Below are 576716 nucleotides of genomic sequence, written 5' to 3' on the forward strand. Positions count from 1 at the left end.
TTAGTAGGTGCATGACTGAATGTATGAGTGAGTGATTAAATGTGTCTCACTGAGTGCATGGGTTAGTGACTAAACTGTCTTAATTTGTGCATCATTATGTCTGTTGTTCTGTAAACTGCTGCATGTGTTGATCAGTAGCTATATGATTAACTATATGGGTTATTGATTGATTGTCCAAGTATTTGTATGGGAGACTGAGTGTGTGTGTGGCTGGCTGGGAGGTGTGTGACTGTGCAGATCAATGTGTACTTGTATCAATGATTGTATAAGAAAGTAAGTATGTGTTAGTATATGTTTGAAAATGTAAGGTGCTCTATGTTTAACTGTATAGACAAGAAAATGGAAGTGTGATTGATTCTTTACAGGACTGACCAGGTGTGTGAGTAACTCCATGGATGAGTGGCAGAGTGTGAGTGTCTGTATAGGTGTATGAGTGCATATGATAGTGTTGTAAAGATGAGTGATTGTATGTATGAATGATTGTATGGGTGAATGAGTGAATGTGTGTGTAGACGTAGGAATCAGTGAGTACATATGTAGTAACTAGTATTGGTGTGTCAATGGTTTCAAAAATTATACTCTGTATTTAACACTGGGTGAAACAGAGGTTATATTAAAATGTGAGGAGATGCATTGTATTGTCACATGAATGATATCATCAGTGATGTGGTCATTGATGTCAAATGAGATGTCATCAGAGATGTCATCAGTGATGTCATTTGAGATGTCATCAGTGATGTCATCAGTGATGTCACTGACCATGTCATGAATGATGTAATATGTGACATCATCAGCAGTGGATTGCAGGTGCGCGATATATAGTTAGTGCAACTAACTATATATGGAATTTCAATGGTTTTGTGTGAGTAAAATAAGGTTTTTTAAATGCTAATTCCTAATTATATATGGTCGATAACCTATGGTTTTTTCAGTGAATTTTCAAGGTTTTGTAAATGCTAATTCCTAACTATATATGATCTATAACCTATGGTTTTTTCAGTGAATTTCAATGGTTTTTTAATAGCAAATATCATAAGCTGTCGAATGTCAAGTACGTGGTAAGTGAAAACATTTTCGTGTTTATGCACACTGATCTGCTTTGAATGGTGCCCCCCCCCCTCATTTCTATTAGGAGTACTCTCTCTTTGCACATAGTGAAGGGTAGTTAACGCAGGCCTTTGCCCCCGTTGTAATACGTCGTGCCTGCTTCTCTCTCCATTTGATTGATTGTTATCCAAGTATTTACTGTTTTAGAATTGGTTCTCTTTGGTTCATTCTTTATTTACAAACAAACACAGAGCCGCAATACTCTGTTTAGTCTTTGCAGATAACGAAAAATCGTGTAAAAAAAAAAAGAAAAGGAATCGAGCAAAATCAGTAGGCCACTAACGGGATCTCTTTTTGACTTTGCTAAAATAGAAACATTAGGAACAACCCCTCATGACAAATACAAAACTAGTGAAATGAACTGAACTCCACACAATGATGGCTGCAAAACAGCTCGGCTCCGCCACCCACCCCGCCCAAAATAACGATAAAGAGCGGCTGCCATGATTGGTTGCGGAATGGCCACGACGGAGCTACGAAATGGTACTGCTCTCATGCTAACCCCAGCTTCAGTCTGAAACATCCAGAAACACTGTAGACTACCAATTCGATCAGTTCCGGTAGCGCCCCAATGTAACCCGGTAGAGAAGAACTAGCCCTCCCCTCTTTGACTGATGTTTCTTGTTGCCTGTCCCTTCTGTTGTCATTTAACAGAACTATTTAGCCTGCTGAAAGGGGTTGTGTTCCGACCGCTGGTTGGTGGAGACATTTTGACTATATTCTGGACCTGCGTTGTCGCGTAATGCGTCATATGACGCGCCGCGTTAGCGCATCCGGAAGTCATCCGGGGCGCGCAGCGCGTAACGTAAGCATAACAAGTCATGTGACTTGTTAATAAAACTTTTCATTGGTTCATTTTACTTTTCTTATTCTAATGATGAAAGGCTTGGTCATATGACCTAAAAATTACGCTTTTTATTACTTCCGAACATTATTTTTTCTTAAATATATATTATAATGTTCCAGGCTAATGTACTTTCCCGGAAAATTTACAACTGTCCTGCAAGTAAAATATATTCTTTTTTCGAGAAAAAGAGCGTTTCTTCGTCCCATGACGGAGCCGTTGAGCAAAAGAGGGTCGACCTGCTGTCTTAGTCGCCGATACGCCTGAATATGAGATTCTTATCGATCACTTTATGTTGCAGGAATAGAAAACACAACAGCCCTTGACCATTTATCTTTACTGCGTTCCTTCGTATTATACCTTTTACCCTTCATGTAATTGGTCTGCTTTATTTCACTTGCCTTTTAATGATTCTAAAACAGTGACTATTATTAAAAACTTTACCAATGTATATACTACTACCATGTTTTCTTTTAAAAACCTTTATTGTGAAAATTTCATTATACAAATACGAGCCTATAACCACGTGGGCCGGCCACGGAGCAAACTGTAATCGTATATGATGAGTAGACATTTACACTGTAGAGGAACGTAACGGGCGGGCCATTAGGTTGCAAGAACTAAGGTGTCTAACAGTTACGGAATCGGTGGACGTACATTTTATAATTAAAATACGACAGGGCCAGTTACAATAAAATTATCTAGATATACATTTGCGGGCAAGTACCATGGGTGACGTTAATTCGAACTTTCAATAGTACAGTAATCAATAACACATCAGAACTTAATATCAATAGGGATGTCGAAATACTCAATCAATTCTCGTCCCCGCCCGCCATGTGCTTCAAAACTGCATATGTATCTCGTGATTTCAAGGTTCTGCAACCAGTACACAACAAGGAGTTACGAGTCCCATTTATTCCGGCGCCATTTTGGGCGAGGACGGGCAGGTCCAGGATATAGTCAAAATGTCTCTACCAACCATCGACTATGATGATGTTCATATGCTGTATTTATTAGAGTAACACTCATCTGTCCACATGAAATTAATTTGCCACAATCTAAACATGTCATTTTAATCTTTCCAAAGTTCTTCTAAATATTTGGGACCGTTTCCCTTGCCTCTGATGCTGCCAGTGCCACTTCTTTGATGAATGTACTAGCAGGTCAGGGGTTCTCCTCAAATCTCTCTTTTATGCAGCACTATAATTAATTGGTGCCACCTCTCCATATGACGATGCATGGTATAGTTACCATAACTATATTTTTTTTCGGTTCCTCTGGAGAGTTCATCGTGGCAGATGAAGCGTGTAACGTACCGGGCATTTACCTTTTTTTGCATGTACAGGAAAGGAAAAAAAAATCGAGCGTCCGAGTTCTAAGGTGTCCCAGGGCCATTTTAGTGGACCAGGCCCAAATCCAAAGAACAGGCTGCCATTTTGAGAGTCCTGTTGCAGCCGCCTGTCGCTGTAGCATCAAGAGCAGCCGAAACTCAGCTGAATGGCAACTGAAACGGTAAAGGGGCGCCCCACTACAGCAGACGAGCCTCCACCTAGGAAGGCCCGTTCATGCCGCCTCCCCCCCCCCCCCCCCTTCGGGCACCCCACGCCGTTATTCGGAGCAGTATTGTAGGATGGCCACACCAGTGCGGCAACTTGCTAGACATCACCTCGGTGGTAACCGAATCTCAACGCCTTGTGGTGTCTTCTATTCAGAAAACATTGTTATGCTGCCTTCGACCTATTCGCCGCAAGTGCGCACACAACTCAACTGCATAGCTTGCTAGACACCACCTCGGTGCCATCCGGATCTTGGAATCTCAGCGCCTTTTGGTGTCTTCTCTTCAGAAAATATTGTTGCACTGCCTTTGGCCCCATTCGCACATCGGTCCGCTACTGACGCCATCTCACAGGCTAATGGGGCGCCCCACGCCGAGTTTCAGCATTGTAGGATGACCACACCAGTACAGCAACTTGCTAGACATCACCTCGGTGCCATCCGGATCTCGGCGCCCCACTGCAGATGAAGTGCCTCTCAACTATGAAACCACCACGGTGACATCCGGATCTTGGCGCGTTGTGCTGCCTTCGGCCTATTCGCACATCGGTCCGCTACTGACGCCATCTCACAGGCTAATGGGGCGCCCCACGCCGAGTTTCAGCATTGTAGGATGACCACACCAGTACAGCAACTTGCTAGACATCACCTCGGTGCCATCCGGATCTCGGCGCCCCACTGCAGATGAAGTGCCTCTCAACTATGAAACCACCACGGTGACATCCGGATCTTGGCGCGTTGTGCTGCCTTCGACCTATTCGCACATCGGTCCGCTACTGACGCCATCTCACAGGCTAATGGGGCGCCCCACGCCGAGTTTCAGCATTGTAGGATGACCACACCAGTACAGCAACTTGCTAGACATCACCTCGGTGCCATCCGGATCTCGGCGCCCCACTGCAGATGAAGTGCCTCTCAACTATGAAACCACCACGGTGACATCCGGATCTTGGCGCGTTGTGCTGCCTTCGGCCTATTCGCACATCGGTCCGCTACTGACGCCATCTCACAGACTAATGGGGCGCCCCACGCCGAGTTTCAGCATTGTAGGATGACCACACCAGTGCACCTTACTAGACACCACCTCGGTGCCATCCGGATCTTGGCATCTCAGCGCCTTGTGGTGTCTTCTATTCAGAAAATATTCTTGCGCTACCTTTGCCCCATTCACACATCGGTCCGCTACTGACGCCATCTCACAGGCTAATAGGGCGCCCCACGCCGAGTTTCAGCATTGTAGGATGACCACACCAGTACAGCAACTTGCTAGACATCACCTCGGTGCCATCCGGATCTTGGCATCTCAACGCCTAGTGGTATCTTCCATACAGAAAATATTGTTGCGCTGCTTTTGGCCCCATTCGCACATCGGTCTGCAACTGACACCATCTCACAAGCCAACAGGGCGCCCCACGCCGACTTTTACCATTGTAGGATGGCCACACCAGTACAGCAACTTGCTAGACATCACCTCGGTGCCATCCGGATCTTGGCATCTCAATGCCTAGTGGTATCTTCCATACAGAAAATATTGTTGCGCTGCTTTTGACCCCATTCGCACATCGGTCCGCAACTTAGACATCACCTCGGTGCCATCCGGATCTTGGCATCTCAGCGCCTTGTGGTGTCAGTCAGAAAATATTGTTGCGCTGCCTTTGGCCCCATTCGCACATCAGTCCGCTACTGACACCATCTCACAGGCCAACAGGGCGCCCCACGCCGACTTTTACCATTGTAGGATGGCCACACCAGTGCCACAACTTGCTAGACACCACCTCGGTGCCATCCGGATCTTGGCATCTCAGCGCCTTGTGGTGTCTTCTATTCCGAAAATATTGTTGCACTGCCTTTGGCCCCATTCGCACATCGGTCCGCTACTGCCGCCATCTCACAGGCCAACGGGGCGCCCCACGCCGACTTTCAACATTGTAGGATGGCCACACCAGTGCGGCAACTTACTAGACACCACCTCGGTGCCATCTGGATCTTGGCGCGTTGTGCTGCCTTCGGCCTATTCGCACATCGGTCCGCTACTGACGCAAACTCACAGGCCAACGGGGCGCCCCACGCCGACTTTCAGCATTGTAGGATGGCCACACCAGTGCTGCAACTTGCTGGACACCACCTCGGTGCCATCCGGATCTTGGCGCGTTGTATTGCCTTCGGCCTATTCGCACATCGGTCCGCTACTGACGCCGCCTCACGTGCCAACGTATTTTCTCCGCATTTTATACCCTATGCCGCATAACAGGTCATGTGACTTGTTTATAAAACTTTTCATTGGTTCATTTTACTTTTGGTTTCCTAATGATGGAAGGCTTGATCATATGACCTAAAAACAACACTTTTCATTGGATGAAAACTTTTTTTTTTCCCAAACGATGAAAGCCCCACCTTGTTTCTGGATGTTTCAGACTGAAGCTGGCGTCAGCATGAGAGCACCACCATCTCGTAGCTCCGTCGTGGTCATTCCGCAAGCAATCATGGCAACCGCTCCCCACCAGAAGCCTACAGGAGTCGGGGGCCCCCAAAACTTTTGATAAATCCTCAAGGCGGAGGGGACGCTTTCGAGAATGGGGTCCAAGACCTAGCAGACAAGCGTCCGATTTCCAAGGTGTCCCAGGGCCATTTCAGTGGACCAGGCCCCAAAAGGAAAGAGCCTGCCGCCATTTTGAGAGTCCTGTGACAGCCGCCTATCGCTGCACCGCAAGAGTGGGCACAACTCAGCTGAATTGCGGCTTTTGACACAGTGGACCAAAAACGGACGGAATGGCAAATGAAACGGTAAAGGGGCGCCCCACTACAACAGATGACACTCAACCTGGAGAAGCCCGTTCACGCCGCCTCCCCCGGGGCGCCCCACGCCGTTATTCGGAGCAGCATTGTAGGATACCAAAACCAGTGCGGCAACTTACTGCACATCATCTTGGTGCCATCGTTCTGCTGCCTTGGAACTATTCGCACAACAGTTTGCTACTGATGACCCACCCCCCGCGACGCCCCACGCCGTTATTTGCTGGGTGGCAACTTACTAGACATCACTTTCGTGTCATCTAGATTTCAGCGCGTTCTGCTGCCTTGGAACTATTCGCACAACAGTTTGCTACTGATGACCCACCCCCCGCGACGCCCCACGCCGGAAATCTGGACGTTGTGCTGCGTTGGGACTATTCGCACAGCCGACCGCTACTTCGTTGTTTTTCCCTAAAAATGTTTATATGTTATTACTATTTTTGTTTTCTTGTATATATTTATAAATTATTAAAGTTTTATAATCTTACTACTTTGTCGGAGTGCTATATATTTTTAATGTGACACATAATTGTAAAAACTTTGATGTACAAAGAGTCATCCCTGGAATCTTCCGCTTCAGGCTCGGTCCCCTCCCCAATCACAATACAGGATGGTTTTCAGATAATAGGAACGCTTCTGCTGTGACGAATCTCATCGAGTGTGGGCCTTGATCTTCTATAACTCCTTTGAAGAGGGGTGATTCTTTACAGCTGGGGCCATAAACTACATCTGCAGGGCTAGCTGATAGCCTAGGACCGGCCTGGACAATCGGACACAGAGGAAGAGGAGTGTCAGAGGGTGCGGTAGTGAATAGGGCGAAAGGGAGGTGTCGGGCGGGCACAGGGTGTGATTCTCAGGGAAGAGCAGCGCAGATGGGGGGAGGTTTATTACCCATGCATAAGACAGAAAGCGGGGGTGACCACTGCCTGGGGGAGATGCTTGCGAGGGTGGGGAGCCATGCTAAGGATTGACAGCGTGCAGAGAGTGGGTCTGGTCAAGGCATCTAAAATGGCTGCCGTGCACGACAAAAGTGTGGCATTTGAAAAAAGACAAGATGGCGCAGACAATGTTTTTCAACACTTCCTGATTTCCTTCGAATCGAACGTTAACAGACGTTGGGGCATATTACCAAAGTTAAGCGATATTTATCCCTAACGATGCTTAGCAACGATTTTTTTACCGCTAAGCATCGTCAGAAATTATCGCAGATAAACCTTGCTATTATCAAGGTTTATCGCAAATACGATAATAAACGACCGCAATGCATTAATATCGCTGAAAACTCAGCGATACTCATGCATTACCGAGCTAATGCTCTTAGCCATGTTATCCACCTCCCATTGGATAACATGGCTAAGAACTGCTCAGGGCAGGTGCTACTTTTTGGAGATATTCGCGCTTATCTCGAATATTTCCAAAAGTTGATAATAGGAGATAGCGATGTTAGCGACTGTTTCCAGTCGCTAACATCTTGGCACGCCCACTTTGCATGTCATTAGTGATAAATATCACTCACATGCAAAGTGGGGCCCAAGATGGTCGCTATCTCCTACTAGCCGTCGCTAACTGGTGTTAGCAACAGCTAGGTAATACAGATATAATTTTATCTCCGCGAAGCGGAGCGCTGTTACAGATATATATCTTGTTTTTGAACGTTAATTTCTCAAAATCCACTGAAGCACATATATTGAGACCTAGCAAAGGCACATCGAGCTACCAGTCCCTACAATTTTGCCAAGTTTCGTGCAAATCCATTCAGCCGTTCGATTATTATTATTATTTTTTTTTTGCCCCGCGGGGCCCTTTTAAAACCTCCACATCAAACCTAAGAGGTCAAGGAGGATCTACTATGCCCCCTTATGGTCATTTGCCCCTTCGCTTTGGCCTCCTCTTGTCTCTCGATCCTACCGAGAGACAAGATGGCGGCCGCTACGGACTGTTTGCAATGTTTACAGACGCCGGAGAACCAATCAGCTTCGCAAACCTCCGTTACGCGAAGCGGAGCGCTGTTACAGATATATATCTTTTTTTCAACGTTAATTTCTCAAAATCCACTGGAGCACATATATTGAGACCTAACAAAGGCACATCGGGCTACCAGTCCCTAATATTTTACCAAGTTTCGTGCAAATCCATTCAGCCGTTCGATTATTATTATTATTATTTTTTTTTGCCCCGCGGGACCCTTTTAAAACCTCCACATCAAACCTAGAGGGTCAGCGAGGATCTACTATGCCCCCTCATGGTCATTTGACCCTTCGCTTTGGCCTCCTCTTGTCTCTCGATCCTACCGAGAGACAAGATGGCGGCCGCTACGGGCTGTTTGGAATGTTGACAGACGCCGGAGAACCAATCAGCTTCGCTTCACAAAGCTCCGTTGCGCGAAAAGTACGCGTAGCGGAGCGCTGCCCGGTCCGCTGTTACAGATATATATCTTTTTTTGAACGTTAATTTCTCAAAATCCACTGAAGCACATATATTGAGACCTACAAAAGGCACATCGGGCTACCAGTCCCTACAATTTTGCCAAGTTTCGTGCAAATCCATTCAGCCGTTCGAGCTAAAAGTGAGGCCAACCGCCCTATGGGAAACTCAATGTTAAAAACACGTTTTGGGACCCCCTTTTTTCTCGGCCCCCCCTTGACGAACCCCCCCCAAATTTTCAGGGGCTGCTCAGAAACAAAATGTTCCATTTTCCTGAAAATTTCAGCCAATTCCGTCCACAAACGCCAAAGTTATTAGACATAGAATTTTCAAAAATCCCATAGAGAAAAAATCCTAACTATATATACCTACTGGCGACCGCCAGTAGGTAATATATATATATATATATATATATATATATATATATATATATATATATATATATATATATATATATATATATATATATATATATATATATATATATATATATATATATATATATATATATATATATATATTTTTTTTTAATTTTAATGTTTATCTTCTTTTTGTTAAATGTGTATTTTGGGCTTTTAATGTTTTATATTTCATTTATTGGCTAATTTAATTAGCATATTTTGAAATTCATTTGTTTCTATTTTTATATTTTATTATTAATTAAAAATAAAATGAATATACTGTGAAATATATATCTTCAATAATTGTGTATATATATTTATTTATATAAACACACACATGTGTGCGTTCATATAAGCATATATTTTTTTATATAGAATTAAGTATTTAGTGGGATTTATTTAATATACGTTATAATAATGTTGGTTATTAAAATATTTAAGATTTACTACTTTAAATTGTATATATATAGAAAAAAGATATTTTTGTATGTTTTTGGATGATTTTATTGATAACAATATTTTTTTCCAATATTTTTGTACTGACCGTTATAGGTATGGGAACACAATATTGTAGTAAAATACATCTTTGTCACAATAATTTTGTTAACACTACTTTTTATAAGGGTGTTGAGTCAGTGATCATGTAGAGACATTCTGCTCCAAAATTCCAATATTTGTTCTCATATTTCTTCCTTTTTCTTGTAGAACATTCTACCCACAGAGGGTGCAATAATATATATGAAAGAAAGTACCCTCTGCGGTACATTATATGGATCCTGCAGGTCCCCGAGTAGTTCAAAGGCCATGTTCCTTTATAAGGTTAGGTCACATCATCACCTTTTACACAAACAAAATCCTTGGTGTGTAGCTCTTTCATATAGTAGAAAGAGCCTGTGTGCAAACATGAAGAATAAAAATAGAATCGCATAATCTATAGTGCTAAATTAAACATATAAAACGTTGTTACATAATTGTTGCAAAAAAATATTAGAATCAGTTTAATACAAGTCATTAAAAACAGAATGCAGAAACATACTGATAGTTTCTAACCTTTCTAGAACTACCTTAGGAGTGTAACAAAACAAACAAGTTGCTATAAATCTCCCCTTTCAGATTGTCATTGTTCAACTAGAAAAAGGGAGCAGAAGAAAGAAAAAGCAATGTTTCATTTTCGTTGTTTAAAGGTTGTTTTTATTATGTTCCGTGACCTGACCTGCCTTTTACCTGGCTGTTGGCTGTGGCAGCAGGCATTGTGATGTCAGAACGGGACTGGAATAAGTTATTGCAGTTGAGCTTTGAAATGATTTCTTTTCAATTGGTGACTGAGTGTGTCACAAGTCATGGATTATGAAGAAATTAGAGACAGGCTTGTAATACAGAACTGTAGAATCCCATGTATTATAATAGAATTATCACCAGTCTGCTTGGGACTATGCCGATTATTAAGTGATTTCCCTTTGCTACAGGTACTTGTCTGTGGCTCAGGTCTATAATACAGACTGAGGGTCTTTAAAAAATGTTATAGTCCTCACCAGTGGTATATAATGTTCTAATATTGACAGTACAACATGCCATGTTGGATAGAAGAAGATAGTCCCTAGAAGTGTGTGGTACTCTGTCCCACAATTCTAGGTAGAAGAAGTGTGAATGTTGTTTTGAAAATGTGGGGTGTTCTTTTTGATAGTGGTGTCAAAATTCGTAAGTGGCTTTTTTGAATTATTCATAATGAAAAATAAGTTAAATGAGCCTCGAGAAATAAAAACTGGCAGTACAAAAAGATCTTTCTTTATAACATTGTACTAGCTGTTGGATAGTAAACTGTTAGCTTGTCAGCCTTCGGGTGGTCTCCTACCCTACATTTTGCCTTCCTCTTCCACTTTTTCCAACCTCCTTTTTCTGGTATTAGGACTTTGCACACTTTACCACTGCTAACCAGAGCTAAAGATCTTGTGCTCTCTCCTCTCAACATCATAATATTGGCTTATCCCCAATTGGCATATTTAATTTACTTAAACACCCCTAGTAAAGCGCATTACATGTGCCCAGGGCCTGTAAATTAAAGGCTACTATTAGATCTGCTATTGTGAGGAAACAAGGGAACCAGGGACCCTGGGAATTGAGCTATTATTGAGAACAGTGGTCCCTAGAGAAACACAAATAGGAACAAGGGAATGCATATAGACCCAATCAGTACTATACTTGTTAGACTTGTCCAGCTGGACAGAGGTCTAATATTTAATATTTTAAATCCAATGAAAACAATATAAACAAAAAATTCCAAGTGGGACACAAGCCTGCATCCTACTAAAACTAAACAGGGCAAACAATGGGACACACACAAAGAGGTTCAGACAAAGCTGCTGGTTTGTTACACATAAAATTCCCAATGTGGCAAACAAATCACAAAAGGACACCTTTACACAATAAATGGCAATTCAGAGCAGTGTATGAGGCATTTTAGAGTGTCGACGGTGTTTTGTTCCATATAAACAATACATGGATCATCATCAGGACATTTAAGATAAGCATGCCTGTGTACATTTGCCTTGTCATATAGTTATGCTTTGCCTATATGCTGTGTTAAGTTAGCATGAGCTTATTAAGAGTTTAAACGCCATTTCTCCTTTCTACTGCCTCTGCACACTACAAATAACAGTTATTGTAGCTTTGAGATTAGTAGAGTGTTTTGATTCACACACGAATAATATGTTATTACTCTGATATCAGCTTTGCTTAGTGAACCGTGTCTGTACAGTGAGTGCTGAAGCCTTCAAGGATATCTCGACACAGTTGTTGTGAGGTCTGATCTTCGCACCTTCCTAGACATAACATACATGCAGCTGCGGCCAAATTCAGGCTCTAGGCGCGTTTTATATTGTTTTGCACAGAGCATAAACACACACTTGATGGTGCTTCGCATGCAGAGAGCTGGTGGAAGATGATGTGATCCCTTACCACTGAGATCTGAGGTATGGGCCCGCCCTGCAAAAACCCAAAGAGACCTTCTTAGATATAATAAAATATGCTAGCTAGGGAGGGTGAGAATTAGGTGTTGTTTAAACCTATTCATTTTAGCATTTTAATATGCTTTCACCTTTTGTTTTCTATGGACTAGTGACTCTGCTGATTACTTTGTTTCTTATAATATGTTTGCTTGTATTAGCTAAGATACTGCATTTGAGAACACTGCATTAGTAAATAAACATTTCAAATGTGCACGTGTCCTCTTTTACTCCTTGTTCTGGATTGAACTGATTGTATAACGAAAGAGTGTTCATGTGTTCCACTTTACCTGAGTTATTCTAAGTTCATGTTCTGGTTTGTCTAAGGATTGGGAGTTTGTAATGACCAATGGGACACTGTAGCTAGTCTGGTAGGGGATTTTAGGTACTAAGGTGAGTTTTGGTACACCCTAACTCACTGAGGTTCCAAGTCTCTATGCACAGTTCTGTAGGAGAACGTAATCCCTGCGACAGCCTGTTATGAATGTGATACAATTGGAGTTATGAGTGCACTACACTATTGTAAGGAGTCAACTTGTTTGTGTTTTACACTCTATTTCTTTGTCATAGCTGGTATTTATTGGCTTCAGAAGAGATGGACTAGCAAAACTGACCCTAACTTCAACATTAAAAGCATTTTAACTATGAAATCTGGATAAGTGAAGCCATTCACCTTCCACTCGCTGCATCGGCAAATGCAAGGTAAGTGGTTTATATATATATATATATATATATATATATATATATATATATATATATATATATATATATATATATATATATAGCTCCAAGGTCCCACAGACGAGGATGCACGCAGGCTTCAGCAAAATGTCCCAACACCACACACAAGCCGGGATGTGGCCTGACGCGTTTCGGATAACTCCTTCTTCATAGGCTGGTTCCCAGGAGTACACAGCGTTTCAAACCACACTATATTTAAAAAATGAGCTGCCTCGTGATAGGCCAGCTCTGCTCCAATGAACAGCCCCAATGTGTTCTGGGAAATGTAGTGCGATTAATTCTACCTTGTTAGGTGCAGCGAACTTAGGGTCCCCAATCATAGCCCTCTGATGGGCCCCGATTAGTGCGTGATTCTTGGTGCTGTAGCCCCGTGATGCGAGCCTGACAAGATTTCAAGCTCCACAGCCCGCTCCTTACTGCGATGGTGCATCCTCCATGGCCCTTTCCCAGAACACCTCGGGACTGTTCATTGGAGCAGAGCTGGCCTATCACGAGGCAGCTCATTATTTAAATATAGTGTGGTTTGAAACGCTGTGTACTCCTGGGAACCGGCCTATGAAGAAGGAGTTATCCGAAACGCGTCAGGCCACATTCCGGCTTGTGTGTGGTGTTGGGACATTTTGCTGAAGCCTGCGTGCATCCTCGTCTGTGGGACCTTGGAGCTTTATATATATATATATATATATATATATATATATATATATATATATATATATATATATATATATATATATATATATTAATTTTACCAACCCTGTTGTCTGTCAACTTCCCCCCAACCCCCCAACCCCCCCTGCCCCAGCCCACCACCCCACTGCCCACCACTCCTACCTGTGCTGGCCGCCAATGCTTTTTGAAACAATTTGTTTTTTACTTTTAGACAATTTTGTAGAGTGGTTGGGGCTTCATCAACAAATGTTTGCAAAAACAAAAGAAAACAAGCAGTGACAAATCCAAAAGACAAACAGTCAATGTCAGACCAACGAGATTTGGGGAAGCTGCTTCACGCCATGGACGGCAGTACACGACATGAGTACTTTGTTTGACAGATCCCACAGTGGAGAGACTGCTTGTGCACTTGCACATAGATACTGATTAGATTTGAACTGCTGCATACCTTTATATTCATTGCCACAAGGGAGTGACTGGTGGGTTTCCCAGTCACAGCAGATGGCCTAACTTGGATCATTACATGCACTTTTGTGAACCCTGATGAAGTCCTTGACAGGACATTATGCGTTGGCTGGGCTGTTTGAAGTCTACAGTATTGAAGGAAATTAATAAAGATGTTCTTTTTTCGAAAAATCGAATCTTGCTCCCTCCTCATATTTGGAACAGAAGCTTGAAATGTTGCATTGGATTTTCTTGGAATTGTAGAGATATTGTGTGATATTGAGTATTCCATCTTCTATAAGGCTTTGTACGAATTCTGACATTTTCCAAGCAGTGGGACTGTAGGAGGTTGAGCACCATTGTCTAATACTACTGAAATTGACACCAGTGCGTTTGTTCTAAAGCCAACACTGCTCTCTTCTTGGTAACGCTAGTTTCCATTAAGGGGCCGATACCGATTGGAAATCGGACCGACCAACTCGGACCGGGAACGGAGTCTGACCGACACATACAGGCACCCTATGACAAATTCAGTATGATGCAACGCCCGTGACCTACAACCGACCCGTACGGAATGCAAGCCGTATGGCCGAGCCGTACGGAAATCAGTAATTCAGCCGGAAACGGGACACAAGCTGCACTGACCGACATGACCAGGAATGAACCCGACCCACACGTACCCTGCGACATCCGATACGCCCAGTATGATGCAATACATATAAAACCAGACCTATTCGCACGGAGCCCAAGCCGCATAACTGACACGCACAGAAAAGGGTACCTGGTACGAGAGAGACCTCCGCGACCGGCTCGTATGCAACACAGAAAAAAGTCAGCGTGAAAGACGCGGAGAAGCCCGCACGAGCCAACATGAGCATCCGACTCGGTCAGAAGAACGTCTCCTACATGTCCACAAAATACAAAGGAAAAAAACCACAAAAAAAGGACCAATCAAGCAATGACAAAGTCAATAAATACCAACAAAAAAGTGTAACAAAGACACACCCACAACTCCACCTATATAAGGCCAAAAATCACTACCATGATCCTTTGCAAATACAACAGACAAGCCAGCACAGAACAACTGCAGACAGCAACCACAGACACACTCACAACTCACCCATCACACAACCTTCACACCATCAGCACCCCTCCAAAAGCACTCCCACATACACCTAGCTAAACTGACACCCACCCACCCTCACTTGCACCCACACACATATCACTCCCCACCACCACCCATCACCATGCCCCCTAAGAAGAATCCACAGTTCACAGATAGTGAGTTAGAAGTATTGGTAGATGAAATCCTCAGAGTGGAGCCACATTGGTTTGGTACATTGGTACAAAGGACCCCCATGTAACAGAAAACCAAGATTTTGGCGAGGATTGTGGACAAGGTGAACGCACAAGCACCAATGTTTCTCACAAAGACCGACATCCAGAACAGGTGGTATGATGTGCGCAGGAGGGTCAAGAAGCTCCTTGAGAAGGAACACGCCTTGAGTCAGCACACTGGTGGTGGCCCTCCTGCCAAACCAGTATACTTCAGGTCCTGGAAGGAGAAGGTGCAGGACATCCTACCACCAGAGAGCAACATGGCCTAGCAGACATACCAGAGCCTGGTGAGTACACAACCAATATACTCAATATTGTGTCGCAATACACACACATCACTATTAAGGGGACAGTGAAACCATGCACCGATAGCAAAGGCATAGTAAACAAACGCTAATCAGCCCAAGAAGTGTATGCGAGTCAGACAAACACAATACCGGCCACATCATAGTGATTTGTAATTGTGTCATGACATGTGCAAACCTACCAATAAATAGAGCAAGGAAGTGGCACTAATCTAAATAAACACGATCAGACCTTTTTGCCACCACAACCAGTATCTCACAGTGAAGCTGACTGACAGGAAGGAATAGTGTGTATGCTGGTGAAGTGAGTGTATCCAAAAGCATGATGGGGTTGTTGTCACAGATAATGCCCCCCTCCCAAATGGACCATCAACACCTCTCTGAATCATGCTCACCTCACAGGGAGTGGATATGGACTGGCAATATAGCAGTGACTGGGGTCTATTGTGGGGAGCACAAGGCCCTGCTGGGAACTGGCCACCAATAAACAACAGGACTGCACTGTCAGCCATCTTGTTAGCACAGGCACATCCCCTCACAGGGAAGCAGAGTCCAAAGGAGGGAAGTGAGGGCATGCTGGGAAGGGGGTGTAGCCAAGAGCTTGGTGGGAGTTTCAGTCACTGACAATCCTCACCCACCTACATGGACCAGCAAGTTCACACTGAACCATGCTCACCTCACAGGGGGTTTAAATGGACTGACTAGAACTCTGGGACTGGGCTCTGTTGTGGGGAGCACAATGCCCTGCAGGGAACTGACCACCAACAAACAACAGGACTGTACTGCCGGCCATCTTGTCAGCACAGGCACACCCCCTCACAGGGAAGCAGAGTCCAAAGGAGGGAAGTGAGGCCATACTGGGAAGGGGGTTGTAGCCAAGAGCATGGTGGAAGTTGCAGTCACTGACAATCCTTACCCACCTACATGGCCCAGCAAGCTCACACTGAATCATGCTCACCTCACAGTGGGTAGACATGGACTGACAAGAACTCTGGCACTGGACTCTGTTGTGGGGAGCACAAGGCCCTGCTGGGAACTGGCCATCAACAAACAACAGGACTGTGCTGTCAGCCATCTTGTCAGCACAGGTACACCCCCTCACAGGGAAGCAGAGTTAAATGTGAACAGGGATGACACTCCTGTGTCAGCCACCTGATGGCCCTTGAGTACCTATGGCCATGTACAGTGAAATCCATACATGAGGTCGGCATACACACACTTCAACATGCACATTGAAATGCTTAATGTTGGTTGGACAATGTACAACAACAATATCAATCTCTGTCTGTGCCAACTTAAGACAATGCAGTGTACAGGCACGCATTCCTGACGTACCGTTGCAAATGTCATGTATATGAACCATTGATACAAAAATCAAGGAGGGGGAATGGTTCACTCGTCCTGTGCAACCATGGTCTTTACGTATTGTGTTGCCTTCATTGAAAACCTCATATACTTACACAGGCGTAGTGCGTCATATCTTGGTTTTCCACATCAGTGTACTGTAGCAGCATTATCATTGGGTCTTCAATGTTGTAAATATGCTGTGCCTCCACCTGGAGGTAGACTGGCTGCTTTACCAGTAGTGTCCAGAGAAGAAAAAGCCTCTAGGATCACATGGGGCTGAAACATGTTGACCAACAATGAACAACTCGAAGTGCGGTGGATCAGTAGCTGGATCCACACACGCAACACCTTTGTTTGTAACTTCGTACATCACAATGTTCACCATTTAACACTAGCCTTTGAGTGATGTAAGGGATTTTGACTCACAGCACTTGAGCACAGAAACACACTCTTAATTTTCATCTCTGGACACTACTGGGAAACCAGCCATTTTACCTCCAGGTGGAGGCACAGCATATTTGCAACAATGGAGACCCAATGATAATGCTGCTACAGTACACTGAGGCAGAGAACCAAGATATACCGCCCCATGCCTGTGTACGTATATGAGGGTTTTTAGAAAGGAATCAAAATACGTACATACCCTGGTTGCACAGGACGAGTGATCCATTCCTCCCTCCTTGATTTTTAGTACTAACCATTGCAAGCTGAATGGATCAGTACCTCTTCCTCCCTCCCCGTTGCTAAATACATATGTGATCCATTGATGCCTGTAGTAACATAACTGACAATGTGTGTCTCTTCCAAACACAGGTCGTGCTGGGGACACAGCAGCAAATGAAGAGGAGTCCCTGTCCCAGACTCTGGTGGAGGCTGAGCTCTTTGGTGTGGATCGGTCTCTGTCCACTTCGGATGACGAAGAACAACCTGGCACCTCAGGTGTGATTCATCATGCAACCCCAGCAGCACAGCATCTGCACCCCCTGCACCCATGCCTACAACATCTGGCAACAGACAGAGCATCCCCCGCCAACACGGACAGACCTAGGACACAGAATTCCAACAGCACAGGGCCACCGGCCACCAGGAAGCTATGGACAACACCACCAGTAGCAACACCCAAGGGGGCCCAGGGTCACCTGTGCGTGCCATCGCAGGTCCCGCCCGTGTGGCTAGGGGTGGTGGGAGGGGTGGTAGGCAGAGGTCATGACCTGCAGAGGGTCCTGGACTGCATGATGACCCCCAACTGCTATGCATCATAGATGCATACGAGGATAGCCCCAGAGGATTCGGCCAGGTAGTGGGGATCCTCAAGGACATGCAACAGGAGCAGGCTGGCCATCATGCACACATGGAAGCCAAGTGGGATGAACATACTGCGGTGCATAGGGACATATTGACATGTTTCTGCCAGATCAGCACCAATATGCCCACACCTCCCTGTGTGCCCACACCATCTGTTGCTGCAAGATCTGCAAATGCTACAGGGAGGGAGGATGATTCTGATGGAGAGTCCGATGCACTGCAGACGCCTGCACTTGAGGATCCCTACCAGAAGAAGAAGAGGGGTCGTCCGAAGAAGGACAAGTGAGACACAGATGTCAATGCACATCTCCCAGAAACCGAGAACCTGTTTTGGATATTGGCCATTGTATGCAAAGCGTTCACCTTGTTGCACATGACACAACTCCCCAACATGACATGGAGGGTCCATGTTGTTCTGATGTAGCAGATGAAGGTGGACTTTACTCTGGATATTTCAGCTACCAAGACTTCAAACTCATCTGTGAACTTTGGATTCCAAACCTTATGTACATCACCCACAATCCTGTGCACTATCTCCACACATGTTTGTAAATAAACTCACTATTACACTATACTTGCCTATGTTGTGATTCAAACTTGGTATGTGTCATGGAGATGATGATCTGCTGAAGAACACAGTGCATGCCAGCTACTACAGCAATGTGATTACCGTTATGTGACTCATGTTAATATGACACATATGAGGGAGACATACCACTAGGGCACCACAGCACATACTAACCATGGCCATGTGACACATTGCCTACAAAGATGTTTCCCAGAAATACAGTGGAATGCACAGACACCACACCTATCCACAGTCAGTGGTAACAAGCCCACAGGTGAGTTAAGCAAATGTCAGTCAGATGTGTGAACACAGACAACACACATAACTAAGTGAAGCACAGGTTCATTACACATCAGCAACAAGTTTATTACACAACAGTTGCAAGGTAATTCCACGTGACAGTGGGCACAATTGAGCTTCGAGGTGTGTGGTACATCACATGATGGGATACTAGAAATTCCAACCTGGGATTGGATTCTGGTTGTTGGGAATCAGAGTTAACCAAGCAACAGGCAAAGTACCCTGGAAAGGACAGACATAAAACACAGTCAGAAGCACACCAGAACAGGATAGAAATGCAATTCACATGCACAAAACATGTCACAAGAAACCTACACAGAAACAAGTTAGCATGTCGACACTATTGTGGACTACTGACCATCTGACAGGACACATCACTGCACGCATCCAGTCAAGTACCACACAGACAAACTCAAACACAAACTGAGCAGCACCAACACATCTCAGGCTAACTCAATACATTGAAATACCAACCTTGTAAACTCACATTCAGCTGAAGAAGTTGTTGATGAGCTGTGTGCGGACGTCGCCCTCATCATCATCATAACTGTCATCGTGGCCCAGGCCAGGATCCTCCACAGGTGGCGGATGTAGGTCATCGTCATCCTGTATGAGAGGCAGCTTCTTCCGCACTGCCATGTTGTGTAGCATGCAGCATACTATGATAATCTTGCATACCTTTGCAGGCTCATATGGTAGGGCCCATCCGGTCTTGTCCAGGCAGCGGAAGCAGCTTATCAAGAGACAAAAGGTCCGCTCAATCACTCTCCTGGTTCGACCATGTGGGTCATTGTAGCGCATCTCGGCTGCTGTCACAGGGTTCCTGTAGGGTGTCAGCAACCACGGCATGTTGGGGTATCTAGAATCACCTACATACAATGAATTGCACATTAGTTGAGTCTTGTAAGAGGGTGGGATACAACATTGTCAAACACACACAATGGTAAACAGTACACACCAACAAGCCAGGCATGCTGGGTTGGCATCTGTGACATCATCGCCGCAATGCGACTACTCCTCATGATGAAGGCATCGTGCGCAGAACCGGGGAAACCTACACACACATGTGTGATACACATGTCCGCTAGACATATCACCAGAGCATTGATGGAGTGGAAATGTGTTCTGTTCCGTTATGTCTGCTCATGTGCTCGTGCTGATATCAGGGCCACATGTGTACCATCAATTGATCCAATGACGTTCGGCATCCTCCCCAGTCTATAAAAAGAATCCTTTATGTCAGTGAGTTTACCAGGGCTAGGAAGTCAAGGAAATGCAACATCCCCTCCAAAACATCACAAAGCACATGGCTGAACATAGTTGGTGACATCCCACTAGCAGTACCCACAGTGTACTGGAAGGTACCGGTAGCAAAGAAGTGCAGGGCCGCCATCACCTTCACCTTTGGGGTCAGTGCTGTAGGGTATGTCCGGCCAGGTAGCAGATGAGTCGCCAAACTGCTCCGCCAACTCCTCAATCAGTGGCCTGGTGAAGCGGTACCGTCGGATGAAATTGCGTTCCACCATGCTTTCAAGGTCTGGGAACGGTCTATGGATGGCTGGTGCACTGCAGTACAGAGATGGGCAAAGTAAGATTTTACATTCCTCCACCCATGTGGCACTGACCTTGCAAAATATCACATGATACATTATAGCAATACACAATGAACTGAGGTGTGTGCTACTGGGTATGGACACCTATGTCACCTTCATGCCCATCATCTCACATATCAATTAAACATGTGCACATAAGTTCCATGGAGTGCAAGGGTAAATCATTGGGCTTTGGCACAGTACCTATGTACTGCTGACATGTACAAAACACACATCACAGTGACAAGTGAGGACTGATGTTTCACAGGCATTACAGCTCCATGACAGGAAGATAGCCATGGTCCCTGTATTGATACATGGACACTGGCATGACATGGCATATCATGTACACCCCACAAAAAAGCATGAGTCCCACAGGTAGTGGCCCCTGTGGTCTCTGCAGGCCATACATGGACGTCTCTGAGACACACACACACCATCAATGGTGATGCACAAAGTACATGGTGGAGACTGACTCCCATTGGGCACATGGAACCAGAGACATCTGAGACACAACATGCACGCAGACTGTGGGTGTACATCAGAATTGTGGATATGGGTCTCTCTGTGACGTACATACCATCTCACCCTGGACTCAGGGTGTATGTGACAGGTCATTCACATATCCAAACTTCTACTCTGTCCATGACTCATGCCCATAACTGAACAGTTGCACATTACATTGGTGAGGTGCACAACACAAAATGGATTCTGTCCCCATGAACCCGTGCCCAGCCTGGGAGTGGCTGTACCAAAGTGCCACACAAGAAAACAAATGTTGCCCCCATACACACACAGGTAAGCAGTCTTACATACCATGGGATGAAGTGTGGCACATGCTGTGGTATTGTAGGTGTGCCCCTGAGTCCCTGGCAAGTATTTCTGTGTGGAATCTGTCAGCAAGTCACACCAATGTGAACATAGGCGGGTGATTTCAACAGAGACGCATCATGCAGTTGTGGTCCAAGCCGTGAGCACGGCTTGGCCATTGACTGTAATGTGAACCGACGTGGGTGACTCAAATGCATACGAGTCGTACAGGCATGGACAGAGTGGTTTACAAGGCTTGGCCATTGACTGCATGACGCCTATGCATTGAAGTCACCCGTGTCGGTTCACATTGCAGTCAATGGCCAAGGCGTGCGCACGGCTCGGTCCAGAACTGCACGACGTGTATGCAATGTGAACTGATGCAGGTGACTTCTACAGAGACGCATCGTGCAGTTCTGGACCGAGTCGTGCGCGTGGCTTGGCCATTGACTGCAATGTGAACCGACGTGGGTGACTTTCATGCAGACGCGTCGTACAGGCATGGACCGAGACGTGCGCACACATAGCCCATTGAATTATATGGAGACAGGTGCATGTGGATTTTCAAAATATGCGTCGTACAGTCAGTTTACCAAGCCGTGTGCACTCCTTGGCTATGGACTGTCATGGAGACGGACGCAAATTCAAAACTTGTACGAGTCTTGAGCTGGAAATTCAGTTGGATGCCTACAACAATGTTGCAATCCTAGGGTGTCATGAAGGTGAAAATTTGAACGATGCGGAAGATGTGTACGAGTCTTACAATTCCATGGATTGGACAGATACATGGAATGCAACCGTGTTGGACCTATCAGTAAGGAGACATGGCACAGATTCTGCCTCTGCAGCACTGATATAAGGCTGTCAGGCCCACAGAGAGAGTTAACTTGCCTGCACTACATGCTACAGGACCACATCTCTGCTACCACTGTTGCTGTCTCTGCATCCTCTGGCTACTGCAATGGCACATCCTCTGGAGAGGGCCCCAACATCACAGAGGAAGAGAACCAGGCCCTGCTGGACGGGGTCCTCCCACTGTACTGCAAGCTGTATGGGAAACCAAGGGAGCAGGTGAGTGTGCAGTCCACTGCCTACCTAATTTGCAAGTTGTCTGACTAGCAGTAATATAAGTGTGAACAGTGGTAGGAAGCATATGCACTGAGTACTTTCAGCACCTAAAGTGTGTAGGTACATGTAATGAACAGGTGTCCTGCTGTAAAAGTGCAGTAGTGCTAGCTTTTACTTCCCAGGCAATGTTACCATGTCAGACCTGCAGCACAAATGTCCATTTCCATGGGTGCACTACCTGTGAACCTCTTTTAGCTTTGTGATGACTACATGTATTTCCAACTGTGTGCAGCACAATTATGTGGCATGTTATGTTAGGTTATGTTAATTCAACTTTTAGATCGCACGGCTGCCCCAGCAAAAGGGCGTCCCAGCGCTATATCTGGATGAAGGAACACAACCAAGAAGGCAAGCAGAAAAAGGAATTAACAGCAGGAAAGATGAATTAACAATAGGGCAGTCATTGGGAAACGGGAGGGAAAAGAAAAGTTTTAATGGCCCTCCTAAATACAAGTAACTCGTCCAGGGCACGAATATGGGCAAGGAGTGAGTTCCAAAGCTTTACCGCCAAAACGCGAAAAGAGCGTCCATCCGCCCTACTGCGTTTAAATCGTGGGACTATGGCCAGATTTTGTCCCAAAGACCTCAAATGCCGGGAGGGGACATAAGGCCAGGGAAGGTGTTCAAGAATCTGGGGAGAGGAGAGTTTAAGAATTTTAAAGAAAAGACATAATGTCTTAAATTGAATCCTTTGTGTCATAGGTAGCCAATGACACATGTGTGGTAATGTTCTTTTAACTTTATCATCCACAGGTTGATGCCCACCAGAAGCAGGAGATCTGGCTGGCCATCGCCCGAGCAGTAAGATCAGTGGGGGTCTACAAGCGCCGGATCCGCAACTGCCAGAAGAGGTGGCAGGCCCTTCAGGGCTGGACCCAGAGGATCGCAAGGGTCCAGCTGAAGCTGTCGCCTCCTTGCCATAGGGGCAAGCACCGGACCCTGAACCCCCACATGCCCCGGATTCTGGCGGTGGTCTTCCCGGACCTGGGTGGGCAACTGAATGCCAGACAGCAGCAAGCAGGGGGTAAGTCCATGCCCAATCTGTGAACTATGTCTGACATGCTATGTGCAGTCTTTTGGCCTGGTCATACTTCCACATTACGTTGGTCTTGTAGTCCTGGACTCATGTCCCTCAATTGTGTAATGCACACTCCTCATCTGATCCACAGTTGTGACCCCTACAGTCTGTGACTTTTTTCACTTGGGCACTGTGTCCCTGCAGTCAGTTATGCTTAAGGTTCCGGACAGCATATGTTACTGGACTCTGATGAGTGCTTCGTGGGTGGGTCGATTGTTTGCACAATGCCTGATCTCTGACATGTGTTCTGTGTGCTTTTGATATGTGTTCCAATTGCTGGTATGACTCACCACATGTGTCTGGGGTATTTAAAATACACCCATGCAGCAGGTAAGTCCATTTAGTGGCCTCAGGAGTATGTATATAAATTGTGTCACACTTGCCCAGACACCTGCCTACTGTCCAGGCCTATACACTGTTTCAGGTTTACCTGGGCAGTCTTGCCCACTCCAGGGCATTGGGAGGCTCTGTATTCACACTCCTGTGTATCAACCTACTGATTGTGCTTAGTAAAATGTGCCATCAGGTGTCTTACTCTATGTCATTGTGGTGTGGCTTCCTTTTTGGGACAACTGGTGTGTCCATACTTTTTAGGGTCAGCAGGACATCTGAGATGTGACTATAGGAGATGATACCTATGCACCATATAGGTGTGTGATCACTTGACTGTGCACAATGCTGTATGCAACAGTGAATTTCATACAGCTGACTGTGAGGTGCTCATGTTCAGGGAGTTGTGTTTGCAGTCACTCATAAGTCTGATTTTTGTGATGTGGGGTCATCATAGTTCAGAATATGTTTTGGGCAGGGGATGGACAAGTGCACTTGTCAGCTGCAGAGTTTGCTTTGGCCATGACCTTTGATTGTGACACAGTGCAGAATGTTGTTGTGCGAATGCCCTGCCCCTGTGACATGTGGCAGTGATGACTGATTTACCATGCATGTCTGTGCCAGGGCATTGAACTTGCCTTGCTTAGAGGGATCCTGCATTGGAGTCAACGGTGCTCCTTGCAGCCCATTGTGTCATTGACTATCAGGACGTGACAACATCATTGTGTGCGGTGCTACTAGGCATCACAAGCATGTGAACTGAGACTCTGGGCATCCATTCATCCTGACACCTGTACTGAGTGAGTGGCATGAGATGTGATGTGCGTGTATAGTAACAAACTTCTACATGTTCACTTGCATGTCCAACAACTGTGTAGGTGGTGAATGTGTGCACATTGGGGTATTAGCATCCAACATGAAGCAGACATATGGGTGCAAGTCCAGGAGGGATATGGGTGCCATAGGTGATGGTCAGACTGGCAATTGCCCTATGTAAACCAGAGTGGGCAATTTGAGCAATGATCAGCCGACGATGCCAGAGCTTGCCATGTGATATGCTGTAATCACTGTGTTGTGTGCAGTCAAGTGCAGACGACTAATGTGGGTCTTCTTGTTTTCCTAATTCTATCCAGATACATCCACTGGCACAGGAGGGGACAGCGCCATGGAACAGGACAAGCCGCAGAGCTAGACTGGGCCAGCAACCGAGGAGTTGGAGGGACCCACTGGCACGGAGGGTGAGGGGAGCCACACTGAGGAGTCCTCAGCACTATCCACCCCAGCTGAGGACCACAGCAGCTCAGAGGATGACTCCCTTGTGGGGCGGAAGTCAGCAGCCAACAAACCCCAGCTAGTGAGGCTGTTCCTGCCACCACCACCACCACCACCCTCCCATCGGCCCCCATCCCAGAGGTCCGTGGCGGCTCCAGGGTTCAGGAGCATGTCTCCTGCTGCCCTGAGTGTGGAGTCTGTGGACTTGCTTAAACAGATCCATGTGGGGCAGACATCAATACTGAGTGTTCTCCATGCAAACACCAGTCTGTTGACACAACTGGTGTTGTTCATGGAGGGCATCTCATCAGGCATGTCTGCCCTACAGAGGACCAATCAGTCCATGGCCTCCTCCCTGACGGCGCAAAACGAAAGGTGGTGATGGACGGAGCGTTGACAATACAAGCACTTACCCCCAGTCAACTGATCTGGGTTTAATCCATCACCGTTCTTTTGCCCACTCTGCCACCCCAGTTCAGATATGGCCATATGCAAATCAGTCTGACTGTGTGCCTCATGGGAACAGTCCAGCCCGAACTGCCAAGCCATGCCTTCCCTGGACCGGAAACAAGCTTCCGAGGACCGGTTTCTGGCATTACAGCCGTCTTCAGTCCAGCTTGCTTGAATCCAGTGGCAAAGTGAGCAAGGGACTCACGTCTGAGCATACCCTGCCAACTTATGGCGAACAAAGCAAAACCAAAGGTGGTGATGAACGGAGCGTTGACAATACAAGCACTCACCCCCAATCAACTGATCTGGGTTTAATCCATCACCGTTCTTTAGCCCACTCTGCCACCCCAGTTCAGACATGGCCATATGCAAATAAGTCTGACCCTGTGCCTCATGGGAACAGTCCAGCCCGAACTGCCAAGCCATGCCTTCCCTGGACTGGAAACAAGCTTCCGAGGACCGGTTTCTGGCATTACAGCCGTCTTCAGCCCGGCTTGCTTGAATCCAGTGGCAAAGTGAGCAAGGGACTCACGTCTGAGCATACCCCGCCAACTTATGGCGAACAAAGCAAAACCAAAGGTGGTGATGGACGGAGCATTAAAAATACAAGCACTCAACCCCCAGTCAACTGATCTGGGTTTAATCCATCACCGTTCTTTAGCCCACTCTGCCACCCCAGGTCAGACATGGCCATATGCAAATCAGTCTGACCCTGTGCCTCATGGGAACAGTCCATCCCGAACTGCCAAGACATGCCTTCCCTGGACAGGAAACAAGCTTCCGAGGACCGTTTTCTGGCATTATAGCCGTCTTCAGCCCGGCCTGCTTGAATCCAGAATCAAAGTGAGCAAGGGACTCACGTCTGAGCATACCCTGCCAACTTATGGCGACCAAATCAAAACCAAAGGTGGTGATTAACGGAGCGTTGACAATACAAGCACTCACCCCCAGTCAACTGATCTGGGTTTAATCCATCACCGTTCTTTAGCCCACTCTGCCACCCCGGTTCAGACATGGCCATATGCAAATCAGTCTGACCCTGTGCCTCATGGGAACAGTCCAGCCCGAACTACCAAGCCATGCCTTCCCTGGACCGGAAACAAGCTTCCGAGGACCGGTTTCTGGCATTACAGCCGTCTTCAGCCCGGCTTGATTGAATCCAGTGGCAAAGAGAGCAAGGGACTCACGTCTGAGCATACCCTGCCAACTTATGGCAAGCAAAGCAAAACCAAAGGTGGTGATGAACGGAGCGTTGACAATACAAGCACTCACCCCCAGTCAACTGATCTGGGTTTAATCCATCACCGTTCTTTAGCCCACTCTGCCACCCCAGTTCAGACATGGCCATATGCAAATCAGTCTGACCCTGTGCCTCATGGGAAAAGTCCAGCCCGAACTGCCAAGCCATGCCTTCCCTGGACTGGAATCAAGCCTCCTAGGACCGGTTTCTGGCTATCAGCCGTCTTCAGCCAGGATAGCTTGACTCCAGTGGTGTGGAGAGCATGGGACTCACGTCTGAGCATACCCATCCCACTCGGGGTGACAAATGCAAAACAACAGTTGATGGACAGAATGCAGAACAATGTCATACATTCACCCCAATACAGAGATCTGGGCCTAAATCCATCGTTTTTTTGCACTCCACAGCACCCCAGTTTAGACATGGCCATATGCAAACCAGCCTTGACCCTGTGCCTCATGGGAACAGTCCAGCCCGAACTGCCAAGCCATGTATTTCCTGGACCGGAATCAAGCATCCTAGGACCGGTTTCTGGCTATCAGCCATCTTCAGCCAGGTTAGCTTGACTCCAGTGGTGTGGAGAAGAAAAAACAAGAAAATGCCTAGCCACCTACATTTATATCCACAGTTAAGTAGGGTCGAAAACACTGTTTGTCTAGATCTACCTGTTTTTTTTATTTATACCACTTATTTTATATTTATTTGATGATTTTTCAAGAACATTTTTAGCAAGAAAAGTGACATCTCTATATCCACATATTTACACAAATGTACACAAATATACAATTAAATTTACACACAAAGAAATGACAAATACAGCCAAACCAAAAAATAAATCAAGTATCTACATCCTATACATCCCACATAAAACACAACATTTGTTAAACACAACAATACAACAAATAAACATATGCATTGAAAAATGACCAGTGATTCAATACAAGTGAAAATGGTGAATAAATCAACACAAAATCCAAGGAGTTAAGTCAATCTATGACCACTAATTAAACCAGCAATTGCTGGTGTGGAGAAATTAATCAGAATTACTCCTTAATACATGCCGACGCGTTTTGATTCCGGGGCAAAGTTCCTGGAATCTCTTCAGGGCGCTGTAAATGTATCTGTGGGAGATGCAAAGAAAACAATAAACTTTCATTCGCAAAACTCCTGACTCAAATCCTTTCAAATGAGGCTCAGAGTATATAACATTAACCAGGACCTACCAAAATATTTGCGAGAGGGGGAATTGAAAAAACATTTGAGTTTGACCACAGAGTTCCTCACGTGGAGTACCCTTGAAAGTCTTCCTTCTCTATTCGTGTAAATGCGTCCAAATTGAGTTGCAAATAAAGGGGCCACCTGTTAAAGTAAATAAATCAACAGTGTCACTTAACTGGCTAAGCTGCTACTTCAAGGGGATGTTTATAACTACAAGAGACACGTACCTTCAATTATTGTTATCAAAGGTGGCTCGCGGCTGACGCCGACTTCGTGTTCTGTGATTCCCAAATTATATCTGCCGATAAGTTGGGTACTAAACAAACAAGAGGGGAGTGTCAGTACTGTCGCTTGCTGGCGCATGCTACCCAGCATAACTCTGTCTCATGCCCTCCGATAGTCGCATACCTCAAGTAGAGCATAGTATGCGAAATTCATTTTAAGGGCTTTCAAACATCGCTGTTCAGTCCGCTGTGGGAATAATGAGAGTCGTTATAATCCTCTATTTCTACCCGCGTCTAAATTTTACCATTTAAATTGCTGCTCGAGGAAGCGGCACCTACCTCTTTCCTCCCTCATCGCTGGCTTACTCTGCAATCGTCTCAAAATGGCTGCCAGGTACAATACCGCTTATAACATCTATTGGACCGGGCCTTTGCATTATGGGAGATGTAGTTTTCTATGTAGACTGTATATAGTCTGCATAAAATTGCAGTTTGTGTGGAAGGTTGAAAAGATTTTTGGGACAACAGGCGTGACTTAATTCACTCAGAAATATGCATTATGCCGTCTGATATGATTACTTGAATGAAAGAGAAGGCATGATGTCATACATTCTAATGGGGTGGCAAATTGCTTCTCTACAAAAAGGATCGGCCAAGATATTTAAAAGAATAAAGTGGAGTGCACAGTTTATTGGGGACACATTCACCGAGTGCTTCGTTATGCAAAAAACAGAAGAGCCGTGGCTGCTGCGGATGCTCAAAGAACTCTGGAATTGGCATTTAATTTATAGCCTTGCTATCTCAGACAAACTGTTCAACCCTGATTGCGTGCTGTTAAACTTAAGGATTAAATATGCTTCTTTTTGTAAGAGCATTTTGTCCACATCTGCACTACGATGCGTTGGTCTCAGAGTGTACAGTACTGTCCACTTCAGGTCGTTTTCGTCATGTTTAGCCGCTATGTAATGTTCGACCATTGGCGCAGTCAAGATTTTACTTTTGATCCTGGATCTTTGCTGGCTGATGCGTAGATTTACTTTCACTTGTATTGAATCACTGGTCATTTTTCAATGCATATGTTTATTTGATGTATTGTTGTGTTTAACAAATGATGTGTTTTATGTGGGATGTATAGGATGTAGATACTTGATTTATTTTTTGGTTTGGCTGTATTTGTCATTTCTTTGTGTGTAAATTTCATTGTATATTTGTGTAAATTTGTGTAAATACGTGGATATAGAGATGTCACTTTTCTTGCAAAAAATTTTCTTGAAAAATCATTAAATAAATATAAAATAAGTGGTATAAATAAAAATACCTGGTCGATTTAGACAAACAGTGTTTTTGACCCTCCTTAACTGTGGATATAAATGTAGGTGGCTAGGCATTTTCTTGTTTTTCTTATTCAAATAGGGTCCAGCCTACCCACCTGTCCTCAAGGGCCTAACTCCTTAGGTTTTCTAATTCTAGAGCGGGTTGTTATCCGCGAGTGTTTTTGAGGACACCCTTTTTTGCTTCCTTTAAGTAAAATAGAGTGTCTCTGTGGGAGACTCAGTATCTCCCTACATTATGGCAGAAAAAGACACGTTATCCTTTAGTGAAAATCACATCCAAAACCTAATAGACTCTTCTCCTTTCGCTAATGTGATGCTCTGCACTACCGCCAAACAGCAAAATGAATCAGACAGATTGATAAGGTTACAGAAAAAACATGTAAGAACAGAGTTGCATGGGCACTTTCTCCTGAAACACCTCAAGGGAGGAACCATTCCTTGGGGGCTACAGGTGAAAAATGTCCCTGTAATCTTTATCGAAGACACAGAGTATAAAAGAGGTTTTAGTTTTATTAACACCAAGTGTAACCGGGACCTAATGGTCCACACTATAGAAACTGCACAGAGATTGTGTGCAAAAGAAGAAAAAGAAATCGAAGAGCTTACTGAGGCAATTAGGAACAGCCAGGTTGTAACGGACGCCAAAGCACTTTTGGAAAAAATAGACAAAGAGATCAGACTCTTTAAAGACAATACTATTAACGATAAAAGCTTCAAATATGACAGAGATGTTAAAGCATTTAAGATCGAGCAGGTCTATCCTTTTTTGAAGGAGGATTACTACACCCAACAAGACTCTCATAGAGCATTATCGACAAACCAAGGCCGGTCAAGGAATCGGTTTACAACTTTCTCAGATACCTCATCATCTGACTCTTCTAGGTCAGACAATCAAAATAATCAAAAAAAGCAGGTGGCTTTTTTAGATCAGGACCAACAGCCAAAAACCCACTACAAAGCCCCTTGGGAGATGCGGACGAGGAGCCGCTCCTACATATCGTAGGTGGCCCTAGCTCTGTGGTTAACTTATCTGCCAGGACTTTAACTAGCGATGAGTTGACTGTGTTAAATTTGGGACTTAAGCTTCTGCCATGCAAAAAGAGACTACACTAGACTCAAGTTGGAAGCCATTGAGTTTTGTCTCAAACTTTGACTTGAGGCTTTCTTTTTCAATCAATTACCTTCACCGAGCACAGAAGTCACAGGTCCTAGAAACAAGTCTAATTTTGTCCCGAATCAAAATATTCCGAAAGAAATCCTTGCGTTTGAGCAAGTCCTTTTATCAGCCATCAATAAGCTAGAGAAAGGCAAGAGGTACGTGCAACAGAATATGGGCCAAAGACCACGTGCAGCGATAAAGGCACTTAAAGAAGATACTTCTATAGTAATCAAGCAGGCCGATAAAGGCGGTGCTGTTGTTGTATGGTCACGCGAGAAATATCTAATCGAAGGGGCCAAACAAGTTACGAATGAAATCTGGTACAGACGCCTATCTGAAGATCCTGTCAGAGATATTCAACGGCTTATCTCAATGAGACATTGCAAAGAGGTTTAGAGGACGGGTTTCTGGGAGCCAAAGAATATGAGTATCTTTCCAAGAAATGCCCCAGAACCCCCGTTCTCTACCTCCTGCCAAAGATTCACAAGAGCCTCAAAGACCCCCCAGGGCGCCTGATTGATTCGGGTTGCGACTCATGTTTAGAGCCCATTTCCCAATACGTGGACTTCTTTTTGAAACCCTTCTTGACTCAAGTGAAATCCTACTTGAGAGATACAACAGATTTTCTGTTAAAAGTTGAAGGTACACAATTCGACCCAGAAGCTCAACTAATGGTCACAATGGATGTCACCTCCCTCTATACGCAGATCCCACAGGAGGAAGCATTAGAGGTGATGGAGGTATATCGTGACAAGAGAGAAAGACCCCATAGAGTGCCCTCCTCGTTCATTCTAAGGTTGGCCGAAATCGCTCTTAAAAAGAATTATTTCTCATTTAACGGTGAATACTTTATGCAGGTTAAGGGCACCGCGATGGGGTGCCCTTATGCTCCAGAAATGGCCGTACTGTATATGGCACAATATGAGGAGAGGTTTGTTGACAATAATAATCCGTTCAGCCAATATATCGTTCAGTGGTATCGGTATATAGACGATGTCTGGCTCCTGTGGCAGGGGAGCCAGGCTCATCTGTTGGCGTTCCACGAATGGCTTACCATGAGGCTTGGTGATATTAAATTCTCCATAGCACATAGTGACACGAAGATGACCTTCCTCGACGTTGAAATAACATGCGTCAAGGGTGAATTGAAATCATCCCTCTATAAGAAAACCACGGACAGAAACACCATCCTGCACCATAAAAGCGCCCATCCGAGGAATCTGAAATCAAATCTTCCCTATGGGCAACTATTGCGCATAAGGAGAAACTGCTCGGATGTAAATGATTTTTCGTCACATGCCCACAAGTTTTGTGAGGAGATGAAGCAAAGAAGGTACCCAAAGAAGTTATTAAAACACTCACTCAAAAGAGTGCGTTTCACTCCTCGGGAATGCCTTCTTCAAGTACGAAAAAAGTCTGTACTAGAGAGACTAGTGTGTGTCACCACCTTTGGCCCAGACACCCACAAGCTTAGGAAAGTTGTTCTGAACAATTGTCACTTATTGGAAAACCTTGAATGTTCTTTTCCACGTCCCTTGTTCGCCTAAAAGAAAAATCAGAACCTAGGCCAACAGATCATGAGAGCAGATGTCTCTTTGCCAAAAAAGAAAAATGACCTGCTGGCACAGTGGAATCTTAAACCAATTACAGGGCACCACAAATGTGGTACTTGCGTTGCTTGCCCACCCAAAGAAGTTATTAAAACACTCACTCAAAAGAGTGCGTTTCACTCCTCGGGAATGCCTTCTTCAAGTACGAAAAAAGTCTGTACTAGAGAGACTAGTGTGTGTCACCACCTTTGGCCCAGACACCCACAAGCTTAGGAAAGTTGTTCTGAACAATTGTCACTTATTGGAAAACCTTGAATGTTCTTTTCCACGTCCCTTGTTTGCCTAAAAGAAAAATCAGAACCTAGGCCAACAGATCATGAGAGCAGATGTCTCTTTGCCAAAAAAGAAAAATGACCTGCTGGCACAGTGGAATCTTAAACCAATTACAGGGCACCACAAATGTGGTACTTGCGTTGCTTGCCCCAGTACCATGGAAGGTAGCGAGTTCCATCATGCAGGAACCAAGTGGAAACACCTAGAATTTTCTAACTGTAAGACCAAGAATGTGGTCTATTTGGTTCAATGTCCATGCGAAAGAATATAAATTGGCAAAACATGCCAGCAAGTAAATCTACGCATCAGCCAGCATGAATCCAGGATAAAAAATAAAATCTTGACTGCGCCAATGGTCGAAAATTACATAGCGGCTAAACATGACGAAAACAACCTGAAGTGGACAGTACTGTACACTCTGAGACCAACGCATCGTACTGCAGATGTGGCCAAAATGCTCTTACAAAAAGAAGCATATTTAATCCTTAAGTTTAACAGCACGCAAACAGGGTTGAACAGTTTGTCTGAGATAGCAAGGCTATAAATTAAATGCCAATTCCAGAGTTCTTTGAGCGTCCGCAGCAGCCACGGCTCTTCTGTTTTTTGCATAACGAAGCACTCGGTGAATGTGTCCCCAATAAACTGTGCACTTCCACTTTATTCTTTTAAATATCTTGGCCAATCCTTTTTGTAGAGAAGCAATTTGCCACCCCATTAGAATGTATGACATCATGCCTTGTCTTTCATTCAAGTAATCATATCAGACGGCATAATGCACATTTCGGAGTGAATTAAGTCACGCCTGTTGTCCCAAAAATCTTTTCAACCTTCCACACAAACAGCAATTTTATGCAGACTATATACAGTCTACATAGAAAACTACATCTCCCATAATGCAAATGCCCGGTCCAATAGATGTTATAAGCAGTATTGTACCTGGCAGCCATTTTGAGACGATTGCAGAGTCAGCCAGCGATGAGGAAGGAAAGAGGTAGGTGCAGCTTGCTCGAGCAGCAATCTAAACGGTAAAATTTAGACCCGGGTAGAAATAGAGGATTATAACGACTCTCATTAATCCCACAGCGGACTGAACAGCGCTGTTTGAAAGCCCTTGAAATGAATTTCGCATACTACGCGCTACTTGAGGTATGTGACTATCGGAGGGCATTAGACAGAGTTATGCTGGATAGCATGCGCCAGCAAGCGACAGTACTGACACCCCCCTCTTGTTTGTTTAGCACCCAACTTATCGGCAGATATAATTTGGGAATCACAGAACACGAAGTCGGCGTCAGCCGCGAGCCGCCTTTGATAACAATAATTGAAGGTACGTGTCTCTTGTAGTTATAAACATCCCCTCGAAGTAGCAGCTTAGCCAGTTAAGTGACACCGTTGATTTATTTACTTTAACAGGTGGCCCCTTTATTTGCAACTCAATTTGGACGCATTTACACAAATAGAGAAGGAAGACTTTTAAGGCTACTCCACGTGAGGAACTTCGTGATCAAACTCAAATGTTTTTTCAATTCCCCTTCTCTCAAATATTTTGGTAGGTCCTGGTTAATGTTATATACTCTGAGCCTCGTTTGAAAGGATTTGAGTCAGGAGTTTGCGAATGAAACTTTATTGTTTTCTTTGCATCTCCCACAGATATATTCACAGCGCCCTGAAGAGATTCCAGGAACTTTGCCCTGGAATCGAAACGCGTAGGCATGTATTAAGGAGTAATTCTGATTAATTTCTCCACACCAGCAATTGCTGGTTTAATTAGTGGTCATAGATTGACTTAACTCCTTGGATTTTGTGTTGATTTATTCGCCATTTTCACTTGTATTGAATTACTGGTCATTTTTCAATGCATATGTTTATTTGTTGTATTGTTGTGTTTAACAAATGTTGTGTTTTATGTGGGATGTATAGGATGTAGATACTTGATTTATTTTTTGGTTTGGCTGTATTTGTCATTTCTTTGTGTGTAAATTTCATTGTATATTTGTGTAAATTTGTGTAAATACGTGGATATAGAGATGTCACTTTTCTTGCTAAAAATGTTCTTGAGAAATCATTAAATAAATATAAAATAAGTGGTATAAATAAAAATACCTGGTCGATCTGGACAAACAGTGTTTTCGACCCTCCTTAACTGTGGATATAAATGTAGGTGGCTAGGCATTTTCTTGTTTTTTCTTATTCAAATAGGGTCCAGCCTACCCACCTGTCCTCAAGGGCCTAACTCCTTAGGTTTTCTAATTCCAGTGGTGTGGAGAGCATGGGACTCACGTCTGAGCATACCCATCCCACTCGGGGTGACAAATGCAAAACAACAGTTGATGGACAGAATGCAGAACAATGTCATACATTCACCCCAGTACAGAGATCTGGGCCTAAATCCATCGTTTTTTTGCAGTTGTGATGGCACACACCATGACAGACACCTCCACTGCAGTTGCCAGTGACTCTCCTGCACCCACCACCCCTTCACTGCCTCCTAAGCCCTGATCCTGTCCCTGGCGTGCCTGACATGCCCCCATGTATACCCCTCAGAGTGGATGTCCCCTGTTGTTCACAGTGCAGGCAAGCAACGGGTGACAGGTGTCACTCACACCCAATTTGGACTTGCTCTATGGTCTGGACATTGGCCTTTATTTCATTATGGACTTTCAGTTTTCAATTGGCTGAATAAAGACTTTTTTGTTATCCTTGTGAATTTGATTTTGCTGTACATTATGTTGATGATGTTTGCCTTAACCTTGCTGTTATGATGCTGGTTTTCCAATGTTTAATACTGAGGTGTTGATGTGATGCACTCCATATGGTCCATGAGATATGTATCCTGTTCTGTTTGGTATCCATGTCATCCTTTGCAGCTAACTGAGTGTGTCATGATTATGTAATTCTGCACAGTGATGTCAACATCTCATTTGCATGGTCACATCTGTGGCTTGCACCCATGCACATATGATGTGCTTCCCATTGTCCAATTAGTCTATTTCCCTGACTGTGGGCCCATATCCACTGGACATGCAGGTGTGGGCATCATTGGTGTAGGATTCAACTGTGTCCTCTGTGCAACTAGCTAGACATGTGTGTTGAATATGTGCAGAGGACGTAAGGGACCCTACCATCTCCAGGCTGATGTGACTAGTGCCTACATTGGGTTGTATTTGATGGTTGAATGAAAAAGTGTTGTGCTGACATGACTGTGACCTGCTGGAACTGTGTTTTGCCCAGGGGCCTCCACAGGAGTTGAGTCCCCTCAAGTTAGTGTGTTGTTCCGTGACATTGCCTGGGCCCATGGTGTGTGTGTTGTGTGGGCATATCTGTGTGTGTTCCCATCACTTTTCTACACAGGCTGTGTTCCCTTAATATGTTTGTGCTGGTGATGCTTGCTGAGTTGTCCTGTGTTCATCACACATCTTTGTCCGTGGCTTTCAGATATGTGGGTGCATGAGACACTACTGTTCATTTGTGTGTCATCACTATGATGTGTCAGTTCTGAGTGGTGATGATTTAGTCAGGCGCAGATGGCACACAGTCAGGGCTCCCCAGGGCACTTGTTTGTTCGCAATATCATGTAGATGTCCATAGATGGCACCTTTCAGTGATTGAGACATGTGTATGTGTGTGTGACTGCTCCCACTCATCAGGTTCAGAGGTGCAATGTTGGTAGGTTTCAGCATGTGTGCCTTGTGGTTCAACTTGGCTTCTGCAGCCATGTACTGCATACTGTGCAGTATGTCTGTCATTCACCGTGGTTGTAGACTGTCCTTGTTTGACGTGCATGTGCACCTTAGATCCTCCCAACATTACTGTCTTTATCATGGGTGCCTGTGCAATGTTACCAGTCCATGTGGGCTTCACTGATGCACATCTGAACAGTTCAGGGTGCGTGGTGTGAGGGTGGACAGATGTGAATGTTTGCATGGCTGGGCCCCTACCTCCCTTTTAAAAAAGAAGTGCGCTATCCAGCTTTGCTGAGTTTCCTCATAACCCAAAGGATTTTTCTATTTTATGACCTATTTTAAGTTTTTTATCACGATGTTTTAAGAATTTTTGATATCTGTGTTGCAATGGTTTTAATTAACTACTCAAATAAACAATTTTGAACCTTTTTTGAACCTACCTCCCTTTTGTCCCTGGTTGACTGGCCATGCTGAGTGATTTGTGTTTGTGTAGGTGTGATGTACGTTTGTGGCACAGGACACATGTATGAGTTTTCCAGTTTGAACAATATCTCCCTTTGGCATCACAGTGGACCTTTCATGTAGGCTTGTGTCACCCCAATTTATGGTCCCTGGGGATAGTGCTGCTGTGGGTCTGTCTCATGCTGTTTTAGTTACTGTTCATTCCAGCTTGTGTCACATGTGTCTGTTAGGATCCCTCTCATCTTACAATGCCTGATTGCCCACTAAGGGGTGCACAATTGATGGCTTATTTTGTATGGCACTGTGTCCACATCTGTGTCATTGTGGTTCAGCCCCCCTCATGTGTTGTGTAGTTGCCTGGGGATACTGAGACACACACAAACACATGTTGTGTGAGATGTGCAGTGTGAGGTTGCCTGTTTGTGTTTGTGCATCTGCACCAGTGCATTGGTATTGCTGTTGTGGGCAATTGTCTGGATGTTGTTTTGGTGATTTTTCCTGCTGTCCCTGTGAGTCAAATCTCATCATTCTGCACATTGATCCTGGTTGTTGTGTCCCTTTGCTGCCATGGAATGGGATTTTGTGACCTGACACCTACAGTCTACACAGTATGTATTGCTTTGTGTGTTTATTTTCGAGATGTGTGTATGCATGATGATGGTCACTTCTGCTTTTGTGTCATTGTATACTGTATGCAGTGTCAGTCCCCATGGGGGTTGCTTGTCTGCACATGGCCGAGAGTATGTTTTATTTTCACAGCACTGTTTACCTCGCCACATCTCTGTGGGTATGTGACACAACCACTACTTTGCCACAAAAGTGTTTCATGTGTTGAGACCAGGAATCATACATACTGTTTGGCATTTGCTGCTTTTACCATGATGACACTTACCTATAGGTCACTGTGATGATGGGGGGTTAAGCCCAATTACCTCAATGCTCAACTTTTTCTGCAATTTGTAACCACACAATTTACATTGGATCTACACAGTGATGGGGGGTTCGAGTGCATTGACACTGTGCTATTGTGATGCTTGACTTGCGTAGTCCACACGTTGTTTTTGGTCACACATGTGATGGTAGTTACATTGTATGTTCTAACTCATATTCTCTGTTGGGGGTATTTGTCAAACACTACACACTGTTGTCATGATGTTTGGGGGGATGTAATTTGCTGGCATACCTGAGGTTGATGTATGATGGATGTGTGGCGCATCACCCATCCTATGGGTGGGGGTGTTGATATTGATAGTCGCACAGCCCCCTGTGAGTGGGGGGCAGTAGTGTTAGGCAACATGACACATGTGGGGGTGGCAGTAGTGGTGGGCAACATGACACATATGGGTGGGGGTGTCAGTAGTGATAGGCAACATGCCCCTATGAGTGGGGTGGCAGTAGTGGTGGGCAACATGCCTGTTAGACCTGGCATCATTGGCGTGGGTTTCCCTTCCATTTTTGCTGTTGCCTCATGTGTCTTTGCTGGTATTAGATGCTTTGGGCACTGTGCCACTGCTATTCAGTGCCACAGTGCAAGTGTTCCCTATTGTAAATTGATGTATTAATCAGTGGTTCCATGTTTGGCTATTTGGTTTACTTGTCAGACCCTAGTCTAGTGCACTGAGTGTGCCCAGGGCGTGTAAATTCAAATGCTGCTAGTGGGCCTGCAGCACTGGTTGTGCCACCCACAGAAGCAGCCTTGTAAAATGTGTCTAAGGTCTTCCATTGCAGAGCCTGCTTGCAGTCTGGTACTGTCATGCTGACTGGGCAAGTGCACCCACTGCCAGTCCCTAAACCTTCCCTTTTCTTCATATCAGTCACCCCTATGGCAGGCCCAAGGGCAGGGTGCAATGTAAGTATAAGGTAGGACAAGCCCTGATGTGTGTGGCATGTCCTAATAGTGAATTACAGCCATTTTTGTTTGTTCTCCATAGGCCAGAATGGGCTGTTTAATTATTACATGTTTATAATCCTAACTGGCTCAGAGAACATGGTAGAAATTTGAGTTTAGTATGCCTGAACTCAGAATGATAAAATACATCTTTTAGTGAAGTTGGTTTTAACATTCTGTGTTTGCAAATACCACTTTTAGAAAGTAGGTATTTGCTCGTCTAACTATCCAAAGCCTGCCTCTGCTAGGTTGTGTATTCCTTTGTCTGGTTTTGTGAGTGACAGGGCTGGGGGATTCTAAGAGACAGGATAAACCAGCCCAGTGCTGAATAGAGAGATTTGCATCTAGATGGGAGGAAGGAGTTGCACCTGAACCTTGAATAGGGCTGTGTCTGCCTTCCACAATGCTGGCTCCACCCCCTGGGGAGTGGCTGATGTCTCTGCCCTGCCCACTGAAAGAAGAGGAGGAGTCAAGTAAACAAAGTGCTCCAGGACTGTGCTTGCCTTCCACAATGCTGGCTCCACCTCATGTGGGGCGTCTGATGTGCCTGTCCTGCACTGTGAAAGGAAAGGAGAAGTCTGGTAATCAGAGTGCTTCAGAACTGGTTTGGCCTGGGCAAAGGCCCCTCTCCCCTCCCCTCAGAGAACAAAGGATTTTGGGGTATAAATATTGGGACCCTGATCCCAAGAAAGATCACTTTGGATTACAAGAAGAAACCATTACTGAGGAGAGGAACTTGAAGAAACTGAGGAGAGTCTATTCCCAAGTTGAAGTGCTGCTTGGGGGATTGTCCTGCAGTGGTTGCCTGACTGCCAAAGGAAGGAGAAAGGAACTTTGTGTACTTTGCTTTCAACTTGTGAAGGGTCTCCAAGGGCTTGGAAAAGAGCTTGACTCCTGCTGAAGTCTCAGGGACAACAGACTTCATCCCCAGCTCCCCAGAATTCTTGTGGAAGTGCCTGCTGCTGTTTTGGGCCTTCTGAGGAACTGCGTGTCGCAGGGATCTAGAAGCGCAATGCAACGAGATCGAAGCGTGTCGCCGTCCCTGATGCTGCCGTCGCACTTCTGAAAAAGGGTGTCGCCGTAGGAGTTGTCGCACAGCACCACATCGAGAGAAGCGTGCCACAACGAAGAGGAAGCTTGTCACCGTCGCTGCTGCCTGCCGTCGCACTTCTGAACAAGGGTGTTGCCGCTGGAGTTGTCGCACTGCACCGCATCGAGAGAAGAGTCTCGCAACTAGGTAGATGCGTGTCGCCATCGCTGGGCCTGCAGCTGTAGTTGTCGCATTGCGTGGTAGCTTCATGCATCGTGGGAGAAGAGTGTCGCAGTTGGGGCTGTTGCCGTCGCACTTCTGAACAAGGGTGTCGCCGCAGCAGTCCACGCATCAAACCGATAACTTCTCGCATCCCCGGAGAAGCGTGCCGCATCTGGAAGATCTTCACGTCTTTATTTCTTTGTACTAGAACTTTGCCGCATTTCCCTCACTGTGACATTGCTTGTCGTGGAAGCTCAACGCAACCTAAGGTACATTGACGCAAAGTGTCGCATCTTAAAAACTGAACTGAACTAAGCTAAAACTACCATCCTAAAGTAACAGTATTATGTATTTTTGTGGTAAATCTGTATAAAGTATGCTTATTTTTTATATAAAATCTTGTGTGGTGTCCATCTGTAGTGTTGTCACTGGGTTACTGTATGTGGTCACAAATGCTTTACACATTGCCTCTGAGATAAGGATGTCTGCTCGTGCCAAGCTACCAAGGGGGTGAGCAGGGGTTATTTTAGGAGTGTAATCCCTTATCCTGACTAGAGGCAAAGGTCCCTATTTGTCACAAGTACCTACCTGTACCAACTAGAGACCCCCAAATCTAACAATGCCTCTATGAGTGGGTGGGGGAGTAGTGTTAGGCAACATTCCCCAATGAGTGGGGTGGCAGTAGTGGTGGGCAACATGCCCCTATGAGTGGGGGGGCAGTAGTGGTGGCCAACATGACACATATGGGTGGGGGTGGCAGTAGTGATAGGCAACATGACACATATGGGTGGCGGTGGCAGTAGTGTTAGGCAACATGACACATATGGCTGGGGAAGGCAGTAGTGGTGGCCAACATGACACATATGGGTGGGGGTGGCAGTAGTGGTGGGCAACATGCCCCTATGAGTAGGGGTGGCAGTAGTGTTAGGCAACATGCTCCTATGAGTGGGGTGGCAGTAGTGGTGGGCAACATGACACATATGGATGGGGGTGGCAGTAGTGGTGGGCAACATGACACATATGGGTTGGGGTGGCAGTAGTGGTGGGCAACATGGCACATATGGGTGGGGTGGCAGTAGTGATAGGCAACATGCCCCTATGAGTGGGGTGGCAGTAGTGGTGGCCAACATGACACATATGGGTGGGGGTGGCAGCAGTGATAGGCATCATGCCCCTATGAGTGGGGTGGCAGTAGTGGTGGGCAACATGCAACATGCCCCTATGAGTGGGGGGGCAGTAGTGGTGGCTAACATGACACATATGGGTGGGGGTGGCAGTAGTGATAGGCAACATGACACATATGGGTGGGGGTGGCAGTAGTGGTGGGAAACATGACACATGTGGGTGGGGTTGGCAGTAGTGGTGGGCAACATGACACATATGGGTGGGGTGGCATATGGGTGGGGGTGGCAGTAGTGATAGGCAGCATGCCCCTATGAGTTGGGTGGCAGTGGTGGTGGGCAACATGCCCCTATGAGTGGGGGGGCAGTAGTCTTAGGCAACATGACACATACCTGTGGGGGTGACAGTAGTGATGGGCAACATGCCCCTATGAGTGGGGGGGTAGTAGTGTTAGGCAACATGCCCCTAAGAGTGGGGGGGCAGTAGTGATGGGCAACATGCCCCTATGAGTGATAGCCATGCAACCCCTATGGAGGCCTGTTGCTAATGGACAGGGTCTGGACCCCCTGGGTGTGTGTGAAATTTGGCGGGTTCGTGTCGTTTGTTTGTGAGGTGGGTGTTCGACTTACCGTCTGCGCCGTCCGCGTCTGTTCCCGATCCGGTCATAGATGTACAGGTCTGGTATGACCTGCGCGTTGGGATTCATGATGCGTTCATCAATCAATCATGCCATTTGTATAGCACACTACTCACCCGGGAGGGTCTCAAGGCGCTTGGGGGGAGGGGTATGCTACTGCTCGAACAGCCAGGTCCTGAGTTGTTTCCTGAAGGCGAGATGGTCCTTGGTCAGCCGAAGGTGGATGGGGAGGGAGTTCCAAGTCTTGGCAGCCAGGTAAGAGAAGGATCTTCCTCCGGCGGTGGCTCTTCGGATGCGTGGTACGGCTGCGAGGGCGAGGCTGGTGGACCGTAGCTGGCGGGTGGGCGTGTAGAAGGTCAGGCGGTCGTTGAGGTACTTGGGGCCCAGGTCGTGGAGAGACTTGTGTGCGTGGGTGAGGAGCCGGAACGTGATCCTCTTGTCGACGGGGAGCCAGTGCAGGTTCCTCAGGTGGCTGGAGATGTGGCTGCGTCGGGGGACATCCAGGATGAGTCGGACGGAGGCGTTCTGGATGCGCTGGAGTCTTTTCTGTAGCTTGGCTGTGGTTCCGGCGTAGAGGGCATTTCCGTAGTCCAGTCGGCTGGTGACGAGTGCCTGGGTGACGGTCTTCCTGGTCTCGGTCGGGATCCAGCTGAAGATCTTGCGAAGCATACGCAGGGTGTTCAAGCACGATGAGGAGACGGTGTTGACTTGTCTGGTCATCGAGAGGGAGGGGTCCAGGATGAAGCCCAGGTTGCGTGCGTGGTCGGTTGGCTTGGGTGCGGTGCCCAGGGCTGGGGGCCACCAGGAGTCGTCCCAGGCGGAGGGCGAAGATCCCAGGATGAGGACTTCCGTCTTGTCCGAGTTCAGTTTCAGGCGGCTGTCCTTCATCCACTCGGCGACATCTTTCATCCCTTCGTGTAGGCAGGTTCTGGCGGTGTTGGGGTCTCTGGTGAGGGAGAGGATCAGCTGGGTGTCGTCGGCGTAAGAGATGATGTTGAGGTTGTGCTGGCGTGCGATGGCTGCGAGAGGTTTCATGTAGATGTTGAAGAGGGTGGGGCTGAGTGAAGATCCTTGCGGGACGCCGCAGATGACTTCGGTGGCCTTGGAGTGAAACGGGGGGAGGCGGACTCTTTGTGTTCTTCCGGCGAGGAACGAGATGATCCACTCCAGTGCCATTCTTGGATACCGATGTTGCTGAGGCGCTGGACTAGGGTGCGGTGGCAGACCGTGTCGAACGCAGCGGAGAGGTCCAGGAGGATGAGGGCCACTGTTTCCCCCTTGTCGAGCAGGGTCCGGATGTCGTCGGTGGCTGCGATGAGGGCGGTCTCGGTGCTGTGGTTGGCTCTGAAGCCGGACTGTGAGGGGTCGAGGGATCCGTTCGTCTCGAGGAAGGCGGTCAGCTGTCTGTTGACGATCTTCTCGATGACTTTAGCAGGAAAAGGGAGGAGCGAGATGGGGCGGAAGTTTTTGAGATCGGTGGGCTCCGCTGTAGGTTTCTTCAGGAGGGTGCTGATCTCGGCGTGCTTCCAGCTCTCCGGGAAGGTGGCGGTGTTGAAGGAGGCGTTGATGATGTTCCGGAGTTGGGGTGCGATGGTGGAGTCGGCCTTGTTGAAGACGTGGTGTGGGCAGGGGTCGGTCGGTGATCCGGAGTGGATGGTGTTCATCGTGCGGGCTGTGTCTTCGGTGGTCACCGTGGTCCAGGTGCGAAGGGTGGCGGTGGGGGGCGTTGGTTCGACGGTTGGGTGTGTGGGTGGGGCGCCGAAGCTGTTGTGGATGTCGGCGATCTTGCGGTGGAAGAACGAGGCGAGGGAGTCGCAGAGGTCTTGTGACGGAGTGATGTAGTTGGTGCCTGTGCTGGGGTTGGAGAACTCCATAACGATAGTGAAGAGCTCTTTGCTGTCGTGGGCGTTGTTGTCCAGTCGTTCCTTCAGGGATTTCTTCTTGGTGGTGTGGATGAGCTGGTGGTGCTTGCAGGTAGCGTGTTTGAGGGCGGTCATGTTGTCGGTGGTCCGGTCGAGGAGCCAGGCTTTCTCGAGGGTGCGGCAGGTCTTCTTGGAGTCCTTGAGGTCGTCGGTGAACCAGGATGCCTTCTTGCTTCTGGGTCTGCTGGGAGGGTTCTTTAGTGGCGCGAGGTCGCCGGCGCAGGCGGTCAGCCACTGTGTGAAGTTGCGGCCTGCTTCATTGGGGTCCGTTGTGTTGGCGAGTGGGCTCTGGCTGAGGGAGGTGGGGGGCTGGTCTGCGGTGATCTTGCTCCAATTCCTGTGAGGTACCTGTTGCGGGTGGTGGTGGGTCGTGGATCTTTTGAAGCTGAAGTGGACGCAGCTGTAGTCGGTCCAGTGGAGTCCGGTGGCATGGCTGAAGGTGATGTACTTGCTGGAAGAGAAGACGGGATCAAGCGTGTGGCCGGCGTAGTGGGTGGGGGTGTTGACCAGTTGCTTGAGTCCGAGGTTGGCGAGGTTTTCCAGCAGGGCGGTGGTGTTGCGGTCCTTGTTGTTCTCCAGGTGGAAGTTGAGGTCCCCGAGGAGGATGTAGTCGGTGGAGGGGAGGGCGTGCGGGCTGATGAAGTCTGTGATGTCTTCGCTGAATTGTGTGGGTGGTCCCGGGGGTCTGTAGACGAGGGTGCCTCTGAGGGTCGTCTTAGGGTCGGTGTGAATCTGGAAGTGGAGATGTTCGGCTGCGGCGAAGGAGTCGTTGGCGTCGGTCGTGATGCGGATGGTGTTCGTGTGGACGATGGCGATGCCACATCCGGTCTGGTTGATCCGGTCCCTCCTGATGATCTTGTACCCGTCCGGGATGGCGATGGCGATGTCGGGTGCAGAGGAGGCGTTCATCCAGGTTTCCGTGAGGAAGGCGACGTCTGGTGATGTAGCGTCGAGGAGGTTCCAGAGTTCCACGGCGTGTCTGTGGACGGAGCGGGTGTTGATCAGGATGTACTTGAGGTGGTTGCTGCTGGTGTTTGTCTTGGTGGGTGCGGGGCAGGTTCGGAGGCAGGTGAACTTGCAGGTGCAGCAGGTGAAGGGTCCGTGGGTGCGTCTCGGGGTGGCTCGGCAGCAGGCGTGGGTCCGGCCTGCATTGAGTGCGTTGAGAGTGGCGGCGTCGTAGGTCAGTCGGGTCGTCTTGCCTCGGCGGGGAGGGCCAGGGGTCCTGGCGCTGGGCGCGGGCCAGGCGCGGACGGGCGCAGACGGGCTTACCTTTGGCGCACCTTTGGCGCTCAATCGGCACTCCCGCTGCGCGGTCGCTCTGGGGGCGTCATAAGTAAGGAGCCGGGAGGGAGGAGCAGCTGGGTGGCGGGAGCGGGGCGGCGAATGGAATCACAGGGGGGCGGGGCCGCAGGGAGGCAGCGGCGGGAAATTCTAAGAAGCAGCGGGCAGCGGGAAATTCCCAGGAGCAGCGGGAAATTCCCAGGAGCAGTGGGAAATTCCCAGGAGCAACGGGCAGCGAGCGAAGGAATCTGCAGGCAGGAGGCGGCAAAGGCAGGCAGGAGCGGCAGCAGTGAGTGGAGCAACCAAGCCCTGTGGAGGGCTGAGCGGTCATCTCGTACCCTTTGCTGGCTGGTCCGTCTCATAGCCATGTATTGTGTTCTGGCGCGAATCGTACCTCATATGCAGCTTTACCTGATGCTGTGACGTGCTGTACGTGGCAACCCGTCCGGCGCATCGGAAGCACGCATCATACTTTACCGGCCGGAAATTGCAGTGATAATGGTGCCGTGCGACTCGAATTGTGTGTTTACGGATCAGACTCGTACGGAAAATGTGGATGAGTCGGAGCGTATTGGGCACTTTTCGCCATCGTGTTTCCTCGCCTGGATGGTCCCGCTCCTGGTACGATTCAGCCATAAAGTAAGGCTACGAACAGCTCTCGGGAAGCTGTCCGACCGAGATCAGAGTCGACCCCTTAGTGTCAATTTGGACATTTTAAAGTTATATGTATCTAAGTCTTCCAAATATTAGGAACAGCTGCCTGATGAAATGTAATCTGTGCCTAGACGTACGTTTAAGAAATAGTTTAGGTCATAACTAAGCAGCCTCACGCTTATAATTATGTGTGGGTTGAAAACCCTATTTTTCATAACTGCGGATAGAAAAAACATGGAAAAATCATTCTTATGGTACACCTACTCATGAAAAATAAAAATCAATAGTCACAAGTGATTTCTATTGTATGTCATTCTAAGTTGAGCTTCATCACTTGCCATATATCTTCATCTAAAGTAAACTCTCTGGACTGAAGCCCTTAATTCTATTTATGTAGTAGGCAACACTGGGACATAAAGGTAACTGATTACATTTACACCTCTTCTTCTCCAGGGAGGAGAGACCAACTGGCACCCAACATAGTTAGGCCTGGGCAGTAAACTCCGCAAGTCTGGTGAAGTTCACAGAGTTTTCAACACTCTGCTTGGAGCACGGAGTTCAGCAAAAAAACGACCTCCACTGCATGGCAGAGTTTACTGGTGCCCGACCCAAAATTGCCCAGAACCGTGTGAATTTGTTGAGCAGACACGAGTTAAAAGATTTTTTCACATTGGTATTCTTTTTAAATCAGTTGTTGTCATTATGTAGAGATGGGTTTCTAGGGCTTCTTTCAAAAGAACGTTGCACTTGCATGTTTCCTGAGGGTTTAAACTTTACTCTGCGCCACTGTTCACATGCCCCTGAGATGTGGCTGCCTGGGAGGGGCCCTGTTCTCCCCCGGGATTCCGAGAGGCATATCGATGTGGTATGGTGGGCACTGGGCAGGACAGCATGGGTGGGAATGAGAAGGAGAGGCTAGCACTGGAGCAACAGGAGTCTGCAGCGGTGTAACTATCAGGTGTGGCCACTGCAGGTAAGAGCAGTGGGGAGGGAGTTGATTGACGACAATGAGCGAAAATGTACTTAAAAAAATGAAAAACACTTACCTTGCGCTCACCAGTAAGTGGTTTTCTTTTTCTCAATTAAATTTTCCCACATCGTGGTCTGTGCACTCCCTCCCCACCCTGCCACACTGATCGTACTTGCATGGGCCGCTCCTGGTAACTATGCAAGTGAGTGAGGGGAAGCAGCCAAGCAGAGGACACTTTGTGAATGCAGGGAGGGCATGCAAAGAAGTGGCAGGGCAAAGGGGTCTTTCGCAAAGTGCAGATGCGAATGAGTGTGGATGGAGCTGTAAATGCGACCTTAGGCTTTTAAGCGCTCGGGAATTTCAGACATCCCTTTTCCTGCACCCCTTCAAGAGACTGCATACATTCTGTCCACCGCATCTGCCCCATATCAAACTGTGTGAACAAAACGTGTGTGCGCCTGCATGTTAGACTTTGTAGGTCATGAGTACGTTAAATTAGAAACCCCACATCCTACTTCGAGTCACTGAAGGGCTCCCTACGTGCCAGAGTGCACTTATCCCATCATAACTTAGGCTGTGCTGTGCCTCAATCTCCACATATCTCGACTGGTGGTAGAGAACAGAGGGGCTGCATGTATTTGTCTTGTCCTCAGGGGTCCTCATGGCCTGAAGGACAATAAACTGCCCTATACAAATCTGTAGTGTTTCAATGCTTAGAGTGAGGTTTCAATCATCTCTTTGTTTCCAGCCTCTTCCTGGTGCATTCTGGGTATGTCAATGCCGCTTTCCTATAGTATTTGTCCGCAGGTCCCATAATATTAAAACCATCGAAAGGGTGTTAAACCAGACTCCTCTGCTGACCAGACATTGAAGGTGTGCCCCGGACCCTGTGCAACAGTGCTCAACTGTGTTTTGGTGGGCTGCTACATTCTGAGGGCTTTAAAAATGTAAGCTGTGGGCATGTGCGGGGATTGGCCATTATAACAGACCATTGTGACATGATAACTGCATTCATCAAAACTTTAATGAGGAGATATGCAGAGGACGTTATACTGTGTGCATGTAGTGTACAGAACTGGGTACTGGTTACTTTCATTTATCACATACAGTTGTCAAGCATCGCATTGAAAACAGACATTCAGGCTAAGACTGCTACTGTTTTATAGTTCACATCTCCTATATAAGCCCCAGATAGCAAGAATTGCACTTTTATTGTAGCAGGGGCATCTGGAACATGAGACACTTGACAGAACAGCAACCTCTCGGGTCTGCCGGGACCTGGGTTTCGAGCAGGCACATTTATTGGCAAGTCACAATCAGTTACAGTTGTCACCCACTCTCCTAAGTACCACTGAGTGGGGTGGTCTGTGGGCATTAGCTGTTACAGAAACCGGGTGTTGCGGGTGAGTCGAAAGGAGGTGACTGCGACTGGTTACTGTACAGTTGGTATTGGTGCAGCGCGGCTCCAAAAATTATTCATAAACCATGACCTTAACCCATGGAGCTACTTACTATTTTCTCACAACTGGACCCATCATTCCTACCTTGCATTCATTCACACATTTACTCTGCTCCGAGGATGCAGTAAGGATCCAAAGGAGGAGTCGCGGTGCTGTAGCGGAGTGCCTGAACTAAACTTTATACATTATTTACAACTGCAGTTTTATTTCTAATACCATGGTTTTCTAAAAGAAGAATTTTAAAAACACCCCATTATTCATTTATTTAATGAATCTACTAGTAAAAGTTAACTAAAGGACAACAAGACCTGCTTAATTCTCCATTTATGTAATTTTTATTTAGAGATTTAATCTCCTAGCATGATCTCTACGTTTTACTAAAATGAAAATAATTCAGTTATGCAATAAATCCTGAAAGAAAAGTTACATTTCAATAAAATTCATTTATTAGCATGACAGCATAGAATATAATAGTTCCAAATGAAAACCTCTCTGTCTCTCTCTCTCTCTCTCTCGCTCTCTCTCTCTCTCTCTCTCTCTCTCTCTCTCTCTCTCTCTCTCAGGACTTCGCACCCATTCAAAAAGTTAAAGTTCAGAAAAATGTCAAAGTCCCTGCACCATAGAAAAAATTGCGCAGACCAACAGCATCTCGGGGTGCAAAGATCAGGTCAAAAACAAGCTTTTTTCAATGTACCAAATGTCCTCTTTTATACCCATTTTCACTAATTTATCTGTCTAAATTCATAACTCTTAAGTCTTTGAATGTCTGTGATTGGTCAATTTAGAATCGGATGAGCATCACCTCATCATTTTACAGTTCAATTTTGTGCGGAGTCATCCTCATGTCGCAGAAAACTGGGGGGCCATTGTCCTAAGTTTTACTTCCTTCGAAGTGTCTGTTAAATAGTTAGTTGATGTACTTTTCCCACGAACCAACATGCTGACTTCACCAAACTTGGCTTAAGCCCCATGAAATGGCCATGCTGTCCGTGACCCATACTGCTCAGTCACAAGCAGCTCTCATCTCCAATCAGGCGCCTGCGCACTTCTACCGCCATCTCGGAATTTCAGTCAGCATTCATCTTTATTGGCTCACATATGCCTCAATTTAGGCACTATTACAGAAACAAACACAAATAAATGTAAATTTACGAAATGAAGCCCTTTCTGTTTACCTCCCCCTTCCTAATGATATCCCGGTTAGTATTTACCTAGCTTTAAGCAACATATATGCGTGGTTTGACTTACCAATCTTCATGATTTAATCCACGAATAAACAAACAAAAGCACATTCATGCAGTTCTCAATTAGATTATAACAAATGTGTACTCTTTATGACACATTATACGACAAATTAGTAAATTATGCTTTGGAAATCCATGCAAATTAGTATCCCACGTGTATTTGTGTGTGTGCATTCTATTCTATGTTGGTTAATTTCAAAACCATACATTTAGTACTTATTACTGTTATGGAAAGTTAACCTCACAAGGGGTATACAAAATTTTTTGTTTCCACCTTGCTCCATCAACTTCCCCCTTTGGTGATTTTATCACCAAATACCTCCCAAAATGTAGAAAATTTTGAAGTCAACATGTTTCAAATTCTTTTAATTGGTTTTTGTTACATTTCTGTTTCTTCTAATTTCTTTGTATCCTGATAACACTTTTCTTTAAATTGTTCCATCTCAATATCACCTTTTTTTCTTTCCCTGTCATGTTTTTCTTCAATCTTTTCTTCAAAGACCTTTTGACATTTCGTCTCTGCCTACATTGACAGCTTAATCTCAAAATTAAGATCACTATTATTATTACAGTTACTGGTATTAATATTTTACCTATTATAGATCTACTTATTTCATAAAACCAATTTCTAACTGCTGATAAACTTCTACCAAGTTTCTCAAGAACACCTTCTACTTCTAGTGGTTCTATTTCTTTATGCAATTGTGTAATATTTGCAATGTATCTCTCAATGTTCTGACTCTTATCAGGAATGTATGTGCAACAGTGTTGGACTTTTAAAATTCCACAGACTCCTCCTTCTTTTGCCAAATTATATCTAAAGCAAGTCAATTTTGCATTACCATACTTCTCATAGCAAACATTTCAGTGTTAACCATTAAAAATCCTCCAGCTGTATCTGTTGACAGTCTATCTACTATTGTTGACAATTTTCTAATTCGATTTGCATTAAATGATATGCCTACTGCTGGTATCAGTGCTCCAAAAACATCACCTATTATTTCAATTATACTTTCTCTTTTTCTACGACTTAGGGGTTTACCTATTTCATGAATTCCATCCGTACCTCTGTCAACATGGAACATTTTTGGAAAGACCAATCCGATATAGCATGAGCCATACCAGTGGTCAGGTAACCTATAATAAGCTTTGTTCTCACAAAGAAAATAAATTCTCGGAAAAAACTGGGTCATTTCCACCTTTAAAACCCCATCCCCCTTTGATAACATATGTATCTTCACATTGACTAGCACCCACAAAGTAATTGTCATACACAGTGTTATCTCTTTGAATATATAATTTCCCTAACATTGGTGTATCTATACTTATAGCCACATTTACATTATGTCCTTCAATATTATCATCTAAAAATACCCATTTTGTGGATTTAGTGTGTTTTCCTTTTTCTCGTCTCATGTATTGTTGTCTCCTTTCTTCTACCATATTCAGACAAACCTTTTCTTCAGTTCTCATTTTACAAGTCAAATTAATGTAAAAGCATAATCATGTGTCAATTCTTGTGTTTCTAGGAAATATTCACCAAAAACTTTAGCAGGCTAGATTTGATTTAGTTCTGCTACAATTTTCAATTTCACAAATACATCATCTGAATCTGAATAGTAATATTCAAATTTTCCAGATCTATAAAATAAACATGATATAATACTACAGGTCACACCATATGTCAACAGCAAATGGTGATAGGTGACACCTTCTGACACAGATGCAGGCAGCTTTACACAAACGTAACAATCGCTGGCATCCATGGTCCTCACATATTCAGACAATAATTTTGAAAAGGTGTTTTTAGAGAAATCACTGAGTGAATTATCTTGATGCATTTCAGGCCTATATACATGTAACTTCTCATTTTTCAAATCATTATTTTTATCTTTCAAACTCTCATTTGTTTTCAGTTTTTCAATGTCAGGAGTAAAAGGAATACAAATAGCAAGAATTAACCATATTAACACCAATATTCCAGTACAAACTAGCCACATTGTACACCATTTTCTAAAAATAGAACATTTGGATTTAGTCACTTCATTAGTAGCCATTTCTTTTTCTTTACACAGCAAATATCTCAATCTTTACTTTCAATGGTCTCTTTTCAACCCTTGTTTTCACTTACAATGTTCCTTCAAATTCAATTACAACTTTCGTTTGGAAATATATCCCTTTCTTTTTACTGTTACACTTGGAAAATCCCTTTGCTTTCTTTATGTTACAGTTTACTCACTTTCCTTTTCAACACCTTGGCTATACAAGTTCTCTTGACTGCTGTTTACTTCCCTTATTGGAGGCAGCACCAAGTAGGTCTACTCAGGTGATATGTACTTTTGATTTGGTCTTCTCACTCTTTTTGGCCTTTGCACAACTTCAGTTTTTTTCCCAACAACTCCTTTTGACTGGATATTTCATTTACTTGGTCCTCTTGCACTTTTCCTTTATTAACCAGTTTAATTTTCAGTCCATCAATTGCTTTAGGCCAATTATCTCCTTTTCTTACTCTTTTTATTTCAGGTTCAGTAGTGTTTCGCTCCACTCTCCAAGTTCGTTTTCTCGAACTTCTCCTCAAATCAGCTTCGTCATCACTGTAATCTGTCTCTGTTTCAGATCTTTCTATAGTTTAATTTATAATGAATTTCTCAGGATCTGATTCTTTTTCGGAATTTAAATTGTCTCTGGTCAGTTCGTTCACTCTGTTAGGAACTTCTCCATAGCTGGTACCTGGAAGCTCATCCTCATCGTGAGTTATTTCCTGTTCACCAGTTTCGAGATTTCGGGTACTGCTTTCAGAGCTTTCAGACTGTCCTTCAGTATTTTCCGAATTACCAGCTTTCTTTTCACTTTGCTCAGTGTCCTTGCTGGTATCAGTTTCTACCAAATCTCGACTTACAGGTGGATCTTCAATATTTGGTATTTCAACAATTTCATTTTCCCCTTCTGATGCGGAGCTAGTATCTGAAATCTCCAGAGGGCGACGAAGAGGTCTAGCTTCAGTATCTGGATCTCTTTCTGGTTCACATTCAGTGTCTGAATCAGTGGTGCTTTCACTCTCCTCCTGCAGATTTTCAGGCTCTGGCACACGAATATTGTGACTAGCATGCACCCATCTTTTGAGTCCAGCACACTTAACTGCAGTGGTACTGACAAGAATGACTTGTCGTGGTCTTTGCCATCGAGGCACCAGACAATTTCTTCTCCTGTGAACCTTTATCCGTACCCAATCTCCAGGGACTAGATCATGAGCTGGATGTTTTTCTTTCAATTGTGACTCAGTTCCCACCTGATGGAACACAGAAGTTACTACGTCACACAGATTTTTGCAGTAATCCAGTATTATATCATCATTTATGCTCAACAGTTTATCAACTGGTACAAATGCTTGTCTCATTACTCTTCCCATCAAAAGTTCATGTGGGCTTAATCATGTTCTTTTGTCAGGAGTACTCCTCAGGGTCATTAGAACTACTGGCAGAGTATCAGGCCATTTCAATCCCGTGGCCAGACATATTTTGGCAATTCTGTTTTTTATTGTTCCATTTACTTGTTCAACCACCCCTGAAGCTTCTGGTCTGGAAGCACAATGCCACTTTTGATGAATGTCCAGTGCTTCACAAATCATTTGCATTAGCTCATTGTGAAAGTGAGATCCACAATCTGTTTCAATAGTTACTGGGAAACCGTAACGTGGTATTATCTCGCGTAACAGGAGTTTGGCAACAGTCACTCCATCATTCCTCCTAGTGGGGAATGCTTCAACCCACCGTGAGAATAAACAAATGATCACAAGGACATATCTAAGTCTGTTACATTGAGGAAGCTCAATGAAGTCTAACTGCATTCTGGTGAATGGACCTCCCTCCCGTCCTATGGTTCCCAGACTCACAACAGTTTTTCTTCTTGGGTTCAGTTGTTGACACACAAGGCATCTTTGACAAAGGCTCTCAGCAATCATCCTAAATTTTGGATTATACCATGTCTGTCTCAACAATCTAATCATAGCGTCTCTTCCAATATGAGCGTGACCATGATACATTCGGGCCATATTTGAGATCATGTTATCTGGCATTACTGGTCTTTCATCTTTGTAAACCTAGATATTATCCTCTTCACTTTGTCTACATCCTGCCTTTAACCAGTTATCCTTTTCTTCCTCACTAGCTTCTTCCTGCATTTGTTTTACCTCCTGCCATGTCTCCACAACTGTTGTTAGCATCAAAGGACTTGAAACATGTTCAGTTTGTCTTTCCCGATTAATAGTTGCTTGATTTTTGGCACAGTATTTTGAAATTGAATCAACATATGTATTACCACATGTTATATAGTCATCTCCCTTTTTATGAGCTGCACATTTAACCACAGCTAGCTTATCTGGCAATTGTATGGCATCAATCAACATTTTTACAAATTCAGCATTTCTGATGGGGGATCCTGCCGAAGTCATATAACCTCTTTGGGACCACAATTGACCATAGTCATGGACAACCCCAAATCCATATTGACTGTCAGTCACTATGGTGATCCTTATTTATTTTCCCAACTCACATGCTCGAATCAAAGCAATCAATTCTGCAATTTGAGCTGAACGGATTCCTTTCAGACAAGATGCTTTAAAGACATCTGCTACTGTACAAACAGCATATGCAGGGCTCAGTACACCCTCATCTGTTCTCAGACATGATCCATCCACAAACATCACATAGTCAGATTCAGGTAAAGGTACATCTTTGACGTCAGACCGTGGTTTAGTGCAATATTCTAGTACATCCAGACATTTGTGATCCACTTCATCTCTTATTTCCACATTCATGGCATCAGGCAATAATGTAGTGTAGTGTGTTTATCTAGGTACCTATATTGATACTCCTATTTCTGACCCTTGTCCGGTTATTAATTCACTAATGTCCATACACCGGCACAGAAACCCGTCTTCAGATTAGGTCATAGCGCATGCTGTCACATTAAGCAAGCACTATCCCTTCAGCCCCCTAGAAAGCACACCGAGTTCTCAAAACAAATCAAAACTCCAACAGACCTGGGAAATCCCCCGCAGCTACTGTTTTGATTTCGCTCGAGAACTCCTGCAAAGAATGTAAGAACGACCAGTCCTTATGACATACTTGCTGACGTCTTATGTCCATCCTTACGTCAAACACGGCACCTTTCAGGTATAAATATACCGACGATGCCCTAAGCTAGGACACGGTGGTGACGAGCTTGGAGCAGCGCTACTTGCGGGAGAGCCCAGCTGATGCAGAAAAGCCCACGGACGCTGCCCCTCCCTTTTGACGCGCTGAGAGAGACGCTGCCTTTTTCTCCTGCCGAGAAATCCAGCCTCCGGCGTTTCCAGCCGCCCTCGCGGGTAACTGGGATATCGAGTCCTGAGACAGAGATACCAACCCTCCAGCCTTCTAAATCCCAGGTACTGAACTGACTAACCCCTTACAGAGAATTCTTGAGTCAGATTCTTGGCAAAACAAACTTAACTTAAACTGCTACTTACTTACTACCTCCCAAGTATTAGGCTTAGGTTAGGTACACCGGGGTAGGCGTAGTTAGAAGCACCAGTTGAGTACGATTAGTCAATGTATATATGTATGTATATCTTTTATCCATTTTAAGTATCATATGGCTAAGAAACCATATAAATGCTTTTACAGTATTATTTTATAATTCTGTTTTTACTGTATGCACTTTACTTAACTATAAGTATTGCAATAATAGCGATTCATTTCTCTTGTATGAGAAAAGAGACTGATCAATAAATAACATCTTTTTATTGAAGCACGCCCATCTCTTATTTCTCTACAAACTGGTGAAACTAAGAATGCACGTACTGACTGAGTAAAATAGTTGTCTTTTGTTTTCACACGACTCTAGAGATATACTCTTGATTAGGGGAGAGCAAAGTTGTCATGTTCTATGGTTGTCAGAAACTAAATCCCTTCTTGTCTATCCAGGGAGGTTAAACTCCTCCTTGCCTATTCGAGAAAGTTTCTAGTGAACTCTGAGCTAGCTGGCACACATAACTTTAAGTCTAATATCGTCAGTAGAAGACCTAGTTAACCACAGTCCTACGTCTATACTATTGAAGATATTATTCCAATGCTCAGAGCCTATTGGGATAATAGGAACTACACTACATGGCGCCCAACGGTTTGGATAGGCGATAAATCTAACGCAAGGCATTAGAGTAACTCAGTCGTGCTTTTTCACACAGACACTTTTTTCCATAAAACTCCAAAGACGTCTGGAGTGGGTGAACTCCTATGTATGGTTTTTGGTTTATTCAACGTTGAAGGATACAGTGTTCCAAAATATTGTGCATCTAATCTTTGTTTCCTTGAAAACCTGATCTGCAACAAAAAACCCTTCTTGACAATAAAATGTCAGAAACTGAAGAAGATAGGGAGGCAGCTAGAATAGCAGCTCAACTCTTAGAGGAAGACACAAGTCTCCTACAGCAAGACCCGGGTGCAATACTCATCCCGGTCAGCATAAGAAAAACTATAACTTTAAAACTTATAGAAAATGGACTAACACCGAGAAGTGGTACAGTCATATTCGTAATTGAGGCACACGAATATCGGCAGACAGAGGTATTCTATTCATGGATAAATTTTCCAGCAGCAAACGCTGTAACAAAGGAGTTCCATTATTACAAGATAGAGGAACCTCCGGATGAGTACACCCCTTTCGAGGAGGTGGAAATACCACTCAAATACCAAGAGCACCTGCTCTGGTTTAAAGGCGCCCTAAAACATAATGATCACATCACCAGGCTCGGTCCACTAGGTAGACCAGGAGCGACGTGGCCGGTTCTAGCCGGATACACACCACATCCAAACATTGGAAAAATGTCAATACCAGAACTTTTAACACAGTTAAAACAACTGATTAAATTACACAGACAACTAGTCCAATATGTAATGCGGACTTCAACAGTCCAACCAGCTATTAAATTTCCACAGCTGACCCCTCATCAGGGGAACACAAATAAAATCACACCACAGAACATACAGTCCTGTCTAGGTAAAGTACCCATTAAACGGGAACGAATTCCATTCTGGTTAGCACAGAAAATCACTCAAATAGAGGCGGTATTTCCAGATACCACACCTGTGGAGAAACACAGAATTCTGACTATCTGTCTCCCAATGGGGATCGCACCACATGTGGAGGACTGTGACACTTGGGGTACAGTCTTTGCTTCCATTTACACAAAAACACATGGTGTTCCGTCCATGGCGGTAATACCAGAGGTGCTAAAACAGATTCAAAATGAATACGGTCCAGAACCTGCTTTAACTCTGTGTATGAAATTACTGAAAGACTTCAAGCAGGTCTCGGCAATATTACTAGCAAACATAAAAGGGGAAGCAGCAAATGTGGCGATCCGCCAAAGATTGAAGGAAACAGACATAGCAGACCAACCATTTTGAACTTGCCAGAATCATAAAAAATTCCTATGAAGATCTAGGAAGAGATAGTTTGGGTGGGAAACCAGTGAAACCCCAACTAATAGAAAATCCTGAAAAGGTATTTATTAAAAATAATCTAAACACTTCAAAAAAGAACTGGGATGGAAATAAACAATCCACTCCCAAAGAAAAAAGATTCCAGTCCAGAGGAAGGTCTCCTCGGCGGAGAGAAAGATCTCCGGACCAAGGAAACAAGTCTCCCCAGAGGGAGCCCTCTGAGAAAAAATACAACCTTAGAAATAGGGATAATTTGAAGAAACCTGATAGATATCAAGATATTGATACACGTCCTTCTCGATCTTTTCAGACTTCCTCGCAGAAATCGGAAAGAAGAGGACGGTCAGAACACAGGGAAGAGCACGTCAAGTCCAAAGACAAAGAACCTGCTCATCAAAGTAAAAAGTTACAATTTCCAAAGAAGAAGGTAGCCAGCATTAAAATAATCAAACATGCCGAGGATCCTGAGGACTCAGCTGAAAAACGGAGAGTGGGCTCAGACAATGCTAGACAGCGCAGCAGAAGTGAGCATAGCTCGCAAGAACCTGATGAATCATCTGGAGACAGTGGACACGAATGAGTACATTCAGGTGGAAACTGCAGATACCAGAGTTAGCAAACCTCATAAAATATATGAAATAACTTTACGTATAGAGGGAGATAAGACTAGGAAAATAAGGGGTCTATTTTGGGATAATCTCTCCAAGGGCTATGACATCCTTCTAGCTGAAAAAGACTGGCCACCAGAGTTTGTCAGGGAGTGCCCTCATGGCGAAGAAATGATTATGCCTGCCTTCTCAAATCATATTCCAATTCATAAAAAATATACACTTGCAAGAAAGTGGGCAGTAGCCCAGGCTCCTGCATTATATAAAAAGCATGTGGGAAGGGATGAGGACTCTCCTCCTCACAAGATCCAGTTAAAATCTCAACCAACTGCACAGATGCAGTACCCAATTAAGCAAGAAGCTAAAAAACAGGTCAGGGAGATCTTAGATCAACTTGAATACCAGGGGGTGATTGAAACATGCACCTCACAAATGAACAATCCTTTGTTTCCTGTCTCCAAACCAGATGATTCATATCGTCTAGTTTTGGACTACAGACACCTTAACTCATGCTGCAAAACGTTTGCAGTACAAAACTCACACAGTGCAGCACTAATGAATAGCATAGTGCGCAAAAAATACAAAACAACATTAGACATCTCTAATGAATTCTTTTGTCAAAATATAGCACCAGGAAGCAGATATTTGACCGCTTTCTCAATAAATGGCTCGCAGAAAAATTTCTGTCGTTTGCCCCAAGGGTTCAAGAACAGCCCAGGATTATTCTCAGCGAGAGTAACAGAGTTACTACAAATGTATGATGATGAGGCATTATCTTATGTCGATGACATCTATCTAACAGACGATGACTTGGATACTCACTTGAAAAGAGTGAACACCATAATACTTGGGTTCGCAGCAGAGGGTTATAAATTCAACTTCAAAAAGTCAAGAATTGCCCATCTGACTGTCCTATTTTTAGGATATGAATTATCAAGTGAAGGCAAAAGCCTGGCTAAAGATTTTCTAGAGAAATGTGCTGTAATCCAAGCACCTAGAACACTAAAAAACTTACAATCAATTCTAGGTTTCCTAAATTTCGGAAGAACGTACATTATAAATTATGCAGAGAGGGTTAAACCTCTCTATGATCTAATAAAACCAGATTTTAAAAGAATCAACTGGACTCAAAAACACACAGAAATTTTGAGATCTTTACAAACAGACATGTTAGTTAAAACAAAACTGCAAACACGCGATAACACACGCAACCTTCTGATTCGAGTCATCCCAGGAAGATGCGGATTCACATACCTAACCTCTAATGAGGGAGAAAAGGTACCAATAGCATACAAAGCACATTTGTACACAGAAGCTGAAAAAACATTCAGCATTAAGGAAAACATTGTTCACGCGGTTCAAACAGCTGTAGCAAGAGAAAGATACCAAGCTGACGGCAGACAGATTACAGTCAGAACAGCAGAATCAGCCTTTGAGGCATTAACAACCCCATGTAATTTACCTACTATGGCACTAAATCCAAGATGGATACAATGGGAAGATTCTCTTGCTACAGACGGAGTGAAATACTATTTTGATCCAGAGTTGACAAAATTAAAAAATCTAGAATATGAAAGAGAATATCCTCTGCCAATCGACATTCTGCCCGTACGACAGTATGCCTGTGTGATACATATAGACGGACATGCTCAGCCCTCAGTTTGGGGAGAACAATCTTATAACGCCACATGCGAGATTACGAAAGACGTGTGGCGCGGAGGTAAATTAAAACCTCTATTTTCAAAAACACACTCAGTGGAAAATAATTCAGAACAACAAACTGACATAATAGCATTAAAAATGGCGCTAGATAATGCAGATCGTGAATTCCCGACACTTATAGTGTGCGATTCATATTACTGCGTCAAATCATACAATAACGACTTGCAAAAATGGGTTGAAAACGGGTACAAAGATGACACAGGTGCAACAATAAAGCAAAAATCGCTTTGGGAACAAATAGTTCTTTTAAAGAAAGAACTACCAAAGACTCATGTGATACACTCACTGAGTCATCAGCGTGATGGCGTTCACGTTGCAGGGAATTCATTGGCTGAGACAGCCAAAGCGGAAGCAACTAAATCGGCTCCCGTAGCTACAAAAAGCGTTCAGTAAAATACATTGACGGGGAAACAATGCTGGCGGTAAAAACGTCATCAACATGCGACTGCTCAGCGCTACCCCTCATGTATCCACTCAATTATACATACATAATTGATGCAAACTCCGTTCCTTTTGCTCGAATCCCTGGAGTGGGGGATAGAGTGATTCCAAACATGGACAGGAGAGGCTTGTTAATAGCAGACGCACATATGGGTGAGGGTCTTAGACACCTTAAACTTAAGGATTCTCTAGAAGAATTACAATCAACATATTGGTGGCCAGGAATGAGCCTGCAAAATCACATATTTGCAAAAAATTGCCAAGACTGCAACTGGGATCGCAGTGGTGAACGAAACGGTGTATTGCCATGGCTTTTCGCTCAATAAAAGATTAGGCTATCAACATAAAATACCCAGTATGAATAATGCGTCATATTAACATGGAGAGACTATTTTCACTTAAAATGTAGACCCCAGCTCTCGGCTGACGTCTGAACTGTTATACGAAGATTTGCGAGTCTAGAATGGCATATACGCAATTTGCATGCTACATTCTGACCAGGGTCCTGCTTTTAGCTGTGGAGCTTATAAGGAGGACATGACCAGCATGGGCATAGCATTGCGGTACTCTTGTCACCTCCTTCCTGAGGGAAACGGGATGGTGTAAAGAAAAAACCAGGGCATAGAGCAATCTATAACAGCAAAGGTATTAGGTTCAGGAGCTGGGTGGGTCAAACATTTAATAAGTGTCCAACGTAGTCTTAATAATCTGCAAAGAATTCTCTGAGAGGTCTCAGTCCGTACGAACTATTGTTTGGGACTAGAATGTTAATCCAGGACCTTGATAGTCAAACTTCAGTGGTTAAAGAAAAATGCTTTGATATCAAAGATCGTTTGGCTATTTTATAGGACTTAAACGAAACAAGAAAAGACCTGAGCAACATAAAGTTGAAACAGCAGCCAATAACCACTGAAGAGAAACCACCTGTCCCAGCAAGGCCTGTCTGGATTCCAAAAATCGGGGATCTGGTCAGAGAAAAGATCGCGGTGAAGAAGGAATTTGGGCCTTCTTACAGAAAAGCAGTTCCTGTCTTGTCTGTCAACGGGACAAGATCAGTAGTACTACCGCCCCTTGCTGGTAAAAAGGAGAACCGAGTTGTATCCATCGACCTGGTTAAACCACAATCATGTGGCCGATAACAAGTAGTAGGCCAAGTGGACTCCCAAGAAGTAGCAGAACACCAAAGTTTGCTACAAACACAGAGGTTCAAACTGAAAGACTAATCACAATTGATAAACCTACAGTAAAACAACAAGGACTATGCAACAAAGCCATGGAACTTAAACCTCTTGAAACCCAAATTAAAATCTTAAATCAAGAAACACCAGTCTACAATGATGTAACCACAGACTATGCTAATGAAACAAAGAAAATTCCAAAAACAAAAAGGAATCCAGAAGCAATTGAAACAATTGACAGAACAGCATCAGGCTACTTCATCAACTTCGATGATTTTTCTGAAGATCTGAGTGAACCAGAGGAACAGCGGACAACAAAAACTTTTAAAGATAAAGCAAAGGAACTCTTTCATCAACTAAAAGAAACCTATCTGATTTCTCTATGGATTAACTTTGGGTGGCACTAGGAGTATTCATCCTCATACTTTGGCTCATCATGGTACTATGCTTGGGACATTTCATTGAGGGAAAATATGCTACAATGGACACAGCAAGTCAGAAAATCAACTTGGTCCGGAAACCACACAAGTCTTCACACATAGAGAAAAGAGAACTTTCTTCAGTAAACTTCACAGCCAATCCTATACCCGGTGGGGTAGCATGGGACAAAACTGATTACGAAATATATGGTCCGGTTGAACTCCTGAAGTATCCTCATCAATTCAAGATTTCCTTAAGTGACTTTGTAAAACCAAGCACATTTGCTGATGATTGGGACTTTGAAAGTATTAATGATATGATGTCTGATCTAGTAATGTCAGCTAAATTTACAGAACATGATTATTTGCAAGGTTCATCTAATTACGATCAAATGTTTTGTTATAACCATTATGGTAACCATTATCTGCATAAATCTACTCAACCTAGAAATGTTTTAAAATTTAACCAATGGGAACATTGTGCAACTCCACCAAAAGGCAGTTCAAAGACATATTTTGATAAATATTCATACTTTTCAGGGTTCAACACAAGTAATGCAGAATCATTTTATTTCAAATTGTTAAATAAGACAGGAGTGAAAACCATGCTTACAAACACAAAATTGATATATTCAGACTCATTTTTTGAAAAAATGAATACATTCGGTTTTGATTTCTGGAACAATAACATTGAAACGAAAACGATCTGGGGCACAAAAGATTGGCAAGTGCAAGGTATAGAATCATTATTTAGAGCCTGCATGATCCCAGAACAAATTATATTTTTGAATGATACAATTCAACAGACATCCTGTCTTGGCCTAGCCAAAACTAAAAACTTGAATAACCCGTCTATTCCAAAACCAACTCCTACCAGTAATAGCACTACGGATGTTGAGATAGACATATCCCATATTTTAAACCAAAACAGAACACATGCTGATTGGAAAAAATGGTTGATCTGGCCCACAGACACAAATAACTGTCAAGACAGATTCCTGAACAAAATACAGGGGTTCACATTGACCAGGCCAGACCCAAGATACTCCCAGAGACAACATCCAGGGATTGTAACTACTTATAGTGTGGGGAAACTCTGCCTTCAATGGCTACATACATCCACACTGTCAGAAATTAAGCAACACTTAACTTTACTTAAAGAAGGTGCTGACTTGCGTGATTTCATCATGGGACCACGCAAACAGCATCTAAAACGTTTCATAGCGGCCTCTATATATGCAGCTTACAACGAAGCTTGGAAAGTAACTCAAATTGAGACAGCAGAAAAAATACGGGAAATTGACCGTGTAAATTTGGAAAAATCACTTTCTGTTGTGGACAATGGGTTAATGACTCTGACTTCCAGAATATATTCACTGGACAGTATTGTATCTTCTGCAATCGATATAATAGAACAAGACTTACTGATGTTGCAACACGGTCAGTCTCAATTGCGTTCTATTGTACAGCTTGGCTGGACGTTACAAAATCTGCGTTCAGGCTATGTGCCTTGGCGTTTAATCAACACAACGTCACTATTTAATATTTTTAACCTTACTGATAAACAAATCAGTTTGGCACAAAAGGGTGCTGACTGTACAATTCTGAGCATTGAAAAACTTGAGAGATTACCATTGACAATGTCAGAACGACCTGTCATTGAATGTATAATACATGGGATAATAAATATTCCGATAACAACTTTCCAGTTTCAATACTGCCAAAAATATATACAGGCAGGCCAGTATGAAAGGTTGGGTAAAGGATACATTAAGTCCACATGGAACTTGCCCTATACACACACATGTGTCAGTAACAACGGACAGAGTGTATTCCTTAGTGGTAATAATTGTGAAAAATCACTCAGTGGCATACTTCTGTGTCAGGGTATTAGTTTGCATGGGGCCTGTGAAGGGACTTCAAATAACCTTTCATGTCACCAGTTAGGCACACCTGCAACACAAATAGAACCATTCTTTAGAAGACTTTCGAACGGGAGTTACATTCTAATTGTAGATCACAGATGTTGTGGCTTGCTGCCAAGAAAACCTTATCTCGTAAGCGTGACTTCCAGGGTCATGTGCTGTGAAAGAGTATTGTTCCCGAATGAGGCTCCAGACAGGGAGGGAAGGTTATGGCCCAGTTTAAAAATCTCTTCTATTCGAATTGATACTTGAAGCAGAATGAAGACTGTGCTCCTACAGACGCCAACCCAGTTGACGTCATCAAAAGAAACGTATGATCTCCAAGTTGCAAGGATAACGGCAGAGATTCATTGAATGTTATCAACAAATTGCCCCCTACACTTCGCAGAAATACTGAACGAAATCATAGATATTTCTGATACAAGTGGTATCGCGAGTGTATTTAAGACAGTTTTTTCAGGCGCTTTAACCCCATTCAAAGCGATCCTGGGTATTTTTCCAAATTTCGTCCATTCCATCTTTGGCGGACTTCCACTCCTGTTGGGACTCGTAGCAGGCATTTTATTCTTGCTACTCTTGCTTCGTTATGGCAAGCCATGTCACAGACAAGACTCCAGCTACAATGGAAGAAACGATCCTAGCTATCCGCTACCGGGACCGCATAACTAAAGTCCTTGGCTTAGCCCGGCTACGAGTTCTGAATATGACCTGGTTTCTTTCATTCAGACCCATCTGGCAGAATTGTGTTATGCCTGTATTAAGGTGCATGCTATGCGGCGAAGAATGCGTGTTGGACACCTGTCTTACACTACAATCAGACGTACCATTGGATGCAGATACTTTGTTGGGTCCAGTAAAGGCTCATGCATTGTGCTGTCCCCAGCGCCTACCTATCCTGATGACGGCATTCGTGGAAACTTCACCACTACGATTGAAGGGTAGTGAAGTACAAGATGAAGGCAGCATCGACCAGGTACGACCTTCTGTAAGCAGTTCTGATCCAACCATCAGTGAAAGCAATCATGCGCGTGACTGCATGGTAGCGACATTTTCTAACCTAGTCGAACTTTCACCAGAAGCTGTAGACTGTTTTTTCGAGAATGTGTCTGAAATGATGTTTTCACCGGAACAGAGAGAATGATTTTAAACAAACTTGCACACGGCGTTCCCTGAACTCTGAATTTGGCCTTCAGTCTTTTGAAAACAAAGTGACTGTGAACTATTTTTTCTCTTCTCCCCTGAATAGCGAAAACTTTTTTCCAATTCCAAAATATTTACCTTTTTGGCACTTATCTTCTGCTTAAAGTAAAACTATTCTTAGAGAACAGAACTTCTATTCTTAGGAATACTAGAGACATTACATTACCTCAACCTCTAGTTTATATGCAATTCATTGTGTTTATATGTGATGAGATGGTCTCGCAATTTTTTTCTGTATCAAGAGCCAATTCATGTGTAATTTCGCAAATCGTTCATGCCGATATAAAATGTGCATCTCCTTATTGAATGATTATACTGCTTGAATGCATACAGTACCTATACTCATTTCGTGCATTTCGCATACACCATTTTTCAAATACGAAAATGTTTTTGGGGTGGTCCGGTATACACATGCACTGTTAGTTATGTTTACTATTGCTTAGGTTAGTAAATATGTACATAAATTCGTGGAGTGGGTGTAATGTGTTTATCTAGGTACCTATATTGATACTCCTATTTCTGACCCGTGTCCGGTTATTAATTCACTAATGTCCATACACCGGCACAGAAACCCGTCTTCAGATTAGGTCATAGCGCATGCTGTCACATTAAGCAAGCACTATCCCTTCAGCCCCCTAGAAAGCACACCGAGTTCTCAAAACAAATCAAACCTCCAACAGACCTGGGAAATCCCCCGCAGCTATTGTTTTGATTTCGCTCGAGAACTCCTGCAAAGAATGTAAGAACGACCAGTCCTTATGACATTCTTGCTGACGTCTTATGTCCATCCTTACGTCAAACACGGCACCTTTCAGGTATAAATATACCAACGCTGCCCTAAGCTAGGACCCGGTGGTGACGAGCTTGGAGCAGCGCTACTTGCCGGAGAGCCCAGCTGATGCAGAAAAGCCCACGGACGCTGCCCCTCCCTTTTGACGCGCTGAGAGAGACGCTGCCTTTTTCTCCTGCCGAGAAATCCAGCCTCCGGCGTTTCCAGCCGCCCTCGCGGGTAACTGGGATATCGAGTCCTGAGACAGAGATACCAACCCTCCAGCCTTCTAAATCCCAGGTACTGAACTGACTAACCCCTTACAGAGAATTCTTGAGTCAGATTCTTGGCAAAACAAACTTAACTTAAACTGCTACTTACTTACTCCCTCCCAAGTATTAGGCTTGGGTCAGGTACACCGGGGTAGGCGTAGTTAGAAGCACCAGTTGAGTATGATTAGTCAATGTATATATGTATGTATATCTTTTATCCATTTTAAGTATCATATGGCTAAGGAACCATATAAATGCTTTTACAGTATTATTTTATAATTCTGTTTTTACTGTATGCACTTTACTTAACTATAAGTATTGCAATAATAGCGATTCATTTATCTTGTATGAGAAAAGAGACTGATCAATAAATAACATCTTTTCATTGAAGCACGCCCATCTCTTATTTCTCTACAAACTGGTGAAACTAAGAATGCACGTACTGACTGCGTAAAATAGTTGTCTTTTGTTTTCACACGACTCTAGAGATATACTCTTGATTAGGGGAGAGCAAAGTTGTCATGTTCTATGGTTGTCAGAAACTAAATCCCTTCTTGTCTATCCAGGGAGGTTAAACTCCTCCTTGCCTATTCGAGAAAGTTTCTAGTGAACTCTGAGCTAGCTGGCACACATAACTGTAAGTCTAATATCGTCAGTAGAAGACCTAGTTAACCACAGTCCTACGTCTATACTATTGAAGATATTATTCCAATGCGCAGAGCCTATTGGGATAATAGGAACTACACTACAGTAGATGGATTCACATTTACACATCTTGAAATTGTTACATTGTCTGCACCTAGAATTGTCTCCTCATATTTTGTCATTCTGTTATTAGTAAGGTACTGTGTCTTAGTTCTAGTGAGGAGAATCTCCACCGAGTGAGGTACATAAACTCTCAACGGAAATGCCATCACTATACCTTCACTTTGTTCAATACTCATGCTTGTAGCAGCTACTGCCTTTAAACATCCCGGCAATGCCTTTGCAACGGGATCCAGAACAGCAGAAAAGTATGCAATTGGCTTTCTCAGCTTTCCATGTCTCTGTATTAAAACTGTCAAAGCACATCCTTCCCTCTCACTGCAGTATAGCTCAAACTCTTTTTCATAATCTGGTATTCCTAAAGCTGGTGCTTACCTTAGACTTGTTTTTAGCTGCTCAAAAGCTTCCAGTTCTGCCTTATTCAGAGTTATTGGGTCTTTTACATCTGCTTTTGTCAATCTCTGCAAAGGTTTAGCTATTAGTGAAAACCCATTGATCGATTGTCGACAGTATCCAACCATTCCAAGAAACATTCTCACCTGTCTCTGTGTTTTTGGAGGTTCCCTGTATCATTTTGATTCTTTCTAAGGTGACCTGTCTGATTCACTTAGCAATCTTGTGGCCCAAATATTGTACTTCTTTTTGGCAAAATTGTAATTTTGACATTGACACTTTGGGGCCGATTCCGATTCGGAAAAAACGCTTCGAACAGCCGTTCAGAACATTTTTCCCATACAAATTGTACCCTGCAACTTCCCCCGTACGTACGACGAAGTACGATTCGTACCAGGAGCCGTACTCCACTGGGTGTATGCACCATACCCCATGTACGATGGGTACACCCATCGTACATGGGGTACGTGCGTACACCCATCGTACACGGGGTATGGTGCGTACACCCATCGTACATGTGGCACGGTGCGTACACCCATCGTTCATGGGGTACGGTGCGTACCCCTGCGATCATGGGGGGTTCGGACTGTCTGGTGTGTATGTGTTTGTGTGCTTTTCCGTATGACTCGCCCTTACCTGACGTGGACCGTACGAATCGCGTCCTCATACCCCGGTCCGGATCATACTCCTCAGGTCGTACGGCATGTGTACGAGTCGTACGGCATGTGTACGAGTCATACGGCATGTGTACGAGTCGTACGGTTCACGATTTCAGCCTTGCAATACGTACGGATCGCGACGATTCGGACGGATTCACGGAATACGGATCGTACTACGCGACTCGGACGGACGGGTACGATTTGTACGGAGAGGGCTCCGGATACAAATCGTACGGACGTTTTTTTCCCCAAATCGGAATCGACCCCTTTATGTCCTTCATCTGCCAGATGATTTACCAAGGTAACAGTGTCTGAAACACATGCTTCTTTTATTTTCGACGGCAATAACAGGTCGTCACTGTACTGTACTAGAACTGATTCTCCAGGTATACTCAGATCTTCTAATGATTTCTTTTACAATTGATTAAAGATTGAGGGACTTTCAGTATACCCCTGAGGAATTCGAGACCATGCTAAAATACGTTTTTTTAATTGGAATGCAAATATCGGTTGGCTTTCAGGATGTAATGGAACTGTGAAGAACGCATTACATAGATCAATGACTGTATACCATTCTGCATCATGTGGAATTTGGTATAGAATTACTGCTGGGTTTGGCACAATTGGACAACATGGAACAACTAACTTATTTACCTTTCTCAGGTCCTGTACTATTCTAAACATTCCATTAGTCTTTTTCAATCCCATTATCGGTGAATTACAAGGACTGCTTTCTATTTCTCTCAAAATCCCTTGCTCAATCATTTTTATTAATGGTGTTATTCCTTCAATTGTTTCAGCTGTCATCTTGTATTGAGGAATATTCGGATAACTTACTCCTTTCACAGAAAGTTTTACACGATCTACATTCTTCATCAAACCAATATCTTCTCCTGTAAAATTCCACACTTGTTCTTTGACTACCTCTTTCAGTTCTTTGGGTATTTGCTCTCGATCAAACACAGGAAACATTTGATTCTTTTCTGCTTCAATTAGTGTCATTGTCATTTTATACAAACTATCCTCATCTGGAGTTTGGAGCTCAATGCCATCTGGTGAGCAATAAATGGCACAGTTCATTTTGCATAGTATGTCCCTTCCAAGGAGATTTACAGGACTACTGTCACACATCGACAAATCGATGCATGTCTTTGAAATTTCCAATCTCTATTTCAATTGGTTTTGTTAAAGACGTTTTAATCTGCTGATTTGCTACGTCTACAACTTGAATGTGTTCACCCGAGAGAGGAAGATTTTAAATTTCCACTGATCTAACAGTAGAACAGGTAGCACCTGTGTCCACTAGTAAAGTCACATCTACATCATTCACCTTTCCATTCACATATGGACCAGACTGATCTACCTCTAGAGTAGCGCCAAGCACGCACTCTTCTCCCTCTCTCAGGCACTGTCAGAAACTATCATCCGACTCGCTTCCGTCTTCTTTCTAGCCAATATTGCGGACTCACATGCACTCTATTATTTCTTGTCACCTGGTCTCCTGCACAGAATCCTGTCTCTGTACTCTATCTCTGTAGGTTTACATTTTGAGGTAGTGGAGGTTGCGGCACCTGACACTGTGGATTAACTACTTGTTGCGATGGCGATGGTTGCTGAATTATCTCATTCTGCACTTGTGGATTCAATGCTGTATTTTATTTTCCGGATTAACTCTCGGTGGATACTTACACTCTTTCCTCCAATGTCCCATCCTACCGCAATTATGACTTGGATATATATATTTCCAGTTAATTTTGGCTTGCTAGAATTTCCTTTTATTCTCTTTTGGTTACCTTCTGCATTCTTATATTCTAACTGAGCTACTTGATGTTCTGCAACCTTTACTTGTGCCCTCATTGCTTTCTCTTTGAGTTTTCGTTGTTTTACCTCAATTTCATCACTACAATATTTTGCTTGTCTCAGAACTTCATCCACGGAACATGACTGCCATCCCATCAAATTATGTTTAGTCATATCCCCTATTTCTGGGCTCAATCCAAACACAAAGCGATATACAAAGTGACTCATATCTTTTTCATTCAATTCCTCATATCCACTGTACTGTTTAAATACCAATAACAGTCTTTCACAGAATGCATGAACTGACTCTTTGGCTTCTTGTATTGTCCAGTCTATTTTTACCCGATCTGTCTCCTTTGGTGGAATTTTATTTTTCAAAAACACTATCACTTGCTCATATTTTCGCATCACTTCAGGTGCACCTGTCACTTTATCTTGTGGATATTCCTCTTTTGGCCAGTTCACCGTAATCTTACATTCTGACCATAAATCTGCTGGTACTACCATGTCAAACAACCCATCTAAATCTTCCCATAAAACTTTTGAAACTTTCACAAATCGATCTACTTGCCTATACCATTCTACTTGTTTCTCTCTCAATTTGGGAAAATCATTTGTGAATGATAAAATATCTTGTCTGCTCCAAAGTACATGTACATATCCTCCTCCAGGTATTTCCTTCATAGGGAATTCTTTTACCACCTCTTCCTTTTCTCTTACCGGGAATGCTAATGTGGGTTTGTCGCTGCTTTCCTCTCTTCACTTTGTCCAAATAATTTTCCACTTATGCATATCTCCCGATTTTCTCAATAATTCTTTTATTTGAGTAATTCTCCCTGCTGTATTCATGTTTTCTATAACTTTGTCAGTAAAATCCACTGTCCCGGTTTCTGCAAAATTTTGCAAAAATCCACATCCATTTCACTTTCTAGGCTTTCAAAGCTTTCATGCATGCTTTTTGTTTTCCTTGTAATACTCTTGCACATAAATGTGATCTCATCATCCTGATAATTTTTCAATCCATTTGTACCAATTGTTCCAATTATTAGTTCCTCCCTATCAACTTATAACCTGGCTACATCTAGCAATTTCGATTCTGTTTCTTTCAGTTTTAAGGTTTTGATCCAATCACTTAATTCTTGCTCTATCGGCCCTACTGGAGTTTGTGTTAAATCGATTTTCTCTGAACTTTTCTCAGGAGTTACAGAATCTGACTCTGCTCCTGTTGGGAATCTATACGGAAGACTCTGATTAAAAGTCAAATCTGATGATGTCATTTGGTTGGTACTTTTAATTTCTGACAAATCTGGATAAACCTTTTCTTTTACTTTTTGTAAACTCTGATTTAAATGAATAGTTAAAGATAGCTCTTTTATTTTCTGATTTTCAAACACTGGGATTACAGGACCTATTGTTACTGGAATGGTTACATCTTCTACATTTTTAGTAAGCTCCTGTATCTTTTCAGATAATTCATTTGTTGAACGTATATATTCAGCAGTACTCTGTTGTGCTGTGGTAAATAAATAAATAATACCCTATTTTTGACTAGACTTATAGCATAACAGATAGCTCAATAAAATAAGAGTCAAGATTCGAGGTAGTAGGAGTTTCTGCAGGTTTATTACAGCATAAGGACAGGATCGGGACAACCTGCATGGGAACAGGACAATAAGGCCCGGCAGGACAACTGGGGCCCAGCAGCTGCCGGGGCTTGGTCTGGGATGAGCGCGCTAACATTTAATAACAAAACATTGACTTATATACATAGCGCAAACACATAGCATTACATTGCAGTAGGCGTAACAGTGGGTGGAGCAGAAGGCGTGACGCGTAGCAGTCGCGAGAGATAACAGAAATAAGAGGTGTAACTGGGAGTATACATAGACATGTGATGCAAACGTAACAGAATATGTCATGAATGGGCAGAAACATTGGAGGGGGCTACCTAAGGAGCCGAGACCTCTAACCTAATGGTGCGCGAAAACTGGCAATGACGTGTTACTAGGAGAAGCTGGGGGCTACGAACTCTGTGCTAGGAGCAGAGACTAGAGTCTGGAGGGTCGGAGCGACATGTACCTAAACCCTATCTGGTATCTAATGTTTAGGGAACATGTTGATATAAACTAGAAGTCATGAGGGGAGAGGCTAACCTGATTTCTAAGACTGGACCATGCATTATTCTACATGTAGTGCGTGAAGAATATTAAATGACCATTAAATACAGTATTTTCTAACGTGGAGACGAGAAGGCTAGACAATGACGGAAACTATTGATGCAGTTCAGTAGCTTAGGAATGCAGAGGAGGAGGACTGAACTGATAGCAGGAACTATAACATACTTTTGGCAGACTCAGAGGCAGAGCCGGGGTGCACCGGGCACTGCAAGGCAGGAAGTAAGTGAAGGGTCGAGGATACAGGTGGGGGCTGTATCGCTCCTCAGCGAGGCTTTCAGGAGACAGGAGCTGAATCTGTGGTCCGGGCCCTTTTGAGGCCTGGAAACGGAGACTTTATAATTGAATAACGTGCACACTGAGAAACGTGGCAACATTACTTACATAGGCCTGATATTCGTAGTATTCACGAGGACTGGAAACTATCATACTAGAGGTGGACACAACTGTAATTGCGTCATTAATCAGGCATGGGGAATAACATATGCATATTGGTCATGCACACATAACATATGATGGATGAAGCGTAGGGACACAGAACATGGCAAAATTTACTTTTCCACATTCCCTCCTTGTCACTACGTTTCCATCAGGAAACATCAATATTCATGATACCATCTATCATTTCATACAGTACCATTTGCTCGTCTCGAATTGTCTTGGAACGGGATTTAGAACGGGGCTTGGGACTAGGAATACAAGAGGTAGCACACATGCTGCAAATCGCAGGGCCACATTGTATACAGAGGCAGCAGCTAAATATAATCGCTACTGCAATACCTAAAAAGGACAGGACTTTCCATCCCCATGCGGAAATTACATTCCAGAACCAACCGGACCATGTCCAGGTGCCTGGATCTTGGTGTAACAGATGGGCAATTTTATGGAGTCTGGTTATAGCTGAATAAACAGACGGCGCGTTATTTGGAATGAAAATGCAGCAACTAGATCCGATGACTCTACAGGCCCCGCCCCTATCGGCCAGTATGACGTCAAGGACGAGACGATTTTGCAAAACGACAAATCTCATAGCAGATTGTTCTTCGGTTAGGTTACCTAGAGCAGAGGCAGTCTCATCTACTACTGCTTCAAGGGTTCTTGTTAGCCTACGGATTAGCTTACTGTTTACAACTGTGCCTAAATAAGGGAACACACCTTTATCAATATCAATGAATTGCTCTGCAGCAGTTTCAGTATAATCGACAATCGGGAGATTTCTCTTGTGTCTGGTATGTACTAGGAAGGAATTCCTATAATAGTCAGGTGGGGCTAGGAAAACAGGTGGCAGTAGGAAGGCAATGTAACAGGTTCCCTCCCAATCGAGGGGCAGACGGACATATGCAGTTTGACCACAAATAAAATAAGAATGACGTGAAGCTTTGAAAATAGATTTCCCACTGTCACTATACTTGATAACAGTAGTACATTCACTATGACCTATATGTACAGAACCATAACTACGGACACATAATTCGCCTTTGACTGGTAGTACTGAAATAGCGGGTGAGTCTGGAGTAGTATCAGACTGAACATTCAGAACCATGAAATTCGACGAATAATTTCCTAAATTATATACTTCATTTTCTAGATCTAAACCTGTTCTGTGGGGGAGACCTTGCTTGTCTGGAAAACATGTACTGTTAAGAAAAGACATATCTGTTGAGGATGACGTTAACGTGGACCATGCTCCACACAAACCATTGTGTGAGAATGGATAAGGAAAGAGTGGCAGAACTCCCTTCGGTGTCTGGAAAGGGGGGAGTCGACCACACACCCAACAATTAGTGGCATTGCTGGTCTGGTGTGAATAATGTAACATACGGATAAATGTGTTATTACGCATTGCGAGGCGGTATGAATATTCGTGAGGAGGCAGATCACTAAACGTGTGCTCTACTGTAGCATGAGCAGACATATTTACATGAGGAACTGGAAAACACAGGAAAAGTGCGTAGCTGGTGCAGGAAATCATTATGCTGAGAAATAATATGAAACTCAGAAAAACGATACATTTGATTGAGCTTTGACTGACTCTCTCACTATGGGGGTCTATTTTATACATGTCAGAAACAGTCTAACCGTTTCACCTAGGGGAGGACTTATACAATCAAACTGGCTGACTTATTAGACCTGAGCTTTAACTTATACTCCTGTTGCGGAGTTTTCTCTAACAAGGGAGGGGTTGTAATAATGTCTTGTGCGGGACAGTCCTTTAAAACAATGTTCTGGCAATCCTTCGAATCCTGGGAAATGTTCTTGGAAATGTTTTTGAAGACTGGTTTCGGTCCTTTGAAAAGTTTTACATGAGAAAGGTGGACCCACCCCTTCCTGCCTTCCAACTTGACGGCAGTTCGGGTGGTCAAGAGGACCTGACGTGGCTCCTTCCAACGTGGTTCCAGCGGACTTGATCTGTCGAAATTTCTGATCATCACAAGGGACCCTGGAACGATCTCGTGCGGTGCCACCTCGGTATTGTCTGGAAATGCGGCGGCAACCTGTGAACGACATGAGTTGAGGGCAGACATCAAGGAAGCTAGGTAATCTGTCAGCATATTACATGAAACATCGGTAATACTTCGGGGTCTAGGAGTACCCCACATGTTAGGGGGGCGGCCGAAAACGACCTCATACGGGGACAGACCTGATCTGGAATGTGCGACCATACGCATGTAAAACAGAGCGACTGGCAAAGCTACTGACCAGTCCACACCCTTGTCTTTACAAACTTTTGCTATACGGATTTTTAGAGTCTGATTATGCCTTTCGACTAGTCCAGCTGCTTCTGGATGGCGTACACAATGGAACTTCCACTGGTACCCTAACAACAGGGACACGTGTTTCATGAGTTCAGATGAGAATGGCTGGCCGTTATCAGAATATACGACTCTAGGGAGTCCATATCTAGGGAAGAATTCACGAACCAACTGCTTGGCAGTGGTCGCGGCTGTGTAATCTGGGACTGGATATGCTTCTGTCCATCTGGACAAAGCGCATACAACTACAAGGACATACTTGAAACCTCGACATCGCTCCATTTGAATATAATCCATCTGGAGGACCTCAAAAGGGTGGTCAGGGGGCTGGAAACCACCTTGTTCCACCGGGACACTTTTACCTGGATTAAACTGACAACATATCATACAGGTACGGACTTTCTGCTTGGCTGCAGCTCGTAAATGCTTGTTGAACCAAATGTTCTGGATACTGTCTAACATAGCTTTTTCTCCTAAATGTGCTGGACTATGTGCGGTATTGATAATGACTTGAACCATAGAATCGGGGAGAAACCATGTGGCTCTACCCTTCGTTAACCATCCTTGATCTGTCTGGACCCCTCCTTGTTCAGACCATTTCTTGATTTCATCGGGAGTAGCATGTAACTGGATATCTATGACATCTTGAGTAGGGTCCTTAACTGTCATGCATGTAATCGGATCTGGAGTATGTGTCATGTTTACTGGAGTGTCTGGAGTCTGTGCTGTAAGCTTGGCTGTACGGTCCGCTAGATCATTACCTTGGGAAATAATGTCTGTAACTTTCGTATGTGCTTTGCACTTCATGATAGCAATAGATGTCGGTAAATGTATGGCATCTAACAGGGCTTGAATAAGGAGACCATGCTGAATCTTGGTTCCATGAGAAGTCATAAAACCTCTCTCCTGCCAGAGCACTCCGAAGTCGTGTACAACTCCGAATGCGTAACGTGAATCTGTGTAAACATTAACTTTCAGGTTCTTGGCATGTATACAGGCTTGTGTCAGAGCGACTAGCTCTGCTGCTTGAGCGGACAGGGTGTCAATACGGTGTGTCTTGATAACTTCAGTGTCAGTAGTCACTGCATACGCGGCGACTAGTTCTCCTGTACTAGTTCTCATACATGAACCATCTACATAAAGTGTCAGGTCGGGATCTGATAACGGAATATCTGTCAGGTCTTGTCTTGGCTTTGTCGTAATGTTAACTACTTCCACACAATCATGTGTGTCTGGATTTGAACTAACTGATGGTAACAGTGTAGCAGGATTCAGGACGTTGCAGCGTCTAATTTCTATGTGTGGCTGGAACAGTGTCAATTCATAACCTGTTAAACGTGCAATTGTCAAGTGCTGAGTTTGGGTTCGGTTTAAAAGAACTTCTACTGAATGTGGGACTTGTACTGTCAGGGAGTGTCCTAAAACTATAGAATCACTTTGTCTGATAGCTAGTGCTGTGGCTGCAACTGACTTGAGGCACGCAGGCAACGCCTGGGCGACTGGATCTAATGTGCTCGAAAAATAAGCACAGGGCTTGTATTGACCTGCTTGATCTTGTGTGAGAACAGATAATGCTGTACCTTTGCGTTCTGTAACGAAAAGTGTAAAAGGCTTACTGTAGTTCGGTGTAGCTAGAACTGGAGCTTGACATAGGGCTTTCTTTAACTCGTTGAAACTAAGTGTATGGTCAGATGTCCAAGGGAGGACAGTCGATACGGCTGCCTCCTGTGTCGTTAACTGTATCAGTGGCTTGGCTAGAAATGCATACTGGGGAATCCATTGTCTACAATAAGAAGTAAGGCCGATAAAGGCACGTACCTCCTTCTGGGTTCTGGGCTGGGGAAGACTCGCTATTAACTGGATACGGTCGGGTGTCAACTGCCTACCCCTCTTGGACAGCAAGTGTCCTAAGTATACCACTTGCTGGACACAGAATTGAAGCTTCGAAGGTGACACCTTGTGCCCCATCTCGGCTAGAAAATACAGAACTGTAAGTGATGCTCGCTCGCAAGCACGTTCAGAACGGGCTGTGATCAGTAGATCATCGACATACTGGAGCAGGGCAGTGTCAGTTGGCATGTGAATGTTGTCTAGTTGTCTCTTGAGTGCCTGACTGTAAATACTAGGACTTTCTGTGAAACCTTGAGGAGCGCGTGTAAACATATAGCTCCTTCCATTTAAACAAAATCCGAAAAGAAACTGGCTGTCTGGATGAATTGGAACACTAAAAAATGCATTTTTGAGGTCAATAACAGTGAAAAACATGGCTTCGGAATCAATGGCTGTTAACAGGGAAGAGATGTCTGGAACAACTGGGTACTGAGGAATAATACATTTATTAAGCTCTCGTAAATCAATCACTAATCGATATACTGGGGGTGCATTCGGATCAGTACGTTTCATGACTGGAATGATCGGAGAATTGCATACATTGGAGTCAGTTTCTACAACTACTCCTTGAGCCATGAGCTCGTCAATAATTTTGGATAAGGCTGCTACAGCCTCAGGTGGCAATCTGTACTGTCTGATTCGGGGTAACACTACACCTGGTTTGAGAGTCACACGATAGGGTGTGATTTGCATGTAACCTACATCAGTTGGACCTTGCGCCCATAAATGCTGCGGAACATTAGACAATCTTGAATCAAAATCTCGTAATACATAGTGACCCTTAAAGTCACGTAGGAACAGACGTATTCCCTCTGGGGAACAGCAAATAACTGCACCTAATTCTTTCAATGTCTTAATGCCTAATAGATTTTCTGGACATGACTTAGTAAGTAACAGATCAGTAGTACGGGACAATGGACCTACTCCTAGAGTAACTGGCTTAGATATTTCATTAATTATTGGCTTTCCTGAAAATCCAAGGGAAACATTTCTTGAGCCTGAGAGCGGAGCCCCTGGAACTTCGGCGTGACTAATTGTGGTCCTACTTGCCCCTGTATCGATCAAAAACTTTCTGTCTTTCCCTAATACTTGACTATGAACATAGGGACCTTCTTGGTCTACAGGTATCTCGATGAGAGGCAAGCCTACCTCCCTCTCTAGGCTGTTTCATGAATATGACTGGTACTCTGGATACTCGGACTGCGCATACTGGTACATCTGCGATGTAACATGCTGTGTTGCAGCAATAGGCTGCGGTACTGTAACTGTCTGTGGTGCATTCTGTGACTGAGGAGTCTGTGAAACTTGTTCTTGTCTCGGCGGACGTGGTCTTTCTTTAGTCTTACCAGTAGCTATGTTGTGTTTCAGAACTGCACACTCGTTTATAAAATGACCTGGCTGTTTACAATAATTGCAGTTCCCTTTAACGGGAGCTGCAGGATGACTGGCTTGATTCGGACCCCTCTTCTGACTGTCTTGAGGAACAGATTGTGCAACTAGCACTTTCATTTTCGTGTCTTTCATACGTTTTCTTTCGTGTTCTTGCTCTTCTCTGATTCTATTCTGGTGATACTGGAGCATCTGGAGCATCTGGGACGGAGTATTAGCTTGCCAGGTGCTTTCGACTTTCAAAACTCGGTTTTTAATTTGTGGACTTGAATTCTCGACTAATTTAGTAACGAAAAGGTGAGGGTATGACTCACTACTTGTCTTGAGACCACTGTTAATACTGAAACATTTCTCAAATCTAGAATAAAAATCACTAATATCTTCATCTTGTTTCTGTTTACAGGCTGAGATTGCATCCCAGTCTTCTTTCCTAGTTGTCAATAATCTGGGTAAAACTTGAATCAGTAATTCTGGTAAATCTTTACATTTATCTCCAAGACCGGTACCTGGTACTCGTGCCTTGTCTTCAGCTTCTAGAACTGCCCAATCGATCTTTTTCTCTCCCACCTCCCATTCTTTTTCCTTTAACTTTTCATACACCCCTGCGGGTAGCAGGACCTTTAACATTTTAATGATATCTGGGTAAGTGTATTCTCCCATACGGAGCATGTCTTTTAATTCTCTATGGAACCCTGCTGGATCTTTGTCATGACAGGGAATTAGTTTCTTCATTTCAAGAAGTTCCATCTTTGAAATCGGAGTGTATACAAACACTCGTTGCATTACGCCACCCGCCCCTTGGACTGGGTGGACTTCTCGTAGCGGATTCTGTCTGTCTATGTAGAATGGTTTACTTTCTGGGGGTGAGACATGAACAAAATGCGGGTTCAGGAACGTTCTATACTTGTGGCGCTGTTCTAGAATGACACTAATTAAATCGGTACCTAGACCTCTCCATCTGTACTGGAGTAACTCGTTCAGGATATCGTGTAACGGACCTGGATCAGAATGTTGACCCTCATACAGGGTAATGAGGTGCTGGATCATATACATACCCACCAGTCGTTGCTCGGCTGGGGGCAGTTTCAGAAACATTTGTGCCACTATTTCGTCTGGAAAAGTGGTAGAATCAGTAATCCATCGGACTGCTGATCGGGCTAGTTCTTGTTCGTGCATGGTACTTAATTCGCTATAACCGACTCGTGATTTCAGGATGTGATCGGTAGCTTGAAATACTTGTTCTAGAGAGCCTCGTTCTGGTGCTGGATGATGAAAAATAGACTTAGGTTCTGGACGTAAATGGCGATCTGGAAACCTGGATTTTCCTACATACGCTATTCTGGCGGGATTCTCGTCTTCCTCTTCAGGATCAGAGATACTTTCTTTCTCGCTTACTTGTGCTGCTTTACGCTGTTCGTGTAACCTTATTATTTCTTTACGAATTTTCTTGTACATACTTTCCATGGCACTAATGGTCTTGTGCTTACCCTCGGCTATATTATCACTCCACCTTGTTAGGATTCTCATTTCGGCGGGATCTTTAGACGGGTAATCTTGTTCTCTTATTAGACAATTGATCAGGAACTTTAATATCATGAGCTGAATCTCGGCTTTCCTTTGAGACATAATCTCGCCTATACTTTCTGGATCATCCCCTGTACGGATGAAACGATATATTCTGTCTAGATCTTCTTTCATATTTGGTAAGGTGACTAGATACTCGGTCACCCTTCTTACACGTAAGGAATATAAAACCATAGTATATTCGCCTGGAACTGGATCATAGACACATTCGGCAAGGGCTTGTCTGATTTCTGTAACAGACTTATTACTTTTAGGAGTACGCTGTGATGCTTGAGCATGTAATTCGAGTGCTGATAAACGCTTGTGTGGCGGCGGGGTTTGAGGAGGACCTCCTCCTGCGGCCCCTATACTAGAATCGTCGACTGACATTCTTCGTGCTTGCAGGGTCGGTAATTGTAACGTGGGCTGAACTTGTATGGCAGGCTGACCCGGGGGTACCGTAACAGGTACTCCGGTGTCTGGAGGAACGGGAAGTGCCTGATTTACAGGGACAGGTGGAGCGCGAACTGGATTTGCATATTCTGGAACTGTGTCGTCCAAATAGGACGAAATAAAAATATCAGCTGCGGTCGGTTTGTGACGTAGCTTGATCGGAACTAATGGTGGCGGGAAATTACTGGGTGCCTCTGGGGTCGCTTTTGGCAAGCCTTCGGCAAGGAGAGGATACATACCCTTAATAAGGGCATGCCTCTGTCTGTCTGACTGTTCGGCTTTGACTTGTTCACCTATCTCGATTAATTCTCTTTCTTGGGCTCGTTCTTGGGATTCTCTACTTAACTCTGACTTTCTGACTTCCTTTTCCGTTCTTCTATGCGCTTCCTTACGCCATAACTCGATGGCATCTTTCTGTGACTGTCTGGCTTTCTTTTTCCATAATGCTTCCTCTACTCGCATGATACATTCGGCATCCCATGTACCCGATACGGGCCATCTATACTTTTCTTCTAACTGTTTGGTATACTCTACCCATAAATCTAGATACAATATGGCGCTTATGCCATGTTTCTGATACATAAAGTGACCTGGACTGTCCCTAGGCGGGACAGGAACTGCTGCTTCCAGCAGACCCTTTCTAGTTTTTAACTGACGTAACTTGAAAAAGAGCGGCATTCTAAACTTGAATCGGAACACAATACAATACACGAAAAACAATAACAATTGGGAAAACAATTCAGGCATACCACGACGTTGAAAATACATTAAACAACATTATAAATAACAGTTCGAACAGAATACTACCTGAAAATACTGAAAACAGAAACAGAACAGAATTCTCGAGAACGGAACAGACTAGAGTTACTGGATGCACTGCTGTAACAGTACGGAACATACCGGTCCCATAAAGGAACGCATCAAGACCCGTATCCACCTAGGTGAACACTTCGTTTGTGGGCTTGGGTACCACCAACCCACGGACCAGAGTCAATTTAGACTGACCCTGTCTAGACACTACCCCAGCAATGGTACTCACCGGGCAGCACGGAACGGAAGGCCTCGGACGGGACTGGACTACGACGACGAACTTCGGACTTCGGACTTCAGTTACGGGTGGGCCTCCGGATACCTCGGACCTTGGACTCTCGGCTTGGGCTCTGGTCGGGACTCGCCGCGTTCCTCCACCGTCTCGTTCGGATGCTGGACCGCCTCCTCCGTCTCCTCCGTGGGCCTGAGGGATACTTGGAGCAGAAATATCTGCCAGTGCACGGTATGGTTCCGTCACGACTGCAGAGGGTCAGGGGGTCGGCGTGGCTTCACCGACGCGTGGGGAAAGGGCAAGTCCCTATTCGGGCGCCATTATGTGGTAAATAAATAAATAATACCCTATTTTTGACTAGACTTATAGCATAACAGATAGCTCAATAAAATAAGAGTCAAGATTCGAGGTAGTAGGAGTTTCTGCAGGTTTATTACAGCATAAGGACAGGATCGGGACAACCTGCATGGGAACAGGACAATAAGGCCCGGCAGGACAACTGGGGCCCAGCAGCTGCCGGGGCTTGGTCTGGGATGAGCGCGCTAACATTTAATAACAAAACATTGACTTATATACATAGCGCAAACACATAGCATTACATTGCAGTAGGCGTAACAGTGGGTGGAGCAGAAGGCGTGACGCGTAGCAGTCGCGAGAGATAACAGAAATAAGAGGTGTAACTGGGAGTATACATAGACATGTGATGCAAACGTAACAGAATATGTCATGAATGGGCAGAAACATTGGAGGGGGCTACCTAAGGAGCCGAGACCTCTAACCTAATGGTGCGCGAAAACTGGCAATGACGTGTTACTAGGAGAAGCTGGGGGCTACGAACTCTGTGCTAGGAGCAGAGACTAGAGTCTGGAGGGTCGGAGCGACATGTACCTAAACCCTATCTGGTATCTAATGTTTAGGGAACATGTTGATATAAACTAGAAGTCATGAGGGGAGAGGCTAACCTGATTTCTAAGACTGGACCATGCATTATTCTACATGTAGTGCGTGAAGAATATTAAATGACCATTAAATACAGTATTTTCTAACGTGGAGACGAGAAGGCTAGACAATGACGGAAACTATTGATGCAGTTCAGTAGCTTAGGAATGCAGAGGAGGAGGACTGAACTGATAGCAGGAACTATAACATACTTTTGGCAGACTCAGAGGCAGAGCCGGGGTGCACCGGGCACTGCAAGGCAGGAAGTAAGTGAAGGGTCGAGGATACAGGTGGGGGCTGTATCGCTCCTCAGCGAGGCTTTCAGGAGACAGGAGCTGAATCTGTGGTCCGGGCCCTTTTGAGGCCTGGAAACGGAGACTTTATAATTGAATAACGTGCACACTGAGAAACGTGGCAACATTACTTACATAGGCCTGATATTCGTAGTATTCACGAGGACTGGAAACTATCATACTAGAGGTGGACACAACTGTAATTGCGTCATTAATCAGGCATGGGGAATAACATATGCATATTGGTCATGCACACATAACATATGATGGATGAAGCGTAGGGACACAGAACATGGCAAAATTTACTTTTCCACATTCCCTCCTTGTCACTACGTTTCCATCAGGAAACATCAATATTCATGATACCATCTATCATTTCATACAGTACCATTTGCTCGTCTCGAATTGTCTTGGAACGGGATTTAGAACGGGGCTTGGGACTAGGAATACAAGAGGTAGCACACATGCTGCAAATCGCAGGGCCACATTGTATACAGAGGCAGCAGCTAAATATAATCGCTACTGCAATACCTAAAAAGGACAGGACTTTCCATCCCCATGCGGAAATTACATTCCAGAACCAACCGGACCATGTCCAGGTGCCTGGATCTTGGTGTAACAGATGGGCAATTTTATGGAGTCTGGTTATAGCTGAATAAACAGACGGCGCGTTATTTGGAATGAAAATGCAGCAACTAGATCCGATGACTCTACAGGCCCCGCCCCTATCGGCCAGTATGACGTCAAGGACGAGACGATTTTGCAAAACGACAAATCTCATAGCAGATTGTTCTTCGGTTAGGTTACCTAGAGCAGAGGCAGTCTCATCTACTACTGCTTCAAGGGTTCTTGTTAGCCTACGGATTAGCTTACTGTTTACAACTGTGCCTAAATAAGGGAACACACCTTTATCAATATCAATGAATTGCTCTGCAGCAGTTTCAGTATAATCGACAATCGGGAGATTTCTCTTGTGTCTGGTATGTACTAGGAAGGAATTCCTATAATAGTCAGGTGGGGCTAGGAAAACAGGTGGCAGTAGGAAGGCAATGTAACAGGTTCCCTCCCAATCGAGGGGCAGACGGACATATGCAGTTTGACCACAAATAAAATAAGAATGACGTGAAGCTTTGAAAATAGATTTCCCACTGTCACTATACTTGATAACAGTAGTACATTCACTATGACCTATATGTACAGAACCATAACTACGGACACATAATTCGCCTTTGACTGGTAGTACTGAAATAGCGGGTGAGTCTGGAGTAGTATCAGACTGAACATTCAGAACCATGAAATTCGACGAATAATTTCCTAAATTATATACTTCATTTTCTAGATCTAAACCTGTTCTGTGGGGGAGACCTTGCTTGTCTGGAAAACATGTACTGTTAAGAAAAGACATATCTGTTGAGGATGACGTTAACGTGGACCATGCTCCACACGAACCATTGTGTGAGAATGGATAAGGAAAGAGTGGCACAACTTGTTGTTCTACTCTATTTCCTTGTTTAGGTGTCCCCGTATATCATGTTCCGATTAATGGAACATCTGGTTCGTATCTCATTTCTACTCTCTCTGGGAGATCTCTAAAATTTGAGAATCATTTTGGAGTTTCTGCTAGTTTATCCTCTAACTGTGGAGCACTTGGAGTTGTACCCATAGAATTTGCTTGGTATGGAGGTGGTCTCCTATTTAGGATCTCTTCCAATACTGCATCCTCAGACCCACAATCCTCATAACTTCTTTTTCCTGTTTCTATATTATTCCTCTTTTCTGTACATTTTCACCCTTTTTCCTCATCTACCAATCTAACCGGATACATTCCATCACACATGTTAGCATCTCGCCAAATTCGCATTTTTGTCTCATGCGTTTCTCTCCAAAATCTACGACCTCTATTCCTTGGTCCTAGGTAGTCTCCAAACCTTTCTTGCTCTAAATCATGCATTTCATCTTCCCACTCAGCCAAAGCTTCAAATTGAGTTGGTCTAGGTCTTGGTTCAAGCTTCCTCATCTTGTCTCTCAAGTTTCTTAATATCGCTAGACTGAAAGATCCTTCTTCTGGGAAAGCTAATGCACCATCATTTCTGGTATACCTTGCCCAATTCTCTAACCATATACATGTATGGTAGCCATATTTTGTCATCATGTATCATGCAGGCATTTTCGGTGAAGAATAATATTTCCCTCTCTAATTTCAATTACTTTGTCTTTTTTTAATACATTTTTAAAATTTTGGAACTGTGAAGATTTATCTTTCTCCATTCCGTAATAAAATTCCATTTTGTTATTATTCTCCTGTCTTTTCAAAAGATCGCACACACTTCCATAAACTGCTTCGTAACACCAGCCTATCGCAGCGTGGTTCCCACTATCGCACCAATTAGAACAAGATACGTTTCACTAGTGCTCAACCAATTATTTCGCTGCTTTCGCTGATGTACCAATCAGCCCTTACTCTGTCTTGGTCACACAGACCAATCCCAGCGCAACACTTTTGATGTCAGCCCTGCTCCGGCTTCTGCAGCTTTGACTGACCCCTCCTTTACAAAATGTATCGGCACACTGTATTTACACTTTTAATACAGCACAGTCAGTTAGTATGTCGTGTATTTCTATAGGTTCTGAATCGATCCCCCTATTCCTGACCCTATTCTGGTTAAACTACCTAGCTAGTTAACTAACAATCAGCCCATGAGGCAAGAAATCCCCCATGATGCAGATACCGTTATCTGACGCAGTCACACTACGGCACAGGAACGTGTTATCTGATTAGGTCATAACGCTTGAGATCTAATTAGACAAGCGACATTCCTCCAGCCCCTGATAAGGCATACGACGTTCTCATAACAAATCAAACCTATGACAACCTGGATAATCCGTGCGGCCATTGTTTTGATTTCACAGAGAACTTTAGTAAAGAATGTGCTAACGAGCAAGTCGTATGACATCTTTATTGACGTACCTATGTCCATCCTTACGTCAATCCCGGCACCTTTAAGGTATAAATATTGCCGACCTTGCCCTATGCAAACACACGCGTGGTGACAAGACGGAGCAGCCATACTTGCCGAAGCCGAGAGCAGAAGCAGACCCCGCAGGCAGCAGCCCCGCCTTCCTGACGCGCTGAGAGACGCGCTGCTATCTCAAGCCGAGAGACCCAGCACCGGCGTTTCTGGGCAGCCCTCGCAGGCAGCCTGGAATATCGAGAGCAGAGAAAGAGATACCATTCCTCATTCATCCTAAATTCCAGGTACAGAACTGAATAACCCCTCCTAGAGAATTCTTTAGTTATTCACTTGGCAAAAACAAACTTAACTTAAACTGTAACTTTCTATTCCCGCCCACGTATTAGACTTAGGTCAGGTACACGGGGTAGGCGTATTTAGAAACACCAGTTGAGCACGTTTAGTCAAATGTATATGTGTATGTAAATATATTTTAATCATTTTAAAACATCATATGGCTCAGAAACCATATCAATGTTTTTACAGTATTATTTTATACTATTGCTTTTAATGTATGCACTTTACTTAACTATAAGTATTGCAATAATATCGATCCATTTCTCTTGTACGAGAAAAGAGACTGATCAATAAATAACATCTTTTATTGAACACGCCCGTCTCTTCCTTTTCTCTACATTCTGATGAGACTAAGAATGCACGTACTGACTGAGTAAAATAATTGCCTTGTGCTCACACGACTCTTGAGATTGACTCTTGATTAGGGGAGAGCAAAGTTGTCATGTTCTATGGTTGTCAGAAACTAAATCCCTTCTTGTCTAATCAGGGGAGTTAATCCTTCCTTGAACATTCGAGAAAGTTTCTAGCGAACTCTGAGCTTAGCTGGCAAACCCAAAAATTAAGTCTAGCATCGACAGTAGTAGACCTAGTTAACGTCTGGCCTAGGCCTTTACTGCTGTAGGTACTATTCCAATGCGCAGAGCCTATTGGGAAAATAGGAGCTACACTACATGGCGCCCAACGTGTTTGGAAAGGGCGATAAAACTAACGTAAGACATTTAGAGTAACTCAGTCGTGCTTTCTCACTCAGACCCCTTTTCCCAAATACTCCAAAGACGTCTGGAGTGGGTGAAAGGTTATTATATCCTCCAAAACCTCGCAGGAGGGAACTCCTATGTATGGTTCTTGGTCTAGTCAACGTTGAAGGATAAACAGTGTTCCAAAATATTGTGCATCTAATCTCTGTTTCCATAAAGAAACCTGATCTGCAAATAAACATAATACCATCCTGTCAGCAAAATGGACAGCGATGAAGAACGAGAGGTTACTAGATTAGCTACTGAAATAGCAGATGCTGATGCTACCATGCAAGCAGCAGACGCGGATATAATACTCATTCCGGTCGCCAAAAGGAGATCTATAACCTTAAAACTTATAGAAAATGGACTGACACCTAGAGGTGGCACAGTCATATTCGTAATCGAGGCACACGAATATCGGCAGACAGAGGTATACTATACATGGATACATTTTCCAGCAGCTAATACTATAACAAAGTACTTCCACTATTACAAAGTAGAGGAACCTCCTAATGAGTACACTCCTTTCGAGGAGGTGGAAGTACCACTCAAATTCCAAGAGCATTTGCTCTTATTTGATGGCGCCCTAAAACATAATAATCACATTACAAGGCTCGGTCCTTTAGGAAGACCAGGAGCAACGTGGCCGGTCCTAGCCGGATACACACCATATCCAGACATCGAAAGAATGCCTGCAGCAGAGCTGTTAATACAGCTAAAACAACTACTAAAAATTCACAGACAATTAGTTCAGTATGTAATGTGGACTTCAACAATTCAGCCAGCGATTAAACTTCCACAGCTGACCCCTCACCAGGGGAACACAAATAAAATTACACCACAGAACATCCAATCCTGCCTAGGTAAAGTTCCAGCTAAACGGGAACAAATACCATTCTGGTTGGCACAGAAAATTACCCAAATAGAGGCGGTGTTTCCTGACACCACCCCATTAGAAAAACACAGGATTCTGACTATATGTCTCCCAATGGGAATCGCACCACACATTGAGGACTGTGACACTTGGGGTACAGTCTTTGCTTCCATCTACACAAAAACACACGGTGTCCCATCCATTTCGGTGATACCAGATGTGCTAAAACAAATTCAAGATGAATACGGTCCAGAACCTGCTTTAACTCTTGGTATGAAATTACTAAAAGACTTCAAGCAGGTCTCGGCTATATTACTAGCCAACATAAAGGGTGAAGCAGCAAACGTGGCGATCCGCCAGAGGTTAAAAGAGACAGATATAGCAGACCAACCAGCTGAAATTGCCAGAATCATAGAAAAATCCTATGAAGAACTAGGCAGAGATAGTCTAGGTGGAATACCAGTAAAACCGCAACTGACTACAAGTCCAGAAAAAATATTTTTTAATAATAATAATAATTCACCAAAAAAGAACTGGGATGGGAACAAACAATCCAATCCCAAAGAAAAGAAATTCCAGTCCAGAGGAAGGTCTCCTAGGCGAAGAGAGAAATCTCCAAACCCGAGACAAAGGTCACCCCAGAGTGAACCCTCTGGGAATAGATATAACCTTAGAAATAGGGATAATATTAAAAAACCTGATAGATATCAAGACATTGATACACGTCCCTCTCAATCTTTTCAGAATTCCTCGCAGAAATCGGAAAGAAGAGGACGATCAGAAGAGCACGCCAAGTCCAAAGACAAGGAACCTGCTCAACTGAAAAAGAAATCACAATTTCCAAAAAAGAAGGTAGCCAGTATCAAGGTAGTTAACAATGCCGAGAATACTGAGGACACAACTGAAAAACGGAGAGTGGGCTCAGACAATGCTAGACAGCGCAGCAGAGGTGAGCATAGCTCGCAAAGTCCTTATGAATCATCTGGAGACAGTGGACACGAATGAATACCTTCAAGTGGAAACTGCAGATACCAGAGTTAGCAAGCCCCACAAAATATACGAGATAACATTACGTATAGAGGGAGATAAGACTAGGAAAATAAGGGGACTATTTTGGGATAACCTCTCAAAGGGTTATGACATCCTTTTAGCTGAAAAAGACTGGCCACCAGAGTTTGTCAGGGAGTGCCCTCATGGCGAAGAAGTAATTATGCCTGCCTTCTCGAATCAAATCCCGATTCATAAAAAATACACACTTGCTAGAAAGTGGGCAGTGGCCTTAGCACCTGCTTTATATAAAAATCATGTAGGATGGGATGAGGATTCTCCTCCTCACAAAGTCCAGTTAAAATCACAACCAACTGCACAAAGGCAGTACCCAATTAAGCAAGAAGCTAAAAAACAAGTAAATGAAATACTAGATCAGCTAGAATACCAGGGGGTGATTGAAACTTGCACCTCACAAATGAACAATCCTTTGTTTCCGGTCTCCAAACCAGACAATTCATATCGTCTAGTTTTGGATTACCGACACCTTAACACATGTTGCAAAACTTTTGCAGTGCAAAACTCACACAGTGCTGCACTAATGAATAACATAGTGCGCAAAAAATACAAAAATACCTTGGACATCTCCAACGGGTTCTTTTGTCAAAACATAGCACCAGAGAGCAGATATTTAACAGCTTTCTCAGTAAATGGCACTCAAAAACAATTCTGTCGGTTAGCCCAGGGGTACAAGAACAGCCCGGGGGTATTCTCAGCAAGAGTAACAGAATTACTACAACTATATGATGATGAAGCATTATCTTATGTCGATGACATTTACTTAACAGATGATGACTTGGAAACTCACTTGAAAAGAGTGAACACCATAATACTTGGTTTCGCTGCAGAGGGTTACAAATTCAACTTCAAAAAATCCAGAATTGCCCATCTGACAGTCCTATTCTTAGGATATGAGTTATCAAGTGAAGGCAAAAGCCTGGCAGACAATTTCCTAGAGAAATGTGCCGTAATCCAAGCTCCTAAAACACTAAAAAACCTACAGTCAATTCTAGGCTTCCTAAATTTCGGAAGAACTTACATTGCAAATTACGCAGAAAGGGTCAAACCCCTTTACGATCTAATTAAACCAGATTTTAAAAGATCAAGTTGGACTCAAACACACACAGACATTTTGAGATCCTTACAAACAGACATGCTAATTAAGACAAAATTAGAAACACGTGATAATACACGCAACCTTGTGATCCGAGTCATCCCAGGGAGATGCGGATTCACATACCTGACCTCTAATGAGGGAGAAAAGGTACCAATTGCATTCAGATCACACTTATACACAAAAGCTGAACAGAGATTCAGCAACAAAGGAAAAATTGTTCAAGCAGTTCAAACCGCAATAGCTAGAGAAAAAGACATAGCTGACGGTAGACATATCACAGTCAGAACAGCTGAATCAGCCTTTGAGGCATTAACAACACCGTGTAATTTACCAACAACAACATTGGATCCAGAATGGTTACAATGGGTAAATTCAATCACAACGGACAAAGTATACTACTTCTTTGATCCAGAACTAGAAGAATTAAAAAATCTAAAATATGAAAAGACGTACCCTCTGCCAATCGACATTCTGCCTCTACGACATTACGCCTGTGTAATCTATACAGACGGACATGCTCAACCCTCCGTTTGGGGAGAACATGCATACAATCCCACATGTGAGATCACAAAAGAAGTGTGGCGCGGAGGTAAACTAAGACCTCTATTAACAAAATCACACTCAGTAGAAACTAATTCAGAACTGCAAACTGAAATAATAGCTTTGAAAATGGCGCTAGATAATGCGGATCGCGAATTCCCGACACTTATAGTGTCAGATTCATATTTCTGCGTCAAAGCATATAACAAGGATTTGCAGACATGGATTCAGAACGGTTACAAAGATGACACAGATGCACCAATAAAGCAGAGACTTCTCTGGGAACAAGTAGCTCTTTTGAAAAAAGAACTACCAAAGACTCACGTGACTCACTCACTGAGTCATCAACGTGATGGCGTTCACGTTGTGGGGAATTCATTGGCTGAGACAGCCGCAGCGGCAGCCACTAAATCGGCTCCCGTAGATCGAAAAAAGCGTACATTAAAATACATTGACGGTGAAACATTGCTGGCGGTGAAAACGTCATCAAAAGGCGACTGCTCAGCGTTACCGATCAACTATCCACTCAATTATACATACATAATCGATGCAAACTCCGTCCCTTTTGCTCGAATCCCTGGAGTGGGGGATAGAGTGATTCCAAACATGGACAGGAGAAACTTGTTAATCGCAGACGCACACATGGGCGAGGGTCGCAGACACCTTAAATTAAAAGATTCTCTGGAAGATTTACAATCACGGTACTGGTGGCCAGGCATGAGCCTCCATCTTACCATCTTTGGAAAAAACTGCCCAAACTGCAACAGAGATCGCAGTGGGGAGAGAAGCAGTTTAATACCTCGTCGTATCAAGGCAGATAATATTACCAGCAAAAAGCAGGGCTTGCGATTAACATATACAGGCTAGTTCCCACTTATAATGTAGATCCTCAGCACTCGGCTGACGTCCGGACTGTTATACAAGATTTGCGAGTCTAAATGGCATATACGCTAAGAGCATGCTACGTTCGACCATTTTTTTTTTCTTTTTCTCAGGCAATCCAGCCTGGGGGGGGAAAGAATGGCCAAATGAGCACAGCCCAGCGGGAATCTTCTCACTTCCTTCCTGAGGGTATGGGATGGTGTAAAGAAAAAACCAAGACAGAAAGCAATCTATAATAGAAAGGATATTAGGTTCGGGAGCTGGGTGGGTCAAACATCTAATAAGTGTCCAACGTAGTCTAAATAACTTGCCAAGAAATTCTCTGAAGGGATTCAGTCCGTACGAATTATTATTCGGAACTAGGATGTTGATCTCTGACCTTGATAGTCAGACTTCAGTGGTAACAGAAAAAAGCTATGATGTCAAAGACCGTTTGGCTATTTTGCAGGACTTAAACAAAACAAGAAAAGACCTGAGCAACATACAGTTGAAACAACAGCCAACAACCACTGAAGAATCACCACCTGTCCCAGCAAGACCTGTCTGGATTCCAAAAGTCGGGGATCTAGTCAGGGAGAAGATCGCGGTAAAGAAGGAATTTGGGCCTTCTTACAGAAAAGCAGTTCCTGTCTTGTCTGTCAACGGGACAAGATCAGTTGTACTACCGCCGCTTGCTGGAAAAAAGGAGAACCGAGTTGTATCCATCGACCTGGTAAAACCACAACATGTGGCCGATAACAAACAGTAGGCCAAGTGGACTCCCAATAAGTAGCAGAACACCAAGGTTTGCTACCAGTACAGAGGTCCTAACAAAGAGGCTCATCACATTCGAAACGCCTACAGAAGAACAACAAGGACTATGCAACAATGCAATAGAACTTAGACCTCTGAAAACCCAAATAAAGACATTTAGCAGAGACACACCAATCTATACGGAAGTACCAAGTGAAAATGCAAAAAACAAAAATCCTGAACCAATTGGAACAATTGACAGAACTGCATCCGGTTACTTCATCAACTTCGATGATTCCTCTGAAGGCTTCAGCGAACAAAAGACACAGCCATCATCAAAATCCTTTAAAGACAAAGCGAAGGAACTTTTGAAACAACTAAAAGAAACATATCTGATTTCTCCATGGATTGAATTTTGGGTGGGTTTTGGTGCATTTATCCTCATACTTTGGCTCATCATGGTATTTACTTTGGGACGCTTCATTGAGGGAAAATATGCTAAAATGGACACAGCAAGTCAGAACATCAACTTGGTCCTCAAACCACACACATCTTCACACGTCGAGAAAAGAGAACTTTCTTCAGAACTTTCTTCAGCCAACTTCACAGCAATTCCAATACCTGGTGGGGTAGCCTGGGACAACACTGACTATGAAATTTATGGTCCGGTCGAGATCCTGAAATATCCACACCAAATTAAGATCTCTTTGAGTGACTTTGCAAAACCAAACTCATTTGCTGATGATTGGGACTTTGAAAGTATAAACAATATGATGTCTGACTTAGTAATGTCTGCTAAATTTACAAAACATGATTATTTGCAAGGTTCTACAAATTATGATAGTATGTATTGCTATAACCACTATGGTAACCATTTCTTGCATAAATCTGCACAACCTAGAAATGTTTTAAATTTTAATCAATGGGAACATTGTGCTACACCTCCAAAAGGGAGCTCTAGAACCGTTTATGACAAATATTCATACTTTCAAGGTTTTAACACTAGTAATGCTGAAACATTTTATTATAAATTGTCAAACAAGACAGGGACCAAAACCATGATAACCAACACAAAATTGATTTATTCTGATTCATTCTTTGAAAAAATGAATACTTTTGGATTCGATTATTGGGACAAAAATGTTGATTTGAAAAGTGTTTGGGGTACAAAAGAATGGCAAGTACAGGGTATAGAAGCTTTGTTTAGAGCCTGCATGATCCCAGAACAAATGATATTTTTAAATGACACTGTTCAACAAACCACCTGTCTTGGCTTAGCCAAAATCAAAGATTTAAATAACCCGTCTATTCCAAAGCCAACAATGTTTAGCAATAACTCTGATACAGATGAAGGAATAGACATAAACCATATACTTAACCAAAACAGAACACACCCTGATTGGAAACAATGGTTGATCTGGCCCACAGATACAAATAACTGTCAAGATAGATTCCTGAATAAAACACAGGGTTTCAAAATGACCAGGCCAGACCCTAGATATCCCCAAAGACATCACCCAGGGATAATAACAACCTACAGTGTGGGCAAATTATGCCTTCAATGGCTACAGTCTTCCACACTGCCTGAAATTAAGCAACACCTAACTTTACTTACTGATGGTGCTGACTTGCGTGATTTCATAATGGGACCACGCAAACAGCGTCAAAAGCGTTTCATAGCAGCCTCTGTATATGCAGCATACAATGAGGCCTGGAAGGTTACTCAAATTGAAACAGCAGAGAGAATACGTGAAATTGATCGTATTAATTTGGAAAAATCACTTTCTGTAGTGGACAATGGGTTAATGACTCTGTCCTCCAGAATTTTTTCATTGGACAGCATTGTGTCTTCAGCAATCGATATATTATCGCAAGACTTACTGTTATTACAACATGGTCAGTCACAATTGCGTTCTATCGTACAGCTTGGCTGGACGTTACAAAATCTAACACTACGTCACTATTCCAAATCTTTAACCTTACTGATAGACAAATCGGTATGGCGCAGAAGGGTGCTGATTATACAATCTTGAGCATTGAAAAACTAGAAAGATTACCGTTGACAATGTCAGAACGACCTGTCAGTGAATGGATAATCCACGGAATCATAAACATTCCAATCTCAAACTTCAGGTTTCAATACTGCCAAAAATATATACAGGCTGGCATGTACGAGAAATTTGGAAAGGGGTACCTTAAAACAACTTGGAACCTGCCCTATTCACATGCATGTGTCAGTAACAAAGGACAGAAAGTGTTTCTTAGTGGCAACAATTGTGCTATGTCACTAAGCGGCACGCTTCTGTGTAACGGTATTAGTTTGCACGGAGCCTGTGAAGGGAATTCATACAACCTTTCATGTCACCAGCAAGGCGCACCTGCAACTGAAATAGAACCATTCTTTCAAAGACTCTATGATGGGAGTTACATTCTTATTGTAGACCGCAGATGTTGTAGTCTTATGCCCGGGACTCCTTATCTCGTCACTACGACGGCGAAGGTCAAGTGCTGTGGACGTTCTTTGTTCCCCAGCTCCTTTCCAGACAGGGAGGCAAGGGCATGGCCCGGTTTGAAAATTACTTCTATTCGAATAGACACTTTAAGCAGAATGAAAACAGTGCTTCTTCAGACGCCTACAAGGCTCACGTCATCAAAAGAAACGTATGATCTACAAGTCGCAAGGACGACTGCGGAGATACATACATTATTATCAACCAATTCCCCCGTACATTTCGCGGAAATCCTGAGCGAAATCTTAAATATTTCTGATACCACAGGGGTCTCAAAGGTATTTAAGACAGTATTTTCGATGGCATTAACACCATTCAAAGCCATACTGGGTATTTTTCCAGATTTCGTCCATTCGATTTTTGGCGGACTTCCCTTGATCCTGGGACTAATTGCAGGAATCCTATTCCTAGTCCTTATTTTTCGATATGGCAACCCATGTCACAGATCAAACTCTCGCGACAATGGAAGATACGATCCTAGCCATTGGATACCGGGACCGGATATCAAAAATCCTGGGACTCTCCCGGCTTAGAGACCTGAACATGACTTGGTTTCTATCATTTCGACCAATGTGGCAAAGGTGTGTTTTACCTGTACTAAGGTGTCTGCTATGCCCGGGACACTGACCTTCTGCTTAAAGTAAGAAACTATTCCTAGAGAACTAAGATTTCTATTTTTGTAGATACTTTATAGACTTTATATAGACTTTAGCTGCCCGCTGGTATGTTCACAATATATTTTATGTGATGAAATGGTTTCGACTTTTTTTCTGTATAGCCATATTAAGAGCCATTTCATGTGTATTTCTCATATACCAACAAGCAATAATGCATAACAATGCGTGTTTACTTTTGCATTTAATTCATAGCTTAAGTGCATACAATATATATGACTGCAATTTTTCAGTATATTTGAAAATTTCAAAATGCATTTATGTATTTTGGGGTGGTAAGGTATACACTATACTCTATAGTATGTTGTACTATGTTATACTATGCATAGATTAGTAGATATGACCATAGTTAGCGTGGAGTGGGTGTCGTGTATTTCTATAGGTTCTGAATCGATCCCCCTATTCCTGACCCTATTCTGGTTAAACTACCTAGCTAGTTAACTAACAATCAGCCCATGAGGCAAGAAATCCCCCATGATGCAGATACCGTTATCTGACGCAGTCACACTACGGCACAGGAACGTGTTATCTGATTAGGTCATAACGCTTGAGATCTAATTAGACAAGCGACATTCCTCCAGCCCCTGATAAGGCATACGACGTTCTCATAACAAATCAAACCTATGACAACCTGGATAATCCGTGCGGCCATTGTTTTGATTTCACAGAGAACTTTAGTAAAGAATGTGCTAACGAGCAAGTCGTATGACATCTTTATTGACGTACCTATGTCCATCCTTACGTCAATCCCGGCACCTTTAAGGTATAAATATTGCCGACCTTGCCCTATGCAAACACACGCGTGGTGACAAGACGGAGCAGCCATACTTGCCGAAGCCGAGAGCAGAAGCAGACCCCGCAGGCAGCAGCCCCGCCTTCCTGACGCGCTGAGAGACGCGCTGCTATCTCAAGCCGAGAGACCCAGCACCGGCGTTTCTGGGCAGCCCTCGCAGGCAGCCTGGAATATCGAGAGCAGAGAAAGAGATACCATTCCTCATTCATCCTAAATTCCAGGTACAGAACTGAATAACCCCTCCTAGAGAATTCTTTAGTTATTCACTTGGCAAAAACAAACTTAACTTAAACTGTAACTTTCTATTCCCGCCCACGTATTAGACTTAGGTCAGGTACACGGGGTAGGCGTATTTAGAAACACCAGTTGAGCACGTTTAGTCAAATGTATATGTGTATGTAAATATATTTTAATCATTTTAAAACATCATATGGCTCAGAAACCATATCAATGTTTTTACAGTATAATTTTATACTATTGCTTTTAATGTATGCACTTTACTTAACTATAAGTATTGCAATAATATCGATCCATTTCTCTTGTACGAGAAAAGAGACTGATCAATAAATAACATCTTTTATTGAACACGCCCGTCTCTTCCTTTTCTCTACATTCTGATGAGACTAAGAATGCACGTACTGACTGAGTAAAATAATTGCCTTGTGCTCACACGACTCTTGAGATTGACTCTTGATTAGGGGAGAGCAAAGTTGTCATGTTCTATGGTTGTCAGAAACTAAATCCCTTCTTGTCTAATCAGGGGAGTTAATCCTTCCTTGAACATTCGAGAAAGTTTCTAGCGAACTCTGAGCTTAGCTGGCAAACCCAAAAATTAAGTCTAGCATCGACAGTAGTAGACCTAGTTAACGTCTGGCCTAGGCCTTTACTGCTGTAGGTACTATTCCAATGCGCAGAGCCTATTGGGAAAATAGGAGCTACACTACAAGTAACTACATAAAACAACTCCATTGATCTGTTTCGCTAAAACCAAAAGGATAGTTCCTCAATCTCACAAGAATTCTGTATTTCCAGTAGACAGCGCTTACCTCTTCTCTAGCACAGAATGTTTACTTTTGCCGATAAAGTAGCACTTTCCTCTACCTTACCCTTCTCTCAAGCTTAGGTTAAACTTTATTACTCTTCTCGGGTAGAAATTTAAGACAGAATACGCAATGATCCCTGCACTCATTTTACATTTTACATTTTACATTTTACATTTTACATTTTACATTTTACAGTTTGCCCTCGCTATACATTCACCACTTTTACACGTAAAGGTCCCTAAACTTGTAACATACGACGGTGTCACCACTTTGAAACAGACTATGCGATGTGCGACTTTACTTGCCACACTTCCTCTGGCTGCAGACAGAGTGACCAGCTTCCCACACTATCCGGAAGCCTTTTCAAGACTACATATAACGCAATACGAACTCAACAGATGTTAGTCCAAAATTTCTGTACATCACAATTCTTTATATTCTATTCTACACATCATATATCCTAGGTAATCTATAGCAACCTATGCTCTGCTACCAAGTATTACTGGTGCAGCGCGGCTCCAAAAATTCTTCATAAACCATCACTTTAACCTGCGGAGCCACTTACTATTTTCTCACACTGGGCCCATCATTCCTACCTTGCATTCATTCACACATTTACTCTGCTCCGAGGATACAGTAAGGATCCAAATGAGGAGTCGCGGTGCTGTAGCGGAGTGCCTGAACTAAACTTTATACATTATTTACAACTGCAGTTTTATTTCTAATACCATGGTTTTCTAAAAGAAGAATTTTAAAAACACCTCACTAATCATTTATTTAATGGATCTGCTAGTAAAAGTTAACTAAAGGACAACAAGACTTGCTTAATTCTCCATTTATGTAATTTTTATTTAGAGATTTAATCTCCTAGCATGATCGCTACGTTTTACTAAAATTAAAATAATTCAGTTACGCAATAAATCCTGAAAGAAAAGTTAAATCTCAATAACATTAATTTATTAGCATGACAGCTTTGAAAAATAAGTCAGAGGCATATTACCTAGATATAGAAGTGAAGACATCAGCATAGAATATAATAGTTCCAAACGAAAACCTCTCTGTCTCTCTCTCTCTCTCTCTCAGGACCTCGCACCCATTAAAAAAGTTAAAGTTCAGAAAAATTTCAAAGTCCCTGCGCCATAGGAAAAATTGCGCAGACCAACAGCATCTCGGGGTGCAAAGATCAGGTCAAAAACTAGCTTTTTTCAATGTCCCAAATGTCCTCTTTTCTACCCTTTTTCACTAACTCATCTGTCTAAATTCGTAACTCTTAAGTCCTAGAATGTCTGTGATTGGTCAATTTAGAATCGTATGAGCATCACCTCATCATTTTACAGTTCAATTTTGTGCAGAGTCATTCTCATGTCGCAGAAAACTGGGGGGCCATTGTCCTAAGTTTTACTTCCTTCGAAGTGTCCTTTAAATTGTTACTTGATGTACTTTTCCCGCGAACCAACATGCTGACTTCACCAAACTTGGCTTAGGCCCCATAAAATGGCCACGCTGTCTTTGACCCATACTGCTCAGTCACAAGCAGCTCGCATCTCCGATCTGGCTCCTGAGCACTACTACCGCCATCTCGGAATTTCAGTCAGCACCCATCTTTATTGGCTCACATAGGCCTCCATTTAGGAACTATTACAGAAACAAACACAAATAAATGTAAATATACGAAATATCCCGGTTAGTATTTACCTAGCTTTAAGCAACATATATGCATGGTTTGACTTACCAATCTTCATGATTTATGCCACAAATAAACAAACAAAAGCACATTCATGCAGTTCTCAATTAGATTATAACAAATGCGTACTCTTTATGACACAATATAGCGCCTTGAGACCCTCCGGGTAAGTAGAGCGCTCTATAAATGTCTATGATTGATTGAATATACGACAAATTAGTAAATTATGCTTTGCAAATCCATGCAAATTAGTATCCCACGCATATTTGTGTGTGTGCATTCAATTCTATGTTGGTTAATTTCAAAACCATACATTTAGTACTTATTACTTATTACTGTAATGTTTGTTTCCACCTAGCTCCATCAGTATTTACAAGCTTTCCTTGCACATATTTATAGTTCCATTCACAGGAGGTGACATGGGTCACCCAGGTTCACATAATGTGTTGATCAAGTGCTGGGCCGAAATGATAAGTCTCCTGTATGCAGGATCAACAATTTATGCTCTGGTATTAACCTGTGGCCGTCGGTTAAGTGCCAGGGTTAAAAAAACGGATCCTTGGTGCTGCCTTGAGTCCTTGTTTTAGTTTCAACCTAAGGGCTGCAGAGGTTTAGCGAACAATACATGAAGGTATGAACATATTTCCTGTAAAACGATGCAAGGGGGGTGGCGCTGAGCAATACTCTGCCTGCGGGTGGAACTCTGTGGAATTCGGTAGAGTTTTTCAGAATCTCTGCAGATTTCCATGTGGTGAAACTCTGTAAGCTCCACCCAGGCCAAAAGATAGTCGCCTATGTACAAAGGAGCATCTATTTCAGTTACCTTCTGTTATTCCATTGGCCTATGAATGAGAACAATGAAACTTGCCATCTTGAAAGGGAAAGGCCATTGAAAACCTGAAGGTGCTGCTCAACCTTGTGGGAAACGCTAGTGTGCCTAGACGAGGGTTGAATTTTTACTTGATCCTTTCAAGGGCTGGAGTGGGTTGAATATGGGATGAGGTAAGAAAGCGTGAAGGATTTCTAAGCCATACTCAGTCTTGCCATTTTCAAAACCGGCCAATAAAATCATCAGTGTCCTCATGTAGCAACATCAGCAAAGAGGAAGCGAAACTGGGTGACGATGCAGCATGAAATAAGAAGAAAACATGTAGAAACTCTAGCTTTATTTATTTAGAGATAACCAGCATCACACTTCCGTTCAATATACGAAATGCTGTAACCAACCCCAAGGAAACTCCTTTCCAAGAAGGCCAAGGAAATGTAGGAAAAAATTTGAACCTACTTAAATGTGCTAGTGTTGTGAAAGATAAACAGAATGGTAGACCCTAAATCACATATAGGAAAAGCAGAACCCTCAGAGACAAGTTAGTACACAGTGAGTATAGTGAAATAAAGAAAACATGGGAACAGATTTGAAAGGTTTTAACCCGTGTAAGAAGTGCAAATCCTACAAGAACATTAATAGTAGAAAGGAGTTTCTTGTTTGTATTGGAATAGGTACTAAAAGCAGCTGCTGCCCGTTCAGGTAAGCGAGATGGGGCCGGGTTGAGGGGGATGGGGGGGGAATCGACAGACGTCGTCTGTCGAAAGCTCCCCCACCTGGCCCCACCGCTTTTACCTGCACTGTCCGCAGCTGACTAAAAGGATATACTAATCACTGCAAGCTCCAATGTTTTTGTGTGTGGTCTTGTGCGTGCCCCTGCAATATAAGATACTTCTCAAGCCCGATTAACCCAGTGAAAAAGATTATCTATTCATAGTACAGAAAAACGTCCAGTTGTACGTCAGTTTTGCTGAATATAATTTTGGCAACAGGGATATTTTGAGTTTTAAACTCACTGAACAGATCAGAAAGGTACCTAGAGGAGGTAACAGAGCTTTACTTCTAAGAAGGAAGGAATCCAGGTTTATTCTTGACTTAGAGTTGAAACTCCAATGGGGATGAACACAAAGGAAGAGTTAAGAATTCATTGAGGAAGTGGTCATTAGGCCGTTTTTAGGCCGAGTCTATAGCGGCAGTGCACATGAGCTGCTCACTCTGCCAGGCATGCAGTAATGGAGTATGCAGTACTTTGTTGTCTGTGCCCTCTCGGCTCCTCCCCTGCCCACACTCCGTTGTCTGTGCCTTCTCGCCCCTCCTCCCCCCACCCGCACTCCGTTGTGCGAGCCTATTCAACGCCCCACCCCCCACCGGCCCTCCCGTTGTCTGTGCCTCCTCGCCCCCCCGCCCTCCCATTGTCTGTGCCTTTGTCCGAAGCCTCAGTATACTACTATTGATTCTTTAAATTTTGTTGTTCTTTTGCAAATGACATTTGTTATTGCATATTTTATTTCCTACGGTAGATGCACATTGCCCTACTCTTCCACAACTTTTTTTGCCCACATTGGAAGTAATTCCGTGTCCTTGGTGACCATGGTGGGTGCTTAAGAAGTGCGCGTGGCCTCTGCTCACTCTTTGATTCTGAGGAGCACTCAGCCTCGCTCGTGGCCCCTAGGGTGCGAGCGGGCCTTCCAGCGGCTCTTGCGCAGTGAAGCGGGGCTTCAAGCATGACTGCTCTCATTGGAAGCCAGGGCACTCTGAGGCATCTCCGTGTCAACCATCGCTAAAAGTGTAGCGCTGGGCTGCGCTAATATTGTGCCTGGAGAGGAAGAGGTGGGAATTCTCATTCCACATATGGGCTGGAGGCCACTTCTTGACAAGGATGTGAAATATGCAACAGTCCCCTCTGTTCACTTTCTTGTCTCCTCCTCGTCATCTGTTTCAGATTACCTGACAATCCGTGCTTGCCTTTGTTTGTCCCAGATCATATGTTTGTACCGTTAACTTGCGACTGTGAGAAACTTGGCTTCAGGGGGGGTAATGGTGAGTTGTATTCAACCCTGAGGAGGTCAGGCCGACTTTGTGACACTCTGGACTGCCTCTGTTTAACTCTTAAACTTTTTTAACCCATTCGAACTTTGTGAAGTGGCTGTAAAACAAAAAAGTGCAGTCTGTGACATGGAGATAATACATAGTATACTGTCTGTTGTGATGTGATGGCATCTTTAATGTATAGTTTTAGAATTTTCTCTGCCCTGTGTGGTTCACGTGAATCATAGAATTTAAGTTCAGAAACGGAATTGGTGGCTGCCATCTCAATACTATAGTATAGGTGGACACTTAGCGTTATAATGTAGTTTTGTATGTCTTTTAAATAATAAATATTCCATCATTCAAAACCTTATTTTTAGTTTAGTATAGCCTTCATACCGTTATTGAAATGTAAATTATATGGGGTAAGAAGGAGGACAACATTGTACCCCTCCCTGTCTTTTATAAAGGCACACATCTCTCATCATATCATAGCTGCCTCAAACAGAAATGCATCCATTGAAAAGCGTCTTCATATCTCAGTAGTAAAATACAGCACTAGACCGGTGGTCGCTCCCTCACATAAGAACCTTCTCCAGAACTGTCTGACATTCTGCAGCTGAAAGGAGACAGGCTCCATGCAGGCCACACACACACATCTGAATATGCTTCCAACATCCATCTGCAAAACATCCAAGAAACAAAAAATCATGTAACCCAGGGCTTTAAGTGGGCCGGGTCCTGCCGGTGCTGCAGTTCTAAAAAGCAGGTGTTGAGACGGGTCCCTATCAGGTTCTCTGATTTCGCCCTCCCCTTCAGGTTGAAAGATAAACCTTAACTCTGCAATACCACCCTTCACAGCCTTTGATGTCACTTCAAAGAGGCTCGTTATAGTTATTTCAAAGTCTCATCATTTCAGAACTGAGGCATTTTGTATCCTCTACAACGAAGCCATAGTTGTTGCTTATTTATCTTATGCAACTAATACCCATTGGCAAAGCCAATAGTCATGGCTTGTTGTAGGTCTAATCTTACTCGCATCATATGTCTGGATGCAATGACAGAAGCAGCAAAATGCCAGTGGGGCCGCATACTATGGTAAGCTCAGATTTTTAGCTTGGGTGTTGTACAGGCACGCCCTTAATCCAGGATTATGTGCTCAGTCACCTAGATTCAGCCTAACCTTTCGGTTACTAAAAAAAATCGCATCCAATGGGCTTCTACTTTTATTGGGGGTCGAGATGGTTTATAACCTCCCTCATAAAAAGGCTTTCTGGGAGATTAACCTCCTTCAGCCTCTGTGTGCAGCCTTCTTTTGGGCGCAGTCTCTGGTGCACGCATGTGATGTAAACTGTTGGCACTGCACGGTGTCAAGAGGCAAACACAAGTCGGGAGGGGTTGAGACCAGTGGACCATCGTCATTCTGCTATTTATTTAAGGTTGGGAGACGCCAGCACCCTGTAGGTCGGGGCCAAGGGAGGAGAAGCCTCTTCATCTTGTGGCACCCCACACCAAGCCAATTTACATGGGCTACCACTGCATACTGTGACATACATTTGCAACGGAGCCTCATGTTGAATTTTAACCACGCCCCCAGCAGCATTCTACTTGCCTCTGAAAAGGCTGTGTAGGGGTCCTCTTTGTCTTTAGAAACCCAACCCAATTTACACTTCCATTGCTTAACAAGATGTACGCGTTTTCAGCACTCCACTGCAAACAAAACAAGCATTTGCAATGCAATAGGTCTCGCATTTGCGAGAGTTTAAGCTATTGGCATTGTAAATGACAATGCCTTCAGGCCCGGACTGGCCTTTGCAGGCACCGGGCAATCCGGGGTCGTAACAAAATCGGGCGAAAACCGGCCCTAGCAAAGAGCGCGGTCGCACCCCCCAACCCCCGGGGGGAGGGGGGGCCGGCCGAGCACTTTGCCAGGGCCGGTTTCGGTTCCCAGTCCGGCCCTGAATGCCTTTCATTTATGTTTTGAAAACCAACACGTAAATAAAAGGCATTGCCATTTACAATGCCAGCAGCTCAAACTCTCACAACTGCGAGACCTATTGCATTGAAAATGCTTGTTCACCCAGTTTCACCTGTGCCATGAACACAGCAGCTCTTTGTGTCTTCTCTGCCACGCACCTTTCAAAAGTTCCTTGGTTATTTATGTTTTCGCCCCCCTGCCGAACACGTTTCAAAAGTCCCTTGTTTTTTATTTCTTCGCCCATATTTCCATTAGTTTACATTACTTTTGTTATAATTGCGGCACCTGTGCGGGTGCCATGATTGCATCAAAAGTAAGAAATAGAAAAAAAAGTGCTTTTCTATTTCTTTACTTTTGATGCAAGCATGGCACATGTGCAGTTGATTCAATTGTAACACAAGTAATGAAAACAAAAGGAAATGGCGGGCGGCCGCTTTCTGCATGTAAAGAAATAGAAAATATGCATTTGCAATGCAATGGGTCTCACATTTACGTGAGTTTAAGCTATTGACATTGTAAATGACAATGTAATTCAAAAAGGAGCCCAGAGGGATTTTAAGGGTACCAACGGGATAGCCCCCCACTCAACAAGTTTCAATATCAAAGAATCCCCGTACCCTGGACACAGGTTAGCAATAGTCTAACAGGCAGCCAAACGCTCTTTACTGGAAACAATAAACTAATCATTTGAATCCAATCTCACCCCTACTATATATTGTTGGGTGTGTTCTGTCTATGCCTAACCGTCCGAATCAAACAGTTGTTTGTGGAGAAGAGAGGAAGGTCTTAAACCAGAATTCAACTTGACAATTCCCATGATGGCTGCTTCACTGTAAACAGTACATCCAACCACATTTAAAAGTCAATTACCCAAAAAAAAATTTGATGAAAAAGAATGGCACCTCATGGGCGAACAACCCTCGGGGCCCTTGGCAGATGTTACCATTTTCCAGCCCCTTTCTCATCATCGGTTGCCATTCCTTCTCAAAAGAGAAAGGAGAGAAGAGTGTCCAAAAGAGAAGAACCAAAAGTATTGGTAAAAAAGAACAGGTGCACAATAAAGGAATCAAGGACTCGCTCCTTGATGTGACAAAGACTGTGATTCAACAGCTACACCAATAACACAACTTTATTCATAGATTTGGTGTAAACTGGAGAAATAAAAAGGCTGGTAGCTTAAAATCGCATACCACTACCTGTAGCCGACATGTTTCACTGCCTGATAAACTTTATGGCAGATTCATCAGGGCTCACCATACAGTCACTGAACCAGAGTTGGACATCATCCGTGTAGGAACCTTGCGCAGCCCCGTCCACTCGTACCGGCTGGCAACGGATGGCTCTCTACCCTACTGTCGATTGTTGCATCAATCGTACAGGTCTGTTGCCTAAAACCTTAAATCATCCCATTGTAAATGACAATGCCTTTTATTTATGTTTTAAATGCCAAAACATAAATAAAAGGCATTGTCATTTACAATGCCAATGGCTCAAAGCCGCGTAAATGCGAGACCTGTTGCATTGCGAATGCTTATTATGTACTGAAGTCCAGAACTGTAGCGAGACCTGATAAAAACATGGCACTCTTCAAAAGAGTGGGCTTTTGAGTTGTCTTCTTCCATCAGCCCATTAAATGGCTATCTGGCTTGCCATTTGAGGCGGGAGATTAAAGTCACGTCTGGAAGGCTGTGTCCTCACCTTCCTAGCCAGCTTAACCTGAGCAATAAATGCGTAGGACTCGCTCGTGAAGAATGAGGGGAGCTCTCTCTTCAGAAGAGCCAGAGAAGGCGTCTCTCAGAGCCGTGTGCAGGTCAGGTTGTCCCCGGCACTGGGCAGGGTAGGGTGTCTCGCCCTCGGTACGAGTTCTAGGCCTCAGTCCGTATACTCATGCAGTCTCCGCTCTCCAAGGGAGGCCCCTCGCGGCTCTAGCCTGCTGCCGGTAGGCTGTATTTTGGGCCTCTGAGTGGAACCAGCTGGACCCTCCATTGGACCTTGAACCCTGGCCAAGTTTCCGCTTCTCCCCGGCCCCTGCTTCTGTTCTCACAGGCCATTGAAGTCGTGTTACCCTGCGCGATGAGAGGCCTGCGTGTCGGGCCTGACACTTGTTTATCCCAGGGCTGGAGAGGTGCCCCGGTAGCCCCCTCCCCTCGACTCCCCTTCCTGCCATGTGCCAGACATGACTCTTGTTCGTGCCTGTGAAAACCCAGACCTTCCAGGCTGAAGCATGGCAGCATCCCTTCCCTTCCCCTCTGCGACTACATGGTGTCAGCCCCATCCAGCCCTGGTGTGTCAAGGGAATCCTCCTGCACTGTATGCACTTCACCAATCTTCCCTGGTGCAGGACTCACAGGCGCTGTACTCACCACAGCCTACGAGTCTCTTCCTGTTTGCTTTTCTGACACTCTGCTTACTATAAGACATGAGAAAGGTCGTCTGTAGGGCTGGGATGGAGAAAGTCTCTTCTGATGTCAAATATTTCCCGAAGACTGCTGTCTCGCTAATGCCGTGGTAGGGTCAACCGGGCCCAGCTCTCACCCTGACATTAGGGTCAACGGACAGTAAACTCATGGGCCAGCCTCAGGTTTCCATTGAAATGCATTGGAGGTATTTGGAGAATAACAACAGGAAACTGTGTATTATGCTAAAAAAAAAAAAAAAAAAAAAAGGTTCTTTCAGTACAAACACAAAACAGAAGCAGTGGCTGGCTGCTTCACCGGCACTATAATGGTGTGCTGCTTACATCCGGTCCACGTTTCAGAACGAGAGCCACCCACAGGTCCTGAATCCGCACTCGCAGACCGGCAGGATCCGACATGTACCCTCTGTTCATCTATTGCTTGCACGGCAGAGAACATCAGCATATTATGCAGCTTGGTACTGATGGCGGTTATAAACACTGTTTGTGCATTACTTGCTGCCTCCCACTGCAGGACACAGCTATGCATTAACTGCACTCTCTGACTCGTTTACGCCCTTCCAGTAAATAAGAGCTCAAACAAGCTCGCGAGGCAGCAGGCGCGCACCTCGCAGCAGGGGGAGGGGAGAGAGGAGGGGGCCTGCGTGATTCACTCATGGGAGGGAGCGGCTGGCGCAGCGATAATTGCTGCCATATGCCAGCGGCTCGCTCCCGCGAGGAGTTCACCAAACGTGCACGGGTTGTAATAGAAAGCAATGCAACGCGTGCACGTTTTTGGGGAGAAAAGCTCATCGATGACATGAGGTCCTCTCCTATGTAGCGCATGCGCGCTGCAAAGGTAAGACCTAAAAACATTGCCATTTACAATGCCAATAGCTCCAACTCCAACAAATGCGAGACCTAGTGCACTGTAAATGCTTGTTTAAATGGCCACTGGACCCAATTGCCCAATATGGAGAGGAGGCACCCCCCCACACAAGCCTTAAAGAGCCCCAGGAAACCCCTCCCTCTGGGCCACTGTATTTTTGTTGGGGAGGGGGCGAGAGTTAGGCCCCCCTCACAGAAGAATATCAGTGTCCTGGGACTCCATCGCCCAAGACACTGCGGTTCCCTCCCTGGGAGAATGCAGGCATACCCTGAACAGAACTTTGTTTTTGCCTGGGGAGCAAAGAGAAATGCTTCTCCCACTCAGGCGGGAGCAAAAGAATGATACCGGATACCGCCAGCACCCAGTATGGGTCTGGCCATAGAGCTAGCAGGGGCTGCGTGGGCCTTGGGGCTCCCCTCGATACGTATAATCATAAGGAGGGGGGAGGCAGAGTATGAATCCTTTCGGTCTCCGTTGTGTAGTCTCCTAATAAAGAAGGGGAAAGGATCACTAGTCCTGCTTAAACCAAGGTTTTGCAGGTCGGTAGTTGGTATCTCCCAAAATATGACCCTCATACACGTGTATGTTGGAAAGGTCTCTCAGCGGTATATACTGTGTCCCCGCTTTTATTTACACGTGCGTGCGTAATCATTGGGTCGTTTTTTGTATGTGCACCCTCCACCAGGAGGTTTTACCTTAGGTTTAAGGCAGTAGTGATCATAGAACAGTGGTGAGGTGGGTGGTGATTCTAACAAAGTCCGGACAGCCAGAAAGAAAATTTTAATAATTCTGGATTCGGACAATTGTTAAAACTATATGTGCAGCCTTAGAATTAATTAGGAATTCGAGCGCACTTCATATGAAAATTAAAAAGAGGTCAACATGTTTCAGCCTTGGGTAGCCAGAAGATCAGTAGGCTTTCGTCAGGACCAATGGGGGTGAAAACGTGAAAAAGGTGTGAAGAATAAAAGTTTATTGACCTGATTCTTTAGGAGGTAAAGGCATCATTGTACCTGTAAATAAAAATGGACAAACATACACACAACGTACAGGGAGATAGGTAATGGGAAACATATAATTATGTACAAATGTACTCTTACGAAATCTGATGATTTCGACAAGGAACTAAAAAATGGCAATACTTTTCAATGAACCACACTCATTTCTGGCGTCAACTCTCCCATTGTCATGCTTCGGCGAGCGGAGGTGATTCGAGTTATACTGTAGTGGTGTGCCCATAGTTCTAAAATTTGCTGTGACTTTACTTAGTCTGGTGCGTGGTCTATGGTGAGATGACTAAGTGGTATTCGGTAAAAAACGCCTCGTGGATTGCGTTTATAACGCTGCATACATTCAGTGCTCAGATGATAATTCACTGTTCGTGCGTGTTGTTATAATGGTTTAACAGTATACAATTATGCTCCTTATTGTGATCTGTTGTGTTAATATATGGAGTCTGTATTTGGTTAGGTATTGCAATAGCGCGTAACTCGATTCGCAATGCGCTCGCTATGGGTACTTATTGGTAGATAGATTATGTGGTATTTCGGCGTACCTTATTTGAATCAAGAAATTGCTTCTTCGGGGACTAAGGCAGGACGAGAGAGGCCTCACTGTAGGAATTGTAAGAGGAAAGGGGTTAGGGAAGAGGATTTGTTACTTGCGGTTCTGTTGTCTGGAGAAGGCGCAGTCTCTTCGACTACCTGGGTTCCTTCTACTCCGTCCCGGCAGCTTGTGCTGACTCTGCCTTTCGTCACCCGGAAATCGGAAAACGATCATTTCCGGGTGGATTTATACTGCGAGTCTATAGTCATAGACGAAATACTATAGCGCAAATTGTTGTATTGAGAAATAGGAAGGATATTCTTAGCGTATATTAAATTTTTAGCCTATATTAAATTGCTTTGCTTACAAATTGTAAGAATATTATTACGGGCTCGGAGAATTAGTTATAAAGGCATGAAAGGGGAGGAAATACTAACTGACAGTTTTCCGATAGTGTTGTTAACTAGGGGCGGGCCAAGATTTGCGTTAGGCGTGGCCCTTATTTTGGGGTTATAAATTGTTTACCACATAAATGGAGTACGTGTAAGCTGGGGGGGCCCTTTTTTTATTTAATATTTACCGCATTGGTAAAATAAAGGCAACCTGAAGGTTTTGAGAATAACCTGTTTCAAACTATGATCAGGGACTTATATTGTATAGACCAAACAGTTATTTGCGTTAATTCTTATGTCCATTGGGACAAAGCGGAACTTCTCCAGAGGGACTAAATCTCATGTTTTTTGGACCATCTTAGTTCACTGGTAGTTAGGGCACATATAGTTTCTCAATGGTGTCGTGTTAAGGAAGTGGACATCTCATAATCAAGTTATCTATTTAGAGATAACCAAGGAATAGAATCGTTGAGGCCCAGGGTATCTGTTCGGAGTCTATGGACCCAGCGTTGTTCCTTCTCGAATAGGATTTTTGCTGTATTTCTGTTCACTGTTTCCAGGGTCTCTAGGATTACCCAATGGAGGTCATCTACTGTGTGACCTAGTTCTTTGTTATGGGTTGACATCTTGGTTGTGGTTTTCTTGCAATTTACATTGCTCCGGTGCTCACAGAGTCGTTGTTTAGCCTTGCGGCATGTCATCCCTATGTACCTCATGCCACAGGGACAGGTGATCATGTAGATGACATCACTTGTGTTGCAGTTGGTGTGCCTTCTTAACTTCCACAGAAAATTTGGAAGTAGCTGCAATTCTTTAGTAGGTTCTGTGGTTGCGCAGGCTGTGCATGTGCCGCATGGGTAGTGTCCAGTTACTGGGGTGGTGTTCCATAATCCTGGTTGTTCTTTCTTTTTCTTTGGTGGTGGTCTGGTGTGGACCAATAGATCTTTGATGTTTCTGCTCCTTTTGTTGGCAAATCTTGGTTTTGACCAGGTCAGGGTGTTAGATGTTATGATTTTCCAGTTACGGTTAATTATTTTCTTTACTTGGTTTGTAATCGGACTGTAGGTGGTGACACAAGTGGTCCTGTTGTCAATCTGTTTTGGATGACTTTCAAGTAAGGACTCTCTCGGTTGGTTTCTGGCACGTTTTTTGCAAGAGTTAATTACTTTCCTGGGGTAATTTCTAACTGTGAGTTTTTCGCATAGATCAGTGGCTTGAGTCTTGTAATCTGCCAAGGAGCTGCAATTTCTCCTTAATCGCAGGAACTGGCTGTAAGGGAGGTTTTCTCTCAATGGCCGGGGGTGAAAACTATTGAAAGATAGCAGACTGTTTTTTGCCGTTGGTTTAAAAAACGTTCTTGTTTGTAAAGTGTTGCCTTCTGAGAAAATGGTGATGTCCAAAAAATCCAGACTTTTTGCATTGGCTATATATGTGAACTTCAAGCATTCATCTTGATTGTTCAGCCACATGTGGAAATCTTTTAGGGATGTTGTGTCTCCCTGCCAGATTAGCAGAATATCGTCGATATATCTCTTCCAAAAGAGTATATGACGAATGAAGGGGTTGTTTTCATTATGTACATAGGTCTGCTCGAAGGTACTCACATACAGACCGGCCACGCTTGGCGCAAAGGTGCTGCCCATTGGCGTGCCGTGTCGCTGGAGGAAGAGGGCATCTTTGTACTGGAAAAAATTATTCGTAAGGGCCAGTCTGCAACATTCCAGTACAAAATGTCTTGGAGTTTTGTAAGGCCAATCGGTGCTGAAGAGTATTGCTTCAAGAGTCTCTAGTGTTTTCTGTTGTGGCAGGCTGGTGTAGAGGCTCTCGACGTCTAATCCTACCAAGAGCATGGTGTTCTCTGAGTACTCAAAATTGAGTAGCATGTTGATCAAATCCCGCGTGTCTTTTAAGTAGGTAGGCGTTTTTTGGACCAATGGTCTCAGATATTGGTCTGCGAATTCAGATAGGGGCTCTAGGATGGAATTGATTCCAGAAACGATTGGTCTTCCTGGTGGTGGCATTCTTCCAAGACATTTTGTACTGGAATGTTGCAGACTGGCCCTTACGGAGAATTTTTTCCAGTACAAAGATGCCGTCTTCCTCCAGCGACACGGCACGTCAATGGGCAGCACCTTTGCGCCAAGCGTGGCCGGTCTATATGTGAGTACCTTCGAGCAGACCTATGTACATAATGAAAACAACCCCTTCATTCGTCATATACGCTTTTGGGAGAGATATATCGACGATATTCTGCTAATCTGGCAGGGAGACACAACATCCCTAAAAGATTTCCACATGTGACTGAACAATCAAGATGAATGCTTGAAGTTCACATATATAGCCAATGCAAAAAGTCTGTTTTTTTTGGACATCACCATTTTCTCAGAAGGCAACACTTTGCAAACAAGAACGTTTTTTAAACCAACGGCAAAAAACAGTCTGCTATCTTTCAATAGTTTTCACCCCCGGCCATTGAGAGAAAACCTCCCTTACAGCCAGTTCCTGCGATTGAGGAGAAATTGCAGCTCCTTGGCAGATTACAAGACTCAAGCCACTGATCTATGCGAAAAACTCACAGTTAGAAATTACCCCAGGAAAGTAATTAACTCTTGCAAAAAACGTGCCAGAAACCAACCGAGAGAGTCCTTACTTGAAAGTCATCCAAAACAGATTGACAACAGGACCACTTGTGTCACCACCTACAGTCCGATTACAAACCAAGTAAAGAAAATAATTAACCGTAACTGGAAAATCATAACATCTAACACCCTGACCTGGTCAAAACCAAGATTTGCCAACAAAAGGAGCAGAAACATCAAAGATCTATTGGTCCACACCAGACCACCACCAAAGAAAAAGAAAGAACAACCAGGATTATGGAACACCACCCCAGTAACTGGACACTACCCATGCGACACATGCACAGCCTGCGCAACCACAGAACCTACTAAAGAATTGCAGCTACTTCCAAATTTTCTGTGGAAGTTAAGAAGGCACACCAACTGCAACACAAGTGATGTCATCTACATGATCACCTGTCCCTGTGGCATGAGGTACATAGGGATGACATGCCGCAAGGCTAAACAACGACTCTGTGAGCACCGGAGCAATGTAAATTGCAAGAAAACCACAACCGAGATGTCAACCCGTTACAAAGAACTAGGTCACACAGTAGATGACCTCCATTGGGTAACCCTAGAGACCCTGGAAACAGTGGACAGAAATGCAGCAAAAATCCTATTCGAGAAGGAACAACGCTGGATCCATAGACTCAGAACAGATACCCTGGGCCTCAACGATTCTATTCCTTGGTTATCTCTAAATAGATAACTTGATTATGAGATGTCCACTTCCTTAACACGACACCATTGAGAAACTATATGTGCCCTAACTACCAGTGAACTAAGATGGTCCAAAAAACATGAGATTTAGTCCCTCTGGAGAAGTTCCGCTTTGTCCCAATGGACATAAGAATTAACGCAAATAACTGTTTGGTCTATACAATATAAGTCCCTGATCATAGTTTGAAACAGGTTATTCTCAAAACCTTCAGGTTGCCTTTATTTTACCAATGCGGTAAACATTAAATAAAAAAAGGGCCCCCCCAGCTTACACGTACTCCATTTATGTGGTAAACAATTTATAACCCCAAAATAAGGGCCACGCCTAACGCAAATCTTGGCCCGCCCCTAGTTAACAACACTATCGGAAAACTGTCAGTTAGTATTTCCTCCACTTTCATGCCTTTATAACTAATTCTCCGAGCCCGTAATAATATTCTTACAATTTGTAAGCAAAGCAATTTAATATAGGCTAAAAATGTAATATACGCTAAGAATATCCTTCCTATTTCTCAATACAACAATTTGCGCTATAGTATTTCGTCTATGACTATAGACTCGCAGTATAAATCCACCCGGAAATGATCGCTCTCCGATTTCCGGGTGACGAAAGGTAGAGTCAGCACAAGCTGCCGGGACGGAGTAGAAGGAACCCAGGTAGTCGAAGAGACTGCGCCTTCTCCAGACAACAGAACCGCAAGTAACAAATCCTCTTCCCTAACCCCTTTCCTCTTACAATTCCTACAGTGAGGCCTCTCTTGTCCTGCCTTAGTCCCCGAAGAAGCATTTTCTTGATTCAAATAAGGTACGCCGAAATACCACATAATCTATCTTCCAATAAGTACCCATAGCGAGCGCATTGCGAATCGAGTTACGCGCTATTGCAATACCTAACCAAATACAGACTACATATATTAACACAACAGATCACAATAAGGAGCATAATTGTATACTGTTAAACCATTATAACAACACGCACGAACAGTGAATTATCATCTGAGCACTGAATGTATGCAGCGTTATAAACGCAATCCACGAGGCGTTTTTTACCGAATACCACTTAGTCATCTCACCATAGACCACGCACCAGACTAAGTAAAGTCACAGCGAATTTTAGAACTATGGGCACACCACTACAGTATAACTCGAATCACCTCCGCTCGCCGAAGCATGACAATGGGAGAGTTGACGCCAGAAATGAGTGTGGTTCATTGAAAAGTATTGCCAATTTTTAGTTCCTTGTCGAAATCATCAGATTTCGTAAGAGTACATTTGTACATAATTATATGTTTCCCATACCCTATCTCCCTGTACGTTGTGTGTATGTTTGTCCATTTTTATTTACAGGTACAATGAGGCCTTTACCTCCTGAAGAATCAGGTCAAAAAACTTTTATTCTTCACACCTTTTTCACGTTTTCACCCCCATTGGTCCTGACGAAAGCCTACTGATCTTCTGGCTACCCAAGGCTGAAACATGTTGACCTCTTTTTAATTTTCATATGAAGTGCGCTCGAATTCCTAATTAATTCTAAGGCTGCACATATAGTTTTAACAATTGTCCGAATCCAGAATTATTAAAATTTTCTTTCTGGCTGTCCGGACTTTTTTAGAATCACCACCCACCTCACCACTGTTCTATGATCACTACTGCCTTAAACCTAAGGTAAAACCTCCTGGTGGAGGGTGCACATGCAAAAAACGACCCAATGATTACGCACGCATGTGTAAATAAAAGCGGGGACACAGTATATACCGCTGAGAGACATTTCCAACATACACGTGTATGAGGGTCATATTTTGGGAGATACCAACTACCGCCCTGCAAAACCTTGGTTTAAGCAGGACTAGTGATCCTTTCCCCTTCTTGATTAGGAGGCTCACCTCGATACGCCATTGGCAGGATGTTGTAGTTGCCCTGGATGAACAATAATCAACAATTGAAGTGGCTGATTCCCATCAGGGGAAGTGGCTGGGGCTACAGGTCCCTGGAGCTGCCCCCTAACATTCGTAATAGTGTTGTAAATGTTGCTGATAGAGAATCACACATAATCACTGGTCCTCTCCATTGTCCTTTGAGTGATTAACAATTTATTGACGAAATTTAAATGAAACATAAACATTCCAAATCTACTCTGTGCCCACTGGTAACTGCACTTTGAAGAATGGAGGTTTTTCAATCTAAATATCGAAATATAAAAATGCAATATTAAAAAATACATAACAGTTAACATATAATAGCGTCCTCTATTGACATCTCGGGGTTCTGATATCACAAATCACTTGTTTGTCACCCTTGTGATTTATGGCGCATCAGTAGCAATATTGGACCTTTTTACACATTTACTGCATATACATGTGTGTACATGTATATTTATATTTCTGTTAAATATAGGAATTTTATACATTTTCATCTGCAAAATCATCTGTATTTCTAGGGATAAGTGTGCCACTCCTTTCTATCGGCCTTTTTCTTGTGTTGGAGAGAGTCCAACCTTTAATAAAGGCAGACAGGCAGGGACAGATTGGACATAGAAAAACACTGACAGGAGAGTTTCTGCATTCTCGGCTCATATATGACATAATTGGCATTGTGCGTGCAATCAACAGATGGGGGTGGGCAGGCAGAGAGGACCACAATATCTTGCTAAATATTGTTGACATAGTTTGCTTGATGGTTCGAAAGGAGCAACGGATGTTGAAGTGGGAGCAACGAGGGATTGAGATCCCTAGCAGATGTAAAATGTGTGACTGGACTATATAAACAAGGGCATGAGTAAATTACAGAAGATGCCTTAGGACATACGTTTACCTTCTTATGAGAGAATACTGGTTTAAAGTTAAATTACCTGGTAGGAATGCATCCATGCCTCGTTCCTTATTTGGAAACCTTAATATACATTTAAAAATGTTGCCTCACCATAACTCAGCTGGACTCCAGGTAGGCCAATACAGTAGCCTACAAGCCAAAACAGCCTCTACTTACGTCTTACTCTCTGTAAGACATGGGACTTTGCCTCAGCTGCAGGCGTCGGGGAAATGTTTGTGAATTCATTTTACTGGTTGCTTTACTCTGCGATGAAGAGACACAATGGTCAGAAGTTGCACAATTGGACTCTGCACTTCTGTAGGAGCTGATAGTAATGACAAGGACCAAATCCGTTGTTGCAGACTTAGAGCTTGTAGCAAAGCTAGTGTGTCAAGGGGACCTAGTACAAGGAAGGAAATCCGTTTCTGCCATTAGGCAGGACTAGGCGGCCGCCTAGGGCAGCAAAATGGTGAGGGCGGCATTTTGTTGTGTGTGGCACTAGTCTGGAAACAGGAAATCATGCAGTGGAGTGCACTGTGCAAGCGCACCTGCTGTTTGCAATTGCTTGTAACATCATGATGTTGCTCAGACAATTTAGAGCCGAGCGGCACACTCTAGAATAGTGGCGGGGGCGGGGGCGGGGGCGGCGCACACCCTAGATTAATGGCGTGTGTGTGTAGAGCGGGGTGCGGGACACACTAGTGTAAGTGTGGGTCCCCCGGGCCGTCAATCTTGTAGCCCTGGATAGCGCTACCAATGACGGCCCTGGGGAACATTTTTGGCCAATCCATGAGCAGTGCTTCAGCCAGGGAGGGCAGGCCATTGACGGTGACGCGCACGGTGCACCAGTGCCACCATCTCTCTCGGCGCGCGCGGGGGACGGTTGGACTGTGTGTGTCGGCTGGCGCGCTGCTCCCCCTTTGATGGCCGTGAATTTACCATAATTTAATTAGTATACTGCAGCGCCACCTGCCAGTGCCACACAGTCTTGTTGTCTGGTCCCGACTCGGTCTCCCGCCGGCCCTCTTTTTTTTCCTGACTCCAGCATCACGAGCCTGCAAACAGCACAGCCGTGGTGGTCGTGGGGACGTACGCAGGTCGTGACTTGAGCAGTGCACGCACCAGTGAGTCAGTCAGAAGGCCGCTGGCTGCGAAAATAAATATAAATATATATTTCGGATCGGATGCATTGCATGCAAATTCAATTGCAAATGAATCATGTGTAATAATGTTGTTCATCATAATTCATCACTCAGGCCTGCTATTGCTAATGTTGTAAATGAGACGGCAGCGGGCGGGTGAATCATTATCTGTTATCTCCAACTCCGAGCCCGTCCTCACGGTCACGGCCGGAGTGGCGCAAAACACTGAGTGAGCAGGTGTTGGGTAGCAGCACTGTGAGGGGTGAGGTGACGCCGGGTGTCTGAGTGAGGTTTGGATGGTGGCGCGGGCGGGGCGGGTCAGTTTGTTGCAGCAGGCCAGGCAGGCTCAAAAGATCTGAGACTGAGATCTTAAGATGGCGGTGGTGGCGGCCCCATGTCCAGGCCTCCGGCCTGTGACTGAGGTGAGGTGATGATGGAATCTATCTCCCTGCATGTGAGCGAGGATGGAGCCTGGAGGAGTAGTAAGACACGGGAGAGGGGGTCAAGCAAGCACGAAGAGAGTGTGCAGAAGAAAGAGCAGAGGACCCCTTACCTTATTTATGCGTTTTTATATAGCGCGGACTTTACCCGAAGGTGTCAGAGCGCTTCACAATAGGAACAGAACTGATACATGAGAACATTACAAGTGAACAAATTACAAAAGCAAACATTACATTAAATGAGGCAAAAGTGAAAATCGTGAGCCAACAAAATACAAGAGATAGCAAACGGTGCATTACAGGAGGAAAAAGTGACATGTGTGCAGGTTACAAAAGCGTACAAAGTAAACATAGAGGTATAATACTGCAATATATGGAGGACACTCAAACACAAGAACAAACGTTACGTAGGCACTGGTGGCACTTGTGCAGGTATCGAAAGCAAACAAAATGTAAGAGGTAGAAAACAGGGTGTTACAAGAGAAAAGTGACGTGTGCATGTTACAAACGAGTACCAAACACAGGTAGAAGGATAATACTCCAATAAATGGCAGACTATCTAATGCATTAATTCTTCTAGCCTGGATGACGGGGGAGAGAGTGATGGTAGAAAAGGGAGGGGGCGGCATTTTTCAATTCTCGCCTAGGGCGGCACAACACCTAGAAACGGCCCTGACTACTCTTTTGATTATGAAAGACAGTAATATTCAGGGTTCAGTGGACCCCATGGACCTCTTGGCCCCAGTGCCACTGCACCTGCTGCACTCATGGATGCTCCGCCCCTGAGAAGAAGGTAAGTCAGGGGGTTTGTATATCAGAATATCACATACAGAAATATTCTCTGACGTAAATATCGTGTTCTGAACAACGTTTGCAAAATTATCACCCCACTTGGAGTAGGTTTTCTATTAAGTCCAATGGGAATGATTTTTGTATATGATACTTAGAACACAATATTTTTATAAGTTGATATTCTGGTATCACACTCTCCAAACAGTGCTGGAATGATCCACCCACTTCTTATCACAGCTGCCCAGGTGCCTCTCCAGATGGTGCAGCAGGGGAGCTCTCTGCATTGCCAGGCATCACTGAAAGACTTTCACGCCCCTGAGCATTGTGAGGACCAAGTTCTAACTGCCAGTTACATGCTCTCTCTTTGCATGATATGATAGAATGAAGAAAGATTGTACTTAATTTAAGCCAGAGCTTTCCGGTGCTAAGCACTGGCACTTAATTAGTTTCCAACACATTGTGGCGCTGCTCATCTAATTTAGAGATGAGCAGAACAACAATAGTTTAGGAATAAAATATGCATTAAAATTGCTAATACCTGCCTCCCCAGCTATTTCTTTAGCTTTAGCTTTGGAAACCTAGAATATTGTGAAGTGTAGCATTTACATGTGAGAGAGATGGTTAGTTGCTGGTTTGGTAGAGATGACAAGGGCGGTGGGTAGTGCAAGCTGCAGTGGCCTCCTGGTCAGAGCCCTGGCACTTCATATTTTACAAATTTAGCACTGGGCAAGACAATATTTACTGGAAGGAACCCATACTTGACCTTTAATATAACATTGATGTCCAAATGTTATAATGTGAGATGCCTAACTGCGAATTTCAGAGGGTCTGCTCCATGCATGTTGCATGTATGAAGGCAGGGTTAAGTGACTATACATACACAGATATCAGCAGTCCAGTTTCCCAGCGAAACACTAATCGAGAAATTACGTAGGACATGGGATCTTGTGAGAGGCCAATAGCCCCAACATTATCCGTGAGGATCAGAGGCACCAATTTTTCAGGATAATCATTGGCTATAAAACAGATTTACATTTAGACCCCATATTTACATGCAGTTTGTGCACTTCTATGCAGCCTGAACCAGGCGCACCTGGGCAGCAGAATGCTTTATCTAGGTACTGAATGTCTGATAAGATAAATAAGGAACTACATATTCGGAAATACATATTTGGTAATAGATCGCCCACAGGTCATTATCCGGGTGCCTAACAGAGGTACAGGGTAACACATAGAATATAAAGATACATAAAATGTGCATTGTAACACGCTTAGAGAGTACACAGAGTTGCAAATCACACAGAGCACTGGAGAACATTTAAAAATCTACAATTTCATGTTATTTTCTGGATCACTCCTTCCTTTCAGTCCCTGGCGACCTTCTTGTGTCAGTCTTGAGGCAGGCCACGGGAGTGTTTAATTAAACTTAAACATCAGGAAGGGACGTTGGAAACTAGGCGTTTAAGCTATCATTTAAAATTAATTACATCTAAACTGGATCTTCAAACAATGTACCATGTCCTTAGCCTTCTTGGAGCAGCATTGGGTAACTTTGCCCTGTTTCTGTGGGTGATGTTGGGAAAGATGTATCAATGACATGACAATTAACCTGAGATAATGATTCCCCTGCTCATGCCTACATTCTACTGTCTATGTAAACACTTCAAAGTTAATTATCATCTGAAAACCAATATTTTAATACTCAACATTAATATGGGAAGGCTTTAAAGAGGGCCACTATGACCCCCCTCCCACACACACGTCACACATTGATAAAAGATAATGTCTACAGATAATTCCACTTAGGAGATCACCAGAATTCTACATCTTAAATATCCAGAACTGAAGGAATTTGTACTTTTGCTGCAATTTTAATCAAGTTTTTCACTTTTCTTCTCCGAGCACACACACTTCCCAAAATATATGTATTTTGTGGACATTGTTTCGTGTGAATATACACTTGAAGAACATTTTTTAGGAATATAGGGCCAGATGTAGGTAACTTCAATTTACCGACTCATAAATACAGAATTTTACTGATTCGGTATTTCTGAATCGGTAAATATGAAGGAGGGAGATGTAAGTAAATTTTAAATGTGAATTACCGAATCGGTAACATTCGGTATTTACCGATTCGGTAAATACCGAATCGGTATTTCCCATTGATTGCTATGGGCTGTGAAGCCCATAGGAATCAATGGGAAATACCGAATCGGCATTTACCGAATCGGTAAATACTGAATGTTGCAAGGCTGCAGGGGTGTCACTTTGACACCCTCTAGCACCCCAAGTAAAGGCATGTGTGACATGTGGCACACATACATGCCCTAAGGGCATGTCTGTGTGTCACATTGCACAGTGTGCATGCACAGATGTGCATGCACACCTGGATTCGGTATTTTACCACAGAATAGGATTGTGTGGTAAAATACCGACTCTTAAGGGCCTGTGGCACTCTCAGGAGTGTCACCTACATTTGGATTTACCGAATCGGTAAAATTACCCATTCGGTATTTTACAGAATCGGTAAATTTACCGAATCGGTAAATTTACTGATTCTGTAAAATAATGGCCCCTACATCTGAAAACCCAAATACCGGTCGGTAACGGCCGAATTCGGCCGTTACCGACCGGTATTTGCTCTCCTACATCTGGCCCATATTTTCCTACAATTCCTAAAATGGAGTGATAAACCTAAAAGTCAAGATGTTTTTCCCATAGCAGTTCAAGGAAAACATAATAGGGCACAAAAACACTAAATTACGCTTGAAGTTCACGGGTTAAACCAGCAAATGCTGTGCTTAATTCCCCATGCATGATGTTTTGAGCCTGATTCTAGAATACCAAAAAGTCATACACCTCTGGCAGGTATGTATGCAAATCATTATAGAGGTGATAATGATTACAACTATGATTATATATTATGAAGTGCAGCTTCACCCTTCTCAGTTACTTCAAAGGGTTTGACAGAAAGAAGATACAGCTTGCTGGCAAGAGAGAGGGTGGTATACCATGCCTGCAATTCTTCACTCAAGATGCCTCATCTTCGATGGGTACAATTAAAAGCCAGTCTAGGTAGTTCAGTTTATTCAAACGCAGCAATAGTTTTTCAGGCAGAAAAGTCACTTACGAATGCAAACACATAAAAACACAAGAAGACACAGAAAAACACAAGATTCTTTATATTATGCAAATGCGACAGAAAATAACAAGACACGCTGCCTTCATTGTTTACACCTCTGTTCTATAAATGTTCGTGCGTGGATTCCCTGCATTAGAAACAATGTGTAGGGCATTCGCTTCCAACGAGTAGCAAGTGAGCTACTGGTAGCTCTCCCAGTTACCTATAAGTAGCTCTCCTATGTGCTGCTGAGTGTACTACAGTAGTAGCTTTTTCTTGATTAACTAATACAAGTATACCAAAACTGAAAAATATGACATCTGAGAATGCACATGTTATTTTCTGTAATGTAAAAATTCATGTTGGAAAAAATGTCTGAATTTCCAAAGTATATTTGTAGTTGATATTTGACGCTAAATCAAGCAACCTTGAGCAGACTAATTACTAACAGTATTACCTTGGCAACAGTGGCATTACAGCTATGGCTGTTATGTATTACCAACATAGAGGCATTCTACATTGACAAACATTTTTCTGTTCCCGCTGGGAAACATGCTTGATGCACTGATGTGATCACTTCTGGTAATCTTGTGTATGGGGGCCACTAATGTAATCTTGGTCACTGTTACACCACTGATAATATTAGTACCTCTGCATGAATTTTATAGAACTTGAGTAGCTCTTGTCACAGATAATGTTGGAGGGTTAATTCGTTTGTGAAATTTCACAGTTGCCATTGTGCTGATATTTTTTTAAATAAATATTTTTCCATGTGAATTTTTTTCTCATACACCCTTAGAAATTAGAGTGGGCAAATTTGCTTTATCAGACTTATTGCTCCACTTTGCAGGCCAACTTCAAGAGCAAATTGCAGATAACAAGCTTGTTAACACCCATAAACGTACAACTCTTCCGATGTTCACTTATTTTGCAGAACAAAGTTAGAAATGGCATTCCTGTTTGGCTGAGGTATGCCCTCAGGCCAGAAAGGAACCACCACTCTAGTCAGTGTAAGGTAGATACACACTTTGAATAAACCTGCACTCACTGTCTGGTAGTTTGGCACAGAGCAGGCAAGCTTAACTTAAGAGGTAATGTGTAACATATCTGTGCAACACACAAACACACACAGTAACACAATGAAAACACCACAGAAAGATCCCACACAGGTTTAGATAACGAGAGAATATTTATCTGAGCAAAATGAGACCAAAATGACAAAAATTCAATAAGTAGAAGTTGAGATATGATTTTTTTTTCAATAAATTAAAAAAGTGCTCAGAAGTGACTAGCAGTCAAAGGGTTACTTGAGGTCGTGAGAGACTGGTACAAATTCAAAGTTCAGGCCGACCACGATCGAAGGCAGGTCGGCTACAGGACTTAGACAGTCCCCTCTGAAGAAATACCTCAGATGGAGCTTTTGTCGATGTTGAGAGTTTACTACGTTGTTGTTGAGCTGCGGAATGGGGGTCCCGCGTCATCAATAAGACCCGTTGAAATAAATGCGATGCGCTGTTGTTGAGCTGCGCAGAATGTCATCATCAAGCGTTGCAGGCTGTGGAACCTCGGGCAATTGCTGTGTCAGCGTCGAAGGGCGATGCAGCAGATTTTCTCATGCAATCGATGCAATGCATCGGACTTTGATGAAAATAGCTGCCCAGGACCCGTCCTTTGAATTTTTGGTACCCTGGGCAAGAGGGAAGATATGAGGCCCCTTAGTTTGCATGTGACATCACAAGAAATTACATTTTGGGATGTCTAATCTTCTTTGGTATCGCCAAGGGCCCTTGTGTGTGCATATCAGTAACGTGGATAAAAAGATAAATATTCAAATGAAATAAGTCTGTCTATTTTAAATCTGTATGAAGTGGATTACATTAGTCACATTGAAAGAAAAAGATAGGTGCCAGTCTCAGAAAGATGACTTCCTTACTCAATGTTAACAGATTGTTTCCAATTTAGTGTATGATAAAAGGTCCAGAGCACTGCAGAATATTGTTTGAATGACATCACTATGGTAAAATATTATGCAACAGGATATATCGAAATAAAGTTCAGTTCTGTCTTATATTGTGAGCCCTGCAGGATACCCTGCTTCTCATCCATACAGGGATAAGACTCACTTCACACCTAAGGGTGCTTTAAATACCCATATAATTGCTGCATCTTAATGAGAACAGCAATTAAATTACTGAAGCCCTTGTGGCCCATGGCTGCAAGGCTCAGGAGAGGGGTGCCCCTCCCTTAGGCCTCACATCACTGCACCATCATCATAACACAGTCTTTTAAAAGTCGCTGCTGCGAGGCCCTTCTTGCATGTTAACAGGCACAGGACCCTGGGCAGCTGCCCACACTGCCCATTCTAAGCGCCGGTCCTCCAGCTGTCGAACCGACTTCTGAAGCCCAGAACTTCGAGGTGGCACCTCAGGCAAGGGTAGGACTCGCAGAAGGCATACTCAAGCAGCACCAGCAGAATTGCAGGAAGTCTTTTGTATCCCTGAGACTTCAGAAGAACAGTAGCCAAGCCAGCAAGCCCTTGGAGATTACTTGGAGGAAAGGCAGAGTCCCTCCAATAGAGTCAGGGAGGGAGCAGCAGGCAGTAGGGCAACAACAGCAGAAAAGCAGTCCAGTTGAGTCCTTCAAGCAAGACATCAGTCCTTCTGACAGAGGTTCAGTTCAAGATCGAGTAGTGAAAACCAAAATAGGCTGTTTGTCACTTCCAGGACATGCAAAACATGAAGGTACATGTCCTACTTTTTGCTTACATACCACCCTTCCCCTAAGGTTACTTAGAGTCTACCTTAGGGGTGACTTATATGTAATAAAAGGGGAGTTTAAGGCTTGGCAAGTATTTTTAAATGCCAAGTCGAAGTGGCAGTAAACTACCCACACAGGCACGTCAGAGGCAGGCCTGAGACAGGTTTGAAACGCTGCTTGTGTGGGTGGCACAATGATTGCTGCAGGCCTAGAAGTAGCATTTGAAGTTCAGGCTCTGGGTTTATGGTATACCACTTTGCAAAGGACTTACCAGTTTCATGTATACTTCAATGTCATTATGTTTAGGAGAAGCACATGCACTTTAGCAATGGTAAAGTGCTCAGAGCCCTAAAGCCAACAAAAAGAATCAGCAAAAATGAGGCTAAAGGCAAAAAGTTGGGGGAAAGACCACCCTAAGTATGACATGTCTAACACATCTGCACTCTTTGACTGGGTATCTTTGGCATCTTCTATGGACATTTATGAATAAGACGGGGTTTAGAAAGACATACATTCACAGAATTCAAGCATTATGCACAAATCCAGTTAATTGGGCTGTATTAATGACAAAAATCTACACTTCATATCCGGTGCTACATGACAGGGTGTCATGTATCACTGCTATAGTTAGAACCATCACTGCAAACCCTTACAAAACATATTAATATAACACCTGTCATCATAAATGATACAAGCATTAAGATATCTGTGTATGCTGCTGATGTTGCAGACTAGTCAGATAATACAATTAAAGCATTTGAGTAATAGTACTTGAGGCGTTGAAGCTTGGAGAGGTGTCTGGGTACAAACTAAATTCTGGAAAGACACTAATTATCACTGCTTACATGATAGATGGTTATGATCCATTGCATGTTCAAGTAGTTTATACTCAGGAATCTAAATTAGTAGCAATGCAAGTCAAATATTTATGTTTAATTAAGAAGGTTCTCTTAAAAAATGCACCCTCTGTATACACAGTTTAAACAACTTCTTATTAGCCTAGCGGGGCAATATATTAAAAAAAATGTATATTTTGCCCAAACTGCTGTATTTATTTCAATCAATGCCGACACTTTTCCCTAATACATTTTTTTGTCTCCTTTAATCCATTATTGGTAGCTCTACATGAGGTTATCGCAAGGTGTGGTTTGCTCTTCGCTTTATGAAATTACCTATCTCAAGAAGAGGCTAGCACTTACTGATTTTAGGATTCACTTTTATGTGGTTATGGCTCAAGGCTTGTGCAGTCAAATCATCGATTCAGAAAATCAGTGTTCCTCAAATTTGCAATTGAGTATCTGGCTCAATACAGCAGGATTTGTGCTAACCCATGCTGATCTGAACCATTTAAAATTAGTACGGTTCAAAGTGATTCAAGCTGTTCAGACTCTTTTGAGTAAATAGTGTAATCTTTTGGCACCTCGCTTGTAATCCAATATTCTCCATTATGGGGCAATTCAATACTTCCAAGTATACATCATATATGTTCAATTACATAGACCAATTTGGATCACTTAACAGTGGGGCAATTATACAGAATGGATTTATTTCAAGCTTTCTCAAATTTTCAAGAGAATTATGGACTTTCACTGGCTACTTTTTCAAATATATAAAGCTTCGAGGTTACTTTAAAAAAAAAATAGAGTCAGCAATAAGGTTGGATAGAAATGACTTAATAGAATTCTTAAAAACTTCTCAAAGACTTGTAAGAATCAGGAAATATGCAAATTAGTTTGTAACACCTAAGTTTAGACTTAACCCTAGAAGAACTTGATTTAGCATTTGATAGGGGATATCATGCTTTTAAATTAGCCAGTTTATGGTGCTACCAACCCAAGATACTAAACTTGCTTAATGGACTCCACAGAAATTGTAAAAATTGAAGTGCAGGGTGGATTTTAAATGCCCAAGGTGTGACCATGTAAATCACCTTAATATGATTGTGAATTGTATACACTTAAGAGAATTCTGGGCCAGTGCTACAAATACAAATATGACTCTCAAACAATGATTTAAATTTAGTGTGCAAAAGTATTTTACTTTGAACAGATGATGCCATATATTATAAGCACACATTATTTGTTTTGTATTGATATTGCAGTAATAAGATAATGTATTTCTCTAGATTGGATCTACAAGAGACCACCAACTATAGATAAGTTGTGGAATATGATGTATTACTCTTAAAAACACGAGACTGCATTATAACATGCTAAAGACATTCATCGTAACAATGATTTGTACTGAAATCGGGCCCGTTGTTGATCTAACAGTAATTAGGCCATACATGAGCATCAATAATAAAGCTTTTTCCTAATATATTACACGCTGTTAGACCTGTTATCTTTGGTATGCTCTTCCCCCAAATATTTTGCCTTCTCTCCTCCTGTTTTCTACATTTTATTTTTGTTGGCATTAGGACTTTGTGCACTTTAACTCTGCTAACCAGTGGTAAAGTGACTGTGCTCTCTCAATAAAAGATCGTAAAATTGGCTTAAAACAGAATGGCATATTTAATTTACTTAAAAGTTCTTAGTATATGGTACTACATGTACCCAGGGCCTATATATTGAATGTCACCAGTGGGCCAGCAGCACTGATTGTGCCACCCTCTAAAGTCACAATTTTAAACACATCTCGGGCCTGGCATTGCAACCTGTAGTGGAGTTTTAAACTGCTAATGTAGCTTGGCAAAATAAACATTTTGATATCAAACAGGGGGAATAAAAAAGAAGAAAGGGGACGATTATTTAATGGGGTCCAGTGTACTCGTCCAACGCAACGGCAAGCAAAAAGAGTGTTGTACAGAGTTCCCCAGTGTGAGCCAATGTTGTAGCTCAGTCGATTGTCTCTCTCAGTTAGGGTGGCGGGACAAGTGCATGGTGTAGACCCTCTTCAGAATTTTAGGATACCTCACACAAGTCACCGACAGGCCAACAACTGTTGTCCCAATCGGTGTCCGTCCAGCGTCATCATTGGTATCCTGCTCCACGGCAGGCTGGCGGTGCAATGCCCGTCGGGCAGCCCGAAAGGCCGCTCTTTGATGGAGATCTTTTATTCCGAGCCAGCGGGTGTATGTGTGTGAGGGACCTAGGGAGTGCAATAGTGAGCAAGGGGGTGTGTGTGTGTGGGATTAAAAGAAGTCAGTCGAGTCCATTAAGAATAACTTTAATGATCAGGCTCGCTGCTTTGTTAAAATTAAGGGGTATTAAGGAGTGATAGACAATGAGACCAATCCTTATTCAACCCTTCATGTGAAAAACGGTCGACATGTTTCTTGCCTTAAGGGCAATTCTTCAGGACCATAGTGCTCATATTATTGCTGGGTGTCTACTAGATTGCGAAGACCCCCATATACGACCTGAGTGGTGTCGTACTGGAATGGTTCCAGGCGGGAAACCTACTGGATACTGAAATTTGAATAAACAGACATAAATGGTGTTAGAGTATGCTAGTAACAGTTTACATCAGCAGGTGCCTGTGTTTCAAGGTGACTTGACCATGCATATCCCGTGAGTATAAACGCTATGCCATAGCAAATTGCACGGTACTGTGAGAGAGAGGTGATGATAATAAAACCAGTGCGCACAGTCGAACACGCTCTATATGTGAGCAAGCATGCTGTAAGTTTTTAAAGCATGCATCTCAGTACAAATGGCGTGACTAACGACTATGCGACTTGCCGGGTCCTCTGTGAACCCAATGTGCCGGGCCATTAGTGATGTAGCGCCCCAACCCAGTCAGTTGGTAAGGGCGGCCCGTTTATTCAATACAAAGTTATGAATATCCAGAAATGCAGACTGAATAGTTCAGCCGAACATTCCAATAGATAAAAAGAAGAAACCGCAAATATAAACACAATACACATATATACAGATTCAAGACGCTCATATCCAGTCCAACACTCCGTCATGTGCTCAAGATCGGTGATCAATGATCGCGGCCACAGGTACACAGACCAAACCGCCCCAAACAAGAACAGTGCCCTGCTTAGCGTATGCGCGTGAGCGCGAACAATGCCAACAATGATGACAACGCGCTTACCCGCTAATGTGGATCCGGGTGCCTCACAAGCTGTCCGTGTGGGGCCAACAGCGGGTGAAAGGTTCCTCTGGGGAAAGTAAGGCAACCCGCTGGGTTAACGGAAAAAGTGGAAAGTAAAAAGAAAAAAGAAAAAAGTAAACACCATCACGCAGCGTCCCTCGTGAAGGGGATCCGCTGGCGGATGGCTGGCCGGGCGTCTAGCATAGAGCGCGCGGTCTATGAAAGTGGCTCCACACCTTACCTCAAGCGTCGCTGAAGGCGGGCGTCTCAACACCTACCCCTCCCACGGTCGCAAGTAGCGAGGACAGCCGGCTAGGATGCCCGGGAGTCTGCAGTGTAGTTAAAGAGAAAGAGAAATTGACATCGGGCGCGCACCAAGCGGGGGGCGTGTCCCTCTGGTTGCTCTGCCCCAGAGTGCAAGAGTGGAAGGTGAGAAGGGGTTAGCTCGAGGCAGCAGCTAGAACGCCCTTCATTGCGGGGGCCATCTTGGAACGTGCAATAGAAGCTGGTTCGTTATCCCAGTACTCATTAACGAATGGACAACAAAGTCCAAAATCATGCCTATCTGGCGAGGGCAGTCCAGGGCACCCCCTCGTTCAATCCCCGTTCCTCGCACTTTAATCGGTGTACCCATCTTTGTTCAAGTCGGAAGAGGGCTTGTTGATTGGAGTTAGGTACACACTCTAGAACTGCCCACCTGATGTTTTCTGGGCGATGATGATTAGTTTTGCAGTGTTCATACAGTCTAGTGTGCGATTTTTGGCACCGAATGTTGCTGTTGTGCTCAATTATACGTTGTTTGATCGGACGCATGGTCATCCCAATGTATACCAGTTTGCAAGGGCAGATCAACACATAGATGCACTTGGAACTATTGCAGTTGGTATGCTTATTCATAGTCCATGTGAAGTCGCCCGGAAGTACAATGGTCTTGCCTTGGATGGTTTGGGGGCAGACGACGCAGGACCCACAGCGATAGTGTCCAGTTACTGGGGGAAGGTCCCAAAGAGTGCTGGCAGTCTGGGTGTTGGTCTTCTTAGGACGGGTGTGGATCAGCGTGTCCTTCAAATTAGCCGTCCTCTTAAAAGCTAAGCGAGGACGTGGGAGTTCCAACCCCACAGAATTGAGAAGGTCCCAATGTGAGGTGATCGTTTTCTTGATGAACGAGGAGTGTCTCGTGAAAGAAGTCACACAAACAATCGTGTCCTCTTGTGCCTTGGGGTGTATTTCGAGCAGGGCCTCCCTGTTATTGTTAAGGGCTCTCTTAGTGGAGGTTTTCAAGAGATGAGTGGGATAGCCCCGGGCCTGAAGCTTGGTCTGCAGGGATCGGGCTTGCTGCTTGTAATCAATAGTTGAGCTACAATTCCTCCGGAGGCGGAGAAATTGGCCGAAAGGTAAATTGTCCCTGAGGGATCTAGTGTGGTGGCTGGTGTAAGATAATAAACTGTTCCTATCAGTATCCTTTTTGTACAGAGTGGTACTGATGGTGGTAGGTTCCAGTGATATAGAGAGGTCCAGAAATGGTATGGATTGATTGGAGATTGTGCCCGTGAATTTTAAAAATGAGTTCTGTTGGTTTATCCACGAGCAAAAGGCCTCACAGGTCGAGCGATCACCCTTCCAGAACACCAGGATGTCGTCGATATACCGGCGCCAACACGTGAGGTTTTCACGATACGGGTTCTGTTCAGGGGGGTAAATGCACTTCTCTTCAAACAATGCCATATAAATGCATGCCAGGCTCGGCGCAAAGGTCGAACCCATCGATGTTCCACGGATCTGATGGTATAGGTTCGACCCGTATTTGAAGAAGTTCTCAGTCAGTGCAATATGTGCCAGCTCCATGATGAAGGAGATTGGGGTGGGAGACTGCCACTCTTCTCTTCGGAGCAGGGACTCCACTGCTTCCAGCGTGGCCTGTTGTGGAATATTTGTATATAATGCTTCCACATCGAGGGTAAGGAGGAGGTCGATGTCTTCCCTGCCATCCATATCGTCAATGAGGCGTAACACATCTCTGGTGTCTTGAAGATAAGACGGGATCGATTTAACCAGAGGCTGAAGGAAAGCATCACAGAACTGGGAAAGGGGTTCTAAAAGAGAACCGATGCCTGACACAATTGGTCTCCCTGGGACCGGGCTGGTACCCTTGTGTATTTTTGGTAGTGTATAAAAATACGGTGTTATCGGGTCCGTTGTCACCAGGAATTCTGCCTCATTCTTGCTGATCCATTCGTTGGTCTCTGCTTCAATAACCAGAGACATCACAGTAGTAGTTAGTCGATTGGTTGGATCCTCAGTTAGTAGTCTATAGTGGGTGGTATTGGCCAGTTGGCGTCTACACTCCCGATCATAGTCGTCATGATTCTGTATGACCGTAGCTCCCCCTTTGTCCGCCTGCTTAATAACAATTGAGGGGTCCCTACCAAGGGCATTAGCTGCCTGTCTCTCAGCATTAGACAAATTGTTGAAGGGTTTGGTTGTAGGGATCTTCTGCATAGTTTTTAAAACAGCTCTTTCAAAAGTAAGGACCTCTGGAGGTACCATCCCGTCGGACGGGGTAAAGGTCGAAGGTTTCCTCAGGCCCGTATCGTCGCTGGGGAGTATTTGTCGGTTATCAAAAAACGCTCGGAGGCGTATCTTCCTGAAAAACTGTTTGAGCTCGATCATCTCCTGAAAGGAGTCAGGGGTTGGGGTAGGGACAAAACCCAGGCCTTTTTCCAGAACACTCGTCTCTGGGCTCGAGAGAATTCTGTTTGATAGATTCACGACTAGACTCGTCTCCCTCTGGTTGTCGCGCTCCTGGTCTCCACTCCGGTCGGCTCCGGCGTCTGGTCCTACCACTGTACTCCTTTGTTCCCTCCTCGCTTTCGCCCTCTTCCTCTGCCCCAACCTCTGCCTTGAAAAGGAGGCTGATTAGGAGGGTAGAATTGCGGGGGGGCTTGTGGATAAAAGGGGTATTGCCATGGTGGTGGTAGATGGGGTGGGCCATGGAACATTGGACCTTGGTGGTATCCCTGTTGCCAGGGCCGTGTAGGTCGTGTATTTCTCGCCTGGTAGCCACCGCTGGAGTCACTGCTTGTGGACCCCCGTCTGGTGTCAGTGCTTGAATTCTCCTCCGAAGAGTATGTGTTCTTCTTTGCTTTATAATCATCTTTAAGGTACGGATACACCTTCTCCTTTGAGAATTTGGCTATGTCCTTCTCCAATTTCGTGGTTTTCTGTTTCATCAAGAAGTCATGGTGGTCGAGCATCTCTTGGTTAATCTCCGAGAGTTTGGTGGTGAATGCTGTTTTGTTGTTCTTTGTAGTAGCATTCTTCATGGTTGCTTCAAGGGCAGAGATTTTCTCTAGCAGTGCTTCAGATAGTCGTTTCGCAGTCTGGGAGATCAAAAACAACAAGTCCTTAGTACATTTCCAGGAAACCTGGCACCAGTCAACTTTGAAGCGTTTGTCGTCCAGAAACAATCTGGGAATGATATTCACAATTAGGCCCTGCGGCGCTATATTGCTTCGCAGATACTCAGTCATCATAATCCCGTGGATCGTTATTCTGATCAGTTCTCTCTTCATATCGCTGAGTGTGGACCACTCATCAGAGGAGGCTCCTGATGTGGCAGCCGGGGGATTATTGAGTAACGAGGGTGTATTCCTTAGTGTTTCTGCTATCGTGTCTTCGTCGAAACTGAGACCCGGGACATCCTCCATTTTCAGGTGCGGTATGGGTAGGGTGCCCTGTACTGCTCAGAACCAGCGCAGAGTGTCAAACTGGGGTGTAATGAGCGTAAGATGTATACACGTATAAATGTGCATATATATTTTTGCGGTATGGTATGGTCCAGGGTAGTGAGAGTATCTCACCCCTGGTAACCTGTGATAAAGTTCCCGTGCGTTCAGCACGCTTAGATTGATATCAAACAGGGGGAATAAAAAAGAAGAAAGGGGACGATTATTTAATGGGGTCCAGTGTACTCGTCCAACGCAACGGCAAGCAAAAAGAGTGTTGTACAGAGTTCCCCAGTGTGAGCCAATGTTGTAGCTCAGTCGATTGTCTCTCTCAGTTAGGGTGGCGGGACAAGTGCATGGTGTAGACCCTCTTCAGAATTTTAGGATACCTCACACAAGTCACCGACAGGCCAACAACTGTTGTCCCAATCGGTGTCCGTCCAGCGTCATCATTGGTATCCTGCTCCACGGCAGGCTGGCGGTGCAATGCCCGTCGGGCAGCCCGAAAGGCCGCTCTTTGATGGAGATCTTTTATTCCGAGCCAGCGGGTGTATGTGTGTGAGGGACCTAGGGAGTGCAATAGTGAGCAAGGGGGTGTGTGTGTGTGGGATTAAAAGAAGTCAGTCGAGTCCATTAAGAATAACTTTAATGATCAGGCTCGCTGCTTTGTTAAAATTAAGGGGTATTAAGGAGTGATAGACAATGAGACCAATCCTTATTCAACCCTTCATGTGAAAAACGGTCGACATGTTTCTTGCCTTAAGGGCAATTCTTCAGGACCATAGTGCTCATATTATTGCTGGGTGTCTACTAGATTGCGAAGACCCCCATATACGACCTGAGTGGTGTCGTACTGGAATGGTTCCAGGCGGGAAACCTACTGGATACTGAAATTTGAATAAACAGACATAAATGGTGTTAGAGTATGCTAGTAACAGTTTACATCAGCAGGTGCCTGTGTTTCAAGGTGACTTGACCATGCATATCCCGTGAGTATAAACGCTATGCCATAGCAAATTGCACGGTACTGTGAGAGAGAGGTGATGATAATAAAACCAGTGCGCACAGTCGAACACGCTCTATATGTGAGCAAGCATGCTGTAAGTTTTTAAAGCATGCATCTCAGTACAAATGGCGTGACTAACGACTATGCGACTTGCCGGGTCCTCTGTGAACCCAATGTGCCGGGCCATTAGTGATGTAGCGCCCCAACCCAGTCAGTTGGTAAGGGCGGCCCGTTTATTCAATACAAAGTTATGAATATCCAGAAATGCAGACTGAATAGTTCAGCCGAACATTCCAATAGATAAAAAGAAGAAACCGCAAATATAAACACAATACACATATATACAGATTCAAGACGCTCATATCCAGTCCAACACTCCGTCATGTGCTCAAGATCGGTGATCAATGATCGCGGCCACAGGTACACAGACCAAACCGCCCCAAACAAGAACAGTGCCCTGCTTAGCGTATGCGCGTGAGCGCGAACAATGCCAACAATGATGACAACGCGCTTACCCGCTAATGTGGATCCGGGTGCCTCACAAGCTGTCCGTGTGGGGCCAACAGCGGGTGAAAGGTTCCTCTGGGGAAAGTAAGGCAACCCGCTGGGTTAACGGAAAAAGTGGAAAGTAAAAAGAAAAAAGAAAAAAGTAAACACCATCACGCAGCGTCCCTCGTGAAGGGGATCCGCTGGCGGATGGCTGGCCGGGCGTCTAGCATAGAGCGCGCGGTCTATGAAAGTGGCTCCACACCTTACCTCAAGCGTCGCTGAAGGCGGGCGTCTCAACACCTACCCCTCCCACGGTCGCAAGTAGCGAGGACAGCCGGCTAGGATGCCCGGGAGTCTGCAGTGTAGTTAAAGAGAAAGAGAAATTGACATCGGGCGCGCACCAAGCGGGGGGCGTGTCCCTCTGGTTGCTCTGCCCCAGAGTGCAAGAGTGGAAGGTGAGAAGGGGTTAGCTCGAGGCAGCAGCTAGAACGCCCTTCATTGCGGGGGCCATCTTGGAACGTGCAATAGAAGCTGGTTCGTTATCCCAGTACTCATTAACGAATGGACAACAAAGTCCAAAATCATGCCTATCTGGCGAGGGCAGTCCAGGGCACCCCCTCGTTCAATCCCCGTTCCTCGCACTTTAATCGGTGTACCCATCTTTGTTCAAGTCGGAAGAGGGCTTGTTGATTGGAGTTAGGTACACACTCTAGAACTGCCCACCTGATGTTTTCTGGGCGATGATGATTAGTTTTGCAGTGTTCATACAGTCTAGTGTGCGATTTTTGGCACCGAATGTTGCTGTTGTGCCTTTCGGGCTGCCCGACGGGCATTGCACCGCCAGCCTGCCGTGGAGCAGGATACCAATGATGACGCTGGACGGACACCGATTGGGACAACAGTTGTTGGCCTGTCGGTGACTTGTGTGAGGTATCCTAAAATTCTGAAGAGGGTCTACACCATGCACTTGTCCCGCCACCCTAACTGAAAATAAACATTTTGCCAGGCCTAAACCTTCCTTTTTTAATACATACTACACCTCTAAGATTGACTTTAAAGTAGGCTCTAAGCAGCCATAGGGTAGGGTGCATTGTATTTCAAAAGTAGGAAATGTATTTTTACTTTTTACATGTCCTGGTAATAAAAAACCTCTAAATGTGTTCTTCACTACATTAAGGCCTACCTCTCCCTTGGAATAACATTAGGTTACTTTATTACATGAATTAAGTGTTAACCTTTGACTGGGAGCTTGTGGAAATGTCATGTTTGGACTCAAATGAATTGCACTTTAAAATCCTCTTTAATTATATAGTTGGAGTTCAAGTCACATCAGAAAACACCAGTTTTAGAAAGTTGGCATTTTCTTGACCTAACAGTCCATTTGGTGCCTGCTGCCAGGACATTGGGTCGCATGACTGTAAATAGCTTAGCTGTTGGCATTTGTGCATTCATCCCAGGCAGTAAGACAAAGGCGACTAGGTGTTGGCGGGATGGACCATCCAGCCAGCATGAGTGAGAGGGGCTGTTCCATGCCACAATTTACATTTCAAAGGGCTGCCTATTGGACACTCCCAAAAGGAACATAACACTAGTCTTTGGTCTCGCCCAGACTTCTTGGAGCCTTGGTAGGGGAAGGAAGGAACAACCTAGGACCAGTTTCGCTCTAGTTATGGGCTCATCAGCCAGGTACAGCCTAGTTCCAGTGACTGTGTGCACGGGACCCACCTCTGGGCATACCTGTCCCACTCAGGGTGACTAAAGTATACAAAAAAGTGCTTGAATGAATCTCAGCCACAGGTAATTGCTCGGGCCACATCTCAATCCATAGTGCAACAGTAGGCATGCCCGGGCGTGGCTCCCATGTTCACTGTGCCACCAAAATCAAGCTATACCTGGCTGCAGCTGCCCATAATAAGGGTGAAACTGGTCCTATGTTGCGGTTCATGGAGGACCTGACTTTTTCAGTTCATGCTGGACTGTTCGCATTGGAGCAGGGCAAGATTGATTTGCATATGGCTGAGTTCAACCTGAGGTGTCATGGTGGGCTGACCTGGTCCCTGTATCCGGCCAGTGCTCCATTGTGGATGGCTTAAACTTGTGATGTGACTTTCTCCTGGTGTAGCATGAACGGATGACCATGAGTGGTGCATTGTGCTTTTACCATCAAAGAGGAGTAAGGATCCCCTATAAACTTTACAGGGTGGGGTATATACAAAGCTAAAAAGACATCAACCCTGTCAAGTAACAATATGTCTACAGCCAGCTGTTAATTGCAAGATGTAATTCTTGCATAAGTCTCAGGTAATTCTTATACTACCAAAGGTAGGACAGCAGTGAACAATAAAAGAATATTCTAATAATATTCTGGGTATCATAGAGCGTTTAACACATCACATCTAAACAGAAAGTCATTACAAACAAGAATGTATTATTTTTTCATAAATCATCAACTTGGGGCCTTCCTAATGACAGACTGTTTTTAACTTATTGTAAATGTCTCACGCAAATAGAGACATAATAATTCATTTTCATTTGTGTAGCTTGCAGCCATTAGGGAGGCCCCAGGTTGATGATTTATGAAGAAATAATAAATTCTTGTTTTCAAAATTAGTCTGGGGATTTTTAATTTACTGTGTTTTCACTGTATTACTGTTTGTGTGCTGCATTGATACTTTATACTTTGCCTCTAAGTTTATCCTGACTGCCCTTGGGCCAAACTACTGGAAGGTTAAGCACAGACTTTTGTGGTTTGCCGTGACAAGGACTGTAATTGCTGCTTGAGTAGTGTTTTCAAACCCCTTAGCCCATGACACAATTTCTTACACCCACGTAATTACCTTTTTTCTCATACTATTGTCTCTGTAATATGTTTCAATCTATGCTCCTCACTTACCCTCCATTAAAATAAACAATAACAAAACTTCCCATATGTCTCTAAGCATGACCAAACTCTACCACTGCAACCTACGCAGATTCAAATTGCTGTGTCTATTCTACTTTGACATGCAATTTCAGGCCCATCAAATGGGTGGTCAAAGATTGTGACTATCCCTCTCTGGGAAAACCTCTGACCATTGCCAGTGTTCACAAGAGGTTGCCTAGAATATTTAATAAGAATATTGTCTGAGGAAGTTGCCTTACAATTGTGCAGTGACGCACTATCATCAAACTTTATCAGAGTGCTGAGGGGCCATTCATTGGTAGCGGGGGAAATCCAAATAGCTTCCAACTTAAATCCTTACAAAGATCCCATTGGTACACAGCCCTTCCTCCAAGATTTTAGCTTTGATGTTTATAGATAAAATCCCAAAATATCAAGGTATGTCTGTTTGGGTCATTGTCCAGCACAAGACAAATCTCCATTCTTTATGGGATGAGATGGATGAGATAAAGAGGGGTTAAATTAAACGTCCTGTAGAAAGACAGGTCAGCTAAAGAGAGTAGTGGGGCAGAGAAAAAGGTAGAGAAAAAGGATGAAGGGTGGAATGCGAAGAGGTACAGAACGAAAAGAGGCACGGTAGAGAGAATGACATGGATCAGAGGAAGATAGGTGACACAGAGAAAGAGAATTGAGAGGTGATATATACGTCTGGGTAAGGGGAGCAAAATTGAGCTAGAAAGGTGATGTAAATACAGTGAGTTCAATCTAAGAAGGGATTAAAAGAGGTAAGAGATAGAGAGAAGTAAGTGATAATGATAAAGATGTACAAAGAGAAAGGTAGCATGTAAGGGGTTGTGGTCACTCTGTCACATAGAACACTCAGGCGTAGGGTGTGTACAGTATAGTTTAATGGGTTAACTTAAAGGTGAAGTAAGGACAGTCCTGGGAAGGAGTTCTCTTTAGCATCAAGGGGAAAATAGACAGTCTTCTCGGAGTCAGTTTCCTCACTGTCCACCTGGGTGATTTCTTTCTCCCGAGGTCCCAGTCTTCAGCTTTCTTGTGCTCCTTTAGAAGAGGAGGGGTGGCATATGTCCCTCAAAGCAAAACAAATACAAAATAAGTTCTGGAGTCTGTGGTTTATGTTCACTCACTCTCGCACCCTTCACCATCACCCAGGTGTTCTCATGCGTCCTTTCAGTGCTGCATGCTCATTACACCAGTACCTGGGAGAGAACCCTACTTGTGCTTATTCCTCCACTTAGCCAGTGAAAAGAGATTTAGGAAGTGTACTTGACTGAAGCCACGGCACTCCGGGGTTATGGCCGCTGGAGTTACACCACCCTTCTCTCCTCCGGGACGGCTTGACTATTGCACAGCACCTCCTGGTGTCAGTTCTGTGCCCTGTGCAGTGCTTTCCACTTCGCCGCTCCCGGTCTGCTCTCTGAGGTTTTGTGTCCTCTTCTGCCTCATCAGCGTCTCTCTTCTTGTCTCAATGCTTGGACCCTCTTCCTCGTGGTCCGTCGCATCCTCCCTCTACTCCTCCTCCCGACTACCGTGAACACTCTTCCTCTGTCCGGCCCCCTTTTTGATGCATCTCCGTTATGTTAGCTAAATCATCTAACAAAAAGACCAATTGATAGACAGAATGTAGAAAAATGTCATACATTCACCCCAGTACAGATATCTGGGCCTAAATCTATTGTTTCTTTGCTCACAATATAATTCCAGGTTGGACCCAGCCATATGCAAATCAGTCTTGACTACCAGGCCAGGTCCTCCCTGGACTGCAAACAGGCATCCTAGGACCGGTTTGGGGCTTTCAGCCCTCATCAGCCAGGATAGCTTGACTCCAGTGGCATGGAGAGCATGGGACCCACGTCTGGGCATACCCGTCCCACTCGGGGTGAAAAATGCAAAAAGAACAATTGATGGACAGACTGTAGAACAATGTTATACATTCATCCCAGCACAGAGATCTGGGCCTAAATCCAATGTTTCATCATCTAGAGCGCCGCATTCGCTCTCCTGGTGCCGCGGTTGCGGTGCCATGTTTAAATTCCCGCCCAGGCACGGTGTGGGGTTACACTGCCTTTCCTCCAAGTATGGGTGATCGGGCCATACTGACACTGGACATCATGAAAAAAAGTCCACGTTCCCTTGGTGTTTGCCTGGAGTGTGGAGGGCCTGAAAAGAGAAAGGCTGTAGAGATAGGAACCAGTGAAGTACTTTAAAATTCGCCTCATTATGGGTGGCCAGCCAGGTCAAAGGTGCACGGTTGGTTATTAGGAAGAAGTTGCGTCCTAACAAATAGTACTGCTAAGCTTCCAAGGTCCATTTGCTGGCTAAACATTCTTTTTCCATGGTTGCATAGTGCACCTCTTGCGAGAATACGATAAAGGACAGGTCGTACATCTCCCTGTGCATCCGGCTGTGGCAACACAGCCCCCAAACGTTGCTTAGATGCATCCGTTTGTAACCCAAAAGGTTTCTCAAAGCTGGGACATATTAGAACAGGGGCCTGACACAAAAGCGTCTTTAACATCTGGAAACTCTCTTCTTGAGCAGAAGTCCATTCTATTACGTGGTTGGGTTGTCGATTTGTCAGCAAATCCGTGAGTGGACAGGCTATGTCAGAAAATTGGGGAATAAATCACCTATAGTAGCCTATTAGACCCAGAAAAGCTTGGATCTCATTCTTCGTGGTGGGCCGCTGGCTCCCCTGGATAGCTTCTAGCTTGTTATGCTGTGGCTGTAGTGTTCCTGCCTGTACAGAGTAGTCCAAGTACTCAATATGGTCAGTGCCTAGAGTTGTTTTTTTTTTTTTTTTTTAAAAGACCTTTATTGCACACATAAATCAAGACACAGTTGAATGCCTACAACCTCTGGGGCCGGCCTCAAACATTTCAGTGATAAAGTTGGAATGTGGAAGTTTACACAGCCGTTTAGCCGGCATCCCTGAGGCCCGGCGGCAACCATTCCTAGCGTGCAGCATTACTTTGGCAATCTTGTCGGAAGATATAAAGGTCCGCTTTTAACCGTAGAACCAAACAGTACCAAACAACAAGAGCACAGCCGTTGAATAAAACCACAAAGCGTTCCCAGAGGGCAAATAGACCTGTATCCATCATCGAATCATCGTAACAATAGTGACGTAGTCCCGGACCCCTCCCGGCTCCTCCCTCTCCTACAATATTCAGGCGTCCACCAAGGCTGCAGCTCTCATCAGCACACATTCCCTCAGTAACATTCTAAATCTCAATCCGACAAACCCTCATCCAAATCCTCTCTCGGTGGTTCACAGATGTCTCCTCTGTATACGTTCCATGCCCCCCAGATCAGACCCCATTTCTTGGAGCAACCCCTCCGGACAAACACCGCCTTCTCTGCCACCATTGCGTCATCCATATCATTGCACCATTCTCTCAGTCTGGGCACTACAGGTGACCCCCACAGTTTAGCCACATTGCGCTTCGCAACCATCAGGCCCAACACCACCCAGTCCTGCTGTCGATGGGTCAAGTCCGTGGCCTCCCATATGTTCAGCAAGCAGCAGCGCGGGTCTAACCGCAGGGAAACATTCACAGTCTGTGAGATAGTGCGTAGCACCGCTGTCCAATACCCTGCCAGCCTCCCACAATCCCAAATGGTGTGGTAGAACGTCCCCCTTTCTCCGCATCCGCGGAGGCAGTACTCCTGATCAGCCTTTCCTATTTTGTACAGCACCGTCCTGGTATAGTGTGTACGGTGCAGGACTTTCAGTTGCACCAGCTTAAGTCTGGAGGGAATCGCCGACTCGCAAGGTGACGAGAGAGCCTCCTGCAACTCCGAGTCATCAAGGTCACCTATTTCCGCCACCCAATTGGAGCGCAACTTGGACAACATGTCAGGGAGATTGTTAACTAGTTTCCGGTACGTGTATGAGGTGGCTTTTTGGGGCATGTGCTCGGTCAGCAGTCGGTCCTCAAGAGGGGTAGACTCCTGCAAAGTCGCACCCGCCGGAATGGATGCCCCCAGCGCGTGCCGTATCTGCATGAATCTGTACCGTTCGGACTCTCCCATACCATATTTGGTCTGTAAAAACCCAAAATCCACGATTCTGTGATTTTTCCAGAGGTCCCCCACCACTGAAATTCCAATGTCGTCCCATGCCTTAAACCCTTTGGTATTGCCCATGTAACCCAACCTGTGTGAGTCCCATAGGGGTGTCATCTGTGTAACAGTGTGCGCGCAGTGCAGGTGCCTGTGTGCCTTATACCAGATTTGGATCGTATGACGTGTCGGGCCCTGTAGCTCAGACGGGACGGTGCGACTATATAGGTTTCTCAGCAGACCTCTGGGTTCGATATTCTGCCTGTCCGCCATGTAGGCTGGGTCCGTGTGTGGGACATGTAACCAGTAGTTGATCTGTTTAAGGTGGGCAGCCCAGTAATATAGTTCAATACTAGGGAGTGCTATCCCCCCATCGTACCAGTCCCTCACCAGCTTGTTCTGCGCAATGCGGGCCGGTTTCCCATCCCTGAGCAGATTAGAAATTGCCGCCGTGATGGCCTTAAAGTAGGAGGGGGGCACCGGAAACGGCGTATTCTCCAGGAGGTACAAAAAATGAGGCAGAGCCATCATTTTGAACAGGGCGGCTTTGCCCAGAAGAGTGAGTGGAAGGGAGCGCCACACCTTGACATCCCGGACAAACCGCTCCAGGGGGGGTCTTAGGTTCAAAGCGTGGAATACGTCCGGACTAGGAGTAACGTAAATCCCTAGATATTTAAAGGGGGCAGCAGTGTATGCTAACGGACAGCCCCTCGGAAGTGGGGGGGGTGGCCAACAAGAACGAATAGAACTGACTTCGTACAGTTAATTCTATATCCGGATACTCTCCCGAACTTCTCGCAGACATTGAGCAGCTCCGGGACCGATTTCCGCGGGGCGGTGAGGTAGAGCAGGACATCATCGGCGTACAGCGATATCCGGTCTTCCCACGTTGGTGACCACCGGATACCCTTAATTGATGGTTCCCATCTCACCCAAATTGCCAACGGCTCAAGGATTAATGTAAACAGTAGAGGAAACAACGGACAACCCTGTCTCGTACCACGCCCAAGCGGGAAGGTCCTAGAGATGTGGCCATTCGCCACAACCTGCGCCAGGGGGCCAGCGTACAGCAGTCGGACCCACGCACAAAAGCGGGGCCCAAAGCCCATGCGTCGGAGCACCGCGAAGAGATAAGGCCACTCCACCGTGTCGAACGCCATAGTGGCGTCCAGGGAGAGCAGTACCGCTGGTTCCCGTATACTCTCCCTGCGAGCCAGGACCGCCTGTAAACGCCACAAATTATGCGAGGTATTACGAGTCTGCATGAAGCCGGACTGGTCCGGGTGTATTAGAGTGGCAAGGTGGGGGGTCAACCGCAACGCCAGCAACTTGGCGAGGATCTTTGGCTCCGCGTTGAGCAGGGAGATGGGGCGGTAGGAAGTGCATTCCTCTGCCACTTTACCAGGTTTGTGGATCGGGATGATAGCGGCCAGGCGCTGGTCACTCGGCAGCATACCCAATTCTAGGCTGTCCACGAGCATGTTAAGAAGATGGGGGGCTGTCGTCTGGGACGTTTGTTTGTACAATTCCACCGGGATGCCGTTGGGTCCCAGGGCCTTCCCAGACGCCAACGCCTCGGTCGCGTCCCTTACTTCCTGCACGGTAACCTCGGCCTCCAATAAAAGTACCTCCTCTGGAGAGAGACAGGGGATCGTCAGATCCTTAATGTAGTCATATGCCTCCTCCGTCGAGAACCCTGCCTGAGGAGCGTAGACCGCTTCGTAATGATCTGCCAGCAGGTCGACAATAACCCCGGGGTCAGAGGTCGACCGTCCGTCAGGCAGCGTCAGTCGAGCAATAACCCTGCCTGCCCTTTCCTTTTTATCGAGCCAGGCCAGCATCTTTCCCGCTTTATCGCCCAGTTCATAGACTCTATGGCGGGTGGCCTGGATTGATGTCCTAACCGATTCCCTCTGGTACGCCAACCATTCTATGCGGCACAGCCGGACCGCCTGGGCGGCTCCCAGTGACGGATTGGAATCCTGTCTAGAGATGGCCACTGTAAGGGCCTCCTCCAGGGCGCTGAGTTCTTGCTGTTGTGTTCTCCTGTGGGCCGTTACCGATGCAATCGCTTGCCCCCGCAGCACCATTTTAAACGCTTCCCATAGAGTACTCTGGGAGTCCACCGAGCCCACATTCTCCCGAAAGTAGCGCTCGGCAGTCGTGGTGAGTGATTTTTTTAAAGGGGCATGTTGCAGATAACTCGCATGAATCGGAAACGTACGGCACCTGTGCGCGCGGTGACTCGTGTATGTGAGCAGGAGAGGGGAGTGGTCGGAGATACCTCTGGGGCAGATGGCCACTTCTTCGACCCCACAAAGCCCTTCACCTGACATGAACACATGGTCAATTCGCGAGAGGCAATTGTGTGTTGCTGAGTAGTATGTGTAGTGTCTGTCGTGGGGGTGTTTGTATCGCCAGCAGTCCGTCAGTCCCAAGGCGTCTAACAGACTGGAGAGTCGCCCGCCTCCCCGTACCGTCGCAGCCTGTGGGTGTCTATCAAGGGTATGGTCCACCACGTCATTGAAATCTCCCCCTAAAACCAGAGTCGCTGTCGGTAATGCCAGGAGAAAGGAGGCTAGTGCAGTGTGAGCTTCGGTGTGCAGGTTAGGTGGGATGTACACAGACACGAAATTAAAGAGCTGGCCTTCCCACTGTACTGTTACCGCTGCGAAGCGGCCCTGAGTGTCTACCTTAGTTTGTTTGCATATCAATGGGAAATTTTTCCTTATAAGGATTCCAGTCCCCCTAGAACCGGACGAGAAGTCCGCATGAGTGACGAATTTGTACCCCCACCTGTCCATCGCTCTCGAGGCCGTGCCCACTAAATGGGTCTCCTGCAGCATAACTATCGCCGGTTTACAGCGTTTCAAATATTGTAACACTAGGCCTCGCTTCACTCTATCACCCAATCCTCGAACATTCCATGTGAGTGCCGTCAGTGATAGAGAGCGGGAGGGGCGTGTCATATGGAACTCAGGTGTACCCTGCGAGTGTGTCGCCATCTATCAGGGTGTGGTATGAGTCCAGGAGGAATGAACTTAGTGGAGCAACGTCACCTATGAACAGGTCACCCTTATTCGGTGCAGTGTAGCTTGTGCTGTGCCAAACAATACAACAGTTAAACAAAAAACCTAGAGCTAAAACAACCATCCAATCCCCCCACCCCCCTCCCTGCCTCCCTGCTGTACGGGTCTGAAACCGCCCGCCTCCCCCAACTTAGCAGAGCGCTTTGCCCCATCCCAACCCATTGTACTTGCTTGTCGGGGGTGCGAAGCTCTTCAACCCGACGGCAGCTCCAAGCGACCTCAGCCGCCCGGCCCAGTACAGGGCCCAAGTGTCCACAGGCAATGCATGACACACGATCGTCGGCCCTCACTCCTCGGAATACTCTCTCTCCTCCAGACCCGGCTCTGCAAACAGGTCTTGGCTATGGCCCTGGGAAGGCTCCTGGTCCGATTGTTGCAGGGAACCTCTGTCGCGTTGAAATCTACCATCTCGCCTAGGTGCCTCCACTCGCCTCCATCCGTCCAGCCATTCCCTCGCCGCTTCCGGTGTGTCGAAGAACCATGCCCTGTGATTGTCCACGACCCTCAGTCGTGCCGGAAATAACATAGAGTATGGTATGTCCTTGTCCCGCAGGCTTTTCTTGACGTCTATAAAAGTCTTACGTCTTCGGGCCACCTCAGCTGTGTAATCAGGGAAGAACGCTATAGTGGAGTTCAGCACCTTGATTGGGGCGGAATTCCTGGCCGACTGGAGTATGGCATCCCTATCCCTGAAGTTAAAGAGTCTAGCCAGCACCGGCCGTGGCGCCGCCCCAGGTTTTGGCGTCCCCCCCGGGACTCTATGCGCCCTTTCGACAGAGAAGAATCGGGAGAGACCCTTCGGCTGCAGTTTTGTCGTGATTAGCTCCTCCACATACAAATCCATCGAGCGTTTGCCTTCAGATTCCGGAATGCCCAGGATGCGGACGTTGTTTCTTCGTGACCTCCCTTCTTGATCATCCAGGCGGTCTTGTAGCTTCTTGGCAATCGCTTCCAATCGCTCAGTGGCCAGCTGTAGTTCAGAGGTGTCCTCCACCAGCGATTTAGTGACCACTTCCACCTGGGCCACCCGCTCCGTCATTTTGTGAAAATCCGCCCTCAGCAGCCCAACATCAGTAGAGATTGCTCCCACGGTCGCTTGCACGCTCGTAAGCATTTTCATCAGGTCCTCCAAAGTCACTTTCTTGGTGCCCTCACCTACCGGACTCTTGCCCCCCGAGGGACGACTCTCTGAGAGATTTGCGGCACTTTTTTCGAAGGCATATTTTTCTAGCTTCACCTGAGCAGCTGCGCCTCTGTGACCTCTGTTTGCCATGACTGTAGATCGTCAGCACGTGAGGGGCCGCTTCAGAGGACCTTCGTGACAGAAAAATGGTGCCAAACGTGAAAGCTCCCCCACTCCTCCGGGTATGCTGCACGAGAATGTCGTTGGGCAGGGGGGAGCGGTCAGAGTGAACTCTTCCGGCGTGCGAGGGCCTCTGGTGGACCCCGAAACTCAGGCTCCTGTGTCGCTCCAGTCGGCAGCTGTCGCCACAGCCTCCTCCCTATCACGGCCAGAATCAGAGCCGGGCAGCTGCAGGCGCGGAGGCTTCAGAGAAGCACCAAGTCTTGTGGCGCAGGCCAGGGGGTGCTGCTCTCGCGCCCAAAAGTCCGGGACTCCGGCTCAGTGCCAGGAATTGTCGCCACTCTCAGCCCTGGGGGTCAGGGGCACCCCACGCTCCCCCGCACTGCCAGTTTATTGCACCCTCTGTCGTAGGACGCTCTACCCGCTGCCCGGTAGTCTGTTGTGCAGGTGCAGCAATGCACCCAATGCCCGCCGAGTACTCAGCCCCACAGCTCCAACAGTCAATGGCGCACTCCGCTCCCGCTCTCCCCGTCCTGGCCTCGTACCTCCCGCAGAGCCGGTCACAGTGCACACGCGGAGCCTCCACGCTCCAGGGCAGTCCGGACTAGTAGGAGGGTCACTCCGTCGGGGAACCCTCGTTCGCTATGGCTCAGCTCCGGTGGGGGAACAGCAAACACTTCTGGGGAGGATCGCCGCCGTCAGCACCTCCTTCCGGTATAGCCGCCCGTCTCGCGGCCACTTCCGGGCGGGGGGCAGCGTCACGGCAGGCCGGTGCTTTCTCACCCGGCAGGGCCGCCACCGAACCACACACGTCCCACCGGTTATTCGAGTCCAATTTCGACCGGGGAAGCGCCAGCCGGCGTCGCTGGATTGCCTCACTCCGAATCCGTCGCCGGTGGTACACTGGAGGCGGATTTTGTATCGGATTAATGTCGAAGGAGCTGCCTCGGTGTTAGAGCTCTCTCACTACGCAGCCATCACGGTCGGCTCGTAGCCACGCCCCTCTAGAGTTGTTTTTTTGGGTTCAGGGTCAAGCCGGCCTTGTAAAGTGAGGAGAAGAGCCTTTGTAAGTGTTGCTTGTGCATTTCCCAGTCCGGGCTATACACAACAATACCGTCCAGATATGCCACTGCATACTGTTGATGAGCGCGCAGTGGCATATCCATTAACCTCTGAAAGGTGACCGGGGCCCAATGCAATCGGAAGGGCATAGCTTTAAAATGACATAAACCAGAGGTTGTAGAAAATGCAGTTTTCGCCCTAGCGGCAGGATTGAGGGAATCTTCCAATAACCTATTGTGAGGTCAATAGTGGGCATCACCCTCACTCCCTCTGCCTTTCTATCAGTTTTCCAGTCTTAGCATGGGATAATTGTCAGATTTGGAGTGAGAACTCAATTGGTGAAAGTCAATGCAGAATCTGAGACTCCCATCTGGTTTGGGCACCAATACCACCGGTGAGCACCAGTTACTTTGGGACAGTTCAATGATACCAGCTTGTAACATTGCCTCTAATTCCGCTCTACAGCTTGCCTTCTTGCTGCTGAAATGCGATAGGGTCTCAACTTTAGCACTTTCCCTGCCTCTGTCTTGATGCCATGAGCAACCAACGAGGTTCACCCTGGTTTACTAGAGCTTAGGCCCGGAAAGAAGTCCAGTATGTCATATAACTGATCGTTCTGGTCAGGAGTGAGTGTTTCCCCAGTATTAGGTCATTCCCCTGATGTTTCTCTAAAGGGTTGGAGGGGGATCTCCATACGCTTGTTAAGAGTGACGTGGTTGACAGCCACTGGTGGGTCTCCTCTCTGTGGGGTGGGGTTGTCCCATTTCTTCAGGATGTTGATATGATATTCCTGGCCCCTAGGCCCAGTTCAGGTAACTGCTACTCTATAGGTAACTGGTGTGACATTTTCCAACACCGGATAAGTGTCTTGCCAACTCGCTAGAAGGTTTTTATCTGAGGAAGGTAAAATAATTAATACCTTGTCTCCATCTGTCAATTCTCTCAGGCTTGTACCTTCATCATAATAGGCTTTTTGTTTTTGTTTGGCTCTTTCCATATTTTGATGGACTTACTCCCGCAGGCTAGACAGTATGTTCTTTAGGGATGCCGTACATCCTAACAATGGTCTTCCTTTGTCATCATCCTCAGTCCACTGCTCTGCGGGGTTCAGCCCTTTTTAGTTACTATTTGGGCAAAAACCAAATAGTAACTAAAAAGGGCTGAACACCGTAGACTTTTGTTCATGAGTCCTGATCGCAAACAACACCAGAGGTAATTGGTGGTGAGCCTCAGCAAGGCCTACCAGTGCAAGGGGTTCGCCCTTATCTGCACAAGTCCTCAGACCAATAGGATAGAAGTTGGCACAGAAAATGGAATAGAAAATACAAAGTTTATTAACCTCATGAGGTGGAACTACATTCACACAACACAATTCGGCAATGTATGAAGTAGCACACTGAACGGAAGGAGCTTGGTCCTTTTATACCCACACAGGGGCTCAAAAGAAGGCGGTAAAAGTACAAGAAGTAGGTTTTAGGCACATATAAGGTCATACAGAAAATGCACAGTCAACAAGTGGGAGGAGCTAACAGTTGCTAATTCTGGTGAACACATCCTGAGATTTACAGACTAACAGCAGCTACATGGACAGCTGCATGCTCAACTGAGCATGTGCAAAGTGGAAAAGGCTAAATATAACCTGTCTCTGGGCAGATTTCAAGAGCAGACAACAGCAAGGTAGTACAGAGCACAAGGCATACATGTGGTAGCACATGGCAAACAAAATGGCTGCCAGAAATACAAAATGGATTCCACCAAATGGACAAGATAGCCTCTAAATACAGGATGGCTTCTGCTAATGCTAACCCAATCGCTGCCAAATTACATCAGACGACCCGTTTAGCATTAGATGAAGACATTCGTTCATCTGGGGTAATCTAGATATGCATCCTGTACATCGATGCTCATCAGTTCAGTGACCTCTTTATTTAGCATTTGTTGGGCTTTCATTTCTGCAACATTTCTTTTAGCAGGTGTACAAGCAGTGATCAAATAGAGCAAAGCATGGGACCACATTGTAGACATATACAGCATGTAAATAGTATCACCAATGGTATACATAGCATAGTCAGTAGATTCCAGCCCCAAGAAATAAAGAGCATCCACAACCAGTTCGAAAAAGTCCATGTACCAGTCTCTGGGTGAATCCCCGCAGCAATCTTATGTAGTTTAGAGATTGCATCATATACTGAAGGCGAGTGATCCGGAATGAAAACACAGCAGCTGCTGCCGATGATACGACATGCACCACCTCGATCAGCCAAAATCACATCAAGTAACATACGATTCTGGAGTGCTACAATCCTCACAACTTGTAGCTTTTCTGTAATGTTCCCAAGTTCCATTGCTGTCTGATTGGTAACAGCTTACACAACACAAGTCAATCGCCTTATCTTTCTGCTGTTCAATGCAGCACCCACAAAAAAGAATAAACCCAAGTTAAAGTCAACATATGGTTGCAAAGCTGTGTCAGTTTGGTCAACTTCATCCATACTTATTGTCCTCTTATTTCTGTTCTTGGAAATGTGATTGTATAGCTTGAAGTTGAGATGATACGATGCAGGTGCCAGAAACACAGTGGGCAACAGAAAGGACATGTAGCAGACCCCAGACCACCCCACAGGTAGTTGGTAGTATCAAAATGAAGTATGTATTATGCAAAGACGTAAAACTGCTGTTATTGGTACCTTCAATTCTCAGAATTACAGTACATTCACTTCTCCCCACTGGAATTCTCCTAACACTACTAATACATAAGTCTGCTTTAGCTCTTGTCACAGAAATCACAAAAGGTCCATTGTTCTTCATAGTCCTTGTATTTGTGAAGACATGTGGCATAGAAATATTGTCAGGTTGGTACTCCTCCCATTCCCATTTTGTTCCTCTAGCTTGAGGGTAACCATTCTCATCAGGATAACATTCTTTATTAAGGTGATAATTGATCTGTCCTACTGTCATCTCTGTAATGTTGGCCCTTTCAGAGGCAAACAAAAGCGCAAACCAGGCTTGACAAGAACCGTTATGAGGGAACGGAAGAGGAATAAAAGGTGTTCCTCCTATCTTTTGGTGCGCAGGTATCATCCCACACACCCAACAGTCGGTAGTATTCGTGGCATAATGTGTATGATGCAACATCTGGATAAATGTATTGTTTAGTTAGGATTGTCGATGCTTCTGCTCATGATAGGGAAGCGTGAAATAGTGATCCTCAACTGGTGCAGAAGTAGTGGCAATCAGCAATTGGTCGAGCAGGAGCCACTTTCTCAACAAACTAAGTTATTGCTGTCATAGCCACCATAGCAACAACAAGCCCTATAGCACAAATGATTTTCTTATTACAGATCTTAGCAACTTTTGATCTTTCAGCAGACATGATTATTTAGTCGTCAAAAAAAAACATTAGTTGGAGCTCCTAACCATGGGCAGCCTTTGATTTCTTCACCGAGGGTCAAGACGGGTGTCACTTCGCAGGATGGGTCCCCCCCCTTGCCACATCGGCACTCCGTTTCACCAACCCAAGGCGGTAGCTCAACCAGTCCTTTTCGACAATGCAGGCTCTTTCCTTGGTCTCAGTTGGTATCGCGATGCTCCAGAAATCGTGTGGTCCGGGAAGACTTCCTCAGATTCGTCAGGTGTGATGGTGTGGCCCTTCTCTGTTTCCAAGATCTCTCGATGATCAGTCAGCACAGCAGGTTCCACCAAGTCAGGCGACACTCGCTTACAGTGAGTGCTATGGACCCAGTTCCTCTTGTCCGTCACTCGAACTGCTGCCCTCGTCGCAAGCAGCACTTACTCTGGTCCTCGCCACCTCGGCTCCAGACTGTTCGACCGCTCGAAGAACTTGACCATCACATGGTCTCTAGGACGGAGTTCTTGGGCCTCACCTGTAGATCTGTCTGGAAGAGCTTCTCGAACCTGTTGATGATTTGAGATCAAACTGTTAGTTAACTGTGCCAAATAATCATTCATCAGAACACATGGTACAGCATGTGCAGGGCGTGGCTTAGGAACTCCCCAAATGTTCACCGGTCTCCCAAATACCTCTTCATATGGTGTAAGGCCAGATCGTGAATGTGGCACCGATCTTATGGACAGCAATGCCAAAGGTGGTGCATCTGGCCACTTCAAAGACGTGGAAGCCAGTATTTTCGCTAATTTCAGCTTTAGTGTAGCGTTGTACCTCTCCACTAATCTTGCTGATTGCGGGTGGAAGACTGCATGGAATTTCTGTTTGATCCCTAATCCTTTCGGGACATGCTCAACAACTTGCCCAATAAAATGAGGTCCGTTGTCACTCCACAAAAGTTTACAAACACCACATCTAGGGACAAATTATTCGCTGTAGTAAGAGCTGTATTATCCTTTGTAGGGTACGCCTCTAACCATTTACTGAAGGCACATACCACCACTAGAACATACTTTAGATTGTTACAGCGCTCAAGCTGGATGTAATCCATTTGCAAAACTTCAAAAGGTGCAGTTGGTGTAGCAAACCCTCCTGTTGGAGTTTGTGTCCCTTTTCCAGGATTATACTGCCAACACATCAAACAGGATTGTACTATTCTTTTTGCTGTCCCCGCAATCTCTGGATGCTCCCAGACCTGTGTGAGCAATTTCGTTATTGCTAGAGCTCCAACATGTGCCGGCCCATGTGCCATTTGAACCATATGCAAAAACAACATAAGGTGTACAGATTGCGGAACAATGTCATACATTCATCCCAGTGCAGAGATCTTGGCCTAAATCCATCGTATTTTTGCTCACCACACCACCCCAGTTCATACATGGCCAAATGCAAATCAGACTTGACCCTGTGCCTCATTGGACAGACCCCCCAGGATATAGCGGCATGGATTAGCAAATTTAGCGGCACAAAAATGAAAATTTAGCAGCACAAATATGGAAATTTAGCGGCAATTTAGCGTCATTTTATTTGGCAGTTTTTCCTACAACAAACACAGATATCTTAGTTTTTGTGTTTGTGGTCTGTGTATGTTGGTTCCTGGTGTGTTTGTGGTCTGTGTATGTTGGTCCCTGGTGTGTCTGTGGTCTGTGTGTGTTGGTCCCTGGTGTGTTTGTGGTCTGCGTGTGTTGGTCCCTGGTGTGTTTGTGGTATGTGTGTTTTTGTGGTCTGTGTGTGTTGGTCCCTGGTGTATTTGTGGTCTGTGTGTGTTTGTGGTCTGTGTGTGTTGGTCCCTGGTGTGTTTGTGGTCTGTGTGTGTTGGTCCCTGGTGTGTCTGTGGTCTGTGTGTGTTGGTTCCTGGTGTGTTTGTGGTATGTGTGTGTTTGTGGTCTGTGTGTGTTGGTTCCTGGTGTGTTTGTGGTCTGTGTATGTTGGTCCCTGGTGTGTCTGTGGTCTGTGTGTGTTGGTCCCCGGTGCGTTTGTGGTCTGTGTGTGTTTGTCCCTGGTGTGTTTGTGGTATGTGAGTGTTTGTGGTCTGTGTGTGTTGGTCCCTGGTGTGTTTGTGGTCTGTGTGTGTTTGTGGTCTGTATGTGTTGGTCCCTGTTGTGTTTGTGGTCTGTGTGTGTTGGTCCCTGGTGTGTTTGTGGTCTGCGTGTGTTGGTCCCTGGTGTGTTTGTGGTATGTGTGTGTTTGTGGTCTGTGTGTGTTGGTCCCTGGTGTGTTTGTGGTCTGTGTGCGTTTGTGGTCTGTGTGTGTTGGTCCCTGGTGTCATCATCATCAAAGCTTTATTTCGATATATATAATATCATAAAAGTTGCTTATAAAAACCTTTTGTATTACAATAAATAATTAAAAAAGTATTACACTTTGTCAGCTTTGAGAATATTTGAGCATATAAAAAGGATACAGCTAAAATTTATCTCATCAAATAGCCTTCAGCCTAATCAACCAAGCCCAACTAAGAAATTTGGCCACCCCGCACACTAAGGTTGTGCTAGCATCAGCCTTAAGAATTCTAAGTGCAACGGAGTGGTCCCTGGTTCCAAACAGCAGGCACACAGGTTTGAGCCATTTCTGTCTAGGTTTTATGTAGGCTGGGCATACGAAAAAGACATGAGCAATATTTTCAGCAACACCTTCACAAATTGGGCAATCGGGAGAAGTTTGATGCCCATGGCTTCCACTTACAAGTACGATCGCGAAGGGGGAGTGTTCCCATCCTAAACTGCATATAAAGAGATCTGTCTCTGGGTTTCTTAATGTAATCTAGATAGGGCTCTAAGCAAGCCTTTGGTTTGTGCTGTCGAAATGCCTCGGTCAGCCTACCTAGATTTGGGTCCCTCTGCTCGTGATCATCAACCCATGCCCAATAGGCTCGCTTAGTTTCAGTTTTGGACAGCGATGCCCCAGGCTCCCGGCCAGTAGCAAGGCCCGTTTCCAGTAAAAGCTTCTTTATATTAGATATCCAACTAATTTTATGGGCTCCATGAAGGTTCATAACCTCTCTTAAACCATCAGCATACCTTGAGAGCTCGGGGTTACGCCATAACCGAGCCCAATATAAAAGAGGGTGTAGGGTAACTAGGTCCTTAATGGAGCGACGGCCCAGGTCACTCAAGAGCGGTTTGGTAGGAGTACCCCTCGGGAGCGATACAAGCTCCCTAAAGAACTTGTTCTCTGCGATGACTAAAGCATCAACACATTCAAAGCCCCAGAGCTCTGCACCGTACAGGGCACAGCCTACAGCTTTTGCAGCGTAGATATCCAGAGCAGGAGCAATGGGCTTAGAAGTGGATGCTCAATGTTCCCTCCCTAGTACTCCAACTACCCTCTTATGGCTTAGCGCCATTTTGTCAATATGTGGCTGCCATTTAAGCTTGTCCGAAATTCTAATTCCCAAGTAGTCGAACTCCTTTACACGTTCCAGAGACACCCCATCAAGAGATAAGGTGGATCTAGACGATCTACTCAGGTTAAAATAAAGGAGCTTGGTTTTCGATGTGTTTATGGCAAGGCCCCTGAGCTTGCAAAACAATCAGAAGCGGTCTAGCAGCTTCTGTAATCCTGCGGGAGTTTATGATACCAACAACGTATCATCCGTGAAGAGTAGTGCGGGGACTTTATCACCCGCCAAGACCGAGGCATCAGCATTAATTTCAAGCAGAAAGGAAACTACGCCATTCACAAATAATGTGAAAAGTGTCGGGCCAGGACGCAACCCTGGCATACCCCTATATTCACAGGGATTGTATCAGTATTTTGCTCCTGTGATCCCCATCTAACACGGGCATAAGTTCCATCATGCATACGAGCTAGGAGATTCAGAATGGGTAAGGGAATCCCCACTTCCTCCAGGACCAGCCATAGGCGGTCTCGGGGGACCAAGTCAAAGGCGATTTTTAGGTCAATAAATGCCAAATAAAGACCGCCCTTGCCAATGGTAACCACCTTCCAGTGTAAGAGGACCAACCTAAATGCCTGGTCTATCGTGCTTGTGCAAGCCCTGAAGCCCGCCTGAAAAGGTGAAATAATACTGTTTTCATCGGCCCAGGAAAGAATCCTCTCCAGGAGTACCCTGCCAACCAATTTCTGCCCCGCGTCAATAAAACCTATTGGGCGGTAGTTGGCAGGGTCCCCCCTGGAGCCCTTCTTGTATATAGGGATCACTTCGTCCACCTTCCATGAATTCGGGACAGGTGAGCCTTCTAACAAAGCATTCATAAGAATTTCAAAGTAAGAAGCCCAACCTTCAGGGTTGGCTTTAAAAAGGTCGCCTGGTACACCATCCTGCCCCGGGGCTTTAGCAGATACAATCTTGGTTAATGCAGCCATCACCTCTTTCTTATCTACTTTAATAAATGCAGCCTGACCAGAATCAGTAGCCATGGCACCGTAAGAGGGTCCTGGAGTACCGGGCTGGTCATCGCCCCCATAGAGTATCCTAAAATGCTCGAACCATTCCCTATCTGTTATGTGATTGGGGGTTTGATCCGGGTCACAGCCGTTGGATCTTCTAATTAGGGCCCAACATAGTTCTCCATTCTTAGCTTTACTAGCAGCTCTAAGACTGTCCCAATGCGATTCTTCCCACTCCTTTTTAGCTGTTGTAATAGCTTGTTTGTAGTATAATCTGGCCAACCGAACAGCAACTGGATTACCAGATTTAATAGCATTAATCAGGCTATTCTTCCTCCTTCTGCAATTGCCATCAAACCACTTCTGCACTGGCTTGACAATCATCGGGCTCTTTTTACCAGGAACTGTTTACCAATCTGGCCTATAGTGTCAGTATAAATTATTTAAGCCGCCGCAGGCCCAACCACGTCCTTACATGCTGCAGAAAGCCTTAAAAACTGCTCACTAAGGATTCCTTCCAAGGCACTTAGTCTTGTTTCCTCCATAGTAAACTTTGGCCACTTAAGAAACCTATTGCAATTGGATGGTACAACTGTCTTAGTTATTAATTTCGCACTAATGGAGGGACTATACTCCTTCCTCTGCCATGGATCCACCATGGTGAGGGACAAGGGGTTATGGTCACTATCTACTGATTTTATGATGACCATATCCACCACTGACTTCCATGCCCTCCTATCCACAATTATGTAGTAAATTCTACTTTCACACGATACTCTATTATATGTATTAGCCCCCTGAGCATCGGAGATAGTACGCCCATTTACAGCTCTTAGTCCTGATTCAATCATTAGGGCGTTCAATTGGATAACAACTGGTGACCATCTCCTCACGGGCATAAGCGAGAGAGACGGAATGCCCCACCGGGCATCTTCATCATAAACTCCAAGGATGTCATCTGCTGCCAGAGGCTCAAACGAACAGTTTAGGTCCCCGGCAACCAGAACTAAGGACTCAGGAGGACACAATTTAAGCATGTCAGATACAATAGAAATAGTGGAGGATTTGGCCCCCCCTTGGGTGCCTCTAGCATAGACATTAAAAAATTCCCAAGAGGAAATACCATTCAAGCCCTTGATAGAAAGTCTCATAACATCCAATGATGAACAAGTGTGATGAGTGATCTTGAGGTTGAGGTCTACCCTTACCCATGCCATAAGCCCGCCAGAGGGACGACCTCGCCCAACCGTAGTAGCAGCTACATGAAAACAAGAACAACCCGGCTTGTAAAAAGGTTCAAGTCACCAAGTTTCCTGAAATAAACATATTTTACAACCATCAATGAAGTCATTCCATTCCGGTAATTGGAGCTTGTTTCGCAGACCTGCCACATTCCACGAGACAATTTTGAGATCATTGATGTGAACATTACAGGAGATTGGGGCACATGGAGTTGGGCTTAAGTCCTGACTAACAATGTTATTAACCCTCATGGGTTCCAAGACTATAGTTGAGTCCTCTGGGCCCGTGGGCTGTGAGGGTACAGAAGGATGGGGAGAACAACTACCCGAGGGAGGAGAGGAACAAGTCGGAGCTCCTACTCCATCATGGAGTCAGTCAACAGCTTCCAGACAGTTAAAACGATTATGGGTCGAGATAGGGTCCAAGTGCAGAGAAGGCATAGGCCAACCCACCTGGGGGGGCCCTCTCCCATTTCGCTGCACCATTGTCCAACCATCTGCCTGAGAAGTGAAATGACCTGGGGGATAAAAATAGGTCAGTGGAAGAGTGTGTATAGTCACACCTGAGCTGGGATATCTCCAATTACAAATGTATTCAACAATTATAGGGTTGTTAAAGTTAATCAAGATACAATCCCCCCTTATATTTTTGGCCAGATGGCCAACCCATGGCACCCTCCTAATCATGAGTATTTTGCCCACAATGTGAGGGGGCAATGGTCTATTTATGTTTAGCCAGTGGACAACCCTATTCCGCAAAGATATAGGGGTCTCCACCTCAAATTTACCCAACTCTGGAACCCCTGCTAAAATTACCACAAGTGGACAAACCTCCGGGGGTAGATTTAAGATGTTTTTCCCCTTGGGAGTCTGGGCCGTGGGCACCTCGCCACCTTCACTACCCTGGGGTACATTACGCTTACGTGGTCTATTTATATTAGCATCTGCTAAGTCCTTATCAAGAGGTGCAACTGGAGCCCCTTGTGCAGTATTTGATGCTACCGTGACCCTTGGGGCCACAGGAGCTTTTATTCCACTGGGTTTAACTAGCGATTTAGCAGCCATGGGAGTAGCAGCCCTTAATGAGGGTTCTACAATTCCCTTAAAGTCACGCTCAATCCTTTTTAGATGTATCTCAATTTTACTCAATCTATCCTCTAGTGGACGTAAGAGAGCTCTAAGCGTGTCATATATGACAGTTGACTCAACGTTCGTGGCCCCTTCCCTATCGCCTTGGCTTGTCAACCCACCTACTTCCTGGTGCGCCCCTCTAGGCAATGTAGGATCTACTGAACCCGGAGCTGGGCTTGCAGAATCGCCCACATTAGGCCGCTCCAGAGTAGCTGGAATTACTTTTTGGGGCTTTCTTTTTCCTCCCACCGTTATTCTTTGACAGCCCTTGTTTATCCTTTGGAATTGCCCCAGGGTCTTTTCCACGTAGTTGTCTAGTATTATACACCTTGACTACATTGGGCACAATTGGCAACTTTTGGGGAGATATCAATAACGAGTCTGAGACCGTAGACTCACTATCAGATGGAGCCAGCGATAAGTCACAAGAGGGTAGCTGTGGAATGGGGAGTTCTAAGATAGGTGAGGCGCCAATACCACCATTAGCACCTTGGTGAACAGGAGTCTGCACATTTGCAATATGTCCCATTAAAGACCTTCTAGCGTTGGCTAGTTCCTGGGAAACTCGTCGCTCCATAATCGTAATGCCTTCATCAATGACACAGTTCATCCTTGTTATGAACTGGTCCATGGCTCCCGTAAAGTTGGCAGTGTCCACTCTCCCCTTAGCCTCCTTAGGAGGCATTGCACTAATCCCAATATGACAGCAATAGTATATTTAAACTAAGTACTCACAAGGGAAGGTCGCGAGATAGATGGAAGGGGGGTGGCCCGACCCGGCCTTGTCCGGGCTTGAACGGGCTTAAACGGGCCCGCCCTTGGCCCGGGCTTCGCCCGGCACTGCCCGCGCGGGTCCCGCGTGCGCGTTCGCAGTGACAGTTAAGTAGCAGGAGGCGGCAGCGTGAAGAGGACCAGCTGCGGCAAATCAACGCTGCTGTGCTTGCTGGTCCTCGCAGTCCCGTGGACGTTCAGGGGGTCAGTGACAGAGTTGTTATGCCACGCCCTTCCTCACTCTCCACAGGACGAATGGCCCCCGCGCAGCGGGGGCCGTGAGAAGTTGCGTTTCCTCCCGGGAAAGGTCCGTGAACACCAAAAGGTCCCCAGCAGCAATACAAACACTCCCTTATCAGCTCAAGTGACAGGCAGCACCCTGGTGTGTTTGTGGTCTGTGTGTGTTTGTGGTCTGTGTGTTTGATGCCTGTGTATGTTGGTCTGTAGTACGTCTGACTACATGAGAGCTATATCTGAGGCAGATTGTAGTGATTGGCGTATATTGTCTTGTTCTATTCTAAATTCAAATAAAAATGACTTAACACAAAATATATTTTCTGTAGTGCCTCACCTCTCCTTCAAAATGACTTTACACTGTATAAAATGCATAACACAAAAAAGAGAGCTTGATATTCCAGATACTCAAATCTATGCAACGTGTGCATTAACCCACCACACTATAGCTAATATTGTAAACTATGATCTGTATGTTCGTCATAGATTACAGCAGCAGACAATCAACCTCCTAAACTTTGTCACTTAGACTAGTGCTTGTATTGTTAATGTTTCCATGATGTTTGTTATAGACATCGATTTATAGGATGCATTTCTCAATTTATTTTTATTTATTTATTTATTTTTGTGCAACACGGCGACTTCTTTAGATAGATACAAAGGGCTTCCAAAATGTTTTTTTAAAAACTTTTCATAATTTCTTCCTGCCATTGATAGCCCGTCACCCCTAATCCCTCCATAACATTCCTTTCACTCCAAAAACCAGCACCTCATTCACCTCACCGCTCTTTGTTGCACTATACGACAATGTTAGTTGAGAATTAATCTTGGATTTGCATTTTCCCTCACACATTCTCATACCTGTCTGTGTGAATTGATTAGTCTTTGTTCTAGAGATCGCTACTAGGCGAGGCGGTGGCCCCAACTTTGCTCCGACTTCCATAAACAACTGCCGCCACCGTGCCATGGTCCGGAAAAAAGAAGATAATAAGCCATACCAAATAGTGCAAGCAAAGCTCTTCACAGAGACACTGTGCTTCTGCCCACTCGTGCATTTTTGAGGGAGGTGGTGGGTACTGTGAGCTGATTGTAACTAGCACGGAGCCCAGTTGAACAGGGCTACCGGGATACTGCTCCACCCTTATTGCCTGGGAGAAGGCGTGGCGTCACACTGTCTGGCAGTCACTGCAACACTGGGGCAGTGGACCTCACCTGCAGGACGCCCTCTCTAGGGATTACATTTAAACACAAACGGATACCTATTCAAACTCCAAGTGTGAATGCAGATACTTGCAGTGGGTCTCCTACACATGTAGGGGGATCAATAATTTTAATCCCCCTTGAAAGGGGTCTGGATGTTTAGATTTCGCACGCACTTTTGTAAAAATCCTGCCATTTTTACAACAGTGCCGATTTCGCGGGCACTTTTGTAAAAATCACGGCATTTTTACAAAAGTGCCGATTTCGCGGCAAACCGTGAAATTGCGAAATCGCAAAATCCTGGAGGGTCTGAACAGTCCAGCCCGAACTGCCAAGCCATGTCTTTCCTGGACCGGAATCAAGAATCCTAGGACCGGTCTCTGGCTATCAGCCGTCTTCAGCCAGGATAACTTGACTCCAGTGGCGTGGAGAGCACGGGACTCTCGACTGAGCATACCCATCCCACTCAGGGTGACAAATGCAAAAACAACAGTTGATGGACAGAATGCAGAACAATGTCATACATTCACCGCAGTATAGAGATCTGGGCCAAAATCCATTGTTTTTTTGCTCACCACACCACCCCAGTTTAAACATTAGGCTGTAAATAAGCAGCAGGCAATTTCCACTTATTCATCTCTTTGTTGCGCCAACAGGCCTCATCATCTAATATTCCCTCTTTAAACCATTGCTCAAGTTCTTTCACAGAGGCAGATCTCTGTATCTCTAATACTTCTTCTCTAGTATCATGCCAACGCTCAGCTTGTGATTTCACTAAGTACATGGATGCAGTGCTTCGTTGCATCGCAGTCTCACGAGCTATGCGATTTGCAAAGGCGTTGCCTTGTCCTATCTTATCACTGATTTTCTTTTGCGCGCTACACTTAATAATAACAATTTTCTTTGGATATGTAAATGCAGTCAAAAGATTATGCACTAGTTCTCAGTGCATTATCTGCATCGCATGGGATGTAAGAAAGCCTCTTTCTTTCCAGAATAGGCCAAAATCATGGGCCACTCCAAAAGCATAGTGGCTGTGTGTATAGATGTTCACACGCATGTCAGTGCTAAGTTCACACGCTCGTGTTAAAGCTATTAGCTCAGCTGCTTGAGCCGACTTCTGTGGTATGCGAGCTGTCTCACTACTGTCTTAAGTGTCGTCATTGCATATGCAGCCGAGGACGTACCATCTGGTAACTTCAAACAGGACCCATCAACCCACAGTTCCCCATCTACATCTGAAAGGGGCGTATCTTGCAAGTTGACGTGACCCTTTGTCTGTTCTTCAGTAAGGAAGATACAATCGTGAGATTCTTGTGACTGAGCCTGAGTCGCTGGATATGGCAACAAAGTAGCTAGTTTCAGTATTGCACATCTCTTTAAAGTAATGTGAGGGGCCAACAGTGTCAACTCGTATCCTGTTAAACGAGCACTAGTCAAGTGTTGCATCTTGGTCTGATTCGAAAGCGCATCTACTGCATGGGGTACTAGCACCAACAGTTTATGTGACAAAACTATCCCTCCACTCTGACGTATGGACACAACTGTTGCTGCAACTGAACAGAAGCACCCAGGCAATTCTTGAGCAACAGGATCAAGAACCGCTGAAAAATATGCACAGGGACGCTGCTTGTCACCGTGTGCCTGTACTAAAACTGACAATGCACACCCATCTTTCTCGTGTACATAGAGTGTAAAAGCCTTTGTGTAATCTGGAGTGCCTAACACTGGTGCAGCACAAAGAGCTTGTCGTAGCTGACGAAAAGCATCCTGGCATTCATCTGTCCATGGAAGGGGCATTGGAGTGTCTTTAGTCAAAAGCGCTAGCAGGGGTTTAACAATGTGTGAAAATTCTAATATCCATTGCCTACAGAACGAAGTCAAACCAATGAATGCACGGACATCTTTCTGAGTAGAAGGTACTGGTGTGTCTAAAATTGCTTGTATGCGATCTGGTGTAAGTGCACGACCCTTCTTAGACAGAAGGTGACCTAAATAGGTTACCTTCGGTCTACAATATTGCAATTTCTTCCGTGACACTTTATGATGGTGTATAGCAAGAAAAGAAAGCGAAGACAAAGTACATTCTTTACACTGTTCGGGCGTATCGGCTGCCAACAACATATTGTATGAGAGCCACTCCTTTAGGCAAAATGAAAGAATCAAGTTGTCTTTTCAATGCTTGACTGTAAATGCTAGGACTCTCAGTGTACCCTTGAGGAATTCTACAAAATCTGCACGATCTATTATTCAAAGGGAAACCGAACAAATATCGGCTATCAGGATGAATAGGAATCGGAAAGAAAGCGTTTTCAGGTCAAGCACAGAAAATGTAGCCGCTGTTGGGGGAACCAGAGTAAGAAGTGTCATAATGTCAGAAACCATAGGGTATTGGGGCACTACAATCTTGTTAACTTCTCGCAAATCAATGATGAATCTGTAAATCCTAGTATTCGTGTCTTTTTCAAAATTGGAAGAATCGGACTGTTGCAAACATTATAGGGAACTTCTTCCACAACCCCCATTTTAATCAAATCATGAACAATACGTATAAGTGCTTCTTCTCGAGAAATTTTATATTGAGACAATCGTGGCAATGAAGCGCCCTCCTTGACACTAAAATGCACTGGCGGAATAACCATTTGGCCTACATCAGTGTCTCAAGTAGCCCACAAAGTACTAGGGAGTAAAGCCAATGCAATGTCCTCTTTAACAATGCAGGATCTCTCCATCACAGGTTATTTGTCATTCAAAATAACTCGTACTCCTTCTGGAGAACATCGTATCGTAGCCCTGAAATGCTTGAGCATATCAAGTCCCACAATATTGTCTGGTGTATTCAGAGAAAGCAAGAACGGACATGGAGCAGTAAACTTATCTTCAAAAGAAGGTGTTGGGTTTAGAGACCTAGCTTAAAGACTGATGGCTCTTGACTTGTGTAGTCAATGAAAAAGCCTTGAAGAAAGAAAATACTTTTTCTTTCTTGAATCCCCTCACTCACCAGGGTTTCCCCACGGTGACATGCTTCATCATAGGGGCCATCCCAGTCCTCTACGAACTGGGGAATGCTGCGACTTGCGGAGTTACGTAAGAGCACTTGTAGTTACACTATATGTAGTGCAAATTGTGGGGGAGTGGGTGGAAAGTGATTAAAAATACCTTGCTAGTGGGCCTTAACACATTTTATTCTAGCTCTTAGGTTGGTATGTCCAAAAAGAGGGTTGCACTGAGGAACCTAACTATAATGAGTTGGACCACAATGTGAGGTCAACATGTTTCGACCTACCCCAACACCTTGGGTTTCTTTTGAAACTACGTACCTGGAGGACGACTTAGCTTGTTTACTTCTCCAACCCCCCTAAACTTGTACGCAGTAAACTCATTATCAACATGGAATGCAAGTGGTTGTGATAGCGGGCTAAGGGAAGGTGTTCCATCAAAAACTATTGATGTAATAGTTAAGCCAGACAGGGGAGCACTTGGAACCAAGTGTTTAGATAAGGCGCTACGAGTAGCTCCTATATCAAAAAGAAACTGATCAGTAGAACCCAAACCATGTGCTGTAACATAGGGACCCTTCTGATCTACTGGAACGTCAACTGATTCCTTACCCCATCCTAGACAATCCTATGAATAAACAGAATCTTTCAAATCAGATGGCACATAATCAGACATTTGATATTGATTTCATCTATCAAAAGTGTTAAATCCATCCTGTCCACATGTATTAGCATCAAACCTAGCACTATCATCCATGCTTCCTCTAGGCCCTGAACATCCTGAATAATTTTGCGCTTGTCCCCGACCACGTGGATACTGCTGAGCACGTAGGGCGGACAATCAGAAGCCCAATGTCCAAATTTCTTGCAATATGCACACTGATCAACAGACAAATTGAAACGAGTATAAGAGGAAAAGGACAAACCATAAGATCCACGTCCACCTCTATCATTGCCTCTAGAAGGGGGACCATAAGCCTGAGCCATCATAACCTTCTTTTTTACCTTCTTAGTCTTCTTATCCTCATTACCCTTCACTTCCAATTCCTGTCGTTCGTAATACTGAGCCATAGTTAAAAGAGAAACCGGAGAAGAGGTAGTCCATGAACTCTCGCTGGCCTTTAGGCGACTAGCTATTCCTGGCAACAGGTTTGCGACTTATTTATCGACAAACAGATGCCTGCCCATGTCATCGGTCAATGACTGGCCACTAAAATCATGGAATGCCTCGTCAAAGCGCGTGAAGAAGTCAGAAACCGATTCATCTGTCTTTTGCTTACATGACGCTAATACATTCCAATCTATTTTTTTAGGGGGAAAAATCGTTTTTAACTACTATAATAGCTGCTGGGAGATCTAGAATTAACTGACACGGTTTCTGCGCAGGTTCTCTTTCTTCATCTAATTGTTCTAAATATTTCCATAATGCCCAAAAGTCGCATGATCATCAACTTTACGCACAGTTCTCCACATATCAGGGGGTAATATCAAACTGAAAAACAGGTCAATATCGGGTAAAGTCATAGTACAAGAGCTAACAGCACCCTCAACTTCCTCATAAAAGGCTGCTGGATTTTTCCGCTGATCAGGTAATGCAGTTTTAAGAGCCATAACATCCGCTCTATTCCAAGGAGTGTAAACCCAATTATACATAAAATAACCCTTTGCATCAGTAGAAGCCTTATCATCACTTGTACCCGCTCATTTAGGAGAACCAAACAAAGGTGCGGCCTCCCGCATAGGTCTCACATGCACTACAACATTCTTATCTGTTTCGGGAGTAGAAGCTTGCGCCATGTTAATCCGGGATGTTTGTGCAGCTGCTTCTGCTGCCTTTTTCTCCTCTCGCAAACGGACTGCATCAGCACGCAGTTTAACCAAACGTCTGATTGTATCAGCCACCTGAGAGAAAACAAAAAGACCATCACGCAGTTGCTTATAATCATTTGCTATATCAACGGGCTCCAATTCTTCCGAATATTTTCTAAACCGCTCAAGGACTTCTGCGGCAAAAACCTCAGTAAAATATATTTGCTCCCTTTTAAGCCAATCCTTTATGCTATCTAATCGGTCAGAAGCAGGAGCAACACTACGAACAGTTTTACGAGCAGCAGCAATAATCTCAGACGCACGCTCAGCGGATAACATAGAACGAGTTTCTCGTGCTTTGTCCTGGTCTGAAGGAGAGTCCTCATCTGAGTCATAAGGAGCAGAAGGAAGAGTATACGGAGGTGGAGAATGATCTAACAAGAGAGAATCATCTTGGGGTTTATCAAGAATAGGATAAAGAGGTCTACGAACAGCGTATTGGCCATTTACCTGTAAATGACGCTCCCTATCTTCTCTCTCTTTAAGTTCTTTTATTTCTTTAGTTTTCATTTCCAATGCTTTCGCATGAATGCTCTTACGCTGTTCTTTTTCAATCAAGGCTTGCACATGCTTCATTCGATCACGCACGTCTTTCTCCCACATTCGTACACACTCAAACATGACTTGTCTAGCCTTTTGCTTAAACATTCGTTGTTCCACTTACTGAATCTTTCGCAAATCAAATGACCCATGCATAGACCAACGCAAAACAGGATCCTTACGAGTATATTTATTCCATAACGTGCTGTACATTATAGAAGAAATACCATATTTAATATACATGTCCCTATTAGGCGTCCCCTCCGGGGGGCCGGTTGTGCTTCATCGAGTCTCAAATTGGTACCACTACAAAAGCAGCACATCCTACGAAGTGTGCTAGAAACAGGCATGCCAAAATAGTGCAGAATATGCAGTATTATAACAAAGTAGCACTTAAGGTACTGTAGTACTTTGTGCCGTTCAAATCAATTGAAATAGAGAAAAGTCTCCTCATTACCTGCCTATATAAATTGCAATTCATATATCAATCCCATACAAATCCAATGTTGGCCAACACAAATTCCAAAATTCCAAAGCCACAGTACGCGTTACTAAACTACCTTACCAATCCAGGCATCAAAACCAACAGCAAGTGCCGCATAAGGACTCTTACTAATCACTTGGTGTCCAGGGTCCAACTGCCAAGTTCTCAAATCGACCAAATGGTCACTGCACGGCAAATCAACAGAAGAGATCACCACCTGGAGGGTTAGATCAGAAAGAGAGGAAAAACACCGTGGTTGCCAAGATGCGGGTCTCCTCAGGCAGTGATCGTCCAAAGCGAGATTCCAATCCTCCGTTTCGACCACTCCCTTGGGCATCCGAGTTGCCGATTGTCGTGTCTCCTGAGTGGCAATAAGACACGGACGCGTCATCTGGTCCGAGCTCTTTATTCTTGTCCGCCTCTTCCCCTATCCTACTCCATTATGCCCACTTCCTTTTCCGCCCCCGCTCCTCCTTTTCCTGTCCCTCCTACATTTCCTCCCACCAACTGCTAAGAGTACTACATCACGTTCTTACACCGATGAGCCCACGTTGGGCGCCAGTTTGTGGTGGTGAGCCTCAGCAAGGCCAACCACTGCAAGGGGTTCGCCCTTCTCTGCAAAAGTCCTCAGCCCAACAGGATAGAAGTTGGCACAGAAACTGGAATAGAAAATACAAAGTTCATTAACCTCATGAGGTGGAACTACATTCACACAACACCCTTCGGCATTGTATGAAGTAGCACACTGAATGGAAGGAGCTTGATCCTTTTATACCCACACAGGGGCTCAAAAGAAGGCGGTACAAGTACAAGAAGTAGGTTTTAGGCACATATAAGGTCAAACAGAAAATGCACAGTCAACAAGTGGGAGGAGCTAACAGTTGCTAATTCTGGTGAACACATCCTGACATTTACAGACTAACAGCAGCTGAATGGACAGCTATAAGCTCAACTGAGCATGTGCAAAGTGGAAGAGGCTTAATATAACCTGTCTCTAGGCAGATTTCAAGAGCAGACAACAGCAAGGTAGGACAGAGCACATGGCATACACGTGGTAGCACATGGCAAACAAAATGTCTGCCAGAAATACAAAATGGATTCTACCAAACGGACAAGATAGCCTCTAAATACAGGATGGCTTCTGCTAATGCTAACCCAATCGCTGCCAAATTACAACAATACTCGTCAGGGGTAGAGCCTCAGGAATGCGAGTGGCATAGTCTACTAACACCAGGATATATTGATGTATTCTGGTTGAGGGTACAAGTGGTCCTACAAAATCCATCCCTCCTCGTTTGAAAGGAACATCAGTTATAGGTAAAGGACGCAAAGGTGCTCTCCGACTGACATTCTAAGTAGCCCATAGTAGTAAAATATCGGAGTGAGTTATACTTCCTGCTGAGATGGGTGATAACACCTATCATATACTGTACTATGGAATTGCAAGATAGGTAGGCATAGAGAGTGGATGAAAGAGCAGTGAGGTCATCTGAGAGAAGATGATAGAGAAAAGTGTATTGAGAGAAAGCTGACATAGGTCAAATAGAGGAAGTCGATAGAGAAGTGGTTGGTACATGGAGATATGCAGAGCTAGGCAGGCATTGAATGTGGTAAAGAAAAAGGGGTGAGCTGTGAGGGGAGTGGTGAAGTAAGGAAAGAGACATGGAAAACAAATACTACCTTTTAATTTCTCAGAACTGCCTACAAGCATGAGGGTTAAAGATGAGCATATCAGCCATCCACAGAAATCTTATGTGAAAGTATATGCCCCTTGGTCAAATTACAAATATAATGGGTTCTCGTATGAACAGTTTTTTGGGATTGTCTTGATAACTTTCCTAGCAGTGTCCTTGAAAGTTTAGAGACCTCAGCAATTGTGTACTTTCCCCATGTCTTAAAATGGTTCTGTGAGCACAAGCACTTGTGTAGCAAGAAAGGCACTGGATATAATGCAAGCAAGTAAAATGCCCTCTCCCCTGCATTCTGATGTATAGTAGAAGTCAGCCTAAATTTGGGTGCAATGGGGCATTCACACTCAAGGGCTATTCATGCACAGTTGAATTTTTGAGTATTGGTTCAATACCAACATTTTTAAACTCCTACTTATTTTATTTTAAATTGTTAGGAATTCTCTCTGCCCTCCATGTTCCCCAATTTTTCATATTTGTGATCTCAGTATCTTTACCTGCTTAACAGATCTGGGCCATTTTGCGCTGGAATGGTTTTCTGTTTCCCTTTCATTGCTGCCTCATTAAGAATGTATTGTAATAACACTGTATCAGGACAAATCACAAATGGTGGACATCACAATGTGTCTTCTATTAATACTAGCTTTTTCAGGGAAACACCGTCAAGTCACCCTGTTCTGAGGAGATGGATAATTTCCCCCAAAGTCAGTGTCTCATCTGATCATTGTGTTCCACAAAGAGATCTGGCAAGCCTTAGACCCTCGTTTTCAGTCTGCCTTCTCCCAAAATGAATGTTTGAGGTAAATTTATTTTGTATTTTTGGTGGCAGACATTTAGATAATTTACCAAGGTTAATGTAATTTGGATAACAATTTCCAAATTGGCTCAATCCATTCAAAAGTTAAGAAACATATGGGTTCATTTACAAACCCCTTTTGCCGCCGGTGTGTCACTTTTTCCCATTTTAAAAGTGACACACAGGTGGTGCAAGGGGCTTGTAAATACCCCACAAAGGGTTTATAAATCTAAATTATGCATTTTCAATGGGATTATATTCAATTAGGTTATGCAGATAATTCTTTCATTGTCCACGTGCTGCTACACTAGAGGGAAATGGAGGAAACGAGGGGCATATTACCAACAACTAGCGATAATTATCGCTATGTTGGCTTAGCGGCTATAATTTTATCGCTATGTAGCGACAATTTTTATCGCTTAGGAGCCTTGATATTATCAAGGTTTATCTCCTAAGCGATAAAAATTGGCCGAAATGCATGAATATCACTGAAAAGTCAGCGATATTCATGCATTACCGAGTAGCCATGTGTCATGTTGTCTCTTTAAATATTATTGGAATTGTTTGCCTCCTACATTCTGTACTGTGCAGGATTCTCTTCCTCATCTCTGTATTGGCAGTTGCTGGGGAAGAAGTCCTGCGTAGGCTGTTACCTACCTTGCTCCTGTGCTCTCTCTAATAAACCTTTAATTATACTTCTCATGCGTGGAGTCAACATTACAATTCTGGCGACGATGGCGGAGAAGCACTAGGAAACCCACGAACCTACGAAGACCTCGTATTGAAAATTTTCGTTGTTTATCAGATATTGAGGATATCGAATTCTACATTCACCGTTTTAATTTAATAATAACATTTTAGTTTATTGTAGAATTGAACACTCATTCGTGAAGCGGAACCGATCTGAAATTGATTGAACCGATTTGAAATCAGTTTGTCTCGGAAGAAACTACTTTCCGTGAGTTGCTTTCTCTAGTATTTCATTTTAATTCTAGCGCATTTTGAAATTGACTTTATTGACTAATTGCGCAAAGTAAACTTGTAGAAGACCTTAAAAAAGCACTGCTTATTATTGTGCATCATTCAGGTGGGGAGAAAACGGTTACCTTCAGCGCGCTCTCCCTAACGCTGCCTCCTTCACGTTCTTCTCTGCTACATTCTCCGTGCTCCAACCGCGAGATCTGACGTCCTCACTTGTCACATGCTACGCGAACGTGATGCACGCTGCGCTATGATGTAAGACGCAAAGCGGCCATTTTAGGAAATTACCATAGCAACCGAAGAAATGTTTTCCTGTTGATTTTATTCGCTTCACATTGCTCGGAAATACATTATTAAACCTGCGCCAATTGAATTTTGAATTACAGCGCTTTATGGACCTTTTGACTTACATATTTACTCATCCCATTTACAAATAAGGAGATTAGTTTTTTTTAAGGCGCCTATTTTCAAACTTTAATTTAACCCTTGCCTTTGACTATTTCTTTTCGATATGGCCACGCAAAACTTTACTATCCAGTCACCACAAGCTTTTTGGCCTTCAGGATTAGAACCCTGTATGAAGTGGCTTCAATGGAAAGCATACTTTTTAAACTTTATTGACACCATTGATAAAGACGGGAAGATGAAACCAGAAAGAAAGAAAAAACTGTTTTTACATTCATTAGGTGCTGGTGGCTTAAAGGTTTATGAAGAAATGTCAAAGTGTACAGGAGGTGGTGATTCAAATGTGTTTTCTAATATTTTGAAAGATTTTGATAACCATTTTTCTCCCAAGGTATGTATTGGTATCACCAGATACAAGTTTTTTCACAGGAAACAACAGCCTGATGAAACTATTGACTTATATGTGGCTGAACGTAAAAAAATGGCGGAAGACTGTAAGTTTGATCATCTCCAAGAACAGTTTATAAGGGATCAGGTAGTTATGCATGCTTCAGATCCATCAATTCAAGACAGACTTTGGATTAATGGAGATTCTGAACTTAAGGATGTTTTGGCCATTGTTAGAAAGGCAGAACTCTCGGGTCGCAGTGCTAAGGCTATTAAGGTTAGTGAAAAGTCTACCACTGAACAAAAAATAGTCCCTGACCAAACTATTTCTAAAGTCCAAAGTAAATCTAATTACAAACAAAGATATCCTGTTAAAGTTAAACCTGCTGAGATTAAAAATACTGATAAACTTAAATGTTTTAGGTGCGGTAGCAGTTCACATTTAGCTAATTTTAAATCGTGTCCAGCCATTAAAGAAAAATGTTCCAATTGTGGATTAATTGGACATTATTCCAGAGCTTGTTACAGAGCTAAAGGAAAAAAAGTTAAGGTTATTTGTGATTCAACTTCAAGTGATGATGATGAAATAGTTAAAAAAGTTATGCATTGCTCTGTTCAAGACGAATACGTTAACAAAGTTATGTTTTGCTCAGTCGATGATGAATGTATGGAAAGACCTCTTGAAAAAGTTTACATTTACAATATCAATGATTCCTATAAGAAAGATTTTCTCAAAAAACCCATTTGTAATATGCACATTGGAGGAGTTCCTATTAACATCTATGCTGACTCTGGTTCTCCCTACACTATAGTTAATGAGAAAGTGTGGAATTCTAATTTTGTACATCATCTTGGAAATAACCTTTACTTGTCAGACATTGCCCCTGAAGGATTTTCAGGGGAAAGAATTGACATGATTGGTTTCAAACCGTTAAAGTTTAAATTCAAAGATAGAGAATCTTTCGGAAAACTTTATGTTGCAAAATACGGTCCTTCTGTTCTCGGATGGAGAGACCAAAGAGATTTAGATATTATACTAAATCCCAACAGTCCTGAACCTGTCTTGGTTATTAATGATGGCTCAGAGATTGGTGAATCTATGTTTAAAAAGTTTCCCAAAGTTTTTTGTGGGAAAATTGGTAATTTTCAAGGATTTTCTCATCGCATTGTTTTAAAAAGTAATGCCAATCCCAAAACCTTTAAAGCTAGAAACATTCCCATTTTAGTACGTAGTGATGTAAAAAAAGAATTAGATAAGCTAATTAAAGAGGATATAATAGAGCCTATTGAATCCTCCGAGTGGATTTCTCCAGTTGTATTTGCCAGACGTACTAATGGTAAAATTCGTTTTTGTGTTGATTTACGCCACTTAAATGATAACATCGTAATTGATAAGTTTCCTTTACCAAAAATGTCCGAGATGTTGTCCTCAGTTAATGGTGCCACTATTTTTACAACGTTGGATCTTTCCGCTGCATATCACCAGATTTCACTTGAGAATGACAGTAAGCACCTAACAGCATTCATCACCCCTATGGGGTGTTATCAATTTAAGAGAATGCCATTCGGTCTTGCTTCCGCAGCTGCCATTTTCCAACGCATTATGCATAACCTTTTTGGCCATATGTCTAATGTTAAATTTTTCCAAGATGACATCCTAGTTTATGGAAAAGATAAAAGTGAACATAATACCATCCTTGAAGAGGTTTTAAGCATTCTTGAAGAAAAAGGGTTGACAATTGAGTTTTCAAAGTGCCACTTTGGAGTTAAATCCGTAACTTATTTGGGTCATGTATTATGTTCAGATGGTGTTTCTACCAAACCCAAATTGGTTGATGCTATTAAAGAAGCTCCTCCCGCCTCTAGTAAAGATGATGTTCGATCATTCTTAGGGATGGTAGAATTTTATTCGAAATTTATCAAAAGTTTTTCCAGCAAAGTTTATAATATAAGACAACTGTTGAAAAGTAAAGTCACATTTGAATGGTCTGCTCTTTGTGAGGATGAATTTAACAGGATTAAGACAGACATTATTAATGCCCCTGTGTTGTCTCCTTTTGACCTTGATCTGGATTCCGTGATTACTGTAGACGCCAGCAATAAAGGTCTAGGTGGTGTACTTTCACAAGTAGATAATTTAGGCAAAGAACATATTGTGGCGTTCGCTTCCAGGGCTCTTTCTGTTCCTGAAAGCAAATTTTCTGTTATTGAGAGAGAAACTTTAGCCGTTGTCTGGGCTTTAGAACACTTCCGGAGTTTTGTGTGGGGCAAGAAATGCGTGGTTAGATCTGACCATAAACCCCTGACTAAGCTTCTCTCCACTGATGGTCTTTATAATGCCACTGCTAGAATAGCAAGAATGTCTATGCGTTTACAGGATTTTATAATTAAAATTGAGTACTTTCCAGGCAGGAACAATGTGATTGCTGATTTTCTTTCGTGCATGCCTTCTGAATTACAAGAATGTGAGGTGAGTGAGTGGGATTCTTTTCAGATTGCTCTCATCCATGATGAGAATCCTTTTTGCATTGAGAAGAAAATGTGGAATGAAGAATATTTAAAAGACAATGTCTTAGTCACTGCAGTTTCACTTATACGTGAAGGTTGGATAGAAAAGAAAAAGTTAAACTCAGATCTCAAACCATTCTGGGAGGTTAGAAATGAACTTACTGTTTTGGATGGTACTATTTTTCGCGGTGATAGAGCTGTTCCCCCCCTCATCCTTGAGGAATTCTATTTTGCAGTTATGTCACAAAGATCATTGTGGCATAGTCAAAACTAAACAGAATGTGAAACAATGGTACTGGTGGCCTGGTATTGATGTTCTTGCTGAGAGAACTGTACGTGAGTGTATTACTTGCGCAAATTCTGATAAGGTTCTTAACACTCTGATACCTGAAATGTGTGAACCCATCATTCCTGATGGTCCTTGGCACACTGTGGCCATTGACATTATGGGGCCTATAGGCGTCAATCACAAGTTTATAATTTCTATTATTGACATTTTTTCTAGGTGGCCTTGCATCACCATTGTAGACAAAGTTGACTCAGCCGCTGTATTAGATTTCATTGACAAAGTGTTCATTGAAGAAGGCCTTCCCACCCAAATTATCAGCGATAATGGGGTTCAGTTCATGTCTAAATTGACTAAATCTTATTTTGACAGAACTGGTATCATCCACAAAACTACTTCGTTATATAATCCTAGTGGAAATGGGTTATGTGAGAGGTTCAATAAAGTTTTGAAGAACGCTATCCAAATTGCCAATCTAAATAAAGAAGATTGGGAAACCTGTATCTACAAAGCTGTTTGGTCTTACAGAACCAATATCCATGATGCTTTAAAAATGTCACCTTTCGAAATTATGAGGGGCCGTACTGCCAGGACCAAATCTAATCCTAATTGGTTACATAAGAATTCTTGTCGGGACATATGTATGAACAAAGTTAGATCCGATATCATTGAGAAACATTTACAGTATAAAAAAAGTTTTGATGGAAAATGTAATGCTTGTACTGTAGATGTCAAAGCTGGCATGTGGGTCAAAGTTAAAAAACCTTGGAAAGTTAGAAAAGGAGAATCTCAATATTCAAAACCATTAATGATTAAGAAAGTTTTACGCAATGCAGTTTTATTAACTGATGGTAGGGTGTGGAATATGAGAAGAATTGCCATTTACAAAGGAAAAAAAGATTTAACTGCTATTTCTTCTAGCTCTTCACATTCTCCTACTGCTACTCATGAACCTCATTCTGTTCATAATGAGGATCAAGGTGGTTTTGTTGTTTCAGAAAGTATCTCTGATGAGTGTGTAGACTCTGCTAACAATATTAATTCTGGTTCATCTTCCATAGTGTCAAATGAATGTTCTTCACAGAATTCCATCTCCAACAGTTCCACTATTGTAGATTCTGATAGTGTTAATAATGCGAATGTATGTGAAAAACGTGTTTGCTCCAAACCCAAGTGGTTACAAGATTTTGTTTGTTAATCTTTTATTTTATTTTGTTCCATAAGGAAGAAGATGTGTCATGTTGTCTCTTTAAATATTATTGGAATTGTTTGCCTCCTACATTCTGTACTGTGCAGGATTCTCTTCCTCATCTCTGTATTGGCAGTTGCTGGGGAAGAAGTCCTGCGTAGGCTGTTACCTACCTTGCTCCTGTGCTCTCTCTAATAAACCTTTAATTATACTTCTCATGCGTGGAGTCAACATTACACCATGTTATCCACCTCCCATTGGATAACATGGCTAAGAACTGCTCAGGGCAGGTGTTAGATTTTGGAGATATTCGCGCTTAGCGCGAATATCTCCAAAAGTTGGTAATAGGAGATAGCGATGTTAGCGACTGTTTCCAGTCGCTAACATCTTGGCACGCCCACTTTGCATGTCATTAGTGATAAATTTCTCTGACACACAAAGCGGGGCCCAAGATGGTCGCTATCTCCTACTAGCTGTCGCTAACTGGTGTTAGCGACAGCTAGGTAATAGGGAGATAATTTTATCTCCGCTTTCTTGGCTTTTAAAGCCAAAAAAGCGGAGATAAATCCCTTGAGAATATGCCCCCGAGTTTCTTGGGTGGAGCCCATTCCTGGCAAAAAGAGGTGCATTTCTACACTCACATTATTTTGTCCTCTGAAGGCCATGCAATGCTCCCTGCCTCTGCACCCTCGAAAAGGCACAGGTATCTTGTATCTGAAAAAGAGTGGGGAATATATTTCTAGTAATAAGGGGTTGATGTGGCGGTTTCACTATTTCAAAAGAGTTGTGACCCACCAACAGGGGCATTCATCATCTTGCATTTTTCAGTTTTAGATTAGCAGAGCCACATCTAAAGCCGTAGAGGCCTGTGAGTGAATCACATTACTGGGAACGAGGTAGTGGGAAGCTTGAGGATTATTTATCATCGACATAAATGACTGCCCAATTTAACTTATGCTGGGCAAACTTGAGGTGGACCAATTGTTCCTGCATTCAAACCTTTCAATGTACAATAGTCTGCTTGCTTTGATTGCTGTTGAAAATACTATCAGTGATGGACTAAACTCCATTCGAATCTCAGCCTGCAAGCTCGCCTTCCAGGTCTGCGTAGGACAGAGGTATTGGAGTTCTAGTTGGCTTTGGGTAGCCTTTTTCCTGCTCTGGAGCCTGCCTCCTGATCCTGAAACAGGCCTGAGACTGAAAGATCTGGATAAGAGTAAGCCTGATGCTCAGTGGATAAAATCCCGTTTATTGATGGTGTACAGGAGGATTTTATAATGTAATAATAATTGATAAAATAATTTTACCTTATTTTTATAAACCTGATGATCTAATTGGTCTTATTGAAGTTTAAAACAAGTACATATACCAACTGCGGGCATACTCACATTAATATACCCCTCACACCTTCCTGAGGTATTCCCTTCCTGTTCACAGTTTGTTCTTTCCATGTAAAATATGTCCCATAATTATACCACATCCCACTAAGTTTGGGTGGCTTTTGGTTTAACTGAGTATCTTTCATTATTGTTCCGCACTTCTAGAGCTTTTCAGTAGTTTGCAGCACGTCTGTGATCCGCAGTGCTGTAAAGGTCCTTGGGCACGTGAGCTCCCTATAGTTGTGTGCAAAATAATTGAGAATCTGATTTCATATGGCCCTAAAATACATTTTTCATCTGTGCAATGCTTGGGTCGTAATTTTCATACCCGGGATGTGTAACATACTAGTGATTCCCACTTGGACAGCTATCAGTGCCTCACTTTGCAAAGAGAAGCTGTTTTACACATCGATTCAACAGGTTAACTAAAGAGTATAGTCCTTTACGTCAATTCAAGTGAATTCCTGGCTTTAAAACACAGAAGCGCTGGTGGTGCCCAGTGCAACGATCTATGATGGTGCCCCACACGACCAACTTCTCCACATATTTCTTCACTACTACCTTCCAACGTGTGACTCTACCCTCTGTAGTGTTGCACCTGTGACGTAACAGGCTTGACATGGAAGGATATACGTGTACCAGGTTTGAAGGGGTGTTAGTCTTAACCCCCTGTAGTTGCTCCCACAATGGATGCCCCGCGGTCACGTGGGCATCCAAGAATAAAGGGAGCCCCAGCCAGAAGGGATATGATTGAGGTATACAACCTTTACAACGCAACTTTTACCACGACCTACCATTACAACGCATTTTTTACAACGCAGGATCCATTACAACGCATACCATTACCACGCATGTATTTACAACGCAGGTACTTTTACAACGCATACCATTACAACGTAAGTATTGGTAAGTATATTATTTTATTAAAAATATTATTTGGGTTTTTGGGTAAAGGGGTATTTTTAGGGTTCAGGGTCAGTTTTGGGTTTTTGGGTAAAGGGGTATTTTTAGGGTTCAGGGTCAGTTTTGGGTTTTTGGGTAAAGGGGTATTTTTAGGGTTCAGGGTCAGTTTTCAGTTTTTGGGTAAAGGGGTATTTTTAGGGTTCAGGGTCAGTTTTCAGTTTTTGGGTAAAGGGGTATTTTTAGGGTTTAGGGTCAGTTTTCAGTTTTTGGGTAAAGGGGTATTTTTAGGGTTCAGGGTCAGTTTTCAGTTTTTGGGTAAAGGGGTATTTTTAGGGTTCAGGGTCAGTTTTCAGTTTTTGGGTAAAGGGGTATTTTTAGGGTTTAGGGTCAGTTTTCAGTTTTTGGGTAAAGGGGTATTTTTAGGGTTCAGGGTCAGTTTTCAGTTTTTGGGTAAAGGGGTATTTTTAGGGTTCAGGGTCAGTTTTGGGTTTTTGGGTAAAGGGGTATTTTTAGGGTTCAGGGTCAGTTTTCAGTTTTTGGGTAAAGGGGTATTTTTAGGGTTCAGGGTCAGTTTTGGGTTTTTGGGTAAAGGGGTATTTTTAGGGTTCAGGGTCAGTTTTGGGTTTTTGGGTAAAGGGGTATTTTTAGGGTTCAGGGTCAGTTTTGGGTTTTTGGGTAAAAGGGGTATTTTTTGGGTTCAGGGTCAGTTTGGGGTTTTTGGGTAAAAGGGTACAGGGTAAAAATTAAATATAATTAAATTTAAATTACATTAAATTAAATTGATTAAATTAAATAAATTAATTTAATTTAATTACATTAAATTAAATTAAATTAAATTAAATTAATTACATTAAATTAAATTACATTATATTAATTTTAATTGAAATAAATATTTAAAAATATTATATACTTACCAATACTTACGTTGTAATTGTATGCGTTGTAAAGGTATATGCGTTGTAAATACATGCGTGGTAATGGTATGCGTTGTAATGGATCCTGCGTTGTAAAAAATGCGTGGTAATGGTAGGCGTGGTAAAAGTATGCGTTGTAACGTCATACATCCTGTGATTGACTGAGGCAGAGAGCAGGCTGTGTGACCCCTGAACTGTGTCCGCCTCATTATTAAAATTGCTGTGTGCAGCGCATCTCAGCCGTGCTGTGCCACAATAGAAGCCAATCAATGCCAAGTTGGACTCCTCGACCAGAGTACCGACGCTACATTGGTGTTGAGGGTATTTTCGGGGCACGATTGCCCTGACCCAGTGGCACCTGCAGTGCCAAATGTACACAAGTGGTGCTCATGCCACGACCCCGAGGGTGGGGCCAGTAGTCCTGAGTGGCATGCCTGAGAAGGCAATGACACGCAGAAACAGAAAAAAAGAAGAAGAAACAAATCACAAACACGCAGTACTCCCTTCTGGGGAAACATAGTGAAAGCCCTGGTCACCACACAGAGTGAGCTGGATTCCAACACAGCCTGACGTGCATTACCTCAAGAGCAAGACAAGGCACGGTGACCTGCTGAGCAGTGGAGATGGAGATCATACCATCGTTGAGTGCAGGTGAAGTGACCCCCAAACTGGAGAAGGTGACGGCCACTCATTGGCTCATAAAAGAGTTGCGAACAGACAATGGACCTCCTTTTCATGGATGGGAGACGTCGGCCTATCTCTCTTCCATTGGCATCACTCACAAGAAGATCACTCTGTGGAGGCCCCAAGCCAACAGGGAATCAGAGAGATTTATGCTCACTCCGAATAAAGTTATTCAGATCTCCCATATGAGTCAGCAGTCCCTTGAATTGTGATATATTTCTCCCTTCATGAACATCACCAGACCCCAGATTCCATCACAGGGAGAGCCCCAGGGCATCTCTCTAAGGGACGAGTTGTTCCTCATCATCCCCTGTGGCAGCCAGAGGCAATGGATGATCGCTAAGTGCAGGATCGTCGTCAGACCCGGAATGATCAGGCTAGTCGCCAGCAAAGGGCCCATAGGTCAGACCTCGAGGTGGGAGATGCGGTGTAGTGTTGCACTTGTGACGTAACAGGTGGGACACAGAAAGATATATGCAGTGCTTTAAATGAGAAAAAATAAGTGCAGGTACTCATTAAAATGACCTAGAGGTGTGGGAAGTGGGCGGGGCTATGGGCGTGGCTAGGGTGAAGATATGATGATACATATTGACTTCTATACAAGTTGCATAACATGTCAAAACACAACAGAAATGCATTTATGTTAACAAAACAGTTTAAATCATTACACAAAGTGAAAGGCAAACAGGTTAATATGTTAAAAATGTCCTTGTTTTGTAATATTTGCAACTTCTTAATGTCATACCGTTATTTGTTGTTGTTTGAGACAATGCTATATAACCTCAAGTGTGCATACACACGAAGAAATAAGCAGAGGTACAGAAAAGCGGCTGAGCTAAGGACTACAGAAGCGCCTTGGCTGTCAGAGACAGCTTCTTCTTTGACATCCTAGTGCTTACCAGCACTAGCAGCCAATGAGCTTACCTTTCATGAGTACTGGTACTCTCCTACATAGTGGCGAAGGGTCGGCATTGACAGTGATAAAAATAAGAAGTGCAAGTACTCGGTACCTGTGAGTACCGGCCCATTTAAAGCACTGCTTCAGCCCTTTGCTCTAAGGCCAGGCTCTTCGTGTCTCCTTCTGGTTCAGTGTCTTTGCATCCACATCTACTCTCCTTTCACGATTAACCTCTCATTTCTACCCAGCCTCTAATCTTCTCTCCCTGGATCTGCCCCTCTTACTGCCACCTCTCACTTACTCTCTCCACAAGTCTCTTACATTTTGTCACTGTTTTCCCCCCACTTGCCTCCTCTTATCCCCTCCATGATGTACCCATACCCTAAATTTGCCACCTGGCCTGTAATTTGTTGTCCTGTATTTCATTCTTTGTGTTGATAGAGCACGCTTAATGTTGAGGCCTGTATTTTGTAAATATTTTTCCAGTAAATAAAAGCAGTACAAAATGATTTCCAAGGAGAGAGAGAGAAGGAGAGAGAGAGAAGGAGAGAGGGAGAGAAAGAAGGAGAGCGAGAGAAGGAGAGAGAGAGAGAGAGAGATAGAGACAGAGAGAGAGAGAGAGAGAGAGGGAGGGGCGAGAGAGGGAGGGGCAAGAGAGAGAGAACGAGAGAGAGAGAGAGAGAGAGAGAGAGAGAGAGGGGGGGAGGGCGAGAGAGGGAGGGCCGAGAGAGAGAGAGAACGAGAGAGAGAGAGAGAGAGAGAGAGAGAGAGAGAGACAGTGTGCACGCTCCCCCATGCCCTGCAAATTCTGCAGGGCGAGCGTTTCAAACTGAATTTCAGGCATGTGGTTCATCAATAACTAAACCAATTACTTAAAGAAATACAGCAGATTTGAATGTGTATTAAAATACAATTCCTAAGCACCCATTTCAAAACTAAACGAATATCTGGCATTATATGAAAAAAGTGGCATTCTAACTTAAGCTGTCACCTCACTTTTTTTACAATCCTCCCTCCCCCTTCCTTCTATGTTATCTCGGGTTGTCACCTGAGCTCAATCCTGGGGTGCTGCAGCGTTCGGTCCCTGCTATTCTTTGCTCTTTGGGCAGGGATACTTTCACACCCATGGATCCGTCGCTGTTGACATGTAAATGCAGCCACACAAAGGAAAGCAGCTCCTGTGCTGAAAAAAACAAACATAAGAAAACCGGCTTTGGGAAAGATGGACCGGATTACTCACCAGCAGCCCGAGGCCAGACTATTTCACACACCTAACAGGGGGAAGAGGGGAGGGGGTGTGGGTGCTAAAACACTTTCCTATATAATGGTTGTTTAACACCTAATCAACAGTGCAGGGTCTGGCTTGACCCTGTCCTGTTAATCACAGCGTTAAGCAAGCCCTCCCCAATCCCTACAGTGTGGGGAATTCTAATGGGCACTACTGAACGTTAACATCGTCTCTGTAAAAGTCCCTTTCAGGGGCTCCGTGCGACTGAGAGATCCACACGCAGAGCGGCATTTGTCCCGCATTGGAGGTGATACCAAACCTTAGCCTGCCATGCCATCAATCAGGGTACCGGTACTCTCCCTGACTGAAAAATAAGTGCCGGTACTGACGGCTCGGAAATTTGGAAGTGCCGGTACTCAGTACCGGTGAGTACCGGCCCATTTAAAGCACTGGATATATGTGAACCAGGTTTGGAGGGGCGTTTATTGTAACCACCCTGTAGTTGCTTCAACAAGGGATGCCCCGTGATCATGAGGGCATCCAAAAATAAAGGGAGCCCCAGCCGGAAGGCCGGGGCTGTGAGACCTCCACACTGTGTCTGTCTCAATATTATAATTGCTGCGTGCAACACATCTCAGCTGTGCCGTGCAACATCAGCAATCAATACCATGTCGGACTCCTCAACCAGAGCCCCAAGGCTATACACCCCTCATCTCTCCATTGCCCCCTCTCACATTTATTTAATTACTTTTATAGGGCTTTTCCTCCCAATGTGTACATGAGTCACACATACAGAGACAATGAATCATACAAGCGTATAACACAATGTATGAAAAGGTTTAAGGTGATGATCGATTCAAGGAGCAGAATTCATATACCATCCTTACTAGTAAGCATTATATATTAATTCTGCTTCCTCTGGAAAAACACAAAATTTCGGTGTGCTTCGCTAAAGGTACTTTAACCCTCTGTACTATGTTATGATGAGTCAAAACTGCAAATACACAACACTCAGATCTTCCCAGCAAGCACAATAATCACTAGCATTATCCTGGCATTTTTATTACTGCCTGAAGATTGTTCCAACACAAAGAACTCAGCAGCAGGTTCCTTTAAGCCTGTCAGATATTTTAACCAGTTTGTTGCTTGGAACGTTCTGCGCCAGTGCTGAACGTTCGAAGAAACGGGTGCAGCCGCGTCGGCCAACGGACGTGCGCAGCACTGGCAAGGTAGTGCTCGCGATGACCGCTGGCAGACGGCAGCACCAAAGGGGTTAAAATACATTGCCCTAGAGTTTAGAGGCAGGTCCGACTGCACCACCCTACAGCTGAAAAGACTGCTTGAGTTTTCAGGGATACAGATTCCTCATGTGTGTGTCTGCTATGGCTGAAAACATTTATTTTAAAAAGGGTTCTATCTGAGGTCAGCTCCACAGAATATAGGCCTGTGTACCTTCTTATCCAAAACTTCTCCATCACTGCCCAGATTTAGCCAGGTTTATCATGGCCAGACCTCTGTGTGTCCATTGCCATTGGTAGAGTATTTAGCTGCGACTTCCATACCTTGTTTTGCATGATGCCCTTGAAATTATTTTGTAAGATTTGCTTTCATGGAAGATAGTAAATTCCCCCTTCCATTTTACTTGTACTCCTTTCTTATTTTGTGTATCATGCCTGATTAATAGTTTAGATAATTTTTGAGACAAGCGTGTGTCATTGTCGAGCTTTCCAAGCAATTTCTCAAATTGGGTTAATGGATGTTTGGTTTGGTTCCCAATTTGTTTATTCATAGCCCAATGTTGGATTTAAAATATTGAAACAGTTATTGTTCTGCTAGCCTATATTCTTGTTTCAGTTGCTCAAATTATTGTATTTCTCATTTTTTAAAGCGATCACCGACCTTGCTGCATCGCAACTTTTGCCACTGCTGAATGCCTTCCTGTGCAGACTTAGGCTTAAATCCGAATTTCCCAAAATTGCCTTATACGGGTATGGAGACCTAGGTAGCCCTTTTATTATTGAAGTTTGATCCCATACCCTAATTGTGGCTCATGTGATTGGAAAAATAGTCATGCGATGGTCTGCCCTTCCGTCTTAGCCACAGCACATCCCCAAAGGGTCCTCCCACTCGTTTGTGATTCTAGAAGCACCTCAGCTTCTCTGTTTTTACCTTGGACTACTCCAGCACGTACACTGATATGCTGCCTGATAATACAGTAACATTTGCGTGTGCTCAGACCTCCCTCATTCCAGGGTGTTTATCCAAACTTGACAGCTATCCTTGTCTTCCTTCAAGGTTCAGCAAAGTTAATGCACATGGTCTGCAGTTGCTGTAAAAATTTGTGTTCAATCCATAAATGTATCACTTGGCACAAGAAACTGAGTCTAAGCATAATTCCCATCTTCACAGTGGCAAATCTTCCCAACAAAGATAACCCCCAATTTTTAGACTGATGCTGCTGGTGAATGGATTTTTTGTAACACAGATGCAATGCTTTCCCGTGTAAGTGCTCTGACCACTAAAAACATGTGGAATTGGCTATTTACCGATTGCCAGATTTCATTTATCTGTAAATCCCTAGTATATTGTGATCTGTGTACCAATTGTCTGTAAGTTAAATGTCACTAGTAGACTGCAGCACTATTTTATTGTGCCACCACTAAAGTGACAAGTGAAAACATGACTCAAGGCCTGCCACTACAGCCTTTACTGACTTTTTAAATTGCCATTTCTATCTGGCACAATAAACACAATAAACCTTTTGCCAGGCCTAGATTTTCCCTTTTAATACTTGTAATTCACCCCTAGCGTAGGCCATAAATGCTATAGGGCAGGGTACATGGTGTTGGAAAAGTAGGACATGTATATTTACTTTTTGCATGTCCTGGTAGTGAAAAAAAACCAAAGGTGTTTTCTCGCAAGGCTGGCTCTTCCATAGAAAAGCACTAGGTTAGATTCTAACTTCTTACAATGCATGACTTAAGTTTAGAAAAAATATTCTAGGATTCATTGAGTCTGGCTTATAAATCCAATCTAATGGCCAAGTCAGTTTTTAAATAACTATTTTGAAAACACCAATTTAAAAGTTTTGACAGTTTTCTGCCCAAGCCAATTGTCCCTTTCTGCTAGGGTCCAGGGTCACCTGACTGATAATGGCTCTCCTGTGATGTGCTGTGCATTGCTCCCAGACAGTGGCCAATGGGCTTGGGTGTGAGGAAGTGTGGGTCTTCCTGAAAGGATGGCTTAGGAGAAGCTATGTCCCTGCCCTGGCTGCATTTCAATGGGTAGCCTTTGGCCTTTACCCAGCCCATCTTGACTTGAGAGGACACCTACATTGTTATTGGCAGATGCAGCTCACACCGGAGCCTACCTGCCCTTTGTTTCTATAGCCAGGAATGCCCCAAACTCAGAGAAAAAGAAGGAACTGACCAGATCCAGTTTTAGAATTAGATGAAGGGGTGCCCCTCAATCTATCTGCACCAGGCAGAAAAGTGGCATCCCAGAACCTGAAATCAGAACAATCCTGGACCAGTCAAGATTCAGAAGGAAGGACTATCCTGCTACTGAAGCCTATAGAAAGAGTGGAGTTGCTTGTCTTGAACTCAACACTCCAGAAGTGACCCTGAAGGTCAGATGGCTGCTTCCTAGCTGACCAGGCCCAACTGGCCCTGAACTGATACGCTCTGATGCCCTTGGTACCCTTTACTGGCCTCGGAAAGTCCTGACCATCCAGTGCTGTGAGTGCAGCTCCTAACTGAAGGCTTCACTGGATCTGACGGCAAGCGACAGCTCACCAGATCTGCACCACACAGCTCCCGACTGGAAGCTTCACCGGATCCAGCACAGCACAATGCAGAGACCCTCAGAGCCGCACCACACAGCTCTTCACCAAAATTGGTCACTGGACCCAGCGGCAAGCAACAGAGAGCCCCTCTGAGCTGCACTGCTCCGGACTGAAAGCCTCTCTATGGAGTGACACAGAACAATACCGAGCCATGCCGTAAAGTCCTCACATAGAATCCAGAAGATAACATTGGTCCTGTATCCACCCCACACTCCATTGCATATGGCCTGAACTTGTAACTTTGCCCTGGTCTGGAGCGACCAAAGAACCACAGTTGGCGCAACATGCCTTTTGACTCAATTTTTAGATAAAACTTTACCTGAAATCATCTGTGTATCTCAGGTTCTACTGATTGGATTTTTGTCATTTTGGTGGCAAATAAAATGTAATTTTACTCTAGTTTTCAAAATTGGTGTGGAATTTTTTTTTACTTGTGTTTTCAAATCCATACTGTTTACGTGCTGCATATTAATACTCCAATTTCCTACATCCAGACTCCGCTTGTAACCATGGGTCCCTGGGGTAAGCATGAGGTTGTTAGGATGTATGATTTAGGAAGGCTTCTTCCCTCTTATTCAGCACATATACTCTAGACAGGGAGATAGGTCTAAAAGGGTACGTTGATCCTGAGTCAAGGTATCTTCTTTGAGTCAAGTGTAGAATAACCTTAATGTGGTGCTATTAAGATACCCACACCCTCTACTTTTAGTCTTGACTGAGCCTAAATTTTTAGCTGGGAAGGACTTCAATCAAAGTCTTCATTGGTCCAGTTGAAGCCAAAACACAATTATTTGTATGAGGGTCAAGTCATGGGTAAGTGTTAATCCTGTTATCATATATGTATCCAAGAACATTAAAGAAAGGCTTGAGACACTAATCTCAGTTCTGTTAATTTATCAAAATAATCATTATAGAGAGTTAGTTATTCAATTAAAGGAATTATCCTAAATCAATATCTTAATAACTGCAGTAATGTAGCATGTTTTTAGTAAAATAAGCACACACAATGGTGTGTTGTGGCAATCAATCACCTTAATATTGGTAAACAGTAAATAGGCCTAGATACAGAACAGACCATAAGCATCTAACCCTCTCTAAGCAGCAAGCAAAATGTCTGGAAAGCTTTCTAAAGTCTGCAGAATGTCTGCCTGTTTTCTCACTAAGCATGACTTGTCATAATCTTTTGTACAAAGAAAGCACACAAATTCATACCTTGACATTTTGTAAATGGGCAGTACTGAAATATTACTTGCTTAGCACCCAATAAAACGATTAATTTATTAAACACCCACTTCCTTGTGATTTCTATTGGACAGTAAAGCTGCATATTTTAGTTACACAGAGGGATTACAAATAAATAATGAATAAAGAAAAAAGAAAAACGCCAATTTGAAAAATTCTGCTATAAGCTGGTTCGGCACTTTTCATATGGCATAGATAACCATGTCTGTTGCAAACTTCTCTTCCTCGATCAGGGAAGCTAGAAGAATTATACAATTATAAGCAGAGCGAAAGACATCCTAAAGAACAGCTCAATTTAAATGATTTCCTGAAACAGAATGAAAACATGAACGTAAGGGGTCGTTCACACAAATAAACAAGGACTCTTTTAAATCCTAATTCAGCGTAGTTATGCCACTAAAGCCATCCTAAATTAAGCACGTTATTTTTAATAGGAAAATCTGCTCCTACTGTCCGTTGCTAACGGGTGCATTTTTTGCAGCAAACATGTCTACTCCCTATCAGCTGAGCCGCGTTCTCAGTGCCATTAACCTTTTACTGGGGGTCTTTAAACTTCTTAATTTGCAAGAGATTAATGTTATTTTGCTACTTGTCAACCTATTAGTGCATGTGTGCTTATTTTCCAGTTTGTCTCAATGGAGGCGCTGTATATTGAGGCTTGTGAGATTGCTCACAGTTTCTTGCTAGCAGCTTGTGTTGGGCTAACTCCATCGATGTTTCCCTCCCTCTCCTAAACATAGGTAGATCAAGAAACTGGAATCGGACAATTGCCCTTAAGTTGAATTTAACTTATATGTCAATCCTCAAGCAGTGTATGCATGTTCTGCCGCTCATTTCTTGCAATTCCCCGTGTTTGCTCTTCTGCAATTAATACACCCTGCTCCGCCACCCTCTCCTCAGCCCAGCTTCTTATATTGTGTAAGATATTAGCCCCACTGGTTTGATCTCTTCGCTGTCATCATTCTTTGGCATTGGATGCTGATGTTTGGGGCTCCAAAATCTAGTTCAATGAGCCTTCTCAGTTTTCCTGCAACTGGTCAATAAGAGATAGATGATTCTTTGGTATCTCTTATACATTTGGTTTCAGCCCATTTCGTCCCTTTTTTGCTACTCTGTACCACCTTTCCCCTTGTACCAGCTACTACACGGGAGGATTTCGATGGATCATTTGTGCAATTCATGTCTTGCTTGGATTCATAATTTTTAACACACTTTTTTCTCTGAGTCTATTTTGTTTGGTTTGCTTGGCCATCCCACAAAACGAAATCATGAGAAAAGGGTGTCTCCAATGATAGTTGATGTTCTTCAGGTGAATGTAAGTGGTCACCTAACAGAGTTACCTTCTTTTAGGTAACTCATTTGAAGACAAGTCCTTAAAAAACAAGACCTTCTGTCCCTCAATTGTGACATTTGGCATTTGTCTGTCAAAATATTCTCTCTTTGTTAAGATGTTGGGCGGTTTATCGTTTCTGTTTATAGACATGCTGTTCTATAAGTTGTGTCTTGTTCTACCTCCGTTGCTTCATCAGCCTGTAAGAGTGTCTTGACCATTCACTGCATGTAACTTTCTATTTTATTTCCTTCAGTCCCTCTTCGGTTCCCCTATTTCTTATACTGCTGTGCCATGACCGGTTTTCTAGATGTTCAATGTAAGCTGATAGTGTTAGATTTTATTTTTCAGGGTCACTAGTTTTTGACTAATGAATAAAATGTCTTTCTCAGTTCTTCTAGTGAGAAAACTCTTTCTCACAGCTCACTCACTTCCTTTTTAGGTAACTGATGTCTTTACAAATGCTTTCGAAGAGATCCTCAGGAAACATTTTTGTTATTGTAAGTGTCTGGGTCTGCAGGTATGCCATGTCAAGTGCATAGAGGAGGGTGTGTGGCTTCCTTTTCTTCTATTTTTCTCCTCTTTCTTTGCATGCTAGTGAAGAGTCGCTGCCAGGTGAGGTGCTCCTCTTTTCTGTCTTTAGTTTAATGTGACCATAGGCTGACCAATCTAATTCTTTGGAGAGATGGTCTGCTGTCAGCTTAATTCTGCCCCTCTTGGAGATTTCCCAATTAAGCACTTTCCTAATTCTTTATGATGCTGGGGACTATTGGTTGATTTCCTCTGTCAGATTCTGTGTGAGTCTCAGAGACACGTGACCGGAGCAGAGCAAGGAGCACAGTGCAGAGCAGAGCGGCGGCCGCAGCAGAGTGGTGAGCTGATGCGAGCCGAGACTGAACCACGGTACTGGGGCTGACCTGCGAGACCGAGCGCAGAGCGAGGAGAGCTGCCGCGAGCAGGGATTGCACCCGAGATACAGGGACAGAGCCACGAGAGAGGGAGACAGCGCCGACAGACACCGGCAAGTACACCCGTCGTTGAGCTGAAACGTGTAGCAGCTGTGTGTGCTCCAACTGCCGGTACCGCTAGTGGCGGCCGGTCGCAGCTGCGGCAATCTCCGCGCACTGCCCTCTAGTGGTGGGGTGGGGGGCGGTCAGGTGGTCCTAGCCGACAGTGTGTAACCCCCCCCTGGGAAGAGCTTTTTGGCAGTGTTAAGATAACACGCTGTGTTCAATCAACAAAAAACATTACCACAAACATCAGTAAGTACTCCCAGCGACGGAGCTGAGCTGAAATTAGCAGTCCCCGTGGAGGAGGAGGAACAAAGCGAAGAGCGAGGGTGGTGGAGGAAGCAGCAGCGAAAGAAGGTTTCTGCGTGTACCACTGAATATCACCACAATACCGCCACACCCTTCAGTTCGGTAAAAAGAGGTGAGGCAAGGTTAAACACAAGTCGGCATAAGGAGCGAGCCAAGACGCGAGCGCGGCTGCCGGTAGAGACAGCCGTGAAGTAAGAGCCGGGGGTGCAACCGGGAGAGGCAGTTCGACTAGGTCTGATCTGCCTGCGGTCCCCCTGTGAGCTCCGCTCGCTGAACAGACCCTCGCAGACTCTCGCAAACTCGCAGCTGCCTTCTAATTAGCCTCATCCTCAGTCCGAGAGGAAAAAACTCCTAACTCAAAACATTTCAAGGACCCCGGACCTTGAGCCCAGGACCCTCGAACCCCGGACTTCGGACTTCGGCGAGAAGTTTGATCACTGCTGAGCCCAACCACAGCCAAGCAAAGCCAAGTAGAGAAGAGTGCAGGGAGCACAGAGAAACAGAGTAAATAGAGCAGATAGAGCAAACTCTTTGTGGGAGCCCCCAAGCAACAAACAAACAAACAAACAAATAAACAACCTAAGCCAACCACCCTGTCTCTAAAAGGATGAGATCAGGAAGGGTCAGGAGGTCACCAAAACAAAAAAAAAGAACCCCAAAGGAAAAGAAATCCCCACAAACCGATCAGTGCAACGCAAATCAGGAAAAAATGCCACTCAACAATATGGACATAAAAAAAGGCCTAATAACAGTGCTACCCAGCCAACTTATCTCCCCGATCGCAACAATGTTCAAAAACAAAAAGCAGGATGGGAGAGAGAAATTAGAGAAATCAGAGATAAACAAAGCTTTCTTTTTTCTGAAAAATCCAGGAGCCACCCTTCTTACTACTCAACAATCTATCCCAGGTCTCCCTACACCACTAACCCCCGAGAAGGTCACCAGCAACAAAGTCTTAACATCGATATTCGGAAGACCAACTCTTCATACACCGGGGGCAAACCTAACCACCTCATCTCACCGAAGCCAACATCTCCACGAGACCATAGTAATGGTCCATCAGCAGGAAGAATCAGGGGAGCGCCGCGACCGGGAAACCACCTTGCCACACAAGTGCAGCTTAGGAGAAATCCCTATCCTGGGCCAGAGTAATATACAGGCGACTGGAGCTACAACAGAGTCCACCCCAGACAGCAAGAGGACGAAGGAAGAACAGACGTGTGTAGAAAAATCAGTAACCAATGCAACATCAATAACACCTATAACAGCATTAACTTTCTTCACAAAATTTTTAAAAACTAAATCACAGAGCCCTCCCAAAAAAATGCGAATACAGAAATTATTTGACAAAGAGCCTCAGACATCCAAAGCCCAGACACATAGGGAACAAAACACAAGCCAAACGGAATTTGTTCACCAGAGCTCCTCAGAAACATCATGGCTGAAGCTATTAAACTTCACATCAAGCCCAATATCAAGCCCAACTCCAAATAAAGAATTGATGAAAGACACAAGTAAAAACAATCATAAAAGTGAAGCAAACCCGGAGGAATTAAAGTCATTAAGTCTCACATCAAGCCCAATAACTAATAAAAAAAATCTGCATGACACAAGTACAACCACTTTCAAAGAGGGAGTAAAACCAGAGGAAAAAAAGCGCAATAAAAACGAAGAAGGGCAATCTACCCAGCTGCGAAGTCAAGAAAAAAATCAGAGAACAAGGCGATACCTCGCTTCGTCGAGAGCACGCTGATCTTCTACTCAACCAAAACCCCGAACAGAGCACAAGTGCAATACACTCAGGGCTTCTTGTCTCAGTAATAGAAACCCTTCAGACATCAGCAATGGCTTTAAATTGGCAATCCGACAAAATGGATACCCAAATTGACTTAATGAATACCATAGCTCATTATATTGCGGAAATTGACAACAAACTTGACAAACTAAATAATTTGATAATAACAGCTCAATCAAAATACACACTGGAACAAAGTCCCTGCTCGTGCGGCCCAATCATAGACAAACTGAGCCTTCTTCCCAACCTAATAGAACAAATACTGGCTCTAACAAAGTGAAACCTGCTATAAACTCTACAGAGCATAATCCTGTCAAGAATTCAGAAATAGACACACAAAAAGGAAAGCACATTCCAGAAGTAAATCCAACGTTAAACACACTAATTCCGAACAAAAAAAACGCTCTAACCAGACGCCAAAAGAAACGGGAAAGGAAAACAAGGAATAAACAACTAACAGGGCACACGGAGGAAGGGGTAAGATTGTTCCCCATATTTACCTCAGCCAAAAGCAAGGAGGAAACGTTAAACACGACAAGACAATCTGATGACCTAAATGACCAAACACACATTTCATTAAGACATCATCTCTCAACAAAAAAAGGAAGGGATGTTCCAACCGCAGAGGTCACACGAAACCTGGGCACATGCACTGTAGTAGCGCCCACAGGCGAAACAAACAACAGAGACGCACATCTGAGGCTGAGCACGGGCAATACAACACAGATAGATGACACTGCGGAAAAAAGCAGTCACACAGAAAGTGGGAGCTCATCACACTCAACTGGCCCCCTTGCGCAACCTACACCCTCAGAGACAACAGCAAAATGCAGATAGGTGCCCGCAAACAAAAAATCAATACCAGCCGGACAAAAAGCCGACGTGAAATTGGATAAGCAGCCCAAAGGAACTAAATGCTGCCTACAAGGCACAGAAGAATTAAAACCCAGACAAAACAGGTCACAAGGTATGCCACGCAGGATCTTTACGCAAGACTAGCCAGTCAACACAACCAACAACCAAGATGTATCACCCAAAATCATTGGAAGAACCCCAAACTGGAAACTCCAGGTTGGGGGCGAAAAACCCCCACCTGTTATCGCAGACATAAAAATTTTACTAAGTCACGGAGGCCGAAGTGTAAAATTGAACTGCACGGAGGATGTCACCTTAGAGAGGGGGACAGAACTGGAGTATACCAGAGCCCTCCAGACTAGCCCAGGCACGAGCGGAGGTTTGACGAAAGAGAGCAACCAAATCACAAGGACTATAACATCACAATGTGCACAGGCAATTGGTACACTTGGAACACAAACGCTCGCCGGGACTGGGCGTCACTGTGGAACCAGCTCAGACTGCAGACCAGAATCAGGGAAAGGCTCTGGTAATTGGTCTAGCAAAGATGATTTACATCTTAAACAACTCCTCTTCACCCCGGAATACGAAACGCAGGGGAGGCACGACATCCTCAACAGGGGCAACATACTCAAACTCTATGCAAACATTGAAGGGCTACAACATCTATCCAATGCAGACTTACTTTCAGTCAAATTTCGTAAGCAAGATAACAATAACTAATTGGAACAAACATTAACAACATGGTGAACAGCAGAGATCGCTCAGTTAATACTATCCTTTAGAGAGAGGTTCGACTCATGGGGCAGAAGGCTCTCCAGGCAGGCAAAACCACGCTACCCAGGCCCACTAGAAGAATCATTGGAGGAAAAAGGAAAAAAAGAAAATCTGCTAGAACATAAAGCCCAGGCCGATTCAGTACTACGGAACGCAAGAGGGAACAGCCCACCACCGGCAATCCATCCTCTATTCAACACAGGTAAACAACCAAACCCCAAAGATGATGCCAATTATTGGCGCGGTTCAACAGACACATTGAACAAACAGAGGAAAAACTGACCATTCAAAAAACTTGAAAAGGATAACAGCCAGGAAAACTTCCATCTACAGTCCTGGAATATAGCCGGCTCCAGGAAGTGGTTGCAAGATGGCCTACCCCCCCACAACTGGACCGCATGCGATATCATCGCCCTTCAAGAAACTTGGGCACTTGAGGAGCTACCTCTTGTTGGGTACACACATTTTAGCATCCCTGCGAGAAAAAACTTCACCTACGGTCGACCAAAAGGGGGACTATCAGTTTATATCTCGTCGGAAATTAACATTAAATCAGAACAAATAGCACCGCAAGGGCCAAACACACAATTAATAAAACTATCTCTACCTGGCAGATCAGCTCCGGTACTATTGGTTAATTTAAATGCACCTCCAAAGGTGAAAGAGAAACAAGCCCAGCTGGATGAGCTAGTATCCACAATTAGGGACATCCGAAATAACAATCCCACCTGGGAAGTCATCCTGACAGGTGACTTTAACTCAAATTTAATCTTTACACCAGAGGAGGACGAGATGCTAAGTGCTGCCAACGAATTCTGGAATGTTAAACCACAAAGCCAGCTTAAAACAGAGCGCTTTGATCCAATCGGTCAACAATTGGTAACAACCTTGGAATTTCTTGGGCTGCGGTTCCTCAACGGAAGAACTCCAGGTGATAACCCACCGCAGTACACCCATTTAGGAACCTTGACCACCTCAAGACTCGATTATACAGCAGTCTCACTTCCATTACTGCAATTCGTCCAGGAATTTTCAATTGAATACACATCAAAAAGCGATCATTCATACCACACACTTACTTTAATTTAAAACTCACCAAACATCGCAGCTCCAAGTCAGTGGGAGATAGCTCCTCTACCACTAACCTGAAACGACTTAATTGGACAACGGCCAACATCGATGAGTTGCAGGCTAATGTACAGAGATTAAAAATGGAAAGTGAGACAACTACAGGCAACCAAATACAAAAATGGGAGGACTTTACGGCAAAGTTAACAACAACTAAGTCCATCACAAAAAAAACACAGCCCCTAACTCATAAAAACCAACTGCCAAAGAACCTGGTAAAGCTCAAAATAGAAATAAGGAGAAACGCCAGAGCACTAAAAAAGACAACCACGTCCCCAAAAGACTGGGTTCAAAGACAGAACCTTAAGAAAGAGTACAAAAAGAAAATGTGGGAACATAAAAGATCACTGAATGATGACTTCTGGGCAAGACTACTCTGCATGGCAAAGAACACCAACTCAAACGCATTCTGGAGGAGTCACGCTACTAACACAGAGGTTCTTGCAAGTAACACCCGACCAGCCCAATACAGAAGGAAACCAACAAAATACCAACAAAGGGGACAAACAAGGAAAGGCGAGCACTGTTTCCAGTGGCGAACTCAAAATCGCTCGCAGGCAAACACAACATCCGAAGGAAGAACGCAGAGCAAATCAATCATCAGAAGAGGATCTCCTTATACCAAGGCTTCACTGTGACATGGTTCAGCCACGGGAGATGAAGGATATAACAACCAAGTCCAAACAGACAAGGTTCTGTGAGGAGGATATAAGGGAAATTCGAAGGAATACTCGCAGCAGTGGAGCTCCAGGGCCGAACGGGATACCACCGATAATCTTTAAAACTGATCCGGACTTTTGGAGCTGAAAATTAAAAAAACTCTTTGACGAGATAGAAAGGGTAAATCAAATTCCATCAAGCTGGCAGGGTTCCATAATCTCACCCATCTTTAAAGGAGGAGACAGGACATCCCCAGCAAATTACAGACTGATCGCCCTCCTGGACGTGGAGGCGAAGTACTTTGCATCCCTAATCCTGGAAGATCTAACAAACTGGTCTGATGCCACAAAGAGAATACCGCCCAACCAAACAGGCTTCAGGAAAGGGACCGGGACGATGACAAACCTCCTGTCTCTCCCAGTGTTAGGCGACAAATACCTACAGAAAAAACTGCCCTCTACCTATGTTTCATTGACTTAAAGGCGGCCTTCGATAGCGTAGATCGTAACATCTTATGGAGAAAACTGCGCAGTTGGAACATCCCGGACAAAACACTGAGAGGAATCCTACTCCTTTATTCCAACACTTGGATGGAAGTAAAATTGGGGAACGGAACACGGCTCACAAGACAAATCAATACCAGCAGAGGCCTCAAGCAGGGCTGTGTTCTGGCACCTCATCTTTTTAATCTTTTTATGGCAGACTTAGCCCCAACCCTAAACAAGATCTCATCCCATTCACCCAAACTAGGCTCCTTATCTCTAACCCATCTATCCTACGCGGATGACGTGGTACTGCTGAGCCTAATGAAGATTGGCCTTCAAAGGTCACTAGTAGGGCTGGCGGAATTTATAACAAATAACAACCTGGAGATAAATACAACAAAAACAAAAACAAGGGTCATCACCAGACGACGATCAGTCAACTCACACATCCAACTGGAGGGAACAAAAATAGAGGCCGTGACCAACTATAAGTATCTGGGCTTCTACTTTGACAATCGACATAACCATCAGCAGCAAAAGACGTACATCGCCCAGAGAGCAAACTCACTGTCATTTTAGATCATTAGCCAAAAAGCTTAAGGGGCCATCATACAAACCTCTATTGGCAATGATAAAAGCAAAGGTGCTTCCCACCCTGTCATACGGCAGCGTGGGATTGCACGGGAAAGACGCGGAATTGCTCAATAAAATGCAGACAGCCATCTTTAAATCCACCTTCCAAATTCAACGGGGAGCTTCACCAGCCCAGACGAGATTAGAATTTGGAATAATAAATGAAATAGTGGGAAGAAAGTACGCAAATATAAAGTACTGGTATAGCTTGAAACAGAACATGGCAACCTCAGAACTGCATCAAGCATTGTGGGAAGAGATACAAAATGATGTTAAATCCCCACATAACCAGTACTTTGAGATGGCCATAACCCAGACTGGAATAAGAAATCTCTGGGAACTAAATTTGCCTTATCCAGTGTTTAAACAAGCCATAAACAAGTCAACAAAATTCCATTCTCTTTTACTTGACAAAGCCACGTTCAGCACCAGAAAACACGCCTGGATGGTCATATCAAACTATAAAACTCTCACTGCAGCCCCATATCTAATAATTACATTTCCGGATTGCAAAAAACAAAAATTAATGGGGCTCCGTCTGGGAATTTTCCATCAACTATGGACCAACCAACTTGGCTACACGACGGACCCAAAATCTGTAGACTATGTGGGAGCAGCAAGGAGGAATTTACTCATCACGAGCAGTCTTCTTAAACAAAGCAATGAACGAACGAGGCATAAGAACGTGTAGATCTGTGATTATGTCAACTTTGAACCCAACAGATACCCGTTTGAACTGTTTACTATTAAAGTTCCTCGTGGCTCACGCTCAAGCGTTAAAACATAACCAGGCACCCTGTCCACATAAGGACAACATAACTGCGGTAGTGCAGTGAGAGGGCTCTTTTGAACTGAATAACGTAAATATCAGAACTCTTGGAACTCTAAACAACATGGACTGCTTAATTGTTTTTAACAACAAATTCTAGCACTAGACTCAGAATGAATTAATAGAGAATTTATCCATATAAAAGGAAATTTTAAATGAGTAGTTGATTTTATAAACTGTATTGTTATGATTTCAATTAACTGAAACAATAAAACTTTTTCATTCATTCATTCTGTCAGATTCTGCTTATGATTAATCAGGAGAAAAAAAATAACAATAGGACCCTTTTGCTTCTTAGTACTTTGTTTCTGCATGAGTTGAGTTCATCTGAAATTTTCTTCTCTTTTATTAGCTCCACTCCTGCATTCAGTAAAACAAGGGGAAGAGAGGATGTATGCTGAGTTTCCTTCCTGCATTGTGCACCATATTGCATTTCCGTCTCCAGATGTTCAGCTCCTGGTGGCATGCAATTGCTTTTCAGGCCTCACCTGTTTTGAGCATCACGTAAGTGGCAAAAAAGTGAAGACATGCTTTCAGGTTACCTCTTAGAGAACATCCCAATATATCGTTTTGAAGGACATTGTGCACTTCTCCATTCCCCAGCTCTCTACTGTACCCTGTCGGAAATTGGGCTGCTGGTTAAAGGGATTGAAACCCTACTCATGCAGAAACCACAATTCTTTTAATGGTGAATCACATGCAAACCCCAAATTAACCTGGGTTTCACCCTCTGGTAGCTAGGCACACAAACAGTCAGGCTTAACTTAGAGGCAATGTGTTAATTGTTTGTGCAGCACTTCGAACAGTAATAAAGTAAAAACACAATACAAGAAAATTCCCACACCAATTTAGAACAAGCATTTGCAATGCAATAGGTCTCGCAATTGCGAGATTGTGATAATGGCAATGCTTTTTATTTATCTGTTGAAATAATAAAAGGCATGGTCATTTACAAAACCAATAGGTAAAAGTTTCTAAAATGCGAGACCTATTGCATTTTAAATTAATCCAAACAATTACACCAATTGAATGGCCCTGTATGTGGTGGTCTGTTATTCCTGAAGTGACAGTAGTTCTGCGACCGCAACAAATTATCTGTTTATAGGGATAGATTAATGGCTTTTTGCTGTGGTTGCGCTGTCACTACGTCAAGCACTTGTGAACACCTGTGGCTGTGACTTGATCTTCAAAGGTAACACTAGGCACTGGTAATTTTTTAATCTAGCACAAAGCTCATGTCTATGCAGAAACTGAAGTTTTACTTGTAAATGTTTGTGACGTTCTCCCAATCAAAACGCATGTTAATGATGTTACGTTGTGCAGCAACTATGAATGTGCAGAAATGAATGACAATGCTGGGGTAGATGTCAAGTCACCACAGATTTTCAGGTTTTCCCCTTATCAGCCTTTATGATTTCCTTTTTTTTAAATTAATTTTATTTTTATTGATTACCTGGTACAGACCATTAAAAACAATATACAGTAACCATAAAACCACATGTATCACATAGTTAAAAACAAGACAGATATAAATAAACTAGCAGCCCATCCCGACCTTGTCCGGGAGCAATCAGGCTTCCCGGACCCCCGCCCGCCCCGACATTGTGCAGCAGCCCGGCCCCCCGCCCGCCCCGACATTGTGAAGCAGCCCGGGCCCCTGCCCGCCCCGTCCCCTGCCTGCCCTGACCCCTCTCTGCCCTGGCCCCTGCCTGCCCGGAGCCTTACCTCAGCCGCCGCTCCTCCACCGCGCTCCTCATTTCACCGCTCTGCCGCTCCTCGCCGCTTACCGTTCCTCCCGCCTGTCCTCACCGCCATTCCGCCGTTCGTCACCGCTCCTCCCCCACGCCATGTCCGCCGCTCCTCTTCCACTCCTGCACGCCGCTCCTCCCTGCGCTCCTGATGTCACCACGCAGGTCGCGGCCGGCGCTACTTGCAAGGGACTACTTTTTTTATCGACAATATTTAAATAACGTATATTTTTTAAAATTTATATAGCCTATGTCCATCTGCACACCCTGGCGATTACAATGATGTATCGGTGTGTGGATTGGCGCTGTGGTTCCCGAGTTTACCCGCCTCAAAGTTGCAAAGTTCTTTCTTTATTATAGTAGTATAGATTCACATACCAAGAGATACAAACACATAAGCAATATGACAGTTCATCTGCGTCAGAGGTAAAAACCATAAAAACCAAGTAAGACCTCTTAAAATCCCAATTCATATTATAGGCAAGATTCTCTCCAGGTTTTTAATGGGGCCCATAGGTTTTGCCTTAGTTCTCTCATTCTCCTACCTCTTCCCCTATATAGGGCTGTCTCAATATTATGAATCCCTAGCAGGCGAGAGAGCCACATCTGGAATGAGGGAGCCACGATATCCTTCCAACCTGCTGCCAGAATAATCCAGAGGATCGCCACAGACATAAAAACAAGCGCTTCTTCCTCCTTATTCAGGCTTAATTTGCAATCATGCCCTAGGATCATTAGGGTAGGGGATAGGATGATCTTAATACCTAGCAGCCCCTCCCAGAATTTCTGGATATTAATAAGAATCTCTGATAGCTTTTGACATTAATAAAACATATGGGCAAGATCAGCTGGCCCTTCAGAGCATCTAGGACATTTGTCGTCTTCCCTCCTACCCCACCCAAATAGCTTAGCCGGGGTAAAATACAAGTTGAATACCGTCTTATAATGCTGGGCTCTAAAAATCGTAGAGCGGAACCATTTCCCAGCTAATTTGAGAGCCTTGTCTAGATCCACGTCTGGATCCCCTAATTTCACCATCCAGGCTGTTTTATCCACATCATCTTGGAGAGTTGAAATTAGGACTTTATAGATCGGGTTGATTTTAACACCCCCACCCAATACATATTCCACCACATTATTCTTACCCCCTGGAGCGATGGGTGGTCTTATCCTTAATAGTGTTTGGTGTATCTGCAAGAATTTAAAACCTTGCAAAGCGGAGATTCGATATTTTCTCTGAATCTCATTAAAACTCAGCATCGTATTTCCACCAAACAAATCTCCCAGTCTTCTGATTCCTTGTCCCTCCCACAATCTCCAAAGTCTATCCATACTAAAATATGGAAACAAGCTAGAGTTCCAAAGTGAGGTATAATAGTTGATTTTCGGAATTCCCAGATGCTTCTGGATACATTTCCAGACCCTCCAATATCTTGTATTGTTTTTTTATTATTATAACGTTTGTCCGTATTATGCAACAAGATACCAGTAGTTTATTTGCTTAGCAGCAGCTAAAAAATGGAAGAGGGGTCATATAACCCTGAAGAAAGGTCAGCCACGCTTGACATGCCATCTAATAAGATAGCCATCTGACTGAAAAGACAGCTCAACATATAAAATCTAATATTAGGAGCCGCTAACCCCCCCTTATCCAGTGGGAGTGAGAGATGCTTCATAGACCGTCTAATTTTACCATATTACCAGATAAAATTCGCAAATGCTGCCTCTATAGATTTTAGCACTTCCTCCCCAACCGCCAATGGGATAGTACAAAAAAGATACAGTATCTTGGAGAACATGGTCATCTTAATAACATTAACTCTGCCTATTGTAGACAAGTGTATACAATTGATTCTTTTTAACTCTGCCGTAATTGCCTTAAGTGCTGGCAAGAAATTTTCCTTAACAATTGAATCTACCTTGGAATTGATCCTAACCCCCAAATATACTGCTGATTCCCGATATCTATCCCTCTTTGGAATATTATTTGAACAAATTATCTGGGTTTTTGATTCATTGAGATGGAATCCTGCAAATTGACCAAATTCCGAAGTAATACCTATAGGGGCCGCCATAGCCTGCTCTGGGTCTGGCGTTGTTATGGCCAGATCATCTGCATACGCCAATAATTTGGTTTCAAACCCATTGCACACCACCGGATTAATATTCTCACAGTCTAAGATCTTTCTAACCAGAGGATCGATGTACAGAGCAAATAAAATTGGCAGGCAGGGGCACCCCTGTCGGGTCCCTCGAGAAATGTAGATTTCCTCAGAGCTATCACCCATTATTTGGACTTTTGCTACTGGCTCGACATACATGGCTTTAATAGCCCTCAAAACATTAGGGCCAAAGCCCCTCTGCTCCTATATCCCCCACAAATAACTCCAGGTGACACGATCGAAGGCCTTTTCCGCATCCAGAAGGATCATGGCGATCCAACCCCCCACTGCAGCCTGGGCATCAAATAGCGTGATCGCCCACCTGATGTGATCCGCGGTGTCACTACCCGGTACAAACCGGTGCTGCCATGGGGAGACTAGACCGCCTATGATCCCTCCCAGCCTCTTGGCCAAGACCTTCTCATACATCTTGGTGTCTGCATTTATGAGGGATATTGGGTGATAAGAGCCTGGTTCTTTCTTGTCCTTACCCTTCTTATGAAAGACAACAATATTGGTACTTTTCCAGGAAACAGGAACAATTCCAGAGCACATTACACCATTAAATAGATCCAACATAAGCAGGGCCAACACATCCTGCAGGCACTTGTATACATCGATAGGAATACTATCAGGCCCTGTAGCCTTCCCAGCCACCAGATCTTGCAAAGCTTCTTCCACTTTGCTTATAGTCATGTCGGCCTCGAGTGTTAATTTATCCTGATCTGATAGCTTAGGCCAAAATCACCCTGCTCCAGACCTGCCAATCCTACCAATGCTGCCCTATCCTCCTCACTATACACATGTTGATAGAAGTGTTTAAACACCCTACGGATATCAGCTGGCTCTAAAAAACTCCTGATCTCCTTCTTGGATTTTTAAAATAACATTCCTACTGCATCCCTGCTTGATTTTCAATGCCAGAAGCTTCCCGGCCTGCTCCCCCGTCTCATTCATTTCACTCCTGTGCACCTGATATTCGTTTACATTTTTCTGTGCTATCCATTTATTTAGGTCAGCCTTAATGGATACAATTTTTTGAAGGCTTTGATCGGTCTCCTTTCCCCCTATAATATCGCCTAGATGTAGCTCCTCTGCCTTCATAAGCTGCCCAACCAATTCCTCATGTTCTTTCCAGTCTGCTTTCCTCTGCATAGCAGAGAAGCTATACGTCTCCCCACTTAGTCCTGATTTAAAAGCATCCCAAACGCAATTGCGGGAGGCGCTGAACCTATTTACATCAAAAAACTCTCCAACCCATTTTTTTAAGTGCTCTATAAATTTAGGATTAGCCAAAAGTCTCCTCTCAAATGTCCACTGGAACTAACCTTCGGGGTTTTCTCCTTTTCGTATATTAAGACCAAAAGATTATGATCCGAGATAAGTTTCGGAAGTTTTTTAATCCCCACCCTTGACAATTCTGAAGATGAAATAGGAAAATATTCTAATTTAGTGTATTTCTTGTGTGGGTGTGAGAAATATGTGAACCCTGGATCATGTTGCTCTTTATGCCTCCAAACATCAATTAAACTATACGATCCAATCAAAGAGCACAGCTTTGTAAACCCTGGGCTTACTTCCCTTATAAATACTAGTCCCATCACTATCTCTGAGATCTGCAGAGATATTAAAATCCCCGCAGCAAATAAGGGGAGATACCCAATGCGCTAATTCTATTTATAAATTGTCAAACAGCTCCGGGTCATCCTGATTCGATCCATAAATTATGCACAGCGTAAGCCCCATCTTAAGTTCGACGATTACCCATCGCCCCCAAGGATCTACTAAGGAGCGGCCAATACCTCCCAGACATGATTTCCCCAGGATTGCCACCGCTCCTATAGCAGATGTCTGGGAGGAGCATGCTAACAAATCAAAGCCTTGGATATTTAACAGATGTTTTTTTGCCCACGGTAGGTGGGTCTCCTGTAGACAGATTACATCTAAATGATTTGCTCTTGCAAAACCGTCTTTGCCTCTTGGACCAATCATTCAGACCGCCTACATTAATAGAGCATATCTTAACCCTCCCCATTACTTCTTGCTACAAAACTACCTAACAACTGTCTCCTTCCAAAACAATATGATACTGACACATAAAGCAGAGTGGTCAAAAAATATAAACCATAGTACCGGGTAATCTTTTTTCTCCCCTTAAGAGAGCACTCCAACCCCCCTCCAGCACTCCCACCACCCCTAACCCCACACACCCTCCCTAGCTTATTACGCCCTTCCACCCCACTGGGACGCTCAGACAAGAGTCTGTGCATGTAATGTATGCTGTGAGAGTGGGCAGTGGCTACCTCAGCGTGAATATATAATCCTATCAAAAACCCTTAAATCACCCCAAAAAAAATACGTTATCATACCTAACCCAAAAGTGAAAACCTCTCACAAATAACTCCTAATTTCAGTGCCCTATCCCCCACTCCACCCCTTAGCTGTTATATATGTTCCAACATAATACCAATTTCTCATCCCCCTTGGTCTTCCCCCACACCGTGCAAAAATAAACCATAGAGCAGCTCTAGTTGCCCAGGAATTCCAAATGCTCTATATCTTAGTCCCTTTAGAGACAGTACAACTTCTTTATTTGTCCAAGGAGTCATGATATTCTTTGGCCTTATTCTCTGACGCAAAGTAAAGGATAGTACCATTATTCATCACTTTCAATTGCGCTGAGTTGACCAAAAACACCTGTATTTTCTTATCTTGGAACGGTTTAACAAGTTGCCTCAGCCTCCAAAGTCTATCCACTGTTACATGGCAGAAGTCGGGCGAACGAAGAACGAGACCCCACCACTTTTGGCATACGACCTTGCTTTTTCATAAATCGCTAGTCGCAGAAGAAAATTTCCCAAAAAAACAAGTAGAGCCCATGGTCTATCCCCAACTTTTGCCGGTGCGCGAAGTTTCAGTGGAATACGGTGCGCCCTTTGGATCTCTGCTGCCCAGCTCCATTCTGACAATTCCGGGAAGGCCACTTTAAAAAGGTCAATTATGCATCGTCTAGCATCGGACCCTTCGAGACCCTCCTGCACACCCAACACTGGAAGATTGTTTCGTCTCTGCCTATTTTCATGTGTGGGCTACAAGAAAGCAGGCATGCGCACTAATAAGGTTTTATCCTGAAGGGCAGGACAAGGGGTTCTTGCATTGTAGTGGCAATAGCGTTTCCACCAAAATAGCAAGAATCTTCTCCTCCTAACTATACTTCAATGATTTAAGACCCTGTAGATGTGCTGTATGGTTATTTATTTATTTCTATTGTACAATAGCCCCTCTATGCCTGAAAGGTGCAATACAAAAGCATATGAGAGATACTGACTGGTTTCGCAAAGGAAGAGGGCTGCAATGCACACATAACTGGAAGGTTAGTAAAAGAGGATAGTCAAGAGAATAATTAAATGAATTGAGTTTCCAGAAGGGTAAGAGGTTTAGTCATAGCAACAGGAAAGCAACGTGTTAGTGCTGGATGGAGCTGTACTGTGTGTCGGGTTTCGGAGATGAATATTTGCGTTTATCCTGATTGCCCTAATTTTCCCAGACATGGCAAACAGTGTTTTAGGTAAAGTGGGCTACCAAAGCTCAGTTGATTTATGAGAAACACCAACTTCAGAGAGAAGGCAGTGTGAGAGGATAGCAATGACAATGACAGCACTTCAGAAACAAGCACCTGTGGAAAGAACGTAAAATCTGCAATGCATAAACTAATTGGTATCATCTACTGCAGAAACAACATTTTGTAACTCTTTGTGGCATATGAATTCCTTCAACATGCCTAATCAATAAACACACTTCGTTAAATTGTTGCAACAGATCGGTTTGTTTAAACCAAGGAAGGGTATACTTTTTCATCTGCACTTCAAAAGAATAGACACCCAAAAACATGATTTCATATTGACTGCATGCAAGTGCCGAGATCTTCCAATCTGGAAGACTAGTTATGGTTGAATACCTTTGTAGGAAACAGGAAGATCAGATGGTAATAAAATGATACAAACAAGGAGATACGGGATTCAGCCAAAATTGATGCCATAAATTCCCAAATCTCTTAGAAGGGGCAGTTCAGCTGTGTCAGTCTCGTGAAAACCACTATTTTCGTAATTGCAGCGTGAAAGTCAATATACAAGAAGGAACCTACAAGTAGAAAAACTGGATTTAAAGGCTTCTCCAGTGCCCCGGTAAACTTCCCAGCTTGTCACCGGTTCCCTTCCCTTCATCTAATCGGAGCCTAAGTAACATGACGTAGTATGACACTCATAAAAAAAACAGCTGCATACAATAAATACAACTCGCAGCCAAATCACACTGTTAACCGAATCATAAAAAATCAAAAAAATCGCTGCATACTATAAATACAACTCGCAGCCAAAAGCAACTATGCACAGCTGTGCATAAACAAATAAAAGCAGGCAGCAGCTAGATTAGTTAAGTGAAAATGCACCATGCCGCACACTAGCATTAAATTGAATAAACAAGTAGTCCCCAAATAACAAATAACACTTACTAGTGTAAGGGAACTGTAATTGGCCGGTGCTTCTCGCGAAAAACTGGAAATAATGTTTAGGTGCGCTAACAAATAAGGAGCAAGGAAACAAAAAACAAGGAACGAATCAACCAATTTCAAAAAGCATACCAGAATGCCAGATTACACTCCGTAGAGTGAATATTGTAGGTCTTGGAGACAGCACATGCGTGCTGATGCTTAACCTAAAAATGGAGTAAAATGTAATACATTATTTGAGACCAAAACAACAAAAAAACAATCAGTAGAACCAGAGGTACGTAATTTCAAAAGTATAATGCCTACAGGAACAAATCGCCACTTACAGTTATCTAGTTGTGCAAGAATGGGTGCAAGTCACAAGTTCAAGCTATCCGTGATGGAACTTGAGCCGGCTACAGGGACTAGGTTAGTCCCGCTGAGAAAGTTACCTTCTAAAGCATGGTGTGAGCATCCCAATTTGCAGTCGAGAGGGCCGTGAGGAGCAAGGGGAGCATTGTGGATGGTCATCCCCGTAGCGCTAAAAGCAAGCCAGGATTTACAGATGGCTATCGCTGTAACATGAAGATCCTGTTGGGCGTCCTGGATGGTCATTGCTGGACATTTGTATCAGCAGTCACAATGAGTTGTTGATGCTGTAGCATGCAGTGTAGATCTTGCGCTGCTGAGTGCCACTAGCCGTCGCTGGGCCGCGAAGAGTCAGGTTCACCCTATCTTTGAATTTGCGGTCTGCCAGGGCAACAAGATTGTAGGGAAGAATGGGCTGGTTCATGGTCATGATGACCCAAAACTTCAGGATACCTCCTTTTTTCGGAGGTGGAGCTCAACAGATGCCACACCAAAGCTCCAGGACCTGTGAAGCATCTCTTGGGGATCAGAAACTCACTTCAGCAGAGGCTAGCAAAGCTCAGGCAGTTCCAGTTGCAGATCCAGTTGCAGGTCCAAGCAGCACATAAGCTGAGCAGATCCAGGGAGGCCTCTGGAGCTTATTATGTCCCTGTAGTTCAGAATAGGAGGTCTGTTATCTGACTCTTGGAGCCACTTCAGCCTGAGATGATGAGTGCAGCTCCAGTCTTCCTTCTCATAAGTGGGGCAGGCCTCAAGCAGCAGTGCAGCACAACATCCTTCTTCTATAGTATACACAGTCCATGAGTGTACTGAAGAGTTGGGACTGAGGGTCCAATATTTTTATGTGGTGCCAGCTTTGAAGTAGGGGAAGTTTCTAGAGGGTTCCACCTCCAGAGGTATCTGGGTTGTCCTGCCTCCCTGCCCTGTTGCCAGCTTTTCTGGGGGCAACATAGACTGGTGTGAAACCCTTTGTGAGTGTGCTGAGGCAGAGCCTTTCTGATGTGCAAGTGTGGTAGGTGACAGCTCTCCCCCCTCATCAAGTCACAAATGGACACTCCTGCTAACACCTATTCCCCATTTGTCTCACTCTCTGGGAGTAATACACAAATACCAACCACCAGTTACACCTAGTCATTTGACCCAGGCTACAAGCTGCAGGCACCAAATGGTTAGAACAAGAAAATACCATCTTTCTAAAAGTGGACAGAAACAGCTAGGTTTGCACTCGACTAAACCAGAAATGAATACAATTTAGAACAAGAATGCAAATATTTTAAATATTTGGTGTGCACCTGAAGACGAGGTACAGCCCACCTCCTACTCAAAAGTGTGTATAAACTAAGCTAAAGGTCATAGCATCCAAATGAACTACCCTAGACACTCAAAAAGAGTGTGTTATTTTATGCTGAAAGAACTCAAGTGAGTACTTGGATACAATTTTCTAAGTATCCAATGCGGTCTTGTGAGCACCAAAGAAAGAATCGGTGTCTGAATAGGTATACCAGAGGCCCAGTTATTATGCAAGGTGCGCAATTCAGGCGATAGAGAAAACCTGATACATATTTTTGCATAATGAGTCTTTTTCTTGCATGCAATGCATCAATGATTTCCAATGATAAGAATTAAGTCTAAAGTTCATTGAGTCAAAATGAAATTTTTTGTGAAGTTTTGCCTATGTCTGTGAATAATAATGTTAATCATTTGCAAATCAAATATGAATATCCATGATTTAACATGTTGAAAATCATTTAATATGAACAGGAAAAGAACGATTACTTGGATGCTAAGGTACATCCACCTCTTCCCATTGACTTTCCATTGAAACCAATGGAAACTCCATGACGAGCTGGGCTCGTCATGAGCGTCGAAGGGGTTAAATGAAAATAGAGAATTGATTTGAAGGCAAGAACCACAGGTTGTCAACTGTACCTTAGAGTGTCACCAGTCATTTGTGACACCTGAACCTGCACTGAAAGACTTTACAAACAGTACTGGGTTCATTGTTAAGATAGTTGCATAGCACAATATCGTGTGTAAATTTACCATCATACAAAATATCACATCTGGAATATCGACCACCTTCACAACGATGTGGTAATCAATATTCCGACCGCGTTATTATTGCAGGGTGCTAATTAAAATGTGTTATTCTGGAAATATTATTTTCGAATAGTGTCTCTCCTATGAGATGGACAAGGTTACTCATTACTCAGTGATGGCACTCTCATTTGACCAGTCTTTTTGGGTAAAACCCACCATACATTTTCTGCAGCTGCACAAGCGCATGCACAGAATACATGAGAATGGTATACAAGCTAAAGGATCTGAGGTATTGCATCCTGGTGTCAACTGCAGCAATATTGTTGTTGGGTTTGTTGGCAGAATGCATATCAGCCTGTTACTGGCATGACTGGGTCCTGACACTTTACCAGTGCGTTTTTCCTGAAGTTGACTAGTCTTGTTTCAAAGTATTCTGATATTTTAGGATCACTGGTTAAATTAATCGTGCTGACAGTTGCATACAGATTTTCTCTGCTTGTGCCTTTTGTCATTTTTCATTCTTTTAGCAATCAATCTGCATTACTCTGGTATTTCAGCAATTTCTATCAGTCTAGGGTTGACCAGTGGGGTCAATACCATATTTTGAAGACAGACGATTAGTGGACTGAATGATGAGCTAGTCCCGCTTGTACCATGTGTAGTGTATTGCATCATATTTTTTATGCTTTTGTTTCCATTGTTTGAGATAAATGGCATATATAAGGTAACAAGCAATTAGTTTGGAAATTAGAAGGAAAGCACAGAAAGCTCTACCCATGTTATCCAGAGTGCCTAATATGCTCATGTGTGATAGGTGACATTTACATAGGTTATTCTTCAATATATATATATGGAACTTACCTGCTGTGGGCTTCCTTCACGACAGGCAAAACTTGTTTGATTTGATATATATATATATATATATATATATATATACATACTCAAGAAGATCGCCACACTGACAGCAAACGCTGTCAGACGTCCAATGACGAAGAGGAGACCCAGAAGTTGCTGGTGCAGAAAGTGATTTTATTTAGTTTCGTGCCAGCGCGTCCGCCATGACGCGTTTCGCCTCTGGAAGAGGCTTGATCACATGAATACATATATTAAAAAAGGGGCTTGGCCTCATTACACCTCTCTGCAACATAGCCTCCTGGCACGTTTGCAGAGGGGTAACTAATTCCCCTTACATATTGGGGGTCCCTGGGGGCTAACTAGCCCACAAGGAACCTCCTGTATGCACCAGGGGGCTGCGTTGCAGAGAGGTGTTCTGAGGCCACACCCCTTTTTACACCTCTCTGCAACGCAGCCCACTGGCCCATACTGGAGGCTCCTGGTGGGCTAGTTGGCCCCCAGTGTTAGGGTGTGCTCATAAAAAAGGGCCTGTCCATTTACCTCTCATTGAGTTAACTATATATATATATATATATATATATATATATATATATATATATATATATATATATATATATATATATATATATATATATATATATATATATATATATATATATATATATATATATATATATATATATATATATATATATATATATATATATATATATTCCATTTAAAGTCTGCTTCACAGCAAAAAGGTTGCGCACTCAGGATTCCGTAATACCAGATGATTTATTGTTTACAGGTTTACACGCTACGCGTTTCGACACTAAGAGTGTCTTGATCACACGTGAGTTGTCCCGGCATTATGGCACATATAAGCATACAACAAGTGAAATAAACATAGAGAAGGTGACAAGTAAATTCACTTAATTAGAGCGTACACATGGGGGCCATTTTGTAGTGGTGCATTAGTCAGATAGGAAATCAATTATATTTCCTCCACAGCCAATTACTTCAAAGGCCATGGGAAATTATCACGAGTTCTACTACATGATTTTAAATATATTCATCTTCCTAAGTAGGAAACGAATTATGTAAGAATTTGTATATACATAGTACGCATAGGTGCCTTTTGTAGATATACCTAAATTTCATACCTTCAGTATGTGGTGGAATCCCTTCCATTCGGTCTAGTGCCCAAATTAAACCACACACCTGTAACCACTGGCCCTCAGAGATTTCATTCTTCTCTTCGTATTCTAACCGTATGCTGATAGCCAGCCATTCTGTCCCAGGATTAGAGTGCACATCTATTAATTCAAATCTTGCATACAAGTGAAGGTGTCTTTCATTCCAGTGAAGAAAAATTGAGGATAAAGGACCGTGAAGTGAAGGTGACGGGACCAGTTTCTTGCCTCAATTCTATCCTACAAAAACAAATAAACATACAATTAAAATCTCTTCATAAAAACTTACTTATAAAAGAGGTTACAATGTAAAGTTTCATAACACATAGGAGCAATATTCTATACTGGGTCAGACTTAGTCATAATCACCAACTTTTTAGTCCTCATATAAGTGTGTACTAAGTTCCTCATCGAGGTTGTGTCCCCCGGGGAACTTTGTCTCGAGTTCCATGATCCATTTTGACTCTTTCTTTCTCAGGGCCAGCTCTCGATTCCCACCCCTTCTTCCTACGTTGACTTGTTCCACCGCAAAGTAACGCAACAAGGAATTATTGGATTTATGGAACTTTTGAAAGTGTCGTGCAATGGGGTATTTAGCATCTTCATGGGTGATAGCTCTGAGATGTTCCAGCACTCGTTTCTTTGCCATACAGGTGGTGCTCCCTACATACCGAAGTTTGCATGGACACTCGAGAACGTACACTACAAAATTGGTGTTACAGGTCAGGAACTGTTTGATAACTCTAGGTTCCTTTCTCCCCGGTACATCAATGGTCTTGACCATAGTGCTAGCCCTACAGGCTTTGCAATGGCCACATGGGTAAAAGCCCTTGAGGCCTTCTACCTGGGTTCTCTTTTCTGTGATGTCCGCTTTAACCAGAATATCTCGTAGATTTCTCCCTCTTCTATATGTAATTTGAGGTCTATCATCTAGAAGAGGACCAACAATATTGTCTACTTTCAAAATATTCCAGTTATCGACCAGTATTTTCTGTACCTTTTTGGATTTACTGTTAAAGGTAGTTATGACTCGAGTCTTATTATTGGTGTCATCACTCTTCTCTCTGGGTGTTAGAGTTTCAGTTCTATTGATAAGGGCGATTTTTTGAACAGCTTTTTCCAGGACTTCCTCTGGATAGCCTCTATTTCTGAATCTATCCAGCATAGTCTATTGTTCCTTAGCAAAGCCCTCATCACTGCTACAGTTTCTCTTCGCCCTTAGAAGCTCACCATAAGGAATATTCCATTTGAGGGGATATGGGTGAGCACTAAGGGCGTGAAGTAAACTGTTGCCAGCTGTATCTTTCCTGTGGAGTCTGGAGATCAGTTTACCTTCGGTTACATTGATTTCTGTATCGAGAAATTCAACAGTCTTAGAACTGATGTTATATGTCAACTTGATATTATATTCGTTGATATTTAGTTTCTCTATAAATCGGACTGCCTCTTCCTCTGTCCCTGTCCAGATAAGGAACAGATCATCTATATATCTGATCCATGTAGTTACCTTGGTCAGTTCTTCGGAAAAGTTCGGATTGCTACCTAATTCCTCCTCCCACTTGCCCAGGAAGAGGTTCGCAAAACTGGGAGAAAATGCCGAACCCATTGCCACACCACGTATCTGCTTATACATTACACCATCAAACATAAAGATGTTATTGCGTAAGCATATCTTCATCATTTCGATGAGCATGCATGTATGTTCTATAAAGCAGTTGTCTCGATTTTTTAGGTAATGTAGACTGGCTTCCATGCCCTGCACATGGTCAATGATCGTGTACAGGGCACTGACATCCATGGTAATTAGAAAGGACCCTTCCACCCACGATAGGTTGTTGACCCTAGTCAGGAAATCAGTGGTGTCCCTAATATACGAGGGTAACCTACTTACATATTCCCTTAAAAAGTGATCAACGTATTGTGATAGACATTCATTCACGCTACCTATCGATGATATGATGGGCCTACCTGGAGGGACCCTAGCATCTTTGTGTACCTTAGGCAACAGATAAAAAATAGGTAACTTCGGATAGTCCTTTTTGAGAAAGCAAAACTCCTGCCAGGACAGAAGACCCTCATTTTGCCAATCCTGTAATTTTTCCCAGGTTTCTAGTATGCTATCATTATAGTTTGACATGGTACATTTGGAGTAGAAATTAGAGGTGTTTAACTGTCTAAGAGCCTCAGTCACATACAATTCTTTACCCCACAGAACGATGTTGCCACCCTTATCTGATGGTCTGAGTATGATGTTACTATCCTCCGCAAGTTCAGTAAGGAATTTTCTTTGCTCACCCGTTAGATTTCTGTTTGTAGTACACCATAGTTCTTTACTATGTTTTAATTTCGCAAGCTCTTTAGTGACAACCTCATGGAATGTGTCTATATTATCGTGGGGCATGAGAGGACAAAACACAGATTTAGGTTTGAAGGGTGTACAAGCTGCCTTATCTGTTCTCAATTCCTCATAATCCATATCCCCTTCTGTACTCTGGTTAATGGAAAATGTTTCTGTGTTGGATAAGTTCAGGTTCTCATTGTTATACATATCATAGAGTTCCTCTACATCATCAGCAATATCATTATTTCTTGCTTGCTTAAAGAAATGCCATTTCTTTAATTTGATTTTTCTAACAAATTTGAAAATATCCACCCTGGTATTAGCATAGTTGAAACATTCAGTAGGGCAGAAACTAAGTCCAAAGCAAAGAGTTTCTTTCTCTTTAAAAGTTAGAGTACGTGACGATAAGTTTATAACAGTTTTGTTTGTGATGCTTTTAATATTAGGATATTTGTGTCCTTCATGTTCTCATGGTATCATACAGATTCGTGCCCTTCGTTTTATAATAATATGTGTTGAAGTGTGCTAAAAAAAGTTTTCATGGAAACATGAAGAAATTTGTTCTTATTTTAATTGGGATGCCAGAATGCACCCATTTGGTATTATTTTATTCCAAGTCTTTCGTTATTTTAAAGAGCACCTGAGAGCCCGAACTAGCAAGGGCGTCACCCCACGTGTTAACGGAGAAACCTTTTCTGCCGTTTACACGTGTATTAAGCCTACCCCACCCTCCAGCGTCTATAAAAGACTGAGCAGGACCTGAAGCGGCGCTTGTGTTCGTAAGCATTTACTCGCTCACCTGCAATTCAGCAATCCTCCCGACTCACCCGGTCACCTTCTCGGCAGCTTTCCGCGGCTGAGGCGGCTTTCTGCAAACCAGCGATCCTCCCGACTTACCCGGTCACATTCTCGGCAGCTTTCCTCGGCTGAGGCGGCTCCCTGTAGCAAAGTGCTCCGGCTTCTTCGGTCTTCCCCTTGACTTCCGGCATTCTCCTACGGCGGCTTCCCTTCTTCGTCTGGTTCTTTCCGGTCCCCATCCTCCTGCAACCCGGAAACATTCGCCTAAAAGAAACAAAGCAGAAATGGTAAATGGTTCTCGTTCTGCACACCAGTAAGTACATTTTGGCCATAATACAATTCGATGCGCATTAAGACTTAAGACTTTGTGAAGTAAGATTTGTTGGACGGCAAGATTCGCTAAAAACTTTTTAAAAAAGGGGTTGCATGAAGAGTTACAATTAACGTCCAGAAAAGACCCTAGTTGTGAATAAGACTGTGGATACTTTTTACGTGCTTGGAATTGTTCTGGACATATAAAACTAGTATTGTTAAAGAACATAGCAAGCAGTATTGCGTCTTGGACTCCTGGTTTGCATAATCAGCATATCATTAAGCCTTACAGGTGAAAATAGAAGTAAGGACAGGGCAAATCTCGCACAAGGCAGCATCTGATAATTATATATGTATGTGTCATGTTTTGTTTTCCTTTTTTTTTTTAGTTTTCTTTTAGGAAGAAACAGCTATTTCCTCCTCTATATTCCTGACTGGCAAATTGAGAAAAGCCAGATTGAGAGGTGCATTGTTCATTGTATAGTATTGCTTCTTGTGCTCTTGTTAAGAAAACCTTTCAGGTAGATAAGTAACTGAAATGTATCATGCTCTTTATTGAAGACATTTCTTCTTCGCTGAAGAAGATCCTCCCTCGCAAAATAGAAGGACGAGGAAAAATCGAGAGGAGCAGTGTTCTCTCTTTTGTTATTTTATCCACTTCCCCCTTCCCTTGGGCTTCTTTTCTTATCTGTATCACGTTTTACGCTGTGCATAGCGAATAGAGGTTTGAGAGAGGGTGCGAATTGTCATCTCATCTTCTGGCAGAACAACTGGATGTGCAGGTGAGTGAGGACTTGACAGAAGCACAAGCCTCGCTACATACAGTTCTACCAGAAGATGGACGTTACGAGAGACCCTGAGACTATCTTTGTAGAAGATACGGCTCAAGCATTAAATGAGGATATTTCGGTTAATAAAACAGTCACAACACTTTTACAACAATTACAAGTGGGGATTAAGGAGTTAAAACAGGAGAACATTTCCTTAAGACAAGACTTAAAACAATATAAGCCTCGAGACAATCCTTGGGCAAAAGTTTTTCCCTCTTCTTTTCAAGAGTCCAGCAAAATAGGTGCTAGGCCCAAAGACACTAATTCAGAGACTTCCCCAGTGGAGATCACTGTGACAGTACCCCATGCAGTACCATTGGCTGCGCCTGAGCGCTTTTATGGAGTTAGCAATAAATTCCATTTATTTCTCAATCAATGCCAATTGCATTTTGTCTGCAAACAACAACAGTTCCCTAATGATGCTACCAAAGTAGCTTTTTTGCTTTCCTATTTAGGGGGCCCAGCTTCCAACTGGTCTATTCCCTATGTGGATAGAGACGATGCTATTCTTCATAATTGGATGCTGTTCAAAAGAACAATGACTCGACTCTTTGCCAAACACACATATATGCAGGCCAGCCACAATGAGCTTTTAAATTTAAAGCAAGGTTCTAAGGATTTACTGACCTATCTTACAGCGTTTAACCGGTTATTAAATGAAACGCAATGGCCTGAGGAAAAGCGTACTTCTTTGTTGTACAAGGGGTTGAGAGATGACCTTAAAGACGCGCTTGCACACATTCTAGATCTCCCTATGGATTATTCTGACTTTGTGGATCTAGTTGTTAAATTAGATCATTGGATAGGAGAAAGAAAAGGAGATAAGGCGAAGTCAGACTTGAGATTTACTCTGGTAAAACATGAGAAAAAATATGTTGAAAACAAGATACCCGATCCGAACCCATGCAGATAGGTACTATTAGGGGACCATTATCCAAAGAAGAGAAAGACAGAAGGAGAAGACTTCAATTATGTCTCTATTGTGGTAAAACTGGGCATTTCGCTAAAGATTGTCCTGTCAAACCTAAAACACCCCAGAAAGTAAACTCTTTACAAGTGACTTCGCTTGATGCAAAAAACGAGTAACCTCGACAAAGAAGGCGGTCCCTTGTTCGAGAAAAAATTGGAAGCAGACCTCAAATTATGCAGTTTATACTGTACCTCATATTCCACGTCATTTTTTGATCCAAGTCATTTTAATCGTCACTACCCAGATAAGACATTCTTTGCCTGTCTTGCTTGATTCCGGTGCTACTGGTGATTTGTAGACAATTAATTAGCCAGAACCTTAGGGTTGCCCATACAACAAATGATTTGTCCGGAGTCCGTCTGCGCTGTAGATGGCTCCGAATTAACCTCAGGTTTAATTACCCAGCAGACTGGTCCCATCATTATGGTGTGTCAAAATCGACATAAGGAAACAATCTTCTTTGACCTAATAGATACCCCCACCTTTGGTCTGATATTAGGAGTGCCTTGGCTTGTTACGCACAATCCAAAAATAAACTGGGTAACTAGAACAGTGACCCTGGACTCCGCTTATTGTAAGTCTGGTTGTTATCAAGAGGCAATAGAGGAACAGTCAACAGTTGTCCACTGTGCAAGCGCTAGTATAATATCAGAGGTAGTTATTCCTTCAAAAAAAACTGATTACAAAGATGTCTTTGATCCTGGTAAAGCTACTGAGTTGCCTCCACATAGGACATACGATTGTGGGATAGACCTCATACCAGGAGCATCATTACCTAATAGCAGAGTGTATGCTCTTACCGAGGAAGAGACAAGATATTTAAGAACTTATCTTGATGATCTGTTATTATCTGGCTTCATTCGCCATTCAACGTCTCCAGTCTCCTCTCCTCTGTATTTCATACCGAAACCAGATGGCTCTTTGCGCGCCTGCATCGATTATAGAGGACTTAATAAAGCTACCATGGAGAATAAATGCCCTCTCCCGTTGATTCCTGTCCTTTTAGACCTATTACGACATTCCACAGTATACAACAAATTAGATTTAAGAGGCGCTTACCATTTGGTAAGGGTCAAAGAAAATGATGAGTGGAAGACAGCCTTTAAAATGAAGTTCGGTCTGTTTGAGTACACTGTAATGCCATTTGGTTTGTGTAATGCACCAGCGGAATTTAAATTTTTATCAATGAAGTCTTACATGAGTTTTTGGATATGTGCGTTATTGTCTATATAGACGATATCCTCATTTATTCAAAAAATCAGGAGGAACATGTTCATCAAGTACGAGCAGTATTAGCTAAATTACAAGAACATCATCTCTTTGCTAAACTAGCAAATGTATCTTTAACGTAGATACAGTGGACTTTTTAGGCTATTGTTTATCGCCACAAGGCATCATAATGATGACAAAAAAGTAAGTGCAATCAGAGATAGGCCTGAACCCACTTCCGTTAAAGAAGTGCAGAAGTTCCTGGGTCACTACACATTATGCAGACACACTGGCTCCCATCATTAAATTACTTCAGAAAGGAAAACCCTTTGCCTGGAACACTCAGGCTAAACAAGCCTTTCAACTTTTGAAGCAGAAATTTACATCTGCCCCAGTTTTAAAACATCCTGATCCTGAGCTCCCATTTTACCTAGAAGCAGATGCTTCTCAAGTAGCTTTGGGCGGCGTTCTTTCTCAAAGAGATTCAAAAGACGGCCAATTACACTCAATAGCCTTTTATTCTAAAAAACTGTTACCTGCTGAACAGAACTATACTGTGGCAGGGAGAGAACTGTTGGCAATAAAAGCAGCCTTTACAGAGTGGAGACATCATTTGCTTGGTGCTAGATTCCCAATAACTATCTTTAGTGATCACAAAAATGTTCAATTTTTTAGTTCTATTAAGCGCTATATACATGTGTGATTGGTACACCACCCTCATACTGGCTGGGTCTAGCATCGCATACAGAAGTTTCAGTTGACGGAGGCGAGCCTTGGCTGCCATGAATGATGGCCGATTCTACTGGACCAGTCGTGTATAGTCTGAAAATATAAGGATGCGATTGGATTCATAGGTCAGGATTCCTTTAGCTCTGGCTTGCTTTAAGATCGTGTCCCTGTCGTGGTAGTTTAAGATCCTTGCGATGACAGGCCGTGGCCTAGCACCCGGGGGCGGCTTCTGCATCATGGCCCTATGGACCCTCTCAATGATGAAGCAGTGGGACAACGTTTCTGGGGGGAGGCAGCCTGTGAGCCACCGAGTCAGGAACGAATCCATAGCCCCTTTTCACATCCTTCAGGGAATCCCACAAAGCGTAGGTTGTTTCTCCTGGCCCTGCCCTCCGCATCTTCCGCCCACGATGCCAGACATGTGGTTACAGTCTCCAATGATGCCACTTTTTTCTTTAGGGTAGAGAATAAGTCTTCCACCTCTGATATCCTGGTCTCGGTCTCTGTAATGCGCTCCACCGCATTCCGCAGATCTTATCTAATGAGCATGACATCGGAGCCCACCACCCCAATTTTTGCATCCAAGGCATACCTAGACTGCGTTATGGCCGCCATAAGTGCGATATTGTCTGGCATGCCTCCCGTTGCGCCCCCTTGTTCAGATGCCGGGGCTCCTGCTCCGGAGTAGCGATCCAGTGTACTCTTCTTTGAGGACCCTCCCTGCATTTTGTCCATCATCATGGTGTATTCTGGACACTAGTTCTTCTAGATGACTCCATTAGGCCGCCTGAATCGAGCCCTCAGGGCGAACCACACTAGTAGATTGTGCGGTGTGAGGATCTTCCCTTCTTTTCCCTTAGTGTCCGTCTCTGCACAAGAGTTCCTAGGGTAGAAGGGCCCGGGCTGTGGTCTCCCGCCCACAAGCCGCACCAAGAGCTAAGCTGGCCACTTCAGCAGGCAATCTTCTTCTCCTCCTCCCCTACTGGGTGCCCCACTCCCTGCCTCTTTACTGATCCCGACCGCAGAGGGTGGTGCATCACGGGGCCTGCACCTGGCTTCAGCACCGTGTGCGCCGTCCAAAACCGACCCGTCGCCGAGTAGATCCCCACTTCCTATGGGGTGCAACCGCTATAGTGCCAGCCTCTGCTCCGTAGGCCTGTATGCAGTGCAGGCCGGAAGGTATGTTCGCAAGTGCAGGTCTGCTTTCTATTGTCTGAGGATCCTCTCAACCTCTGGGCCCCAAAGCAGTCAGTTCAGTCCCCGGCATCCCAGTGTCTGGCCCAGTTCCTCAGCGTGTCTCAGTCTACCCCTTCCCCTGTGGCCTGATTAGACCACTTGGATGAGACAATTGCGGAGGGGGGAGAGGAGAATGGAGGACACATTCAAAGGGACACCCACAGAATCCTTCTGACTATGCACACTTTGTCTCTATTCTCGCCAATGCTCCGAGCAGGCCACCAGGAGCTAATGCTGCCCCCAGCACCCCTCACTCTCACGGATCCCTTGGCGATACCGCATCAACCGCTCTCTCCTCCGGTAACCGCCCTGGAAACTCTGCTCCCAGTATCGCTCACTAGGCCACCCGGCCCGCGTGCCACAGCTGCCACTTCCAGATCTCCTTTCTGGCACTCCGGTGTGCCGCGATTGCTGCCCCCCAACTCTACCACAGCAGCGGGAGTCTTTTCAGGGGCGATATGATTGATGCGGCAGTATAAATGCAGGTTAACTAGCAAGGGCTGAGCGGAACTCACCTAACGCGCATCCACCATGATGGATCGCTAGGCCACGCCCCTCATATGGAGATATTTGACAGATTTGTATTTCTGTTGTATGCGTTTTGTGGTGCTATGATCTTGGCATTTGTGTTGATTTGCTTTGATGTCCTGTACCCGTGTGCAAGGATCTAAAATCTCATGAACCTTTATTCATATACATTAGGAATGTTTCTGTAGTCATATGCTGCTAGTCATATTTGTAGGAGGTTTAGTTACACATTTTCTTGTTGACCACACATTTTTATGGTGTTGTGTTGCCGCCTTTGTTTCTTTATCCATTATTTATGTTAATGTATGTTGTATTTCTAATATTTAATATGTAGTTTGATGCTTTTCAATTCATTTTAAATATACTGCCATGAAAAGGCAGTTGAAATGTTACTTTGAGGGTTCCTAGCAGGGCCCCTGTGCCCCGTGGGTCTGTGCTACAGGCCCAGGCCCCCCCCAAACACACGATGCATGGATGTTTGAAAACTGCTCTTCTGCATTGTGGCTAGTGCTGCGGCCCTTTTCTAGGGCCACAGCACATGTCACAATGCAAAAGAGCAGTTTTCCAACCACCTGCATGGGTGTTGCATTGTAATCGGGCAGGTGGAAGCACCAACATGTAGTCGGTTGAACACCTGCCTAATTCAATGGTGGTTAGATGCTCATCCTACCGCCATCGCTATGAGGACCTCTGTGTATACAGTGTTTATTTTGATTTTTGTGTTTTGTGTAAAGTACAAAGTGCTAATTTATTATGGCTAATGTCATCATGTTGGCAATAATATTGTTGTTTCTATTGTGTGAGGTGATATTTGGACTAATTATATGTTTATTTATAGGGAACGATAGTATTTTATTCTGATATTTTTGTTTACAATATAAGTAAAAACAATATTTTTAACAGTGATATTTCTTTTTCTCGATATTAGTGGTTTTGTTAGTTGAGTTTTTTTAAATTTTGGATTTCTGATATTTTTGTATATTGATATTGGGTGCATCGATATTGTGTCATTGAACCATATGAAACATGAATGAGCTTATTTTCATAGTTACATAATCATGTGCCATCTCTAATTATAAATACAAACAAATACTTAAACACTGAGGCATTATAGGATATGACAAAACAAAAGCATTGTAGAATATTGAGTTCTTAAATAGATGACAATAGAGATATCTAAATAGAAAATGTATAACAGCTTCAAATAGCTTATATGTTGTGTAATATGAATATATTCTCTCACTTCCAAACCAGCTTTTAATTTTCAGACCTCCTGGAGCGAATTCATGCTTGCTCACTTCTCTCACTTACTCACTCAGTTCTTGACAGATTTCCTGCATCCACCAAACTCTAAAAAAACACCCTTAAATCCTTAATCAGGTTAGGGTTTTTTTTAGCAGTCAAGAGGTCACATTTTCCAGAGGACTTTGCAAATAAAAGTTAAGTGCAGATAGATTTGTGAATTCAAAGTACTAACTTAGAGTGGAAAAATGTCATTGCAATTTGCAAATGTCATTGTGAATGTCAATGCACAGTTTAAGAACCCTTGCGACTTTCAAAAGGTAGCATTGTGCAAATGGAACGTTTCTCCATCCTTGCTCTCATAAGGTTATGCAAAAATACTGTGGGTAGCTGTAACCATTCACAAACTGTAAGCTGTCAATATCTGGCAGCTTACATTATGCATCTGGAGGCTGCTGTCACCAAGAACTTAAGAACTTGGTACCAAACTACGGCAAGCTCCCCCTGATAACCATTTCACAATTTACTACTTCCGCAAAACGGTGCCTTTTGTCCATTTAGGTGATGGGGTCACAGTGCTGGCACATTCTGAGAGGAAAGTGTTTGTTGGTCTTACTGGAAGTCTAAGCCGGTGCAAAAAAACACATGGCCATTGTCATAATTGTTGATGTTTTTGCATAGGAAATGGGGCAAATTGTATTATCAATGTAAATTACAGCATCCATAGCTGCTGTAAGCGAGATCACTACATTTCCGAGCACCCAGCGCTACAGGAAGTGATAAAAATAGTTTCCTGCCAACGGTGTTTAAAAGGAGAAGCCAGACAATCAGCTATCATTATGCATATCTCATTCCTACAGGAAGTGCTAACACTGCAATTTCCAACATTGAAATTGCATCACTTGTTCCCACCTGGTACCTGTTGCCTCCTCCCTATTTCAATTAACTCTTCAGAGCATTTTACTACCTGAGTGTTCCTAGCTAACATCAGACATAGGCAAAGACATTAACAGTTTGCCCCTTTTAATGCCCCTGAAGGACCAAGGGCCAGAACATTTCCAATCTCAGCAACATTTTTGAAAATGTTTGATCCAAAGTCCTACGGTCCTCACTACCTATTCTTACAAATTCACCCAGAGCTAGAACACACAAACACATACATTGCAGCCTTACCACACACAGATCAAAAACATCTCACTAATCACCACCCCCCAAACTACGGAACACAACTCCAACTCATTCTGATTAAAGCAGTCTCTTCAGTTCTGCATTCTCCAGAAATTGCAGCCCCCATCATCCATCTCAAACTTGCTGCACTCTTCATCTCAGAAACATCTCTCACCCTACATGCTACATGCCCTTTTTCCGACCGGATACATCATTCAGCATGCAGACTTTGTGCTCAAAAGGGAGAAGGCCATGCTATCATCTATAAGTCTACCGGGTCCTGCACACAAGACAAGCAAGTGACATTCAACTCCACGGATCTCCTCATATTCTACTTCCAATTTTAACACCTCATGCTGCCACCTTACACCTCATTTACAATCCTCCTGGATGAATCAAGGACTTTATAAATATGTTTAAAGACCTTCTCAGTACAGCATCTATCTGACACACCCACCACCCTCCTCAGTGTCTTCATCTTCCTAGTCAGCTCAATCATGAAAAGACTTAGAGGCGCCCTCCTCAACTAAATTGAAAGAATTAATGTGGGTCAACATGTCACTTAACCAACACAATAAAATGAACAAAACCTAACCTTGTACTCTTAACTTCACCAACTCTCTACTGCAAACCTTTCATGCTCCCAGACTAGCATGACAAACTTTTCATCCTCATGAATGAATGAAGGTATTTATATAGCGCACAGCTACTCAGCAGAGGGTCCCGGCGCATTACCCTGATCAGCAACCAACCATCACACCAAAGTCAACCTAAATGTTCAAAACCCTGTCTCTCAGAAACCTAACCACAATCCTCAACTACTTTAAGGCCAACTCCCATGGTGATGATATCTTACCCTATTCCTTCATCAAAACCCTCCCCATAGAAAATTGCTCACCCCTACTCACCACTGTCAATGTCTCTCTCAGTCAAGGCACCTTCCCAGAAGCTCTCAAGACAGGCCACATTACACCCTGATGACCTTGACAACTAAAACACTTTTATTCACCTATCATTCATTGTTAAGTTCATTTAAAAATCAGTCTGCTCAAAACTTTAAGATCACATCAGTGCTAATCATCTCGTTCATGACGATCAATAAGCTCAGAATCATGTTTTAAAACTGAGTGTTATACCCGGCATCTTTTGGCATTGTTTCCCCTTTTTTTTCTGACCTGTTGTTGACTGTATGCTGAACTTTGTTTAGGCTGGTTTTAGGATTCTGGGCACTCTTTCACTGCTGAGCATTGCTACAGTGCATGTGCGATGTGACTACAATGTAGTGGCATTTGGTTTCTCCATGATTTGAATTACTGATAAGTCTGTAGTGCTGTGATCTACATATGCCCAAGATCTGTATATCAAATGCTAGTAGTGGACCTCCAGCACTGATTTTGCCATCCACACACGTAGGCCTTCAAACATGTCTCAGGCCTGCCACTACAGAGTCTGTGGGACAGTTTTAGTCTGCCATTTCGACCTGGCAGGTTAACCTACTTGCCAGTCCCAAACCTTCCCTTTCAATACTTATAAGTCACCCCATAAGTTAGGCCCTAGGTAGCTCCAAGAGCAGGGTGCAATGTAATTAAAAGTTAAGACATTTACTTATGAGTTTTACATGTCTTGGTAGTAAAAAAACTGCTAAATTCATTTTTTAACACAGCAGGGTCTATCTCTCCCATAGGTTAGCATTGGAGTTGCCTTGTAACACTTTGCATGTGTAACCTCCAACTGGGACAAGATAAGTTTGCTTTCTCTGGACTCACAATTTGAAGAGGCATCTTTTTGTGAAGTTGTTTTTTAAATTGGAGGTCTGAAATGCCACTTTTAGAAAGTTGGTATTTTCTTCCTTTAACTGGTCTCTGCCTCGGGATATCCCTAGAAAACACGCCCTGCATATACTGATGGGCCATCACCAGGCTGATGGGTCTTCCTGAGCTGGAGTGAGAGAGAGGAGCTGACACTTGTACCTCAATAGTGCTGTGTCCTTCCCTACACAAAGAGCTGCATACCCCCTTGCAGGGTGTCTGGAGCTAGGACCAGGAAGGGCATGGTCTTGTGCTCAACAAAGACCTTTCTTTGAAGTCTCCCTACTTCAAAAAATAAAATGGGTTTAAGTACTGGACCTGTGACACCATATATTCAGAACCCTTCTAGACTGAGGTCATTCTGCCGGGGGGAAGAGTTTTTGTGCTGCCAGAAAGGACTGCCACTTTGAATCTTGCTTTGCTGTGTTGACTTGATGCTTCTTGCCTGGAAGTGAGAGGACTGGACTTTACTCTCCACATCCTGCATTTCTAAGGTTCTCTAAGGGCTTGTTTGGGCTTGCCTCCTGTTTCTGAAGTCTCAGGAATATCAAAGACTTCACTTGCATCTTGTTACCAACACCTAGGCTCCTCTGCTGTGAGTCCTACTCTGGCTAGTGGTCCCAAATTCAGTCCTGGGCCCTATGTCTGTGACGCACCTTTCTGAATTAGACACATCCTCAGCCAGGCATAGATTCTACCTGACGCATCGCCTTCAGCCCAGTGGTTCGACAGCTTGGAACTGATGCACAGTGCTCTTGACATCACCGCATTAACGACCTTGCCCAACTTTGGAACATACGCATTACCTGAGAGATCGAGCCGTCACCTCGATATTTCAATGCATTTTCCCAGAGCATCGACGCACCCAAGGTACTGTCAGCAGATCTGAGTGACTCCTGTGCCCTGCCCATTCTACTTTGCAGTTGTACTGAACTTTTGGATTTGCCCAAGTCAAGCGCGACCAGATAGTCCCAGTTGGAGCTATTGACTTCTAAGCACTGCATTTTGATTTAAAACCTGCAAACTTCATATCTTGACTTGTTTATGTTGGATTTGTGTCAATTTGGTCTTGTTTTACTCGGATACATATTGGCAATTGTTCTAAGCTGGTGTGGAGTATTTTGTGTTTTTTTCACTGTGTTACTATGTGTGTGTGCACAAATACTTTCCACATTGCTGCTTTTGTTCAACATGACTGCTCTGTGCTAAGCTGCCAGTGGGTGAGCACAGTTAAAGGTTTAGTGTGTGATACCCTTTCTCTGACTAGGATTGTAGTCCCTGCTTGGTCAGAGCGCATACCTCTGCCAACCAGACACACAAGTTCTACACTGATACATCTACATTTTGTGTCATAGAGGATGCCCTCTTGACCACAAATAAAGATGAACCTATCAACATACTGTAGACTCAATCATAATTGCTTGGCAACACTTTTCATGGTTTGTCTTCTACCTATAGAACCAACACAAGTTAATTCACAAAAGTACCTTTGGGTGGTAGAATATTTCTACAGCCTGCCAAGTCCCTCCGCCTTCTATCGTGTGTCCCCTCATAAAAGCATCAAGATTCACCACTATGCTTATTATACACACACACAACCTTTGTGCACCCCATTGAGGCCTGGATGACCAGCACCTACCTTAAGCTCAACCCATCAAGTCAATCCCTACTTTTCATCAACGTAAAAAAGCAACATCTAGTCCATACATGGCTCAATTACATAACCCTGGATATTTTTCAACCCAAACTTTCACCCAATACCAACTCTCTAAGATTCACCTTGGACATTGACTTCACTTCACCAAGAAAGGAAACAATTTCTGGTATCAGCTCTATCTACTAAGAATTAGAATCCATGTTTCCCAGAAAGCAACTTCATAACCTCTACCAAGCCCTCATACTCATGCATATGGATGGAATGCCCTACACTATCGCCCAGCGGACTCCATAATGTTACCCATAAGGACATGCTAAGCATTTGACCACGTAGGAAGACCCTGAAGAAATTTGACCACACCACTACATCCTGGTAGAAGTTCACTGGCTCCCACTGCCTCCCTACACCATCCAAAAACCCAGCTGCATCATCTACAAAGCCATTATGACCATCTCCTCAATTATTTGACTGACAAGCTCACCACTTCCTATGACAACTCGGCACATCCACAGACAGGACGCCATTGAACTTATGACATAGAAGTGAAGAAAAAGCAAAAACAAATAGGCATTTCCATTTATGCATCAAGCTTCTGGACTGGCATACTCTATCCATCAGAACCACCCCAACCCTGCTACAATTTAGGAAAGAGATGAAGGCACACCTCTTTAACAAATGCCACATCACAATGAAATATCAGTCAAACTCTGCTCTCAGAACGTAGTTTCCCCTCCAATCTCCTTTTGACTGTATCCTCTCTTTTGAAACCGTACAGCGCTCCATTCCTTTTGGTTATATTCACACTTTATACATACCTACACACATACCATATTATCCATTAGAAGAGAAGGGAGGCCAAATGCTCAAGAGTGCTAAAGAAAAACTCCATTAGAAGTGAAAGGAGGCTAAATGCTCAAGGGTGCTAAAGAAAAACTAATAAAGTGAAGCAGTACCATCTGACAAGGATGTAAGCAGGTTTACTGGTTGGACGAGTAGCATATCACAAGTGCATTTTCTCTCTAGCCTCTGGCTTCAATTATAAATGAATACACTGCCTATTAAACATAATTGCAGTGTGATTTAGTACCATACAAAATCACCTTAAAAGGAAAGCAGTGTGACAACCAGATAAGTTACTATCTGTTCATCATTCTTAACGAGTTTAGTGGCTCAGAGAACAGGCAACAAAAAAACGCTTAACGGAAAAATAGTTGCAAATAGTTCAAAACACTTTCTTCTGATTAATGACATTTTATACGTGCAAAGATGTTGATGCAAGAAAGAAATTCGTCCTTTGTGCCCTGGCAAATTGGCAAAGACAACCTACCTGTAAGCCCCTAGTATATCATAGGGCATGTAGGTTTAGAGACCCCAGTGAACTTAAAGAACTCAAGAGTGCACTGTAGTGGTGTCTGGTGTCATTTTAAAACCAGTCCTGTCTTACAGGCTGGTTTTAAAATAAAACTATGTTTTGACTTTGGAATTAAAAGTACTTCTAAAGTCTAAAACTACCTTTATGTTATATTTAGGTCACCCCTTAGGTCTACCCTAGGTGACCCAAGGGTAGGGAGAATTGGTATTAAAACAGGTACAATATAAAATACGTTTTATATGCCTTAGTAAGGGAAAACAGCCAAAGTCGTTCTTCCCTAATGTAGTGCTGCTAGCCACATAGGCTAACATGGAAAGGCTTTATTAAACCTAATAAAGTCTAACTTCTTTTTGGAGCTAGCTAGACATATTATATAAAGTATCAAAATAATGGTTACAATAAATCCAACAACTTGCCAACGTCAGATTATAATTATTACAAGAAAGTGGTTTTAGAACTTACTATCCTAAAGTTACCTAAAACAGCCCGTCTATCAGCCTCTTCTGATTGGTAAGCCTATGATACCTGAGCCAAGATGTTCCCTGAGTAGGTGTGAAAAGGCATGGGGCTGCAACAAAACAGCCATTTGTTGGTAGGAGATTTTCTTCCTGGATGAGCCAGGCGGAGGAAGGGGCTGTGTATATAAGCTGGACTTCAAAGACAGGAGCCTCTGAAGAAAACAGATATCACAGGACCTAGACCACCCCCACCTATTGATCACTAACCAGATGGGAGCCCCCTCATATCAGATTAGGAAAAAGGCTGGAAGGGGAGTGTAGTCTGATGTTAGCCTCACCTTTGGGTTGGGTTACACAATCACACACAGCAAAGAAAGATTTTCTCCATGTTTGCTTTTTTTTGACAGTGCATTCTGGATCAGAAATATGCCACACTTCACAGGAAGTGGTAATAGCAGAGGGAGGTAGCTTGACCCCCATTGGTTGGGCCACCCCTCCTAGCCCAGAATGGAGGATAAATGTGGGACAGCTGCAGGACCTCTTCAGAACACAGCCTGGAACAACAGAAGAAGAAGGGCGGAGCTGCTAGTCCCTTGGACTGCACCACAGAAGGATTGCACTCAAAAAAATTGTACCAGAGGCATTCACAAGCCTCCACAAAGAAAGAACTATGTATATCTCCAAAAGGAGTGAACTACAACAGGTTCAAAAGAGCTGAAGAAGTCAGCTGTAAAGCCAAATAGAGGTCTGTTGGACTTGGCCCTTTTGGCAGGTTCACCCCGAAACTTTTAGCCTTTTCCTAGCCTGTTTCTGTAACCTGGTGTTGGTGATTTTAGGCCTCTGTGCACTTTTTCACTGTGGTCCAGTGTAAAGTGTGTGCCCTCTCTGTGTATGTGTGGTGAGAGTGGCCTGCTCTCCCATAGGAATGCATGGGGATATGTGTGTCCATGGTAGTTCCTGATGTGTGGGGAGTGCAGGGTCGAGTTTGGTATGTGCGAACTCGTGAGATTAAATGCTGCGCGATGATGTGCACAGATTTATTGTGTCTATTGGAGAAGTGACACTTCTAGAAGTTGGCATGTCTGTGCAGTAAATGTGATTTGACTGTCTGGCTTGTGATGGGCTGGAGCTGGCTGGTGTGCCTGGCTCCTGGAGTCAGGATGGGTCTGCCCCGGTGGCGAATGGCGAGATCTGCCTGTTGATAGGAGGGAGGAGTGCACCTGGTACCTGAATAGGGCTGGGCCTTCCCTCCACAATGCTGGCTCCACCCCCTGTGGTGTGTCTGATGTCCCTGACCCATCCTGTGAATTGGCATAGGGGCTGAGCAAAATAAAAGTGCTCAAGAACCAGTTGCATCTGGTTCGCCCCTTGCCTACACCTTTGGAAACAAAGGGATTTGGTGTATAAAAGAGGGGCTGTGACCCCATGAAAATGTTCTTCCTGCTTGTGACTCGAATCTACCAGGGGCGTGCTGTTGCTGGTGCCCAGGGGAAGGCTTGCCTCCCTGGGCCCTGCCCTGCCCCTGGATGTCAAGGGGAGAATTTAGTCCCTTTGAACCCTTCTGCTTGGTCCCAGGATTCCTTCTTTATCTTTGAGGACCTTTTTGTTGTACTTTGAAATGCTGGCCTGGTAAGCGCTTGATTTTCCCTGAGGCAGCGCTTTATCTCAGCTCTGCAGCGCTGGGCTGCATCGTGTGCGAGGGTTTCCCCCTGCCTGGGGATCCACCCCCTCCTTGTGCTCCTCACAGGTACCCACCCTGTCTTATGGCCTGTTGTTTGATTCCCCGGGATGCCGGCAAAAGCGGGTGCCCACCCCTCGCTGATTGCAATCTCGTGGTTGCCACCCCGCGTTATATGGTTAGCAAAGAGGGAGCCTACCCCTCGTGGTGCCCGATGTGTGGAAGTCACCGCTGCGGCCCTGTTCGGCCGAAACCGGAAGTGAGGCCGAGCCGCCTGACGTGGGGCGGGACTTCCTCTTCCTGAGGGAAGCCCTATGCTGCGCCCGGCAAACAAAGGAGGAATGCAAGAGTGTCTGGGGCTCCCGTGAGCTGAGGGAGCCCCGCGTGCTGCCCCGGGCGCCTGATTATCGGCGGGGCTCTCCTGAGAGAGAGAGCCCTTCCTGCGTCGTGCTGACAAGGGCCCGGTCCCGGAAGAAGGACCGGGTGAAGCAGGGACCATGCAAAAGTGTCGTGTCCACCCCCGAGAGCCGGTAAGTTCAGACGGCCAGAGGGGAGGGGGAGAGCGCCAGAGGGAGGCGCCGCGCTAGATTCTTTCATTACCCGAGGAGCCCCCGCTTGAAAGTCTGGCTGCTCCAACGTTGGGGGCAAGTTCTTTTGGAGGCCTACCTGTTCTAGGGCCCGTGTTGGCTCTGCCGGGTACCCATTTATTTAAGAACGTCAGTGCGCTCCACACGCTATGGGGTTATGTTTATTGGTTCTGAGCCCCTTGGCTCCAACATTTGGGGGCCATATTTGATTAATTAAGGCGCCACTGGGCTCCTGGGGCAAAGTTGATTCTAGAGCCAGAGGGCTCCAACGATGGGCGTAAATATTTCTGTCATTCAGAGAGTCCCTGAGAGGGACATAAGCGGCATAGTGGTGCCAGGCCTCATCTGACTATTTACAGCTGCCCACCAAGTAGTGGGCAGCTACACTGTTTAGGCGACATTGCGAGAGTCCCTGAAAGGGACAAAGATGGCACAGTGGTGCCAGGCCTTCCACAGCTGCGCAACACTTAGTGCCAGCTGCAGTGTTTAGGCCCTGTTCTTGCTCTCAGCTGCTCAGCAAGTAGTGGGCAGCTGCAACGTTTAGGTTTGCGCAGATGGAGCACCCCTGACTGTCACTGCCCTGGAAGCGCACATTGACACCCTGGACACAGGGCATTTGAGCCCCTTTTTGGATGGCCAGTTGGCCAGGGGGGCAGGTATATGGATAGGGCACAAGGCCCAAATGTGATGATGTGCTTTAAATATGGTGCTAGGAAATGTAATGCATTTACTATGTTTTACGCACCCTGTGTTTGATACCTCTAGATATGGTTTAGGCTTATGAGGTTACTTTGCATTCCATGTGGTTACGCTAGTGAGATGATGTCTCACTCTGTGACTTACGCCCCTAATGTGAGTTATACTTAGGAGGTAGGGCCTAATGTGTTTAGACTAGTAAGGGGATTGCATAATGTGTGTATGCAGGTGAGATTGGCGCAGGATGTAATTGGCGCCTAATGTGACTGTGCACAATGTAAAGTTAAGTTACAGGTTGAGGTGGAGTACATTGATTACCAGTGGCTACTGGTTGTAGGTTTATGATCTATTTTTACTTGTACCAATTTCTACTAAGTGTTGATCATGACAGTGGCCCTGTCCTGTGTAAATAATCCCTTGTGAATATTGCCCGTGCCAGTTAGCGCAATGTTTATTGTGTGATTACTATCTGATGTGTTTTGAGAATACAAAGGCTATTTTCATATAACCTTGTGTGGAGTTCCTTTTGTAGTGTGCTTGGGATGTTGTTGCTGTAGGCGTGTGCAAATGATTTACACATTGCCTCCACGATAAGCCTGACTGCTCGTGCCATGCTACCAAGGGGGTGAGCAGGGGTTATCTTTGACGTGCAACTCCCTTGCCCTGACTAGAGTGGTGGTTTCTGCCTGGCTTTGCGCAAGCCTTAGCCAACCAGGATCCCAGTTCTAGCAAGGACACCCTATCTAACCAGTGGTAAATGGACTTGTCCTGGACTGCACAAGTGCATTGTTGGAGATAGAGTCCTAACCCCAAGAGGCAATCCAGAGTCTCAGAACCATTGACCTGTGCTAGCGGACACTTATCTCCCCAAAGGCACCAAGAATCAGCTGGCATGAACCAACGTGACTGACACGCGACAACGCAAAACCTTGCCGTTCATCTGCTAGCTTCAATAGAACCAACGCAAGTCGAAGTGAAGATTCGCAAAGCCTCACAACACAGCTTCTTTGGTGCCAAAGCAGCATGAAACAACATTGCAGTACCTTGCATCACAGCCCTTGCAGTTCCTCAGAGGCAACGCCGGATGATGCAAAGCTCTGCAAAGCAGCTCTGCGCAGACCGCGCACCAAAGACCCAAGGTACAATACTCAGCAGGCATAACTTAGTCCTGTGCCTGGCCTGCACTTCATCATGGTTTTTATTTTTTATTTTGTTTATTGGGTTTTCATAACATCAACAACCCAAAAAGTCAGCGGCATTAGTGCATAATTACGAAGCACAATTAGGCGGATCAGCACATCACAACAATCATCTATTGGCAATTTTCTGATTACAGCTAGTGTTCAGCAGCATTAATATATCTCTTATAGTACACAGAAAGGCATTAGTCATCAGGCATATTTGGCAGATAAGAAGTTAATGGGCCCCATATTTCACGTGGTCTAGACGCACTTGGTAATTATTCAGCATAGCAGGTAGGTTGGTCTCAGCAGTGTACCATATCTTGTATCCAATTTTTATGCATTGGTGAGGGCATTCCGCGTCAATGGATGGATATTCTTTGCTTCGCTAACAACAATGCAATAGTTACTAATTTTCGATTCACAGTATACTTGTAACCTTCCCCAATAAACACATTTGTGGAGTACACTCTATTGACTCTTGATTTTTGTCAAAGTGTGCGTGACTTGCATCCAGAATTCATGAACCTTGGGACAGTCCCACGCTAAATGTTTGAAATCCACGTTTGGCGCTCTACATCTCACACAGCATGCAGATTCCCTCAAGTCATATTTATGAAGCTCCCCGGAAATTACTGCATCTAATTGTAAAAGGTGATACAGCCGTGTGATACGTTTTGACCTTGTTTGTGTTGTGTATATTAACTGTAATGCCCCCAATGTCTGTGGCTTCTCAGGAAAGTGCGGGTACATTGTGCGTAAAGCTGCACGTAATCTGCTATATATGAACACCGTCATTGCGGATCTTTTCCCTTCCGCCATTAGAGTTGAGATGTCTGTGAATTTCCCTTCTTTGTACATATTCCCCATTGTGTGTCTTCACCGCAAATAATAATGATGATAGCGGGCACCCTTGCCTTGTAACACATTGTATCACAAATACATCAGATGTCTGCCCATTTATACGCACTCACACTACAGGGTCAGTGTACAGCAGTTTGATCCAATTTGTGTAAACGAAGGGCACCCCCATACGATGTAGCACTGCAAACATAAATGTCCATGAGATAGAATCAAAAGCCTTAGTGGCGTCCAGTAGGACTGCCACCGCAGGTAATTTTGGCTCCAATATATGCAGCACTGCAAATAACGTCCGCAGGTTATGTGACGTGGACCGAGCCGGCACAAACCCCAATTGGTCAGGAAGCACCATTACTGGCAGCAATGAATGTTATCTAGTGGCTAACACTTTTGTGACAATTTTCACATCAATATTAAATAGTGACAGGGGTCTGTATGAATCGCAGTTGTCAGGTGTCTCACCAGGTTTCAATAATGCCATGATTAATGCCTCCTGAAGCATGGCCGGAAGACGCTGTTGCTCATACGCCTCCATATACATCTCATAGAGATAGGGGGTCAGCAAGTTAATGTATTCTTTGTAGAACTCTGCTGGCAACCCATCGGTTCCTGTAGCTTTCCCATTAGGCAACGCAGTGATGGCCTCTCGAATTTCGTCTTCTGTTATTTGGTGCATTAAAAAGTGTTGTTGCCCATGTGACAGCCAAACTAACGCTATATATTCCAAGTATTGCACCACTTCGTCTACGCTCGCTGACTGCCTGCCTTCTTGCATAGCCTGATAATGCTGCACAAATATGCTGAGTATTCCTGGCGTGTCGTAATGTGAAGCGTTCTCTCCTGAGACTGCTTTCAGTATGTGTGTTTTTGGCCATGATTCTGCAATTCTTTTGTCTAATACTTTTCCAGGCCTACCTCCTTCCCCATAGTACCTGGCTTTCCACCTTGTTGACATGTGGCGCACTTCCTGGTCCGCTGTCTAGTTATATTCTGTAACCTCACTCTAATGTCTGCCAGTGTTGTTTTGTCAGCTGTTACTTCATACTTTCTTTCGAGGTGCCCCAGTTCCATTTCAAGTTGCTTCATTCTGCTTCTCAGCGATTTAAGAACCCCTGCAAATAGCCCTATACAAACACCGCGTATTGTCACCTTAAATGCCTCCCATATTGTTCCAATACTCCGCACTGACCCTATATTGTGTGTAAAGTACTCCGTAATTGCTTCTCTCACTCCTCCACGGAGTGAGTGAGGAGGCCGCGGAATAAAAATGGGTCACAGGGCATCTCTGTCATCTCGTTGAAGTGGGTCCTCTGCCACCATCCAAAGACCTACATTCCTGATGTGATGGATATCCGGCCATGGAGAATATGCTGAATTCTGCCGCCTACCAGCCAGACATGAGCCCGAGAGGGAAAACTGAAGTGGCTTTGTGACCACTTCAGAAGACAATAAGGTCGGTTCCAAGACATCCATGACCTTCAAAAAAACTCTTGTGAAAGACTAGTCCTCCTCTGAAGCAGTGCCTGAAAGTACCAAATGACCCCTTCTAAAGCCGTGTTTATGCTATTGGTATATTGCAAATCCAAATACAGACAGGCAATAATGTAATAAAGATCCCGTGCAACCTTGGCCGATGCCCAGTGGAGCTGTCCTATTCAGCTATAGAGGAGTTTGGCTCTGGTTCACCCCTTCGGCCTTCACCTACCCAGCCAGACATCAGACATTGTTTTCCTCATCTCCCCATTGTGTTTCTTTTCCCTCTCCCGCCTCCTCCCTACTTGTCTCCCTCCCTTTGTATTTTTTCACTGACACTCAGGTTGGTTTTGTCTGTCTCTCACTTTGATCGCTTTGTTCCTGTAGTACTTTACCTCCTGTCTGCCGGACTATCTGCACTCCTTAACCCGGTTTGCCATTCCCCCCTCTACCTTTCATTCCCCACAAGACATATGTCTTGTTATGCTATATGCTAACATCTCATATTATTATGTAATCTCATGTTTTTTCTCCTATGCCTATACTTGGCTCCTGTAATTGATGTTATTATGAACCTGTAACTCGCTGATCCTCATGTAAAGTGCTCTGATACCTCCGGGTCTAGCCAGCGTTATATAAAACTTTGCGAATAAATAAATAAACAAATCAACTAGCGAGGATGACTCTAAACGCCATTGAATCTGCGAGAGTGCATGCATGGGCATTACCATGTTTAGCAGAACTGGGGAATGCTCTGACAGTGTTTTCATTAAATGTTGGACTTTAGTAGTCCATGTATTCATATAATTTGTGGCCAGCCAGAAGTCGAGGCACAACCATAACTGATGTACATAAGAGTGGCAGGTACCCTCTTTCTCCCAAGGGTGCCTCAGCCTCTAGAGATCCAGCAGACCTAGATCCCTCATACCAGCCTTAACAGAGAGCACAGCCTTTTTGGGTGAGATTTCCGCAGTGGTCATACGATCCTCTTCGGGTACTAGCACAATATTGAAGTCACCCCCACAAATAATTGCCGATGGAGGCAGCTTATGTAGCTTGATCCACAGTGTCTCATAAAAAACAGGGTCATCTGTATTAGGCCCAGAGACGTAAACAATAGTCATGAGCGTACCACTTAATTTACCCTGTACTAATATATATCGCCCATGTTCATCTTCTTCTACAGGCGTAACTTCAAAAGGATTTTCTTTAATTAATATCATTGCACCCCAAGCATAAGAGGAGTAGGATGATGCCAATCACACTCCTGCCCATCTAGTTGTCACTTCTTTCGCTGTGTGCTTAGTGAGATGAGTTTCCTGTAACAGTGCTACCTTAACATTATGCCAGTGTAAATAAGCCAACACCTGCCATGTTTTCTTAGGATTATTGAGGCCTCTGACATTCCATGTCACCCAGGTTATTATATTACTAGAAGTATCTGCCATCTGTTACATTACCTATTGCGCCAACATGTACATCTACGTTATGTTTTGTTTTATGTGCTGTCATCCATAACTGTACCATGCTCATCATGCTTTTACTCATATATAGTTCCCCAACCACCCCACTCACCCACTTCAGCGTCCCAATCATGTTAAGGATCCCCACTTTAAACAAAAGAACACAATCATGCAACCGCATGTCTCTTATCAAATGGTGACACCTTATGCGGTGCCCAAACATAACCAGAAGTCAATGTGGGGTTTACCCTCTATGGGGTCACCTGTAGCACATGTATCCCCAAGTTCTTACAAGGACGGTTCGGGGTAATTATATGAGCCCCCCATCCGGCTGATCCATAATGCATCATAGTGCATGCAATCTTGGAATCCCTGCTCATGCAAAGACACCACTATGGCCGTTTATGTATCAATGTTACAAATCAATTGAAAAAGATCGGCATCACATATACAGTATGCATTAACAGAGACTTTGTGCCATATCATCATTAGCATCTCATATGAATAGTAATGTTTGCCAGCGTTTCCCATACATGTGCCACTCAACATATTTACTATTGTTACCAGTTCCACTGCTTTGTGCAGTATACATGCTTAGTCCTCGTTGACTGCATCCTCGCCTGCAGCTCTTGACGTCTCTTGCCATTCCACCCAGCGCACAAACTGCATGGCTTCTTTTGGTGATGCAAAAATCTTGGCTCTGCCCTTGTGCTGTATCCGGAGAAGCGCCGGGTACAGCATTGTATAATGAATTTCCAGTGTTTGCAACTTTTTCTTCACAGGATGAAATTTACGCCTTGCTTGCTGCAAAGCTGTTGTAATGTCAGGGAACAGCGAAACCTCTAAGCCCTGAGATGTTGTAGTACCTTTTTCCCTGGCCAGTCGGGTGCAGTTTCGCGATCACGGTAATTCAGTAGTCTGACGAATATGGGGCGCGGTGAAGCACCGGGCACCGGCATGGGCGTCACGGATATGTGTGCCCTCTCCACGATCAACACAGACAAGAAATGTTCCACACCTAACATTTCTTTTAGCATAGCTTTCACATATAGCTCCATTTTACTCCAGTGATATGTAAATTATTACGTCGTGACCTTGCATCAAGGTCCTCATTCTTTGCCTGTATCATTGCCAGGAGTTTCTCCATTTGTGCGCAGGATGCACTAACAACCTCTACCTGGTCTTCTGTAGTAGAGATGCATTGTTCCGCTTCAGTTTTTCGCGAGCCTTGTTTGTGGAGCTTCGTTGACATATTGTCCATTCGAAGAATGGGGGTGTCTATTTTACTGTCAATGTCATATGCAAATCAGTCTGACCCTGTGCCTCATGGGAACAGTCCAGCCCGAACTGCCAAGATATGCTTTCTCTGGACCTTCCCTGGACCGGAAACAAGCTTCCTGATTTGCATATGCCATGTCTGAACTGGGATGGCAGAGTGGGCTAAAGAACGGTGATGGATTAAACCCAGATCTGTTGACTGGGTGTGAGTGTTTGATTGGTTCAGATGCTCCGTCCATCACCACCCCCTTTTGTACCGCGTGGTTGTAAGGGGCCAGAGGTCCTGGTCAGGGCGGTTGTGGCCTGTAGTATTGACCCCAAACCAATGACATGATCTAATTATAGATTAGGGGCTCATATACGTCCGGTAAGCCTCGCGGTGGCGCCGCACTCTATGCCCCAGTGAAGGATGCTCACGGAGTCTCTCTAATCATTAGGCAAAGTGTAAGCGTCCCAGGGACCCATACGCATGATGAGCTAGTATCACAAAACAAAGGTGTCTGTTGAAAACTCAGTAGCTTACAGCTTGCAGTGCCTCGCCCCGGAACCTCTTACCTCTTTTAGACACAGGTGGCAGAGTGTGGCCTCCAACAGGGTGTGCATACTCACCTGCTCCCGGTCGGAGCCTAGTGGCTGACCTACCCGCTCTGCTGCAAACAGGAAGGTACCAAGTCACAGCAGGAACCTGTTAAAATACTATCCGGGGAGATCGCAGAGCATGGAAAGCGGCCACAGCTGGGATCAAAATTGGAATCACTTGGTGGTGAAACAGTGACATCACATGTTGACGGAATCATGGTGGCCATCTTGATGTGTGTTTAAGTTGATCTCAGCCGTATCGGTATAAAGGACAATTTTTGTGCCTGCAGTTACTTTTTCTTCCTGGGCTATATTATGTACCTTGCTACTAGAGTACTTTTTAACAGTGACGTGCTAGAATTTTACAGTGTCTGCAATGTGAACTTCTTATACCGCACAGTCTGTGATGGTAGTAGGCACTGTCCCATGCGCTTTAGACCAGCCGTCCTGTGCTTCACACTGGCGGCAGCATAAGTTTCCCCGTGAAAGTCGTGCCACGTGCGCTTCATCCCAACAGCACACCTCGCTCTAATAGCAGCACACTAATGAAATGAAATATCAGTATTTGTAAAGCCACAGCTACCTCCGCAGTGGTGTCCCGGCGCTGGGGGCCCTCGGGAAGATTAAGCAAGCTATTGCCCAGAGTCGGGGATGAAAACGTGAGCCCCAGATTCCAGCGTCAGTCGCCCTGGCCGCTGCGTCACACCTCTTCCACTGTTACACTTTTAATGCTTGTCACACCCCTCTTCAGCTCAAACGTCAACAGCCTACAATGGACATTCCCGTTATGCACTTTATTCAGTATCAGAGCGCCTTGACTTAAAGACACTACGTTCCGTAATGTGCAACTCCAGGCATGTGTGCTCTACTTAATTTATAGAGAGTCACTTGATATTTCCTACAGTGACGCAGCCTCCACTGTAGCAGTAGATTAGTCAATTCGCCACTTATGTAGTCTTCATGGCACAACGCTCACATTTCCATTGCGGTACCAATCATCAGATTCTGCACATACATGCGATTGCAATTTTGGCTGCAAACGGGTTTATAGGCCATGCCAGAGAACAGTGATCCAGCCGTCACAGCACCGTGCCACCTCGGGCCTCACAATCCACAAGAGCCAAAACAAACTGTTTACGTTTGCCTGCAGTTTTGTATTTATAGCCCTATGCGGTCAAATACAACTGTTTCAGATAGACAGTCTCATAGCTGCTACATCCATGCCTTTGCCAAGCTTTCACAATCATACCAGGCTATAATCACGTCTCACAGGCGCCTGAGAGAGCAATCCGCCAACTCCGTAGTTTGAGAAGGACAGCACAGTCAACGACGACTATGCCTCCCCATGTCGACGTTGCAGCAGGCCGCTCACCTCTCGTTGGCCCCCGCTGTCAGCCTCTGGTTCTCCCGGAGTCGGGTGCACAGAAATACGGGTCGCTCACTCTTATCCCAGGCAACTGGGTCTACAGGCAGCACTCGTCCCTTCCGCTGTCCTCCGCGCTCACAACACCTCACCTCCGGTGTTGCAGGCGATCGTCAGCACCAACATATCAGCAGCAGTTGTGATGCGGTAACAGCTTGCGGGAGCCGCCATGTTGTGCCTGTCCTCTTGTGATCGAAAAACAGACCTCAGAGCGTACAGATGGCAGTGCTACGCTTGACAGCTCACACCTTTCTTGCAGGGTAACCTGTAGTTTGCCGTTTTCTCGTTGGATGGTGGCGATAATGTAGGATAATTGTTGGATTATAACCCCGACCAGCAGAGCAGCACTAATGTGCGGCCATCTTGCTTTCGGATCTCTAGCGCCCCAGCACTTCACCATAGTTGGCCTGAATTTGCGACTTTGTCCTGGTCTGGCATGACCAGATCTGCACTGTTGGCACTCTGCATCTTTTGGTGCAATTTTTTCCAAAATCTTTTGAATTTCAAATCTTTGGTTTACTACATTGGACTTTTGTTGTTTTGGTGTTGTTTTGAAGATAAAAATATTCTCTATTTTCATAAATTGGTGTTGGAATTTTATTGTGTTGTGTCTTTCACTTATTTACTGTTAAATGTTTTACACATACCTGTCTCCTATGTTAAGCCTGACTCCTTGTTTAAACTACCAAGGGTTGAGCAAGGATTAATTTACTAAGACTTGAATGGACCTATTAGTAATTGTGGTATTAGTACCAGCTGAGCGTGAATATCCCCACCTACTAATAACCCACATTCCTAAGGTGTACTAAAAATATGTATGGTATACAGCTCTCTCCTAGTGCAGCTCCTTTGAAAGATATTCTCGGAATCCTAAGGTACTTTTACTGATACATATACTCTGCCTCAGTTTCAAGCCATAGAAGAACACATTTATTTGTCTGTCTTGCCATAAAATCAGCTGTCTCAGGTCAAATCAATTGTTAATGTAAGTTAATTTGAAGGCAAGGGCACATCAGAGAAACATAAAGTGGCAGGCTCACCCACCACTCTGGGTCTATCTTCAGACCTCCAATATGCAAATGATTGCACAGGCTCCATTACTGGGGTATGACCCATGGTGCTCATCCAACTTCAAGTGTATGAGCATTCTCACTCTACCACCATTCATGATCTGTATTGTAACCAAAAGTAAAGCAGTGCTGCACAATGCACTACCTTTCATTACTTTGCTTCAAGGGAGAGTTCCATGAGTTGTGCATGGGCGTTCCCATATTACCATTCATGGGTTTTGAGACAAATCCCTATCTACAAAGAATTGTCAATAGGGATTTAACCCAAAATCCTGTGACTCTTTGAAGAGGCATTAAAGAGGAGAAATGTTTTAAATTCTCTGAGTTTTTTCCACTTTGCTGTGTGCTGCATTCTCCAGCACACATACAAAGTGGAAAACACCTTATAGCATAGTATTTGGGACCCCTTCATTTACTTAAACTATGCATCACGATAGTAAGGAGCACCAACAAATCAAACTATGGCAGGGGTGCTTTCAGGAAAAACTGAAAACGTGTAATAATCTATTGGCAATGCCAGTAAGGAATAGTGTATGGTCAAATTATTTTGGTGTGTGTTGAAAGGTCAAGGGACAGTTGCACTGTCAAGCCAAACCTAAAAATCCCTCTTCCCATCTGTGCTGCTGTAAGAGAAAAACAACACACATTATCAAGTTATCTAAAGCAATTCAATTGCATTACAATGCTATGTGTGCCCCCGAAAGTTCAGGCTTAGACAACTGGATAAATAAACAAAAAGATCACAGCTGGGTGGAGGGCAGGTCCTTCTAGTGTGGAAGCACTCCACTTCCGCCCTATCAAAACATATACTCCTTGCTCCTCTCTTGTGATGTTCACATATTTGCCTGGGCACAACTACGCTGTCAAGCCAGACCATAAAAATAGCTTCAACACACTTTGGCCCTGATTACAAGTTAGGTGGAGTGCTTTCATCGGGTGGGTTACTGCTCTGCCCAATTATAACTGAGTTGTTCCTGCACCCAGTTTCTTATATATGGAAGCACCAGACTAAATTGTACGTTAGTAATATGAAAGGTTTAAGCCATTTATTTGTACTTCTGAAATGTTGATCCTACTTGGCATGTCTTCAAACCCAGAATACACAATGAACAATCCCTTGTTGCTCTACTGTGAATGAAGACCCAAGGTGCACTGCTTGACTGAGCTTTCTACACTGTGTTGATATTTCTATTCATAGTTTTTATTAATCTACTCGTTCATCCTCTATAACCCATATTTGCTTCTGGTAATCTCTGTGAATATGCATGTCATTATTTCATTCTCTATTAGTTGTATCAAAATGGTCAAGTATGAAAGTATTGAACTGCTAAAGCATTTAGTTCCACTCTAAGTGATATTAGCATGCTAACTTTCAACCGCTCGATGCTCATCGACTATGTCCAGCGTGAATGTACTTAATCCCCTCAGTTTCGCAGTCCCACTTCAGGTGAAGCTGATATAAACACACTAACTTTCAACCTCTCAAGACTTTTTTTGATTCTGATTCACTAGCATCGCTGAGGAACTGATAGTCGAGTGTGTACATTCCCAACCCTCAATGTACCTTAGGCCTCTATTCCACACAACTAATAAAAAATCACTGCAAACATTTTATCTTTACACGAGTTGCCAAGAATGTTATGGAGTGTTGTAAATTGCCCATATATAAATGTGCTTCTATCAATAACCCATGGTGTGCCCTCAGGTAAACGTCTTACCGGACCACTTGCCGCATGTGCAATGCAGTTCCGTGTGTAGTTGCATCTTCTCTACACATCCAAAGGATGCGTGTTCCATATGTCCTCATCTTTTTTCATGAATCTAAGAAGTTGTGTCTTCTTTGATGATGTATGCAATGATGCATAACAGTTCATGTTGCGGCTAGTTGTAATGGTATTTTACACACTCCAAGTATGGAGTGTGCGATCAATATAGTTTGCGTCATAGTTGTGTATCATGATGATGTGATAAAAGATACTGTGTGCCTGTGTAATATTCAACACCCTACTAAAGAAACCATCTGCAGACTTCAGCGGAATCAACAACTACCAACCAATTTCCTTGCTCTTGTTCCCATATTAGAAAAGATCATCAATCAACAACTCTCCTCACATCTGGAATGGATCCTCCTTCTCAAATCCTCCCAATCCTGTTCTGCAGCACTTACAGCGCTGAGAGAGTCCTAACCATGGCTGCTGATGACAACTAAGCCTTACTCAACCGATGTCAAATACCTCGTGCTCAGCAGAAGCAGAATGGATGCTATTTCCCAATGCCCAACTTCTGATGCCTACCGCCTAGAATTTCCCCATGGGCTACACCAGCAGGAGAAAAGGGGATTGGGACAAAGAAGAGATAACCCTGAATACTGCTGATGCTCTCTCTCTACCGGAGACTTCGCTGGGTTTTCTTCTTACAGAAAACAATATTGATTCCTGGAAGGGAGAGTACCTAATGCACAGAGGGAAGAAAAGAGACAGATACAGAGATCAACACTAATACCTTAACTCAACTCTAAGTTCTTATGTCTTATCATGTTTTAAACCTCCCCTACCAGGGTTTGCAGGAGTTGTTGCTTTTCTTCTGTATGGATAAAAAGGTTTCATTAAATGGTAACATTGCTGCTCAAAGGGCAATAGCCCCAACAAATCAATTAGTAGACTGTTGAGGTCCAATTACTTTCAGTCAATGTCTTTCTTCGGGCAAATGATGAGGAATATTCTCCAAACACTTTAAATTCCTAAATTCCAGCTGAACTTGCTTGACTCCAGAACTGCGTTTTAAATATCACACGAAGAGCACACAAAAAGGAACAGGGGAAGAAACAAGAAGGAAGAAAAGGATAAGGAAGGAACGCTCAAGGGAGGCAGAGGCAAGATGTGTCTCAAATGTCAGCAAAGCGCGAAGCAAGGGCTCTTATTGAATTCTCGTCGGAGTCCACACAGAGAAATCTTTTATCAGGAACGGTTCAGGTACTGAAAGAAGAAGGCTTACTTATTTGAAAAGTTGAGGAGTTCAGGATCTGTGAGACCGCTGACTTAACTCGAAATTCCAAAACAGGTGTGCAGACAGCCTTGTCTTACGGAAACTCAGGAAGACTGTTTAGACGTATACCGAAGAGTTACTACACCAGGAGAATAGTGTAGACCCTGCGGGAGGTGAAATTTTCTGAGTCGCTTCTCCGGTCTCTGAAGAGATGGAATCGAAGGTCTGAACTGTGGAGAGACAGAAAGACTAAGCTCTCAATGAATAACTGATTGGCTGCCACTCGAAATGGAGATAGTAATCTCCCTGAAACAGTTTGACAGCCCAAACAAGACCATAAACCTTACTCAGAGAGATTTGAGGAGGAACGGGAACTAAACTTGCTTTCTCTTCACGATTCTAAATTGAAGTGCGCAGAGGGGTGCGAGAGCACGCATCTTGAGGCAGCTAATATTGCAGGAATTCTCACCCAATATTAACCACAAAGTGCTACGACAATGCAGTGGCCATCTTGTAAAATGTAATTGGTCCTAACCCTGCAGGTCTTTCCAATGATTGATCATTGAGGGTCTCACTAGGACCTTGCCACTTCTCTTCTTTCGCTTATTTTTACTGCCCTGAATAAATGAAATTACATCAATGTGATTCGTGACAACTGAGGAGAGCCTGGGTGTCTGATCCGCCTAGACCTCTTTGCAGCCTTCGATATGTTCTCCCACCACACACTAATCACAAAGCTGCACAACATAGGCATGTAAGGAGCCGCTTTCAGATAGCTTCCCTCTTTCCGCACCAGGAGAACGCAAAAATGCTGCATTCCCCCCTTCACCTCCCAAGGCAAGGAAATCATCTGTGGAGTACTCCAAGAAACCTCGCTAAGCCCCACCCTCTTTAACACTTATATGACACCCATTGGCCAGTATCGCCAAAAGCTACGGACTCAACATCATATCCAATGCCGACAACACACAAACCATTCTCTCCCTCTCTGAAGACACCACCAGCACCAAGACCAACTTCCAAAACTGCATGACAGAAGTCGCCAACTGGATGAAGGACAACTGGCTAAAGCTCAAATCGGACAAGACAGAAGGTCTGATTTTTGTTAACAAAAGCTCCACATGAGACGCATCCTGTTGGCCCTCAGAACTCAGACCTACTTCTAACCCCGCTGATCATGCTAGGAACCCAGACATCATTCTGGACAGCAAGCTAACCATGACAACAGAGGTCAACTCTGTCTTCTTCTCCTATTTCTCCATCCTTCGCATGCTTCATATGATATTCAAATGTATTTATTCATTTGAGCAATTTATAGAACGCGCAAATACCCGTGGGTGTCTCGGCGCTATAGACGGAAGAGGCAAAGGTATGGTGAAGTGCTACTTATTGGTTAAACAGCCGTGGGGCATATTATCAAGGACCGGTGTTAAAATTATCGCTGTTCTATCGGCAGGAAACTGCTGATAAAAAGACGATAATGGGCTTGATAATATGCCCTTGTTAATTCCCATAGAAGCCCATGTTCTGATGTTAACATGGACTTCTATGGGAATTAACAAGGGTGTATTATCAAGCCCATTATTGCCGTTTTATTGGCAGTTTCCTGCCAATAAAACGGCGATAATTTTAACACCGGCCCTTGATAATATGCCCCCAGGATTTTATTAGCTTTCTGAATGCTGGTTGGGTTGGGCAAGATTTAATTTGCTGGGGGAGGAAATTCCATAGTCTGGCCGTAGCAACGGTGAATCTTTTGTCACCCCAGGAAACCTTATTTGTGCGTGGAATCATAAGGAGGTTGGCGGTGGAGGATCGTAGGGTTCTGCTTGGTAGGTGAGCACAAAAGGGTTTCTTTAGAAAGTCCGGCCTGGCCCCCCAAAGCTCAAGGAGCACCATCACCCAGTGGTTCCTCTCAAGCTGACTGTGCTATACAACACTCTCTATGCAGGGATCTCAGATCGCCTCCTCTAACTGCTTCAGATCATACACAACGCCACAGCCAGACTCGTCCTGGATCTCCCTAGAGGATCCCATATCACCCCCTACCTCAGGGAACTCCACTGACTATCTGTACGGAAAAGCTGTCAGCTTAAGGTCCTGACCCATGCATACAAAGCCCTGTACAACTGCAGACCCGCCTACTTGAACTACCACCTGAACTTCCATCATCCCACCAGACACCTCCGTTTTGTGTTCCATTCTCTGACCCTCACAACCGATATCAGATGAAGTAAATGCAGAGGCCGTGCCTTCACCTACCTAGCAGCAAAGACATGGAACGAGTTACCCTTTCATCCACGGACCTCCCCATCTCTTTCAGAGTTCTGAAAGTCCCTGAAGACCTGGCTATTTGGCTTATCAACTGGACCCTGCCAGTGCTCGGATACTAATGTTGCCTCTAATTGTTTTTCACTACTTGCGGGAAAAGTGTTTTCTGAGCCTCCTTGAAGTTAAATGAATGAATGAATATAAAATGTATAAAGCGCTAACTTTGCCAAAGGGTGTCAAGGCGCTAACAGCAGAGACCACATGCAGGCAGGAGAAGCACACTTTAGACCAGCATCTGAGGGAACAACCAGGTCTTTAACACCTTTCGAAAAAAAGTGTATGAACGTTGTCCAGCAATTTCGTCTGGAAGAGAGTTCCACAATTTAGCAGCAGCCGTTGAAAAAGATCTCCCGCCCCATCTCCTCCATTTAAACCTGGGAACCGTAAGAAGGTGCTTTCTTGCTGACCTAAGATTCCTAGTAGGGACATAATGATGAAATAATGCTTTAATGCCATTAGGACTCAGGCCATGATAAGCATTCTGAGTGAGGCATAGGGTTTTGAACATAATCCTACGATCAATCAGGAGCCAGTGCAGATATAGAAGAGAGGCCGAGACTAAATGATGTTTGGGCAGGTCAATCACCAGCCTGGCCGCTGCATTTTGCACCAGCTGCAGGCAACGTAGCTGTCCCTTGTTAATGCTCAGATAGAGGGCATAACAATAATCCAATCTGGACAGAATTAATGTAACGACAACTTGTTTGCGTGCCACGAGCGAGAGAAAACTGCGAGAAGTTCCTTATAATCCTTATAAGCCCGAAACAAGTAGCCACTCAACAGAAGAGTATAACAGTGATCCACAATGTAGTAAATCTTAGGTTTGAGGACTGGTGTGACCATTCAACATTTTTATTTATTACCAGAATCAGCCAGAGGTTGCTTTGTCATCTTCTGCTTGTAAAAATGATCCATTTGTACAGTGTGGATGCCTATTATAGGCAACTATAAGAGAATCTAAAAGCAGTTCTAGCTTGTATGTCATCACTGAACACTTCATCAGATGGTTCGGTAGCAAAGGGGTGAGTTTAGTTTATCCAAGAGTGGCCAGCTGAATAGAAAGAGACACCTAAAATCAGTATTAACTGAATAAAAATTATTAAATATTTGAAGTGTCAAATAGTGACAGCTCTGGTCACTTACTACTAAATTCATTTGAAGCACTTCCTCTCTGTTTAAATCTGTCTCATCCTGAAATACGGATGGACATCTGTCACAAACAAATTTAAGGAAAGCAATAAGAAGGTGGACAAATAAGAGGCAAGATAAAGTGTAGGTTTGTGTAATGGAGAGCTAGAGGCAAATGTCAGAACGAGCAGTTTGAGGAAATTAAGGATAAGGGCAAGGGAGCGGAAGGTGAAATGAGAGGAAGATAAGAAGGGAAGACATAACAGCACAACAACTTGCATGCTGAGATCTTTAGGCATATACTTATGGAAGAAAAATACACATCCCTGCACAAAATGCAGCTAGAAAAAGCTGGCTGAAGTTGTCACATGTGAGATGAGCTCATTTATTGGCATTTTTGGACTTGGAAAAGGCACTCACTCACAGTCTTTGAAGTGAATTCCATCAATTTGTATCATTTAAAATCCAGAGGCTGTTTCATAATTTCCTACTATTTGTCGTCGGGCTATTAAAAGTTAATTAGACAATTTAAGAGATTGCAGATATTGCCTTTAATGTTCAGCTGCTTGTTTAGTATCCAGTGCTAATGGGCAAACTATGACAAACTTCTAATACTAAAGTATATAGCTGAGTCTTAATGCTATGGAAAATTAGAAATAGTGCTGGGTTGAGAATGGAATGTAACCGAGGAACCCAACGACTAACCAACGGGTTTCTGTCTTGAAAGAAAGTGAACCTCCTGCAGTCCCACTACTTACTGTGATCACTTCTGCAGCAAAAGTAGTGTGGATTTCACATGCATCTGTTCCTAGCCCTCCACAGCTTTTGCAAAGAGTTGCCACTTTGCCCCACACTCATGCCTCACCCATCCTGTTACAAAAAGGTGTAATACAGGTGACAGATGCGGTGCAGCACTGTTTAAGCTGCCAAAGTTAAAATACAATGCAGAGTCAAGTAGCTAAAAAACTTTTGCATGCGCCACAGCCATGAAACAGTAGCTAAGATTCACTAAGTTTTAGCCCCGGGTTAGCATTACTTTTCTAACGCTAAACTGACACTAGACCTTTTTGAGTATTAACAATCCAACTCAAATTGGTATTTTCATTGGTTTGTATGGAAAAGGAACACAAAGCAGTGCGAAACGCTGCTTTGCATTACTTTGCATCAAGGGGACGAGTATGTAAATGGTCGTTCCCATGCAACCTCCCATGCTTTTTGATGCTAAACCCTATCTACGAACATTAGCAGACAGGGTTTAGAGCCAAAAATTAACACAGCTGAAATGTTTTCATTTCTCCTTGCTTTTCTGACTTTGCATGTGTGCTGCACTGTACGGCACACATACAAAGTAGGAACATGTTTAAAACTATTCTAGCCATAGTATTTTGTACAGGAAAGTTACCCTTCCTGTACAAAACCTATGGTAGACTCAGGCACGCACCTGTATACTATGGTGCTAAGGTGTGTGCCTTGCAAATGGAAATTCATATAAGCTTCGGCACTAGGGAGAGGGAAGAAGAGTGTTACATCACAGTGAATATGGTGCTCTTCTGCTCTCTCCCTGTCATGCAACGCAGCGGCACCTACTTTGGGTGCTGCGCTGCATTGCATGACACCTCTGTGAATCAGGGCCAGTGCTTCTTCATTGCCCAGGGAATGTTATGGTGAGTTTGGGACTTTGGGTGTGTAGCACTAAAGGTTACTGAACAAGACTTCTGCGCCTCATAGCCTTTTATGAATCTATTTGATTCTTATTTATGAAAATGTCCATGCGCATTTGAACTTTAAGGCATATCCTTTTTATTTTAAAGAAGAATAGGTGGATTGCACATCTGCATATTTTCCGCCTGTTTGCACACCTGAGGCATTTCAGTGTGCGGCATTAGGGAGGAATGTGCAGCGGTGCACAATGCCCTAGAGGGAACATATCTGGATACCCTCACGGGTTATAAGAAGCACTCTACAAATCTACAGATTGATTTAAAGCTACTGCTTAAACTATGATTGTACCAAAATTGGTGACATTATTTTGAACTATACTCCTGTATCCTGCTAAACATTTCCATGTATATCAAGAGTGCAGCTAGATGTCCATCAACTCCATGAATTGACTTGCCCACTCTCACTGATGAAACAATGCACACAGACGAGCTGAGCATGTGGAGGGATACAATTCACAACATTATCAGAAAAAACAATGTGAGCCACATTGAGACTTCACTAATAGCAGCTACTAATTGTACATGAGCCAATTTTACTGGCAGAAAAATCTGGCTAGTAAAATCACAGATTCTCCTGTCACCAATACCCTCTCATCTAAAGTGCTTAATTTGAGCCAGAAGTTGCAGGTGGACCATTATGGCACTTATAGGGACCAGCACATATTTTTGCTCATAAGACTTTGACCCTGAGCTAGAGGAAAAAAACTGAAAAAGGGGAGAAAGAGGAAGAAAAAGCAAAACATATTATAACAAATAGGGACATTGGGGAAGAAAAAGAACTGGAAAGAGTGATATAAAGGGGCAACAAGTCCTTGGTGGTGGATGAAAGAGGTATAAGACTATGCAGTGTAGGGGATCAGCAACCCTGACATTTGGTCGAGACATTCTGAGAAATCTTTGGGCACTGCTTGGGACAACTCCTGGTAGCCCTCCACCCTCAGAAACCCTCCCACCCGACGGATCACGCCTGGAACCTCAGCATCATACTAGACTCCTTCCTCACCATGGCGTGGCAGATCAACGCTGTCACCTCCACCTGATTCAACTCCCTCTGTATCCTCCCCAAAACTTTTAAGTGGATCCCCCCCAAAGCCAGAAAGACCATCACCCACTCACTCATAACTAGCAGACTGGACTATGGAAGCGCTCTCTATGCGGGAATCAACAAAACCTGCTACACAAACTCCAGACAATCCAGAACACCGCAGCCAGACTTGTCCTCTGTACTCCACGACACGAGCACATGACCCAACACATTTGAGACCTCCAACCCGTCAAGAAGAGAATAACTTTCAAGCTACTCACACACACCTACAAATCTCTACACATCATTGGACCCAAATACCTCAACAAACGAATCTCTTTCCACGCACCCAAAAGAAACCTCCGCTCCTCACACTCACAGTGACCCCGCGCATCCACAGAGCCAGAGTAGGCGGAAGAGCCTTCTCCTATGTCGCAGCCAAAACCTGGAACGAGCTTCCAGTCAACATCAGACGCTCCCCCACCCTGCACACCTTCAGAAAAAGCATCAAGACCTGGCTTTTTTGCTGACCCGGAGCTGCACTCACCTACCCCCAGCGCCTTGAGACCCTCTCGGTGAGTAGCGCGCTTTAATAACCCCTGATTAATTGATTGAGTGATTGACTAGCACTTATTATTTTACTATTTAAGCCCTGACCATGACCATAACCCCCCAGATTGAGGCAAGGCTGTGTTGTCTTGATTCCACCTCTGGCTATAAAGTAAAGGTGTGTATTAACAATCCTTTATGCATTGATAGGAATTAATCTAGAACAATCAGGGCTGGACTGGCTGTAGCGGGCACTGGGTGTTTTCCCAGGGAGGCGGAGGGGTGGGGGCTGGTTTGGTGCCCGTGGTGGCCGGTTTTGTTACTGGGGGCTGCTTTTGCAGCAGTGCTGCAGTACTGGGCACCTGTAACAAAAGTGGGAGTCGTGCTTCTCACTAGCACCCTCCTCCTCATCCCCCCTCACTCCTGGGGCCGGTAGAGCAGCAATCTTCCAGGACTAGTTGCAGTTCCCAATCCGGCTGTGAGAACAATGCGTACACATTAGCTCACAGGGAACCAGAAGGGAAAAAAAGGGGACATATGCAAAAGTTAAATAGTGTCTGACTGCTTGTGCCGAAAAGAAAGCTCAATCAATCCTGAAGTGTTAGGGCCTTTGAATTCACTGAATGTTGTGTTTACCATCTCAAAATTTACAATGATGTAAAATAAACAAACTATTCATGACAGGCGAATTCAGCAACGAACAATTCAGAGCATTAATATGTTCATCTAAATTATTTTCTCAATTACTGACTAGTCTTAAGCTGTTGGACACTGCCTCAACTGTAGATCCGAAGCTTGGCAGTTTTTTTTCACTATGGCGCATCTCTGGCTTGAGGGTTAGAGCTCTGCTGTTAATGCAGTGGTCCATGGCAGTCTGGGAAAACACACGATGTTTGGTGCCTTCTGCAGTTCTCTCCAGCATGTGCAAACTCCTGTAGCCACGCTGTGGGGCTGCATTTTTTAGGTTGCGCATCAGCCCGCATGCGCTGTCTGCAAGACCTGCTTTTATCGATAGAATCACCTTTTTCCCACCTCTGACTTACCTCTCACCAACTCAAGTGTCGATCTTATTTGCTGCCTCCTGAATGGTTCCTGCAGCCTATAGGTCACTTCCAGTAAAGCCTAAGGAGCACCGGCTGAGTACAGTTGTGTTCCACTTTCAGGCCATATACTGGTTCAATCTTACGAACCAGTTTACGTTTAGGACAGTGATTTGTAAAAAAATGCATTTTCCTGCCCCTTAGAATATCAATTTCACAAAATGTCACCTTCCGCTTTATCACACCCTCTAAATGTCCCTAACTTTATTCTGACAATGATAACTACCTTATCTCCCACCTCTAAACTTTACCCACTACTTATGGCTCTATAGCTTTCCCACCCTTTGAATGTCAAACACTTAAAATTGTATGTCTACTAGTATCCCATATCCTATTACTTTCTCCTGAATTCACTCTGAATTCTTCTCCAAATTGTCCATTCCAGAACTAGGCTGCCTGATATTTTGCTAGCATCTTTTTGCTCTACTTCTCAGGGCCATATGTATCATCATACCGTTTAGCGATTCCTAAATAGCGATTTTTAAGGAATGGCTATTTAGGATTCGCAAAACGGTATGTATGTACAAAATCGCTTTTGTATAGCGATTCCTTACCATTCCTAATTTGCAATTAGCAAATTGATAATCGCAAATTACCCATTCATTTCTATGGGCCAGGAGGCCCATAGGAATGAAGGGGCAATTTGCGATTAGCAATTTGCTAATCGCAAATTAGGAATTTTTTCAAGGGTGCAGGGGTATCTCAAGAACACCCTGCTGCACCCCTGAAAATGACATTTGGGACATATGGCGCACATGTATGAGCGTCATATGGCACCTTAGGAATTTAAATAAATTGCATTTTTAAAAGAATTCGCAACTTACCACCAACTAGAAGTTGGTGGTAATCTGCGAATCCTTATTGGCATTTTTGCATTAATATTTGTTTGATACATTGCATTTAAGGAATCGCAAATTTTGCGATTCCTTAAGTGCAATCGCAAAATAAGGAATAACAAAATGTGCGATTCCTTATTTTGCATCAAACATGTTACGTGCATACCATTTTGCTAATTAGCATTCGCAAAGGCCGAAATTCACAGAATTTCGGCCTTTGCGAATGCTAATTAGCTTGATACATATGGCCCTCAGTTACTAATCTTTGCACACTCCCTGCCTTGACCTGCGACGTCTCCTTCAGTTTTGAATAACAACCTAAACGTTCACACTCAAAGGCTGCCTCACCCAGCCTCATTCCACAAGAATGCTAGGACACATTCCAGGGAGGGAGCTGAGGCCTTCAATGTGCAGGGGATCTTTGAAATCCTCCATGTGCATGCATGATCAACAAAGGTGCCATTTGCACATGACCCCCCAACTTCCTATGACGTTGCATCCTCAAGCCGTTCAGCCCAATATCCCACGGCAGCACCCTCCATTTCCCTTTGCCCACTTTGGCAATCCTCCGAATTTAGGTAATATATTTGGTCTTTTTTCTCATTGATAACTCTTAAGCATGAACATTTTACAATTTAACGAATTTCTATGAAACTTTTAGATTTGAAGGCACTGCTTATACACATTTAGTGATAACGTATTAGGTTACTATTGGGATAAAACTGGAAGCAGGCAGGTCTAGGAACTGCCAGGTTTTTGTTATGGAAAACTGACGGGAGACCAGGGACTTCAAACCCCTCTGGCACAGTATTTAGCTGATGCACCTTTCCACCTTCCATTAAGTTAGAGGATCCAGTGAGAGAATGTAAGAGGTACAGATTTTCTTTTATATATATTTATTTATTTACATTTTAAACATTTGCAGTATTGTACAGCTGCTCTTCGAGTCTGCCAGCCATTACAATTGCAAAAATTATATATTATTGTCCATAAAGACACTGGCTCTTTACTAAGTAACTGACTGTTCGGTGGGGGACCTTGTAAGAGCACAGCAAGATCGTCCATCCAACTGAGCCAATGCCTAGGTCTATCACCTGCTAGCAGACACTAGAAAAACCTGAATTCGGTTAGTTCTGAAAAGCAGACTCTTCAACAAGGCAGGCTCATCCTGATTGGACTTTTCCAAATAGAATCTTCTGTGGCATCTTCTGCTATCCTGAGCCACATTATATGTAAGATTTATCATGAGCACATCATCCCTTGATGGCCCTCTTTATTGCTGCTCGCATCAGCCAACTTGTTCCTAACATCAGCCAAAAGATAGCAAAAAGTGTAGAGGAAACAATATTGACCCTTGGACTTTCGACCCTTTACCCGTTGAATCCTCAGAAGGCTGTGACAAGGAGCTTCATCGCTGTACAGCAGCTGTCATTGTTCTGCATTCTGTCCATCGATTGTTCTTTTTGTATTTGTCACAAGGACCGGGTTTTGCATGGAAAAGGAATCTGCACACTTGTCCCTGCTGTGCTTGAAGTCGTTACTGCATATATTTGGAAGCAGACGTGGGTCCTATGCTCTCCATGCCACTGGAATCAAGCTATCCTGGCTGATCAGGGGTGAAATCATTAATCCGTTCCTAGAATGCTTGTTTTCAGTCCAGGAAAGACCTGGCCTGTCAGTTCAGGGTGGACTGTTCCCACTGGACTCAGTGTCAAGACTGATTTGCATATGGCTGATTTCAAACTGGAATGGCATGGGGAGCAAATAAAATGAAGCATTTAGGCCCAGATCTCTGTACAGGGGTGAATATCTGACATTATTATGCATTCTGTCCATCAATTGTTCTTTTTGCATTTGTCACCCCAAGTGGGACGAGGAAAGCCCAGACATGGGTCCCATGCTCTCCATGCACTGGAATCAAGCTTTCCTGCTGATGAGGGGTGAACCCTGAAACTGGTCCTAGGATGTTTGCTTCCAGTCCAGGGAGGACTTGGCCTGGCTTGGCAGTTTGGCTGGACTGTTCCGATTGGGCGCAGGGTCAAGAGTGATTTGCATATGGCTGGGTTCAAAGTGGAATGGCATGTGGAAGAAAAAAAGATAGATTTAGGTCTAGATCTTTGTGCTGGGGTGAATGTATGATATTGTTCTGCATTCTGTCCATCAATTGTTGTTTTTGCATTTGTCACCCTGAGTGGACCGGGATTTGCATGGAAAAGGAATCTGCACACTTGTACCTGCTGTGCTTGAAGTCGTCTCTGCATCTATTTCGAAGCACTTCTTTGGCAGGCTTCTCCAGTGAGTTGCTTATGAGCTACTGGTAGTTACCAAGTTTCATATAAGCAGTTCCCCTGTATGAAGCCATCCTATTACATTAGAAGCTTTTGCATGTTTAAATTTATGTAAGAATGCCAACATTGAAAAGTATGTATTTAAGATGCAAATGCTTCTCATACTTTTCAATACATATTTAATGCTGATATTTGACATATATTCTGCTAATAATGCTGCACTGAGGGGATCAAAGTTGGTAATTTTGCATAGGTTGACCACCACTGTAATCTTGTCTGATGTGGTCTCCATTACAGAACTTAGGGCCATATGTATCAAGCCTATTTCCTGTTTGGAAATGGGCCGATTCTCAGAATCGGCCCATTTGCGAATTGGAAAAAGCCTTTTGCGATGTATCATCCCAAAAGGCCATCACAAAATAGAAAATTTCAAAATCGGCGATTCTCTGTTTTAAGAATACAATTAAGGAATTGCAAATTGCGATTCCTTAAATGCAATTCTGGATGCACCAGAAATTTGCTATTTGGCCTTAAGGAATTGCAAATTACCACCAACTTCAAGTTGATGGTAATTTGCGATTTTCTATAAAAAAAGCACTTTTTTGATTTTTTAAAAGTGCCATATGTCGCACATACATGTCCTTAGGACGCCCTTGCAACCATGAAGTTGCATTCTCAATTTATGATTCTCTGTTTGGTAATCACAAATTGAGAATGTCTTCCCATTCATTCCTATGGGCCTCCTAGTCCATAGGAATGAATGGGGGAAGGTATTCCTTAATTGCGAATCTCAATTTGCGATTCACAAATAAGGAATATGTAGGATTTGCAAAATGTTTTGCAAATCCTACACTCATTGCATTTTGCGATTCTCTAATTGCGATTAACTAAAAATCGCAATTTGAGAATCGCAAACTCTTTTTTGGTATATATGGCCCTAATAATATTGGTAGCCCACAATGATTTTCATTGAACATAAGTAGCTCTTATTACTGAAGAGGTTAAAGACTCCTAGCTTGGAGGAGCTAAGCGCTGGTCCAAGATGGACACGTGAAGCCTCAGCTTTGCTGGACCTGTCCCCCTGCCCTATCATCCTGTAAATTCTCCTGAGCGTTGACCCCACCGTTCGACGAATGACGGTGCGCTGTGCACATTCCTGCGACCTGATCCTGCTGAGATATCGGGGGCCGGAGCTACGTCTCTTGTGGTTTGCGGCCTGTATGCTGGCTGGAGCCCGAGGGTGAGCCGGCCGCAAGTGTGACAACACCGGGGCCGTGGACCGGAAGTGGTCGGGCCCCGGTACGGACTGCCTGCAGACTGTAAACAGACCGGAGAAAGCGGCGGCGCAGTGCGCTGAGGTGTGGCCCCCGGCCCGCTTACCAGTGAGTGGAACGGGGGAGTCGTGGGCGGCTGTTGTAGGTGCTCCCGCCCGGGAGCTTGTGAGCGGCTTCACTGCAGAGGCGCAGCGGCGGTGAAGTGAATGTGACTGGCAGCAAAGAAGAAACTCAGAGGCATACATCTGGAGCCCCTGGTGTGTGTGCCCAATGACAGGGTCCTGATTTGTCTGTCCGGCCTGGGAGATCGTTGGGGATGCTGCCCCCCCCCCTCTGTGGCCTAATAGGGGAGCTGTCCGGTCCTGAGGCGATAGGGGCAGTGGTGCTGAGAAATACTGTCCTCAGAGAGAGAGAGCTGTTGCCTGCGGGACCCGCCCTGGAAATGTGCTGGCGGTTGGCAGCTGGTGCCCCCGGGGGTAGGACCTGCGGCTGTCGCATGTCGCGGACTGACTGACAGCTGTGTTCCTGGGTCCTTGAGTGGGCACTCCCCAGTGTGCGGGGCGGACGTGGTGTGGTGGTACCTTCGGAGGGGCTTGCTGAATGGAGAGGGCCCCCCCTTATCGAGCTACTCTCCTGAGATTCCGGAGTGCAGAGCCATCTCCTCTAGTGGGTGAGGTATTGCGGTGCCACCCTGGACATCCTTTGGTGGGCGTAGCGGTCGGCCCGCTTGTGGTGCTGCTCGAAGCGGCTATCCGAAATAAGAGACACAGTGCCTTTCTGACCCTGTGGTTCCCCTCTGGCCGGGGAGCTATGCTCTAGATGTCCGGCTATTGTTGGTGACTGCAACTTCCCATTGAGACCGCCCGGCGACTTGTCCTGGGGCTCGGACCGGCTGGGGGCACTTTCGGGTTGCCCGTTGGTACCCTGGTGGAGTACTTTGTATGCCATTGCTGCGACTGGATGGAGTGAGGTGACCCAGGATCCACAGAGGAGACATTCGCGATCCGATACTGATAAGCAGCAGTCAAGAACTTCCAAGGGGTCACGTCATGTCCAGTCCAATAAGCTTGACTGATTCATGATGCCTAGGGGAGCACCGTCAGATCCGAAACGGATTCAGTCGATCGGAGGGGAGTCTGCTGGCCTGCCGGCTGAACCGACGCTGCTAGACGTGATGGCGGTGATAGACCGGGTAAAGTCATCCTTGGGATGAAAAATGGAGATGCTGGACAACAAGCTAGACGCTGTCACCATTGAGGTCAATCTTATAAGAGCGGATCTCACTAAGGCAAGTGAAAAAGTCAAATCTTTAGATATTAAGACTGCAAGCTTGATAGATGACGTGCCACAACTCCAACAGTAAGTGCGAGACCTCAAGGCCTCTGGAGCCTTGACTAATAGGAGTACAAAAGGGGGTGGTGATGGAGGGAGCATCTGAACCAATCAAACACTCACACCCAGTCAAAAGATCTGGGTTTAATCCATCACCGTTCTTTAGCCCACTCTGCCACCCCAGTTCAGACATGGCTATATGCAAATCAGTCTGACCCTGTGCCTCATGGGAACAGTCTCTTGACTGGGTGAGAGTATTCTGCTTAATTCAGAAACTCTGTCCGTCACCACCCCTTGTTGTTAAATATTTTGTCCACCCTAAGCGTGGAAGGGTATACTCAGATATGAGTCCCTTGCTCATTGCACCATCAGGATTCAAGCAAGCCGGGCCGACGACAGCTGAAATGCCAGAAACCGGTCCCCGGAAGCTTGTTTCCTTCCCAGTGTAAGAATTGGCTTGGAGTTTGGTTTGCCCTGTTCCCATCATGCACTGGGACAGGAACAGACTAATTTGCATATAGCCAGGTTCTGAACTGGGATGGTGCAGTGAGCTAAAAAACGGTGTTGGATCTAGCCCTGATCTCTTGACTGGGTGAGAGTATTCTGCTTCATTCAGAAACTCTGTCCATCACCACCCCTTGTTGTTAAATATTTTGTCCACCCTAAGCGTGGAAGGGTATACTCAGATGTGAGTCCCTTGCTCATTGCACCATCAGGATTCAAGCAAGCCGGGCCGACGACGGCTGAAATGCCAGAAACTGGTCCCCGGAAGCTTGTTTCCTTCCCAGTGTAAGAATTGGCTTGGTAGTTTGGTTTGCCCTGTTCCCATTATGCACTGGGACAGGAAAAGACTAATTTGCATATAGCCATGTTCTGAACTGGGATGGTGCAGTGAGCTAAAAAACGGTGTTGGATCTAGCCTTGATCTCTTGACTGGGTGAGAGTATTCTGCTTAATTCAGAAACTCTGTCCATCACCACCCCTTGTTGTTAAATATTTTGTCCACCCTAAGCGTGCAAGGGTATACTCAGATGTGAGTCCCTTGCTCATTGCACCATCAGGATTCAAGCAAGCCGGGCCGACGACGGCTGAAATGCCAGAAACCGGTCCCCGGAAGCTTGTTTCCTTCCCAGTGTAAGAATTGGCTTGGTAGTTTGGTTTGCCCTGTTCCCATCATGCACTGGGACAGGAACAGACTAATTTGCATATAGCCAGGTTCTGAACTGGGATGGTGCAGTGAGCTAAAAAACGGTGTTGGATCTAGCCCTGATCTCTTGACTGGGTGAGAGTATTCTGCTTAATTCAGAAACTCTGTCCATCACCACCCCTTGTTGTTAAATATTTTGTCCACCCTAAGCGTGGAAGGGTATACTCAGATGTGAGTCCCTTGCTCATTGCACCATCAGGATTCAAGCAAGCCGGGCCGACGACGGCTGAAATGCCAGAAACCAGTCCCCGGAAGCTTGTTTCCTTCCCAGTGTAAGAGTTGGCTTGGTAGTTTGGTTTGCCCTGTTCCCATCATGCACTGGGACAGGAACAGACTAATTTGCATATAGCCAGGTTCTGAACTGGGATGGTGCAGTGAGCTAAAAAACGGTGTTGGATCTAGCCCTGATCTCTTGACTGGGTGAGAGTATTCTGCTTAATTCAGAAACTCTGTCCATCACCACCCCTTGTTGTTAAATATTTTGTCCACCCTAAGCGTGGAAGGGTATACTCAGATGTGAGTCCCTTGCTCATTGCACCATCAGGATTCAAGCAAGCCGGGCCGACGACGGCTGAAATGGCAGAAACCGGTCCCCGGAAGCTTGTTTCCTTCCCAGTGTAAGAATTGGCTTGGTAGTTTGGTTTGCCCTGTTCCCATCATGCACTGGGACAGGAACAGACTAATTTGCATATAGCCAGGTTCTGAACTGGGATGGTGCAGTGAGCTAAAAACGGTGTTGGATCTAGCCCTGATCTCTTGAATGGGTGAGAGTATTCTGCTTAATTCAGAAACTCTGTCCATCACCACCCCTTGTTGTTAAATATTATGTCCACCCTAAGCGTGGAAGGGTATACTCAGATGTGAGTCCCTTGCTCATTGCACCATCAGGATTCAAGCAAGCCGGGCCGACGACGGCTGAAATGCCAGAAACCGGTCCCCGGAAGCTTGTTTCCTTCCCAGTGTAAGAATTGGCTTGGTAGTTTGGTTTGCCCAGTTCCCATCATGCACTGGGACAGGAACAGACTAATTTGCATATAGCCAGGTTCTGAACTGGGATGGTGCAGTGAGCTAAAAAACGGTGTTGGATCTAGCCCTGATCTCTTGACTGGGTGAGAGTATTCTGCTTAATTCAGAAACTCTGTCCATCACCACCCCTTGTTGTTAAATATTTTGTCCACCCTAAGCGTGGAAGGGTATACTCAGATGTGAGTCCCTTGCTCATTGCACCATCAGGATTCAAGCAAGCCGGGCCGACGATGGCTGAAATGCCAGAAACCGGTCCCCGGAAGCTTATTTCCTTCCCAGTGTAAGAATTGGCTTGGTAGTTTGGTTTGCCTTGTTCCCATCATGCACTGGGACAGGAACAGACTAATTTGCATATAGCCAGGTTCTGAACTGGGATGGTGCAGTGAGCTAAAAAACTGTGTTGGATCTAGCCCTGATCTCTTGACTGGGTGAGAGTATTCTGCTTAATTCAGAAACTCTGTCCATCGCCACCCCTTGTTGTTAAATATTTTGTCCACCCTAAGCGTGGAAGGGTATACTCAGATGTGAGTCCCTTGCTCATTGCACCATCAGGATTCAAGCAAGCCGGGGCGACGACGGCTGAAATGCCAGAAACCGGTCCCCGTAATCTTGTTTCCTTCCCAGTGTAAGAATTGGCTTGGTAGTTTGGTTTGCCCTGTTCCCATCATGCACTGGGACAGGAACAGACTAATTTGCATATAGCCAGGTTCTGAACTGGGATGGTGCAGTGAGCTAAAAATCGGGGTTGGATCTAGCCCTGATCTCTTGACTGGGTGAGAGTATTCTGCTTAATTCAGAAACTCTGTCCATCACCACCCCTTGTTGTTAAATATTTTGTCCACCCTAAGCGTGGAAGGGTATACTCAGATGTGAGTCCCTTGCTCATTGCACCATCAGGATTCAAGCAAGCCGGGCCGACGACGGCTGAAATGCCAGAAACCGGTCCCCGGAAGGTTGTTTCCTTCCCAGTGTAAGAATTGGCTTGGTAGTTTGGTTTGCCCTGTTCCCATCATGCACTGGGACAGGAACAGACTAATTTCCATATAGCCAGGTTCTGAACTGGAATGGTGCAGTGAGCTAAAAAACGGTGTTGGATCTAGCCCTGATCTCTTGACTGGGTGAGAGTATTCTGCTTAATTCAGAAACTCTGTCCATCACCACCCCTTGTTGTTAAATATTTTGTCCACCCTAAGCGTGGAAGGGTATACTCAGATGTGAGTCCCTTGCTCATTGCACCATCAGGATTCAAGCAAGCCGGGCCGACGACGGCTAAAATGCCAGAAACCGGTCCCCGGAAGCTTGTTTCCTTCCCAGTGTAAGAATTGGCTTGGTAGTTTGGTTTGCCCTGTTCCCATCATGCACTGGGACAGGAACAGACTAATTTGCATATAGCCAGGTTCTGAACTGGGATGGTGCAGTGAGCTAAAAAACAGTGTTAGATCTAGCCCTGATCTCTTGACTGGGTGAGAGTATTCTGCTTAATTCAGAAACTCTGTCCATCACCACCCCTTGTTGTTAAATATTTTGTCCACCCTAAGCGTGGAAGGGTATACTCAGATGTGAGTCCCTTGCTCATTGCACCATCAGGATTCAAGCAAGCCGGGCCGACGACGGCTGAAATGCCAGAAACCGGTCCCCGGAAGCTTGTTTCCTTCCCAGTGTAAGAATTGGCTTGGTAGTTTGGTTTGCCCTGTTCCCATCATGCACTGGGACAGGAACAGACTAATTTGCATATAGCCAGGTTCTGAACTGGGATGGTGCAGTGAGCGAAAAAACGGTGTTGGATCTAGCCCTGATCTCTTGACTGGGTGAGAGTATATACTGCTTAATTCAGAAACTCTGTCCATCACCACCCCTTGTTGTTAAATATTTTGTCCACCCTAAGCGTGGAAGGGTATACTCAGATGTGAGTCCCTTGCTCATTGCACCATCAGGATTCAAGCAAGCCGGGCCGACGACGGCTGAAATGCCAGAAACCGGTCCCCGGAAGCTTGTTTCCTTCCCAGTGTAAGAATTGGCTTGGTAGTTTGGTTTGCCCTGTTCCCATCATGCACTGGGACAGGAACAGACTAATTTGCATATAGCCAGGTTCTGAACTGGGATGGTGCAGTGAGCTAAAAAACGGTGTTGGATCTAGCCCTGATCTCTTGACTGGGTGAGAGTATTCTGCTTAATTCAGAAACTCTGTCCATCACCACCCCTTGTTGTTAAATATTTTGTCCACCCTAAGCGTGGAAGGGTATACTCAGATGTGAGTCCCTTGCTCATTGCACCATCAGGATTCAAGCAAGCCGGGCCGACGACGGCTGAAATGGCAGAAACCGGTCCCCGGAAGCTTGTTTCCTTCCCAGTGTAAGAATTGGCTTGGTAGTTTGGTTTGCCCTGTTCCCATCATGCACTGGGACAGGAACAGACTAATTTGCATATAGCCAGGTTCTGAACTGGGATGGTGCAGTGAGCTAAAAAACGGTGTTGGATCTAGCCCTGATCTCTTGACTGGGTGAGAGTATTCTGCTTAATTCAGAAACTCTGTCCATCACCACCCCTTGTTGTTAAATATTTTGTCCACCCTAAGCGTGGAAGGGTATACTCAGATGTGAGTCCCTTGCTCATTGCACCATCAGGATTCAAGCAAGCCGGGCCGACGACGGCTGAAATGCCAGAAACTTGTCCCCGGAAGCTTGTTTCCTTCCCAGTGTAAGAATTGGCTTGGTAGTTTGGTTTGCCCAGTTCCCATCATGCACTGGGACAGGAACAGACTAATTTGCATATTGCCAGGTTCTGAACTAGGATGGTGCAGTGAGCTAAAAAACGGTGTTGGATCTAGCCCTGATCTCTTGACTGGGTGAGAGTATTCTGCTTAATTCAGAAACTCTGTCCATCACCACCCCTTGTTGTTAAATATTTTGTCCACCCTAAGCGTGGAAGGGTATACTCAGATGTGAGTCCCTTGCTCATTGCACCATCAGGATTCAAGCAAGCCGGGCCGACGACGGCTGAAATGCCAGAAACCGGTCCCCGGAAGCTTGTTTCCTTCCCAGTGTAAGAATTGGCTTGGTAGTTTGGTTTGCCCTGTTCCCATCATGCACTGGGACAGGAACAGACTAATTTGCATATAGCCAGGTTCTGAACTGGGATGGTGCAGTGAGCTAAAAAACGGTGTTGGATCTAGCCCTGATCTCTTGACTGGGTGAGAGTATTCTGCTTAATTCAGAAACTCTGTCCATCACCACCCCTTGTTGTTAAATATTTTGTCCACCCTAAGCGTGGAAGGGTATACTCAGATGTGAGTCCCTTGCTCATTGCACCATCAGGATTCAAGCAAGCCGGGCCGACGACGGCTGAAATGCCAGAAACCGGTCCCCGGAAGCTTGTTTTCTTCCCAGTGTAAGAATTGGCTTGGTAGTTTGGTTTGCCCTGTTCCCATCATGCACTGGGACAGGAACAGACTAATTTGCATATAGCCAGGTTCTGAACTGGGATGGTGCAGTGAGCTAAAAAACGGTGTTGGATCTAGCCCTGATCTCTTGACTGGGTGAGAGTATTCTGCTTAATTCAGAAACTCTGTCCATCACCACCCCTTGTTGTTAAATATTTTGTCCACCCTAAGCGTGGAAGGGTATACTCAGATGTGAGTCCCTTGCTCATTGCACCATCAGGATTCAAGCAAGCTGGGCCGACGACGGCTGAAATGCCAGAAACCGGTCCCCGGAAGCTTGTTTCCTTCCCAGTGTAAGAATTGGCTTGGTAGTTTGGTTTGCCCTGTTCCCATCATGCACTGGGACAGGAACAGACTAATTTGCATATAGCCAGGTTCTCAACTGGGATGGTGCAGTGAGCTAAAAAACGGTGTTGGATCTAGCCCTGATCTCTTGACTGGGTGAGAGTATTCTGCTTAATTCAGAAACTCTGTCCATCACCACCCCTTGTTGTTAAATATTTTGTCCACCCTAAGCGTGCAAGGGTATACTCAGATGTGAGTCCCTTGCTCATTGCACCATCAGGATTCAAGCAAGCCGGGCCGACGACGGCTGAAATGCCTGAAACCGGTCCCCGGAAGCTTGTTTCCTTCCCAGTGTAAGAATTGGCTTGGTAGTTTGGTTTGCCCTGTTCCCATCATGCACTTGGACAGGAACAGACTAATTTGCATATAGCCAGGTTCTGAACTGGGATGGTGCAGTGAGCTAAAAAACGGTGTTGGATCTAGCCCTGATCTCTTGACTGGGTGAGAGTATTCTGCTTAATTCAGAAACTCTGTCCATCACCACCCCTTGTTGTTAAATATTTTGTCCACCCTAAGCGTGGAAGGGTATACTCAGATGTGAGTCCCTTGCTCATTGCACCATCAGGATTCAAGCAAGCCGGGCCGACGATGGCTGAAATGCCAGAAACCGGTCCCCGGAAGCTTGTTTCCTTCCCAGTGTAAGAATTGGCTTGGTAGTTTGGTTTGCCCTGTTCCCATCATGCACTGGGACAGGAACAGACTAATTTGCATATAGCCAGGTTCTGAACTGGAATGGTGCAGTGAGCTAAAAAACGGTGTTGGATCTAGCCCTCATCTCTTGACTGGGTGAGAGTATTCTGCTTAATTCAGAAACTCTGTCCATCACCACCCCTTGTTGTTAAATATCATGGGAACAGTCCAGCCCGAACTGCCAAGCCATGCCTTCCCTGGACCGGAAACAAGCTTCCGAGGACCGGTTTCTGGCATTACAGCCGTCTTCAGCCCGGCTTGCTTGAATCCAGTGGCAAAATGAGCAAGGGACTCACGTCTGAGCATACCCTGCCACACTTATGGCGGCCAAAGCAGTACAAAAGGGGCTGGTGATGGACGGAGCATCTGAACCAATCAAACACTCACACCCAGTCAAAAGATCTGGGTTTAATCCATCACCGTTCTTTAGCCCACTCTGCCACCCCAGTTCAGACATGGCTATATGCAAATCAGTCTGACCCTGTGCCTCATGGGAACAGTCCAGCCCGAACTGCCAAGCCATGCCTTCCCTGGACCGGAAACAAGCTTCCAAGGATCGGTTTCTGGCATTACAGCCGTCTTTAGCCCGGCTTGCTTGAATCCAGTGGCAAAGTGAGCAAGGGACTCACGTCTGAGTATACCCTGCCACACTTATGGCGGCCAAAGCAGTACAAAAGGGGGTGGTGATGGGCGGAGCATCTGAACCAATCAAACACTCACACCCAGTCAAAAGATTTGGGTTTAATCCATCACCGTTCTTTAGCCCACTCTGCCACCCCAGTTCAGACATGGCTATATGCAAATAAGTCTGACCCTGTGCCTCATGGGAACAGTCCAGCCCGAACTGCCAAGCCATGCCTTCCCTGGACCGGAAACAAGCTTCAGAGGACCGGTTTCTGGCATTACAGCCGTCTTCAGCCCGGCTTGCTTGAATCCAGTGGCAAAGTGAGCAAGGGACTCACGTCAGAGCATACCCTGTCACTCTTATGGCGGCCATAACAGTACAAAAGGGGGTGGTGATGGACGGAGCATCTTAACCAATCAAACACTAACACCCAGTCAAAAGATCTGGGTTTAATCCATCACCGTTCTTTAGCCCACTCTGCCACCCCAGTTCAGACATGGCTATATGCAAATCAGTCTGACCCTGTGCCTCATGGGAACAGTCCAGCCCTAACTGCCAAGCCATGCCTTCCCTGGACCGGAAACAAGCTTCCGAGGACCGGTTTCTGGCATTACAGCCGTCTTCAGCCCGGCTTGCTTGAATCCAGTGGCAAAGTGAGCAAGGGACTCACGTATGAGCATACCCTGCCACACTTATGGCGGCCAAAGCAGTACAAATCCGTCCATCACCACCCCCTTTTGTACCGCTTTGACTAATAGGAAGCTGGACGAATATGAGGGAATGGCTCGACGTAATAATGTCTGCATTATTGAAGTACCTGAGAAGTCAGAGTGCCCGGCCCCGGACCTGTTCATCGAGGACATCATCCTTAACCATCTTAAGCCTAAGAGGCTGGACAACTTCTTTATGATTGAACGAGCTCACAGAGTGCGGGGGGAAGGTCCAGACCTGGGGCACACCCTCGTCCAATGATTTCTGGGGTGTTAAACTTTAGGGACAGGGACGCTATCCTGCAGGATTCCCGGTCGGGGGGCCCCTTAGATATGAGAACGCTACTCTTTCCTTTTTCCCGGATTTTACACAGACTGTCCAGAAATAGGGCCAAAGTTTCCTCGGAGTAAAGAAGAAGCTCAGAGACGTCGGACTGAAATACGCAATGATGTTCCCAGCCCGATTGAGAGTAGAGGCTGGGGGAGGGTATGGTTTTTTGACAACCCCGAGGCGGCATCGGACTGATTGGAGAACCCTCCCCAGACCAGACGGGAGAGGCAGGACCATGATGGCAGTGGCGGATTGCAGGAACAGGAGTGACGGCGACCACATGACCTCTGAGACTTTTGATGAATGCCAGGTAGTTGGTCTCACCCACGTGTACTTTGTTGGGGTTTGGTCCCGAGACTACGAGCGAGCAAGGATGCAGGGTGGGGTTGTTTTTCAAAAGGGGTGGGGCGGAGACGGGGTCCTGACTTCCTCCTCTTTTCTACCTTTAGTTAGTCAGTAGTTTAGCTTATGGGGTGACATGCACACTGCCAGTTGGGGTTGGGTGGAAGCCATGAGCAGGGGTGCAGGGAGGGGGGATGGGGGTTGGCAAACCTTGCGAATCCAATGACCAAGGGATTGTTTGTGTTCTGTTGGTTTTTTTTTAACATCAGGTGACAAGGGTGTGAGTGTATTGTTTCCATGCCAACAAAATGTCGAATGCTAGTCAGGGATCGGGGATAAGTGTGCTTAGTTGGAATGTGAATGGCTTGGGGGACAAGATTAAGAGAGGAATGGTGAGTCAGTATGTTCGGAGACACTCCCCTGATGTTGTGCTGCTACAAGAGACGCACCTCATTGGTAATCATTGCATGGCCTTGCATAAGGGAGGCTATAAATTGGTGCACACGCGGGGTTTACTTCAGGGTCGATGGGGGTCGGTGTTTTAGTGAAGAACTCCTTTCCCCTGACTGTTCAGGCTACTTGGGTAGACAAGCGCGGTAGATACATTGGAATATCAGGACAGTGGGAGGGGAGGACGGTTACCTTCATTTCCATTTATGTCCCGCTGGGTCTTCAATCTGACACATTCCATGATTTGGGTTCTATCTTCTTGATTTTGCCCTTGGGCATACTTGTGCTGGGTGGTGATTTTAAGGCAGTGATGGACGGTGAGGTGGATCAACGGCCCGCCGGGGTGCTGCGACCCGCACAGCGGTGGCTCCACGACTTTTTAGATATGACGGGGCTACTCGATGGCTGGAGGGTGCGCAATCCGAATGGGGTAAACTACACACATGTCTCCGCTGCACACCATAGTCTGTCTAGGATAGATTACGTGTTGGTGCCAGCGGCTCAGGCCTGCACTGTCCGGGACGTGCGGCATCTCAGGAGAGGCATTTCGGACCACTCACCAGTTTGGCTCCGGCTGGAGCTTGGCTGTTTTTAATGTAGGCATGGTTGCCCCCATTAGCGCTTGGCATTTGAAAGACCCCGCCACCAAGAAAGAAATGATAAAGGTCACGGACAGCTACTTTCAGGAAAACAAGGGAACGGTGGGTTCGCCTCAGACTCTGTGGGAGGCAAATAAAACAGTGGTCAGGGGGGAGGCCTTGTCCCTGATCGCAAAGAAGAAGAAAGAACGGCTGGCGGAGTTGGAAAAGTGGAAGGGGAAGTTTGAGATTGAAGAGGGAGGTAGCTCAGGCAGCCACACCGGAGGGACTTCTCTGACTAAAACTGCGGCAGGATGAGTTTGGAGGCTTTGCTAGGGACAAGGCCAAAGTGCAGAATGAGGAGACACAGAGCAGAGTCTATGAACACGGAGATAGGGCTGGGAAACTAATTGCCTGGCTTGAGAAGGGAGAGTGGGCGTCGTGGCTGGTGCCGGAGTTGCAGGGGGAGGACTCCTGTACAATCACAGACCCACAGTGGCAGATAGCTTTGCGGAGTACTACAGTGGGATATACACCTCTGCGGCGAGGTATACAGAGTCTGAGAATCGTGCAATGATCAGGGACATCCAATTGGCTGTGCTCTCGGAAGGAAACCGGAAATATCTAGATTCACCGCTCACAGATGATGAAGTGGCGCAGGCTATTAAGGGGGGTGAACTCAGGGAAAGCTACGGTCAGAACGGATTCCCCATAGAACTGTATAAGTTGAGCACCAGCGGTCTTGCTCCGTTTCTCCGCTCCATGTATGAGGAGAGCAGAGAGATTGGACAGCTTCCATATGATCAGCGAGTGGCCAATATTGTGGTCATTCACAAGGCGGGCAAACCTAAGACATGTTGTTCATCTTACAGACCTATTTCTCTACTGAATGCCGAGCCTAAAGTTCTGGCGAGGCTGTTGGCTACACGGCTGGTGAAAGTTATCACCTCCCTGATACATGCGGATCAGTCTGGTTTCATGCCACCGCACAATACATCCCTCAATCTGCGCCAACTGCATGGGGTGCTGGGCAGAGCCCCCGCAATTCAGGAGCCAGTGGTACTGGTTTCTTTAGACGCCACCATGGCTTTTGATGGGGTAGAATAGACATGGGTTTTGGTTCTGAGTTTATTACCTGGGTGCGTCTCCTGTATGCGTCCCCTCTGGCCAGAGTTGTCGTAAACAATTGAAAATCCTCTGACTTTCCCCTTGGTAGGGGTACGAGACAGGTCCCCGCTCCTTTTTGCCATAGTCTTAGAGCCACTTGCAGCTTGGGTAAGTTGGGACCGGTCGATTCGTGGCTTGCGCTGAACGCTGGAGTGGGAGGACAAAAACTCATTATATGCGGATATCTTGCTTCATCTTAGCAATCCGAGGGGTTCCCTGATATGTTTCCTAGATGTGCTAGCTATTTTTGGGAGATACTCAGGCTTTGCAATCAACTGGTCAAAGTCGGTTATTTTCGTAATTAGAGGGATCCGTCAATAATTCCACATGCTTGCCCGATACAGATCGAACCGGTCGGGTTTAAGTACCTTGGCATTTATGTCACGCTTGATCCGAAATTAAGATTTACTAACAACCTGGGCCCCCCTCTGACTCGATTTAGGGGGGATGTGGCGCTTTGGAAGGCACTCCCGCTCTCCCTTCTGGATAGAGCAGTGTTTTTTAAAATGATGGCTCTTCCCCGGTTTCTATACGCACTTCAAAATGCGATGGACCCGGTTCCGGTCTCCTATTTCGAAGAAATAGAAGCCCTACAGAGGCAGCTTTTGTGGGACGGTAAGCTACGCATCGCGTTCACTAAACTCACTCTGTCTTGGTATGTTGGGGGATAGGGCTGCCTGATCTACGTAAATATTACTGGGCCTCGCAGTTGGCTGCGGTGAATCATGCAGTTTACGGTCTCCCCGGGGACCTGGGATACACCATGGATCGCTGGTAAATGCCCTGGGGCGATTTTGCTAGAGCGCTCTATGCCCGGCCTTGCCGATTCCCCCTAGCGGGACCCAGGGCACATGCCGCTCGGGTGTGGCATGCGGCTAACAGGTACCTTAAGTGGGAAGGGAGGCTCGCACTCGCCACCCCATTGTGGAGTTCGGAGAATTTGGGGAGTCTATGGAAGTCTAAAGGTTTTGACAAATAGGACCTTATTGGGATCTCACAGATTAAAGATGTTTGGGGAGGGGGCACGGTCCAAACGTTTCACTCTCTTCAGCAAGAATACCACCTTCATGACTGGGAACACTTCCGCTACTCCAGATTAGCCATGCATTGCTCGCACATTCTCCCAGGGACACGTTGCTCCCTGACGCTTCCCCCTAGAAGACCGGGTGTTAGACGGACATCTCCCTGAGAGGACCATCTCCTTAATATACAGAAAACTCATAAATAATATGAAGGACCCGTTGGTACTTATAAAATCACAATGGAATGGAAATGGGCTCGAGTTGGATGATGGGGACTGGCGGGAGGCGGTTTCCTCTCCACAGGTGGTGGCGGTTCAGATGCGGCTCAGGTTGGTGCAATTAAAGATTTTCCACAGGTCATATGTCACGGGGCCAGGTCTGGTCTGGATGGGTCACTCGGAAGGTGGGGAGTGCATGAGGGGAAGCGGGGAACTTGGAACATTTCTACATATTTTGTGGCACTGTGCAGAGGTGCAAACGTACTGGAAGAAGATCCACGATAAGATGCGAGAGGTCCTGGGAGTGGAGATAAGGCCAGAGGCCCGTAGGTGTATCCTCAATGTTTGGGAGCCCACAGACCTGAATGCACACAGGAAGCAGTGGGTAACGTTGGCATGTATGATAGTGAAGCGTAATATTGCTCAGTTGTGGGGAGCTAGCCAGCCGCCCCGGACAGAGAAATGGGTGGAAGATTTTGGATTGGTGCATGTTTAGAGAGTGCTCTGTGTATGTGGCTAGGGGGGTGTCCTGGAAAGTGGGGGAAACTTTGGGAGGCCAGGAATCATTACCGCGGGGATATTTGTGCCCCCCCGATACGCCCAGGTGATGTAGAGGTGCACAAGTCCCCTTGATCCATTTTCATTATTCTGTAATGAATTTTTGTGATGTATGGAAAGGAACGATAAAACCTGCTAATGTTTAAGCTGTCTCCTGATGTCTCTTTTTCGTTGTATTTTCAATAAAAATATTTTTTTTTTAAAAAGACCCATAGCTTATGTGCTGCTGCCTTAGCAGTCCACATCCTGATACATATTATACACTGCTTGCAATTATATCTGTTCTGAGCCTGGTTTGTGTGTGTGTAATATTTCGCTTTGCTCTACATGTTGAGTCTATCGAGAGAACTGCACAGTTAATAAATATACAACGCTCTCAAGTCTCCCAATTCCCTGTGAGAGCACCTCATCCAGGTCAGGCTTATTGTTGCATTCTGGAAGTTGTAGTTCTAAAGAATGCATTTCTTAGGAGACATTAGAATAAAAGAGAACAATTGAGGAAAGGATAGGAAGAAGGGGAAGTATACATACAATTCATGTGAACTGTTGTCTGATTATAAACATAAGATAATTAATTAAAAAATATAGTAAAATGTACATTGTAGAAAGATAATATGCATTGTAGTGGGAAGTCAGGGATGTTGAAGATCCACTTGAGCACTGGGTGGGGGAGCAAACGACAAAAGAACTGAGCCATCAAGAAACTGTGTAACTGGTGTCCAAAGATCGTTAAGTTTTAAAGCAAGAAATAAGGGTGCATATATGCAGTATCCAATTGATGGCTATAACAGACTGCGTACCACCATGCTTTAGAAGATAACTGTTTTTTACAGTTTTGAGTAATTTGCTAAAAGGCAATTGCTAATCATAAGTAGAATATTTTTACAATCGATGAGACATTTATCCATGCATTCAATACACTTCCTAAAACACATTGAAAAGAGCGTAAGGCATTGTAGAAGCAAATTTAGACTTGATCTGGTCCCAAACTTGTGTTTAAAAAGCAAAAATTAAGGGACATGTGAATAGTAAGTGTTTCAAATCAGCTTGTGGTGTTGCACAAGTCCAGCAAGTATCCAAAATATCAGTGTTAATCTTATGTAGAAATGTTGCTGTCATAAAAAGCCTATTGTACATGTATTTGCATTGTGTTTGCTGCTCGGGAGGATTCCTAAATTTAATCCAAATCTGTTTCCAAGTCAATATTGGTAAAGTGGCAGAGAGATCCCTCTCCCATACTAATTCAGTACTAGATTTAGCGCTTTTTGTAGAAATACATTGTAAATGTGAATAAATAGTGGAAGCCTCTGGATTTGTATGTAAAAGAGAGTATTATGTAGTGTTAGAGTGAGTGTGTAATTTGAAGTGAATGCATGCTTGAAAAATAATGTTCTGTAAAGTTATACATCTGTTTCGAAAGGTAGATTGGAAGAGTACCCGAACTTGTAAAAAGAGTTAAGGCTGTCTTGTTTAAACAATTGGTTAACCCAGATTAGTCCTCTAGTCCTTCATGTTTGATATAAATTGGGCTTTTTTTCACTTGAATGTATTAGTTATTTGCGTATTTTGTAAAGCGCACAGCTGCCCCAACGGGGAGTCCCGGCGCTGTATAACGCTGTGGAACCCTTCCTGGCTCTCCCTGTGAGATGCCATTCCTGGGCACCCCCAAGGTGAAGCCAGCCTTCCCAGTGTTGTAGGGGCCGTTGTGGAGATTAAGCAAGCTATTGCCCAGAGTTGCAGTGTGGGACCCATGATTAGAGTAGGCGCCGATGCGAGAATTATCGAGTCCGCGGACATTGAGCCCAAGACCCTGCCGCGTCGGGACTTGAACCCTGGTCCCGGGCCTGATCTCTGCTTCAGAGTCTGCCGCTCTAATCACTATGCCAAATAGTAGAATCCAAAAAGGAGGCGAGTCTGTGGGAGATATGAACTGACTGAAGATAATAATTTACAAGTGTTCCTGAAGATTGGTGTGGAAGATTTTTGAGGTTTATGTGCGAAGGTTAAGTATTCTTGAAAGGAGAAAGGCAATAGGAGTGCTAGTTCCAGAGCTACACATAATGGTGTATATGGCAAGGAAGATTCAATCTAATGCACATATTGCTCTCATAAAAATTATTTGTGATATTTGGAGAGCTCTGGAAGATGTCTTCTGCCTTTGGGATGTTGTAATTTGAGTAAAGACATGCAAGGGTTTTTATTATTCCAAAGGAAGGAAGATATTATTGAACAGATTTTTGTATATAACTGAAGGGGAATATTGAGAGAAATGTTAGAAATAGTGAAGAGGATAATGGGAACCGACATCATCTTGACAGGGTTGAGCCGACCCGACTAAGACAAATCCAAAGGATGCCAGCTGCTAATCAGTGATGTTATTTTGTGTATACAGGTGTTGATATTAATAGAAATGGAAGTGGTAAGGGATTGAGTAAATTGGAGGCCATGATATTTAAGTTGTTTAGATTGCCGATAAAAGAAGAAAATAAATCATGCTTAAAAGTGAATTCATTTAGGGGTACAATTTTGCACTTGTCATGGGTCAAATCATATGCAGATACTAAAGCATAAGAGGTAACTTCTGACAAAAAGCAGGGAGAGAAGAAAGGGGTTGTGATATAATAGCAACATATTGTTAGTATATACAGCTAATTTAAAATTGTGGGTGTTGTAAGTGAAATGCTAATTGCCTGAATTCTTTCGGATCTTAGACAGAAATGGCTCCAAATCCAAGTTAAAAAGAAAAGGGAACAGAGGGCAACCTAGACAAACACCTCTGCCTAGGGCAAAGTATGAATAGGTCATTCTGTTAGCACAAATGGCAGCTTGGGGAGAAGTATATAAAGAGAAATTAAAGCTGTGATCTTTAGGCCCAAGTCAAACCAGGAGAGGGTGTGGAAGAGTAAGGCCCAGTTCAAGCGATCAAAAGTCTTCTTGGCATCCAAGGCAATGACTGCTAGAAATTCAGACATACCCACTGATTTGGAAATAATATCAAAGAACTGACGACTATTCTCCGAGAGGTACCTGCCCTTGATGAAATCCAACTGCTCCTTTCCCAAAAGTTCGGTGTTAGACCTGGCATCTTTGGCGTGGTTTCCCCTATCTTTTTGCCTCTACCTCCTGTATTTTTTGATGCTGTGCTGGATTTTGTTTTTGCTGGTTTAGATGCTTTGGACACTCTGCCACTGCTGATCAGTGCCAGAGTGTAAGTGCTCCCTATGTAAATTGTTATTCTGATTGGATATACATGTTTGGCATATTTGTATCACCATGAAGTCCCTAGTAAAGTGCACTGGGTGTGCCAGGGTTGGTGACGACCAATGCTACTAGTGGGCCTGCAGCACTGATTGTGCCACCCACAGGAGTAGCCCTAAAATGATGTCTCAGGCCTGACACTGCAGTGCCTGTGTGCAGTTTAGAACTGCCATGTCCTCCTGGTCATTGTCCCCACTGACCAGGCCTAACCCTTCCCTTTTTGCACATCAGTCACCCCTATGGAAGGCCCAAGGTACCCCCCTGGGCAGGGTGCACTGTATGTAAAAGGTGGAGCATGTACTAGTGCAGGTGACATGCTCTGGTAGTGAATGGCAGCCATTTTCGTTTTTCACTACTGTAAGGCTATCTTGCTCCATAGGTTAACATGGGGGATGCTGGCTACAGTGGTTAACAGCATTTCTTCCCATAGGAACAAGATAGGACATAAGTATCTAGTATCCCTGAACTCAGAATTTAATAACACATCTTTTAGGAAAGGTTGTTTTTAAATCCTGTGCTTGAGAACAGCACTTTTAGAAAGTTGCTATTCTCTTGTCTGACCCTTCTGTGTGCCTGGGCCTGTTTGTGTATTGACTGTCTGGTTTGAGAGTGACAGGGGCTGGGGGATTCCCCAGGAGGCTGGATGAGTCAGCACTAGGCTGAATGACTGCAATTGCAACTGGAGTGGTGGGAGGAGTTAGCACCTGGGCCTGATTAGGGCTGTGCCTGCCTTCCACAATGCTGGCTCCACCTCCGGCTGGGCGGCTGAGGACGCCTGCCCCTCACTCTGAAAGGAAAGATGCAGCCAGCAAAGCAAAGTGCTCAGGATCCACCCAGAACTGGTTCAGACCGGGCTCAGGGCCCACATGCACCAAGAGAACAAAGACTTTAGGGGTATAAGTACAGGACCCCTGACAACAGAAAATTAGATCATCCTGGAATCAAGAAGGAAACTCTGCCAAGGAGAAAGCTGAAACTGAAGACGGAAGACCGTCCTGCTGTTGCTCTGCTGGACTGACCTGTTGCTTTGCTGCCAAGGAGAGGGGAAGGACTTTGCTTTGTGCTGTGTCCCCTTGCTTGAAGGAATCTCCAAGGGCCTGAGAAGAGCTGGCTCCCTGTTTTGAAGTCCCAGGAACAAAAGGACTTCACCCCCCAGCTGCCCTGAACTCTGCTGAGAGAGTTCTGTCCTTCTTAGAGTGCTTGATCCAGTTGTGGGGCCTCTGGAAGTTGTACCTGAGCTGGGGAGCTTGAAACTAAGCTTGAGTGACTTTTGAACTTGAAAAGTGTCGCATCGCTCGCTTGTGGAGCGCATCCCCGACAGTGCGAGAAGTTTCCCGCCGCTACGGAGGTCGAGATCGTTACGTCGCATCCTTCGTTTGCGGGACGCACCAGACCGGTGCGGGAGAATCGAACATTGCTGCGAGAGTCGTCGCAGAGCCTGTCGTCGCTGGGTGAGAACGCCGCACCGCTTGCTTGCGGACCGCATCACGTCGCTGCGAGCATCATCGCAGAACCATCGCATTGAGGAGCTGCGAGAGAGAGGATCACCGCTGGACCGCGCATCGTCGCCCTGGAGATCGTCGCAACCCCTACGAGATCGTCGCATCGTGCCTTTGCGAGAACAGACTTCCTACTGAACCTACGCACCGGAATCCATACAAGTGGCCTTCCTCCCCATACAGACCGGATTCGTCACAACACGCCCGCTGCTGCAGCGGGGCTGTTGCAAACGCCTCCCCAGGGTCTCAGGAGCAACGCATCGCTTGTTTTCCACCGCACCAGCTTCTGCTTTTGGAACTTTGTTGCAACTAAAAGGTACTGTGAGTAAATGTGACGCAACTGCGAACTTTTCACGCATCAGTAGAGAATTCTATCGCAATGTAGAGAATTCTATCGCAACCTAAAGAATTTTAACGCAACCTTAAGAACTCTTTTGAAACCATATTCTTGAACTGTGTATGTTGGATTTTTGTCGTTTTGGTCTTGTGTAGTTTAGATTAAAATACCTCTATTTTTCTAAACTGTTGTGGAGTGAGTTTGTGGTGTTTTCACTGTGTTACTGTGAGTGTTGGTACAAATACTTTATGCATTGCCTCTGGTTAGCCTAGACTGCTCGTGCCAAGCTACCTAGAGGGTGAGCAGGGATTATCTCAGAGGGTGATCTCCTTGCCCTGACTAGAAGCAAGGGTCCCTATTTGGACAGTGGTACCTACCTCTGCCAACTAGAGACCCCCAGATCTAACATTCGGGAAGAAGAGGCTCTCACTTTGAGGCTAATGCCTTAGAAAAAATCTTACAGTCCCGGGTGACAAGAGAAAAGGGGGTATAATTCTTGTAATATTATGAGTCTTTCCCTTCTTTCAGGAAAAAACTGATGAGAACATCTAGAAAAGAACTGGATGAGGTGGAAGAACTAGTGAATAAGTGAATAAGGGCACATAATTTGGGAAGAAGTGATTTGGAGAAGTGGATAAAGAATTCAGCTGTAAGATCAACTGGTCCTAGGGCTTTGATGCTTTTTAGGGAAAGCAGTGCAAGATGAAGTTCTGTATGTGTGGAATGTAATATGGGCAAGCCTAGTTTTCAAATTGACGTCAGGTACTGGAGAATGTTGTGATCTGAGGGAAAATGTTCTGATGTATATATATATTCACTGAAAAAACCGTAGGTTATACACCATATATAGTTAGGAATTAGCATTTAAAAAACCTTATTTTACTCACACAAAACCAATGAAATTCCATATATAGTTAGTTGTACTAACTATATATCGCGCACCCGCAATCCACTGCTGATCATGTCACATATTACATCATTCATGACATGGTCAGTGACATCACTGATGACATCACTGATGACATCTCAAATGACATCACTGATGACATCACTGATGACATCTCAAATGACATCACTGATGACATCACTGATGACATCTCATTTGACATTACTGATCACATCACTGATGACATCATTCATGTGATAATACGATGAACCTCTTCAGACTCTATTATAACCTTAGATACACTCAGTGTAAACAGACACTCACAGACTGTCACTCATCCATGGAGTTACTTACACACCTAGTCAGTCATGCAAAGAATCAATCACACCTCCATTTTCCCAACTATACAGTTATACACACCTTACTTATTCAAACATATACTAAAACATATTTACTCACTTATACAATCCTGGATACAAGTTCACAATGATCCATACAGCCACTCACACATTCACTGGCTCTTATGCACAGTTATTTATATATGTCAACTCTCACATGTACTGTATTTTACATATGTACTTACTTTGACATGTAGCACTGAGATATCCATTCACTCACCAATACACTCATGCACACAGTCAACCACCCATCCAGCTGTTTCCACATGCACTTTTGAACCCATACATCTATGCACAGAGTCATACACCTCCCAGCCACCCACACACACACTCAGTCTCCCATACAAATGCTTGGGCAACCAATCAATAACCCATATAGTTACTCATATAGCTACTGATCAACACATGCAGCAGTTTACAGAAGAACAGACATAATGATGCACAAATTAAGACAGTTTAGTCACTAACCCATGCACTCAGTGAGACACATTTAACCACTCACTCATACAGTCAGTCATGCACCTACTAAATCCTTCATCCAGACACTTATACATCCACTCATTCTTAAATATGTAAGACATATTTTAACTTTACAGAAAAATACAGTCACTGGATGTTGTCATCAGTGATGTCATCAGTGATGTCATTTGAGATGTCATCAGTGATGTCATCAGTGATGTCATTTGAGATGTCATCAGTGATGTCATCAGTGATGTCACTGACCATGTCATGAATGATGTAATATGTGACATGATCAGCAGTGGATTGCGGGTGCGCGATATATAGTTAGTACAACTAACTATATATGGAATTTCATTGGTTTTGTGTGAGTAAAATAAGGTTTTTTAAATGCTAATTCCTAACTATATATGGTGTATAACCTATGGTTTTTTCAGTGAATTTTCAAGGTTTTGTAAATGCTAATTCCTAACTATATATGGTCTATAACCTATGGTTTTTTCAGTGAATTTCAATGGTTTTTTAATAGCAAATATCAAAACCTTTACAATGTATTCTTCTTTAAATCGAAAAATATTTTGTACATGTTTTTAATAAAAAAAAATTTTAATTATTTTTATTGTTTCGCTCCCGGTACGCGAACCGGTTAGCTTCCCGTTAGCTCAATTCGGAGCCGCGACCCGGTCCGCGAACCGGTAAACGTTCCGTTTGCGCAACTGTCGCGTTAGAAAACAACATCGTGACGCGTCGCGTCAGCATGACATTTCGCGTTCTCGCGTGATACGTCATATGACGTGCTACATTAGCGTACCCGGAAGCGCAGCGGTACGCGAACCGGAAGCGATCCGCGGCGCGGCGCCGACCGCGTAACGTAAACACAGCAGGTCATGTGACTCGGTAATAACACTTTTCATTGGTTCATTTCACTTTTGGTTTCCTAATGATGTAATACTAGGTCATGTGATCTAAAATGAACACTTTTCATTGGTTTAGAACTTTTGCTTTTCCCAAATGATGAAAACCCCTCCTTCTTTCCTCACACTGACTTTCATCTTGGTGAGAGAAAGACCCTTTATTTACATTGTGACATGGCTTCATTAGTAGCTTCAGCTGGTTCTAACCCACCACCTCCACCAAATCCAAAGAAGAGAGGACCACCTGCTGAAGTAATTTTACAACAAGAAGAGGAAGAACAGGAAGAGGAGGAAGAGGAGGAAGAGCCAAGGTTTTTGCCAGAGGAGCCCAGGAGGTATAATCGAAAAGAGAACTACATTTGGCAATTCTATAAATTTCCTGAGGGGCAAAAAAAAGTAAATGCACGCTACGTGTTTTGCCGTATATGCGGTGATAGACTGTCAAGGGGAACTGAAAAAAAATACAGTTACGGCAATCACACTATGCATCGGCATATGAGTAGGTGGCATCCTAATAATTATAGTGCTGCCCAGCTACGTGATGAGCAACAAAATCCCCTTCCGATGGCAAGAAGATCGGTTGTTCCAGAGGTGTCGGGACCAGAGGCGAGGGAGATGATCCCAAACATTCAAATGTTGTTTGGGCACGTGAAGCAAGTGTGCGTGCACTGCGGCGATTTCATTTGCTACAGGGAAAGTAGCATCATTTTGATTATGAGAGCTATTCAGAATCATGTTAATGTTTGTCCGAAACGCCCCAAAAAATAAATTCTTTTTTTTTTGTTGCTCCTGTTGAGCCCTTTACAATGGATCGTTTTTGTTTCCCCCCCCCCAAAAAAACCAAAAAAAATATAAAAACGTTCAGAAAATACAAAAAAAGTAAAAAAATTTTCAAAAAATACTAAAAAAAATATAAAACAACAAAAACATTAAAAAAAAGTTCTTTTCAGAACTACCTCCCCGTTATAAAAAAATTGGTAGAATATTTGGAACTCTGCCAACCTCTATTTCTCTTAGTTCGCTCCCCGGAGCGCTACCCGGTACGCGAACCGGAAGCTAACCAAAAAATTTTTTTTTTTAAAAAAAGAACAGTAAGTATAAGGGAAGGAAACAGACAGTTATGTGAAAAGAAAGACAGCTCTAGGGAGTAAACAAGAGATACTGTTACCCACAATCCACTGCTGATGATGTCACATATTACATCATTCATGACATGGTCAGTAACATCATCAGCAGTGGATTGCGGGTAACAGTATCCTTAGTTTACTCCCTATAGCTGTCTTTCTTTTAACATAACTGTCTGTTTCCTTCCCTTATAGTTACTGTTCTTTTTTTTTAAAAAATTTTTTGATCAGTCAGAAACAGTGACATTAATAGAAACAGAGAGAGTGAACAAGAGTGAAGAACTATGGTCCTCCTCAGCCACCCTCAGAAAACCAAGGGGGTCAAGATACATCTACCGTGCCCCCTTCTACCCATTCTGAACATTATTTGCCCTCCATCTTGTATCTTGATTCGACCGAAACACAAAATGGTGGACTCCCGTAACGCTGCTGGTTTGCGAACCGGGCCACTTCCCGGGAAGCGGTCCAAAAAAAAAGGTGGGAAAGTAATTCACAGACACTAAGAGTAATAGAGACGGAGTGAGTGAACAAGACTGAGGAACTATGAGAAGAGAGGGACTGAGAAAAAGAGTGGAAGGAGTTGAGTAAGTAGGTAATAGAGAAAGGAATGAGGAAAGTAGCAAAGGCAGGAAACTGAGGGTTAAAGAAGTGAAGCAGTGGAACTAATAGTAGGTGAATGTGATAGAAATGTAACGAAAAGAGTACAAAATATTTACCTTATAATTGCCGTTAAATTACTCACTTTTTGTTTTTATACTTTCAATCTGTGAAAGAGAGAACCAACATTTGAAAAATATTAAAACATGTATTTAAAAATTACAAAAGACAAGGGAAAAGATTGAAGGACAAATAGTTTTTCAACAACTTTGACAATGACAGAAGCTTCTGCTTCTCCAGGCCCCCTACACAGTCCTAAAGATATACATTTTAAACTAACAGTATCTTGATGCAGATGAAGTGAGGCCTATCTTCAAACATGGTGCATCTTTTGCATTGCTCTTGTTTCAGAAAAGTGTCGCTTCAGGATGCCAATAACATGTCTCCTATCCAGAGGTTTGTTTGAGGTGAGGCCTACTCAGAGTTCAAGATGAGATTTACACTTGTTGAAGTGTACAGAGGAGATAATATCTGTGAAAGTCTACCAATGAAGTGAGTCATGTCCACTGCACTCTTCAACAAAGTACAAACCTCCTATGTTTCCCTGGACAGACCTAAACTTGATCTGCACAATGTGATTCGTAATGATAGGAAACACAGGTGATGTAATTGAAATACGTGCAATTTATTTTGCTCATTTCTCAATCACATCACTTGCGTTTCCTTTGCTTAGGTATCTCATTGTGCAGATGTAGTCTAGCATATGAAAGAATACGCAGAAGTGCAGCACTGTATGCAACACCTTTGACACTTACAGAAGCCTCACCTTCTCCATGCCTCCTACACAGTTCTACATGTACATCATAAATGCAAACAGTACAGAATTAATTATACATGTTAAATGGTTTATTTTTGCTGTTCTCAGAATGTATCAAATTTCACTAAACACAGTGACTTGAAGGTATTCATCATGTAACAGCGGGGAAAAAAAAACACAATCAAAATGATTGTGTTTAAAAAACCCATACAACATCAGAAATCAAAATTCAGAACTCCTTAAAGTTAACTTACTTTCCATGACGTCCAAGGATGTCCTATGAACAGCTTACACTCTTTTGTGCTGTTATTACTTTCAGCCCGCCACTTTCTGAAAGAAAATCTCCATCGTTTTTAAAAACACGTTACATCGAATAAATGACTTCTTGCTCTCTACCACAAGTTTCCTCAAGGCCAAATCTGGTCAGAGCCATTTATAACTCTTGGTTTTCTTGTAAGCCAATCCCATCATTTGGCATTTCCGCAACTTTCAGAATTAAAATGTTGAAGATCATTTTCACAATCCTGGAATAGTAATATCTTCCCCTTCTTGCTCAGTCATGTTCTACATTTCCTATGACACTGATACTGCTTACTATGAAGCAGACTTACACTACCTCTATGACTACTACAATTATTTAATTCTCTACATCACTTTTAATCACAAAGCAATGTAAAACAGTAGACAGCATTGCAGACTTACATTCCCTCTACTCCATGTTTTGATTGGCTGCTTCAATTAGCTTATAAAAAGAAACAGTTTTTCTGAACTCATTCAAAGTGCACATATTTCTCCATGATGTCCAGTCCTATGGTTAGAAGTTATGTCTCTGAAATACACTTATCCTCAAGGCCAAATTGTGTAGGAGCCATTAGAACTTCTTGAAATTCCACAGAGCACATCCCGAGATTATTTCCCTAAAATTTTGGTTTTAAAAACACCAGGTAAGAGTTTTTAAGGTCATACGGCAATTTTTTTTTGAAAATTAAAACAGAATCATTGCAGAATGACCAGCCATTTCTAGACTTTAAATAAGCTGTGTAATGTCCTGATGTTATTGAAGGGCCATCATGATATATAATTGCTGCAGTTACAAAAGTCCTTCCTGATATTGACAACTCCGAAGCTACAAAATTTTTAATTAAAGTTGTCAATTTTGTTCCATCAGGCCTACATCGTTGGAACATTAAAATGACATACTGGCCATATGTTCGTATAAATAATGTGGACATCATTTCAGATTTACATTGGCTACACTCCATGTTGTGATCAGCTGCTTTTACTAGCTTATTAAAGGAGACTGATTTACTGTCTGGCAAAGTTAAATATATAAATCTTTCTGAGTCTACACTAGTAGTACTTGATACCATACAGTTCTCGCAGTCATGCTGCCATTGATAAGAAAGCCCAAACAGCTGATCTACATCTACACCTTCAGCATGTAATACATCAAGCATGTACATTAAAAACTCCTGACAATCTTGCTGAATATTTTGAGAGAATTGTGTTTGGCCTGAACATCTGTCTAACAGATTTCGAATTTCAGACACACTTTCTATGTTTCTTCTATCAGTGCTACATTTCTCTAACACAGAATTTAACAAACTGCAAAATCTTTGATCAGAATTGACCACAATCTCTTCTTTTACATTTTCTAGAGAAAACAAAACATTAACCACTACATTAGCATAGCAGTTGACACCAGAACTGTTTTCAAACTGAAAACCAACAACATCTTCAACAGAATCCTTTTTGTTTCTGCTTGTAATTTTAGGTTCATTGACTTTTTGTCTTTTTGCTACAACCTCCCCAGTATTGTTCTCATTTCTTCGTTTCCGGCCTACCACACGTTTCTCAAACAAAGGATACTGAGGCAAATGTGGCGCATACTCTCTTCTTAACCTATTGTATTCCTTAACACAATCTAGATCCGCAAAAATGTTTGTGACATCACACTCAATCAAGTACAATCCCGATAAAGTTCTAACTCGTGACAATGCCACATATGCCATACCCTCCTTGAACACAGAACTGCCAATATTCACCAATGCACTGTCTACACTTAAACCTTGCGATTTATGGATTGTCACCGCATATGCCAAGCAAACAGGAAACTGCTTACGGCGAACATATAAGTCTTTTACAAGCAAAAATCTAGCAGAACAACGAGCAATTAGCTGTACTTCCTCAATGCCATCAAATTTAATTTTTAAAAATTCAATTCCATCTCAATTTCTGTATTTCACAAAATCAACAACATTACCCATTGATCCATTTACCAGACCTCTTTCAACATGTAAATTCCTTCTTAAAATTATACGGCAGTTCAAGCACACATTCAGAGTCTTTTCAAAACCTGCAGTTTTAGATATACTCTTCTCTAATGAATCCAATTTTGTTTTCAGATTCTCAGACAAAATAATTGTTGATCCCATATGCTCTACTCTATCAATAGCTTCCAGTTTCACAATCTCTTGCTTTTCTAAATGCAACATTTTGTTGTTAAATTTGGCACATTCTGCAAGAGTTGGCATCAAACATATTCCAGATTTCTTCTCAGTAATTTTCTGAAAAATATTCTCAGGCACAACATCTTGTTCTGGATATAAATTTGACAGTAATCGTGCATGTAAAGCTTCTTTCCCATGCTCGGTCACTTTTCCAATTCTAACATCTTGTAGAATAGTCTTGTAAACTTCATCCTTCGCCTGACGCATATTTTCATGCAGTTCAGCATAATTGAAGTTTAACCATATATTGACGTTGCCAATGCTGCCTAGGCACTTCCTGGTATCTTCATGCGTGAGCATTTTGAACACAGGTTGCCCTTTCACTGGTGTCAGCTGCAAAAGATCTCCGAAAACAATGATGTGTTTGCCACCAAATAACACATCATACTCTGTTTTGAGAACTTCTTGCATCCTCAAATGCACAAAGGCAAGCATGACATTGGAAACCATGCTTACTTCGTCAATGATAAGAAGTTTCATTTTCCTCAAGATTCTTGAAACTTCAAAACAAGCATCTCCAGATAGCTTGTGATATTGTAATTTGTTGTCATGCTCCACTGGCAGCATCAGTAAACGATGTAAAGTAATCCCTTTAATATTATGTGCTGCCAGTCCAGTTGGAGCAGTGACAACACAAGACAGCGATGACTCTGTCCTTTCCTGCAAATAGCATGATATTGCTTTAATGAGGAAACTTTTTCCAGTTCCCGCTTCTCCACTCACGTACAGTCGGACAGGCTTCAACGACGTACATGAGCACTCTTTCTTATCATGACTTAATCCATGATCAATTTGCATGGTAACTTCGTCATATATTTTCCTCTGCTCAACGTTGAGTTGTCTTTCCAACTCTTCTAAGTTAACCGCATCCTCCTGAGCATGTGCCATGGCTCTTTCCACTTCATTCATAGCAGTGGCAGCTTCATTTTCGATAACAGGTCCTCCTAGTGGATCCTGACTCAATGAAGCAGAACTCTGACTGTCCTGAGAACTGTCTCTGGCAATCTCGGCTGCAATTGTTGCTTCCTGCTCAATTTCCGCATTCAACATTTCTACATATTTGGGAAAAGCAGGACATTCTATGGTCTCCTTGGCGGCATTGAAAGAGTCTTCGTAACAGAGGAAATCTCCAAGCAGTTCCTCTTCTGCATGCCAAGGCTTGAAAAGTTGCAAAAGTGCTAAATAGAAAAACTCCTTTTTTTCAGGAGATTCGCCACTCAATTTTCGATGGTTTACCAAGTGGCATTTTCTTTGCTTGACCAGACATCCCTCACTTCCTATTACAGCATACACTCCTTTCTCAGTATCTTCTTTGATGTTCCTCTTGAATATGTAATTTTGCAGAACCTCATACAGACAAACATTCTCGAGGTGACTGCTTCGATTTGGATAATATGTATCCAACATGTTTGTCTTCAAAATGTCGGTACTGTTTGGCTCCTTTTCCGCCAAATACTCAATTTCCCGCACAGGTTTGAGAACTCGATTACGCGTTGCAGCAAGACCAAGACTCGCCCAAACGATACTCCTGGACTTGGCATAGAGACTTGCTGAAGACAACCGGTCAGAACATTCGTACGCTCCGATTTCTCGATGCGACAACATCTTCAGACTGAAACTGTACAACTTCTTGCTGAGGCTCTTTTCATGGGAAATGTCCTCCCACATATCCTTCAATTCTGTCTTCTCTTTTTTGGTGATGTAAGACGTCACATACCGAGCCACAGCCATACAGTTATCAGCCACAAACTGTATATCCATGTTAGCATTCCACATGGACAAAATCACCGGGTTGTAGTCGTTGATGTACTTGGACTCTTCGTTCCTCTTCAAATTGTAAGTGTTTTTAGGTGATTTCTTCATGACATTGTGTCGCAGCGAAGACATCAAACTGTTTACTCTTCCTTTAGAAATCACCGGTCGTGGAAAGCCGAAACGACATTTAGTGTAGAACTTGTCTTTGTTTCGGAATTTACGACGGCAGTACTTTCCACATCGATGGCTTTGGAAACGCAGAACTTTTTCTCTTAGGCTTTTCTTCTCCTTTGCATTTGGAACAGCACACGTAGAATACTGTTGGATGAAACTCATCACTGAGTCTTCTGGATCCGTTCCAAATTTAGGTGCATCCTTGATCCACAGCAACATATGTATATGAGGAGCACCTCTTGCTTGGTACTCTTTTCTCCAGAAGAAATCCAACACCTCTCCAAGAGGTGGATTCTTCTTATTCATGATGAAAGACATCATAGCTTCAAATCTATGATTGAAGTACCTACATACATTGACTGGATCCAAAGAGCACAGTTCTCCGGGTGTCTTGAATTCGATGTTATCTACGTTAGCATTTGCCTCTCGTAGAAATTCAAGTAAGTCTTCCCAGCCATACTCGGCACAGCTCAGAGTGAGGAACCATGTGGGAGTACCTAAGTTCCTCAGCATACATTTTAAATCACCATGACGACGGTACCAGTACTCATTAGTACCATGCTGACACGCCATGAGATTAATCAGGTGAGAATCCAAAATACTATCTTGGACATTGACTTTATCCATAAAGTCACTTGCCGAGATGTTTTGCATGTGTATACCACTTTTCAAGATGTGGTTCACTGCATATGACAGTCCAGACAGATCGCTTTCAAACAGGAGATGAAACAAATAAGGAATGCATTGTCGAAACCTAGCATCTCCTGCATACAATCGCAAAGTCCGGTATTCAGAAGCAGGAATTTGATGAGGTCGCTCATCATATCTTCCTCCCTGACCTGTTGGAAAAAGCTGTGGGAAACACCGAGCTTCCAAACTTTCCTCCCAAACACTAATGGGACTCCCTTTGGCTTGTTTCATTTGAAACAACTCAATAGCATTCCCCATGACTTCCTTGGAATGCAAAGGATGAACACTATAATGTTCATATATTTCTTCACTAGTAGAGGGTTCTACTTTCTCAATTTGACCAGCACACAAATCGCTATCCTCTTCCTCACTTACTTCATCTTCTGCAACATATACATTCTTATAGTATTTATTATTTTTTTTCAAATACAATGTTGCCTTTTTAACTTTCCTAACATCTACTAAATCTTGCCATATTTTCTTATTCTTTGTCGGAACCCCATTAACTAAGTTAACCAGAGGTTCCTCTTCCACTTTTTCTACTCCAATTGTGTTAATGTTTTTCTTCAAATCTAGAGGCAAATAAACAACTCTTCCCTTTAATCCTCTCTGTAAATCTGATGGAGGCAATTTCCCTGTATTTGGCTCCATTCTTACAATAGCCTGAAAGGGATGGATACTTTGAATCAAAATAGATTCATAAGTATTTAAATCCTTCAATTCAGAAGGAATCTCAACCAATTCCAGATTATTATGAACTTCTCTAGCAGGCATCTGGTTTTGATTTAATTTGCAAGAACAATAAGTACACACACGTTGATCCAATCCCAAATCAAAACAATTTTCTACCATCAAGTATGTTGCAAAATCCTTCCATTCACTATTATTTTCCCTTTCACTTTTTGCATATAAATCCACTAACTTAGTCTGATTCTTATAATAAGTGCGTCGACAACACACACAAGTGAAATTAGGCCTCTCACTTGATTTCACCTCAAACGTCGCAATTTCCCTCTGGAAATTATCTGTACTGGAAACCTGTACACTATCTTCCACATGACCCTCTTCTTCTTGCTCAATTTCAACATTCTCCTCTTTACTTCCAAAGTAACAAAACTCAATTTCTTCACATATATTCTTCACATCTATTTCAGAACCATGCAAAAGAGCAGCGCATAATTGTTTAAGCATAATTGCTGGACTCTTAGCATAATACAACATTCTAACTAATTTCCTCACTTTGTTATGATGCACTGCTAGCATCCTGAAATGATGAAAAACACTCTGGCATACTCTCCTGGAAAGACAAGCCAGTGAATGTCCATGCAAACCTGTCACTTCTCTTACTCTGCAAGGATCTAATTCTTGCAACAACATCATTTTCTGCTTCAAACTTTTCTTATTAAATGACCGTACAAAATCACAAAGCAAATTGATGGAATCCTGTCGCACACTGCAAATACTACTACACTTCCAGGTGTACACACGACCCTTAGCACGTCTTCCTAAAACCTCATTACCTAACACCTCTTCTGCCTCTGTTGTCACAAGTTTTTCTTTTTCAACTGGACAACCATCTTTCACTTCATAAGCACGACCACTGGTGTCAACTGCATGCACCAAATCATTATCCTGGAAATAACTCTCCTCATTAAAAAATGCCTCACAGCTTGAACTATGCATCCATTCTCCAGAAAAAACTTCACAAAAATTACTACGATTAACTATTCTCTTCCATCTACTATTTCTTTTGAAATCAAAAATTGCCTTGTTTAGCTTCCTAATTCTATTGATTATCAAAATAAATAACTTACGTTTAATTTCAAATGCCTGATCAATAACTTTCTCAACTTTTTTTTTTGTCTTATAAAAAACCAGTTTCTGTTGACCTTTCTTAATATTTTTTAACAAATTGCCAATTATCCTGTTCCGGAACATTCGTTTACGAATCTCCCTAAACTGTTGTTTCCTTCTACTATCATGCACAGTGTTATCTCTTGCTCTAGCAGTAACATTTTTCATTGGCCTTTCCTTTCCATTTGATTTCCTTCTCGTTTTATGGACTGAAACATTTTCTGTAGTAATATTTTTTTTACTACACATATTTCTTATAAATTGTTTTGTGCTCTTACCCGGTGCTTTCTTCGTGACTTGACAAATCTCTTTGTTAGAGGACTGCTGCGTATTTTTTTTCACCTGCTGTCTTTGACGTTTTGCAGCCTTTCTCTGTCTTTCTATTGTAGGCATGGTGAAATCTTGAAATGATCTGCAGTTGAATCTGTGGAAAAATATAATAAATAATGTTATTAACCATTATTACCAAACAGTAAATCAGTAACAGTGATCAAAAACTTAACACACTACTTGACATTTTAATTAGAAGATTTTTTAGTCGTTGGCAAATTTACAATACAGAAATACCAGAAAAGAAATGACATTTATATTTATGTTACCTATGCTATTTTATATGTGAATCTGATCTAATTTTATGAGCATATTTTAATATTTTATTGAAGACACTACACATAACCTGCTTTTGAAGGTGTCTTTATTTTTAAATTAAACGGTTTACCTTTTTACTTTTTATTAATTATAAATTTTAAAAATAAATGTTTATATTTCCAAAGGCTCAAGCAGGTCAGCTTCCCATCCTATATCATATAATTCGGACAAATCTGCATCCTCATCACGCTCTTCTTCATCCTCAGGATTTAAATCATCCAAGGGATCAACATCCACTGATGTTTCAATTACAAGTTCAATGATGAGGTCAAAATCAACTGATTGCAGATTGTCGCTCATGTTGAGGTTGTCTTTATCTTTAAAGAAAGATAACAACAATGAGATGTTGCAGAGTAAGAGACAAATCTCACAGATTATAATAGTAAAATTGTTTAACAAGAGTAACATTTTGCAGCTATTATTTAGCCATGTCCAGCGATGCTGAGCAGGTGAAGCCTATGTCTAATTTTTCACTGAACAGGACTCATCTCTTCTTAACCTTGGATAAGCCTCACCGACTCTGTGTCCCCTGCACATACTTAAATGTAAAGGGGCAGATTTATGTTAAATGGCACATCCCCAGGCATGCACCAGTTAACGTGCACCACTGCTCTGCCACCCATGGTGTGCCGCATTTACAATCAGATAGGAGAAACCTGCGTCAAAACCCTGCGCCTGCTTGAAGCAGGCATAGGTCTTGACGCAACATTGTGGAGATGGTGCACCCCTGAGCCTTGCTGGAGCTGCATCGCACTTGCGATACAACTCCAGCAATGCGCCACCTTAACGGCACAGATGCGTCAAGCATCTGTGCCGTTTTTGCCCCATGCTGCGCCGCATTGTAAATGCAGCACACCATGGGTGGCGGAACAGCGGCGCAAGATGACTGGCACATCCCTGGTGATGCGCCAGTCATCATAAATCTATCCCTAAGCTTCTTATCTTGTTAGAGATGAACTGCCATATGTATCATCAAAATATTTTGCATTTCCTAAATAGCGAATTTTAAGGAATAAATAGCGATTCTTTACCATTCCTAATTTGCGATGAGCAAATTGCTAATTGCAAGTTACCCATTCATTTCCATGGGCTAGGAGGCTCATAGGAATGAAGGTTTAATTTGCGATTAGCAATTTGCTCATCACAAATTAGGAATTTTTTCAAGCGTGCAGGGGTATCTCAAGAACACCCTGCTGCACCCCTGAAAAATAAATTTGGGGGCATATGGCACACCTACATGCCCTAAGGGCATGTGTTGGCGTCATATGGGACCTTTTGTTTTTTTAAAAAAAAGCTTTTTGAAAAGAATTCGCAAATTACCACAAACTAGAAGTTGGTGGTAGTTTCCAAATCCTTAATATCATTTTTTACATATTTTTTGTTTGATACATTGCATTTAAGGAATCGTAAAATTTGCAAATCCTTCAGTGCAATCGCAAAATAAGGAATAGCAAATTTTGAATTAAGGACATTTTAAGTCATTTCCATATGTGCAGTGTTTTGAAATTATGATTTGAAAATCGTTTTTGGGGAAAAGTAATGGTTTGCAAATTTATGACGAGGACATAATGGTGTATGCTTCTCTATAAGGCATTTCAGTGTCTCTGATGTCATTTTTCCCATATTACATTATAAGACCTTTCCCCATGGAGCACATTCCTTGTAAATATGCTCCCACCTGAGCATGGCGAATTTAGATTTTGACTGTTTGAGTCACATAACCATGTTAAAAGTGACCCAAAAAAATTGCAAACGTTTTAAAAAAACACATTCATGTGTCTTAAGGACATTTTAAGTCATTTCCCCATGGACAGTGTTTTCTAAGTGGCGCAAAAGAGGCATACACCTATCATAAATCTGTCCCTAGCATTTTAAATGATTAATTCAGGATGACAATAAGATGTGGCCTATCCAGAGGTTTGTTTAAGGTGAGGCCTACTCAGGATTGCAGATTAAAGTTACGCTTGATGAAGAATACAGAGGACATAATACATGTAAAGCTCTACCAATGAAGTAAGTGATGTCAACTTCATTGCGCCAGTCATCATAAATGTATCCCTAAGCTTCTTATCTTCTTAGACATCAACCGCCATATGTATCATATAACTATTTTGCATTTCCAAAATAGCGAATTTTAAGGAATAAATAGCGATTCTTTACTATTCCAAATTTGCGATGAGCAAATTGCTAATTGCAAATTACCCATTCATTTCCATGGGCTAGGAGGCTCATATAAATGAAGGTGCAATTTGCGATTAACAATTTGCTCATCGCAAATTAGGAATTTTTCCAAAGCTGCAGGGGTGTCTCAATAACACCCTGCTGCACCCCTGAAAAAGAAATTTGGGGGCATATGGCGCACATAAATTTTAACAACATTCCTTTACCTCAAAAACGATTTTCAAATCATAATTTCAAAACACTGCACATGGGAAAATTACTTAAAATGTCCTTAAGACACACAAAAGCGTTTTTTGATTGCCTTTGCAGCATGTTTGTATCACTTTTAACATGGCTATGTAACACAAACATTCAAAATCTAAATTTGCCATGCACAGGTGGGAGCATATTTACAAGCAATTTGCGCCACAGACAAAGGTCTTACACTAAAATGGGAAAAATAACATCAGGGACAGTCAATTGCCTTATAAAGAAGCATACACCATTATGTCCTTGTCATAAATTTAAAAACAATTCCTTTTCCCCAAAAACGATTTTCAAATCATAATTTCAAAACACTGCACATGGGAAAATGACTTAAAATGTCCTTAAGACACATGAAAGCGTTTTTTGATTGCCTTTCCAGCATGGTTGGGTCACTTTTAACATGGCTATGTAACACAAACATTTAAAATCTAAATTTACCATGCACAGGTGGGAGCAAATTTACAAGCAATTTGCGCCACAGAGAAAAGTCAGGGACAGTCAATTGCCTTATAAAGAAGCATACACCATTATGTCCTTGTCATAAATTTAAAAACAATTCCTTTACCTCAAAAACGATTTTCAAATCATAATTTCAAAACACTGCACATGGGAAAATTACTTAAAATGTCCTTAAGACACATAAAAGCGTTTTTTGATTGCCTTTCCTGCATGGTTGGGTCACTTTTAACATGGCTATGTAACACAAACATTCAAAATCTAAATTTTCCATGCACAGGTGGGAGCATATTTACAAGCAATTTGCGCCACATAATTCATAATTTTCTCCTTAAAGCACACTATTCTCTAAATTAAAGAAATATTTTCTCACCTTAGCAAATACTTTGAGTTTGAAAACAGTCTCAGAAACACACCAATTTGTCTTCAGCAGAGCAAAAGGTATGCACTCCAGAGTCTGCAGCTATCAAAAGCACAGAAATGCTGTAATTCTTCACACATATTTCTCATGTCACCCAATCAAAACTCTTCCCTCACTTTTTTTCAAATGAAAACCCTTCCCCCCTCTGCCCCTTCTGTCTTTTCTGCATGGCAACCACCTCTTGGAAGACTTCTGGTGTTTGCAAGTTCACACAACTTTGTTGCAATTGAACTCTGAACTCTCAGTGCACCTGCATATCCAGTGCATTCTTTCATTTAATGATTTTTTATTGACCATTCAAAATACATCTTTCAAAGAACACATCTGTGCACCCTAACTTTCTGTTTTCAGCAATCAAAATCCACCAATCACTGTTACTGCTTCATGAACACAGAAACTCCACAGTTTTTTTCATTTTAAACTCTCATTTTTTCAACTGCCATTTCATTGCCACACTTCATCTGACTGCAGGAGAACCTTCTCTCACCATGTTTTCTGTCTGGATTGTTGGACATAGTTATATTCACTGGGCTCAAAGGTACGTTGAAAACAGGAAATTACCTAACCTCAATTTACAAGATGTGGAAATTAAGTGGTTTGGCCACAGAGGATTAAAATGTCACCAATTGATACCATTGGTGAAAACCTTTATGCATTTGCCCAAACCTGACCTGTTAATTGTGCACTGTGGAGGTAATGACTTGGGCACTTTGACTGGTGTAGGTCTGGAAATGCTTTTAAAGGACACCTTTGAGCAATTAATGGCACTTTTTCCTCAGACTGCCTTGGTATATTCAAATATATGCCAAAGACAGAAATGGAGGTGGTCAAACCAATTTTGTCCACAAATTGAGAAGTCGAGGAAGCATGTAAACAAATCTGTTTCAGCTTACATGAGAGACCATGGAATGGGCTCCCTGTACAACAATAACTTGCGTTACTACATGCAAGATATCTACAGAGGAGATGGAGTTCACTTCTCAGATGAGGGCAACAGAGTTTTCACTCTGAATTTAAGAATGTGCATTGGTACCTACTTATAAGTACCTAAATGTACCATAAACCCAAAAGCTCTTCTCAGAGCTACCCTACATCTGATCACTCACAATTATTATTTTACTCTAACATTTTTCACTAATTTCCAACAAAGTACGCTCCCTGGGGCGCTACCCGGTACGCGAACCGGGAGCTAACCTCGCGAATTTTTTTTTAAAAATGTTTTTTTTTTCGCACATATAAGCCTCCTCAGCCACCCTCAGCAAACCTAGGGGGTCAAGATAACTCTACCGTGCCCCCTTCTACCCAATCTGAACATTATTTGCCCTCCATCTTGTATCTTAATTCGACCGAAACACAAAATGGTGGACTCCCGGAACGCTTAAGGTTCGCGAACCGGGGCGCTCAACGGTTCGCGTACCGGGTCGCTCTCTGGGAAGCGCACCATCAAAAAAGGTGGGAAAGTAGTTCACAGAAAAGCCACTGGATACAATTTCACCAAATATAGATTAGCTCATACTACATACCAATCCCTACCATTTTCACAAATTTGATTGGAATTCCATTTAGTCATTTAGCCTGTAGACCTCTCTAAATACCCTGAGGTAAATTACTTCACAAAACACATCTGAAGTGTTGGAATTGACAACCAATGAAAATGTTACTTTCATTTTCTATTTTTTTACCTGACATTTCATTGGTTATATACCTGAATATATATAAAGGAAGAGAAGAAAACACAGCCATTTTGACTACTACTTCTTGCTGTACATTTCAATAGTATTTTCACTAATTCCTTCAACTTCTTTCTAAAGGTAAGTTTTTATTTTTAAAACTGAAGTATATTGTGCACTATAAGTTAATATGGTAAACTTTTTCTGATAGATATATACTATCCCTCTGTAGTAGTTATAGATTTAGAGAGACTTCTCTGTTATAGTTATGGATGTAGTTAGGCTTCTCTTGTATAATTATGAATTTACTTACGTTAAATCACATACACTTTTTTATATTCCTACTTCCACTCTGATACTATACACTGCCCAAAGATAAATTCACTGATAAAAAATGCCTATCTAAAATTATTCCCAACATTGCCCTATCTCTACTAATATATATTTTTTTAATCCAAATTTCAGGCAAAATGGAAGGCGAAAACCAAGTTTCTTTTGAAATGGACCTGCAAGAGAGCAGCCAAGAATTGATTGATACAATTGATCAAATTGACATTGAATTTTTCGATGAAACTTGGGACAATGAACTACTGCAATGTGTACAAGCAGTAGATAACCTCCTTGCAAATGAGGACATTTTACACCCTCAGAGACTACAATGTATATTCCATGATAATTATGAAATTTCTGACAATGAAATGTTAGAAAGTTTAATAAATTATGAAACACAATCACATTAAAAAAAAATGCTTAAAAAATAAAGAAAATAAAAAATAATCAACAAAAACAACAATCAATTAACATACAGCATTTGAAAAGTCTATCATTCATTTTTCATTGCAGTACGCTGCCCAGAACGCTTCCCGGTTCGCGGACCGGGCGCTCCCCACGCAAAAAAAACAAAAAATTTTTGGGGGTTTTTTTGCCCCGCGGGGCCCTTTTAAAACCTCCACATTAAACCTAGGGGGTCAGGGAGGATCTAGTATGCCCCCTTATGGTCATTTTCGCCTTTGTTTTGGCCTCCTCTTGTCTCTCAATCCTACCGAGAGACAAGATGGCGGCCGCTCCGGACTGTTTAGAATGTTGACAGACACCGGAGAGCCAATCAGCTTAGCTACGCGAAGTTCCGGTACGCTTAAGGTCCGCGGACCGGAGCGCTGCCCAGAGCGCGCTTACAGATATATATCTTTTTTTAAACGTTAATTTCTCAAAATCCACTGGAGCACATATATTGAGACCTACAAAAGGCACATCGGGCTACCAGTCCCTACAATTTTGCCAAGTTTCATGCAAATCCATTCAGCCGTTCGGGCTAAAAGTGAGGCCAACCGCCCTATGGAAAACTCAATGTTAAAAACACGTTTTGGGACCCCCCTTTTTTCTCAGCCCCCCCTTGACGAACCCCCCCCAAATTTCCAGGGGCTGCTCAGAAACAATATGTTCCATTTTCCTGAAAATTTCAGCCAATTCCGTCCACAAACGCCAAAGTTATTAGACATAGAATTTTCAAAAATCCCATAGAGAAAAAATCCTAACTATATATACCTACTGGCGACCGCCAGTAGGTAATATAGATATATAGTTTAGTGTACAATGTCCTGCCTTGTTGTCGGTTGTGTCAGTGTCATCTTTGATGGATCCGATGAGTAATTTGCTCTGTTTTATTTTAAGGTTGCCTGCTAATAGCTTCCCAGATTTGTTTTGACCCACTATTGTATTTAGTATTGGATTTAAGAAGATAAGATGCCAGTTTTTCAGTAGAGCAAAACACATAAGATGATGGACGGAATGTTGCACAATGGCAAAACATTCACCCCAGTCATAGATCTGGGTTTAATCCATCGTTATTCTGCTCACCAAGCCACCCCAGTTAAGACATGGCCATATGCAAATCAGTCTTGACCTTGTGCCTCATGGGAACAGTCCAGCCCGAACTGCCAAGCCATGTCTTCCCTGGACTGGAATCAAGCATCCTAGGACCGGTTTCTGGTTATCAGCCGTCTTCAGCCAGGATAGCTTGACTCCAGTGGCGTAGTGAGCAAGGGACCCACGTCTGGGCATACCCTTCCCACATAGGGTGAACAGCAAAACACACAAGATGATGGACGGAATGTTGCACAATGGCAAAACATTCACCCCCAGTCACAGTTCTGGATTTATTCCATCGTTATTTTGCTCACCAAGCCACCCCAGTTAAGGCATGCCCATATGCAAATCAGTCTTGATCCTGTGCCGCATGGGAACAGTCCAGCCTGAACTTCCAAGCCATGTCTTCCCTGGACCAGAATCAAGCATCCTAGGACCTGTTTCTGGCTATCTGCCGTCTTCAGCCAGGATAGCTTGACTCCAGTGGCGTAGTGAGCAAGGGACCCACGTCTGGGCATACCCTTCTCACATAGGGTGAACAGCAAAACACACAAGATGATGGACGGAATGTTGCACAATGGCAATACATTCACCCCCAGTCACAGATCTGGTTTTAATCCATCGTTATTTTGCTCACCAAGCCACCCCAGTTTTTCAGTAGAGACCTTATTGAATTTAAGATTAGTGTTAATGAGTTGTTGCAGTGAGTGTTGTGTGCGCGAGGTGTTAAAAGAGTGTTGAAAACGTTTAATTTCAGGGCTGAGGCTTTGAATGCATTCCATAGAGTGTGAAAAGGGATTTCCTCCTTCTGCTTAAATAGAAAACATTTGTGAAAGAAGGAAGTGAAAGAAGAGGGGAAAGCAGTGTCCAACAGAAAAGAATGGCTAAATCTCCGTCTTTTGGGAGAGGTGGGCGTAGGGGAAAGGTCTAAATATATGGAGACCAGAGAGCATCGTCAGACATTAGGATGGAACCAATATCTGCTGAGTGTAAGGATTGAGTGAGATGGTGAGAGGGAAAATAATCTATTTGCATGTGGTGTACCAGAGAGAAATATGTGCAGTCTCTCACAGTGGGCTTGCTTAATCATCATTGGTCAGTGCAATGATGATGTTTGGAGAGTATGCACAAATGAATTTTGTGAATTTTTCTGGATGTAATGAGATGAGGTATGTCTGTCAAGAAATGGATCAATTGATAAGTTACAGTCACCTGCAAAAACTAGGTTATCATTTTGTTACTATATGAGCTTTTGGGAAATAAAAGATCAAAACTGACAAACAGGGACATTAGGACCATAAAAACGAACTAAAAAGAACAATAGGGGTATTATCAATACACAGTTTTAGCAATAACAGTCTTCTTTTTATATTAATTTCTTGAGACACCAGTTGCACCCTTAACGATGTGTGACATAAAATCATAACTCCATGCTTTATCCAATTACCAGGCGAGAAGAATACCTCAATCACCCACCCCTTCCAAAATGTCATAGATTCATTTTCCGGAAGGTGAGATTCTTGCAGGAAAGCAATGTGAGTGTTAAGCTTTGACAGATCAGTTAATGCTCATTGTCTTTTGATTGGGGAGTTCAACCCTCCAGCACTCCAAGAAACCATTGTCAAAACCAACACAACAAAAAGGAGAGTACATTCACACATCATTTGAAAAGAAAGAAACAGGAGTCCTATGAATGATAATAAATTAACATCAAGTAAAAGAGGTAAAAATGGAGGGAGTGAGAGCAATAAGGGGAAGAAAGAAGAGAGGAAAGGAGAGGAAAGTGAAAGGAAAGTAATTGGAAAAAGATCAAAAACAGTGAGTAAGAGAAAAAAGGGACATAAAAGGGGAACATACATAACAATACTTTGATGGGGTGGGGATGACCATGTGGAAAAGACAGCACGTCTGACACTCAGGGGGCAACAAGACACAGAGAGGGTGGTAGAATACAGAATGGAGACAAGGACATGCACAACAAGGAAAAGACTCCTCTGAAAAGACACAACGGGATAACTTGACCTAAGTAACTCAAAATATCTTTCAAACATGACTGTTACCTAAGATTAAATAAGATAACAGTAAAAAAACACAACAGTACAATATGAGCACTCATCTACAAAATATATATCATGTGAGAAAAACTGCAACAAATTATTTCAACAAATTGGTTGATGAGGCAATCTCTATATTCTCCATTATGCATATTGCAAGAAAAGTCTTTAGATGAGATGGGTCCTCATAGGATGTTGTCTTGTTGTTCTACTTGACTTTAAAAAGACAAGGGTGAAAGAGCCCAACACAGGCTTGAAGAGAACAGAGAGTTGGTCTCATACTTTAAAATGATCTTTGTCGGTCTGCTGTACATTTGCCATAGTCTTGGGAAAAGTATATGTTGTGAACTGACCATGAGGCTCGTTTGAGAAGCTTAGCTGCAGAAATGACTCGCATTAGTTCAGTTTATTCCAAAAAGTATACGATGACTCCTTTAGGCCTTTTGGAGGTGATTGGAATCGAGAGAGGATGACCTAACCTATGTGTCCGCTGGATGTTAAGTGGTGGTTCTGCTGGCAAATTCAGGAGCTGAGAAAAAGAGGTTTTGAAAAAATAAATTGTATGTGTTCCTTCTGTCGCTCTATGAGACCATAAATGAGAAAGAAACAGTGCTGTTCTCTATTTTTTAATCTCAAAATGGCAACATGATGGATACTGGGCGTTACCTTCTAGGTGAACTCCATTTGTATAAAGAGAAATGCCACAAGTGAAAACATTGATAAAGAAAACCCAGGATAGGAGCAATGCATCTTGAATAAAATGGCATGCACTGCCATGCTCACAACAGTCTGCATTCAGCGAAATCTTTAACTCCTCTCTTGTGTATTGTCTGCTTTTGGTAAAATAAGCGCTCCAGAACTCTGCACCTACAAACACCAACTGTGCACATGCCCCACAACACCTCACATGTAAAAAGCACACCTGTGATGATTTGAAGTGATACATTGTAAACTTTGTTCAAAATCACATTCCTGATAAGACTAGCAGAAGTATTGCAATTTTTGAGGTCTTCAATCTGTTTCTGCAAGATAGCAGCCTGCGTCTGAAGAGAGTTCACTGTGAGAGAAGTTGCATTAAGATTAGTGATTCACTGCTTCGCAGTAGAGAGTCATTCTACCATATGTGGCCACATGTTGCTAAGATATTGAAGCTTAGCATTGGTTTCCTCCATAAACTGATGCAAGGACCTAATCTCTTCCAGTAAGAGGTCCATTGAGACAGTAGAGAGTGACTTCATAGGAGATGGTGGGTCTTTTTTCAATCTCTTAATTGATGTTTTGCCCAAATTAGGCTGTGTAGAAATGGAGGCCGAGATAGAGGAGGGAGTGAAGGTAGAGCCTTGGTGCGGGGAAAATTCATCCATTGCGTTAACTAATGAAAGTGCAGAGGAGCGTTTGAACAATTTGCCTGAAAAGAACTTGAGAGGTTTTAATCTGTCCATGCAATGGAATAGCTGCTAGAATAATGAAAAAACAGAGCAACGAAGACGGATAGTACCAAAAGTGAGCACAAGGTCACCAGAATCAGCCTAGACACCGGAAGGTTCGTAAAAATATCCTCACATATAGCCAAATATTAGCACAAAATTAAAGAATTTATTCCATTGTGTTTTTTCAAAAAAGTACCTCTGGCCATAGATAATGAGATTTAGGTCCTGGTGTAGGTCAAAAAATTGTGCCAGGGAGAAGCGAGCAACCGTAATCCCTCATTCTGCTCTAAACACAAAAACAAAATGATGGACACTTCTGTGGGATGAAGTGCACTGCTGATAATGTAGAGACTGCATCCTTCCAAATTCTAAAACATATATATGCGGCTATTACAGACCATTGCAGTAACTGAGCTTGCCTCGACAAGCGTCTGTGTCCCAGGAGGCTGCTGCTGCTCCCCCTCTCCGAGCACTATCCCTGGAGTCTAACGAAGATGCTGCCATCTTGAACGAATGTCATGCCACGTCCTCCAGAAGTAGAAGCATTGTTTATTTATTTTGAAAATTAATAAGAACTACAAGTCCGGAATGCAAAACAAAAAAACATTGAATGGTTCAGTTGCTGATGCACGGACCTGTGAAACTTGGAAGCTGTATCTCATCTATATAAAAAAAATTGCTTGTAGAGAACTTTCTTGATACAGATGTGAAAACAATGCCATTTGTCTGTTATTGTACCATCACTTCCGGTGCTGACCCCTGGACGAACTCATTCCACCGAAAGCCCTGCAGGCAGCCCTCATGGTTACTGGGGCCACGTTCTACAAAGTGCCATCAGGGTATAATTGGCGTGCACATCTTCTTTTTGGGCCCCAGAGCACTTTGCTGTTTCAGAAGAGGCCACAGACATTTGTGCAACCCTTCTGTAAAACAGAGCATGCACGTGTTAAATGTGTGCTAGAGCAATCGCAAGGGCACCTTCATTTTCATGGAGGCACAGACACCCTTAAATGTGTAAATTTCTAACCATAGAGGATGTGCCATATTACAGACGTGGCACAGAGGCAGAGAGGCTGTCAGCAGGTACCACATAAAGGTTGCCCATCAGGAGGGGAGAATGGAGAATGAGTAAGATGCAATGCCAGACTAGCCAAGTTAACAAGATGCTGTGTGAAAAAAAAGAATTCCATGAAAATCTGACTGGTTTAGCTTAAAAAGCAAAATGTTTGCGTAGGTCAACGTGGCCATCACGTCTATTTTGAAACTCTCTATGATCCTAAATAAAACCTTTAAGCCAACAGCAGGTGATTTTAATTTCGCAGGCACAGTAACTATGCAGACTAATGGAAAGGCTGGGGCCATGCCGCGCTGTATAAGCTCCTGAAACCAACACATAATGTAGAGGCCTGTGAGTGCAAAAAAATAGATTTTCTGCAATACTGTACAAAGTAACTGAAGCCCAAACAAATTGTGAGCACTTCTCGCCTGTGCATCCTATTCCCAGTGATTCTTTATATGCATATGAAACACTAAGGCTCCAATTAGGTGACGTGAGGAGGATTTTGTTTTGTTCGGAAATAGGATTTTTCACATTAGTGGAAATTCGAAGTTGTATGGAAAATACCACATCTATTAATTACTATACCCCGGCATTTCCCCAAGACACATCTAACTAGGAAAACGTGGCAACATTTGTTTAGGTAAAAAGGCCATAAAAGGGCAAAACAAGTATTTATCGGGGTGCCATTGCAGATGATCCATGTTATGCATTTTGCCAAACTGGGGAACTTGGTTGGTTAAGTGGTGATTGCTGTAAATGGAAAAACACCACCCTGCAGGACAGTCGTATTTACCTGGAGCTGCAATTAACGCCCATTTCATCCTCAATTCTGAACGGTGTCTGAATACAGTAAGAAGACATGGTCATGTGTGTTTTGGAAGCCTTCCTTGTGCATTTGATGATGTCAGCATCTGTCAGTGACAGTGGGCACATTGTGGCCACACTGCAGAACAAAACACAATCCGAAACAATTAAACCAGAGTAATGCGCTTTCCTGGAATTTCGTGTAATTGTGGGTTATTAAAAGAACACGAGTGATAATTTGTTTTGCTCTGTTTTGAATTTGCTATTTAAAATGCTGTAAGAAGAGGTTTGGTTAAGAAATAAGACAGAAAGACGTTTTTATTGCATTTTTTCTGACTAGCAACATATGTAACTGCGAATAAAGAATGTATAAACCTCTTTCACCCTAAAAAGGAGTCACAAGTCTTTTATAAATAGACGAGACATTTTATTATTATCTAAACAACACTTGATCCAGTTTTATCTGCATTGCGTCAAGTGGGAGAAAGGTCAACTCAGCTGTGCCAGGACCTGAAATCCCGACCTTCAAACAGCACACATTAGACAGCTTCCATAGGACTTTACTAAAGAGGCAGAAATCCTTGTTAGTGAAATGCATAAATTCCTTTTTACTTATACCATTGCAGAGCCAAAATATAATAAATTAGGAACATTGAAAAACAATGACGTAATCAACTCACTGGTTGTTTTTGTTAAGGACTGTACTTCTGGCTGTCCTTGGTAAATCCTGTGCTGCTGCAGCAGTTTTATGAATAATGGAGACTTGTAGTAGTGATGGAGCAAGGTTTCGTACGTAAGAAACCTTCTCGGATGCAATCCTCTCAAATAACTTGTTATAATGTAACCAATATGTTTCGTCAATACTTATGATTGCATAACACTTAATTTTACATATTCTAGAGGAAGCTTGTCAATGTGTTTTACAAACAAGTAATCTGGGAGGCCTAAAATGGCTGCCTTAAACGCAGGAATCTTCTATGCATTCGCCTACTAGATCTATGTAGTTGGACGTATTTCGCTTTGGTGGGAAATCTTTGCAGCTGCGCAGCAGTATTTAAAATGGCCGCTTGAACCTCACATGCTAATGCACATGCTATGCTTAAACTAAACCTTGCATGTCTTACTAAACTGCTAATGTAATAGTTAAAATAAATGAAAGGGATTAGAGTAGGAATAAGTGGTATACAGTGCATTCATTTATTTTCGTATTCGAACATGTTTTTCTTTAACTTTGTGATTAGTAGTATTTGGGCCTGGAGGGTGACTGAAATCTCCATCTTGCATGGTTATGCGCAAGCGCACTGGACTCTGTCAAACTCCGCAATGCGACATTGAAACCCAGTCAAGGACACTTTAACAAGGGAAGCGCCTGGGAACACCACCTCTTGAGCCAGAGAGGGGAAATAGAAGAAGTCAAAATGTGTATACGTTGTAGATGAAATTAATATGAAATGCAGTTGGGAAATAAAGCATGGGAAAGTGAAACTAAGGGGTGGGAATATAGAACAATAAACCAAAAGAAGTGCTCTTACATTACTATGGTGTGATGACCTCTCCCCATCCCATTGTCCAATCAGAAGTAGGGGATTCACGAATATTGAAACATTGGGAGGTGGTACATACATTTAGAATAACTAAGGTAGACTCAGTCAGTTAGATTGTCAGACTTGTCACCGACCTGTCACAGACCCATCACTGAAGCAGATAACGGCGGATGCCACAGAGGTCAGGGACGCTGCTCGAGCACTCTGAAAGAAGAATCAAGAAAGGAGAGATGGGGAGAGAGAAGGGTCGGAGATATCGCTGAAGGAGAAGTATCTGTCCATCCAGAAGGGGGAAGAATCGAGGAGAGTAGTACCAGATAGGGGTGTGATGCTGGTGTTGCACTTAGAAGAGGTCACCTGTCCTGTCCTGAACCTGTCCTGAACTGTTGGCTGCTGACTACTCGGGAGTCCCTTTTCCAGCTCCTTGGTCAGGGGTTGGTCCTCACACAATTCTAGGTAACTATAATTCTGTGTGGTATGTACTTGTACCGTTTTCCTTTCCCATCCTTCCCAGGTACCAACGTCATGAGATTTTACTAAGTCTTTATGTTTTACTTTGAACATTTCCTTAAGGAAGTTGGTGTATGACATTTATTGGTATTTGACTCATAAAATGATTGCATATATAAAGCTTTTAAAACTCTCTTGAGTCTGTGGTCATTCAGAGAAATAAAGGTAAATGTCATTTCTACCTATTCTGCTAACAACCTGATCTATTGACCAGAGGAAATTAAGAACCAAGGTGATAAGGGTTGGTAAGAAATGGTGTAAAGGTAAATTTTATCATGAGGTAAATATAAAGTCCTAATCGCCAGCGGTGATTATCAGCTTATGTATGCGTGTTTATGGGCCCAGGTGAGTATGGTGTTTTAAAAGTAACCCAAGCTGGTAATCTCGTTGCATCAGTAGACACTCCCCCAATATTGGCCATCAAGTCTGTCATTATTTTATCCTCCATTGCTGGGCAAATCAACGAAATTGGCGATTTACAGGAAAATTTGCAGCTGACCTCCCGCACTACTTAGAATGGTATGTATGTTGGACAGTTCATAGCTTATATTCCATCAAAACTTGGATAGAGTAAACAACACAAACTTGGCCTCGAGGCAGAACTGCATGCTAATCTGGCTTCAGAACACACCTCTGCTTCAAAGATCTGGACTTCAAGCCATGAGAATAGGTCTACACTCAAACACTTGAATTGTGAGGTCTGGTCTCAACAGTGTGTGTTAAATATGTGCGCGCACACACACACACACACACACACGCACACATGCACAATCTAAACCACCAAATGATACACTCAACCACAAAATAAATTGCAAATATCAGTGCAAATATTGCAACTGAAATTGGATATTGCATAACAGTATGACTTGTAATATCCCTCGGGGATCTACTATGATATTTGCACATGTAAAGATTAAAAAATATATATGTTACTATTATAGTGCACACCAAATTAAAGCACAATGATATTTTTCTGAAATGATGTCCTGAATCCTGGTGGATACGAATATGAGTCATTACATCGCCAGTCCCAATTGCCATAATGAAATGGCACAAAGTACCTGTGCCTATGTCTTTAAAAATTATGCGACGGTGAGTTTCAGACTAACAACATCACAAAAAGATGCATTTCACTTAATTGATTCATATTTTATTTTGAAGGTCAGTCTAAAATGTTAAACACCCTTGGCTGAATAATTCAAAATACTGCTATTCTCTATGTTGGGTCGGACAATAGCAACATGATGGCTTCCTGGAGTTATGTCCTAGGTGAACTTCTTTAGTACTAAGAGAAATGACACACGTGAAAACACTGAGAAAAAAAAATTAAACCCAGGGTAGGAGCAATTCATCCTTGAATACAAAGGCATTCACTGCAATGCTCACAACTCTCGACATTAAGTGAATTTGTTTGCTCCTCTCTTGCGTATATTATGCTATTGGTAAAATAGGCACTCCAGAATTCTGCACCCGCAAACACCTATCATGCACACGTCCCACAACACCCGGAGTGTATAAAGCACACATGTGATGATTTAAAGTGATAAATAGTTAACTTTGTTCTAATCGCTTGGTGCGCGCATGCGCATTTAAAAAAAATAATAATTCCATGCTGTACATTTAAAGCGCACCGCGCTTGGAGCGCGCGTGCACATTTAAAAAAATATACATTACATGAGGCTGGTGAGGACGGAAGGGGGACAGGAGATGTGCACATCGCGCGTGTTCACGGGTGCGTTCACAGGCTCCAATCGCCAACCGACCTGCGCGGGCCCATCTCCTGTCCCACTTACGTGGCAAGTCAGCAACAATAGATCCTGCTGGCGACAGCGCTTTCGCGCTGCGTTCGCCAGGCAAGGACCTAAAAATGCTATTTATATGTGAAGCAGTATTCTTAAGTCATACAAAGCAAAATCAGCTTGCTTGACGTGTGTGAGTTTAAACTGTACAAGTGTAGTGAAAATTAGTACTTTTCCACCAAAGTAAATCCTTTTTTGGGGTACATTTAACAGTACGTCTACAGTACGCAACAATAGATCCCGCTGGCAACAGCGCTTTCGCGCTGCGTTCGCCAGGCAAGGACCTAAAAATGCTATTTATATGGGAAACAGTATTTTTAAGTCATACACATCAAAATCAGCTTGCTTGACGTGTGTGAGTTTAAACTGTACAAGTATAGTGAAAATGAATACTTTTCCACCAAAATAAATCCTTTTTTGGGGTACATTTAACAGTAAGTCTACATATTCCCACACAGGCTCAATGCCTAAAAGTTGTGATTACTGGCATCTTTCGATCTGATATATTTCTTGCGTGACCCTTTAAGAGCGATTTTTCAAAATCCTCTTAAGTCTAAGAAAGAAAAATCTTGATAGTGTGGCTTTACAGAGATCGCTAGTAAAGTGACAGACACTTCTGTTCTTGTGAACACATCAGTCTGCGCGTTTGCGAAACGCCAGAAGGAAATAGGAAAGCGGCTAATCTTAACAAAATACAGGGGCGGTGACAACCGCAAGAGGGAATGATAAACGAAGAGCTGAGATCTGTAAAATGCAAACAATTATCTTCCATTTCGGTATAACACATCTCACAAGCACAAGGAAATCCTTTGTGCATTCTAACTTAAGCAAATAATTATCATGCCATTTCACATAAAGCACATAAGATAGCTCGCTTCAGAACGCGGCTGTACGAACACTTATCTTAACATCAAACCCTTTTTTGTGTCACACAAATTGAACAAAGAACATTTTACTTCTTTGCAAAAAATGGAAATGAAATGCAGCCGTCGTTCCTGCGGCACGTGGCGTACACTGGCTCACATATGTCCAGTACATCTAAAAGTTCTGAAAGATCTAGTTGATTTTTATGTTGAAATTGATCGGCAGTACATGTGAGGTCATAATTGCAAAATGCACGTATACTGTAGGAAAATGAACCTTAAACTGCGTATGGAGCAAAACACGTATGCACATGTTTTTGCATGACTGGTTAAGATCAGGCGCAATTTGCTGTCAACTAACCCCCAGATGCATCAAGAACCCATTTTGCTATTCCTTAATAGCAAAAAATAACGATGCGCTATTAAGGAATAGCAAAATGCAATGCATGAAGAAATCACTAAAAAACAGCGATTTCTTAAAATTCCTTAATTGCGACTCGCAGATTGCGAGTTGCAATTAAGGAATACCTCCCCATTCATTCCTATGGGCCTAGAGACCCATAGGAATGAATGGGAAGACATTCTCAATTTGCGAATCGCAATTAGCGAATCGCAAATTGAGAATGCGATTTCAAGGGTGCAGGGGTGTCCAAAGGACACCCTGTTGCACCCCTGAAATTGATCTGTGCACATATGTTGCGCACACACATGCTCTTAGGGCATGTGTGTGCGCAACATGAAACTTTGAAAAATGCACTTTAGTGCATTTTTCAAAGTTTTTGCAAATTACCATGAAGTTCAACTTCATGGTAATTTGCGAGCCCTATTAGCGAAATCGCTATTTTTTAAACTTAATGCATTGCATTTAAGGAATCTCAATTTGAGATTCCTTAAATGCAAGTAATCACAATTTTGCGATTTCTTAATTTGCGATTTTTGCATTTGGGATGATGCATCCCAAATGCAAAAATACCGGTCGCAAAGGGGCAGATTCTGAGAATCTGCCCCTTTGCGAGCGGATTTTACCTTGATGCATCTATGCCTAAGTCCCATGAGAAAAAATACTCGTGATCACTACTGCCTCACAGGTGCACAAGGGCAGTGCTGCTCAGCAAAGAAATGTTTTGAAAAATGTTAAATTATATTTCTATACATTTGCGACTGAGCAATTTCCGACCAGCCGAGATGTGAAAAGAGCCGATCAAACTCACGACATAAATGAGCAAGTAAGATGCCCTGGTTTTGTGAATCATGAATATGAATTTGTCAGCTCTGCATCTTGATGTGCGTTTACCTAATTTACAATGCTTGTCCTTGGTAACCCCAAGGTCATTCGCTTTTTGAATATAAAAATACTTTTATTTTTATGCACCTGGTCGTTTTCTGCCCACAGGTTTGTAGCCCATTTCAATTTGCTCGTGCAGAACTTAAAAAACTAGGCTCAGTTCACAAACATACATTTGCAAATGCAGGTTTATGGTTGCAAAATATTAAAACCTCGAGCACGTGTAAAACTTTGAATTCTCCCTATTCAAAGAAATATGCTCATAATATTACAGATGTGGAGCCTTACGATGTACACCAAATATACACCTGCAAATCAGTGGTGTAACGACGTACTGCAGAACATATATATGAGTGTACTATTTACTAGTCATAGGTTTGTGCGCACAAACTCAGTGAGGCTGCGCAACCAACCCAGTGTTCACTTAATGTAGTCATAATGTGGTGTGTGAACACACTCTGACCAACATTATGAATAGAGAAAGAAAAAACAGCTGCAACTGAAGTGAATGATATAAACCAGTAAACAATTACACCCTCAAAAATGTTAATAGCTGATCCTTCCAATGGCTTGCACTGTTTCACTTCAGAACCACATCTGAACAGATGAAGACACAGGGGCAGATTTACAAGAAAGTGACGCATCTATAGAGATGGTTCAGTTTCCTTGCACCACCCTAAAAAATGCTTGCCCCACCGCGCACCATGGCGGAAGGATTAATAGATGCGTCAGAAATTGTGACGCATCTGTTGGGGCAAAAGTCACGCATTGCTGGAGTCATGTCACAAGCACAACGCAACTCCAGCAATGCATTTTGTGGCCTATTCCCACTATGCTACGTCACTCCTTGCGCCTGCTTCAAGCAGGTGTTAAGTTTTGACGCAGTGGCGTCCTAAAAGTGACGCAGTGAAAACTTGTAGATTTCACTGCATCACTTTTACGAGACTTTCCTGCATAGGAACGCCCGCCTGCATCCATTATACCTGATGCAGGTATAATGTGATGCAGTGCTTTACAATGTGGCACATCTCCCTAGATGCGTCACGTTGTAAATAGGGCGCATTGCTTGCACCACCATTGCGTAAACAAAAGGGACGCAATGGCGGCGCAAAGAGGCGCAAGGGGCTTGTAAATCCGCCCCATAGAATTAATCTATGCTCATGAAGAGGAGGGGACATTTCGGTGAGGAGGTAGCAGGCATTTCCAACAATGAAAATGACCACTAAGGGGAACTCTTCAGTCTGCCATCATGCCCCCAATCGCAGAACATAAGCACTCCATGTGGAAGGAGCTCACCGATGTGAAGAATGTCATAGGAGTAGAGAAGTGCACCATGAGGAGCAAAAAGCAGAAGAAGTGGCAGAGTGAGAAGAGGTGTGCGAAGGAGCCCTACGCCTGCCTACAACCACTATGTCTGGTAGTGGAGGGAGAACACATCTCCACCTTACACACATGGAGCAGTATAATATTGATGATCAGCAAACCTTTTTCCTCCATTGTTTGTCTTTTATGAGACTACAGTCTTCGTGACAGGTAAGCAACAGAAATAACAGCATGTCTTAAAATAAGTCAGTCCCTGAAAATGTGTCATAAAATCAAAACAACTAGGGATGAGCGGTAAACTCCACTCCTCCAGTGGAGTTCATGAAGTTTTGCCCACTCCGTGCTGCATGCTCTGTTTGGAGCGCCGAGTTTGACCAATCCCCTGATAACTAGTGCTAGGTTGATAGCACAGGGGACTTAAGTACAACAACCCAAGCAAAAAAAGAGCTACTGCCTAGATTTAAAAATACCAAGGACCCTACACTAGAGTCCCAAAATTAACTCTTGTTAACTGAAGCTGACCCTGACATACGGATTATGCCATATGACCACAAACAGATTGGTAGTATGAATGAAGTGATGTGTGGGACATTTTTGGGATATTGATGATGTTTATTTATGAGATATGTGCAGACTGTTTTATTTTGTTTTGAAATCATGGAAATAATAAAAATTGTTATATTTTCTAAATTTGTTTGTGGTCATATGGCATAATCCGTATGTCAGGGTCAGCTTCAGTTAACAAGAGGTAATTTTGGGACTCTCGTGTAGGACCCTTGTCATTTTGAAATCTAGGCAGTAGCTCTTTTTTTGCTTGGGTTGGAGTGCCGAGTTTGGCAAAAACTCCAACCACCGCATGGTGTAGTTTTTCTCGCACGCAGCTCGCCAACGTTAAGTTGGCAAGCGAGAAAAAACGAGTGCTAGACCACCTCCTGGCAAGGTTTCTTAACATGGGCAGTCACTGCAGGTCTTTACCACGCATGTTAAGAAAATTACCAACCACGTTGCGCAAGCTGCCACTCGACTAGAAAATCTACTTGAGCGGCAGAAAGAAGCAGTGCCCACTGGCATCTTTTATGGTGCCATTCATGTTGATTTTACCACATGGTACAAGTGAAACTCCGCTGAAGCTCACAGAGTTTTTAGGGAACTCCACAGAATTTCATTGAGTAAAACTCAGCGAGTTCTGCCCACCAATACAAACATTTGGAATCAAGTGTCATTCGCAGACAATATAAAATTCTGGATGTGGAATTGTTGCAACCTTGACAGCCAGACCGTCCATCTGAATTGTACTTCCAGGTACAGGTGGATGTTTCATGGTATCACTGAAACAACACCGCACTTGTAAGTTGAATTGCATGTCCAATCTACACATTCTGATGATGTTACCTTTCATCACGGTCTGTATTTGCACAACATACGTGATAAATTGTTTGCCATACATACACAACTGCATGCTTTATCTCATGCGTATTGATCACAAAGGCACCTTCCTTAACAGATTTATTTATTTATTTTAAAGGTTTTATATAGCGCTGGCTTGACCCGGAGGTATCAGAGCGCTTTACATGAGTATCAGACCAAAGTTGCAGGTTACATCATTACAAAGGTTACACAGTTATTAGAGCCTGGCAACATAGTTACATGTAGGTCGAGACAAACAAGGACATATACATAAGGGTAAAAGCAGGCAAAGGGAGAGATTGAGGGGATGGGTGGTAGGAGTAGGGGGAAGTAGACAGAGAATGGAGGGGGGAAAGAGGAGGGGAGAGTGAGAGACACAGCGTGTAAAGAGGAGGGTAAGGGTGACGGGGACACAAACCGGTAGACGAGTCAAAGGTGCGTCCAAAGTCTGGTAAGCTGTGATCCCAGGGGAAGTGGTATCAATTCACCATCTCTATTGCGAGAAGCTCCCTATACGCAGTGGACTCTTTCAGAGTGGTCTCTGAGACTCCAAGGTCTACATACTGGATCCATCCCCAAAAAGGGGAGAGGGAGTGCTTTGGCAAGGGGTGCCATACCATACCTTAACTGTGAGTGGCTCCCTTAGCGCTGTGCTAACTCTCTCAGGGGGTTCACTGAGACTCCAGAGATCTGCCACCACTGGTGTTACCTTGGTGTCACTTATACCCGCAACAGAGGTTTTCTAGGGTAAAAGTCTTGTAAGTGTTCAGTGTCAAGTCTGATATAGCATCATCCCTACATTAAATGTCTTGCATTCTCCCAGTCACCTAAATGTTGCCTATACTACTCATTACAAACCTGTTAGAATTATTCTGCATGTCTCATCCAGGCAGTCATCCCTTAGCACCATTAGTGATGTGTTTAAATTTTTCACACAACCCCTATACCTCTATAAAGCAACTATGTTGAGACACACCCAGATCAACTCACTCTACTAATGTGGATGTGTTCAGCTGTACTCACTGATCTATCTGGTCCATTGTGATACTGTGGTAGTTGGGTAGATGCTTTGCAACAAGGTATCTTGCAGAACCAGAATGAAAATGAAATTTGATGTCCTTTGGGTGAGTTATCTACATATCTGCTACTGATTTTGATGGCATTTTCCCTGATGTTAGAACCACTGGTGCATCTTAACCCTTTTATGGAGACTCCAGTTACTTAGTTGGCCTCAGAAGTAGGAGAATGACACCGCAGGGGAAACACTAGTCAGAGGGACCGCCACGATGGCATGTACGGTGATTCACTTTCTACGTATGAGACCGTTTTTGAGATTATTGGTACTGCTGAAATAGAATCACAGTCCCACTAGTCTTTTATGGGGGGCCATATCAATGTGTGTGTGTGAGAGAGAGAGAGAGAGAGAGAGAGAGAGAGAGAGAGAGAGAGAGAGAGAGAGAGAGAGAGAGAAAGAGAGAGGGATGTCTTCCTGTTTCTTAGTCCATACATGTCAAAAATGAAAGTCATAGGCATTTAAAGTGTTGCCATATCATGCAACACATTCTGTCATTCTGCATTACAAACAAACCCACTGAAGAAATGTGGGAGGCTACCATCACTTGAAATGCATATCAATTTCAGAGATGCATGCCTCCAGGTATTGTTGACTGTCTGAGGCAGCAGTGTTGGAGGAGAAGAGGCAACTGTAGTAGTAGGTTTTTTGTTCTATCTTGGTTGGAATATTGGAATCACAGTGTTCTGTGTTTGTGTTCTAATATTCTAGTACATGTTGAATGCTCAAGGGATTGTTCTCTTGTTTTGTTATATTTCAATGTGGGTTCTTTATTCTAAAGGACATTCTATGGGCAGTTACTTCACTCTGTCCCCTGTGGTTGGATGCACCATTAAAGTGCTCAATTCATTTTTATTGTAGTGTACATTTACTACAATATTTTGGCGATGATTTGGCAGAACCCTTTTGGAATTCTAGGGAGCATCCATGAGTGGGGATTCAATCAACATTTGAAGTTCTTTGTTAAAATCAGGAGTTCCAAAGGCCATGATGTTGGAGGCGGAAGAAAATTGACACTTGTTTGAAATTGCCGTGTGAATATTACGTGAAGTGGTGGATGTGTTATGTTGCTGGTAACATCATTTGTTGTGATTTTCAAAGGATGCTGTGAGTAAAGAGCAGAGTACAATTTAAAGTAAAGGCTTATTTTCTTTGAACTTAAAGTGTGCATGTGCAACGGAGAGAGGAGTTGAGCGAGCCATGAGTGTGAGGGTTTACAGCATGGTGTTGCACGGTTCGTCAGCGGCGAGTCACTCACAAGCATCAGAGTGAGGAATGTGTGAATCACCCAAGAGCATCAGCATAAGTAACAGAGTTGGACACAAGCGACAGAGGGAGCAACGTGGTGATTGCATGACATGATTATCCACAGAGTGTGTGTGCGTTCCAGTGACACACATGCGGTTTCAAGGGGACAGAGGGAGCAACCCGGAGGTTGCACGATGTGATGATCAATAGAGGTATGACATCGGTGATTGTGCGTGCATTCCAGTAACGTGCACACTGTTTCAATATTCGTTGTCTTACGGATAGTTCAGAGTGCATAACAATGGAGAAGATTCTGTGATGTGCACGGCTGCTTGGTGACAGACACACGGAAGAGACTCCTGTGATGCACACTCTTTTGTGAGGATTTTAAAGAGATTTTTGATTGTGCATCGTATTCTTGCTGTTTTAAAAAAAAATATATGTGTATTACGCACATTTTTACTTGATGTTGCAGGGAAACATTGTAAGACATATTGTTTCTGTGGATTTTAAAGGACATTATTTATCTTTTATATTTTATTATTATCATTATTATTATTATTTTTTTAAAGACAATATACAGATTTAATGTAAACCTGGGAGGGTTTTACAGGTGAATGAGTGCAACAGGTTATGTGTGAGACTGGTCAAGTGTACCTGTTTTTTGGCTTGGGTTGTTTTAGTGTGCCATAAGGAATGTGTGTGTGAATCCACCACCATCATTTTATAAGGGACCTAATCAGCCCCGTATGAAATGGGAGAAATGGCTTAGACAGTTAGCGGTGGATGGAGGTGGTTTTGATTCAGAGTGGAAAAAAGCATTACTGTTAAATCTTATGGGTGTGGATGCAGCGGAGATATTTGAACATTTTCCTGTGATACCGACCCCTCAAGGGATGGATGCTGAGGATTAGGATTGTTTTGATGAGGCATTGGATGGATTAAGGAAGAGGTTTACAGAACAACCGCATATTGTTTTAAAAAGATACCTTTTTATACACAATAACAGTAGTGAAGGAATCGGTTGATTCTTATATATCTAGTTTAAGGATTCTAGTGGCAGATTGTGAGATTGGTGCACAGGTGGATACTTACATCAGGGATCCATTAATTATATGTTGTTACAATAAGAAAATTCAAGAACAGTTATTGCGCCAGGGCAACCCGAAATTACAAGAAACTATTGAAGTAGTAAAGAGTGTAACACACTATGACATCTTTTAACACTATTAATGTGAATAGTATGTTTGTGGGTATAGGCGCGTTAGCTGTGAATGGCATACAGAAGACACTGTGCAGAAAGCTAAGGATTTTAAATCCTATTCTCCAAATGTTACCAGCAGAAACCATTGTGTACCCCTTGTGGTTCAAGATCACATTCTGGTCTATGTAAACATTGTCCAGCTAAAGGCAGATAATGTTTTAAAAGTTAAAAAAGGGCATTTTGGAGTTATGTGTCAGAGTGCTAACAGAAGCTTATCTAGTGTAGTGGAAACTAACGTGGAGGAAGAGGTGGCCAATGAAGTTATGGTTGGGAATACAAGTCTTTGTGTGAAAGAGGCAAACATTAATGCAACTGTGCATGATAGTCTGGGGTGCATTCCTGTTTAAGCAAGTGATACAGATGCAGACATGAGTGCAAAAATACATGGTAATGTGGTATGCTCTTCTTTTGAAGTTAGTGATGTGGACAATGAAGCGTATGTATCTCTGTTGTGTGAAATTACTATTGATGGCAAAAAATTGGAAGTGATGGTGGACTTGGAATCTCCATATACTGTAATTTCAGATTCCTTCTTTTAAACAAATTGGGAGAACAAAGTATTAGAACCCAATGATATAAAAGTGCTTGGTTTTGGCGGTAGAGAAATTCAAATGTTAGGGTATTTTATTTCTGAAATTTCTTTGAAACACAAAAGGATTATTGGTAAAGTTTATGTTGCAGTGGATGAATTGCAAGCACTTGGTTGGAGACATCAAGGTAAATTCAACATTACATTACACCCTAATGTTAAGATACAAGTGTGCATGACAGAGTACTTATTGATGGTGCAGAATGATGATGGTTTGTACAGTAAACAATGTGGAGAGTATTCTGAACAAACATTAGGAAGTGTTTAGAAAAGAGTTAGGAAAAGTTAAAGGATTTTCACACACAATTCAGTTAAAAAATGCTATCCCTACCAAGCATAAGTTGAAGAATATACCATTATCAGCAAGACATGAGTTGTCTCAAATGATTACTAAGTTATGTGATGAAGGGGTTATTGAGTCTGTAAATGTGTCAGAGTGGGTTTCTCCCATTGTTTTGGTAAATAAAGAAATGGGGAGTTTAGGATGTGCATTGATTTGAGGTCGGTGAATAAACACATTGTGGCTGAATGTCATCCTTTACCTAAGACCCAGAAACTCTTGGCAAAGTTGGATGGTGCTAAATATTTTCTACCATAGATTTAAAGTTGGCATACCATCAACTAGAACTGACAGACGATTCTAGACATATTACTACTTTCATCACTCCTGAAGGTACATTCAGGTATGTTAGGATGCCTTTTGGCCTATCTTGTAAATGTAAATGTAGGCGTATTTGTAAAGCGCACTGATACTCCAGAGTGTCCTGGCGCTGTACTCATACCGCCAGGGAACCCTTCCTGGTTTTTCCTCGTGAACTGTCCACTGCTGGGCATCCCCAGGGTGCAACCAGGCATCCCTAGCGCTGTAGGGGGCCGTTGTGGAGACTAAGCAAGCTACTGCCCAGAGTTGCAGCGTGGGACCCATGCTTAGAGTAGGCACCGAGGCGAGAAATCCAGTCCGAGGAATTATGAGCCCAAGATCCGCCAAGACCAGCCGAGGCAGGAATTGAACCCTGGTCCCGGGCCAGACCTCTGCATCAGGGTCTGCCGCTCTAACCATTGATTTTGTAAGTAAGACAGGAGTATAACCCATAGACTAGGTCAGGACTGGGTAGGAAGGTACAATTATCACACAATGTCCTGAAAGGTAAAAGTCAGTAGGCAGTTATGTATAGCATGCACATAGCATTGCTGCAGTGGACAAGAAGGAGATTGTTTATTTATTAAGTCAAAAGATAGTTATTCATCTTTATGTAACATTCGTTTCATGGTTGGAATTATACAGTTAAAGACAGCACTGCATTGAATGTATTGACAACCACAAGAAACTTGGTGCATCAACAAACGTGAATAAATAGTGCAAGTGGCGAAGCAAGTGAAAGGAGAACAAACAGTGTGGTCGGCGCACTGTGTGTGAGGTGCAAATTATCTACAGTGAGTGGCTGAAGGCGGCGCATGTGACATAGTGATATCACATAGGACACAGTTAATTTGGTAGATTTTGAAGCCACTGAGAGGAAGTGCGCCTAATAATTAGGCTGTGGGGTCGACGGCGTTTCGATCCGGACCATTTCGGATCATCATCAGGACAAGTTGTCTGAATGAAGTAGTGCTGTGAAGAGAGGGAGGGAGTATTAGGGCGGGGGACGAGGAAATGAAGGTGGACGGGGGAAGGGACAAACACACTGGTGCGGGCTGGTGGTTACCTTTCGCAATTATTGTAAATCTTGAGCAATCCTTGAGACTTGGAATGCTTGTGGGCTGCAGGAGGGTATGAATTAGGCGATGCCCAGGGATCGAGTCACTGGATAGGACCAGAAAAAATCTGGGGAGAAAGGAAGGGGGTGGTAACTAGCTGAGCATTGGAGGCAAGAAAGCATTTCACATAGTAACAGCATGTTGGAATAAGACTGTACCTCACTGTCGATTTGGTCTCTAGCTCAGCTGATTTGTAAAAGGTTGTGCTGATGCAGCTCCACGATCTAGGTGGCCACGTTAGTCAGCCATGCCAGGTTGGCTGTGCTGGGGAGAAGGGAGGGAGGTATTTAGCGGAAGGCGTCTAGAAGCCTACCCACAGCGCAAGTGTAAATTAAGTTAAAGGAGCAGCGTTTACCTGTATGAATCAGCGTGTCCGTTTCACTACCGAGGGAATGGTGGTGTGATCGGTGCTGCAGGCGGCCACGTTAGTCAGCCATGCCAGGCCGGCGCTAGGGAGAAGGGAAGGAGGTATTTAGAGGAAGGCGTCCAAAAGCCTAACCACAGCGCAAGTATAAATAAAGGAGCAGTGTTTACCTGTGTTAATCAGCGCGTCCGTTTCACTACCGAGGGAATGGTGGTGTGATCGGCGCTGCTCGGAACGAGAGTATTTCATTTCCGCATAGGGGCGGGGATCAGAAACGGGGGCGTGGTCGGACAGAGCGTCATCGGGGGAGTGTTGGTATCCACCAGTTGAGAAAGGATAGCCAACAGGAGGGGCGGGACTGGTAAAAGAGGGCGTCTTAGAGGGCAGTCCATACCGCATTGAAACCAGTCAGCCCCGCGAATAAAACGATAATTAGGAATCGGGGAAAGAATCAGAGTGGAGGAGGGGGGGCTGTTTCGTTGGGGGTTATTTGTGGGGGGGGAGAGAAAAGGGGGGGGAAGTGGAGGCGAGGGGGAGGGGGCTCTAAGGGCAGGAAACAGGGATACATTAAAATCATTGATATTAAACAACCAACACTAGCATACTAACACATATTTCTGCTATGCAATTGACATCATGTTGAGTAAATATACTCAAAGCCAAACAGAGCAAAGACCATATCAGATATATACATATGTATCTAATTATACTACCCCAAATGAAACGGGTGTTGGGGGTTTGTAGGGGGGGAAGAAAAGGGGAGGGGGGGGAAGGCAAAAAGGGGGGGGAGAACGGAATGGGGAAAAAAAGGGAAGGGTTTGGAATCTCAGAGTAGAAAGCCGAGGCATATTAAAACCATTGTTATTAAATAACCAACATTTGCATAGTACATATATTTATGATATGCAGTTGACCTCATGTTGAGCAATTATAATCAGAACAAAACAGAGTAAGGATCATATCTGATATTTACATATGTTTAAAATTACACTACCCCAGGGAGAGTCCAATTTATGTGAAAGAAGGGACCCAGTTTAGAAGCCACTTGTAGCTCAGAAGCTAGAGTAAAGGCAATGGAATGGACTGCGCAGCTCAAATTGGTGTCAAGGGGAGTGGAAACGGAGTCAGGTGGTGACCGTGCTGTTCCATTCATCAATGGTGTTGAGGCCTTTGTTGATGGAATCACAGATTGTCATCCATTTGCATTCTGCCTTGTTAAGGAGGGTTCTAATGTCTCCTCCTCGGATAGGCAGTGTAGGTTTTTCGATCACTTGCCATTGTATGTCTGTATCAAGATGATCATTTTGTAAGTAATGTGAAACCAAAGGGGCTGACATGGTTTTACAGTTGATGCGGCTCTTATGCTGGATGATGCGCTGTTTGATCATTTGCGTTGTCTGTCCGATATAGATCAGATCGCAAGGGCATCTGATGGCGTAGATTACATTTTGCGATCTACAGTTCGTGTGTTTTTTGAGCTTGTAGGTTCGATCGTTGGCAACAAAATCTTTGGTGTTGATGGTGAGACAGCAAACGCTGCAAGACTGGCATTTATAGTGTCCTACTATAGGGTCGAGGCCCCAAGCAGCTGTGATGGTATTTCTGTCATGTTGGATTTCTGGGTAGGATGTGGCATGTACCAGATGGTTGGCTAGATTGCTGCCTCATTGGTATGAAAACAAAGGTTCATCTTTGAATTGTTCATGGGACCTTAACAGAGACCAATTTCTTCTGATAATTTTGTTTATTTTGTTGCTGTGGGGATTAAATTTCGAAACAAACGGGATCCTTGACATTGGTTTCTTGGGTTGAGTGATTAAAAGGTGCTCCCTGTGGCAATACCACGCTCTTTTCTTTGCTCTTGTAACCAACTGTTTGGGGTAACCGCGATGTATTAGTTTCTTGGTCAGAACATCCGCTTCCTCGAAGTAATCTTTTTTCCATTTACAGTTGCGGCGGATTCGGAGGAATTGCCCATAAGGTAGACCATCACGTAATCCGCGTGGGTGGTAACTTGAGTACAGCAACAACGTATTCTTTTCAGTTGGCTTCCGATATAGGGTGGTGCCCAGGTGCCCTTCTTCAGCATGTATGGTAACATCCAGGAACGGTAGATCATTTTGGTTGCAGTCACTAGTAAAAGTGAGATGTTCTTGGGAGCGGTTGAGCCATTCAATGAAAGGCCGCAATGTGTCAGCTGTGCCAGTCCAGAGTAATAGAACGTCGTCTATATACCTGCGCCACAAGTTGATGTTGTTGAAGAATGGATTCATTGGTGTCAAGATCAATGTCTTTTCTAGATGATGGACAAACAAAATGGCAAAATTTGGGGCAAAACATGCACCCATAGAGACTCCTTTGGTTTGTAAAAAGAATGTATCTTGATAGAGAAAGTAATTGTTTTTTAATGCTATTCGTAGAAGATCCATGATGAATTCTGTCGGAATACGTGTGGGCTGTGGTCTGGTGATGAGTAGGTTGTGAATGACCTGTAAGCCTTCGTCATGCGGGATGTTGGTATAAAGGGACTCGATGTCCAATCCAGCCATCACTTGTAGATTGGTGTCAAAGGGTAAATCCTCGATGGTATTAATGAGGTCCGTCGTGTCCCTGATGTAGGTGTCGGTTTCAGGGACAAAGGGCTTAATGATGGAGTCTATGTATTTCCCAATTGGCTCCAGGACTGATCCGCAACCGGAAACAATCGGTCTGCCCGGAGGATTCAATCTGTCTTTATGTATTTTGGGCAGAACGTAAAGAACCGGGGTACGGGGGTTAGCATTATTGAGGAACTCGAATTCCTTCTTGGTAATGATGTCTATATCCTTTGCATCCATAGTGACTGAAAGTATTTTCTTTCTGATGTCCTCGAGGGGGTCTTTGGGAAGAGGTCGATAATGATCTTGGTTTGCCAATTGCCTTTTGATTTCTAGATCGTATTTATTTGTACTCATAATCACAATACCTCCACCCTTATCCGCCAGTTTTATGATGATGTCGTTGTTTTCTTTGAGTGTATTCAGGGCTAGTTTCTCAATGAGCGGAAGGTTGTATGGAGTGAACTATGGTTGATTTTTGAGGTCCATCACATCTTTCAGTACCAATCGTTCGAAAGCCAAGATTTCTGGTGGCATGGCATGTGAAGGAGGGTTAAAGGTGGACGGCGGTCTGAAGGGTGATGGATTCAAGGGCACAGAGTCAGTTTTGTCTGCAAAGTAGTGTCTTAGTCGAATTCGTCTAAAGAATTTCAGAAGGCTGGCTTGAAGGTCCAGGAAATCCGTGCGTTCAGTTGGCACGAATGAGAGCCCACGGGATGGAGGGTTAATCTCATCACTGCTGAATATATGATCTGAAAGATTGAAAATTGGTATATGTAGATCAGTAGTTGCTGGTGAGTTTCCATTCTCTATTGTGGTTGTTGTCCCCATTGGTAAAACCGGTTGCGGGTTTGACGTTCTCCCGGCAGTTGTGGCTGATATTGCCGATTACTGTTGGGGCGGTTTTGAGGTGGTTGGTGTCCGCGGCCGCGGCCTCTCCCTAAAAAACCAGCCGGAATCAAAGGAGGAGGTCTGGTAGTGGAAGCGGAGGTTCCTGGGCGGTTATCTGAGTCCGAATCTTCCGCTGAGGTGTTAGATGAATCTGAAAAAGTGATGCGCTGGTTATTCCTAAAACGGCCCCAGTTGCGGGTTTTTGGTGGAATATATTGAGTATTATAGAAGGCTTCGTCCAGGTATGGATAGGTATTTTCCACTTTATAGTAGTTAATGTCTTTTTGGATTTTGTTGGTTTTCTTGTTCAGTTCAAATGTGTTAAAGGTGTCAATAGTGGAATTGATTTTCTCTAAGAGACTTTTTGCATCCAACAGTGATGGATCTTCTAGGATTTGTTTTTCCAGATCAGCTATTTCCAGGAGTTCCCTGCGGCTATTTTCGAAGGCAGTGTCTATTCCCAAGACCATCCAATGTCTGGAGCAGATTGTGGCCAGATGACTGAATTTGGTTCGGAAAAGGGGATCAGTTGTAAAAATGGCAGGAGTATTGCGTATTTGTAAACCCACCGGGATGGTTCCTGATCTAAGATAGTCAGTGAGCATGCGCGCATGGAGGTCTGTACGGATTTGTTTCTTTTTTAACTTTTCCAATTTATCTAGAAGGGTTTTGGAAGTACTAGAGGGGGTATTGGACAAGGTGGACGGAGGGGCATGGGTAAGTAAGGAGGGACCAACCATGAGAGAGTTAATATAGTCCTCTGTGTAAGAGAGGGACTCCTTCGACATCGTATGTGTCCTATATATTGACACCACGAGGGGACCGTATTAAATATGGTCAAGGAATGAGAGTACCCGAGGGGTACGGACTCTCGCAGCCCAGCGGCTGCTCACAATCTTGTAAGTAAGACAGGAGTATAACCCATAGACCAGGTCAGGACTGGGTAGGAAGGTACAATTATCACACAATGTCCTGAAAGGTAAAAGTCAGTAGGCAGTTATGTATAGCATGCACATAGTCTGGATCGAAACGCCGTCGACCCCACAGCCTAATTAATAGGCGCACTTCCTCTCAGTGGCTTCAAAATCTACCAAATTAATTGTGTCCTATGTGATATCACTATGTCACATGCGCCACCTTCAGCCACTCACTGTAGATAATTTGCACCTCACACACAGTGCGCCGACCACGCTGTTTATTCTCCTTTCACTTGCATCGCCACTTGCACTATTTATTCACGTTTGTTGTTGCACCAAGTTTCTTGTGGTTGTCAATACATTCAATGCAGTGCTGTCTTTAACTGTATAATTCCAACCATGAAACGAATGTTACATAAAGATGAATAACTATCTTTTGACTTAATAAATAAACAATCTCCTTCTTGTCCACTGCAGCAATGCTATGTGCATGCTATACATAACTGCCTACTGACTTTTACCTTTCAGGACATTGTGTGAAACTAGCCCTGAATACACTCAAAGAAAACAACGACATCATCATAAAACCGGCGGATATGGGTGGAGGTATTGTGATTATGAGTACAAATAAATACGATCTAGAAATCAAAAGACAATTGGCAAACCAAGATCATTATCGACCTCTTCCCAAAGACCCCCTCGAGGACATCAGAAAGAAAATACTTTCAGTCACTATGGATGCAAAGGATATAGACATCATTACCAAGAAGGAATTCGAGTTCCTCAACAATGCTAACCCCCGTACCCCGGTTCTTTACGTTCTGCCCAAAATACATAAAGACAGATTGAATCCTCCGGGCAGACCGATTGTTTCCGGTTGCGGATCAGTCCTGGAGCCAATTGGGAAATACATAGACTCCATCATTAAGCCCTTTGTCCCTGAAACCGACACCTACATCAGGGACACGACGGACCTCATTAATACCATCGAGGATTTACCCTTTGACACCAATCTACAAGTGATGGCTGGATTGGACATCGAGTCCCTTTATACCAACATCCCGCATGACGAAGGCTTACAGGTCATCCACAACCTACTCATCACCAGACCACAGCCCACACGTATTCCGACAGAATTCATCATGGATCTTCTACGAATAGCATTAAAAAACAATTACTTTCTCTATCAAGATACATTCTTTTTACAAACCAAAGGAGTCTCTATGGGTGCATGTTTTGCCCCAAATTTTGCCATTTTGTTTGTCCATCATCTAGAAAAGACATTGATCTTGACACCAATGAATCCATTCTTCAACAACATCAACTTGTGGCGCAGGTATATAGACGACGTTCTATTACTCTGGACTGGCACAGCTGACACATTGCGGCCTTTCATTGAATGGCTCAACCGCTCCCAAGAACATCTCACTTTTACTAGTGACTGCAAACAAAATGATCTACCGTTCCTGGATGTTACCATCCATGCTAAGAAGTGTGGCTCACTGGTTAGAGGAGGCAGACCCTGATGCAGAGGTCAGACCCTGGACCAGGGTTCAATTCCCGACGCGGCAGGGTCTTGAGCCCAAATGTCCACGGACTCGATAATTCTCGCCTCGGTGCCTACTCGAATCATGGGTTCACACTCTGCAGCTCTGGGCAATAGCTTGCTTAATCTCCACTACGGCCCCCCCGCGGCGGGATGCCTGGTCTTCACCTTGGGGATGCCCAGTAAGGGTAATCTCGCAGGGAAAGCCAGGACGGGTTCCCAAAGCAAGCGCTAAGAGACCTGTCGGTGATTTGGCGCTATATAAATCGAAATTAACATAACATAACATAACATAACATAACATAACATAACATAACATAACATAACATAACATGCTGAAGAAGGGCACCTGGGCACCCCCCTATATCGGAAGCCAACTGAAAAGAATACGTTGTTGCTGTACTCAAGTTACCACCCACGCGGATTACGTGATGTTCTACCTTATGGGCAATTCCTCCGAATCCGCCGCAACTGTAAATGGAAAAAAGATTACTTCGAGGAAGCGGATGTTCTGACCAAGAAACTAATACATCGCGGTTACCCCAAACGGTTGGTTACAAGAGCAAAGAAAAGAGCGTGGTATTGCCACAGGGAGCACCTTTTAATCACTCAACCCAAGAAACCAATGTCAAGGATCCCATTTGTTTCGAAATGTAATCCCCACAGCAACAAAATAAACAAAATTATCAGAAGAAATTGGTCTCTGTTAAGGTACCATGAACAATTCAAAGATGAACCTTTGTTTTCATACCAACGAGGCAGCAATCTAGCCAACCATCTGGTACATGCCATAACCTCAAAACGAGGGTGTTGGCACGGCGCACAGCTTGTTTTTATGTGGTGGTTTGGGTGGATATTTAAGGATGTTTCGTGAAAGATAAAGGTGCTACAGCAGGTGACACAACTGTCCTAATGCGTCGGAACTGTTGATAGGTTAAGTGCGCTACTGGCGGTGTAGGCGCATCCCTGCGGTTTGGCACACTTGCGTGGTTCGTTGTAACCATACAACTGACTCCAATAGTTCACGAATAAAGTTTCAGTGTTTTATTTTAAATGTTCATTTTTGAATTCATTAGTTTTCATGGATCAAAGTTCATGATATATCGTTGATCATTTTTCTCAACTCCATAAGATAAAGACTTATCAAGACATACTCCAATGCATTTCGGACCTGAAGGGTCCTTTATCAAGGAGAGCTGTGAACAGAAACAGAATAAAGCTCTAATCAATGGCTATCTGGTATTCAAATCATACAGTAACCTAACATAACCTAAAACATCATGCAACAGTGTGTGCACGTGCTCACTGGGTGACAGATCTGGAGAAAATAAACAATCCAATAAAATGAACATGCACCGTGTTCTGGAATGGGAGGTGAAAAGCGGGAGTCGTGACGGTTGGTAAATACGGGGAAGGATTTGTAAAGTGCGTGATGAAGGAGGATTAACCCGGAGGTGGAAAGGTGCGGGAAGGGATAGAAATGGGTAATCACGCCGCTCGCCCAAGACGAGACTTACGTGGTATCTTTAGTCGAAATCTTGATGTAATCTGAGGGAAACAAATGGCGTGCAGGTCAGGTAAATGCGGAAAATGCTATCGGGTGAGCCTTCTAAGTGAAGGAAAGGTCGGAGTTTGACTTACTTGGAGAAATGGAAAGCACAAGGCGTATCGGGGGTGTCTGGAACGGAGTTCAGGAACTTTGCGTCGTGAATGCGGAGTTCTGAGTGAATTCTAAAAGGATAGAAACCAACGAGGGACTAGGGACAACGGGCGTGGGAGGAGCGGCCATCTTGGGATGGGGTTGAAATGGAGACAGAGATAGAGAAGAGTAAACTCTATACAACAGGCAAAAACAGTAAACAATGCATCAAGGGTGTACCCAAAGGGTACTACAAATAGCAGCTAAGTTCGATCCGGTCATTAAGACCGTGAGGTTTCAGTGATTGAAGTCTGTATATCCATGCTGTTTCTCTTTGTAAGAGTGCTTTGTTGATGTTACTTCCCTCGGTCTTGGGCACAATCTCAAGGACGAGGAATTTAAGTTGAGCTACATTGTGATTGGCTTCATTAAAATGGGTAGCCACGCTGGACTTGGTGTTTTTGGTGCGAATATTGGATTTGTGTTCGTTCAAACGGGTTTTTGTCTTCCTGGTCGTTTTTCCAACATATATCATGCCACACGGGCACTTTAGAAGATAGATAAGGTTTGATGAATCACATGTTGCGTCTACGTTTAATTTTATCTTAAATCCTCTCATGGGGTGATTAAGGACGTTCCCTTTGATTACGTTATTGCAGTTGTTACAGTGGTGGCACGGACGTGTGCCCGTGTGATTCAACGGTTCTTTAGTGGTGTTTGATAGAATCTCTTTAAGGTTCTTTGAGCGAGTGTATGCAAAGATGGGTGGTTCCTGAAACAGGTCGCCAAAGTTTGGTTCAGAGGATAAAATTCGCCAATGTTTCAAAATGATGTCTTTGAAAATTCTGCTGGATGTTGAGTACCTAGAGACTAAGGCCATTCTTTTACTCTCTTTCCTGGTTGAGCTTTTGAGGGCTTCTGAGCGAGGGATAGAAGATGCTCTTTTGATGGCTTCGTTGATTGTTTCCTCAGGATATCCTCTGTTCAGGAATCTTAATGCAATAGTTTGTGTTTGGGAAGTTCTAGTAACTGGGTCGGACACAATCCGTTTAATCCTTAGCATTTGGCTAAATGGTAAATGTCTTTTCAAAGAATTTTGGTGAAAACTGCTGTGAAGTAAAGTGTTATTCCGATCCTTTGGTTTCCGAAAGAGGTCTGTCTGTAGTCCGTTGGCGGTAAGTTTTATGAGGACGTCCAAAAAAGTTATTCCTGACTGCTGATGTTCCAAGTGAATTCAATTCGGTTGTCTTTGGAGTTCAAATCCATGAGAGCTAGCTCCAGATTTTCTCGGGAATCCTTCCAGACGAAAAATAGATCGTCTATGTAACGCACGTAAAGTTTTAGATTATCGGTCCAAGTGTTATTCGTGTAGATGTTATTCAGCTCAAAGTCACCCATGTAGATGTTTGCATAGGTCGGTGCTGCGCAATTGCCCATGGCCATGCCGGACATCTGTAGGTACCATTTGTGGTTAAAGGAAAAGTAACTATGATATAAGGTAAATATCATAAGTTCCAGGATGAAGGTTTGGAGGGAGTCCGTGATGTCGCTGAGTAACAATGCTTTTTCTATTGCCTCGATACCACCGTCGTGGGGGATGGAGGTGTACAAGCTCTTCACATCTGCGGTACATAGTATCAATTGTTCACCTTCATTGATTTCTATCTGGGAAAGTTTGTTGAGAAATTCTGTAGTGTCTTTTATGTGAATTTTTAGCTCGGTGACCATAGGTTGTAGGTATCGGTCAATACATTTTCCGATCGGTTCATGTAATGATCCTCTGGTAGAGACGATTGGCCGGAAAGGGGGGTTCATGAGATTTTTATGTATCTTGGGTAGCATGGTGATAGTGGGACTTTTGGGGTACTCCACTATTAGGTACCTTTTTGTTCTTTCATCAATGATTTCATCGTCAAAAGCTTTGGTGATGATTTGAATCAAATCCATTCTATATTCATTAGTGGGGTTCCCACTTAATGGCATGTAGGTACTTGAGTCCAAGACATGTTCCGTGATCCTTTGATTGTATAGACTGGAGTTTAGGATAACTAGGGCGCCTCCCTTATCGGCTTTGAGACATTTGATGGAAGTGTTATTAGCAATTTTTCTTAAAGCATCTTTGTCCTTGTTGGTTATGTTGTTTCTTCCTGTAATTGATTTTAGAGATGTCTTGTCTCACCAAGGTTTAGAAAGTGTCAATGCTCTTATGGCTACTGTGGGGCATGTAGGTGCTAGATGGTCTTAAGCCCAATAGTAAATCTGGTTTTGTTTCTGTGGAAGGTTCCAGTATTTTCTCAAAAAAATGTCTTAAACGTAACTTACAGGTGAGTTTAAATGTACTCACTTCTAATTCCAGTAGATTGGTGTTACTCGTAGGGATGAATGACATACCCTTTTGAAGTGTTTTGGTTTCGTGTTCCGTCAGTGTTATGTCCGAGATGTTAATCACTAGCGATTCTTCCTGGTTTTCCCTTTGGTCTTCGGAAGTTGCTGGGTATCTTCCGTTTCTTTTTCCTGCCCTTTTGCCCCGCCTGGGTCGTCGGTTCCGCCTGGGCTTACCTCTAAAAAAGGCTCCGTTGTTATAAGGTTTGTGTTACTTGATCCTTGTATGGAATTTTGACCGTGTGGATATGTGGAGGTAGACGATCCTATCGGAGTTTTCCTAAGTGGACGGTTTGTGTTGTCACTCCCTGAAGAGGAGGTATCAGTGTGTTGGTTATACGGCTTGTTTCGTTGGACCGTCTACCTCCACAGATCCAGAGGTAAGCCCAGACGGAACCGACGACCCAGGCGGGGCAAAAGGGCAGGAAAAAGAAACGGAAGATTTACTATTGGGCTTAAGACAATCTAGCACCTACATGCCCCCCAGTAGCCATAAGAGCATTGACACTTTCGAAACCTTGGTGAGACAAGACATCTCTAAAATCAATTACAGGAAGAAAACCCACAACAACATAACCAACAAGGACAAAGATGCTTTAAGAAAAATTGCTAATAACACTTCCATCAAATGTCTCAAAGCCGATAAGGGAGGCGCCCTAGTTATCCTAAACTCCAGTCTATACAATCAAAGGATCACGGAACATGTCTTGGACTCAAGTACCTACATGCCATTAAGTGGGAACCCCACTAATGAATAAATAATGGATTTGATTCAAATCATCACCAAAGCTTTTGACGATGAAATCATTGATGAAAGAACAAACAGGTACCTAATAGTGGAGTACCCCAAAAGTCCCACTATCACCATGCTACCCAAGATACATAAAAATCTCATGAACCCCCCTTTTCGGCCAATCGTCTCTACCAGAGGATCATTACATGAACCGATCGGAAAATTTATTGACCGATACCTACAACCTATGGTCACCAAGCTAAAAAGTCACATAAAAGACACTACAGAATTTCTCAACAAACTTTCCCAGATAGAAATCAATGAAGGTGAACAATTGATTCTATGTACCGCAGATGTGAAGAGCTTGTACACCTCCATCCCCCACGACGGTGGTATCGAGGCAATAGAAAAAGCATTGTTACTCAGCGACATCACGGACTCCCTCCAAACCTTCATCCTGGAACTTATGATATTTACCTTATATCATAGTTACTTTTCCTTTGACCACAAATGGTACCTACAGATGTTCGGCATGGCCATGGGCAATTGCGCAGCACCGACCTATGCAAACATCTACATGGGTGACTTTGAGCTGAATAACATCTACACGAATAACACTTGGACCGATAATCTAAAACTTTACGTGCGTTATATAGACGATCTATTTTTCGTCCGGAAGAATTCCCGAGAAAATCTGGAGCTAGCTCTCATGGATTTGAACTCCAAAGACAACCGAATTGAATTCACTTGGAACATCAGCAGTCAGGAAATAACTTTTTTGGACGTCCTCATAAAACTTACCGCCAACGGACTACAGACAGACCTCTTTCGGAAACCAACAGATCGGAATAACACTTTACTTCACAGCAGTTTTCACCAAAATTCTTTGAAAAGACATTTACCGTTTAGCCAAATGCTAAGGATTAAACGTATTGTGTCCGACCCAGTTACTAGAACTTCCCAAACACAAACTATGGCATTAAGATTCCTGAACAGAGGATATCCTGAGGAAACAATCAACGAAGCCATCAAAAGAGCATCTTCTATCCCTCGCTCAGAAGCCCTCAATAGCTAAACCAGGAAAGAGAGTAAAAGAATGGCCTTAGTCTCTAGGTACTCAACATCCAGCAGAATTTTCAAAAACATCATTTTGAATTATTGGCGAATTTTATCCTCTGAACCAGACTTTGGCGACCTGTTTCAGGAACCACCCATCTTTGCATACACTCGCTCAAAGAACCTTAAAGAGATTCTATCAAACACCACCAAAGAACCGTTGAATCACACGGGCACACGTCCGTGCCACCACTGTATCAACTGCAATAACGTAATCAAAGGGAACTTCCTTAATCACCCCATGAGAGGATTCAAGATAAAATTAAACGTAGACGCAACATGTGATTCATCAAACCTTATCTATCTTCTAAAGTGCCCGTGCGGCATGATATGTTGGAAAAACGACCAGGAAGATAAAAACCCGTTTGAACGAACACAAATCCTAAGCATGGGCGGATTTTGCGGATCCACGATTCGCGGATTTAGCGGATCCACGGATCGTGGATCCGCAAAATCCGCCTATTTAGCGGATTCAGCGGATTTGCGGATTGGGGGCGGGGCTTCCTCGAGTGTGTGGGCGGGGCCAAACGGACGGGGCTTCCACGCGAGCGCACATGCCTCTTTTGTGTCTAAAAGGTCAGAGCAGCATCGATGGTATATTTGGGAAGAAGGCACAGCTGCCCAGCCTCCCAACGCTCACGATTTTTTTGGGGCTGATGCATGAGTCACTGCATTTGCGCTTCAACTAGTTCCAGCGACCAAGTGTGTGTTACTATGCAATCGCGCCGAAGTGCGCAGGGGTCCCTTTAGTGAAATGTCCATCATAGTGGGTAAATGGCGGGAAGACGGTGCACACCTCGAGTGTGTGAGCGGGGCCAAACGGACGGGGCGTCCATGCGAGCATGCCTCTTGTGTGTATAAAAGGGCAGAGACCGATCAGAGCAGCAGATTAATTTTTGGGCTGATCAATGAGTCACTGAATTAAAGCTTCAACTAGGGCACCGTTGAAATAATTTACCATGGCGCCGGCAAGCTGCCAGCGCCTTCCTGCAATAGTTACTTAATTAGCTTCAACAGGAAGCTCCAACTGTTAAAATAAAGCAGGCGCTCGAGCCCCTGCTGTATCTTATCTATTAGAGCTTCCTGTCGAAGCTAATTAAGTAACCATTTGAGGATGGCGCTGGCAGCTTGCCGGCGCCATCGTAAATTATGCAGGCTTGAACTTTTGACCGCAAAATCCGCTCCGATCGCGGATTGCGGATTCTCGGTAAATCCGCGAGAGTTCGCGGATCGCGGATTTACCGAAAATCCGCAAAATCCGCGATCGTAGCGGATTTTGCGCTCATGCTTAACAAATCCAATATTCGCACCAAAAACACCAAGTCCAGCGTGGCTACCCATTTTAATGAAGCCAATCACAATGTAGCTCAACTTAAATTCCTCGTCCTTGAGATTGTGCCCAAGACCGAGGGAAGAGACATCAACAAAGCATTCTTACAAAGAGAAACAGCATTGATATACAGACTTCAATCACTGAAACCTCACGGTCTTAATGACCGGATCGAACTTAGCTGCTATTTGTAGTACCCTTTGGGTACACCCTTGATGCATTGTTTACTGTTTTTGCCTGTTGTATACAGTTTACACTTCTCTATCTCTTTCTCCATTTCAACCCCATCCCAAGATGGCCGCACCTCCCACGCCCGTTGTCCCTAGTCCCTCGTTGGTTTCTATCCTTTTAGACTTCACCCAGAACTCCGCATTCACGACGCGAAGTTCCTGAACTCTGTTCCAGACACCCCCGATACGCCTTGTGCGTTCCATTTCTCCAAGTAAGTCAAACTCCAGCCTTTCCTTCACTGAGAAGGCTCACCCGATAGCATTTTCCGCATTTACCTGACCTGCACGCCATTTGTTTCCCTCAGATTACATCAGGATTTCGACTAAAGATACCACGTCCACCTTAATTTCCTCGTCCCCCGCCCTAATGCTCCCTCCCTCTCTTCACAGCACTACTTCATTCAGACAACCTGTCCTGATGATGATCCGAAATGGTCCGGATCGAAACGCCGTCGACCCCACAGCCTAATTAATAGGCGCACTTCCTCTCAGTGGCTTCAAAATCTACCAAATTAATTGTGTCCTATGTGATATCACTATGTCACATGCGCCGCCTTCAGCCACTCACTGTAGATAATTTGCACCTCACACACAGTGCGCCGACCACGCTGTTTGTTCTCCTTTCACTTGCGTCGCAACTTGCACTATTTATTCACGTTTGTTGTTGCACCAAGTTTCTTGTGGTTGTCAATACATTCAATGCAGTGCTGTCTTTAACTGTATAATTCCAACCATGAAAAGAATGTTACATAAAGATGAATAACTATCTTTTGACTTAATAAATAAACAATCTCCTTCTTGTCCACTGCAGCAATGCTATGTGCATGCCATACATAACTGCCTACTGACTTTTACCTTTCAGGACATTGTGTGATAATTGTTGCTCTAACCATTGAGCCACACTTCTCCACTATCTTCTTCTGTGTCAGTGCCTCAGAAATGTATGAATTGTCTGCTAGGAAACTCTGATGGGGTATTGGCATTCCAAGATGATATGTTGATTTATTCAGAAACTTTGGACACACATCCTTGACATTGTTAGTAAACTATTGTCTATACTGCAAGATAAGGGAATGACAATCCACTTGGATAAATATAAGATTTTTGCATCAAAGGTTTGGGTCACCAAATTAATGGTAAATAACTTTTGCAATCTATTCATGATTAAGGAGAACCACGAAACAAAGACCAACTCAAGTCATTTTTAGGACTATGTGAATAATACTCAAGATTTGTGTGCACATTTTCTGATGCGGTCCTTCCATTAAAATTGTTGTAAAAAGCTATATTTGATTTTGACTAAGGAACATGCTCAAGCTGTAAGTTCTATTAAAAGTGCTATTGTGGAATGTAAACTTCGTCACCATTCTCTCAGTATGCAGATAATGTGGTTACTGTTGATGCTAGTGCCACAGGTCTTGGTGCGGAATTGAGTCAAATTAAAGGAGGGGTGGAAAATGCGATTGCTTTTGCTTCTAGGTCACTTACTTTAACGGAAACAAAGTATTCTACTATAGAACATGAAGCACAAGGATGCACCTGGGCTATAGAATATTTTTTTTTTTTTTTTTTAAAACCTTTATTAGCGTCAAAAGGATATACAAGTCTAGGCCTACAACCAAATCGGCCGGCCGCAATACGTAAAGCAATCAGAGGTTCCAAGGCAAACATTACAGAGTCAATCAGCAAGAAGCAGAGGCAATACAATCATAAAAAGGGAGAATATACCTAGGAACCAGAGGGCCAAGACACAGGAGCAAAAAAGGTTAATTTTATAATATGGGGATAAGGCGTACGACAGGCTCACTTTCAATATAGAGACGTCCAAAGTCCCAGAACCAGCCTCAGCGACAATAAGGGGGTATGGGGCCGCAATACAGGAGAGGCAACACAATTCACACAGGAAGATCGGGATAATTTAGACATAATCGACACTTGAGCATTATCATCGTTACATGCCCACCACCCAAACCACAGCTAAGCCAGAACAGAGGGATCGGAGAAACATTACATCAAAACTAACCCGTCATAGTGACCTCTAGGAAAAAGGAGGGAGGGGGGCGGGGGCGAGGAAAAGAGGGGGAAGAGGGGGGAAAGAGGGGGAGGGGAGGAGGACAAGGCGGAACAATGAGAAGAAGAAATGAAATACAAAAACGAAAGAAAGAGGACACGCCGACACAGGCGTCCCGTGGCGGGAGTACAGGAGAAAACAGGAGTATCAGCACCAGTGAGGGTACAGCAATCGAGAAGAAAAGCAACCGAATCATTAAAGGAGGGGTAACGACGCCACACACCCCACCCCGAACACACCACGGGAGGCAGGGACAGACGCGGCGTTACTATAAAGAGATACAAAAGGGCCATAGAACCATAAAACAAACAACAAATAGAACCCAACCCACCCAGCCCACCCTGCACCCCTGTAGAAGGCTATGGCCTACCCTTCAGACAGCGTGCTGTCGCCCTAAACCAGAACCCGAAATATAGCAAGAAAGAAAGAGAGAAGAACGAGACAAAAAGAAACAGAAACAAAAATAAAGAAAACAGGAGGGAGGAGCATAAGAACAGAAATCAATATGGTCGGCCGCCACCCTCCGCCCAACCAGACAATCGCAGCAAAAACAGACCAGGACGACACCCCATCAAGCGCCATAAAACTTACAGAGGAGGGGACCTCCCACCGCTCTATGGGTACAAACAACTGCGCCACTAAGTTGTATACCAATAATCAACCAGGAGTCGTGCATATCACCCCCATCCCTTCCGAACCACAAATCCCACCCACCACATGACAATGTAAAATTAGATACTCAATACAAGACCAGCACACAATCGAAAAAAATGTTGACTACCATGTAGACATGGGGGGTAAATCGGTCCGCAAGTGAGCAAAAGTCCGAGCAGAGAGTTTAAATGCATCAGCAAGCGCAGCACGGGTGATAAAGAACAGGAGTTCAGTTTCGCCGCTTGGGAAGGCGAGGGGGTCTCTGTAATAGACAAAGGCGAAGCCATCGGAGCAGGTGCAGGCGGCAGTCCACCAATATTTCTAGGCATCCGAGCCGAACAGGGCCGCGGCACAATGTCCAAGTCCCCGGGGTCAGAACCTCGAAAAACAGGGAGCTCCAAAGTCACCGGCACACAAAATGATCTTCGATCAGCGGCAGCAACACTTGCAGCAATCGAGGGGGGCGAGGCAATGGATTCACTGAAACAAGAGGGCGGCAAGAAGAAACGGCTGCCCAAAATGGCGGCAGATCGTGGCGGACTCACAGGGACATCGAGGGCCAGGGATGCGCGCAGGGATCTCAGAGCTTCCAGGATATCTCTGACCGTAAGCTCACGCTCACCATACCGGACCCCCGCGCAATTAGGCAACCCAAGCCCGCCGCCACAAGGCGATCCATGTTTCAGAGGGTCGGCCGCCATTTCGCGAAGTCAGCCCAGTCGCCGCCCTCCGCGACCCCCAAAAAACAGTCAAAAAATGTAGGACTTCACAGAGCTCCGGGGGGTTCCCAGCAATGGCAGCCTTGGTGCCGAAAGGATGTCCGCCCAATGCGGGTCTCCGCCAGCACCAGCACCGGCGCCCCTAACAAGCAGAGTCCGGGCACAGAGGTCCAGGGCCGCCGGACAAAGCAGCGGCGGGGGGAGGACCCCTTCACAGAAGCAGTCCCCGGTGCATCTCACCCACATCAGCCGCGTGGTCACCAGGGCAGGCCCGGATCAGGATTGCCGGGATTTTCGCACAACGGCTGTCATCATAGGTTCACTCTCTCGACCGGGGCCGACAGTCGTCGGATCCCACAGGCTAGGTCCCGGTCTAGGTTCCACGGAGGCCCCGGTCTTGCGGAGGGCACAACTTCGGAGCCGCTGCACGTCGAAACCTCTGGGCCAAATGGTGAGTACAAGCGAGGTGTTCCGTTTCCGATTCTCCGATAATGTGTCGTCTCCGGACAGGATATTATACAGGATACATGATCAGGCCGGAGGGCTGCGGGAGCCGAGCTAAAAGGCGACCATTACGCTCGCGAGCTTGGCTCCTCCTCGGCTATAGAATATTTAAAGACATATCTATGGGGAAGGTTTTTCAAGTTGTACATCACAAACCATTGATATCTTTGCTCTCTAACTATGGTGTAGGAAAAGCATTGTCAAGGTTAGTGAGCTTGTTGGCAAAGATATATGAGTATAATTTTGTAGTGACATATATACCTGGATTACAGAATGTAAGAGAGGACTATTTGTCGAGACTTACTAATGAATTGCAACCTGCACTGAGTACATTTCAGCAGGAAGAATGTGTAGTTGCAACCGTTGAGAATGTGGTATTATCTGTAGCACAAGTAGGGTCCAAAGAAAAATGATTGAAGGCAAGTTTGGAGGATGAAACTTTTGGAAATTGTATACAGTATATCATAGATGGGAGCCTTTGGAAAAATATCAGTCTAAAGAATTTTGTGTTTTTGGAAGGTGAGAGATTCACTTACTTTCACCAACGATTTGTACATGAAGGGGGAGTTATTTGTGCCACCAGTTGGCGTCAGGAAATAATTGATCTCTATTTCTCATTTAGGCCATATAGGTCAAACAGGAACAAGTAAAAAACTCAAAGACTTGGTTTGATGGCCTTATATGGACAGTAAGGTAATCAATTTTGTTAAAAATTGCTTGTTATAAATGGATTCCGACAAAGTACTTAAAGTGCAACACTCTGATTCGGTAATATCATCAATGCTAGAGAAGCCATGGGAAAAACTGGCTATTGATGTTTTAGGTCCATATGAGAAATTGTGTGTGGAAAAGTGTACATTTGGTTGTTATAGATTAATTCTCTAAGTGCGTAGAAATGAAGTGAGTTTCTAAGGTTGATGCTGCAGTGAAGGTTGATTTTTTGCAAGAAATGTCTATGGAAGAAAGTTTTCCTGTGAGATTGTGTCCGATAATGGTCCGCAATTCACTTCAGATGTGTTTTCTAAATTTTTTAAAGATCTTAACATTTGCCAGAAGAGAACTGTGCTTTAGTCACCAAATATGAATTGCCTGGTAGAAAGATTTAACAAAACTTTGATTGAGGGTATTCAATTGACAATAACGGTGCGCATTAATGGTAAAAAACGTGGCAGATTTGACTCGGTCATACCATTGTACTCTGCATTGCACTACTAATTTTTCTCTTTTCCAGCTACTCAAAGGAAGCAAGCCAAGACACTAACTGAATTCAAATTGGGTTGGGGCTTATAACAAAAATGTTGTTGTAAAAGAAATGTTTAAACAAGTTAAACTATTTGTGAATTGGAAGTAAAAAAGGAGTTCTGTACATGTGTTAAAAGTAAGAAATGGTTGTCATTACAAATAGGTGACAAGGTTAAAATGAAGTTACCTATATATGTAATAAAAGGTCAGTCCGAAATCTCTTATGTGTTTAAGGTGATAAAAGTGGGGAGATCGTCTGCATTACTTTAACAATGGGTCTTGGCGGGGTATTACAAGGTTAGCAAAGTAAACAAAATTATTTTGAAAGGTGTTGATATCATGTGTGAGCCAGATTTTGGAAGTGAATCTGTTATTGATTCTACTTGTAAATAAGTAGCTTATGGTGAAAGTTGTTCCACTGATGCAAGTTATTTTTATAATGTTGTGGAGAGGAAAAGAGTCAGGGTGTTACCAAAGTACTTCAAGAATATTGTGTTATATAAATTTCAGTAATATTGTTTATATACAATCTTTATTTTTATTATTTTGTTTGTTCTATAAAGAAGGAAATATGTAGTAGTAGGTTATTTGTTCTATCTTGGTTGGAATATTGGAACACAGTGTTCTGTGTTTGTGTTCTACTATTCAAGTACATGTTGCATGCTCAAGGGATTGTTCTCTTGTATTGTTATATTTCAATGTGGGTTCTTTATTCCAAGGAACATTCTATGGGCAGTTACTTTGCTGTGCCCCATGTGGTTGGTTGCTCCATTAAAGTACTTAGTGGGTTTTTATTGTAATGTTCATTTAGTACAGCAACTGCCGGCTAGAGTATGCTTCAAGTTGTAGTAAACAATTTATATTAGCCCTATAAACTGCTCGCAAGACTGTGTTTTTTTCGAAACTGGTCCCTAAACCTTAAAGGTGACTCAAAATTCTCGGCATACAGACACATACTTTAAGGGTCACTATTTGAATGTCAACCTCTGTACGGTGCTTAGCCTGTAATTCACCTATAACTCTGTTCTGGTGGAAAATTCACAATACCTCGGTCTCCATCTTGACCTCCAGTCTGTCAACACAAGAGCATTATTAAACCTACTGCAGCAGGCACAACAATTAGATTTTATCTATGATCCATGCCCAAAGAGAGACTTTGCTGTCTTGCATTTAAAACTATGATTGTTAGAGCTCATTGAACAAGTAGGCCAATATCTTCATTGTACATGGGCCACATCCACATCAGTATATTTCACAATACACACTATTTTTTATTAAGATTTTGATCTACAATGAGATCCACATACAGCAAGATTTTTATTTTGAAAATTGAAGGCAAATTATGGCCTATTGTCAGGGGCAGTTTGGAGAACAAAATGTCATATAAAAAGAAATCAGCAAAATATTTTTAGCCAATCTAGGCACAACCAGGTAATGCACATTTCACTGTGAAAGTGGAATATCTACAATAGTCTTAAAAACACAATTAATTCTTACTGGATCTGTCTTGGTCAATAAATACAAAGTGTGCTGAACATTTCTTATAAGGATTGAAGGGAAATGCTTGTATAAAAATAGAAATTATAAAGTACCATACATATTATGTACAATTGTATAATTTATAGAGGCTCATTCACAGTCCAGCAGAAAATATGCTTCTAATCTGCACAATATTGCATCAGAAGATATTTAAAAATGCCTGAAATAGTGACAGATAGGAATAAGTTTAGTTCTAGAAGATGCTGATTTACTTGTATTCTGCTACCTTTCCAGAAAGTGCAGTTTTAATTTTTAACACCCACATTTAAAAATATCAATGTCACCAAATGGATTGGAAGATGTGCTTCAAACATTTCCTAGCTCCACTATGAACCAAACAAATGTCAATGGTTTAAATGCAGATACAACTAACTTCATGGTCTTGTAATTCAAAGTATGGGTTTAGTTTAAGAGTAACTGTTTGCAGGGCCATGAACAGATTGTCCGAAGCTCTCTTCAAATTGGTACACGTACACACCTTGGTGCTGATGGAAATTGGAAGAGGTTCCTTTAAGAAATAACCTCTTGTTAAAGTATCAATGGATTGAAGGAGTCTGCCTCTCCAGGTTTAAGATTATTTTACAACACTAAATTTACTGAAATATAGTCTTGCCCTTCAAGAATTTCCTTAGCTTGTGTTTCTCTGAGGAACAGGGAAGCTTTCATTGAAATACTTCATGTTACTTTATTCTGCAAAGTCAGAAACACCATGATTGTTTCCCACAGGTCCTCAGGTCCTCTAGCATGAATACAAAAAGTACTTATTCCAAGCTCAGCTCCAAGACCAAAGTAAAGTGTCAGAAGCGAATTTACCCTCAGTAAGTTTGGTGTAAGTATTTCCAAAGAGTTTCAAATACATTAGCAGAAATACAAATTATAATTAAAAACATGCTACACAGAGCACACATGATGTGTAAGGTAAGCAGTGGGCATACCAATGTAACATAATCTCACCTCCACAAGCCCATAGGAATTTCATACAACCAGCTCATTTGATGTTGCATCTCAACAATCATGAGAGGTTTGGGTGTGCCATTGGAATCCTTTTATACTGTACACATAGTTATCACCATGGCCTGAATTACAGATAGGGTGACCTGACCTTGCCTCCAAAACGCCTATGAAGGACTGTACACACCTGAGAGGGGGGGCCTTGCAAAGTTCCTGGGATCCTCTTCCACTCAAAGGGTGCAATCAGGTGGCACAACTGGTTGTGCATCACCTCTTTATGGGGTACAATCAGTATGCCTCCTGACAGTCTCTTTTTGCCTCAGCATCCACATCTATAATATGGCAGTGGTGCAGAGGCTGATTGTTCTCTTGCTTGCATGTACTCAAACCAATTAGGGAACACCCCATTGAGAAGGTATCAGCATACATATAGCAGCAGTGTGATCTGTATTACAGGATGGGGCAGAGCAAGTGTCTACTGCTTATTCTGTAATACCGAAGTACCTCGAGGTAACTAAAAAAAGAGGACACATTCCTGAAACCCCCTTGAGTACTCTTGTTACTACAGCCACTGGGGCTGTGTAATGGAAACAGCACACTGTCCCAGTCAACATTACAGCCCACTCATAAGTCTGTAAACCAGATACCGACTGGGATAACTCACTGTATCAGAGCAAAACCACTGTCCCCAGTGCATTATGGAAAGATGGTATGTCTGTTTGAATCGGCGGCAATCTAGCCTGTATTTTAAAGAGGAGCAGAGAACCCCCTGCTGGCATCTGCAGTCCAGGGGCGGCTGGTGACATTTGAAAGTGGTGTGGCATAAAATGATTGGCATACTGCACCATAGCGAGCGAGCGTAGCAAGCATGCCCGAACAACCTTAAGTGGATTCGGGGGAGTTCTCCCAAAGAGAAAATTTTGAAAAAAGAGAGGAAAAATTGTGCATTTTCGAGCAAATTGAGAAAGCAGGAAGGTTAATAAAGCAATTGTCAAAGTGCAGTTATTATATTAATAAAGAGCTGTCATATAACATAGGTAGCTTCTTATTCAGTATAACCTCAGAGCTTCATAACAGACTTGAAGATACAATGTACAGGTGTTCCTAACAGACATCAGATGGGCAAGAAGTATATCAAAGGGGAAAGTCTAACAACAGACACCCGCAACTGAACCTTCTACATCACCCACCACAAGGCTTTTACAGCCCAACTCCAGGGCTCACTTATTGCACAACATGTCAGCACAGGCATTTATCTGAGCAGCAACAAGCAAAGTCATTGTCTAATTTACACATCTCTAAATGCGCTTCTGTAGCAGGTGTCAGACACTAGAGGCCACAGAACCGAAGGCTGCTGCTGAATTGGCCAGAACTGCCCTTACTAATCCAGACCGCCACATTAAACCGTTCTGGTACAATGCACGCACTGTCTTCCCAGTCACAAAGGTTCTGTTCTTCTATTATAACAATTGTTCTGTAGTTATTCAGATAGCGCTATCACTGACGAGGAGCTGGAGTGCTTGGAAACAAGTAGCAAGCAAGCTACTCCGTGGGATACTTATACATTAAAGACTGAGTCGCAGTCGTGTACATGGAGTCCCAATTTGTCAAACGTCTGTCACCCCGGTTGTAAGCAGCCTGCCAAGCAAGTTACCCCGCAATCATATTAAATTGAGCACAAACTGTCCCACAATCAGTCCTGATCATATTAACTCTCCCCAACCCATCTGAAGGGACAGATGGCAGCTGTTTAGAGAAGGGGAGGTCGAATTATGTAATTACATCTGTGAGATGCAGACTGTTACTGGGGGTTGTTCTGTGCGTTATTCAGGAGTACCCGGCACCCACAGTGACAGACCTCCTCTTTTCCACGGCCTGAAAGGAGCCGAGCCCCTTCCCCCCACAGCCCCCCACAGCGCACGGACCTCCCCCATCCCCACCGTATTTAAATTTCACTGCTGAGAAACAGATTGTGCATTTTTTATAAACTTAACAAGGGACTGGGGTGCTTCAATAATTCATGCCCGCTGTAAACTTGTAAACTGTCAAAGGTTCTTAATCTTAGCTTCCTATGCGCACCAAGAAATAGGCTGCGGAGAGCGCAGGTGCCAAGAAGGTGCATGTGGAAGAAAAAATGGACGCTCTCGCCTTTCATCTATTCTGCCAATCAATTGATTGTCCCAAAGCGTCACTCCGATGGTGAGGTAACAGGTCTTAGGCTAGCCACACGCAGCAGGCCCCACTTTCATGGCAAACTGTACGTTATTCAGGAGTACCCGGCACCCATGTCAGACCTCCTCTTCTCCACGAGTCACGACCTGAAAGGAGCCGAGCCCCTTCCCCCACAGCCCACACCTCCCCAATAGGCCGCCGCCGTGGAGAGCGCATGTGCCACGAAGGTGCATATGGAAGAAAAAATGGACGCGCTCGCCTTTTATCAATTTATCTATTGTATTCTGCCATTCGTCGATTGTCCCAAAGCGTCACTCTGTGGGTGAAGTTACAGGTCTTACTCTTAGCCACGCGCAGCAGGCCCCCACTTTCATGGCAAACTGCACGGCAGCACATTTCTTTTTATGGTGTGCACCACTTGGGTGGTCTGTCCACTTCACAAACTTCTTTAACATTAAATGGTAATACAACTTTAGTGTTACTTACCATAACTTTGCAGTAGACTACTCCTCGCTCCTCCTGTAGAAGAAACACAACAACGGCACGAGGTCCGTCTGTGTGGTGTGTACGAGTGAGTGCGAGCGACTCGTGCCGTCGTGGCACGGTGACGTGCCGCCGAACGCTGCGACAGCAGCGTAGGAAATGGCCAATCACTACTGCATAAGCCACAGTATTGTCCAAAGTGTGGCAGTGCCACCACCCACGTGCGGTATGCGTATGCAATAGCTTGTGATGGAGCGAGGTTCAGAGTAACATTTTGTTCTGACTCGTGAAGTTAATCTTCCATAATATAATCATATTAATAAGCTTGAGAATGAAATGTACTAATCAACCTAGATTAAAATGCATCACACGACACAGGGGACTAACATATGTGCTTTATGTTGCATACTGCAAATTTGTGGAAAATAATAAATTGATCATGTCTATTGTCTTTGTCAGTATTAAATGCAGCTGTTTCATTAAATGGCATGTGCTTATTTTGTGTGCTTATGTTTTGTCTTTCGTCTATTATGTGGCTTAAGTTTGTGGCGAAATCCGTGGCTTGTACTTAAGCTAGGTAACATTTATTAACGGGTTAATATTTAGCAAAGGGGGTGGGTAACAGAAGGGTTTTCAATGCTCTAATTAATTAATGTCTTGTGTTTCTTTAAATACTAGTACTCCATGAGGGAGGCCTAAGGCCTGAGGCCTGCGATAGATGGTAAATAGAAACCTGTCCAGAGTGGAGCCTTGCACGTTTTCTGAAGTGGAAAACTTTTACCACATTGACAGTTGACAAAGGAAAAGTCTCATGAATGGCTTTTGAGCAGGATGTGCTCTGAAAGTGACAAAATCCAAGGACGGGATAAGGCAAAGCAGCCAAGCTAAGGAAGCAATGAACTGTTACACAATAAAAAGATTGACTTCCGAGGAAGCTGGAGTCCCATGATTGAGAGGACAATAGCGTTTTAGAAAGTTTGACTTTTGGAATGAAAATGTGATGAGCTAACGTGGTCTGACATCTGTCAGCCAATCCGGACTCAGAACGGTTGAGAAAAGGAATACATTTCGGTGAGATTAGCTAGTTAGAAAGGTATAAAAATTGCCCCTTTGGGCAAGAGGGTGCTGCTCGTTTCCTGAATCCTGAATGGCGTGACGTGCTGACGGACAATTGGTGCACGTAAGTATTGTAGGCCTTTATGACAAATTCCTTTTAGATGTAGTGAGTTTTAGACAGGGAAAGTAGAACTTAGGTTTTGGAAAACTGAGTATTTGCTTTAATTCTTGCTAAATGATGATTCTTTAAATTGTCAGTCTAATATGCCTTTACCTGATTTAATGCTGCTATTTTGCTATTAAAGAAATGCTTTATCTTTGAAGAATAAAATGTATAAATTAGATTTTGAAATGACAAGCTGGTCTTGTTTTATTTAAGGTCTGATTACCATTATTTGATCCATTTACCTAAGTGACTTAATTAAAATGTTATTTGCATAAAATCATGGTAAAAGATGATATACAGCAGTTGTATATAAATATGTAAATAGTTTGTGAATAGGTTCTGATTAATTGGGTCACATGATTCAGTCGCCCAAAAATTGTCTCGGTTGTTAATGGGCCTTGTGAGTGATTTATGATTAATGGTGAGTATTATAGTGTAGGTTAGTGAATTTGATACAGTTTTTCTACATGGGCGCTGCATCACTTGCTTGGCCTCAGGCTCATGCTGTGCCATCTCTCAGCCAATCCTGGCGCTTTCAATGCAGCGCCACTGCACCAGGATTGGCCAGGGGGCATGGTTACTCCTCGCCCCATTAAGCCCCAGGTCCCTTACCAGTCGCTATGAAGGGAAGGTATTACTGTGTGGCGTGTACGCATGTTCGGGCTGGTCATAAAAATGACCAGCCCAATTTTGGACATGCGCACTGCTGCTGCACTGTCGGCTGCACTGCCGCGCTCACTCAAGCTGCCATAGCCCCACCCCCACGGGCCCCACCCCTTCAGCTAGCACCGCCCAATTGAGGGTGGGCGGCAGAGGTGAGAAGTTTGTTTGTTAATGTCACATGTTTGAAATTGTTTGTTAACTTAATAGTGAATTCAATTTTAGTGATACGTACATCTTCCAGGCTTAGTGGAGCAGTGCCCCAACGCCCCAATGGATGCACCGCCGCTGCTGCAGTCATTGATTAGTGTCTGGGGTGGTACCTTAGACCTCAGTTCCCCTTTATAGGGACACCCTCCGGGGCTCCACTGACTGAGCCATTTTTATGTGACTCAGTCAATGTGCCTCCTGACATGCTCTTTGGCTAAGCAACAGCATCTGTAATATGGCGGGGGAGCACAGGGCAAATAATGATTTGCTTGGGGCTTAACTACCATGAAAATGAGGGAATGCCCACTAGAGATCCTACCGGCCCTGCATGTGTGCTCATGTAATACTTATTACAGACAGGGCCTGCACAAGAGTCTTATATTTCTTTTTTAATTCACCAGGGGCTCAAAAATGGGTGCAAATGCCCAGTGCACTTTCTACAACACAGCCCCAGGTGTCTGACAGTGAGGAAGTGCATGTTATGTTTAGGCAACTTTGAAAATTATGAAATTGCTGCATATTCCACTTACAATTTCCACATTGGTCCCTTATGTAAGAGGTAGATGGTTGCCCTCTGCTAGGAGAGTTTTTTGTATTGAGCTTTCCATTTTTACAGTGTGTTTAGATCTAGAAATGGACCAAAGTCTACAGCACTCCCTTGGCCTCGAATATCTCTGAGACGCTTTCTGACACCTTGATTTCACAGGCGGCAGTCAATGTATGACCGAGCATCTAAATGTAACAGATTGGCACTTGAATTCAATTTCCACTTCTAAAAACACATTTGGAAGAATCTTCACCTACAATTCATAACAAATTATGGGTAATTTCTGATTAAAAGTTTGTGATCAGATAATCTTGTGAAAGTATATAAATAAAAGTCATATAGAAGTAGGAAATCCAGATTTATATCTTTTTAAATTTATATCATCATAGTCTTTTTTTTAATAAAATATGACTTTATTGGCTTTTCTGGGTACAAACATATACATGCATATGAGAGCACGCGGGAGCTTAGCACAGCACTTCTATGCCTCACATTGACATAATCACAAAACATTTCCAATATAACAGTGTCGGACATTTACCAATCTATCCTCTGTGTATATCAATATTAACATTTCCTACAGCTCTACTCTGATAAAGACTCCCAGGAGTCATAGTGGCAGCCATACTACACACACATTAATGAAGTGTTAAACAAATTATGCAACATGCACGCTAACTAAGATAAAACAATTGGGGCATCCAGTGGGTCTATATTTACAGCACATTTCTAGGTTCTTCACTGTTCTAGAGGGGGTGGTTCCTTGATGTACAAATGTAAACGCTGTCATGAGCTTGGGGGGGGGGGGGGTCAGAGGTTCTGTATATAACTAAATACTCCTACATCTTGCACCTTATTATTCCAATGGTGTGCCTAGAGGGGATACCCCAGCCTGTTTATTTCTCTGTGTCCCATTGATACTGTCTTCAGTATTATTTTTCCCTCTGCTGTCTCATCCTGATGACCTTTCCCCTGGGTGTCTTCCCTCATCAATGCCCTCTCTTCTGCTCTAGCGCGCATCCCCACATCTCATTCCCAAGCCACCACCGTGGGTTCCATCTCTGGCTACCACCTCAATGCTACACACTGCTGTGCAAGGACCAAGGGCAGGTCCACAAATCTGGAACCCACCTTTTGGCTGTGGGTCGAGGAAACAGGCCCAGGAGGCAGACCTCTGTTGTACAGGGGAGCAAGCGAGCCAAAACTCAGTTAATCACGGACATGATCATGATCCAAAAGCCCCGCAGCCTCAAATAATCCCATACCATATGGGCAAACCCAGCATCTGGTTCTCCACACCTTGTGCAATGCTGGCTTTCGCTACAGTACATAATTTGCGATCTATGTGAGGTCATGTGTAGGAAGTTAAATTGGATGAATTTAAATTTGGTATTTCTATGGACCCTCTTTGGACTCCCCAAGACTTTACTCCATTCTGTGTCTGAAAACTCACTGTTTAACAGAGTTTCCCACCACTCTTGTGTTTGATTTAAGGGCTTCATAGTTATCTCCAGTAGTGCTCTATAGAACCATTTCAAAAGGCCCAGTCCTCTAGCCTTTTGGGTCTTCAGCAATACAGCCAGAGAGACTCTAGCACTGCATGGCACTATAATGGGGAGATTTACAAAGTCTAGGGCTCATAATCATCTTGGATAAGGCGACCTGAGCCATGACCGGCAGTTTTAGGGAACACCAGAATTGTACGGTAGTCCTAAGGGATCGCAACACAGGTCCCACATTGCCCTCTTGAAGGACTTCTAGGGTATGAAATACCTGTATACCCAGGTATCTGAAGGGCGGGGGAGACTAGTTCAATCCAGTCGATAGGTCTGTTGGTTGGTGCCGCCCAGGTGTGATAGGGATGGGTCTTAGATTTGTTTATTCTGAATCCTGCTAATATCGAAAATTCTTCTAATATATACAAAGCATATGTTACCCCTTGGCATCCATCATCCAAATGCAATAACAAATGACCAGTATATAGGGATATGATAAACTCTTTACACTCTGGAAAGTGGCCATGGTTTGCCCTCTGTGGGCTACAAAACTCTGCCAACAGCTCAATGGCTAAGGCAAATAGAAGTGGGGATACTGAGCATCCATGTCTGGTGCCGCGGTGGACACCATATGAGGCCAAGATAATGCCACCCATCTCGACCCATGCTATGGGGTGGGTATATAGTTAGCACACCCACCTAAGCCATCCCGCTCCCATCTCCATCTGCTTCATAACCGCATGAAATAAAATCCCATCGCAGGGAATCAAAAGCTTTCTCCAGATCAACTGCCATCACTAATGCATCTGGATAGGGGCTAATATCATAGTGGTGTAAAATATGATAGAGTCGGCGAAGGTTACCTGAGGTTGAACTGGTTGGTATGAATCCGTTTTGGTCTAAATGAATTAGGCCTGAAGGTAGCATTAAAAGCTTTTGGCAAGTACAAGATAGTCCTGTCTCGCATTAAGATCTGAGTAATGACTGTACTGCTAGTCTTTGGGTACACCAGCCATGCCATTAGTCTACACAATCTGCGTTCTTCCACATGTGCTCTTGCTTCATAATCTCGTAGATCTAGGTGCCGTAATTGTTCCAGAGCAGCATGGTATTTACTTCTCATTTCTGAAAGCTGCATCTGGGCAGATGTCTCAAATCCCTGTCTATTACCTGAATCATGGAGGCTGCTCTCTAAAAGGAGTGTTTCCTGTGAAGTTCTCTTCTTACTCCGACAGTCTGTCCCATATAATGGGCTCTGCACCACTTTAAAGGCGTCCCATATAATTAATGGGGTACTCACCGTGCCCTGATTAAATTGGAAATAGTCATAGATGGTCGATTGTATGGAGTCCCTAAAGCAGGCATCTTCCAGGAAGGCTGGGTTAAGGTGCCACATAGGGGTTACTGTGGGTTCTGCAATGGGACTGGCCCCCAATAGCAGTGGGTTGTGGTACGACAGTGTGCGCCATAAATATTCCATATGAGTCACTGTTGGATCGAGTTTGGCTAAGCAAACAAACATATCTAGGTGGGTGTGCAGGCAATAGAGGGGGAATAACAGGAGTAATCTCTCAGTTGACCATGCTTTACTCTCCAAATATCTATAAGGCTTAATGTTCCAACCAGTCCCGAAAACATTGTGAGGTTTTGGTCGCTCATGTTCCATGTAATGGGAGTGGGAACCTATTTAGACCTACACCTGCCACACAGTTAAAATCCCCTCACAAAGGAAGATCTTCTGCTGACACCATGGATACAGGTGAGGACAATGTCTTGAGGAAGTGAATTTGATCCTGATTTGGGGCATAAATACTACCCAGAGTGACCTCTCTGCCTAACAATTTACCTTTCACCAAGATGTAGAGGCCCCCGGGGTCAATGATAGAATATGTAGCCTCAAAGGAGGTTCCCACCCTAATCCTCAACAGAAGTCCCCAGAAAAATGCAGAGTACGAGGTCGCATATAGCTGACCACGCTACCTACAGTGCAAGCGGGTACCTTCCGCTGCACTGAGGTGTGTCTCCTATAACATCACTACATGTGTGCCCCTTCGGCACACATATTTGTGAATATTATGACGTTTGGCTGTGGATCCCATCCCCTGCACATTCCAGTATGAAAACAGTATTTTCCTATGTGGACTGCTCATACTGACCGATAAGTAGACTAAGTACCGCTCTCATCCCCTGTTCATCCTCAGCCCGCCCACCCACCTCTCACTAGGATAAGAAATATGGGGCTGATTACAATGGCAGGGAGACCGCCGCCAACAGGCTGTCGGTGGCGGTCTTCCCACCATTTTCATCAAGTTTACCGCCCTTCACATTTTGATGGCGGGCGGCTCTGTGGCGGTTGGAAAGACCGGCTGCCACTGAACCGACGGCATCGGAGGGGCTCATAGTCCCTACAATGCTGGTGGTGCATAACAGGCACCGTCGTAGGGATTAAGATGTCCCTTACCCACCAGCCTTTCTACGGCTGGTAACCTGCCATGGAAAAGTTGGCAGAAAAGGAAAATGAGGGCCCGTAGTGGGCCCCTCTTCTCCCTGGCCCACAGACACTGGAAGTGGCGGGAATCTATGGTGCCCTGCTACCTATCCCTGCACCATGTGGTAGGCACCGCATGGTGCCTGCCACGTAGTGCAGGGATATGTGTGGGTCTCTGTTTTGTATTGCGGCAGGTGCTGCAGAGCGAATCACCCATGGCAATACAAAACATGGTCAATGCGACTGCCACCGTGGTGGTCACATTATAATTAGCCCTGTGAGACCGCTGCCTTGAGGCAGACAGTCCTAATCCCTGATACGATTGCAGATGGACTGAAGTCTGTTGGCCATCACAATCAGACCCTTAATTTGGCTGTCTGGACTACAGATAGAAACCCCTTACTACAGTATGGAAACGGCTAACCGCCCAAACCTCGAACAAAAACATTATGTTAAGAAGGCCTCCTCTAGTCATCTAATAGGGTCTTTCCACTGGAGGGTAGGCCAAGTAGAGCTGTATCTCATTCCCCACACCAGCCCAGTTCTCCATGTTGATATCAGCTAGTATGTCTTCAGGGTCCCCTAAGTAAGTTTTACAGGTCTGTGTAAAGCTGTTACTTTGTCCCCATGTACCATTGTGTATCCCAGAACCAAATATGTAGGCTAATTGTTCAGGTGGGATTTAGCGCCCATCAGTGTGCATCAGGGGAGTCATATGTTTCTCGCCAGGCCCATTAGATCAACTCATCGCTGATCCTGGGGTAACAACCAGCAGCTGTAAGTTACTAATGACTGAGCCCCCAAAGTCAGAAACCACTGATTTATTATCTGAAGATATGTCTGTTGCTAGATCCGATTTCTGTGTTGACATTATCTCTGTCACGGCTCGCAAAGCTGCTTTCCGCTCTCATACCATCTGTGAAGTCGAAGGATTCTTCAGTGGGGCCTTTCTTGTCAACCGTCTGGACCTTTTCCTAGTGGAGCGGTTTGCCATCTCTGGCCCTGTTCGGGACTTCGGGAGCAGAGTGATACGGAGCTTAGTAGGGAACATTAAGGAGTGCTACTAGATATCTTCTTCACTGAGGGCTTTCTTTGCCTCCAGGAATGCTGCTCATTGGGCTTGCACCTTGGCAGTAAAGTCAGTGAACACCAGTACTTTGTTGTTTTCCATTGCAAAGGGGCCAATGATGTGGGCTCTTTGGAGCAAAATGTGTAGGTCCCTATAGTGGAGGTGCCGCACCACGACTGAGTGGGGGGGACTCCCTGGTGCGAATGGATTGGCTGGCACTTGATGCACTCTTTCTAGAATAAAAAACTGTGTGAGGCAGCCTGGGGAAACCCTGGCCCGGAGCCATTCCTCCAAAAAGGTTACCATGTCTGTTACCTCTGCCCCTTTGGGAATCCCCACCACCCTGATATTATTACGGTGGTTGTGGTCTTCTGCGTCCTCAGCTCACCATTCGAGAGTAGTCTCTCTGGCTGAGAGCTCATCAGTTTTACGGGATGCTGCCTTTTGGTCTGGCTATAGCTCACCCACTGATTGTTCCACTTCTTTTAGCAAATCTACCATTTTGCAATGATCTGCTTATAGTAATCCTAGGCCCATGGGCACCGCTCTGAAATCTTTTTGTAAAGTGACTTATGTATCTGCTATGTCCGGCAACACCCTATCTAAGTGGGTATGTATTGAGGCCTCTACGGTGTTGCTCCCTTCTTCCTTAGACCCGAGGGGATTGGTGAGGGGTCCCTCATCTCCAACTGTGTGATCCCCTGTTTACTTTTAGGTTTTCCTATAACAGCCACGGTGCCTATATAGGGTTCCTACTTAAGGAGGTCTGGCTGTTTTCGCAACTGGGTTTAGGTTTCTCCAGTTGCCGAGTCAGTGCTGCGTCAGCAGTGGCAGACCTTTCTGGCCCTGTACACAAGACGAGGAGGGCCCCACCATGTCTGAAGCCCATTAAGGGTCTCCTATCGGTCAGCAAACTATAGGGTACCACTGGACCCCTATCAGGTCTTGGTCTCCCCCATCGCTCCCACCTCTGGACCAGCTGGCCTGATTGGACCGTTCCACCCACCAGTACATGCAACCTTCACTGTCGGAGAGCCTCAGCAGCAGGGTGAGGTGGCCACCCGGCGCTTCATTGCAGTGTTTTCCTTATCTGTGATGTCAGTGACACTATTCAGTCGGGTTAGTTATGCCCCCAGGAGTAGACTTTCACTGCACCAGCAATCCCATGCAGCAGGATAATCGCTAGGCCGGTGTGGAGCTATCAGCTCACACATCCGCCATCTTTGATGCCTATGATACAAACAAAATGGTCCCAGATACTACAATAAATAAACCATGACTGAGAATTTTTTAGAAAATATATACAACATTGTTTTTATTCACAACGTATGACATAAAGAATCAATCATAAATTTGATCAATATAAAAAACACATTTGATGCCCCTATGGACAGGACAGGGAAGGGTAGTGGTGGATAGTGCGGGTAGTGGACTAAATATGAAATGGTCACTTAAGACCTCAATAAAACAGAAATGATAAATGTTTAACACAATTGAAAAATCGCAATGTCTAAGTTCATTTAGAAGATATCATGCCTAATCAAAGAACACAAATAATACATCAAAGAAAAGGCTGAAAATGCAGAAAAGTGTCACTTTTCTGCATTTTCAGCCTTTTCTTTGATGTATTATTTGTGTTCTTTGATTAGGCATGATATCTTGATATCATTTCTGTTTTATTGAGGTCTTAAGTGACCATTTCATATTTAGTCCACTACCCGCACTATCCAACACTACCCTTCCCTGTCCTGTTCATAGGGGCATCAAATGTGTTTTTTATATTGATCAAATTTATGATTGATTCTTTATGTCATACGTTGTGAATAAAAACAATGTTGTATATATTTTCTAAAAATTTCTCAGTCATGGTTTATTTATTGTAGAATCTGGGACCATTTTGTTTGTATCACTGATCACCCAGGTCCCAGCGACTTATTGGGTCAACCCGTGTTTTATAACAATCTTTGATGCCTAGTCATGCCCCCTCTATCTTCATAGTCATATATACCTGACCATTAGCCATATAGACTGATGTTTTTTTCAACAAAGATCCATCATTAATAAAATTGTAGAATTATTTGTAACAACTTTGGGGATGTACTGTGGAATCAACAATGATACAGATACAGTGGCAGAGTGGACTAAAGAACGGTGATGGATTAAACCCAGATCTTTTGACTGGGTGTGAGTGTTTGATTGATTCAGATGCTCCGTCCATCACCACCCCCTTTTGTACCGCTTTTGGCTGCCATAAGTGTGGCAGGGTATGCTCAGACGTGAGTCCCTTGCTCACTTTGCCACTGGATTCAAGCAAGCCGGGCTGAAGACGGCTGGAATGCCAGAAACCGGTCCTCGGAAGCTTGTTTCCGGTCCAGGGAAGACATGGCTTGGCAGTTCGGGTTGGACTGTTCCCATGAGGGACAGGGTCAGACTGATTTGCATATAGCCATGTCTGAACTGGGGTGGCAGAGTGGGCTAAAGAACGGTGATGGATTAAACCCAGATCTTTTGACTGGGTGTGAGTGTTTGATTGATTCAGATGCTCCGTCCATTACCACCCCCTTTTGTACCGCTTTTGGCTGCCATAAGTGTGGCAGGGTATGCTCAGACATGAGTCCCTTGCTCACTTTGCCACTGGATTCAAGCAAGCCGGGCTGAAGACGGCTGGAATGCCAGAAACCGGTCCTCGGAAGCTTGTTTCCGGTCCAGGGAAGACATGGCTTGGCAGTTCGGGCTGGACTGTTCCCATAAGGCACAGGTTCAGACTGATTTGCATATAGCCATGTCTGAACTGGGGTGGCAGAGTGGGCTAAAGAACGGTGATGGATTAAACCCAGATCTTTTGACTGGGTGTGAGTGTTTGATTGATTCAGATGCTCCGTCCATCACCACCCCCTTTTGTACCACATCAACAATGATACCACCACAACTGTATTCATTAAAATATTTGGAATGATTATGGCAGTGCACAGTAACTTTCAAGTTTTGAGGACATCTAGAAAAATTGTTAATTTAAACCGATTTTGTTATCTGCTTTATCTGACTTAAGGTGTATGTCTCGAGTCCATACGTTTTTATGTTCACTTCAATCAAGGTGAAGGTCATCTACTTAATTTATGTTTGGTTCATATAAGGTATTCCGGCAGTTGCCTGATCATATCTTTCACTTTAAATTAATATAACCACCTTTATTTGGGCACTACATCCGAACTTCCAAAGTATATTTGCTGTTTACTATCTTTTTTTTTAAACAGATTTTATTGGTCGTAGGTCACATATACTGCATAGCGTCGCAATCCGGAGTCTTCTGCACACATCAATGCATTAACAATATTGCCATCGACTTTTAAACAAACAATACCCCCCTCCCCCTTCCCAATTGCGTTTATGCTGCCACAAGCAAAGAAGCAACAGTTCAGAAATAGCACACTGAGTCCTTCCAACACCCTGTCAAATCCACATTCCACCCACCTATCCAACTGGCAGGGGTGCAACACCCTGCGGTGACGGGTCCAAGTCCAGCCCACGGTAGTCTGCCCATCGTTTCCAAATCTTAAAGTGTTTACAGGGGCATCCCCTCGCTATAAAAATCGGCAGCTCGAGTCCCATACAGAAGTCCATTCCATTCCGCCATGCAGCCAATGGTGGAGCCCGAGGCGCCTTCCAAGCCCTGGCTCCCTCTTTGCCAGCGTGAGACCCAGCAGCAACAGATGTCGCTTATATCTATTGCCCCTAATGCCCTCCATCACATGTAGCAAAGCCAATCACGGTGTACGCGGGAGCTCCCATGCCAACACCTCTGACAAGCAGGAGAACACCCCCCTCCAAAATCTAAGTAGCGCCGAGCACCCCCACACTGTATGCAGAAGTGTACCCTCATCCGTCCCACATCGGAGACACTCAGGGGAGCCAATCATTCCCGCCCTCCACAGACGCACTCTGGTGAAGTATGTACGATGTAAGTATTTGAACTGAACTAGGCGTAGGTGGGTAGAAATGGCTGCCCCCCGCGGACTCGCCAGTGTCTCCACCCAGTCCTCTTCCTCAAGGTCACCCACATCCCCCTCCCATGCAGCCCTGAGCCTCTGAAAGTCGGTAGAGCAGTGGTGAACTAGCGTCCGGTAGATACGAAAAATATTTCGATCAGGTAGTTCCCCCATAAACACCTTAGCCTCTATTGGGCTAAAGTAAGGAAGGGACTCTAGGTCAGCAAGGTGAGGCATCAGTGCATGCCTAAACTGCAGGTATTTAAAGAACTGGGACCGTGGCATCTCATACTCGTCCTGCAGATTTTGGAAGGTTTTGAGTGTCAGGTCAGTCATTACATCCCCTAAAGACGAGATTCCTATAGAGTCCCAGCCCCGGAAGGCCTGCAGTGCAACCAGTCGGTGTAGCCGTCTATTCCCCCAAAGTGGAGTCTCTCGAGTCAGTACATTCCACCACCCCATCCTGCTCTGCGCCCACTTCCAGACATGAAACACCACCTGTGTGGCGGAGTGAAGGCGCCTTCGTAGCGACGCAAAATACAGCAGCGTGTGCAGGGATCTAGAGCCCATCAGATGTCGCTCAACCGCATAGGCAGGGTCCCCTCTGTCTCCATACCACCACTCATTAAGAACAAGTAAGTGATCCCCCTGATAATAGGAGAGAACATCCGACGTAGCCAACCCCCCAGCATATGAGGAAAGGAAGCATGTGCGTAGGGCCACTTGTACAGCCCCCCCCCCAGAAACCCACCTAACACCGAGTTGATCTGCTGGAACCAGCGGGCGAAATCTGGTAGGGGCGGTTTTGTAGTTGATACAGTAGGCGGGGAAGTGCAATCATTTTGAAAATGGCCGACCTGCCATGAATCGTCAGGGGCATGCGGGACCAAACCTTCAAAGCCTCCCTTGTACGATCCCATAGTGGGACCAGATTGCGATCTCGAGAAGCTGCTGCTGTATCCGACAGGTATACCCCTAGATATTTCATCCCCCCCGACGCCAGTTGGAGAGCCGAGGCCCAGTCCCTGACCTACCGTCCCCCGCCCAGGACCCACAAGGTAGATTTGCCCGGGTTCATATAGAGCCCGGAGGTTTCACCAAAGATCTGCAGGATACGAAGCAGCGGCGGACCCGACCTATCTATGTCAGTAAGGAAGAACAGAACATCGTCCGCGTACAGTGCTATTTTATCGGTGAGACCCGGCACTGATGCCGTAAGATCTGTATATAACAGCTGCAGAAAGGCCAGAGAACGCGGACCCAGGTTATGACGCCGCAGCAGGGCACCCAGCTCAGGGAATCAAAGGCCCTATCCATATCCACTAATAATAAAGCTGCCGGCTCCCCCAGCTTCTCCCAGGCCCATATCGCGACGTGCGCGCGTCTAATGTTATGGTGGGTCGCTCTCCAAGGCATGAACCCCGCCTGGTCTGAATAAACTAAGTCTGTGATGTGTGACTTAAGCCTGTTAGCCAAGGCTTTAGCCAGAGCCTTGGCTTCAACGTTGAGCAAGGATATAGGGCGATAGGATGCATGGCTCTCCGGGGGTCTGCCCGGTTTGAGGAACACTACCACCTCCGCGTGCCTCCAATCCAGAGGAAGCAAGCCACTCTCATGCACCTCCTCCACTACCGGTCGAAAGAGTGGGCCCAGCTGCACAATCAAAAAGCCTGAAAAATTCACAGGGAGAAACCATTTGGGCCCGGAGCCTTTCCGGGATTCAGCTCTCCTAGGGCCATGCCCAGTTCGTCATCTGTTAGAGGCCTGTCGAGCTGCTCCCGCACATCTTCCAAAACGGTGTGAGGGGGGAGGTCATTGATAAATCGTTGAATAGTTTCCTCCACGAGGCATTCCTTGGGCGCATACAAATCCTCGTAGCACGCCGCACAGCTCTCCGCGATTGCCGGAGGTTTCAAGATAGGCGCCCCCTCCGGGTCCTGTATTCGGGGCAGCGGCTGGGCATGCAGGGTACCTTGGCACAGGCGAAGGAACATCTTACTTGACTTATCCCCCCACTGATACACCCGACTGCGATTGGCGAGCCAAGCCTGCCGTGCTTCGTCCATCAGTATCGCAGGGTACTGCTACTGAGCCAGCTCCAGCTGTCGTCTAGCAGAGCCAATATCCGCCTCTCAACTCCTATGCTCTAGAACCACTATGTCTGCCTTCCGACGCACCAAGTCTCGCTGCCGCTCCCTTCGCGCCGCCACGCACCAAGAGATGTCTACCCCCCGCAGAGTGGGTTTTAGTGCCTCTCAGAGGGTCGCAGGGGATTCTACTGACCCACCGTTAGCTACTAGGTAGTGATCTATTTCTTTGGTCAGGTGCTCCCTGTACTCTTCCTTCTGCAATTGCCACCTTGACATTCGTCACCTAATTGGCTGCCTGCCTGGGCCTATCTGGAACGTAAGGGCAACTGGTGAATGATCTGACAAGGCTCTGGGCAAAATGTCGGCCGATAATATCCTATGTGTAAGCCCCCTGGGAACGAAGATGTAGTCCAGCCTGGAAAACAAGTTGTGTATTGTGGAGAAGTAAGTATACTCCCGGCGAGGGCCCTGCATGTGTCGCCATATATCTACCCAGTCAAGTCCCGTAGCTAGTGAGTGGAGTTTAATGGAAGGGCCACCTACCTCGCCCGTCACCCCCTCCTCCATCTGTCGTATTCCAGCTCCTTCACGTCATTCCAATCCCCTCCCACCACTGAGAGGGTATCCGGGATGTCTTCCCAGAGCGATAAGAGCCATTTCACCAGGGACCACTGTAGCAGCGGTGGAGCGTAAACGCTGTCTAGCGTCAACATGTCTCCCCCAACCCTACCTTGTATTATAATGTACCTGCCCTGTGTATCAGACCAGAGTTTCTCGTGGACATAGGGGACACTATGGTAAATCAAGATCGCAACCCCACGCGAGCCCCGTGTGAACCCCGAGTGAAATACTTGATGAAACCCAAATCGCTGCAGACATAAAGCTTTTGTACCTAGCAAGTGTGTCTCGAGCAGGAGCACGTCAGCCCCGGCCCTCTTGGCGAACTGAAGAATCACCCCTCGTTTCACCTTATCCAGCGCCCTGTGCACATTCCAGCTAACTATGCGCAAGGAGCCAGGAGCTAACCGCCCTCCCCCTCCCCGTTAGACATGATGGAAAATCTGTACCTTCACTAAAGGTGTTTCCACAACCCAGCACGCAAAAATCATGGCAGGCAATCAGCACAAATACGCAATTAAACAAACACCCCAACCCCCATCTTCCCACACCCCCCACCCGTACCTCCCAAACATGGAAGCACCTGTCGCGGTCGGAACGTAGCCTAGTCCCCAACTTGGGGACAGGGACCACCCCCTCCAATGGATCCCCAAACAACTATCCACAACTTTTGGGCCTCACTCCTACCCGCCCACCTCCGCATGGCCAGGCTCCCAGCCTTGAAGAAAGACAAGCCTAGCTATTCATCAAAGCACAAAATGCAGAGATATACATTCCGGAAGACCCATGAATCATTCCGCTACTGGTTGCTTTTCCGGCGACGGACCCTTCTGCCGGAGAGTGGAGCCAGAAGGAGACCTACGCCTGGACCGTGGCCTCCTGTTGTGTTGTCGCTGGCCCCGGCGCCCCCCACGGGCCACCTCCTTCGATGAGGAATCAGAATCCCTGCCCGGTGGTGTGTTGACTCGCACTCTTACAGTTTCGTCAGTTCACTTGAAGACTTCCTCCGGGGAGTCGAGGAACAGCATGCAAGACCTGTATATGACCCTCAGCCGGGCTGGGTATAGCAGCGCATATTGAAGCTTGAGGCCTCGGAGGCGCGCCTTAGCCGCCAAGAAGGATTGTTGCTGCTGCTGCACCAGGCGTGTATAGTCTGGGAAGATGAGTATGTTTGCGTTATCGCAGGTGAGGGAGATTTTGGCACTTGCCTGCTTCAGGATAGCGTCCCGGTCTGAGTAGTTTAGGAATTTGGTGATGATCAGCCGTGGGCGAGCCCCCGGAAGGGGTTTCTGCATCAGCACCCTGTGGGCCCGCTCTACAATAAAGCAGCGAGAGAGTGCATCCGGGGGGAGCCAGCCCTCCAGCCACCGAGTCAGAAATCGCTCCACGTTGTCCCCCTCACAGCTTCCGGAAAGCCCACAAAATGTAAGTTGTTCCGCCGAGGCCGCACTTCGGCATCCTCGACGCGCATAGCCAGACCCTTCTGTATTTTTTCCATGCATGCAACCTTCTTTTTAAGGGTCGTCACGTCGTCTTCTACTGCCGAGATGCGGGTCTCCGTCCCGGTGATGCGCTCAACCGCATTCCTCAAGTCCTGCCACATCAGCATGACGTCCGATTCCACTGCCCCGATCCTGGCATCCAGCATGTTTCTGGACTGGGTAATGGCCGCCAGTAGTGTCGCATTGTCAGGGACCTGGCTCTGAGACCCTGCCGCCCGGGCACTCACCTCTGTGAATTTGTCAATGGTACCTTGCTTGATGTGGCCACCACCTCCTTTGTCCCGCGTCACTGTAGTCCAGCAGATGTCCCCAAGCTCTGGAGCCAACCTCGGTGGGCCAAGCACGGAGCATGGCACAGGAACCAGGCCACATGTCCTCTAGCCCAGCGAACTCTATCCCAGGAGCCTCGGGTGAACCGTGGCTGACGCGGGGGGCCATCAAAGTTATCACCAAGCCACTTCTGCCTCAGAGCAGTGCGGCCGCAGCCCCACTCCACTATGCACATGTTATTGAATGACTTGGTGGTGGTCCCATCCTCTTAGGACCACCCCAAGCACAGTTATTGGCAAAAAAACATTCCCAACCAAAGGCCCTGCAAAGCATTATGGGATGAGATTAGCAGTGGGCAGTGAATATTATATAGTATCCTGAACAGACTTGCAACTCTGTATCTCGGAGGCTACATTTGAGAAACACTCGACGAAAGCGAGGGATCATTTGTAAATTGGATGCTCAGTGCGGTGAACAATTGTAAAAATTCAGATGACCTGAACAAATACGTCTAAGGACAGCTTGCCTTTTACAATTTAACATTTCATCAAGATTAAATAAGGTCTAGTATATTAATGACCATCTGAAAATCACTGCTTGGAATTGTGTCAAGCAATAATCAGTCCTCTTCACACTGAAAAGGGGTCTTCCTCTATATCTACATTTTGTCCTGAAGATGATCTCGGCAATCAATTTCTAGAGATCGAAACGTCGAACTACGCTTTTTCTTTTTCTTGTATTTTATTTTAAACAAAAGAAAAGCGCATACAATTGTCACAATGAAGTTGTTTTATGTCTGAAATCATGTACTTCTTGTAACATTGTTGATATATCATTTGAGTACCCTATTTTTGAATAATAATAACTATTTTTCTACATACACCCGTTTTTGTCTTTGTTTCTGTTTTGGTTTTGATCACATAGTGTGACTGTCTAAAGTTTAAATGAATAATAACTATTTTTATGTTTAGACCAACATTAATTGGGGTCTTGCAGAGTATACTAAAATCAATACAAAATAATCATTAGTAAAATCCCTGGAAGCCAACCTATATAAGGTAGTTGGATGTCACTATGTAAAAACTGAGAAGAAAAATCTTCAGCGCTCTAGACTCATAAGCAACAAACTCCCTGTACCTAAAGGGCATTTGTCTTTTGCATTGCTGCAACAAACCAGTGTTTTGGTCACTGAACAGGAGATACCTCTAGTTATTAAGATACTATATAACTGTCTCTAACAGCTTGTAAGTTGACATTTATGGACAGCTCATGTAATGCATCGGTCACCTTCCTCAACACTTGAAGTGTTTCCTTTTGGGCTTCACCTAACTTGACATGAGCTGCGGTGTTTGGACAACACATTGGATTAAAAATATTGAGATACAGAAATATCATGCCAAGAATATTGGGACTTCGACTATATTGTGGGCACAAATATCAAAAGTTAAAATATTGTTTTTAGTGCTGTTTTTAATATTGTTGAAAAAATAGCACTGTGGAAATATCTTTGTAAATGATATTGTGTTTTAGTATCAAATAGTATGCAATGCTCTCTGTTTGTTTTTATTGTATTTAGTGTTTTTGTAAAGTTGTTTTTATTTTAGTTACGTGTTTTATTTTAAATAGTATTTTTTTCATTTTTCAATGTATATATGTTTTTAAATAATGTTTGATTTGTTTTATTTTAGTAATGAGATGTTAGGTTATTAGGGAATAAGGGTGAGGAGATTTTAATGCTCTGTAAATAAAAAACAATTAAAAAATAAATTTATATCATAATAATGCTTTATAAACAATGACTATTTTATATCACATAATATACATTTTAATGGAATGTATTACAATATATTTTAATTACATTTTTTGGAATATATCCTTTTTTTTAAATACATTTGCATTAAGTAGTATATTTGTATTAAATAAAAAAACAATTGGGAAAAACCTACAACATATTTTGATAATGCAAGCAATGACATATTTAAATAAAAAATAAATACATTAATAATAACATTTTTATAAAATTGTAATTAGAGTTTTAAAAGTGTACAAATGATAAGAACTTTTAAAGATAATATCTATATTTTACATCAATTTGATAATGTCAAATTTACATTTTATATTAAAAAATTCTATAAAGGTTAGTAGTTTAAAATAGTGTGTTTTAACATTTTCTTTTCTTTACTTATAGGTTAGAATGCTTAGTAATCATTTTGATTTTTAATTTTAATTCATAATATTTTAGGTACATAAATATTAACGTGAATTTGATTTACAATTCTTGAAGATTTTAGCATCTAACGTCTTTTTTCAATTTAGGGGCTGATTGCGATGTTGTGCGACCACCCGACCGTTTATGATGCGACCGAACAGTGTTCGGTTGGTTTCTCATTAATTCCTACTGGAGCCTGTGTTCCGCCCGACAACACAGGCTCCTATGGGGAAATTGGGTATTTGCAGAAAACCCTGCACCCTGTTACAGGCACCTCATTGTGCCTGCCACACAGTGCAGGGTTTTACAGGGGGACCCCCTGTGCCCCCAAACCGGAGGCCGCAGCATGAAGGGGGCTCTGTAGGGCCCCCCGGAGTAACTTTACAACAGCTTTTTCATGTCAGATGGGCCGTAAAGGCTGTTGGAAACCGGCATCATAATCTCTTGGTCGGAAATGTTGTCCGTTGAGCTGTACAATGCGGCTGCGACTGACACAGATGCTTCGAGAGGCATTCGGAACCGATTAGAAAAGACAGTGCGGTTTAAAATCCAACCGCAAACATCCTGATTGGTCGGGGAGATTGTAAACCAACCGAGTTGGTCGGAAGCATTCTGACACAGTCGAGGAGATTCTGAAAGTCGGGAGGATGCTTTCCGCCGGACATCGTAATCGACCCCTAAGTGTAGATTGGAGTGGGAATAGTAAATGTCAATCCTTTAGTGTCCAACACTTTCCTTGAGTTGGTTTAAATTGGAGTCGGACTAGTAAGTATAACCCCTCTAGTGTCCAACACTTCCCTAAGTTGGTTTAGTTTGGAGTTGGAATATTAAATTTTACCCCTTTAGTATCCAGCATTTTCTTTATGTTGGTTTAGTTTGGAGTAGGAAGAATAAATGTCACCACTTACTATCCAACACTTTCCCTGAGTTGGTTTAGTTTGAGTGGCAATAGTAAATGTCAGCCTTTTAATGTTCAACGCTTTCCTTGAGTTGGTTTAGATTTGAGTGGGAATAGTAAATGTCACCCCTTTAGTGTCAAACACTTTCCCCAAGTTGGTTTAGATTGGAGTTGGAATAGTTCATGTCACCCCTTCAGTGTGCAACATTTCCCCAAGTTGGTTTAGATTAGAGTGGGAATTGTAAATGTCACCGCTTTACGTCCAACACCTTCTTCTAATTAGTTTACATTGTAGTGGGAATAGCAAATGTCACCCCTTTAGTGTCCAACAAAATCCTCAAATTGATTTAGATTGGAGTGGGGATATTAAATGTTACCCCTTTTGCGTCCAATGCTTTCTCCTAGTTTGTTTAGTTTGGAATGGGAATAGTAAATGTCACCCTTTAGTGTCCAACACTTTCATTGAGCTGGTTTACATTGGAGTTAGAATAGAACATGTCACCCTTTTAGTGCCCAACACTCTCAATGAGTTGGTTTACATTGTTGTGGGAATAGTAAATATTACCCCTTTAATGACACTTTTCTTGAGTTGGTTTAGATTGGAGTGGGAATAGTAAATGTTACCACTTTAGTATCCAATACTTTTCATAAGTTGGTTTAGATTGAAATGGGGATAGTAAATGTCACTCCTTTAGTGTCAAACACTTTCCCCAAGTTGGTTTAGATTGGAGTGGAAATAGTAAATGTCACCACTTTAGTGTCCAACACCTTCTAGTTGGTTTGAATTGGAGTGGGAATAGTAAATGTTCCCCCTTTAGTATCTAATTCATTTCATAAGTTGGTTTAGATTGGAATGGGAATAGTAAATGTCACTGCTTTAGTGTAAAAACACTTTCCCCAAGTTTGTTTAGATTGGAGTTGAAATAGTAAATGTCACCCATTTAGTCTGCAACATTTTTCCCATGTTGGTTTAGATTGGAGTGGAAATAGTAAATGTCACCCCTTTAGTGTCCAACACCTTGTAGTTGGTTTGGATTGGAGTGGGAATTATAAATGTCTCCCCTTTAGTGTTCAACCTTTTTCTCAAGCAGTATTAGGCTGTCCACGACCCCACAAGTATTTGTATACTATACCTCAATGCTCAGCGCTACACCTCCCAGAAAGTCCTACTGGTCATGAACCCCAAAATATGCACAGAAAACTATAAGTGAGGAGCGCTCTCAAAATTAAATCAGGGGATTTGGGTAGTATGAGAATTTGTATTGAAAATAGGAAATCACAACATCAAATAATTGAGTAGTCTATCTCGCCTCCATCTGGCAGAGTACTAGCTCCAAATTCCTTCCCCTTGGTTATTTTTCTATCCTTTGTAACCCATGGAACTTAAAATTCATTTAACTGGAAAGCACTCTCCAGTGTGTTGTGCTAGAGCCCAGGACCACGCGCACAATTCAGCGAAGACAACACGGACTTCATCAGCCCGCGCGCCCTCGCCTCCGCTGACTACATCCTCCTAGGGGACCTCAACATCCACCTGGAGAACAACAAGGACAGCAACACCACCACCCTGCTGGACAATCTTGCCAACCTCGGGCTTAGGCAACTGGTGAACACCCCCACCCCCTACGCCGGCCACACGCTGGACCCAGTCTTCTCCTCCAGCAAGTACATCTCCTTCAGCCACTCCACAGGACTTCACTGGACTGACCACAGCTGCGTCCACTTCAGCTTCAGAAAAAACACGACCCACCACCACCCGCAACTAGCTCCTCGCAGGAACTGGAACAAGATCACCGCCGACCAGCTCACCACCTCCCTCAGCCAGAACCCTCCCGCCAGCTCAACGGACCCCAACGAAGCAGCCAGCAACCTCACACAATGGATCACCAACTGTGTAGACAACCTCGCACCACTGAAGACCCCTCCCAGCAAACACAGCAGCAAGAAAGCCTCTTGGTTCACCGACGAACTCAAGAACTCCAAGATAAACTGCCGCACCCTCGAGAAAGCCTGCTGCAACAACCAAACCACAGACAACATGACTGCCCTCAAGCACGCCACCCGCAAACACCACCAGCTGATCCGCACCACCAAGAAGACAGCATTCAAAGAACGACTGGACAACAACGCCCACAACAGCAAGGAACTCTTCAGCATCATCAAAGAGCTCTCCAACCCTAGCGCCGGGTACAACGACATCACTCCCTCACAAGACCTCTGCGACTCCCTCGCCTCGGTCTTCCACTGCAAGATCGCTGAAATACACAACAGCTTTGGCGCAACAACCACGCACCCAACTACCGAACCTACGCCCCCCAGCACCACCCTCTCCGCCTGGACCCCGATCAGCACTGAAGACACCACCCACACGATGAACACCATCCACTCCGGATCCCCAAACGACCCCTGCCCCCACCACGTCTTCAACAAGGCCGACTCCACCATTGCACCCCATCTCCGGGACATCATCAACGCATCCTTCAACACCGCCACCTTCCCGGAGAGCTGGAAGCACGCCGAGCTCAGCGCCCTCCTGAAGAAACCAACAGCGGACCCCACCGACCTCAAGAACTTCCGCCCCATCTCGCTCCTCCCTTTTCCTGCCAAAGTCATCGAGAAGACCGTCAACAGACAGCTTGCCGCCTTCCTCGAGATGAACGGATCCCTCGACCACTCGCAATCCGGCTTCTGCGCCAACCACAGCACCGAGACCGCCCTCATCGTAGCCACTGACGACATCAGATCCCTGCTCGACAACGGGGAAACAGCGGCCCTCACCCTCCTGGACCTCTCCGCAGCATTCGATACTGTCTGCCACCGCACCCTAGTGCAACGCCTCAGCAACATCTGAATCCAAGAGAAGGCACTGGAATGGATCATCTCGTTCCTCGCCGGAAGAACCCAGAGAGTCCGCCTCCTCACTTTCAGATCCACGGCCACCGAAGTCATCTGCGGCGTACCACAGGGATCATCACTCAGCCCCACCCTCTTCAACGTCTACATGAGCCCCCTCGCAGCTATCGCACACAAACACAACCTCAACATCATCTCCTACGCCGACGACACACAGCTGATCCTCTCCCTCACCAACGACCCAGCCACCGCCAGAGCCAGCCTACACGAAGGGATGAAAGACGTCGCCAAGTGGATGAAGAACAGCCGCCTGATACTGAACTCAGACAAGACGGAAGTTCTCATCCTAGGATCATCCCCCTCCGCCTGGGACGACTCCTGGTGGCCCCGTCCCTGGGCACCACTCCCAAGCCAACGGACCACGCACGTAACCTGGGCTTCATCCTGGATTCCTCCTTCTAAATGACCAGACAAGTCAACGCTGTTTCATCATCGTGCTTCAACACCCTGCGCATGCTCCGAAAGATCTTCCGATGGATCCCCATCGAAACCAGGAAGACGGTCACCCAGGCGCTCGTCACCAGCCGACTGGACTACAGAAACACCCTCTACGCCGGAACCACAGCCAAACTTCAGAAAAGACTCCAACGCATCCAGAACACCTCTGCATGACTCGTCCTGGACATTCCCCGACACAGCCACATCTCCGACCACCTGAGAGACCGGCACTGGCTCCCCGTCAGCAAGAGGATCACGTTCAGACTCCTCACCCACGCACACAAGGCTCTCCACGACCTGGGCCCCAAGTACCTCAACAACCGCCTGACCTTCTACACGCCCACCCGCCAGCTACGGTCGACCAGCCTCGCCCTCGCCGCCGTTCCACGCATCCGCAGAGCCACCGCCGGTGGAAGATCCTTCTCCTACCTGGCAGCCAAGACATGGAACTCCCTCCCCATCCACCTCCGGCTAACCCAGGACCATCTCTCCTTCAGGAAGCAACTCAAGACCTGACTCTTCGAGCAGTAACGTACCCCTCCCCACCCCAGCGCCTTGAGACCCTCCGGGTGAGTAGCACGCTATACAAGTGTCATTGATTGATTGATTGATTGAGAGGAATGTGAGGAGGCTTCATTCCTAATTGCTCTTGTATCCTAAGCTTCAGAGTTCTTTTTGTGCTTCCTACATAAATCTTGAAACATCTACAAATGATGACATAGATTACATAAACACTATTACAATGAATGAATTGCTGAATAAAATGTGTCTGCTCAGTATCCTATTTGAAGCTCTTAATTTTATTCAATATAAACTAGCACATATTGCACTCTATGCATACAAAACCTTTAAGGGGACAAGGTAACCAGGTGTCACATTTGGGATTCAACGGTGGCAGATATTCATATTAACCTTCTCTTTAATAGTACAACATCTCCTGTATGTTACCAAGGGCTTCTCCGCATTCTCTCCTGTTGAACCTGGTACTCCCTTTGAGAGCCTAGTCATCAGGACCAGTTATGAATTATGAGAGACTGCTGAGAGCGGAGCAGGATTTCTCTGTTGAGCGAATGGACTGACATTTAAAAACTTTGATTTTCAGGACTGTGAAAATTAGGTTCTAATGAGAGTGACTAGAATATACTAAATATGTGCCATATACAATAATATAACTGATTGGTTGATCTTTGAAATGATGATATTTGATCAGTTATGAATTAGACTTTGAAAGTTACAGAATTCTGGGGTATTTTCCCAACAGTGAAAGTTAGATAAAGGACTGAACAAATTGCAATTATTCATTCCAATGTTATAAGATGGGAAAAATGCTACACCCTGTCTTTTCATCTTTTTTCAGGATACTTTAAGTGCCAATACTTGTAACATATTAATGTATCCATGAATGGACAGGCAGCAGTTTTTCAATGGTGACAGAATTAAACAAGTTATGCCTATTTATTTTGTAAGTACAACACATTTACTTGATAATTGATGCCATCTGAGAGTTATATAATGATATGTTCTATCTAGAAATACAAATGTGAGTATATATTTGTATGATGCATCAAACTATGTTAGCAAAATTCAGCTGATTTAAAATGAAAGAACTGGTCCTCTGGAAAGTAGGAAGCATGGACACGATAACGTTCCAGAACACAACTTGCTCACTCTTTCAGGATGTAGCTCAAGCCACGTTGGCCCGACCACAGCAGTTCCAGCCGGTCACTGATGCCCTAAGGGAGCCCTGAATAAAGTACCGGTGGACCAACTCCTTCGGCCTAGCTTTCTATTGGACATGGGTTTGAATTGTAATTGATGCTTTTGTGATTTTGTTGATGAGGTGGGTGGCTAGTGACTTGGATGAGTGGACAGTCCTGAACTGATTATATAACATTACATGTAACTAGGAAATGAGTCTTGAGTCTTTTATTCGTTTTTATGTTAATTTTATGTTTTTAAATCTTGGTGTCGATAGGTCCACCATGACATCCAGCATAGCGGTCTGACGCCGCATTATGATGCAATAGGTCGGACCACAGCAGACGGAGGAACTGACCAACCGTAATCCCTACAATAGTGGCTGTGCCTTTGAAGGGTCTGCCATAGGGACTACGATGTCTTTCTTCACTCTGCCTTTACATGGACGTCTGACTGCCATGTAAAGGAAGACAGAATTGAACTTTAGGGGCACTGTCAGGGCCCTCATCTCCTGTGGGCCATCGCTATGGGCCGGGGGGGCACATGTGATGCCCCCTAAACATCCATGCACCGTGTGCCATGTACCACATGATGCCTGGCACACGGTGCATGGATGTTTGAAAACTGCTCCTTTGAGCGCCGCAGCACAAGTTGCAATATAAAATAGCTGTTTTCTGACCACCTGCATGGTGGTTGCATTGTAATTGGGCAGGAGGAACCACTGACATGCAGTCGATTGGACACCTACCCAAAACGATGGCGTTTGGATGCTTGTCCAACCATCAGGCTCTTGGCTTTGGATATATTTTCTCTACAGCCCTGATGAAGTCCTCAGGGTAAGGCAAAATGCCCTGGCTGGACTGGATGTTTTTGTATTTCAAGAATAAACTTGGCTGAAGACTCAGCTTCACATCTGTCGTGTATTTGTGGACTGATCGAAGAACCACTCATCTATTTTGATGGACTACTCAGTTATTTGATTTCCTATTTTCAATACAAATTCTCACATTACCCTGGTGTCATTTCGATAGCACTCTTCACTTTATAGTTTACTTTTTTCAAATTAGTTTACAATGTTAGAATTCTCAATTTATTGTACAGTTTTGCATTTTAACAAATACTTTTTTTTAGTAAAAATAAAACTAATTACAAAATGGCAGGAAAAAAATACTTTTTGTTAATTTTTACTGTGAAAACATAGAAGTACATGATCTTTGATATACTTGTGTAATGTACGCTTGCAATTGGTATTATTTTTTGCCTAACCTTTTTTATTACATTTTTATACATTATTTTAAACAATTTTTATCACTAAATATTAAATAATTGTATATATTTTATGCTAATGTTCAATTTATACTTAACAATTGTTTTAACATTTTTACATTGTTTGACAAGTTTAACATTTTAAAAAATGATTATCTTTTTTAAACTTTCACAAACTTTTTTCAAATAAATGTATTCACATTATTGTGACATTAGTTTTATTCTATAATAAATAATTGTAAACATATAATACTATTATTTAATTTTCCTTCTACAATGTTTATAACATTTTTAAAACACATTTTTGTCATGTTTAAGATTAAAAAACATTTGGTATTTTTTTTAACTACATTTCTCATTGATTTCTAGGGGAAGATAGTTTTTTTTAGTTTCATTTGGTGCCAATTTTTTGTTTTTTACTGCTAACTTCTATTTTGTAGTCTGTTTGTGTTATTGTGGGTCCTTTTTCCAGGAACAAAGTTGCGGTTAGGTGCTGCTCTTAGCCAGGACAGGTAAGTCCTTTTATAATGGTTCTGAGAACAGAGGGATTTAGGATGCATGTTTAAAACTTGAGTATAGTGTTGTTGTAGTGTGTTTTGTACATTTAGATGTGTTTTTGATAGTGTTTTGCACTGCTTTGTCAATTTGCATGTTTTAAATGTGATGTAAATGGATGAATGTTTTATGTTACATTATGTGAAGCTGTGTATAGTTTGACGATTAGATGTTGTGTATTTGTATATTCATTACTGCAGCTTGGTTTTTAATGTTTGTTTTACAGGTTTTTGTTCCCTACGATTTCTATGGGGGTTTTGAAGGAATTCTGTTTTGGTTTATTATAATCTGATGGTTTTTACTTAGATTTCCTATTTTTGTGGGTTCCTGGAACAGTTCTTGGCTTTAAATATTTTTTTCAGATTTTGTTTATGGAACCTACACATTTTTGGATTGCTTCGAGAGATTTTGATTGGATCGTTCAAATGTCTGCATTTTTGGGAGCCTTTTGCTTTAAGATGTTTATCTTTTTGCTGGATTTCTATTTTTTATTTTGTGGGGATGGGAAATGTTCTGCAGCTACAAAACCGTACATTTTATGTTTCAATTATTTTGTGTGGGTGTGAAATGTGATTTTGTATTGTTTATGCTATATGTATGTTAATATTATGTGAAATAGTTTTGAATATGTGTTGTATTTATGTGATGTTATGTATTGGAATTTGTTACGATGGTTGGTGGACTATTGATATTTAAAAAAATATATTATATATGTTTTACTATATCAATGTGTTTAATAACTTGGTCATTTTATATATTTGTTTCACTGATAAAAAAAAATTATGTTTATATTCAAAACAAATACAAAAGTTTTAATTTGGTGGTTTATAGTTTTTGAGGTTTGTGGTAGGTTTACCTATCGGTATTTGGGATTTCAGATGTAGGGGCCATTATTTTACAGAATCGGTAAATTTACCGATTCGGTAAATTTACAGATTCTGTAAAATACCGAATCAGTAATTTTACCGATTCGGTAAATCCAAATGTAGGTGACACTCCTGAGAGTGTCACAGGCCCTTAACAGTTGGTTTTTTACCACACAATCCTATTGTGTGGTAGAATACCGAATCCAGGGGTGCATGCACATCTGTGCATGCACACTGTGCAATGTGACACACAGGCATGCCCTTAGGGCATGTATGCATGCCACATGTCACACATGCCTTTACTTCGGGTGCTAGAGGGTGTCAAAGTGACACCCCCTGCACCCTTGCAACATTCGGTATTTACCGAATCGGTAAATACCGAATCGGTATTTTCCATTGATTCCTTCACAGCCCATAGGAATCAATAGGAAATACCGATTCGGTATTTACCGAATCGGTAAATACGGAATGTTACAGATTCTGTATTTCTAATATTAAAATTAGCTACATCTCCCTCCTTCATATTTACCGATTCATAAATACCGAATCGGTAAAATTCGGTATTTATGAGTCGGTAAATGTCATGCACGCACGTGTTGTCTCGGGAGTGTCCTGGAGGCTCGATGCTAAGCCCACTGCCTCACCCCTATCACCCTCGGGAGTCAGGATTGAACACTAACCCACAAGTAGTGACATGGGGGAAACAGGGTAACAAAACAAGGATAGAGGGTGATAAACACAGCTCTCCTCAATCTTCACCAAGGACAGAGATGCTTCAATCTTCTCTAGTCTGGTACTGTAGCAAAAAGAAACCAAAGAGTTAATGAAAACAATACCTCCCCACACTACTCTCAAGATAATGCTCTGTGGGAACTTATATACCTTCAGAACACTGAGGAGAGGCTGGTAATAGGTGATGAGAAATGCCGGGAAACAATAGTACGAAATAATGGAGTATGAAACCTGGTTGCCGGTTTCTGCAGACAGAAATCACCTTGTAAGTACTAGCAAGACTTTAGGGGGTATGTTCTACAACTTACCCTGAGAGCTCACCTAAAAAGGTCCTGTAACCCGCTTTATCAGAATCAGAAGCAATACCAATGAACAGCGGAAGAGAACGCCTTGTTACATGCACAAGGTAAATATCACCATTGTGGAAGCTCCACATAGACAAGAAAACGATAAAGCCATGTGCCTACCAAGCAAGCGAATGAAGGCTCGCGAACAAGGAAGAGCTAAATAAGAAAACGTAAAGAGGAAACAAAAAGCTGTACTAAACGAAGCAGAACCGCTTCAGGAACTCACTCGATAAACAAGAAGGAAGACACAAGAAACTAGGAAACACGGGAACCACCGCTAACTCCTCGGACGCCCGTCACCGTGACCCAGAACAAGATCCAACAAGCTGGCTAAACGCGAAGCGTTTCCTGTGCGTCTTGGGCGGGGTTAAATAACACTAGAAGACTACTGCGCATGCGCTACTCTTCGCACATGCGTTCACCGTCTTCCAGCCTCTTTTTGCCAACCATTGCCAACCGAGTGGAAGAGTGATGGCCGAGATCGGAACAACGCTTTGCAGCACATATGTAAGTGGACGTGTCGATCAACTGGGCAGCGGATATTCGATGCGCGCAGGCACAGGCATGACAGTAAATGTCCCTCACCTACATCTGGCCCATAGTCCTTTGTAATTTATGAAGATTTTTACTTTAAATTGTAGCATGTTGTGCATTCTTTCAGTTTGTTTGCTTAGTTTAGGGTAAATTTGGGTAACAGATTGCTCTATTTTCAGTTCTTTGTAGCTTTGTTCATTGTTCAGATTGCGCCAGAGACCAGGGCCTATCTAGCTCAGAAGTAGATTTAGAGAATATGTAATGGCAAGAGCTCTGCTTTCCTCAAATCAGGGACTATTATGTATTCCAGAAGTTTACAAATCCTGATGGTAGTGGAATCCTTCTCTTTGTGGACAGCAACATTGTGGATTGATCTCCTGTTGGGGCTTAGAAAGATCAACTCAGAAGACCACCTTAAAAAAGTTTGGAAATCTTTCTCTTCAGGTGGTTTCTGGCTTTAGATAGAAGACATTTGCTGGTTTACGCCTGGGCACTTCTTTCATGCTGTACAAATAGAATTTAATGAATTAATTCATAGTAAAATCACTATAATGTTCAGTATTACATATCACACACATCAATGTCTTCACTGCATCACATGGAGTAAATATGATTTAGAGGATAAGGGCCTGCTTTACAGTGTGAAGGACAGGGTGCTTGATTACAAACACAACAGAATACCATGTCCGCCAAACCCTCGGTCTGCCCGCCTCATTTAGGGTTGTTCACACTCTAAGCTTTCCGCAGAAGGAGCCCCATTGGCACCCTCAATGGAAAGCTTCCTCCGACAGTTTAAAAGAGTGGGGAATGTCAGGGGATGGGCATTACACCAGCCACCACATTTATCTAATGCCATTAATGTAATGCACATTTTGTCTGTTCCTCGCTTCCTGATAAAACTCTGATGGTGAGGGACAGAAAATAATTATAAATGACTCCCATACCCTGGAGAAAGCTCCAAGGGCATGGGAAGTCATTAGTTTTTTGCTATTCAGAAAAACAAAAACTTTGGAAACGTTTGTTGAACGGCTGTCAAAATCGACAGCAGATGTCAACTAAACTTTTTGTACCTTTAACCACTTCCTTGCTGATGACAGAACCGCTCCGTCATCAGCGGCGGTAGCGCTGTGCTGATGACGGAGCGGTTCCGTCATGGCCCGCCCGACGCGCCTGCCCGGCGCTGATTTCGCACATGCGCGGCGCGTTCTATTGAGCGGGCGGGGCCATGATGGAACTGCTCCGTCATCAGCACAGCTCAACCGAGGCTGGTGAAGGAGCAGTTCCGTCACCAGCATGGGCGCGCCGCATGGTCCCCCCGCCCCCTTAGCACTGCGGCGAAATAGCCACTGCAGAGAAGGTGTTAAATGAACCACTATGGGGGGGCATGGCCAAGATGGAGGACGGCTAGGACGTTCTCTCTGTTCGCTCTGAGCAGCCGCCAACAAAAAGCACTTATAAGAGCACGTTAGCTCCCTCCCGTGCCTTTCGAGAGCACAGGTGGGCTGCGGAGGGTGAGGCATAGATAGGCGCCCTTGAGGAACTATCGGGTCATAGAAGCGGAGACCCGAGAACAGTGAGTGGAGCTGCTGACGCCTGAGGTGCACTCCGGGGCCGGAGGCAGGTCCACCCGACGATCGCTGTAGTGGAGGATGCTGAACCTCCGGAATGGGGGCCAGACAACACCTCTGAGCTGCGCAAAAGAATCCCCCCCATTGTGGACCATGAATGAATGAGGCCTGCAGCCTCTGGGACAGACTGAAAGGAGCTGGGCCGGGGGTGCTCGTCGGGACCAAAGCGGGGCAGAGGAGATTACGGCAGGGGCGCCCCGGATGAAATCAAAGCATGACCAGGAGGAGCAGCGGAGGCCTAGGATTTGCCCTAGTACTGCGAGGGGCTCCGGAGCTGGAGGGGGGCCGCCAGAAACGTGCTGTATAGGTGAACATAGCACGCTTCAGAAGAGGGCCCGGACTCCATCTGTGAGCTAGAAGTGACCCCCCCCACCTTTGTCTTTTAAAACACATAGAAAGGAGCCTGGGGAGTGTTGCTCAAAAGAGGAGAGCTATGCAGACTAATTGCTGGACCTGTACGCATGGGTTCTGATGTATGCATCTTCCAGCCTGAGAGGTGGTCCGCAACAGCAGTGGATTATAACTGAGGCCCGAGACATTAGCTGGGGCCAAAGGGGGGGTCTGCAACAGATGCAGTGAATTTAGCTGGAGGCCCCTGGGGCATTAAAGCAGAGGTGAGTGAGTCCCCCCACCTTTTCTTCATTACTGAACACGGCTAGGAGGTGTGTAGTGGGCAAGTTGTGCTGAAGGAGCACTGGATTGCCCCTCAAGTTGCCTTGTTCTGTCCCAGCTGGGAGTGAGGCCTTGGACTTCGGGGACGAGCGGGAGGTGCAGAGGGACCGCAGCCCGGGCAGAGCCCTTTCATGAGGGAAAAGTAAAGACAATTACGGCAAACCTATAAGCGGAGCCTCTGGCCATGCTCCTCTGCTCCTTGTGACCCCCGAGGAGAATTATAAGCATAGGAGGAGGACGCACTTTGAGGACCAGGACAGAGCTCGAGGTAATTGTGCTGCAGCCCTCTCCAGGAGGCTAGACTGTCCATCACGAGGCCCCACCGAGCAAGACCTTTTGTCTGTACCCTCTCCTATGTGTTGTCTGCATTGTCACGGAAGCATTGATCCTATCGGTCCCCCCCCCACTATTGCATTGCCACAATCACATATCAATGATTCGTACTGAAGTCTTGAGGGGAGAACACAAACTTTCTGGATGGCTCCTTTCCACAGTTCGAGGGCGGGTGGCCTACCAGCGGTCTGTGGCAGGGGATGGACTGGTTGGATTCTACTACCCAGGTGGGAAGTCTGTTCTCATGGGTCACAGGGCAGGCAGCTTTCCTTAAGCTCGAATAATACTGGATTATACCTGGTCTATGCAATGAGTGGCCACTCAAGCATCTCTAAGGTGGGGACGGGACTGAGGTGCAGAAGACTCTCCTCGGCTTTGAACCAAGAGAAGGATCCTTTTGTCTTGCAGTACAAAACAATCTGGTGGCCAGCAGTATTTACCTTGTCAACTACAACAGTATGTCAGGAAATAGAACAAAGAAAGAGCACTCCTTCAAGGAAATGTTTAGAAAGACAGAAAGTACCAACACGGAGGACAAAAATGCAAATGTTGGGGCACAAGCCAAATCGAATCCTGAAGATGATGAGGGCCTGATAACCAAGTCCTTTTCTTTTTGGAATCATTATTCACCTCTCTTAGTGCAGAGTAGGGGTGGGCGGAAGTTTCGTAAGGGACTTTCGCGGAGAGGCACGCATATTTCCATTACGCGACACCCGCCTGCCGCCCGCCCCCCTCCCGCCAGCAATATTAAACATTAAAGCCTAAAATAAGTCTGAAAAAATTTACCTTATCATGGGGTCATCTTCCTTGTCCATCTAGCCTTCTTCTTGGAAAGGCTCGATAGACCAGGAAGATGACCCCGCGATAAGGTAAGTGTTATTTAAATCTTATTTTAGGCTTTAATTATTGTTTAATATTGCGGGCGGGAGGCGGGCAGCCAACTTCCGCTCCGCCCCCGAGTGTGAAAAGATTTGCCCCATTTCTCCGCTTTCTTTGCGAAAGGCAGAAGGGGCAAATCTCCGCACATCCTGTGGACGGAACGGAGATGTCCACCCACCACTAGTGCAGAGTTGCAGATGCTGAAAACTGAAATAATTGAGGTGAGACGTGATATAGATGAGGTTGGTGAGAGAGTGGCCAAGCTAGAAGATAGGGAATCCAGTAGGGAAGAAGTACTTACATGGCTACAGCAGGAAGTACTCAGGCTTAAGGAACAGCATCTGGATCTTCAGGCCCACAACGAATATTTGGAAAACCGCACCGGGAGGAACAACATACTGATCAGAGGAGTGGCCATCAAAAGCAGAGGGATCCAACCTGGATGAATATGTCATAGATCCTTTTCGCCACGTCCTGGGCCTCTCTGATGATTCCACTGTGCAAATAGACCAAGTCCACAGGGTTGGGCCTTAACAACCACAGAAGGGCCCCCCAGCAGATATACTGGTGTGTGTACATGACTTTCAAGTACAGGAGGACATTAGTAAGAAAGCTTGGGATATACACCCAGTTCAGTTTAAAGGTCACTACCCGATTTTCTTCCAGGATCTCTCCCAGATAACTTTTACAAAAACATAAAGACTATCATCTTGTCACAGAGCATCTAAAGATAGTCAACATCCTGCATGCATGGGGTCACCTTTTTGATATTATCTTCAGTAATGAGGGGGCGTTCTGACAAATCAGATCATTCCAAGACGCCTGCGCTCTTTTATACATCAACATGCACAAAGGCAATGGAGAGCTAACTGCCTCCCCCAAACAACAACGTTCAGCAGGGTGGCTGGTGAAGACCACTCGCCAATGGACTAAACACGACCCAGCCACTATCAATAAAGAAAGGCAGGCAGTCTTACAGGTTCTTTTGGCAGAATCAACCCTCTTTGAAGCCTCCTGAATTGGCAGCAGTCACGTCCCAGGGTATGCGGGGGGAGCGGGGCGGTCCTAGCGGTGGTGGTAGAGGTATATGAGGAACGAAGAAATTGGAGATGCCCTGCCGTCCCCTCGCCCGTGAGTCAGCTCTATGTAGACACAAAGGACATCATATATGTGGCCACATTTTCCCCCAATTCATTTGAGTTGATCAACTTTGGTCACCTATTCTTCCTGCAGTATCCTTGAATTTTATTGTGAAGTTAAATCTGTCTTCTCTTACTTCTTTCTCTTCTGCACCACTTCTTGCATTCCATGGGTAGCAAGCACAATAGAAACAATAAGCTAAAGCATCAGAGCTCCTCATCCCTAGAAAGAGATAGGCATTGTAAGGAAGCTATGGCACGGTCCACGGGAGAAATATGACGCAATCCATTTCCATACTAAGCCTTAATGTGCGAGGACATATGGACAGGACTTGGAAAGATCCCTATCTCAATATGGTTGGAGACAGGCGGCCATATGAGAGTAGATCATTTCTTTAAGAGCAGTTACAGCATTGCTGATAAGACAGAGTATGTTAGGAAGGTCATCTGAGAAAGAGGGAATTTATTTTGAATTCAAGATATTACACCAGAAAGCGAGAGAGAGTAACCAGGGTAATATCCTGGGCAATTCTATAATGTTCACTCTTTATCAGGATATAGTAGTGACTTTCACTTGAAGCTGGCATGCAGGGGATGCCCATTCTAAGTAAGGTAAGGTGGATGTCTATGATTATTATGCTCTGGGATTGCTTGGTTTTAGATCATTATGGAGATAAGGAACAGGCGTGGAAGGCGAAAATATGTCTGAATTGAGTATTGTGTACAGAATGTCCCAGCTTATAGGAGGTCCCAGGCAGCCATTGAAGGAGGATGGAAAAAGGGAGTTAGTTCTAGGGATGTTGGAATGGAATTTAATAATATTAAAGCCACAGGAGAGACACATTTCTTCAAGGGGAGAAAGTGTTAGGGCAAAGATGGGCAAGGCCTTCATGGAATTATAATATGCTGGTAATAATGGGGACATAGACGTTCTGAGAAAAGGACGGGCGGGCCTGCTAACAGAGGGCAATATTGGTCCTTCATGTGAAGTAGGGTATGCAAGTGAGATCAATTTGTTCTTGGGTATGACCTGCTGCTTGTAGCACAACCTTTCTGTTATTATAGCTAGCAAATATGTCATTCCCATTGATAACTGAAGAAGGTAGTCTGGAAAGTTTCTGTCCAAATAGAAAGAATTTGGATTCTGAGACATTTGGAAATCTATTTAAGAATTCTTCCTATTGGGAGTGGCGAGACGAGAAGGTCTATCTATAATCAGCCTTTTCTCCTGTAGTGGCCCTGATCAACAAAAACTGTTTCTGGGAGTCTGTGTTTGTAATTTTTGGGTAAATTGTTTGTAAGATTTGGAAGGTATGTTATATTAAATGAGATGGGGCCTGATTTGATTAGAGTGAGACAAAGTGGCTACAGTATCCATTTTGTTGTAATAAGCTGCGTGGGCTGAAGTCTGCCCAGAAACTTCAGCTTATATTTGATTCTCCTAGATATTGCAATCTGCTGTGTATTTGGGTTTTGCTACAGGGTTCGCAAAAGCAAAGCATCAATAAAACATGCCAGCGCACTAGCTGTGAACAATGATTTCCAGTAGGTTGAGCTCTCCTGTGCACCAGAAATATGGCTGCCATCATAGATTATTGGTTATATAGCTTGCCTAATGATTGATGCTGTCCTTGCTAGCCAATTATGCTCCAATGTTGCTTCAGCCAGAACCTGCTACTTTCCTTTTAAAAAGAAACAAATTAAAATCCCTCAATGAAGCTCTAGGTATCTTTGCCAAATAGTTTTAATGTACCTTAGTCCTGACAAAGGCCTGTAAATGTAAACAATGTCTATATTTACCAGCATTCTGTTAAACATTTTTACAAATGTAAACACACAGCACTTTGCACAAATGAAAACTGATGTTTACATTTGTGAGAAACATTTTTTCCATTTCCTTTTTTTTTTTTATCTGGAAAAAATTCCTCAAAACATATTAATATATCATTATATCCTATAGCCAATGTTTAGCAGCTGTTAAATGCACTCTTCCTGAATTATAGGCCCCATCCACAGGTTCAAAAGAGATGCCATTTAACAACCAGTATAACTTGAGTCACAAGGGCTACATTTGTTATTGGAATGTTCCATTCACTTAAGGCAGGCTGTACGAAGGTAAACAGGGAGAAACAGAAGAAAAACACTGGAATATTGAAGCAGTAAACCTGTAACAGTTATTATTGGCCCTCTGCCACTCAGTTGTCTCAGTGGAGCTCCTAATATTCCAGTGTTCAAAAATAACATTATAGCCAACCACAGAGTGCTACAACAGTTGCTAAATGACCTTTTGCAGAGTTACAGGCCCACGCAAGAATTGGAGAGGCTATAACATTACACCCACTCAGGGAAGAATGTTCTAAAATAAATACAGAGAGGCAAACCTTGGAATGCTGGTGCAGAAAGTCTGTATCAGCAATTACTGGCCATGAGCCATTCACACTGATTTTCTTCGAAGGAGCACTCAACATTTAAGTGTTCTAATGGTTGTTACTACATAGTTAAACGAAACGGAATAACACTATGGGCCAGATGTAGGAAGCCTAATACCGGTCGGTAACGGCTGAAATTACCGAATTTTGGCCGTTACCGAGCAGTATTGGACTTTTCAGATGTAGGAGGCCACATTTCAGGATTCGGTAATTTACCGAATCGTTAATTTAAGAAATCGGTAAATTACCGAATTCTTAAAATACTGATTTGGTAAATTACCGAATCTTTAATGTATGGAGCACTCAAGTGAGTGCTTCTTACATTTAAGGATTCGTTATTTTCCACCAACTATTAGTTGGTGGTAAATAACGAATTCCTTTTAAAAAGCAATTTTTTGCTTTTTATTCAGTACCATGTGGCAGATGTGCCACATATGCACCCATGCACTATTCAGGGGTGCAACGGGGTATCAATGTGACACCCTGCCACCCTTGAAAGAGTTCCCCCTATTACTGATTCGGTATTTACCGATTCGGTATTTACTGAATCGGTATTTACCGAATCAGTAATTCCCATTCATTCCTATGGGCCTCCAGGCCCATAGGAATGAATGGGAATTACTGAATCGGTATTTACCGATTCTGTAAATACTGAATCGGTAAATACCAATTCTTAATTATCAAATCTTACCGATTCGGTAATTTTTACCGAAAAATTATCTACGTCCCATTTACCTATTCTTAAATACCGAATCGGTAAAATTCGGTATTTAAGAATAGGTAAATTGAGATTACCTACATCTGGCCCATAGTAAGTTATACTGATTGATTTGATGTTCATAGCAATGAAATGAGGCTCTTCTTACGGTCTTATTATGATGGCGGTCGCACAAGCGCCCAATCACCATTGTTTCGGGACCAGGCGTGCCTTTTCATAGCGGGCTAACTGCAATGAAAAGGTGGATGGAAAGGGGCATCATAATCCCTATGGCGGTGCCTGGTAGGCACAGCCACTGTTGTAGGGATATGATCCCCCGCCAACGCACCGGCAGGGAGCCTGTCCGATGTGTGGCGGTCGGTCTTTCCGACCGCTAGCAAACCGTCTGCCATCCTAATGTGGCGGGCAGGAAACTTGCTTAGGATGGCGGTGAGATTGCCACCGACAGGCTGTCAGTGGTAGTCTCACCGCCATCCTAATCAGGCCCTGTGTCAGTGAACCAACATCCATAGAAATGTAAATGAGGGAGCACTTCACATCAATGCACAACCAAGAACCACTCCAGTACAAATGCAGATAGCACTGAAAGCTTTTCTCTTATACCACAATTAATTGCTTTGCAATGGAAAGTTGAAACACAAAAAGATAAACCAGGGAGCACCATAAGGGACGTTATTAATGTTGAGTAACTTATAGTACATGAAAATGTTAATCAATTGGAGAGTACATCTTTGATAGGTGTTTAAATGCAACAATTCGAAACACTTTCTGAGATACAAGCCTCTTGATGCATTACAGAACTTCAAGCATCTACAATTAAAATAAGTATTTATGATACTGCTGAGAGCGTAGAGTAAGCTGATTTCCGGCGATGCTCAATGTTCTTCAATAAACACGAATAAAGAAACAAAAACAATTAAGTGCTGACGAATTTAAATTCTAAGCTGTTTTCAGTACCAGCCTCTAAGGCTCTGTCCTCAGAGGTCTCTGCTGAGAGGATTTAGTGAATACAATTTAGGTCGAGTTGTATATTAACTTCTGGTCAAGGACTGCTGAATTAATACAGTGTCTCGCTGGAAACAATTAGCGGGGCAGCGGCACATGGTTACACTGGATTCAAGCATGTCTTTAATAACTTTTTTGAACAATTATTGTTTTCAAAGTATATTGCATGGTGCACTTGCAAGATATTGAATAAACTAGGCAACTATCAAGCACAAGGAGAAATGGTATATTTTTGAAAACAACAGTTTGGAACATAATGGAGATGCTGTTCAAATATATAAGTTCTGAAAATGGGGGTTCCAAAACTTAAAAAACATAAATGCGCGAGAAACAGGAAACGTTTGCGCCGTGGTGGGATCAGGTCTAAATAATCAAAATGCTATGTCCAGTTGAAGAGAGTGTAGTGCACCATGGGTTCTGTCCCCTGAAAAGTGCTCACAGTGCGTTGAGGACACCCCATAATGAAACAGGGTTATAACGGGGGGGGGGGGTCCATTTATTCATTTACTGGCTCTGTTAGTTGTTGTTGTGTGTATGTGTGTAAGTGTATATGTGTGTGTGTTTGTGTGTGTTTGTGTGTATGTGTCTGTGTGGTTTTAGTACATCCTAGCTGTAGCTATTCAAATTAGGTGCAGGCATAACATTCCTTCCAAAATAAATGCAGCAAATGGTAAGTTTGCCCTTCTCCAAGAACACCAATGTGTTACACCCCTGCTTACAGCATGTAGTCCTTTGGCCTCACTGAAGGAGCTTAGGAGAAGCTACATAAGACATTGCTATCGATCTGCTCATTGGTTCTTCAAGACATAAAAAGGGGTGGCAATGCCAAAAAGTTGTCTCTTTTCAAAATTGACGTATCAATCAATCAATCAAAATACTTTTTTTTCGGTCAAAGACCATAAAAGCAACTTGTTGATAAAAACTTTACATGGTGCATTCATTCTTGCATAGCAACATAATTTAGGTTTTGTCAAAAAATTAATATGCAACCAAGGACAAATAAAAAAAAAAAAATTATAATAAATGCACGTTAAGATTTTTTTGTAAAGTGCAATATAGAAAAAATTACAAATAATCAAAGTTAAAAATCTGTACAATAATGTTATGATGATTTAAAAACTAATAACAATAACAGCCCTTACGAGATAAGTAACTACAATTATATTACAACAATAAAGTGCAATAGAAGCTTCCAGTAGCTACTGTATCATGAGCCTTGAAAGTAGTGATATGCTTAACAACATTCCTAGAAGCAATCTATTGGCGTATACTACCTCTAAGCTAGATCAGAGTAAGATTCTAACATATCTACTTCCTCCCCCAACCTACCCCTCCATTCCCTTGACACCCCCCCCCCCCTTTGGGTCCCGAGATTTCATTCAACAAGTGGGAGGTGTTTCTGATCTAGGGATTCCATTGGGTGAATGGATACCAACTGACAGGGGCAGTTTGGAACTTTTTAAGTGTGCAACTACAAGAATAGTCACAATGCAGTGACACATTTACTTGAGAATTGAAAAGGATGACGATTTTTAAAGGTTAAGTGAATAAAGAATCGCTATTTTATGAAAGAAAAGAAGGCTATTATTATGCATAATCTTTTTTCTACTTATTCTGAGCAGCAACACTTAAATGCTTCAAGAACCATAACACAAAAACACATCACAATCAATTAGAATCTTCAATCCCTTAAAAAGTCCTGGTCCTCCATTTTCTGCCTCTGTTCTTGTCTCTTCTAAATCATTCCTCCTTCTCCCCTTGACCTCTACACTCTGCTCTCAAAATTTTCTGTTAAAACAAATTAACATTATTTTTTGGGTTCTTAACAAATTTCCCTTGTCAAAATCGTTCACAAAACTCACTGTACATCCTCTAATGTCGTCTGAACATTTATTGTCCCAACACATGAGTAATCAATCTCTCTCAAATTCCCTACCCCCTGCCTTCCTCCTATTCGATCGGGAAGGGAGAGAGGGATAATGCTAGCCTCCTTATCTTTAGTAAAATAGTGATTCTTTAGTCAGTTAACATTTAAGAATCGTCATTTTATGGGAAGACAGTAGGCTAGCATTATGAATGTTCAACGTCTTAACATGTTCCACAGCCCTAAAATAAAATCTTCTAAATGTACCAGCATTTCACCAATCTACTGCTTTTAAAATCTCCCTGTAATCAGCACCATATTGTGTACCCCAGCAAGGTATTCGGCTTTCAAACCAATTTACCATTTCAAACAAAACTCCCACATTTCCTATGCTAAGTCTGACAATCTCTTCGACCTGCCTCCTCCCAATATGTTTATGTATGTTGCAGCAGATACCTTGTCCATCCTCAAAAAGATGGACTGTCCGCTCAACTGTCTTCTGTCTTCTTCAACAGAAACAATCCAACTTTCATCTCTAATCAATTTATGTGATCTCCCCTTTCCAATACATTTCGAACTCCATCTGTTTTCTTTACTGAACATATCGCACCATTTCTGAGTTCCAATTCCACCATCCAATCCAAGTCCGGAAGCAAGTCCCTAAACAGATAAATCCCTTTCATTTTGAAATGTCGGCAAATTGGTTTAAACTCCTCGAATTATTACTGCCCTTCATCCTTTGTCCTTCTTCTATACTAGAAATAGCGTACTTGCAAATAGTTTCTTCCTGCCCCACTTCTATTATTGCACCTTTCGCTAGCATCTGAGTTATCTCCTCTACTATAACCGTTTCAAGTTCTTTTCTGAAAGCCAGTTCGCTTGGTTCTATTACTTGGAAAGTCTCTATATTGAACTCTATTTGATGGCTTTCTGCAGTTGCCAAGACTCAAAAATTATGTGTTTGTTGTCTCCATTGATCTTGGAAGAATCTTAATCTTCCTCCCACCTTAGTTTGGAAAAAACAGTTACAGGCTTCATACTCACCTTATCCTGAGTTAGTAGCATGTCCATGTCCTGTACCTCCTCTACCTCTTCCACTTTCTCCTCTCCCTGTTAGAGATAGAAACCTTAAACTCTGTGGTTCGCTCTATAACTTCCACTGTTTTGGTATCCTGAATACTGGGACTTATAATTTGCCCGGGTTATAGTTGCCCTCGGTTGTACGGCATTACAACGCAGGCTTTTACCCCGCATGCCATTACAACGCAGTTTTTACAACGCAAGTCATTACAACGACTTGCGTTGGGGGGCACTGGATAGTGGAATAGTTTAATTTTCTATTCCAACTCCAGCCCACGTCGACAGTAGGGAAGGTGTTGGATAGAAAAGTAAACTATTCCCTATCCTACAGCGCCCTCCAGCGCAAGTCGTTGTAACGACTTGCGTTGTAATAGCAGTGCGGGGTAATGCCCGCGTTGTTATGGATGTTTCCCGTTGCCCTCGCCTTCCAGCTCTTGCATAAAAACAGTTTTTGTAAAAATCCTGTGCATTGAAAACTCTGCCTTGTCTAAACTTCTGAAAGTCTAAACGTATTTACTGAAAGACTTTACTGTCCCTTCACCAAACAATAAACCTTTAGCATCCTCACTTGTTTCATTTTTTGCCAAATCCCTTCATTTCAGGTAAATGCACAAGCGAACCATTCTGCGTCCCTCAGATAGGAGTCCCGCATTTGCATTCCCCCCCAAAAAAATGACACGCTGACATTGTCCTCTTAATAAATTAATATTTCAATCGTTCCTTTTCAAATATGCCCACTAAATCAAAGATTCTTGCCAGTGGTCCCAAAGTATCCAGAACCCTATCTTGGAACTGTTTGAGCAATCTTTCTAAACCATTTCTCGGTTCTCTACCCTATTTAAATAAATACTACGTGATCAACTCTGGGTATAGATTAGGGGTTAATGTCACCTTCTCCTCAATTACAGTACCAAAGCACTCAGCTTTCATAATACTCCTTTCCTCCTTTTCCAGAGGCTTCCTAGCCCAATGTTTTTGTATAATCAGCGTAATGCCTTAGGGGTCACCAATCTTTACCGCATGGTGTCTTATATCACATGGATAAAATGATTTCTCTCCTAAAGGATCCAATACAGTTTTGAAATCTTTTGATTTCATGTCAAGTCAAATATGCTTTATTCGAGATTTTCACTCATAAAAGCAGAGACAATTTAAAAATACAATTTTAGTTAACAATCAATTACAATAAAAAACAGTTAAAAAAGCATATTATTTACAATTCATGACTCAATTACAATTCAAGACTTAAAAATATCATATTAAAATTTGAACTGTTAGAAATTTTTAAAAAGAGTTAGGTTTTACAATTTCCTAAAAAGAAAATATCATGGATGGGTGTAAACAGGTAGTTCAACTAGACAGAGAATAGTCAAATGACTAGCAGTCTCTATCCAGTTTAACCACAAAATATATCAGACAGAGAATAGTCAAGAGACTAGCAGTCTCTGTCTAATCGACCATGCCCATCCAAGGTATTTGGCAGTTGCTATCAATACCCACATCTCACTAGTAGTGCATAGGATACGCAAAGCAGTTTAACTACTGGTAGTCCCTAGATTCTTACACATCGGTTTTAACCATACGCGTCTGGGATCCTGATAAGCAGCGCAAACAAACAGAAAATGTCCCTTAGTTTCATTAGCAGAGCCACAGGCAGGACAACTAGCATTTACACCACCTTCCCATTTAGCAGTCAAAAATCGAAGGGGCAATGAACCTGCTCTCAATTGAAATAGGAGTTTACGGTCACAAGGCCTTGTTTTACAGTCCCAATAAGGTTCCAAGGAAGGGTACAATTTAGCCTCCAAAAATCCTTCAGTCATAGAACCTAAACTAGTGCTGGACCAGCCCCGAGAAGCTACCTTTTCCCAGTAGATTTCCTTTAAGAAACTTTTAGTGGGAAAGACTGATCCAGCTGGATCTGACCAAAGCAGACCCATTCCGAGATCATTCAGAGTTTCTTTCAGGGAGTTAAGCCACCTATTTTTGTGGAATATATCTGCTCTAATGATGTCTAAGAACCCCTCAGCATAATGTAAAAGCTCGGGCGTGGTCCAGAGCCTCCTCCAATACAAGATTGGTCGAAGTCTGACCAAGTCAGTTGCCGATTTTCTACCCAAGTCGTACCTGAGGGGCAATAAAGGAGTACTTTTCGGAACACCAGTTATCGAACGGAAGAACTTGTTTTCCGAAATTTGTAGGGCCGCCACATTCTCAAAGCCCCATAACTCGGCACCATATGGTGCAGAGCCAAGGGCTTTAGCCTCGTATACCTGCAAAGCAGGCTTGACAGGTTTCGTTAAAGACTTCCTGTGCACGGAACTAATGGCACCTGATAATTGCTTGTATCGCAGAGAAGCTATATCTATATGATTACTCCAAGAATTCTTATTTGAAATGTGGATTCCTAAATAAGTGAAAGTATTCACCACTTCTAAGGGACGTCCATTCATAATAATTTTGGATTTAAAACTCGGATGGGGGTTAAAAATTATTAGTTTCGTTTTTGAGACATTAACCTCCAGACCATGTTCGCTGCAAAATGAATCAAAAATAACTAATGCTCGCTGGAGACCGCTTGGAGTTTTCGATAAGATAAGCGTATCGTCAGCGAACATTAGTATTGGGATTTTAGTGTTAGCTAATGAAGGGGCGTCCAATTCTGCCGATACCATCGGTGATACAACACCGTTTATAAACAGTGTAAAAAGAGTAGGGGCCATTGAACAACCTTGCCGGACTCCCCGCTCTACCGGGAAGTCCGCTGTCTCCATGCCCTGACCCCCCATTGTATTCTAGCAAATGTAGATTCATGGAGCCTCATTATTAGAGTCAGTAAATCATCAGGGACACCCAGGTTCCTGAGGACAGACCACAGCTTCAACCGCGGGACTAGATCGAAGGCAGCCCGCAGGTCGACAAAAGCCGCGTACAGGCTGCCTCCGCCCAGCACCACAGTCTTCCATTGCAGTAGATTGAAGCGAAAAACCTGGTCCACAGTACTTGTCGACCTACGGAAACCCGCTTGGAATGGTGACAAAGCATCGTTGTCCTCAACCCAATCCAAGAGCCTGTTTACAATCACACGCCCTATTGTTTTTTGTATAGTGTCAATAAGGCTGATCGGCCTATAATTTCCGGGCTTGGAGCGATCGCCTTTTTTGAACACTGGTATGATTACAGCACCCCGCCAAGATACAGGTACCACAGCACCCCTTGCAATACTGTTAATAAGGAGACTGATGTACCTGCACCACCTCTCCTTGTCATTAATAAAAACATCGTCAGGAACACCGTCCATACCTGGTGCACGACCACTATTTACAGTACTCAAAGCCCCCAGGATTTCTTGTGGACTGAAGAAATTATCTTTAAAATGGGTATAATTTATATCCGTACTACATGCAAACCGATTTGAGTCTACATACTGCCTACTGAAAAATTGTATCCATTCTTCTTCCGGAACATTATTATTTGGCGTGTCGGGTTTTCCCTCACCACCCCATTTAACAATGTTCCAGAACAATCTAGTATCTTTCCTGTCACTGGCTCTTTTTAATTCAGACCAGTGTCGCTCATCCCAGACTTTCTTTGCACTCGCTATACTGGCTTTGTACTTCTTCCTAGCAGATTGAATAGCCATAGTATCCCTGATCTTTAGGGCAGCACCCAGAACATTTCGGGCGTCCCTACAAGGGGCATTATACCAGGTTGCGTTCTTGGGTACTCTCTCACCGTAACCCTTGACCCGCTTTAAGAAATGGTGTTTAATAACTTTGAAAAGAGTATCATGAATTTCGGTCACACCCCTCTGCTCATGGCTGGAGTTATTAAGCTGCTCCATAGCTATTATAGCTTTTTCAACCTCATTTATGATATCATCAATTGCCTGTTGGTTAGTTACTACGTTTGTCCATTTCAACCTACGCATATTATTACTAGGGACGATTTGAGGTGGGACAAGTGCACTAAAACAGGTTTGCCCATGTGGCAACGACCACCATTTATGCTTTATACACAGGGGATTGTGATCACTCTCACTCCTCCAAACAATCTCCATGTCACTTAGCAGAGGCCATAAATTCAAAGTACAAAGTACATAGTCGATTCTGCTCTTGTGCCTCCCATTGTCAAATGTTATGGAACCACTTTTATCACTTTGCGTCCTACCATTTAATGCTCTTAAGCCTTTCTCTAGACAAAGAGCATTCATGCTAATCACATCTTTAGTCCAGCGCACAACTGGTTTCAACTCTAGTTTCGGGACTCCCCAATGGCAGTCCTCGTCATCCCCAAGGAAATCTTCATCTGTCAATAGAGGCTCCAAAGTTTGGTTAAAATCACTTGCAATTACAAACGGGTAATCCCGGGAGTGAACATCGAGTAAGGAACCCAATGCCACCAGGACCTCCGATCTCCCACCCCCTGAACTCCTCGCATATACATTGCAGATGTATATCAAACCCAAAACATCAGAATTGATTGTAATTAGTTGGATGTCTCTATGCCCAGTTTCCATTACTTTGACATCCAATTTTAATGTCTGACGAACCCAGATGGTTAGACCACCCATTGGTCTTCCCCTTGGGCCTTTAACGGCTGGTACAGAGTAATTCAGGTATCCTTGAGCAAAAAGGGGTTCACATGACCAAGTCTACTGAAATATACATATATCAAAAAGATTGACAAATCGAAGCCAGTCTCCAGAATCTAATGTGTAGCCCAAACCAGCAATATTCCATGAAAAGAGTTTCCCCACAGTGGCCGTAGTGTCATCCAGGCCCATCAATACAGGATTTGTTACACATAATTCTCCATTCAAGACATCTTCTTGCAGAAAGGTATTCTCAACATCAGAACCCAATAGAGGAACAGCAACACCCTTATCAGGCTTAAGTTTAACTAAAAATTTGGAAAAAGACTTAAGGGGTTCGGTCTTTTTGCTACTAACCAAAGAGTTTGTATTGTTTCTTAGACTTCCTTGGAGAATAGAAGTAGCTTTAGGAAAACCAAGGTCCTCCACAATAGGGGTGTAGATTACATTTTTCTCAACAAGAACATTAAGTCTAACACTACCTATCCTCTCAAGTCAGTCACAGTCATTCAGGTCTGACAATGCTGCAAATCTATTTTCAACATTAATATCCCACTCGCTTGTCTGTGGAACCCTACCCCAGTTATTTGTCACCAAGTTCCATTTTGTTTTTAAAATATTAGGATTGATTGATTGATAGCTTTATTTCGATATGCGTATATCATAAAAGCATTACACAGAAATACATAAAAACGACATATCGGAACTCATAGACTGTACAAACATTATAGTAAAAACAGAATAAATAGATAACTTAGTTAAAAGAGCATTAAATGGATACAGACAGTCTTTTAAGACGTATCAACCAAGCCCATTTTAAGAATTTGGACACAGCACAGACAATAGGGGGGGCAGTATTAGTCAATAAAATACGTAGGGCCTCGGAATGCTTGCGAATACCCAACTCATTGCAGAGAGGTTTAAGCCAGACAGATCTTGGGCGCGCATAATCTGGACAATCAAGGAGAAAGTGCGCCACAGTTTCACAACGATCAGAACAGAGGGCACAAAAGCGTGATACCTGATTTTGCAAGTTCCATCTAGAAAGGAGGTCTGCTAGGGGTAGGGTTCCTAGTCTGAACTTGATGTACAGAGCCCGATCCATTGGGATGGTGATGATGTCCAAAAAGGGTTCAAAGGCAGTGACATCTTTAATCCTTAAGTATACTGCGGTGGAATTGCAGTGGTGTTGGTTGCTCATAAGCTTAGTAGACACCCAACCCCAGTATATCTTCTTCAGGATCTCCTTTGGAGGGGCTGAGTGAGTAAGCCAACAGTTGTCCAGACCTAGTTCCCCAAGCAAATATTTAATGCGATTCTGCTCTTGTGCCTCCCATTGTCAAATGTTATGGAACCACTTTTATCACTTTGCGTCCTACCATTTAATGCTCTTAAGCCTTTCTCTAGACAAAGAGCATTCATGCTAATCACATCTTTAGTCCAGCGCACAACTGGTTTCAACTCTAGTTTCGGGACTCCCCAATGGCAGTCCTCGTCATCCCCAAGGAAATCTTCATCTGTCAATAGAGGCTCCAAAGTTTGGTTAAAATCACTTGCAATTACAAACGGGTAATCCCGGGAGTGAACATCGAGTAAGGAACCCAATGCCACCAGGACCTCCGATCTCCCACCCCCTGAACTCCTCGCATATACATTGCAGATGTATATCAAACCCAAAACATCAGAATTGATTGTAATTAGTTGGATGTCTCTATGCCCAGTTTCCATTACTTTGACATCCAATTTTAATGTCTGACGAACCCAGATGGTTAGACCACCCATTGGTCTTCCCCTTGGGCCTTTAACGGCTGGTACAGAGTAATTCAGGTATCCTTGAGCAAAAAGGGGTTCACATGACCAAGTCTACTGAAATATACATATATCAAAAAGATTGACAAATCGAAGCCAGTCTCCAGAATCTAATGTGTAGCCCAAACCAGCAATATTCCATGAAAAGAGTTTCCCCACAGTGGCCGTAGTGTCATCCAGGCCCATCAATACAGGATTTGTTACACATAATTCTCCATTCAAGACATCTTCTTGCAGAAAGGTATTCTCAACATCAGAACCCAATAGAGGAACAGCAACACCCTTATCAGGCTTAAGTTTAACTAAAAATTTGGAAAAAGACTTAAGGGGTTCGGTCTTTTTGCTACTAACCAAAGAGTTTGTATTGTTTCTTAGACTTCCTTGGAGAATAGAAGTAGCTTTAGGAAAACCAAGGTCCTCCACAATAGGGGTGTAGATTACATTTTTCTCAACAAGAACATTAAGTCTAACACTACCTATCCTCTCAAGTCAGTCACAGTCATTCAGGTCTGACAATGCTGCAAATCTATTTTCAACATTAATATCCCACTCGCTTGTCTGTGGAACCCTACCCCAGTTATTTGTCACCAAGTTCCATTTTGTTTTTAAAATATTAGGATTAACTGTATTACTTCTCCTATAGAAAAAATCCAAAGTCAGCGGGACAATCTCAGCACTCCTACGTTGAAGGGGAAATATATGCCTTAGAAGCTCAGGGAGTACTGCTGGACTTAAAAAATGCAGGACTACACAATCCCCCTTTAGTTTTTTTGCGGTAGTCCCTATCCAGTCCACCCTTCTAGCCATAGTGATCTCCCCAGCTAGCTGTTGTTTCCCTCTCGGAGATATCAGCATGTTATTACATAACCAATGGTAAGCTTTAGTAATCAGAGAAGAAGTGGATTCTGTTTGACCTGATTTTAACGGAGGCACATTTGCCAAAACCAAAACAAGAGGAGAGGCCTCCACAATCAATGAACAGGGCCTTGATCTACACTATTCACTATGGAGTTTAGTGGTATGTCTTTCTTAGCTGATGCCCTAATACCTTTATCTGCTTCCTGATGGTTGGGAAGCGGAATTGATCTCACATCATCACTATTACTCCCTATCCCATCACTAAGTGTGTTTATCGATGGTACAGCCTTGATTGTAGCTAAAGTTGGTACAATATCTCCCTCCACCATTGTCTTACTTAGCAATCCCCCTAGTCTGGTTACCTCTGCTGTTAAGCGATCAATTTTGGATACCAAAGGTTTAATTATTGAATTGATCTTTAAGTCAATCATACTAGCTAACTTGTTGATGATATCATCACTTAATATCTCCTTCTCTGCTTGTTCTCCGTTCACTTCAGATATGACAACATCTTTCAGTGGAGATACGATTCTTTTCCTACTGGAACGCAGCCCACCCCGTTTACTCTGACCCTTCCTACATGCCCTTGTGGCTCTAGTTACAGGCACAGATACGGGGGGAGGTGAAATGACTTCTGTCAAATTTAACTGGTCACCTCGGACGGCATCTAAATCAGCAGCCAAAGGTAAATTTAAATCAGAATCAGGATCCATATTGAGACATGACTCAGAAGGTGAGGCATCGCCATTATGTACTTGTGCCGGTACTTCAAAAACTACAGGATCTTGAGATAAATTTTGCGTTGAAGTAGCCGGTGGTGAGCTCAACCCCAATGATATACGCCTTGTGCTGTTAATTTTGCTCACGACCTGTACTAAATAGTTGTCTATAGTATTAGGCACAGATGAAGACCTTAATTTTGACATTTTGGCAGGCGATGTTTAAATGTTATATATCAAAGTATCACCCTTGAACCAAAGCAACACTGACAAAGTAGAAAAATCTATAGTATATAAAAGAATACTTTGTCAACGGTAGGTCTTACTTAATAAGTGACACATAAAACGAGCAGGGGTCCTGGCCAAGGCCAATTACGGCCAGTCACGGACTGTCTAAGACTGTCCGTCCTTTGTCCGGGCTTCGTCCGGCACGTCCTGCGCGCGTCCTCGCGGGACGATGGACCTGGCGTTGTTTTATGCGCCTCCTGGCGCGCTGTGTAGTGGCATCGTCGATTTCCCCGGTGGAATCCTGGGGATTGTAGTCACCACAGTCGGACCGGCGGAGCCAAGCCCGGCTGGTCGATTCAGGCAATGGTGAGTCGGAGCTAAGCCTGGCCGCTGGTCAGAGAGCTGAGAGCACCGCAGCGAGTCTAGGAGCAAGGGACAAAGAGATTCGGGGAACTCAGCCCCTGGCGTTGTTTTATGCGCCTCCTGGCGTGCTGGGTAGTGGCGGCGTCGATTTCCCCCGTGGAATCCTGGGGATTGTAGTCACCACAGTCGTACCGGCGGAGCCAAGCCCGGCCGGTCGATTCAGGCAATGGTGGGGCGGAGCTAAGCCCGGCCGCTGGTCAGAGAGCTGAGAGCACCGCAGCGAGTCTAGGAGCAAGGGACAAAGAGATTCGGGGAACTCGGCCCCTGGCGTTGTTTTATGCACCTCCTGGCGCGCTGGGTAGTGGCGGCGTCGATTTCCCCCGTGGAATCCTGGGGATTGTAGTCACCACAGTCGTACCGGCGGAGCCAAGCCCGGCCGGTCGATTCAGGCAATGGTGGGGCGGAGCTAAGCCCGGCCGCTGGTCAGAGAGCTGAGAGCACCGCAGCGAGTCTAGGAGCAAGGGACAAAGAGATTCGGGGAACTCGGCCCCTGGCGTTGTTTTATGCGCCTCCTGGCACGCTGGGTAGTGGCGACGTCGATTTCCCCCGTGGAATACTGGGGATTGTAGTCACCACAGTCGGACCGGCGGAGCCAAGCCCGGCCGGTCGATTCAGGCAATGGTGGGGCGGAGCTAAGCCTGGCCGCTGGTCAAAGAGCTGAGAGCACCGCAGCGAGTCTAGGAGCAAGGGACAAAGAGATTCTTTTATTTAATATCAGTGCCTTCTAATGTATTACTTGTAATTTCCATCTCATCTAATTGAATTTCCTCACTTTCAGTGTTATTCTGCTGTCTCTGTCTGCCTTTTCGGGCACCAAATCTCCAAGAGCAGCTTTGGACTCCCTTTTTGTTGGATGTTGTAGCAATGTACTTTCTTTTTTTTGATACATTTGCCCGTTGGACCTCTATTTATTTCCTCCTCATCTGATATGGAAAAGTACTCCTCTTCATCTATATATTTCATTTCCCTGTTCTTAAGTACCTTTTTAACTGTCTACTGAACTGCATCATGCCTCATACAGTTCCTGAGTTATAATTCTCCTGATCAAGCATTACTGGCTTATTTCTACATTCCACTGGTCTGCCATAAATAAAACTATGGGCCTTATCTTGAAAACTCCTTTTTATCCTCTCTTAAAAAAACGAATTTCTTCATTCACCATAACCTCAAAAACCCACAAACTGCCATTATTTCACTCACTGCAACAAATGCTTTCTGAAGCATTGTGTTGCCTAGTAACAGGCTTTACACACCTAATTCCCTTGGGAAGGGATGCTTTTGTCTTGGAACAAGGCCTATTGTCTTTCAAAACAGACATTCACTCCTGTGAATGTCAAGCACATTCCTCAGTTGCATGAACCGACTCTGCACTTGACTACTAGTGTGAGAACATCATTAATTGTTCCTCACAGCTCGAGCTATTTGGCATCATGCTGCAAATGCAAGCGCCTTGGAATAATTTACAGATTCAAGCAATGCTCAAGCGTGAGGCAACTCAACAGCCGTTCCTCAGCGCTGGAGCTGCTCCATGAGTAAATCTAATCAAAAACGTTGTCAATCAGTACAATATTTATCTTTCTGATGAAAATATATCAAACATTCCTAATTCATTTTTAAAACTCTCTGTGAATCTCTAACATCTAATATTTGTTTATATTAATGTTAAAATGAACTAGATCTAAATCTTTTACACATCACACCTATAACCCTAGACCTACATTATCTAAAGCTGCTGGACACCCATACATTGGTTAAAGTATATAAATATTAAAAATTCATACCACATCTCACACTACAATATCTCAATATTGACATCTGCTCAGAGGCATCAAATAAAAGAGATGATGTAAATGGAGCACCAGGACTAGTTTTGGCATTGAAGATCCCAATTGATTGTGATGTGTTTTTGTGCTCCGGTTCTTGAAGGATTTAAGTGTAGCTGCTCAGGAGTGAATACAAAATTACGTATAAAGCTAACCTCCTGTCTTGTCATAAAATTGCCCAATTACTTGTGATTCCTCATCTGATGTGGAAAACTACTCCTCTTCATCTATATTTTTCATTTCCCTCTTCTTAAGTACCTTTTTAACTGTCTACTGAACTGCATCATGCCTCAAGCAGTTCCTGAGTTATAATCCTCCTGATCAAGCATTACTGGCTTATTTCTACATTCCTCTGGTCTGCCATAAATAAAACTATGGGCCTTATCTTGAAAACTCCTTTTTATCCTCTCTTAAAAAAACGATATTTCTTCATTCACCATAACCTCATAATCCCATAAACTGCCATTATTCCACTCTCTGCAACAAATGCTTTCTGAAGCATTGTGTTGCCTAGTAACAGGCTTTACACCTCAAATTCCCTTAAGAAGGAATGCTTTTGTCTTGGAATAAGGCCTATTGTCTTTCAAAACAGACATTCACTCCTGTGAATGTCAAGCACATTCCTCGGTTGCGTGAATCGACTCCGCGCTTGACTACTAGTGTGAGGACATCATTAATTGTTCCTCACAGCTCGAGCTATTTGGCATCATGCTGCAAATGCAAGCTGTGCGCCTTGGAATAATTTACAGATTCAAGCAATGGTTAAGCACGAGGCAACTCAACAGCCGTTCCTCAGCGCTGGAGCTGCTCCATGAGTAAATCTAATCAAATACGTTGTCAATCAGTACAATATTTATCTTTCTGATAAAAATATATCAACCATTCCTAAATCATTTTAAAAACTCTCTGTGAATCTCTAACATCTAATATTTATTTATATTAATGTTAAAATTAACTAGATCTAAATCTTTTACACATCAAACCTATTACCCTAGACCTACATTATCTAAAGCTGTTGGACACCCATACATTGGTTAAAGTATATAAATATTAAAAATTCATACCACATCTCACACTACAATATCTCAATATAGACATCTGCTCAGAGGCATCAAATAAAAGAGATGATGTAAATGGAGGACCAGGACTAGTTTTGGCATTGAAGATCCCAATTGAGTGTGATGTGTTTTTGTGCTCCGGTTCTTGAAGGATTTAAGTGTAGCTGCTCAGGAGTGAATAAAAAATTATGTATAAAGCTAACCTCCTGTCTTGTCATAAAATTGCCCAATTACTTGTTATTCTTATGGATTTACAACGTGTACAGTGAGAGTATGAAAGGCATTTGTGACTTGCAATTTCACTTTATTACATTCCAATTTGTTTTTTTACTTGTGCAAATTCTCTCACAATGAAGCACAAGCTTTCTGATGCAATACATTGGCCCCGAGAACTCACTGAGGATCTTCCTTGCATCCCTTTAGCACTAAGGAGATCTTGAAGAGTATATTGTTTTTACTCATTAAGGGGCTGATTATGATGGCAGTCGGACGAGTGTCTGACCACCATCCTGTCGGGTACGGGACCAGCTGACAGGGAGTCTGCGGGCCCGCAATGCAAATTGCAATCTGACTGCCGTGGAGGCGGTTGGAAACATTCCTCGTAGCATTATGGCTCGTGAAGCGGCCCTAAAACAAAGGGCTGCAGCACAAGCCTCACTGCTAAGAGTCATGTTTGTAAACATCCGTGCACTATGTGGCAGGCACTCTGTTTATGCTATTCCTCGTGTCAATGCTCTCTTTCTCCCAGGTTCTTTAGCCAACGGTGACCCCCGACTATGCCATCAGGACAGAAGTCTTTCCTTTCACCTTCTCTTTCCTCAACTCATTTACATGTGTGACTTGTTTACAGACTGGATAGGAGCTGCCATATAGTGTTGGCAGTTTCTGGAACCAAGTGAAACTCCAGTAACCATACCAAACCTAAGGCCTTTTCTACATTGAGCCACATAAGTCTATGATTTAGTTTCGCTCAAGGAATACCAAAGGCAAATGCCACACATTTATTTTTATCTGTGTTTTTCTTTTTCAAGAATGAAGACATGTTATTTGAAAGAAACAAGATAGTTAATACATTTTGCAAGACGATATAAAAAAAAGGTTTGGGGTTTTTGTATTTATTAGCGAAGGAAAAAAAATACACGGAACAGGGAGTAGGTAATGTATCTATATTCATTTTGATAATATAACAATATTTGCCAGTTTCAACAAGAAGAGCAATTGTACTGTGTGATGTTAGCTGAGAGGATTGGGTAAAAAATGTGTTAAAAAAATCTCTCCAAGCATTTTATTAAATTCAGTTGACAAACCTTTGTTGATAATCGCTTTAATAATGACAATTTCTGAAAGTTTAGTATTTATTTAATGAGAAATTATTCTGAGCAACGATCAAGTGATCATTTGGAAATCGTGAACACTACACTCTGTTATAAATTACAATTCTGGGGGGCATGGCTTGGCGCTCGGCGGTGATGGCGGCGCTGAGGTGAAGCTCCGCAGCGGTCCCAGGGAGCTCACCGCTTCTGCTTCGACTTTTCCTGCCTAAACGTCGTAGCACCTCACCGGAACACTTCAGGATACTGCGGTGATGCTTTGACCTGCTTTCCGTGCTTTACCGACGGAGAACTTTGCCGGAGTGTGTGCCAGTGAAGCGGCCGATGTCGCGGCCGCCATTTTGTTTGCCGATGCGCTCGTTAGCGCTTTTCTCATCTGCCGGTGTTCAGCAGCCTCCACGGTACTGTGCACGCTCTATGCCTCATTAATGCCTGCGTTTGCTCCTGACTTTGTCCCCTAATAATTAAGGCATTTTATCCTCTTGCTTGCCTTCTGCTGCCCCACTTCGAATCACCTCAAAGAAAACCTTAGCCGCCATTTTGAGAGGCTGCTTGCCTTCAACTTTGCATGCTGGATCGCGTTTGCGGCTCTGAGGAGGTATGTGGAAGCTGCTTCAATGCTCGTTTTGACTATGCTGGCAAAGCTCATGTCCCTGTTACTAATAGGGTGAACTAAGACCCACCTACTTTATTATGCCATGAAGGCACAGTTTCAAGTTATTTTTGGTCATATCTCAGCTAACTTCATTTGAGCTGGTTGCCACTACCGCTCTTATGGGACCTCGTCCACCCTTGGTTCTGTTACCACTATTCTTTATGCCTCTTTAGCTTTTTATGGCATTGGACATATTCAAGCACTAAACTTGTTTTCACACAGGTTGCCTTTTCATTATTCCTGACTTCGCGTTTGCATTCAGGTGTATGCACGTGCCTTTGCCTGTGCCTGGTTCATGGTTGTGCCGTCACTCCTGCGTTGTGCATCCTAGCCTCGTCTACTTTGCTATCCAACGTTTGTGTGCGTTGGATACTTTTACTATTGAGCTGCTCTCGACGACAAGTGGACTTTCTTCCCTACGCACGTAGTGATTCTTCCTTTGCCTGCAGAAGCTTTTGAGTGCCTGCTTTCTTATTATTTCTCCTTTGGGCATCTAGCATATATTTGGTGATTGCTGCACTCTGGTATCCTCTTTATGGGTAGGCTTAAGTCTTCATTGCGCCTGCCCTCTACCACTAAGCCTGCTTATGTGAAAAACTCTAAATTTGTTTCAGCTTTTTCCAAAATAGAGGACTCTCTTGCCTCACCTGGCTCTGATACAGTGATGGAATCATCTCAACCGGTTCCGGTGAAAACCAACGTCAAGAGACTAAAAAAGATCCCCTCTCACCACCCAAAAGATCCTTGGGCGTTTACATGGAACTCTTGTTGGATGAGATAAGATCCTTCCGTCCTTTCTTGGAGGAAATTAGGACCTTGCGTCCCTTCATGGAAGAAACCAATGTCAAACTCCAGGTGCTCTCTGATAACTGGTCACAGATTGACACAAGAGTCTCCACTGCTGAACATTCTGTTGCGTCTCTCCAGGAAACCTGCTCCACAGTGACTAACCTGAATGCCCAAGTGTCCAATCTTCAGAGACAGGTGGAGGAGTTAGAAAACAGAAATAGATGCAATAATCTTCGCATCTACGGCCTGGTGGAAGGTCTTGAGGGTTCAGATCCAATTGCCTTCTTTACCTCCTTTCTTACTAAACGGCTTCGCCTTCCAGAAGGAACCGCTCTTAATATACAACGTGCTCACCGGCTAGGGTGTTTGTCCTCGATGGCTTCGTCCTCACAAAGACTGAGAGGCGTCATCCTTTATTTCCTGGAGTACACAGATCTCCTGAAGGTTCTGGCGGCCGCCAAAGCGGCCCCCAAGTTGTCCTAGTCCGGATCTACTTTGTTTTTTGCCCAGGATTATGCAAAAGCTACTGCAAACCGCCGAAAAGCCTTCTTGAATTTGAGAGATGATCTGCGTTCAATGGGTGCAAGATATGGCCTCTATCATCCCTGTTTGTTTAAAGTCACCTTCAACAACAAGACCACCACCTATGAAGACCCAGTACACTTGCAAAGCTTTATTAACGCTCACAAGACTTCTGCCATGGATGCCTCTGGGTCATCTTCCTCTGCCCCTGGCTGAGTTGTTATTTTGCCAGTTGTTTTCTTGCCTGTTTTTCCGTAAGATAGTTGCACTTTGTTGTTCCTTACTTCTATAATCTCTTGTTACCTTTCCTGTTCTTGTTCTAGAATGCATTAATGTTTGTTGACGTTTTTCTTTTAGTTCCTACCTTTGTCCATGGTTCACCTTTTTGTTCTTTCTTCTTGCCCTTGCAGGACGTTTTCCCTACTGTAAGGTGTTGTCATGTATTCCTATAGGTTCTGAATCGATCCCCCTATTCCTGACCCTATTCTGGTTAAACTAACTATCAAGTTAACTAACAGTCAGCCCATGAGGCAAGAACAGCCCCCATGATGCAGATACCGTTATCTGACGCAGTCACACTACGGCACAGGAACGTGTTATCTGATTAGGTCATAACGCTTGAGATCTAATTAGACAAGCGACATTCCTCCAGCCCCTGATAAGGCATACGACGTTCTCATAACAAATCAAACCTATGACAACCTGGAAAATCCGTGCGGCCATTGTTTTGATTTCACAGAGAACTTCAGTAAAAGAATGTGCTAACGAGCAAGTCGTATGACATCTTTATTGACGTATCTATGTCCATCCTTACGTCAATCTCGGCACCTTTAAGGTATAAATATTGCCGATCTTGCCCTATGCAAACACACGCGTGGTGACAAGACGGAGCAGCCATACTTGCCGAAGCCGAGAGCAGAAGCAGACCCCGCTGGCGCAGCCCCGCCTTCCTGACGCGCTGAGAGACGCGCTGCTATCTCAAGCCGAGAGACCCAGCACCGGCGTTTCTGGGCAGCCCTCGCAGGCAGCCTGGAATATCGAGAGCAGAGAAAGAGACACCATTCCTCATTCATCCTAACTTCCAGGTACAGAACTGAATAACCCCTCACAGAGAATTCTTTAGTTATTCACTTGGCAAAAACAAACTTAACTTAAACTGTAACTTTCTATTCCCGCCCACGCATTAGACTTAGGTCAGGTACACGGGGTAGGCGTATTTAGAAACACCAGTTGAGTACGTTTAGTCAAATGTATATGTGTATGTTAATATATTTTAATCATTTTAAACATCATATGGCTCAGAAACCATATCAATGTTTTTACAGTATTATTTTATACTATTGCTTTTAATGTATGCACTTCACTTAACTATAAGTATTGCAATAATATCGATCCATTTCTCTTGTACGAGAAAAGAGACTGATCAATAAATAACATCTTTTATTGAACACGCCCGTCTCTTCCTTTTCTCTACAATCTGATGAGACTAAGAATGCACGTACTGACTGAGTAAAATAATTGCCTTGTGCTCACACGACTCTCGAGATTGACTCTTGATTAGGGGAGAGCAAAGTTGTCATGTTCTATGGTTGTCAGAAACTAAATCCCTTCTTGTCTAATCAGGGAAGTTAATTCCTCCTTGAACATTCGAGAAAGTTTCTAGCGAACTCTGAGCTACGCTGGCAAACCCAAAAATTAAGTCTAGTATCGACAGTAGTAGACCTAGTTAACGTCTGGTCTAGGCCTTTACTGCTGTAGGTATTATTCCAATGCGCAGAGCCTATTGGGAAAATAGGAGCTACACTACATGGCGCCCAACGCGTTTGGAAAGGGCGATAAAACGAACGTAAGACATTTAGAGTAACTCAGTCGTGCTTTCTCACTCAGACCCCTTTTCCCATTATACTCCAAAGACGTCTGGAGTAGGTGAAAGGTAATATCCTCCAAAACCTCGCAGGAGGGAACTCCTATGTATGGTTCTTGGTATAGTCAACGTTGAAGGATAAAAACAGTCCCAAAATATTGTGCATCTAATCTCTGTTTCCATAAAGAAACCTGATCTGCAAACAAACATAATACCATCCTGTCTGTAAAATGGCAGAGAGTGATGATGAAAGAGAGGCAGTTAGATTAGCAACTGAACTCGCAGATGCTGATGCTACCATGCAAGCAGCAGACCCGAATATAACACTCATTCCGGTCATTAAAAGGAGATCTATAACCTTAAAACTTATAGAAAATGGACTGACACCTAGAGGTGGCACAGTCATATTCGTAATCGAGGCACACGAATATCGGCAGACAGAGGTATACTATTCATGGATACATTTTCCAGCAGCAAATGCTGTAACAAAGTACTTCCACTATTACAAAGTAGAGGAACCTCCTGAAACGTACACTCCATTCGAGGAGGTGGAAGTACCACTCAAATTCCAAGAGCATTTGCTCTTATTTGATGGCGCCCTAATACATAACAATCACATTACAAGGCTCGGTCCTCAAGGTAGACCAGGAGCAACGTGGCCGGTCTTAGCCGGATACACACCACATCCAGACATCGATAGGATGCCTGCAGCTGAGCTGTTAATACAGCTAAAACAATTACTAAAAATTCATAGACAATTAGTCCAGTATGTAATGCGGACTTCAACAATTCAGCCAGCGATTAAACTTCCACAGCTGACCCCTCACCAGGGGAACACAAATAAAATTACACCACAGAACATCCAATCCTGCCTAGGTAAAGTTCCAGCTAAACGGGAACAGATACCATTCTGGTTGGCACAGAAAATCACCCAAATAGAGGCGGTGTTTCCTGACACCACCCCATTAGAAAAACACAGGATTCTGACTATATGTCTCCCAATGGGAATCGCACCACACATTGAGGACTGTGACACTTGGGGTACAGTCTTTGCTTCCATCTACACAAAAACGCACGGTGTTCCATCCATTTCGGTAATACCAGATGTGCTAAAACAAATTCAAGATGAATACGGTCCAGAACCTGCTTTAACTCTTGGTATGAAATTACTAAAAGACTTCAAGCAGGTCTCGGCTATATTATTAGCCAACATAAAAGGTGAGGCAGCAAACGTGGCGATCCGCCAGAGGTTAAAAGAGACAGATATAGCAGACCAACCAGCTGAAATTGCCAGAATCATAGAAAAATCCTATGAAGAACTAGGCAGAGATAGTCTAGGTGGAATACCAGTAAAACCGCAACTGACTACAAGTCCAGAAAAAATATTTTTTAATAATAATTCACCAAAAAAGAACTGGGATGGAAACAAACAATCCAATCCTAAAGAAAAGAAATTCCAGTCCCGAGGGAGGTCTCCCAGGCGAAGAGAGAAATCTCCAAACCAAAGACAGAGGTCACCGCAGAGTGACCCCTCTGGGAATAGATATAACCTTAGAAATAGGGATAATATTAAAAAACCTGATAGATATCAAGACATTGATACACGTCCCTCTCAATCTTTTCAGACTTCCTCGCAGAAATCGGAAAGAAGAGGACGATCAGAAGAGCACGCCAAGTCCAAAGACAAGGAACCTGCTCAGCTAAAAAAGAAATTACAATTTCCAAAAAAGAAGGTAGCCAGTATCAAGGTAGTTAAAAATGCCGAGAATACTGAGGACACAACTGAAAAACGGAGAATGGGCTCAGACAATGCTAGACAGCGCAGCAGAGGTGAGCATAGCTCGCAAAGTCCTTATGAATCATCTGGAGACAGTGGACACGAATGAATACCTTCAAGTGGAAACTGCAGACACCAGAGTTAGCAAGCCCCACAAGATATACGAGATAACATTACGTATAGAGGGAGATAAGACTAGGAAAATAAGGGGACTATTTTGGGATAATCTCTCCAAGGGCTATGATATCCTTCTAGCTGAAAAAGACTGGCCACCAGAGTTTGTCAGGGAGTGCCCTCAGGCGAAGAAGTAATTATGCCTGCCTTCTCGAATCAAATCCCGATTCATAAAAAATACACACTTGCTAGAAAGTGGGCAGTGGCCTTAGCACCTGCTTTATATAAAAATCATGTAGGATGGGATGAGCATTCTCCTCCTCACAAAATCCAGTTAAAATCACAACCTACTGCACAAAGGCAGTACCCAATTAAGCAAGAAGCTAAAAAACAAGTAAATGAAATACTAGATCAGCTAGAATACCAGGGGGTGATTGAAACTTGCACCTCACAAATGAACAACCCTTTGTTTCCGGTCTCCAAACCAGACAATTCATATCGTCTAGTTTTGGATTACCGACACCTTAACACATGTTGCAAAACTTTTGCAGTGCAAAACTCACACAGTGCTGCACTAATGAATAACATAGTGCGCAAAAAATACAAAACAACCTTGGACATCTCCAATGGATTCTTTTGTCAAAACATAGCACCAGAGAGCAGATATTTAACTGCATTCTCAGTAAATGGCACTCAAAAACAATTCTGTCGGTTAGCCCAGGGGTACAAGAACAGCCCGGGGGTATTCTCAGCGAGAGTAACAGAATTACTACAACTATATGATGATGAAGCATTATCTTATGTCGATGACATTTACTTAACAGATGATGACTTGGAGACTCACTTGAAAAGAGTGAACACCATAATACTTGGGTTCGCTGCAGAGGGTTACAAATTCAACTTTAAAAAGTCCAGAATTGCCCATCTGACGGTCCTATTCTTAGGATATGAGTTATCAAGTGAAGGCAAAAGCCTGGCAGACAATTTCCTAGAGAAATGTGCCGTAATCCAAGCTCCTAAAACACTAAAAAACCTACAGTCAATTCTAGGTTTCCTAAATTTCGGAAGAACATACATTGCAAATTACGCAGAAAGGGTCAAACCCCTTTATGATCTAATTAAACCAGACTTTAAAAGATCCAATTGGACTCAAACACACACAGAAATTTTGAGATCCTTACAAACAGACATGCTAATTAAAACAAAATTAGAAACACGTGATAACACACGCAATCTTGTGATTCGAGTCATCCCAGGGAGATGCGGATTCACATACCTGACTTCTAATGAAGGAGAAAAGGTACCAATTGCATTCAAATCACACTTGTACACTAAGGCTGAAATGAAATTTAGCCCAACGGAAAAAATTCTTACAGCAACACAGACAGCTATAGCAAAAGAACGAGCCCTGGCACAAGGTAAACGAATAATAATCGTGACACCAATACCAGCCTTAGAGGCGGTAACAAAGGCAAGCATTCCAAATGCTAAAGCACTCCATCCAAGATGGATACAATGGGCTAACTCACTTGCTGCAACAGACGTGGTGTACGAATTTGATCCTTATTTAAAAACACAAGAATTTCTCCAATATGAATTTGAATGTCCTCCGCCAACCGAAATTCTGCCTCTAGATCACTACGGCTGTATAATATATACAGAGGGATCAGCACAACCCGCAGTAGGGGGTAAACAAGCTTACAGTGCTGCGTGCGCGATTGTTAAAGGTCGTTGGCACGAAGGGAAATTTAAACCAACCCTCACTAAAACACAATCCCTAGGAGATTGCACAGCTCAGCGAGCTGAACTACTAGCATTCAAGATGGCGCTTGAAAATACCGATCGAGAATTCCCCACACTCATAGTGTGCGATTCGTATTATTGCGTTCAATCTTATAATGAATACTTGCAGATCTGGCTTCAGAACGGTTTCAAGGATGCGAAAGGTGGCACAATCAAGCATAAAATGCTCTGGGAACAAGTAGCTCTTTTACAAAAAGAACTACCAAAGACTCACGTGATACATACACTGAGTCATCAACGTGATGGTGTTCACGTTGCAGGGAATGAATTGGCTGATGAGGCCGCGAAGGCAGCTGTGCAAACGGCTTCCGTAGCTGCCGTCACCAGGTCAAAAACAAAAATAGACAGCGAAATATTACAAGCTGTCAGCGCTTCAGAAAAGGATTCGATAGAACCACTCCCTAAAGGCTTTCCAGTAAAATACTCATACATAACTGATGCAAACAATGTTCCTTTTGCTCAAATCCCTGGAGTGGGGGATAGGGCAATTCCAAACATGGAACATAGGTTAGGACTAATAATAGCGGCACACGAAGGGCTTGCTTCTATCCATGCTGGCGTCTCAGCCACAGTATCATTATTAAAACAGAGATACTGGTGGCCACAAATGAGAAGACAAACGAGGAACTATGTTCTAGCATGTGAAATATGTCAAAAAATGAAAGTATCAACGGTGAGACGTCCAGCGCAGACGCCCCTTCTAATCTCGGATAAACCATTAGCCTGTGTTTATCTAGACAACTGCGGTCCCTTACAAAGGGATGGTAACTATAAATATATCTTGGTCGCAGTGGACTCATGCACGAGATTCATATGGATGTGGCCCCAGCGAACGGCTGACGCCAGAACTGTTATAAAAGATTTGCGAGTCTTTATCGGCACATACGCAATTGGCATGCTGCATTCGGACAATGGTCCTGCTTTTAGCTCTCGGGCTTATAAGGAGACCATGGTCAGCATGGGCGTGCAATTGCGGTACTCTTGTCCATTTCACCCTGAGGGGAACGGAATTGTTGAAAGAAAAAACCGTGACATAAAGCAATCTATAACGGCAAAGGTATTAGGTTCGGGAGCTGGGTGGGTCAAACATCTAATAAGTGTCCAACGTAGTCTAAATAACTTGCCAAGAAATTCTCTGTAGGGATTCAGTCCGTACGAATTATTATTTGGAACTAGGATGATGATCTCTGACCTTGATAGTCAGACTTCAGTGGTGAAAGAAAAAACCTTTGATGTCAAAGACCGTTTGGCTATTTTGCAGGACTTAAACAAAACAAGAAAAGACCTGAGCAACATACAGTTGAAACAACAGCCAACGACCACTGAAGAATCACCACCTGTCCCAGCAAGACCTGTCTGGATTCCAAAAGTCGGGGATCTAGTCAGGGAGAAGATCGCGGTAAAGAAGGAATTTGGGCCTTCCTACAGAAAAGCAGTTCCTGTCTTGTCTGTCAACGGGACAAGATCAGTTGTACTACCGCCACTTGCTGGAAAAAAGGAGAACCGAGTTGTATCCATCGACCTGGTAAAACCACAACATGTGGCCGATAACCAACAGTAGGCCAAGTGGACTCCCAATAAGTAGCAGAACACCAAGGTTTGCTACCAGCACAGAGGTCCTATCAAAAAGGCTCATCACATTCGAAACGCCTGCAGAAGAACAAGAAGGACTATGCAACAATGCAATAGAACTCAGACCTCTGAAAACCCAAATAAAGACATTTAACAGAGACACACCAATCTATACTGAAGTACCAAGTGAAAATGCAAAAAACAAAAATCCTGAACCAATTGGAACAATTGACAGAACTGCATCCGGGTACTTCATCAACTTCGATGATTCCTCTGAAGGCTTCAGTGAATCAAAGACACAGCCATCATCAAAATCCTTTAAAGATAAAGCGAAGGAACTTTTGAAACAACTGAAAGAAACATATCTGGTTTCTCCATGGATTGAATTTTGGGTGGGTTTTGGTGCATTTATCCTCATACTTTGGCTCAGCATGGTATTTACTTTGGGACGCTTCATTGAGGGAAAATATGCTAAAATGGACACAGCAAGTCAGAACATCAACTTGATCCTCAAACCACACACATCTTCACACGTCGAGAAAAGAGAACTTTCTTCAGAACTTTCTTCAGCCAACTTCACAGCCAATCCGATACCTGGTGGGGTAGCCTGGGACAACACTGACTATGAAATTTATGGTCCGGTCGAGATCCTGAAATATCCACACCAAATCAAGATCTCCTTGAGTGACTTTGCAAAACCAAACTCATTTGCTGATGATTGGGACTTCGAAAGCATTAACAACATGATGTCTGATCTAGTAATGTCTGCTAAATTTACAAAACACGATTATTTGCAAGGTTCTACAAATTATGATAGTATGTATTGCTATAACCACTATGGTAATCATTTTTTGCATAAATCTGCACAACCTAGAAATTTTTTAAATTATAATCAATGGGAACATTGTGCTACACCTCCAAAAGGAAGCTCTAGAACCGTATATGACAAATATTCATATTTTTCAGGTTTTAACATAAGTAATGCTGAAACATTTTATTTTAAATTGTCAAACAAGACAGGGATGAAAACCATGATAACCAACACAAAATTGATATATTCAGATTCATTCTTTGAAAAAATGAATACTTTTGGATTTGATTATTGGGACAAAAATGTTGATTTGAAAAGTGTTTGGGGTACAAAAGATTGGCAAGTACAGGGTATAAAAGCTTTGTTTAGAGCCTGCATGATCCCAGAACAAATGATATTTTTAAATGACACTGTTCAACAAACCACCTGTCTTGGCTTAGCCAAAATCAAAGATTTAATTAAACCGTCTATTCCAAAGCCAACAATGTTTAGCAATAACTCTGATACAGATGAAGGAATAGACGTAAACCATATATTAAACCAAAACAGAACACATCCTGATTGGAAACAATGGTTGATCTGGCCCACAGATACAAATAACTGTCAAGATAGATTCCTGAATAAAACACAGGGTTTCAAAATGACCAGGCCAGACCCTAGATATCCCCAAAGACATCACCCAGGGATAATAACAACCTACAGTGTGGGCAAATTATGCCTTCAATGGCTACAAACTTCCACACTGCCTGAAATTAAGCAACACCTAACTTTACTTACTGATGGTGCTGACTTGCGTGATTTCATAATGGGACCACGCAAACAGCGTCAAAAGCGTTTCATAGCAGCCTCTGTATATGCAGCATACAATGAGGCCTGGAAGGTTACTCAAATTGAGACAGCAGAAAGAATACGGGAAATTGACCGTATTAATTTGGAAAAATCACTTTCTGTAGTGGACAATGGGTTAATGACTCTGTCCTCCAGAATTTTTTCATTGGACAGCATTGTGTCTTCAGCAATCGATATATTATCGCAAGACTTACTGTTATTACAACATGGTCAGTCACAATTGCGTTCTATTGTACAGCTTGGCTGGACGTTACAAAATCTGCGTTCAGGCTATGTGCCTTGGCGTTTAATCAACACAACGTCACTATTCCAAATCTTTAACCTTACTGATAGACAAATCGGTATGGCGCAAAAGGGTGCTGATTATACAATCTTGAGCATTGAAAAACTAGAAAGATTACCAATGACAATGTCAGAACGACCTGTCAGTGAATGGATAATACACGGAATCATAAATATTCCAATCTCAACCTTCAGGTTTCAATACTGCCAAAAATATATACAGGCTGGCATGTACGAGAAATTGGGAAAGGGGTACCTTAAAACAACTTGGAACCTGCCCTATTCACATGCATGTGTCAGTAATAAAGGACAGAAAGTGTTTCTTAGTGGCAACAATTGTGCTATGTCACTAAGCGGCACGCTTCTGTGTAACGGTATTAGTTTGCACGGAGCCTGTGAAGGGAATTCATACAACCTTTCATGTCACCAGCAAGGCGCACCTGCAACTGAAATAGAACCATTCTTTCAAAGACTCTATAATGGGAGTTACATTCTTATTGTAGACCGCAGATGTTGTAGTCTTATGCCCGGGACTCCTTATCTAGTCACTACGACGGCGAAGGTCAAGTGCTGTGGACGCTCTTTATTCCCCAGCTCCTTTCCAGACAGGGAGGCAAGGGCATGGCTCAGTTTGAAAATTACTTCTATTCGAATAGATACTTTAAGCAGAATGAAAACAGTGCTTCTTCAGACGCCTACAAGGCTCACGTCATCAAAAGAAACGTATGATCTACAAGTCGCAAGGACGACTGCAGAGATACATACATTATTATCAACTAATTCCCCCGTACATTTCGCGGAAATCCTGAGCGAAATCTTAAATATTTCTGATACCAATGGGATCTCAGGGGTATTTAAGACAGTATTTTCGATGGCATTAACACCATTCAAAGCCATACTGGGTATTTTTCCAGATTTCGTCCATTCGATTTTTGGCGGACTTCCCCTGATCCTGGGACTAATTGCAGGAATCCTATTCTTAGTCCTTATTTTTCGTTATGGCAACCCATGTCACAGATCAAACTCTCGCGACAATGGAAGACACGATCCTAGCCATTGGATACGGGACCGGATATCAAAAATCCTGGGACTATCCCGGCTTAGAGACCTGAACATGACTTGGTTTCTATCATTTCGACCAATGTGGCAAAGATGTGTTTTACCTGTATTGAGATGTCTGCTATGCGGAGAAGAATGCGTGTTAGACACCTGTCTGACGCTACAATCGGATGCGCCAGTGGATGCAGATACACTGTTGGTTCCTACCAAGGTTCACGCTTTGTGCTGCCCTCAAAGGCTACCAATCCTGATGACGGCATTCCTGGAATCTTCACCACTACGATTGAAGAGTAGTGAAGTTCAAGATGAGAGCAGCATTGAACAGGTACGACCTTCTGTCAGCAATGCGAATCAGAATGTCAATGGAGACAATCATGCGCATGAATGCATGGTTACCCCTATTTCCGACTTAGTGGAACTTTCCCATGAAGCTGTTGACAGTTTTTTCGAAAGCCTGAATGATATGATGTTCTCTCCAGAACAGAAATAGAGACTTTTGAGTAAACTCGCACACGGCGTTCCCTGAATTCAGCCTTCAACTTTAAAAATAAAGTCACATGAACAATTCTTCCCACCAGTTCACGGACAACAATTTTTAGCAGCCCCATTTATTTTTCACAAATTTTTCGGGACACTTATCTTCTGCTTAAAGTAAGAAACTATTCCTAGAGAACTAAGATTTCTATTTTTAGATACTTTATAAACTTTAGTTGCCCGCTGGGATGTTCACAAATATTTTATTATGTGATGAGATGGTCTCGAACTTCCTTTCTGTATAGCCATATTAAGAGCCATTTCATGTGTATTTCTCATATACCAAATAAGCAATAATGCATACAAATGCGTGTTTACTTTTGCATTTAATTCATAGCTTAAGTGCATACAATATATATGACTGCAATTTTTCAGTATATTTGAAAATTTCAAAATGCATTTATGTATTTTGGGGTGGTAAGGTATACACTATACTCTATAGTATGTTGTACTATGTTATACTATGCATAGATTAGTAAATATGACCATAGTTAGCGTGGAGTGGGTGTCATGTATTCCTATAGGTTCTGAATCGATCCCCCTATTCCTGACCCTATTCTGGTTAAACTAACTATCAAGTTAACTAACAGTCAGCCCATGAGGCAAGAACAGCCCCCATGATGCAGATACCGTTATCTGAAGCAGTCACACTACGGCACAGGAACGTGTTATCTGATTAGGTCATAACGCTTGAGATCTAATTAGACAAGCGACATTCCTCCAGCCCCTGATAAGGCATACGACGTTCTCATAACAAATCAAACCTATGACAACCTGGAAAATCCGTGCGGCCATTGTTTTGATTTCACAGAGAACTTCAGTAAAAGAATGTGCTAACGAGCAAGTCGTATGACATCTTTATTGACGTATCTATGTCCATCCTTACGTCAATCTCGGCACCTTTAAGGTATAAATATTGCCGATCTTGCCCTATGCAAACACACGCGTGGTGACAAGACGGAGCAGCCATACTTGCCGAAGCCGAGAGCAGAAGCAGACCCCGCTGGCGCAGCCCCGCCTTCCTGACGCGCTGAGAGACGCGCTGCTATCTCAAGCCGAGAGACCCAGCACCGGCGTTTCTGGGCAGCCCTCGCAGGCAGCCTGGAATATCGAGAGCAGAGAAAGAGACACCATTCCTCATTCATCCTAACTTCCAGGTACAGAACTGAATAACCCCTCACAGAGAATTCTTTAGTTATTCACTTGGCAAAAACAAACTTAACTTAAACTGTAACTTTCTATTCCCGCCCACGCATTAGACTTAGGTCAGGTACACGGGGTAGGCGTATTTAGAAACACCAGTTGAGTACGTTTAGTCAAATGTATATGTGTATGTAAATATATTTTAATCATTTTAAACATCATATGGCTCAGAAACCATATCAATGTTTTTACAGTATTATTTTATACTATTGCTTTTAATGTATGCACTTTACTTAACTATAAGTATTGCAATAATATCGATCCATTTCTCTTGTACGAGAAAAGAGACTGATCAATAAATAACATCTTTTATTGAACACGCCCGTCTCTTCCTTTTCTCTACAATCTGATGAGACTAAGAATGCACGTACTGACTGAGTAAAATAATTGCCTTGTGCTCACACGACTCTCGAGATTGACTCTTGATTAGGGGAGAGCAAAGTTGTCATGTTCTATGGTTGTCAGAAACTAAATCCCTTCTTGTCTAATCAGGGAAGTTAATTCCTCCTTGAACATTCGAGAAAGTTTCTAGCGAACTCTGAGCTACGCTGGCAAACCCAAAAATTAAGTCTAGTATCGACAGTAGTAGACCTAGTTAACGTCTGGTCTAGGCCTTTACTGCTGTAGGTATTATTCCAATGCGCAGAGCCTATTGGGAAAATAGGAGCTACACTACAGTGTCTCCCTGGTTTCCCGTCGAGCTGACCCTGGATGTGTCGCCTCACCCGTGTGGCCCTAACCCTCCCCGGTTCCTTCTCGTTTTTTCCTTTGTAGGTATGTTCTCTACTTGTTTCTTTCCTCAATTTTTTGTTCTGATTTGTTTTTTCTCTCTTGTCTCTTTTCTCCCTTGTTTATTCATGGCTGATGTTTTTACTTACAAGGTTTTTATTCCTTTTCTCCTTCTCTCTCTCCTCTTCCTCTTCCCTCTCTTCCTTTTTCTTATGCTTACCTCAGGTTGTATTTTTCTTTATCTTCTTTCTTTTGTTATTTTGACTTTCTTGAATCTTTCTCTGCTTTCTATTTTACCCTCTCTTCTTGCGCATTATTCCTTTTTAGTCCATTTTTTCTTTCTTTTTCTCTTCCTCTTTTCTATTGCGCATTTCTCTTTTCTCTATTTGTTCTTATTCATGGGTTGCTATTATTGTTCCATTTTACGTGTATTTATTGATTTAATGTACATGCTATGTCCTTGAATATAGTTTCATGGAATGTCAAGGGTATAAATTCCCCAATTAAGCGTCAACGCATTCTATCGCACCTTGCCAAATTGAATGTTGATGTTGCGTTCCTCCAAGAAACCCATCTTTCTGATATAGAGTCTGTTAAGCTTAGAAAAGGATGGGTAGGTGAAGTCTTTTATTCCCAGGGTGACGGTAAACGCAATGGTGTTGCGATTTTGAGACCCACCGCCATCCTAATTTGGCGGTGGGTCTTTTGTGCCTCCCCAGCGGTTTTTCCGCATCCTCCGGGCCGGTGGTGCCTTCCGCCGGCCCGGAGGATGCGGGAAAACCGTGATCCTAATCGGCCCCTAAGTTTCCCTAGTCTCATTGCTGTACTCTCACCCACGAGCCGCAGTTTATGCAAACGGTCAAATCTCCCCTTACTTTGACCTTGGTAGAGGAGTTCGCCAAGGCTGCCCCCTCTCCCCTTTCCTTTTTAACTTCGCCTTAGAACCTTTCCTGTCCAAGCTCCGCCAGAATCCCGACATTCACAGATTTCAGACTGCGGAGTCTTCCGTTAAACTTGCTGCCTACGCCGATGATATTTTGCTCTTTATTTCGAATCCCTTTACCTCCATCCCTGCTTTCTTGGAGGAGGTGCAGAACTATTCTTTAATTTCTGGCTATAAGCTCAACAACGATAAAAGTGAAATTCTACCCTTGACAAAGTTCACCTTTAAACCTGATTTCAACGCCTCCACCTTTGCCTGGAGTCCCTCCCACATTAAATATTTAGGTTTGCACATCACCCCTTCCATCCCCGACACCGTCTCCCTGTGCTTGTCTAAATGTATTCAGAAAATATCTGATCTTACAGCTAGGTGGCACCCTCTCTACCTCTCTTGGTGGGGTCGTTTAGACACCATTAAGATGATGTTATCCCCCATCATTCTATACACAATTTCTAATATTCCTGTCCCTATCCCAGCCAAATTTTTTAAGAAAATTAATTTGGTCCTTTCCTCCTTTCTCTGGAATGTCCCTTGCTAGGCTCATTCGCCCCGCTTCTGTAGGTGGAGTTAACTTTCCAGATTTCCCAGCCTACCAGAAAGCCTTTTTGCTATGTCAAGCCTCCTTTTGGTTACTAGACCCTGCTTCACCTTGCCCTTTGTGGACTAAGGTCGAGCGCTTCTTCCTTTCCCCTTTCTCCTTCGCTGAATATATCTCTTTCTCACGCAAACCCTCCTCGATTCCTACTCTCATTCATAAATTTACTGTCAAACTCCTTTTATCCTCTAATCCTCCCCCTCCTACGACTGTTGCTGATTTTCTCTCATCCACTATTTGGCATAACAAGTACCTTTTAATTCATGGTAAACCCTTTTACTGGAAATTCTGGAGGTCCAAAGGATTGCTCTGGATTTCGCAACTCTTCTCACACTCCACCTTTTTACCTTTTCACATCCTATGCTCCGCCTTTGCTTTACCCCTATCCTTTTCTCCCAAATATCTCTAACTTAAGGCAGCGGTCATGGAGGTCTACACAACACTCACGCAGGCATCATCTCCACTTTCCCCTCTTTCTCCTGACCTTACTCTTCAACTTCATTCTACCTTATGAGCTACTCCTAAAGCCTCTACTCTATACAAACATCTTCATGCACACACACATCCCCGGCCCAAGTCTAGAGTGGAAGAGCAGTGGGAACATGACCTTTCTGTATCATGGCCGGTTCCCTTCTGGGACAAAATTTGGACAAAGGTTCGTAAAACATCCAGGGCGGCGTCTTTGACGCAATCCATGTTTTTCATCTACAACCGAATGCTCCACACTCCTTCTACCCTTAACAAGCGATTCTCTACTACTCCGGATGTTTGTTGGTCTTGCTCCCTGCCTAATGCCACCCTGTTTCATATGTTGTTTCTCTGCCAGCGTGTACATGCTTTTTGGTTACAGGTCTGGGCTCAAATTAATGTCATTTTCCATACCTGTATTCCCTTATCTACCACTCATCTTTTTCTGGGGAATCTTTCCCCTTGTTGGGACGGCACTGATCTCAATGTTCGTATTGTTGATTTGTTACTGGCTGTTGCATTTCAACAAATTACTCTTAATTGGAAGACTGCCTCTACTATTTCTTTCAAAGCATGGTGGAATAGTGTATGTCATAATCATAGGCTTGATACTGCTTTTGTCTTTCCTGCCCAGATGGCAGCCAAACGTGTAGACCTATGGCTTCCTTTTATGGTGTATTTAGATACTTGTACTACTTGTTCATTTTGTCCACGACCTGCTCAGCAGGAGGTTTCCAAACCTCCATGATGCCCTTGTCATTTCCTTTCTTTTTCAACATTTTTTTTACTTGCATACTTTCATTTGTATTTGCTTTGTTGTATAATCATTATGTTCCTCCTTTTTATTTATTAATGCCCGTGGTATGTTTGTTGTTATTTCCTCAATTACAAAGTGCATTCAGATTTTTCTTCCCCTGCTTCCCCTTTCCTCCCCGTTTTTTGCCATAATTCTTTTATTGTACTATTTATTGTATTATCTATTGATACCTTATATATTATGATTAATAAACTTCTATTGAACTTGAAAAGAAAATACAATTCTCTCACTATATGGTCTATAGAGTCTTGGCAGAAAAAAAGATTCTGATTATTTAAGAACAATGGTTCGATGATCATCCCGGACCCTTACGTTCTTTGTATTTCCCTTTCTTGTCTTTTGTTATGGAATATTAGGCTTAGTCTTTTCCTGTAATGCCAACATTTATACCAAGAATTAGCTACATTTGTAATTATTAAATTTTCCGTTGTTAATTTTTCTGTCCCTTAAAAACGTTTCTTTTGGTATCATTTTAATATTGAAGGCCACATATCTCGCATTCGTTGCATCCCCTTGAGGTAATTATTGAGAGGCAGTGTACTGTACCTGGTTTTCAATTATCTATTTTTTCAACAGCCCCTATTGTAAATCAGGACAGATATTGCTCCCTAAATCTTTATGTCATGTTTTATGTCTCAAAGAAGTAAGTAGTAATTCAACCTGTATTTGTGCCTGCAGAACACAGGAATTATAGTTCCTATTAAAAAATACAGACATCTCTTTCAGAACCGGTTCCCCTAAATACACTATGTGTTGAAGAATTCTAGAATAAACTCCATATATAAGGGAACATTGGAGACCCTGAGTCTTAGATACTTGCTAGCTTACTGGTCGCTGTAAAAATGTTCTAAATAATTATCCTATGGAACATAAACAGTTGTATCAATTACAAAACTGTCCTCCCATTCTGGTAGCCAGGTTTTCACCCAGACCTATAGATTATCAATCAGGCCTTTATCCTCGATCCTGAAATATGCAACCTAAGGAAAGCTTAATGTTGCATCCATATTCTATTTGTTAACCTTTGAACAAATTGACAGTGAGATATTAGGGCTAAAGCTAAAGGCATCAGGAATCAACTTGTATTGGCAAACATAGAGACAACTGATGTGAACATTTCAAATAGTTAATGGAGTCAACCAAAGTTATCTACTTGTGCCATTTCTGATCAACATATATGTCAATGAGAAATCAAAAACGCAAATGCCATTCAAGGATGATGTTCCCAAAAAGACCATTCCACCCTATGTTGATGACTCAGTGCTCATGGGAAAGACACAAAAAAAACATGCATAAACTACATAAAATTGTGAAATTCAAAGTCAACACCAACCACATAGCAATAAACACAGGTAAATCAAAGCTGATGTCCTCTCGCCCCTTAAATGAAAGAGACACATTTTTAGAATGCATCCTCAAAAGCAACATACTACATATAAGAAAATAACAGAACTTTCATATGTGTTGGGTTTGGTTCCCTTCAGATGTGGTCTCATCAACTGGCCAAATCCATTGAGAGAACTGAAATCGCAATGAAAGGCAACAAGAGGTTCACATTTCATTTTGGAGTTAACTCATTGCAATATGTCCAGGCATCGTTAAAGGTAATAACTAATCAATCCTTTTCTATCGGGCTAAGATAGGTGCTGCCAAAAGACTATTCCCTCCCCCCTTTTCTTACCAACTTTACTAATTAGGGCAGCCTATGCCACCCATAAGGGACCTTAACCAGCAAACAAATAAAGTGTGCTTCGCTATGCAGCCTAATGTAGTTAAGGGAGCACCAAACCTCTGGCGTTGGCCAGCTTGGATGAAAGTCTCTAGGTACATTACACAACTCCCAAATATACCTTCATAACAAAGCAATCCTGCAAAATATGCATTCTAAAGAAGACATCTTGCGATGAAACAACAACCTGTACATAAAGACCACACTGAATTCAGCCAATGAGCACTAATCCTTGGGAAGCTTGGCAGGGAAAAGGCTGAACCTTCACAATCACTCATGACCATGTCATCAGTGATGTCATTTGAGATGTCATCAGTGATGTCACTGACCATGTCATGAATGATGTAATATGTGACATGATCAGCAGTGGATTGCGGGTGCGCGATATATAGTTAGTGCAACTAACTATATATGCGAATTTCAATGGTTTTGTGTGAGTAAAATAAGGTTTTGTAAATGCTAATTCCTAACTATATATGGTCTATAACCTATGGTTTTTTCAGTGAATATATATATATATATATATTACCTACTGGCGGTCGCCAGTAGGTAGTTATAGTTAGGATTGTTTTCTATAGGAAATCCGCAACATTCTATTGGGAATAACTTTGGCGCCGGTTGAGGAATCTGCCGTCAAGCGGGGGCCGAGATAAAAGGGGGGTCCCAAACGTGTTTTCCCCATGTTAATTTCCATAGGGCGGTTGGACTCACTTTTAGCCCGAACGGCTGAATGGATTTCCACAAAACTTGGCAAAATTGTAGGGACTGGTAGCCCGATGTGCCTTTGCCATGTCTCACGATATGTGCTCCAGTGGATTTTGAGTAATTTAGGTTAAAAAAAATATATATATCTGGGCGGAGCCTAACCACACATCTGATCTGATTGACTGTCAGCACTTCATCCAAGAAGTGTTGGCAGCCATCGTGGGACCAATATACATGATAGCACCTCATTAAAAATCATTGTAGTTAATAGAGGGTTTTAGGACTTTAGTTACATTATAAATCATTTGTTGATGGTACCATCCTCATTTTAGGAATTGTGGTGTGTTCTAAGGTGATTTTACCATGTGAAAAAGCCTTCTGCTGTGATATCATGAATCATGCTTGAAAGAAAACTAATATCTCCTGATTTTCCCACAGTGGTTTGGAAGGGGATCTATAAGCTAAACTGAAAGCATATTTCTGTAAATTCACATTATCTTTCTCAGTCATGTGAGAATGAAGTCTGACATTCTCAGTAAAACATGTACATCCAACAAGGACAGAGACTGTCAGTTGATTCCTTTGGGTTCTACTGCAGCCTCCTAGAGTGTTCTAAAGAACAACTAGAGCGCTAACAGTCCTACTTATTACAAAGGTATAGCACACCTGAAGCCGTCGTGATGGGAATAAAGTGGTAACTCTTAAAACATTTAATTTAAAAAGGAACAAAATGAGGGGGTATATTATGCCATAGAAAGTATTATTAGTGCTGCAGAAAGAAAAATTAGGGCACATTTTGAGTGACTTCTCAAATCCTCTTCTATTTCATTAAAAAATTCTGACATGCAGTCTCCCAAGATGGCCACCAGAGACAAAAGAGCCCAAATGTAGCCCAAATATCACCCAGATGTAGCCCAAGTATAGCCCAATGACAGAATGTCCAGAGTGTTCTAAAGAACGACTAGAGCGCTAACAGTCCTACTTATTACAAAGGTATGGCACACCTGAAGCCATCTTGATTGGAGTAAAGTGGTAACTCTTAAAACATTTAATTTAAAAATGAACAAAATGAGGGGGTATATTTTGGGATGTATGATGTTACAACGCATACTTTTACAGCGCCTACCTTTACAACGCGGTTTTTACCACGCATACCATTACAACGCATAGCGCTTTGGGGTGCTGGATAGTGAATAGTTTAATTTACTATTCCAACTCCAGTCCTCGTGGATAGTAGGGAAGGTTATTGGATAGTAAATTAACCTATTCCCTATCCTAGAGCGCCCCCCAGAGCAATGCGTTGTAATACTTTGCGTTGTAAAAGTTGCATTGTAATGGTAGGTCGTTGTAAAAGTTTCGTTGTAAAGGTTGTATACCTATATTTTGCCATAGAAAGTATGATTAGTGCTGCAGAAAGAAAAATTAGGGCACATTTTGAGTGACTTCTCAAATCCTCTTCAATTTCATTAACAAATTCTGACATACAGTCTCCCAAGATGGCCACCAGAGACAAAAGAGCCTAAATGTAGCCCAAATATCACCCAGATGTAGCCCAAGTATAGCCCAATGACAGAATGTCCCAGAGTGTTCTAAAGAACAACTAGAGCGCTAACAGTCTTACTTATGACAAAAGTATGGCAAACCAGAAGCCATCTTGATTGGAATGAAGTGGTAAGTCTGAAAACATTTAATTTAAAAAGGAACAAAATGAGGGGGTTCATTTTGCCATAGAAAGTATGATTAGTGCTTCAGAAAGAAAAATTAGGGATCATTTTGAGTGACTTCTCAAATCCTCTTCTATTTCATTAAAGAAATTCTGACATGCAGACTGAAACATGCACTTTGAATACCAGCAGCAGACTTCCCTGGTGAGCAGTAGCTTTACTACAGTGATCTAATGAGCAACTAGAGTGCTAACATTCAGAATTTATGGCAAATGTGTGACACATCTGAATGCCTTCTTGATGGAACCAAAGTAAACAAGCATTGAAAATGCAATAGATCTGGCCCTCGTTTAAGTTAAAGCCATTCTGTTTGTAATGAGGTGGCTTTTTAGCTTTGCTTTTATTAGTGTTTTTTAAACTTTCATGTAAATAACATGCATCTGTATGCATATATGTATATGTATGTATGCATTTATATTTGTATTTATATAGATATACAGATTATATATGTTTATATATGTATGTATATATATATATATACATACACATACATATATATATAAATGCATATGCATATATATGCATATATATATATGTGTATATGTGTGCGTGTAGAGAGAGGTAGAGAGGTAGAGGTGTAGAGGTAGAGAGATAAAGGTAGAGAGGTAGCGGTAGAGAGGTAGAGACTAGTAGAGAGAGAGGTAGAGAGGTAGAGAGTAGAGAGTGAGTAATAGAGAGTAGAGAGTGAGTAGTAGAGAGTAGTGGAGAGCAGTAGAGAGAGTAGCAGAGAGTGAGTAGTAGAGAGTAGTAGAGTGAATAGTAGAGTGAGTAGTAGAGAGTAGTAGAGAGTGAGTAGTAGAGAGTGAGTAGTAGAGAGTAGTAGAGAGTAAGTAGTAGAGTGAGTAGTAGAGAGCAGTAGAGAGTGAGTAGTAGAGAGTAGTAAAGAGTGAGTAGTAGAGAGTAGTAGAGAGTGAGTAGTAGAGAGTAGTAGAGAGTGAGAGAGAGAATAGTAGAGAGTAGTAGAGAGTGAGTAGTAGAGTGAGTAGTAGAGACTAGTAGAGAGAGTAGTAGAGAGTGAGTAGTAGAGAGTAGTAGAGAGTGAGTAGTAGAGTGAGTAGTAGAGAGTGAGTAGTAGAGAGAGAGTAGTAGAGAGTGAGTAGTAGAGAGTAGTAGAGAGTGAGAAGTAGAGAGTGAGTAGTAGAGAGTAGTAGAGAGTGAGTAGTAAAGAGTGAGTAGTAGAGAGAGAGTAGTAGAGAGTGAGTAGTAAAGAGTAGTATATAGTGAGTAGTAGGGAGTGAGTAGTAGAGAGAGAGTAGTAGAGAGTAGTAGAGTAGTAGAGAATGAGTAGTAGAGAGTGAGTATTTGAGAGTAGTGGAGTAGAAGAGAGTAAGTAGTAGAGAGTAGTGGAGAATATTCCAAAGTTTGGCACAGCACCACTTGCACAATAAGTCCAATCAAATCATATCATTTAGAGTCCTTATTGAAGCGCTGAATCTTGGTGTATATTCAAATGCTTTTATTTTCCTTAAGTTTATGTACCACAGCCAGCCGAAACGTTTCGTTCTGTACAACAGAACTTCTTCAGGGCTTTCTTATTTCCTTAAAGTTATGTCGGTATCCTGTTGTCATATAACTAGATATTTCTTCCAAATGTTAGACAAGACTTAAGTACATTCTTATTCAAAGTGACTAGGTATCAATTTTACCCACACAATTCGGGCAGACTTGAGTAATTTATAACATCCTCAAAGTCAGTCTTTCAAAAATTCCAAAGTATAGGACATGATAATCCAAATCCAAATGTTTCTCAAGAAAAGTCATTTTCAATCGTTCGGAATATCGGTGTTTGGGCAGATATGACCCAGGGACCCCCAGTATGCAAGGGGAATTAGTCCCCCCTCTGCAAACGCGCCAGTGGCCTGCGTTGCAGAGAGGTGTAAAAAGGGGCATAGCCTCATTACACCTCTGTGCAATGCAGCCCCCTGGCGCATACTGGAGGTTCCAGGTGGGCTAGTTGGCCCCCAGGGACCCCTAGTATGCAAGGGGAATTAGTTCCCCCTCTTCAAACATGCACGGGGGCTGCGTTGCAGAGAGGTGTAAAAAAGGGTGTGGCCTCATTACACCTCTCTGCAATGCAGCCCCCTGGCGCATACTGGAGGCTCCTGGTGGGCTAGTTGGCCCCCAGGGACCCCCAGTATGCAAGGGGAATTAGTCCCCCCTCTGCAAACGCGCAGGGGGCTGCATTGCAGAGAGGTGTAACAAGGGGCATAGCCTCATTACACCTCTGCAATGCAGCCCCCTGGCGCATACTGGAGGTTCCAGGTGGGCTAGTTGGCCCCCAGGGGCCCCCAGTATGCAAGGGGAATTAGTTCCCCCTCTTCAAACAGGCACGGGGGCTGCGTTGCAGAGAGGTGTAAAAAGGGGCGTGGCTTCATTACACCCCTCTGCAATGCAGTCCCCTGGCGCATACTGGAGATTCCTGGTGGGCTTTCAGGTCTTATATAGTTAGGAATTAGCATTAAAAAAAACTTTGAAATTCACTGAAAAAAGCATAGGTTTCAGGCCTTATATAGTTAGGAATTAGCATTTAAAAAACCCATGAAATTCACTGAAAAAACCATAGGTTTCACACCAGTTATAGTTAGGAATTAGCATTTAAAAAACCTATTAAATTCACTGAAAAAACCATAGGTTTGACACCAGTTATAGTTAGCTGGAAATTTTACTGACATAAAACCATTGAAATTCCCACGTTATAGTTAGTTGGACTCACTATAACTTGCGCACCTGCAATGCACTGCTGATGACGTCACTTATTACATCACTCATGACATGGTCAGTGACATCACTCATGACATCACTCATGACACCATCCAGTGAATGTGTGTCTTTCTGAAAAATAAATATGTTTTATATATGTATATGTAAAGGTCGATGGAAGAATAAATGTTTAAATAAGTGTCTTAATGGATGTTTTAAAAAAAAAATTGATTGGTTAACTGGCTTATTAAGTGTATCTTAGTGAATACATATATTAGCGAGTATTGTTTAAATATTTAAATGTTTGTATCAGTGTTTCACTTTGTGTATTAATGGCTGCATGGGTTGGTGAGTAGCTACATGTGTGTGGATATGGGTTATTAGATATTTTTTTTAGTATCAGTATGAGTGTCTGTATGGTTTGGTGGGGGTGTTACTTAGCACATAGATGCATCAATGACAGACTCACTGTTTGTATTTGTTTTGAAGACAGCATATGTGCAGGACTGTATGAGTGGATGAGTGTGTATATGTGTGTGTTAGTGAGTGAATGACTGTCTCACTAGTGTCTTTATCAGTAACTACATATGTTTTAATCTAGTATATGTGAGCATTGATGTATATAAGTGGGTATATGTGAGAGTGAGAGATTGAAAGAGTTCTTGTTTAAATAAGTATGTGTTTCTATAAGTGATTGTTTAAGAGAGTAAGTATGTGTAAGTTTCCTTAGAAGTAAGGTGGTAGTATGTGTATAGCTGTATATGCAAATAAATGGATGTTCAATAGTTTATTTGCATGTGTGATTATGTGTGTGAGTAACTTTTGGATGACTGTCGGTGTGTAACAGGATGTATAGGTGTTTCACTACATATGATGAGTGAATATATGTATGAGTGACTATATAGAACTGTTGGTGAATGAGTGGATGTGTATATAGATGGTGGTATTACTGAATTGGTTGTTGTAACTGGTATGGGTATCTCTATTTTTTTGAAAATGTTAGTTTCTATTTTTGAATATGTGTTTCGAGGGTTACATTACACTGAAAGGAGGTCTGTCACTCTGTCACAAGGATGGTGTCATCAGTGATGTCATGAGTGATGTCACTGACCCATGTCATGAGTGATGTAATATGTGACGTCATCAGCAGTGCATTGCAGGCGCGCAAGTTATAGTGAGTCCAACTAACTATAACGTGGGAATTTCAATGGGCCCAATGTAGCCCAAAGATGGCCACCAGAGACAAAAAAAACAAATGTAGCCCAAATATCAGCCAGATGTAGCCCAACGATAGCCCAATGACAGAATGTCCCAGAGTGTTCTAAAGAACAACTAGAGCGCTAGAAAGTATGATTAGTGCTGAAGAAAGAAAAATGAGGGCACATTTTGAGTGACTTCTCAGATCCTCTTATATTTCATTAAAAAAATTCTGATATGCAGTCTCCCAAGATGGCCACCAGAGACAAAAGAGCCCAAATGTAGCCCAAATATCAGCCAGATGTAGCCCAACTATAGCCCAATGACAGAATGTCCCAGAGTGTTCTAAAGAACAACTAGAACGCTAACAGTCTTACTTATGACAAAAGTATGGCACACCTGAAGTCATCTTGATTGGAATAAAGTGGTAACACTTAATACATTTAATTTGAAAAGGAACAAAATGAGGGGTTTCATTTTGCCATAGAAATTTTATATATATATATATTCACTGAAAAAACCATAGGTTAAACACCAGTTATAGTTAGGAATTAGCATTTAAAAAACCTTTGAAATTCACTGAAAAAACCATAGGTTTCACACCAGTTATAGTTAGCTGGAAATTTTACCCGCATAAAACCATTGAAATTCCCACGTTATAGTTAGTTGGACTCACTATAACTTGCACGTCTGCAATGCACTGCTGATGACGTCACATATTACATCACTCATGCATATATTTAAATATTTAAACATTACTCGCTAATATATGTATTCACTAAGATACACTTAATAAGCCAGTTAACCAGTCAAATTTTTTTTTAAAACACTGAAAAAACCATAGGTTTCAGGCCTTATATAGTTAGGAATTAGCATTTAAAAAACCTTTGAAATTCACTGAAAAAACCATAGGTTTCAGGCCTTATATAGTTAGGAATTAGCATTTAAAAAACCTTTGGAATTCACTGAAAAAACCATAGGTTTCAGGCCTTACATAGTTAGGAATCAGCATTTAAAAAAAAATTGAAATTCACTGAAAAAACCATAGGTTTCAGGCCTTATATAGTTAGGAATTAGCATTTTAAAAAACCTTTGAAATTCACTGAAAAAAACCATAGGTTTCAGGAGTTATATAGTTAGGAATTAGTTTTTAAAAAACCTTTGAAATTCACTCAAAAAACTATACGTTTTAGTGGTGTTATAGTTAGCTGGACATTTTACTCATACAAAACCAATGAAATTGCTCCTATATAGTTAGTTGTACTAACTATATTTCGCGCACCCGCAATCCACTGCTGATGATGTCACATATTAGATCATTTATTACATGGTCAGTGACATCACTGATGACATCTCAAATGACATCACTGAGTGAGGGAAGGGGAATAAGTGAGTGAGTGAAGGAAGGGAATAGAGGGGAAGAGGACTAAAGCAGAGGTACTGAGGGAAGGTGAGTGGGGGATGAAAGTAAAGGGAAGGGGAGAGAAGGATGGGGACTGAGGGGTATTGAATGAACCGGAGTAAGGGAACGGGGGTGAAGGAGGGTGAGAGAACAGCAGACATCGTGAGTAAAGAGGGGTGAAAGAGGGTAGATAAAAGTGAGTGAGGGTAAGACAAGGGGAGTGAGGGAGTGAGGGGATAGAGGGAGTGAAGGAAAGAGTGACAGAAAGGGACTGAGTGAGGGAGCAAAGAAAGATAAGTAAGGGAGTGTGGGTAAGTTATAGGGAGTGAGCGTGACGGAAGAGGAGTGAGAGAGTGAAGGGACGGAGAGAGTGAGGCTAAGAAAGAGAGAGTGAGAGAAGGGGAGTGAGGATGTAAGAGGACAGTGGGAGTGAGAGAATGAGTTAGTGAAGTGGAGTAAGGTGAGTGAGGGAAGGGGAATTACTGAGGGAGCAAAGGAAGGAAAGAAGCGGAAGGGGAGTGAGTGACAGGGAAGGGGAGTGAGTGAGGGTGTATTCACGACAATGAGTAATGGAAGGTGAGTGAGGGTGAGTGAAGGGGCGTGAGAGAGTGAGGGGAGAGAGGGAGTGAGAGTAACAGAGATGGAGTGAGGGAAGAGGAGTGAGGAAGGGAGATGTGAGATGGAGTGAGAGAAGGAGTGAGTAAAGTTGAGTAAGGTGACTGAGGGAAGGGAAATGACTGAGGGAGCAAAGGAAGGAAAGAAGGGGAAGGGGAGTGAAGTAGAGGGACTGGGAACAGGTGAGTGTGTGAGGAGAGAAAGGGGAAGGGGAGTTAAGGATGGAGAATGAGGATAAGTGAGGGAAGTGGAATAATGGAACAGGGGTGAGAGAGGGTGAGAGAAGGGCAGTGAGGTAGAGGAAAGAGGGATGATAGAGGGTGGATAAAGGCGAGTGAGTGTAAGACACGGGGACTGAGGGAGTGAGGACATAGAGGTAGTGAAGGAAAGAGTGAGAGAAAAGAACTGAGTGAGGGAGCAAAGAAAGGTAAGTGAGGGAGTGTGGGTGAGTTATAGGGAGTGTGCGTGACGGAAGAGGGGTGAGAGAGTGAAAGGACGGAGAGAGTGAGACTAAGAGAGAGGGAGTGAGGGAAGGGGAGTGAGGAAGTGAGAGGACAGAGGGAGTGAGAGAAGGAGTGAGTGAAATGGAGTAAGGTAAGTAAGGGAAGGGGAATGAGTGAAGGAGCGAAGGAAGGGAAGAGAGTGGAAGGGAAGTAAAGCAGGGGGTCTAAAAGAAGGTGAGTGTGGGAGGGGAGTGAGGGAAAGGTGAGTAAACATGGGGAATGTGAATAAATGAGGGAAGCGGAGTAAGGGAACGGGGGTGTGGGTGGGTGAGAGAAGAGAAGTGAGGTTAAGGAAAAGAGTGATGAGAAACTAAATTTAGTTTGTCAAACTTACCTTATAAGTAATGTAAACGTAATTACATATTTTAACTAAATGTAATATCTGTGGAAGAGTAAAAAAAAAATAAGTTACAATTTTCATAATATATATTTAAAAATACAAGAGACAGGGCAGGAGATTAAAAGTCATAAAAGGGTACTAAGAGATAAAGTAGGAGTGAAGGACACAGAAAGGGAAAGAAAGGAATGGGGAAGAACAGAGAGAGGGAAAAAGACATAGAGGGAGAGCAAATTACTAAGAGGATAATGAGGCGGATAGATTCAGTGACAGAGAGGAAGAGAGGAAACGAGAAATGAACTGAAGGTGAGTAAGATACTAAAGGAATGTGAGTTAGGAAAACTAAAGGAGGAAAGGGGAGTAAGGAAAGGGGAGTGAGTGACAGGGAAGGGGGAGTGAGTGAGGGTGCATTCACGACAATGAGGGATGGAAGGTGAGTGAGGTTGAGTGTAGGGGCGTACGAGAGTGAGGGGACAATGGCAGTGAGGGTAACAAAGAGGGAGTGGGGGAAGAGGAGTGAGGAAGTGAGAGAACAGAGGGAGTGAGAGAAGGAGCGAGTAAAGTGGAGTAAGGTGAGTGAGTGAAGGGGAATGACTGAGGAGCAAAGGAAGGAAAGAAGGGGAAGGGGAGTGAAGCAGAGGGACTGGGAAAAGGTGACTGCGAGAGAAGAGTGAGGGTAAGGGGAGCTAAGGATGGGGAATGAGGATAAGTGAGGGAAGTGGAGTAAGGAAACGGGGGTGAGGGAGGGTGAGAGAAGGGCAGTGAGGTTGAGGAAAGAAGAGTGATAGAGGGTGGATAAAGGCGAGTGAGCGTGAGACAAGGGGAGGGAGGGAGTGAGGACATAGAGGTAGTGAAGGAAGGAGTGAAAGAAGGCGACTAAGTGAGGGAGCATAGAAAGGTAAATGAGGGAGTGTTGGTGAGTTAAAGGGAGTGAGTATGAGGGATGGGGAGTGACAAAGTGAGGGGATGAAGGGAGTGAGGGTAAGAGTGAGAGAGTGAGGGAAGGGGAGTGAGGATGTGAGAGGACAGAGGGAGTGAGAGAAGGAGTGAGTGAAGTGGAGTAAGGTGAGTGAGAGAAGGGGAATTATTGAGGGAGCAAAGGAAGGAAAGAAGGGGAAGGGGAGTGAAGTAGAGTGACTGAGAGCTGGAAAGTGATGGAGGGGAGAGAAGTAAAGGGGAGTTAAGGAATGGGGAATGAGGGGTAGTGAGGGAAGTGGAGTAAGGGAACGGGGGTGAGGGAGGGTGAGAGAAGGGTAGTGAGGGTGTGTTAAGAGGGGTGATAGAGGGTGGAAAAAGGTGAGTGAGCGTGAGACAAGGGGAGTATAATATATATTTCATAATACAAAATACAAAATAACTTGTACAACATGTTATATGGTTTATTATATTTGCTGTTCTCAGAATATATTGAATTTCACTTAAAACAGTGAGTTCAATGCTACTCATCATATGACAGCGGGCAAAAAAAACACAATCAAAAAGATTGTGTTTAAAAAACCCATACAATGTTTCAATAAATAATGTAAAACGTAGAAAAAACATATCTTAACTCATTTGTGATCCACTTACTTTTCCACGAGGCCAAATAGTATATGGAAAGTCCTTTTCTTTGGAAATTACTCAATAGTAAACTTAAAATTCCATTTACCCGACTTTCTGAAAGAAAAGCTCAAATATCTTTTACATCATGTAACAATACTTATATTTTCACCACTGGCTCACTCATGATCAACATTTCCTATAATACTGGTATCACTCACTATGTGATACACTTACACTACCTCTATAACAACTACAAGTTTTTATTACCTTGATCACTCTCACTCACAAAGTAATTTTGAACAGCAGACTAAGTTTTATTAACTGCTCCAATCTCCATATGCCAATTACCTTTCCTAAAATTTCGGTTGTAAGAACACTAGGTAAGAATTTGGTAAGTCAAAAGGCAAACGTTGTTTGAAAGTCAATTGAGTATCATTACAATTAGTCCAGCCTTTTTCACATTTTAAATAAGCTGTGTAATGTCCTGATGTTGTCGAAGGACCATCATGGAAAATAATTGCTGCAGTTGCAAAGGTTCTTCCTGAAATTGATAATTGAGAAGCCACAAAATGTTTAATTAAAGTTGTCAATTTAGTTCCATCAGATCTACATCGTTGGAACATTAAAATTACATACAGTCCATATCTTTGTATAAATAATGTTGATAGCATTGCAGATTTACATTGAGTACAGACCATGTTTTGATTTGCTTCTCTTTTTTTTTTTTTGGTGTTCAAACTGTTTTATTGCAAGTTTCATTCGATACACCGCTTCTTCGCCTACAACCCAGAGGCCGGCAGCACATCAGTAACAGCGCGTGATTGGTATTAAACAATGTAACACAGCCTCTATACCGACAACCCGGAGGTCCGGTGGCGTTCAGCACAATGCAATGCATCATTTCGTGTATCTGAGGCTTGTTAATACTGAACATATCGGCACAGTATGACATTTTCTATTGTCTCATACAGAACTATTTTAACCTTCTTTTAACCCTATAACTATCACTGCTTCACAACATTCTCACTCCTTTTGTGTGTATTGTTCTTTGTCATATTGTTCGGTCACGGTATCTCCCCGCTCCCGCCATTTTTCTCAGCACTCCTCAACATTCTCTGCATCTGTCTGCTGCCTACCCAGTACATAGGCAATCAGATACATCCAGTAGTCACGGGGTCTAGAGCCTGCAGGTAGTTCCTCCTCATATGTATTCAGTGTGTCTTTGCAGCATGTGAGATCCGACAACCAATCTTTTAGCTTGGGGCATCTCCTACCTCCCCAATGAAGCGAGATCCTACGTTTAGCCATCAGTAATGCAATCACACAGTATTTACGCTTGGTCGCGCGTATTGTCGGAACCAGACCCAGTAAACACGTTTTCACTGAGCACTCTATAGTCGTGCCCAACATAACACTCAGTGCCTCCGTGACTTCTTTCCAGTAGTCCTCTACCCTAGGGCAGCTCCATGCGAGATGCAGAAAATCAGCATTGTCCATTCTGCATCTCCTACATCTAGAGTCGTCCCGTAAACCATAGCGATGTAACCTGCTTGGTGTATAATATACTTGATGCAGATATTTATAATGGATTAGTCTCAAGTTGCCATTCGGGGTCAGCATATCTGTAAGCATACATGCCCTAGACCACTCTTCAATTGAAAGTGGATCATTCAGTACCTCATTCCATTTAAGTCTCATGGTGTCTGTGTCGTTTGCTATGTCGTCCTGCAACCTGGAGTATAACCGAGAGACCATATGTGATGCTGTGGGTGCCGTTATAAGATATTGCAATGTGGTCATTTGTTCAGGTTCCTCGGGATACATGGTGTACAGTGACCGCATTGCTCTCTGCATCCTGTAATATGTGAATGTGAATAGTGCTGTCTGATTGCTAATATAGGTCAGTGTCTCAAGTTTTTTGAACTGCCCGTCCACATAGAGATCACCCATTTTATCTATGCCCGCCTGTTGTAGCAGTGTCATGCCTACTGTGTCTTGTGTAACTGAAAGGTCTGGGTGATGTGCTAGGGGCAGGTCCGGTGCATACAACGGGAGTTTGTTCGCTTTTTTACCCATCAGGTGCCATGCTGCGTTAGTAGTATCGATCGTGTTTATGTCCCTTGTATGCAGCGGTGGGCGTTTGTGTGGGAGTATTGCCGCTAATGGAATGGGGAGTGCGTCTCCCGTTTCTATCGCCACGTGTGACATGTATGGTATCTCGTGGTACCAGAAGAACGCAAATTGCGCTTGTGCGCATAGGTAGTAGAGATAAAAGTCTGGTACCTTGAAGCCACCCTTAGCGTATGGTAATGTGAGTGTGTGAAGACGTAGTCTGGCCGTCTTCCCTGCCCAAATAAGATTCAGTACCAACCGATTGATATTACGGAATACTGCCGATGGCGGTTTTATGGGGATATTATTAAATAAGTAAAGGAACTTGGGCAGCAGTACCATTTTCACTATGGCAGTCCTCTCTGCAAGGGAAAGAGGTAGTTTGTTCCATCTGTTTATTTTCTCCTCCAATTCCGATATCACCCTCCCATAATTTGTACGAATGACCAATTCAGGATCCCGGTGGAACCAGATGCCCAAGTATCTTGTGGGTTCCTCTCGCCATTCTAGTGGGTAATCTAATTGGAATGGAACTGTGCTATCTGACAACACCAGTATTTGGGATTTATCCCAATTGATTTGCAAGCCAGAGTGCTGCCCAAATTTAATATACTCTCTCATCAGAGGGTTGAGGTTTTGAGCGGGGTCTCTCACATACAGCACCATATCATCCGCGTAGAGCGAGATGTGCAGGGGCCTCGTGGGAAATTGAAGGGCCGAGTAATGGTGGTGTTGTCTGATTTTGCATGCTAGAGGCTCCAGCACTAGTGCAAATAGCAGAGGGGACAGGGGGCACCCCTGTCTAGTCCCTCTGCGTATCTCTATGGGGTTCGATATGTAACCATTGACTCTTATTCTCGCCGACAGACCTACATAGAGCACCGTCATCCACTGAGTAAACATCACAGGAAAGCCCATGCACCTCAAAACAGCGTGTAAATAATCCCATTCAATTGTGTCAAAAGCTTTCGCGGCGTCCAGTAGGATCGCCGCAGCTTTGGTTTCCGGCGTCAAGTAATGTGAGAGGGCAAACAGCGTTCTTGTATTGTGCATTGTCGACCGCTCAGGTACGAAGCCCGCCTGGTCCGGTCGTACCAATGATGGCATCAGAGGTTTAAGACGTGCGGCCAGTAAGCTGGTAAGTATCTTAGCGTCTACATTAATGAGTGACAAAGGTCTATATGAGTCGCATAGGTCTGGGTCCTTTCCGGGTTTGAGCAGTGCTACAAGCATTGCCTCACGAAGGGTAGCCGGGAGGATTTGCTTGTCATGTGCCTCACCATACATCCTCACTAAGTGCGGGGCCAATTGGTCCGCGAATGCCTTGTAGAATTCCCCCGTGAAGCCATCTGGCCCCGGCGCCTTACCGTTGGGTAGAGCTTTAATTACCTCGGTTACTTCCTCAATTGTGACCGGTCTGGATAAGTATGCTCTATGCCCGTCCGAAAGCCATGCGAGTTCCACATCAGCCATGTACGCTAATATGTCTTCAGATGGCAGGCAAAGGTTCGAGTCGTATAGCCGGCCATATGTCTTACGAAATTCCTCCAATATTCCCTGCATGTCGTACCTATTTGTCCCCGTGTCGTCACGGATCGCGTTAATGTGTTGTGGAGCGTGACCTGTACATATTTTTTACCGGGCCTTCCCCCTTCACCATAAGCTCTAGCTATTCCCCGTTTCGATATGTATTTAAGCTCTGAATTGGCGTACTCCTGGTGTTCAGTCAACACCTGTTTGATATTCCCTAGTCTGGTGATGTCTTGAGTACGTTCATATTGGAGCTCAAGTTCGCTCAATTTAGACTCTCTAGCTTGTATCTGTTGTCTAATGTCTTTCAGGATCCCTGCTGTCGTGCTGATACACTTCCCCCTAATCGTGGCTTTAAATGCTTCCCATAGTACCCCTTTGTCATCGGTCGTTGGTGCATTTATGTCAAAATATTCTGCTATAGCTTCGTGTATGGTTTCAGTGAACACCGTATCCAGGAGCGCCTTCGCATTAAATCGCCAAGCGAAGGGCGGCGGTGTGTAATGAGGCAGTGTTAGAGATAGTAATACTGGGTTGTGGTCTGAGAGTGTGCGTGGGAGGTGCGTGATATCGGCCGTCCACAAGGACACATCCCCAGAGCCCAACCAATAATCAAGTCTTGACCAACTATTATGCATTGTCGATACATGGGTAGCTGCTGTGAGTCCTGGATTACGAGTTCTCCAGATGTCATGTAGGTGTAGCTCTTCTATCGCATCTGTTAATTCCACACGTGCCTGCCTGTGTGTCTCAGTGGTATTTGGCGATCTGTCCACCCCATCCTCCAAGGCGATGTTGAAATCTCCACCCCATATCAAATGTGGAACGTGTAGGTCGGAAATTATGTGCCATAATTTAGTGAAAAAGCTGGGATCATCTGTATTTGGCCCATAAGTGTTTATTAAAGCTACAGATTGCTGTCTGATCCGACCAATCACTATGACAAATCTGCCTTCTGGGTCTTTGATCACCTTAGACACTTGAAAATTGAGCCCCTTCCTAATGAAAATGCTGACGCCTCTGGCATATGAGGAGTAATTGGAGCTGTGAGTGGATTTCGCCCATCTACACCCTATGGTCGTTGTGGAATGTGCTGCGATGTGCGTTTCCTGGAGGAAAGCAATATCTATTTTGTGTCTGGTAAGGTACGTGAAGATTAGACGTATTTTCTTGGGTTGATTCATACCCCTAACATTCCAGGTGAGAAGATTTAGGGTAGCGTCTATTATAGTGTCAGTGTGTGTCCCTGGTGCAGTACAGTCTCTTGACGCTATATATCACATGTGGGGTGCCGTGTAGTTTCATATCTGTGAGCAGGGAACCTACCAATTTGAGTAGATAGCACATTTCGGAGTTTGCAATGTTTCTCAGATACAGTGATGTGTAACGAAATTCCCCAACTGTTTCTCTGTTCCCCCCTCCCACTTCAGCAACCCAATCATGCCAAAGCCATAAACCAAACTTAGTCAAACTACAAAACAAACATATGTTGGGGGACACCCGGGTAGGGGGTCCACCAGGTGCACACATCTCCATCCACATGGTGGATGTGGACAGGTAGACTACCTCACTTGTCGTAACGTATTCTTAATGACAATAACCTATATTCGCTGCAAAAACTAGGGTCCTTACGAACCCCATATTCAGGTTCCCTAACTTGCCTCCGAAGACCCTCCCGTCTTCCCTCCCAGAGTCCGATCACCAGCCGTGTTACAGCAGAGGAGTCATGCGCAGTTATCATGTTGAGCTCTGGCTGTACCTCCCTCAGACGTGATTGGGCACACTCCCCACTTCCTACTGTTGTATTCGTGAAACACGGCCATCTAGACCAGTCTAGACACCAATTTTCCCAAGCAGTCATAGTAATTGTTCAGTACCAATCAGAGTTTCTACACAGGATCGGTTGGGCCAGAACTGTGAATGCAGTCGGAGCCAGGAAAATCCCACCCGACCTTGTATTGCCCTGCTCACCTCCAGAGTTCCAATGCGCCAACCACACCGTTACCTGTGCACTACAGGGTCGTCATTGACGCAGTCACTCGGGCGGGTGGCGCCGCAAACGAATCAATGTACCTCAACATCTCCGCAGAACCCCTCAGCTTTCGTCGTCCTCCTGCAAGTCTCGCTCCGGCGTCTTCCGCCGCCGAATCAGTTTTTTGATGAATTCATGAGCCGCCTGAGGGGTTGTCAAAACCGTTGATCTCCCGTCCTGGTTTACCTTGAGTTTTGCAGGGTAGAGCATGGAGTAGTCCACGCCCAGATCTCTGAGCTTCTTTTTCGCCGATTGGAACTCTTTTCGGGCCAGTTGCACAGCCATAGTATGGTCCGGGTAAAAGTCGAGCTTATTCCCTTGGTGGGTAATTACACCCTTTTCGCGCACTTTTCGTAGGACCATGTCTCTGTCTCTGTAGTTCAACAGACGTGCTATTATGATGCGGGGAGGTGCCCCTGGCTTCGGGGGTGGCGCCAGGGAACGATGAGCTCTCTCCACTAGGAACACCTGTGAGAACGCTTCCACACCAAAGAGTTCTTTCAGCAGATTCTCCATGTATAGCTCCATCTTACCAGTGTTGGTCGTCTCCGGAAGTCCCGCTACGCGAATATTGTTGCGGCGGGACCTGGCTTCCAAATCCTCCGTCTTGTTGCGTAGCGTTTCTATCACTTTCTCCATGGTGGCACACGTTTTGGTGTTAGTGCTAGAGACATCCTCCACTGCCGATATCCTAATTTCCGCCTCTACTAGTCGTTCCCCATGTTTGTCCATTTTAGCCGCCATATTGTCGACTCTCTGCGTAAGAGTATCCAATTTGCCATTCATTTCCTGTAGGCTGCGCTGAATGGCCCTCAGCACCCCTTCCATTCCGGTGCCCTCCATCATTTCATGCTCAGTCTCCGTTTCCGAGCCACCAGTCGCGCCCTTGGTTTGCTTTTTTGCCTCGAACTGTAGCTTGGTCTGTTGTTTTTCTGGTTTGCCCATTTCACCAGTTGTGCCAGGAGATCCCCGGTTGACACGTGGTTGGCTGTGAGCGGCGTGTGCCTTTCTCGTTACCGTCGACATCCGTTGGTCGTGGTGCACATCAGTATCCGGGGATACAGCTCTGTAAATTCCGTGTCAGTGTTTGTTATAAGTACGCTAAGCAGTCCGTCCCCCACTATAATGCTGCGCTCCGATGTCGTTTGTGTACTGATGCTCTGAGGCAACCCCGGTATTCGCTCTATCACACCTGGCCAATGTGTTCCCACAGGATTCTTTGCCGGAGTGTTGCTGTGATCAGATATGCCGATCTCCTTCCCTTGCTGGCAGCATTACGCCTGCCGCGTGTGCCGTGTGCCCGTTGCGTGTTCCTCGGGTATTCACCGCTATTAGATACATCTGGGCTGGCCCATGATCCTCTATGGTATCGTTCCCATCCGGTGCTCGCTATCCCTTGCCAGCGAGATCGCACCACAACTGCGCTGCTCTGGCTCTCCTCTGTAATGTGCCAGACCTCAAACTCCATTTCGTGGCAGCAGGGGCTCGCAGACCTGTACCTTCGCGCCCTCAATGTGCGCGTTCGAGCGAGCCTGCGTCTTGCTCCTCCACCTCCCTCGCACAAAAACACAGTAGGCACCCACAGACACCTCAGTAGGGGACAGCGGAGAGTGTTGAGTGCGCGATGGGCTGCAGTGCGCCTTATACAGTGACGTGAGTTAAGAGGGCATTACATGCGGTGTGTTGACCGGGCATTTGCTCATTGCGCCGGTATGCGTTTCATTCAGTCCGCCATTTTGCGCTCCGTGGAACGCACAGCACATTTCACTCACTGTGGGCTATTCGTTCCACCGCTTTGCGAGGTATCCGCACTGCATGGTTGTTGGCCCCTTCTCAGTCTTTGCCACACGTCCGAGGGTCGCATGAGGTGGTCCAGGGGTGTCCGTGTGAGCCGCTCCTTCAAACTGCAGTCGCCGCCATTTTGTCCGATTGTCCACTGTCTGCTCTCTTTTTCCCCTGGTTCGCGGCTATTCCGGGTTGTGTAGCCGTCGGAGACCCTCGCTCGGGGGACCTCAAATATTCAGACAGCCCTCGCTGTAAAAATTTATCATTTTAGGGTCACTGGCACTGCGCTATTTCTCCCGGTAGTCTCCCGTCCGGCGGAGCCGACTTAGGCGCCGGCCATCCCGCAGTGCGCCCTCTAGCGCCCCCCGCACCTTTGATTTGCTTCTCTAACTAGATTATTAAAAGACACTGATTTGCAGTCTGGTAAAGTCAAATATATACATCTTTCAGTGTCTATTGTAGTAGTACTTGAAAAGGAACAATTGTCACAGTTATGCTGCCATTTATAAGAAAGGCCAAAAAGATTTTCTACATCTACACCTTCATCTTGCAATACAACAAGCATATACATTAGAAATTCCTGACAATCTTGCTGAATATTCTGTGAAAATTGATTTAGACCAGAACATATGTCTAAAATATTTCTAATTTCAGAAACACTTTGTATTTTTGTTCTATCACTGCTACATTTTTCAAACACAGAATTCAACAAACAACAAAATCTTTGATCACGATTTTCAACAATCTGTTCTTGTACAGTTTGGAGAAAAAAACAACATTAACCACTACATTAGCATAGCAGTTGACACCAGAACTGTTTTCAAACTGAAAACCAAAAACATCTTTAACTGAATCCTTTTCCTTTCTGCTTACAATTACTGGTTCATCTACTTTTTTTCTTTTTGCTACAACTTCACTACAATTTTTCTCATTTCTTCTTTATCGGCCTACCACACGCTTTACAAATAGAGGATATTGAGGTAAATTTGGAGCATACTCTCTTCTTAACCTATTATATTCTTTTACACAATTTAGATCTGCACTAATCTTTGTCTCATCAAAATCAATCAAGTACAATCCAGATAAAATTCTGACTCGAGATAAAGCAACATATGCCATACCCTCCTTGAACACAGAACTTCCAATATTCACCAAAGCACTATCTACACTTAAACCTTTAGATTTATGAATAGTCACCGCATATGCCAAAGAAACAGGAAACTGTTTTCGGCGGACATATAAATCTTTCACAAGCAAAAATCGAGCAGAACAACAACTGATTTGTTGTACTTCTTCAATTCCATCAAATTAAATTTTTAAAAATTCAATTCCATCTCTATTTCGGTAATTCACAAAATCAACAACATGACCCATTGCTCCATTTACTAAACCTCTTTCCACATGTAAATTCCGTCGTAAAATTATACGACAATTTAAACATGCATACAGAGTCTTTTCTAAACCAGCAGTTTTAGATATTGTCTTCTCTAAAGAATCCAATTTTGATTTCAACTTCTCTGACAAAATAATAGTTGCTCCTTCATGCTCTATTTTATCAATAGCTTCCAGTTTCACAATCTCTTGATTTTCTAATTTTAACATTTTGTTGTTGAAGATTGAACATTCTTGCAGAGTTGGCTTCAAGCATATCACAGATTTGTTTTCAGGAATTTTCTTAAAAATATTCTCTGGGAGAATATTTTCATTTGGAAACAAATTTGAAATTAATCGTGCATGTAAAGCTTCTTTGCCATGCTCACTTACTTTTCCAATTCTTACATCTTGTAGAATATTTTTATAATCTTCATCCTTTGACTGTCGCATATTTTGAAGCAGTTCTGCATCTTTGAAATGTAACCATATATTAACATTTCCAATGCTTCCCAGGCATTTCCTGGTATCTTCATGCGTAAGTATTTTAAACACTGGTTGTCCTTTCACTGGAGTTAGCTGCAGTAGATCTCCAAAAACAATTATGTGTTTGCCTCCAAATAACACATAATACTCTGTTTTAAGAATTTCTTGCATTCTTAAATGCACAAAAGCAAGCATTACATTTGATACCATGCTTACCTCATCAATGATAAGAAGTTTCATTTTCTTCAAGACTTGAGAAACTTCACAACAAGCTTCTCCAGATAGCTTGTAGTATTGTAATTTATTATCATGCTCTTCTGGCAGCAACAATAAACGATGTAAAGTAAATGCTCACTGCACCATCAGGATTCAAGCAAGCCGGGCCGAAGACGGCTGTAATGCCAGAAACCGGTCCCCGGAAGCTTGTTTCCTTTCCATTAAAGAATTGGCTTGGTAGTTTGGTCTGTCCTGTTCCCATGATGCACTGGGCCAGGGACAGACTAATTTGCACGTAGCCAGGTTCTGAACTGGGATGGTGCAGTGAGCTAAAAAACGGTGATGGATCAAGCCCTGATCTTTTGACTGGGTAGGAGTGTTCTGCTTAATTCAGGTACTCTGTCCATCACCACCCCCCTTTTTGAATCGTTTTGGCCACCACAAGTGTGGAAGGGTATGCTCAGATGTGAGTCCCTTGCTCACTGCACCATCAGGATTCAAGCAAGCCGGGCCGAAGACGGCTGTAATGCCAGGAACCGGTCCCCGAAAGCTTGTTTCCTTTCCATTAAAGAATTGGCTTGGTAGTTTGGTCTGTCCTGTTCCCATGATGCACTGGGCCAGGGACAGACTTATTTGCATGTAGCCAGGTTCTGAACTGGGATGGTGCAGTGAGCTAAAAAACGGTGATGGATCAAGCCCTGATCTTTTGACTGGGTAGGAGTGTTCTGCTTAATTCAGGTACTCTGTCCATCACCACCCCCCTTTTTGAATCGTTTTGGCCACCACAAGTGTGGAAGGGTATGCTCAGATGTGAGTCCCTTGCTCACTGCACCATCAGGATTCAAGCAAGCCGGGCCGAAGACGGCTGTAATGCCAGAAACCGGTCCCCGGAAGCTTGTTTCCTTTTCAATAAAGAATTGGCTTGGTAGTTTGGTCTGTCCTGTTCCCATGATAAACTGGGCCAGGGACAGACTAATTTGCATGTAGCCAGGTTCTGAACTGGGATGGTGCAGTGAGCTAAAAAACGGTGATGGATCAAGCCCTGATCTTTTGACTGGGTAGGAGTGTTCTGCTTAATTCAGGTACTCTGTCCATCACCACCCCCCTTTTTGAATCGTGTTGGCCACCACAAGTGTGGAAGGGTATGCTCAGATGTGAGTCCCTTGCTCACTGCACCATCAGGATTCAAGCAAGCCGGGCCGAAGACGGCTGTAATGCCAGAAACCGGTCCCCGGAAGCTTGTTTCCTTTCCATTAAAGAATTGGCTTGGTAGTTTGGTCTGTCCTGTTCCCATGATGCACTGGGCCAGGGACAGACTAATTTGCATGTAGCCAGGTTCTGAACTGGGATGGTGCAGTGAGCTAAAAAACGGTGATGGATCAAGCCCTGATCTTTTGACTGGGTAGGAGTGTTCTGCTTAATTCAGGTACTCTGTCCATCACCACCCCCCTTTTTGAATCGTTTTGGCCACCACAAGTGTGGAAGGGTATGCTCAGATGTGAGTCCCTGGCTCACTGCACCATCAGGATTCAAGCAAGCCGGGCCGAAGACGGCTGTAATGCCAGAAACCGGTCCCCGGAAGCTTGTTTCCTTTCCATTAAAGAATTGGCTTGGTAGTTTGGTCTGTCCTGTTCCCATGATGCACTGGGCCAGGGACAGACTAATTTGCATGTACCCAGGTTCTGAACTGGGATGGTGCAGTGAGCTAAAAAACAGTGATGGATCAAGCCCTGATCTTTTGACTGGGTAGGAGTGTTCTGCTTAATTCAGGTACTCTGTCCATCACCACCCCCCTTTTTGAATCGCCAACCCAGTTGGAGCGGTAACAACACAAGACAGCAATGACTCCGTTCTTTTATGCAGATAAGTTGCAATTGCTTTAATCAGAAAACTTTTTCCAGTTCCTGCTTCTCCACTCACGTACTGTCGGACAGGCATAAATGACGTAAATGAGCACTCTTTTTTCTCATGATATAAACCATGCTCAATCTGTTCTGTGACTTCGTCATATATTTGTTTCTGCTCAACGTTTAGTTCTATTTCCAAATCTTCTAAGTTAACTACATCCTCCTGAGCTTGTTCCATGGCTCTTTCCACTTCATCCATGGCAGTGGCAGCTTCATTTTGGATAATTGGTCCTCCTAGTGGATCCTGACTCAATGAAGCAGAACTCTGACTGTCTTGAGAACTGTCTCTAGCAATCTCTGCTGCAACTGTAGCTTCTTGCTGTATTTCCTCGTTCTACATTTGCAGATAATTTGAAAAAACAGGACATTCTATAGTATCCTTGGTTCCATTGAAGGAATCTTCATAACTGAGAAAATCTCCAAGTAGTTCTTCTTCTGTATGCCAAGGCTTAAAGAGTTGCAAAAGAGCTAAATAGTAAAATTCCCTTTTCTCAGGGGATTCGCAACTCAATTTCCGATGATTAATCAAATGGCCTTTTCTTTGTTTCACCAGACATCCTTCACATCTAATTACAGCATATACTCCTTTATTGCTATCTTCTGTGATGTTCCTCTTAAAAGTATAGCTTTGCAGAACTTCATAGAGACAAACGTTCTCAAGATGACTACTTCTATTTGGATAGAATGTATCCAACATGTTTGTCTTCAAAATATCTGTACTGTTTGGTTCTTTTTTCCGCCAAATACTCAATTTCTTGTACAGATTTCAAAACTCGGTTTCGTGTTGCAGCAAGACCTAGACTCACCCAAATGATTGTTCTAGATTTGGCATATAGACTTGCTCATGATAACCGATCAGAACATTCATATGCTCCAATTTCTCGATGCAACAACATCTTCAGACTGTAACTGTACAACTTCTTACTTAGACTCTTTTCATGTGAAATTTCCTCCCACATTTCCTTCAGTTCTGTCTTTTCTGATTTTGTGATGTAAGACGTCACATATCGAGCCACAGCAATTGAGTTGTCAGCAACATATTGAATATCCATGTTAGCATTCCACATGGACAAACTTACTGGGTTGTAGTCATTTATATATTTGGTGTCTTCATTTCTTCTTAAGTTGTATGTATTTTTCGGTGATTTTCTTGTCACAGTATGTCGCAGAGAAGACATAAAATTGTTCACTCTTCCTTTCGATGTTACTGGACGTGGAAACGCAAAACGACATTTTGTGTAAAACTTGTCCTTGGATTTGTATTTTCGACAACAGTATTTTCCACAACGATGGGTTTGAAAGCGTAAAACTTGATGTCTTAAATTGTTTTCTTCTGTACTTTTTGGAACAGCACATGTAGAATACTGTTCAATAAAACTCATCACTGTCTCATCTGAAACTGTTCCGAATTTGGGTGCATCTTTGATCCATAGCTGCATATGTATGTGAGGAGCACCTCTTGCTTGATACTCCTTTCTCCAAAAGAAATCCAAAACCTCTCCAAGCGGAGGATTTTTTTTGTTTGTGATAAAAGACATCATAGCTTCAAACCTATGATTGAAATACCGGCATACATTAACTGGATCCAGAGAGCACAGTTCTCCAGGTGTCTTGTATTCTATATTTTCAATGTTTGCATTTGCCTCTCGTAGAAATTGAAGTAAGTCTTCCAAAGCATACTCAGCACAGCTAAGAGTGAGGAACCATGTGGGAGTTCCTAAGTTTCTTAGTATACATTTCAATTCCCCATGACGACGGTACCAATACTCGTTAGTACCACGCTGACATGCCATGAGATTAATTAGGTGAGATTCCAAAATACTGTCTTGCAGTTTGACTTTATCCATAAAGTCCCTTGCCGAAACATTTTGCAGATGTACTCCACTTTTTAGTATATGGTTCACTGCATAAGAAAGTCTAGACAAGTCACTCTCAAGCAGTAGATGAAACAAATATGGAATGCATTGACGCAACCTTGGATCTTCTGCATATAATCTTATAGTCCGGTATTCAGATGCAGGAATTTGAACAGGTCGGTCGTCATATCGTCCACCTTGACCTGTTGGAAATAATTGAGGAAAACAACAAGCTTCCAAACTTTCTTCCCATACACTAATGGGACTTCCTTTTGCTTCTTTCATTTGAAACAAGTCAATAGCATTCCCCATTACTTCTTTGGAATGCAAAGGATGAACACTATAATGTTCATAAATTTCTTCACTTCTAGAGACATCAACTTTTTCAATTTGCCCAGCTGATAAATCACTGTCCTCTTTTACTTTTGTTTCCTCTTCTCCAACATATACATTTTTGTAGTAGTGATTGTTTTTTACCAAATACAACTTTGCCTTTTTGACTTTCCAAACATCCACTAATTCTTGCCAGATTTTCTTACTCTTTGTCGGAACACCATTAACTAGAATAACCAGAGGTTCCTCTTCTACTTTTTCTACACCAATTGTATCTATATTTTTCTTAAAATCTAGAGCTAAATAAACAACTCTTCCCTTTAATCCTCTCTGTAAATCTTAAGGAGGCAATTTCCCTGTCTTAGGCTCCATGTCAACAATAGCCTGAAAAGGATGCACACATTGAATCAGAATAGACTCATAGGTATTTAAATCCATCAATTCAGAAGGAATGTCTACCAACTCCAGATTATTATGAACAGCTCTAGCAGGCATTCTGTTTTCATTTAATTTATTATAACAATATTTACAAATACGTTGATCAGACCCCAAATCAAAACAATTTTCTACCAACAAATAAGTTGCAAAATCCTTCCACTCATTATTATTTTACATTTCACTTTTTACATATAAATCAACTAACCTAGTCTGATTCTTATAATGAGTTTGTCGACAACACACACAAGAAAATTAGGCCTTTCACTTGAATTGACCTTAAACTTTGTAATTTCATGGTCAAATTTTTCTGTACTTGAAATCTGTACATTCTCTACCACATTACCTTCTAATACTGTATCAGTGTCTGCACTACCCTCTATTTCACCAAAATAACAAAACTCAATTTCTTCACAAATGTTCTTCACATTTAATTCAGATCCATGCAAAAGAGCACTGTTTAACTGTTTCAGCGTAAGTGCCTGACTTTTTGCATAATACAACCTACTCACTAATTTCCTCACTTTATTATGATGCCCGGCTAACATCCTAAAATGGTGAAAAACACTCTGACATACTTTTCCTGAAAGACAAGCCAGTGAATGCCCACGCAAACCTGTTTTTTCTCTCACTCTGCATGGATCTAACTCTTGCAACATCTTCATCTTTTGTTTTAGACTTTTCTTACTATATGTCCGTAAGAAATTGAGAAACAAATCAATTGAATCCTGTCGCACACTAAAACTACTACTACAATTCCAAGTATACACTGGAGCCTTGGGACATCTCCCTAAAACTTCATCAGCTAACACCTTTTCTGCATTTCTAGGCACAATTTTTTCTTTTTCAACTGGACAATCGTCCTTCACCTCATATGCTCGACGACCGGTGTCAACTGCATGCACCAAATCATTATCCTGAAAGTAACTCTCTTCGTTAAAAAATGGCTCACAACTTGAACTATGCTTCCATTCTCCAGAAAAAACATCACAAAACTTAGTCCGATTAATTACTCTTTTCCACTTACATCTTGATTTCAAAACATTGATTACCTTATCTAGTGTACGAATTCTATTGATTACTAAACTAAATAATTTCTTTTTCACTTCAAATGCCTGATCCACAATCTTCACAATACTTTTTTTTTCTTGTAAAAAGCAGTCTTCTTCTTAAAAATCTTTAATTTTTTAATAAATTTAAAACAATTCTGTTCATCTACGAATATCAATAAATTGATTTCTCCGTCTATTACTATAGAGAATATCATCTCCTATTACAGGTCTAACATTTTTTGGAGAGCTCTTCTTTTTCTTTGTATTTACAGATGATTTTGTTTTTTCTTTGAGACAACATCTATATGTTTTTTGCATTGTCTTAATTTTCTAAAAAACTCCTTTGTTTGCTTACCAGGAGCATTCTTTTTTTTCACTGAAGATTGTGTTTTGGATGAATCTTCTAATTGTGTTTTTTTGGCCAATAAACCATGTTTGTAACTTTTTCTTCTTCTTTCCTTCGTCGGCATATTCTTTTATCTTTCTATAGATGATTACAATCTGTGGTAAAGAATAAATAACATATTATAGACCACTACTAACATACTACATAGAAATTACAATAAGTGAACCATATAAACACTAGTTTACAACATAAGTAAGTTTATAGCACAGCAACTATATCACAGCAACAGTGCAGTACAGTTTCATTATTAATCTCACTCTCTGTCTGCACCATCTCACTCTTTGCATGTCTCATCTCACTCTGTGCCTGTGTCTCATCTGACTCTGTGCCTGTGTCTCACCTCACTCTGTGCCTGTGTCCCATCACACTCTGTGCCTGCCCCATCTCTCTCTTTGTGTGTGTCATTTCTCTCTTTGCGTGTCTCATCTCACTCTGTGCCTGTGTCTCATCTAACTCTGTGCCTGTGTCAAATAAGGATACTCAGTGTGATCCTTGTCCAAAATGCATGAGATGAGACACAGGCACAGAGTGAGATGAGACACAGGCACAGAGTGAAATGAGACACTGGCACAGAGTGAGATGAGTGAAGCTTAAAGGGTTCTCTGTGCCTGTGTCTCATTTCACTCTGTGCCTGTGTCTCATCTCACTCATTTTTGACAAGGATCACACTGAGTGTCTGTGTGAAATAAGGAATTATGGGGCATATTACCAAGCAATAGCGATAATTATCGCTATTGCTTGGTTAGAGACAAAATGTTACCGCTGAGCTTCGGCAATTTTTACCGCAGATAAACCTTGGTATTACCAAGGTTTATCGCAAATGCGATAAAAAACGGCCGCAATGCATGAATATCGCTGAAAAGTCAGCGATATTCATGCATTACCGAGCTAATGCTCTTAGCCATGTTATCCACCTCCCATTGGATAACATGGCTAAGAACTGCTCAGGGCAGGTGTTAGCTTTTGGAGATATTCGCGCTTAGCGCGAATATCTCCAAAAGTTGGTAATGGGAGATAGCGATGTTAGCGACTGTTTCCAGTCGCTAACATCTTGGCACGCCCACTTTGCATGTAATTAGTGATAAATATCACTGACATGCAAAGTGGGGCCCAAGATGGTCGCTATCTCCTACTAGCTGTCGCTAACTGGTGTTAGCGACAGCTAGGTAATAGGGAGATATTTTATCTCCACATTCTTGGCTTTTAAAGCCAAAAAAGCGGAGAGAAACCCCCTTGATAATATGCCCCCTTATTTTCACATTTTTCAATAATGTCACCTGTGTCTGCTCACAGTTTGCATCTCTTAGCTTAAAGGGTCCTCTGTGCCTGTGTCTCAAATCACTCTGTGCCTGTCTCTCATCTTACTCATTTTGGACAAGGATCACACTGAGTGTCCTTATTTCACACAGGCACAGAGTGAGATGAGACACAGGCACAGAGTGAGAAGAGAAACACAAAGAGAGAGATGGGGCAGGCACAGAGTGAGATGAGACACAGGCACCAAATGAGGTGAGACACAGGCACAGAGTGAGGTGAGACACAGGCACAGAGTACCGTTTAATCAAAGAAATGCACACTGTGAGCAGCCACAGGTGACATTATTGAAAAGTGTGAAAATATAATTCCTTATTTCACACAGACACTCAGTGTGATCCTTGTCAAAAATGAGTGAGATGAGACACAGGCACAGAGTGAAATGAGACACAGGCACAGAGTGAGATGAGTGAGGCTGAAAGGGTACTCTGTGCCTGTGTCTCATCTCACTCTGTGCCTGTGTCTCATCTCACTCATTTTGGACAAGGATCACACTGAGTGTCCTTATTTCACACAGGCACAGAGTGAAATGAGACACAGGCACAGAGTGAGATGGGTGAGGCTTAAAGGGTACTTTGTGCCTGTGTCTCATCTCACTCTGTGCCTGTGTCTCATTTCACTCTGTGTCTGTGTCTCATCTCACTCATTTTTGACAAGGATCACACTGAGTGCCTGTGTGAAATAAGGAATTATATTTTCACATTTTTCAATAATGTCACCTGTGTCTGCTCACAGTTTGCATCTCTTAGCTTAAAGGGTACTCTGTGCCTGTGTCTCATCTCACTCTGTGCCTGTGTCTCATCACAGTTTGCATCTCTTAGCTTAAAGGGTACTCTGTGCCTGTGTCTCATATCACTCTGTGCCTGTGTCTCATCTCACTCTTAGATCCTATTTGTGAACTAAGAGGCTTAACAGACATGCTGCCTAAGATTCTCTACTAGTACATATCCTAAAGCCTAACTGACTTCAAGAATACATGTATTCTCATGTTTTTAAACACATCAACTAAGCACATTATTCACCCAAATTCATTTAAAATCAAGCTTGACTCACAGTGTGATCTTAGGCACATGACCAGCATGTTACATGTAATATACCGTATCTGTCTCTGCATGCAATATGTGTGTTTGTGCTCATACTATCTCACTGTCTCTACTGGCAAAAAACAGACCATATATATATAAGCAAGACATAACAATCCTTATTCATTTCAACAGCACACCCTGCATCTTTTTTTGCACAACTTAGAGCCTATTTGTAAACTAAGAGGCCTAACAGACATGCTGCCTAAGATTCTCTACTAGTACATATCCTAAAGCCTAACTGACTTCAAGAATACATGTATTCCCATATTATAAACACATCAACTAAGCAAATTATTCACCTAAATTCATTTAAAATCAAGCTTGACTCACAGTGTGATCTTAGGCACATGACCAGCATATTACATGTAATCTACCAGGATGTTTTTTTTTAAATTTATTTATTTATTTTTTGTTTTTTATTTATTATTATTATTTTTTTTATCCTCATCCTGCGGATATCTAGATAACGTGGTTTTTGGAGTCTGATGGTTTTTCGTTCTGAGCCTTCACTGCCCCATTGTTCTCAGCTGTCCTTGGGGGGTATTGTTATATGACCAATCAGTTCACTCCTGACACCTTTTATCGTGTTCAATAATTCCAATGTTCGGGGGAAGAGCTAGCCTGGTAGGCTACTCGACAGAAATCAGTTCTGTCTGGAATTATTGTCTCCGCTTTAATCATTGGATTTTTAAATTCCGGTGATATAAAGGAGTTAATGGTTTGACTGGTAGTGCTGTTCCCAAATTTCCCAGAATCTTATTCTCCTGGAGTTATACCCATTCCTTCCTAATTTATTAGTTTTTATTATGGAATTTAGCCAACTTACATGTGTAGGCGGTGCCGGTTTAACCCAATTGATGCAAATCTCTCTCCGCGCTAGCAAAATCAACATAAACAATAAACTTTCGTGCTTTTTACTTAGGTTACTCGTGTCTGATTCTATATTGCTATGTATCCCGAAAATAATGAGAGGTGTACTTACAGTTATGTGAGTTCCCATTACCTTGGTCAGTGTCTTTCCGATCTCGAGCCAGTAGGGGGAAAGTGCGGGGCAGTTCTGGAACATGTGAACGTCATCAACTTTTGCCTCGCCGCACTTTGGGCATGATTTTATATTTGAACCTCTGAATTTAGACAGTTTTTTTGGTATCCAATACGCTCTGTGTAATGAGAATAAATGATTTATTTTCAATGAAGCTGGTTTTATACAGGACCAACATTTTTCCAGCGATTTCTTCCAGATGTACTGTAAGTCTATGTTTTGATCGGGAATATCTTTTCTCCAAGTTGCTTCCGGTATTAAGAAATCTTCTTCTCCTGATTCGATAAAGACCCAATACCATTTTGATATTTCTTTCTTTATTGATGTTTTTTTAGTCCTTTCATTTTCAAAGTTCCCAAGATCTATTTTTCCTTTTGGTAAAGAATTGGCCCAACTGTTTAGTTGGTAAAATTGAAATTTTGACAGTTTACCTTCCGTGATTGTATGTAGGTGTTCCCATGTAATTAGTTCATTTCCTACCAATAATTGTCCCCAAGTTCCAATGCCTGCTTTTTTAAGTGGTGCTGCTAAGGTATCCTTCAGGCATTCTGGTGTCCCAGGCGAATCCCATATTGGGGACATGTAGCTATAGTATGACATATTTATTGTGATCCTGATTTGATTCCAGAGTTTTGCAGCGCTGTGTAAGATCTTTAGTTTTATTTTTTTTAAAGTATTTTGGGTGGCCAAATTTGAATAGGAAATGGTCTACTCCTTCTGTCATATTTTGTAGGAAGTTTGGGTATGATTGATATTTCCTTAGGAGGGGTCTAATGTTTTTGAATTGGAATGATCTATAATACTCGTATATATCCGGGCTTGCTATTCCGCCTTGTATTTCCTTCTCCTAAGTTTATTCCATGCTATTCTGGTACTTTTTGATGCCCAAATGAAACTAGATATTTCTCCTTGGATTTTCTTCAGAGATTCTTTCTTAAATTCCAGTGGGATGGTGTTAAATAGATAGGTAAATTTAGGTTTGATGGTCATTTTACTGCATTAGATCTGCCAAGAAAATTTAGTGGTAGTCCTGACTAGACTTTAAGAAGTCTTCTCATTTCTTTAGCTACTATATTTAGATTCAGTTGTGGAATATTTTCAAGTTCTTTTATCAGTGTGATTCCCAGGTATTTTATTTTGTCCCTAGAGAATGGAGTATACGGGTTCGTGTTCCAGCTCATCGCCTCTGTCTTGTCTTTATTTGTTAAGTACCCTGAAACTTTGCCGAAGTTGTTCATCATGTCTTCTATTACTTGGTTAGATTCCTCATAACTATCTGTGAATACCATTAGGTCATCCGCATATAGTGCTACTTTTTTTGTCCAGTTTTGGTATTTGAAAGGTGTTATTGAAGGATGTGTTCTGATTGAGCAGGCCAGTGGTTCTATATATAGATTGAAAAGTAACGGCGATAATGGGCAGCCTTGCCTAGTGCCTCTTTGTATTTCTATATTACTAGTCAGATTCCCATTGACTATTATTTTTGCTTTTGGGTACTTATATACTTCCCTTACCATGTGACCGAAATTTGCTCCTAGTTTGTTTTTCTCAATGATTTCATTTAGGAAGGCCCAGTTTACTCTATCAAACGCCTTGGCCGCGTCATATGTGATTATCGTTAAGGGTAGTTTCTCGCGCGTGGCAATGTCAACTGCTGCAAATAGTTCATGAGTTATCTCGTGAATTTGTCGTCCCTTTATGAAACCCTTCTGGTCAAGGTTGATCAATCTTGGCATGACCTTGGCTAACCTTTTAGCTATGACTTGCATAAATAGCTTGTAATCACAATTGAGTAATGATATGGGTCTATAAGACTCACATAATTTTGGATTTTTACCCGGTTTTAAGATAATGCTGATCGTCGCATCGTTCCAGGAGTCCGGTATTTTTTTGTGATTCAAGTATACATTGTTCATGATTTCTGGTAATCGTTAACTAGGGATTCTTTTAATGTTATGTAAAATTCATTTGGTAGGGCATATGGACCTGCAGCCTTTCCTTTTTTCAGGCCTTTTATTGCCTTTCTTACTTCCTCGGATTTGATTTCACCGTTTAGCTTTGATATTTCTTCTTCTGTTAAAGTTGGAAGTGGTACGGCGTCTAGATATTTTCTAATCTCTTCTTTTGTTGGGTTTATATCTTCTTTATATAAGCTGGAAAAGAATTTTGTAAATTCCTGTCTTATTATTGCGTCTTCTGAGCTTTGTAAATTTTGATCTTGGATCTGGATACAAGGAATGTTATTCCTTGACTGGTCCGTTTTTATCTTCCATGCCAGCATTTTCCCGCATCCTTCTCCATATTCATAGTTTGATAGTTTGCTGTTTTCCCATTTTTCTTGTACTATTCTCTGCAAATAGTCAGCCAGTTCCTCTCTGAGTTTACGACTCTTTTCCAATAATTCTCCTTTTTGTTCAGGGTGATTTTCGCTGACTAGTTGTACCTCTACCGTTTTATTCTCCATTTCCATCTTTTTAATTTCTTGTTTTTTGATCTTTGTTTTGTGAGCGCCTAGGTTGAGTAGTTTCCCTCTTATTATAGCTTTATATGCATCCCAAGTGGTTTGTTTCGACTTGCCTATTTCATTATCCTCAAAGTAGTGTTTAGAGGCAGTTTCGAGTTGGTTCAGGCTTTGTAGGTCTTTGAGTATAGACCGTTTTACAGTCCATCTGGGTATGGTTTTATTTTCCGTTAAGGAAAGAGTTAGTTGTACTGCGGAATGGTCCGATAGATGTGCTGGAAGATGTTCAATATTCTTAACACTATTTTGGAGATTTCTGCCTTTTAAGAAAAAGTCTATGCATGACCTGTGACCTAATTTTTTATTAGGAAAAGTATAAGGACGCGTTTTTTCTCCTTTTTGCTTCCACATATCCTCCAAGTCTAGATCCTTTTTATAGATTCCTAGCCATTTTCTCATTTTAGGTAGGTTCATCTGTTTGTTTGGGGGTAATCTGTCTACTTTAGGTTCTGGAATGATGTTGTAGTCCCCCCCTACTATTATGGGAGCGGTTGTTGTTAGGAATTCCGTGTAGAGTTTTTGGAGAGGGACAGCGTCGTCCAGGTTCGGACCATAGTATCCTGCTATTATTAGAATATTGTCTTCTATCCTAATTTTGACCAGTGCCCATCTTCCATTGTTATCTACTATCTTAGTTTCTATTTTGGCTTTTAAAGATTTTTTTATCAAAATTGCGACCCCCTTTATGTTGCAGTCTTGCGTGGTGTATATACAATCATTCAACCAATTACATTTTTTTACTATCTGGTCGCACTCAGTACTTACAAGGTGTGTTTCTTGGAGGATAATAATCACGTTTTCAACTTCCTTTAAGTATTCCAAGATTCTTCTTCATCTATTAGGGGTTCTGAGCCCGTTGACATTCCATGAGAGGACTTTCACCAATTTTTCTTTTGTCATTCTATGTCTGGGTTTATACCTACCTGTTTTGAGTTGGGGCATATTTTATACAGTTTATTTGATTCCCATTTTACTCCTTTTTTTGTTTCATGAGGATATTTTTTATGATTTTTTTCCCCTAATTTGCTCCCCACCCGTGTCTTGTTACCAGGATGTTACATGTAATCTACCATGTCTGTCTCTGCATGCAATATGTGTGTTTGTGCTCATACTATCTCACTGTCTCTACTGGCAAAAAACAGACCATATATATAAGCAACACATAACATTCTTTATTCATTTCAACAGCACACCCTGAATCTTTATTGCACAGCTTAGAGCCTATTTGGGAACTAAGAGGCCAGACAGACATGCTGCCTAAGATTCTCTACTAGTACATATCCTAAAGCCTAACTGACTTCAAGAATACATGTATTCCCGTATTTTTAAACACATCAACTAAGCAAATTATTCACCCAGATTCATATTAAATCAAGCTTGACTCACAGTGTGATCTTAGGCACATGACCAGAATGTTACATGTAATCTACCATGTCTGTCTCTGCATGCAATATGTGTGTTTGTGCTAATACTATCTCACTGTCTCTACTGGCAAAAAACAGACCATGGATATATAAGCAAGACATAACATTCCTTATTCATTTCAACAGCACACCCTGTATCTTTATTGCACAGCTTAGAGCCTATTTGTGAACTAAGAGGCTTAGCAGACATGCTGCCTAAGATTCTCTACTAGTACATATCCTAAAGCCTAACTGACTTCAAGAATACATGTATTCCCATATTTTTAAACACATCAACTAAGCACATTATTCACCCAAATTCATTTAAAATCAAGCTTGACTCACAGTGTGATCTTAGGCACATGACCAGCATATTACATGTAATCTACCATGTCTGTCTCTGCATGCAATATGTGTGTTTGTGCTCATACTTTCTCACTGTCTCTACTGGCAAAAAACAGACCATATATATATAAGCAAGACATAACATTCCTTATTCATTTCAACAGCACACCCTGGATCTTTTTTGCACAGCTTAGAGCCTATTTGTAAACTAAGATGCCTAACAGACATGCTGCCTAGGATTCTCTACTAGTACATATCCTAAAGCCTCACTGACTTCAAGAATACATGTATTCCCATATTATAAACACATCAACTAAGCACATTATTCACCCAGATTCATTTAATATCAAGCTTGACTCACAGTGTGATCATAGGCACATGACCAGGATGTTACATGTAATCTACCATGTCTGTCTCTGCATGCAATATGTGTGTTTGTGCTCATACTGTCTCACTGTCTCTACTGGCAAAAAACAAACCATATATATATAAGCAACACATAACATTCCTTATTCATTTCAACAGCACACCCTGGATCTTTATTGCACAGCTTAGAGCCTATTTGGGAACTAAGAGGCCTGACAGAGATGCTGCCTAAGATTCTCTACTAGTACATATCCTAAAGCCTAACTGACTTAAAGAATACATGTATTCCCATATTTTTAAACACATCAACTAAGCAAATTATTCTCCCAGATTCATTTAAAATCAAGCTTGACTCACGGTGTGATCTTAGGCACATGACCAGCATGTTACATGTAATCTACCATGTCTGTCTCTGCATGCAATATGTGTGTTTGTGCTCATACTATCTCACTGTCTCTACTGGCAAAAAACAGACCATATATATATTTATTTATTTATTTATTTGTTGGTTTGTATAGCGCTCGAATCGACTCTCATTGGAGTATCTCTGCGCTTTGACATCTGTAGAACACCAAGAAATAAATGTGGAAGGACACTAAATTTCATTTTTAAACAGTATTGTTTTCAATTGTTTTCGGAATTTTAGATGATCTGTGCATTGTTTAAGTGATAAAGGGAGTCTGTTCCAAAGAGTAGGTCCTACTATGGAAAGTGCCTTACTCCCATGTCTGGCCTTCTTAGCTCGTGGTACCTGCAAAAGAAAATTATTGCTGGACCTAAGGGATCGAGTGGGGGTGTAGGGAACAAATTTCTTTTCCAGATAGGCAGGTCCTTGGCCATTTAGGCACTTGTGAATCAAACAACATGTTTTGAATTTCGTTCTCTGCCGGACAGAAAGCCAATGTAATTGGTCAAGAAGGGGTTTGGAGGCAGTTCTAGGAGGGGCATTAAGGACCAAGCGGGCCGCCATATTCTGGATGACCTGTAGTTTGTCCAAATCCCCTTCATTAGCAGCAAGCAGTAGACCATTACAATAGTCAATCCTGCTTAGAACAATTGCCTGGACTAAAGTTCTCCTCACTGAATCAGGCAGAAGAGGAAAGACCTTGCGTAGTAGGCTGATGGTGTGAAAGCATATACCTGATATATAATTAACATGTTGCTTGAGAGTCAGATCTTGATCCAGACGGACCCCTAGATTCTTCACAAGCGACTTGGGATCAGGAACAGCACCCAAGTCGCTGGGCCACCAGTCCGGAGACCAAAGCAATTTAGCTTCCCCAAACAACATAACCTCAGTTTTACTGACGTTGCATTGAAGGCAGTTGGCCAACATCCATTGTGCTACTGCCTTCATACCAGCTGAAAAAGAGCTCTTCACTTCAGCGGAGATGGTTTTGAACGGGAAGAGGAGCTGCGTGTCATCAGCATATGACACGGGGATGAAACCGTACATACGCATCACTCTTGCAAGGGGTGCCACATAGATGTTAAAAAGAGTAGGGCTCAAACATATAAGCAAGACATAACATTCCTTATTCATTTCAACAGCCCACCCTGGATCTTTTTTGCACAGCTTAGAGCCTATTTGTAAACTAAGAGGCCTAACAGACATGCTGCCTAAGATTCTCTACTAGTATATATCCTAAAGCCTAACTGACTTCAAGAATATATGTATTCCCATATTATAAACACATCAACTAAGCAAATTATTCACCCAAATTCATTTAAAATCATGCTTGACTCACAGTGTGATATTAGGCACATGACCAGGATGTTACATGTAATCTACCATGTCTGTCTCTGCATGCAATATGTGTGTTTGTGCTCATACTATCTCACTGTCGCTACTGGAAAAAACAGACCATATATATATATAAGCAACACATAACATTCCTTATTCATTTCAACAGCATACCCTGGATCTTTATTGCACAGCTTAGAGCCTATTTGTGAACTAAGAGGCCTAACAGACATGCTGCCTAAGATTCTCAACTAGTATATATCCTAAAGCCTAACTGACTTCAAAAATACATGTCTTCCCATATTATAAACACATAAACTAAGCAAATCATTCACCCAGATTCATTTAAAATCAAGCTTGACTCACAGTTTGATCTTAGGCACATGACCAGGATGTTACATGTAATCTACCATGTCTGTCTCTGCATGCAATATGTGTGTTTGTGCTCATACTATCTCACTGTCTCTACTGGCAAAAAACAGAGCATATATATATAAGCAACACATAACATTCTTTATTCATTTCAACAGCACACCTGGTTCTTTATTGCACAGCTTAGAGCCTATTTGGGAACTAAGAGGCCTGACAGACATGCTGCCTAAGATTCTCTACTAGTACATATCCTAAAGCCTAACTGACTTCAAGAATACATGTATTCCCATATTTTTAAACACATCAACTAAGCAAATTATTCACCCAAATTCATTTAAAATCAAGCTTGACTCACAGTGTGATCTTAGGCACATGACCAGCATGTTACATGTAATCTACCATGTCTGTCTCTGCATGCAATATGTGTGTTTGTGCTCATACTATCTCACTGTCTCTACTGGCAAAAAACAGACCATATATATATAAGTAACACATAACATTCCTTATTCATTTCAACAGCACACCCTGGATCTTTTTTGCACAGCTAAGAGCCTATTTGTAAACTAAGAGGCCTAACAGACATGCTGCCTAAGATTCTCTACTAGTACATATTCTAAAGCCTAACTGACTTCAAGAATACATGTATTCCCGTATTTTTAAACACATCAACTAAGCAAATTATTCACCCAGATTCATATTAAATCAAGCTTGACTCACAGTGTGATCTTAGGCACATGACCAGAATGTTACATGTAATCTACCATGTCTGTCTCTGCATGCAATATGTGTGTTTGTGCTAATACTATCTCACTGTCTCTACTGGCAAAAAACAGACCATGGATATATAAGCAAGACATAACATTCCTTATTCATTTCAACAGCACACCCTGTATCTTTATTGCACAGCTTAGAGCCTATTTGTGAACTAAGAGGCTTAGCAGACATGCTGCCTAAGATTCTCTACTAGTACATATCCTAAAGCCTAACTGACTTCAAGAATACATGTATTCCCATATTTTTAAACACATCAACTAAGCACATTATTCACCCAAATTCATTTAAAATCAAGCTTGACTCACAGTGTGATCTTAGGCACATGACCAGCATATTACATGTAATCTACCATGTCTGTCTCTGCATGCAATATGTGTGTTTGTGCTCATACTTTCTCACTGTCTCTACTGGCAAAAAACAGACCATATATATATAAGCAAGACATAACATTCCTTATTCATTTCAACAGCACACCCTGGATCTTTTTTGCACAGCTTAGAGCCTATTTGTAAACTAAGATGCCTAACAGACATGCTGCCTAGGATTCTCTACTAGTACATATCCTAAAGCCTCACTGACTTCAAGAATACATGTATTCCCATATTATAAACACATCAACTAAGCACATTATTCACCCAGATTCATTTAATATCAAGCTTGACTCACAGTGTGATCATAGGCACATGACCAGGATGTTACATGTAATCTACCATGTCTGTCTCTGCATGCAATATGTGTGTTTGTGCTCATACTGTCTCACTGTCTCTACTGGCAAAAAACAAACCATATATATATAAGCAACACATAACATTCCTTATTCATTTCAACAGCACACCCTGGATCTTTATTGCACAGCTTAGAGCCTATTTGGGAACTAAGAGGCCTGACAGAGATGCTGCCTAAGATTCTCTACTAGTACATATCCTAAAGCCTAACTGACTTAAAGAATACATGTATTCCCATATTTTTAAACACATCAACTAAGCAAATTATTCTCCCAGATTCATTTAAAATCAAGCTTGACTCACGGTGTGATCTTAGGCACATGACCAGCATGTTACATGTAATCTACCATGTCTGTCTCTGCATGCAATATGTGTGTTTGTGCTCATACTATCTCACTGTCTCTACTGGCAAAAAACAGACCATATATATATTTATTTATTTATTTATTTGTTGGTTTGTATAGCGCTCGAATCGACTCTCATTGGAGTATCTCTGCGCTTTGACATCTGTAGAACACCAAGAAATAAATGTGGAAGGACACTAAATTTCATTTTTAAACAGTATTGTTTTCAATTGTTTTCGGAATTTTAGATGATCTGTGCATTGTTTAAGTGATAAAGGGAGTCTGTTCCAAAGAGTAGGTCCTACTATGGAAAGTGCCTTACTCCCATGTCTGGCCTTCTTAGCTCGTGGTACCTGCAAAAGAAAATTATTGCTGGACCTAAGGGATCGAGTGGGGGTGTAGGGAACAAATTTCTTTTCCAGATAGGCAGGTCCTTGGCCATTTAGGCACTTGTGAATCAAACAACATGTTTTGAATTTCGTTCTCTGCCGGACAGAAAGCCAATGTAATTGGTCAAGAAGGGGTTTGGAGGCAGTTCTAGGAGGGGCATTAAGGACCAAGCGGGCCGCCATATTCTGGATGACCTGTAGTTTGTCCAAATCCCCTTCATTAGCAGCAAGCAGTAGACCATTACAATAGTCAATCCTGCTTAGAACAATTGCCTGGACTAAAGTTCTCCTCACTGAATCAGGCAGAAGAGGAAAGACATTGCGTAGTAGGCTGATGGTGTGAAAGCATATACCTGATATATATTTAACATGTTGCTTGAGAGTCAGATCTTGATCCAGACGGACCCCTAGATTCTTCACAAGCGACTTGGGATCAGGAACAGCACCCAAGTCGCTGGGCCACCAGTCCGGAGACCAAAGCAATTTAGCTTCCCCAAACAACATAACCTCAGTTTTACTGACGTTGCATTGAAGGCAGTTGGCCAACATCCATTGTGCTACTGCCTTCATACCAGCAGAAAAAGAGCTCTTCACTTCAGCGGAGATGGTTTTGAACGGGAAGAGGAGCTGCGTGTCATCAGCATATGACACGGGGATGAAACCGTACATACGCATCACTCTTGCAAGGGGTGCCACATAGATGTTAAAAAGAGTAGGGCTCAAACATATAAGCAAGACATAACATTCCTTATTCATTTCAACAGCCCACCCTGGATCTTTTTTGCACAGCTTAGAGCCTATTTGTAAACTTAGAGGCCTAACAGACATGCTGCCTAAGATTCTCTACTAGTATATATCCTAAAGCCTAACTGACTTCAAGAATATATGTATTCCCATATTATAAACACATCAACTAAGCAAATTATTCACCCAAATTCATTTAAAATCATGCTTGACTCACAGTGTGATATTAGGCACATGACCAGGATGTTACATGTAATCTACCATGTCTGTCTCTGCATGCAATATGTGTGTTTGTGCTCATACTATCTCACTGTCGCTACTGGAAAAAACAGACCATATATATATATAAGCAACACATAACATTCCTTATTCATTTCAACAGCATACCCTGGATCTTTATTGCACAGCTTAGAGCCTATTTGTGAACTAAGAGGCCTAACAGACATGCTGCCTAAGATTCTCAACTAGTATATATCCTAAAGCCTAACTGACTTCAAAAATACATGTCTTCCCATATTATAAACACATAAACTAAGCAAATCATTCACCCAGATTCATTTAAAATCAAGCTTGACTCACAGTTTGATCTTAGGCACATGACCAGGATGTTACATGTAATCTACCATGTCTGTCTCTGCATGCAATATGTGTGTTTGTGCTCATACTATCTCACTGTCTCTACTGGCAAAAAACAGAGCATATATATATAAGCAACACATAACATTCTTTATTCATTTCAACAGCACACCTGGTTCTTTATTGCACAGCTTAGAGCCTATTTGGGAACTAAGAGGCCTGACAGACATGCTGCCTAAGATTCTCTACTAGTACATATCCTAAAGCCTAACTGACTTCAAGAATACATGTATTCCCATATTTTTAAACACATCAACTAAGCAAATTATTCACCCAAATTCATTTAAAATCAAGCTTGACTCACAGTGTGATCTTAGGCACATGACCAGCATGTTACATGTAATCTACCATGTCTGTCTCTGCATGCAATATGTGTGTTTGTGCTCATACTATCTCACTGTCTCTACTGGCAAAAAACAGACCATATATATATAAGTAACACATAACATTCCTTATTCATTTCAACAGCACACCCTGGATCTTTTTTGCACAGCTAAGAGCCTATTTGTAAACTAAGAGGCCTAACAGACATGCTGCCTAAGATTCTCTACTAGTACATATTCTAAAGCCTAACTGACTTCGAGAATACATGTATTCCCATATTATAAATACATCAACTAAGCAAATTATTCACCCAAATTCATTTAAAATCAAGCTTGACTCACAGTGTGATCTTAGGCACATGACCAGGATGTTACTTGTAATCTACCATGTCTATCTCTGCATGCAATATGTGTGTTTGTGCTCATACTATCTCACTGTCTCTACTGGCAAAAAACAGACCATATATATATAAGCAACACATAACATTCCTTATTCATTTCAACAGCACACCCTGGATCTTTATTGCACAGCTTAGAGCCTATTTGTAAACTAAGAGGCCTAACAGACATGCTGCCTAAGATTTTCTACTAGTTCATATCCTAAAGCCTAACTAACTTCACGAATACTTGTATTCCCATATTTTTAAACACATCAACTAAGCAAATTATTCACCCAGATTCATTTAAAATCAAGCTTGACTCACAGTGTGATCTTAGGCACATGACCAGGATGTTACATGTAAACTACCATGTCTGTCTCTGCATGCAATATGTGTGTTTGTGCTCATACTATCTCACTGTCTCTACTGTAATAAACAGACCATATACATATATAAGCAAGACATAACATTCCTTATTCATTTCAACAGCACACCCTGGTTCTTTATTGCACAGCTTAGAGCCTATTTGTGAACTAAGAGGCCTAACAGACATGCTGCCTAAGATTCTCTACTAGTACATATCCTAAAGCCTAACTGACTTCAAAAATACATGTATTCCCATATTATAAATACATCAACTAAGCAAATTATTCACCCAGATTCATTTAAAATCAAGCTTGACTCACAGTTTGATCTTAGGCACATGACCAGGATGTTACATGTAATCTACCATGTATGTCTCTGCATGCAATATGTGTGTTTGTGCTCATACTATCTCACTGTCTCTACTGGCAAAAAACAGAGCATATATATATAAGCAACACATAACATTCCTTATTCATTTCAACAGCACACCCTGGATCTTTATTGCACAGCTTAGAGCCTATTTGGGAACTAAGAGGCCTGACAGACATGCTGCCTAAGATTCTCTACTAGTACATATCCTAAAGCCTAACTGACTTCAAGAATACATGTATTCTCATATTTTTAAACACATCAACTAAGCAAATTATTCACCCAGATTCATTTAAAATCAAGCTTGACTCACAGTGTGATCTTAGGCACATGACCAGGATGTTACATGTATTCTACCATGTCTGTCTCTGCATGCAATATGTGTGTTTGTGTTCATACTATCTCACTGTCTGTACTGGCAAAAAACAGACCATATATATATAGGCGAGACATAACATTCCTTATTCATTTCAACAGCACACCCTGGATCTTTATTGCACAGCTTAGAGCCTATTTGGGAACTAAGAGGCCTGACAGAGAGGCTGCCTAAGATTCTCTACTAGTACATATCCTAAAGCCTAACTGACTTCAAGAATACATGTATTCCCATATTTTTAAACACATCAACTAAGCAAATTATTCTCCCAGATTCATTTAAAATCAAGCTTGACTCACAGTGTGATCTTAGGCACATGACCAGGATGTTACATGTAATCTAACAAATTGCCGAAGCACTCTAATGTGAGTAATAGAATTGTTCAGTTACAATTAACAAATTTAAAACACCAATTCTGACAGAAGTAACAAGATATCCAAAAGATGAGTGAATCTTGGAGTCTTTAATGGAGATTACAGCCAGCCTATTTGGGAACTAAGAGGCCTGACAGACATGCTGCCTAAGATTCTCTACTAGTACATATCCTAAAGCCTAGGTACAAAAAACATCCACATAACTTCAAGAATACATGTATTCCCATGTTTTTAAACACATCAACTCAGCAAATTATTCACCCAAATTCATTTAAAATCAAGCTTGACTCACGGTGTGATCTTAGGCACATGACCAGCATGTTACCTGTAATCTACCATGTCTGTCTCTGCATGCAATATGTGTGCTTGTGCTCATACTATCTCACTGTCTCTACTGGCAAAAAAACAGACCATATATATATAAGCAAGACATAACATTCCTTATTCATTTCAACAGCACACCCTGGATCTTTTTTTTGCACAGCTTAGAGCCTATTTGTAATCTAAGAGGCCTAACAGACATGCTGCCTAAGATTCTCTACTAGTATATATCCTAAAGCCTAACTGACTTCAAGAATACATGTATTCCCATATTTTTAAACACATCAACTAAGCAAATTATTCACCCAAATTCATTTAAAATCAAGCTTGACTCACAGTGTGATCTTAGGCACATGACCAGGATGTTACATGTAATCTACCATGTCTGTCTATGCATGCAATATGTGTGTTTGTGCTCATAGTATCTCACTTTCTCTACTGGCAAAAAACAGACCATATATATATATAAGCAACACATAACTTTCCTTATTCATTTTAACATCACACCCTGGATCTTTATTGCACAGCTTAGAGCTATTTGGGAACTAAGAGACCTGACAGACATGCTGCCTACGATTCTCTACTAGTACATATCCTAAAGCCTAACTGACTGACTTCAAGAATACATGTATTCCCATATTTTAAAACACATCAGCTAAGCAAATTGTTCACCCAGATTCAGTTAAAATCAACCTTGACTCACAGTGTGATCTTAGGCACATGACCAGGATGTTACATGTAATCTACCATGTCTGTCTCTGCCTCCACTATGTGTGTCTGTGCTCATACCATCTCACCATCTCTCACCATCTTACATTTTACCAAAAACATGTAGCATAGTAAAACCTTTTACACACAGAGCACAGCCCATTCAAATGATCACTACATTACAAGAAATAAACCTGACTCATTTTCAAAATACAATTCCAATATGCACCATTCATTTTTTTGCCAACATTACATAGAAACATGAGACACAATGCAAGAATAAACAAGCCCAATATGCTTCTTAATCTTCCCCATAGTGCACACAGCACTCTATCTATATTAAATGAATCATTACTCACCTTTAAAAATGCTTTTGAAGATTTAGAACAGTGTCAGTCACACACACCAGATTTTCTTAAGCAGAATCTCTGAAATGCACATCAAACACTGCAACCACAAATGGCCCTGATTCCCTGTAATTATTCACACATATCCCTGGACTTAACCAATCACAATTCTTCCCACACTATTTCAAAACCAAACTGACATTTTAATTGGTTCTACATTTCAATACTTTCAAACTCACATAATATTCACCCATCCCCCCAGTGCTCATTCAGCCTGTTACCATGGTAACTCCCACCTAACTCAGCACACAGGTGAAAAGTTCATCATACTATGTTGCAAATGAATCCAGCAAGGGTGTTTGACCTCTCAATATACTAGCTAATCATGTGTAATGTTTCTTTCAATGACTTTTTCTCAATCATTAGAATTACTTCTTTCAAAAAACAAAAGCATGCACCCTAATTTTCAGTAGAGAATTAAAAGAAACCACCAATAATTTCTTCTTTTTTAAGTGCACTGAATCTCAACCACTTTTTTTTCATAACTCCTACTTTCAAACTGCCATTTCATTTCCACAACCACATCTACCTTCAAGATGCCAAAAGTCTGGATTGTGGGTCATAGCTTTGTTCACTGGAGTGAAAAGTGTGCAGCAAACATAGGTATTCCCAACCTTGATTTACCAAATGTGGATATTATGTGGATTGGCCAGAGAGGATTGAGATGTCACCAATTGATACCATTGGTAAAATCCTTTATGCATCTACCACACCCTGACCTCATAATTGTGCACTGTGGTGGAAATGACCTGGGTACTTAGACTGGGGTAGGTCTGGAAATGCTTTTAAAGGACATCTTTGGGCAATTGATGTCACTTTTTCCAAAACCTGCCTTGGTATATTCTAATATATGCCAAAGGCAAAAATGGAACTGGTCCAACCAATTTTGTCCACAGTTTGAGAAAGCAAGGAAACATGTGAATAAATCTGTTTCTGCTTTCCTCAGAGACTATGGTATGGGTTCCATATACCACAATAACTTGCGTTACAACATGCAAGGCATCTATAGGAGAGATGGTGTACATTTTACAGATGAGGGGATCAGAGTCTTCCTCTTGAATTTTAGACTCTGCATCGGTACCTACTTGTAGGTACAAAAAACATCCACATAACACAACAGCTCTTTTCAGAGCTACCCTACCTCTAAGCACTCTAAATTCTTATATTGCTCTAATTTTTTTCACTGTTTTTCCCCGTGGTGCGCTCAGGGTACGCGTACCGGGAAGCGTACATGGGAACGCACCCAGCGCTTACCCCGCGAAAATTTCAAACATTTTATTTTAGTTTTTTTGCCCTTCAGTGTCCTTCTAGGCCCCCCTCATTAAACCTAGGGGGTCAGGGGGTCTCTACCCCACCCCCTTTTAATCATTTCCCCATTTTTATTTTGACCTCTTGTGTCTCTATTTTACCGAGACACAAGATGGCGGACTCTCCGGACTGTTTAGAATGTTGACAGACACCCGAAAGCCAATCAGCTTTCCGCTCGCGCACTTCCATGTCACGCCAGGTGCGCTCCCCGGTACGCGTACCGGTAAGCGCTCGAAGCGCGCATATAGATATATACATTTTTGGGAAGTTAATTTTCGTAAAAACCACTGGAGCAATTTTCACCAAATATAGAAAAGGCACTTCTGCTTACCAGTCCCTACAATTTTGCAAAGTTTGGTGTAATTCCATTCAGCGGTTCGGGCTGTAGCCGTGTCTGAACGTCCTATGGAAATTAACATGGGGAAAACATGTTCAGGGACCCCCCTTTTTTCTCGCCCCCCACATGACGAATCCCCAGGAAACTTCCAGGGAAGGAGCGGAGCTGGCCTAAATTTTGGAAAATTACATGCAAATTCCACATCCGGCGCCAAAGGTATTCCTAATAGAATGTTGCAGATTTCCTATGGAAACTAGGTCCTAACTATAACTACCTACTGGCGACAGCCAGTAGGTAATATATATATAGCAGGGATGCACCAAAACACGTCGTGCAGGGACCATGATTAGGAAAAAAGAGGTTACAGACTACTGAGCGGCCACAAACATATACACTTGGAGTTAGGAACTCTTCCATGTCTAAACCGGCATGGAAAAGACAGCAGTCATTTAGTTGATTTAGATTAACCACTTACAGATAAATTGTTTAAAATTATTTCGACATGAGATGTACACACACTGACATGAACCATTAATTGTAAAGAAGTATTTACAATGTTTCACGAATTTTATGTTTGATGTGTCATAATGACTTGCATGTTTTACAGCGCAATTAACTCTTCTATGTTTACAGTCAAACACCTAATTATGTCACATGGTTGTTCCAACACCTATCAAACATGCACTAGTATAAATAAGGCTCACCAACTTGGTGTAAAGCAGATGAAGTGAACAAGGCGGACTTGTCCGCCGAAATGCGTCTGATCGTATGTATTGGTGAATAAAAACCTTTGATTTGACCCACGGAGTCGGTGCCTGTTCTTCTGAAGCCTAAGTCAGGATTGGGAAAATATATATATATATATATATATATATATATATATTCACAGAAAAAACCATAGGTTATAGACCATATATAGTTAGGAATTAGCATTTACAAAACCTTGAAAATTCACTGAAAAAACCATAGGTTATAGACCATATATAGTTAGGAATTAGCATTTAGAAAACCTTATTTTACTCACACAAAACCATTGAAATTCCATATATAGTTAGTTGCACTAACTATATATCGCGCACCCGCAATCCACTGCTGATGATGTCACATATTACATCATTCATGACATGGTCAGTGACATCACTGATGACATCACTGATGACATCTCAAATGACATCACTGATGACATCACTGATGACATCTCATTTGACATTACTGATCACATCACTGATGACATCATTCATGTGATGATACAATGAACCTCTTCAGACTCTAATATAACCTTAGATACACTCAGTGTAAACAGACACTCACAGACTGTCACTCATCCATGGAGTTACTCACACACCTAGTCAGTCTTGCAAAGAATCAATCACACCTCGATTTCCTCAACTATATAGTTATACACACCTTACTTATTGGAACATATAATAACACATATTTACTCTGTTATACAATCCCTGATACAAGTTCACAATAATCCATACAGCCACTCACACATTCACTGGCTCTTATGCACAGTTATTTATATATGTCAACTATCACATGTACTGTGTTTTACATATGTACTTACTTTGACATGTAGCACTGAGATATCCATTCACTCACCAATACACTCATGCACACAGTCAACCGCCCATACAGATGTTTCCACATGCACTTTTGAACCCATACATCTAGTGAATCAACTGCTCACACATCTATGCACAGAGTCATACACCTCCCAGACACCCACACACACACTCAGTCTCCCATACAAATACTTGGGCAACTAATCAATAACCCATATAGTTAGTCATATAGCTAATGATCAACACATGCATCAGATTACAAAACAACAGACACAATGATGCACAATTTAAAACAGTTTAGTCACTAACCCATGCACTCAGTGAGACACATTTAATCACTCACTTATACAGTCAGTCATGCACCTACTAAATCCTTCATCCAGACACTTATACATCCACTCATTCTTCAATATGTAAGACATATTTTAACTTTACAGAAGCATACAGTCACTGGATGTTGTCATCAGTGATGTCATCAGTGATGTCATTTGAGATGTCATCAGTGATGTCATCAGTGATGTCACTGACCATGTCATGAATGATGTAATATGTGACATCATCAGCAGTGGATTGCGGGTGCGCGATATATAGTTAGTGCAACTAACTATATATGGAATTTCAATGGTTTTGTGTGAGTAAAATAAGGTTTTCTAAATGCTAATTCCTAACTATATATGGTCTATAACCTATGGTTTTTTCAGTGAATTTTCAAGGTTTTGTAAATGCTAATTCCTAACTATATATGGTCTATAACCTATGTTTTTTTCTGTGAATTTCATTGGTTTTTTAACAGCTAATATCTGTAGCTGTAAAATGTATTCTTCTTTAAATCCAAAAATATATTTTATATGTTTATGAATAATTTTTTTTTTAAATATTTTTTTTTCTTCGTTCCCGCTTCGCGAATCGGGAAGCTTCCCGTTAGCTGACCTTGATGCCGCGAAATAGACCGCGAGCCGGTAAACGTTTCTTTACCGCAAGTGCCGCGTTAGAAAACAACATCGTGACGCCTCCCGTCCGATTGACGTTCCACGTTGTCGCGTGATACGTCATATGACGTGCTACGTTAGCGAACTGGTACGCGAAGCGAGTGCCAAAGCGCAGGTTTCTGGAAGCAAACCGGGAGGCCCTGCAAAGCGCTTAACGTAAACACAGCAAGTCATGTGACTTGGTAATAACACTTTTCATTGGTTCATTTCACTTTTGGTTTCCTAATGATGTAAGACTAGGTCATATAATCTAAAATGAACACTTTTGATTGGTTGAGAACTCTTGTTTTTCCCAAATGATGAAAATCCCTCCTTCTTTCCTCACTCTGACTTTCATCATTGTGAGAGAAAGACCCTTTGTGATCACTGAGCAATGGCTTCTTTAGTAGCTTCAGCTGGTGCTTCCCCACCACCTCCACCACATCCAAGGAAGAGTGGACCACCTGCTCAAGTTGTAATTCAACAAGAAGAAGAAGAAGAGGAACAGGAGGACGAGCACGAAGAGAGGCAGTTTTTGCCTGAGCAGCCCAAGACGTCTCACCGGAAAGAAAACTTCATTTGGCAATTTTTTAAAATTCCCAAAGGTCAGAAAAAAGTAAATGCAAGATACTTAACTTGCCTTATATGTCAAGATAGACTGTCCAGAGGGACCGACAAAAAATACAGTTTCGGAAACTACACAATGCATCGCCATATGACTAGGTGGCATCCTAACAACTACAGTGCTGCACAGTTTCGGAACGACCTAGATAATCTCCCTATTATGGCCAGAAGATCTGTTGTACCGGAAGTAACGGGACCAGAGGGCAGGGAGATGGTGCCAAATATACAAATGAGATTTGGTGAAGTAAAACACACCTGCGTATTTTGCGATGGATTCATTTCCTACGGAGAAAGAAGCATCACTCTGATCAACAGAGCTATTGACTATCATATGCAAGTTTGTCCGAAACGCCCAAAATAATAAATACTTCTTTTTTTTGTTTTGTTGCTCCTGTTGAGCCCTTTACAATGAATCGTTTTCATTGCCCCCTCCAAGAAAAACCCAAAAAAATATAAAACTGTTCCGAAAAATTCAAAAGCAGTAAAAAAATGTTCAGAAAAATAAAAAAAAAAGTTCTTTTCAGAACTACCTCCCCGTTATTAAAAAATTGGTACAATATTTGGAACTGTGCCAACCTCTATTTCTCTTAGTTCGCTTCCTAGTTCGCTCGCTGGTACGCGAACTGGAAGCGAACCAAAAACAGTAAGTATAAGGGAAGGAAACACACACTTATGTTAAAAGAAAGACAGCTATAGGGGAGTAAACTAGAGATACTATTACCCATAATCCACTACTGATGATGTCACATATTACATCATTCATGACATGCTCAGTGACATCATCAGCAGAGGATTGCGGGTTTTTTGGCAACATGCCTTATCCACGGTTTAATAACGCTGCCTTTTGCTTTATATAAGTTTTCAAATTGTATGAAATATATACCAATAGGTCTTTATGAACCTTTAGGTAGTGCTTTTGTTCATGAGGTCTGGTCGCTTCCATACACATACAGATGCTTCAAAGATGATCAAGAAGTTTATCTGAATGGAGAGGAATGCACTGAGACGCCAGATCATTCACTAATGTGTAGGCACATACAGTTACACGATTCATGCAACAAACACCGACCAAATATGGCTTGCGTGTTGCAAGGCACGCCAGTTCCTGCTATCATCCCCACGTTCAAGTTGTTGGAAAATGGTAGTTATTTGATGCTCAATAATGAAGATTGTTCTGAGTTAATTAAAAGTATTCCTTTTATCGTAACAGTAAGTGAACGGGTTATTTGCTGCAGAAATGTTCTATTTCCTCCCACACATGAACATAGGGAGTTTTCAATCTGGCCAAAAATACCAACCTTGGGACACGTTTCAACGGCATGACAAGAATAAGAGCTCTTTTGTCTCAGAGAGAGGTGGCCTTGAGTTCGGCCCGTGAAACTTTCGTACTTCACATAGCGAACACCCGTACACAGGTTTGCCTTTCAATTTCAGCAACATGTTTCCGACTATCTTTAACGCATCCTCCACAAAATCCCTGGCACACTTTTTTAAAGTTGTTACCAGTGGTCTCGTGACTTCATTTGAGAAAATCTTTGGAGTCATCCCTGCTCCCTTTCATTGTATTTTCTGCACTCTGGTTCGTGGATTGGCATTTTTACTTGCATTACCAGCGGACGCTCTTGTGCTTTTTTACATTTTTAAATATGGATGTCCCTCCTATGCAACCTCCGACCCTGCAGCTGCTGACACTGTTCCGCAATCGCATGCTAGAATATTATGGCACAATGCCGTTGGCGATATTAAGCACGGCATATGGATTATCTTTTCGGTTCTCCTACTTCACCTGTGTCCAGCCTGTATTTCACTGCCTGACCTGTGATTTCGATTGGGCCATTGATTTGTGTCTCTGCGGACCGGTTTCTCCTGACGTCGACTTTAATCAGCTGATGACTCCTATCATTACTCACGAGTTGATTTGTCCTGGCGAAAGGATTATGGCTGTGGCATTGATGCATGGACTACTTGGTCCCTGGAATTTACTGCCGGCAGCACAGTCTTTCTTGGAACACAGCTTTCTTGAAAACCCACCGAGCTGTCCTCTGATGGTGATAGAGGATCCGGTGCTGGGAGAGCACGTATGTTCTTTTCCGCTTTTAAATTGGATGGCTGAACTGTTTTCGGATGAAGACGGTGACTTCCTATTGGAGGCTGTTGCAGCTTATTTTGCATACACATTTATGTCATAGACCTTTTTCATGTTTGATATGCTGAGTACTAGCATTTCATTGACAATTCATTGACTTATTTGTCAAGTTTTTATTATTTACCTTGCCTATTGGCTTAAGACTCGATAAAGTACTTGGCTGTTTTATTTTTCTTTAGCATTGAATTTTCCTAGTTTTTAATGCTTTACCTTGCGGACCGTCCACATATAAACTTGCAATCTGCTCTCATGAGATGGCACTTCTATTATCTTATTCAGTTCGTTTCCGGATCATGAGGAGGTGTCATCTAGGTCCTGGATATCTTTACACCGTGTTAAGTTAGCATGGGCTCATTACCGGTTTAAACGCCATTTTTCCTTTTTTGCAACTTCTGCACACGACACTTAGTTGTTGCTTTAGCTTTCCACCTAGTAGTTCATCGTGGTTTACATGAGAATAATATGTTATTGGTCTACTATCTGCTTTACTTGTTAAACTATATCTGTACAGCGAGTGCTAAAGTTTCAAGAACAACACGATACAGAATTTTTATGAGGTCTGATCTCCACGACTTCATACTCATAACATAAGTGCAACTTCTGCCAATTCTGGGCATGAGGCGGGTTTTATATTGCTTTGCCGAACACACATACACAACAGTTGATGCGGTTCACATGAAGAGAGAGCTGGTGTATGCTGATGTGATTTCTTCAAATCTAAGACACTAAAGTATGGACACGCCCTAAACCAACACAAAGAGACCTTCTTAGCAAATAATATAATATGTGTATTAGGGAGGGTGAGATATAAGCAGCCGCGGGCCGTGGAGGGAGTTAGGATGGGGCAGGGAGGCGGGGAGGGGGAGAAGCAGGGTGGAGCCCTCTCTACCTTGCCCCTCCCCCTCCCCGCCTCCCTGCCCCACCGTAACTCCCTCCACGGCCCGCGGCTGCTTATAAGTGTTGCTAACTCTTATTCATTTACAGCATGTTAACATACTGTCACCATTCGCTTTTTATGTACTAGTAACTATGCTGGTAATTTTGCTACTGATAATATGTGTACTTTTATTATCTAAGGTACTACGCCTGAGAAGACGGCATTAGTAAATAAACATTTCAAATACACATCTGTTCTTCTTAACTCCATGTTCTGGTTTCTAAGAAATCTATAACGACCGACTGTTCATGAGTTCCACGTATCCTGAGGTACTATAAGTTCATATTCTGGATTGTCTAAACATTGAGAGTTTGTTATATCCAATGTGACACTGTACCTAGCTTGCTAAATAGTTTTTGATTACTAACGTGAGTTTTGGGACACCCTAATTCGCCGAGGTTCCAATCCTCTGTCCACAGTTCTGTGTGAGAACAGAAACCCTGCGACAGGGGCACCCCCGACCCTTGCTGGAGCTTCATCACACTTGCGATACAACTCCAGCAATGCGCCACCTTTACGGCACAGATACATCACGCATCTGTGCTGTTTTTGCCCCATGATGCGCCGCATTGTAAATGCAGCACACCATAGGTGACGGAACAGCGGCACAGAATGACTAACACATCCCTGGTGATGCGCCAGTCATCATAAATCTATCCCTATGCTTCTTATCTTGTTAGAGATGAACCGCCATATGTATCATCAAAGTTATTTGCATTTCCTAAATAGCGAACTTTAAGGAATAAATAGCGATTCTTTACCATTCCTAGTTTGCGATGAGCTATTTGCTAATTAGCCGAATGTAGCCCAATGAAGCCCAATGTAGCCCAATGTAGCCCAAAGATGGCCGCCAGACACACAAAAAAACAAATGTAGCCCAAATATCAGCCAGATGTAGCCCAACTATAGCCCAGTGACAGAATGACCAATCAGCTTCGCAAACCTCCGTTACGCGAAGCGGAGCGCTGTTACAGATATATATCTTTTTTTGAACGTTAATTTCTCAAAATCCACTGGAGCACATATATTGAGACCTAGCAAAGGCACATCGGGCTACCAGTCCCTAATATTTTGCCAAGTTTCGTGCAAATCCATTCAGCCGTTCAATTATTATTTTTATTATTTTTTTTTGCCCCGCGGGGCCCTTTTAAAACCTCCACATCAAACCTAGGGGGTCAGCGAGGATCTACTATGCCCCCTTATAGTTATTTCCCCCTTTGTTTTGACCTCCTCTTGTCTCTCGATCCTACCGAGAGACAAGATGGCGGCCGCTACGGACTGTTTGGAATGTTGACAGACGCCGGAGAACCAATCAGCTTCGATTCACAAAGCTCCGTTGCGCGAAAAGTCCGCGAACCAGAGCGCTAACCGGTCCGCTGTTACAGATATATATCTTTTTTTAAACGTTAATTTCTCAAAATCCACTGGAGCACATATATTGAGACCTACAAAAGGCACATCGGGCTACCAGTCCCTACAATTTTGCCAAGTTTCGTGCAAATCCATTCAGCCGTTCGGGCTAAAAGTGAGGCCAACCGCCCTATGGAAAACTCAATGTTAAAAACACGTTTTGGGACCCCCCTTTTTTCTCGGCCCCCACTGGACGAACCCCCCCCAAATTTTCAAGGGCTGCTCAGAAACAAAATGTGCCATTTTCCTGAAAATTTCAGCCAATTCCGTCCACAAACGCCAAAGTTATTAGACATAGAATTTTCAAAAAACCCATAGAGAAAAAATCCTAACTATATATACCTACTGGCGACCGCCAGTAGGTAATATATACATATATATATATATTCACTGAAAAAACCATAGGTTTCACTCCAGTTATAGTTAGGAATTAGCATTTTAAAAACCTATTAAATTCACTGAAAAAAACCATAGGTTTCACACCAGTTATAGTTAGCTGGAAGTTTTACTCGCATAAAACCATTGAAATTCCCACGTTATAGTTAGTTGGACTCACTATAACTTGCGCGTGCAATGCACTGCTGATGACGTCACATATTACATCACTCATGACATGGTCAGTGACATCACTCATGACATCACTGATGACACCATCCAGTGAATGTATGTCTTTCTGAAAAATAAATATTACTGAGTAATATTTAATTATTTAAATATATGTATTAATGTTTCACTTTGTGTATAAGTGGCTGCATGGGTTGGTGAGTAGCTACGTGTGTATGTATATGGGTTATTAGATTTTTTTTAATATCAGTATGAGTGTCTATATGGTTTGGTGAGGGTATTACTTAGCACATAGATGCATGAATGACTGACTCTCTGTTTGTATGTGTTTTGAAGACAGCATATGTGCAGGACTGTATGGGTGGATGAGTGTGTATATGTGTGTGTTAGTGAGTGAATGACTGTCTCACTAGTGTCTTTATCAGTAACTACATATGTTTTTATCTAGTATATGTGAATATTGATGTATTTAAATGAGTATATGTGAGAGTGAGGGATTGTAAGAGTTCCTGTTTAAATAATTATGTGTTTCTATAAGTGATTGTTTAAGAGAGTAAGTATGTGTATGTTTCCTTAGAAGTAAGGTGGTAGTGTGTGTATAGTTGTATATGCAAATAAATGGATGTTTAATAGTTTATTTGCATGTGTGAGTATGTGTGAGAGCATCTTTTGGATGACTATCAGTGTGTAGCAGGATGTATAGGTGTATCACTACATATGATGAGTAAGTATATGTATGAGTGACTATATAGAACTGTTTGTGAATGAGTAGATGTGTATATAGATGGTGGAATTACTGAATTGGTTGTTATAACTGGTATGGGTATCTGCATTTTTTTGAAAATTTTATTTTTTATTTTTGAATATGTTTTCAAGGGTTACATTACAGTGAAAGGAGGTCTGTCACTCTGTCACAAGGATGGTGTTATCAGTGATGTCATGAATAATTAAACATTACTCAGTAATATTTATATTTCAGAAAGACATACATTCACTGGATGGTGTCATCAGTGATGTCATGAGTGATGTCACTGACCATGTCATGAGTGATGTAATATGTGACGTCATCAGCAGTGCATTGCACGCGCAAGTTATAGTGAGTCCAACTAACTATAACGTGGCAATTTCAATGGTTTTATGCGAGTAAAACTTCCAGCTAACTATAACTGGTGTGAAACCTATGGTTTTTTCAGTGAATTTAATAGGCTTTTTAAATGCTAATTCCTAACTATAACTGGTGTGAAACCTGTGGTTTTTTCAGTGAATTTCAATGGTTTTTTAATAGCAAATCTCTATAGGTATGAAAAGTAATATTTTTGTATAACGAATTTTATATTGTATAATTATGTAAAAAAAATGTTTTATTTTTTTTATTTTTATTTTTTATTTTTTTTGCCCGGAGCGCTCCCGGGGCGCGTACCGGTGAACGCACGGGTAAGCGCAATGTTCTGGCGCGCCCCAGGGCGCGTACCGGTGAGCGTCCCGATAGCGCTATTGCCGCAAACGAAAACAACATTGTGACGTATCGCGCAGCCGTGTGATGCGTCATATGACGTACTGCGTAAGCGCACCCGGAAACACGCGATCGCATACGATCGTGCAACGTCTCGACTCGCTTACGCCACGGAGCGCGTAGCGTAAGCGCGTCGGGTCATGTGATCTGAAAATAACACTTTTCATTGGTGCAGATCAGTTTTGGTTTCCAAATGATGAAAGCCTGGATCATGTGACTTGAAAATAACACTTTTCATTGGTCCAGAACAGTTTTGTTTTCCAAATGATGAAAGACCCCACCTTTTTTCCTTATTCTGACTTTGTCCTTTGACTGAGGAAGACCTGTTTTGAGTTCTATCTCTACTCTTTACTAGTATAAAATGGCTACAGTAGCAGCAACAGCTGGAGCATCTGCCCCACCACCACCACCACCACCATCTAAAAGACCACGAGAAGATTACATTGGTGGTCAAGAGGAAGAGGAGGAGGATGATGAAGAGGAGGCACAGACAAGGCAGTTCCTGCCTGAAGATAAACAGCCCTACAAACCTAAAGAGCACTTTGTATGTGAGTTCTACAAAATCCCAAGGGGTTTTAAAAAAGTCAACGCTGCAAAGGTAACTTGCTTGATTTGTGGTGCTGAGCTGTCTAGGGGGAACCCTAACAAAAAATATTCCTTCGGGAATCATACAATGATTCGCCACATGATGCGTTGGCATCCAAACAATTACTCTAATGCAGATTTAAGGGACCTCTGCAGTAAACTACCCCCATCAACGTCTAGACCCTCAACATCAAAACAACCCACTCCATCGGGTCCGGGGGCAAGAGACACGTTGGCTACTAATCAACCTAGGTTTGCCGATTACAAAATTGTGTGCAAATATTGTAACAAGACACTTTGCTATGTTGAGCAAAGTATCAAACTTATCATGGTTGCTGGTGATAACCATAAGTGTACAAGAAAACCCTAATTTTTCCTGATTTTTTTTTGCTCCAGTTGAGCCATTTACAATTCCCTGTTTTTTGTTTCTCCCCATAAAAAATACAAAAAAAAATAAGTGTTCAGAAAAGCCAAAAAAAGTACAAAATGTTCATAAAAACATAAAAAAAAATATAAAACAACAAAAAGAAGAAAAAAACAGTTCTTTTTAGAACTACCTTTACTTTATAAAAATAAACCTATATTTTTAAAGAATCTCCGTCAATCTTTTTTCTGCAAGGTACGCGTACCGGTACGTGCACCGGGGCGCGCACCGAGGCGCGCACCAAAAATAAAAAAGAAAAAAAAAATTAATGAAGGAGTTAGCATGAGAGAAGAACACAAAGAGAGTAATGTTAAGAAAAAGAGAGCTAGAGGGAGAAACACAGAGGGATTGTTTATTACATAGTAAAAAACAGAGAAGGTGTAATAGGGTGAAAGTGAGAAAAGTAAAATGACTAAAGGAGCGAAAGAAAGGAAGAGAGAGGAAGAAGACTAAAGTAGAGATAGTAGGAGAATGTGAATGGGTGTTGAAAGAAAAAGAAAGGACAGTAAAAAATGGAGAATGAAGGGTAGTGGCGGAACCGGGATAAATGAAGAACGGTGAAGGAGGGTGAGAAAAGACCAGTTAGTGTAAGTAAAGAGGGGTGAAAGAGGGTGAAAAATTGAATTAGGATAAGACATGGGGAGTGACAAAGAGAAAGGACAAAGAGAGTAAAGGAAACAGTGCCTGAATGGGTTTGAGTGAAACAGCAAAGAAAGGTAAGTAATGCAGTGTGTGTGACTAATAGGGATTCAGTGGGTGTAGGTCGGGATATGGGTGTCCAAGGTGTGTCTGTGGGTGTGGGTGTGTGGGGTGTTTCGGTGTGGGTGGAGGTGAGGGTGTGTGAGATATCTGTGAGGGGTGTATGGGTGTGGGGGAATGTGTGTGGGATGTATGTGTGTGTATGGAATGTGTGTGTGTGTGTGAAGAGTGTGTGTGTGGGGGTGTGGGGGTGTATGAGGTGTGTGTGTAGTGTGTGTGTGGGGTGTATGTCAGAGGTGTGTGTATGTGTTGGGAGGGGGATGAGGTGTGTGTGTAGGAGTGAAGTAAATAATTAAGAAAAAGAGAATGAGCGAATAAGTAATGGAAGGGAACAGAGGGTAAGTGAAGTAAAGAATGGGAACTGAAACAAGTTGAATATGAGAGGGGAAATAGGGAAAGGGGAGTAAATATGGAGAATAAGTGAGGGAAGCAGAGTAAAGAAACAGGAGTGAGGTTCGTTGAGAAAATATTAGTGAGGTTAAAACAAAGGGTGATGACAAACTACATTTTTTTAGTCACACTTACCATATAATAAATGTAACTTTAATTACATGTTTTACTACACTTTGTACCTGTGAAAGAGAGAAGAAAAAATAAGTTATAATTAGTAAAATATGTATTTTAAATTAAAAGATACAAATGAAGAGGTTAAAAAGCATAACAGTGTATTTAGAAATAAAGTAAGAGTGAAGGACATAGAAAGGGAAATAAAGTAAGATAGAAGGACAAAAAGAGAGAAAAAGAAATAGAAGGAGAGCAAATTAATAAGAGTAAGGAATATAGATTCACTGACAGAGAGGAAGAGAAGAACAGAGAAATGAACTGAAGGTAAGAAAGATACTAAAACAATGTGAGTTAGCAAAACTAAATCAGGAAACAGTAGTAAGTAAAAAGATAATGACTGAGACAGAAAATAATCTAATTAAGGATGCATTTAGAAGAATGAGGAATAGAAGATAACTGAGAGTAAGTGAAGAACAGTCATAGAGTGAAGGGATGAAGGGAGAGAGGATAATATACAATGATTGAGGGAAATAGAGTGAGGAAGTTAGCAGACAGACACACTGAGAGAAAAACTGAGTGAGGTGGAGTACAATGAGTGAGAAAAGGAAATGAGTAAGGGAGCAAAAAAAGGAAAGAGAGGAGAAGATGAGTAAAACAGTGGTACTGAGAGAAAATAATTTGGTGATGAAAGTAAAGAGAAGGACATTGAAAGAAAGGAAATGAGGGATAGTAATGGAACTAGAGTAAAAGAAATGGGATGAAGAACGATGAGAGAGGAGCAGGGAAGTTGTTGTAAAAGAAATGATATAAGGTAGATAAACACAAGTGAACATAACACAAGGAGAGTGACGCACTGAGGACATAGAGGTAGTGAACGAAAAATAGAGAGAAGAGGTCAAAACAAAGGAGCAAACAAAGATAAGCGAAGGAGAGTGGGTGATTTATAGTGATAGAGCGCGATAATACTGCTGAGTGAGTAAACAGGAATTACTAAAAGAACAAAGGAGGAAAATACGGAAAAGGAAAGTAAAGCAGAGCGACTGAAAGCTGAAAAGTTATGCAAGGGCGAGAGGCGATGCAGACAGTTGAAATGAGAATGAGGGGTTGTCAAAGAAGTGGAGTAAAGGAACGGGGGTTACAGAGAGTGAGAGAAAGACATTATAAGTGAGTAAAAAGAGCTGAAAGAGGATGGAAAAAGGAAAGTGAGTGTCAGAGAATGGGAATACAATTTAATTTACACAATCCAAAGTATAGAATAACTTGTACAACATGTTACAGAGTTTATTTTTGCTGTTCTCAGAATATATTGAATTTCACTTAAAACAGTGAGTTCAAATTACTCATCATATGACAGCGGGAAAAACCCCCACTATCTAAAAGATTGTGTTTTAAAAAAAAACTTAGATACTGACAAATGACAAATGTACACTAATCTTTGATTGACTTACTTTTCCTTGAGGCCAAATAGTATATCATGGAGGTCCTTTTCTTGTTGCAAAGTACTCTGCTGTTCACTAAAAAATCCATTTCATTGACTTTCTAGAAGAAAAGCTCTAAGAACATCTGAAATATTTTCATTATTTTCATATACTCCTTTTTTTCAGTCATGACTCTTTACTCATTCCTGTACCTTTCCTTTTGGCCAAATAGTGTCAGATGTATGAGTATATTTTCAAATTATTTCTAAGAAACTCTGAAATTACCTTTTTTCCGACGTTCTGAAAGAAAGGCTCATACAACATTTTCACAATATTTAAGTATTTGTAAAACCATCTCTGACTCACTCATGTTCATCATTTTGTATAATACTAATATCACTTACTATGAGATCCACTTACAGTACCTATATAACAAGTCAATTTTTTGTATTACCTGGATCACTTTTACTCAGAATATATTTTTAAACAGCAAAATAACCTTTATTAACTGCTCCCGTCTTCATAGGCCAATTACCTTTACTTAAATTTTGGTTGTAAAAACACTAGGTATGAATTTTTTAAGCCAAAAGGCAAACGTTGTTTGAAAGTCAAATGAGTGTCGTTACAGTGGGTCCAACCTTTACAACTTTTTAAATAGCATGTGTAATGCCCTGATGTTGTAGAAGGACCGTCATGAAAAATAATAGCTACAGTTGCAAAGGTTCTTCCTGATATTGATAACTGAGACGCCACAACATTTTTAATAGAAGTTGTCAATTTAGTTCCATCAGGTCTACATCGTTGGAACATTAAAATGACATACTGACCATAATTTTGTAGAAATAATGTGGACAGCATTGCAGACTTACATTGGGTACATACCATTTTGTGATCCGCTGCTTTAACTAGATTATTAAAAGGCACTGATTTGCAGTCTGGTAAAGTCAAATATATCAATCTTTCAGTCTCTATTCTAGTAGTACTTGATGAAGTACAGTTGTTGCAGTCATGCTGTCATTGATAAGAAAGGCTAAAAAGATTTTTTATATCTACACCTTCATCTTCCAATACATCAAACATATACATTAAAAATTCCTGACAATCCTGCTGAATATTCTGTGAAAATTGATTTTGACCAGAACATATGTCTAAAAGATTTCGAATTTCTGAAACACTTTCTATTTTTGCTCTGTCACTTGTACATTTCTCAAACACGGAATTCAACAAACAACAGAATCTTTGATACCGATTTTCAACAATCTGTTCTTGTATATTTTGAAGAAAAAAAACAACATTAACCACTACATTAGCATAGCAGTTGACACCAGAACTGTTTTCAAACTGAAATCCAACAACATCTTCAACAGAATCCTTTTTCTTTCTCCTTACAATTACAGTTTCATCTACTTTTTGTCTTTTTGCTACTACCTCACTGCAATTATTCTCATTTCTTCTTTTTCGGCCTACCACACGTTTTTCAAACAGAGGATATTGAGGCAAATGTGGAGCATACTCTCTTCTTAACCTATTGTATTCTTTAACCCAATCTAGATCTGCACAAATCTTTGTTTCATCACACTCAATCAAGTAAAATCCTGATAAAGTTCTGACTCGTGATAATGCCACATATGCCATACCCTGTTTAAACACAGAACTTCCAATGTTCACCAAAGCACTATCTACACTTAAACCTTGAGATTTATGAATTGTCACCGCATATGCCAAACAAATAGGAAACTGTTTTCTGCGAACATATGAGTCTTTCACAAGCAAAAATCTAGCTGAACAACGACAAATTTGTTCCATTTCATCAATGCCATCAAATATAATTTTTAAAATTTCAATTCCATCTCTATTTTTGTAATTCACAAAACCAACAACATGACCCATTGCTCCATTTACCAGACCTCTTTCAACATTTAAATTCCTTCTCAAAATGATACGACAATTTAAACACACATTCAGAGTCTTTTCAAAACCAGCAGTTTTAGATATAATGAATCCAATTCTGATTTCAAATTTTCAGACAAAATAATTGTTGCTCCCATATGTTCAATTTTATCTATAGCTTCCAGTTTCACTATCTCTTTATTTTCTAACTTTAACATTTTGTTGTTGAACATGAAACATTCTTTCAGAGTTGGCATCAAACATATGCCAGATTTCTTCTTGTTAATTTTCTTAAAAATATACTCTGGAAGAATGTTTTCATTTTGGTACAAATTTGAAATTAATCGTCCATGTAAAGCTTCTTTCCCCTGCTGACTTACTTTTCCGATTCTTACATCTTGTAGAAATTTTTTATAATCTTCATCCTTTGCCTGCCGCATATTTTGAAGCAGTTCTGCATATTTGAAGTTTAACCATATATTAACGTTTCCAATGCTTCCTAGGCACTTCCTGGTATCTTCATGCGTGAGCATTTTGAACACAGGTTGTCCTTTCACTGGAGTCAACTGCAGTAGATCTCCAAAAACAATAATATGTTTTCCTCCAAATAAGACATCATAGTCTGTTCTAAGAATTTCTTGCATTCTCAAATGCACAAAAGCAAGCATTATATTTGACACCATTCTTACTTCATCAATGATAAGAAGTTTCATTTCCTTCAGGACTCTCGAAACTTCGGAACACGCATCTCAAGATAGCTTGTGATATTGCAATTTGTTATCATGCTCCACTGGCAGCATCAGTAAACGATGTAAAGTAATCCCTTTAATATTATGTGCTGCCAGCCCAGTTGGAGCGGTAACAACACAAGATAGCGGTGATTCAGTCCTTTTCTGCAGATAAGTTGCAATTGCTTTAATCAGAAAACTTTTTCCAGTTCCCGCTTCTCCACTTACGTACAGTTGGACTGGTTTAAATGATGTACATGAGCACTCTTTTTTCTCATGAATGAATCCATGTTCAGTCTGTTCTGTGACTTCGTCATATATCTGTTTCTGCTCAAGGTTTAGTTGTTTCACCAAATCTTCTAAGTTAACTACATCATCTTGAGCTTGTTCCATAGCTCTTTCCACCTCATCCATGGAGGTGGCAGCTTCATTTTGAATAATTGGTCCTCCAAGTGGATCCTGACTCAATGAAGCAGAACTCTGACTGTCTTGAGAACTGTCTCTAGCAATCTCTGCAGCAATTGTGGCTTCTTGCTCTATTTCTTTGTTCAACATTTGCAGATAATTTGGAAAAACAGGACATTCTATGGTATCCTTGGTTGCATTAAAAGAATCTTCGTAACAGAGAAAATCACCAAGTAGTTCCTCTTCTGTACGCCATGGCTTAAAGAGTTGCAAAAGAGCTAAATAGTAAAATTCCATTTTCTCTGGATTTTCGCAACTCAATTTTCGATGATTAATCAAATGGCCTTTTTTCTGTCTCACTAGACATCCTTCACACCCAATGATAGCATATATTCCATTGTTGATATCTTCTCTGATGGTTCTCTTATAAATATAGTTTTGCAGAACTTCATACAAACAACTGTTCTCAAGATGACTACTTCTATTTGGATAGTATGTATCCAACATGTTTGTCTTCAAAATATCTGTACTTTCTGGTTCTTTCTCCGCCAAATACTCTATTTCTTCTACAGATTTCAAAACTCGATTTCGTGTTGCAGCAAGACCTAGACTCACCCAAATGATGGTTCTAGATTTGGCATAGAGACTTGCTGATGACAATCGATCAGAACATTCATATGCTCCAATTTCTCGATGTGACAACATCTTCAGACTGTAACTGTATAATTTCTTGCTTAGACTCTTTTCATGTGAAATGTCCTCCCACATTTCCTTCAGTTCTGTCGTTTCTTTTTTTGTGATGTAAGACGTCACATATCAAGCCACAGCAATAGAGTTGTCAGCAACAAATTGAATATCCATGTTAGCATTCCACATGGACAAAATCACTGGGTTGTAGTCGTTGATGTACTTGGACTCTTCGTTTCTTTTTAAATTGTATGTATTTTTTGGTGATTTCCTCGTCACAGTATGTCACAGAGAAGACATCAAATTATTTACTCTTCCTTTAGAAATCACTGGTCGTGGATAGCTGAAACGACATTTTGTGTAGAACTTGTCCTTGTTTCTGAATTTTCGACGACAGTACTTTCCACAACGATGGGATTGAAACCGTAAAACTTGTTGCCTTAAACTGTTTTCTTCGGTAGTTTTCGGAACAGCAAATGTTGAATACTCTTCAATGAAGCTCATCACTGTCTCATCCGAATCTGTTCCAAATTTGGGTGCATCTTTAATCCACAACAACATATGTATATGAGGAGCACCTCTCGCTTGATACTCCTTTCAAAAAAAGAAATCCAAAACCTCTCCAAGGGGAGGATCTTTTTGTTGGTAATAAAAGACATCATAGCTTCAAATCTATGATTGAAATATCTGCACACATTCACTGGATCCAAAGAACACAGTTCTCCAGCAGTTTTGAATTCTATATTTTTAATATTTGCATTTGCCTCTCGTAGAAATTGAAGTAAGTCGTCCCATGCATACTCAGCACAGCTAAGAGTGAGGAACCATGTAGGAGTTCCTAAGTTTCTTAGCATACATTTCAATTCCCCATGACGACGGAACCAATACTCATTTGTACCACGCTGACATGCCATGTCATTGATTAAATGAGATTCCAAAATATTATCTTGCAGATTCACTTTCTCCATAAAGTCCCTCGCCGAAACATTTTGCAAATGTGCTCCACTTTTCAGTATATGGTTTACTGCATAAGAAAGCCCAGACAAGTCACTTTCATACAGTAGATGAAACAAATAGGGAATGCATTGACGAAACCTTGGATCTTCAGCATATAATCTTACAGTTCGATATTCAGATGCAGGAATTTGAAGTGGTCGATCGTCATATCGTCCACCTCGACCTGTTGGAAATAGCTGTGGAAAACAACGAGCTTCCAAACTTTCTTCCCATACACTAATGGGACTTCCTTTTGCTGCTTTCATTTGAAACAATTCAATTGCATTCCCCATTACTTCTTTGGAATGCAAAGGATGAACAGTATAATGTTCATATATTTCTTCACTTCTAGACACATCAACTTTTTCAATTTGGCCGCCTGAACAAACACTGTCTTCAGCTGCAGCTGTTTCCTCTGCTGCACCACATACATCTTTGTAATACTCATTGTTTTTGACTAAATACAACGTTGCCTTTTTGACTTTCCTAACATCCACTAAATCTTGCCAGATGTTCTTACTCTTTGTCGGAACCCCATTAACTAGAATAACTAAAGGCTCCTCTTCTACTTTTTCTATACCAATTGTATCAATATTTTTCTTGAAATCTAGAGGCAAATAAACAACTCTAACCTTTAATCCTCTCTGCAAATCTGTAGGAGGCAATTTCCCTATCTTAGGCTCCATGCAAACAATTGCCTGAAAAGGATGGATACATTGAATCAAAATAGACTCCTATGTATTTAAATCCGGGGAATGTCTACCAACTCCAGATTATTATGAACAGCTCTAGCAGGCATTCTGTTTTGATTTAATTTATCATAACAATATTTACAAATACGCTGATCAGAACTCAAATCAAAACAATTCTCTACCCACAAATAAGTTGCAAAATCCTTCCACTCATAATTATTTATCTTTTCACTTTTTACGTATAAATCAACTAATCTAGTTTGATGCTTATAATGACTTCGTCGACAACACACACAAGTAAAATTCGGTCTTTCACTTGATTTCACCTTAAACCTGGTAATTTCCTGCTCAAACTTTTCTGTACTTGAAATCTGTACATTGTCTTCCACATTACCTTGAATTGCTGTGTCAATTTCTACACTGTCCTCTTTTTCACCAAAATAACAAATCTCAATTTCTTCACAAATCTTCTTCACATCTAATTCAGTTCCATGCAAAAGAGCACTGTTTAATTGTTTAAGCTTAAGTGCTGGACTTTTTGCATAATACAACATTCTCACTAATTTCCTCATTTTGGTATGATGCACTGCTAACATCCTAAAATGATGAAAAACACTCTGACAGACTTTTCTAGAAAGACAAGCTTGTGAATGCCCTTGCAAACCTGTGTTTTCTCTCACTCTGCAAGGATCTAAGTCTTGCAACAACTTCACTTTCTGCTTTAGACTTTTCTTACTATATGTACGTAAGAAATTACAAAACAAATCAATTGATTCCATTTGCACACTACAAATACGACTAAACTTCCAAGTGTACACTGGACCCTTAGTACGTCTCCCTAAAACTTCATCAGTTAACACCTCTTCTGGTTCTCTAGGCACAAGTTTCTCTTTTTCAATCGGACAACCATCTTTCACTTCATACGCTCGACCGCTGGTGTCAACTGCATGCACTAAATCATTCTCCTGGAAGTAACTCTCCTCATTAAAAAATGGCTCACAACTTGAACTGTGCATCCATTCTCCTGAAAAAACTTTACAAAAATGAGTCCGATTAATTACTCCTTTCCATCTACTGTTTGATTTGAAAACATCAATTGTCTTGTTAAGTGTCCTAATTCTATAAATTATTAAAATAAATAATTTTTTCTTAACTTCAAAAGCCTGATCAACAATCTTCTCTACACTTTTCTTTTCCTTATAAAAAAAAGCTCTCTGTTTACCTTTCCTAATGTTTTTTTAACAAATTTAAAACCACCCTATTGCGAAACATTCGTTTACGAATGTCTCTAAACTGATTCTGCCTTCTATTCTTATACATATTATTCTCTCCTGCTCCAGTTGTAGGATTCTTTGAGGGTCTCTCCTTCCTTTTCAAATTTACTCTCTCATTCTCTTTTTCTACATGCTGTCCAACATTTTTTTTTGATCTACATATGTTCCGTAAGAACGACTTAGTTGTCTTACCAGGAGCTTTGTTCCTGTTTTTTGAAGTATTTGTTGTTGAAGAGTGCTGTAATTCCGTTGCTGTTTTTGTTTGTAACCGTATTTCATTTTTCCTTCTTCTTTGCCTTGAGGGCATCTTTCCTTACTCTTGAAATCTTGATTTCAATCTGTGTTAAAGAAAAAAATAGCACATTATAGACCACTATTATCAAACAACAAACCAATGACAAAAAGCAAACGGTCTATTCAGGGTTACAGATCAAGTGAGGATTCTCCAAGGGTGCAGACGAGGTGAGACCTGTATTGAAGAGTGTAGTGGAAGAGAGGTATGTCCACAGGTACAAAGAAAGTGAGACCTGTGTCTAAGAGTGCAGTTGGAGATAAGCTTTATGAAGTCTAGTCCACTGCACTCTTACACACAGACTTTACCACCTATGTTCTCCAGGAAAGGCCTCTCTCCCACTACAGTATTGAACACAGGCCTCACCTCATCTGTCCCTCTGGACATGCCTCACCTCAGCTACACAATCTATTTCCTAATCTAAGGTAACACAGGTGACATTATTGTGAAAAGATGAAATATATGTATTTAATCATGCAGACACTATTTATTCCTTCTCAAAAAACTAAAAGTCATTGTTTTCCACCAAAATCGTTTTTTAAATAACATTTTAGACACACAGTGCAGATCCTATGTACAACCATTCAGTGTCCATGACTACAGTGGACAGGACTAAGCTCCTCTCACCCTTGGACAAGCCTTACCTCATCTCTGTCCTCTGAACAGGCCTCAATGTATTCAGTATAATTGATAGTAAGTAGGTGCAGATGAGGTGACGCATGTCCAAGGGTGTAAATAAGCTGAAGCCTGTCTAAGCATGGCAATTAGTTGAAGTCTATTCAGGGTTGCAGATGAGGTAAGGATTGTCTAGGGGTGCACAAGAGGTATGGCCTCTATTGAAGAGTGTAGCAGAAGAGAGGTCTGTCCACGGGTGCAAAGAACTTGAGACCTGTGTCTAAGAGTGCAGTGGGAGATAGGCTTCATGAAGCCTAGTCCACTGCACTCTTAGACACAGGTCTCACCACCTACGCTCTCCAAGAAAATCCTCTCTCCCACTACAGTCTTGAACACAGGCCTCACCTCCTCTGTCCCTCTGGACATGCCTCACTTCATCTGCACAATCTACTTCCTAATGTGAGGTAACACAGGTAACATGATTGTGAAAAGGTCAAAAAAATGTATGTAATCATGCACACACTATTTATTCTTTCTCAAAAATGTAAAAGACATTAATTTGCCCCAAAAATGTTTCAGTAGTGCAATGAAAAGCTTATACATATGACCTTTCCTCTGTTTTTCAAATTTTAATCTAAAAAAAGATTATGAGGCCTAAGCAAAAGTGCAGATGTGATGAAGCCTGTCCAACGGAGCACAAAAGGTGAGGCTTGTGTCCAAGAGTGCAGTGGGCAGGACTAAACTGGAGTAGTGTGCAAAGAAAAGATGAGCCTCATTTATAAAGCCCTGCATCAGTTTTCCACTGCAGATGCGTCACTTTTTGTGACGCATCGGCAGCATAAAACAGGTGCCTTGTTGCGCCATATTTAAAAAGTGAGGATGTAGGTAGATGCTTCACTTTTTAAACCTCTGCGCCACATTATACCTCTGTCAGGTGTAATGTACACAGAGGGGTCATTTCTCCGCAGAAAGCCTCGTAATAGTGACGCAGTGAAATCTATCAGATTTCACTGCGTCACTTTTAAGACACTGTTACGTCAAAATCTTGCGCCTGCCTCACAGCAGACATAAGACTGAGGCAAACGCTTTCACATGGAGCTTTCCCCATGTGAAAGGATGCATTGCTGGAGTACAAGCATTCCATTTCAGTACTGAAAACTCACTATTTTACAAAATACATTTCCTCTCTCTTGCAAACAATCCTACCAAGCATTACCAGAAAAATGACACAAACCAACAGCAAAGAAGCTCAGTGTGCTTCCTAATCTGAAGTAACACAGGTGACATGATTGTGAAAAGTACTAATTTTTTTATGTAATCATGCACACACTATTTATTCTTTCTCAAAAATGTAAAAGACAATTATTTGCCCCAAAAATGTTTCAGTAGTGCAATGAAAAGCTTATACATATGACCTTTTCTCTGTTTTTCAAATATTATTCTAAAAAAAGATTATGAGGCCTAAGCAAGAGTGCAGATGTGATGAAGCCTGTCCAGGGGAGCACAAACGGTGAGGCTTGTGTCCAAGAGTGCAGTGGACAGGACTAAACTGGAGTAGTGTGCAAAAAAAGATGAACCTCATTTATGAGGCCCTGCGTCAGTTTTGCACTGCTGATGCGTCACTTTTTTTGACGCATCGGCAGCATAAAACATGTGCCTTCTTGCGCCATATTCAAAAAGTGACGCATGTAGGTAGATGCGTCACTTTTTAAACCTCTGCACCACATTATACCTCTGTCAGGTGTAATGTACACAGAGGGGGCATTCCCCCGCAAAAAGCCTCGTAATAGTGACGCAGTGAAATCTATGAGATTTCACTGCGTCACTTTTAGGACACTGTTACGTCAAAATCTTGCACCTGCCTCACAGCAGGCGTAAGACTGAGGCAAACGCTTTCACATGGGACTTTCCCCATGTGAAAGGATGCATTGCTGGAGTTGCGTCATTTTTGTGACACACTCCAGCAATTTATCACTTTTGCGCTTACAGATACATCAGAAATACTGACTTATCTATAAGTCCTAGAAACATGATGCATCATACATTAAATATAATGCATCATTGGTGTCACAAGGAGTGCACAGTTAAAAGTGACGCATCGCTGTTTTCATAAATAACGCTCTCAGTGTGCTTCCTAATCTGAGGTAACACAGGTAACATGATTGTGAAAGCTTCAAATTATTTTATTTAATCATGCACACACTTTTTATTCTTTCTCAAAAATGTAAAAGCTATTAATTTGCCCCAAAATCGATTTTTCAATAACATTTTAGAAACACAGTGCAGGTCCTATGTACAATCATTCCATTTCAGTACTGAAAAGTCACTATTTTACAAAATACATTTCCTATCTCTTGCAAACATTCTTACCAAGCATTACCCAAAAAATGAAACAAACCAACAGCAAAGAAACTCAGTCTGCTTCCCAATCTGAGGTAAAACAGGTAACATGTTTGTAAAAGAATCAAATATTTTTATATAATTATGCACACACTATTTATTCCTTCTTAAAAATGTTAAAGCCATGGATTTGCACTAAAATCGTTTTTCAATTACCATTTTAGGAACAGAACATAGGTCCTATGTACAAGCATTCATGTTCACTACTGAAAACCATTGATTTGCCCCAAAATCGTTTTTTGAATAACATTTTAGAAACAAAGCGCAGGTCATATGTACAAGCATTCCAGGTCACTACTGAAACTTCACATTTTTACAAACTATAAAGCCACTTTCCAGCAACAACTTTTTATCAAGCATGTTAAAAAAACACGAAGAAAGTCACATTAAAAACACCACATATTGCTTCCAAATCTTCTCCATAGAGTATACAAGTCTCTATCTATATTAAATGAATCATAACTCACCTTTACAAATGCTTTAGGAGATTCAGAACAGTGTCAGATACACCCACCAATATTTCTTTAGCAGATCAAAAGGTATGTTCTCCAGGCACTGCAACCATTAATGGCACAGAAAACCTCTAATTCTACACACATATTCCTCATGGTAACCAATCAAAACTCTTCCCTCTCTATTTTCAAATCAAGACCCTTCCCCCCCTGAGCCCTTTCTACCTGTTACCATAGCAACTCCCTCCTCACTGAGCTCCCAGGGTTAAAAGTTTATTCTACAATGTTGCAAATCAAATCAGCAAGCATGTTTGACCTCTCAATACACCAGCTTATCCACTGCAATCTTTCTTTAAATGACTTTTTCTTAACCATTCAAATTACTTCTTTCACATAACAGAACCATGCACCCTAACTTTCATTTTTCAACTATCTGAATCCACCAATCATTGCTTGTGATTCAAGAGCACTGAAACTCCACAGTTTTTTTTTTGCAAACTCCTACTGTTCCAACTGCCATTTCATTCCTACACTTCATCTGACTGCACCAGAACCTCCTCTCACCATGTACTCTGTCTGGATTATTGGACATAGCTACATTCACGGGGCTCAAAGGTATGCAGCTACCAGAAATTTTCACAACCTTGATTTACCAAATGTGCACATAAAATGGATTTGCCAAAGATGATTGAGATGTCATCAATTGATACCATTGGTGAAAACCTTTCACCATCTGCCACACCCTGACCTTATAATGTTGCACTGTGGTGGAAATGACCTAGGCACTTTGACTGGGGTAGGTCTGGAAATGGTTTTAAATGACACCTTTGGGCAATTGATGACACTTTTTCCACAAACTGCCTTGGTATATTCCAATGTATGCCAAAGGCAGAAATGGAAGTGGTCCAACCAATTTTGTCCACAGATTGAGAAAGCAAGTAAACATGTGAATAAATCTGTTTCTGCTTACATGAGAGACTATGGAATGGGTTCAATATACAACAATATCGCCTATATGGGCCTCCTAAGACCCCCTCAGAAAACCTAGAGGGTCAGGGAGTGCCTACCATGCCCCCTTATACCCATTCCCAACGTTGTTTGTCCTCCATTTTCTGTCTCAAATCTACCGAAACACAAAATGGAGGACTCCCGTAGCGCTGCCGATACGCATACCGGGGCGCGCACCGGGAAGCGCTCCCAAAAATTTTAAAAGTTAATTTACATAAAAACCACTGGAGACACTTTCACCAAATATAGAATAGGCCATACTACATACCAGTCCCTACCATTTTCCCAAATTTGATGCAATTCCATTGAGCCATTTGGCCTGTAGCCCTCTCTAAATATCCTGAGGTGAATTACTTGACAAAAACACATCTGAAGTGTTAGAATTTACAACCCATTAAAATGTTACTTTCATTTTCTACTATTATTTCATGACATTTGATTGGTTATGTACATGAATATATATAAAGAAAGAGAGGGAAACACAGCCATTTTGACTACTACTTCCTGAAGTACATTTCAAAAGGATTTTCACTGAGAACGTAAACTTCTTTTTCAAAGGTAAGATGTTATTTTGAAAACTGAAGTATGTTGTGCACTTTAAGATGATTTGGAAAACATTTTCTGATAGTTATATACTATCCCTCTGTAATAGTTATAGATTGAGATAGGCTTCTCTGTTATAGTTATGGATGGAGTTAGACTTGTCTTCTATAATTATGAATTTACTTAGGCTTTATGATATACACTTTTTTATATTTCTACTTCCAGGCTGATACCATACACTGCCCAAAGATAACTTCACTGTTAAAAAATCAAAACTACCTGTCTGAACTTAAACCCAACAGTGCCCTATCTCTACTGATATATTTCTTTTTTATGCAAATTACAGCAAGAAAATGGAAGGAGAGCAGAATATTTCCTTCAAAATTGTTCTGAAGAACAACGCTGAAAAAGTTATTGAAGACAATGATGACTTAGATTTCATGGATGAATCACGGGACTATGAATTAGTTCAATGTGTAGAAGCAGTAGATTCTCTGATTGAAAATGAGGACATTTCCGACAATGTGTTGTTAGAAGTTCTGTTAAATTTGGAAAAAGAATCAGAAAAATAAATTTATATTTAATAACCAAAAATTGTTCAAGACATTATTCATTTTTATATGTAATTCCTAAACTAGTACCAAATTGATTATAATGTAAATTCAGACTTATAGTATACTATGCAACTTTTTTATGTTACATAGTAATTTTGCTCATAGTTACTTCCTTTCTCCCACTATATTATCTCCAATGTGTATTTAACATCTCTTTTTCATCTCCTGCCTCCATGTTCTTTCTGCTTTCCTGCCAGACTATAATATGGATTCCATATACCACAATAACTTCTGTAACAACATGCAAGACATCTACAGAAAAAAAGATCTACATTGAATTTAAGACTCTGCATTGGTACCTACATGTTGGTACTTAAATCACCCACACAACACAACAACTCTATTCAGAGCTACCCTACCTCTAAGCACTTTAAATTATTATTTTAGTGTTTCACTGAGTTTTCCCCATGTGTGGGGGGAGGTGTGTGTGGGGGATGGTGGGGTGTCTCTGTGAAGTGTGTGTGTGTCTGGGGGGGTGAGGTGTATAGGTGTGTGTTGGTGTGTGGGGTATGTGGGTGTGGGTGGCGGTGTAGGTGTGTAAGGTGTGTGTGTGGGTGTGGGTGTGTGGGGTGTTTGAGTGTAGGTGGAGGTGTGGGTGTGTGAGGTGTGTGTGGGAGGTGTGTGAGTGTGGGGGGTATGTGTGTAGGATGTGTGTGTATATGTGGGATGTGTGGGTGTGTCTGTAAGGTGTGTGTGTGGGGGGGTAGGGAGGTGTGTGTGTGGGATGTGTGGGGTGTGTCTCTGAGGTATCTGTGTGTGCGTGTGTGTGTTGGGGGAGGGATGAGGTGTGTGTGTGGGTGTGTGGGGTGTGTGGGTATGGGTGTGGATGTGTAAGGTGTCGGTGTGGGGGTGTGGGGTGTTTGGGTGTGGGTGAAGGTGTGCGTGTGTGAGCTATGTGTGGGGAGTGTGTGGCTGTGGGGATGTGGGGTTGTGTGCGTGTGGGTGTGTATGGGGCGTACTTGTAGGTACCTAAAACAGCCACAGAACCCAAAAGCTCTTTTCAGAGCTACCCTACCTCTAATCACTCAAAATGATTTTTTTACACTACTATTTTCACTATTTTTCACCAAAGTACGCTCCCCGGTGCGCGTACCGGGTGCTCCCCCCGCGAAAATAAAAAAAATAAAAAAAATTTTTGTCCCGTGGGACCCTTTTATGGCCCCCACATCAAACCTAGGGGGTCAGGGGGTGTACCCTGCCCCCTTTTGGTCATTTCCCCCTTTGTTTTTTGCCACCTCTTGTATCTCGATCCTACCGAAACACAAGATGGCGGCCACTGCGGACTGTTTGGAATGTTTACAGACACCCGAGAGCCAATCAGCTTTCCGTGCGCAAGTCGCGTAGCGCGCCCGGTGTGCTCCCCGGTACGCGTACCGGGGCGCGCTTATAGATATATATATTTTTTTGAACCTAAATTACTCAAAATCCTCTGGAGCACATATCTTGAGACATAGCAAAGGCACATCGGGCTACCAGTCCCTACAATTTTGCCAAGTTTGGTGAAAATCCATTCAGCCGTTCGAGCTGAAAGTGAGTTTGACCGCCCTATGGAAATTAACATGGGGAAAACACGTTTTGGGACCCCCCTTTATCTCGGCCCCCGCTTGACAAATGCCCCCCAAACTTTCAGGAAAGGAGCGGAGCGCCGCGAGGCAAAGTTGAGGAAAATTTCAGGCAGATTCGTCCACCGGCGCTAAAGTTATTCCCAATAGAATGTTACGATTTCCCCATGGAAATCAATCCTAACTATAACCACCTACTGGCGACCGCCAGTAGGTAATATATATATATATATATATATATGCAGCTTCTAAGGTTGCCCCTCCGTTAAGCAGCACTCAACACACCAGTATGCTTCCATCAGCTTTAATAGGTATGGAGGGAATACGTTTGCCGGTACAATCAAACAGCGGACTCGTCAAGAGCCTGACGCATTTCAAAGTTATACTTCTTCCTCAGAGGCTGACGATACCAGGTAAGTGCATGGCGGTTTCTGCTTCTGTGATTTATGTGATGAGACACGCTCGTATGAGTCAGTGCACAGCATTCTGGAAAATAGGGTCCTGATCAATATGACTCCACCATTGGATGCACTGGATTCCTGTTAAAGATAAAAGCCCTCAGATGGGCCCCTGCAAACGCATCCATCCTCAATCCTTTAACAGTGCTCCATGTCTGAAACTCAGTGATTTCCAAGATTCGTGACCCCCGCCTATGGGGTGGTACATGCTTGGCGACAGGACGGCCGCCTATATATCCAGCTTCGAGGGTTGCCCCTCTGTTAAGCAGCACTCAACACACCGGCATGCAGTGGTGGCTGGCCCATAGGGGGCGCAAGAGCGGCGACCTCCCATCACCAGCATGCAGGAGAAGAGAAAAGCTACTCTGCATTTCCAGCCTCCAGAAATGCAAACGGACGAACTGATAGATTTTTCTCTACGTTTTGCTTGTATTTCTGCCAGCCCTATGTTGCTCCTCTGTGTCCTTATGTTGACACCTGCACACTGTGCAGGTGTCAACGGAAGGGCACAGAGGAGCAACACAGGGCAGGGGCTGCTTCAGGTCCATGTTTTGCGCATGTGTGAAGAGCGCTTTTCATTTCAGCCCTCTTCACACATTCGCAACCCATGTACATACTCTTTGCAGCGCAGCTTGTCTAAGAATGGATGCATGCACGGGTGGTGAGATGAAATCGCCCCAGGCCCTATCATGAGTCAGGATGGAGCAGGGGTGAAAAGAGGGTTAAAGCTCATCTCTAGCACCTAGCAAGCCGGGCCGACGACGCCTGAAATGGCAGAAACCGGTCCCCGGAAGCTTGTTTCCTTCCCAGTACAAGAATTGGCTTGGTAGTTTGGTTTGCCCTGTTCCCATCATGCACTGGGACAGGAACAGACTAATTTGCATATAGCCAAGTTCTGAGCTGGGATGGTGCAGCGAGCTAAAAAACGGTGATGGATCAAGCCCTGATCTTTGGACTGGGTAAGAGTGGTCTGCTTAATTCAGGCACTCTGTTCATCACCACCCCCTTTTCTGAATCATCTCTAGCACCAGCACATTCCTGGTGCTGCAATTGAAAGACCGAATGGAGCCATTCAAGACGTGGAGAAAGTGAAACTCGCAGGTAAGTAAATAATGGAAAGGAATCCTTCATTTAAAAACATTTCCAATAACTTTAAAGACCGCACGCAATGGTTAAGCACTCTCCTCAGATAACAGCTTCGCAAGGGTGGCCCATGGTCAGGGGGACTTGTATGCTTCCTTACATCATAAAAAGGCAGGGAAGTGTGCATTCGCAGGGGTGGGCTTTTGTTATGGTTTAAAATATGTGTTTGAATGAGTACATCTAAGCTTTCCTTCAAGTGGATGTCAAAAACTAACATTGCACTCAGTAGTTTTGTTTAATCAACTGTTCAGTCTGAGGCAACCATTGCTCTCACAAGGTCATATCTCAGAATCCTCAAAATGCGCAGAACGTATTTCAGGTGCTGCTGCTCGTGACTTGTGTGCATAGCGCAGCTACTGTGGGTATCTGGTGACAAGACACTTGTTTAGTGTGTAGGGATTGATAACAATGTGGTTTAGCCTATTTCAAAGCATTCTTATTATTGTTTTGGAAGATATATTACTTATATACATAGACCACAAAAAGGCAAGTATAAATTGAATTCATTTTAATGAGTCGACTCGAGAAAACTGCGAAAGAGTAAGCATTGTTAGCTTACAGGCTGTATTGGAAACCAATAACATAGCAAATAAAAGCAATTGTAACATAAAAAACTGGCACTGTGCCTTTAAGGCAGCCATGACCCCTAGCTTCCCATCATGCCTCAGGGGTGACAGTTAGGTCAGTTGTTCTCTGCAGAGACCCAAAGGTCAGGGAACAAAGATGTAGCTTAACATTAATAAAACAGTCTCATCGGTCAAGGGAGGTGGGTGGGTTGCTTATGACTTTGATGAAGATACCGGATCACTGAAATAATATCGACTACCAAAATATCGACTACCCAAAATATCGACGAGAAAATATCTACAACCAAAATATCGAGTTTGTATGTACAAACAGGTAAGTAAAAAAATATCGAGTACAAAATATCGTTAACAAAAATATAGTTGTAAAAAATATCGACTTTAATAAAAACAATGTTTAATTACATTAATATAAAAAAGTAATTACTAAAATATAATTAACAATACTTAAAATAACTTTTAATAATTAAATAATTAATGAAAGTAAAAAAATAATATTTTTTTAATCATATTTCCTAAAACATATATATATATAGTAACAAAATTTAATTAAATAATAGCCAATATTATTAACGTACAAATACAAAAGAGTAAAAATTACTATTCCCACTGCAAAGAGTGCAACAGTGGATATATGACGTTACAACGCAACTTTTACAACGCACTACCATTACAACGTAAGTATTGGTAAGTATATAATAATTTTTTTTAATTTAAATTATTTAAAATGATTTAAATTTAATTTAATTTCATTAAATTAAATTAATGTAAATTTAATTTTACTTTATTTTTACACTGTACCCCTGTACCCCAAAACTGACCCTGAACCCTAAAAAAACCCTTTACCCAAAAACCCAAAACTGACCCTGAACCCTAAAAATACCCCTTTACCCAAAAACTAAAAACTGACCCTGAACCCTAAAAATACCCCTTTACCCAAAAACTAAAAACTGACCCTGAACCCTAAAAATACCCCTTTACCCAAAAACTAAAAACTGACCCTGAACCCTTAAAATACCCCTTTACCCAAAAACTAAAAACTGACCCTGAACCCTAAAAATACCCCTTTTCCTCAAAAACTAAAAACTGACCCTGAACCCTAAAAATACCCCTTTACCCAAAAACTAAAAACTGACCCTGAACCCTTAAAATACCCCTTTACCCAAAAACTAAAAACTGACCCTGAACCCTAAAAATACCCCTTTACCCAAAAACTAAAAACTGACCCTGAACCCTTAAAATACCCCTTTACCCAAAAACTAAAAACTGACCCTGAACCCTAAAAATACCCCTTTACCCAAAAACTAAAAACTGACCCTGAACCCTAAAAATACCCCTTTAATTAAACATAATTAGCAATTAATCAATTAAATTAAATTAATTACCAATTACATTTTAATTAATTAACAAATATTATTTAATCACCAATTAATTAAATATTACTACCAATTAATACATTTACATATTTAATAAATAATAATTAAATTACTTCCCACCCTATTCCCCTATAAACCCACAACCCGCTACAGGAAATACATTATTTTAATTTACATAATTAGCAATTAATCAATTAAATTAAATTAATTACCAATTAAATTTTAAATAATTAACATATAATATTTAATTACCAATTAATTAATTATTACTACCAATTAATAAATTTACATATTTAATTCATTATAATTAAATTACTTCCCACCCTATTCCCCTATAAACCCACAACCCGCTACAGAATAAAATTACACAATAATTTAAAAAAAATCATTAATTAAAAATAATTATAACATAAAATGACACTTTTCACACATATTATAACATAAAAACACTATAAATAATTACATATTATATAAAAAAAGATATTTTTTACTTTCGATATTATTTACAGTCGATATTACTTCACTTACCTTAAAAACGATATTTTGGCTGTCGATATTCTGTCCTGTCGATATTTTCTCCAAACGATATTTAAAACTCGATATTTTGTCCATTCGATATTGTGGAGTCGATATTATGTCTGTGCACCGAAGATACCCCTGGAAGAAACCTAGGATTACACATAAGTAACTTATCCTTCTCTTCCAGGGGATCCTCATCAATAGTCATTGGCACTGAATAGAATAGCAAGCCCATCCTGTGCCTGCTGGCAAATGAGAAAGAATGACCCAACAAGAAACCAGAATTAATCAGTGTTGGAACAGATTCCTTAAGGAGGCCTGGCCCACTTGGGTGTCTGCTCTAGTATATGAATCAAGACAATAGTGTCTTGTAAATGTATGTATGTAATCAGTACATTGTTAAGGAAAGCAGTTGTTGCAGCTTTTCCTCTAGTGGAATGAGCCTTGAGACTAGACCAAAGTGGCTTTTGTACTAACATATAAGCCAGTCTGATACATGATTCAATTGGATAACTTTATTTCGGCCAAAGGCCATAAAAGCACAAATAAAATATGTACATACAAGATAAAATACATAGAATACATAAATAGTTAAAAACCTTAGTTAAAATAAAATCATTAAACAATAAGTTATCAAATGAAGGATGACAGTCAATTCAATTAATCACAATTTAACACGATTAATCAGAGTAGACCTTCTATGCCACATACCATATAAAAAGCGGGAGACCGAGAACACAATAGGGGGTGAAGTATCAAATCTTAAAATTCTACAAGCTTGAGTACATTGTTTTAAGCCCAAATTTCTACACAACGGTGCCAGCCAAGATCTCCGTATTGCACTGTAGGCAGGGCAGAAGAACAAGACATGAACCATATCTTCTTTACAGTTGTTGCAAACTGGGCAGATTCCCTCTTCTCGTCCCGCCCATTTGCAAATCAATGCCCCAATCGGCAGACAGCCGTGTCTTAATTGTGTATATAGTTTTCTTGCAGTGGGAGGTTGTATTAAATCCATGAATTCCTCCCTCCTGGGCACAAGTTTAACCTGCAGAAGTTCTGTAGACAACCTGCCCATAGTTGACGAACAATGCAGCAAACCTAGATTATACTGTCTCAGGGAGGCCAGCAGCTCAGTTCTCCAGACCGCTGGACAACTCTCCTCTGGGGTCTCCCATAATTGGGGCAAACCTATTTGGTATACAACAGCTTTAATATGGGATAACCAGGGTATATTTTTGCTCTTCAGCCGCCCCCAAACTGCGGAGAACTCAGCTCTATAATCATCAAGCTCGGGTACTGTCCAGAGCCTTCTCCAATACAGGAGAGGTCGAGCTGCTAACGGTTCTGAAATGGGCTCTAAACCCAGATCTAGTCTCAAGGGTATGAGCGGAGTACTCTGGGGGAGGCCAATCAAGTTCCTTATAAAGGCCTGCTCAACCCTGAGGAGACTTGATATACGCATATGACCCCAGAGCTCTGCACCATACATTACAGCTGGTCTGGCTTGAGCACCGTAGATTTCAAGCGCTGGGGAGACTGTCTTGAATTGGGTTGTACTCTGGAACTTGCGAATACCCCCTATGATCTGCGAAAGCCTCAGGGCAGACTTGGCTACCTGTGGGCCCCAGCAGAAATCTTCAGTCAGGGTGACACCCAGGTATACAAAGGTTCTTACCCTTTTAAGCGGGGTGCCATTTAGTACAGGGCTAGGGCGGGTGCGTTTCGGGGGACCAAAGATCATAAATTTCGTCTTCTCTAGATTAATCTCGAGTCCCCGCGAGGCGCAGAATGATACAAAACCATCCAAGACCCGCTGGATGCCTGTTGATGTTCGACACAACAATAAAGTGTCGTCTGCGAACATCAGAGCAGGCATCCGACCTGACGCCAACCAAGGGGCATCACTATCCCTGACGTTGTCTAGTTCACCCACCAAGCCATTTATATAGAGACTAAAAAGTGAAGGTGCCAGGGTGCAGCCCTGGCGTACGCCTCTAGTTACTGGGAAGCAGGCTGATAATTCCCCGTTCTTCCCGCACCTGACCTGGGCATAGTTCCCTGCATGGAAACGCTTCAGGACATCTAACAGATAGGGCGGGAGGTCTAGATCTTTCAAAACCCTCCATAAACTCTCCCTGGGCACAAGGTCGAAAGCGGCCCGCAGGTCTACAAAGACCAGGTAGAGGCTGCCACCCTCAACACTTACTGTCTTCCAAAAAAGGACCTGCAGCCTAAAAAGTTGGTCCAGGGTCGAGATCCCGGATCTAAAGCCGGCCTGGAGGGTAGTCATTACTTTATGCTCCTCCGCCCATCCCAGTATTCTATCCAGAAGAATCCGGCCCATTAGCTTCAGAGTGGTATCCAGGAGACTAATCGGCCTATAATTTGAGGGGACTAGAGGACAGCCCTTCTTAAAAATGGGGACGATCTCAGCCCCCGCCCAGGTATCCGGTAACTTGGCTCCCAAGAGGACCGCATTAAACAATACGGCCAAGTACGGTGCCCACATTTTTGGCTGAGAGCGAAAGAGATCACCTGGTATCCTGTCAAGGCCTGGTGCTTTATTAGGGAGTTGCCTAGTAATCGCAAATTCTACCTCCTTGAGTGAGATACTCACAACACTTCCAGAGGCCACCCTCACCCCGATATCCCACTGGTCTGTCTGGTGTCCCAAGCCCGAGCCCCCCCGCAGTCGACACTCGTGCGGGAGGCCTAGGACAGGGGAAGTCCAAAGAGGACCATCTGGCTCTAATATCCCGGTCCTATCTAAATATTCAGGGGTGTCAGTCACAGGACTAGTGTAGAGTGTAGCAAAATGCACCTTCCACACTGAGGGAGCAATATTTGATAAAAAAGTCTCGCCTCCTTCTCTCGCGCCAGAGTTAACAAATGCCCAGAATAATTTTGCATCCTTTGTCGCGAGGGCACCCCTCAGTTGTTCCCCCCTGGATTCTTCCCACTCTCTCTTGCCCCTAGCCAGCTCTTTTTTATACATCAGTCTAGTAGCCCTAATGTTCGCTTTTTCTTTCGATTTGATTGCCGCGAGAAGCTCCTTCTTTAATTTCTTGCAGGCATCATCAAACCAAGGATGCGTTTTCGGCACACGCCTCTTAATTCTACTTGCAGGGTAGAACACATCCCCATATACTGCAACTAACTGCTTATGTGTATCTAATGCCTGTTGTTGGCCAGTCGAATCGCCCATCTGAGCTATAAGGGGAGTTGCAAGTTGTTCAATTTTTGCAAGTTGTTGGGGTGAGTCTGCAAGGTGAGGCCATTTAACCCTCCTTCTATTATTGGTCAGCGTAAGGGGGGGATCATCATAGCGGATTTAGGGTCAGGATTAGTTAGTCCAAAGGAACCTGGCTTCAAAGTTTGGACCAAGGCATTGTGGTCGCTATCCTGTCTTTGTACAACTCTAAATTCCTTTAACTTGTCCCAGTTTTTGGCATCCACCATTAAATAGTCAATGATGGATGTTTGGTTTGCCCGGTTAAATGTTGCTGTTGCAGGGTGATCAGGGTCCAATCTCCCATTGCACGCCCGCAAGGAGTTTGCAAGGGAGAGGGATTTTATTTGGAGCACCAAGGGTGTCCATGCCCTGACCGGGCAATATTGGGCTCAGGGATATGCCATAGTGCGTCTACATCATCTTGTTCTCCCAGTTCGAGGCTACCCAACGGTTCGAATTGGCAGTTAAAGTCCCCACCAAGAATTATTGCGGTAGAAGAATCTAGCCCCTGAATAAAGGAATTCAGGGCTTTAATTGTGTCCGATTCTTGCCCATTCCTGGATGGCCTCGAGTAAATATTTATTATCGCTACTGGGGGTTTGCTTGAAGGTTTTAATAAGACACACTGGATATCCAGAGAATTTGTTTGGATTTGGGTTGCTTGGATTCCCTGGTGAGTGCCTATCCAGATCGATAGCCCACCCGATGGGCGACCTCTACCTGTAGACACTGCCAAGATGTCAAAAGTTGCAAAGGTCGAACTGGAACTCTCTTCCAGTGCCCAGGTCTCTTGCATCAGGCAGATGTCATGTGTTGCCATAAAGGCGGTCCACTCAGGGGTAAGCAGCTTATTTTTTTGTCCGGCTATATTCCATGAAACCAATTTTAAGCATCCTTCTACTAGATTTTCAGAGCTCTCAGTTTCCCTCTTACCCCTATTGCTGGTCCTTTCCCCTGGTGTATGATCAGTTATTGGGTCTCCCCTAGAGATTGATGGTAAGACATTTTCCTTTATTACCTCTACCTTTCTAGGAGCTTTGTTTGTATCTTGTGGGGGAGAATTTCCTCCTAGTCTAAGTCAGTCCACCTCTTCCAGCACGCTAAACCTATTCCAATGCGGTTGTAGCGGGAATAGGGGACCATAGGAAGACATGCCCTCCCTAAATGCCCCCCCATTTAGAGTACTGTGTGGTGGAAAATGGCATCCCCTATTTTCATGTGTAAATCTTGGGCGACCTGGTTCCAGACTAGGAGTGGGATAAAAATACGAGAGGTGTAGTGGACTTATCTGTGTATTTGATCTGTAGAGTGGAACATTACAGATATACTCTACAGCAGAGGTATCCCTGAAATTCAGAATTATTACATCACCTGCTACTGTCTTTGGGCCCCTCCCAATCCAACCCACTCTTCTAGCCGACAAGATTTCACCAGAGACATTTGCTGGCAGGGGTCTATTTACCCCAAGCCACTGGATGCACTGGTTTTTTAGCTTAGCTTCTCTTTCTCTTTTCCCCTCGCTTAAGGGTGGTACTCCTGTAAGTGCTACCACATATGGTTGGGCTTCAGGGGGTAGGTTGATTGTTGGTAACTGATAAGAAACAGCTCTTGGTGTTGCGTTTCTTTTCGACGGTGAACTAGTTTTATCCCCCTTTTCAACCTCTTTTGCCTTCGCTATAACTTTATCTCTAGCATTTACCGTATTTCCCGCTGTTTGGTGAGTCTGCTTCTGGACATTAGTACTGGGCGAGGCCTGCAGTGGAACATGTGTAGGCATTTGGGTGCTTAGCATAGCTCCTGCACTGGTAGTCTGCACTAAGGGATTTTTATTTTCAGCTACTCTGGTGCTACGGTCATTTTGAGGTGAAATTTCAGTAACAGGGTGTACAGGATTTCTCACTAGTTTAACTGACTCCAATTTCCCTCCCCCCTTACTATTCATGACAGAAATAAGTTTGTCAATTTTTGACACCAATGGTTTAAGTTGGATAACAATATTCCGCTCCAGGGATGCTTGTAGATCGGCAACCATATTAGCGACCCAGCATGGTATTCCTAGTATCGAACCAGTCGGATTAGTAATCGGGGTCACCAGATCATGGTTTGCCAGTTTATTGTTACCCAATTTGTTTGGAATGTTTTCTATCTTTTTCTTTGAGCGTAGTTTACGTGCTTCCAACCTTTTTTCAGGAGGGGGGGAGGTCAAAATGATTGATCGATCCTGGGCGTCTATAGAGGTTTCTGCAGGCAGCTGACTACAGGGCAAATCTGCATATGACGCTATCAAATAAGAGCTAGCCTCTAGAGCATTGGTCATGGTAGTTGAGATGTCTCTTCCCTGATTTTGCATACATAATGTTGGTGTAATCGATAGCCTTCTCTCCGTATTCTCGATGGCATTAGCCACAACACCAATAGTCTGTTGCAGAATTTTATCAATTGCAGTCAAGGTAAGTAGGGGTTGTGGTTCTGCTGCCAGCTGCTTAGTAAGTGAGCGTGTAGCTGGCTTTTTAGTTTGTTTTTTCCCACGATTATTCATTTTACAGAGTAGATATTTGGTGGGCCGGTCTACTTAAAGTGCGACAAGGGCCCAATCACTATCAATCAATGGTCCGACCTCAAGTTCGCCCACTATTATGTAACGAAACTTTTTGAGTCAAGGAACTCGTATCCAGGTAGCAACAATACCTTTCTATAGACAGTCTTGTCGATATCAGTTCCTCAGGAGATATAAAAGGGGGGTGGCCCGTCCCGTCCTCCTCCGTCCCCGGACGGCCCCAGACGGCCCGCCCTTTGCCCGGGCTTCGCCCGGCGTCCCGCGACGTGGACAGTGAGTCCAATTTAAATCGCCTCCAGGTGCGGGAAATTGCGTGCGCGGCTACAGCCGCTAAGCCCCCTGGGAGTTGCAGTCCCCCTCACGGCGACCGCGATGTTGTTAGATGCGGCAGCGGGAGGACTGCAGGGCAGGGGCTTGCAAAGGTGAGCAGAGGTGAGCAGAGTCCAATTGTTCCCAGCAGCGGCAGTAATCCCGTCAATGTGAGCGTAACACCCGCTCCACCGACAGTGAGTCCAATTTAAATCGCCTCCAGGCGCGGGAAATTGCGTGCGCGGCTACAGCCACTAAGCCCCCTGGGAGTTGCAGTCCCCCTCACGGCGGCCGCGATGTTGTTAGATGCGGCGGCGGGAGGACTGCAGGGCAGGGTTTTGCAAAGGTGAGCAGAGGTGAGCAGAGTCCAAATATTCTCGGCAGCGGCAGTAATCCCGTCAATGTGAGCGTAACACCCGATACATGAAACTATCCATCTGCAGATGGAACGCTTGGAAGCTGAAAAACCTGTTCTGATCGAACCATAATTAATGAATAGTTGGTCAGATTTCCTAATCAATTTAGACCTTCCCAAATAGAGTTTTAAAACCTTTTTTAGGTCTAAGGAGTGGAGTGACCTCTCAGCTGGAGTAGAGGGATTAGGAAAAAAGGTCGATAGTGAAATGGTTTGGTTGATAAGGAAATCTGACACCACCTTCGGAAGGAAGGGGGGGTGAGTTCTCAAAACAACTCTATTGAGATGGAACACTGTGTATTGTTCTTTTGAGCAGAGAGCTTGGATCTTGCCCACCCTGAGAGCTGAAGTAATCGCCACTAGGAAAGCTACCTTCCACGTAAAATGTTGTAAAGTTGCTTTTTGGATAGGCTCAATTGGGGGACCCATCAATTTAGATAGAACTAAGTTCAGCTCCCAGGGAGGTGAAGGAGAACGAACTGGAGGATAGACCTTCTTTAAGCCTAGCAAGAAGTCCTTTACTACCTGCAGTTGAAAAAAGGAAGGCTGAGAAGGAGAACACCTATATGCCGTAATGGCAGCTAGGTGTACCTTAATGGAAGAGAATTTTAGGCCTGCCTTAGCCAGGTGAAGCAGGTAGAGCAACCCCACTTCCTCCTACCCCTTGGTAGGATCACAATTGTTTTGCACACACCATAAATAAAAAAAATCCATTTACAAGCATAGGAGTGTCTTGTAGATAATCTTCATGCTTCTTTAAAGATGGTCATGCAGTCCTGTGGAAGACCTGAGGAGCCATGCTGCCAAGTTCAGTGATGGAAGGTTGGGGTGATGAATGCTTCCGTTCATCTTGGACAGCAGGTCCAGTCTGCATGGCAGCCTCCTGTGTGGACATTCTGACAGGTGCAGAAGGTCCGGGTACCACCACTGAGTCGTCAGTCCGGAGCAAACAGAATCATCCTTGTTTCTGAGTGGGAGAGCTTGGTCACGACCTACGGTATGAGTGGAAGGGGAGCAAAGGCGTACACAAATGCCCCTGACCAGCTGATCAAAAGGGCATTCCCTTTCGACCCTGGTCGGTAGTATCTTGATGCAAAGTCTCAGAATTTTATGTTTGTGTCGTCTGCGAACAGGTTGATGCTTGGCCGACCCCATTCTTGGAAAATGCTTTAGACGACTTCGTCATTTAGAACCCAGTCCTGCTGGTTCTCGAATAAGTATGGGCGAAATTTGCGAATTCGCAGTCCGCGAATTCGCGCGAAATGGCAAAAAAAATCTGCAAGTTTGCCAATTTTCCCGCGAACTCGCCAATTTTTTTGCCATTTGCACAAATATGTGATCACGTGTGCCTGTAACTTTGCCAGCGCGCCAAAAGGCGCCGAGGTCCCTTGAATGAGCTGGCCATTATAGAAGGGACGGGCGGGAAGACATTTCATACTGCTAATGTGTGGTGGACGGGGCCAAACGGGCGGGGCTTCTATGCGAGTTCACATGCATCTTGTTTATAAAGGGTTAGAGACCGAGCAGAGCAGCAGATGAGGAGAAAGCAGCCTCCTGGTCACAGGAGCTACACGGGGATGGCGCTCGGGAAAACTCATAGATGCAAAAATACGTTTGGCACAGGACGCCAGAATCCTTCAGATGTCCAAGATAGCTCTGCTGCGTGTGTTGGTACAAAGCCATTCTGATCCTGCTCAGTGGGTTCAGGCGCATTCAGCTGCTGCTGCTGGACAATGTCCCATCTCATACTAAACTGCCGTAAAGGCATATGCTGGCACTGGGAAGTAGTGTGCAGTGGCATGCGGGTGCTGCACGCCTGGTACATGCGCATACCGGTGCCAGGGGGGATACATGTTTATTGGTGCTGTGTAGCAAGTTATGACTTTACATTTTGACTGCTCCAGACGGTGGTACTACGTACACGGATCAGGAGCATCCAGGTACTAGACTTCATGGTGCAAGAGCATAATGGTGCTGTGCGGTAAAGGTATATATGTACTGGGGGCAGGGGTGCACTTAGCACAATGTGTGCTCACACCCAGAGGGCTCCCAGGCAATTGAGCACAAATGATTTTCACACTGAGAGGGCTCCGGGGCAGTTCAGCAGCACGGGGGCTCACACCCACTGGGCCCCGGGGCAGTTCAGTAGCGCGGGGGCTCACAACCCCAGGGCAGCTCAGCAGCACGGGGGCTCACACCCACAGGGCTCCCGGGCAGTTTAGCAGTGCCACCTTCTGGTTCATCACTGCCACCCTCTGGTTTCACCACTGCCACCCTCTGGTTCACCACTGCCACCCTCTGGTTCATCACTGCCACCATCTGGCTCATCACTGCCACCCTCTGGTTCATCACAGCACCCTCTGGTTCACCACTGCCACCCTCTGGTTCACTACTGCCACCCGCTGGTTCATCACTGTCACCCTCTGGTTCATCACTGCCACCCTCTGGTTCATCACAGTACCCTCTGGTTCACTACTGGCACGCTCTGGTTCATCACTGCCACCCTCTGGTTCACCACTGCCACCCTCTGGTTCACCACTGCCACCCTGTGGTTCATCACAGCCACCCTCTGGTTCACCATTGCACCTTCTGGTTCATCACAGCACCCTCTGGTTCACCACTGTAGATTATGGGGTGAAAGCACACTTGCCCAGCCAGCCTCAACCGAGACAAATTAATTTGGGGCTGGTTAATGTGTTACTGAATTTGAGCTTCAAGTCCGGCACCTGCTTCCTTATCTGTCAGTGCTTCCTGTTGTGCCATACTTGTAACTATTCTCTGACCCTGCTTCGAGGGTCAGAGCAGGGTCAGAGAATAGTTGCAAGTAGGCAACGAACTCTGCGGGCGCCACTCAGGAAGCACTTACAGGTAAGTAAATGGTTACAAAGAAATTAGCTTGAACTTGGGCCCCTGCTGTAACCCTGTAAGTGTCCCGTTCGCAGATTCGCGGATTTTCTGCAATTTCACGAGATTTGCGGATCGCGAAATTGCGGAAAATCCGCAAATTCCCCGAGCGGAACGAATTTTCGGCCCATATTTATTCTCGAAGTGATGACTGAGAGCATCTGCTTGCAAATTCTGCTCTCCCAGTAAGTGTATTGCTGCTATTGATTCCTCGCAAGGAGCCAATGCCAGAGAGCTTGGACTTCCAGAGATAGGGTCCTCGATCAAGTTCCTCCCTGCTTGTTCAGATAGTACAGGGTGGGTTTATTGTCCGTCGGTACTAGAGTAGAGTTGGTAGCCTAGATGTACCACTCTCAGTTCTAGCATGTTTATGTGGTACAACTGTTCTTTTGACCATCGACCTTGAGCTTGGAGGGACCCCATGTGAGCTCCCCAACCCTGAAGGGAGGCATCCATAATCAATGATTATGAGCGACCCATGACCCTGTCTTCAGGCAGGTCGCTCCCCTCACACCGCACAGCTCCACCAGTGTATCCGTGTACCCCCGCTGCCTGTCACTGCCGCAGGTTCGAGGCACCTCTGCCTCGGTAGTAAGGTTACAGCTGTATTTTGTTCAGTGCTTGTTTTGTTCTTGCCTGTGTATTTCTCTGTTTCCTTAGTTTTACCCCTTTCTGCGGCACCGTCCCCCTGATCACCCATTCGCCGCCCCACACCCACCTCCCAGCTTCTCTTCCCTCCCACCTCCTCTTATATGGCGGCCACTGTGCCGCTGGGCAGCGGGCATGCCTAAGGCAAGCCCGTCGGCGCCCATCTGCGCCTGGACCACACTCAGCACCAGGCCCCCTGGCCCCCACAAATGCCTCAACGCCTGTCACCGCTATGATGCCAGCACAATTCATGCACTCAACACCGGACGAAAGCACACCTGCTTCCTGACCGCCCCGAAACGCACCCAAGGACCCTTCTCCTGCCGGAACTGCAGCTTCACCAGCATCCAATCCGCCAATCCACCCACCGAGAAAGGACGCAACCACCTCAGATGCATTTTACTCAACAATGCTCAGCACTCAAACACGCCATCAAACTCAGGGACCTACTCGAATCCACCGCCCCAGACGTCGCCTTCCTGGCGGAGACCTGGATGAACGCCTCCTCGGCACCCGACATCTCCATAGCAATCCCTGATGGCTACAAGATCACCCGCAGTGACCGCACCAATGGAACAGGAGGAGGAATCGCCGTTGTCCACAGGAACACCCTCAGAATCTCAACCAGCACCGATGACACCCTCAGCGCCGCCAAACAGCTGCACTTCCGGATCCACACCGATCTCAACACCACCCTCATAGGACCTCTCATCTACCGACCCCCCCAGACCCCGGCCACAGTTCAGCGACTCCATCGCCGACTTTGTCAGTACACCCGCCCTCACCTCCACAGACTACATCCTCCTCGGTGACCTGAACATCCACCTCAGGAACAACAACAACACCAACTCCACCACCCTGATCGCCAACCGCGCCAACCTCGGACTCAGACAGCTCATCACAACTCCCATCCACTCTGCAGGCCACACACTCGACCCCATCTTCTCCACAAGCTACCACGTCTTTTTCAGCCACACCACCGAACTCCATTGGACTGACCATCGCTGCATCCATTTCACCTTCCAGAAACCCACCACACACCACCGCACCCAACAGCTCCCCCGCCGCTGCTGGAGCAAAGTCACCAAAGACCAGCTTAACACCACACTCACCCGAAGTCCACCCGTCGACCCCACCGACCCCGGCACCGCCGCCCGCAACCTCAGACAGTGGATCAACGACTGCTCCAACAGTCTCGCCCGATCAATAAGCCCTCCAACAGACACACCATCAATAAAGCCAGCTGGTTCACCGAGGACTTCCAGGCCTTCAAGCAAACCTGCGGAAAACTAGAGGAGAAATGGCACCGAGACCAGCTATGCAGCCCACAAGAACGCGACCCGCAGACACCATCACCTCATCAGATCCAGCAAAAGGGCCTCTTTCAAAGACCGCCTAGACAACAATGCACACAACAGCAAGGAGCTCTTCAACATTGTGAAGGAACTCTCCAACCCCAGCTCCAATGCCATGACATCCCACCTTCGCAAGACCTGTGCGACTCCCTTGCCACCTTCTTCCATCGCTAGATCGCAGACCTCCACAGCAGCTTCATCACCATGACCACCCCGATGGCCACAGAGACCACCAACCCCACGGCCACCATCCACACCAATTCCCTGCTCACCTGGACCAACATAAACGACGACGACACCATCAAAATCATGAACACCATCCACTCCGGCTCTCCGTAAGACCCATGCCCACACCACATCTTCAACAAAGCCAGCGCCACCAGCGCACCCCATCTCCGCAAGGCCATCAACATCTCCTTCGAGACTACAACCTTCCCAGAGGACTGGAAGCACGCCGAGATCAACGCCTTACTCAAAAAACCCAAGTCTGATCCAAAGGACCTCAAGAGCTTCCGACCCATCTCCCTGCTCCCGTTCCCCACGAAGGTCATTGAGAAGACCGTCAATAGACAACTGATCCACTACCTCAATGAAAACAGCATCCTGGACTCGTCCCAGTCCGGGTTCCGCAGCAACCACACCACCGAAATGGCCCTCATCGCTCCAACCGATGACATCAGGGCCCTGCTGGACAATGGCAAAACACCGGCCCTCATCCTCCTAGACCTGTCAGACGCCTTCGACACGGTCTGCCACCACATCCTACGCACACGCCTCCACAACGCTAAGACCCGAGACAAATCTCTGGATTGGACCACCTCCTTCCTCTCCTGCAGAACCCAGAGCGTCCGCCTCTCCCCTTCCGCTCCGAAGCCACCAAGATCATCTGCGGCGCACCCCAGGGCTCATCTCTCAGCCCAACATTAGTCAACATCTACATGGCACCGCTCGCCCATGTCGCCCAATTGCACGACCTCAACATCATCTCCTATGCCGACGACACCCAGCTGATCCTCTCCCTCACCAAGGACCCCCTCACTGCCAAAACCAACCTCCACGAAGGAATGAAAGCCTTCGCCAATTGGATGAAGAACAGCTGTCTGAAACTGAACTCAGACAAGACAGAAGTCAGCTCCACCCTCTCGGTCTGGGACGACTCCTGGTGGCCGACCGCACTGGGAGCAGCACCAACACCCACCGACCACGCACACAACCTGGGGTTCTTCCTCGACTCAACACTCTCCATGACCAAGCCAGTCAATGCCGTCTCATCCTCCTGCTTCAACACCCTCCACATGCTCTACAAGATCTACAGGTGGATACCCTTCGAAACAAGAACGGTGACCCAGGCCCTCGTCAGCAGCAGGTTGGACTACGGAAACGCCCTCTTTCAGGAGCCTCTGCCAAACTCCTGAAACGACTACAACGCAAACAGAACGCCTCTGCACACTTGATCCTCGACATCCCGCGCAGCAAACACATCCCACCCGGTGAGCAATCAAATTATCGAAAATAAAATATTGACCTACAATAATATCGAGGTGATAATATTGAAGGACCAGAATATCGATGTTAAGCATATCGATGGACATAATATCGACCCTGAGGTAAATAATATCGATTTTTTTAATATCGATGTAAGTAATATCGAAGTTAGTAATATCGATATCAAATATATCGATGTTATTAATATCGATGGTACTAATATCGATATTACTAATATCGATATTTATGTGATTGTTATGTATTTTATTATGTATTTAATATGTATGTGTTATATTTTTTTTGTTAAGTGTTCTACTGGTTTTAAAATATATGTATACAATTTGTATATGTTAGTAATGTTATTTAAGTTAATTTTGTATTTTAGTACCGTAGCGGGTTATGGGTTTATAGGGGAATAGGATGGGAAGGAATTTAAATGTAATTAAGTAATAATTTATTTTCATTAATTGGTATTGATAATTATATTATTGTTAATTAATTATCAATTGGTAATCAATTTGTATTAATTGGTAATTCATTTTTATTAATTGATTAATTGATAATGACGTTAACTATATTATTTTATTATTGGAGTGTGTTGTGCGGGAATAGTGTGTAAAGTAATTGATATCTAATTAAGTAATTATTAAATGTATTGTTGGGTATTGATTGGAAATTAATTATTAATTCGTAAATATTTAAAAGTATACATTTTTGGTTATGAAAATTAATTTATTGTTGTTTAATCATTAATGGGTAATTAAATATTACAAATGATTATGTATTGATATTTTTAATTAATATATTAATACATCATTATTAATTGGTAATTATTGTTTAACAATTAATATGTTTGGTATACACAATTATTTACTTGTTCACTATTTGTTAATAGGTAATTACTTTTTTATAATTAATATGTTTTTGTTATAAACATTATTTTATTGTTCAATATTTATTAATTGGTATTTCATAGTTATTAATTAATATTAATTGGTATTTATTATTAATGTATTGTTCATTAATTATTCATTGGTAATTATGTTTTTAATAATTATTTTTGGGTATTTGTGAATAGTTTAGATGTATTTAATAATTAATTAATTAATTATTTCAAAACATTAATTTATTTGTATGTATGTTATTTTTAACTTCTTCGCTATCCAACACTTTTCCTACTGTTGTACTCTCTGGAGTGGGAATAGTAATTTTACCCCTACACTATCCAACATTTTCCCTACTGTTGCACTCTCCTGAGTTGGAATAGTAATTTTTACCCCTACGCTATCCAGCACTTTCCCTACTGTTGCACTCTTTGGAGTGGGAATAGTAATTTTTACCCCTACGCTATCAACACTTTCCCTTCTGTTGCACTCTTTGGAGTGGGAATAGTAATTTTTACCCCTACGCTATCCAACACTTTCCATACTGTTGCACTCTCTGGAGTTGGAATAGTAATTTTTACCCCTACGCTATTCAACGCTTTCCCTTTTTTGGGGGGAGTTGGAATAGTAGTTTTATTCCCTCTGCTATTTAATAATTTTTGTATTATTTTAGCTAATGTAGTATATAATTAATGTTAAAAATATTCAAAGTAAATACACATTTTTTTATTTATTTTACATAATTATTTAATTTTTATTTATGTTATTATTTTATGTGTATACATGTATTTATAATTTTTCATAGCTTGTAATGATTAAAACTGATTATTAAGTATATATATTATATATGATATGTATATGTAAAATTGATGTTTTATTAAATTCTATATATTACTTATTAATTTTTAACATTTTATAATATTTTTTACATGTTTATTATATTTATAAGTATTATTTAGTTTATTTTACATATTTTTTTAATTTAAAAAACGATACTTTTTTATAACGATATTTTTGACATCAATATTTTTCTTCGATATTTTTGTACTTACCATGTTGTAGATAGGATGACGATATTCTTGACATCAATATTATTGCTCCGATATTTTTGTAGGTTGATTTTTTGACCTTCGATATTTTGTCAGTCATCCATCAGACCCCACTTGAGAGACCTGCACTGGCTTCCTGTCAACAAGAGGATCATCTTCAAGCTCCTCACCCAAGCACACAAGGCACTCCACAACACCGGACTGGCATACCTCAACAGACGTCTCACCTTCTACACCCCCAACCGTCAGCTCCGCTCCGCCGACCTTGCCCTCGCCACTATCCCCCTCATCCGAAGAACGACCTCAGGCGGCAGATCTTTCTCCCACCTCGCAGCCAAGACCTGGAACACCCTCCCCACCCTCCTACAGCAGACCCAGGACCTACTAACCTTCAGGAGACTGCTCAAGACCTGGCTATTCGAGCAGTAACAGCACCCATTCCCTCCCTCCAGTGCCTTGAGACCCTCACAGGTTAGTAGTGCACTTTACAAATGTTCTAATTGATTGATTGAATGATTGAGAGGGAGGTGTCTGATGGAATGGAACCCCTACTAACAGATTCTCCTGCTGCATCCACCATGGAATGGATGCTCTGGCTGCTTCTGACAGCTGTATGCCGTCGTCCCACCAACCCATTCGTTGATCCCACTTGTCCTCCAGATCTTGCTGCAAAGGTCGCATTCTCAGCCTGGCATTGGGGACAAGAAAGATGCAGGATGCCATCGTCCCTAAGAGAGAGGCAACCTGACGGACCGAAGGTAGACTGTTGTGTAAAATATGTTTGCCCTTCAGTGTGATAAATCACTGTCTCTCCTTCGAGTTAAACACTTTTCCAATTGTGGAGTCTATTGTTGCACCCAGGTAATGAATTCTTTGCGTGGGCTGCTGAGTTGATTTTTCGAAGTTGATGTGGAGACACAGTTGCTGGCAAAGGTCTAGACATTGCTCAAAATGCTTCCTCACGCTCTGGGGGGAGGGACCTTTCAGAAGCCAATTATCAAGATAGGGCTACACAAAGATGCCTCTGTGTCGTAGACAGGCTGCCGCTACTTCCATGCACTTTGTAAACACTCAGGAGCTGACTTCAACCCGAAGGGCAGACCCTTGAACTGATAATGGGTCGATCCCACCAGAAAACGCAGGAACTTCCTGTGATTTGACTGATCGGGATGTGAAAGTATGCATCTTGCAGGTCCAGCGAACACATCCAATCTCCCTGCTGCAGATGTGGATATAGTTGATGGAGAGCCAACATGCAAAACTTCTCTCTTTTGATGGATTTGTTGAGGACCCCGAAAATCCAGAATAGGTCTGTATTCTGATTTTCGACCTTTCTTCCTCACTAGGAAGTATCTCTAATATACCCCTCAACCTCATTGCGATACAGGAACCTTCTTGATGGCTGATTTTCACATGAGGATGGATACTTCCTCTTGCAGTATTTTCAGCTCGTGGCACATTGTTTTTACTAGAGGAATCGAAGGAGGCCGATGCCAAAAACGTAGAGAGTACCCATTCTGCAGCATAGCTAACATCCATTGGTCTTTTGTGATACCACGTCACTCTTCTACATGGTTGGCAATACTTCCCCCCACTGGAGTGGGAAACAGCAATGGGGAAGTGGACACTTATTGCTTAGATGGTGTTTTCCCTGTGGTGGTGGATTGATGAGGGGTTCCTCTTCCTCTCGGGATATGATGGCCCTGGTAATGTGATCTTAATTGGCTTTGCTGATGTTGTTGCCTCTGCCAGTGAGGGGTTTGAACCCTCTGATGGAAGGGGTTTGAACTCTCTGATGGAAGGGCTACCGATCGTATGGTCTGTAACAGTGCTTGAACTATTTTCTTTGTTCAAGCCCGACCACCTTCAGGGTTTTAAGCTCTGTCTTCATCCTCGACATTTCCTCATCCGTGTGAGTGCCAAAGAAGGATGAGCCTGAGAAAGGAAGGTTGAGAATCTGCGACTGCGCTTCTGGTTGTAGTGCAGTGAGTCGGAGCCCGGATGACCTTCTGGCACAGATTCCGTGCGCGTAGGAGTGCGCAGACAGCATCGCTCCATCAGCTGCGGCGCTGATAACTTGGTTCGCCACCAAGCTGCCTTTCGGCAATATCTCCTCAAAATCCTTGCGGTCTTCTCTGGGCAGCTTATCTGTGAATTGTTGAAGCGAATACCTCAAGGATCTATCATAGCACCATAATAGCGCCGAGGCGCTGGAGACCTTCAGGATGGAGACTGACATGCCCAATACCTTTCTCCCCATGAATCCTGTGCTCTACTTGCCTTATCAGGTGGGACTGTTGATGAGGAGGCCCCTGCATGGGTCGTTTTAGCAGCAGCGATAATTACTGAATCCAGAGGCGAGTCAGATCTGAGAAATAATGGATTCTCTTCAGTGGATCTATATTTCCTTAGGATTCTCGCAGGCACAGTCATGAGGGTCCCCAGCATAAGAAAAGTGTCCATCACTGGTTGAAGTAGCCCCGGCACCAATGGTAACAATGGTCTGGCTGCTGACCTCTGATGCAAAGTTTAAAAAATCACTAAGGATGAACTCTGCTGAGTGGGCTTAATGATGTTCAATTTATTCGCCCCTCTGGCCAGAACATCCTGAAAGTTACTGATGTCATCCACCAGAGAGACACTCAACAGTGGTCTGTCTGTATGAGTAGGAAAGTAGTCCCTCTTTGAAGAATGGGTAGAAGAGGGTGAACGTGTCGGCGATCTGTGTCTTCTCTTCTGTCTTCGAGACCTGGATCTCCTTCTTGAGGAGGGTGTAGGAGTATGTATACGATTGTGACCCCTCGATGGAGTAGTAGGGGAAAGATCTACAACTTGCACCAGTTGGATTAGAGGAGATCTTTGGAGAGGACTGGAGTAGTCCTGATTACCTCGCACTTGTGCAGTATTAGCTTGTTGCCAGTGGTGTAGAGGCAACATCCATCTGAGAGAGAAGTGTATGGATGAAGATTTCTGCTTCTCTTCCTGTGCAGGAGCCTCAGATGAATGAGGGCATTCAGGTGAAGACGCCAGACTGCTCAACATCAAGATAACCGCCTCCGGTGATCTTGAGGATGATGACGAAGAGCTTCTTGAAACAGATCTTTGGGTCAACGCCGACTGGTAAGAGTGTCTCGATGTTGAACATGGAGTCACTGAGTGAACCAGCGCTGTAGATTCTGCTCTCGACGTCGGTGATGGAGACGTAGAAATGTTCACTGGACGTGAGCCGGATTGAGACCAATGCCTCCACGTCGATCCTTCTCTGAGGGTAGATTTGTGACTCGACTTCAAACGCCGCCTGGTCAACATCGATGGAGGAGGAGTTTGTCTCAATGTCGAACGTCTCTCTGTTGACGCCGACAGAGTCCTTTGTCTCGACGTCAATCGCCTAATAGGCGCCGGCGGTAACCTGTGCCTTGACAATGTGCGCCTCTACGACGGAGTCTTGTGCCTCGACATTGACCTCCTCTGAGATGACGTTGAATGAACTTTTTGCTTTGATGATGGAGATTTTAGCTTCAACATTGAACCTGTACGTGAAGCCTCCAACGGAGTCTTATGCCTTGACGGCGATGGTCTTCGGGATGACGTAGAGGGAGACTTGTGTCTCTACCTCAATCGCTTGCGAGAGGGTGCCAGTGGAGTATCATGCCTCGACAGTGAACGTTCACCCAAAGCTGACGGAGACCTGCTCCTCGATGTTGATCGTCGCCAGGTTGACGTTAACGAAGGGTTCGTTACCTGATGACTCGACGTTGGAATAGTCTTCTTCAGTCTTGAACTCGAGTGGTGCGCCTGCACCGCCGAAGACTTCGACGACGACTTCTGTTTCTTAGCTGCTGGTAAGTTCAACACCAATCCCGATGCCGATGTACAACAGATTGGAATCTTGATTCTCAACATCGATCTTGCTCTCCTTTTCTTCTGTCTCACTGGAGACCTACCTCTTTCAGGAGCCTATATAGGCGGATTCTTTCTCTCTCCTTGAGGGTTCTCCTGGACAGCTTCTTACAATGCTGACAGGACTCCGGTGAATGAGATGCAGAGAGGCAGAGAATACACACAGAATGTGTGTCAGACCTGGCCTTCTTCTTGCCACGGGAGGGGACAGGGTAAAAAAGAGCTTGCATTGTGACAAAAAATAAATCACTTTCTGTCAAAAAATTGGTTGTACCTCACTCTAGAGCCTAAAAGACGTTGAGTGAAAGGTACAAAACCACAATCAGAGTAGAACTATTTGACAAAAAAGTCAAAAAGTCAGAACCGTGAATTCCAGGGTCCTGGCTGAAGGAGCCGGAAAGAACAACTGACCTAACTGTCACCCCTGAGGCATGATGGGAAGCCAGAGGTCATAGCTGCCTTAAAGGCACAATGCCAGTTTTTTGTGTTACAATTGCTTTCATTGTCTATGCTATTCGTTTCCAATGCAGCCTGTAGGCTAACAATGCTTACTCTTTTGCAGTTTTCATAAGTCTACTCATTAAAAAAAGTATTCATGCTATACTTGTCTTTTTGTGTTTTATGTACATAAGTAGTATGTGATTGCAATGACTGTTATTTATTTATTTGTTATTGCATTATTTAGCCTCCTATATGGGGGCTGCATTGGAATGAGGAAAAATTATATATCTGTATAGGGCTGTGTATATATATATATATATATATATATATATATATATATATATATATATATATTCACTGAAAAAAACATAGGTTATAGACCATATATAGTTAGGAATTAGCATTTAAAAAACCTTATTTTACTCACACAAAACCATTGAAATTCCATATATAGTTAGTTGCACTAACTATATATCGCGCACCCGCAATCCACTGCTGATCATGTCACATATTACATCATTCATGACATGGTCAGTGACATCACTGATGACATCACTGATGACATCTCAAATGACATCACTGATGACATCACTGATGACAACATCCAGTGACTATGTTTCTGTAAAGTTAAAATATGTCTTACATATTGAAGAATGAGTGGATGTATAAGTGTCTGGATGAAGGATTTAGTAGGTGCATGCCTGACTGTATGAGTGAGTGATTAAATGTGTCTCACTGAGTGCATGGGTTAGTGACTAAACTGTCTTAATTTGTGCATCATTATGTCTGTTGTTCTGTAAACTGCTGCATGTGTTGATCAGTAGCTATATGAGTAACTATATGGGTTATTGATTGGTTGCCCAAGTATTTGTATGGGAGACTGAGTGTGTGTGTGGGTGGCTGGGAGGTGTATGACTCTGTGCATAGATGTGTGAGCAGTTGATTCACTAGATGTATGGGTTCAAAAGTGCATGTGGAAACAGCTGTATGGGCGGTTGACTGTGTGCATGAGTGTATTGGTGAGTGAATGGATATCTCAGTGCTGCATGTCAAAGTAAGTACATATGTAAAACACAGTACATGTGAGAGTTGACATATATAAATAACTGTGCATAAGAGCCAGTGAATGTGTGAGTGGCTGTATGGATCACTGTGAACTTGTATCAGGGATTGTATAATAGAGTAAATATGTGTTAGTATATGTTTGAATAAGTAAGGTGTGTATAACTGTATAGTTGAGGAAATGGAGGTGTGATTGATTCTTTGCATGACTGACTAGGTGTGTGAGTAACTCCATGGATGAGTGACAGTCTGTGAGTGTCTGTTTACACTGAGTGTATCTAAGGTTATATTAGAGTCTGAAGAGGTTCATCGTATTATCACATGAATGATGTCATCAGTGATGTGATCAGTAATGTCAAATGAGATGTCATCAGTGATGTCATCAGTGATGTCATTTGAGATGTCATCAATGATGTCATCAGTGATGTCATTTGAGATGTCATCAGTGATGTCATTAGTGATGTCATTTGAGATGCCATCAGTGATGTCATCAGTGATGTCACTGACCATGTCATGAATGATGTAATATGTGACATGATCAGCAGTGGATTGCGGGTGCGCGATATATAGTTAGTGCAACTAACTATATATGGAATTTCAATGGTTTTGTGTGAGTAAAATAAGGTTTTTTAAATGCTAATTCCTAACTATATATGGTCTATAACCTATGGTTTTTTCAGTGAATTTTCAAGGTTTTGTAAATGCTAATTCCTAACTATATATGGTCTATAACCTATGGTTTTTTCAGTGAATTTCAATGGTTTTTTAATAGCAAATATCATAAGCTGTCGAATGTCAAGTACGTGGTAAGTGAAAACATTTTCGTGTTTATGCACACTGATCTGCTTTGAATGGTGCCCCCCCCCCTCATTTCTATTAGGAGTACTCTCTCTTTGCAGATAGTGAAAGGTAGTTAACGCAGGCCTTTGCCCCCGTTGTAATCCGTCGTGCCTGCTTCTCTCTCCATTTGATTGATTATTATCCAAGTATTTACTGTTTTAGAATTAGTTCTCTTTGGTTCATTCTCTATTTACAAACAAACACAGAGTCGCAATACTCTGTTTAGTCTTTGCAGATAACGAAAAATCGTGTAAAAAAAAAGAAAAGGAATCGAGTAAAATCAGTAGGCCACTAATGGGATCTCTTTTTGACCTCGCTAAAATAGAAACATTAGGAACAACCCCTCATGACAAATACAAAACTAGTGAGATGAACTGAACTCCACACAATGATGGCTGCAAAACAGCTCGGCTCCGCCACCCACCCCGCCCAAAATAACGATAAAGAGCGGCTGCCATGATTGGTTGCGGAATGTCCACAACGGAGCTACGAAATGGTGCTGCTCTCATGCTAACCCCAGCTTCAGTCTGAAACATCCAGAAACACTGTAGACTACCAATTCGATCAGTTCCGGTAGCGCCCCAATGTAACCCGGTAGAGAAGAACTAGCCCTCCCCTCTTTGACTGATGGTTCTTGTTGCCTGTCCCTTCTGTTGTCATTTAACAGAACTATTTAGCCTGCTGAAAGGGGTTGTGTTTCGACCGCTGGTTGGTGGAGACATTTTGACTATATTCTGGACCTGCGTTGTCGCGTAATGCGTCATATGACGCGCCGCGTTAGCGCATCCGGAAGTCATCCGGGGCGCGCAGCGCGTAACGTAAGCATAACAAGTCATGTGACTTGTTAATAAAACTTTTCATTGGTTCATTTTACTTTTCTTATTGTAATGATGAAAGGCTTGGTCATATCACCTAAAAATTACGCTTTTAATTACTTCCGAACATTATTTTTTCTTAAATATATGTTATAATGTTCCAGGCTAATGTACTTTCCCGGAAATTTTACAACTGTCCTGCAAGTAAAATATATTCTTTTTTCGAGAAAAAGAGCGTTTCTTCGTCCCATGACGGAGCCGTTGAGCAAAAGAGGGTCGACCTGCTGTCTTAGTCGCCGATACGCCTGAATATGAGATTCTTATCGATCACTTTATGTTGCAGGAATAGAAAACACAACAGCCCTTGACCATTTATCTTTACTGCGTTCCTTCGTATTATACCTTTTACCCTTCATGTAATTGGTCTGCTTTATTTCACTTGCCTTTTAATGATTCTAAAACAGTGACTATTATTAAAAACTTTACCAATGTATATACTACTACCATGTTTTCTTTTAAAAACCTTTATTGTGAAAATTTCATTATACAAATACGAGCCTATAACCACGTGGGCCTGCCACGGAGCAAACTGTAATCGTATATGATGAATAGACATTTACACTGTAGAGGAACGTAACGGGCGGGCCATTAGGTTGCAAGAACTAAGGTGTCTAACAGTTACGGAATCGGTGGACGTACATTTTATAATTAAAATACGACAGGGCCAGTTACAATAAAATTATCTAGATATACATTTGCGGGCAAGTACCATGGGTGACGTTAATTCGAATTTTCAACAGTACAGTAATCAATAACACATCAGAACTTAATATCAATAGGGATGTCGAAATATTCAATCAATTCTCGTCCCCGCCCGCCATGTGCTTCAAAACTGCATACGTATCTCGTGATTTCAAGGTTCTGCAACCAGTACACAACAAGGAGTTACGAGTCCCATTTATTCCGGCGCCATTTTGGGCGAGGACGGGCAGGTCCAGGATATAGTCAAAATGTCTCTACCAACCATCGACTATGATGATGTTCATATGCTGTATTTATTAGAGTAACACTCATCTGTCCACATGAAATTAATTTACCACAATCTAAACATGTCATTTTAATCTTTCCAAAGTTCTTCTAAATATTTGGGACCGTTTCCCTTGCCTCTGAAGCTCTCAGTGCCACTTCTTTGATGAATGTACTAGCAGGTCAGGGGTTCTCCTCCAAATCTCTCTTTTATGCAGCACTATAATTAATTGGTGCCACCTCTCCACATGACGATGCATGGTATAGTTACCACAACTATATTTTTTTTCGGTTCCTCTGGAGAGTTCATCGTGGCAGATGAAGCGTGTAACGTACCGGGCATTTACCTTTTTTTGCATGTACAGGAAAGGAAAAAAAAATCGAGCGTCCGAGTTGTAAGGTGTCCCAGGGCCATTTTAGTGGACCAGGCCCAAATCCAAAGAACAGGCCGCCATTTTGAGAGTCCTCTTGCAGCCGCCTGTCGCTGTAGCATCAAGAGCAGCCGAAACTCAGCTGAATGGCAACTGAAACGGTAAAGGGGCGCCCCACTACATTTCAGCATTGTAGGATGACCACACCAGTACAGCAACTTGCTAGACATCACCTCGGTGCCATCCGGATCTCGGCGCCCCACTGCAGATGAAGTGCCTCTCAACTATGAAACCACCACGGTGACATCCGGATCTTGGCGCGTTGTGCTGCCTTCGGCCTATTCGCACATCGGTCCGCTACTGACGCCATCTCACAGGCTAATGGGGCGACCCACGCCGAGTTTCAGCATTGTAGGATGACCACACCAGTACAGCAACTTGCTGGACATCACCTCGGTGCCATCCGAATCTTGGCATCTCAACGCCTAGTGGTATCTTCCATACAGAAAATATTGTTGCGCTGCCTTTGGCCCCATTCGCACATCAGTCCGCAACTTAGACATCACCTCGGTGCCATCCGGATCTTGGCATCTCAGCGCCTTGTGGTGTCAGTCAGAAAATATTGTTGCGCTGCCTTTGGCCCCATTCGCACATCAGTCCGCTACTGACACCATCTCACAGGCCAATAGGGCGCCCCACGCCGACTTTTACCATTGTACAATGGCCACACCAGTGGCACAACTTGCTAGACATCACCTCGGTGCCATCCGAATCTTGGCATCTCAACGCCTAGTGGTATCTTCCAAACAGAAAATCTTGTTACGCTACCTTTGGCCCCATTCGCACATCGGTCCGCAACTTAGACATCACCTCGGTGCCATCCGGATCTTGGCATCTCAGCGCCTTGTGGTGTATTCTCTTCAGAAAATATTGTTGCGCTGCCTTTGGCCCCATTCGCACATCGGTCCGCAACTTAGACATCACCTCGGTGCCATCCGGATCTTGGCATCTCAGCGCCTTGTGGTGTCTTCTACTCCGAAAATATTGTAGAAAATATTGTTGCGCTGCCTTTGGCCCCATTCACACATCAGTCCGCTACTGACACCATCTCACAGGCCAACAGGGCGCCCCACGCCGACTTTTACCATTGTACGATGGCCACACCAGTGCCACAACTTGCTAGACACCACCTCGGTGCCATCCGGATCTTGGCATCTCAGCGCCTTGTGGTGTATTCAAATCAGAAAATATTGTTGCGCTGCCTTTGGCCCCATTCGCACATCGGTCCGCTACTGACGCCATCTCACAGGCCAACGGGGCGCCCCACGCCGACTTTCAACATTGTAGGATGGCCACAGAAGTGCGACAACTTACTAGACACCACCTCGGTGCCATCCGGATCTTGGCGCGTTGTGCTGCCTTCGGCCTATTCGCACATCGGTCCGCTACTGACGCAAACTCACAGGCCAAAGGGGCGCCCCACGCCGACTTTCAGCATTGTAGGATGGCCACACCAGTGCGGCAACTTGCTACACACCACCTCGGTGCCATCCGGATCTTGGCATCTCAGCGCCTAGTGGTGTCGTCTATTCCGAAAATATTGTTGCGCTGCCTTCGGCCCCATTCACACATCGGTCCGCTACTGACGCCATCTCACAGGCCAACGGGGCGCCCCACGCCGACTTTCAGCATTGTAGGATGGCCACACCAGTGCGGCAACTTACTAGACACCACCTCGGTGCCATCCGGATCTTGGCGCGTTGTGCTGCCTTCGGCCTATTCGCACATCGGTCCGCTACTGACGCAAACTCACAGGCCAACGGGGCGCCCCACGCCGACTTTCAGCATTGTTGGATGGCCACACCAGTGCGGCAACTTACTAGACACCACCTCGGTGCCATCCGGATCTTGGCGCGTTGTGCTGCCTTCGGCCTATTCGCACATCGGTCCGCTACTGACGCAAACTCACAGGCCAACGGGGCGCCCCACGCCGACTTTCAGCATTGTAGGATGGCCACACCAGTGCACCTTACTAGACACCACCTCGGTGCCATCCGGATCTTGGCGCGTAGTGAAGCTGCAGCAGCTGCAAATAAGCTTCAGACAGTGTTACAACCGCTGCTCAGAACTCTCAACTATGACACCACCTCGGTGCCATCCGGATCTTGGCGCGTTGTATTGCCTTCGGCCTATTCGCACATCGGTCCGCTACTGACGCCGCCTCACGTGCCAACGTATTTTCTCCGCATTTTATACCCTATGCCGCATAACAGGTCATGTGACTTGTTTATAAAACTTTTCATTGGTTCATTTTACTTTTGGTTTCCTAATGATGGAAGGCTTGATCATGTGACCTAAAAACAACACTTTTCATTGGATGAAAACTTTTTTTTTTTCCCAAACGATGAAAGCCCCACCTTGTTTCTGGATGTTTCAGACTGAAGCTGGCGTCAGCATGAGAGCACCACCATCTCGTAGCTCAGTCGTGGTCATTCCGCGAGCAATCATGGCAGCCGCTCCCCACCAGAAGCCTGCAGGAGTCGGAGCCCCCAAAACTTTTGATGAATTCTCAAGGCGGAGGGGACGCTTTCGAGAATGGGGTCCAAGACCTAGCAGACAAGCGTCCGATTTCCAAGGTGTCCCAGGGCCATTTCAGTGGACCAGGCCCAAAAAGGAAACAGCCTGCCGCCATTTTGAGAGTCCTGTGACAGCCGCCTATCGCTGCACCGCAAGAGTGGGCGCAACTCAGCTGAATTGCGGCTTTTGACACAGTGGACCAAAAACGGACGGAATGGCAACTGAAACGGTAAAGGGGCGCCCCACTACAACAGATGACACTCCACCTGGAGAGGCCCGTTCACGCCGCCTCCCCCGGGGCGCCCCACGCCGTTATTCGGAGCAGCATTGTAGGATACCAAAACCAGTGCGGCAACTTACTGGACATCACCTTGGTGCCATCGTTCTGCTGCCTTGGAACTATTCGCGCAACAGTTTGCTACTGATGACCCACCCCCCGCGACGCCCCATGCCGTTATTTGCTGGGTGGCAACTTACTAGACATCACTTTCGTGTCATCTAGATTTCAGCGCGTTCTGCTGCCTTGGAACTATTCGCACAACAGTTTGCTACTGATGACCCACCCCCCGCGACGCCCCACGCCGGAAATCTTGACGTTGTGCTGCGTTGGGACTATTCGCACAGCCGACCGCTACTTCGTTGTTTTTCCCTAAAAATGTTTATATGTTATTACTATTTTTGTTTTCTTGTATATATTTATAAATTATTAAAGTTTTATAATCTTACTACTTTGTCGGAGTGCTATATATTTTTAATGTGACACATAATTGTAAAAACTTTGATGTACAAAGAGTCATCCCTGGAATCTTCCGCTTCAGGCTCGGTCCCCTCCCCAATCACAATACAGGATGGTTTTCAGATAATAGCAACGCTTCTGCTGTGACGGATCTCATTGAGTGTGGGCCTTGATCTACTATAACTCCTTTGAAGAGGGGTGATTCTTTACAGCTGTGGCCATAAACTACATCTGCAGGGCTAGCTGATACCCTAGGACCAGCCTGGACAATCGGACACAGAGGAAAAGGAGTGTCAGAGGGTGCGGTAGTGAATAGGGCGAAAGGGAGGTGTCGGGCGGGCACAGGGTGTGATTCTCAGGGAAGAGCAGCGCAGATGGGGGGAGGTTTATTACCCATGCATAAGACAGAGAGCGGGGGTGACCACTGCCTGGGGGAGATGCTTGCGAGGGTGGGGAGCCATGCTAAGGATCGACAGCGTGCACAGAGTGGGTCTGGTCAAGGCATCTAAAATGGCTGCCGTGCACGACAAAAGTGTGGCATTTGAAAAAAGACAAGATGGCGCAGACAATGTTTTTCAACACTTCCTGATTTCCTTCGAATCGAACGTTAACAGACGTTGGGGCATATTACCAAAGTTAAGCGATATTTATCCCTAACGATGCTTAGCAACGATTTTTTTACCGTCAGAAATTATCGCAGATAAACCTTGCTATTATCAAGGTTTATCGCAAATACGATAAAAAACGACCGCAATGCATTAATATCGCTGAAAACTCAGCGATATTCATGCATTACCGAGCTAATGCTCTTAGCCATGTTATCCACCTCCCATTGGATAACATGGCTAAGAACTGCTCAGGGCAGGTGGTAGCTTTTGGAGATATTCACGCTTATCTCGAATATTTCCAAAAGTTGATAATAGGAGATAGCGATGTTAGCGACTGTTTCCAGTCGCTAACATCTTGACATGCCCACTTTGCATGTCATTAGTGATAAATATCACTCACATGCAAAGTGGGGCCCAAGATGGTCGCTATCTTCTACTAGCCGTCGCGCAACAGCTAGGTAATACACATATAATTTTATCTCCGCGAAGCGGAGCGCTGTTACAGATATATATCTTGTTTTTGAACGTTAATTTCTCAAAATGCACTGAAGCACATATATTGAGACCTAGCAAAGGCACATCGGGCTACCAGTCCCTACAATTTTGCCAAGTTTCGTACAAATCCATTCAGCTGTTCGATCCTACCGAGAGACAAGATGGCGGCCGCTACGGACTGTTTGGAATGTTTACAAACACCGGAGAGCCAATCAGCTTCGCTTCGCAAAGCTCCGTAACGCGAAAAGTACGCGAAGCGGTGCGCTGTTACAGATATATATCTTTTTTTGAACGTTAATTTCTCAAAATCCACTGGAGCACATATATTGAGATCTAGCAAAGGCACATCGGGCTACCAGTCCCTACAATTTTGCCAAGTTTCGTGCAAATCCATTCAGCTGTTCGATTATTATTATTTTTATTTTTTTTTGCCCCGCGGGGCCCTTTTAAAACCTCCACATCAAACCTAAACGGTCAGGGAGGATCTACTATGCCCCCTTATGGTCATTTGCCCCTTCGGTTTGGCCTCCGCTTGTCTCTCGATCCTACCGAGAGACAAGATGGCGGCCGCTACGGACTGTTTGGAATGTTTACAGACGCCGGAGAACCAATCAGCTTCGCTTCACAAAGCTCCGTTGCGCGAAAAGTACGCGTCCTGGAGCGCTGCCCGGTCCGCTGTTACAGATATATATCTTTTTTTAAACGTTAATTTCTCAAAATCCACTGTAGCACATATATTGAGACCTACAAAAGGCACATCGGGCTACCAGTCCCTACAATTTTGCCAAGTTTCGTGCAAATCCATTCAGCCGTTCGGGCTAAAAGTGAGGCCAACCGCCCTATGGAAAACTCAATGTTAAAAACACGTTTTGGGACCCCCCTTTTTTCTCGGCCCCCCCTTGACGAACCCCCCCAAATTTTCAAGGGCTACTCAGAAACAAAATGTGCCATTTTCCTGAAAATGTCAGCCAATTCCGTCCACAAACGCCAAAGTTATTAGACATAGAATTTTCAAAAATCCCATAGAGAAAAAATCCTAACTATATATACCTACTGGCGACCGCCAGTAGGTAATATATATATACATATATATATATATATATATATATATATATATATATATATATATATTCACTGTAAAAAAACATAGGCTTCAAGCAGGTTATAGTTAGGAATTATCATTTAAAAAACCATTGAAATTGAGTGATGTCATCAGTGATGTCATCAGTGATGTCACTGACCATGTCTTTTTTTTCCCAAGTTTTATTTTTTATGCAAGGAACACGAGTAGTACACAAATAATACAAATATAACAAACAATGTGAGATGGAAACACATTCTATAGAGTTCTACATCGAAGAAGCAGAGACAAAAAAGAATATAAAATTAATGTTCGCAAAATCAACAAAAATGAATTCAGAAAAGAGAAGTACGTTAAATGAGCCCAATCAGGGGGATATAGCAGTAGGTTGATAAACAACAATAGCAATAAGGTCCAGCACAAAAAAGAGGAAAAAGAAAGAAAGAAGAACAATCTTTAATTCACAGATACTTAAATCCATTCTGCTATCGGGCCCATATTTGTAACCCTCTTGCTCTCTTTCGGCTCTTCTTGGTCTTATAAATTGCAGACTCCTAATTGTACATAGCCAAGAGCTGAGCCCTCCAGGAGGAAAATAACGGAGGATCTGGAGAAATCCAGTCCGTAGTGATGCAGGCACGCAAAATAGCCATACAACTAAAAAGAAAAGAGATAATTGATTTAGATCTAGTTTGCACATCAGGTTCAACTCATATCAATACCAACTCCCTTGTAATACTAATTGGTAAACCAATTAATTCTACCAAAAAATGTTGGAATGACGATAGCAAATCTATCAATTTGGGGCAGGAGTAAAACATATGCACTGTATCTGCTGCGAACAAACCACATCTATTACATTTGGCCCCAGCGCCTGTACTCCATTTAGAAATTTTACGGGGAGTATAATATAGATCATAAATAACCATATAGTGTTGCGCCCGCATCCTGCCTGTAATTAAAACTTCATTTGCCAGAGTGATAGAAGCATTTAAATCAATTCCCTCTGCATTTACATTTCTTATCTTCTTGTCTTGACATTGCTCTATGTCATCTGGTAATAGCTGTATTAGATTGGAGTGAAAAAAATCTATGGTCATCCCTTTCCCAATCCCCCCTATTAAAGGAAATGTACTAAACTGAGTGACATTTAGACCTAGCGTGTTGTAAAAACGACGAATTTGCAAGTATTTAAAAAAATCCTGCTTGGGTAAACCATATTTAAGTTGTAGCTCTGTAAAGGACTGAAAATGAGAATCTAGCCACAAATCCCCCAGACAACACATCCCTTTCTGCTGCCACTTCACAGTTATTTGATCTTGGAAAATAATAGGTAATATGCCAGCAGCTTCAAAAGGAGTATAGCAATTTATATTGAGTAATCCTAGATGCCGCTTAACCCGTCTCCAGATTGAATAAGCAGCTTTAAGCATTTTAAACTTAATTTTTTTTATAGTAGCTTGGTTCCACAATTTTGAAATAACAACTATTTTGCTTCTCCACCAATCCCAAATGTATATATTGAAGGATTATGGCATGGTATTAACCTGGCTTTCTTCCCGACCAATAGGGGGGAAATTAATTGCAACACTGCGGCCCAGTAGTAAAATAAGAAGTATGGTACACCCCAACCCCCACTGGCTCTGGGAAGTACCATCTTTTTATAGGCCCTTCTATGCTGTTTATAGCCCCATAAAAATCTGGAAGTGATATTTTCAAGCCTTTTAAAACAAGTTTATGTTAATTCCAGTGGGACGGTTCTGAATAAATATGGAAGCTTAGGGAGCACCATCATCTTTAAGACATTCGATCTTCCATAGAGCGAAAGACGGAGGTGATTAAGTCGCTCTAGAGTAGAATTTACTTTATCTAAGACTGGGTTAATATTGATTTTGGGAATCTTGCTAATTGGTGAAGTGAGCTTCATTCCTAGGTAAGTTGCCTCCGGAACAGTAGTAATATCCCCCGGAGGATTTCCCCCAACATAAAGAATCTGTGTCTTAGTTAGATTTAACTTATAGCCTGAAAAAAGACCAAACTGTAATGCAAGACCTTCAGTTGTCAAGAGGGCCAAGGGAAGATCAGTAGTCACAACAACAATATTGTCTGCGTAGGCAAGAGCTCTATATTCAACATTGCAAATTTTGACTGGTTTAATGTCAATGAATTGGTTCAATTTGGATTAAAAAAAATCAATATATAAAGCAAATAATAGGGGTGAACTAGGAAAACCTTGTCTCGTTCCACGAGAGATTGGAAAAAGCTCCGGCTCTCTACCCGCTAGACAAATTGACGCCATGGGAGATTGATATAAGGGTTTTATTGCTTCGAGGATTCCCGGTCCGAATCCCTTCAAGCGTAGAACCTCCCATAGATAGGGCAAGGATACCCTGTTGAATGCCTTCTCGGCATCCAACAGGGTGATACCCATCGGAGACTTTGTAGCCTCTGCCCAGTCCATAAGAGTAATGACACGACGCACATGATCGGTCGTGTCGCGGCCTTGTATAAAGCCATGTTGTAATAGTGACACTAAAGTGGAGATGATCCTGGAGAGGCGGTGGCTAAAATTTTAGAGTAGACCGGCATTAATTAATGGGATTGGTCTGTAAGAAGAGGATGAGAAGGGAGGTTTGTCTTTTTTTAAGAACACCGTTATTGTTGACTTCCGCCAGGAGGGAGGGGCTAATCCCCTTTGTGCGGTCAGGCACATCACCAACAATTGTTCCTTTAGAACCGAAAAAAAAGTTCAAAAGAATTCCAACGTTATCCCATCTGGGCCAACTGCCTTTCCTACCGCTAGCGATAATATTGCTGCTTCAAGTTCCTCTTGAGTAAAATCGGCCTCTAATTCTTCTCTTTGAGTAGGAGTAAACTTATAGAACTCCTAGTCCCCCAAGAATTCTGCAAGCTTCTCTGCTATGTCAGTGGAGTCCTCATTTAGATAAAGATGACTGTAAAACTTAATAAAGGTCTCCAGAACTTTCACAGGATCTGTATGTGTTTGCCCCTGTTTATCTTGGATCGCTTTCACTCTAATACCTACCTCCCTCTGCCTTAGCCTTTTAGCTAGAAGCTGTCTAGAATTTTCTCCCACCTCATACAAGTCAGCACGATGAACAGCTATCTGGGCCGCTAATTTATTAGCAAAAATTTGATATACTTTCATTTTTTGGATGGCCAGGTCTGTTGCTTTTTGTTCGTATTCTTGGCTAGTACTACCTATTTGCATAAACCCAATCTCTAAAGCTCGCAGTTTATTCAGCTCCATGTCCTGTTCCGCCCTCGTCCTACGTTGTTTGTTTATAGAAAAACTAAGCGTCTCTCCATGGACTCCAGCTTTAAAAGCATCCCATACTGTACTCACTGGGGCAGAGCCAGAATTAAACTCAAAGAACTCCCGTATCCATTTAACCATTTGTTCCTGATAAGCCTTTTTATTTCTAATCCAAATTAATCGGGTTATGATCTGATATTATTTTGGGTAAAATATCGATTTTGGCATTAGTTAATAGTTCAAGGGAGGTAAAAAAATAGTCAATTCGAATATGTTTTTGATGAGGGGCTGAGTAGAATGTATATCCGGAGTCTTCTGTTTTTTTTAGCCACCAAGCATCAACTAGTCCAAACTCGTTAAAGAGACCCTTGGTAGCTTTAAAAACCTTATTTTTTTTACCTTCATAGCGGGTATTATTACAAATGTCAAAATCTCCTCGCGTATGTAAGTTAAAATCTCCACAAAGAATTGGGGGGGATGGCCAAGATGTAAGTTCAATACTGATATCATTGAGCATATCAGGATCATCCAAATTAGGACCATACAGTGAGCATATCATAACTAAAAGGCTATCGATTCTGAGCTCAATAATCACTCACCGCCCCTGTTGATCTGCTTTCACACGTTTACACTCACCCCATCCATATTTCTTGAAGATAGTGACCCCTCTTGTTGTCAATCCTTGCCGCGTGCAGCCCAGAAGTTCATATCCCAAATCTCTCAGCCAGGCCCTATTATTCCAAATAATATGTGTCTCTTGAACACAAAGCAGCTCTATACCCATTGTTTTAAGAATTTGGGCCATAATTCCCCTTTTCTTTCTAATATTTAGCCTACATACGTTCCAAGAACAAATAGCAAACAAAAATCGTTTGATCATGGCTGAGAAGACGAATCCACGATTCTGCCCCCGCATTTTATCATTTGTAATGCTTACGGTGGCTGATGCTTCCCGAAAACAGTTTGCAGCTACAACATTTTTATTAAACCGTATCTGACTCAGTTTCACCTGCTTCCATCTCGTTACTATATTCCTTTTGTTCCTTGCCCCCAAAATCACCCCAGTCTCCCCCACCCGTCTCGATCTCGCACCCCCCGACGCCCCGCAATTCACCCCCAAACCCACCCATATGAGGCAAAGGGACATGATAGTCCCTATATGTGATGGCGAGAAAGGAGTGAGTGCCCTCCCCACACCCCCTTACCATAACAGAGAAAGTGAGAAACAAAGTAGAAAACCACTCAGATATCATAACAAATAAAACTGGCACAAACAACGTAAGGGGCACTATTCCTTACAGAGTCTCCAAGAACTCCTTTGCCCTTATCTCAGATGAGAAAAATAAAATTTTATCCTTGGAGATGACCTTGAGCTTAGAGGGATTTAGTAAAAATGTTTGTGCCCCTTTTGCTTGGAATGGTGAAATAAGTTGGCGCAGATGCCACCTTAGTTGGACAGTGGCCTGACAATAGTCAGGACGAACGAAGAATTCACAGCCCTTAGCCTTACGCTTACGATCAGGCCAAGCGAAATCATATAAATGCTCACGAAGTAGAAAGTTATTAAGGCAAATAAGTAGTTCCCTTGGTTTAGCCTCTGTACCTCTCGAACGCCCCCGAACTTGAAAAGGAAATCTATGCACCCTTTGGAGCTCAAGCTCCCATCTCCATTCTTTTAACTCAGGAAAAGCTTTAGTACAAAGATCGATTATAAATTGACAAATGTCTTTCCCTTCTGAACCTTCAGGGATTCCAAGTATACGGACATTATTTCTCCTCGCTCTGTTTTCCATATCAATTAATTTCCAGTTTATATCATCACAAACTGAATGAAGGCCGAGACATCAACCTTACACACAGCAAAGTCATCCTCTATTGAGGAGGTTCTTCCTTCCGCCTCTCCTATTCTTACGGACAGTTCTCTACATGATTTAGCAACCCGGGGCACTGTATTCTGTAACTTGCGCACGCTCCATGACCATGTTATGAATGATGTAATATGTGACATCATCACCAGTGGATTGCGGGCGCGAGAGTTACAGTTAGTGCAAGTAACTATAACGGAGGAATATCAATGGTTTTGTATAAGTGAAATGTCCAGTTAACTATAACACCCCTAAAACCTATGTTTTTTTCAGTGAATTCCTATGGTTTTTTAAATGATGATTCCTAACTGTAACCTGCTTGAAACCTATGGTTTTTTCAGTGAATTTCAATGGTTTTTTAAATGATAATTCATAACTATAACCTGCTTGAAACCTATGGTTTTTTCAGTGAATTTCGAATGTTTTTATAAGATTATTCCAAAGTATAACCTGCCTGAAACCAAGGTTTTTTTCAGTGATTTTGAAAGATTTATTCAATAACAATTTTTAAATCTATTAATTGTTATATTTATTTCTTTGATACTGATTTACAAATTTATTTTAAATATATTAATTTTTAGATATCTTATTTTTAAGATTACATTCCACACTTTTAATATATATATATTTTTAAATTAATATATATATCTTTTTTATATTTTTGGAAATATTTTTATAATATTTTCTGTTTTCTATTTCTTCTACAATTTTTTGAGCAGGCCCGCCCCCAAATCGTACCACTCTCAATAACTGCGCAGAACGTGGCCGCCACTTTACATTTGTTCTGTAGGATGCGCGTAGGGTATGCGATGTTTACATATTTTCATGCGCGATTGCTATGCGAATCGTACGTGCCTTCAAGTGCATACGCAACATATACATATCACGCCACACAAGCGCACGCGTTTCCTCATGACGTCATGTACGTGTTCAACGCGGTGACTGCGCGACTTCCACAACATTTTTCGATATAAAAAAAGATAAATATATATATATGTATTTTTTTATAAATATTATGGGGAAAAATGATATTGTTTTAGTTTTAATAAACTTTTATTACTTTTAAATGCAATTTGGAGAAGTCGTGCTAGATGTGTGCTGCATGTATGCACCCAACGCGGATCCCATGTGACCAAAAAAAAGAGATTTCATTGGTTTATAACACTTACTGTTCTAACTATTGAAGAGCCCCACCCATTTCAATTACTCTTCTTAGACCTTCCTTACGGGAAGACCTATACTGAAAAGAACATCACTTTTTGTTCATTGGAAACCTGAATTTCCTTTTTGGATTCCAAAATGGCTACACCACTGCAAGAATCATCTGATTCTGATGATTTTGTTACTCAACAATTTGTACCAGAACCTCACCCTCCCAAAAGATGCACATCCATCGTATGGAAATTTGTTACTTTTCCAGAGGGGCAAAAGAAATGTAATGCAACCAAAGTATCATGCAAGATTTGCCAGGCAGTACTGTCCAGAGGAGATCCAAACAAGAAATACTCCGGTGGCACTGCTAGTATGCGCAAGCACCTCCAGTCCATGCATCCTGTCAACTATGCTCGCAAAGAATGTAGAAGACTGCGCCAAAATGTACCTCCACCACCGGCAATAACAAGTACCTCTGCAGCATCACCTTCAACATCACGACCAGACATACATCCCCAATTCGTGAAAGTTAGAATGCACTGCGTGAAGTGCAATTGTTTAATTTGTTATGGGAAGCAATCAGTAGACCTAGTTTGCAGAGCAATTGATACCTATCCATGCTAGTTTTTTTTATTCCCTCAAGGTTCATAGTTTTGTTCGTCCTGTTGACTTTTTTATTTCTAAAAACACCCCCAAAAAGTTCTAAAAAATAAATAAATAAATAAAAGTACAAAAAACAAAAAAAAGTTATTTTCAGAACTAACTAAATGTATATGCTAGTGTGTGAAAGTTGACATACATGTATACGTACTGCATAAATGAGTAAAGAATGCATTTGTCATATATGGTGAATGTATAACTGCAGAACTATAAGGAAGTGCTGTAGCATGACACTGTAAGCTCTTTAGCTACAGCACGCTGAGCCACTTCTGAAGGACAGAGATGCAACATATGTACATAAATATGTTGGAAGTCTGTCCTTCCCTCTGCACTGCTGTTTAAACTGCAGGCATGTGGTGATACACGCACCCTTGCACCATGGTGCAACAATACCTGTGTCATGTGGAGTTTGTTTTTGTGTAGGAACACACACCTTCCTTATGAAAAACAATCAGTGAAGGCATTTTTCTCCTACAATGTATGCTGTGCATTGTAGCGTAAATTGTAAGAAAGAAATGAGGAGAAATTAAAAAAATTGGACGGCAGATTTACAAGCTCTCTGCACCACCAGTACGTCACTTTTTGTGACGTACCGGTTGCGCAGGTGGGTCATCCATATTTACAAGGAGAGAAAAAGTTACCCTGCATGTAGGGGGTCGTGCTGGGGGTAGTGTTTTAAGGTTTTAGGATAGTGCAGTGGTGTTTGTGTACTATAAGGAAAAGTGTTTTAGGGTTTAGGGTAGTGCAGTGGAGTTTATGTACTGTAGAGGTTCATGCTAGGGGTAGTGTTATAGGGTTTAGGGTAGTGTAGTGGTGTTTGTGAAGTGTAGGGGCTGTGCTGGGGGTATGTATTAACATTACACTATGACCACCCAAAGCACAATTATCAGTAGTAACCACCCAAAAAATTCCAGGTGAAGTTATCAGCAGAATGTAGGAAAAGGTTTATCAATATTAAATGCTTCTAATCAAGTAAAATTCAAATCATCACATGCAGTGTGCCACAAATGGTATTACCAAAGCACTAAGTCTACCCAACTTACATTTAAAGTGGATGAACATTTTTCATGTGACAGACCCATAGGCCAACGCTTCAGCTTCCACATGCTTCAACACCCTCCACATACTCAGCAAGACCTTCAAATAGATCCACCCCCCGAATCAAGGTAGACCATCATCCAAGCACTCATCACCAGCAGTCTGGACTACGGGAACGCCCTCTATGCCGGAATCAACAAATCTCTACTCCACAAACTTCAGACTGTCCAGAACACCGCTGCCAGGCTCATCCTCAGCATCCCACGACAAGACCACATTACACAGCATAAACGAGCACTCCACTTGCTCCCCTTCGAAAAAAGAGTGACCGTCAAGCTGCTCACACACACCTATAAACCTATAAAGCTCTCCACAACACCAGACTCCAATACTTCAATCTCCTTCTACACCCCCGAAAAAAACCGCCACTCCGCTGACCAGACCTTGGCCAAAATCCTCTGTATCCACAGAAGCAGACAGGAGGCACACCCCTCTCCTACATCATGGCCAAGACCTGGAATGAACTACCCCTCAGCATCAGATGAACCCCCACACTGAAAGCATTTAGGAAGACTCATAAGACCTAGCTTTTATGAATCACCAAAGCTGCACAAATCCCCCCCACATACTCCCTCAGTGCCTGTAAAGTAAACCCTCACAGGTGAATCCTGCGCTCTATACATCCCTAATTGATTAATTGATACGCCATAGTATATATATATATATATATATATATATATATATATATATATATATATATACATATATATATATATATATATATATATATATATATATATATATATATATTCACTGAAAAAACCATAGGTTAGAGACCATATATAGTTAGGAATTAGCATTTAAAAAACCTTGAAAATTCACTGAAAAAGCCATAGGTTATACACCATATATAGTTAGGAATTAGCATTTAAAAAACCTTATTTTACTCACACAAAACCATTGAAATTCCATATATAGTTAGTTGCACTAACTATATATCGCGCACCCGCAATCCACTGCTGATGATGTCACATATTACATCATTCATGACATGGTCAGTGACATCACTGATGACATCACTGATGACATCTCAAATGACATCACTGATGACATCACTGATGACATCTCAAATGACATCACTGATGACATCACTGATGACATCATCCAGTGACTGTGTGTTTCTGTAAAGTTTAAATATGTTTGATTTATTGAAGAATGAGTGGATGTATAAGTGTCTGGATGAAGGATTTAGTAGGTGCGTGACTGACTGTATGAGTGAGTGAATAAATGTGTCGTACTAAATGCATGGGTTAGTGACTAAACTGTCTGAATATGTGCATCAGTATGTCTGTTGTGATGTAAACTGCTGCATGTGTTGATCATTAGCTATACGAGAGGTTATATGTGTTATTGATTGGTTGCCCAAGTATTTGTATGGGAGATTGAGTTTGTGTGGGGGTGGCTGGGAGGTGTGTGACTCTGTGCATAGATGTGTGAGCAGTTGATTCACTAGGTGTATGAGTTCAAGAGTGCATGTGGAAACAGCTACATGGGCAGTTGACTGTGTGCATGAGTGTATTGATGAGTGAATGGATATCTCAATGCTACATGTCATAGTAAGTACATATGTAAAACACAGTACATGTGAGAGTTGGCATATATAAATAATTGTGCATGAGAGCCACTGAATGTGTGAGTGGCTGTATGGATCATTGTGAACTTGTATCAGGGATTGTATAAGAGAGTAAATATGTGTTAGTATATGTTTGAATAAGTAATGTGTATATCTGTATAGTTGAGGGAATGGAGGTGAGATTGTTTCTTTGCATGACTGACTAGGTGTGTGAGTAACTCCATGGATGAGTGACAGTGTGTGAGTGTCTGTATACACTGAGTGTATCTAAGGTTATATTAGAGTCTGAAGAGGTTTATCGTATTAGCACAAGAATGATGTCAAATGAGATGTCATCAGTGATGTCATCAGTGATGTCATTTGAGATGTCATCAGTGATGTCATCAGTGATGTCACTGACCATGTCATGAATGATGTAATATGTGACATCATCAGCAGTGGATTGCGGGTGCGCGATATATAGTTAGTGCAACTAACTATATATGGAATTTCAATGGTTTTGTGTGAGTAAAATAAGGTTTTTTAAATGCTAATTCCTAACTATATATGGTCTATAACCTATGGTTTTTTCAGTGAATTTTCAAGGTTTTTTAAATGCTAATTCCTAACTATATATGGTCTCTAACCTATGGTTTTTTCAGTGAATTTCAATGGTTTTTTAATAGCAAATATCATAAGCTGTCGAATGTCAAGTACATGGTAAGTAAAAACATTTTCGTGTTTATGCACACTGATCTGCTTTGAATGCTGCCCCCCCTCCCCCTCATTTCTATTAGGAGTACTCTCTCTTTGCAGATAGTGAAGGGTAGTTAACGCAGGCCTTTGCCCCCGTTGTAATCCGTCGTGCCTGCTTCTCTCTCCATTTGATTGATTGTTATCCAAGCATTTACTGTTTTAGAATTGGTTCTCTTTGGTTCATTCTCTATTTACAAACAAGCACAGAGTCGCAATACTCTGTTTAGTCTTTGCAGATAGTGAACAATCGTGTAAAAAAACAAAAGGAATCGAGCAAAATCAGTAGGCCACTAATGGGATCTCTTTTTGACCTTGCTAAAATAGAAACATTAGGAACAACCCCTCATGAGAAATACGAAACTAGTGAGATGAACTGAGCTCCACACCATGATGGCTGCAAGACAGCTCGGCTCCGCCACCCACCCCGCCCAAAATAACGATAAACTCTATGCAAATATTACAAATATATACAACACACCAGCAAAGTAACAGGGTAAAACATTTTATTAAATAACTATTTACATAACTATTTTATACTTTTTGTTGCCCGATCCGGCTAGCTCAATCGATCGAGCATGAAACTCATGCACTCTGATAGTTCAAAGTTTTGAGGAGTGCTTGTAACACTGTCTGAAGCCTATTTGCACTTGCTACAGCTTCACTATTCTCAATGTAAGTGGGGGCTGTTTGAGGACGTGACTGCATTTGAAAACAATGTGATGCGGTGCCACCCTGAACTGCTTGACGGAGGCCCCCGAGGGACGGTGTGATGGCGCGGACTCGGAGGGGGCGCTTGGCTCCGGCCCCCTCCCTAAGTCGTGTTGCCCTGGTGTGGCCTGAGATCGCCCCCGACATAGGTGGCCGGCTCCCGGGGTCAAGCGGAACTTTTTGCCTTTTGGTGACTCTTCCATTCTTGACCTTGTCCCACAATCCGTTTCACCTAAAGACACGCTGTAGTGGGGCGCCCCTTTACCGTTTCAGTTGCCATTCCGCCCGCTTTTGCTACACTGTGCCTCTTCCGCTATTCAGCTCTTTACCGCCCGCTCTTTCGACTACAGCGTCTCGCTCACCATGTACTTGAGTTGCTCCCGCTCTTGCGGTGCAGCGATAGGCGGCTGCCACAGGACTCTCAAAATGGCAGCCGGCTCTTCAGATTTGGGCGTGGTCACTAAAATGGCCCTGCGACACCTTGGAACTCGGACGCTTGTCTGCTAGAGCTTGGGCTCCATACTCGAAAGCGTCCCCTCAGCCTTGAAGATTCTACAAAAGTCTTGGGGGCCCCCGACTCCCGCAGGCTTCTGGTGGAGAGCGGCTGCCATGATTGCTCGTGGAATGGCCACGACGGAGCTACGAGATGGTGGTGCTCTCATGCTGACGCCAGCTTCAGTCTGAAACATCCAGAAACACTGTAGACTACCAATTCGATCAGTTCCGGTAGCGCCCCAACGTGACCCGGTAGAGAAGAACTTGCCCTCCCCTCTTTGACTGATGGTTCTTGTTGCCTGTCCCTTCTGTTGTCATTTAACAGAACTATTTAGCCTGCTGAAAGGGGTTGTGTTCCAACCGCTGGTTGGTGGAGACATTTTGACTATATTCTGGACCTGCGTTGTCGCGTAATGCGTCATATGACGCGCCGCGTTAGCGCATCCGGAAGTGCTCCGGTGCGCGAAGCGCAGCTTCCCGGAAGCGATCCGGGGCGCGGTGCGCAGCGCGTAACGTAAGCATAACAGGTCATGTGACTTGTTCATAAAACTTTTCATTGGTTCATTTTACTTTTCTTATTCTAATGATGAAAGGCTTGGTCATATGACCTAAAAATTACGCTTTTTATTACTTTCGAACATTATTTTTTCTTAAACATATGTTATAATGTTCCAGGCTAATGTACTTTCCTGGAAAATTTACAACTGTTCTGCAAGTAAAATATATTCCTTTTTCGAGAAAAAGGACGTTTCTTCGTCCCATGACGGAGCCGTTGAGCAAAAGAGGCTCGGCCTGCTGTCTTAGTCGCCGATACGCCTGAATATCAGATTCTTATCGATCACTTTATGTTGCAGGAGTAGAAAACAAACCAGCCCTTGACCATTTATCTTTACTGCGTTCCTGCGTATTATACCTTTTACCCTTCATGTAATTGGACTGCTTTATTTCACTTGCCTTTTACTGATTCTAAAACAGTGACTATTATTATATATATATATTAAAAACTTTACCAATGTAAATACTACTACCATGTTTTCTTTTAAAAACCTTTATTGTGAAAATGTCAGTATACAAATACGGGCCTATAACCACGTGGGCCGGCCACGGAGCAAACTGTAATCGTATATGATGAGTAGACATTTACACTGTAGAGGAACGTAACGGGCGGGCCATTAGGTTGCAAGAACTAAGGTGTCTAACAGTTGCGGAATCGGTGGACGTACATTTTATAATTAAAATACGACAGGGCCAGTTACAATAAAATTATCTAGATATACATTTGCGGGCAAGTACCATGGGTGACGTTAATTCGAACTTTCAATAGTACAGTAATCAATAACACATCAGAACTTAATATCAATAGGGATGTCGAAATATTCAAGCAATTCTCGTCCCCGCCCCGCCATGTGCTTCAAAACTGCATACGTATCTCGTGATATCAAGGTTCTGCAACCAGTACACAACAAGGAGTTACGAGTCCCATTTATTCCGGCGCCATTTTGGGCGAGGACGGGCAGGTCCAGGATATAGTCAAAATGTCTCCACCAACCATCGACTATGATGATGTTCATATGCTGTATTTATTAGAGTAACACTCATCTGTCCACTTGAAATTAATTTGCCACAATCTAAACATGTCATTTTAATCTTTCCAAAGTTCTTCTAAATATTTGGGACCGTTTCCCTTGCCTCTGATGCTGTCAGTGCCACTTCTTTGGTGAATGTACTGGCAGGTCGGGGGTTCTCCTCCAAATCTCTCTTTTGTGCAGCACTATAATTAATCGGTGCCACCTCTCCATATGACGATGCATGGTATAGTTACCATAACTATATATTTTTTCGGTTCCTCTGGAGAGTACATCGTGGCAGATGAGGCAGGTAACGTACCGGGCATTTACCTTTTTTGCATGTAGAGGAAAGGAAAAAAAATTCGAGCGTCCGAGTTCTAAGGTGTCCCAGGGCCATTTTAGTGGACCAGGCCCAAATCCAAAGAACAGGCCGCCATTTTGAGAGTCCTGTTGCAGCCGCCTGTCGCTGTAGCATCAAGAGCGGCCAAAACTCAGCTGAATGGCAACTTAAACGGTAAAGGGGCGCCCCACTACAGCAGACGAGCCTCCACCTGGGGAGGCCCGTTCACGCCGCCTCCCCCCCCCCTTCGGGCACCCCACGCCGTTATTCGGAGCAGCATTGTAGGATGGCCACACCAGTGCGGCAACTTGCTAGACACCACCTCGGTGCCAACCGAATCTCAGCGCCTTGTGGTGTCTTCCATTCCGAAAATATTGTTGTGCTGCCTTCGGCCTATTCGCCGCAAGTGCGCACGCAACTCAGCTGCATAGCGAGTGAAACACCAAGGGGCGCCCCACTGCAGCCGAGGAACCTTCATCTTGGGGGCGACGCACAGCATCACATTGCTTTCCAATGCAGTCAGATCCTCAAACAACCCCCACTGACTGACGCGAACTCACAGTCCAACGGAGCGCCCCACGGCGACTTTCGGCGCAGCATTGTAGGATGGCCACACCAGTGCGGCAACTTGCTGGACCCCACCTCGGTGCCATCCGGATCTTGGCGCGTTGTGCTGCCTTTGGCCCTATTCGCACATCGGTCCGCTACTGACGCCACCTCACAGGCCAACGGGGCGCCCCACGCCGACTTTCGGCGCAGCATTGTAGGATGGCCACACCAGTGCGGCAACTTGCTGGACACCACCTCGGTGCCATCCGGATCTTGGCGCGTTCTGCTGCCTTCGGCCTATTCGCACATCGGTCCGCTACTGACGCCGCCTCACAGGCCAACGGGGCACCCCACGCCGACTTTCGGCGCAGCATTGTAGGATGGCCACACCAGTGCGGCAACTTGCTGGACCCCACCTCGGTGCCATCCGGATCTTGGCGCGTTGTGCTGCCTTCGGCTATTCGCACATCGGTCCGCTACTGACGCGAACTCACAGGCCAACGGGGCACCCCACGCCGACTTTCGGCGCAGCATTGTAGGATGGCCACACCAGTGCGGCAACTTGCTGGGCACCACCTCGGTGCCACCCGGATCTTGGCGCGTTCTGCTGCCTTCGGCCTATTTGCACATCGGTCCGCTACTGACGCCGCCTCACAGGCCAACGGGGCACCCCACGCCGACTTTCGGCGCAGCATTGTAGGATGGCCACACCAGTGCGGCAACTTGGTGGACACCACCTCGGTGCCATCCGGATCTTGGCGCGTTGTGCTGCCTTCGGCCTATTCGCACATCGGTCCGCTACTGACGCCGCCTCACGTGCCAATGGATTTTCTACGCTTTTTATACCCTATGCCGCATAACAGGTCATGTGACTTGTTTATAAAACTTTTCATTGGTTCATTTTACTTTTGGTTTCCTAATGATGGAAGGCTTGATCATATGACCTAAAAATAACACTTTTCATTGGATGAAAACTTTTTTTTTTTCCCAAACGATGAAAGCCCCACCTTGTTTCTGGATGTTTCAGACTGAAGCTGGCGTCAGCATGAAAGCACCACCATCTCGTGGCTCCGTCGTGGTCATTCCGCGAGCAATCATGGCAGCCGCTCCCCACCGGAAGCCTGCAGGAGTCGGGGGCCCCCAAGACTTTTGTAGAATCCTCAAGGCTGAGGGGACGCTTTCGAGAATGGGGTCCAAGACCTAGCAGACAAGCGTCCGATTTCCAATGTGTCCCAGGGCCATTTCAGTGGACCAGGCCCAAAAAGGAAAGAGCCTGCCGCCATTTTGAGAGTCCTGTGGCAGCCGCCTATCGCTGCACCGCAAGAGTGGGCGCAACTCAGCTGAATGGCGGATTTTGGCACAGTGTACCAAAAGCGGGCGGAATGGCAACTGAAACGGTAAAGGGGCGCCCCACTACAGCAGACGAGCCTCCACCTGGGGAGGCCCGTTCACGCCGCCTCACCCCCCCCCCGGGGCGCCCCACGCCGTGCCCAAAAAGGAAAGAGCCTGCCGCCATTTTGAGAGTCCTGTGGCAGCCGCCTATCGCTGCACCGCAAGAGTGGGCGCAACTCAGCTGAATGGCGGATTTTGGCACAGTGTACCAAAAGCGGGCGGAATGGCAACTGAAACGGTAAAGGGGCGCCCCACTACAGCAGACGAGCCTCCACCTGGGGAGGCCCGTTCACGCCGCCTCACCCCCCCCCCCGGGGCGCCCCACGCCGTTATTCGGAGCAGCATTGTAGGATACCAAAACCAGTGCGGCAACTTACTTGACATCACCTGGGTGCCATCCACATCTCAGCGCGTTCTGCTGCCTTGGGACTTTTCGCACAACAGACCGCTACTGACGAGCCACCCCCCGGGACGCCCCATGCCGTTATTCGGAGCAGCATTGTAGGATACCCAAAACCAGTGCGGCACCCAGGCAACATCACCTGGGTGCCATCCAGAACTCAGCACGTTGTGCTGCCTTGGAACTATTCGCACAAAACACAGCTACTGACCATTGTTGCTTCTTTTTTCCTAAAAATGTTTAAATGTTTTTACTGTTTTTGTTGCGTTGTATATATTTATAAGTTATTAAAGTTTTATAATCCTACTACTTTGTTGGAGTGCTATATATTTTTAATGTGACACATAATTGTAAAAACTTTGATGTACAAAGAGGCATCCCTGGAATCTTCCGCTTCAGGCTCGGTCCCCTCCCCAATCACAATACAGGATGGTTTTCAGATAGTAGGAACGCGTGTGGTGTGACGGATCTCATCGGGTGGGGGCCTTGATCTACTGTAACTCCTTTGAAGAGGGGTGATTCTTTACAGCTGGGGCCATAAACTACATCTGCAGGGCTACCTGATAGCCTGGGACCGGCCTGGACAATCGGACACAGAGGAAGAGGAGTGTCAGAGGGTGCGGTAGTGAATAGGGCGAAAGGGAGGTGTCGGGCGGGCACAGGGTGTGATTCTCAGGGAAGAGCAGCGCAGATGGGGGGAGGTTTATTGCCCATGCATAAGACAGATAGCGGGGGTGACCAGTGCCTGGGGGAGATGCTTGCGAGGGTGGGGAGCCATGCTAAGGATCGACAGCGTGCAGAGAGTGGGTCTGGTCAAGGCATCTAAAATGGCTGCCGTGCACGACAAAAGTGTGGCATTTGAAAAAAGGCAAGATGGCGCAGACAATGTTTATCAACACTTCCTGATTTCCTTCGAATCAAACATTAACAGACGTTATCTCTCCCACACTACCGGTCCCCCTGGGCTTAAACGCCGAGATGGTAGGGACTGCATCCCGTGGACATAGGCCTAGACGTCACTCAGCAGAAAAAAAAGAAAAAAAAAAGTCTATAAACATACAATAAGTTAAAAGTCAATCATTCTTGTTTCCTTGTAGTACGCTCCCCAGTCCGCTTCCCGTTACGCGAACCGGGCGCACCCCACCCTTTTAAAGCCTCCACATCAAACCTAGGGGGTCAGGGAGGATCTACTATGCCCCCTTATGGTCATTTGCCCCTTCGCTTTGGCCTCCTCTTGTCTCTCGATCCTACCGAGAGACAAGATGGCGGCCGCTCCGTACTGTTTGGAATGTTTACAGACACCGGAGAGCCAATCAGCTTCGCTTCGCAAAGCTCCGTAACGCGGAAAGTACGCGAAATGGAGCGCTACCCGGGACGCTGTCACAGATATATATCTTTTTTTTAACGTTAGTTTCTCAAAATCCACTGCAGCACATATATTGAGACCCAGCAAAGGCACATCGGGCTACCGGTCCCTACAATTTTGCCAAGTTTCATGCAAATCCATTCAGCCGTTCGATTTATTTATTTATTTTTTTTGCCCCACGGGGCCCTTTTAAAACCTCCACATCAAACCTAGGGGGTCAGGGAGGATCTACTATGCCCCCTTATGGTCATTTGCCCCTTCGCTTTGGCCTCCTCTTGTCTCTCGATCCTACCGAGAGACAAGATGGCGGCCGCTACGGACTGTTTGGAATGTTTACAGACGCCGGAGAACCAATCAGCTTCGCTTCGCAAAGCTCCGTAACGCGAAAAGTACGCGAAGCGGAGCGCTGCCCGGAGCGCTGTTACAAATATATATCTTTTTTTGAACGTTAATTTCTCAAAATCCACTGGAGCACATATATTGAGACCTAGCAAAGGCACATCGGGCTACCAGTCCCTACAATTTTGCCAAGTTTCGTGCAAATCCATTCAGCCGTTCGGGCTAAAAGTGAGGCCAACCGCCCTATGGAAATTAACATGGGAAAAACGCGTTTTGGGACCCCCCTTTTTTCTCGGCCCCCCCTTGACGAACCACCCCCAAATTTTTAGGGAATGCTCAGAAACATAATGTTCCATTTTCCAGAAAATTTCAGCCAATTCCGTCCACAAACGCCAAAGTTATTAGACATAGAATTTTCAAAAATCCCATAGAGAAAAAATCCTAACTATATATACCTACTGGCGACCGCCAGTAGGTAATATATATATATATATATATATATATATATATATATATGTATATATATATATATATATATATATATATCCCCAACGCTCGGCTCCTCATCCACGGAAGCCAAATCCAATCAAGCGCACACCAAAGCCATTTACGATTTCCAAATTTGACACATTTATTTCGAGTTGCAAAAGTTAACAAACGCGTTTCGGCGTTGCCGCCTTCATCAGTGCCATATATATATGTGTTACTAAGAACCCGATGACCTGCTTTTACCTGTTTCGATTTCGATGGTATGCCGTGATACTTATATGTGTTTCTATGGTGGCAATGTACACGTGATCAAGCCTTTCAGTGAAACGAGTTGTGTGCATTAAACAGCAGAACTGTTAACTTATTCACGGAGTCTGTATTTCCTGAGAGCTTATGATACTTTGGAAGAAGTAAACGCATACGAAATACCGGTTTTCTCCGCCAGTGTGTAAGTCAACCTCCATGGGTCCAAGCGAGTCCAGAAGGAGTAACGGAAGCAGAGATATATATGTATATATTACCTACTGGCGGTCGCCAGTAGGTATATATAGTTAGGATTTTTTCTCTATGGGATTTTTGAAAATTCTATGTCTAATAACTTTGCCGTTTGTGGACGGAATTGGCTGAAATTTTCAGGAAAATGGCACATTTTGTTTCTGAGCAGCCTTTGAAAATTTGGGGGGGGTTCGTCAAGGGGGGGCCGAGAAAAAAGGGGGGTCCCAAAACGCGTTTTTCCCATGTTAATTTCCATAGGGCGGTTGGCCTCACTTTTAGACCGAACGGCTGAATGGATTTGCACGAAACTTGGCAAAATTGTAGGGACTGGTAGCCCGATGTGCCTTTTGTAGGTCTCAATATATGTGCTCCAGTGGATTTTGAGAAATTAACGTTTAAAAAAAGATATATATCTGTAAGCGCGGACCGGGCAGCGGCCTAGGACGCGTACTTTTCGCGCAACGGAGCTTTGTGAAGCGAAGCTGATTGGTTCTCCGGCGTCTGTCAACATTCCAAACAGTCCGTAGTGGCCGCAAACAGTCCGTAGTGGCCGCCATCTTGTCTCTCGGTAGGATCGAGAGACAAGAGGAGGCCAAAGCGAAGGGGTAAATGACCATAAGGGGGAATAGTAGATCCTCGCTGACCCCCTAGGTTTGATGTGGAGGTTTTAAAAGGGCCCCGCGGGGCAAAAAAAAAAAATTATAATAATAATCTTACGGCTGAATGGATTTGCACGAAACTTGGCAAAATTGTAGGGACTGGTAGCCCGATGTGCCTTTGCTAGGTCTCAATATATGTGCTTCAGTGGATTTTGAGAAATTAACGTTCAAAAAAAGATATATATCTGTAACAGCGCACCGCTTCGCGTACTTTTCGCGTTACGGAGCTTTGCGAAGCGAAGCTGATTGGCTCTCCGGTGTCTGTAAACATTCCAAACAGTCCGTAGCGGCCGCCATCTTGTCTCTCGGTAGGATCGAGAGACAAGAGGAGGCCAAAGCGAAGGGGCAAATGACCATAAGGGGGCATAGTAGATCCTCGCTGATCCCCTAGGTTTGATGTGGAGGTTTTAAAAGGGCCCCGCGGGGCAAAAAAAATAAATAATAATAATAATCGAACGGCTGAATGGATTTGCACGAAACTTGGTAAAATATTAGGGACTGGTAGCCCGATGTGCCTTTGCTAGGTCTCAATATATGTGCTTCAGTGCATTTTGAGAAATTAACGTTCAAAAACAAGATATATATCTGTAACAGCGCTCCGCTTCGCGGAGATAAAATTATATCTGTATTACCTAGCTGTTGCTAACACCAGTTAGCGACGGCTAGTAGGAGATAGCGACCATCTTGGGCCCCACTTTGCATGTGAGTGATATTTATCACTAATGACATGCAAAGTGGGCATGCCAAGATGTTAGCGACTGGAAACAGTCGCTAACATCGCTATCTCCTATTATCAACTTTTGGAAATATTCGAGATAAGCGCGAATATCTCCAAAAAGTAACAGCTGCCCTGAGCAGTTCTTAGCCATGTTATCCTATGGGAGGTGGATAACATGGCTAAGAGGATTAGCTCGGTAATGCATGAATATCGCTGAGTTTTCAGCGATATTAATGCATTGCGGTCGGTTTTTATCGTATTTGCGATAAACTTTGATAATAGCAAGGTTTATCTGCGATAATTTCTGACGGTAAAAAAATCTTTGCAATGCATCGTTAGGGATAAATATCGCTTAACTTTGGTAATATGCCCCAACGTCTGTTAACGTTCGATTCGAAGGAAATCAGGAAGTGTTGAAAAACATTGTCTGCGCCATCTTGTCTTTTTTCAAATGCCACACTTTTGTCGTGCACGGCAGCCATTTTAGATGCCTTGACCAGACCCACTCTGTGCACGCTGTCGATCCTTAGCATGGCTCCCCACCCTCGCAAGCATCTCCCCCAGGCAGTGGTCACCCCCGCTCTCTGTCTTATGCATGGGTAATAAACCTCCCCCCATCTGCGCTGCTCTTTCCTGAGAATCACACCCTGTGCCCGCCCGACACCTCCCTTTCGCCCTATTCACTACTGCACCCTCTGACACTCCTTTTCCTCTGTGTCCGATTGTCCAGGCTGGTCCTAGGGTATCAGCTAGCCCTGCAGATGTAGTTTATGGCCACAGCTGTAAAGATTCACCCCTCTTCAAAGGAGTTATAGTAGATCAAGGCCCACACTCGATGAGATCCGTCACAGCAGAAGCGTTGCTATTATCTGAAAACCATCCTGTATTGTGATTGGGGAGGGGACCGAGCGTGAAGCGGAAGATTCCAGGGATGACTCTTTGTACATCAAAGTTTTTACAATTATGTGTCACATTAAAAATATATAGCACTCCGACAAAGTAGTAAGATTATAAAACTTTAATAATTTATAAATATATACAAGAAAACAAAAATAGTAATAACATATAAACATTTTTAGGGAAAAACAACGAAGTAGCGGTCGGCTGTGCGAATAGTCCCAACGCAGTACAACGTCCAGATTTCCGGCGTGGGGCGGGTCATCAGTAGCAAACTGTTGTGCGAATAGTTCCAAGGCAGCAGAACGCGCTGAAATCTAGATGACACGAAAGTGATGTCTAGTAAGTTGCCACCCAGCAAATAACGGCGTGGGGCGTCGCGGGGGGTGGGTCTTCAGTAGCAAACTGTTGTGCGAATAGTTCCAAGGCAGCAGAACGATGGCACCAAGGTGATGTCCAGTAAGTTGCCGCACTGGTTTTGGTATCCTACAATGCTGCTCCGAATAACGGCGTGGGGCGCCCCGGGGGAGGCGGCGTGAACGGGCCTCTCCAGGTGGAGTGTCATCTGTTGTAGTGGGGCGCCCCTTTACCGTTTCAGTTGCCATTCCGTCCGTTTTTGGTCCACTGTGTCAAAAGCCGCAATTCAGCTGAGTTGCGCCCACTCTTGCGGTGCAGCGATAGGCGGCTGTCACAGGACTCTCAAAATGGCGGCAGGCTCTTTCCTTTTTGGGCCTGGTCCACTGAAATGGCCCTGGGACACCTTGGAAATCGGACGCTTGTCTGCTAGGTCTTGGACCCCATTCTCGAAAGCGTCCCCTCCGCCTTGAGAATTCATCAAAAGTTTTGGGGGCCCCGACTCCTGCAGGCTTCTGGTGGGGAGCGGCTGCCATGATTGCTCGCGGAATGACTACGACGGAGCTACGAGATGGTGGTGCTCTCATGCTGACGCCAGCTTCAGTCTGAAACATCCAGAAACAAGGTGGGGCTTTCATCGTTTGGAAAAAAAAAAAGTTTTCATCCAATGAAAAGTGTTGTTTTTAGGTCATATGATCAAGCCTTCCATCATTAGGAAACCAAAAGTAAAATGAACCAATGAAAAGTTTTATAAACAAGTCACATGACCTGTTATGCGGCATAGGGTATAAAATGCGGAGAAAATACGTTGGCACGTGAGGCGGCGTCAGTAGCGGACCGATGTGCGAATAGGCCGAAGGCAGCACAACGCGCCAAGATCCGGATGGCACCGAGGTGGTGTCCAGCAAGTTGCAGCACTGGTGTGGCCATCCTACAACGTTGAAAGTCGGCGTGGGGCGCCCCGTTGGCCTGTGAGTTTGCGTCAGTAGCGGACCGATGTGCGAATAGGCCGAAGGCAGCACAACGCGCCAAGATCCGGATGGCACCGAGGTGGTGTCTAGTAAGTTGCCGCACTGGTGTGGCCATCCTACAATGCTGAAAGTCGGCGTGGGGCGCCCTGTTGGCCTGTGAGATGGTGTCAGTAGCGGAATGATGTGCGAATGGGGCCTAAGGCAGCGCAACAATATTTTCTGACGAGAAGACACCACAAGGCGCTGAGATGCCAAGATCCGGATGGCACCGAGGTGATGTCTAAGTTGCGGACTGATGTGCGAATGGGGCCAAAGGTAGCGTAACAATATTTTCTGTATGGAAGATACCACTAGGCGTTGAGATGCCAAGATTCGGATGGCACCGAGGTGATGTCTAGCAAGTTGGTGTGGTCATCCTACAATGCTGAAACTCGGCGTGGGTCGCCCCATTAGCCTGTGAGATGGCGTCAGTAGCGGACCGATGTGCGAATAGGCCGAAGGCAGCACAACGCGCCAAGATCCGGATGTCACAGTGGTGGTTTCATAGTTGAGAGGCACTTCATCTGCAGTGGGGCGCCGAGATCCGGATGGCACCGAGGTGATGTCTAGCAAGTTGCTGTACTGGTGTGGTCATCCTACAATGCTGAAAGTCGGCGTGGGGCGCCCCATTAGCCTGTGAGATGGCGTCAGTAGCGGACTGATGTGCGAATAGGCCGAAGGCAGCACAACGCGCCAAGATCCGGATGGCACCGAGGTGGTGTCCAGCAACTTGCCGCACTGGTGTGGCCATCCTACAATGCTGCGCCGAAAGTCGGCGTGGGGCGCCCCGTTGGCCTGTGAGTTTGCGTCAGTCAGTGGGGGCTGTTTGAGGATCTGACTGCATTGGAAAGCAATGTGATGCTGTGCGTCGCCCCCAAGATGGAGGTTCCTCGGCTGCAGTGGGGCGCCCCTTGGTGTTTCACTCGCTATGCAGCTGAGTTGCGTGCGCACTTGTGGCGAATAGGCCGAAGGCAGCACAACGCGCCGAGATCTGGATGGCACCGAGGTGGTGTCCAGCAATTTGCCGCACTGGTGTGGCCATCCTACAATGCTGCGCCGAAAGTCGGCGTGGGGTGCCCCGTTGGCCTGTGAGGTGGCGTCAGTAGCGGACCGATGTGTGAATAGGCCGGAACCAGCACAAGGCGCCAAGATCCGGATGGCACCGAGGTGGTGTCATAGTTGAGAGTTCTGAGCAGCGCTTGTAACACTGTCTGAAGCTTATTTGCACCTGCTGCAGCTTCACTATTGCCCTGGTGTGGCCTAAGATCGCCCATGACATAGGCGGCCACCTCCCGGGGTCCGGCGGAACTTTTTTCCTTTTCCTTTCTGCATCTTGTCCCAAATTCGTTTGACCTGAAGACACGACCAGGTCCCTGAATGTGTGCAGGGGGACGCTATTGATTGAATCAAAATGGCGGCTTCACACAAAGCTGACTCAAGCGTTTTCTGGTGGTTTCATAGTTGAGAGGCACTTCATCTGCAGTGGGGCGCCGAGATCCGGATGGCACCGAGGTGATGTCTAGCAAGTTGCTGTACTTGTGTGGTCATCCTACAATGCTGAAACTCGGCGTGGGTCGCCCCATTAGCCTGTGAGATAGCTGTTCTTTGGATTTGGGCCTGGTCCACTAAAATGGCCCTGGGACACCTAAGAACTCGAACGCTCGATTTTTTTTTCCTTTCCTGTACATGCAAAAAAAGGTAAATGCCCGGTATGTTACACGCTTCATCTGCCACGATGAACTCTCCAGAGGAAACGAAAAAATATATAGTTGTGGTAACTATACCATGCATCGTCATATGGAGAGGTGGCACCAATTAATTATAGTGCTGCATAAAAGAGAGATTTGGAGGAGAACCCCTGACCTGCTAGTACATTCATCAAAGAAGTGGCACTGAGAGCTTCAGAGGCAAGGGAAATGGTCCCAAATATTTAGAAGAACTTTGGAAAGATTAAAATGACATGTTTAGATTGTGGTAAATTAATTTCATGTGGGCAGATGAGTGTTACTCTAATAAATACAGCATATGAACATCATCATAGTCGATGGTTGGTAGAGACATTTTGACTATATCCTGGACCTGCCCGTCCTCGCCCAAAATGGCGCCGGAATAAATGGGACTCGTAACTCCTTGTTGTGTACTGGTTGCAGAACCTTGAAATCACGAGATACGTATGCAGTTTTGAAGCACATGGCGGGCGGGGACGAGAATTGATTGAATATTTCGACATCCCTATTGATATTAAGTTCTGATGTGTTATTGATTACTGTACTGTTGAAAGTTCGAATTAACGTCACCCATGGTACTTGCCCGCAAATGTATATCTAGATAATTTTATTGTAACTGGCCCTGTCGTATTTTAATTATAAAATGTACGTCCACCGATTCCATAACTGTTAGACACCTTAGTTCTTGCAACCTAATGGCCCGCCCGTTACGTTCCTCTACAGTGTAAATGTCTACTCATCACATACGATTACAGTTTGCTCCGTGGCCGGCCCACGTGGTTATAGGCTCGTATTTGTATAATGAAATTTTCACAATAAAGGTTTTTAAAAGAAAACATGGTAGTAGTATATACATTGGTAAAGTTTGTAATAATAGTCACTGTTTTAGAATCATTAAAAGGCAAGTGAAATAAAGCAGACCAATTACATGAAGGGTAAAAGGTATAATACGAAGGAACGCAGTAAAGATAAATGGTCAAGGGCTGTTGTGTTTTCTATTCCTGCAACATAAAGTGATCGATAAGAATCTCATATTCAGGCGTATCGGCGACTAAGACAGCAGGTCGACCCTCTTTTGCTCAACGGCTCCATCATGGGACGAAGAAACGCTCTTTTTCTCGAAAAAAGAATATATTTTACTTGCAGGACAGTTGTAAAATTTCCGGGAAAGTACATTAGCCTGGAACATTATAACATATATTTAAGAAAAAATAATGTTCGGAAGTAATGAAAAGCGTAATTTTTAGGTCATATGAGCAAGCCTTTCATCATTACAATAAGAAAAGTAAAATGAACCAATGAAAAGTTTTATTAACAAGTCACATGACTTGTTATGCTTACGTTACGCGCTGCGCGCCCCGGATGACTTCCGGATGCGCTAACGCGGCGCGTCATATGACGCATTACGCGACAACGCAGGTCCAGAATATAGTCAAAATGTCTCCACCAACCAGCGGTCGGAACACAACCCCTTTCAGCAGGCTAAATAGTTCTGTTAAATGAGAACAGAAGGGACAGGCAACAAGAACCATCAGTGAAAGAGGGGAGGGCTAGTTCTTCTCTACCGGGTTACATTGGGGCGCTACCGGAACTGATCGAATTGGTAGTCTACAGTGTTTCTGGATGTTTCAGACTGAAGCTGGGGTTAGCATGAGAGCAGCATCATTTCGTAGCTCCGTCGTGGCCATTCCGCAACCAATCATGGCAGCCGCTCTTTATCGTTATTTTGGGCGGGGTGGGTGGCGGAGCCGAGCTGTTTTGCAGCCATCATTGTGTGGAGTTCAGTTCATCTCACTAGTTTTGTATTTGTCATGAGGGGTTGTTCCTAATGTTTCTATTTTAGCGAGGTCAAAAAGAGATCCCATTAGTGGCCTACTGATTTTGCTCGATTCCTTTTCTTTTTTTTTACACGATTTTTCGTTATCTGCAAAGACTAAACAGAGTATTGCGACTCTGTGTTTGTTTGTAAATAGAGAATGAACCAAAGAGAACTAATTCTAAAACAGTAAATACTTGGATAACAATCAATCAAATGGAGAGAGAAGCAGGCACGACGGATTACAACGGGGGCAAAGGCCTGCGTTAACTACCTTTCACTATCTGCAAAGAGAGAGTACTCCTAATAGAAATGAGGGGGGGGGGGCACCATTCAAAGCAGATCAGTGTGCATAAACACGAAAATGTTTTCACTTACCACGTACTTGACATTCGACAGCTTATGATATTTGCTATTAAAAAACCATTGAAATTCACTGAAAAAACCATAGGTTATAGACCATATATAGTTAGGAATTAGCATTTACAAAACCTTGAAAATTCACTGAAAAAACCATAGGTTATAGACCATATATAGTTAGGAATTAGCATTTAAAAAACCTTATTTTACTCACACAAAACCATTGAAATTACATATATAGTTAGTTGCACTAACTATATATCGCGCACCTGCAATCCACTGCTGATGATGTCACATATTACATCATTCATGACATGGTCAGTGACATCACTGATGACATCACTGATGACATCTCAAATGACATCACTGATGACATCACTGATGACAACATCCAGTGACTGTATGTTTCTGTAAAGTTAAAATGTGTCTTACATATTGAAGAATGAGTGGAAGTATAAGTGTCTGGACAAAGGATTTAGTAGGTGCATGACTGAATGCATGAGTGAGTGATTAAATGTGTCTCACTGAGTGCATGGGTTAGTGACTAAAGTGTCTTAATTTGTGCATCATTATGTCTGTTGTTCTGTAAACTGCTGCATGTTTTGATCAGTAGCTATATAATTAACTATATGGGTTACTGATTGATTGTCCAAGTATTTGTATGGGAGACTGAGTGTGTGTGTGGCTGGCTGGGAGGTGTGTGACTCTGTGCAGATCAATGTGTACTTGTATCAATGATTGTATAACAAGGTAAGTATGTGTTAGTATATGTTTGAAAATGTAAGGTGCTCTATGTTTAACTGTATAGACAAGAAAATGGAAGTGTCATTGATTCTTTACAGGACTGACTAGGTGTGTGAGTAACTCCATGGATGAGTGGCAGACTGTGAGTGTCTGTATAGGTGTATGAGTGCATATGATAGTGTTGTAAAGATGAGTGATTGTATGTATGAATGATAGTATGGGTGAATGAGTGAAGGTGTGTGTAGACGTAGGAATCAGTGAGTGCGTATGTAGTAACTAGTATTGGTGTGTCAATGGTTTCAAAAATTATATTCTGTATTTAACACTGGGTGAAACAGAGGTTATATTAAAATGTGAGGAGATGCATTGTATTGTCATATGAATGATATCATCAGTGATGTGGTCATTGATGTCAAATGAGATGTCATCAGTGATGTCATCAGTGATGTCATTTGAGATGTCATCAGTGATGTCATCAGTGATGTCACTGACCATGTCATGAATGATGTAATATGTGACATCATCAGCAGTGGATTGCAGGTGCGCGATATATAGTTAGTGCAACTAACTATATATGTAATTTCAATGGTTTTGTGTGAGTAAAATAAGGTTTTTTAAATGCTAATTCCTAACTATATATGGTCTATAACCTATGGTTTTTTCAGTGAATATATATATATATATATAACCTGCTGGCGGTCGCCAGTAGGTAGTTATAGGTAGGACCTATTTTCCATAAGAAATCGGCAACATTCTATTTGGAATAACTTTGGCACTGGTTGACGAATCTTCACGAAATTCTCAAAACTTACGGTCAACTCTGCTCCGCTCCTTCCCTGAAATGTATGGGGTGATTCATGAAGCAGGGGCTGAGAAAAAAGGGGTTCCCAAAATGTGTATTCCCCATCCAATTTCCCATAGGACCTTTAGCCACAGCTACAGCCCGAACTGCTGAACGGAATTACACCAAATTTGGCAACATATAGTCCTCGGTACAGACTAGGCCTGGGTGGTAAATTCCGTTCCGCTCGCAGAATTTACCGAATTTGGGTAATTTCGCGTTCCGTGGAGCACGCAAAATTGCCCAAAATTCTGCGTTTCGCGACTTTGTGAAATTTTTTGCTTGCTCGCGTTCTCTAATGCGTGTTCGCGAGATATTTCCCCTTGTGCACGCAAACAACGATTGCAAACAGTACAAAAGCATCGCGAACAAGCAATTCCGCGCGTTCGTAGAATTTCTGCGTGTTCGCGGAGATTTTTTACCATTTCGCAAAGATTTGCTTAACGTAATTCCCCAAATTCCGCCCACTCCTAGTTCAGACTTGTGCCTTTTGCTTAAATGGTGTCAATCTGTTCAGTAGTTCCTGAGAAAATTACAGTTAAAAACATTTATATATCTATGGGCGCGGTCGATCCGCGGTCCCTGAGCTCATCATAAGCGCACCCTGCAGATCACGCGCTGAATGCTAATTGACTGTCAAGTGGTTGTCAATATTCAAAACCAGGAACTGTTGGCAGCCATTTTGTGCCCCGGTAGGAGCGAGGCTGATGAAGTCAGTGGAATATGTGTGCAAAACGTAGAAAGGGGGCAGGGTAGAAATACTTTTACCCTCTAGACCTGCTTAGGGGGTCCCAGAAGGACCCCCTGGGCCCACAAATCGTGAAGCCGGGGCTGAGAAAAAAGGGGGGTCCCAAAACGTGTTTTCCCCCTGCAATTTCCCATAGGACCTTTAGCCACAGCTACAGCCCGAACTGCTGAACGGAATTACACCAAATTTGGCAAAGATGTTGTGCTTGCTTCAGACTTGTGCCTTTTGCTTAAATGGTGTCAATCTGTTCAGTAGTTCCTGAGAAAATTACAGATAAAAGTATTTCAATATCTGGGAGCGGTCGATCCGCGGAACTTGAGCGCACCATGAGCGCATCATAAGCGGACCCTCCCGATCACTCGCTGAATGCTAATTGGCTGTGGTTGTCAACATTAGAAACCAGGAACTGCTGGTAGTCATTTTGTGCCTCGGTAGAAGCGAGGCTGAGGAAGTCAGTGAAATATGTGTGCAAAACGTAGAAAGGGGGCAGGGTAGAAATACTTTTACCTTCTAGACCAGCTTAGGGGGTCCCAGAAGGACCCCCAGGGCCCACAAAATGTTATTTTATTTTTAAAAATGACCCGGCAGGTGCATGTAGGGTGCGCGGACTCTGGCGTTAAAAAAATTAATTAAATAACACAGAGTTTTTTTCATAATTAGCCCCCGGGGGGCTAAATACCGGGGGCAAAATTATTAAATTTAATGGGGGGCCCCCCAGCCCCGGGGATCATCACCCCGGGCTAAAAAATAAAATGGTGGTGGGAGGGGTCCAAGGTCCCTAAAGGGACCACCACTCCCCGAGGCTTTAACACCTTGGCTGCTTGAGCGATTCTCCTGCTGTGCTGGGCCATAATGTTGATAAATCTGATCATGACGAGCTGAGCTCGTCATGAGCACCCTAGAGGTATACCTCATGACGAGCTCAGCTCGTCATGAGCATCGAAGAGGTTAAGTATTGTGGGAGGGGGACTGCGTGGCCCCCCTCCTGGAGCACTCAAGGGCCTGTCACCCCATGGAGCTACAAAAAAAATGGTTGGGGGGGCTGCAAAGTCTCCAAAGCTTTATATATTGTGGGAGGGTCTGTTCCTGCAGTGTTCCGGGGTGTCCATCCCGCCCTCCCATAGCAAGGAAATCTGTTCCCTCTTTCAAAATCTAAATAAGATTGCTTTTTATTCAGCTCCCCATGTGGTAAGCAATGCCGGCTCCAAAACGAGTGGAAGTTGTGCACCAAAGGCGCTGGAGTCGTGCACCCTACAGATTATGAGTCGTGCATTTAGCGCGTGCACACCAAGGGGGCCGTACTGAGCTCTGCGCTGGGTGCACGACTTCTAATTATTTCTTAAAAAATCGCCCCTATCAGTAATTTCTAATATCACCGGGGACCCCATCCCCCTGTGCTTACATAAAATGCTGGGGACCATGCGGGAGCCAAAGTACGGGCCCAGCCGGCTCCTCGCGTCCTTCGGGAGCCGGCATTGCTTTTCCACATTGGGAGATGCTAACTTGCATGTAGAAAAGAAATCTGGTTTGGATTTTGAAAGTGAGAACAGATTTTACTGCTCTGTCTTTCAAAATGCAAATCAAACTGAGTCTCGCGGTTCCCGCCCTCTCATAGCAAACAGCAGTGTCCCGGGGTAGGGACCCCAGGACACTGCAGGACCCGGCCCTGGGGTTCATTGCGTTACTGTTGCATCATTTTTAAGATGAGAAAAGTGTTGCGTAAGTGGCTCAAGGGGCTTGTAAATCTGCTACACAGTGTTCTGTCTTACTTTGCTTTCCTTTCTGTCATGTAGAGGATCCTGGGTAAATATAACAGTTTCTGTACAGCCAGTACCTTTCAACCCTACCCCCAAACTGCTTATTGCCTGTTACCATAGTAACAGTTCATGGAACACTTCAGTGAGCCCAGAGGTTAGAAGTTCACCACACTATGTTGCCTATCGAAACAGTTACTGTGCTGGAATTTTAAAAGTTTTCCATAGGAACCGTTAGTCGTAAAAGAAGTCAGTGGAAAATATAATAAAAATAATAGCGGGGTTTGCTGAGGCCCCACACTCCCGGGGCTTCACTCATGTTTGGAGGGGGTTGCAGTAGGCTGTGGAAATTATATCGGGAAAACAACAATGCGGCTTATTGCGGCTTTTCTTTAATATAATGTGGAAAAATGTTTATTTATTAGGCAGTGTTCACTTTTGTTACGGATAGAGTCACTTTGTTACAGGAAATTTAATAATATGCAGGTCGGCATGTTCTGTATGTGTGCGTGGAACACATTTAACGTTTAATTGGCTAAGGTGTTCCAACAACAACCTTAATGTTCATTGAGTGCAAACTATTGAAAGTAGAAGTGTTTTCTGCAATTCACTTCTGCTCCGGAGAGTAGCAAGGACATCTAATTGGCTTACATGTTTTAAGGAGGACTTTCCTGAGCTTTATGTTGGTTGGTTGCGAACTATTGAAAGTAGAAGTGTTGCCAGGCATTCACTTCTGCTCTGCAGAGTAGAAGGGACATCTGATTTGCTGACGTCCTCCAAGGAGGACTTTCCCAAGCTTCATGTTGATTGTCTGTAAACTGTTGAAAGTAGAAGTGTTGTCAGCGATTTCTTCCTTCTTTGCGGAGTATTAGGGACATTTCACTGGGTAACGCGTTCCAAGCAGGAGCTGCAGGACCTTACGAAGCTTAATGTTCATTGGCTATGAAGCATTAAAAGTAGAAGTTTTGGCAGTCATTCCTTCCTCCTCTGCGGAATAACATGGACATTTTATTGGCAAAAGTGTTTCGAGCACATTATGAAGGTAAAAATTGTTTTTATATGTTTTAATGGCCATTTATATAATGGCCATGTGGTGAACAAATCACAGCGGAAAAAGGACAGTGTCTTGCGGTGTTTTTTTATCAAGTTTGCGGGTGGGATACTTCCTAGGAGCACTATTTACTTATAATGTGTTGTTTACTTTTCCGATGGGGAGGTGTGGTTGCGCAGAAAAAATTTCAGTCTAGGTTTGAAACAGTTTTTATTTAGCAAATACAAATAAAATTTCTTCATAAACTGATGCTGTATATATGAAAGGGGTGACAATTAAAAATGCAATTTCATAAAATATCAGTTAAGCGTGGGCATACCCTCCTTTTTCTACTATAGTTTGTAAAAGTGTTGCCCCACATTCTTGGTAATGTAAGAGGGCATCAGTTTCTTTTAGATAAAGTTGAATAGCAGTGCTACAACAAACACTCCCGCACTACATTATCTGAGGTCAGGAGAACAAGTAAAAAACCATTAAACACAAGTGACTTCATATTACATAGAAATGTATGCATTATTATTTTTCAAATTTGTATTCTGTTGAATTCAGGAACGTTCTGTCGTAGTGCTTAGAGGTTGCACACTGTTCCGCTAACAAATCACATACTCACTTAAGAATATATAGGATGGTACTATTATAATATACATAACTGGTCCTATATATTATTTAGGGAGAAGGTGAATAGGAACCGCAAATGAGAAGAATAGAAATTAGAAGATAACATTCAGAAATGTAGGGTTTATCAAATATTTAAAGTAACAGAGTATGTATGAAAGCTATAATTTTAATTCTGCAATTTCATAAAATATGCTTCCTGAAAAAAATATGTGATCAAGGACCTTCTAATGTTTCCTACGCTGTATTACAGATGGCGCCAAAAAATCTCCTATTCCTCTTCTGTAACAACAGGACAATCTATTACAACAAAACGATTGATACCATTGTTACAGTAAAAAGAAAAGGAAAATAAAGTTATCTATTTAACAGAACATCCATAACGAAATACATACGAGCGGTAATTATTTTCTGAGCTTCTTTTCTCCGGGAGATCAAAAAGCTTGATCTTTGTGGCGACGGGTCATAAACTCCTCTGAGATCATGACTGTGAAAATTATAATATATATATTCACAGTATATGATCAAAAGGGGGGAACAGACTAAAAACCAGAAGCTGGTGACGTTGCTTATATATCTTTACTCTTTGTGACGATGGGTCATGAACTCCACTGAGATTAGCTTAACTGTTAATATTATAATATACATATTAACAGTATGTAATCTCTAGAGGAAAACACACTAACAACTGGAAAGTAGTGACGTTGATTGTAAATGTTTAAGGTTTGCGCCGATGGGTCACCAACACCTCTGAAGCGAAGTACAGTGTCAATATTATAATATAGAAAGTCACAATATATAAGCTGAAAGGAGCGAGAAAAGGAGCAATGTTTGTTGCAATTTATCTGTTTCTGAAAACAAGCTGCTGACGTTACAGAGAAAAAGGGAAAACATGCAATAACACTTTTTTCTAGATATAAATGTTTAAATATTGACAAATAGCCACAAATTATAACTATCCACTATGCCATAATGAAACACCTTACAACTCCGGAATATGTTTGTTGACGCAAAAAAAGAATCACATGCTAGAAAAGGGAACCTGCATCACAGATTGGCGATGCAGAAATAACTTGTGAAAACAAAACTAATCGCACAATAGGTGTGGTTTATATAGTTTTTGGTTGTTTAGTAGTCTATGGAAGAAAGATTCGGCTCCGCCTATGTAGTTGTCACATTTTACAGTTTACACATGCTCACGTTTTAACTGTTTTACTTGTGCACGTGTTGGGAAAAGTTACAAACCGTGAAGCTGTAAATCTTTCAATTTCCATAGTCTTTATTATCTACATACTTTGGAGAGTTTAAAAAGTGTTACCTGGTAAACTGTGTACTTTGCATTCTCATGATTAAAAACATCCAAATAGAAGATATATAAAAAAAATATCGTTTACAATAGAAGAAAAAAAACATATTAATATTTGTTATCACTATGCTTTTTAATAAAAATAAAATGCCAGCATTTGTAAAGCGTAAAACTACCCCCGGATAGGCGTGCCAGCGCTTGGGGCGTTGGGAAGATTAAGCAAGGTATTACCTACAGTGACATAGTGGTGGGCTAAGATGCTGATGGACTTTGGAATCAAACTGTGAACGCTGTTCTTGAAAGTCAGGTATTATAGGTGCTGCGTCATACTTTTACCACACTTATATGTTGATTACTGCTAATTAAGTTGAAAATATTCTTAAATTATAAGTAGGGCTCCTTGATTTATGTTTTTACTGATTTTTACGGATAAATACAGACAGAAAAGTATTTATTTTAAAGTGTGGATAAATACGGAAATTGGGTTATTTTTTTGAGCGTTTGTAAATGCTGTCAACGATGAGTAGTAGGCCAATAGGTCTGTCGTTCTAAAAGTAAAAGACTAAAAACAATAAAAGACTTTTAGTAAAGAGCCTTAAAGAGTAATATATATCCTCGTATAAGAAAACTTGCAAATTTTAATATGAAGGTTGTCTATAGTTTATCATCTAAGAGTGTTTACATGAGTGAAAAGGGTCAGTCTTTCAGCCATGAGTGCATATTTATCAGTAAAATAAATGTGGAAATATACTAATTTCAGATTTTTTTTTTTAACAAAACCCAAAATATATATGGGTAAATACACATACGATTATTAAAAAAAATATATGGATGAATACAGATGGAAATGTCCAAAAAATAAATACCATAAAACCAGGAGGTAAGTTATAAAACACTACTGTTACGTTTGTTTTTACTTTACAAAGTATACACATGTTTTTAAATTTTACTTAAAAAACAATATAGGTTATAGGGATATCCCAGTTAGAAATTCGCATTTAAAAAACCTTTGAAATTCAATGAAAAAAACATAGGTTTCAGGTAGGTTTTAGTTAGGAATTATCATTTAAAAAACCTTAGAAATTCACTGAAAAAACCATAGGTTTCAGGCAGTTTATAGTTAGGAATTAGCATTTAAAAAACCTTAGGAATTCACTGAAAAAAACCATAGCTTTCAAGGGTGTTATAGTTAGCTGGACATTTCACTCATACAAAACCATTGAAATTCCTCCGTTATAGTTAGTTGTACTAAGTATGACTCTCGCGCCCCCAATCCACTGCTGATGATGTCACATATTACATCTTTCATGACATGGTCAGTGAAATCACTGATGACATCACTGATGACATCTCAAATGGTATCACTGATGACATCACTGATGAACTGATGGCATCATGCACGTGACAATCACTATTATAAGTATACAGTTTTCGATACAGTCACTCATACAATCACTGAGTCTTATGTATACTTATTTATATTCAACGACAACTGTCACATACATTGCCTTTTACTTTGTTGAACATATAACATTGCGAAATATATTTACTCATAAACATACCCATAAAGAGATTCACTCACCCAAAACAACACATACAGTCTTAACCTCATATATGTACTTAATCAACTATTTATACATCTTTAGACAGTTACACACCTTCCATCCAACTACACACACATTCACTCTCTCATACAAATACTCTCTTAACTAATTAAAAAAGAATAGAGTTTCACATACCTAGTAAGGATGTATGACGTTATAACGCATACTATTACTCCGCAGACCATTACAACGCGACTTTTACTCCGCATACCGTTACAACGCATAGCGCCTTGGGGCGCTGGATAGTGGTATTTATTTATTTATTTATTTACGCAACTTTTATAGCGCGACAAATACCCGAAGGTGTCTCGGCGCTGTGGAGCAACAAGAGTTCATCATCCTACCGTCTTCTCACTGGTTAAACAACCATGTTTTCAGAAGTCTACGGAAGCTAATCAGATTCGGAGCGGCTTTTATGGCAGTTGGCAGAAGGTTCCAAAGTTTTGGAGTGGCCACAAGAAAGCGCCTATCACCCCAGGTGACTGATCTTGTACGCGGCACCGACAGAAGACTGGTATTGGCCGATCTAAGGTGCCTTCTGGGGGTGTAGAGCTGAAAAGCTTCGATCAAGAATCTGGGTCCTGTGCCATGTATGGCCTTATAGGCAATACAAAGGGCCTTAAATTTAACACGGCTCTCGACTCTCAGCCAGTGAAGCTGGCGAATAGCAGAAGTGGTAGATTTGCGGCGAGGGATATTAAGAAGCATCCTAGCAGCCGCGTTCTGAATGGATTGCAGCTTCATGATGACACGCTTCTGAGTGTGGAGGAAGAGAGCGTTCGCGTAGTCTATTTTTGAGAAGACTAAGGTAGAGACCAGAGTCTTCCCGGCTGACGGAGGGAGATAAGGTAGCAGCTTCTTGATCTTTTTCAAGATGAAAAATGAAGATGACACAACCTTATTAACATGGAGGTCAAAGACCAACTTGTTGTCGAAAATCACTCCCAGGTTTCTGGCTTTTTCCACTGGGACAGGTGGATGGCCGAGCTTGTCTGGCCACCAGCCGAGAGACCATTCAGGGGAGAGTTTTCCGAAGGTCATGATCTCGGTCTTGTCCGAGTTAAGCCTGAGGCAGTTCATGGCCATCCAGGTACTAACCTCGAGCATAGCTTTCTGGAAGTTGGCTGCTACAGTATGGCCATCCTTATGGATACCCAGCACCAGCTGGGTATCATCTGCATACGATGTTATCTGTATCCCATAGGCCTTTATTATCCTCGCTAACTCCGCTACATAGATGTTAAAGAGCATGGGACTTAGCGAGGAGCCTTGTGGGACTCCACAAGGGAGTGCAGAGATGGGAGAGTAATAGTCTCCAAGCCTTACTGTCTGGGTACGGTTTGCCAGGAAGGATGAAATAAGATCCTTAGCCCGACCATTTATACCCAGGGTTGTGACACGGTCGACAAGAGTGACATGGTCGACCGTGTCAAAGGCTGCTGACAAATCCAAAAGGATAAGGACAGCCGCCCCTCCCTGATCCATGATCGTCCTGATCTCATCAGAGGCCTTTATCAAGGCGGTCTCTGTTCCATGCCCTCTCCTGAATCCAAACTGCGTTTCGTCGAGAAGTTGGTGCGTCTCGACGAACTCTGAGAGCTGCTGATTCATCAGGTATTCGCATATTTTGGCAGGAAAGGGCAGGCACGCAATAGGTCTATAACTTGCGACCGCAGTAGGATCTAAGGACGTTTTTTTTAGGAGGGGTTTAATAACAGCCTTCTTCCAGATACTAGGGAATTGGCCTGTTAGGAATATGTTATTGCAGATTTCCATCAATGGGAGTGAGATCACTTCTGTGAGTTTCTGCATCACGGACGGGGGACAGGGGTCCAACGGAGAGCCCGATTTAGTGGTGGAAATGATTTTGATCACATCCTGATGTGAGACAGGTGAGAAGCAAGAGAAGGAATCGGGATTAGGGTGTGACAGTATTTCTTTCCTGCTGTCACCTCTATGTTGAGCTCTAATATCATTTCCAAATGAAGCGTAGATATCTGCAACCTTAGTAGTGAAAAAGATAGCCAATTCATTGCAGAAAGTCTGCGAGGGCTCCACTCCAGGTCCAGTAGAGGGGGTGGACAAGGTGGTGACAACGGCGAAAAGTTCTCTGGCAGAGTTAGCAGCAGTCTCAATTTGTGCTGAGTAAAAGACTGTTTTCCGAGCCAGGATCGCCTTTTTATAGATCATAAGAGCATCTTTATAAGTTTGTCTAGCTGTGTCACAGTAAGCTTTCCTCCAGCGCCTTTCTAAATTCCTACAATGTTGGCGATGTAGGCGAAGATCTTCATTATACCAGGGGGCTGAAGGAGATACTCTATTTGGTTGCATAAATTTCTCTGGGGCCACTAAATCAGCGGCGCTTCTGATCCAGTCCTGGAACTCTGAAGCTGATGATGATAAGCTATTTCCTCCCTGAGGATAGGAGGAGGCCAAAGAATGCAGCATCTGAGGGAGATCTGCAGTTTTCCAGGCCCGGGCACCTATCTTGGTGCGAGGTCTGGACTGCAGAATGGTAGAGAATCGTGCATCCAATTGAAAGATAATAGCCCTATGGTCTGACCATGAAATTGGAATAATATCTGATACAGTAATGTCAGGATCATTAGTAAATAGCCCGTCCAGGGAGTGTCCAGCTTGATGGGTAGGACCCTTGACTAGCTGGTGTAGTCCAAGATTGGCGAAATCGGTCATTAGTTGGGCAGTGTCTGGGTTGTCCTGATCTTCCAGATAAAAGTTAAAATCTCCCAATATGGTAAATTTATCAGAGCAGATGACATTGTCACTCAGGTCAGAGAGGGAGGAGAGAAAAGAATTACGGGGGCCAGGGGGTCGATAAAGTATTATACCCTTTAATGCCCGTTTGGGGTTAATACTGATGGAAAAAACCGCTGATTCACAGTTAACCGAGTTTATAGGATCGAGTGTGGTGCGATATTTGTCCTTGTAGATAATAGCAAGGCCCCCACCTCGTCCTATGGGCCTGTCATGTCTAGCGACGCTATATCCAGCCGGAGTAGCGTTGCAGAAATCCGGGCCTGACCCGGCGTCTGCCCAGGTCTCGGTAACAAATAATAGATCTAAGTCATAGGTGACTATAAGCTCACTAATGTAGAAGCTGTGACATGGGAGCGAGCGCGCATTGATAAGCGCAGCTCGACAACCATGTGGGGTTATATTCTCTCTAACAAGTGGTGTGCCATGAATAGGATCAGAGTGAGCTGAGAGACAGGTTGTAGTACATTGATAGCTGCAGCCTGGACATATGAAAGGACTAGTGGGTATCGCAGCGGTCAGGACAACAGTAGTACAGGCCTGACATGGCTTACCGGGATTTAGCGCTAGTAGGTGCCGGGGCGAATACAGCAATCGGGAACCAGGGGTTGTGGCCCTGGGCCGGGTCCGGCCGCGGACGGACGCAGACGGGCTTGGCTTTGGCGCGGCTTCGGCGCGCGCCCGCTGCGCCAGCCCGCTGCGCCGTCTGGCCATGGTTCCAATATATGGGGCGTGAGGAGGGTGGGAGGCCGGCGCGACTGGAGCGCAGCCCGAGCCCACACCCAAGATGGCGCCCGCCGCCGCCTTTCACCTAAACAAGCAGCTAGGCGAGGCAGGATAAAAGAAGGTCGAGCGTGAAAGGTGTCAGTGTGCCTAACTTCAATTCCCGCTACCTGATAAAGTAATTAGGAACCCCCAAGAATTTTCACAGCATTAAAATTTTTACAAGTATTAAAATCGTTTTCCAAGTGAATAACAAGCGGAGATGCTGGCAGAACAAAGTTTGCTCGCAGCCCTAGTACTCCCGACTAGGGAGAGCTCTGAAGGCAGCGAGCGACGAGTGCTTCCTGACTAAATAGTCAGGGAGGGCGGAGGCCGGCGCGACTGGAGCGCAGCCCGAGCCCACACCCAAGATGGCGCCCGCCGCCGCCTTTCACCTAAACAAGCAGCTAGGCGAGGCAGGATAAAAGAAGGTCGAGCGTGAAAGGTGTCAGTGTGCCTAACTTCAATTCCCGCTACCTGATAAAGTAATTAGGAACCCCCAAGAATTTTCACAGCATTAAAATTTTTACAAGTATTAAAATCGTTTTCCAAGTGAATAACAAGCGGAGATGCTGGCAGAACAAAGTTTGCTCGCAGCCCTAGTACTCCCGACTAGGGAGAGCTCTGAAGGCAGCGAGAGACGAGTGCTTCCTGACTAAATAGTCAGGGAGGGCGGGAGGCCGGCGCGACTGGAGCGCAGCCCGAGCCCACACCCAAGATGGCGCCCGCCGCCGCCTTTCACCTAAACAAGCAGCTAGGCGAGGCAGGATAAAAGAAGGTCGAGCGTGAAAGGTGTCAGTGTGCCTAACTTCAATTCCCGCTACCTGATAAAGTAATTAGGAACCCCCAAGAATTTTCACAGCATTAAAATTTTTACAAGTATTAAAATCGTTTTCCAAGTGAATAACAAGCGGAGATGCTGGCAGAACAAAGTTTGCTCGCAGCCCTAGTACTCCCGACTAGGGAGAGCTCTGAAGGCAGCGAGCGACGAGTGCTTCCTGACTAAATAGTCAGGGAGGGCGGGAGGCCGGCGCGACTGGAGCGCAGCCCGAGCCCACACCCAAGATGGCGCCCGCCGCCGCCTTTCACCTAAACAAGCAGCTAGGCGAGGCAGGATAAAAGAAGGTCGAGCGTGAAAGGTGTCAGTGTGCCTAACTTCAATTCCCGCTACCTGATAAAGTAATTAGGAACCCCCAAGAATTTTCACAGCATTAAAATTTTTACAAGTATTAAAATCGTTTTCCAAGTGAATAACAAGCGGAGATGCTGGCAGAACAAAGTTTGCTCGCAGCCCTAGTACTCCCGACTAGGGAGAGCTCTGAAGGCAGCGAGCGACGAGTGCTTCCTGACTAAATAGTCAGGGAGGGCGGGAGGCCGGCGCGACTGGAGCGCAGCCCGAGCCCACACCCAAGATGGCGCCCGCCGCCACCTTTCACCTAAACAAGCAGCTAGGCGAGGCAGGATAAAAGAAGGTCGAGCGTGAAAGGTGTCAGTGTGCCTAACTTCAATTCCCGCTACCTGATAAAGTAATTAGGAACCCCCAAGAATTTTCACAGCATTAAAATTTTTACAAGTATTAAAATCGTTTTCCAAGTGAATAACAAGCGGAGAGGCTGGCAGAACAAAGTTTGCTCGCAGCCCTAGTACTCCCGACTAGGGCTAAGTATAATTTTCTATTCCAACACCAGTCCCCGTGGACACTAGGGAAGGTGTTGGATAGAAAATTAAACTTATTCCCTATCCTACAGCGCCCCCCAGCGCAATGCGTTGTAACGGTATGCGGAGTAAAAGTCGCGTTGTAATGGTAGTGCGGAGTAAAAAATGCGTTGTAACAGGTGTATACCCATCTCCAGCAACATACTCATATTTTTTCACCACCCATTTGAAAAATGCACAGGTCTCTCTCATTGATGGCCAGCCCCGACATACACTTTTAGACACACCTCCCGCCACAAGTTCTAGAATTGCAAACTTTGGAGCTGGGGAACTACGTTCGAATCTCTGCATCAGCTCAACATCCTTTTATTCCAGGCAAATTGCTTTGTCTCCCCGTGCCTACCACAAATGAATGTGTTCTTCTGTAATGTAAATTGTGCTCATGCCATGTTGTCGAGTTTGCGCTATATAATATTGCAAGGAAAAATAAAGTAGGGAAACTCGAGTTCACACACTACTGAATGCTCACTTTTAAGTGCATCAGCAGTGCACTGTGAATCGGAGCATTTCACAGGCCTGTCACAGATAAGAAATGCCATCAAAACGAAATCCTACAAAACAATATACTACTGGCCGGCAGCAATTCATACCCAGACAACGTCGGGACGGGTTGCTAGTACATTTTAAAATAATACTCTGCCATCCTTACTACTCAAACACTCTCCGTAGCCTGCCCCAAAAAATTATGATAAATTATAAATAAAACATCAATAGAATTAAAGTACTAATTAAATAAAACAAATCAAATTGCAATCACTAATTAATATAACATAAATGTTACACATTTTTATTTTCAAACACACATTAATAAATTAACAGTTAGCTACAATACATCTGATAGAGCGCGCGAGGTCACCCAACCAATAATTTCGCCGCTTCTGGTTTCGGGCCCATATATTTCAATTCACTATATACATTGACCGGGTGACTTCACGGGCTGCTACCAATTTGTGTGAATTCCCTACTGTTATTACTCAGCGTACCCGACTTACCATCCACCGGCACGGGTACCTATGACCACAATGGATCAGGGAGCTAGCTGTAAAAGGAAAGGCAGCAAAATACAACTCCAAATGACATTCAATACCTTTGTAAATGACCACGGACAACTGGAAGTTTTAAAGTCTTTATCTAAAGTTCGTTCTCAGTAAGCATTAGATTTACAAGGATAAGACAATCGATAATCAAGATAATGAAAAGTACATAACTATAGAGAAATAAAGTCAGGGTAATCATTGAAATGCAAATATGAGATGCAACGGGAAATGCTATGCATTTAGGGTAAAAGTTCTTTAGACAGTTTAAGTAAGGACGTTCTAGACCATATCAGAAAATGACAAACTGCAATGCAAAATATGATTTCTAACAGATAGGGTAACATGGGAACACGTTATGAAAATATGCAAATGACTTTACGATTCAATAGTTGCGGCAAAAGCATGGAAAAGTCAACATATGCAAAGGTGTGTCTTTATTAAAGCAAAAGACAGAAAAATAGAAAGGTGCAAGTTCAAAGAATTTAGAGCAATATTTACCTGGACTGGTGTGGAAACCAAACCCTGGCCACGGGTCAGTTAAGGACAGGAAACCCTCAAGGAAGGATACCCCTCAATGGACAGCAGGTGCAGAATGGACACCCAGGACAGGACAGGAAACCCTCAGATTAGGAATCAGGACAGGACCCTCAGGACAGGACAGGAAACCCTCAGGACAGGACCAGCACCCGCAGTTCGGAAGCAACGCCTGCGCTCCACCCTCTCTGCAGCTATCGATCAAGACCCCGATTGGGTCAGCGAACTCCCAGCAAAGTGCTTCGCCAGCACTTTAAGGTTCAGTAGAACCTTAGTCTATGGTCAATTTCGGACAGAGTACCCCGCAGTGCTCTGTATCTTCAGTCACCTATTGAGTGCGATGGGTCAGTGACAGGTCAGCTAAACCAGACAAGTCGGACAATTTCCCTAGGTGAACCCAGGGTAGATATACAGTTTGGGGACGGTGTACCACCCCCCAATGTTGCAAAGTGTCAGAATCCCTCAATTTGGATTGGTCCTAAGGTAGGCTTTGGGTAACACACCAATCAGAACACACTATTTCGATGCCTACTTTGCATCTCAGGGTACCGCCTAACGAGATTGGGGTTCTCATGAGAAAGTTCAGGGAAATACAATGGCAAATTAACATTGTTTCGGAATAGGGACACATGACTCCGTCCTGCTGAGTTCGCAGGTCAGTTCTCAGGAGCATCTTGCCCATCCCTGCCAGCTGGCTGAGTTCCACCAGCCAAGGTTGACTTCTCCCCAGGCGGACGGTCCTGCGCAGTAAGGACCTCCAAGATGGCTTTCGGCTCAGTCAAACCCCCATTTCCCGCGGTACATGAAAAGTAAGCGAGAACAAATTAATACATAGAGATAACGTTATGAAAAACACATCATTGGATTTGTACTTTCAACTTATCACTATAAAATATACTTATGCAGTCTAAATGTTAGCTACATATACACAGGCACAAGAGCAATGGCACGAGCAGTACCACGTTATTGTCAAAGCTATGTATTAGGCATGCGCAACTATTTCCCTCCAGACCTGCAAACACGTCAGGACACGTGAGTGTGACTGACGCATGCGCAGAAGCTATTTCAAAGCAGCGGCCATTTTATTGACTCGAATTAATCGTATTAGCAATACACATGTGCAAGCTTCATTTTACCTCGTTTTAAACATGAAATAAAGGTTAGTAAGACGTACAAATTATTACTTTGTTATACATGAGCGAGGATCATGACTACAGCAAGTCGCAAATGCGAAGCTTTGCTTCATCAATCCCCTCTTTGATGATATTTACTATCATCACAAAAAATGGAACCAGATGCCAACTTCTCACACCTTATACAGCTCTATCTCTTCCAGCAAGCTATTCAGCTTTTCTTTCTCATTTTTGGTAGGGTAAGAATTCTTCACCCTTTTGTATATCTGATTATTCATTTCCTCCAATTCAAGTTCATCCACACTTCGTTTCACTCCTCTCGCATTCACTTGATGCTTTCCGGTGTGCTTACGACATTTGCAACAGACAAATATGAAGAATAGGATAAGACCTATAATTCCAATTGGCATCAGTACCTTAAACAATAAGCTTTTACCTAAGCTAGCAAACCAATGACCTACATTTGAGAGACCATCTACCAGTCTCTTCCAGGCACTGTCAACCTCGAGTGGTTTGAGTTCCTTTTCCAAATTAGTAATGTTTTTCACATATCTTTTGAGCTGCACACTTTTGTCCGGAATATAAGTGCAACAATGTTGCGCCTTCAACATCCGGCAGACTCCGCCCTCTTTTGCTAATAAGGTATCAAGAGCAAGTCTGTTCTGCAAAACCATTGATCTGATCGCAACCATTTCGGTATTGACCAGCAGAAATCCATGAGCTGTGTCAGTAGACAACACATCCACTATAGTGGACAATTTGCAAATTCTGTGAGTGTTCAGAACCACTCCCACTCCAGGTATCAGTGCACTGAAAATACTACCCATTATTTCACCTATGCTTTCTCTTTTACTACGCACTAAGCCATTAGTATTTTCACTGCTTCCAGCAACTTTGTTCACATGGTATATTTTCGGGAAGACAATGCCAAAATAGCAGCTTCCATACCAGGCTCCGGCAATTTGAAATAAGCCTTGTCCCCACAAATCTAATAAATTCCAGGAAACACAGGCTCTGACCCATTTTTGAAACCCCAACCTCCAATTACCTTGTAATTATGTTCGCATTCACTGGAACCAATGAAAATGTTATTATAATAGCTAGTCTTCTCGCGGTGAAGACATAGCTTGCCTTTCTTTTCAAAATCCAGCAACAGAGCAGGACCCGCCCCACCATTTGAGGTGCCTTCCATGTTCTCAGCCCATTTTGGCCTTTTCTGTGTTTCGTCATCTGCCTTTCTTTTTATTTTTATTCTCCTCTTCTCTGCCATGTTCAGGAACATCTTTTCCTGCTCACGCAAAGAACAGGTCAAGTTATCTCTGTGTGCGTCACCTAGGTCTATATTACCTATAGTCAGAAAGTATTCGCCCATATAGCGAGTAACGTCACTTTTGGTATGTACAGGATTCAAGTTCCCACGTATAGGGAGTTCAGAAAAGATCACGTCACTGTTTGAGTAATAGTACTGTAACGGTCCTCTTTTGTAAAATAAACTAGCTAAAATGCTACAGGAAATTCCATAGGTCAAGGGCAGGTGATGGTATGTCACGCCTTCAGCCACAGAGGTAGGTAGCTTCATGCAGACATAGCAATCTTCAATCTCCATAGTTTCGACATAGTGTATTAACAGGTTTGCGAAAACATTTAAATGTGTCTTATTCTTAACTCCATGATAATGTAGTCCTCCCTCATCTGATGCTTCTAAGTCTCGATTTGTTTGTCTAAGTGCTCTCTCATGTCTTGCTACACTCTGTGTTGTCAGCTCCTCACTGTCAGTATTTACAATTTCAGTAGGGACAATATTAGTATTTTTGCTCACCGCAAAAGGAATGAAAACTGTTAGTCCTATCCAAAGTAATATCAGTATAACTATACTACATACACATACCTTGCAGCATGTTTTGCAACGACTGCAACTAGGTCTACCATTCACGTTTGAATCAGACATTTTGGCTCAGAAGAAGTTTCTCAACCCACTCTTTGTGTCTTTACACCAGTAGCTTACTTTGTGCAAATTCACGGTGGCTCGTCTTCTTCTTCGGCAGAGTACTCAGGGACGGGTTCTCCGTCGCTTTCGTCAGTTAGATCAAGATCTTCAAATTCCTCCAAAACGAGCGTCCATTCAGGAGACTTGTACTTTTTGTTTTGTCTTTTTATTCGATCACTCCTTCTCTTGGAAGTATCTTCTGGTTGTTCTGCTATGCGAGCACTTCTCCTTTCTTCTGCACGTTTTTCTTCTACTGTTTTTATTCTCAGTCTCAATTTCTTTATGTATCCAGGCTCAATGTGCTTTCTTTTCTTAAGTCTTTTAGTTGGTACCGAGACTTCGTTTTCTTCTCTTGCCCTCTTGTTTTCATTAGTTTGTGGCAATTCTGTTTCAGTTTCTTCCCCTTCTATCTGACTAGTTCCAGGGCTAGCATCTATTTCTTCTGCCTGGTTACTAATCTGGCCTTGTTCAGGACAGTTTTGCGTTTGTTTTTCAAAAGTCTCTGTTTCTGTTTTCTGAACACGTTCTTCTAATCCTATCTGATCCTGTTCAAGCACTTCGATCTCTTGATTTTCTTCTGCTCGAACTATTACGCTATGTCTAGTCTGTCCCTTCTCGACATCAGGAGTCAGTGGAGGAGTATCAATCACTTGTTCTGTCCCTGTCTGACCTTCTCCTTCCTCAGTTTTGATGTGAATCTCAAGATCCTGAGGTTCTTCGCCTGTGCCTTGCTTTTCCTCTCTATTCCACTCTCTACCTTCCCAAAGTCGTTCGCTTGTTCTGATGGGGTCTTCGGTGAGATCAATCAATGGTATCCACTCCTCTGGCCATATGCTTGGCAGCTCGTCTTCAGCTACTTCTGGCTCAGTTTCTCGGACCCCTTCAGCAGGCTGGGCTCTTGGTAGTTTGATATCAACTATTCCTGGGCCAACGTCTGCTGATCCCACGGCTGGACTGGTACTGGGCTGTACGTCGTCAGCTACTTCTGGTCTGGCTCCTGCAGAGTCCTCTGCTGGACGCCCTTCTTCTTCAGGCTCTCCGTCTGGTAATACCTTCTGGGTGTGGCTGGCGTGTATCCAATGTGGAACCCCTGCACACTTTACTGCTGTGGTAGTTACCAGGATTACCTGACGCTTCTCTCCCCACCTTGGCTCCAGGCAGCTCTTCCGAGTATGCTTCTTTATTTTTACCCAGTCTCCGGGAACCAGTTTGTGGAGAGGAGTCGTTGGATTGAGGATGGCGTCTTCTCCGATCTGGCGAGAGATAGAACGCACTTGGTCACCTAATCTCTTGCAGTATTCAAGCACCAAATCATCAGTAATACTCAACAGTTTGCTTCCTGGTACCCATGCTTGTCTCATCACTCTTCCCATCAAGATTTCATGGGGACTTAGGCCTGTCTTGCGGTCAGGAACACTTCGGAGTCCCATCAGGACCAAGGGCAGGGCCTTCACCCAAGTCATGCCAGATGCATCACACAGTTTTGCTAATCTGTTTTTGATAGTTCCGTTTACTTGTTCCACTATTCCAGAAGCCTCTGGACGGTAAACACAGTGAAGCTTTTGTGTGATTCCAAAGGCCTTACAGAGTATGTCGATCACCTCATTCTGAAAATGTCGGCCTCTATCTGATTTAATAGTGACTGGAACCCCGAACCTAGGTATCAGTTCTTTTAGTAAACACTTAGCTACTGTCATTGCGTCATTCTGGGGAGTAGGGAAAGCTTCCACCCACTTTGAAAATAGGCAGACCATGACAAGGACATATCGCTTCCCTTCACAACGTGGCATGGTGATGAAATCAACTTGTATTCTCACAAAGGGACCTCCTGACCTCCCAATTTTTCCCAGTTCCACCGCAGTTCTTTTTCCTGCGTTCATCCTTTGACATGTCAGGCACCTCTGGCAGAGGGACTCTGCTACTTTCCTGAACTTTTTACTGTACCAAGTCTGTTGGAACACTAGAATCATGGCGTCCCTACCAATGTGTGATCTTTCATGTATCAATCTCGCAATTGTGCTAAGTAAGTGTCTAGGTAACACTCAGCATGCCAGTTGGGCCCAAGATGACACCATCCACACGTCTTGGCCTACACCCATCTTCCTTCCACTTCTCTCTCTCTTGCCAAGGTGCCGCCTGCTGCCACTCTTTCACTTCATCCCATGTAGGCACTTCTTCAAACACTTGAAGTTGGCAGCTGGTTCCTGGCCCCCCTCGTTTTGGATTTATGATATATCGATCTCTGGCACACCATTGGGCCACTCGATCAGCAAAATCATTTCCCAGTGATACAGTGTCCATGTCCTTCTTATGAGCGACACACTTTACCACTGCCAGTTCCTTTGGTAACTGGATTGCCTCTAAAAGGTCTTGAACCACTTTCCCATTTCGAATAGGGGTACCTGATGAAGTCAGGAACTCCCTCTGCAGCCACAACTGGCCAAAGTCATGCACAACCCCATAACAGTACTGACTGTCAGTATACACTGTTATGCGTAGGTTTTTCCCAATTTTGCAAGCTTTTATCATCGCTATCAATTCGGCTACTTGTGCAGACTTTACGTCAAATAGATAACCTGCTTCTTCAATTTTGGTTAAGGAGACTACCGCATAGGCGGCACTCGGGCCTCCTTGCTCATGTCTTAGACATGAACCATCCACAAATAATTCCTTGTCATGCTCGGGCAATGGTGTTTCTTTAATGTCTGGGCGTCGTTTGGTGTTGAATTCTGTTAAATCAATGCAATCATGCTCATCATCCACCCCACCTTCCATATCCATTGGGTCGGGGAGCAGAGTGGCGGGGTTCAGAATACTGCACCTAACAATGTTTACATTTGCAGCACCCACAAGAATCCTTTCGTATTTAGTCAGCCGACTAGGGGTGAGGTACTGAGTTTTCGTTCTGGTCAGTAAAATTACCACTCCATGTGGAACATACACAGTTACAGGATGTCCCATGACAATGGACTCACTCTGCTCTAAACTTGCGCAGGTAGCAGCTACTGCTTTCAGACATCCTGGTAATCCAGCAGCCACTGGATCCAGGGTGGCAGAGAAATATGCCACAGGCCTTCTGGTCGTGCCATGTTCTTGTGTCAGGACTGACAACGCGCAGTTATCGCGAGTGTCACAGAATAGGGCAAATTCCTTGGAATAGTCTGGCATTGCCAACGCAGGGGCTGTACACAGACAATCTCGCAATTTTGTGAAGGCTGTTAAGCTTTCATCATCCCATTCTACAATATCTGGGGTTCCTCTCTTGGTCAATTTTATCAAAGGCCTAGCTAGGACTGCAAATCCCAGAATCCATTGCCTGCAGTATCCTATCACTCCCAGGAACATTCTGATCTCTTTTTGAGTACGGGGTAACTGCATCTTTTGAATTATTCTCACCCTTTCTGATGTTACTTTCCTGACACCTTTCTCTATCTGGTGCCCCAGATATTTCACTGATTTTGCACAGAACTGTAATTTGTCAGGGGCCACTTTATGTCCCTTCTCACTCAGGTTATTCAGTAGGGCAATGGTGTCAATCACACAATCCCTATGACTTTTAGACGCCACCAAGAGGTCGTCTATGTATTGCACTAGGACAGAGTTCCCAGGTAAGACCAAAGTTTCCAAACATTTTTTCAAGATCTGATTAAAGATAGAGGGGCTCTCTGTGTACCCTTGGGGGACCCTGTTCCAGACATACACGTGACCATTGAAGGCAAATGAGAAAAGAAATTTGCTATCTGGATGCAAGGGAATGGAAAAGAATGCATGACACAGGTCTATCACAGTGAACCACTCAGCATCCCACGGAATCTGATACAGAATCACTGCTGGGTTCGGGACAATAGGGCAGCAGGGGACCACTATCTTGTTTAACTTTCGTAGGTCCTGCACTACTCTGTACTTGCCACTAGGCTTCTTGATGCCCATAATCGGTGAGTTACATGGGCTACTCAATACTTCCTGTATGATGTTTCCTTCTAGCAATTTTTGTATTTCCAGAGTGACACCTGCTCTCACTTCTGCATTCATTCTGTAGGGTTTAGTATTGGGGTATACTGCATTGTCCTTGATTGCTATCTGTATGGGGTCCACGTTTTTCATTAACCCTACATCTTTCCCAGTAAAGTCCCATACTTCTGGCTTCACTGCTTCTTGGAGTTCTTTGGGCAAATCCTGCATAGTCATTCGTTTAATTTCTGAGTCAGGTCTGATTAATATTAATTTATAGATGCCATCTTCATCTGGGGTCTGAATTTCAACACCCTTTGGTGTGCAAAAGATGGTACAGTTCATTTTGCACAGCAAATCACGTCCCAGTAAGTTCACTGGACTGGTGTCACAAACGACAAATCTATGCATTTCCTTAAAGTTTCCAATTGAGATCTCCATGGGCTTGGTAACAGGAGTACTAATCAATTGATTAGATACACCCACTACTTGGATGGCTTCTCCCGAGAGGGGTAGGTTTGGAACGTCCACTGTTCTCACAGTAGAACGGGTAGCACCAGGGTCCAACAGAAAAGTGACATCATTTCCGTCAACCTTTCCTTCAATGTATGGTCCTGACTGGTCTACCGGCAAGGAGGCGCCAAGTACGCACTCCTCGTCCTCCCCTCTCAGGCCCCGTCAGTACTGGTCATCACAAAGGAAGGTATCGTTTAACAAATACTGCGAAGTTGCTGCATTTCTGTTCTCATTGCTTTCCCAGACTTCTATCTCATCACCCTCTGTGACTTTTCCCCTATGTGCTTGCTTTGGAGCTCGGGGCACCTGAATCGTTTTTACCTGTGGTTGAGTCTTTCTTGGTCTTTCTTTCTGCGTCTGTGGAGTTAAATCAGGTGTTTTGGGGTTATCGTCAGGCAAATAAGGACACTCGTTTCGCCAGTGTCCAATTTCTCCGCACTGGTGACAGGGAAATTTCTTCATAGCCTCTTCTCTGCTCATTTTGGGCCGGGGCTTACCTCCTCCCCCACCCCCAGGACCTTGGTTCTGAGTGTTTTTGGCCATGTTACTCAACTGTTTTTCCTGCTGTTCTGCGAGCTTCACTTGAGCCCACATAACCTTCTCTTTGAGGGCCTTTTTCTTTTCTGCCATCTCGTCCTCGCAGTACTTTGCGTACCGCAGGACCTCGTCTACCTTTTTGGTATGCCAACAGATTTTATTATCCTTTATCCACTGACAAATTTCGGGTCTTAAACCGTTTACAAACCTGTAAATGAAATGCGTCATATCCTTCATCTCGATGTCATCTATACCACTGTATGTTTTAAACACCTGCAACAGCCTTTCATAATAGGAGTGCACTGTCTCGTCTCTTTCCTGCGTTGTTCTATCTATCCTGGTCCAATCAGTTTCCTTTGCGGGCACCTTATTTTTCAAATGCTGAATTACTTGTTCATATTTTTTCATCACTTCAATCGATGGCTCCCCTGTGTTAGAGTCCCTCGGGTACTCCTCACTAGGCCAGGCTATGGCTATTTTACACTCGGTCCATAGATCTACCGGGACCACAATATCGAAAAATCCATCCAGGTCTTTCCACAGGCATTTTTGCACCTTTACGAACCTTTCCACCTGTCGGTACCAGTCAACTGGCTTTTCGCGCAATTTCGGGAAATCGTTAGTAAAGGACACAATATCCTGTCTGGACCATGGAACGTGCACATACCTCCCACCTGGTACTTCACGCATGGGGCATAACTGTTCGGGCTTGTCTACTTCTCTCAAAGCGAACTCAGGGGTCGCTTGTCTGGATCGAGCCTCATCCTTCTTTCGTGCCCACCTGTTTTTCCATTTTTCCACGTCTCCCCATTTCTGCAAAATTGCTAGCAACTCTTTAATCTGCAACTTTTTCCCTGACACATTCAAGTTCTCTATATCTTTGTCTGAGAATTCAGCTCTGTAAGGTTTTTGCAAGGGCTTGGACCTTGAAATATCTACCCCCATACTAGCTGCAGTGTCTGTCAGCTTTTCGTGGAGCACTCTGGTACTTCTGGTAAGGCTTTTACACATAAACAGCAACTATTCTTCAGAGTAGGTATTTAATCTGTCCAATCCCACATTTCCTGCCATTAATTCTTCTATTTCTACCCTCAGTTTGTAGAGGTCTAAAGGTTTCGTTTGCGGAGTCTGTTTTTCTAATTCACGACTCCAATTTTCAATTTCTTCCGGAGTTACCAGAGAGACACTCTTAGTACCTGACGTTGATTCTAATTTAATTTCTTTCGCATTAAAAGGATTATGCCTCTACTGCATTCCCTTCCCGGTCTGTTTGTTTGGCAGGTCCAAGAACACAACCTCGGACTCGCACTCACTGGACTGATCGTCTATCAGTAGGGGCTCCTGCCTTGGTTGGGCCATGATTGGGTTAATAACTGGAGGGTTTGGACTTCCCTGATTATTCCCATACAACGGAACCACTGGTCCGATTGTTACCGGAATAGTCAAAGCCTCAGGACTGGTATTTAACTGGGAGATTTTCTGAATTATTTCTGTTCTCTGTCTAGCTAGGGCCTCTTGCTCCCTTTCATCTAGTACTCTTCCTAATGTCCGGTCAGGTATCATCTGTGGGGTCAGGTGAGGGGTAAAACTCGGGGCAGTAGGATGCGTTTCACTTGGTCCTCCACCATAATTTGGTTTTGGGAACAAAGTTCCTGCCCCAAATGACCTGCGCTCTTCCCCATATGGAGGCTGTAAAAAGGGCATTCCTGAACTTAATGGTTTTTCTTCATTTTCATAAAGAGGTCTGGGGAAAAAAACTCTCTCACGGGAATATTTTTCCTCCGGGCTTACGGGCACTCTAGGATATATATCTCGTACCTCCGCGGGCCCGGGATTCTCAAAATAGGGCAGTGCCTGACCACCTCCCCCCCTACTTAGGGATCTGTCCTCCTCCTTAATAGATGGACGTTGGGGATTTTCTCCTGCACTGGAAGGTCGGGCTCCCTCATTATAAGGGGGCGGACTCCGTGTAAAGATGTCATCTAATAATTCATCGTCTGACTCCCCCAGGGCCCCCCAATGCTTACTCTTTTCTGTCCTTTTCTCTCCCGCAGGAGGGGTACATGCTGGCATCATGGGAAACAGACCCTCAACAATCATGCTCTGTCTCCACTGTTTCATCTTTTTATCCCTGGTCTCTTGTTTCAGCCTTGGGTACCACTTGGTCAGACCTTTGTCCATTCGGGGCTTCTCTCTTTCGAAAGCCTCAATCTCCCATTCCTCTAATGCCTCATACTGCGTTAGTCTCGGTCTGGGATGCAATTCATTCATTCGGGTCCTCAAATTAAATAAAATCCTACCATTGAAAGTACCGTCTAACGGAAAAGCCAATATTCCGTCATCTTTTGTGTACTTTACCCAATTTTCCAACCACACACAGGTATTGTACCCTCGATCAAACATCATGAAAGAGGCGGGCGTATTGGGTGGTGGGACAATAACGCCCTCTCTGGATTTAATCGGTTTGTCCGTTTTGAAGTAATTCTTTACCTTATTTACAAGAGACATTTTTCTCTTAGTTCCGTACATAATATCGTATCTGTTGGCTTTCCACTGATCCCTTTCAAACCCTTGGCTTCTTGGATCGGGTCTAGTCTCTGGACAATACGAATGCCACATACGATTTCTACGCTTAACTTTGTTTACAAAGTTACCTCCAATCAGAACGCGTCTTGCAATTCCGCGCGACCAATGGGTGCACGCGTTCAAAATAGTTTCGACCAATGGGTGCGCGGCCCCTTCGTGAGACAGTTCTCACTCTTCGGCGCTCACCCCTCCTTCACAATTCCAGCCCCGCTACCCGCCCGCTGTTTCTACCAATCCCAGCGCGGCACGGAGTGACGTCAGAGACGCTTCGCGGCTGACTCCCTCCCTTCACAAGGTAACGGAAACTTTCTTTCTTTCTAAAGTGCTAGTGCTTGGTTATTTTACAACGAATACACATTCCCCACAGTGCTCAAGTGTCTAGACAGAGAAAGAGTTATTTTACTGCAAGTAAACTACTTCCATTTACTTTTCACACGCTGCGGGTAAATCTCTTCCGCCTACCCTTCACTCTAGCATCGGTGAACCTGTTATTCCCCTAAACTCATCCACTTCTCCGGGATATATCTGAGTCTAAGGTTTCCCAGCGGACCCCTCTGCTTTCACCCAAGCTCCGATGAACCTGCTACTCTTCCGATGTGACCCTTACTACGTTACGCCACTATGGGAATTTTGCCAATGAACCTCGTTACTGACATTTATTCACACATGTATTCAGAAAAAACCCTAGTTAGTGCTTCCCGGTTGTACCTAACCTGCACCTAACTTTCCTTGAGCCTGCGACCTCAAGGCAAATGGATTCTATTCACCACTTTGCCATTCAATTCCCCGGGGAGTTCGGACAACACTGAACGAGACGGTTTACAAATGCATGGATTAATACATATAACAATATAAGAACAAAAATAACAATGATAAAACAATTCATAAATTTCAAAGCAGCGTATTCTCAAGAGAATGATCAGGTCCCTCGGAACGGCCACTCTTATAGCAGCATCAATATACTAGCAGCTACCGACTTAACTAGTCTAACTAATCCTGCCTAACCTTTAACTAGTCCCTAACCATCCCTCTGCTACCAGAAAAACTGATAGAGCGCGCGAGGTCACCCAACCAATAATTTCGCCGCTTCCGGCTTCGGGCCCATATATTTCAATTCACTATATACATTGACCGGGTGACTTCACGGGCTGCTACCAATTTGTGTGAATTCCCTACTGTTATTACTCAGCGTACCCGACTTACCATCCACCGACACGGGTACCTATGACCACAATGGATCAGGGAGCTAGCTGTAAAAGGAAAGGCAGCAAAATACAACTCCAAATGACATTCAATACCTTTGTAAATGACCACGGACAACTGGAAGTTTTAAAGTCTTTATCTAAAGTTCGTTCTCAGTAAGCATTAGATTTACAAGGATAAGACAATCGATAATCAAGATAATGAAAAGTACATAACTATAGAGAAATAAAGTCAGGGTAATCATTGAAATGCAAATATGAGAAATAGAAAGGTGCAAGTTCAAAGAATTTAGAGCAATATTTACCTAGACTGGTGTGGAAACCAAACCCTGGCCACGGGTCAGTTAAGGACAGGAAACCCTCAAGGAAGGATACCCCTCAATGGACAGCAGGTGCAGAATGGACACCCAGGACAGGACAGGAAAACCTCAGATTAGGAATCAGGACAGGACCCTCAGGACAGGACAGGAAACCCTCAGGACAGGACCAGCACCCGCAGTTCGGAAGCAACGCCTGCGCTCCACCCTCTCTGCAGCTATCGATCAAGACCCCGATTGGGTCAGGGAACTCCCAGCAAAGTGCTTCGCCAGCACTTTAAGGTTCAGTAGAACCTTAGTCTATGGTCAATTTCGGACAGAGTACCCCGCAGTGCTCTGTATCTTCAGTCACCTATTGAGTGCGATGGGTCAGTGACAGGTCAGCTAAACCAGACAAGTCGGACAATTTCCCTAGGTGAACCCAGGGTAGATATACAGTTTGGGGACGGTGTACCACCCCCCAATGTTGCAAAGTGTAAGAATCCCTCAATTTGGATTGGTCCTAAGGTAGGCTTTGGGTAACACACCAATCAGAACACACTATTTCGATGCCTACTTTGCATCTCAGGGTATTGCCTAGCGAGATTGGGGTTCTCATGAGAAAGTTCAGGGAAATACAATGGCAAATTAACATTGTTTCGGAATAGGGACACATGACTCCGTCCTGCTGAGTTCGCAGGTCAGTTCTCAGGAGCATCTTGCCCATCCCTGCCAGCTGGCTGAGTTCCACCAGCCAAGGTTGACTTCTCCCCAGGCGGACGGTCCTGCGCAGTAAGGACCTCCAAGATGGCTTTCGGTCAGTCAAACCCCCATTTCCCGCGGTACATGAAAAGTAAGCGAGAACAAATTAATACATAGAGATAACGTTATGAAAAACACATCATTGGATTTGTACTTTCAACTTATCACTATAAAATATACTTATGCAGTCTAAATGATAGCTACATATACACAGGCACAAGAGCAATGGCACGAGCAGTACCACGTTATTGTCAAAGCTATGTATTACGCATGCGCAACTATTTCCCTCCAGACCTGCAAACACGTCAGGACACGTGAGTGTGACTGACGCATGCGCAGAAGCTATTTCAAAGCAGCGGCCATTTTATTGACTCGAATTAATCGTATTAGCAATACACATGTGCAAGCTTCATTTTACCTCATTTTAAACATGAAATAAAGGTTAGTAAGACGTACAAATTATTACTTTGTTATACATGAGCGAGGATCATGACTACAGCAAGTCGCAAATGCGAAGCTTTGCTTCATCACATCAAATAATGGATATAAATTATCAAATAAAAAATTCATATAATTAATTAAACTTAAATCTATAATTAACATAACAAAACAAATTTCAAACAAATTGAAATTTCAAAAACTTCCTACCATATTCCACTACAACCTAACAACTCACAACCAGTGTGAGGGCTGGCAGTAAGTACGCTTAGCTTCATTCAACAAGGGATGTGGCCAGCATTAGGTTGGTGAGGATTGTTCATGTAGAGGAGTCTTGGAGAAACCTTCCCGCATTCCAGTTCCAGCGTGGGTAGGCGTCTGAGTGAGTTGCTCCTGATTGCCAGGTTCGTGAAGGTGCCCCTTGAACCTATTAGACTTTTTAAAATATAGGTTATTTTGTCCCCATGTCACTCCATAGAGCTTCACTGAAGAATGCCGAATAATTAGGAAAAGCAACATGACAGCATGGAAACTCTGCTCAGGTGGAATAATTCATTTAAGGGCATGTAAAAAACCCAAATCTAAACCCCTCAGGAAGAAGGCTGCACATTTGAACCTAATGAAGAGTTTGAACCTTGTTGTTTTCTTTCTTTCTAAAGAAGGAACTGGATCTTGGTGACATTGGTGATATTAACCTAAAGTAGAGAGGTTCCTCTGGTTTTACTGAGTAAAAAGTTGCTACAAAGTCTACCTCCTTATCCTACTATGCTATGATTATTACAAATTGAGTGTCCAGGGAGGTATTCAAATATCATAACGAAGATCTCAGACATCATAATGAGTATTTCACGCTTCCAGATGTGGACGTTGATCTGATAAATCACTCATCAAATGAGATATGCCCCCCCTCAAATTCCTCTTAGCCAACTACAGTTTACAGAATTGAAGCTCTATAGTAGTACTCCTACAGAGTTATCATCCGCAGTCTCAGAAATGTCTGCCACTTCCCATTTGGAGTTACTCTGGAGCTTGTCTTGTAATTTCCTGGGTCAGTATGTGCAACTCTCTGAATCCCTTAAATACTTAGAAAAGATTTCATCATCCTTCCTAGCCATTCTAATAAAAAACAGAAAATACAGCTGACCACTTTCAAGACACTTTATTTACAATCTTGAAAGAATTGGTGGGTCTTAAGGGAGAGGAAGTCCCTCTAAATCGGGATGCGCTGCTGATGAATAATTAGAGGGGATGGTGTAATTCACCCCATCTAGATGCGGGGGCCCTCTTTCATACACCGCAGGCAAAGTGTGGGATCAATGACTGTGGGTTACAAGTTGATAAATTGTTGTGCCTGGGGGTAAAGGCTTCTCTACAGTCTCTGCAGGTGAAAGATAAGCATAAAGACTGTGGGACCCACGCAGGTATGCCTCAATTAATTAAGCCTATTCAGGGCCCTTATGAAGCAAAAAGAGAAAAGAATGAGGAAAGCCCTATTCACTCTGTAAAAACTCTTTTTAATCCTGGCTCTCTGAAACCAGTATCCCTCTGTTCTCCAGATAAGGCTGCTTGCTCTAGGACCGATGATTTTCTCATTTTTTGGTTTAAAGAACCTGCCAAAGTGAGCTTAGATGATACTCCTGTACCCGTTCAGTCTAAAGTGAAGGCCAAAGCAAACAAAAAAACATTGTTTAAGGAAAAAGAATGGGCCCAAAAAAACTTTATTTCCAAGAAAATTGTGAGACCACCCTGGATGAAGTTCCAGCAAATAAATCTGTCAATGACAACAGAAATGTATTAACAGTTAATGATGTTCATCCGTCAAAGATTGTTTGGTCTATCATTGCTCCTGTGGCTGGTAGAATAGCTGATGTTCTTGCAGCTGCTTTTATTTCTTCTCCCTCCACTAATCCTTTGATAACTAAACTTAATCCATTTTCGAAACCTTTTTGTGTTAAGTTAACAGACAATACAAACATTGTATGGGCTGGGGGATGCAATGTGCTTCTCTCTCCTCTCCAATTCCAGTTACTTCTACATTAGATTTTGTAGCTTTATTTGATAAAGATCTGATTTTGGACCACTCCTTTGTATTATCAAGTTTTGTGGATATTGAGAACTTGAAGGTGTTCCAAAGTAGTGACATTTCCTTTATTGTATTGCCCTTCAGTGAGTAAAGGAAGGGTTCTGTTTTAGTTTAAAGTAGTTGCAACCCTGGTCCTGTAGAATAGTGATTTCCTTCGGTGTAGAGGGAATGATGCAATTTCTGTACTATCGGAAAGTAAAAATGATAAACAATAATTTGAAAAATGTGAGCCGTTCTTCCCTAGACTGCTCTCCCTTGGCCTCGTATGAGATATTTGGTGAAAATCCAAAGCTTCTACAGGTCTCATTAGTGAATGGTGGGAGACATGTGGTTGACCGTGGTACTATGGGGTGTTATATAATAATTATATAAATAACAAACCAAACCACATTCACTGGATGATGTCATCAGTGATGTCATTTGAGATGTCACCAGTGATGTCACTGACCATGTCATGAATGATGTAATATGTGACATCATCAGCAATGGATTGCGGGTGCGCGAGTTGTACTTAGTACAACTAACTATAAAGGAGGAATTTCAATGGTTTTGTACGAGTGAAATGTCCAGGATCCCCTGGAAGAGAACAGAAGAAATATAATCAGTGCAAACAAAGAGGAGACAAGGAAGAAAGAAAGAAAAGGTAAAGTGAGGGAGAGTGTGTAAGGCATGTTGAGAAGTTTAGGGATCAACCGAGAAGGGATGAAGATAAGGGATGGAGCAAATGCGGGAGAGGGTAGGGATGATCAATGATATTCACTGAAGAAATAGGAGGCGGCGGCGGCGGTGGGTTCAACATGTTAAAACAAAAGCCTTCTGTACTAGAAATGTAAACTACCCACTGTACCACAGTCACCAAATAAGCAACATGTTTGCTCTCTAAGTCTGGGAAAAAAATATGAACCAGAATATAAATTTAGCCAATCAGTAAAGGTGAATGTGCTTTTTCAGTTGAAATAATTCTGCATTAGGGTATGTGTAGACCTCAACTAACTAAATAGCTGCAGAGTGTTGACTTCACAGTATCAGAATTCTGAACAACAGAAACAATTTAAATAACTCACTCGTGACGCGGTTTCTCCTGTTCTACGTGCAATCTTTCAGAGCAGAAACAGAAATTAACCAAGCTGACAAAAGCAATTTGCAGCTTATTGTTATGCACTCTGAGATATTAGTCAGCTGGCCCCTCAGCACACAGAGCAGCTCACAATGTGAGTGGGCCTAGTGAGGATTTATAAATTGTTTCAATTTGTGGGTCATTTAAATAGTGATTAATGTCTGATGCAGTCGAATTCACAGTGGTTGCTTTCAGCATCAGTCACTGATATTTAGGTTATCCCCTAGCCATGACAGTCTGCATTCACCTTTTTGAAAGTCTGTTAATTGTTCAAAATGTAAATGAAAAATAATGTAATTAATGCATTCTGGTACATTCAGTCTAATCATGCACAGACCCAATGAACAGTGTGTGGTTGGCCAGTGTGGCTGAATTGTGTGCTGATTTCTTTGCAATATCAGATTGTGTTAAATTACTTGCGGATTTTTTTTGCTTTTTATATTTGGCTTGACAGCACAGTTGTCACCAGACCTTCTGAGATCAACCTAATAAAGGAGCTTTCAGGAGCACTAGTGAGAGTCAGAATTAGAGTGCTTCCACAGAAAAAGTGCTTACAATTATGAATACTTTGTTTACAGAGCTGTCTGAATCAGCAGCAGTATGGCTGGATGAGTTTGATTTTTTTGGGCCTCACGCATGGCATTATAGTGCTTTTAAAGTGTCTCAGTAAACAAGACAATTTTAGTGTTTGTTTTTCTCTGGCAGCAGCACAGATGGAAGAAGGGCAGTCATGAGAAATGTAGTATAGTCCAAGCACCCTCTCGTTCTATCATTACCTTTAGACTTCAGATTGCAGTTTTGTGTTTGAGAGCAGTATGGGATACCCAGGGCTACTACTAGTTTGCCTGGATTTGTAGGTCTGGCTTGTCAGTAAAGGTATCACCTGACCTTATATGATCAATAAGAATCGCTTTCCAGGTACTACTAACAGAAGGGCTTAGGTTCCACCAACATGTTGGTTGCCCTGAGTACAGGAACTCATTTGGGGGAATTTGTGTGATTCCACTAAAAATACTGCTTATATTGTACTTTTGGCTGGTGCCAAAGTTTTTACTTAATAAAGTAGGGCTGAGCTGGTTATGCGGTAAACTAATGTTCACGGCCATTTGCCTGATTTGTTGTTTATGAAGTGGTATGATAAAGGCAGTAAGCCTGATGTATTTATTGTAAAAAGCAAATGTTGAAGTCAGTAGGCAAGGGTTTTGTGGTTGATTACCCTGTGTGACAAACCGTAGATGTAGAAGGTTTGCACAGTGAGAATCCTTGTTGACCCCTTTTAGGAGATAACGTACAGATAATTAGGTACAAAATAATATTATAATTAAAAATAGGCAGTTTTAATGTGGAATGGCAATGCAACATATGCATTCATATATATTTAAGATTTTTTTTAAAAATAATAATTAAAAACTATTTTTAAAATATGTTAAATTAAATATATTAACAGAAACATAAAACTAACAGTTAACAAATACACATAACCAAAACTATATATGTAACCTAATGTAAGTGCTAGAATGAATAAGAAAAATAGTTGCATTCAATACTATGAACTAAATGTACACTAAAATATACATATTTAACATTTAGAACACATATTTAAATAATTAAAACACACAAAATAAAATTAATATAAAAAGTACATGTACAATTAAAAAATACATCTGTTTAAAAAATAGTACAAACTGAAAAAATTCAAGTATCAACAATTAAAAATAAACAAAAATAGCAAAGGAGTGAGATTTACTATTCTAACTCTAATTTAAACAAAAGTATAATACGTGTTTGGCTTTGCCACAGTGAGATTTACTATTCTTACCCCAATCTAAGCAATAGTACGGAACACACTTGACTTTAGAGGGGTTAGATTTACTTTTCCTACTCCAATCTAAATAACAGTAGGAAAAGTGTTTGCCTTTTGAGGGATTACTACAAGGTAGACGAAATCAAGGAAAGTGTTGGCCTTTGGAGGTGTTAGACTTACTATTCCAATGCCAATTAAAGCACAGTAGGGAACATGTTTGACTTTGGTGGCATTAGATTTACTATTCCCACTCCAATCTAAGCAACATTAGGGAAGTGTTGGACAGGTGAGACTGCATTTACTATTTCTACCTCAATGAAAGTGAACACATGGAAAACATTATGCATAAAAAGTATTACATATACCAGACCAAATCCTTATCATCATACCTGAAATACCTACCAACAAAATATTGCAAATTCAAGATAAAAAATATATAAACTACATAAATAAATACAATTACATGTAAAAAGGCTAAAAAAAAGATACAAACCAATGTAAATCTATACTAATATAATTAAGAGAGAGCCCAAACCTTTGAGGCGGGTAATCTCAGGAACCACAGCACCAATCACAACACCCAATACAGCGTTGGAAAGGGCAGTTGCAGCAGAAGGACATAGGCTATGCAGACTCCCACCATATACTTTTAAAAGGTAAAAGAACCGTCCCTTGTGGGCGTGTCTGCGTTGTGCTGGGGGCGTGACAAACGCTGGGGGCGTGTGGTACGTTCCGCCCTTCATGCCATGTCTCATATCGTGTCCTAATCCCACCCTGCTCCCTTTAAATACCCCTGCACCCCATAATCATAACCCACCCTTACTACTTAAAATACCCCAACACCCTTAAACACTAATCCATTTTAACTGACAGGGAGAAGGTTTTTGGTACAGTAAATGGGTGCACTGCCTGTTCATGCGCATACAGTACAAAGTGGTACAGATTTTCAGGTGCTATTCGGCGAGTGGACAAACCTAAACCACTCATGTGAGTAAAGAACTACTACTAACAAGTAAGAGGTTTGCCGAAGCACTCTGGTAAGTAATTACGGTTGTACAATGACAATATAACAACACATTCAAGAACACCAAATTGACAGAAGTAACCAAAGTTCCACAAGATGAGTAAATCTTGGATTCTTTAATGAAGATTACAGCCAGCCGACACGTGTTTCATCGCCTTCGCGATTCCTCAGGGCTAGATGGCCGTATCGACATCAGAAGGTCGCTTAGCTGGTGATAATTCCGACCCAGCCGGGCCTTCCAGTATGGGCACTGAATCAAGTGCGTCCAACAGCGGCGGAAGTCTTTATGTAAATATTTATTTGTCAAACGAGTATAGAGTAGGCTCGGAAATCACTCGATATGTATAAACCAGAAATTCGGTCATGCCGTTATTAACATCAAATGCGATTGTTTTTAGTAAAAACGGAAACCCAGTGCGGTTCCAATTAGTCTGTAAGTAAATGCCGTGTGCGGCTTCTTCTAACGTTACAGGCGAGTGCACCTCTTCCGAGCCCGGTTCCGTGTTAATAACGGCATGACCGAATTTCTGGTTTATACATATCGAGTGATTTCCGAGCCTACTCTATACTCGTTTGACAAATAAATATTTACATAAAGACTTCCGCCGCTGTTGGACGCACTTGATTCAGTGCCCAAACTGGAAGGCCCGGCTGGGTCGGAATTATCACCAGCTAAGCGACCTTCTGATGTCGATACGGCCATCTAGCCCTGAGGAATCGCGAAGGCGATGAAACACGTGTCGGCTGGCTGTAATCTTCATTAAAGAATCCAAGATTTACTCATCTTGTGGAACTTTGGTTACTTCTGTCAATTTGGTGTTCTTGAATGTGTTGTTATATTGTCATTGTACAACCGTAATTACTTACCAGAGTGCTTCGGCAAACCTCTTACTAATCCATTTTAACCCTATTAATATACCCTGTACCCCAAAACCAAAACCTATCCCTAAACCCTAAAAATACCCCTGTATCCCAAAACCCAAACCTAGCCCTGAACCCTATAAATACCCCTGTACCTCAAAACCCAAACCTACCCCTGAACCCTAAAAATACCCCTGTACCCCAAAACCCAAACCTAGCCCTGAACCCTAAATTACCACTGTACCCCAAAACCACCCCTGAACCCTAAAATACCCCTGTACCCCAAAACCCAAACCTAGCCCCAAACCCTTAAAATACCCCTGTACCCCAAAACTCAAACCTACCCCTGAACCCCAAAAATACCCCTGTACCCCAAAACCCAAACCTAGCCATGAACCCTAAAAATAACCATGCACCCCAAAACCCAAACCTACCCCTGAACCCTAAAATACCCCTGTACCCCAAAACCCAAACCTAGCCCTGAACCCTAAAAATACCCATGTACCCCAAAACCCAAACCTACCCCTGAACCCTAAAAATACACCTATACCCTAAAACCCAAACCTAGCCCTGAACCCTAAAAATAGGCCTGTACCCCAAAACCCATACCTATCCCTAAACCCTAAAACTACCCCTGTATCCCATTACCCAAAACTATATCTGAACCCTTAAAATACCCAAACACCCCAAAACATATACCTCAGTACCCCAAAACATATACCCCTATACCCATATTTACCTTATCCAAACATTAAAAAAAACATACTTTTACCATTCATGCATTTACAACGAATTTCGTTGTAAATGTATGCGTGATAAAAGCATATAAAATGTAATGCCGTGCGAGATAATAGCATTGCGGAGTCATGGTACTTTCGTAATGAAAGTATGCGGAGTGATGGTATGCGGAAAGAAAGTTGCGGAATAATGGGTGTTTACCCTCCCCCGGTAAGTACATTGGTGGCACGGCGGCCCACATCTCCAGCAACATACTCATATTTTTTCACCACCCATTTGAAAAATGCACAGGTCTCTCTCATTGATGGCCAGCCCCGACATACACTTTTAGACACACCTCCCGCCACAAGTTCTAGAATTGCAAACTTTGGAGCTGGGGAACTACGTTCGAATCTCGGCATCAGCTCAACATCCTGTTATTCCAGGCAAATCGCTTTGTCTCCCCGTGCCTACCACAAATGAATGTGTTCTTCTGTAATGTAAATTGTGCTCATGCCATGTTGTCGAGTTTGCGCTATATAATATTGCAAGGAAAAATAAAGTAGGGAAACTCGAGTTCACACACTACTGAACGCTCACTTTTAAGTGCATCAGCAGTGCACTGTGAATCGGAGCATTTCACAGGCCTGTCACAGATAAGAAATGCCATCAAAACGAAATCCTACAAAACAATATACTACTGGCCGGCAGCAATTCATACCCAGACAATTTCGGGACGGGTTGCTAGTACATTTTAAAATAATACTCTGCCATCCTTACTACTCAAACACTCACCGTAGCCTGCCCCAAAAAATTATGATAAATTATAAATAAAACATCAATAGAATTAAAGTACTAATTAAATAAAACAAATCAAATTGCAATCACTAATTAATATAACATAAATGTTACACATTTTTATTTTCAAACACACATTAATAAATTAACAGTTAGCTACAATACATCAAATAATGGATATAAATTGTCAAATAAAAAATTCATATAATTAATTAAACTTAAATCTATAATTAACATAACAAAACAAATTTCAAACAAATGGAAATTTCAAAAACTTCCTACCATATTCCACTACAACCTAACAACTCACAACCAGTGTGAGTGCTGGCAGTAAGTACGCTTAGCTTCATTCAACAAGGGATGTGGCCAGCATTAGGTTGGTGAGGATTGTTCATGTAGAGGAGTCTTGGAGAAACCTTCCCGCATTTCAGTTCCAGCGTGGGTAGGCGTCTGAGTGAGTTGCTCCTGATTGCCAGGTTCGTGAAGGTGCCCCTTGAACCTATTAGACTTTTTAAAATATAGGTTATTTTGTCCCCATGTCACTCCATAGAGCTTCACTGAAGAATGCCGAATAATTAGGAAAAGCAACATGACAGCATGGAAGCTCTGCTCAGGTGGAATAATTCATTTAGGGCATGTAAAAAACCCAAATCTAAACCCCCCAGGAAGAAGGCTGCACATTTGAACCTTATGAAGAGTTTGAACCTTGTTGTTTCCTTTCTTTCTAAAGAAGGAACTGGATCTTGGTGACATTGGTGATATTAACCTAAAGTAGAGAGGTTCCTCTGGTTTTACTGAGTAAAAAGTTGCTACAAAGTCTACCTCCTTATCCTACTATTCTATGATTATTACAAATTGAGTGTCCAGGGAGGTATTCAAATATCATAACGAAGATCTCAGACATCATAATGAGTATTTCACGCTTCCAGATGTGGACGTTGATCTGATAAATCAATCATCAAATGAGATATGCCCCCCCTCAAATTCCTCTTAGCCAACTACAGTTTACAGAATTGAAGCTCTATAGTAGTACTCCTACAGAGTTATCATCCGCAGTCTCAGAAATGTCTGCCACTTCCCATTTGGAGTTACTCTGGAGCTTGTCTTGTAATTTCCTGGGTCAGTATGTGCAACTCTCTGAATCCCTTAAATACTTAGAAAAGATTTCATCATCCTTCCTAGCCATTCTAATAAAAAACAGAAAATACAGCTGACCACTTTCAAGACACTTTATTTACAATCTTGAAAGAATTGGTGGGTCTTAAGGGAGAGGAAGTCCCTCTAAATCGGGATGCGCTCCTGATGAATAATTAGAGGGGATGGTGTAATTCACCCCATCTAGATGCGGGGGCCCTCTTTCATACACCGCAGGCAAAGTGTGGGATCAATGACTGTGGGTTACAAGTTGATAAATTGTTGTGCCTGGGGGTAAAGGCTTCTCTACAGTCTCTGCAGGTGAAAGATAAGCATAAAGACTGTGGGACCCACGCAGGTATGCCTCAATTAATTAGGCCTATTCAGGGCCCTTATGAAGCAAAAAGAGAAAAGAATGAGGAAAGCCCTATTCACTCTGTAAAAACTCTTTTTAATCCTGGCTCTCTGAAACCAGTATCCCTCTGTTCTCCAGATAAGGCTGCTTGCTCTAGGACCGATGATTTTCTCATTTTTTGGTTTAAAGAACCTGCCAAAGTGAGCTTAGATGATACTCCTGTACCCGTTCAGTCTAAAGTGAAGGCCAAAGCAAACAAAAAAACATTGTTTAAGGAAAAAGAATGGGCCCAAAAAAACTTTATTTCCAAGAAAATTGTGAGACCACCCTGGATGAAGTTCCAGCAAATAAATCTGTCAATGACAACAGAAATGTATTAACAGTTAATGATGTTCATCCGTCAAAGATTGTTTGGTCTATCATTGCTCCTGTGGCTGGTAGAATAGCTGATGTTCTTGCAGCTGCTTTTATTTCTTCTCCCTCCACTAATCCTTTGATAACTAAACTTAATCCATTTTCGAAACCTTTTTGTGTTAAGTTAACAGACAATACAAACATTGTATGGGCTGGGGGATGCAATGTGCTTCTCTCTCCTCTCCAATTCCAGTTACTTCTACATTAGATTTTGTAGCTTTATTTGATAAAGATCTGATTTTGGACCACTCCTTTGTATTATCAAGTTTTGTGGATATTGAGAACTTGAAGGTGTTCCAAAGTAGTGACATTTCCTTTATTGTATTGCCCTTCAGTGAGTAAAGGAAGGGTTCTGTTTTAGTTTAAAGTAGTTGCAACCCTGGTCCTGTAGAATAGTGATTTCCTTCGGTGTAGAGGGAATGATGCAATTTCTGTACTATCGGAAAGTAAAAATGCTAAACAATAATTTGAAAAATGTGAGCCGTTCTTCCCTAGACTGCTCTCCCTTGGCCTCGTATGAGATATTTGGTGAAAATCCAAAGCTTCTACGGGTCTCATTAGTGAATGGTGGGAGACATGTGGTTGACCGTGGTACTATGGGGTGTCAATAACCTCCTTCTATAATGGAGGATGACTGCTCTGAAGGGAATTGGTTGGTTGGTACTCGTAATGATGCCCGTACATTGGGCCCACTATTTAAACCTTATTGTCAATGATCATTTTACAGTAGTCTCCTGGAATGCAGTGGGCCAAATGAATAAACCGGAGAAATTAGAATTTTTCAACAATTTGAAACCTAATGACTTTACTCTTGATGTTTATGTTTTACTGAGCTGTAATGCTGTTCCATCTAGGAAAGGACATGCAAAGGGAGGGATAGCTATTCTGTCAAATAATAACTTCATATGCAACTACAATAGTTTTGTGGATCCCTCTAATCTCTTTCAGACTATAAAAATTGCCCCTATCTTGGGTGATAGTTTATGGGATTCCATTCTAGTTGTAAATGCTTATGTTCCCCCATATTTAAATAATAATACATTGCAACCCAAATCTTTTTCCTTCATAATGGAGACTACGGTTCAGGGGTATGAACTTCAGGTTCTTTTAGTTACAGATTTAAATTGTAAAGTCTCTAACAAGCTTGTTTGCTGATGTCGAAAAAGAAGAATATTTACATATCCCCAATTCTCTTCAAGTCAAAAGTGAAAACAGATAAGAGAGGGCAATTGCTCCTGAACCTACTAAGAAAGAATATATGAGTGAGTTTAAACAGTAGGTCTTTTCATGATGCATCTGCTCAATGTGCTCACAAATCTTTTCTGGGCTTCTGTATATTTGATTACCTTATTGCCTCTTTGTCTGTAAACTTATATCCGATTTGAAAATTATATTGCAGCCCAGTTAGTGATTATAGAACTTTAATTTTTTTTCCTACATCTCCCTATGTCTTCAGGGGGTAGTAGAAATTTGATGGTGCTAAGTCCTAGTTTAATAAGAACTCTGGTAGTACGCAATGGATCTCAGGGTTATGGGAAAGAGCAGTTAATGACATAGGCCTATGGGAAGTGGATGTATGCCATACTTTAGTCAATTTATGAAGCAGATTATTAGTAAAGATTTTCAGAGCCATACCAAAGATTCTCATAAACTCCTGTGCTTGCCGCTGCTCTCTTTGAACAAAGAGATTACAAGATTGATTAGAATTCAGTTTGTCTCTTTCTCAAAGGAAAGAGTTAGACTAATATCCTGATTAAAGAGGAGAAATAATTGTCTAAATATTAGTTTAAGAAAAAAGAATTTAGATAAAAAAATCGATTGATTAAAGAGGACAAATGCAAGGAAATATGGGGAAATCATTGCAGACTGTTGCGGGTCAAGAGAGAGATCTCGTCCCTCACTAATCAGCGAGGATATATGGGACAGTTTTATCATGGAATTATATGCGGATAGTCCTGGATTTGGATTCCATACTGGAGATACCCCCATTGGCTCTCAGCTGGTATCAGTTAGTTATGGTCTACCCTCTATGAGTGAGATAGAGGCCTTGTTCTGTGCGATGCAGGCTTCTGGAGCAATGGGCCCAGACAAAGTCCTGATCCCACTCATAAAAAGGAAAGCAAAACTTTGGGCAATGATACTTTCTCTTGTCTATGAACATTGTTATACCAACTCCACTATGCCTCCCTCCTGGATTGGTAGTGTCATTGTACCTTTACATAAAAAGGATGACAGTAATTTGCTCATTAACTACCAATAAATTGCCATGTTTTTAATTAGGTGCTGGTATGTATGTATGTAAGACATTTATAGAGCACACTGTAACCCTACGGGCATCCTGGCGCTGTGACACCTAAGTTACTGACTAGGGATGCTATAAATCATCCTGAGGAGATTAAATTCTGGGAAAAAGCCAGGTCTTGATTTTTTTACGAAACAGCTTCTGTCTC

The sequence above is a fragment of the Lissotriton helveticus genome, chromosome 11, assembly GCF_964261635.1.
Source record: "Lissotriton helveticus chromosome 11, aLisHel1.1, whole genome shotgun sequence".
Classification (NCBI taxonomy): domain Eukaryota; kingdom Metazoa; phylum Chordata; class Amphibia; order Caudata; family Salamandridae; genus Lissotriton; species Lissotriton helveticus.